This window comes from Coloeus monedula, assembly GCF_965178545.1.
Source record: "Coloeus monedula genome assembly, chromosome: 8".
NCBI lineage: Eukaryota > Metazoa > Chordata > Aves > Passeriformes > Corvidae > Coloeus > Coloeus monedula.
Window position 1 is genome coordinate 36,086,221 of NC_138788.1, and position 417,330 is coordinate 36,503,550.

Here is a 417,330-nt window from a genome sequence, read left to right on the forward strand (position 1 = left end):
AGGGATGTAGTGCTTTTATTCTCAGCTCTCTCTGTCACCACAGTGCTCTCAGTGGCAGAAAAGGAATGGAATAGAAACTTAAATAATCTGGACTGGACTATCCTCCTCACACTTTCTAACTGTTGAAGTACCAGAGGATCTCCAGCACAGACCATCATTGCATTCCGACAGTGTTGCTGGATAAAGACACTGGCCATGCTCAGCTCCAGGCCTGATCAGGCCCACCTGATCCCCTGATTAAATGACAAAGTCTAGATTTTGTAATTTTTAATTTTTTTTTGCCTAACTATATCAAAGCAATCCCATAAATACTTGGGTTTGTTGAAGTTTGTATCTTAATATATTCTTTCAGAGGTAAGCAGTCACACACGAGGTTTATTTCTCTTCCAGCTGCTTTCAGGAGTAGAACACGTTTAAAAGAAACAAGAACACAGCAAACTTGCACCACTGTCAGAAGGTTTTTCACTAAATGCATATGATAGATACTATTAAACTAAATTTCCAGGGGCTGACACCATTCCTCTTAATAAATATCTCAAAATAAACGAGTTAAAGATACTTTTGTGCCAAATTCTGCATCCAGCTTTTTCTGCCTTGATGTGCATTATCCAGCATGGCTAACAGGCCATGACACATTTCATTTCTTGCCTTATTACATCATAGATTTAGGACAAGAATGAATTTGTTCTTCTAATCACTGCTTTTAGCAAGCTGACCTTGTGAAAGGACAATTTCCTGCCTCCAAACTATTTCTTATCCTAGCTCCAGGTCATGGAAAGCAGCAAATTCATTTGTATGGGGTGTAAAAAATTAGTGGAACAACCTGGAGGGATTTAGCAGATTAATTTCTGATTAGATGATGCAGTTCATCAAGGCACTTGATACCAACCTAGTCTCAAAATCCTGCATGCACCCTAAAAAGAGAAGGGTCAAGATCCTGAAGCAGGGATCTACTAAGAAAAAAAATCCTTTTTCTTAGTGGGATATCAGAAAGATGAAAATTTAATACATTTGAAGCACTTTGCTTTGTGTTAACCAGAAAAAAAAAAAAGGGATTGACCTGTTGGACTGCACTGTCCTATCAAGAATCAACTGCTACCCTCAAACTGGGGGGTTTTAATTTACTTTGTCATAGATGTGCCCTGGAGACCCAGCAGGACCTAAGAGAAGCCTCTGCAGGTGTGATTTAGGACTGCAGCACTCCAAAATTGTGCAGATGATCTGCTTTTGTCCAGGGAGAAATTTGAGAAGCTGCTTGAAATTTAAGTACAGAGTGCAGGCAACAGGGAGAGCGAGATCCAGGATGAAGTGCAGTAAAGCATAAGAGGTTGTAGAGGAAGGAATGTCATCAGAAAAAGGGGGTTAAACAAAAAAATCCCAGCAATATGAGCAGCCTGGCATCCTAAGCAGGATGGGATGGTGTGGACAGCGCTGGGGAGAGCCTGCTGGCATGGCAGAGCCTGGCTGTATAACCTGGCACTATTCCAGACCCATTTCCAAACACCCTAAAAATGTCAATTTCTGGATTATAGCAGCTCTCATAGCAAAAGTGAGGAGAAACCCACCCCAAGAGCCCAGTCACTCTGAGAAGGCAGCTCAGGCCCCACCCTTGGCTCTGCCACAGCCCAAAAGGATGCCCAGGAACACCAATAAGGCAGAGCCCAGCTGCGCTCCTTGGCCATTTTGCCCTGGCAATGTGAGATCTGTTGGAAACAGTAGGGATAAATCCATCAGGAGAAGGAGATGTGAGGTCTGGGGAAGGCTGGTGGAGGACCAAATAAGCCTTTACATGAGTTGAGCCTTTTTAGAACAGAATTTCATGATCTGAGTGAGGGCCTCAGTGGGAATAACAGATGAATGGATATCAGTGGCATAAACAGATAAACACAGCCCTGGTCTGCTGCAGCCACCCACGTGCCATCAGAGAAATCCCACTGGGGCTGCCAGCAGGATGCAAACCCACCCAAAATGCAGCCTGCCAATCATGAGTTCAAGGATGCTTTTGTGGCCAGATAGAGACCTTGCCAAGAATCCCAAGCAGAGCAAGTGATGAGACACCCAAGAAAACACCAGTGAAGAACCTGTCAGCTCCCCAGGGAGCTGGAGGTTAAGGATGCAAACACAGCTGAAGAGTGGGAATAAAATGCCTCTGCTGGGGGATTTTGGCATGGATCTCTGGAGCCCCAAGGACAGTGACAGCTCATGCCAGGCTATCTGCAGGGGATCTGAAAGGGATAATCATCAGACAACGAGGTGATTATACACACACCAGAAATATCTCACAAATGCTGGGGCAGTTTGAGAGAAGACAAGATTTATAAATGAGCTCTAAAACAGAATGTGCTGGAGAAATCAGGTTTAGAGCAGAGGGGAAGGCAAGATTTCTTCTCCTGCAATTTATTTCCTTTAGACTCAGGGAAGCTGCAATCAGTAGCAAATTAAAATCGGAGAGAAAAGTGATTTTAATTGAAGGTAAAGAATTTTGGGTTGCAGTTTTAGGAATTTCATTTTTTCATGCCCAGAGAAGCTGTGGCTGCCCCATCCCTGGAAATGTCCAAGGCCAGGTTGGACAGGGCTTGAAGCAACGTGGGGTGGTGGAAGGAGTCCCTGCCCATGGCAGGGGGTGGAGCAAGACGGTTTTTAAGGTCCCTTCCAACCCAAACCATTCTCTCATTCTAGGAGTCATTTTCCTGCTGTTTCCCCAGCTAACACACCATATTTAAAAGAGTTTTAAAGAGTCTACACATACACACAAATTTGGACTTTACCTATCCACAGCATCACTTTGTCTGCCCTGCAGAAACAGGAAGGCCTTGACCACAAGAAACCTTGAACACGTGTAGATTTTAAGATATTTGCCTGAGTCTGTAAGATCAGATCTTATCCTACTTTATCTGCCACTCCACAAGGACAGCGGAGCTAACTGGGCCTGGTTGAGGCCAGCACCCCAGTCAGTTTTCCTCTTTGTCCATGAGGTCTTTTAAGCAGAAATTTAAGCAGAGCAATACTGAAAACTAGAAGGGCGACTGTAAAACCCCAAAAACTAGAAAGAAAACACACTGAAAGCAAACAACAAGGTTACTTTTAAGTTGTCTAGCCCACAACCTGACCATTTCTGTTTAATAATAGACCTGTCACTCAGGCAGAGCCACATTATTGCCACGTTTCAAACCCACTTCTCAAGCCATGTCATAACTCCAACTTGTCTTAATCACTAAGCACGTGTTTCTGTAAAAATTAGGATGTCCTGCAGGGCTCCAGAATGCCCAGTGAGACCTGTGCCAGCCCAGCCAGGAGCACTTGTTGTCACTGGGAGCGTGGCCGGGTGTGGAAACGCGCTGCTGGAACTTTCAGCACCTCCGCAACCAAGAAAGCAGCACAGGCTCTGGCAGGGCTAGAGCTGTGCTCTGCTTCCACAGGAAAAAGTGGAATTAAGGGAGGGGATGCTCCCTGAGCACACTGGCTGGGGCTGGAAAAGAGCAAATTACAGACATGGTAGGGAAAGAAGAAGAGCAGGAAGATACAGGAAGGCAAATCCAAGGGCCAGCAACCACCACAGCTGCCCAACCTGGACATCTAAAGCCCCATAAAGACACCTAAAAACACCACAGAGATGAGCAGCCGACACAAATTTTACACAGAGCTTAAATCATCAGTGTGAGTGTAACCTTAGAGCTTCAGCTGGGCTCTGAGGGAATTCTGAGCCACAAGAAACCGGATTTCCACCCCCTCTTCCCATTCTGCTCACTCATCTGTGTGCTAGTGCCAAGTCACCCACCGTGTGCCCTCTTATTATTGTAGGGACAAACACTTTGAAGCATCTCACCTCAAATTTTCCTGACTGCAAGTGAACTTCCAAACCATGGAGGGGCCTGGCCAGCCACAGTGGCTTCCACACTCAGAGAAGGGGCCCGTCCTCCCACCCAAACCAACCCTCCCTTGCCCCACGAAAAGGGAACAACCGCAGGGCACCTATTTCTCCTCATCTGCCAGGGAATTTCTGCAGCCTTTACCCCAAACCCACTGATTTGGTGTAAATACAAGTGCTGACAAAGAGAAATCAAGATTCCACAGAAAGGCAAAGCTGCCAACTCCTGTTAATTCATTAAGATAAATTCCAGGTGCTTGATCAAATGCAACACCTTGTCCTTTCCCCCTTTGGGATTTCAGTGTGCTCAAGAATGTCCCTGTCTTTTCTCTTAGCAAGTTCAGAGCCAAAGTCCCAGTGAAAGTTGCTGTCAATAAGTTTTGGAGATAAGCAAATATTTACAAAGTTTCAAGTTACAATGGAAAAAAAAAAAGACTAAAAAAGACCAAATACACGAGTTTGTGGTAACACACAGGGACACACACCCCCCTCAGTGCTGTTAAATGTTTTCATAGAGGAGAATCTCCTTTGTTCTCTCACATAAAATGTGCATTGTCAGATGCTTAAAGAAGGGGAGAGGACCTGGGCCCTCTGAGAATTCCGGAATAAACCCCAAACTTGCTGTAGGAAGAGACAATCGCTTCCCAGGCTGTTCCCCATCCATAACACGGACAGCACAGCGCTCCACAGCTGAATCACCGCTCCCCGCCTGGAGCTCACTTTGAATGAGCACAGCGCCGGCGAGAAAACTTTTACCCAGCCAGGGCGCTTTTACCATCACTATTTGGCTTTTCCGCGCAATTTTTCCCAGCTGGAAACAGAGCCCAAACTCTGACAAGACTCCCAGACCCTTGAATTCAGCCCCGGGGGCTGTTTGTAGGGGATGCGTGGGAGGGAAATTTACCCCACCCCCCCGGTACCCTGCAGGGCACCCCCGAATACACACAAAGGGGGGTCCCCGGGATCAGCTCCGCTCGCAGGGGATGGGACCGGCGGGATTGGGGTGCAGGGACGGGACCGGCAGGGCTGGGGGTGCAGGGATAGGGGTCCCGGGGGATGGGGGTGCAGGGAAGCAACCAGCGGGTTTGGGGGTGCCGGAGGATGGGACCCCACGGGGCTGGGGGTGCCGGGGGGCCGCACAGCGGAGTTTTCCCGGGAAATCCCAGGGAAGCCGCGCAGAGGAGCGGGAATTCCGCAGCTCCGCGTGTGCCCGGCCGGGACCTCCCGCTCCATCCCCGCAGCGGGCGGGGGGAGCAGCGCTCTAAATCCATCTCCCCGCTCCTTGTCCGGCTAAAATGGAGCGCGGGGCTCGGGATCGTGTCGGGAAAAGCCCCGAGGGGCTGCGTGTGACTTACCGCGGGCGCGGGGCGATGCCGAGAGGAGCCAGCCCGGGCCGAGCAGCAGCAGCAGCAGCGCGGGGAGCCGGGCCGGGGGCAGCGCACGGGGGGAGCGCGGCTGCGCTGCCTGGAGGCGCTTTGACATCGCAGCCCAGACTGAGGGAGACAAACTTTCATCAGCTGGGGCTGGAGAGCAGCCCCATAATATACAGTTACCGAGAGGAGCGAGCTGGGACTCAGGATGTGAGAGATTTCCTGCATGCAGTTAACTCCAAAACCCCTCCTGCTCCTGCCTCAGCTGCTGATGAGCTGGGCTCGGCTGCTCAGGGGAAAAAAAAAAAAAAAAAAAAAAAAAGAGGAGTTGGGTTTTTCTCTTTCCTCTTTCATTTTTTTCCCCATTTTAAATAGGTTTGTGTCGGTTATTTCATTTTTTGTTGTTGTTTTGGCAAGGACCGAACTTAAGCCATCGCCCGCGGAACATCTGAGCCCCGCGGCCGCCCCTCCGCAGGGTCCCAGCCCCGGGGGGCTTCGGGGTCCCCCCTCCCATCCCTGCTCCCGAAGTTTTCCCATTTTTTTTTACTCCACACACAAGCCTGGCTGCCGCCTCTGGAAAGTCATCTGTGTACGTTAGAGCTCAGGGGTTATTTATTGGTTTCATAATTATTTCAGAGTTGTTTCTGGTGGTGTTTCTTATTTTATATTGTGGGGGTTTTAAATGAAGGAGGGGAAAAAAAAAAGAAAACAAACAACAAAACACACCCACAGAGTTGCCAGATGCATTTTTTTAAATCTCCCTCATTCAAATTATTATTACTGACTGTCTGGGAGCATAACCAAATACAGATTATCTACCCCTTAATGTACCACCAAAACACATGTAATGCCCACATGTTGCTGTGGAGCAGCAGAAAAAAAAGAATCTAATCCTGAAGATCCTCACAGACTTTTATTGTGTGGGTTTTAGCTTTAATTTATTAAGATCCTTCCCAAATCTCAGAGTTTGGATATTGATACTGAATTCTGCAGCTTGGCTCCGTGTTCATTGTGCATGAAACAGTTGGCAGAAGCCTTCTGAGATGTGTCTGTAGGCCAGCAGGCATAAGAGCCATGCAATCCCATTTAGAAATGGAGTTTGGAAGCACAGATTTGGGGCTGTTCTGTAGCAGAGGCTGATGATTATTCCAAGTGATCCAGACTATGCTTTGCACCAGCTCTGGGGATAACTGAGCCAGAAATTCCAAGGGTACAACCTCTGTGGTTCCCAAACTGGAGCCTGGCACTTCTCCCTGGCAGCATCACTGAGGCATCCAGGGATAACAGTGGTAATCCCAGCACAAATAAACCTGGAAAAGGGCTGGGATCATGAAGAATGTGAAGAAAGGGCTCTCAACTGCTGCTCTTCATACTTAAAAAGCACTTTTCACCTCCTACCCCTCTGCCCAAAACCAGACCCACGGACTTGCCCCCAGCTGCTCTGAAATTTGCATTTTGTCTGCATTTACACCTCAAGTCTCACTTCACATCTTCCTCACCATGTGTATTCCCTCTCCTTGGGATTAGCCTGTGTGTAACTTTAAATAGCCACATGCTAACTTTTCCCTACTCAGCCATTATCAATTACAATTTAACAGCTACACTCAGCAACATTTCATCCCTCAGATATAAACTAATGAACTCTATCAACTCTCTCATTAAGGACATATGTGCCCCACACAGAACATTGGTTAAAAACATTAAAATTCAAACAGAAAACTCCTTTGTGGAAGGCCACCGTAAAAGCCATGTAGACATCTTTAGTGTCTTTGAAGGTATTTTTCCCATTAAAAAGAAAAAAAAGTCAGTTAAAGGCAGCTAAAGACTTCTAAATAGGGTTTTGGTAATCCCACAAGGCTTTTCTTTTCAGTGGTACTACTTTTATCTGAGAAACAATATTTGCTAGCAGAAAATGTGGAGCCAATTATATCTTGGTCATTCATTAGCATGAATGAAGTAGATATTATCAAAGTTTCTCCTCTTCCCCCAAAAACTTTACCAGAAAAGAATTGTTGCCTTTTACCACTCTAATTTTATGGCCTTGAAACTGATAAATTGATAATTTATCACCAGAGAGCCCCAACTATTTTATTAACAACATCCATGTAGGAATGCTACTGAATTACAGCTACCTCTGGAGAACAACAGCACAATTTTACCTCCGTTTCAAAATTCTCTTGGGAAAAAAAGACCCTCCAGGCACAGGGCAGGTAATGGGAAGTGCCCCTGCTTCACTGGGGTGTGCAGGGGAGAGGCCAGGCCTGGCCTTTGAATTTCTCATGTCAAAGTGCCTCTCACAATTAGTTTTACAAGGTTTGGTTTATCCGCTTCAGAAGAACAAGGCCGAGTTTCCCTGCAGGAAATGAAAATTGCATCCCGGTTGTGTGGCTGCTTCAAAGAGGGCCACAGCCCCAATTATCCAGGTTATTCCCATGGGCTATGGCTTTCCATCCATCCATCCATCCATCCATCCATCCATCCATCCATCCATCCATCCATCCATCCATCCATCCATCCCTGTTCTTTAGCACTCTCAGGGGAAGAGGAACGGAGGGAGGGGTGTGTGTGCAGGTGTCTCACTGCTTTTGGGGTTGTTTTTACCTTTTTATTTTTTGCTGCTCCTTCTTTATGCTTCCCCCCCTTCATTTTTATCCTCCCTAACCTCCTTACCTTATATAATTCGTTTTTCTTCACTTCAGCCCCAATAAACTTTTCCTTCCAAAGCATCCCCTCCACTCTGTGCTAGTTCAGGGCTATCCTGCAATAGCAACAGCGTAAGAACGGCTAAATCCTCTTTTTACTCCTCATTTTTACCTCCTTGGGCAAGGAGAGCCTGACACAGCACCCTTTTATCTCTGTTACTACAGACAGAGCCTGGCACATGCTGGGTGCTTGGTTTGCTTTTGGCTTTGAGCCTCTGCAGGAAAAGCGAGCCAGGCACTACCCACAAGCTGGAGAGAACAAATCCTGCTGCTGGAACACCGCTGTGCTTTGAGGTGTGTGCATGAATATCTCGCCCTGGGGCTCCGGGTCACCCGTGGCCGGAGGAATATCCAAGGAATGAAGCGACAAGGATCTCCCAGATCCTATCAGGAGCCCTCTTCAGGCGCACCTCCAGACTGCGCGGCCCTCGCTTCCCCCCGGGAGTGGTTCGGAAACACTTGAACACGCTTTTTTCAGCCGGAGAATGTGAGAATTGGAGATGCTGACAGGGTGCGCAGGAATGTGCCCTGCATTCATCGCTCGCTGTTGTCATTCCCGAAGCAGAACCCTTCTCCCTCCCCAGCTCTCCCACCTGCCCCCGCCTTGTCCCTGTGTCACTGCCACAGGGCACAGCGCAGTAGCTCAGCTCTTACTTTGCATTTAGGTGTGGAAATAACTCGATGTAAAGGGCACTCGCGATTTGGAAGGATGAATATTTGACCGTGTGACAACACAGGCGGCCGGCCGGGCGTGTGCTTATCAAATTAGCGATCCATGCAGGAGCTTTGGTTCACATGGCGCTGGAAAGGTCAGTCCAGAAGGGAGCAATAAGGAAGGGAGCAGTGTGGAATAACTTACCTGGGAACGAGATCAACACACACACACCAGCAAGGAGGAGGATGCACTGAGGGAAATGTGAATTTCCATTAGTTCCCCTTGGTTAAAGGAGTTTTGAGAAGGAATTAGTGACTGATGGAGACAACAGAGAAAACATAAGGAGTGGAGAGACAATGGATTAAGTGTAAATAAATCCTCCAGACTGATACTGTAATGCTTTGGTGGCATTAGCTCCAAGGCGAGGTAACAAATTAATATTAATTGTCAGATGGGTTATGGTATGCTATGGGTTGTGGAGTATGAGAAAAGGAAAAGGAGGAAAAGGAAAAAAAAAGGAGGAAAAGGAAAGCTGTCTGCTGGCCTGCTCTGACAGAGCAGGATTTGCATCCCTTGTGTTACAGCTGGAGTTAAATGAAGAGAGGATAAGCCACCTCAGAGAGCTGAACTATTTCAGGATAAGAGGTTCTGCTGGGCAGAAAGCACCTCTGTAACACTGCTCTCACATCTTCCCAGATCAGCTGTGATCCCCTCTTGGCTATCCAGGAAACCTCACTGTAATCACAACATTGAGTATTATCCAAATTTTTTTTTTTTATTCCCCTATGTGCCAAAATGCATGAGGACTTGTCTGGGCTTAGCTACAGGGATCTCCAGTTTTGGGGCCTCCAGGCTAAAGTTTTTCCTTCTTAGAGTAAACAAAACAAAACAAAAAAGCTCTTCCCTTTGAAATCTGTGTGTCCCCCCAGCCAGCTGCTGAGACTTTGTGTCTCCAGTCTTCCCTCACTTCATTAACTCTCTCCACAATCAAGATCCTGCTGAATTGTGACTGCAGTGGCAGATTACAGTCCTCTATAATTAACAGGCATAGATAGAGCACGATTCAGCCTGACCTTTAGCCACAGAGCGCTGCTCTGCTCTGCAGACCTCTGTCCCAGTACTCAGACATGGAAGAGCATCCACCAGGGCTGAGCACTGAAATCAAACCCTGGCTGTAAATCCTGTTGCTGCACATACTTGAGAGATGGATTCTATGGATTTCCCACTCTCCAAGGGCAGGCTTCCACCCTCTGTGCATGCCTTGAGGAGCTGCTGAGCTGTCCTGAGCAGCACAGTGAGTCCTCACCAGGCTGTGAAGCCCAGGAAATGCAATGTGAGATCAGCAATCTCACTGTTCTGTTATCAATAAATACATCCCTACCTTCCTCTCCTTTGGTTATGTTTTTCTCTTTGTGTCCTAAAGGTCCCATAATACTGGATTCATCTGGAATTTCTGTCCCAGAGCTGTGTTGGCCAATGCAGCTGGGAACAGCAAGAGGGGGCAGAGCAGTCGGTGCCTGGCTCCAGCCAGAACTGGTTCCTCCACTGGCCATGAGGCCCTGGTCCATTTGTTCATCCAAAATAAAGGGCTCCCAGTGCCCAGCTGGGATCCAACAGAGCTCAGTGACAATGACAGACTTCTCCTGTGGCTCTTCCATCCCTGGCAGTGCCCAAGGCCAGGTTGGATGGGGCTTGGAGCACCTGGGACAGTGGAAGGTGTCCCTGCCCATGGCAGGGGGTGGGCCTGGATGGGCTTTAAGGTCTCTTCCAACCCAAAGCATTCCATGATTCTCTGCCTTTCAGAACCAAGGATTGACTCAAGTTTCTCCCTTGCTGCACAGTGAAAAGGACACACTTAGGAAAGTGGGATTTTGTGGAACTATTTGGAGTAACATGGTCCTTTGCATTTGTAGAGAGCCTTGAACCACTATGGCAAATCAACAGGCTAGAACATGGAATTAAACACTGAAACTGAAATGTTTCTGGATTTGTTTTTTAATAAAGAGAAAAACTAAACCAACTCCTACCTTGTCTGAGTGACAAAGCACTTTAACATTAAATTCAAGCATAAACAAAACTGACGAAGCCATTCTGGATTTCTTTACACATTTAATAAATGACGTGTGGGATTTTCAGTCTGTTTCAGGGATAAACCACAATCAGAGAGAGCAAACCCCTTCCATTCAGCTGTATTTGGAGAGCACTCCCTGCCAGCATCGTTTGTACCTGGAAGAAGGACAGCAGGGCTGATGCTGAGTGCCACGGGCTCATCACATTCCTGTTCTCCTGTTTTCCCTGCCCAGTTTATCCTGCTGCTCCACGGGCAATATAATTTTGGAAAGCAGCTCCTTTCCTCTAGCAAGGCAGGGGAGCAAGCTCTGCCTTAATGGTGATTAAGCTCCATGCACTTCTTTAGAGGGAACTGCACAGAGCCCGTTGCAGGCGGCTGTCACGGGGCCAGGGGTGAAAAAGCCAAGAGGAGCTTAGGGAAGAGCAAACAAAGAAACCCAGCACTGCAAGGATACAGGACCTGAACAGCAACAACAGCAACCCCGAAATTCTTCAGCAGTTAAAACATAAAACCCCAAACCTCACACATTCTTTTCCTGCAGCACAAACCCTCGGTCAGGCAAACACCGAGCTCTCCGTGAGCACAGACATCACCAGCACCCTGCCCACCTTGGGGCACCCCTGCACCCCCAAACCCTGACCCTACAGCCTCAATATCCCAGGAATGTGGGGCTCAGGGTACAAAGCTATCAGAAGAGTATCCAAAGGAGAGCTGTGAAGGTGAGGAAGGGTTTGGAGGGGCCACATGAGGAGCACCTGAGGTCTCTGGGTTTGTTCAGCTGGAGGAGACTGAGGGGAGACCTCATGGGGGTCTGCAGCTCCTCCTGAGGGACAGCTCCAATCTGTGACAGGAACAGGACACAGGGAACGGCTGGAGCTGTCTCAGGGGAGGTTTAGGTTGGAGATCAGGGAAAGGTTCTTCCCCCAGAGGGTGCTGGGCACTGCCCAGGCTCCCCAGGGAATGGGCACAGCCCCGAGGCTGCCAGAGCTCCAGGAGCGCTGGGACAGCGCTGCCAGGGATGCCCAGGGTGGGATTGCTGGGGGGTCTGTGCAGGGCCAGGGGTTGCACTCAGTGATCCTTGTGGGTTCCTTCCAACCTGGGATTTTCTGTGATTCCCTGGTTCCCAGCTTTACCCCGCACCAGATCACCCATCAACATTTTCTTCTTCCAGCCTTCCTCCAGGAAGAGGGAAAAACCCCACGAGATGAACATTCTTCTGTTTTAGTAGCACATAAGAAATACCCTCATAAAACCCAAACAAATAAGCAAGCAACCTTTGGGATGTCTGCACAGCCCTAAACCTCCAAGGGGGAATAAACACAATTTTAAGTTTTCCCACTAATTTCAATACTGAGAAGTGATGATTTTCCAGCAAGATCCTTATATCAAACAGGACATTCCTGACAATACATCAGGAAGGTGTCCTGTGCTAAAATCCCTTTAAATCCAACAAATAACCCATTAAATATGTGAGGGGGGTTGGTTTTTTTACACCAGACTAGACATTGAGAATAAGGGCTTTGATCTGTTGCCTCAAATTTCACTGTCTCCCTGAAAACAAAAGGAAGAAAAAAAGCCACAAATTTTTACATGTCTCACAAGAGGACAGCATTCAACTCAGACTAAAAATTATGAAGTCGTATATTTTTAATATTCCTGTCTAGCCCTCTGCAAACCACAGAACAATGCAACATCCATCATCATAAAAGCTGGGACAGTAAATTAGGAAAACAGCATATTTGGGGGCATTTTTAAAGAAAAATAAATATTCCTAATGGGAAACTTGAGAGAAATCATTAAAAATTACTGTGGTATCCATCACGGAAGAATGAAATCAATTAGGTCTTAATCTCCTGTTATTTATGAAGGGAAGAATGAAACAGAGCTCCTTTATTGTTGGCATTTTCTGTTAGGTTCTGTTGCACAACTCTGAGCCCCAAACACAGCAAGTGAAACCTCTCTGCAGTACAACAAACAGGAGTAAAATGTTGGATTTGTAACATCAGCTAATGGTGTCAGACAGAGCAGGCAGCCCATAATTATCCATCTTTCACGCAGTTTAACTTGGGCCATTCCCTCATTCTGTACAAGCCAGTGAGTCCTCAAAGTTGTATTTTCACCTAATGGCAAACCCCAAAATGAGAGAAGTGCTCCCAGCAGCGTCACAAGTTGAGGATAGATTTGGCACCACTAAGTGGGGATTCGTGACTAATTCCTTTGGTACTCCTTGGAACAGCATTACTCACGGAGAACTCATGTGGGTATCATACCCAGGATCTGGGTTATGCCCCAAAAATTGGAACTCTACAACCGGTGGCTCCCTGCCCCTGACATCACTGCAGGGCTGGGGAGGACGGGGCTGGCATCAGGGATTGTGGGGGATGTGAGGTGGCACTTGGGGACGTGGTTTAGTGCTGGATTTGGTACTGCTGGGCTCAGAGGCTTGATGGTCATAGAGGGCTTTTCCAACCTAAATAATCCCAGCAACAGTGGGGTGGAGCTCCCTGCTCTGGCTGGGAGAGCTGGGGGTGTTCACCTGGAGAAGAGGAGGATCCAGGGAGAACTTAAAACTCCTTCAAGGCCTAAAGGGGCTCCAGGAGAGCTGGAGAGGGACTGGGGACAAGGCATGGAGGGACAGGGCACGGGGAATGGCTTCCACTGCCAGAGGGCAGGGATAGATGGGATATTGGGAAGGAATTGTTCCCTGTGAGGATGGTGAGGGGCTGGGATGGAATTCCCAGAGCAGCTGTGGCTGCCCCTGGATCCCTGGAAGTGTCCAAGGCCTGGACAGGGATTGGAGCAGGCTGGCACAGTGGAAGGTGTCCCTGCCCGTGGCAGGGGTGGCACTGGCCAGGATTTAAGGTCTCTCCCAACACAAAGCATGCTGTGACTCTGGGACTGTTCAAGCCCAGGCATTGCTGTCCCTGAGGGCACTGCTTGTTCCCTCCTCAGGCAGCTGCACGTGCAGCCAGCCTGGGATTTAACCAGAACATTGCTCTTTTCTCATCATTTCTCCCCCAAATCATGGCAAAATCTGTCTGCAGAGTATTTCCCTGCCTCCTTCCACAGTGCCACAATTTCAGAGGACAACCCAGTTACAAAACCAGACTCCTGTTCTCAATATGGTTCTTGTTTGCCTCCCTGGCCACAGTTATATATCACAATTAATTAAATGACTGCTGAGGGACCTTCCTTCCAGACACCATTATCAGGGCAATGAGAAAATTAGCCCATACTCAGACTGGACACTGTTCCCCTCACCACCCTTTGGCCAGGATTTTTATTAATTTCCCCACAGCATGGATACCAAGTGCTCACTTTAACAACAGAAAGTTCTGGAAAACCACAGAAACATGAAATTTAAAAGGATGTCTCCCCATTCAGGCACAGCTGCAAGAGGCCTTTAGATGGTGAAACAGCAGATGCCCCAAGCAAGAAGTTGAAGATAAAGTGGATTCCAAAAGGTTTTTTGCTATTTTATACCAATTTCTCAAGCCAGTGGCAGACCTGCAATAACCCTGGAACCACGGAGCAGCCTCTGTGTGACAGGGTTTGCATCCCATAATTATGTATTAACTGAAGTCTAGTCCTGGTAAGATACTGCACAAAATAAAAATATTTTAAACATGAAGTCTAAAAATACATCACTGTGATTTTTTTTTTTAAATATCCACCAAATTTCTGCAATTAGGAGCTCTTTTACACATTCCTATCTATGCAGCACCATCCTCAAGCAGCTCATTGCACTTCTGTTTTATATCATTTTAAATAACTGTGTGTACCATGAGAAAATTGGTGCAGTTTCTTCTCCTTTTTTTATTTTTACTTTTTAATCACTCTGCAGCTGGTAGGGAGATGATACACCTCATTATCTTATTCTGTGGGTCATCTAAAATGAGTATTAAGTAATTCTGCCTCCCACAGCTTTGGTACAGAGCCAAGGAGAACTAGGAAAAGTAAAATTCCTGACCTGAAAAAAAAAAAAAAAAGAGAGGATGCTTTATATTCTCTACATAAAAATAAGGTTTCAAATAGAACCATGGAATGGTTTGGGTTGGGAGGGACTTTAAAGCTCATCCAGTGCCATGGGCAGGGACACCTCCCACTGTCCCAGGCTGCTCCAAGCCCCAATGTCCAGCCTGGCCTTGGGCACTGCCAGGGATCCAGGGGCAGCCCCAGCTGCTCTGGGCACCCTGTGCCAGGGCCTGCCCACCCTCCCAGGGAAGGATCCTTTCCCAATGTACATGGCAAGCTTATTCCAACAGCTTTGTCACAGCTAAACTGAAATTACGAGAGACAAAACCATAACCTCCCAAAACACCTCCAGCTGGGAAACAAGTTCCCCTTCCAGTGCCCAGCACTGGCACCTCCTTCTCCATGGGCAGAGAGTGGCACAACTCAATGAGCAGCACAGGCTCCTCTCTCTGATAAGGATTTTGGGCAAGGTTTATTGTGATTTTGGTGTAAATAGACACATATTTAAACCAAAGCTTAATAAATATTTCCATACAGGCACTGAGCCCCTCTACTGACAGTAAATTTGATAGATTTTCTGTAGCTTCTTTCATTCAGATCTGGTTTTATGCTCAGGTGAATTTGCATTTCAGTTGAAATAAATGCCCTTTTATTCAAGGGAATGGTTGCAGCTGGGGTTGGGACTCCTCCAACCCCCATTTCCTGGTGCTGAGCTGTGGCCTGGACGGGGGGGGGCCCAGGGAGGGCATCCCACAGGATCCGGCCACATCCCAAACCAACAACGAACTACAGAGGCCGGAGTGACAGCGCCGGGAGAAACGTGACCCTGTGGGACAGCCCTGTGTCCTGATGGGCTCCAGCAGGGACAAGCAGCCACTCAGTGCTCCTGGGGAGATAATTACCCATCCCTCAAAGCACACAGGCACTTCTGTCCCTGCAGTCAAAGGGGCAAACACCCCTGCAGATGAGGCAAGCTGTATTTTTAGCCTTGCTGCAAGGGCTGTATCAGGGAATGGTTTCCTCTGGAGAGGGCTGCCAGGAACTTTATCCCTGCTTTTGTGTGTTGTTTTCCTTGTAAATCAGCTCTCTCCCAGAAAACATTACACTAACGTGACCAGGCCCAGATACTCAACAATAAAACCCCTCAAAAATCTCACCCAGACATTCTCCTCATCTCTCTGAGCAGCTGAGTAAACTCCAAGATGTAACTAATGACTTGCATACACATACACAGGAAAATATTTGGGTTTAAATAAATCCCCAGAACGCTGGAACCCTCAGTCCTTTACGTTACAATGACTTCCAACCCTTCATGAGATATTTCTGTCAGATGAGATTAATGATGCCAGCAAGCAACCAAACACCACGTCTTGCTCACCTCAAATCTGATCATTCCCCATGTGGGCTTCATTTCCATCAATGCAGAATCCCAACCCTATGGGGAGGTTTTGTGTTTGGGAGGGACAATGCCAAGGCAATGTGCTGACAAGTCCACCCAGGCTCTGTGCCTGAACACCCCCAAACCATCCCAAATCTCCCCCAAACCAACATTGTTATGAATCCTGATGTGTCCCTCCCAAAGGCACAGCACCAACACCCAGAGAACTTGAACTCAATCCTCAAGTTTTCCCAACAAGAAGGAAAATTCCAGCTTGACAAGTGTGGGTCACCTCTGATTTTCCTGTTACCTGCTGGCAGATGGGCTCTTTGAAGTGCCTGCAAGTCCAAAGGGAGATCCCACCACTTATTCCCTAACTCCGAACTTCCTTAAGCTGATGCCTGCTTGTCCAGGGCTATGCCTGGGAGGCTCCTGTTTTCCTGAGGTGACATTTTCCTGCACAGTCCATTTTCTGTCACAATGACTGGATTGTAGAGCTGAAATGAATGTCAGAATTGTTTGCTGGATCCATTACTAGATACCTTCTTTTCTCAGGCCCTGAAAGAGAAATTAGGTTTGCAACAGAGCTAATTTTTGGTTTTCTGAAGCACAGGTTTTGTACCATGTAAAACATTCCCAGACAGTGATTTGCACCATGCATTTTCCTCACCAGCTTATTTGTACAAAGGAAATCCCACCTCAGACTGCTGCAGATTCGTCCTGTAGGTTTTAAAAATCATGTTTAGAGAAAATAAAAACATTTGGAAATAACCCTTCTACAAACCCAGAGGATTTTTTTCTTTGACTGATGCACTTGGCTTCATGCTGTGAGCCAGGGAGGTGAGGATGCAGCAGATGGGTGTTGTACTCTGTTCCCAAGGAGGGAGAGGAAACCAGGTCAGTGGAGATGCCACTCCCTGCTCAGGCCATCCATGATGGTGCCAAGGGGTGAAATCCCACCTGAAGCCTGTGCTGTTCTTCCCAGGAAATGCTCACATCATTCATTTCCTCACAAGGATCACCTGGGTGCAATGATTTCCAAGGAATATCAAGCTCCTCTGCTGGATATTCCCAGCCAGAGAGTGGGAAGCATGTCAGATACACATATTTATTTACATACATTTACATATGGGCATGGAGTAGGGACACACTATGGCAGGTAGATTAAACCATCTCCCTTGAATTCCTGGGTATCCTGCAGGATAAATGCCTGATTTCCATGGAAAATACTCTTACTCCCACTGAGGAAGATCCTGTCTCTTCCTCTCTTCCAGAGAAGAAGTGGTAAAAGTTTTGGGGGTCCCTTCTGGTGTCAGTCCCAGCCCAGGGGACATCCCTGACCTGGGAAGGGATTATTTTGCTGTGTCCTCCATGAATACCAGACTCCAAATATTTTCTCTCCATGCCAAAATATCTTGCTGTGGCTTTGGGGTGAGACTCCAGGCAAGCCTGAGGGTGTACACTAAAGTAGGGTGAAATGTAAATAAAATTCCTCCATCTCACAGATGTGCAGGAAATAATGCACCTGAAGGTACAGACTTGATGAACCAAAGCTGCATTTTCCTGAAGTCAAAAAATCAGAGAGTGAGGACTCAAGGGGGAAAAATTATCAGTTCCTACTAAATTCAAAGGGGATTTGGGCACTGATCCTATAGGAAATAGTGGTTGTAGTGAGCTAAAAGTGAATAAAAGCTTCAAAGATAATTCTTCTTGTATCCCTTTTCTGAGTTCTACTTGGAGTCACCTATGCTCCTGCCTTGGCTTTGGTTTCCAGTACTCAATGACTTCCTTGGTTAAAAAGGTGCTTTTCAGGGAAGAACCCTGGCAGGTCCTTCCCCACTGCCTCACCTTCCACATCCTCTCCCAATGGATTGAACTGTTGATGAGTTTTTGGGGATGCCTATCTGGAATGCAATATATTTGTTCAACAGGTCTCTGTCTTCTCTGCGAGCAAAAATTAACAGCATTATTGCTACGTTAGCTGGGAAGCTGAAACACAAGAAGGCAGAATAATCCAACAGAAACAGAGCACAAAATATACCCAGGTCCTGGTGTCCAGCACAGGTCACCCAGCTGGAGGTTATCCCAGTGGCTCACAAACATCCCCCTCTTCCAAAAATCCTGACCTTACATCTCAGGCTGGATTAGAAAAACAAAGCAGAACTATCAAAGGCCAAATTCCAGCCTCATTCAAACCCCTCCTCAAACTTTGTGCAGCGAAGTTTAACACTTGCAATGATTTTTAGGGGCAGTATTATTTTCCCCTGGGATTTGTGGGTACAAAGGCACGACTTCTCAGGCAGTTTCAATAATTGTGTTATATTTAACAGCACCAAATAAAAACACAGCGGTTGGATCAATATTATCCTCATACTTTATTCCATAAATAAACTCCATCGGTTTGTGAGCTGCTTGTTTTTACTTCCAACATGTACAAATAAAGATTTAAATATTTTTTGGGGAGGAAACATGACAGCTGGTTTGAGTTCTATGAGTTTTGATGCAAACATCCCTCTTGGCACCACTCCTTCATCTGCCATTTCTATAAATACTTCACGCTCACAGAAGTGGAGTTAAACGTATGTGACAATGAAAAACGTGAAAAAAAGTGTTACAAACAAATTTTTAAATATTGTTTTTTAATGGGAGAGCTTGCTAGGTAGTTTCACTCTATGAACAGGAATGGAGTTCTTCAGAAAGCTGAAATATTGGTCCCTTTTGGAATGTTAAGTATTAATGTGAAACTGCTGCTGCTCTGATGATGTGGTAAATGCTATTTCAACTGGTTCCTAAACATAACAAATAACAGTTTTCTTCAAGGATTTCACGCACACGAAATCAATTAATAAAATACTTTGGAGAAGTAAGTTTTCCACATCTTACAAATGCGGTGCTATTGCTGTGGAGAAGTGTACTTTTTAAAAAAGATTAAGATAAATAATACCCCTGTAATTCGGTATTTGCATTAAAAATTCTTAAAATTATTTCCTCTGGGTGAACTGACCAAAAGGTGATGCTCTGGAACAGCTGTGCTCCCCTTTAAGCTGTTTTTGATTACTTGAAAGATGCCTTAAAATTTCAATTGAAACATAAATGATCTTTCTTTATACAAAGAGCCAAAGATAAGAAAAATACCTCCAGGTAATTGAGATAACAGTTAATTTTATGGCTTATCTAGCAGTCAAAGGCATTCAAGATCCAATTAGGATGATGGGCAAGAGACTCCTTTGTCACTCCGTGTTTCTGTGAAGGAGCTGGTCCAGTAATTGCTAGGAAAAAAAAAGGTGAAAAGTGCTTTAAAATACTGTTAAAATCCATGAGGTGATAGAAATCTTTAGTGATACTGGAGGTGAGGTGGTGTTGGCATCCCAGACTTCAAATTTACTGGGTCCATTTGCTCCAGAAACAACAGGAATTCTTTACCTTTTTAAACATCTCCACACGCAGCCTGTTACTCTGGATGATGATCCGCTTCTGCTTCTCTTCCTGTTTCTTTTTAACCTCAGGTAAATTGTCATAAATCCTGTCAGGAATTCAGAAAGTGGAGTTCATCTCATCCCTGGGGCTCACAAATAATTGATTTTCCCTGTAGGGAATGTTTGCCTTCCATGCAATACTTGTAATGGGCATCTCTAAGTACTTGAATTAGATTTACGGCATGAGAAGTATAAATTATTAACAATCATGGTTTGATATGCAATCTGGCTTGTTTTGAATCTTGTTGAAAATTCTGATTTTGGAATAAAAAAAGTAAAGAAAGAGATGGGTGTAGGTGATTTCAACGCAGTAGCTTCTCAGGAGCTCAGTAGAGTTGGTTTCCATTTCCAGCAACATAATTCAAACCAGAATCTGGCCTGTACTTTTTTTTTTTTTTTTTTTTTTTTTTTTATTTATGTCACACAATTAATACCCAGCAATCACTTCCAAGTCATTTTCTAAAATATAAGAAAACCATCATTATAAGACTCTAAACTGTTAACATTTTTTCTCTGTCATTAGGAACACTTTTTACCAAGAAGAACACAATCTTCCCATTTTAAAAATAACGGGAGTTGCCATTAAGAAGGTGACTCCTGGTCTGATCTTTTCCCATTAAAATCAATGATAAAATTCCCAGGATTTGGAAGAGAAAGCTGGACCTCCCTTCCCAGCATTCCTGGTTTTGCATGAGCACAAAGCCTTTAGTTTAGTTGTGGTTTTCCCTCATAATGTTTTGCAATTGCAAGTTCTTGAAGCACCCTGTTTTGGCTGGGGATTGCATTTTGGAGAAGAGGAATGGGACACATCTTAAGACAAGGATGAATTCCTCATGGTGGCTTTTGCAGCTTCCCTTGCATGAAGTGCAGTTAAAACTCAGACACCACATTCCTCATAATTTGCTGTCATTCCCATCCTCTGTGCCATAATCAGGAGGAAAAAAAAATCCTGAGTGACCTCACTGCTTCCGTTTTTGGGAGTTCAACATGAGGTAGCTGCTGAGGATTTGGTTTCCATGCCATGGGTGCCCCATGCTGTCAGAACCTGCTGGAAAAGGGCTGCTCAAAGAGCAGGGCTACCCAAATCTAAGGTGATACAGCAGAACAAACTCTAAACCAGAGGGATTTGTACCTTTTAGATCTCATGTGCATCTCCTTCTCAGGAATGACTCTTTCCTTTGGTTTGAAGAGGTTGTCTGGCAGAGAGAAAATAAAGTTAGTACTGGAGGGATCTGCTTTTACTGAAATCTCAAATGTCATCTTCCATGGAGCCGTGATTTACCATTTCTGGTTAAAGTTATGAAAGCTTAAGGCCAGATCCAAACCTCCCAATCTCTCCAAATCCTCCTCACAGGTTCCTGCAGGCAGTTGCACCCTGTCTGCCTCCTTGGTGTGTCAGGAACCTGCTCTGGTATGGTAATTTCTGATCCAATTTACACCTGTTTTGCAGGGCTGTGGATAATTCTCTGAGCTTCAGAAAGAGGCAAATGACATTACTCCTTCCTGGTCAAGTATGAAGAGGTCTGTGATAATTCCAATCAGCATTTCCCGGGATGCAAGAAAATAATTACTGATCTGAGCAGTTGGTGGCTCTCGGGAGCAGGTGATTTTAACACCTTCCTTGCAAAAATGGGTCCTGAATGGGAAGGGAGGGTGTTTGTACAAGGTGGGAAGCCAGGAAATAAATGACATCACTGTTGTATCTCTCTGTAAAATTCATGGAATCCCAGAATGGTTTGGGTGGGAGGGACCATAAAGCCCATCCCATTCCACCCCTGCCATGGGCAGGGACACCTCCCACTGTCCCAGGCTGCTCCAAGCCCCAATGTCCAGCCTGGCCTTGGGCACTGCCAGGGATCCAGGGGCAGCCCCAGCTGCTCTGGGCACCCTGTGCCAGGGCCTGCCCACCCTCCCAGGGAACAATTCCTGCCCAATATCCCATCCATCCCTGCCCTCTGGCAGAGGGAAGCCATTCCCTGTGTCCTGTCCCTCCAGCCCTTGACCCAAGTCCCTCTCCCATTGGAGCCCATCTAGGCCCTGGAAGGGGCTCTGAGGTGTCTGGACCCTTTTCCAGGCTGAACAATCCCAAGTCTCTCAGCCATCCCTCCAATCAAAAATCAAAGGGAGCTCTGCAGCAGTTTCAGTTCTGAACTGGTGCAGTTTCCAAAGCTCAAATTGAGAAAGGAGAGAGGCTCTGAAGCCTCCTCTGCCTCAGGACTGACTTTCCCCCACTCAGCAGTCGTCTACACTTAATCATCCTTGTTAAATCTTCAGTACACACAAGCCACATGCTCAATTTGCTAGGAAAACATCATTTGTCTTTTATTTATTAGTTCTAATGCTCATTTACATGTTGATTCACTTAAAAGGAATAAACACTTGGATGCTGTTGCTGTCCAAATAACCCTGAAAGTGCAGGGAGCAGACTGCCTGTGACCCAGGGACACCTTCCACTGTCCCAGGTTGCTCCAAGCCCTGTCCAACCTGGCTTTGAACACTTCCAGGGATGGGGCATGATGACACTTTTACATTCCAGACCTCTTTGTGTAGCCACCAGAACAGGAAAAACCCATCCAGAGATTTGCAGACCCAGTTCCTATCCCATACAGCCTGATAAAATAATCTGTGTTTTTCCTACAAGTCCCTAAGACAGGGTGGCCTCTGTTTTCCATTTCTGGGAAGCAGCACAGAGGCTGGGAGCTGTGCAGGTGCTGTTGCTCCAGAATTATCCTCTCCTGCTGGCACAGAAGGGCATCAGACCCATCCCTGCCGTGGTTCTGCCTGGAACAAGATACGTGGCTGTGGCAGGGCTTTGAAGGGATGGATTCAAAAGAGACTCTGGGGAGAATCCTTCAAGAAAATAATAAATCCACCTCGGTTCTAAAAATTCCCTTTGTGAAGCAGCGTGGAGCCTCGAGGTTAATTCTCATGGCTAAACATTCCTGCAGCACCTCCCAGCTTGCTATTTACGAGAAGAAAAATCACATGCAAACATCAAGCAGAACTAAGGCTAATCCTTGATGGATTGTAGGATTAGGATTCAAAAGTTAAATAAGAAGTAAATAAAAAAGGGGTAGAAATGAGAAAATAAAAGTCATGTGTGCGTTTAGATAGTTGTTAATCCTTGCACCGAGAAGAAAGTGCATTTCAAAGGGGAAGAGCAGCTGTAACAACCTGCCAAGCTCATCGTGAAGACCTGAATTAAAGCCCTTTCCTACCAAGCAAAGATCAAATGGGCCACGAGGTGGACAATTCCCCAAGCTGATAAGCTTCTAAATTGTGTTTTAGCAGTTCCTTATCAACGCTCCTTATCAGATTTCATAGCCTTGGAGGACTTTTGGAGACAACCGTTGTGACTGAGGGAAAAGAAGGGAGTTCTGAGCAGACCTTCAGCATTTCCAGGGATGCACCACAGCTAAAGAAAGGCTTAGACAGAGAGGACTGAATCACCTCATTGGTGTTTTGTTGAAACCCTGTGAAACTCCTGAGTTTCTGGCATTGACAAGTGGTCTCACATCTCCACCTCAGCAAGCTGTAAATGAATGTAAATGGGTCGTCCTTGTAATATATTGTAATTAATGCTAAACTGCACCTCCACGAGGATGAGTAACTCTCCTGCTTGGGAAGTCAGTAAATATTTAGACAGAGAACAGATAAAATGATTGTGTTGGAAGCAGCCCCTGACTTCCTATTTACCACTAAATCACTGGAGCACTTAGAAGAGTAAAACGGTGACAAAATTCATCAAAATATAGAGAATATAGACACGTTTTCTTCTAACATGAATGTGAATTCTCAAAGTTTGGTAGGAGCTAAAATGTGCCTTTGAGGGTGTGTGAAAAGCAAAGCACTGCTGGTGGTAGTTCTCTAATTTATCTGCTTTTTTAGTGAACTGAAAAAATAATTCACCAAAAACCCATTTGCCCAGAGAAATCCTACGACACAGAACATATTTTTAAACACTGGGGGTTTTTAAATCAACAGTCCCCTAAAAAATAAATTAGCATTGAATCTAAGATAGATGTGGAGGTGATGTTGAGCTCGGCATGCCCATAGGATTTTCCTGGGAATTCATCCAGGGAATGTAAAGCAGTGCCTGCACCCAGGGGTGCTGCCCAGACTTTGCACATCCTCTGTCAGTGACTTCATGCACTGAATTGCTTCAGGACATGAGGGTTTGGTGTTATTTATACAAAATGCAATAATCCATGAGTTAAAGGGTTGAGGGTAAGGCTGCCTGGGCTCCTGCTCACCCCACAGAAATCCTGAAGCTCACAAGTGCTCCTTGCCCCAAGAGCACCCACAAGAAGGTGGTTCCCAGGTTTTCCAGCTGTTCAGGTCTCTCCTGCTACTACTGGGACTTCTGCCCCTCCTCAATATTTCAGTCTTTATGGAAAACAGCACTAATACCTCTAAAAAGCAGTAGTGTTGAGAGGTTTATGAAAACATTTTCATATTGAATTAATTTTGGGGATGATGTTGGAGATTTCAGTCCTCTCTATCCAAATGATACTTATATATTCATGGATTTTATAAAAAAATTAAAAAATGAGCATCTCACCTGGCCTTCCTAAATCTTTCTAATTTCATTACAGCATATAATCTTAAGAAGTTTTTTTTTTTTCCCCAAAAATAGCAGTTTTAAGGAAGGTGGGGCAGAATTAATATGAGTTTAATAATATCTTCAGAACAGGTCATTCCTCTCCCTAATTCCTTTGCCTGACTGCAGCTTAGGCTTTATTCAGAGCTGCCAGCCAAAAAGATCAGAAGAATGGGTGGCACTATTAAAAGTTTTAATGGGGAAAAGGGACCTGGAAAAGAACCCAAATCAAGTCACAGCCGAGCACCAGTGTGAAGACCACAAGAATACACCTGAGTGGCTGCAGGATTATTGCAAATTCCCTGATTGCCACCTTCTCCTCCCTCAGTCCAAATAAAAACCTCCCTGGCACAGGGGAGAAACCCACCCCTGGAAAACCCAAGCAAACAGCAATCCTCGCCCTCCAGGCTCCTGCAGTTCCAAAAAAAAACTTTTGGGGAAGGTTTAGAAGCATGACTGAAGAGATATAAATTGTTTCCAAGATATTACTAAAGACAGAGGGTTTGGATGTAAATCCAGAGGAACTCAGCAGGTCCCACTGTGGGGTTGAAGGAAAACCTTCAACTTATATGGCCAATTCCACTGAACCACCACCCCCTCAAAGGGCAGGAAAAGGGAAGGTAGGGAAAAAATCCCCAAATGTGCCTGAGGAATTGTGTAAAACCTCCAAAAGTGTCGGTGCACACCAAGATCACAGGGCTGTTCGTTATGCAGATTTAAAGGCCTATAAACAGCTGGTAGTCCTGTCACTGCAGTAATTACATTACGGGTTTTGGAGATTTAAATGCAGTTATTTGAACATTGTTTCTATTCAGTTCGTCACAGTGGGATCTCTAATTTGTTCGACACAGTCAACAGCAGAGTTGTCTATCTTGGGCTAATTAGCACTCTCAAAATTTAGCAGTACCCATTACATAGCACAAAGGCTGCCTGAGATTTGCAGGTTCTGTGCCTTCAAAGAGCTCTTGTGATGATAAAATCTTGTGCAGGATAAACATTTTCATTTTCCTGAGATTACTTTCAGTGCTTCGTAAAACCCCACTCGTGAAGGACAATTAAAAACTGGTAAACAACTCGGGGTTTTGAGCACAGGAAGGTAAATGGGAACTGCACAGATGTTGGTATTTATATGGAAATGATGTTGAATGCCAATTATTTCTTACTCTTACAAGGAACTAAGGTTGTAACAACACTGTCAAAACATGGGGAAACCCTGCTAGTCAATAATTTCATATTATCAATAAAGATGTTTTAGGCTGCTAGAATAATCTCTCTGGGAGAGAGAAAAATCTCTGCAGGTCTTTGCTCTGGGTGTAAATTATTTCATTGGAATAAAAGCTGCAAGACCAGAGAGAAGCACAGGTACCAAGCTTATTTCAGAGAGAGATAAGTGCAGCAAACTCAACAAAACACCTCGGGCTGCAGTTTAGGCCCCATTTCCACCTGAATAAAAGCAGGCACCCACCTCTCCCCACCCTGGGCCACCCTCCTGTGTGGGCACACAGGGAACTGGGCAGGGAATGTCCTCTTGAGGTGGAAAATTAGTTGGATAACTGCAGTTACAGTCAGTGCTTGAGCTAAGTGTGCTTCATGACCTGCTGTGGCTGCCCAGCCTTGGGCTCTGATCCATCCTCAGGGTCACTCTGGCAGGGTCAGTGGAAATTAAACCCATCAACCAACCTGCTCCTGGGAAAAAGCCCTTTGGAAAATGTGTGAGGGTGTGCTGCCAATGAGCCCTGTGAACCTCAGAGCCGTGAAGAGCTTCACCTCCACAAATCCTAAGACATCAGGAAAGAGAAGAAAAAAAAAAAAAACGAGAAAGGAAGGAAATGATCAACAAACAACCACAAGATCACAGCCTGGAACCCAGAGGTGTCATCAATACAAGCCTGAATGCTTAAGCACGTTCCCAGGTCATCCTTTTACCCTCCAACTTCCAGTGCTGTTCCAGGGGGTGTTGCTGTGAAGGAGCAGCCTGATTCCTGAGAGCAGGAAAGCTGTGGGAGGGAATCTCTGCATTTGGCAGAGATTTCTTAAGAGAATGGAGAAGCTGTGGCTGCCCCTGGATCCCTGGAAGTGTCCAAGGCCAGGCTGGATGGGGCTTGGAGCAACCTGGGATAGTGGAAGGTGTCCTTACCCACAGCAGGGGGTGGAATGAAATTATCTTTAAGGTCTCTTCCCACCCAAACCATTCCATGAAGACTTTGCCTGTGCCAAGGCTTTCTGGGGATGGAGCATCCTTTCTCCACTAAGAGATTTGCTGGTAGATTCCCTATAAATGCATCCATCAGCAATAAATGGATGTCATCAGCAGAGACATCAGAAGCACAGAGACATCCAGTGCCCTGGGTGAGGAAAAAAAAAAATCCCCCACTCTGGGTCTCACAGATGATACCAATCCTGCTGCACAGCAGCATCCACCCCCACAAATCCTAAAAGATCAATTGCCAGGACTCAGAGCAAGCTCAGCACAGTCCTCCAGAACCCTCTGTACTGCAGCCTACAGGGCTGTGCTTTATCCAGGCATCTTGGATTTCCAGTGTTAACTCCAGTTCTGCTTAAATAACAGACATGGGACACTCCTGTCATTATAAAGATATTAACATCTCACAAACAGAAAACCACATGTGGCTACACAAAGGCAGGTGAGTTACAGAAACCAAAGATTCTCTTTAGACAAATTTACCTTTAATGACTAACTACCAAAAGATGGAAATAATCATTAACTTCAATAATTAATGAATATATTTCAATATTGTGATTTTATTACTCATTAAGCAAGCAGAAAGATTAAGATTTCATTATAATTTCAGGAGAAATAGGTTTCGTCTTTCATTTTTTTTCTTTTCCTAAAGTATTTGCAGAGTGGTTTGGGGGACCTTCAAAGATGATCAGAAAAAAGGGGGAGATTTTTGCCACTTCCTCTAAGACAGATGACAAACTCCTGGTCTGTGCCACTGCTGCTGGCAGAGCTCGTGAGTCCTCACACTGCACAGCCCTGAGAGATCTGATTCCAGGTAAATTAACTTGGATAATTGAAATGGTGAATTAATTCTATTGAGTCTTTAAGATAGAATTCATGCTTTGTGCTGTGTTTCCTTGTGTTTATTTAGCTCTCACTATAAAAACCCAGTAGGTCTCTGATGTAGGACAGACCCTGTCACACCACCACTGGAAGGTGGAATTCTCCAGGCATCTCCAAGAACCCTGAAATGGGGCTGCACCCACCTCTCCTGCACCCATTGTCATTCCCCACGGAGCCAAAAACCTCTTTGTGCTTCCCAGGGTTGAGGACATCAAATATTCCCACACCTGCATCCTCCAGGTGTCTTTTCTAGTTTGTTTAATCTTTTCAACTAAATTGCTTTTCAGTAGAATAATGTATCTTCAAGCAGGCACCGATTTAAAACCAAGATGTAAAGAGGAATGCCAATCAATCAAATAAATCTTTGTTCTTTAGTCAACTGAATTAATTAACATCCAGATGGCAATTAAAAAAAAAAGAAAAAAGAAAAGAAAAAGAAAAGCAATTTGTTTAACATCTTGTGCTTAGATAACATTTACAGAGGTGTGGTATGGGCTGTGAGGGAGAGATGGGGGTCCCTCACTGGGGGTTGAGGCTGTTTGTCACAACCTAATCAGCTTCAATTAGGAAATCACAGAGTTTGGATACCTTGATTTAGCAGGGCTGGGCAGACCAGAGCTCTTTCCCAGCCCTGGGATTTCTGAGGCAAGTGGCAAGGCCACACCTGAAGCTGGGGCTCCTATCCCAAATCCCACCTGCTGTCACCTCTGTCCCCAAACTGGTCATTCTGTGAGCTGGGAGAGGATGAATTCCATTTATTGCCATCACCCCCACAGCCAGCAGCAACTGCACCATCCTGAAGAACACAACTGCATGTGACAGTGACAAGAAGTCCCCAAGGAGGTCTCTCCCAGCTGCCACAGAGCACAGAAAGCTCCTCATCCTCACTAACCCATCTCTGAGCTGCTGGGATTTCCTGCCAGCAGCATCTGGACAGATGCTGGAGGGTGAGCCAGGAACAGCCGCTCCTGTGTCTCTTCCCAAATTTGATATGGCAATTCCATACAGGATTTCAAAGGCAGCCACAGACCTGCTGCTGGTCACAACTCACCACTGAGAGGGTCGGGGATGGTGAAGTGCTTCTTTCTGCTGGCAGTGGATGTGGAGAGCTTGCGAACGAGCGCTGCGGGGGTGCTGGGAGGAGCCTCCCTCTGCTGGGCCCTCCTCAGCTGCACCATGAGCTCCAGCCTCTTCAGCCTCTTCTGGGAGCGAGAGATGAACTGAGGGTTGTGGATTTCCAGGGCTTCCTAAAGGGAACAGAGACACTGCTTCATTCTCATGTAATTCAAAGGGAAAAGTGTGATGGGCATAGGGCTGAGTTCAGGAAGAGATTATTAAAGTGATGAAAATGATTTTGGGTTTGGGTTGGAAAGGACCTTCAAATCATCTCATCCCACCCCCTGCCATGGGCAGGGACACCTTCCACTGTCCCAGGCTGCTCCCAGCCCCAATGTCCAGCCTGGCCTTGGGCACTGCCAGGGATCCAGGGACAGCCCCAGCTGCTCTGGGCACCCTGTGCCAGGGCCTGCCCACCCTGCCAGGGAACAATTCCTTCCCAAAATCCCATCCATCCCTGCCTTGTGGCAGTGGGAAGCCATTCCCCCTAGTCCTATAAGGTTTATACACATCTATGTTTTGAATTACACATTTTTGCATCCAAATTCAAGTTCTTGATGTTTTGCCCACTTCCTTTTCTCACCCCATCACCGAAGCAACTCGTCACCAACAGTTCTTTCCTGTTTATTTAGATTGTCAGATCCCTCCATGGCTGATCCAGAAAGAAAACACTTCCCAGTCAAAGGCTGCTTCAACATTTAGGAATGTCTTAGGACAGAAGACAGGAGCAGAGATGGGTCTGCAATATGTGCTGGAGGAAAAGGCAGGAAAGTCCATCTGCTGCTGGAGCCTGGTACCAACCTGGGCCATGTCCACACCTACAGCTGGTGCTGGAAGTGCCAGACATTTGGGGAACTGGGAATTTGTAAATCCCCAAACTCCTAACGAGTTCCCCCACAGGAACAGCAGCTGCAGCTCCAAACGGGGAGCCTGGACAACCAGACAACCAAGCAAGTCTTGGCAGTGGATACAAACTGCCAAAACTTCACTGGAAAGGAGAAAAAAAATCGAGGGAATGTGAACTTAGGCCCTCAGTCAGTTCCCAGGAAGCAAACAGCATCCATGGGGGAAAAAAGAGAGAAAAGGAAAAAAAAAAGGAAAAAAAAGTAAAAATAGGCAGGAAAGAAGGGAAAAAGGAAAAAAAAAAAGCTTTACCCTCAGTGTCCATGGTGTTTTCTCCAGCTGGGAGCTGGATCCTGGCCAGGTGAGCAGGTTTTTTTCCCAAGTCACACCTGGAGAGCGAGCCCTGGACAGTGTCACCCTGGACAGTGACACCCTGGACAGTGGCACCATGGACAGTGTCACCCTCCTGCCTCGCTCCCACTCGTCCTGTGCCTTGAGCTCCTTTGTTCTGTCCCTCGAACCACGGAATTCATAATCACCTTGGAGAGATTTAAAAGTTCATTAGGAGTGCATGGCTAATTTTTTATTGGGTTCTCCACCTCATTAGACAGAGAGGGCAGCTCCTGAAATAAGAAAGCCAGGCTGTTATTAAAAGGCCTCATTAGGCAGAGGAGATCAGATCTAGTGGTGGGTGCTCCCTGCTGCCCTGTGACACCCAGAGCTCCTCTCACATTATTCAGCCCTCACATGGAAGCACAATCACAATTAAACCTCTTGGGCACTCAGCTCTCTTTGCTGGTGCTCCTTTCCCAAAAGTTGGCCCACAGAAATCCAGGGATATCTTGCTGTGACCTGCAGTTGGAGTTCATTCCCATTTATTGCAGAAAATACCAGATTGTTATGGGCTTTAACCACAAATCATTTCCCTTTGACCACACTGAGACTTTCATCAGCACCACCGGGTTTTTTTCCCCTTTGTTTATAATCCAGTTTGCTTTCTGTCATTCCTATATATCCATTAGCCAGTGGAAAGACTCCATGAAAAAAATAATCAACAAAAGGTTATTGTGCATTCTAGGGTATTATTATGAAAGCTGTCAATTCACATTGAGAGAAAGAGTTTATTTTCTAGACTTATAATTAAGTTTTAATGCTCACTGACTGATACTCCCTGCACAAATTAGGACCAAAAGAGGCTGTGTGCTCAAAAATCAGAGCTGACAAGATTCTCATTCAGAGGACAGAACGAATCCAAAATAACAAAGGAACTTCCATATGAACTATTTTGAAAAGTCACACTGGAGTGCTCCTTCCTTGCCAAATAATTTGATTTCTAGAACTAAATATCTGGGAATAAAGCCCGTTACTGTTTTATTTCAATTTTTGGTTACAATAAACTTAAAATATTTTCCTCTTTATGACATATTGTACATATTATATTGTACTTAAAAACATATTAAAAAGATCTGTGTAGGGTACATTTGCCTTATAAAAGCCTGAATTGTATTTCCTCCCTAACACTGTTCTCACCAACATTTTGGAATAAACCTTGAAACCTGTGAACATGAAATTAAATTCCTCCCTAAGCCAGGTTTACAGAGGTGTGGATTAAGTTGGGCTTTGCCAGATCTCAGTGGATGCTTCATTTTTGTAAAACAAAGTCACTTCCAGTTAGGGGAATGCCATGATTTAACTTCAGGCACTGAAAACAGCATTTAGGCTTCGAAATGTATGACATTCAGTAGCTTTATGCTCAATGATGACTAAGTTTTGCCTACCTTTCTACAAAAAAAATCTCTTCAGAAAAAACAGCTGTAAGAAAAAAAGGTTCTATGACCATGAGAGCATTTTTAAGGAACAAACTTCTCACAGACATATTCATACTAAACCCAAATTAATCTCAGTCATCTTCTGCAAAAATACCTGGTGCCTGAATACAGCTGCTGGTGTCACCTGCATTTTAGCTGTGAGAATAAATGTTGCAAGTAAGACATCCCAGACACTGCTGAACCCAAAGAAATTATGTTCTACACACTGAAACCTTGTTGATAATCATAGTTCAGGTTGTTGCATCAAAAAAAAAGTTGCGGGAGAGAAAGAAAGGTATCAGAACAAGGCTGTAAAAATAACCTCAGTTCTGGTGTTACTTGATTGGTCTGGGGCTGCTTGACTTTGCAATTTTAATGCTTTTTCAAGATTTTCTTGGGAATCTAAGCCTATCTTTGTAATTTAAATCTTGTTTTCTATTAACCATAGCAATGTATACAGTCAGATTAGCTGATTGATCTCTCACCAGATGACTCAACGCTCAGCACTTAAAGCTGGACAAAAATGGCCTGACTTTCCATTATTTCACTTTTTTTCTTTGAGACTGACCTCATCGTATTATTGAAACCATATTCCTGACAACCACAGTAGGATTTGTACCTTACTTTTTAGGAGCTGCTTTTGCCTGTGAACATTTTCTTCCCGGAGGATTCCTGATGACACTTTTCTGTTGCATACACTGTCGGAGACAGGCATTTTTGGTTTCAGGACACCCTGTGCTTGGATCTCTTTGGATTTGGAGGTGTCTTTGGAGGGAACTGCCCTGTTGGATGAGCCATCAGTAGCAGCAGTAATGGCTTCTCTGGAGGCTGCATCTGGAAGAGAACCAGGGGCTGTTGTGCTGTTCCTCTTCCTGCTTCCCAACAGCATTGGTGTTCCTGTGAAAAACAGAAAAACAACTCCAAGTCCTATAACATGGGAATATTTTTTTTCCCTCAGTCCTCTTGTCCACATAATTTTTATTGGCGTGGAAGGATCCTGCAGTTGTAGGTGTTGAGCAACGTCCTTCTCATCAAAACAATTTCATGGCAAAGTGTTGTACAAGTTGGACCTTTGGGTGCTGGTTCCTGCTGTGACTTTGCACAGAGCCAGAATGGGGCACTGGAAATACTGGGGATGGGAGATGCTTCTGAGGCAACCACTCCACTGGAGAGGGGTTAAAATCCTGATCCCAAAACTTGTCAGAACTCGGTTTTCATCACAGCCACTATATCATCCATAACTATGATTTTGATGAGGTTTAAACAATTTTAAATCCTAGAATCATGGAATGATTTGGGTTGGAAGGAATCTTAAAGACCATCTCATTTCACCTGCCTTCCACTGTCCCAGGCTGCTCCAAGCCCCATCCAGCCTGGCTTTGGACACTGCCAGGGATCCAGGGGCAGACAGAGCTTGTCTGGGCACCCTGTGCCAGGGCCTGCCCACCCTCCCAGGGAGCAATTCCTTCCCAATATCCCATCCATCCCTGCCCTCTGGCAGAGGGAAGCCATTCCCTGTGTCCTGGCCCTCCAGGCCCTTGTAGAGGTTCCTTCATTTTGCTTGTTTCCTTTTTTAAAAGCAGATATAACACAACTCCTTTTTCTGCTTATTCCCAGCTGCCCCTCTCTAAACACTTCTTTCCCATGTCTTGGTTGAGAACAGAGTGAAGATTAGAAATGTTTTTCTCCTTTGAGCCAATCCATGACAAAGGGTGAGATGGCACTGCAGGGATTTAAAGAATTTGTGGATGTGGCACTTGGGGACATGGGTCAGTGATGGACTTGGCAGTGCTGGGTGATGGTTGGACTCGACGATCTTGAAGGGTTTTTCCAACCTAAATGATTCTGTGTTTCTATGATTCTGTGTTTGACACTTCCTTATCTCAAAGTCACTCACTAAAATCAGATCCTGCCATGTGAGAAGTTTTCAGTTCACTGTCCCAATCCTTAATCTACCCACAAGAGATAAGAAATACTCTTTTCCACAAAATTATCATCTCTTATGCATTTTAGTGACCTGACTGGCTCATGTCTCTTTTTGACTATCCAGTATTTCTGAGGAAATCAGAGGCATTAAGATACAGCATTTACTGGTTTTCCCTTTCCCTGTAGATCAGAGTTTGGAGCACAGAATCACGGAATTGTTTAGGTTGGCAAAGCCCTCTGACATCATCGACTCCAACCATAACAGCTGAATCTCCTTTCTGTAGCTGCCCATCCAGTGAGAAGGAGTCAGCTCCCGCTAAGTGAGGGATCCCTGAAGATCAGCACAAACAACCCTCATTTTTAATTAAATTCATTGAGATGAACCCATCCACAGTAATTTCACAGCCTTACAGAAAATCTGGTCAAAGCTGGGAGGTGCACACAGAGTTCCCAGACTCTGGGGTAGCATCCAAGCTCTCCTGCTCTCTGACAGAACTTATTTTTCTCCTTGCTTTTCATACATTGCAAATATTTCCCTTATCTTTGTCACAACCAAGCTCTTTTCTCAGATGGAAATAATTTTGATGCAAATGCTCTCAAGAAAATGGACAGACTCAATTCTGTGCATCCTCTCAGAGCTCATGCATATCCAGGGACCTGTTCCTTCGTTCCCTGACTGATCTAATTCCTGCAGTCACACAAAAATGTTTGATGGCACAGAGGGGGGAAAAACACTGGGGCAGATTAATGGGGTCATGGACTCAAAGGGTGGCTGTGGGAGGAGGTAGGAACAAGCAGTGGGGTAGGAGAAGATGAAGAAAGCAGCAGGTAGCACTGAGAAACTGCAGAGCAGCAGGGGAGAAAGTCCTTTCACTCAGGCAGCCAAGAAATCAGATGGATAGAGGGGGAAAAAAGGAGGGGAGCTAAGCCACGAGGAAGAACTTGAATGGAAAACAGATCATCTCATTAAATCACCTTTTAAATTAAAATAGTTTACTGGCCAGCAGTAAACAGAGAAGAGAAGAAAGAGGAAAGGAGAAAAGAGTTTCTACTCATCCATGGCAGCAGCACAGTGGGAGATAATTTGCCTTCATATCAAGAAATGGTCTGTGCAGCAAATGTGTGTTGAGAAGCCAAACAGCTTCACTGTCAAACTGCTCAAACCGTGGCTGCATCCCCAGAAGAGACCATTTGCTGCTGCTGGGCCCCCCAAAATCAGCAGGAATCGCCAGGGGGGTCCAAATGGGCTGTAAGGGAGAAGGGTAAAACAGGAGAGACCAGAGTGAGGGAAGGAGAAGACTCCAAGTCACATCTCTCCTCCCTAGCTCAGAATATTGATCTGAGCACAAGAAAGAAGAGCTGCCTGGAGTATTCACACTCCATTTACTCCTAACTACCAGACTAGCTATCCATGGATATTGGCTTCCAAGTGTAAGTACAGGAACCTTCAAGAATGGACAATTAAGCTCCAGGAAATTTCTTACACATTGTCCAAATGGAGAAAACCTTCCCTTCTGTCTGCACCACTTCCCTGCTAAAAGAAAAGCCACCAGTGGCATCCTCCCCACAAGGTCTGGGGGATCCCTGTGAAGATGTGGATTAGGAGAGAAGGAAAAGGAGTGCATGAACAAAACTAAGAATGGGGCCTAAACTTAGCATAGGGGATGGATGCTTCTTAGCATTTTATGATAAAAGGTTGCCTTGAGAAAGAATTTAAAAAACCCCACGATTCCTGATGAAGTTCAGGAACAAAATCAACACGTCCTTCCTGCATGAAAAGTATCTTCCTTGTGGGTCTGGTTCTAATATTCTAACTAAATCTTAATCCTTATTAGATTCACAGCATGGTGGGGATTTTTTTTTTGGTGGTAGTTAATTAAGGCAATAAAAAAGGTGCGTCTTGTTCTTGTCTAACACTGAAGGCAATCAGAATAATAACAGAGTCAATTTGCTAAACTCTTTCTTCCAGCTCCCTCTTGAATTAACCTTTCTGTTCCAAAGGTGCACCCAGGTGCAGCCAATCCCCAGGAAAACACAGCAAAGCAAACCAGACAGGGGCTCCAAAAATCAACTCCCTCATCCTCAAAGCAGCTCTCAATTACTTTAACGAACGAACGCAGATGCAAATGATATTTAGGAATAAAAAAAAAAAGAACGAACAAGGCAAAGGTACTTAAAGGTAAGATCACAGCATTTCACTCTCTACACCCTGGACCAGTTTTTAATATTCTGAGCGGGGAATTAGGACTGTTACTCTCATTAAGGCTATCTGGAATTGTATATCTAAATCCCCACCAACCCAACTTGAAATATATATGCCCCACTGAGAATAGTCAGAATTGCAACTGGATGACCAGAAATAGATGTTTTTTCTATTATCCCAGCCAAGGAAAGGCTTTAAAACTAATGAACAAAGACATGTAAGTGTAATGCTTTGGGAGATATGGGAGAGCAAAGCTCAAAGAAACAGAAAGCAGAATGACTCCATTAATAAAATTCAGCCAGTATAGATTGTAGTTGTAAAAGTTCAGCTGCTTGTAAGAGAAAATTTAAGGAACAAAGTCATAATTACATCTGGAGAAGAGTCATTCTTGCCCTGTGCAAGAAAGATGACAACAGCTCCATTTTTAAATAATGACTTAGTGAAAACCATACGATATTGGAGGAGTTAAAAATATTCTGTAAAACCAAGGGTAGGTTTTCAAAAGCTCCTTTAAAAATAAAAAAGAATCCTTGATCTCAGAGTAAAATAAGTATATTGTTTTACTGTAAAGTATCTTTTTACATTTGCCCCTCTCTCCCTTCAGGGGGTTTTGCTAACGGGAAGTGACCCTGCATTACAGCAGGTTAAACTTGCCTTTCCTTGAGACACACACAATCCAGGCAAACATCCCCTGTTCCATTGTTACTGCTTTTTTTTCCCCCATTTCACTTTACAGCAGGATAATTCAGCTTTTCATCCTTACATATAACACTCTTCCCAGTGTTCCAGTGTGGATTTTTGTTGATTTGTGACACAGTGCTTCTTTGAAACTGGCCAAAGTTCATTTTAGCAGAGGCAGGGCTGCAAATCCTCCCTGGCCACCAAGTCAGCCTGAGAGGTGACTGGGGAGGGGACACTCAGGGTTGATTCCCTGTGTGTCCCTAATGAGATCAGACATCAGCACTGGAGGTAGGCTTTACATTACAGACCACCTGCTGGGGGGTTTATTTTAATTTAATAAAAGCCCAACATCCTGAGCTGCTGAGCTCTCCCAGACCTCCGTGCTGGGAGCTGATGCTGCCAATACCCCAAGCAGAGAGGAGCAGAAATTAACATTCCTTAAATGTAAGAAACTTCTGCCTCCTTCAAGGCTTAGATCCAGTTGTACAGACCCACATGTGCCTCAAGCAGCCATCCATAATCCCAACCAAGACTCCAGCCTCTGCCTGACAAAGACTGATGGCTCAATCCTTATCATGAATCAAGGCTTGGCACAGCTGAGCCACGCAATCTTAGATATGAGCAAACAGAGCACATCATCTCAACAGCCTGGTAACCCAGAGAAGTGGAAACACTGAGAGCCATGACAGCATTATTAGTTATGCCAGGGTTTGTCAAGGGATGCAAGATAGGACGGAGAACTTATTTTTCAGATGGCTGCCGAGGAAAAGGCATCACTTGTAATCAGTCAATGAGCTGCAGTTGGCCAGGGGTGCTATGAAATTCAGATGTTTTGGCTAAAATTCCTGCTGACCAGCAACGAGGCTTTTGTCCCAAACTGCCTCCTGATGCTTGTCAGATGACTCCTTTGCAAGAGGCAGCATCAGCTGTTGCTCAGCATTAACATCCATGGAAACTACCTGAACTCCTGGTAATGGAGCTCTGCCCATGCTCCCTGGTCAAAATGGGATGTTTAACAAGTCTTGAGTCACCTTTCAATAAAAACCTGGGGCTGGATCCTGAGAGGCAGGGCTGAGCCCTGTCCTCAGCTCCATTCCCAGAACTGTCAAGATCCAAAGTCAAGGTAACTTTGCTGGCTTGAAGAGAGAGGCTCAGCCAGCCCCTTCCTCCCAATGAATGTGTCAATGCACCTGTATTAATGCTTCTTCAAATGATCCTGCCTGGTAGGGATAAAGCTTAATTATCTCAGCTATAACAATAACACCTCAAACTAAAAGTCTAAATTTAAAAAAAATCTCTAATAAAAAAGCTTCTCTTTTTCCTAGCTACCTCTTTTGGGTTTTTTTTTAAACCATGTTGACAGCTGTGGCCACATTTCTTAGAAGGAAGAGGCTTTCTTTTGTCAAAAGCTAATATTTGACTGTAGAAAGTTGTAATCATTTAAAACAGAAAGTGTACCTAAGAGCTGCTAGGCTTCAAACCTATAATCAGTCCAAAGAAGGAAAAGCTTCTTAATGTCAAGAAACAGCTTGTTTACAGAAGGCTTTGGGCAAAATTAGTGCAGTGACTTCAGAGCAAACAATCTCAAACCCACCTAATCACCAGCCCCTATCAGCCTCTTGGTGCTGAAGGGCAATTTATTTTCTGGAAGCACTTTGCAAATAGTTAATTGACCTTCTCCCTTGGTGCCAAACAAGGGAACACCACTTATTCCAGGGAGAGAATGGGTACCCATGTGCTGCTCAGCACAGGATGTGCCACTACTCCAGCTGCCTTGGAGAGTTTTGGTGGAAGAAGGGTTTGCAGTGGCTGCACCAGCAAACCCCTGTATTTAACAGCCTCCAGTTGTGCCAGGGCAGGTTCAGGTTGGGCAGCAGGAAAAATTTTGTCACTGACAGAGTGGTTAATCCCAGAAATGGATCACCATCCCTGGAAGTGCTCCAAAGAGTAGTAACTGTGGCACTTGGTGATGTGGTTCAGTTGACATGGTGGTGTTGGACTTGGTGATCTTGGAGGGCTTTTTCCAACCTTAATGGTCCTGTGATTCTGCAAAAAGGGAATGTTCCTGCCTGGCACCTGCAGGACATCACCTTAGACTCAGAATCATGAGAAGGTATAACTGCAGCAGAATATTTTAGTGGGCAGCTAATAACCCACCCACACGATTTGAGGTGACTGCTGGCACCAGTGAGCTCCCAGTATCCAGCTGCTCGACTACAATGTTTGTATATTTTACTAACATTTTTCCCTTTTCCTTCCTATGAGCTGGGAGAAGATGAAAGGAAAGAATATTTCCTTTTCATTAAACCCTTCATAATTTGGAGGCTGGTCAAGTACCTGGTAATTATTTTCTCATTTGAGATAATCAGTCTTGGGTTTTAGGCTCATGCCTCGATTCTTCAGTTTTTCTTGTCGTGCCTTTTTGGCCATGCTGTGCCAGAGCCATGTCTTTAACAAACCCAACACTCCCAGGCAACTGGTCCTCAGAGTGAGAGGATGTCTGTTCATATTGTTAAGAGCCATGGAAACAGTTATTGAAAAATACTTTGAAATTTACTGCTGTACTTTTGAGACATTCCCTGTAACAGCCACAAACCCAAAACCACGGAGTTAGAAACCCATGTTTGCATTTCCAGGATGTCATGCTAGAAGCTATCAGACGCTATTGTAGTGACTCAAGGAGTAATCTGATGCAGTGTGACTTAAAAAAAAAAAAAAATGTTCAGGATGATTCAGAACATTTAAATGGTGATTTGCAGGGTAAGAAAGGCATGGACCACTTGGAATTCTCATCATGTCCGAGGCACCTAGTTCAGCTCTTTCTGATAATTTACCACAGCCAGGCTGAGCCAAGTATTCATTTCACAGACTGCACAAGAGTCGTTCATAGTTTAAACCAAGTGTGAATTAGGGGAAAATGAGGCCCTTTACTCCAGTGGCATAATGCAGTCACTGAATCCACAGAGCCCATCTCTTTTAATCATTATTTTAATGATTCTGGTATTCCAGCCTGCTGCTTGCCCAGAGTGCTAACGAGTGACTTGCACCCTCCAGTCTTTCACTTCAAATTGTCTCACATTCTTACCAGCTCTGACAGCTCAAGACAGAAATGTCACAGAATCACAGGATCATAGAACAGTGTAGGTTGGAAAAGACTTTTAACATCATTGAGTCCAAACTAACCAAGATGGAAAACAGTGGAAGAATCAAAGTCTCAGTTTTCACATGCTGAACTTTAACTTGGATCTTCACACAACAGGAACATCTTTGGGAAAATGGAATTTATAGGTTCCACTCATAAAAATGTGTTCTGTAACATCATTAACAGGGCAGACATCCTTCTGTCTTCTAGAGAAACAAGGGCCTTTCTGCCCAATGGCCTCACTGCTACATCCCATAACAGAAAATTGAGCCTTTAATCCTCAAATGGCACTTCCTGAAGGAAACTTCAACTCCAGTCAAATTATTTTATGATCATGCCCTTAAACACACAAAACCAAACAAAAACACCCACAAGAAAACCCCAAAGAAACAAAGCCCAAGAAAACTCATCCATCTCTGGCTGCTCGTTGCCTTAAGCCACAGAGGAATTGATAAAGAACAATTGGTTCCACTGGAAAATGATCTCAGCCAGGGTCACTGTGACATCAGAGCATTGTCAACGAAAACCAGCTTTGGCTCACACAGCCCTGAGCATCACCCTCCCCTCTTGCTGACATCACTGCCTACGATCTGTAGGGATGGCCTTGCCTCCGTATGACAGGGCAGGAGGTCACCACACCTGTCTTCTGATTTAATAAATAAATAGGTTAAAGGAATGGAATATCAAGGAATACCCCTCCATGCTGATACCTTACTTCTCCTACACCCTTTGTCCCACCAGATGACGGGGAAACTGGCAGCAGGCCTTTGAGACAAAGAGCAAAGCTGAAGAGCTGGTACTCCAAAAAATGCAAAAGGAGCCCTCCAGAAAAAAAGAGGCATCCCCTTCCTTCTAAAAATTAATTTAAAACTTCAAGATAAAAAGAGACAACTGCTATTTCCCCCCACAGGCTGGGGTCTGTCTCAAAGGCTGGCAGCATCTTCCAGAGTCACCCATAACAGGATTGCCAATTCCTCACTGAGTTTTCAACATCTGAAAGCATCGAATCCTCAGTTTCTGGCGATGCAGCACATGAAGGTCACACTGCAGCGTGACACGGACCCAATGACATAGAATGTCTAGACTGAGGAAAATTGACAGCCTCCTCCATTTTAAATTTATCCCAGATGAAGTGAAACATCAAAGGAGCTCCTTTTAATGGGCTTTTTGGCATGTGGTCCTTTGTTCTTAACAAGTCAGCACCAGCTGCTGCATCCATAATGCCAAGCCAGTAACGTCCCTGGCCAGATTCTTGGCTGGTGTAAATCAGTGTCACTCCTCTGCAGGCAGAGATTTTGATTGGTTGACATCAGCTGAAGATTTGGCTCCTTGTGCTTAGCAGGTGCAAGCTAAAGTAAAATCTCCTGTGCCATATTTCATATTTCTCCTGTCTTCACCACCAGTTCTGCTGCACACATTTGCAGGGTGGAGAGTTAATTAGCATCAGCTGGAGCTGCTCAAGTTCCTATACAATAAATTCCATATTGTAAGGAACTGCTTCCCTCTAATTATATCTTGTTCATGTAGATATAGATATATTTTTATATATGTATTTACATTTACACACAGATATTGTACTTTGGCTTATTGCATGATGACTTTCCTGTAAACAGAAAATGAGATGAGAGCACCACATAGGCCACATTCCTTCATCATAACATTTCAAATACAATTTAGTTAATGAAAGTAAACATTACTTATAGCCTTCAGGTTTCCTAATTAACCCATTTTGATTACCAGGCTTATACATTAAAGGTGACCCACAATACTTTCTTGATACACAAACATCTCAAATACCTGGAACTCTTCTTTAAAAATAAAAATATATTTTTGCATTGCAGCTAGCAGCTTATCAAAGTCCCACAGCACCAGCTGTTCTGATTTTACTCCAGTATGAGTAGGAATATACATACATGCATCAAAAAATTAAAATAGATCTTGAAACAAATTAAAGTCTAGTTATTTACCCCTTAAAAACGTGCTGCTGACTTCAGCACTTGTTAATAAATAAGTTGAAGAAGGAAACAGAAGTCTGTAATCATCTGGGGCCATTCAACACTCCCAAAGCCCAGATCCCATCTCAGTTTTCCCCACTCACTGCCTTAGGTTGTTTTAATTAAGCAAATTATGCTTTCAAGTCACCTGCCATGCTCTTTGGGAAAAGGTATAAGCAGCTACATTACCGAGCCTCTGATGTGTCTTGTTCACTGCTGTGAACGTTTCCTTCCCCTCCTGAGCATTTCATCCCTGGATTCTGAAAAAGGAACTCTGGGAGTGCCCCCCTGGACACCCCCCGAGCCGGGACAGCTCCCAGGGGCTCAGGCACTGCTGAGCACGCTCATCACAGCCACCCACTGTGGCTCATCCACCTTCCACTGCTGACTCCAGCACAGAACCACGGAATCATCAGGGCTGAAAAAGACCTCTGAAGCCGAGTCCAACTCTTCCCCCAGCACTGCCAAGGCCACCACTGCCCCCTGTCCCACATCCACATGGCTTTTAAATCCCTCCAGGGATGGGGACTCCACCACTGCCCTGGGCAGCTGTGCCAGGGCTGGAGAACTCTTTTGGTGAAGAAATTTGCCCCAATATCCAACCTAAACCTCCCCTGGTGCAATCTGAGGCTGTTTTCTCTCATCTTGTCCCTTGTTCCCTGGGAGCAGAGCCTGACCCTCCCAGCTGCCCCCTCCTGTCAGGGACTTGTGCAGAGCCACAAGGTCCCCCCTGAGCCTCCTTTGCTCCAGCCTGAGCCCCTTCCCAGCTCCCTCAGCCGCTCCTGGGGCTCCAGCCCCTTCCCCAGCTCCGTTCCCTTCCCTGGACACACTCCAGCCCCTCAATGTCTGTCTTGTCCAAGACTGACCCCAGGATCTGAGGTCCCTCAGCAGTGCCAGCACAGGGACGGTCACTGCCCTGGTTGTGTGGCCACACTGTGGCTGATGATTATCTCATAACCCTGATGTCCCTCATTCTGCATGATTTACACGGGAGTGTGATGCTCATGAGATGCCCTTGTGCCATCTCCCACACCCTCCTTGCACATCTGCATCTCAGCTCAGGGCAGTGGGATCCAGCACAGCTCCCGCCATCCAAACTGGATTCACTCTCCACCTCAGTTGTTCTTGCTTAAAATCTCTGCACAGCAGCTTTGGGTATGACAACAAAAGAAGAACAAAAGCGTAGAGGTGAGCAGGAAATATTTTACTTTAGAAAATAGCTGAGATGTGTGAAGGCGCTCAGGCATCAAGAAGTTGACGGTTATCTAAGCTTAAATGGATAAATTTAGATGTTGGCATTTATAATCTTCCCCAGAAAAGTGATGATATTGTTTAATCAAGACGTCAAAAAGAATTTAAAATTGTCCCATTTTCTTCTCTTTGCTTCTTTTTAATGATTCAGCCTAGAGCCCAGTAGGTAATAGATAGTGAAAGATGGATGGAGAACTAGATATTCGTGGGGAATATATTCTTCATGAAAGGTAGGTGAGAAATTAAGATTAAAAATGTTCCTGTCTTCAGCAGAAACAAGACTAATCTTTTCATTTCCAACTTACCTTGTATTTATGAGACATCAGCTGCAGACAGGAAAGGAAATTGCAGCATTGCCTGAAAAGCAGCGTTAGCAGGTTCTGACAGCTTGTTAAAAGCCGTTACCAAAGGCAGGGTGATGCACATCGATCACCCACGACAGGGACCTTGTGGAGCTTGGCCTGGGCTGGCCCTTGGCCGTGTCTCTGAGGTGGGTGGGTCATGTGGCCCCCAGTGGGACCCTTCAGACGTTCCTTCAGCTGCCCAAGGGATGGAAATGTTGGCCACTCACTAAAAATAAACACAGTTCTGTCCTGCGACTCTGTCCTCCCACGGTTCAAGTCTGACTTCATGTTTAACATGGATTTTCCAGCATTTACAATCCAATTTCTTGCCAGATAATGGAAGTAAAGGCCCAAAGCAGTGGAGCAAGTAGAAGATACAGTCCACAGTGGGGAAATATCATATTCCATCCTTGGGATGCTCTAGCATGAACCATGGCTTTGAACTCTGAGTCCCACAGATTTGTATTTCCAAGTGTAATTCCCATCCATGAGCAGAGCCCAAGATTTACATTTCATTAATAATCCTAAAGTATCCTTTTCATATGTGGCACATGGTGGAAATATATAACTCTGGAGATTACCTGGCCCAGCCTCCTGCTGAAAGAAGGGCCTTAGATTAAGTTATCCAGGTCCATGTAAAGCCAAGTCTCGAATAGTTGAATTTGGACATGAAATAGTATGAGTAATACAGTAAGTAGAATCATCATTACTTCAGTGAAGTCACACAAAAGATTAGGAAAAAGACACTCCAAAGAGGCCATGACTCAACTGGGCCTATAGGAAACAGCAAACCCAGCCCCAGCACCTGTAAAGCAGAGAAATATTTGGGTGCTCATTCCAACTCAGATCCTAATAAAGCAACCTATACATCCTGGAAACTGCATTTACAGATTTCATACAGAGAAGTGTAGCCTTGAAAGTAATTTTTCTCTTTTTTTTTTTTTTAGCATAGTGATGTTATTACCACTTGTATTTCTGCTGGCAGGAAGCTCTTGCCTACAGCTGCAAACCAATATAAGCTCCAGCTTTCTGGGTCATCAGAAATGTGATGGACAAAGAGCTCTCCACGGTTCCCTCATCTGTAAGATAACTGTGTTAAAGCACGAACACCGTGTCAAAACTTGCTCACTGTCCCTTCTTTGCTGCTTCTCCCTTCTTTTTAAACACTTCATTTCACAAACATTTCATTGCACAAACATGGAGCAGAGCAAAACTTAACAGGAACAGATTTGAATCAGTGAATGGCAGAGGAAAACATATCCAAAATAACTGGGAATCTAGAAGGGCATAAAAATTCTTCTCCAAAAGGGTTGTCCAGTCCTAGAGGGATTTAAAAGCCCTTTGGATGTGGCACTTGGGGACATGGGTCAGTGGTGGCCTTGGCAGTGCTGGGGGAATGATTGGACTGGATGATCTTAAAGGTCTTTTCCACCCTAAATAATTCTGTGACTAATAATCTCATACCAATAACTTCTCCTCACTTCACCCATTCCAGAACTAAAAAGGACTCACTTTTTCATTTCTCCCAGGTTAAAATCACCCCAATTTCCTCTCATTTTAGGGGGCAATATGGACATCCCATGCTTTTACCAGGTTTCTCATGATTTATCCCATGGAACGGTTGATGGCCGTGCACGAGATCATTACTTGGGTGATCCTGCTGGGAAGGGCCGTTGTTTTGGGGCATTATTCTGGTTGTTTATACAAATTTCACACAGGAAAGTTGTAGTAAGCTGATAAACACCTCCTTATACATTACAAAGGGGCTGAGCAAGAGAAATGTATATCTTTACATTCTACGTTATCGCCCACACAAAAGGCGGAAGCAGTTAAAAAGGTAACACTTCCCATGTTTATTTACACCTATAGTCTAGTGTACACAAATGCTGGAAGTCCTTTATCACAAACCAGCATTTCTCAGCTCCTTACCTCACCAGTTTCCTCCTTTCAGTAAAACTATGGAACCATGAGCAGCCTCCCAATTCACTTTCTAATTATTTCTAGTAAAAGTGGTTCTTCCATGCCACCCACCATGGCATCACTAAGCCCAGGGAAGGCTCAGTTTTAAACCTGGTTTATCACAGAGAAACCTTACATGGTGTTGAACAAAGCCTTGAATACATAACACTCCCTATGGAGTGATACTCCCTGATGTTTGAAATTAGGATGTGTGCAATGAAATGATTCATTTGCTGGTGCCATCCCTTTACATTTCTCCCCCCAAGCCCTTAGCACTGGTTGGCATCTTCCTTCTCCTGCTCCCCACTGTGCCTTCTCCCCTCCAACACCACACAGGCTGGATTATGCTTAGGAAAATAGAGGAATATTTTCTCTCAGCCTCTGCCCCTGCCCTCTGGAGCTGCAGGAACAATCCCATTGACTTCAGGCATGGAAAAGGGACAGCAACAGTGGCTGCAAGGAGTTTGCACCTTGCCCAGCCCTTGAGGCAGCATGAGGCTTCTCATCTTTCTGTTTCCTTCCACTTGCACAGTGGGCAGATGAAGGTACAAAGGAACCTTAGGAAGTGGCTCATGTTCATACACTGACCCTTAGATCAAAAAGGCCATAAAAGAACAGGGTAATTGCAATTAAATGTAGCCCAAGGTCACAGGATACAGAGGGGGCAAGTTTTAATCTTTGTGCTCTTGGTAAAATACAGACTCTCATTGACAATCTTCCCATCCACCTTCCCTTCTTGGGAAGTCAATAAACTCAGCTGTGGTTATCCAAGTGTGCTAGAAAATCCCAGTGCAGCAGGAGCTGCACCACTCTGGGCAGGGAGCAATCCCCACGGCCCCTCTCCCTTCCCCAGCAGCAAAAATGCAAAGAGCATTTTATGTTTGTAAAATGCTTGGAAAGGTTGGAAACAAATGTGTTCACGATTCACAAACCTTTTATCTGGTTCCATTAGATATAAAAGCCTGGGCTTATTACTGTAGCCTTCTAAATAAAAGCTGAAAAGAAGATCATTTTTAATTGCAAGGAGCACAAAACCAAGCTCAGTGCAGTCATCTCCTTCTTAATTTCACACCTTGAAATTCAGCCCTTATTCAAAGAAAAACCTAATTATTTTCAGGGGATAAGCACTTGCAGGTGGCTGGGAGAATAGAAAAAAATACTGTTATAAATGGTTAAAAAAAGAGGTTGAATGCAGAAAACACAGGGGGATTTTTCTCTCTCAGGTGATGAGCAGCACGCATCAGCAGCATGGCAAATATTCATGGCAGTGCTGGAGCTGGAAACCTCTGGGTTGTGCTCTAACTCCCTGTGCCTCTGCAGAAGCAAGGATTGCTGTTATCTGCTCTCACAAAATCACTGTGGTGGGGCTGCTCCAGCCTGGACCTCTGCTTCACCAGCCTGAGGTTTCTAGAAATGACTTACCTGCCTCAGCACTTGAATTAGGAATTTGGAGAGAAAACACAGTGTGGCGGCTGCCAGGCTGCTCATCCTCTTCCTTTGTTGCTACTGCGTTGTGAGGTCCTCTGGGAATATCCAGGAATGCTGCAAGTCCCGAGGCAAAGACACTTTGCAAAGGGTATTTACTACCCAAATGTCCTTCCTTTGTGTTCTCCTTCTTAATTACCTTATTTCCCGTGAAGTCTTCGCCCAGGTGTGATCTGACTGGAGCCCTGCTTGCTCCTGGGAGTTTCCTTGGAGCTCTCTCCTCCATGGGCTCTCCATTAGCTATGCCATCTACTCCATCTGCTGTTAATCCGGACAAACTGCACTTCAGGCTGAAGGACAACGTGGATCTATATGTTTTTTGGCATTTCACTCGAGGTTGGTCAATGCACACATTGAGTGACTTGTCTAAGTAATAGATGGTGTTTGGGCATGGCTGAGACACCTGGAGCTGGACGCAGGAGATGAATGAAGGTGGCACTTTCTCCCTCCCATCATTGCTTTGAAGACCCACACCGTCCTCCTTGATTCCAGGGTCAAAAAGCTGCTTTTGGGGCTCTTCACCTAATTTTGAGCAAGACTTGGAAGCCTTTAAGGGAGGTTGGTTTGAGTGGGCTGGGGGAGGCCAGCACCCAAGGGCAGCAGGGACTTTGTTGGATGTGGGGGACACGGTGTTGGGCTCTTGTCCAGCCCCAGGGCCACGTGCCTGGTCTTCTCCAGAGCCCACAGGAACACGCCTGGCTGTGACAGTGATGTAAGCAAAGCCTCTCTGCTGGCTTGGACACTGGTTTGGACTGGGAGAGTCCGATGGTGACATGGTGTCTTCTAAGGATGCCTGGATCTCTAATCTGCTGGGAAGCACCAAAAATGTTCTGCTAACAATGGCTGAGCCGTGGTTGGGCAAAGATGGCTTCCTGTGACAAGCTCTGGGCTGGGGGATCAGGGCCTGCATAGGCAGAGAGGGCTGGTTTCCTTTGGGTTTATGCTCATCAATCTGTGCAGTGATTACTGGTGAAATCAATGTTGTATTTTGGGAAGGCAGAGACTCCTGCAAATGAAAAGATTCCCAGTTATCACCATAGTCCGTTATCCTGTGTGCAACTGTTTCTCAGCCACCATCTATCTCAGCAGACAGTTTTGTTCAAGATCTCTTGTAAACTTTCCATTCATATTAACTTTTTTGTCATTTAAAAATGCACGCTCTTGAAATGAGCTCTGAATTGTCTGGGAGGCCTGAATGAAAACTTTATCACTCTGGTGAAGGAAAAAATATTAAAATTTAAAACCTGTATTCCATAGTATTACTGTGAGTATTTAACCCATTCCCACGGATGGGATTGGTGGGTGTTTAAAAATGGACATGGCAAAGACAGTTGCCAGTTTCAGACTATAAACTCCTCTTTCACCACAATCTGCTGGAATTTAAAATGCATTTAAGTCTATTATGGATCTCTGGCCTGTAACATCACATGCTGCAGAGGACATGGGGGCACCAGGGGCATGACAGCTCTACAACCTCACCAGTTATAGGCATGAAAAATCTTCTCCCAGAAAAGTGATACAGTTACCCACAAGGGCTCTGGGTACTATTTTAATTAATTAGCTCCCTCTTTCTTATGATTCCTTGGTGACACCTGCCAATGATGTACAAACACATAGGTCCAAGATTGATTGACAGCGGCCCAGAGCCCGACAGTGGGCCAGATTAATTTTTCCATCCATGACAGGAAATATCCGTCTTGATAGACCACACCTTACTTCCCTCGAGGTGACAAAGGAGGTGCTCTTAGGTTCCAAAGAGTAAACCTGAGTTTAAAGCCTCCTGCTATTATTATCCACCTGGCTGGGCACATAAGTCCCATGCAATAAAGCATCTGGCCTAATCTCACTGCTGCTGTAAATTGGCTGATTAGATTGCTCCTGCCCTGTGTTCCCAGATCTCTTGATCCTAACAGAAATACAAAAAATCCCAAACCCAACACTGAACTGGTGTGCAGAATCTGAGGATTAGAGCTTCCTAGGGAAAACTCATTCCATGCCTAGGTGCCACTGACTCCTGCTTGTTGGGAGGAGGAGAGACCCCAGTCCCATCTGGGTGTCTATGAAGCGATAATCAATGCCAGGATTCAGCAAGAGCTTCACAAAACCCAGTATTGCTCTTCCCCCAGGAAGAAGGTGACAGCATTGTGACCTCCCTGGTGCCATGCTCACCCTTCTCAGGGCTTGGGTGACACTGCACCAGAGCCCATGGGGAGATGATCTTTAAGGACCCTTCCAACTCAAATCATTCCATGATTCTGAGCTCCTATGAAACCATCCTTGTGTTCCTCCTCCATGCAGGAAAACACCACCAGAAACAGCTCCTTTGTAGCTCTTGGGAAGGGGCCTACTGGGAACCCAAATGGGCAGAGGCAGATCAAGAGTTTATTAACGAGGTGAAATGCCAGATAAATTTTATCAACTCTTTAAGCCAGCTGCCTGTGGTTTTGACAATTCAATAATTTCACAGCCCCAGGGAAAGCATTTTCTTCCTCCTCTGTTTCTTTCATGTTTTGTAACAACATTTGCCTCATATTTTCTTCACTCCATTTACTTCTACCTACAGGTTTAAGACCTTTGCATGCCTTCCAAAACTCTCAACTTCCCCCAGATTTCCACAAGGCACCAAAGAAGAATGTTCCTTGAGAGACTTTATTTTGGATGCATCTCTCATGCTCCAGTAGTTAATTTGACATTTATTTCTTTTGTTGAGGGCTACACAGATGGAGACATCCTGCAAGAGTCCAAAGGCATGTCAGAAATGCTCCTGATTAGCTACAAACTCGTGCACCAATATTTTAAATAATTTACTTCTCCTTTTTCTGCTTGAATATATGTATTACTTCGTCCTCTCAATCTTTAGCAAAGAAATGGATCTTTAAGGTTTGCCCAGCTCATCCTGCGCTCGTTGGGAGCTTTCAAGCTTCACTGCATCTTGTGAAAAAAACACACACACAAAGTAATTGTGGTGAGCTGAAAACCTCAGGCTTTATCTCGAGGACATGTCAGGCAGAGTGTACTGATGCTTGGGATACTGCTTGATTTAGTCTCGTAGGGGGTTTTTTACAACTTCTTTTCCCCAACAAAACATGCAATCTTTTCCCCCTCACCAAGAGCACGCCGAATCACGACACTTAGCCATCATTTTATTTGGTTTTTCTGCTGCCTAAGCTAAGCTTAGCTAAACAAAACCAAGTCCAAACATACTGCTCAGCAATCAGTGATTGTTTTTTAAACCCTCTTGCATTCTGCTGAGTGCTCTCTGAACAGAATTTATTTCTTTTACCTTGGTAGGGCTCAATCTTCCCCACGCACCACTCTCCCGCCGAAGGCCTGTGCATGTCCTCTGACCATCAGGGCCCCAGCGCTTTTGTGTCACCCCTGGGGAAAAACACAGAGGAAGGAACATTATTTTCAGTGTTCTGGAGGAGATGAGTCAGAAAATGTGCTTTTAAATGGAGTGCAGCAGGAGGGAAAGAGTCCTGGAAATGATCTGATTGCCCTGGGATCTGTTTCTCCCCCTCCACAGAAGAGGCATTTGAAACCACCTGGGATCCTGTTGCAAGGATTTGGACAGTCCCATACTGTGTCCAGGGCTGATCCAAAGTTTCACTATCTCTGATTTTGATTTCCATGGTTTCAGGCACGACTGTGGAGGGACCGGGGAAGCCAGGAAATGTGGATTTCAACAAATGCCCCTTTTGTGCTCTGTGCAGAATGGGGAGCAGAGACAGCCCAGCAACGAGCTGGATTTCACTGGCACTAAGTCACCTTCCTGTTTAAAGAGCTGCAGTGAATCCAAACCATGTCCACAAATTCTATTACATCACAACATTCCTAGTTCGGTGATAACTGTTCCACCAGCACCTCAACCTCTGCTTTTGTCAGGGGTTGTTTTGTGCGAGCACTATTCTCTCTCTGCAGTTTTTACATGGAGCTAATTTCCATTTAACACAGTCTGGGCTATTGCACTGATGCATTACGTCTGCTGTCAACTGCTTTGCCAGAAATTACGTTACTTTCTAGTTTGTATTAAGCATCCAAAATTAATTTTCAGAAATTCTCCATTTGGACTGAAATCTCTTGACGTTCCTGGCTGTTTTTTTACAGCAACATGTCACACCACTGGTAAGACCTTTTGTATTATTTTTCTTCCACCCAGGCAGGCTGCCACAGGAGAAAATTTTTTGCTAAGCAGAATTTCAGTTTGTGTGTTGCATTATATCAACACAGGAATATAAATCAGCTCCCCTTTAGGAAGTGTTTATTAAAGCATGCCCACCACAACAGAATTCATCTCTTTGGGTGAAGGGGAAGAGGAGGAAGATATCAGTTCTATCCCTCAAGAAATCTTTAGTCCCACTGCAACATTTAGAGGATGTTTGAAGAGCTTTTTGTTTTAATAAAATACACTAAAATATACTTTAACACTTCCTTAGCATAATTCCAAGATGCCAGTGCCACCATGTACATCCCTAGCTGGCATGAAGAGATTTGTTTTTGTCATTGGGCAACAGAGAGTCCAGAGCCACAGAGCAAACATTAGCCACAGTGTGGGAAAAACAGAGGATCCAGAAAGTAGCCAGAGCAGAGGGCCCACTCCATGGTTTTTGGCAAAGGAATAATGCTGGGTTGCAATCAGTGCAAAGGCAGGGAACCTGGTCTAGTGCTGGAAACCACTGGCACCAAACACAGGTGAGATGCCCTCAGAGCCAGCTCCTCACCCTGTCGTGGAGCACAGTGAGGAGGACAAAACCAAAGGACAAAATCCTTCTCTGCTGCTGGGGAAGCCTCATGGAAAGGTTATTTTCAGTGTATCAGTGCCGTGGTGAGTTACACGTGGGCACTTTCATGATTAAGAGTAGCCATGTGTGCTCTATTATTTATTTCTTAAAACAACTAAATAGGGAATAATTTACAGAGAGGGGCAAAGAAGAGATTCTTGGGTTGAGTGAGACATTAACAGAAATTTGATAAAAAATCCCTATGTAATTAAAGCAACAGCTTCCACTAATTTATCGATACTTTCCTGAAATGCGCTGCAGTAAGAACCCCACAGTTGTCTCAGATCAAGCAAGAAACTACAACGGGAGATCATCAACTTGTGAATGTCAACCAGTGCACAAGGGAATTCAGAGGCTGAGCAGGGATAAATCAGATCCAACAGGCCTCTTCCTCCATGAAATTCATTCAGATGCTTTTCCAGCACCAGAGAAAGACTGAGGACTACAGGGCCAAAGAAGAACAAGTTGTCAAAGTCCACACTGCAGGTTACACATAACAGGTAAATTATTCTTATCCAAGGAACCTCCTGTGATTAGCAGTAATCTGTAGGTAGAACCCTCCAATTTTCCACAGACCCCTGGGAATTGGTAAAGTCTAAACTTTAAAAAGTAGCTGTTTCTGGAGCAGGAGAGACAATAATTGAGGTGAGAGGAAGAAAAGGAAATATTTATTTTCTTTGCTAAATTCTCCACAATGGAGTTTTGCATTGTCTTTTGTACCCTATGCCGTGCAAGGACATTCTCATATTGCTATAGGAATCCTATAGCTGGAAAGCACTCAAACTTTTGGCCAGTCCTTGAATGTATTTGCTGAGACAGATTAAATGGCATTGGTGGCAAAAGCACTGGCATTTATCATGGTGTTATTAAATCCATTGCTGGAAGCTTCACGTTTGTTAATTCATGTTGAGAGAACAAGCAAAAAAAAAAAAAAAAAAAAAGCCCAAACCTTTGAAAAGAGCTTGAACCTGTGTTTGCAATGAAGGCACTACAGGGAGCATAAGGCTTCAGCTGAGATGTGTCACACAGCGAGTGTTCAAATTCTCATTGCTGACAAAACACATTGTGCTGGAACCCTTGTTACACAACAGAATGCAAAGTTCACTTTTCCCCTCATGCAAAAGCATGAAAGAAATGGCATTTCAAGTACTTTCCACCTCTGTGGGGAGCAGGAGAAACTTACTTCTCTCCAAGTTGAAATCCCGAGGATTGGTTTAACCTCCCCAGGCCTTCCCACCACCATCCAGCTCTCCAGCTAAAAAATGGGAGATGCCATGAGGAACAGAGGAGCAACTGCTGACACATGACCTCTGTCCTATGACATCTTCACTCTTTTTAATTTTTCCCCTCACAAATCCTGTTTGTTGAAGCAAATGCTACGCTCCTTGGCAAGGCATCTGGACATCCGGCTACAGCCCAGGGTTTTCCTAATTACGGAGTGCAGCTGGAACTATTCCCCCAGTCTCGAGTGCTTGGATCCTGCCTTGGGCCAACTGGCAGCCACCTCAGATAATGATTCAGAAAAGATGGACTCGTAAATCAGCTGCTGAAGCCCAGATCGATGGCAAAGGTGAGGGTGCTGCTGAGGAATCGCGGCCCGGGAATGTTTGGCAGCCCCAGAACAGCCCCACACGGAGCCAGCTCAGGTTTTGTGCAAAACTTGGGACTCACATAAAAGACATGGAAAATGCTGGTTTCCCAGTGTTTCAGGTCTTTGCTACACACATGCCAGGCTGGGGGACACTTTGATGATGAACCAGCTGTGAGAAAGACATGGAGGGGCTGGAGCGTGTCCAAGGAAAGGAACGGAGCTGGGAAAGGGCTGGAGCCCCAGGAGCGGCTGAGGGAGCTGGAAAGGGGCTCAGGCTGGAGCAAAGGAGGCTCAGGGGGGACCTTGTGGCTCTGCACAAGTCCCTGACAGGAGGGGGCAGCCGGGGGGGTCGGGCTCTGCTGGCAGGGAACAGGGACAGGAGGAGAGGGAACGGCCTCAGGCTGGGCCAGGGCAGGCTCAGGGGGGATATTGGGGCAAATTTCTCCACCAAAAGGGTTTTCAAGAATGGGAACAGGCTGCCTGGGGAAGTAGCAGTATCACCACCCCTGGAAGCGTTCAGAAATCTTCTGGATGTGGCACTTGGGGACGTGGGTTAGTGGTGACCTTGGCAGTGCAGGGGGAATGGGTGGACTCGATGATCTTAGAGAGCTTTTCCAACTTCAAGCATTGCATGATTGACACCCAGAGTGACACCAGGCAGAGCTGGAATGACTTTAGACCACTGGCCCTGGCCTCATCCCCAGTTTTTGTCAGGAAAGTTGCATATTTTAATCACTTATTGTTCATATGCTGACAAATCTCAAATGTGTATCAGCACTTCTGGTCTCCCCTGCTTTGCTCCAAGCCCTGCTTGCTCTGCACTGGCCACATCCCCTGTCCCCTCTGAGCCACCAGCATCACCTCACAGTGAACTCCTCTGAACTTCCAGGAACCTCCAGTGCTTCCCTGAAAACGCCATAAAACAGCACTGCAGAACACAGACTGGTATGAAAAGAGGAAAACTTCTCCACTTTACAAAAAAATTTATCTTTTTTGTTGATCTTTGCCCAACATCCATGAGACCGGTGAGGGGAGTTGGGCTCCCTCCCATGTCCGTGGCAGCCAGGATCCCTACAGCACTCAAAAATTCCCCAAGATTTCCCAAATTCCCTGCTTAGCACCTGAGAGCTAAAGGACACTGATGGCTTGGCTGCAGGGTCAGGCATCAGAGCCATCACTCTGCTAACACAGGGTCTCACTTAAACATTTTTTCTTAAGGCCTTTTCTTCCTTCTATGTATTATTCTCACTGGAGGAAGTAATTCATACTCGATTCTGTTTAAAACATTAAAACTGTTTAAATTTCCTTGTGGCTTTTTAAACTCAAATACCTGCAGAAGCCTTGAGGAAAAGAAGTGTCATCATGAAAGATTCATCACTCTCCTTTCTCAGTAAGGGCTGGGAGAGATCAGCATTTGCTCCCTCAGATCTGAGTCATCCAGAAAAACCATCCGGACATTACGGATACATCGGAGATGAAAGCCAAGCTGGAATGAACACTGGAACCAAACCCACGTCTTCTGGTCTCCTTCATGTGTCATAAAGGAAGGATATCATAGAATTGCAGAGCCTGGTGTCATCTAAAATAAGACTGAGCAGTGAAGGTAAAGTTCACATTCCTGCTATTAAAAGTAGAGACACAAATGCTGAGAATTCCACCGTTCATCAGAGTCCTTGCTGATATTACATTGACTTATGGGGAATTTACCAAAAAATGTTGTGTTTAGTCATTAGTGGAGAGAGTGATGCATCTCCAGAAAGCCTCGGCACAGGCACAGGGAATGGTTTGGGTTGGAAGGGACCTCAAGATCATCTTTTTCACCCTCTGCCACAGGCAGGGACACCTTCCATTGTCCCAGGTTGCTCCAAGTCCCATCCAATCTGGCCTTGGACACTTCCAAGGATCCAGGGGCAGCCACAGCTTCTCTTGCTGTCCTTCACGGACATTCTGCTGAGCCTCCAGAAGTGATGTTAAATTCAAGGGAGAGGGGAGGGGTTACATTAACAATCTCTGCAGGATTTCAGCAACCTTGGTGTATGGCCGGGCAGGAACTTTGACCAGGATGTTTAAGGAGCAGAGGGTGCCATCCTGAGAGCTGGGACACACCTAAAAACCACACAGGACCTGCTCATCAAGGGAGGATGACAGAAGGACGGTCCCTCAGTCCTCCTAGAGCATCTTTGCTGCACCTACAAAAGTCGCCTGCACGTCGTGACAACAGGGGTCAAACAGCGATGTGGGCTCAAAGGAGGGCAAAGCAGCTGCCAGCTCTTTACTTCAAACCTTTGTTGTCATGAAAAAAGCCAAACCAACACAAACAAGCACTTTACCACAAAAGAAAGCACTTAAACACAGTGGCACCAAATGATGGTGTTTTAAGGCTGCTTTGTGGGGAAGGCTTTCAAATGAGAACGAGCCTAACAGCCTGAAATCATTTCAGCCTGAACAGGATTCATTGTGTAAACAAAATAGAAAAATGTTTTGTTTTTTTTTTTTTTAAGATGTCAGGACGGATTTTCTTCTGTTACAAGTGAGATTTGATAAGTGAATTATCTCTCCCTGCTTGCACACCTTGGGGCTGTGCTGGCTGCCTGCAGAGATGATTACAGGATCCACCATGGAAGGGACAAATGAATCCTGGTCTGCTATCAAAGAGCCACAAGTCATAGATCTCTCATTATCCATGCCATTAGAAGCAAGGTGCTCATCAGGGGGCTAGAAAGAGCACAGGAATTATATCTTCAAACCCATGCATAAGAGAAAAAAAATGGTGGTTTCATTAGGCATTGATATTATTCTTTATCCTCCCTTAATAATATAAAGAGAAGAATCACCCCCCAGCACCCATCACACACAGAGACAAAATGAAGAAAATTCTTCCCTTTCTCCCTTTTCCCTTTGTCCTCCAAGTTTTCTTTCTTTTTCCCTTCTTGTTGTTTTAATTTCCAGTCATGTACTGTCAGGCAATCCAATGTTGTCCACACATCTCACCGTGATTCTGGGACACAGACACATTTCTATAATTCGGACACATTTTTCTAAGAGGATTCAGCAAAGCAGTGAGAGATGGTGCATGAACAACAAAAAACACCCCCAAACTCTCCTCCTGAGAGAAGGAATCCTCTCTAGGAAATCCTGGAAAATACAGATTCCTGTATGAGGTGCCCTCTGCTCACACCAAGGGACGTGACGCCTTTGGTTTCTTGCCAAAGTTCCTGTTTGGTGACCATTTTATTCCTTTGCAAAACTGCTGCTATTTCTTTAAGCAAGCCCTCGAGTGGGGTCAGGAATTCCAGGAAGGGGTTTTGCCCTGGAGGTGACATTTGGGACCGTGTGGGAACAGGAAGATCAGTGGGAATTAGCGGGAGATGAGAGGCTGAGAGGCTCTGGAAGTGTCACTGGCCTGGCATGGGAGGCAGGAGAGGGGAAAAACCAAAAGCAAAGCACTCATTGAGGCTGTTTCATGTAAGAATTTTGTAGCACTGACTTTTGGGTTAGGCCAACCTGAATAAATATAATCAATATTTCAACACGAATACCGCATGTGCCAGAGGTTTGTAGAGAAAAGAAAGTGACCAGGAGATAGAGACAAAGAAAGGAGGTGAGTCCAAGCAACATCAATGCCTAATTTTTACTAATTTTAAGGAATTCTGAAGACAATTCCTGGTTCAGAGCCTCACACAGAGATTCATTAGTACCCACTGCCACATTATTTGGTTTATTGACCGCTGAGCACCCAATATCCTCTCAAAATAAAGGTGTAATTAACAGAAACATTCCCTAAAGAGCTGATGGAAGGGTTCCTTCGCCCCTCTCACAGTCCCCTTCACAACATGGCATTAAGACACCCCCATTTTAGGGACCATATCCATTTCTGGAAGTTCAGGAATGCTTGAGCCAGCCAGAAAATTCCTAAGTGACTGTAAACATGACAAGCACAACGTATAAGCAAACAAAGGCAAAGCAGCTCTGCAGCCAAAAAATTATATTTATGAAGAGTTATTTTAGTGTTATTATGAGTATTTATGTAAAGGTCATAACATGCAGAGAATTTGATGGCACAAATGGAGTCTGTAAATAAAAATTCCACCCATGTTGCTCAGAACTGGTAGCAATTACAAAATGTACACAATTGCCCAGAGCTGCTTGTGCATAATAAGAGCTCAAGGTTTTTGTGTGGCCTCCCAAGTCAGTATTTCTTACATTTCCCTGCTTTTGAAAGAGAAGAAACTCAGAGAGGACAAATGCACCGCCTGTTATGCATTTTATGGCTCAGTATATATCCTGCTGCAGGGATTTTTTCGGGATGCTTTGGCTTAACAATGGTATTTATTGATTTTTTTTTTCTTTTAATACTCTTAATACAGCAATGACACCAGAAAATGATGTGTGCCGTGGGTACAGATGGCTTTGTGGAGGTATCAAAGGAGTTGATTCCAGCCCACACCTCTATCCCTCCTATTTGGTTTCCAAAACAAAGAAACGGGATGTTCACGAGCCCAATTTGACACTGAATGATTTGTATGACAAAACAAAACTTGCTGAAGCTCCAGCCACGCCACATTTAATACAGACTTTTCATGTTACTTTTGTACAATAGAAGCACTCATTTTTTGTGTAATACTTGGGATTAATTCTTTCTTTCTGGGAAGTCTTTCACGTTAACTGCTGTGATTACAGCCATCACAAACTGCTTGAGAATAGGGGATGCAGGAGGCTAAAACCAAGATAAAAAAAAATCAGCTTTCACAGGATAAAACCACAATAGCCAAGATTTAAATAACTATGAGGCCTCAAAAGTTCCATTTCTAAGTCGCTGGTGTGATCACAAATAGTTTTATTTTGTATAATTTAAGAATATTTTGCAGCTCCCTCTAATTTATTTCCGTTACCACAGACTTGCCTCTATTCTAAATCTAACAGCTCTTCACACAGCTGAACTTTGCAGTTATTCCATCAGATAAAACTTTTTGGTTGGTGAATTATTACCTGAATTTGCCTTCGGAAGGGAAAGCAGAAAAACAAACCTCTATTCACAACGTGCTTTTACTACACACCCACGCTTTGCTGGATCTTGAAATTGCCCTTTTTGGGTTCCATTGCAACAGGTGGAGAAATACAGAGAGAGATTAAATAATAGAGATTAAATAAGAAATGTTGTCATATGACCATAAAACCTGGTGGCTGTTGGTTTTATCACCAGATTCAGCAGAAGACAATTGGCCATCACCTTTTTTCTTTTTTTTAATCACTCAGGGTTTTAGCTCTGAAATAGTGCAGAAAAGCCTGGAATCACTGATTAAATGTTAAAGCCCTCAAACCCAGCTTTTTGGGATGAGATGGGGAGTTCTCTCCAGCTTTCTTTTGGCTGTGGATTTCACCTGGATGAGAAGGAGCAAGGCTGGGGCTGTCAGCACCCAGCCCAGGCAGCCGTGGCTGCTTTTCCAAGGAGCCATCAGCTGCTGCCTAGCAACCACCCAAACCTGGCGGCTGTTTGTGTATTCCAGCAAAACTCAGCTCAGATCCCAAATTATTGCATTCAACAATAATTGCATTCAACATCAGAGCTGCAACAGATGGATGAGAAAACGCATTTTCCTGTAATTCCTCCTTCTCCAAGGCTGTGCTTGTAAAACACACACGCACCCCCCAAGAAATTCAACACCAGGCCAATCAGAAAAATATTTCAATATGTGAATAGTTATTGTTGGTAATAGTTGTCCTTTAAGAGCCACTTCCACGAATAAAGTAATTCATATACTTTTATATTTTAATCATGACATCACTAAGAGTGGCATAGGAACAAACTTAAAGGGCTGTGTTCTCCTGGGCTTGACACAAATTTCCCTGCAAAAAAGTTGTCCCTGTGGTTTAGCAGTCCTGTTTTTTTCCTAATTTTTATCTACTGTATCTACAGTAGATAAAAGTAAGGAAAGCAAGGAAAAAACCCCAACCACCACAAATAAAGCACAACCCTTCTGCACTGTGCTCTTTACTTGGATCACATTTTTAGCCTGATTTCCAAAAGGAATTTGATTTATACCCTATCCTTCTTTACATCCAGCCTGGGGCTTTTGAGGTTGTGGCCTCTTTCAAGCAACTTGACAGCGGGGTCAATAGCTGATCTCCCAACAAGCTGACCACAAAAATCAATGGTTTTGTGGGAAGGAAAGGCTACCAGGTCATCCCTGTTTGATCCATGGACACATTTCCCAGTCAGGCAGGGCACATCCCTTGTCCTAGGAGCAAGGAGGAGGCACAGGGGGCAGATGGGAAAGGAGACATGGGGACGAGTGAGGAACAATATTTGGGTCTGGGCTCATGGGCTCTGTCAGCTCTGCTGCTCATGGAACGGCCTTTTTCTTGTTAGCCTGGATTTTGCATTTCACTTTTTTGCTTTCACTGTCTAAAAAAATATGGAAATCTCATAGGAAGATTATGGAAATTGAGGGGCTTGGAGAAAAGTGAAGTGCTGGAGGCCAATCTGATAATGCCACAGCTGCTTGACCCCAGTACTGTGATACCTTGGGCATGATCATGTACAACATCTGTCCTGTTTAAAGTCACGGAGCAAGGCCCTGCTGGAGCCATCACCTTCCTAAATGCGACAGACTCAGCATCAGACTCCCAGATTTTACTGCAGAGAATGCCTGCAATAACGCAGTGAGAAGTGATAACTGAACAGCTCAGAACAACCAAATGCTGAGACAATTCTCCATCCAAGGCAAATGAGGTGGCTGGGGACGGCTGCCACCAGCACCACTTTGTTTGTCCTGGAGTTGTTCCTTTCCACGACAATCTCTGATCCAGAGCCAACACACAAGCCATTAAATAACTCAGCCACACTCTTCCCCAGCCAAATCCTGGCCCTTCCCAATTCCAGCCTTTCCACTGGGTGCTTTGGGATGAGAATTGATCCCAAATGCCTCCTCAGGGCCACCAGTTACAGGACACAGACTTTGCTGAATGCACTTTCAGAAACCTCTTGGGCCACTATTGATATTCCCTGTACCATCGAGTGCCATCAAATCCTGCAGCTGGAAGCTGGGAAATGACCTGTGGGACAGGGCTGAGCCTTTTCAGCCTCAACAAGCAGCACTCTGAGCTCCCAGTCCTGTGCTGGTCACACCAAGGCTCAGGCAGGACGTGACCAGGTCGTGTTCTGCCCAAAGTCAAGGGCAGGAAAGTTCAGGTGGAATGTTCTTCTGGGAAAGCTGCAGCTGGGAATGGGGATATGAAACTGTACAGCCAATCCCCAGCGCTGCAGCCCTCAGGCAAACTGAGTGCACCCTTTCTCCTCCTTTCTGCACCTATATCTTCTTTTTATCCCGATTTTCTTGGACCAATAGGCTCAGGTAGATCTCTCTAGTGGATTAGTTCCAGTTACTTTGGTTAATTTGCAATTTTAGTTTGATGGGTTTTTTTGTTTGGTTGGTCTTTGGGGTTTTTTTTTCAGGACGAGACATGGTTTTGTCTGTTTTGTTTGTTGGTTTGGTTTTTTTTGTTTGTAATGGACCTTTTTTTACATTCACTCCAAAAAGTTACCTTGGTGGCTCTTATATCCCAAGGGAAAACAGAGAAAAGCCTGGTCTTTGCTAGGACAAGTTTAAATGTGTGCTGGGAGCACTCCAGCAGCTGGCCCACCCTGAGGAGGAAAACAAGCCAGTTTTATTTCAAACCCTGCACCATGGAGCTCAGTGATCCTGAATTTTCTCTCCCCAAACGCAGCCAGGAAATCTGGACAGTGGGATGCTAAACAGCTGTAGACACACAGGGGTTTAATCTAGAGAGCATTACTCAAGGGAGTTGAAGCAAAAAGGCCAATATTTACCACACGAGTATTTACTGTAAATTAAATCCAACCAGCAGCAGCCAACTGGAGAGACAAACCCTGCAGGGATACCTGCAAGGGCACTGGGTTAAACTTTTGTCCTCTTCAAAGAGATTAAACCCCAGGTTTTTAGAATTTTTCCCCTTTTAAAGAGCAAAAAAATTTAAAACATACTCAGAAGTGTGTGCACTTTTTGGTGCTCACTGGGATAAAGTTCACCTATGATGTAAAAAAAAAAAAACCAAAAACAAAAACAAAAAAAACCAACAAAACAAAAACAAAAAACACCAAAACCCAAAAATTCCAGCAAGTCAGTCATTTATTTTAAATAAAAAAGCAAAAATATTTCTCATAACCTAAACTGAAAGTATTAATTTGGAGTATGTGTCTGGTCTATGTCACATTGATTAAAAACCATCTTATTACTCAAATGTAGCACTGCCTTAGTTAGAGGAATGTTGGGATTACCACCTTGGCCAGAAATTTAATGCTGATAAATCTGTAAATTTAGATTTATATACTTCATTCAACAGTTAAGGAAAGTTCATTAACTCAAAATTAGGTGGATTTCTCGAATTTATAACGGTCTTTTTATGGCTAAATAAAGTCCTGAAATGAGCACAAAATGTTTCTGTACTTTGGGTGTACATTGGTGTTTCTGGCTGTGTATTGTGATACTACTAGGATTCTCCCGGGATTTCCTAGGTTGAGGGTGTGGGGGGTTTATTGGGTTTTGGGGGTTTTTTGGTGGTTTGGGTTTATTTTTTCTCCCCCAGAGAGCAATTCCAGCTTAGTTCCCTGTTGCCTTTTGAAAAGCAGTAGCTAAATCAAGGTGTTATTGATTTCCTTGCAAACAAACAACTAAAAGTTCCACCAGCTCCAAACCTTATTCTTCCCAACCCTCTCCTTACCTAACAAAGCTTCCAGGTCGTGGTTACTCATTGGCAGAGCTGGATTAAGATGTGGTACATGCTAACCCCAAATTACTCTAACCTCACTCTCAGATTCCTGGAAAAAACTCCTCCTCCTTTTGGGACACAACTCCAAGGCTGGGTCAAAACTAGTAGAGAAAGAAGCAGAGAAAGGAGCCTATTTGGTGTGAGGTAATGCTGTAATAAAACCCAATATTTCCCTGAAGGAGGAGTTTGCAATACCTGCACCTACAGCAGGTTACGATAACAGCCTCTGCTTTGTGGGGAGAAGTAAACAGCTTTATGTTCCTGACCTCCAGCACTCATAGCCGTGAAATCAGAGTGCAATTGGAGTTATTTGCTGCTTTTTAGACATTCATTTCTCTTCCCTGGTGCTGAAATGCAGCTTATACTAGATTAGGCTTCCAACACCTTCATGCATTATAGACTCCAAAGACATTTCCCCCCCCCTCTCAGAAGGGGAAAGCGTTGAGTCATTTCTTTTAAATATCTGATGCAGGTTATTGCTCACAAAATGAAAGAGCTGTTGTTCCAGGCTGGGCTCAGGGATGCTCCACGTCCACCCGCAGCTTCCACAACCCCCCAGGACTCAGCTCACCCTTCCCTGGCTTAACTGAGCCAGGTCTGAGCAGCTTATCCGAGATCCCAACGCGGATTAGCGGGAGCTCATCGGCTGCAGCCGTGTGCCAGCAATAATTACGGTCTCAAACGCGAGCGCCTGGTGGGAAGGGATTGGCATTCGTGGAGTCCTTCTCATGGAGGAACAACCCTCGTGCTACAGGAGAGGATAATTTGGCAGTTCCAGTCCCAGTGGCTCAGAGACATAAAAACCAGCCTCATCAATGTGTAAGATTAGAAGTAATTAGCCCCTCTATGGTAAAGTCATCGCTCGGAGCTCGGCGCCATCTGGGGACTTTGTGTAACGGTGCCTCAGGGACAAGTAAGATGGGACCTTTGACTTCTGTGATTTGGAAGGGGCTGAGACCTAATTAAATCTGCAAAGATGCTGTAACTGCATTAAAAGGGATTTTTAAATATGAGCTATATTCCCTTTCACCAAACAAACTAGGTGTATTCCACCCTGGAACAGGGAGAGAATTAATCAAGGGACAGCAAGCCAACAGCTGCTGTGCGGCTGCCAAAGAGAAGATGATACAGGATTATACAGAACTGAAGAACATTTAATAAGAAATGAGGGATATTTACAAGAATTGAAGAATATTTAACAGGTTTTTTTGAAGGATGAGGTTTTATTCAGCTGTGGTGAAAACCAAGCACTTAACCCTCATTGTAAATCCAGGAGAATGTGGGGTTTTTAAAATGTGTTTCTCCAAATGCTTAGCTTATAATAAACACTGATTGCTTTACATAAAAGCTAATTCTCTTGTAAAAAATAATATATAATTTACTTTTTCACTGATTAAAAAAAACCAACTTGCAGCTTTTCAAAGAGGGGTGCACAGAGCTATTATATTTCTGCCACCGAGTTCCACAAAGCACTTCCCATCTTCCTTTTCCTTAAAAAGGCTTGGCACTTTGTACTGGGGAAAGCAAAGATTTTAAGTTCTCTGCTCAGCAATGACTGCCTCATTTATATGATCTATCTTCTCCCAAGGATAAAAAAATTCACTGTATGATATTAACATTTTTCTACCATAACTCAGCCCTCTGCCTTTTGGCAGTGCAGAGCTGGATCCTCAAAGCCTGGAAGGTGAATGGCAAAGTATTCTAAGGGCATGAACTCAGAGTGGGACAAGAGAAACATCCTGATGGCAAAGAGAAAACAGCACTGGGATGACACAGGGACGTTTAGACACTTCATCATTCTGCCTAAAAAAGATTAATTAAAACAGCATCAAACTCATGTGGAGGCAGGTCAGTGCTGAGAGAAGTCACCATTTAGCCAAAAATCTTCAATATTATGTTTTTCCCTAAAGTCTTAGAAGCAATTTGATCTTTGCATTTCTGATGGTGGTAGGACTATAGTCATTTCTTTTATGAAAGAACCACCCTCAGCCATTCCTGAGTGAATTCTGAGTTATACTGAAGTTATCCATTGTTTGGATTGCCTATAAAACTGTGAACTAAGTAACATTTATTTGAGCCAAACTTGGTGAAAGGTTATCAACCCAAACTTATAAATACATTATCCCACACAACACATCCACCATCAGCAGGATGACTAAAAACCTGTTCTTAGCATGATCCCAAAGATGATTCACTCAGCAAACATACCCCCTTACAAACCCCAAAATAAAGAAGTCGCCCTGTCACCTCCCTGGGGATGTGGTTTTGAGTTAATCATACAGAGATTTGTTTCATGGAATCATGGAAAGGTTGGGGTTGGAAGGGACCTTAAATCTCATTCCATTCCACCTTCCACTGTCCCAGGCTGCTCCAAGCCCCATCCAACCTGGCCTTGGGGACACTGCCAGGGATCCAGGGGCAGCCACAGCTGCTCTGAGCTATGCACTGAGTAACTCCAACACTGCTGGGCTGTGGGAATCAATCCCTCATCAGAGTCATGGCTGAATGGATCTGTGCTCTCCTTGAATTCCAGTACACACATGGAATGGTTTCCCCTCTGCCCCATATGGGCAGATCCAGGTGTCATTCCTGTGGATCTCCATCCCTGAATAACGCAGCTCCAGCAGCAGCTGTGTGGAAAAGCTCTGTGGGCTCTTCCTTTACAAGAACAGAAAATTTAACCAGTGACTGTGTTTTTAGTAGAGAAGCTTGATGAGCTTGATGGCTGCTCAATCACCGTGAGAAAAATCAACAGCAATCAAAGTGCTCTGGTATTTCAAACCTTCAAGTGACCTTTCAAGAGGATTTCAGTTTGAAAATACAATATGAGGAAAAGCTATGGATTTGGGAATTCATCTTATAGCCAAAGCCTTTGCTAAATGTCTCGTGCTAGAAATGTAGAATAAACAGCAGTGGGGATCAAAGGTAGGGGAAAAAAATGAAGAAAAAGGTGTGTGGGTGCCCAGATTTCATATATTATATAATTATATAATATATAATTATTTGTCTTCAAGTGTGGGTGTTAGAAATAGCCTTCAGGTTTCAGAAGGAGAGCAATCCCACTTAGACAAACTGGGAAAGATGAGGGGGACACAGGAAACAAAAGTAAAACCCTCACAGAAAATATAGTCCCACTCTGATGGCACAGGCCCTGTGCAGGAAAACACAATGGAGAGAAGGAAAATAGAGAATTTTACTGGGAAGGCCCTGGGGACTGAGGAGGAGGCTACAAAGAAAGCCTGGCTCCATCCACCCCAGAATAGAACAGCATCCTTTATACTTCTAAAGTTGAGTTTTCATTATATTTTTTGTTGGATTTTTGTGGGTTTTTTCCCCCCCTAACTAAAAGCTGGCTATAAAAGCCTCCCTATTTTTGGACAGAATGGAGAGAGAAAATCTCAGGTTAAAAAAAAAATAATTGCAAAGAACAGTGAAGACAAGGGAAGCTGCATTTGTACCTGGAGCTTAAAAATAGGAACTGAAATAACACAAAGTGTGTCAGTTTGAATATGAACACACAGCCCAGAAGTGCTGAGTAACCCAGAGTGCTGCTTCCTTTTCAAAAAGGGATCTTGATATCACAGGCATCTCAAAATTAGGATGGGATTAAATACATCAGAGGATAAGGTGAGAAAAAGTAAACCCAGTGTAAAGCACCTAGAAATGAATGAAGACCAAGGTGACAAAGGAGCAGAGCCAGAAATCAAAGAAAATATAAATAAATAAAATACAGCACTGCTTCCACATCTCCCTAAACTCGTCCTAGGACTCTAGGAACGGATATTTTCTCAGAATGGTCCTGAAAGGAGAACATTGCTGCAAAATATTGACACCAAATAAGTTGGGAGTCATCAGCAGGTCAAAAAAGTAGTAATAGGGTAGAGATGCACTAAAATCACAAATTCAGAAGATGAACAGGAAGAGGTATGGGGAGATGTGAAGCTCCTGGGTAGACACATGCACATTAACATAGAGATTTTCTGCACAGAGTGTAATTAAACCTCGAATCTCAATGACCATAATCAGGATAATGAAGTAACTGACAATCCACAACAAAATTCTACCCTTCCCAAGGAGTAAATTGATCAAATCACTCCATCACACCATTATTTTAATGTGTATAAATTGCAAAAACCAGAACAGAAGGAGTCCATAGCTGCAGCCCTCTATTGCGTATTTTTACAGAGCAATTCTCTAAATTAACAAAACAGAACCAAGTTTAGAGGTTCCCCTTCACGCTCATTTAAGCCAAAGCATCATGCACTGGGCTGAGGAGGAAATGTCTGCTCTAAAATAAAAATTAAGTTGTTTATTGAAACACAAAGCAGCACATTCAAGGCTTTTGCTCATCCTGTGTTACAGGAGGATATTTTAGAGGGCAAGGTCATAAGTTTAATATTCCTTATTGATGCTGGGAAGCAATGACAGATTTATTGTAAAGATTTGTCAGCAGCAGCAGTGAGGTCACTGTGCCCCAATAAACAGAAAATGTTCATTTACCTGTAACCCTACTCCAGTTAAACACTTCCTTACCCAACCCTTTGGCTGGACAAAACATGTATTTACCATATAAAGCTCGAATTCTGCATCAATATTCAGCTAATTGGAGGTTTGCTGTCATTAATTTAGATAATATACATTCATTTCACATAAATAGCTTCTAGCAGCTTCTTTAATTTAACCTTTCTTTTGGCCTCCTTTATTCACTGTCACACAACCAGCAATTGAGAGCTCACAAATGACCTCCTGTGCCACAGCCCTGCCATAACAATCAATGGGAGGAATTTCATAAAACAGATTAAATTCTACAGCATTGGCTGTGATGAATTAGTAGAATTTATTCCCTGCAGCTGCTCAGAGTTCATCTTTGATTTTTAGCTGAGTTTTGGAAAGAGTAAACCAGGGACACATTGTAGTTTTGTCACCTCCATGGCTGGAATGGAACTAGAGCCACAGCATCCACAGAAGCAAAACTTTTAAAGATTTTTTTGCCTTTTATCTCCCTTATGTCTCTGCTTAAAACAATGTCTGAGGAGGGACTTCCCATGACAAAGTGTTTCTGTATAAATTTTGAGATTATTACAATTATTCTGTAATGATGATAGCTTCCTGCCTGCTGTCACACCACATCACAATGAAGCAGAGCTGAGGACAATTTTCCCACAAAGCTTCAAAGGTGGCAAATGATCCCAAGGTAAAAAACGAGCTCCAGCACAGCAAATCACCCAATGTGTTTTGTTCAACACTAAATTATTATTCACCATTTAAATTAAGGATTGCAAGGGAAATTCATCCCGAGCCTTTTCCATTTCCCTCATACTCACAATTTGGCTAATGAACCAAGAAAGCAATTAGTGAAACATCTCAATTTATAGCAGGTTGAGGTAATCTCTAGCCAGGGCACAGTTAAAATTCCTGCACTGTGAAAAGGAGATTTTCATCTCCTGGAGCAGCTCTGGGGAGTTAATGAGCCCTCCTATTACAGAGCCCCAGCGATGGCACAATCTGTCATTTGTGGCTGTCCCTGCATCCCTGGAAGCATCCAAGGCCAGGCTGGATGGGGCTTGGAGCAGCCTGGGATAGTGGAAGGTGTCCCTGCCCATGGATGAGATTTAAGGTCCCTTCCAACCCCAACCCTGGGAGTACAGCAGGGATGTCCACAAAACACGAATTTTTCTGAGGCTTTTATCCCATGCAGCTCAGTCAAACACCCACATGACATCCAGGAGCAACCCATCCAAGACTCCACAGCACTCTAAGGTGTGCATTTCCCAGCTCCCCAGGTTTAGAGGGATTTCATTTCCATGGGAGAGCACTTCCATGGATGATCCTCTGCTGATCTTCCTCTCCATCAGCCTGTGCCATCCCAATGGGAAAAGGGGAGAAGCAGAGAAGGGAAGCACTTACATGGGAAGTGGAGCCTGCCTGACTCCTGCACAGTTAATGAGCTCCAGAGCTGGATACGATTCAGGAATTGCACATAGACATGCTCGGATCACTACAAAAGTGCAAGAAATAATTCAACCTACCCAAACATTATTGAGCTTTAACCAATGGATGACTCAGGAAAGAAACCAGGGGGTGTGAACAGCTTAATGCAAGCAACTTTTCAGCACACAAAAATAAGGAATAAGGAAAACAAGGCTGCATAAGGAGCAGGATACAGGATGGAAAATAGAGTGGCAATAACATAACTTAGTGGGGTGCTGCAGTATTTTGCCTAGTAATGATTTGTGCCTGTAAAATTTTAAGGGGACCTAAGCTGATTAGGTACATTTGTTATTTTAAGACCTTATGATAAGACTTATGATAGATACTCCTATAGCAAGGATTTGGGAATGGGCAACAAACACAGGAAGGGTTTTGCTCTGTTTTTTTAAAATCCAGTGCATCGATAATGACAACTTAGCTAAAAAAAATACATGCTTAATTGAAATTCAACCAAAAGCTCCCCTGAGGCTTGGGCTCAGTTGGATGCTGGGTGGGAAAACCAGCCTCTCCCTTTTCCTTAGAATAGCAAGGAAAAAGGAGAATGAACTTGACTTTATTTACAGCAATGGTAATCTTAGGAGAAGCATGAGCCTGGGTAATTGAGTCAGGAGCAGGAGTGGAAGTCTCCTGTGACAGCCTGTAACTGTCAGAGTTCCAGTCAAATGCAGCAGACACGGATTCAAGTCATATTTGGAATGCCTGGATAGTGCCTGGATCAAACCTGGCCTCCAGACCTCTGGAGAGCTGCTCCTCACTGCAGCTTGGTCCTTCCACTCTGACACAGAGAACATTAACCAGAAAACTGCACAGCTACTTCTGCACTTGATGCTGACAACATTTCACACAGAACTGCATCAAAAATTCCATCCCCTTAGCAACTGGGAGATTCCTGCTCGAAGCAGAGATGGGAAGGACAGGGCTTTGGGAATGTTAGAGGCAGGCAAGGATTCTGTGGGTGTGAAATTGTTGGCAATTATGTCTGATCGTTGGCTGCACATGTTTTTGCTGAATGTGTTCAGATTTACTGGAGAAATTGGCCTGAAGTATTTACTGAATTCTGGGAGGCCTGATTAAAATAAACTGTTCAAGACACTTGTACTGCACAGAGACTCTGGAGGCCAGGGAGAGCTCTGGACGTGTCAGACACCAAAACAACAACAAATTAAAGAAAGGAATTGGCTCAGGAAATATTACTGCTGTTCCTGAAAACAAGCTAAAGTGCAGTTGCTACCTGAGGAGCACAAAGGGAAAGAGAAAGAACATGAGAAGCAATAAAGTGGAATTTGGATGTGGCAGAGAGGCTCGCTGCAGATAAATGATACACCAAAAATGAGCACCGGTGGTTAAGAACAAATTATTCCATGGTGTCCTGCCATGCCCATCGAGGCTGGAAAGGCAGTCCTGGGATGAGAGAAAACACCCCTTCCTTTACTCTTCCCACAGCTGCCAGACCCAGGGCAAGGCTCCATTTACCAGGCTGGAAACACAAGCAGAAGCACAGGTTTCCTTGCAGCTCACTGCTCAGGTTTCTCCCCTCTAGACCTCTCTGACCTTTCTGCTCCCAAGGCTGGACAGGCTCCTGGAAAGAGCCACCAAAACAGCTCTTTCAGTTTGCACAAGCCACAAACCCCACATCCAGCCCTCTTTCCTTGGAGGCTTCCACGAGCCTTCCCAGAGCAGCGCATTTGATCAGGGAGAGGTTCACAGGGAATGACAATTTGGGAGTGGAATTATTCCCAGTCAGGCACTGCAGGAATCACAGAATCCTCAAATGGTTTGGGTTGGAAAGGACCTCATTCCACCCCTGCCACAAGCAGGGACACCTTCCCTAATCCAATGGTCCAGAATTGTGATCCCACCCTGCTGCATCCACCGCTTCCAGTGCCACCCCCGCAGGGGGAGAGCAGCAGCAGCACAAGTGGGGCCCTTCTCACAGCCCCCCAGTGAGCCCTGAGCAGGAGAAGATCCCCTGGTTTCATGGAAGGGGGCTCTGAGACCCATTTCCAAGCCCTTTTATCTTCCCACCTGCAGGAGAACAGGACCTGCAGTGGTGTTTGTCTCCCGCATCCTCCTCCCACAGACAGCAACCAAACGAGCCCATGTTTCCCACAGGAGAGAAGAGCAAGGAAGCTGTTTCTGATCACTCAGCTGCTGGGGGAAGGTTTGTGTGCTGCCCAGGGAGGGTTTGGTTTTGGGCAGCTCAGCGGTGCTCAAATTGCCATCAACCACGCAGGGGAGCCCAGAGACCAGTGTGGACCCCGGGCCAAAATCCTGCTCTCCTGCCTCCAGAGAGGATGCAAAAAGAAGATAAAATCTTATTTAATGATCTCCTGGTGCCACTGTGAATGTGGGTACCGAGGAGATGCAGAAGTGTGGCTGTGTTAGGGGTGACTCCCCAGGCCACAGCTGAATTTCATGTTTAAGGCACAGCTTGAGCTCTTTGGATGAGGAACAGGTCATTTTCCCAAACATAAAAACACTTCTTTGAGCACAGAAGCATTTTCTGCTACCTTACCTATAAACTCCAGATTAATCTGCTGTTCTAAAGTGTTTATAGGTAATACCATGAGAGTTTCCTTTTAAAGAGTTTCCTTTTACAGCTAAATTGCTGGCTTGTATTCCAAAAATCTCAGCTGCGAGATCCAACAGATTTTGGGGGGTCTGCAGGATTGATGTGCTCAATTTCTGCCTCTCAGACTCTCCTATCTGCTTTTTTTCAGTCATCCTGCTATAAGGCATTTCTCCAGGAAGGTGATTTTCCTTTCTGTTCACCATATCTCTGGCAGAAAATGCATTTTAGTGAACTAATTAAGTAGAGTTGGATTGTACATCAAATATCAGTAATAATATCAGGCACTAATGCTCTGTCTGCTGTGAGAACAGGTTGCAATACACATTGTACCTGTAATACATCACTGGGATAATGATTTGATGCATCTGTGCTGTTAAATCCTCCCTTGGCAGAGTGACCAGCAAGCAAAAGACTCTGGAAATATTTATGGGAAAGAGGATAATGTAGCAGTGGAGGAAAGGATCCTCCTCCATGTGCTGTCCTTCCCTGGACTTCTCCTCCCAGCCACATTCCCACAGCTTGTGTGAGGTTGTATCCCCACCTTCCTCCTCCTCCTTTTCTGACCCTCCAGAGTATGAGCAACTCTCCTTTTCTGTATTCTACTTACTAATTATTATTAATTAAACTCCTGTGCTATTGAAATTTAGTGTATCCCAGAAAAACCTGAGCTAAACCAGCTTATGTTTTTAAATATCCTTTTCCCCCCCCAAAGGATTCCAGAGTCCTTCACAAGCTACAACCACAGAATTATTAAAATTAGAGCCTTCCTTGAGTTCAGTTTTAATTCCATGAGAGTTAATTTATTTGAGTAGAACACACTGATAACTTGCCCTCACTTCCCATTTCTGTGGAATAAAGAGGGAGATCTTAGCTAAGCAAAACAATATCCCCTGGGAGAGGAAATTCTTGAGATGCTCCAAATGCAGCACCTGTAGCTGGTGTTTCTTCTCAAGCGCAGAGAAGTAAAAAAGGATATTTTTTTGTGAACAAAGTTCACAGAACACTTTTGGAGAGTGCCAAACCTAATTCCTTGTTCATCAAGCTGTGATCTCCCCCAAATCCAGGATACTGACAGCTCTTAATGACCCACTCATCCTCTTATGTCCATAACTCCCCAAAAGTAGCCATGAAAAGAAACACAAAGTATTAAGTATAATAAAAAACAAAGTGCAATAATGGACTCCCATAAATTTTCAGCTCCCAGGTTCATTTGGGCACTGGGGGATGGAAGCACAAGGCTCACATCCATCTCCATTAATATTTTCAGCCAAAGGTTAAAGAACAGTAAAACAAACTAAGCTGTCAGAGAAAATACATATTAGCATTTAGATTAACAGTTATTATCTCCATTTCCCATCAGCAGCCAACAGCAAAATACGTGATGATGGCTCTAGATATTTTTTCAGAAAGGTTAAGGGGTTGCTGGATTCAAAGGGCTGGGAAAGACTGGCCTGGGAGATAAATGGCCTGGCCCTGGCATGTGCTGTGCATCCTCAGTACATCTGGACTCAGGATGGAATTAAAATTCACACTGCAGCAGCAATTAAAAGACAGAAGTAGGTCAGGAGCTGTTGTTCAAGGCAATGTGCAGACAAGGAAAGAAAGGAAAGAACCCAAAGCAAGCAGCGTTTGCCTGCAAAAAAAAAAAAAATCAGCCTTGAGCAACTCCGTAGGATAAGGTAACAGTGAGAGGATGAAACAGGGAAAGGAGAGTTTGGGTGGTTCAGTTCTGGGCTCAGCAGACAAAGGCTGTTCCCACTGGGCAGCTCTCAGGCTGCACGGTGACATCAACTCCTTTATTTTACATGAATCAAGTGTTTTATTGCACATGGAAAGGGTTGTCTGAGAGACCCTCCCACAGCGCCCTCCCTGCTGGGACAGTGCCCGTTCTGGAGGGAACCACAACCAGCTCCAGGCACAGAAAACGAGAATAAACCCACACTGCTTCAATTGCTGCTTTAAAAACGGAGGGATTTGGTGCAGTCACCTGCAGGCTGGCACAGACCCTCCCTGCAGGCTGCTCCTCTGCTTTGCAGTGCTGCACAATGCCCTTAATGCAGGTGAGGGATGCCGGGGGCAGCTCATTTTTGGTCCCTCAGCCACAAGAGCAAGAAGAGGGTTGAACAAAATTGAGCAAAGTGAAAGCCAGCCACCTAATGTCGATTAAACCCTGTTTTCAGCATAATCTGTTCTTAAAGGTGTCCTGTTAACCAAAACTACACCAAGAAAGAAAGTTCTCTCCTTCTGCAAGAATTTGCAGGGGAACTTTGCCTGTTAAAGTTTGATTTTATCAGGAAAGAGAATTTTAAAGTACTTTTACATGCTCCAAAGAGCAGCAGTTGGTTTCAGAAGAGGCAGAAGGGCTGAAGAGAGAAGCTCTCCATGTGTGGCCCTGGGCTCTGCCTTGCCCTGCTTCCCACGGGAATTTCTGAGCCAAGCCCTGCCAGGTATCTCCCCAACCTGCCCAGCTGTGTGTGCTCAGCCTCCCAAACCCATTTTCCATGTTTATAGCTGCAAGTGGCACTAGGACTCGAGAGCAATAGAAGCAGAAAACTAAATGCAATCAATTAAATCCAAAGAGATTTGAAACCCAATCCCAGAGGTGCCCCAGAGCACCCACGGGGACTGTGGCCAGAGTTACCTTCTACTGCTAAAACACTTCCTTTTTTCCATATGTTTATCCTGGGCCATCCTACAGACACAAGGGAAATTGTATCCGTATTCTCTTGACTCTGTTCTTCTTCCAAAAGACAGCCAAATATTTAGCAATAGCTAATTTTGTCCCTGGTTATTGTGTGATTCCCGCACTCTTTTGCCCCCTGCGCCTCCTAAATCCTGCACTGATGGGCTTTAATCACCAGGAAAGATTTGGATACAGGCAGAAACCACATTTTTAGTTGTTTGTGATACAACCCTATGCAGGATCCTAATTATTAATGGTAACACACCAGCAACAAGTAGGGATACAACACGGGGAGGGGAGGAAAGGGAATCCACCTTCACAGACAGCGGTCACGGTGTATTCCCCACAGGAGTTCGCCCAGCTGCTCTCAGTGGGTTGTCAGGTGTGTGACTGCCGTGTTCCAGCATCACGTTGTTAATTAACGCAGCGATTAATGCACATCGCTGATGGCAATCTGGGACCGCACCCAGAGGTGGGAGCGTGGCTGTCCTCGGCTCAGCTCCCTCCCCAGGGATGCAGGAATGGCTGATGAAACAAGAGCAGCGCTGTGCGAGAAGAACACCTTTGAAAATGCCCTGGGGGATATCGGGGCTGGGCTGGGTCACAAACAGAGCGAGGAGTGTTGGGAGCTCTGCTCCTCCAGGCCTGGCTGCTCCCAGGCTGGGATTTACAGCAATGGAGCTCACGGAGGACAAGGGAAAACCTTTGTTTTAAACACATGCATTGCAGTTTTATCTATCTGGAGTCGTATGTTAAATACAACATGCACAATCACACCAGCTCAGCTTTTCCACTTAAAATTACAGGATCATGGAATTACCAAGGCTGGAAAAGACCTAAACTCATCAAGTTTAGCCTTCAACCAAAGACCACCAACCCTAACAACAAGAGATATAAGAATGACATATCAGTGATCACAGAAAACACCTTTTCCATACACAGTTTGCACCAGAAAACCCCAAACCCAGCTGCTCCACACTGCTGCATGCACCATTTTTGATAGCAAACAGGCTGAACCATTCCAGAGCATTTTTTGGTCGAGTTTGAAAAACTCTTCAACCAATTTGCTTGAACAGCCACCTTTAAAATTCTCAAAAGGTAATAAAAACGAAAATGGGCACTTGACCTGTGTGCCAAATTCCAGAAGGAGATCCTCAAATAAAAATAGCTGCATGTGTGGTTTGGGGTTTTATAGATATAATTCAACAAAGAAGAACAGATGTAAAAAACGTACTTTAAAAACGTGTAAAGTTCAAATTAAGGTGCAAGCAACACTTGTGGGGTTCTGCAAGGATTAGGAACTGACTCCACAGGCAGGGTTCAGGGACAAAAAGGGACTTCACTGGAGAAAATCAATGCTCCTGGACTCTGCATGGAGTAAGAGAAGGGAAATGCTGCCCAGGGCCACTCCAACCTCTCCCTGGCAGCAGCTGGCACTCTGCCCACCCCCCCAGCCCCTTGGCACTGGGGTCATTTTAGGGCTTCCAACTCTCTGCTGGCCACAGGAGCGATGTAACCTCAGCATTAAACTGCTTCGGTAGCAAATAAATGCTGAAAATCTACTAAACCTCATTTTTAAATTTAAACCAGCCCAATCTTTGCCGTATAAGAAAGCTGATGAGAGAAAATCAGTTCGTTCCTGATACCTCCATGCAACAACAAAAAGCCAATAGAGACTTTATACCAACTTCACTTATAACTAAGGTTTTAATACCACCTGGAATCATCATCCAGTGCATTTCTACTTCTGATTTTTTATATTTAGTCCCCTTCAGGGCACACGGAACAGAATTTTCCCCCAGAAGAGGCATCTTACCAGAGCAGCAACTGCACAAGGTAACTCACCTCCACCCCACCACTGCTGGCAGCAGCACAACCACAGAGCAAGAAAAGCAGTTCATGACTATTTATACTTCACAACCCCATCCTGCTGAAAGCTTTTAAGTAATTAGTTTTCCTCATTAGCAGATGCACTGCCTGGGGAAGGGCACACAGGTGCTCCCAAGCCCCATCCTGGATTACAGGGCAGCACCGCACAGGCTGGGAGGGCAAAGCTCAGAAATGCTGAGCTGGGCTGGTGAAAAGGGCAGCAGAACCACCACATTTAGATAAAAATGTGTCATTCCAGCAAGATCACAGAACATAACAGCAATAAAAATCATTCCCAGGACATTACCACAATCCCCCTGTATTTAAGTCAGATGAACAACGTTTATCAACATCACTTTTAGGGAAACACAAATATACTTTAAGGGCTATCAGGTCTCAGGTGATTTTCTTTTGTGCTAAAGTTGCATCCTATCCTAAAAAAAAAAAAAAAAAAAAAAAAATTATGCATCCCACAGACCAAAAAGTGATTTGCAAACACAGGGAACAGGGTGAGCCAATAAAGCACGTGGGGTTTGTACCTTCTCCCTGCCACATCTCATACATTATCCCATTCTCGTTCATGCTTTCAGAGACAAAACAGACATCAGGTAAAGCCTAATTCAATATTATCACTAATGCATTCAAATTCATCACCAAGAGCTGGGTTGCTAAAATTGCACTGCAGAAAGAAAGCACATAAAACATTGTTATCTCCTTGGAAAAGCTGGGCCTGGTGCTCCAGCACCCACTGATGTCTATTGAAAGCACCAGGATTACTTTCCTGAGTAAGGATTACTCCCATGATTAAGGAGTGCAGGATTACATCCATTCTTTGCATATCTCCTGTTGTTTACATATCCCTATTTTCACCTCTTGGTTTTTTGTTGGTTTTTTTTTTTTTTTTTTTTAAACACGGGGCATTTAATTACTGTTAGCACCAGATATCATTGTGCTGTACTTTTATCCCTTCAAAATTTGGCTGGGTTTTGGATGCCAAATAAAAAATGCTTTTGTGATCTAAACAAAGGAAATAAAGCGGAAGCAGCAGAATCTGGACCATGCAACTAAAAACAAATAAAAAGAGGGGGAGCTTGTTATCCACAATCAAGACTTATTCAGGATTCATCTCACAAGGGCCTCTGCTCTTGGGAGCTGATTGTTTTTGTATCAATTTTTTAACTGTGCCAAGGACTGAGTTACCTGAGAGCTCCCAGGCACCGCTGACAGGATCACTGCTGGAAAATAGCAGCACTCAGACAATTGAAACAAATATTACAGGTAGGTCTGCTGTTAATGATTAATAAATAAAAACACTTCGATGTTTTTCACCTGATAAAGTCGGGGTGAGAGTTGCTTTAGTTCATCACTGCCACGTGCTTTACATATAAAATAGATCTCCTTCTTATCCTTAGGAAAACCAAGTTACTTTCCCCCTACTTTACGGTAAAATAGAACATTTAATGCAGAGTAAGGACTTCATGCAGAGTAAGAACTTAACGCAGGTCTCAGGTCATGTTCTCAACCCAATGACCAAGGTATTTAACTGAGTAAAAAAACAACACCACAAGTTAAACTTCCAACAGGGAACCAACTTTTTTTTCTATGGAAAGTAAAACTCCTTTCAGGTTCTCGCATTTGACACTGAATTACATTCATCTCAGTTCGGGAAAATCATAAATGGAACATAAATATCTTCAGTTTCAGTAGTGTGCCACGGGGGGTTGAAAATTTAAATACCACCAGGTAACTTCAGAAGGCTTGATCGTAACTTTGGTGCCAGTTCTGTAGGTACTGTTTACATATTCCCCAGCGTTAAGAAGAAAGGCGTTCCCTGCCTTTTTTAGGCTTTCTTTAAATCACTTCCAGCCCCAAGAGAAAGCAGACTATTTTCAGAAAGACCGGCACAAGAGAGAGGAAGAGAAAGGAGGTCAGAGGAGGCTGGGAAAACCCCCGAAGTATCCCAAACTCACCCAAAGGCCCCGCTGCCCTCCAGGCAGGGCAGCTCACGCTCCAGAACATGCGAGGGACGAAGGGCTGCGCGTCCCGGGAGCGCTCGGGCGGCACCTGCAGCCGGGGCCGCGGAGCCGGAGCCGCTCCCGAGGGCATTCCCGGCGGGATGCGCTGCCCGGCCAGCCCCGCTCGGGCTGGTGACAGGGACAGCCAGGAGCTGCCAGCCCTGCCTGCCAGGACATCAATTATTCACCCTCCAGCGCCCGCGGCAGCTGCTGCTGCTCCGGCGGCCGCGGCAGAGCCGCTCACTGGGTGCTTTGTGTCCGGGGAAAAACTGATTCAAAGTCCTGGGGATGGGAAAAGCGACGGATTTATTTAGGCTGACCGGGGACAATTTGTGTCCCAGTTGTGTCCCCTCACCCTTGGCTGTTTGGTTAGAAAGGCACTGTGTGAACAGTTCATTTTCTTGATTTAAATATTGAATATCCCTCTGTATATAAATTTAAATATCCCTCTTTCTGAGTGCTCTGGAGCAAAGTTAAGAGGAAATCTCCAAATATGCTGCTCGCACATATTTCTGTGATGACCTCCTGGACTTTTAAACAGCCAACACCTGTTTGCCAAAATGTTCCTGTTCTAAGCATGACAGGAGGGAAAAAAAGCAGCAAATTCATAATTTGCTAAAAAATACATTGCAGTGTTATTTCTGAAATTATGTTTTGAAGGAGTTTTTTTCACGGTGATATTTTAATTTTTATTGCAAGGTTTTAGACTGATCAGTACTAGCACCATTCTTTTTCACAATGTTTGCCATCTAGGAATCATTAATAACTGAAAATAATAACAATTTAATAATCATCCTTCTGATAACTGATCACAAGACTAATGATGGAACACAAGGAAGGATTTTTAATCATTTACCTGTGTAGTTATATAATGCCTTAGTGGGATAAACAAAGATTTATACCATTTTCTTTGATACTGCTAAGAGCAGCACTGGAATATTGCATTAATTTTGGTATCCATGTTCCAAATAGAACTGCAGAAAAACACTATTCAGGAATTATTTGAACTCAGTAAAGCAAATTAAAAAGATGTGATTCAAACTGGTTTGCTGTGCAAAAGGATACTGAGAGTTAATTTGATTATAGTGCACCAAGGGCTTGTCAAGGAGAAAATACCTTTAAGTACTTCTGAGGTAGATATTTCTTTGGAGGCAGTGATTACCTACTACAAGAATGTTCTGAGTACACCAGTGACCTCTGCATTTCTTAGATACCTCTCTAGAAAATATGCTTTTGCCAAACAAACAACAAAAAGTTACAGAACTTCAAATGCAGGGAGAGTAAGAGCAGATTCCTTTAAATCCTTTCAGAACTGCATTGTGTTCATGTCCTTCGTTGAAGTCCCCAGCACCTTCCTATCAACTGCATGGGGTGATTTGAGCAATCTTTAAATCCAAAAAAAATTGCAATGATTTCAGGATTTCACCCAGAGAGCCATGACATTGTAATGCAAATGAGGCTGATGAATGTTTCATGGCAGACTTCAAAATGTTTGCTGCTGAGCCTTTCTGGAACAGCCCAGGTGGATGCACTTTTCCTCCCACCTTTTTCTCATTATTCCAGTTAGGATAAGAAAGAAAAACAACTTGGGGCACAAGGACATGAGATAATTTGATTTTGCTTTGTAGAATTATAAATGAAGCTTATTTCTGCCTCTAATATTCTGGCTCTAGACAGGTTTAGACTGAGAAAAACACAACTTTATTCAGTGTTTGATGTAGATGGGACTGAAGGACTCTTAAGACTTTGATCACCAGCTTAAAACTGCAGCAGGGACAGAAGGGTTTGTGATTATCTGCTGGATTTTGGCACAAGGCAGAATCTGCTGTTCGCTCCAGATTGCAGGTGCACTTTGGAGGTGGTGATTACAGAGATCACTGCTGAGGTCACTCCCTCCTATGGTGGACTTGTGACAACAGCCAAAAAAAATGTGTTTGCACCTGAACTGAATGCTGGAAATGTCCTTTAGGATATGTGCAGCATGAAAGGCAAGGTTAGGCTGCAAGGGAGAAGATAGCCAGGCAGATATTGGCCAAGGCAGCCCTTGGAAGCATTTCCCAGCAGGATGCAGCGAGCCCAAATCCACTCCTCATTCTGCACATAAAATGATATCTCTGGCTGCAGCTGGGGATTATGCAGGTCCATATCAGCCCCAGCCCTGGAGCTGGCATGTCCTGCCACCCCTCCACAGGTCTCCAGGTGGATGGTGAACAGCAAAGAGTGCAAGGGGCACAGAGCAGGAAAAGGGAATTGCTGCCTGTTGGTGCTACAGGAGTTTTGCCTGGGAAAAAAAAAGATTGACAGAGTTGTAGCTCAGAGTCCCTATTCAGACAGTGTCACACATGCAAGGCAGTGACAAATTATGCTTGACTGTGCTTGAAAGCTGCAGAAATGTTGAGTAGGGAGATGGGGTTCCTATCCATTGCCATCAAAATATCATCTTTTAGTGCTGTTGACAGTTTAATAGCTACTTCTGGATGGTGGAAAGCGTTGTGAAGTGCTGCCACTGTATTATTAACCCGGGCTGGAGCTTCCCTGCAAATGCAGAGTGAAAATCCACACAAATGGAACTTCTGAAATAGTTTTAGATTAAAGGTGCACTGGTCACAACAGGAATTGTATCTCTCTGTCTGCATCTCAGGGGGATCCAACACCCTTTAACCCCTGATTACGTTATCATGTATTTTCTGAGATCACAGAATCATTAATGTTGGAAAAGACTCCAAACACATCAAGTCCAACCATTAACCCAGCACTGCCATTTCCATCACCGAGCCACGTCCCTAAGCACATCCCAAGGGCAAATTCCATGCCACTTAAAAAATCCAGATGATGGAATTCCACTCAAATCAAGCATTTTTAATTCCATTTGTCTCCTCAAGGCAGCTGAGGTGAGATGTGGATATAGGGCAGCTATGGATACAATCTGTGGTGCCCCAGTGGACACCATCAGAGCTCTGTTCCCTCAGTAAATCTCCACTGCCCATGAAATAATGCAGCTGTGCAAAGCTGCATCCATGTATGTAATTGCCTGAAATCATTCCTAGGATACACAAAGTCATGCAATACCTTGGAAATGGTTTGCAGGCCCCCGATCTGTCACAGTCCAGAGCAGATGTGTGTAATACCACATCTCAGCCTCAGCATCTCCTGTGGCTGGGCAGGGACTGGGTGATGGTGTGACCACGGGAAAGATTTGGGATTCAGGAGATTGGAGTGTGACTGGGTATTGATACCCGTAAATTAGCTATCACTGTAGTATCTGCTTCCTGTCAAGGTGCTGCAGAAAATCTCTGAGATGCATCTGGGAGGGGAGTGAATCAATTCCCTGCTCTGCCCAGGGGCTGACCCTTCCCTGCTGGCTGTTTCCCAGCTTGTCACCTCACTTATTTCCCTTTTTCCCATTGTTCCTTGGCACCATTGGCAGGGAATGCGTTCCCTGCTGGGACACCTGTCTAGAGCTGCCACCTCTCCAAGGTGGCACCTGCCAGAGATGGCTGAGCTGGCTTTGGGATGAGACTCTGAGCATTTTCCCTCTGTACTCAGCACTGGTGAGGAGCACCTTGAATCCTGTCCCCAGTTAGGAGACCCTCATTGAAAAAAGGAAATTGAGGAGCTGGGGCATGTCCAAGGAAGGGAATGGAGCTGGGAAGGGGCTGGAGAATTCCTGAGGGAGCTGGAAAGGGGCTCAGGCTGGAGCAAAGGAGGCTCAGGGGGGACCTTGTGGCTCTGCACAAGTCCCTGACAGGAGGGGGCAGCCGGGGGGGTCGGGCTCTGCTGGCAGGGAACAGGGACAGGAGGAGAGGGAACGGCCTCAGGCTGGGCCAGGGCAGGCTCAGGGTGGACATGAGGAGGAATTTCCTCCTGGAAAGGATTGGTAGCATAGAAACAGGCTGTTCAGGAAGGTGGTGGGATCGCCATCCTTGGAGGTGTCCAAGGAAGGCCTGGAGGTGGCACTCAGTGCTCTGGGCTGGGGACAAGGTGGGGATTGGGCACAGCTTGGACTCGATGGTCTTGGAGGTCTTTTCCACCCTAAATAATCCTGGAATTCTGAGACACCAAATGATGCCTCTTCTGGCATGTGGCACCAGGAGGGGCAACATTCCAGGACAACCCCAGTAACCATCCCAAGGAGCTGTGGCAGAAATGCCAAAACACGTTCTGCTGGCACATTATTCCCCATCTGGGTTTTTTTTTGAAGTCTCAGAAAAACAGAGCATTACAAAAACGTCAAGCTGTGAAAAGAAAAGTCAAAAGCCAGAAAATTCCAAGTTAATGCTGACTCCTTAATTCACATCATTAACTCGGAGGCACGGCTGAAGTCTGGGCAGCAGCCTGAGCTGAACTCTTGTGGGTGTGGAATAGGCTGAGGATTTGCACAGATTCCTGTGTGGATGCAGGAGGAGAACTGGGACTGGCTGAGTGAAGGGGCTGGATGCCACTAGAATGGGAAAAAAAAGAGGGGAAATCAAGAGACAGATTTCCTGAGAAATTAGGTGGGGGAAGGGAGGTGAGAGAAGAGATAAGCTCATCCCAGAGAAGAAAAAGATTAAGGACAATGACAAATGAGGGAGCCAAGACATGAATTAAAGGTGGGCAGGGAAAGGCAGATACTTAGACAGGAAAAATAGGGGGAAAATTGTGAGAAAGGAAAAAACAACAGGGAGTGAGGAGAGCAACTCGGACGGGGATCTGGGATGGATCTGGCACAAAGCTGGGGACTGCAGTGAAAGGGGAAGGAGGACAGTGAGCTCTCAGAGAGGGAGAAGTGCAGTTAGGACGGGGAAAGACTGAAGAAGAAAAATCAAGAGGAAAAAAAGGCTCAGGTTTGGTGGACAGAAGAGTCAGGGCATTGCAGACTCTCCTCTTTGAAGGCAGAGCAGGACTGGAGTCCCTGCTCCTCTCTCTGCCCCAGGCTTGCTGCACTCCGATCGTGCTAGCTGAGCCCTGGCCTTCATTTCTGCTTGTTATTTCAAAAAATTCAAATTACACACAAGAAATGGAGACCAAACCAATTATCAAAGCTGCAAATGAAACACCCCAAAGTGAGGAAATTCTATGAAAACTGAGGGAAGGGTTCTGCAAACCCTGTGGTACATAAATATATATATATATATTGCTCTTCTGCTGAAGATCTTAGAGCACTTTGGCTCTTTGAAAATACACACAGCTGGATACTTGCATTTAATTAAATAGTTTTTAAGATAATGACTACAGCAGCTTCAGCATAATTCACAAGTAAAAGCAATCAAACCCAAAATTCAAAACGGCTTTTATTCAAGTATCCAACATCAGTAACAGCCTCTACAGTTTTTGATGGAATGGGAGCCATAAAACTCCATTGCAGAGTTTACAGTTGCAATAAGAGCAGATTTATGGGCAATAAGAAGTGTCTGTGTGCACCTTCTTGTGCCTCTCCTTCATTAGGCTAAAGCTGAGACATCCCCAAAAACGTCTTTAATTAGTTCAAGCACTTCATTTAACAAAACAAGCAGTTTAAAACAAATAAAAACCACTATTCTCCAGCCACCACCTACAGGAAGCAGCTACTATTTGTGCAAGATTAATAAAGTCACAGGTGACTTGAGAACAGCCTAATTAAAGCATGATTTAAACCTAAGAGCAAGGATGGGGTTTTTTCAACAGCACTGGATGAAGGAAAAGAAAATATTATGTTGATATATTTATGTTGATAAATACTCCTAAATACTTTCTTCTTTCTTCCCTCATTTTTGTTTCTCACAATAAAGAGATGAATAATGTGATGTGCCAAGAGAAAGTGCCTGTAACAGCCTCTATTTCCTCTAATATTTATCTGCCAAACATTTTTCATATTTAAACATCAGCTATTTAATTGCTAATAAACCCTTTGGTATTAATTGGGTTCAAGGGGTAAAACAGAGATGTGTTCTGTGCCTGGCTGTGCTGTCCATGGGTCCCGATTAGTAGTGCTGGGATTGTATCCTCAGTATTGTCTCACCGACAGTTGATCCCAAATATTTTAATGGGAATAAAGAGAAAGAGATGAAGTTATGATCTCTTAGATAGATGCAACCATTTAACAGTGCCTTTGCTTCCCGGAACCAGGATTATTTGGATTTATCACAGAATGGTTGGGGTTGGAAGGGACCTTAAAGACCATCTCATTCCAACCCCCATTTTTTATGTCATTTGATGTAAGTTCTGCTGCAGTTACAGCAAATTCTGGGATTTTTCCTGCACATTTCTAAGGTCTTCCATAGGCAACTTTTGCTTTTTAATTGCACATTGCAAAGTGCTCATCTTGATCTTGATTAGCCTCTGTCTTGGGCTGTTAGGAATCTCTCCCTGACCCTGACAATTCCCAAACCACCTCACTGACAGCCATCCTTCTTCACGGATCATTTTTCTGCCTCATTGCTCCTGCAGAATCCCTTCCCTGCTCGCAGCCTTGCTCTTCCCTGTTCTTCCAACACAAACCATCCCAGAGATGCTGATCCCAGCCCTGCTCTGATCCTGGCCCAGCCCTGGCTGCTGCCAGGTCACCCCTCCCTGCTTGGAATTGCATTCCATGCCAGGCTTAATGGACTGAAACAATTCCCCTCTCAGAGTCTAAAAGGAGACCTGATTCTCCTCTTTCGGGGCCTCACTCAGAGGTCACCTCTGCTGTCACTGCTGCAGAGAATAAAACACCAAACACCTCAAAAATGGTGCAGGAGTGAAGTCCTGGGACAGCTCTTCTGATCCTCACAGAGACCTTGTATTTCCCTCAGGTTTTGTGAGAGTCACCCATGTTTTCCCAGCTTTTACTTCAGCTGTAAATTCTCTGGCACTGCTCCATTTCAGTCTCTGTTCAGTGCCTGCCCCAATGAGCTGGGAAGCCTGGCCAGTGCTGCAGGACAGATGGGACTGTGCCTCTCACTTTGGCAGCCACAGCAAAATAAATAGATCATTTCAGACAGGAGAAATTTGACGGTTTTTCCCTTTCATGTTTTCACGGGTTCATTCAGGGCTCACAGAGATAAAAAAAAAAATAAAAATACAGTAGTACACATGATTTACTAGCAAGCCTTTATAATATCTATAAAACAGTTCACAGGATCCCAAGATTCCCCAGTGGGAAGGGACTCGAAAGGGTTCAGATTCAACCCCTACACACTGGCTCAGGATTTTTCCCCCAGCTGGCCTTGAAATCCCAAAGATGGGGATGGCAAAGCCTCCCATGCAGCCCATCCCATAGCTCCTCTGCCCTCCATCCCGGAAAAATCCACAGATCCAGCTGGTTTGCTCAGAAATCCTCGGTTTCGCAGCGTGAGGGCTGCATTGAACTCTAAGACAAATCTACATGATTGAAAAAGAAAATAAAGAAGACCTAAAACATGCTGTTTGCCCACTAGAACTTTGAAATTGCCTAGATAATGGAATAGCATTAGATCACAACCTTAGAATTACCTGTGCTGTTCACTTCTCCCATTACAGCCAAAACCCTGACATGATTATTCTTTTTTCCAAATAGGATTATGAAAACACAGATGCTGCCACAAAGCCTCAGAGCAGGGCCAGGACTGCACCCTGCACTCTCCCCTCTGATCACAATTTCCTGCTGCTAAACTGCTTTTTTGGGTCTGTTTTAGACAGAACCTTTTCAAAGCCATCGTGGGTGCAATCGTGGCCTCAGTGGAGCAGATGTGAGGTCCCGACCCTGTATCATCTCTGCTTTTCCATGTAAATTGCTGAGGCTCCCAAGGTTTTGATTACTTCATCCTCTGCAGCAACTGGATCTTGGATAAAAGAAATTTCCAGGCACAATAACCTGCCTGACTTGAGACAAGGAGCAACAAGAAGCAATTTCATTGTGTCGTGTTTGGGGTTTCACATCTTCCCTTCGGCCATTTCCCAATCCAAGGCAGTAAATTAATTCCCAGACACAAACTTACAAAGGGCTCTCTTCACTTCTCTGTGTTTTGTTGCCTGATTTTCTAAGAAATTCATGACCTCAGTAATTAATTCAAGAGGGAGGAGGGAGCTGGGAGATGACAGAAGTTTATCTGACTGCAGAGGGAAGGGTGTTGTTTCTGAACAGGTCAGGTCTCTGAAGAGCAGGTCTCCAGAAGGTCAAAACTCAAGCAGGTTGATGAGGCTGATGGCTGTGATTATGAGCTAGAATTTGGGAAAACACAGCAGTGATAAGGATAACACGAATGCAATTCCCATCTCCAAGCTGTAGGTGACTGCATTGGAATTTTTGGCTCACGACAAAGCACGCAAAAATACTTAGTGCAGGAATTAAAGGCAGAAGGATCTGTGACTCCATCTTAAAATCCTGCTGCACTGAAAAGAAATAATTATTAAATGGCAGGCAAGGAAGGAATCCATATTTCACAGGAGCTGGCCCACAGATTGTGTCCACTTGGATCAATATGGGAAGACACTTCTGGTCTAGAAGTCTGTCAGGCCATCTCATAGGTATGCACATTGGTAACAAAGGTTTTCAATGTACATTTCCTCTGGGACAAAGTTCATGCCAGGTTGTCACAGGAAAGGGATGGACCTTTCAAGAGGGAAATATATCTTGGTGTTAAATAGAAAATATATCTAAGTGTGAGATTTTTTGTATATATAATTGCAACATATATAATTATAGCATATAGTTATATAAACATACAAAGTGTGAGAGGGAGAGATCTCAGGCATACAAGTTCTGAACATTTCAGGTTAATTAAATATCTCAATTTAATTACATACCCACAAAATAACTTCCAGCCTTGGGAAAAGGCAGCTGCAAATTTCTGTCTGTGGGATGCAAACCTGCTGTGGATGCACAGGGGGCTGGGAAGTAAAAGGGGGATCAGATCTGGGACACAGGGGAACATCTTCCATCGGATCATGAAAGTGAAAATGCACAGGAAAGTTCCTTGTCATTCTTTAAAGCCTCCTATCAATTTCTTACAGGACCAGCCGAGGCTGTAGCAGTGTTGTAAGGGTTCTTTAATGAAGTGCTTCTCCTGGCTGCTCTGTTTCAGCTGCTGCTGGTGTTGAGCAGGGCCTTCCAAGAGAAGCAATCACAGCCTGTGAGCTGGGTTTACTCAGCTGTGGCACTTCTGAGCTGATTTAAGCACTCTGTCAAAATGGAGTGAAATTAATTAATTCACTGGAGAGCTTTGCCTTCTCCAAACTTAAGGAAAAAGGAATGCAAACTAGCAGTAATCAGATCCACATTTTTTCAGGCAAAGTGTTTTAATAACGTCGAAAGATGTTCTGTTTCTGCACAAATCCAGAGAAGGACAAACTCAGTCCTCTTCCTCTGGAATAAATTTCCTCCTCAGTGGCAGCTCCTGCATTTTGGGTGTTTGGCTGCACCCCACAGACCCCATTTAATTCCCCAAACTGTTGTGGGGCTGTGAAGAGCACTGGCAGGATGGAATAAAAGACAATTGGAGCTGGATGATTTCCATGACCAACTGTCAGAGATGCTGAAGCAGACAATTGCCTTCTGCTTCTTGCTGAGGCTTTTTGGGGTTTAAGTGCTCCTTGATAGCTTGGTACACAATTAGAGGTGGATTAGAGAAAGTGGTAATAGGGTATTTTTGGCCTAATCTGCTCTTGATTGTTAATATTAATTAAAGGAGCTCTTCCTCGTTGTTATACAATAAACATGAACCACTCTTTAAAATGAGCATTTTAACTTCCTAGCTGCTTAGTGCTGCTTATTTTCAACTATTTCTTTTCAATTTTTTTTTTTTTAATTTTTTTTCCCAGCAGAAACCACAGCAGGAGCATGGCACACATCACAACCAGGTGAGAAGCATCTGATCCTCGACTCCATCACATTCAGAACAGGCTGCAACACCTAAACCCTCGACCTGTTTTTTCCTTAATACAGCTGTCAAACTCTCACACAAAGAAAGAGCAGAAAAAATACAAAGCAATCAAACACTTTCAGCTAGAAACTGGGCATAAGGGAGATACAGAGCTGTTGTTCCAGCTGAATACCTGGGATAGTGGGAGGTGTCCCTGTCCACGGCAATGGGAGGGACTGGATGAGCTTGAAGGTTCCTTCTAACCCAAACCAGTCTGGGATTCTGTGAAATTAAAGGAAGAAGCACTAAAACCCTTCTGCTCTCATTAGGGGCTCACCTGTAACAAGGTGCAATGATCAGGTACCAAATCAGAGAGATTATTCCTGTCAGTTGGAGTAACTCTGGTTTAACTCATTCGTTTAAAAACACCACATTCTCTTTTAGAAAAATAACACGAGAAGCTCTCTCTGTAATCCATGAGCAGCAGCCTCCCTGCACACACAGGGGCAGAGTTCTGAGGCTTCTTTGGGAGGGAAAGGAAGAAAAAAACGGAGAAACAGCAAGGAAAGACAGCAAGGAGGCATCACCCAGGGCCACAGAAAAGATAAAGGAAAGAAAACATTGCTGGTACTGAACACTGAGTCGGGCGGGTCAGGGGGGCGAGGGCTCTCCTACAACTCCAGCCCTGCTCTGCCCAGGGAAATGGGAGTGGGAGCATTCCCTGGAAACAAAAGGTGCTCATCGGAGGATGGCACATCTCCATCAGCACTGTCTGTTCCTAATGGGAACAACCTGCAGGACACCGAACACTGGGAACAGGAGGATCACACGGTTATCAGGCAGAGCCATGCCTTTAACCCACAGAGTGCTTTTCCTCTGATTGCTTCCCAAACACGTTTTTGATTTCTGATGCATCAGGTAGGGGAGAAGAAATGAATGCTATTACAGGTGAGAAAATAGCTGGGGTCGTCATACCCGTGAGAAAAGAAACGGAAAACAAGCAATACATGCAACCACAGGCAAAATAATAAGCAATAAGCAGGCAATAAATCCATCAGAGGATTAAATGGTAGGGCAGAGGTACCAGATTACAGTTTAGAGTAGTGGAATTTATATTTATAAAATTATATCTCTGTTATGAACTTCAACGACCTATCTATCTGCATAAATATATAGGTACATAAATCAGCTATGGAAAGCAAGGAAAAGAGTTTTGGAGAGACCTTTGCAAACAGCTTGGATTTTAGCTCTTAAACAGGTAAAATAAGAAGCACAGAACAAACCCAAGACGTTTCTGTCCTCTAACCACTTCGAGATCACCTGCCCAAATCCCATTTTTCCGAGAAAAACTGCAAACCAAGAAAGTTTAGTCGGAGAACACAAGGGAAATCTGCCACAGGCTCAGGCTGTGCTGGGTGCTGGAGCTGGCACGCAAGAGCAGCAGATTCAATCTGAGCCTCCTCAGCATCGCCTTTCAGAGGTGGGGGGGATGCCCTTACACCGCTCGTGTCACAGCTCCCATTCCCTTTATCTCGGGCTTGCATTTCAAGCTCCCTCTCCTGATAACAGCGTCTCAAGGACTCGGGCTATTAAAGTTATCTGAAAGTGATAATCGCTTTCTCCATCGGGAGTCCGTGATCCACTCCTCCTCCTCCTCCCCTGCCACTCTCCCCTTTGCCGCTGCCTCTCCATCCATCTCTGCAGTTTTACGGCAGCTCCGCCTCCAATCCCCTCTTTCTGTGCATGTTAATTTTTAAAGGCACCTCTCTTTGTCCATCAGTTCACCTCCATCTGCAGCACTCCCTCATTTCACTGTAGGCTTGCCATAAAATCATCCACTAATGCCTGTTTGCTGTCCAAACACCTGCTGTGTGTTCCCAGCCCAGCCAAGCTGCATTTTGCTTTGCATCTCTTATTCTGTCCCTCCCCTGCTTCGTGTACTGACACTTTTCCCCTAATTATTTTATTTACCCGGATACCTTTTCCACTCGGGGCTCCCATCTTCACAAATCCTTGTCAGGGATTCACCACTTCCAGCTTCACTTCAAATGTATTTAAGAGGATCTCGAATCTCTGCCTGTTTGTGGGTGTAAATAGGGTGGCAGGATGTGCTACCCAATTTGTGTAGACAGAAGCCTTTTAAATCTAAGATCACTACCATGAATCCAGTGCTGCAGTTGCAGTTAAATGCAAAATTAAATGAGGATCTGTCAGTTTTGAAGGAAAATTTTGGGGAATCAAATTATTCGGAACTACCTATGTTTATGCTTTGCTGTGTGAGGGTCTCCAGCTCTGATATTGAACACCTTTGAGCACAATTTTGCTTCTGGTTCACATCTCTCTGCTCCCACAGCACAGCATGAAACTGTTCTGAACCAGTCAAAACGCAGAATCATCCCCAATTCTCAAAGAAAATAAAACCTGATAAAAGATACATTAAAAAACCCCACCCCCCTTTCTCCTTCTAGACTGTGGTTCCACATCTATGTCCTTTATGGCCCAGGGAAATCACCCACGAATCTGTGGGTGCTGGAGCTGCATTTTCCCTGGAATGCAGGGATGCCCAGAGAAGCAGCAGCTGCCTGGGCTCCCCCTTCACCAGCAGCCTCTTCTAGGGACCTTGAGAAGTACCTTCCTCCTGAATAAGTCGGGAATGAAGCTTGCAGCAGGTCCCAAGCCTGCTGCTTCCAGGTGTGCCCCCTGTGCCAGGCACGGGAAGCTCAGCAGGAGCCAGGAGAACCTGCCCTTGCCGTGAGCCAGTGCTGCTGGAGCCCTGTCTGAAGGCCCTGGATAAATACAATGTAAACTCCAAGCTCCAAGGGATGCATTTTCAGCCTTGATTGATCTGCAGGCCACTCTAAATTAATTAGCGCAGGAGCTCTCCCTTGACCTTCCCACTGGTGTCGGGGCAGAGGTGCTGGGGTGGCAGCCACTCGCTGTCCTCCTCTGCATGGGGACAGCCAGGATCCCACCCCTCCTGCCAGCAGGGTCTGTCCTCCCACCCAGCTGTGACCCTGGGGGAAACTCTGCACCTCTCCCGTGAAAAGCCTGAATTGTGGCTCTTTTGTTAAAGCAGTTCCTCTCTGCATCAAGGTCTCCACCCGGCTCTCCCCGCCTCTTGCCTGCAACCCAACAGGAGTAAGAGCAGCTGTGGTTTCTTCTGTCTTTCTTCCACTTCTTGAGTGCCATTTTTTAAGGTCTTTCCTAGATAAAAAACCTCTCTTGGTTCTCTAGGGCCATTTCTGAGTTGCCCTGGAAAGGAGGTTGTGTGTGAGGGGCAGCGTTAGCCTGTGGGCAAGATGTTTCCTTCAGAGGGAAGAAAGCCTACAGCATGTGGATTTATCAGCTCCAACTTCCTTGGAAGAGTTCTTGGGACTAGAGGATGGAGAAAACCAAAGTTAGATGGGAGAAGTCACTCCCAACGGTCTCAAGTGCATTCTCTTAATGTGCACCAGTGCAGCAGCCCTGGAGAAATCTCCTTTCCCCCTTCACCTCTCTTCATGGCTCCCATACGAGCTCTCTCCAAAGGATATATGCCAGGAAATCCTCAGAAGCTACAGACCAACCTTCCACAGGGAATGTGAAAGCCTTAATATCCTGCACAGCTAAAAGCAGAGGTGACAAAGCCCCAAACCAAGTGGAAAAACCCCCAGTCCCACCACTGAGCAATCCTGTATTTTGACAAGCTTCTTTAATTGCGCCTCTCCTTTAAGTGCAGCAGCCAGCAGCTGTTCTGGGAATCTTTTTTTCCTTTCCTTTGGAATTATTTCTCATGGGTTAAAAAAGGTGATGGAAGGAAAGAGAATTTTTTTCAAGAGAGAATTTTTTTCAAAAGAGGAAAAGACACAGCTCTAGTTCACATGAGCTCAGCCCTCACACGCCTGGTAACATGTCTGCACTCTGGCTTGTTCCTGAATGTCAAAATAAAGACTCTGAGTCTGAGCTTAATAATTTCCCTGGAGCACCATTGTCCTGCAGTTTGCCTTTCAGTCCTGCGCTGCTGCCAAGGGAGAGGTGAGGGAAGTGAACCACTTTATTTATTGAGTTGGTTGCTGTAACAATTTAAAGCGAGCTCAGCATCGCTGGCTGCTGCTTTGGGGTGGGTTCCTGGAATGAGGAGGTTTTCCTTCAGATCTGCATAGGGGAATCTCTCTGCTTTTACAGCACAGTTTTGTCCCAGCTTCAAGCACATCTCCTGACCTGAGAAAGGATTACAGCAGCTTTGATACCCCAATTAAAATGGATCAGGAGGGGGAAGGAGCGATTGATCCTTCAGCTGATCTGCTGAAAGTGCTGACTTATGCCCATGAGCACAAACACTGAATCACAGGGATCAATAAACAGAGCTGGAGTGCTGCAGCTGCTGCGGGCAGCACGGCAGGCTTGCACTGGCAATTACAGAATCTGGGTTGGCTTTACAACTGCCTCAACAAATGCCCTCTAACCCTGCTCCTTCCTATCCAAAAAACACATTAGCTGGCCTTTGAATTACCAAAATGGCACATTCAAAGGGAAAAGTACCTCAATTGCCTGAGAAGTGCTTATAGCTCTGTGTTATAAACATTTTCATTTTAAACTTACAGGTATTAGGAAAGTTGTTCTTAAATCTACAAAGCTGGGATGCGCTGTGGAGAGAAGGTTTATAAATGAATAAATGATTCGTCTTTTTTTGCTTTCTGATGCTGCAGGCAGGCAATTAAGTGGGATTGAACTTGATAGTTTAGGGGGTTTGAAAGTTCTTAATATAAAAGATCACAACTACAAAATACTTATGAATTATAGAAGAGGCCAAGGGACAGAATGCTCCAGATTTTAATGGTGCTTCAAAAAAGCGCCTGGAGGAGACAATAATGGGGTTTTCTTAGCTGTGACCTCACTGAAAAGGATCTGAAGATTAAAAGGGCAAAGGCAAGTGGAGGAGGATGTGTCACATTTTGGGTGTGTGGCCCTGTGGACAGTGAACACATCCTCAGACTTCCTTAACCTGCATTTTTCCCACTGCAAAATCCAAGGACTGGGCAATGATGTGGGGAATTGTGGTGTTTGCTGACTGTAAGACAAAACAGACCAAGCATCTTCTTCATCCCCAGATCAGCTCTGCAGGTCAATATTTACATCCCTCTGCAAGAGTCAACACCAAATATTTGGGATGAGGATTTCATAGGTAAATACCAGTACCAAATATTTGGTTCCAACATCTCAACATCCAGATATTTGGGGAAAGCCCAATCCTACTGCCTGCAGCTCAGAATAAAGTTATTTCATGTTTTAAAAATAACCTTTAATTTTTCATGGATAATTTTGGGATGAAAGAAACAAGCAAGTTGTCGCTATACTTCCTGCTTGAAACTCCAAATTTTCAACCCATTCCAGCTTTTTCAGAAGTGAATTAGATTTTTAATCAGGTATTTACCCAATAAGCTACATCAGCTCTTCCTCTGTGGAGGAATTTTATCTGTTGGCTTTAGAATACAAGGAAAACTGAATATGAGGTCAGGATCCATCGAATCACCGAGGGGAATCTCTTCATCTGACAACCCTGCTTTGTTCTTTCCACGGGTTTTTCATTCCTTTTTTCATCCCTCACATAATTTTCATTTATTTCCCAAAAATTATTGCCACAAAGACTTCCCCCCCAAAACCTGAGGGTTTTAAGAGCTGGATATTGAACTCTATAAATTCCACTGCTTGCAGCTCATTCGGTTGACTTTTCCCATGACAAGAGGTTATGTGGTTTTAATGGAATATTAGTAGTGTGGCTACATTAAATGCCATTTAAAACCTCTTTCAAAGTGGTATTGACTGTGTTGAAATGAGACTGTGGAGATATCCCAGTGATGGGAAATAGGTGTGAATATCGTATTTTCATCACAGAATTTTCAAACTGATGCAGAAAACCCTTATATATATATATATATATTAAAAAACCCTATTAAAAATGATCATATTGTTCTGAGTGGATTTGCCTTTTTATGCAAAAGAGCTAAAAATAGACTCGTTGATATATTAACAACAAAGAAAAATATCCCAAGTAATTATCAGCTCTGCCCCCGTGTTGAAAGCCCATTTTGTCCCGTAGCTGTTTCAATCAATACACTATTTATTTTCAAATAACCATGCACTAAGGATCATTTGGACACAGAGCCCATAAATACACATTACCTCATTATCGACCCTCTCTGGCCACTGCTGCATTATTAACATTTCACTAAAAGAAGCAATCAAGCCATAAACAGGAGGAATTTCTAGAGTTATTATGCCCTGAAATATTTTTGCAGGGATGGCCAGGCCTGAGATTTTACCCCCAAGAATTACTTTTCTCTTTGATATTCCTTACAGAGAAGTAAATGTAACCACTAGCCAGTGAAACGGGAAGAAATACAATATTTGCAAAGAGGAAATGTACACAGGACTGTTAAACTCTATTTTTTATCCAGGGATTATCACTTGCACATACATGAGAACGCTGAATTTCAGTTCCAAAGCACCCTATTGTTTTAATCCTAGAAATCCAATTTCTGCAGTTGCTCAGTAGGCTGGAAAAGGAACCAATGAGCCAACCAAGGGCTGGGAGCAGAATCCCTTTGCTCGGGGTAGGACAGCAGTGTGCAGGGCCATCTTTATGCAGCTCAGGCAGGGAAATTCTCCTCCTCCGGTGCTGTGGGATGACTGATGGCTTTCCCATAAAAGACGAGCTACTGGGGGCAATAGCAAAGGCTGCCGTGGCAAATTGCCGAGAGCTGGAGGGCTGCACCTCATTTGCATGTAAATTTACATTGGTTTTAAAGCCATGAAGGAGTGCACTGGTAGTACTTGAATATTTCTTGATAGGTTTGTCAGCGCTGTGTGATCTCCAGAAATAAAAACCTGGCTGTGAGAGGCCTGGTTGCCCTCTGTGCCTTTGGGGCCATGTCCTGATCCCACTGATCTTGGCAGAGGGTGCTCAGCAGCCCCAGGACCCCCCAGCTTCAATCCCTGCTGCCTCCACCATCACCCCAGTGCTGGTTACCATCATTTCACTGTCCCATCACTAAGGGCAGGTGCCATGTCCATCACAGGCCTGGTGAGATCCAGATCCTCACCTCAGGCTAAGCCAAGCCCAAACCAGCCCCAGTGGTACCACAGGAATAAAATCATTGGGGTAGAGACACTGTATTAAACCCATGAGTTTGTAAAATACACCCCCATGCTTACGATCAGTAAGAATAGAATGAGTTTATGGTAGGTTTAGATGGGACATTGGGAAGGAATTGTTCCCTGGGAGGGTGGGCAGGCCCTGGCACAGGGTGCCCAGAGCAGCTGGGGCTGCCCCTGGATCCCTGGCAGTACCCAAGGCCAGGTTGGACAACCTGGGACAGTGGAAAATATCCCTGCCCACGGGAGGGGATGGAATGAAATGGTCTTTAAGGTCCTTTCCAACCCACACCAGTCTGTGGTACCCTGTATCTGCATTCCTTCATCCATGTGCTGGCACCGGGATGCGGCTGGGGAAGGATTAAGCCCATTTTGCATAAAACCAATTGCAACAAGTGAGGGGAGAAGGTGTGGGGGGGTGCAAAGTGGAAAATTACTGAGGGAAGGAAAAGAAGATTGAGAGGACAGAGGCCGGTCCGGGTGCCAGCTGCTCTGCAGAGGAGGAAAATGGGAGGGATGAGTTCAAATCTTTGGATTTCAGATTTGGACTGAGGCTGGGGATAATGCAGAAGCTTCCTGGCAGATTGGGCATCTGACGGCAGGAGCTGCAGTCAAGGTGATCTTCTGGGTAGCTGCTGCATTCACTTTATTTCCAAAGCTTGCATTCACGCTCCTGCTGTCAATAAAAATCCCTGCCTGAATAGATAAGCCAGAGCCCCGTATCTCATTAAGCCTGAGAATTCAATCCTCTGCTTCAAGCTCTGTGCTCCTATGCTACTTTATATCATTAAGAAATATTGCCCAAGCTGATCCCCATAATCCTTGTATTAGCCAGCACAATTAAATCTAATATGGATGGAAAAATGGGAGCTAGTGGGACTTCTCCATGGCGTGAATTCCAGGTACATCCCCGTGTATGGGACTGAAAAGTGCAGAAGCAACAAGTTAGAAATGAGACACTTATAAGCCCTGAGTCATTCTATTTAAATAGCTTAAGAAAATGCCAAGACTTTCTCAGGATGAATTGTGGAATACCTTGAAGTGAGACCATAAATCCCAATGCTGTCACTCTTTTTCTCCGAGGAGTTATTAAGTGAACCATCCAAAATAAAAAGTCAGGCTGTCGAGTTCCTGGGGTTTTGTTTCTCTGTCAGACATAAACTTGGTGACTTCTGAGTTTTAAAACAATGGCCTAAACGTGCCAACCATTAGAGCTGGTACTTAATGAGATTCGCAGATAACCCCTTAACAGAATATGTAGTGATTAAGTCAATTTAAATGATTCATCTCCACTGCAGCCTGTGAGACTTGTACATAACAGCCATTTGCATAGCAATAACAATCTCCATTTCTCCGCACAGGACAAGTTTATAAGGATATTTCCAACCTTAATGATGTCTGCTTGGAAGTTTTTTTTCACTCCTTTTTGCCAGATGCTTATCCTGGTAGGGCAAGGTCTCAGGGCAAAGCATCCCCTCGTGCAGGGCCACAAATGAGTCGGTGAGGAGGAGCATTCCCAGCCTGGCTGTGAAGAGGCTCCGGGGGGGGTGGAATTTTACTTGTGTGACATTGCTGGGATTGGTGTGTGGCCGGAGCATCCCCATCAGCTCTGCACTTTCGCACATGCCCGCACACACACAGGGAGCTGCCCTAATGAGCCCGGCTCCAACCGCTGTCAGCCCAAATTAAGCCAGAATTGGAGTTTGGTCCAAGGGAACTGCTAAACTCCCTCCAACTTCCAAAGGTGCAAGATCAGATCCTCACAGATCTGAGATAAATCAAAGGGGGAAGCTCTGCCAAGTGAATCCCTGGCAGGCTGGTGTTCTCTGGAAGATCCTGGAGCAGCCTGGCGTGAGGTGACACCGCAGAGTTGTGTAACATCCCCTCCCCGCTCCCCCAGCCCAGGCAATTCATCACTAATTGAAATTGCTTCTCCCCAGCTGACCCAGAGCCACGCGGATTAAACCAGATCTCGGAATGCTAATTACACGACATCATTTTCCCAATTATTCTTAAAATTGGATTAGGTACCGGGAGATGGGGTGTTTGAAGCAGCCACTAATGAGCAAATCATGCATAAAAAACTTGTTTGTTATGTTGGTGATTGAACAAAATAAGGTTGCAGGCGTGAAGTCCTGTCTAAATAAACAAAAGAAACCAAAGAGATTCCAAGAGAAGCACCAAACTGGAATTTAGGGAGCTTCAAAAGCCATGGCCAAGCCAGAGAATGGGGTTTTCTTCCTTTTTCTCCCATTGTTCAGTGATGGCTGAAGCTGTTTCTGGATTATTGGGTGTTTCAGGGTATTTTCCCAAGAAATTATTGTGTTATCTAAGTGACCAAGTAGTTTATAATCCATTTTCAAACGTTTCTGTGGAGCTTAAGAACATAAATCTGATTATCAAAGAGGCTCCACTATTGCATTTGTCTCTGCTTGCCCCACCTTTCTGATGTAATCAAGAGTGACACAGAAATTTAATTGCTCCAAGTAGTCTCTATATTGCAGCAGCCAGAAGTCTTTAGATTCCCTGCACAAATATTACAAAATCTCGGTTTAGTCCCTTTGTGCTGTTCTGGCTGAACAGTTTTGCTGTGACTCCAGGGCAGTTCAGGAGAATATTCCAAATGGGTTTCCAATCCCTGAATAAATCTGGGGAGCTGTCAACCCACACCTGTCTGTCTGTCTCTCCACCATCACAATGCCTGAAAACATTCATTGCTAATTTATCCCCAGTATTCTTATAATTCAATTTCACAGCCTGTTTCAGTGCTGGTTCTTTTTTCCCCTCATGGATTTAAGACAATTATTGCTTAAGAAACCAACCAAAAACCCAACAGAAACCAAGTCATGTATGCAGGGTGTAAAAAAAGTAAAGTTTCCGGGGCAATTGCCCCAAAGCTTCAGATTTAAGTCTACAAATAGGAAGTAATACTCCCTCTCAACAATACAGGATGTTTAAGTCCAAATGGGCTTAGCTTTAAATCTAAACTTTTTGAGTATCATTCCTAACAGAGAAACTCTGAGCACCTTGAAATAACCCTTTTTCCTATTCAAAGGACATAAATAAAAAAAAAAAAAGGTTTTCAAAAACTCAGGATATTTTTACTCCCTGGACTGATAAAGCCAATGAGTTGTGTGTGCACTGTTCTTTCCTCCTTCATAAGTCTCCTTACCATTTTCAAGGTCTCTATTGCCCACAATTAAAAAAAAAAAAAACACTCATATAATTACCACAATAATTATTTTCTGATATAAAAACTCCGTTATAAGTTTGAAACGTACATTACAAGTCTATTCTGATATTAAAAAGAAGATATATAGCAAGAAAAGAATGAAATTACAATGCACTTTGTAGCAACAATCAATATCTTTGAGTCAATCTCCCACTTACATTTTCAAACCCTTTTCTCTGGTAAACCTTAAGAAAAGGCTTCCACAGCAACAGAGACAAGGTCTGGCTCACATTGCAAGGAATCTTAACAAAAATGTAAATGAGAAAAGAACAGGTGTTGATTATTTATTTTTAAGTTATTTGAATGAGGCACATTAACCTCAGTGAAAAAAAAAAATAAAAATTCCAGTGTTTTTCTTCAGCCCAACGATGAATCAAAAGAAAATAACATATCCTGTTAATTGCTCCCTGTTATTCTCACAGTTTCGGTGGAGTGAAGTGGTAGAGGGAAATTCTTGTGGGGTTTTTAAACTGAGATAGAAAGTTTTGTTTCCTCCTGGTTAGACAGCAAAAGGAAAGTGAAAGAGTTTTCTGCCACCAACCTGGGTGGCCAAGATTTGACCTAGAAGATGCATTTGTGTCATCACCTCATCTTCTGGGCTCTGGGGCCCAGAGTGAGCGCCCAGGAATGAATCCAGAAGGCAGCAGCACCCCACCAGATTTCCCCCTGGGTGTATTAAGGGAAATTACTTGGCACCAAGAACAGAAAGGACAACCATGGGCAAAGTCAGAGCCCTTTGCAGGTCAGTGGTTCCATCTTTGAGCGTGTCCTGCTGCAGCCAGGGCAGCCAGCAAGGCCCCGAGGCTGGGGTTGAATTCCCAACAGGATTTCATCTCATCTTAGTGCTTTTTGGAGCTTCAGCAGCCAATCCAGGTGCTCTCAGTGAGGTTTTATCAATCTGGGCTATGGAAGTGTCCCTGCCCATGGCAGGGGGTGGGACAAGACGGGCTTTAAGGTCCCTTCCAACCCAAACAATTCCATGATTCTGTGGTGACATTCCTTTGACTCTCGTGCCTGGCAGTGCTGGTTGCCTTTGACAGGGAGCTTTGGAGAAGAGCAAAGCAGTCTCAACAATTAAACACCTCCAATAAAATGATTTAATGGTCTTTTTTCCCATTGATGATTTCAGTTTCCATAGTTTCAGGTTAAATGAAACCTGGCAGCTCTTTAGAGTTTTCAAGCTGCTGTAGGGATGGGAGGAAGGTGGTCACCAGACCATCTGTGTGAGCGATGTCAGATCCCAACCACCTACATATTTTCCCACAGGATTTAGTTTTTCTTGTTCTGGTGACTTTCACGGAGCTCATTTCTGAGGACTTCTCTGAGACAAACAAGATGAAGAAGGTGGCTAAGTGCTGGCTTCAGTGCCATCATTTTGCATCCACTTAAGGGACTGTCTCACTTCTGGTTTTTGTTTTCTCCTTCTTTTTGTCTAACATTCCTCCTTTTTGCTTCCTGTTCGCTTTTTCAATTCTCTCCTCAATAAGTGCATATAAAAACTCTATAAATACTTTTTTGTCCCCTTACATTTTACCTTCTAGGTAACACAGCATTGCTTCGCTTGCCTTTCTGGTAGAACTTCAAAAAAACCCACTGTTTGAGGCAATTCACAGTTCCTGAGACCCTTAAAAAGGAACAAAACCAGAAAACCTCTTGCTACCTGCAGTTCCTTCCCTGCACGTAACCTCTCTGCCCCTAAGCTGCTCCTTCCTGTACCTTTGGAATCAGAACTTGGCAAAGCCAGGCTGAGCAGACCTGGAGGCGTGGGAGCAGGGCCCTACAGAGGCACCAACTCCCCGGCCAGCAGCTGGGAGAGATTGTTGTTGGAACAAGAAGTTGCATAACTCTCATCTGTTGTGTGTATTTTTCCATGGTCCTTGGAGGCTCCGTGAGGGCACAGTGAGGGAGATGTCAGGCAGAGAGCAGGAGAGATTAGTTTAGAGTGAAATAAGGGCTGTCTGCAAAAACAACCTTTCCATCCCATCAGGGAAGTCACTGCCTGCCAGAGGAACTACAGAATTGTTTGGGTTGGAAAAAATCTTAAAGATCATCCACTTCCAACCTCTTGCCATGGCAGGGACACCTCCCACTGTGCCAGGCTGCTCCAAGCCCCAATGTCCAGCCTGGCCTTGGGCACTGCCAGGGATCCAGAGGCAGCCCCAGCTGCTCTGGGCACCCTGTGCCAGGGCCTGCCCACCCTCCCAGGGAACAATTCCTGCCCAATATCCCATCCAGCCCTGCCCTCTGGCACTGGGAAGCCATTCCCTGTGTCCTGTCCCTCCATCCCCTGTCCCCAGTCCCTCTCCAGTTCTCCTGGAGCCCCTTTAGGCCCTGGAAGGGGCTCTGAGCTCTCCCTGGAGCCTTCTCTTCTCCAGGTGAGCACCTCCAGTTCTCCCAGCCTGGCTCCAGAGGGGCTCCAGCCCCTGGTGCAGCTCGTGGTCTCCTCTGTCATTTGGACAATTTCTCAAATCTTCAGCAGTTTGAGGTGAAGGCTCTGTGCAAAGAACACCAGTCCTGGCTGTGGACCTTACACACTCTGTGCCTCTTATTTGAAGCTTTACCCTCATAGCAAAGTGTGACCAAGCCTTGGAGAAGCTGTCCCACAGAGATGACATTGGTGCCATCCCAACCTAAATCCCAACAGAGCTGGATTTGCCAACAATTTCTGCTGACACAGGATGGATATTACCTGCCCCGTAACTCTCCCTCGTGTCACTGTATTTCACTGATGCTAGTGAGCTGCTACAGTTATTTTTTTAAGTGGTTTGCAAGAAAAGATTGTCATCAATATTTAAAATTAATATTTTCCATGAAAATTTAATTGTGTGCTGTGGTGGTTTTATTCTAATCTAGTCAGCAATCTTCAGACAGTCCCAAAAGGCAGCAACAGCATCCCAAGCGATCAGTTTTTTTCCTTGCATTTTCTTTGCTTGGAACTACTTTATCATTTAAAAATGTTTTGTTTAGAAACCCAGATTTACCTTCTGCCTCATTATTGCCATTCCATTATGCTCTCTATGTGTAAACAGAGTGTACTTCAAAGAGCATATATCATTATTAATAGTTAATAAAAGAAATGGAAATAAAAGCTCCACAAGCTGGTCCTGTAGCTGGGAAGCAATTCCCTGCACTTGATGGGAAAGGCTCTCCTTCCTGCTAGATGTCCTTGTGAGATGAGATGACTTTTGAAAGGACATAAAAACAACCCCCTATTACTGCACTTACTGGATGTATAATCTTCAAATAATGAGCAACAGGATGAAAACAACTCAAAGACGCCTCCTGGAGCATTTTCCCCCTGTCTTGCCAAGGCCAGCAGTTTCCCTTGATTAAGGGTTAGAGGATCAGAGTCCCAATAAGCAGTTAGCTGTGGAATTGAATCCATGGCACATCTTTCTCCTCTCCCCTGAGCTAACTCTGCTACAAAATGAACCTGGGATATTGATGACTTCAAAGGAACTGCAAAAGTGAAGCAACAAGCTATGATCAGCCAACATTCCTAAATACTCTGTGACAGAAATACCTTCAGATGGGGAAGATTTTGAGTCTGTAGTATTTTACTACAAGGTGCAACAAAGCCTGCAGGGTCCTGTGCCCATCACGCCCAAAGCAGCTGCATGGGAGAGGTGAAATCCAATTTATTCCCATTTTTGCCAACAGTTTCTAGCTCAGCAGGAGATGCTGTGTGTCATTTATAATCCAGCTTCCCCAAGTCACAGGATTTGTGTGGTTTCCATGAATTCCAGCAGCTCCTTGAGGCCCTGCTGGGAACAGGTCCCCCGGTGCTGGGCAGTCCCCAAACATTTGTATAAATGACATTTCTGAGGCTGAATTTCCCAGTGCACTGCATGCACACCCTCATTGCCATTCCATGAGTACAGCCAGCAAGGAGCTGTCTGTTATCCCGTTGGGAATTGAGCAGAAGTCCTTGATCAAAGGACAAATACCTTTATATTCAGTGATTCCCAAATCATTCTCTTGAAAAGCTTTACCACCAGCAGATGGTTTTGGCGGTGGGATATTTATTTAGCTGCCCATATTGCTCTCCTCACATCAGTGACAGGCTCGTTTTCCCTCTACTTAATTAAGATTACCTTCAAAGAGACCCTTTTACAAACAAATTAGGGTTATCTGACTCAGAGTTTAAAATGGAGCAGTGTTTGATCAATGCAATCGATTGAAGAGATCTAAACTCATCTCTGGGATGCTCTGTTCCTGTCTTGGAAAGTTTTTAATGCCTCGCTGAAACGGAGGTTGAAGTGTGTGGCAGCCTCTGGCCTCTTACAACATCAACTGGGCACTTTTAAATGAGGCAAACAGCACTGGAAAACCTTCCAGTGGGGCCACTCCCTTTAAATAACGCTGTGTGGAAGTGAGGTGGGAAACCTGGAATGCTTTCAGGAGGATCAGGGATCATGGAGAAGATGGTGCTGATTACAAGGCAATTACTCATGTATTTTTAGCTTGCACAGGATGTGGTTTGGCATTAAAAGAAAATCACAGAAGGAAAAGAAAATCACAGATAAAAGGGAAATCACAGAACTCTCCATCCCTGTGTCCATCCATCCGTCCACCCATCCATCCATCCCTACCTTAACACCAAGACTGAACTGCAAACACCTTTAATTTATTTTTCTTGTCACAACAGGAAATTCAGATGGAGCACGTGAAGATCTATGGAGATTCAGATCCAATGGATAAGATACACTATTAATTTATATTTCTTGCCTGGAATGCAGTCTTGGAATCATGAATTTCGTTTGGGATGCTTTGATATAGGACTTTTCAGGCTTGTCCTCATTAAAAAACAATAGAGTTTGCAATGTATCAGTGAATTTAAAGGCATTTTAAATATCTCCTCCAGAAAAACTTCTCCAGTTGGTGTAGTCTGAACATTTTATCTATGAGTGTGAACTTCCTACCCAGGGAACCTGCATTCCTACACACATCCCTTGTATTCATTTCAAGGTGCAGACAACACTGCACTGCACAGACTTTAATAAAAAGCCCTAATTACACTGCAAACCTATGAGCAAAGTCAGCCTAAAGAAGGAGCAGAAGAAAGCAGTAAAAATAAAGTATCTGAAGAGTTACCAGACACACAGGAATTACATCTCTGTCTCACTAATTCAATACTGCCACCTAATTCCTGACAGTAACTAACAATTTCATGAGAGCTGTCCACCAGCTCACCTAGAAATTCTCTTATTCTGGAAAAAAAAAATAGTCAGCCTGCTCCTCAGAATGCTTAGAAAAATACTCTCCATGTCTGTGCATCTCTAGTCTCTTGTTTCTCTTTTTCTTTTCAGTATAAAATGCTCATTTTGCAAAGGAAAAATTAGAGTTTCTGGATAGAATTCCTGCACTTCCAGCATTTGGGAATAAAGGATTCTGGTTCAGGCTGCACAGGGATCCATTTCTATCCCGTGCCAGTAATCATTTCACTATGATATTGATACCATACATTTTTTGGACGGTGAATTTAGTTCAACTTTATCTGTGCCAAGATATCAAGCTGATAATTGATCTCCAGCTTTGTTCTGCAGCATTAATTAAGTTTTAGAAAAGCTTACAGATCAATTTATTTGAGTTAATGCAAATCTGCACCTAGAACAACACGACTCAGATATTTATCACTCTGCTCTGAGTCCCTTCTCATGCCTCAGCAATTCAGGTTTACATCTGGTTCAAGTTTCTCTAATCTAAAATAAACCAGCATGAAAAAGCATTTGATTTCTCATTTAGATTCTCGATAGCCTTTTATTGCAAAGATAACATCCCTTATCTGATTTGAAATGATGAAATTGTTGGGCCAAAAATAATGAATAAAAATGTTGGCACTCCTGAATTCTTGCAACCAACCCAAATTTTATTGGTCTTTTAAAGAATGAAAAGCAAATTGGGGTTCTTTTCCACATATGAGATAACATAACATTACTTAAGTCATGCTACAATTCTTGTTAATTTCTATGCTTTAAAAATATTGACTTCAAAGGCATTTAAAGGTTGATGTGAAAACTCCTCACTGTGAGGACCTGGCTTGACTTTGCTCTTGCAGAGCCCCTCAGGTGTGGATGGAGATAAAACCATCTCAGGCCAAATCAAATCAGCTACAGAGCACCAGGTTTGTTATCTTTTCTTAAAATGCAAAGGGTGGCTGTTTCCAGGTGGATTTATCAGAGAATGGACACCTCCCACCATCCCAGGCTGCTCCCAGCCCCAATGTCCAGCCTGGCCTTGGGCACTGCCAGGGATCCAGGGGCAGCCCCAGCTGCTCTGGGCACCCTGTGCCAGGGCCTGCCCACCCTCACAGGGAACAATTCCCTGCCAATCTCCCATCCAGCCCTGCCCTCTGGCACTGGGAAGCCATTCCGTGTCCTGTCCCTCCATCCCTTGTCCCCAGTCCCTTTCCAGCTCTCCTGGAGCCACTTTGGGCCCTGGAACAGGCTCTGAGCTCTCCCTGGAGCCTCCTCTTCTCCAGGCTGAACAATCCCAGCTCTCCAAGTCTGCCCTTATAGCAGGATGTAGTTCCTGCTCATGGATCCCTGCTTAACAGAGGCCTTTTGTTTTATTTTTGAGTTTAAACAAAGCTTCCATTTACTTCAATCCTGCCCAGGTGCTAAAGAGTTACAACTCCAAAACATCCCTTGGTTTTCCCACAACGTTTTTTTTGCAGAGTCACGGTTTTCTCAACTTTGTTTCAGAGCATTTACACATTTAAAGCTGAGCTGGCCACAATGACCTTTCAGCACAGCACGCAGAAAACTGAATCTGGTAACTCTGTTTTTACTGACTGTTGCACATTTCCCAAGTACTCAGGTCAATACTTTGCAGCATTTCTCTAACAACAAATCTGCAATATGGGGAAGAAAACATTTGCCCACCTCAAAATTGTTGCTGGAGGCAACAGAGATTTTCCTTAACCTGTATCTGGTATGATTTTCCATTAAGCACTAGAAAAAGGAGGATAAAAAAGAGTTTGTAAAACATGAGCTCTCTATTTTTCATGAGAGGATTTTATGTACATTGTGTTAGGTCAATGAGGTGCAAAGTTTTGCCTAATTAACAGAGCAGGATACTACTAATTAATCAGATGAGATAATGCCAATAGGGCCCCCCTTATCAGGAGCAGAGAAAATGGCTTTAGGAATTTTCCCAAAGTCTTAAATTCTGGAGTTTGCATAACATGAGGAGCCTCTGCAAGCCCTTGCTGGGTAACTCCCACAGCCAGGATTGCCTTCACCAGCAAAGAGTTAAAGGGCGAGAGTTTTCCTGAAGAAATTGGTGAGGTTTTGCCATGTGGATCTCACCTTTCTATTTCTCTACTTGACCTTTTCTGAATATTTCAGTGGGTTTTTTTTTCCTTGTACAGCTCACTCATCCAAAACCCCACGCAGATCCCGCTCCCTATTGATTTTGTTCATTGTACAAAATGCTGACTGAAGGAATAGGATAAAACTCTACTCCTCTTGGCTTTTCCCAACTTCCATTGGTTCAGGAAGGTCAGAAGGAAATGCTCAACTCCACCCTCCAAATGAGGGCTCGATTGGGAACTGCGGATGAATGTTCAGATTGTTACAAGCATCATGAGCTGCTGCTCAAACATCTCCACACTTGAAAGATTGGCAAGCCAGCAAATTCAGGGGTTGGCCATTGATTTTTGGGTTTTCCCATTTGTGATCATTTTAATCTGGATGTGGGACTGTATCTCCAGGGCTTCTCTTTGTTTTTCTAGGAAAATCAATTATCAGGGAATCCCAGAATGGTTTGGGTTGGAAGAGACCTTAAAAGTCCATCCAGTGTCACGGGCAGGGACACCTTCCACCATCCCAGGTGGCTCCCACCCCCATCCAGCCTGGCCTTGGGCACTGCCAGGGATCCAGGGGCAGCCCCAGCTGCTCTGGGCACCCTGTGCCAGGGCCTGCCCACCCTCCCAGGGAACAATTCTTTCCCCATATCAAATCTAAATCAACCCTCTTTCATCTTAAAGCCATTTCCCCTTGTCCTGTCACTCCAGCTCCTTGTAAATTGTCTCTCTCCATCTGTATCGTATGCTCCTTTCAGGGATTGGAAGGTCACAGTGAGGTCACCCCAAAGGTTCTCCTCTCCAGGCTGAACAATCCCAATTCTCCCAGCCTTTCCTCCCAGCAGAGCTGCTCCATCCCTCTCATCAGCTTGGTGGTTTCCTCTTGCCTGGCTCCAACACCTCCGTGTCTTTCCTGTGCTGTGGACCCAGAGCTGGGGGCAGAATTCAACAGAAAATCTTAATTCCAGGAGGTCCTGGTGCCTGCAAAGCCGCACAGCTCCTTCTTTAGCTCTCAGCTGGTGGAGTGGGTGAGAAAACAGCTATACTAGACACCACTTCAACCTCCATCAATTGAGCTGTAATTTGTATATCCTACCTGGAATTCAAGCGGGATATTTATTTTCCCAAATTAGCTTAGCCATAGTAGTGGAGCAGATTCCCATTTCTATATTTGATGGGGGTTTTTAGCATGCAGCTGGAAAACTGGGAATCAGACAGCTAAAAGAAAGAAAAGACCCACTCCAGCTTCCCCTGGCTGTAATACCTAAGGCAAAGGACCCTCTTTGACAGAATAAAATGTTTCAGCACAGTGTGGAAGGCACGATGTGCTGAGGGAGGTGGTGCAAACATCCTCTGTTCCTCCTCAGCTACTCCCAAAATGAGGGACAGACAGAGGAAGAGCCTGAGCTGCTCCCTCTGGAACAAGTTGGGCATGAAAGATCATTTTATACCAAAAGAGACAACCCTTCCCTCTTCATCCTCCTAAATGGTAATCTTCCTCCTTGGAAACGAAAACTTGGTTCCCTGCCCATGGCAGGGGTTGGATGGTTTTTAAGGTCCCTTCCAACCCCAACCATTCTGGAATTGATCCTATGGCTCTTGGTTTATAATACAAAATATTCTGTGATGCTTTTTGCATGAACAACTACAGAATGTTCTATTCTTCAGCTTTTACTGACAATCTTTTCCCCCTGGAATAAAAGATTAATTTATATTTTCCTATTATTTATAGTTCCTCTTATTTATATTTCCTATTTTACAGTGCCTGCACCGCTGTAGAAAAGGGGCAGCACAGCATTCTTTTTCTGTCTGCTTACTCAATCATTGTGGGAGAAATCAGCTATTTTAGAGATGTATCCCAAAGTAGGTCAGGACAGAACGAGAGAAGAAGTCTGTGAGTACCTTTCCAAAAATAAGTGATATCCCCTGATCTGAGGCAGGCTCTGGGTGTCTGAAGACCTCACTGGCTACAGCACTGCGTTTAGAGGACTGTTAATTAGGAGTTAAAAATTAATTACCTTCCGCTGCCTGCTCTGGGGCTGGAGGTGCTGCTGGCAGATGGGCAGAGCTGCAGCAGCACTCGGGATGGCAAAGGTGGTTGAGTTTAGACTATTTGTTCTGTGTTTCTGATTTTCCTCTTTTTGGGTCATTTTGGATCATTTAGGGGGGATCCATCTCCTTCCTTAGTCTGCTGATGAAGCCACCAAGTGGGCTGCTGAAAGATTTGAAGATACTGACTGAGGTTGGATTTTTGGTGGGGTTGGTGTTTTTTCTTTCAAACTTTGGAGTGTCATTGGGCTTTTTAAGATCTCTACCTTATCTGAGCCTTGGTTTCTCTCTGCCTCTGCCTGTAAAATGAATGAATCACATTTACCCATCTCACAGGAGCATTGTGTAAATGCATCCACAAAAAGATTGTCAGCTGTCCCAAATCATTTAACAGGAAGATATGGATACATAAAATAAACATCTGAAAGCCTTCCTGGCCAGGGCAGAGAAATACAAAGAATATTTTTCCATGCCAGCAACCAGCAAGTAATTTTGAGTGTGAGTAATTCTTCCCTTCAGAGACAAGCACCAAACACATGCATTGAGCTGTGGATTTAACCGGAAATGTGGAATTATCAAGTGTTCCACCAAGCTGTAGGCTGATCTTGCTCATTAATCCAGAATTTGGCATAAAGGGGATCAGGAAATAGTTTGTTTAATTGTTTTTTATTCTGCTTCCTTCCAAGTCCATCTTTTTCCATTAATGACAGCCTCCAAAGCATTTGGAGGCAGGCAGACACCAGGAATTAATTCCCCTGATAACGTGGATTGCTGGAACCGGCGTGGTGTTGCCAAAGCACCATTGCAGGGCTGTTCCTAACGTTGTGCTCCTAAAAGTGAGTGGCTCCACTCTGGCCTTTGCTTTGCTGTTCTTGGGGTATGGTATTTTATTGTATTTTATTGTATTTTATTGTTAATTGTTTTGCTTTATAATGAAACACTGCTCCAAGCCCCAACGGTTGCGTCTGAGCTTCCAGGTTTTTTGAGTAAATGCATCCCACACTCTCAAACTCCAGAGAATAATTAATAAGGCTTCATTTATTATAGATCTGCATGCATATAGTTTAACCTCATGATTTTGGAGCCAATGATTTTTTGGTTGACCTGATGGTGATTTCGATGGAATTACTGCTCCTGACCTGCACTTCTGCTGCAGCTTCACTGCAAATAGAGGAAAAACAAGGAACTTCCTCTCCTTTGTTGGACAGCCTTGCAGAGCCAAATACATCAGCTGAAACATTTATGTCTCTGCAAGCTTAAAATGAGAATTTTGTGTGTCCAACAATTCATAGAGGGTTTTTTCAGGAAGTGTTTTGTAATTTTTTTGTGTTAGAGCAACTCAAAGCACTTCAAGGTCCTGGAAGTCTGAGTGAGACTTGATTAAGCTGAAAAGCTCCTTCTTTGCTGGAATTGCTGTTGTCATGCGCACATGAGGATTAAGCCAATGACACCCTGGCTCTGTGGCTTTTAAGAGGTTTCTTTATTATAAAGCAGCATTATCTGACTTGTTTGGAGGTTTTGCCACGTTCTAGCTCATTTTGAGCATTTCTGTTCAATTATCAGCAAAAGCTCGACTTTTCCATATTCCAAAGACTTGTGGCAAAGCCATTCACTCTTTTGCTCCCTCCCCAGGACCTCAACTCTTTTCCAACTCCTCCTGGCTGGAATGCAACCAGGAATCAGGAGATGAGGTCTTAGCTTGGGGATGTTTTGTAGCAAAGCCCTTCCTTACCTTGTCAAGTGAAGTGATCTTTGCACTGTCAAGCAAATGACACCTCCATCCTCAGCCCTCCAGCTGCTTTATTTTGCAGGGGACTTGTGTAATTCAGCAAACTCCTGCTCTCCTCACATCCACCAGCCCTCACATGCTGGGAGAACATCCCACAAAATGCTGCTTTGCCTTTTTCCCATCCCCGAAAGGCCTTTTATTCTAGCCTTGACTTTGAGTAAGAACAAGAAGGCGGCAAGAACAAATAGCCTTGACTTTGAATAAGGAGAAGACTTTAAATAAAGCTTCAGATTTCCTTTGGATTTGCTTCTTTCAAAAGAAAAATCTACAAATCCTCACCTTTAGAGTACAGCATCCCCTTTTTCTTTTTTCATTTTGCTGCCAAATAAGGAAAAGGAACATTTTTGCCCCAAAAAACAAAGGGTGCACATAATTTCAATCCCATTTATCAGCAAATGTTCTGTAGCAAGATGTGGCTATATTGCTTTGCAGCCCTATCAGACAAGGTTTTAGCAAAAACTACCATTGCACAGGTACTTGGGAAAAGCTTCCAACATCCTCGCTGTGGGTTTGATGGGTGGGGATTGTCGGTGCCCGAGTGGAGCCCCAAATTGAGGCACTTAGGCAGCTCTTCCCTTTCTTCAAATAGACTTGCTGGGTGTCTTAAATGGAGATAAGCATCCCAAATGATTTATCTTTGAAGAGTTTGGCCACTTAATGTGAATTTTTGTCATTTAAATTTCCAGTAATTCCTGTAGTTGGTGGATCATGACTGACTTCCTCCTGAACAGTGCAATAAACTCATGTCTTTTCTGCCAACCACTTTATACCTTTATCAAAACCACTTGAAACCTTTAATTCTCTGACAGTGAGAAGAAAATTTATGACAAGGCTGAATTCTAAAGAAAGGTCATTTGTACATCCCTGAGCAAATCCCTCCCCAATCAGGGCCCTGCCAGCTTTCAAAGAGACACAGAAAGGTCTTTGAGCGCCTGTCATCTCTGGGAATAACAGCATCAATATGCACGGAGGTTAATGCCTCACAAAGGAGCAGGAATCTGCATATTACATTTATCAAAAGATGTGTAAATGAGCCATATAGGAGGCTCCTACAATGCCTCGCGTAATTTATTCCGTGTACAATAAAGAGCTGATCAGATTTCACGCATGTTTACTTTGGGAAAGATAACTGCCAGAGTGTTTGAACCAGCCACGGAATACAAATAGGGTTCAAAGTAATGTGTTTATCTACCTGACATTTTAATCTTGAAAATTTTCTTATTCCCATTGTTTTGACAAAGATGTTCCCCTTTGTGAGAATAATCTCTCCCCAACACGAGAGGACTTGCTTTGTTGGAGACACACAATATATCTGGGAGTTTATTAGATATGCAGAAGTGAAACAAAAGGCCCATAGTAACACCATTTATATTTCTGATATGGTTTATTTTCTTTCTTGAACTTTGAAGGAGAGGAAAATTAATTAAACCTGAAGTTTTAGAAATAGAGAAATCCTGGTTTCATAACTCAAAGTGCAGAGCCTCATGCTGCAATCTTGCTCCTTGAGCATCCTTGACAAGTCAAGTTGGGCCCTTGTGCATCCATTTCCTTCTAATTCTAACCAGCTCACATTTTTCCTCTCAGTGTGAGTATTAGCTAAGAGAAACACACAATTTAAACTTTTAACAGTTCAATTTCACATTGCTTAGGCATCAGTTAGTGTCCGAGGCTTCTCCCATAATGAAATATTCTGATTTCAACAGATGGACGTTTTTACCCGCGAATCATTCTGAGTTTACCCTTACCTTTACCTTAGATTTGCTGGCTGTTAGGTCTTTGCTCTGCAGGGTCTGGCAGGTGCAGAGGAAGCTTTTCCCCTCTCAGTTACTCCCCAAAGCCTTGCTGCTCACCACGGACGTCTGCAGGTCCCGTGCGAGAGGATCGGAGCCGCTGTCCGCCGAGCTCACCTTCAGCATCCCCTGAAGACTCTTCCCTGCAGCGGCTGCAGCTGAATTTCCCAAATCCTCCATGCTGGAGGGAACCCTGCTGCTGTCAGGGAGCTCAGCAGAGGAACAGACCCTTCTTTGTTCTCAGTTCAGGTGCTGAAGGCTCTTCGGAGCTGCTGTTAAACTCCCCCTTTAACCTCCCCGCCCAATTCCTTTCAATCCATGGGATCAAGTTCTCAAGCCTGCTGGATCTAAAGCTCCGGAGAGAGATTTTGGCGTGCAAAAGCCTCATCCCCAGCAGGACACTGCCCTACCAAGTCCTTGGGAGCATGGCTTGGCCCTTGTTTCCCCCGCTGTTTGTGGGCTGCTCCATCATCCCACGGTGATCGGGTGTCTCCCACCGCTCCGGTGTCAAAGGCACGACCTCATTTCACACCGAGTTACTCTGAACTCAAGGATTTAACTGCAGAACAAGTAGCTGTGTTTCTCAGTCCTCAAATTCTGGTTTTAAATAATTCTTAAGTATCTTCTAAAAAGTCTACAGGGCACTGGAGTTTTGCAGAACTCTGCCAAAGATTTTTCCCTTCATATAAGTGGATGTGCATATAGGTATTTAATATAACGAAACTGTTGGCATAAATTTACATTATCGCGGTATTTCATCATCTTCAAGAGGCTCTGTCGGTCTGCTCTGTTGTGCCCAAGCAGACAGTGACTGTTTCACCAGGTCTAGAGCAACAAGCCCAAAGGGATTGTTGTGGTAAGAAAGATGTGGGGACAAAGCAGGGACAACTTTTTAGCAGGGCCTGTTGTGATAGGAGAAGGTGCAATGGTGTTCAACTGAAGGAGAGTCAGTTTGGATGGGAGGTGAGGAAAAATCCTTCCCTGGGAGGGTGGGCAGGCCCTGGCACAGGGTGCCCAGAGCAGCTGGGGCTGCCCCTGGATCCCTGGCAGTGCCCAAGGCCAGGCTGGACATTGGGGCTGGGAGCAGCCTGGCACAGTGGGAGGTGTCCCTGCCCATGGCAGGCGTGGCACTGGATGGGCTTTAAGGTCTCTCCCAACCCAAACCATTCCAGGATTCTCTGATTGCACAGTCAAAGAAGGGTCACAGCAACAAAAGGCAGGGGAAACCTTGGTTAATATTGTGCTGAAGGGAAAAATTCAGTGCTAAATCCAGGCAGATCCACTTAAGCACATGAGACAAAAACAGACGTCATTGAAAGTGTCTGTTAAAAAGAAAACTTACACCCCAAAATCCACTCCTTCCACTGCAGCCTCGAGTGTTTGCCTGTCCCAGCCTTCATCAGCTGGAACTGGCTTTCCCCAAGGACAGCCAGCACCTCCTTTGCAGGGACCTTCTCGTTCTCCTGTTGCAACTCTTACACCAATTTCCCAGGAGCCATGGGAATTAGGGTATAAATAGCATTCCTTCATCAGTTCCCAAATGCTCCCCATTAAATGTGCCCGGTTAATGCAGTCACACAGCTTGGAAAATGCCAGTCACTCCTGTCAAACAGATTTATGCTACAACATGAATATGTCAGGAACTCTTCATTTTTTTTAAAAAACAACTTTTTAGTTTTTGGCAGAGAGGGAGTCTTCATGAGGAGGAATAGAACGACCCGAACAAGCAACCATAGAAACCACACAGGGATAATGCTGTCCCAGGAGACAAATTGCCTTCCCATAGAAATTTAGATGGCCTGTATAGGTTTGCAGCTCCCTCCTCCAAGCTGCTCCAGCGGGAGATGATCCTCGCTGCTTATTCACAAACTTGGAGCAGAGATGAGACTGAACATGCATTATATACATTAAAAAAGAAACCCCTGTTGAAGCAGGATCCCTGAAACACTTGCCTTTTATGTGGAAAAACTGCTACAACAGTGTTTTATTCCGGGAGCCCAATTGCCTCTGTATGAGTCATCCGAGGAGTTAAGTCAGCGAAAACATTTGTGATAATACAATGAACCAGCAGAACGAGTTTTGCCACAATGGATGTATTCAAAAAAGGGCCCTGTGCTTACACACAGCACACTCTGGGTTTACTCACAGCCTGCTGCAAGGTTTGGGGCAGGTGTAGGTTGTGGTTCAGGTAGATTTTGGGATATTTCAGACTGTTTTCCTGGCTAAAGTTGAAACCAGGCTGGGAAAACCAAACAAAGATGAACTTAGCAGCAAGAAGTCATATGAATGGAGAAATACATTAATGCTATTCCATAATATCAGTAAGTTGATAGAGTTAAAACTCTGGGATTTCAGTGCTGGAACCACTCCCAGGGCACAGAGGAGGAGAGAGGGTCACCTGGAGTGCAGGGCTTTGGGGTTGTAGCTTTTGTCGACCCAAGAAAATCCGTTGTTTATGTTAAAAATTTTAATTTAGAAATGTAATTTTGGCAATGGCCCTGTACTTGGGTCTGTTAAGAATGATGTGACCTGTTCCTAAGCTGAAGCTGGCATCCTGATTTATTTCAAAAAGGGAAAACACAAAGACTTTTCCTGCCCCTTGGGAGCTGATCACACTCCGACCCCGCTGCTTTTTACACACTGAATTTCCAGGGCTGCCAGCTCCATGTGACCCTTTCCCCTCTGTGCTGATGGAAAGGCTCTCCCTGGGAGCTGTGAAATGCAGGATCTTGTTCTGTCCTAATTCTGTTCTGGATATTGGGTGGTGTTTCCAGGCATTTTCTGGATGCACTGGCAGCCAGGGGATGCTCAGGCACGTGTGGGGTGTCCATCAACCACTGCTTGGTTTTTCACTCCTCAACACCTGCCCTGGACAAGAAAATATCTGGACTTCCAAGCCATTCCATAGCTCTCCTCATGAAAAGAACATACTAAGTTACCCTTTATTGTAAAATCCATGCATTTTAGCTCCAGTGCTAACCTGGTTTTGTTCTCTTGCAATGCAGTAGAACTTGCAATATTTAATATGCATTTAAGCATTTCAGCAATGAATTATTTTAAAAAAGTAAAATAGCTACAGGTGCTCTATGGCAGTTATTTATGCCACTGAATTCTTAATCTATTTTAAGGATTATTTTTAAATCTATTTTCTAGTAAGAGCAACATTCACTGCCATGAAAGATCTTCCGCTGCAAGTGATGCAGCATTTCTGTGCTTAAACCTCAGGATTACTCTGAATTCATGAACTGATAGTATAGTTTCTTTTGAAATGCTGATAATGTGTATTTTTTTTTACTTCTAGGGGCATCATGGGCATAGTCAGATATGTGGTTTTGTATAGTTTGAATGTTATGTACGGTTATTGAATTGCTGCACCAGCCCACAGAATCTTCAAGCCTTCCCAAACCTGCTGGGAAACAACAATTCCTTGGTTTTCTCCAAGAATCACAGTGTGAATCAGCACTTTCTGACACTGTGGGGCTCAAGGCTGGTGTTGAAAGCTGAGAGACAGAGAGAAGGGACAGATCATATTTTCCATGGCAAGGCCTGAACTAATTCCTCCTTGGGTTGTTGAATTCTCCAGGACTGAAAAAAGCAATGGCTCCTTGTCAGGTTGTGAACCGTTCCAGTGTACATAATTATCATAAAATCACTGTCACTTCCTATTTTTCCCACTTGTGTTTGCCTATAAAGCACCAAAATCTTATAAAACTTCTAATGCTTTTGTAATTTTGAATAGAAAACAGGGAGATTTTACCCTCTGGAGAGGATCAGCCCTAAACACTTAAAGCACCCAGTGCTGTAAAACAAAGAGATAAGAAGAGCTTTGCTCTCACTGCTCCCGTGTTAAGCTTTGAGGGAACTCAGCAATTATTGGATTTAGGAGTTTTTCTGTCCAACTTTTTGTCTAAAAACACTTTCCTTTCGCATCTCTCACAAGGATTTTCCTTGAAAGACTCTGCAAATAACTAAACTCCTTGGGGGGGAAAAAAAAAGTCCTGTTTAGGATCTGTGAATAAGTTTTCTCTTCCCGAAACAATTCTGAGCGTTTTCCAAATCCCCGTGTGATAAAATGACTCTGTGTTTTCCTTCCTGGGACAAAGGCAGCTCTGTCCCAGGGAAGGAGCCAGTTGTGCAGATGGGGTGGCAGAGGGTGACTGTTCCTTTCCCGAAAGAGGGGTTGGGATCACAGCTCCTGCTGTGCTGCCCGTGGTCCCTGGGGAAACAACGGCTGCAAAAATTCCCATCCAGCTGCTCTCGGGGGCTTCTGTTCACTCCAAATTAAAATTATGTTGTAATGGGTTTGGGTTTGGGTTTGGGAGGAGCCAAGTTAGATGTTGGAGCTGCCCAGTCACAAAAAAAACCTTGTTGAACTCCAGGAGTTTCCCGTCAAAGCATTGAATCCCTGAACCAGCCACAGCCCTTCCCATGGTGAAAGCAATGAAATTGCTTTTAACATTTATTTAGTTGCTGTTAATGAGTGAAAGTTATCTATAAACCCACCAATTTTTGGTTATTTTAATCAAATTTTTTGGTTCAAAAAGGAGGATGAACTCTTTATTACCACTCATGGATTTAGTTTTGTAAACTGCTGGTCTGAGTGTATTTGCAATGTGTACAAATGTACCAAAAATGTCAGGCAGCCTCAGGTGTATAAAGTCCTTCTTGCCAAGAATAAGACTTGACACAGTGAGACATTACAGCAAGAAAGGGGAGATGACAGAATCCCAGCATTCCCAGATCTTCACTGTTCCACCTCACAAGAAAGAAAGAGAATAGGTTTAGGTTGGATCCTGGGAAGGAATTGTTCCCTGGCAGGGTGGGCAGGCCCTGGCACAGGGTGCCCAGAGCAGCTGGGGCTGCCCCTGGATCCCTGGCAGTGCCCAAGGCCAGGCTGGACATTGGGGCTGGGAGCAGCCTGGGACAGTGGGAGGTGTCCCTGCCATGGCAAAGCTGGCATTTGTGTCCCTTTGCCATAAGATGCCATTGAGGTTGACTTTAATATTATTTAATGAAGACACTTCCAGGGACAGAAAAATATTTGAAAATTCATTAGATAGCCTTAAAAAGTATTTAATTCCATATCAAAATAGCTGTGTCAGGAAAAAAACCCATGGGCACCATCCTTCTTTGGGCCATACAAGGGTGATTGTCAGGGCCCACGGTGGCCCAGCATTCCCAGGGACATTTGAAATGGGACCTCTTTGGTCTTTCCTTTGGTGGAGAAAATCTCATTGTAAAGCAAAATCAAGCATGAAACCCATTAGAATAATGTGTGTACACAATTGTGAAACTGGAGCACACAGGTGAGTTGAGAGCATTGTCCTGAGCTCCACTGTTATTTATACAGAAATAAAATCTAACATCAACCCGTGCATCACATGAAACTCTGTTTTCTTTTGGATAACAGATCATAAAATATAGATTTAGTAACATACAGCAAGATATACCTCAGCACAGCAGGTATGGATTTAGGCATTAGGATCAATGGCCAATCAAAAGGAAGATCAGTGTTTAAAGAGCATTAAAATGACCATTATAATAAAAATAGCAGGGGAAAAAGCAGATAAAGGCTCAGCAAACCGGTGGAGCTGTGTTCCCTTTATAACTACACTTCAACATGTGCTTGAGGAGAATGAGGGTACCTTGAAGCAGAAATGTAAAATCACTTATTTGGACTGGTAAATTATAGGGTCAAAAATTAGAAGTTTTTTTTCATCTGTTGCAAATTCCCTCTTCTATTGTAGGATATTGTCCAAAGGAGACTTTTCCCGTTGCTTTGAAAGCATTTTAAAGCCAAGAGTGCAGGGTTATGGTAATGAAATCACAGAATCATGGAATGGTTTGGGTTGGGAGAGACTTTAAATCCCATCCAGTGCCACCCCTGCCATGGGCAGGGACACCTTCCACTGTCCCAGGTTGCTCCAAGCCCTGTCCAACCTGGCCTTGGGCACTACCAGGGATCTGGGGGCAGCCCCAGCTATTAAGAACCTCTGTAATTAACTTAAAATTCTTCTTCACACATCTTTGAACTTTATTTTTATCCTCAAATACTCATATATACTTCTACTTTATAATATGTACACACTTATATACATTTATATCTAAAGAAACTTTTATGTACATTTCCCTAAATATTCAATATTTAAGACCTGAATCAGAGGATAATAACAACTCATGCGGTAAAAGGATGAGGACCAAACTTACCTATTGATCTGCTGGGGATGAGTAAAGTCAGAGTATTGTACCAAAGAGAGGAGAGCATTTTTATACATCTCCATCCTTTTTGTACCAGTTTCCTTCAGCATAATGTGCTTTCTCAGAAATTGATTTTTTTGGAAGTAGCTCTGATAAAAAATAACCCATCTTTCTCTACAGGAGCATTTTATTCCCATAACTTCCTTTGAGAATACTCCTTGCATCAAAACAAGCACTTAAAATACCTAACTAGCACTGAGGCTGCCAGCAGTGACTTTGGAGTACACTCACTTTTTATTGGTGATGTACTCACTGATTTCAGCAGGGCTTTGGGGAGCTCGGAGGGGTGTTTGGCTGTGAACCCCCCCAAACAAGAGGGATAGAATGATGTAACTCTGACCATGTGCCAGCTCTCATTTCACCTCAGGACCTGTGTTCACTTTATTCCCTACTTGGCAGGCTCCAGTTCCTAAAGAAATAATAATTCCTCTCCTGGACAACCAACCACAGCGTTTAACCTTTCTTAAGTGTCCCAAATGGGTTTGTTTACAATCCAGTTGTCCCAGTCCTTCTGTCAGTAGAGATTTCATTCCTCAGCCACCCTGATAAGGGTCCCTGTGCCAGAGCTGCTGTGATGGAGCAGGACTGGGGGCTGTGATAGCAGCACTGAGTGATTCTGTGCTCAAGGGCTGCTGCTCATCTGCCAGAGTGGCAATCAATCCCCAGCAAGGCCTGCCATGGAAATCACTTCTATTTTGGAAATGTTTCCTTCATGCTCTGAGCAGAATCCTAAAAGCTCGTTAGGAAATTAAAAATTAACGCACACTTGATTCCCTGCTTTTTGGAGTGGAGCCATACCCCAGCAGGGACAGCACAAGGCATGCACAGCAGCTTTTTGGGATCCTGGCACAGGGATGGAGCTGGGGGAGGAATATCTGCCCTGGATCATCACTTTTGCTCTAAGTGACGTGAAAAAGATACGGGAAGCACCAGAGGTGCAAAGCTGAAACAACAGACCTGAACTGATTCCTTGGAATCGGGTTTGGAACGTGGGGAAACGGCTGCACAATGTGCAGTGTGGCGTTTTTAACCCGTTAGGAAGATGTGGGTTGGTTGTAAGGTCCATCTGATTCCACACCTGCTTTTCCTTGGTGTGCCAGCCACTGTTTACTTCACCTACAGCGTTTTTTTAATAACCTCTAATGATAATTGACTTGGACCTTCATTTAGTGCTGAAACCAGACAAATCTGCAATCCTCTTTTCCTCCTTTGAACATTTCCGGAGCTCTCATTGCTCTGTTGTGCCTCACCAAAGCATCCCCTACCCAAACACATCTTCTCATCCAGCTGCAAGGATGTATTTTTGAGAAAGGAGAAGAAATTGGAGTTATCTGAATCAACTAAAGAGAGAAACTCAGTCTATCAGATAAGCTCACAAAAGCCAACCATGCATTCAAAATCTTTATGGGTCTTTTAATAATTAACTGGATTCTGAAAAGCTGGTTGATGTTTTTTAGCTCAAGAACTTGTGCTTATTATAGGCACAGTTCGTTGTGTTTGTCTTTGCAGAGGAGAACATGAGAACACAACCTGGATTTTTTATTCTTCCCCCTGCAAAAAAAAAAAAAAAAATGGAATCATGGAGTCATGAAGGTTGGGAGAGACCTCCAGTGACCACTGCCCTGGGGAGCCTGTTCAGTGCCTGACCACCCTCTGAGGGAAGAACATTTTCCTCATAAGGTTTATTTATAGATTTAGATATGTATTCATATATTAAAAAAAAAAAAAAAATACTGCAGTAAAAAGATAATTGAAATTCCAGCATGTTTTTTCACTTTTTTCTTTAAATATGAATGTCCCTATTTGTTAAAAGAACCACAAACTATTAAATATCCTCAAGGAGAAAGAACTCAGACAATATGTTAAAGCTGGCTGATGAATTACACTTAAACCCCTTATTTTAGATCATGAGCTATATTTATGATCACTGTGTGCTTGATCTGTGGTCTGTGTCTGTATCCCCTGAAGAAAGGTTTCCTTTCACCATAATTAGCACTACTGTGGAAGACAAAAATTGCTAATGAGAAGTAGCTGAGGAAAAGACTTTGCTTTGTAAAAATCCATTTCACTGAGACCTTCCCAGGCTGCTCTTGGTGAGAGAGGGGCCCGTCCCTTCACTGAGCAGGGGCACAAAAAAGCACTGTGCATGGGGCTGAGTCCAAGTCTTTATTTATCTATATTTATTCTCAAATCACTCTTTCCTGATCTTCCTTTGCCTTGAAGGAATCACTTCCCAGTTCCCTAATTTCCTATTGCAGAAGCATGTAGTTCTTCTGGGTGCCCAGGAATAGAAGGTAACCTGCAAATTGCTGTTCCTATGGACAGTCCAGCAATCCAACTGCACGTCCTGAAACTCCATTTCCCCATGGAAACACAGGCATACAGCACAGGGAGACAGGTTTAAACTGCTTATGTGATTCCAGTGTAGGTCCTCAGCTTTGCTTGGGAATTCAATGGAATTCATTACAGTGGGCAACTCTGTCTGCACCTCTCCCCTTGTCTGTGCCTGCCAGAGGATCATGGAATGGTTTGGATTGGAAGAGACCTCAAAAATCATCCAGTGCCACCCCTGCCATGGGCAGGGACACCTCCCACTATCCCAGGCTGCTCCAAGCCCCAATGTCCAGCCTGGCCTTGGGCACTGCCAGGGATCCAGGGGCAGCCCCAGCTGCTCTGGGCACCCTGTGCCAGGGCCTGCCCACCCTCACAGGGAACAATTTATCCCTAATATCCCCTCTGGCAGTGGGAAGCCATTCCCTGTGTCCTGTCCCTCCAGGCCTTGTCCCCAGTCCCTCTCCAGCTCTCCTGGAGCCCCTTTAGGCCCTGCAAGGAGCTCTGAGCTCTCCCTGGAGCCTTCCCTTCTCCAGGCGAACACCCCCAGCTCTCCCAGCCTGACTCCAGAGGGGCTCCAGCCCTTGGAGCAGCTCCGTGGCCTCCTCTGGAATCTCTCCAGCAGCTCCACGTCCTTGTCATGCTGAGGACCCTGGAGCTGGATTCAGAGCTCCAGGTGGGGTCCCACAAGAGCAGAGTAGAGGCTGAGGACCACCTCTCTGATCCTGATTAAATATATATGATAGAAAGCTTAGTAGGTCAAATAATTTACAATTTTAAGCTTGTTCTTTGGATTTTGCAAAAGGGGAGAAAATTTACAATTCTAAACACCTCAGTCTACACTCCATGAAAACTTAATGGTGTAATTTTTCTCTTATATATCTTTTATAAACTCTCCTTTGAGAGGGGCTCCCAGCCAGATTTCAGCAAGACCCTGTGCTGTTCCTCTGCTCCTAAACACAGCAGTGCCAGAACCACTTGTGCTTCCCATGGACTGCTTCGGGAAAAGGGCTTGGAAATATCCTTCTGCCACAAGGAACTGTGGAGCGTGTGCTAGGGCAAAGTGAGTGACAGTGAAATGTGATTTGGAAGTGTCAGGGTTGATGGGAAATGATGGAATGAGTGTGTTTCCTCAGGAGAACTTGTCACAGCCATGGGGAAGGAAATGGTGAACTGTGCTTTGAAGAAGTCTCATCCTCTCTCTTTTAAATCAACGTGGAAAGCAAAAAAAAAAAGCCCTCCCAGGGATCATTCCCTCCCCAGGAGCTGTTTACATAAGAAAAATGCATCAGGAATGAAATTCCAGGGGAAATTTTTATTCCGGTGGGGATTTTTCTTCTAGTTTAGAAAGCAGGAAGAACTCGCTACATATATCTATATATCTATATATATCTGTATCTCATGCAGAAGTTGTACAAATACTGGTTGAAATGAAGAGGGGATGCCTCCAGAAGCCCCTAATTGAATCTCACACTTAATTGCACCCTCACTGAACCTCAGGCTCAGGGATGGCTTCCCTGCATCCATGAGGGCCTGGAAATCCCAGGGCATCCCACACTCACAGGGAGCAGCCCGAGAGCCTCTGCAAAGCACCAAAAAACCCCAGAATCTTTACTCTGCTCTGGTTTCCCATCTTTTCTCTGGAATGCTGTGCCTAATTCTTGTGCTGAATGGGAAACCCATCCCTGCTGTCCTGGTCAGATTTTGTGCTCTAGCACATAGCTTAGTGTTTTCAGATATTCCTGATGTGTAAAACATGAGGAAAAACGGAGATTACAGGGAGGCTGGAGAGGGCCTTTGGAGTGACAAGGGCTTGGAGTGACAGAACAAGGGGAATGGCTTCACACTGACAGAGCAGATTTAGGTTGGATACTGGGAAGGAATTGTTCCCTGGGAGGGTGGGCAGGCCCTGGCACAGGGTGCCCAGAGCAGCTGGGGCTGCCCCTGGATCCCTGGCAGTGCCCAAGGCCAGGCTGGACATTGGGGCTTGGAGCAGCCTGGGACAGTGGGAGGTGTCCCTGCCCATGGCAGGGGTGGATCTGGATGAGTATTAAGTTCCTTTCCAACACAGACCAGTCCAGGATTCCATGAAAAACGTTTGCATGGACACTGACAAATGTTTTTGGGGTTTTCTTCCATGTAGTGGGTTTTGTCTGAAGCTCTGGAATATCCACTCTGCGGTGGAAAAAAACGAAAAAAAGAAGTCTAATTATTTATATCAATAACATGGAGAGTGAGGAATATTCAGGTCTATCAAAACTGCAGTTTGTTCTTACAGACGGCTGTATATTTACTATCTCATACATGTGCTCATGATTCACTCTAGAATTGTCCTTTGCTGGATTTTCCCAGTGTTGTCCCACTTACAGCAGTCACCTGTCAGTTCTGCAAATACGATTTTTTTTTAGGATATTTTTTGGCTGGTAGTTTATATACTTTAGATCTACTATGTGAGTAGTGTGTAGGAGTATTTAAAGACAGTGTCTCTATATCTATATCTATATCTGTATCTATCTGTACACACACACACTATTCATTCCCTGAGTATTCCAGGAGATCCCTTTACTCCATATGCCCAGGAAGAGAGCACAATATTGCACATCAGGCAAAAATACCATTAGAAGTTTCTCTCAGAACACAGTTCTCAAAAACTTCAGATTTGTAACTCTGTTCCACTTTTCCAAGTAATAAAACAAAAAAAGGAGAGTATTTTAAGGTTCTATCACTCGACGCCAGGGGAATAGAGAGGATACAGAGCAAAAGTTATGATCTTTTTTCTTTGGTGTCCCAGATAATGTACTTTCATATTGCTGACAATTTTCACAAGACTTTTCTTCCTTGTTTCTTGGGAATGGGCAAAGGCACATCACAGACCAAGGAAGGGCTCCATCATCAGCTCCTTCCAGCTCTTTCTTTGTTGCCTGGCTCATTGTGTAACAAACTCACTGCAAAATTAGTCTGGGGCTTCAGGCTGCCTCTGTCTATTTCATCCATTAGGAGAAGCTCATAGAGCCCAATAATCTCATTTTATGAGAAACACTCCAAGTACTTTGTTGGGGTTTTTTTTTTTGCTACCTTCACAACCATTTTATTTTCCTCAGCATCAATTGAAGGAGAAAAGGCAGAGAGAAATTGCAAAGGGACATAAAAATGATTTGATATTTTCCTCTGTGCAGCCAATATTGAGAGGTCTGGTTTGGGGGACCCTTCCTGTTGGGTTTAGGAAATGTGATCCTCATCCCACCTTGTGCTGGTTTGGGCTGGGATAGAGGAAATAATGCTGAGAACACGCTGATGCTTTGGAGTCAAGGACTTGTCAGCATCCCAGGCTCTGCCAGTGAGGAGCTGCACAAGAATTTGGGAGGAGCATGGCCAGGACAGGTGACCTGAAGTGGCCAAAGGGACATTCCACACCTTGGAATGCCAGGCCCAGTTTATAAACTGGGGGAACTGGCTGGGAGCACTGATCTGTGCTGGGGGACGGGTGCTGAGCAACTGTTTGGGCATCACTGCTCTGTCTGGGTTTTAGTCCCCCCTCTCTCTCTCTTCTTTATTCTTATTAAACCATGACACTCTGCAAAATATTTCTGGTTACTTTGAGTGAAATATCCAAAAGTTATTTTAGCTTTTATCCTTTAAAATAAATTTTTTAAAGCCTCCGACGTCAGTCAAACACAGGAATAGTCCCAGTCCTTGCTCACACTTAATAAGAGCTGAAGCCTGATGGCTTGAGCACATACATTAGAGATTCTCCAGCAATTTTATCACTCATTTATCTTTCATTCAGCAGAGTTTGGGCTGCCTGTTCCCCTCCCTAGAAACAGGAAGGAAAAACAGAGCCACCTTAATCACCAAGGTAAGGGGAAATGAATTCTTTATGAATTGCCCTCGTATTTTCTAAGAAGTAAATTATTTCTTACATTTCAAGCTAAAATAAAAGTTGGCTGAGGGAGGAGAGTTGGCAGAACTTTGACATTTCCTCTGGAGTTCCTCTGCTGTATTTACTTCTGCAGTCTTTGAGCACTGTCCCATCCCCATGGAATTCCCATGTTTTAAGGGAATTCAGGGATGCTTCCAGCCTTGCCAGCTGGCAGCAACGCAGCAACCAAGCATGAACAGCCCCCATCCAGCCAAGATTTCCAATATTAGTCCCCATTCCCATGCCTTGGAGCAGTTTTAAACCTCTCCTGGAGCAGACTGGGGAGAAGGTTCCATTTCCAGCACGTTTATCCATCAGGGATGCACGGCCAGCCTTTTTTTGGTTGGATACATCCAGTGGTTCCATGTCATTGTGGACAGGTCTTGTCCTCATGCTGGGAGGGTGCAGGATCTTCTGGCCAAAGCCACTGGCCAGGTACTGAAGGAAGGAATCAGGAAGAAATCCATGATGGAAAGCCTATGGCAGATATTCCTGTATTAAACATTAGGTGCAATGAATTAATGCACTGCAATTTCTACAGTTTTTCCAGAAAAAAAACCCCAAAAAACAACCCAACTTCATCTTCCTGCCCATATGCAAAAGAGAGAGAAAATTTTGTCATTGTTAACGGAAAGCAAGAAATCATCAGAAAAGAGCTGAAGGGACAATTACAGAGACGTTCGATAGATTCAATACCACAAGAGATTAACTCCATAGAGAGGAAATAGAGATCTGATGGGTGATGTTGCTCATTGTTCCAGGGGTTCATTGCTGCTGTTGGATTTTGCCAGAAGAAATTCAATGTGGCTCCTGCAATTTATTTGTAATACCTTCCCTTAAAGACAGACTGGAGGATTAGACCTAATTTTGCAAGTAGTATGTATAGATTTGATTTCACGAGGTGTTTGGCTCTGAATTTGGGTTTAGATGGAGACAGGGAGGAATAAATGTACAATCTAGAGGGCCACAAACCTTTTGCAGTGTCACTGATCCTGGTATTTTATTGCACATGAGCTGTACCCCTGGAGGAGAGGAGGGATCTGGAAACTATCTGGAAACCCAGTTCACCCCTTTGAAAGGGCTCTAAGAGGAAAACTGACTGCAAACTTTTCAGAAATGCTGACTGCATTTCATTAAAAAAAACCCCAAACAAACCAAAAACAAAACCAGAAGAGAGATTTCCCTCCCTCAATCCCTTCAAGTGAGGAGCAATCTTCACAAGAAAAAAAATTAAAGAAAGACACATTACTTTCCACGTGATCTCCCAAAACATCTGCCATCTCCTGGGGGCTTGAAGGGAAAGAGAAAGAGAAAAGAAGCTCATGAAATATAAAATGACCCTGGAATCCATATTAATGACAGCAGCTTGTTTCCAGTGGCTCCAGTGTCCTCCTCACCCCGCGCTGCTGCTCGGCTCCCCTGCACTCAGAGGCAGCTCAGGAGGTGCCGAAGGCAGCCCAGCTCTCTCTCCTTGGCAGGAGGAAATCAGCAGTCAGGGAGAAATTCTGGATTTGCTGCAGCAGGGAAGGAAGAAATTCTTCCCTGTGAGGGAGGTCAGGCCTTAGCACAGGGTGCCCAGAGCAGCTGGGGCTGCCCCTGGATCCCTGGCAGTGCCCAAGGCCAGGTTGGACAGGGCTTGGAGCAGCCTGGGATAGCGGAAGATGTCCCTGCCTGTGGCTTTAAGATGAGCTTTAAGGACCCTTCCAACCCAAATCATTCTGTAGCTTTATGATTATGGATGGAGACGTGCAACCAACCAAGTCCAACCATGATGGTGGAGACCCTCCAGCAACGTCCTCCTCAGTTTTCAATTCTTGTGCCAGGTCCATCCCTCACCAACTTCCAGTTCCCCACCAAGGAAGCTTTAGGTGCAGATGGGCTGTCTCATTTTCCCACTTGGGAGGTGGAATTGTTTCCCAGTTGTCTGAAACCTCAGGGCAGATTGTTGTCTCTGGAGGTCCAACCAAACCCAAAGGAAATTGAAAGAATTTCTCCTCCTTTAATCTTATTTTAGTGAAATATCCACAGATGTGGAGCTGGGTGTCCTAAATAGCACATCTATCATTCTGCTTTTGCTTGGATGAAGTTTGCCCTTAGGGACTCCCAGGAAATCTGTCTTAAAATTACCAATCCCCTGAAAGCCATCTGAAATGATGCAGTTTGTGAGCTCCAAATGAGAAAGAAACTTCAGATTCCTTCTTGTTTCGCTCCAATTCAGCCAAGGATAAGAAAAGTGCTTTGAAAGTATTCAGATTAATTTTAAAGCTCCACTGAAGCTCTGTTCTTTCCCATTTGGACCAAATCTGCTCCCACTCATAAAATCACAGAATTATTAAGTTTGGAAAAGACCTCTGAGATCATTGAGTCCAACCATGAACTCAACCATGAACTCAACTTTACCATGTCCCCAAGAGCCACATCTCATGTCTGTTAAATCCCTCCAGGAATCCATAACTTTCCTGGGAAGCCCCTTCCAACTTGACAACCCTTTCAGTGAAGAAATTTTTCCTAATATCCAATCTATGGATGTCCATGCAGGACCAACAGTGTCTTTCCTTGTCTGTGCCTTGTTTTTTCTGCCTCACAACCCCAGTGTCCTCTGGGAGGAGAGGGCAGATCTGGGGGCTGATCTGGGCTGTGGGAGGGCTCCTTCCAGACCCCTTTCCGAGTTCAGTTTTGGGTAAGTATTCCTTCATATTTCATTGGAAAACTGATCTCTACCCACCTTGCCTTAAATTCCCAAGCAGTATACCCATAACACTTCACCAAGGATATAATCTGAAATGAATAGGTAAGAACACAGGAAAGCAGTGCTGTTCCCCCAAAAAAAAGAGAAAAAAATTCCCCACATTTTTCTGCCTTCCATTCCACCTTTTATTGACACCACAAAGAATAATTTATATGTTTAAGATGCAGGCCTAGGGATAATTCCTGGTCCACAGGAATCCTCTCACCTGACAGATCTTTGCCCAACAATGTCATAAAATAAGAAGAAAAGCACCAATTGTGCTGCTGAATAGCCCCAGACACCGTCACCTGTGCTGGGTGGGAACCAGGAGGAAGAAAAGGTGGGGAATTACAAGTGCCAGGCACAGGAAGAGGATTTTCAGGGAATAGCACAATGCAGCCCTGCTGAAATTTGATGGATTCATGGCTTAATTCCAACTGACCAGGACAAGGATGCTCATACCAAAGGTCAAAGGGAGGCAGGGCCGCGATACAGGAAAAATACAACAAACAGCCACAGTTTGCCTTGAAGGAAGAAAAAGACAAAATAAGTTCTAGCAGAGAAATTATCTCCTTCCATGCCCAAATGCCACAACTAAAATAGGAACAGAGATCATAATACAATTAAGAATATGTTTATTATGACATTGTGACTGAACCCAGGAAACTCCTGAAGGACCAACCCCTGAATTTCTTTCCATTTTTGAGTACTTAGTGATTGATGCATTCAGTGTTCAAAATGTATTTTTAATTTATTCAAATGTCAGAGAAACCACAGAAAATCCAGCCACTGACCTAGATTTATCCATTCCCATGCCTGGAATTTGGTTTTCACTGATAAAAGATAAAAAGCAATTTAGTGTTTCTTGAACTTGGCCATATATAACAGTAATAATAGATGATTAATTATTTTTAAAAGCATTAAGTTTAAGCACCTTTTCATTCCCCCTGCAGGTCAGGAAGGCTGTCTGTTATGTTGGTGATAGGATACAGAACAAGATATATAAAAACCTCTCTGGCAAAATCACCCTGGGGTTCCTTTCTTTCCAGCTGGAGTCGCTTTCTTTTCCTAAATTGAAAAAACAAAACAGTTGTTTCCCATTCACTGACACATGCTATTTGGGGATTTTAAAAAAAATTTATTTTTTATTTTAATTTATTGAAACAAATTCCTGTGGATCTCTGCTGAAATATCACCAAGGGTAAGCACAGATCTTTAGGTTTTTCTAAAGGATAATAAGCCAATTTACATGGAATAACAGCATTACAGAACTGGTTATACTGCTGAACTTGAGGCACAATATTGCCCATGGGAGCAGATAAAGCTGCTCCCTGAATCTCTGGGAAGATCCAGGGGCATCAGCTGGAAAAAGGACAGGCTTTGACATCCGTGGCTGGTACCCCCAACCATGGAACACAGGGACCATGTCAGGAAATAACCACCCACTTTGCAGTTCTGGGGACAATCCTTTCCAGGGCTGCTCCTGTGGCACTTCCTGGGGGAGTTCCAGCAGTTCCATGCCATCAAAAACAGGGAGGGATCAGGGAACTTTGTCCCAGCAGGCGATCCCGAGGATCCCAACCCTCCTTATCTAAAAAGGGTCTTGAATTCCTGACTGATGTGGTTGAATTCTCTCCGCACGCTGCTCACCCACCAAGCTGGATTTCCATGGATCCATGAATTGTAGCTGTCCAAGGTGATGGACGGGGCTTGAAGCCACCTGGGATGGCAGAAGGTGTCCCTGCCCACGGCAGGGGGTGGAACTGGATGGGCTTTAAGGTCCCTTCCCACCCAAACCAGTCTGTGCTTCCACAGAACTGCAGGTAAGGGTTTGTTATTTTCCTTGGAGGCAAGGGAGAGGAGTTGCAGATGGATGGAATAGGTGGAATCCCTCTTTAAAATGGAATGGGAAGCAAGTCAGGCAAGCAGGCAAAATAGGTTCTTAGAACATCTGTGCATCAAATAGATTTATCCAAACTGCTGCAGTCAATCTTTTCCAGCTGAGTGTTCAGCAGTTCAAATCTCTACAAAACCACAGTACCTTTGTTGTAGGAAACAAAGGAAATATTCTGTAGTCTAAGGGAAGGAAACTCCAAATCTTGCAGGAAAAATTCCCATCTCCAGGCAGCACAAACTCACCAATGGAACAAGGACCTGAGCTGAACTTCTTTCAATGCTTTAATGGGTTAATAGGAACTCCAGTATTTCTTACAACTCATGATGATTTTATGTGTCTGTGTTTTTATAGCCACGCTCGCATCCGTGACAAATTCTGCTAATTATTGGCCTAAATGGGACTGACTGGCTTGGGGGATGGATGTGTTCAGTGTCACCAGAATAATGAAAAGCTGATAAGAATATCTGAGCTGCTCTGCCCAGCAACTTCAGCTAAATATAGAGGAGTGGGAACGGGATGGAAGCCTGCAAGGGACCAGATCTGTGTTCAGCAGTTCCTGGAACTCCACAAACCCAGCCAGGTCTCCTGGACCTTCCCGTGGCATTGCAGCTGTGCCGACGAACGTTAATTGACGCATCTCTAATTGTACCTAATTACTGACACTGAATTATTTAGTGTAGCAAGAGGGAGCATAAGCAGAAGTAATGGGATTAAATTAAGACAGGGAAAAATTAGGTTGAATATAAGGGAAAATTCACTGGCAATGAGATTCATTAGGATGGCTCCCAAGGGAAATGTTGGGCACTGCTTTGCTGCAGACACAGAAAATTAAGTTAAACCCATATTCAGGAAAATTACCTCGATAATTTGGTACGTCTTTTCCACTTTTAAATTATTGAACTCTTCAGCAACTCAAGTGCTGCACAAGTTTTTGCAGGCAGTTCAGGTGCCAGCCCATCCTACCAGCTGATGTCTCTGAGGAGATGATTGCCCTCAAAGCGCTTCCAGGAGAGCAGACCCTGTGCTTATTCAAAGCAAGTTGTACTTAAACTTTACTGCAAAGCCAGCAATGCTTAACCCGTGGTTAAGTAGTGCTTAAACGCTCCCCAGGGCGGCAGTGAGGAGGCAGACAGTTATTTTCCCTCTCTGAGATTATAATTATCTCCTGCTCTCCCCGGTAGAAATGAGCGACGGCAGGACAGGGGGAGATAGGAGAGCCCTTTCAGAGGAGGCATCCTCAGCAGCTGCTCTTTCATCTCCTTTTATCATATGACCCACGAGAAGTTAACTGGAACAAGCTCCAGAAGGAACTGTGAGCACAGTGAGACATGTGCAGAGCCAGCTTTTATCGTGACAATGATTAATGATGTTTGAGAGGGCTGTGAGTGGCGGGGAAGCGAAGGAATCTAAACCAGGGAGTGAAGACTCATCCTGCTGCTTACACTGTGCAATGCCACCTCAAGGCAGGCAGGGAGCTGTGAACCTTTACAGGCTTATTCTCTACAAATCCTAAATATGATTCCTTTGGAATTGCCTGAAAACTTCAGTGTAGTGACAGGACTCGAAAGATGGAAAAAAACCCCAACTGTGTGGCCACTGGTGCTTGCTGGGTCTATTTATCTTCATCTGTTTAGCAGCTGATGGGGTTTATTTGAGCCTTTCTGCTATTTAAATTGTACATCAGCAGCCTCAGCAGAAATTGTGGGGGGTTTTGGGGGGAGCTCAGCCAGCCCTCACTGCCAGCAGGATCTCGGCCTCCTCCCAGCTGGTCCTGGGCTGGAGATGAGACGATGCCCACTCCAGGAATTACCAACATCCCAAAACAGCCTTCACACTCCACAGCACAGGCTGGTTCCAGAGCTCATGGAATCATAGGAACTGCACCATGGAGTTAAACTGTAATATCCTGCACAGCTGAAAATAAAGGGAAATTGCCCCTACTTGGAATAAAATAGCAAAGAAGGCACACTCAAACCCAAACAGAACAACCTCACTGGGTTTGTGTTCTGCAATGCTGGGAGAAGCTCAGAAAAAAAAAGAAATATATTTCCAGGTTTTAAGCACTCACATAGACACTGCTGCCGAATAAATACCCATTATTCCCTGTTCCTCTAAATGTAAGGTGTGTCAGCAAACAAAAGCAATCCTAAACCCTTTTGCATTATTTTGCATCTCATAATATTTACCAAAATGAAAGGAAAACATCTGAATTGTTGTCCCCACTGCATGAGTTACCATTTCCTTCTCCTGAGTCACTGACTTCTGCCTCTCTGGAAGCTGACATCCATCAAGGTGAGTCAGTTTTCCAAAGATATTCTGAATACCTCTTCACTCACAAAGCCAACCGAGATTTTTCAAGGTCCAGACTGTGCTTGCAGACTTCAGCTGCTCCAACCCTTTCCTATCTTTTCTCAGAACTGCGCCTGATCAATTAGAAAGCTAATTTAAAGAGGCTTTTTAAAGCTTTTATTGATGAACTTGAGCACCTCTCTGTAATTTATAGCAGCATACTCTCCCCATTAATCCCCACTCGCTCATTTTTCAGCCCCCACCACCAATGTTGCAAAGTTCAGTGATCCATGAGTGTTTCCAGAAGTTATTTTTCATTTTACCTTGTGCAGCACTGAGGGCCACGTTACCTCTTAAGCAGTAACATCATGTCCTGTCATTTAGTCGCAGTTACGTGGGGTTGGATGCACTTCCAGAGATCTGCTCTCCCCACTGAAGGACTCTGCCTTTCATCTCCTCTGAACATGGAGTTCTGGACTTCCATCCTCAAATTCCCAATGGGCTGCAGCAGGAAAGATGTGTGGAACATAAAAGACTTCAAAGACAGCTACTTCAAACTCTCACAAACTTGCATCTCTCCCTTCCTCACCCATTTTCCCTCACTCTTTTGGTGTAACTCTTGGTTAATGTTTTAATTTCCAGCTCAACTCTTTTTTTTTCCCACTTGTAGAGGAAACCAGGAGTTTTCTGGCTCTGTAGTAGGTTCTCCCATGGCCATGTGGGCAAAATCCAAGGCAAAAAATAGGTTAATAATCACATACAGCACCCTATGTTGCCTGACATCTCTCCAAATATCACTGGGTCCTTTAATCCACAGTCCCAGCACTGATTGGATCATGTGGGAATGATGAAATTCAACCAAACTCAGCTTCTTGCAGCTTTTATTTCTGTTTTTGTTTCCCAGCCTGGTCTGGAGGCTGACAAAAGGTGAGGAATGATATCTTATGGCATTGGTTTCCATCGCTGAGCAGGTACCCTTCGGTGACACAGACATCATTAGGAAGGTTCCCATTGGCTTCAAACTGCCAGAGGGCAGGGCTGGATGGGAGATTGGGCAGGAATTGTTCCCTGGGAGGGTGGGCAGGCCCTGGCACAGGGTGCCCAGAGCAGCTGGGGCTGCCCCTGGATCCCTGGCAGTGCCAAGGCCAGGCTGGACATTGGGGCTGGGAGCAGCCTGGGACAGTGGGAGGTGTCCCTGCCATGGCAGGGCTGGCACTGGATGGGCTTTCAGGTCCATTCCAACCCAAATCATTCCATGATTGTCTGAAGTGATGGTTGTAGTGATACTGAGAGTTTTTTTCAGGGGATATTCCCACTGGCACCAGTGAAACCAGACCCCACTGTTGTTTCTCAGCTTTCCCAAAGTCTATTTAAACAGAGCCAATAAATTGCATCTCTCCCAGAAACCTCTAAAAGCAGCCCTGAGTTCAGGTTTAAATTAACTCCATAATTAGAGCAACAACAATTAAAGAGTGCAAATCCTTATTTATTTGCCCAGCTGTTACCAGCAGCGCTCAGATATTGAGAGTTACAGATATCTTTTAACTTTATCTGGGTTTGTTTGTGCAACTTTCTGACTAAACAGTAACGAAGCTGGCAAAGTGTGACATCATCCTGTGTCATACCTGCAGTGTGTGGGAGGGAGACAAGGGAAATCTGAGAATCCAAAGCCCACAGACTCCCCTGATGATGAGGGGATTTATTCCTTCCATAACTCACATAGAATGCCACAAAAGAGCACTGTGATATTACACAGTTATTCTCAATAAATATTTCCAAGTAATTTAAAGGTCCTATTCCAAAACATAGATAATTAACACCTTGAAAGGAGGCAGCCAGGATCTGACAGAGTTAATTTCCTACAGCTGATTACTCCAATTGGCTTTACTTTTACTCTGTGCACAATCATGCTCCCCTCCTTCCCTCTTTCTCTCCTTCCTGCTGGAAACCAGGGAATGTACTGGGCTCCTAATGGAGCCTTCGGAAGAACTGATGCAATTTTTAAGCCCTTCACTACTTTAAATCCTCTAAGGGGTGCACGAGGGAGTTGTGTGGTGTGTGACACCACTGGTGACCTTCAGGGACAGCCACCACATTCCCAGTGGCCCTACAGCTTGGTGGTGTCAGAAGAAGCCCTGATTCTCCCATTCCAGACCTGCTGCACGAGGGGTCTTTTTCAGGATCAGCAGGAAATTCTGGATCGTGCTGGCACTGTGCATGATGTGAGTCCTGAGATGGGACCCAAGGAATGTCTCTCTCATGTGGATTTCAAAATGGAATCAGCTGCTGCTAGCCACCAATAATTGTGCTGGCATAAGAGATGGGCGAGAAAAGATAAAAAGAGCTCTGCACAAAGTTACAGTTTTCAAATAAAAGAATGTGCTTAAGCACCATTTTCCAGTGCACCAGTAGGTCTCTGCTTTGAAGGATCTGTTTAATTATCTCCTTTGTTTAAACCCTTGAGGGTGCCAATTCAAGTGCATTTTAGGGAAGAGCACTCCCAGAAAAATCAAAGACTTCTGGCAAAAAGTCAATTCCACTTGTATTTTTTAATATATGACTTTCAAAACTACAGTCACTGGGTTTTGGTTCCCATCAAAACATCCATCCTAAAGGGAAATGGAGTGGGGTGAAAACATCACCTCCATGAGCACTATTGGGATTTCAACTCCATAGCGAGCACGGGGAAGGGCAGGAACCCTGCCAGCAATTAAGGACTAATGAATCTACCAGAATAATGGCTATTGATTAGGGACATTTATTTCTGATAAAATGAGGAGAGTCAGCGACAGGCAGAGATGTTCAAACTAATTATAGCCTAAGCTGAAACAAAGTCAAAGCAGTCACTTGGACTCTCCAAGCCTGGGACAAAGGGGAGGAGCAGCACCCACGGACATCCACAGACACTCAGAGGAACTCCAGGGCAGGGGGAAGCTCTGCTGAACCTGAATTTTGTCATGACAAAGGTGGCTGGATCAGGCTCACAGACCATTTGTGCCTTCCCTCCTTCCCCACCAGACTGAACCCTCCACTCACCGCAAAGGGGTGGACATGGTGCTCCTGTCCTTGAGCACTTGGGGTTATTTTTAAAACAACAGCCTAGAAGTTAAAGCTGGAACGTGCAGGGCAGTTTTGCTGTGGAGATTTTGGAAAAATGAGCTGAATCCCAGAGAGTTAAAGAGGTCACAGCAATTGGAGACCCTTCTGCCCCTGGAAGAAAAGGAGAACTGACTGATGGAAGTGGAAACTTCTGATCCTAATCAGAGGGAGAAGGAGGGCACTGTGACCTGCCCTGCCCAGGTGTGCTGGGGAAAGAAGGGATCTTCAATCAGGAGCAGAGAAAAAGAAGGGAGTGATGCCATGGACGTGTTCCTTGTGAGCCTCATGCGTCCTTGGGCTCTATCCCTTCCCTCAAATTATATTCAACCATCCAAGTTCTAATACTGAAATTCCTATTCCTGAGGATAGGATGGAATATTCCTTGCAATGTTGGGTTTTTTTTGTTTGTTTTTTTTTTTATAACCAGATCTGCTGTGAGGGTGGGCAGGCCCTGGCACAGGGTGCCCAGAGCAGCTGGGGCTGCCCCTGGATCCCTGGCAGTGCCCAAGGCCAGGCTGGACATTGGGGCTGGGAGCAGCCTGGAACAGTGGGAAGTGTTCCTGCCCATGGCAGGGGCTGGAATGGGATGAGCTTTAAGGTCCCTTTCAACCAAAACCATTCCATAATTCTATAAAAATCCCAAGTGAAATATTCTGGAGATTGTTACTCATATTTTCCCCATTCTAATCAGACTTAACAAATACGTAAAATACCACTTTTTATAATGAAAAAGTATTTTCCACACTAGCAAATTGCCTTATTTTACACATAGAAAGACGAAAAGGCTGAGAGTTTGAAAGCATATTAACCTTGTAGCAAAGAAAAAGAATTATTACACTGCGCTGTGCCATATAAAGTAGAAGAATTTACTGCATGTTTAATAATAATAATAATAGTAACAATAAATGTTGAATTACATGCACTGCTGCACTATTTAAATTCCTATTTTTTATTTTTATTTATTTTAATTCTCTGGTTTTTAATTTTTCTATGGTCCCAAGTAGAGTAATGAAAACACAGAGGAGCTTTGGAAAGGGAAAGCCCTTGAAGAGCGAACCTGGAGAGGAGGGATGTCTGTACTGGGTGATTTCCATCAGTAAACAACCACCAGCTGACTTCATCTGTTCCTTGTAATTCCTCCAAATTATCCTGTATTGGAGCCTCCAGGGGACAGAGATCTCCTCTCTCCTCCATGGCACAAGGCTCTGTTACCTTATTTTCAGTGAAATCCCACCAGAGAACCAATTTGAGCAATTTCAGCACAGAAACCCCTGGGAAGGTGCCCATGACACTCCAGTTTTTCAGCTGATGATAAAAAGTTTTTTATTTTCAAACTGCAACAGCTCCACAAGGCTTTGTCAGAGGCTTTGAAATCAGAGATGTCAGTGCTTGCCATTAACCACCTCGCCAGACCTTGTAATTCCTTCCCAGCCACAGGAAAGGAATGTTCAGGAAACTCCAGTTTATTCCCAAAAGGTTCCCTTTGTATGTGGGCAGTAGCAATCTTCCACTTCAGAATTAATACTTCTGGTATCTTTGAAGTTCCAGCTAATTTTCTACGGATTCTTTCCGAGGTGTTTTTTTGGGATGTGCTTGCTCGTGGTTAGAGCTCCCATGGGATAAAGAGACATTAGGAGAAATATTAAAGGCAAAAAATAATACTTTTAAGATGAAATAAATCGAGCAACGAAAAGAATGAGCCTGTTATCCTCGGAATGAATCAAGATGCTTTTCCAAACATCTAATCCCCTGTACTTCCTTGGAAAATATATCAAGGCTAAAGCAAAGAATTGTGATTTTGACACAAAAAGGCAAAAAAACCCCCAAAATCTCCTGTTTTGCTAGTAGGCACCTTGTGGCTTTTTGAGGTTAGCAAGGACCCTGAAACAATTTAACTGCATTACAGTTCTGCATATTCATAAAGATATGCTGAGCAGATAACAGAGCAAATGATTTAATTGAAAAATCAGCCAGTGTGAATATTTTTTCCTGTGAATCATGGAAATGCGACAAGATCTGTTAATTAACATAATCTCATTTATTTGACATTATTCTTGTCACTTAATATAATCTCCCTACAAAGAGGAAAAAAATGGAAATTGTCAAAAGAAAAAAAAAAACAAAGCCAGAAGAAAAATATAAATGGGGAAAAGGAGAAAAGAGAGAACGCCTCTGGAAAATGGAAAAGGATATAAGTGACATTCAGCACTAATAGGGAAAAAGAAATGGAATGAGTAAGGAAAAAAGCAAAGGGAAGGCAGAGATAAAGAAAAGAGAAAATGGGGAGGACAAAACCCCCAGAACATTCAGAAAGTGCTTAGGACTTGTAGGAGTGAGGCAGGAGGCAGAGAGAGGCTGTTTGGGACCAGAGCTGGCCCTAATGAGGAGAAATGCTGCAAAAAGAGGAACTGGAGCCCTGCCTTCCTCTGCTCCAGCAGGAAATTCCTACAGCTCTGCTCTAGGCTTCATTTTGGGGATTAAAACGGATGGTTCTGGAAATTTGGGGTGTGGAAGAACTCAATCAATATCATTTATCATTTACCTTCAGGAATTTGTTCTATTTGCCACCATTTTTGTCCTTCTTTTCCAGGAAACAAGGGACAGGACAAGAGGAATGGTCTCAAGTTGCACCAGGGAAGGCTTAGGTTGGATATTTGGGAAAACTCCTTCACCAAAGGGTTGTCCATCAGAACTTTTGGTACTGCATAAATAACAAAAAGGAAATAATGCAATTTATGCAACGCTCAAGGCTGAAAACTCATTTAATCCTCAATTACTTCTGTTACTATGACCACAGATACTGAAATGGGAGATAAATTCTTATAAAGCCAGTTGTTAATAGACACTATTAACTAAAATTTCTATTCGTAATTGTAGATATTATTAAGTGTGGGGACTGATAAAAAAAGAAAAGCCTAATTGGAAAATGGAGATTAATTTAATTACAAGGAATGTGTTGATAGAACATGTCTTGTTTGGCTTCTCCAAATAACTGGACTTTAGGGCCAATGTTGTTTGGGATGAATGTTTTCCTCACAGGTCAGGAAAAGAAATCACCTGGAAGGAACACAGATATGGAAATCCCATTTTTAGTGCTATTGGAAGGAGAGAGGGATGGATGATGGATGGATGGAGACATTTTCAAATTGTATGGGAAAATAAGTGTAAAAATCCAAAGCTGAATTAAAAGACTAAAGAAAAAAAAAAAAAGAAATCAAATCCCTGCACAACAGCCTGGCAAACAGACTCCTCTGAAAGTACTAAACACGTCTGAACTCTCTGATTTATTTCACAAATACTTGTTAGTACAGCTGATCAGGATATATAATTTTTCATGGCTGTTTATTACGATACAATGTTCTTTTAAAATCCACATAAGCAACGTGCAACAAACAAACTGTGAGAGCTTTATGGCTGCTCCCTGCAAAGCCCCATTTATCACCAAGGCTGAAGAGAAATAGCTTGAAGAGTGGTATCAGAATGAACAGGCAGGGGGAAAAATAAGGAATTATTTCTTTATTTTGTTATTTTCCCAAGCAGAGAGGGGGAAAAAAAAAAAATCAGGAAATGCTTACAATATTTGTTCTGTCATTGATAAAATCCTCATAAAAGCAAACAGGAACCCACAGGATAAACTGCAGACCTTTTTATTTTGCAGTATTTTCACTCCATTGAAAGAGATGCTTGTAAATGTATGTTCTATTTTTACCAGATTAAAACCTAATTTCAATAAGGACTGCTTGGAAACTGCTCTCATAGTCCCAGTGTTGAGCCCTTTTACTTTCTTTATTTTATGACTATGACTCCACCATTCACATTTTATACTCTCCCTGTGAGACCACCGCACATGAAATAGGATTAAAGAGTGAATTTTGGGAAGTCTGTTTAAACACAGCCATACACTGATGCAAGAGAACATCTCAGTGCTGTATTTAATCATCCAAAGGGATGAGAGAGCGCTTTTATAGAGATGTAAAATCTTATTTTTAGCAAATTAGCAAAGCGTCCACTTTTCAGGTTCATTACTCACAACTGTGACAACGCATTGCTCAGCGCTGGTGGCTGCTTGGTCCAGAAATAAAAATGAAGACTACAGGAACATTAAAGGTCCTTATGCTCCTGATTATGGCATAGTGAGGCAGTTAAATCATTTAAATCCCAGGAATAACAACATTCACCTGCGTGAGGCAGCTCAGGCCTCTCTCTGCAGTTCCCAGCCCAGGTGGCCTCAGCTGTGGGCAGGTGGAGCTGGTTTACACTCCTGGGAATCAGCTCCCCAATCCTACAGCTCTTCTGTCAGCCTGGATTACTGGAGTGAAATAGATCCATGGGATTGATTGAAATGTCCTGGCCAAGTGCTCTCCTTTTCTGTACAGAAAATATTCTCAGCTGGAAGGCTTCTTTCTAGCAGTTTAATGCTGGTGGAAAAAAATCACCAAATACCAGGTTGGAGGGATCATCTGGTCCAAGCTTTCTCAGCAAAAGCCTGGGAAAGATTTACCCATGAGGAAAAAAATGTATGTTTTTATTCCATAAAAAAAGTTTCAACTGATTTCTAAAGTTTGATCAGTGCAGTCAAGGCCTCCAATGTCACCCCCTGCCCTACAGAAGGGGAGAATGGCAGAATGGATGTGCAGGTCGGGCAAAAAATGTAGGGAAAAAACAACATAGGATGTGCCAGGGGTTATAAACTTCTCTGTAAATAAACCAGAGCTGAGGTGGGTAACGAAACGCTCAGGTGTGAAGAACTGCCCACAGTTTGGCACAGCTGTCCAGGTTTCATTTGGCAGAAAAAGAGGGGTTTTCTCATTCTACCTATGTGAACTATTCTGTACCGTTGAAAAGTGAGCTGTATTATCCTCCCTTCACTGATTGCTGAGGGAGACTGGAGGAAAACTCAGACTAAATATTCACCACTTGAACTATTGTAGGTGGATGAGCTACATCATGGCCAAACTGTCCTGACAGAAATGGGGAGAATGGTCCTGGCCCTTCCTCTCCAATCAGAGTTGCTCCTACAAAGGCTGATAAATTCCCCTGAAGGACCAAATTCAGCCCTTGGAGCAGAATGTCGGGTCTAGAATCCCATCCCATATTGGCTGCAGCATTTCATTGCCTCTGTTATAGCTGATGGAGCACTTGGATAAACATTCCCAGCTTTCTGAGCACTAAGAAAGAGCTCCTGCCTCAATTTCATCTGTTTACATATTCCAGAGAGCTGACTTGGGGTTTTTTTACATCCCACCTTCCTCATCTAAACATGCTGCATTCGCAGAGCCAAACTCGCCACCTCTGCACCTGTGGAAAGCCAAACAGGGTAAAGGGAAAACAGGGACACAACCCCAAATTGCAGCAATTTACCCTTCATTTCGGGGCCATAGCTAAACACAGAAGGTGAATTTGGGAAATAGGCCAATTATTCCTCTCACCCCAGCCTTTTGCTTCCTCGATGTGTGATCCAAGCTCGTGTTTTACTCAGATTTGCTCCTCACAGGGAAGGCAATTGCTCAGCTCACTCAGGGACTTACATTTATTTGTCCCTTTAGCAAGGAAATTTCCTCCTCCTCGTGATTAGGGACATGGCTCAGTGGTGGCCTTGGCAGTGCTGGGTTAATGGTTGGACTCCATGACCTTAGAGGCCTTTTCCAACCTAAATGATTCCGTAATTCCCAGCATCCAGTCACCAGGGATATGCCTGGTCAGAAAACCCTGTGATCTGTGGGTTACTGCTGCCCTGCCATGGGCAAATGCAATGGTTTAATTTGTGTTTTCCCAGGTGAACCATGGGGGAACAAGCCTCAAAAGGTGACAGCCTTGCACAGGAGGTGATGTTGGGCACCGAAATCTGTCTGCAAATGTTTCTCTGTAAGGCAGAGAAATTGTTCTGACTCAGGACAGCTGCAGATGCATTCGTGATCAGAGCCACGCCGTGCATTTCTGCTGCCCACCACACCTTCAGCTAGACAGGAATAAAGGAAAGAATATTTCTCTGACTCCTCGAATCCTCGGTTCTGCCAGGTACACAGCCCCACGAGCGAGTTAAATTTTGTTTCTGCAACATTATCACCACAAACCTCCTCCCCTGGGGTGCTGTGAAACCCTAATAATGTCCTGCGTGGGCCCACGATTGCACTCCCCTGTTGATCATTACTCCTCAGCACATTCTTTAGCCAATTACTCGGGCTCATAATTGCATTTCTGCGTAATCCACTTGGATTCATTTGTCAAACACAATTCCGAGACACGCCGTGTCGAACGCTTTAGTAAATTCTAGATGCTTTCGTGCACTGCCTTGTCTTCTCCCACTAATTTAGGATTTAATTAAAAAAGGAAAAGGAGTCATCTTTGCTTGACATGATTTGTTCTTTACATACCCGTGGAAGTGATGCTATTTCTAAAATTAAATACAACTCTGAACCTTACAGAACCTCCCATGTTTTCTCTGAGGATTCACGACATCTCAGCCAACAGGATTTGCCTGGAGAGGAGGAATACTTTAGATCCTGAAAGACCCACGATGTTCTGTCTATTTTTGGGCTTTCCTGCTGCATTTCTATCACCCAGCTCATATTTGAAGCCAAAGAGCAAAATGGTTATTATTACATAGTTTTAATATAGTTCAAATTTTACTCTCTATGCCCCAAATATACACAGATCTATAAAGAGTGAGATCAGACCTTTTTATTTAATCATGAGAGAATATCTGGTTTATTAAGTTCAGTATGACAAGCCTGTGGTTTCTCTGGAAGTACCTGAAAATGGGATAATTATCAAGGTGAATTGGATCCACCTGGTTATGTTTGTATAGTATTTAATATTCTAGCACCAAGCTTTAACACCTGCCTGCCATTTCTGTCCTGAAATTCAAACATTAGCAAACAATTTGTCACTGAAGAGGTTCCTTATGCAGAGTTTCACCAACTCCTCTCAAAATAACTTGCAGTAAATACTTAAAAACCCAAAGAATGAAAAAATACATGTTATTTGTTAGAAGAGGGGAACCAATACCATGTAGCAATGGAAGGCCTAGTAAATCATTTCCTGCACACCAGCTCATATTTGCTCATAATTATAATTCACAGGAGTGCATTCCTGCAATCAAGAGACAGGGGTGCACAGCATGAAAAAACATTTAGCACCGAGCAGACTGCATGAATAATTGCCTGTCAGAGTGGCTTATTAAAGGGAAACTACAATTTTACAAGACAATTCTTGTATCTGCTTGTCTAATCTAAAGACAGAGGGCTGTAGAAACGCAGAGAGTTCAAGGAAGAAATATTTCTTGCTCTGCAGTCAGGCTAAAAGTTGGGTTTTTAAAGCATTGAAAGAACAATCAAAGTGTGACAGTTTAGAGATGCACAAGCTCAGACCTCTCTGAATTGGAAAGTGAATCCTTTGTGTTCAAGGTGGCAGCGCAGGCAGAGAGATGGAGGGGATGCAAGGGTGGCCATGGAAACCACACTCCCTCCTGTGAGCAGAGGTGATGTCATCCATGGGATGTCCTTGGAAATGTCCCAGCAGATGGTCCCAGAGGGTGAGAGCAACCCAAGAACCCTCCTGGAGCTGCTGCCTTCCCCAGGAGCCACCAGCAGGCAATACTGGGATGACTGAAGCCTTGCAAAGTGATGTTTTCCCTCTCACTGCTTTGGCAGCCTTGGGAACCTCTGATGAGCACCTTGTGTCCCCTCACCCCACTGTGTGGAAGCAGGGGCAGCTCTCAACATCCCCCAAATCTGTGGGAGGCAGCAAGCTCCAAAACCTGGAAGGAATCCTTCTGCTTTCTTCACCCAATTAACGAGTTTCACTTCCCCTTCTCTGACTGATGCAGAAGTTCTCAGACAACAGACTGCATTTACACAGAATTCAATTTAAAACAAGATAATGCTGCAGGGGAAGATTCCAAAATTAACTTAAACCCCCCCAACACCCCAAACCAAGGAAAGATGTCCTAAATGAACTCATGGCCTTTGGTGAAAATCCAGCTTCATGCAGCTCCTTTGGCTTCTTAAAACCATCCTGGCATGCTTTTGTTAATGGTTTTGAGGTGACTGAGGTGCACACCTGGCAACTGGAAGAAAATAATACTTCATTAATAAAGTGCATTGAGAAACAAAGGCAAACATGACATTATAAGCCTCAGGAACAGCACCTGCAGCACTGTGGAAAGCAGTAACATTTTGTCAGCCTTGCTTTAATGCTTGTGATTGAGAGGTCTAAAATCTGAAACCTAAAGAGCTGGTCCAGAGCTAAATCCCACCAAAATCAATGTGAGCCTTTCCATTGATTTCAGGGAGCCTGGACCAAGGCCAGGGGTGGGAGGACAAAGGCAGCAGCTTTAAAAATGCTGCACAAAAATATCTTGCCCTTTGTTCCAACAACCACTGCTGAGACTTTAATGCCATGTCAGGGTCCCTGCCTGGGTGCTGAGGCTGTCCCGGGTTTGATAACTTGGATTTGGTCATAATTTGGATTTTCCACTGTGAAATACACCCAGGCAATTTATGTTAATAACTCATAGTAAAAATCATCACATGGAAACATCCTGCAGTCACTGAAAGCAAGCTTTGCTCCTTTCCAAGTCATACACTTGATAATGTTTCACTTGCAAAAAAAACCTAATAACTTTTTTAATAACAATCTGAGGCAACTTTCAGCTGAGGGTTCTCCTGGAGAACACTGAGACTCCAAGAATAGGGGGCTTGGGATAGAAAAATTATTACCAGCACTGAACATTGTAAAACTGCCAGAGTTTCCAGAAAAGGTTGTAAACAAATTTATTAGGACCTTTTCTTCCGAGAAATACATTAAAAACAATCAAAGTAAAAAAAATTAAGTTGGCCACTGAGAAATGTGTCTAGACAAAGCTTCCATTATATGATTTAACAATCCCTGGCAAATGCTGCTTAAAGATAAAATTGGATTCCTGTCCAGAATATTAATATTTTTATTGCAGAAATATGTGTGTTTTAGAGATAAACGTACATATTCATAGAGAGATAGATGATGAACATTGAAAATGGCCTGGAACATGGTTTGTTTTATCAGTGTTTCTCTCTCTGTCAGACAAGTAAATCATTGTTTTTCAGGTGGAGGCTTCTGATGAGGAGGAAGATTTTCTCATTTTCAGACAAGGGCTTCTGTATTTCCATTCCAACCACTGTCAACACGCATTGGTGAGGAGTTCCTATGGCTGACACAAACAACTTTTGATTACAAAATCAGGAACAGCACTCACAACTTTCCATTTCCAAACAACTCCACATAAATAGTTTGTAAGCTGGAGTTTGGGCAGAGCCAGAGCGAGCTCAGGAATACAGATATCAGCTTTATTGTGTTTGACTCTTCTCAGTGCAGGATCCTGCTGGAAACAAAAATGTGACATTTTTCCAACATGACAGGAGAGAATTTGGAGATGTTTTCCTAAGCCAGACAAAAGGAAGGCACTGAGCATTAGATCAGCTCCTGCCTTTTTTCCAAGGAGGAGCGAGGCACCGTTTCATGTTTGGCAGGCAGCTGCAGAACAGCTCCGTGCTCCACGAGGAAAACTGAGCCTCGTGCAAAACACAGCAAATACCTGTCTTCACTTTTCAGGAACCCTGGATCTTACATGAGGGGAAAAACTCACCGAGTTTCATAGAAACATGGAATGGTTTGGGTTGGAAGGAACTTAAAGTTCATCCCATTCCACCCCCTGCCATGGGCACCTTCCACTGTCCCAGGCTGCTCCAAGCCCCAATGTCCAGCCTGGCCTTGGGCACTGCCAGGGATCCAGGGGCAGCCCCAGCTGCTCTGGGCACCCTGTGCCAGGGCCTCAGCACCCTCCCAAGGAAGGATTTACAGAAGATCAAAGCAAGTGGTGGAGTTTTCGGCTTGCTCTCCGTCCCCAAGTGAATAAATCACACCTCATGTTGGAGAAGCCAGTTTGAGCTACTTCAGTCTTTTGTGAGCTACAAGGTTAAACGAAATTATTTAGGATTTTCCAGAAGGAACTGGGCCTGCCATGGCAACCCAGCCAGAAGGCGTGGAGCTGCCACCCCATCATCTCCCCTGAGAGTGGCTGAACTGAAGACTCCATCCAAAGGCAGAGGAGAGCAAAGGCTTTGTCCTAAGGCACAGCTGATAAAGTCTTTTAAAAGGCTCTTTAGGAAACCAATCCTGCTTGGTAGCAAAGTCTGCCAGAGTTTGCAGTGAGAAATACATTTCGAAACCCAGTTTTGGAGAGCAGCCAGGGAGAGATAATGGTACCACTTGCCCCCAGCCCCTGACTGTCAGTGCTGCACAATTCCCAGGGCAGGGTTTGCTGAGTGCTTTGGATCAATCCGCTGTCAAAAGCGATGTCAGCTTCCTGCACTACATGCAGCCTCCTGGGCATCCTCCCATCCCGTCCTAACTTGGTCTTCCAAGGGCTCAGAAGGATAAAATTTGGATAGAGAATTGATAGGATGCTTTTGTTTTTCCTTCAAAAATTAACATTTTATATGTATAGGCCACTTCTGTGAATCCCACCCGGTTCTTTGCTCCCACAAACTAATTTTCCTCGTTGCTTCAAACACTCCATATTCCAATAACCAGTTTTTCAAACCTTCTAACAGGTGCTAGTACATCATGTTCCCTCCCTGTCATTTCTCATTGCCATCTCATATCGTTCATCAAGGGATGAGAGGGAACATTGTCTGCAGGCCGAGGAAATCATCCAATCTAACCCTGCCTCAGCTAACGTGTCACTTTTGGCCTCAGGAAAATCACATCATCAGGAGGTGACAGAAGTGGCCTGGTATTCCGAGTTTCTCAATTTCTGAATGCCTGTCACATTTTAAAAAGCTGGCCTTAGCTCAGCTGCCTCCCTCCTGCAAATGGAGATGCAGAAACCTCCCTGGATCAGAAGAGAGAGTTAATATTTGTTCAGTGCTTTCATAATGTTAAGTGCAACATGAGTGCTGAGCCTTATTACCAGAAATAATGGATGTTTGCTGCTCCAGCTTGCACTCTTCAGTGTAATCATTATTTGGCTTCTAATAAGTAACAGCTTTACCAGGATATAGTCCCAGAAAACATCTTTGGAAAATGCTCCTTATTTTTACTGTGAGCTTAAACACGTGTCAGATTTAAAATCACGGATCTGTTGGAGTTGATACAGTTAAACTTTATTGACTTTCTGGAAATGATTCATCCCTGACTTGTTACATCCAGCTTTTTGTTTTGCCAGTTATATATGAATTTGTCAAAGAGTTTCGTGAATTGAGCTCATAATCTCATTTTGAGTGTAGATATCAAATATATGAAAAATGTACCAGTAAACACAACCAGAAAAAAACCCCAACCACACAAACCCTTGTACTCTTGGTTATTTACAGGTGTTGCAAAGAGGAACAGGTTGCCACAAGAGTGAACTCTAAGTGAACTTGTATTTTAGATTAATTTGTACAACCCTTTCCCTTAACTGCTTTGGGCTTGACTGCAAAATTTGCAAGGATATTCCTGAGTCTGTTGCTGTTAATTAATAAGAATTAAAACCTAATTTGTGCGAGGAACTGATGAAAAATTAACTTCCGTGTGCTTTGGAGTTTACAATGTAGCACTCACGTGAGTATCTTCCTCCTGTTAGTCGGTATTTCAGTTTGGAATAAAAAAGTTTGTTTAGATTTTGTGAAATTTCAGGCTGCAGAGAGTTGGAGAAACCTGCAATTGCCAAGAGGATGTCAGCTGCTTCAGTCCTGCAGGAATGAACATCCTGGGAAGGGTAAGGGGACAAAAAAACCCAGCAGGGAACGAGCTCATGAGCCAATGTCCAAGACATACAGTGCCCATCCCATAAAATGTCCTTAAGGTGATGTCTGAGATGGTTTTGACAAAAGACCTGCTTTTTATGTAAATGGTGTTCATTCAGAGCACACAGTGATAGCACTGACCCACCATAAAATCTCTCTGCACTTTCTCCCTGAAGAATGTAAAACCTTACACCCTGGCACGATCAGAAATCAGAGTTCCCCCTTTTGTAGACGTGAAGCCGCTTCCATTTACTGAGGCACTGTAAACCACTTTTTATTACAGAGCACAGGATGAAATACCAGGGTATAAACTAAGCTGTATCCATAATAATCCCATCCTTCCAAAACCACATCACTTTGGGAACCCCTGTGTACTTGTAAAGAGCACCGGGGAGATGTTCACACATTTGCACCTAAACATCCAACCCCCCTGAAGACCCCTTGTTCATTAGATCACTTTCAGCAGCACAGTCTGAAGGAACATAATTTAGGAAACAATCCCTTTCCTTCTGTACAGCCAAGCCCCATTTCTTAGGCTAAAACATAAACAGTTTAATAAAATAATATTACTTAATAAATTAGTATCTTTAGCTCCTTTCTGGACTTCTCACTGAAGAAATAATTAATCACCCTTTAAATCCCTAATAGTGCCATAATCTCTGAATATAAAAATTCAAATGCAAGAAGGCAGTAACTGCTGATGGAGTCAGCAGGAAGGAGAGATGCTCTCTTTAACCCAAAGACCCTAAATCAGTGTAATGACTGCAATGCATGTCCCAGGAGCTAAATAAATTCAAATGTTGCCTTTGAACACTTCTGCTGGTAAATGAAGCCCTGCGTGCAGCATGTTGGGCATCCCAAATGCCATCCTTGTGGAAGAAAAGCTGAAGAAACACCCATAGATAATCAAAACACTTCTATGAAGGTGAGAGGAGGAGTAAAGATTACTGAGCGCCCTTGAAAAACACAGGGCAAAGCCTGGAAGAGCACAGAACTTCCCTCCAGCTTTGTCCAGGTTTGTAAATGCCACTCCTTGGCTGACCGAATGTCAAAGGAAATGTAGTTTTGGCTTCTTAATTCTTCCTGAAAATTGTCCACTTTCACCTGCAAGAGACCCCCAAATTAATCAGACACATATCAGGTGTCTGCAAAGCCAAGGCTGAAGTCATTTCTGTACAAACTCATACATTTACTTTTATTCCCATTCTGATTCAGAGTAATACATTGCAAAGCACAGCAGTTATTACAAGAGTCTTTCCACCAGGTGTAAGAATCTCTTACTTTGTGTACAGCTAAACATGGAACATGCAGCCAGTCATAGACACAAGAGGTCATTCAACCCTAATGGAAATTACAGCAAAAATAAATGATCAGCAGATGGAATGGAAGCCATAACATTCCCAACAGAATATCTTTAATGCAACTAGAAAAGCCAAAAAGTTATTACATTATTTTTTTATAAGTCCACCCATCTCCTCCTGGGAGCAATATTTCCAAGAAGAATTTGCACTGTGGGTGTAAAAGAACTACTTATGTGTTTTTTGCCTGAAAATGTTGAATTTACCTACAAGGCTTGTCAATGAAAAGAAATTACTACCAAAAAACGGTGATATTTAACTGAGATGGAACAAACATTCCCCTGGTGCAGTCGTCTGCAGTAACTAGGAAACAAATCTTGATCACACCTGGACATTTATGGAACATCTCTTACTTATTGCAAATCTGTCTCAAGCAGGGCAGCAGCTCTGGTTCCATTCAGCCTTTTGAAAAGATGCTGTGACAAGAATTTCAAACATTGTTCATGGCCAAATAATGCATTTGGGCTTCTTGGAAGTGAGGAATGCAAAGGAATGTTCCTTTGCTCCAAGAGAAGTGTCTCCAACTCAGTGTGATGCATTTAAAAAATCAGATGAGAACCCCAAGAGCTGACATAAGGATGTGATAAAACTTTTGGGTTTTATGGAAAGAAGCATTTTTCAGTTTCCCCTTAATAAATGAAAAACATACTTGCACAGTGTGAAGAAATACATTATGCCTAAGCATGTAGAATATGTCAGCTTGAACATTTTACAGTTTAATGAAAAATGGTTTTTTTCAGGAGAACAGTTTATATTATGTTTGCTGGAGAAAAAATAAAAATTTTACTTTCTCCATATCACAGTCCAAAAATTACCATTTTTTCCTAGCTGTAAAACCCCAGCATTGGGATATTTATACTTGGTGAATTAGAAGTACTTTCTACCAGCTATCAAAATTTAAATGGCATTAGCTCTACTTGTAACACGTTTTCATTAAAATGAGAATGTGGAAAGCAGTAAAATGAATATAGACCCTCATCAGTAGCAGTGAGGCTTTATGGTGGTCATGGGATCAGCTGTGTAATATTTGTTACAGATCATGATCAGACAGCAGGACCAACCTCTTCTTTTCCACTGCCATCAACATCAATTTTGCTATTGAACGGATTTAATATGTAGAAGTTATAAGCAATTCTTTAACTTTCATTTTATTGAACCTGGCGCTTCCTGCCTTAGGCTTGTACTTGATCTTTGGTGTCTATATAATTCCCATTTAGTGCAGATACACAGGCAAGCTGGGACTAAGGAGTGCCAATCTATGGGAGAATTTAATTTAACTCTTGGTTAACACCTGAAGAAAGCTTGGCAGCGGCACATTTCTCATGAAGGGAAACACGAGTGCTGCCTTGGCCTCCCTCAAAACAGAAACAAACACCACATTTCAGCTTTGAACCTTGAGGCCCAGAAAGACAGACTGCAGCAATAGCTCATTTATTAACTAATGACAGCCATCTGCAGGTTTAAATTAACATCAGTGTCCTGCTTTGTGTCCCCTGCTCGAACCCTGGACCGGCAAAGCCACCACGGTTCCACGGAAGTGATTCCTGGTTATCAGTGATGTAAATGAAAAGTTAATCAGCTTCCAGATTTACAGATTGTTCCAGTAATAGCCTTAAAAACCCCATAACCACCTGAGGCTTGAGCAGCTCTGGCAGTTTTGCTGCACCTATTTAGGAGCACCACAAAAATAACGTACCAGTTGTATAAAAGAGTGAAACATTCATAGCTGGAAATTAATATTATTGCTTTCCATTTCCCCCGGTGTGGGAAACCAAAGGTGATTGCAGGCACAGAGCAAGCAGGTCCAACATTTCAATTCACTTTGATTTACCTTATGAAAATAAAGGTGTGAAATCGAAGAGCTTCCTTGTAAGCTGTCTTGGGGAAGGCTCTAATCATTGATCCATTAAGGATAAAGAGGACAAGCCATGCCTTTGAAAACCTTTTGATGTCCTCACTCCCAGGCAGAATGCAAAAGGTGCACGAGTTGGCTCCATCACAGTGTGCCTGGGATTCTGCAGGACAGGCACAACAGAATCTAGACTAGTTTGAACGTGTGATGGCCTGGGAAACTAATTCCAAGGGTGGGAAAAGGGAAGATACATGGGAAGAGGAGCAGACTCCTTCAGGTGGCTGGGTACTTGAGCTCAAAACCTGACAGTAAAAATGTTGTTGCAGAAAACGGTCCTTTGCCATCCACACAACACAAGAAAATAAGGAGAAAAAAGATTCAGCCCTGGACCTGTTTTAATCCTTAAATTTGTGCTATGGGGCTTCCCCTTTAGCAGAGGACTAATCCTACCAAATGACAACCAGTCAGGTATTTCACTTCTCTTTATTTCTCTTAAGTGTTATCCCTCTGCTGTTTCTTGACTTGTATACACTATATTTTCTATTTCCTAAACACATTTTAAAAACTTTTGGTTTGATCCTGGATGTCTCCAAAGACGACAGGGATTGGGAACAGGAAGTTCATTTCCCTTGCTCATTCCTTTGTAATCACTTATTCCATGCTTTAATTAGCCAGGAGATGCTAGATTTGGATGAGATTTTTTTGGACTTAGGTCTAGAAATCAGAAGGTTTGTGATCTTTATACTCCAAGCCCCAATGGCCTTGGACACTGCCAGGAATCCAGGGGCAGCCCCAGCTGCTCTGGGCACCCTGTGCCAGGGCCTCCCCACCCTCCCAGGGAACAATTTATCCCTAATATTCCCTCTGGCAGTGTGAATCCATTCCCTGTGTCCTGTCCCTCCATGCCTTGTCCCCACTCCCTCTCCAGCTCTCCTGGAGCCCCTTTAGGCCCTGCAAGGGGCTCTGAGCTCTCCCTGGAGACTTCTCCTCTCCAGGGGAGCACCCCCAGCTCTCCCAGCCTGGCTCTCCTTGGGGCATCTCCGTGGCCTCCTCTGGATTCTTTCCGTAGCTCCACATCCTTCTGACGCTGGATCCCAGGGCTGGAGGCAGCTCTGCAGGTGGGGTCTCACCTGAGTGGGGCAGAGGGACAGAATTCCCCTCTCCCGTACCGCCCATGGTGTAGCATCAGTCCAACACTCGATTTTTTTTCCCACATGGTCAGGGCATGTCCAGCTCTCACCCACCAGACCCCCAAGCCCTTCTGCCAGGGCTGCTCCATCAGTTCATCCCCAGCCTGGATCGGTACCGGGGGTTTTCCCGATCCAACGGCAGCACCCGCACTTGGCCCTGTTTAACCTCACAATGTTCTTACAGCCCCACTTCTCGTCCTTGTCCAGCTCCTGCATGGCAACCTCCAAATGCAGATCCTACTCCCAACTATTAAACGCTCGCAACAACTTCGTTTTAAAGCCGCATCTCCGGGTCGGACGCAGCCAGCAGCGCCGGCCTTGCGCAAGCAGAAACTTTCCGGGAGAGCACAAGCGGGCGCACCTGGAACGCAATCGGGGCTAGGCGGGGAGGCACCTGGTACATAACCGGGGATGGGCAGCGACCACCTCCCCATCTCGGCCCCTTTGTAGGGCAGCCCTTCCCGCTGGCAGCAGCCGCGGGGCCAGCCCGGGACGCCGGCCGGGATCGGAGGGCGGAGGGCGAGGGGCGGCGGGCCGGGCCGGGCTGGCTCCGCCCGCACCACATGACTCCGCCGTCGGGAGAAACTTTTCCCGTCCCGCGGTCGGAAAATGGCGGCGTAGGGAGCGGGGCTCTGGCATCCCGGCGGCTCCCGGCGCCATGACCCGCTGGGTGCCCACCAAAAGGGAGGAGAAGTACGGCGTAGGTGAGGACGCGCCCGCCCCGCTCCCGCCTGTTGCGCCCAGGGGCGACCCCGGCCGCGGCCTCCCCGTCCCTGCCCGGCTCCCCGCTCCACTCCGCGGCCGGGATGGAGCACCGTGTCCCCCGGTCCCCCCGAGTCCCCTCCGGTTCCTGCCCTCCCCCGCCCGGCTCCTCCTGGCTCCCAGGAACTTGAGGAGTTGTCCGGGCACGCCGTGCCCCGCTGGGAGAAGTTGCCTTTCTGCTCCGCTGTGTTCCGTCGCTCCCCGAGCGCTGCGCGGAGCGAAGGAGCTCGGAGTTGTTTTCGTGTCGGGCTCTTTCTCCCCGCGCTGGAGGCGGCGGAGCGGGATGCGCTTCCAAGGCTGGCTCCTTTGGGAGCCCACCGTGTGCCCTGTGTGCTGTCCCTCCGTGGGAGGCGTAAGAAACGCGGCTCTGGGCTCTGCACGGAGTGTGATGCTCATACAGATGAGGGGTTTCCGCGCACCCTGGGATCCATTTCCTACTCCGCTCCTTCCGTCCGTCTCGAACAGAGGGGGATTGTTCCCAGCTGGTGGCTAAAACATCCCCGCTGTAACTAAACAGGACCAAACCCCGGTGAGGTTTGGGCAGGGCTGTGCCGAGAGGGCCCATCTTGAGTTTAAAGATGTTGCGTTTTGAGTAAAGGCTTTTATTTTGGGGTTGCGGCACAGGAAACTTTGTTGGCATGAATGAGCGTTTGTCTGGGGGAAGGAAATAATAAATCTGACTGTTCACATTGGAAACACGAAGTTCAATGTCCACCACAGTTCTTGGGCTGGATTGATTGTGAAGAACAACTTTTCATAGAAACCCACAGCTAAGCCTCATAAACAAAGAGAGCAGGAAGAAGGGAGTTTTGGGGTCTGAGTAAAACTTAAGTGAATTGTAGGAATTAATTTTAAATTCTGTGTGCATGTCCTTAGAAAACCACAGCTTGGCTTTTTAAAATTACTAGTAAATGCCGGTTACACTGTGTGAGACCCGTGGGTAATTCCACTGCTGGGGATGCAGGACAAACACAGGGAAGCAGAAGTGCAGCTGATGGCAGTCGCTCGTTAAGTTTCCAAATTATCTGCCTGGTGGTGTGGGATGGGTATTTTGGAATGACTGAACTGTCACGTAGTATAAGCTGATGTTCCAACCCAGTGACACTCGAAAGCAAGTTCCTCTTTCGCAGGAACTCCGTGTCTGCTGCTCTGGTGGGGGTGACTGCCCAGGCCCGGCTTTCCAGGAATGTTTTGAAATTGATTTGAAAAGGACAGGAGAAACAAGTGTGAAATAGACTGATTGTTTTATAACATGCTCTAGGTGTACTTGGCTCTCCAGTGTGGGGGATTGCATGTGTAGTAAGAGAACTGGATTTAAACGTAATTTAAGGATAAAACCCCCATTTCCCAGTTTGAAGAAGCACAAGGTGATGTGCTCCGTTCGTGCTTAGTTGGTATTTTGTGTCCACTGCTCTGCAGAAAAGCTTGTCGTGGTTTTAGGATAGGTTTGTGTTTCTCTGATAGTTTGTTTTCTTTTACCTGCAAGGAAGCTGAGATCCTCACCAAACTTGGGGATTTCTCTGCTGAGTCACAGAGGTGTGAGAGTTGAAAGTGGCTGTGGTGTTGCACGGAGATTAGATGAGATTTAGAACTAATTGAACATTGGATTCACTGGCCTATGCCATTGTTAGGTGCTGCTTTGGGAGGGATAGCTTCTTTTTGATGTCCTCGTTAAGAAAATGGATATTCAGTTGGATTATATGTGCTTTATGGACCTCTATGCTGTTAAGAAGGGGCACTGTGAGTTTTCTGATGTTTTATTTTTTGCTGCTTGGTGAAAGCTGGAGGTTGTGGAGAATTGATGCAACAGTGGTGTAGTCCCAAACAGATTCGGAGAGGGTACTGTTAACCTGAGGATTTGGACATGAGAATATTTTCCTTCCTGTTTGCCATGACCAGTCCTGGAGGCTGATGTTGACTCAGTATTGTCTGACAGTGAGGAAAATATCTAATAGGAGTGCTAATGGGACTTAGTGAAACATAATGTGGCAGACTTTGTGTATCTCATCAGTCCATGCAAACATCTCCAGAAGGATGGTGCCAGACTCATTCCAGTGGTGCCCAGTGACAGGATGAGGAGCAATGGCCATGAACTAAACCATGAGAAGTTCCACCTCAACACGAGGAAGAGCTTGCCATGAAGGGTGGCAGAGCCCTGGAACAACTGCCCAGGGAGGATTTGGAGTCTCCCCCTCTGGAGACATCCCAACCCACCTGGATGCATTCCTGTGTCAGCTGCTCCAGGTGAGATGGAGTGAGTGATCTCCAGAGGTGCCTTCCAACCCCAGATACTCTGGGATTCTGTGTGCAGGCTATCCCAAAGCAGAAATATCAGGAAGGTGTGTGTTGTGGTTATGTTTGTTATGTCCTAGCCGTGGGAGCTCAGAAGTGTATATAAATGTCTATATATAAAGGTGTGTATACTTGAAATATGCACATGTACTTATGTAATACATTTATATCCCTTTTTCCCCTCCTCTGGTCTATCCCTGTGCACAACAGAGTTTTCTTAACATCTCAAGACCTGAAGATTTGCTGGCTGTGATGCAGCTGGAACAAATTATGCCAACAAGCCAGTACTGGAAGCTGGTAGGGTACAGGTGTGTTAAGGAGTGCTCCCTCCTGTGGCACAGTGGGATTTGGGGGTGCTCTGGATGCCCTGCACTCGAGTGAAGTGAATTTGCTGCCCCAAGCCTCTGTGCAGAGGCATTATCTCAGCAGGCAGTTGGGAGCGTGACTCAGCTCTGCTTCCTGAGAGAGTTCAGGGGAGGCTGCAGGAGGAATGGGTGTGGATCTAATGGGATAATACGGATATTAGGTTACCGTATGGGGAGCCATGCGGAACAGGGAAATGATCGCCTTCAGTGGAGAGGCTTTTCCCTGCTCCCAGTGCTGCAGATCCTTGTCCTCCATCTCAGTTCTGCCTTTCATCCCTTGCCCTGAGCTGGTGGGGAGGAGTGTGGTTGTGTGGAGTGGACCACGTGGGTGTGTGGCTTCCTCCATGGGGACACCAGAGGCTTCCAGAGAGTCCTGAGAGCTGTTTGTGTCCCCTCAGTGTCACAGAGTGGCCGTGGAGTGTGGCTGCTCGGTCTCATATTCGCCGCTTTTAGTGTGATGTGAAATTTGTAATTTTGGTGGTTTTCCTTCTGCCGGGGGAGAAGGGATGTAAAGAGTTGCTTTGGGAAGTCTGGGAGCCTGACCAGCACCTCTGAGGTGGTGCAAAGTGGCTGTGGCAGCTTCCAAATCCTCCTGAATTCGGCTGTTCTTTTTCCTTTGGGCTGAGAGCTGCAGTGGGAGGTAGAACTGGTACTACTGTGGTGACTGCAAATACCATATTTAAAATGCCTCTATGTCCAAAGCTCTGTGTTCCTATGGAGTAATTAGACCACTACTGTGGTAGTTTAGTCCTTTTTTTTTTTTATTTGAGTAAATGGTAAAATAGAAAATTAGTGCTGCATGCCCTTGGATGGTCAGATGTAAAAGGAGAACTCCCAGTTACAGGGCTGGAGTCCCTGTCCCTGGAGGTGTCCAAGGAATGCCTGGATGTGGCACTTGGTGCTCTGGGCTGGGTGACAAGGTGGGGATTGGACTTGGACTTGATAGTCTTGGAGGTGTTTTCCCAATTCAATGAGTTCCAGGATTTTTGTTTGTTCCTGGTGAGTTTCTGTTGCACATCCCAACATGGCAGATCGTAACAGGCCTGATTTAGATTGGGATGTTGGCCACACTTCATGGTTAGGGTGTTTTAGTGCCTGAGGTCAGGATAGCTTTGCTAAAGGTGTTTATAGAAGTACCTCCAAACCAGGTACATAGAAATTTATCTATTTGGTTATTAGGGGAGGGTTTTAACCAGTTGGTGGACTAAGTGATGATACAGTGATGATGATTTAAAAGTTTTGCAGTTGAATTCTGCTCTTGCAATGCCCTTTGAATGGGGATAAAATTTGGGAAGAGGAATGCTGGTCAAAGCCCAGGAAATCCTACAGCCAAGCACTGTTGCTTCACTTCTGCTTCTTCAGGGAGGACTGTGATGCTTTTGGACAGATTTAAGGCTTTTGTGGAACCCTGGAGTTACAGTCCAGGCTGTGGTGAGCTGTGGTGGCACATGGAGACTCTTGTTTAAGGTGATGATCTTGTGTGTACTTGTGCCTTAGAGCAGGGAAGGAAACATTTTAAGGAAATTGGAGAAGATGCATCTTAGGAATGCATCTTAGTGATTTTAGTGCTGCTGTGCTGTGAGGTTTGGAGCTGCCTGGCAGGACAGGACAGGTGACTGCTGTTAGGGACAGCAGGGCCGTGCTGTGACACATCCCAAACCCATGGAGTAAAAATGGAAAGGTAAAATGTCCATGGAAGATTGGCTGCTGCATTGATCAGTGTGTTGGAGAGAGCACATGCAGATTCAGTTTCCTAGAGATAACATTCCCCAGGAACACTGAGATGAGGGTTTTAATTGTTACATCCCTCTGCTGTGAGGAAAGGCTGAGAGAATTGGGATTGTTCAGCTGGGAGAAGAGAACGTTTTGGGGTGACCTCATTGTGATCTTCCAGTACCTGAAGGAGCTGCAGGAAAGATGGAAAGAGACTCTTTATGGGGGATGGAGTGACAGGACAAGGGGAGATGGTTTTTAATGGCAGAGAATAGGTCTGGATGGGATATTGGGAAGGAATTTTTGGCTGTGAGGGTGGGCAGGCCCTGGCACAGGGTGCCCAGAGAAGCTGTGGTTGCCCCTGGATCCCTGGCAGTGTCCAAGGCCAGGCTGGATGGGGCTGGGAGCAGCCCAGGTTAGTGGAAGGTGTCCCTGCCCATGACAAGGGGTGGAGTGGGATGGGCTTTCAGGTCCCTTCTGACCCAAACCATTCCATCATTCTATTTTACAAAACCCTTTAATTCCCTGCTTGCTGAGGGGATGCATTTCCGTGCTGCCCCATCCCTGGCATCCCCTGAAGCAGAGGGAAGGGGCTGGAAGGTGTAACAGGCTTCTTCCTGCAGGAATGACCTGAGTTGGACTGCAGGCATGTGCTCGGTTCCTCCCAGTTTACTCAGCAGCCACTATTGTTCTCTGTCAATAAACACTTGTTGCAAACAACAGATTGGAGAGGGATAAAGATACCAGATAAGTGGAAGTGAGCGTGGACTCCTGTTTGTTTTCATCCAGGCCAGCGACAACATTACAAGCTGGGATTGTTCTGAGAAATGATTCCTGATGGGATTTTCCAGGAGTTATTATTTGGTTTTTTCCTCATGGAGCACAACGGACTTCATTAGGTAGCCAGCAGCCTAGGGCCATAATACAGAGCTTTTATTGAACTTTGCAAAGGAAGTTTTCAGTCAGTTTAGGGGATTTTCAGCTGTTAATTTTACTCTTGTTCCTAGAAAATAAAAGGGGAGGTAGAAAGCAAGTGAGGTTTTGCACTTCACGTGGTACACAGGTATGGCAATGACAGTTGTCACTGGGGGTTGATTTAAGGCATTTCGTTTGGTATTTCCATCCCTGGAAGTGCCCAAGGCTAGATCGGATGGGGTTGGAGCACCCTGGGATAGTGGAAGGTGTCCCTGCCTATCACAGGGGGTGGGACTGGATGGGCTTTAAGTCCCTTTAACCCAAACCATTCTGGGATTCTCTGATTTCAAGTAGCACCGTGGTGGGTTTTGTAATTATCCCTTCATCGGTTATATTGTAAGTGCTTGACTTAGGTGCACTCAAACAGAGCTAATTTGGGCTGTTTGCCACACTTGGCAGAGATTTCTTTGTGTTATAAAGGCATTTTCCTTTCTCCAAAGGCAAAGCTTTCAGGGAAGGGGAAAATAAACTGGAGGCAACATAAAGGCAAACCTTCTCCAGGAAGCCCCTCTGTCAGCTTGCAGCTACTGGAACAAGGGTTGGGGTAATTTTTCCTTTAAATATTGGTGTTTCTGGAGTTTGTCCAGTGCTGGCTGTCGAGCACATGGAGGATCCTTTGCTTTGTCTGATTCTTCAGTGGTCCTGCAGGACTGAAATCCAATACCTCTTGTTAAATACCTGTGGATGTGTCCAACTGTAGATAAATAGCTGGGGCTGACTCCTGTTAATGAATGGAAGCTCCAACAAGGAACTGCCTCTAATCCAGCTTTAAAGAATTTACTCCATCAAAGATGTTGGTTTTGCCTCTCCCCTTTGTGTTGTTTCAAGTCCAAAACTTCCTCAAAACCCTCAGTGGAGCTGCTCCTCCTTACGGCCCTTCTTTGGCAGGGAGGTGGACCACTGACAAGTCAGATTTTTTTTTTTTTAAATTAAACTTAAAAGCATTTTAAATTCTGTTTTCTAGCCTGTGGTGCCCCCAAAGCTGTTCTGACAATAGTCATTTTCTGAGTAAGGCTTTAATGAATTCCTTAATGAGTTACTGGAATACTTTCCTCTTTTAGCTTGCAGGGGGAGGGGGGGTGTGGAATTGAAATCATGCCCTAAACAAAAGAAATGTTCAATAAGAGATAATTCATGTAATTCTGAAACTTTATCTCCCTTTCCAGACTGTAGTTGTGAAAACATTTATATATTTATAGTGTTATCTGGCCATGTTTATGTAATTTGTGCATTAAATCTGATTTCTGATGTGAAGATTTGTAACACAAGAAGCAGCAGTTGCTGCATTTCAGTTTCATCAGCAAAAATGTGAAATATCTCTGGAAATATTTTTCTGCTCCATATAGCTTTGTAACTAAACTGAAATAATTGCATTGAGAACTATTATGTGTAATCATGTACCATATACGTGACAAAACAAACAGATGGATGAAGAACTGAAGCAACTATTGGCTGCCATACATGAATTTTGGGGTTTATTGCATGACATTTTTTAGCACTGCTGCCTGATTTTGAATGCTGCTTTTATTATTTCAGCACAACCCTTTTTAGAACACGTTTGCAGACGGTTTTGGTGGCTGATTTTGCCTGAGGGTGTTGGAGTAGCAAAATGTCTTTGTGTTCGCCAGTAGAAAATACCAACAAGTGAGTGGTGCAGGATTTGCTGTGTAATTGCTGAACAGGAATGGCACCAAAATTGTACATAATCAATGTTTGTGCTTGTAGGCACTTGGGTTTTTGAGGCACTCTGTTTGTCCATCCCTGCTCTTGCAGTAACTGTGCCACTTTCACGGATATGCTGCACAAATGATTGAATATTGAGGTGGAAAACCCGCTGGAGCAGCTGCCAGGCTGAGCAGGTGTGGTGGTTTTGGGAAAACCCTGTTATCCCTGAGGAGTCCCATGTGGGGAGGGCTGATAATAGAATAGATTTTTTTGCCTTAGATGTCGCCAAAACCAATATTCATGGCCATATAAATGCTAGCTCAAATCATAATCTGAGCTAAAGAAAAGCTGTTGACCATGACAGGTCAAGACTTTGCAATAACTTATAGACCTTTAAAACCAGAGTATTTTGATTAGGCTTTTACACTTGTGGGAGAGTAAGGAACACCAAAAGTGTGCTGAACTCCCCCATCCATTGGAAAATCAGCCAGTCTTGTGGTGTATGCAGGGCAATTGTCTGTTCTTATCTCTTGAGGTACTCCTCATGAAGCCAACACTTGCCAAAAAAGCTGCCAGGCGTGACTGGATGTATTGAGACTCTAAAAATTGATGAAGCAATGTATCTGCAATCAAAAGGTGTTAAGTCTGCAATATCAAATATTGCTTTTAGCAGTTGTTTAAAATATGGTGAGCCTATCAGTGAGGGCATCAGGAATTGTGCTCCTTGAGGAGGAACCTCATGGAGCTCCTGGCAGCTTCTGGTAGAGCTTCCTGGAGCATTTGGAAAATTTGGCAGTGCAGGTGGGCACTTGGGACTGGAGAGAGCACAGAGCCTCTGAAATACCTGAGAGCCTCCTCAGGCATGCAGATGCCTTCTGGAAGTGCAGCCTTAGGTGCTTGTGTTTATTCTGCCTTCCTTCTCCTGCTTATCCAAACAAAGCACGGAAGTGCTGGCGTCACTGAGCTTGGAGCTGGACGGAATAAAATAACATCTGTGCAGGGACTGGGGCCCAAATAGCCCGGGAGGAGGGAACCCACAGGGAGGGGATGAGGCCACGCTGCACCCAAACCTAAGACCTTCAGCTGTGCTGTGTTAGGAGGGTTTTCCCAATTTCTCTACATGGAATAAACAGGAGAAAACAGAATTGAGGGAGAGCATGGCAAACCCTGGTGCTGCTGGTGCCTCTGGGAGGGGGCAGAGGTGCAGGATCATGGAAAGCTCCACTCTCACCTGTCTCCAGCAGCTTCCCTGCCTCGCAGCTGGTGCTTCAGCCTTTAACATCCTCCTGATGGTGCCAGCTGGTCTGCAGGAAAAAATGTTGGCAGCAGGGAATGGTTCAGGGCACGGAGTTGGGTGCTTTTATTGAGGAGCTGCCTCATGCAGAGTGTGCAATGTGTGTGTGTGTGTATCAGAAATGAAGTGGAAGCAACTGGTAATGTAAAAAGTACTCCTGTAGACCCTGACACAGGAAATCTCTCAGTGCTGAGCCAGATGGAAGCTGCTGATGAGAATTTGAGTTTGAGTCTTGAGGCAGATGGTGAATGGTTTAAAAGGACGCTTGCTTTCAGAAAAATCTGCTGTGCATATGACTCCAGTGAGCAAACCCTGCCCCTGCCATGGCTGGGGATTATCAGGGCAGTGGCTTGGAATGCCCTGTCAGTGCTGTCCTCTGAAGGAGGGCTTGCACTGCAGTTCAGTGACTGTGCAGAGATATGGTGAAATGTGTCACTTGGGCCAGGAAAAGTTATAGATAAGGGCCTGTGGGAGTGTTTCTGTTGATAAATATGAGGTTAATCTTTCAAAATGAGAGTGTATGAGTGACAACTAACATCAAAACGGAAGAAAGAAATCTTTAATTATTGTTTTGTAAGTAATGGAAAGAGCTAAAAGAGGATGTGTCCGTCAGCTCTCGTTTGACTTTCCTCCTGCTTTGGGGTGCTGTGGGAAAATTCCTGTTCTTTTGCATCAATCCATGGCTCATTCGTAGCTTTAATATAGAAAATAATGCTTAGACTGAAGCCTTTAATATGCTTTACATAACCCAAAGTAGTGGTCATGTTGCCTGGGGTCAGACCTCTTTTTTTTTTTTTTTTTTTTCCTTTTATATCTCTTACCTTGTCCTTATACACAGATTCCCAACATCAGCTGTTGCCTTGTCATCCCTGCTGGAATTCCTTCCTTCCTGCTCACCCTTTTTCCCATTGTTGTGCCTTCTCAGTCTTGCCTGTTACATTTTTCTTGCCATGACTGGTAGGTGTTGGTGTCTCCATCAATCCATCACCTTCCTGGTGCTTCTTAGACCAAGAATCTAAGGTGGACTTGAGAGCCTCTTTTATTTCCTCCTGTCTGAGCCTGGTGTGTCTTGTGGGGTTGGTTTTTTGTTTTTTGGTGTGTTTTTTGCCTTCTGTAGATTGATGTTGAAGTTTCCAGTGTGAAGGGTAAATGATGTGACTCAAACTGGTTGCAAAAAAAAAAAAAAAGTGGTTTGTGGCATTTTTGTTTTTTTAAATTTTGGAGTTATTTTGGCTTCTGTTTCCAGTTAGAGTTAGTCTGTACTCCAATTAGAGTAGTGTGTGTGTTTGGTGTGGCAGGATCCAGCTCTGTCCTTCCCTGCCACCCTGTCAGCAACACCTCTGTAGCTGCTGACAGTCTGTGTCCCACCTCTCTGTCACCTCCACTGGGCTGTTCTGCACTTTTTTGGTGCTGCTCACTGACAGTTGGGCATAAAGGAACCAAACTTTCTGTCCTGGACTTCCCAGGCGGTGGCAGGAGCGTGCACAGGAGCAGCTCAGAATTCCTGGAGCACTGGGACTGCCTGACAAACACCTGGCATTGACTCCTTTCTGAAATTAATTTAGTGACATGTGGCAAAGCAGTGGATAAGGATCCTTTTTCCAGAGATTTCAATCATTGAGCTTTTTTGGTGAGAAAACAATTGTCCTTGCTCCCAGTGAAGTGGCTGGAGATGAGAACAGATATTTTTTGTGGTGCAGAGGTATTTCTTGGACAGTTGCTTCCATAGTGTGTGAGTCAAACGGGACAAAAGACCAACCCCAAACTTTCTGGCTCTGTATCAAATACTCTTTCGGTATTTATTACACTACACTTTGTTTATTTGTATTTATTGGTCATGTTCTTGAGCATTTGACTGTACCTAAGACTCTAAAAGGATTAAAAAAAGGACATGAGATGTTTATCTGGCTCATAGGGACGTCTGCAGTTAGATGGGATTGCTTTAATGCTGACCATTGCTGTCCTGAAGAGCTCCAGGAGGTGCTCATGGCTGAGGGAGTTTTTTTATAAGGCCTTGATCTGTCTCTAAAGTGCTGATTATGGGAATTGGACTTTGGGTTCTGTCTGGTCTGTCTCCTGCTAGGTCCCAGTTTTGGGATGTTGGTGGAGGTGGTGCTTATGCAAGATGATGGCAAAGGCTTGGTTAAACCAGGGCTGCAGCCACAAACTGGGAGTGGGGTCCCATCAGGTGGTGCAGTCCCCATCCCTGGAAGTGTCCAAAACACGTGGGGATGTGGTGCTTGGGAACGTGGTTGGGTGGTGACCATGGTGCTGGGTTGGTGGTTGGATTTGATGATCTTGGAATCATGAAGGTTGGAAAAGACCTTTAAGATTAGCACAGAGTTTTTTGGGAAGAATCTCCCAAACTTTCTTTGAGAATCTGTTGAGTCTTCAGGGAGTGACTAAAGTATCTTGCTTTGAGCTCTGGGGGGTGGGGATTCTTATTCCCAAAAAATAAAGACTGGATATAGGCAGATCAGTGCATTTTAGTAAAGACTCGAGGGAATGACTCCGTTATGGTGCTGCTGATACTGTGGGAAGTTTTGTGTGGGTTCAACTCTGGTTTGATTTTCTAGTTGAACGTGTTCTTGAAATGGTTTATTAACAGATTTTTATCAATCACTTGTGCTGCAGAGGAGGCCTCTGTTTATTTACTGGGCTGTGATGAGTGATTGAACTGGTTCAGACTTTTGTCTTAAACACAGAAAGTACAATTTGGGCTTCCTGCAGCAGCTGCAGTTTCCACAGTTAGAGCACACGAAAGTGAACGTGTTCTTGGCCAAAACCCAGAAGTTTTAATAATTGTAGGGCTTGAATATTTAAAATACTGGGATAACTGCAAGCCTTTACAGTCTGGGTGTGATACCATCTATAACACAGCGTGCTGATCTGGGAGCTGTTCTTAAATCAAACTTGGAAGACCAGGAGTTAATGTATTATATTTGTAAAACTCTGTCTTGATGCTTCCATAACAGTTGTTACATAAAAAGTGTGGAAAATATAAAATCGTTTTGTGGAGGAGAACCGAAATAATTGCATGCCAGCTTAGGTGCTGACGAGATGGGCTCAGAAATGCCCGGGTAAACTTAGTAGAAAGTAAAACATTGGTGAGTATTAATGAAGTCTTGAGTTCTACAGTTGTTTCCCTTCTTGCCACACCTGCACAAGGCAGGGGTTTTGTGTTGTTACCTTTGCATGCAGCAGCAGCCTCCTGCTTTTGGGCCACTCATGGAGCAAGAAATGTTTCTGAAGTTGAAACTGTTTTTCTCCAGAAGGCTGAAGGCTGCTTAGCAAGAGGAGTGAGTTAGATTCCTCCAGGAAAATGGCACAAATGCTCTCCCTGCCTTTTCCAACACTGCTGAGCAGTGTCTCAGAGGATGCTTGCACCAACCTCACCCAGTGCAAATGTGTGATGATTTATAGATCAAAAATGAGCTGGTTTGCTGGCCATGAATGGAGTGTGCAGTGTGCTGGCTGTCAACAGTTTGGCTTTTTAACAGTTTGAGGTAGAGAATCCTGCAAGTGGAGAGGAGTTGAACAGTTGAGAAATACCCACTAATTTTAGATTAATGCAGTACTTTTTCAGCGAGGGAAGCAAATGTTTTAAGGTGAAAGCTGCGCTGTCCAGTCTGGCACAGACTTGTGCTGCCTGTTGGAGCTTTCCAAATAGAGACATTGGAGCAGATTTTGGGAATCATGGCAGGGAAATGTGCTCCCAAATATGTCCCCTTAAGCTGCTGTTTCCAGCGGAGCAGTGCTAGGAACAGCAGGGATCTGCTCCTTAGCCAGGAGCTGGCTCTGCTCTCCTGCTCTGCCCTCCCTGGCTGCCAGCGGGCATGTGCTGGGTGCTAATGCCTCACCCCTTTTCAGGGAGTTCTCAGATTGATGCTGGAAAAATAACCTGCCAAAAAGGAGGAAAGAATAATCAAAATACTCTTTTTTTTTTTTTTTTTTTTTTTTTTAATAGCAGAGGTTGGTGAGTTACTGCTGGGTTAGTGGCACCTTAGCCACCCTCCTGGCATTAATATGTGACCATCAGGGTGGTTTTAAAATACATTTTCTTTGGATGATTATGCTTGGGAAGGAAGGAGTTATGGCTTTGAGCTATTCTCAATTAACAAGGGCAATTTTGAGGCTCAGGGCAGTGAGGGAAGTAGGATAAGGGTTGTTGCTGATGTGTTTCAGTAGGCTGAGGGGTGCCTTAGCAGTGGCTAAGGAACCAAGTTCTCACCTGGGAGTTCCTGTGTACATCTAGGATTGATTACTGGGCTACATCAACTTCAAAATATTAATTTATTACACTATATATATAAAAAAATCATTGACTAATTTAAATAATAATAATGAAAAAGAGTTGTACTTGATGATCCTTGTGGGTCCCTTCCAACTCAGAATATTCTGCAGTTAGACTAGAGGAGGCTTTAGAATTATTAAATAAACTTGTGCTAAAGTGAATTGTGGTGAATATACCTGTAGGTTCTTATTGTGCCAGAATTGTGGAGCTCAGTGTCTGGAAGCAGAGATCTAGGGTGTCCCTCTACCCTGGTTTTCCTGACTTCCCAGAAGTCTGTAAATGTATGGAGTAAAATGTGATGCTGGGTCTTTAATCAGTAGTGGGTCGCATCAGTTACTTTTCATTATTTCTTCCAAAATGAACGTAAAAATCGGTGTGGGCTCAAAGGATTGCCCTGAGGTGGGAAAAACAGAATTACAGGGATGTCAACTCCTCTCTGAGAGCTGCCCCAGTGCTGGTGGAAGGGGCTGGTGCTGAGAGGGAGCTGGACAGTGACCCTTTGTTAGGGCCAGTGGCTGAGCCAAGTCCGCTGGAAGCAGCCTGGAGCATGTGATTGCCCCTGGTTTGGAGAAAAACAGTTTTTCCCTGTTTTTGCAAAATGCTGCTCTCATCTTTTAGTGCATTCAGTGCTGTTTGGCTTGCACCCATGGTGACGTTTTCCCCCTGATTCTGGTGTGAGGTACAAATTCAGGAAAAGCGTCGCTGATTTCCCATTTCTGGGATAGTCTGGTTGTTTTGGGAGAGAGGGGGGAATTGTTGGTGGGTCAAACTGGGGCTCTCAGCAGGACATTCCTCTCTCTGGGTGTCCTTTTGGGGAAAGGAGAACATGTTCCTCAGGGATTGTTTGACTTGGGGTCTGTTCTCTTGCTGTTGGAGACAGCCTGAAAGACTGAGAGACAAATAAGGGGATGGCAAAGAAAAATAAATTGAGTAAATTTTGATGTGTAAAAAGCCCCAAACTCCTTCATCTTTTTTCTCCCATTCCAGAGGCTTCCCTGAGAAAGCAACAGAGGAATTTTTTGTTTTCCTTTGTAGAAATCCTGAGGAGGAAGAACAGTAGGAAATGAAAGCATCTTCCCATCACCTCATTTCCTCCTTGCTTTAGGCTCTTTGCTCTGCATCATGAGCTCGGTGTTGCAGTGAATTGTCATTTTTATCCTGTTTCCGCAGCAGTGCAAGAGGAGTTTGTGTTGAACCTGAGTTTTTATAGTCATGAAATGCCCATTAAAATCTGGCTGTGCCATTAAGCTCACTGCTGTAGTACTGCTTAGTAAAAGACCCTCTTTGCACAGTTCTGCTCAGTGCAATAGGAGCTCCCTGCCATGGCAAGGGAGAGGCTTGAGGAAGCAGGGGGCTGATGCCTTGAGGATGTTCACAGGGAGCTCTGTGATCTCCTGGAGCACCAAATTGGCCCTGTGGGGGCTTTGACATCATTTGTGTGGGTTTAGCCTGGAGTGCTGGGTTGGGAAGGACTTCAGAGTTTCTAAGTCTCTTTCACAAGCTGGATTTCAGATTGAGCTTGTGGTGTTTGGGATGTTGCACCTGTGTGTGTGTTGGCTGGACTAAATTAAAACATGAGAAGTTTCACCTCAACATGAGGAACTTCTTTCCATGAGGGTGGCAGAGCACTGGAACAGCTTCCAGGGAGGGTGTGGAGTCTCCCTCTCTGGAGACATCCCAAACCCACCTGGATGTGTCCCTGTGTGCCCTGCTCCAGGTGTCCCTGCCTTGGCAAGGGGGGATGGACTGGATGATCTCCAGAGGTCCTTTCTGACCCCAAGTGTTTCGGGATTCTGTGGCTGGAGTTGGGACTTCTGAGGCTGTCCTTGCTGTTGATGGAGTCGGTACCGTCCCTGTGGTGCTGGGCAGGCTGGACCCTGGGCAGTGCCAGCTGAGGATGGGGGGGGTGGCAGTGCTGCCACGAGGGAAGGGGCAGTGATGGGCAGGGATGGAGGAACATCAGCCAGGATTGGGTGTGGAGCTGCAGCACTGCCAGTTCTGGTCACTTCTCTCCTGGGGAGCCTCGGCTGGAGGATCTGGCCTGACTCATGACCAGCCCATGCACAGCTGATGCTCTGCCAGCACTGACCATAAGCTGCACGAGTTCTTCTCCCCTCCAGCCTTTAACTCTTGTCCTTCTCCTACCCAGCTGACCCCTGGGTGCGTTTTCTACATGGCAGTGCTGGAGGTTTTGCAAATTTTCTAAAAACCATGTGTGGAATCAGTTTTGAATTATGCTCAGTTCCGAGTGCTCACGTCCTTTCTGGAGGCACATGTGGGTGAACACAGCTAATGCTCAAATGCTGTCCTTGCCTTCCTGGAGGATGGTGCCTGGAGCCCCACCAGAGCAAGAGCCAAGTTACAGCTCCTTAGTGGCCCCCAGTGAAATGCAGGAGGTCTGAGGGAACATCAAAACTCACTTTGTGATTCTGAGTTGCCACAAGACAGATGCCAAAACATCTGCCTCTGGATAATGTTTTGTGTTAGTCTAAATCAGCATCTTGCTTTTTCTGCAAGAGCCAGCATTAAGAGCTCGGGGTGATGTGATTATTCCTTGCATCCAGGGTGTTTCACTTAATGGACTTCTTAATATTAAAAATCAATTTGGATGTTCTTGATTGTGCTTCTTGTTAGCTGTGCATTATGGCACATTAATAATGCTGTTTGAGTCAATAATGATGTATATATATATTTTTTTAGCAGTACTTTCAGCTTTATACCCTCAGTACTTTGTGGTGAAGTACTCTGCATACAGATCAGCCAGAAGTGGTGGGGAGGGCTGTTAAAACAGTGAGTAAGCATCTTACTTCATTAGCTCCCTAAAAATAAAGTGTCTGCCTTGAAAAGGGGGAGGAAGGAAAGCAAGAAGCTGAACTTAATTTCTTGGAAATCTTGGCTTGGTCCAGAACTCTTCATTTCACAGAATCATTTGAGTTGGAAAAGACTTCCCAGACTGTTGAGTCCAAGCTGTGCCCAATGCCCACCTTGTCCCCAGCCCAGAGCACTGAGTGCCACCTCCAGGAATTCCTTGGACACCTCCAGGGATGGGGACTCCAGACCTCCCTGGGCAGCCCCTTCCAATGTCAAATCACCCTTTCCATGGAGAAATTCCTGCTGCTGCCCACCCTGAGCCTCCCCTGGCCCAGCCTGAGGCCGTTCCCTCTCCTCCTGTCCCTGTTCCCTGCCAGCAGAGCCCGACCCCCCCGGCTGCCCCCTCCTGTCAGGGACTTGTGCAGAGCCACAAGGTCCCCCCTGAGCCTCCTTTGCTCCAGGTTTTATTTCTCTGTGTTTTTGAATTAGTGCAGGAAGGACAAGTGAGCATCTTGCTCTGTCCTACTCAAGCTCTGCCTGCAGGACTCAGCAGCAGGGTGGTCACACCTCTGGAAGGCACCAGGCCTCAAGTTTGGGGTTGTTCTGGATTTATGAAGTTTCCTCAGTTTATTAATTCCTGTTGGGCAGTGGGTGATGAGACACCAAATGCAATGCAGAACATATTGCTGCCCTTGCCATCTGTTGTGAAACCTGAGGTGTCTGCTGCCTTTAGAAAAGCTTGGTGGCCCCTCACTTTGTGTGCTCACTTGGGAAGAGGAGAGGCAGGCTGGCATTGCAGGGATTTCAGGCTGAGGGCTTCCAGAGTCTGGTTTAGGATTCTCTCACCCTCAGCAGATGCCCTGTGTAGTCATGGAGAAGAGGAGGTTCCAGATGAACCCATGTGTGTTTCAGGGATTTGCTGCTCACGTAGAGGAGGAGTGAAAGGAGCTGTCTCAGCTTTGTAGGGGAAAGTGATGATAAATCCTTTCTATCTACTTGAACTCATGGGATTTAGGCTAATCCTGTGATAAAAGTCACATTCATGGATTTAATCAATAAGATTAGAGCATCACTGGACAGGAGGAACCACAAGCTGGATTTTCTCCTTTAGCTGGGTTGTAACTGTTCAGGTCTAAGAATTTCTCCAGGTTTCTTCTCTCTTCAGGAAAGGAATTTTTTGGGAATGTTTGGATAACAGAATAGCTAAAATATTGAGAAAACTCTGAATCCAGCTTGGTAAGACGAGGGGTGACAAAACCCAAGGTGAAGGCGAGAAGATCTACCCTTGGTTAAGGCACACATGAACTAATTGTCTTTAACAATTCTCAGGTGCAACTCCTGACTCCAGCACTGCTTTTTTCCTTTCACTTCTCCATTAGCCTCAGGTGTAGGAATCAGAAACTCCTCTGGGCGAGTAGCAGAGGACTAAGGAATCTGCCTGAATATTGAAATCAGCCACTTAGATTTTAGGGAAAATCAGAGGAAAACCTTCAGGTGTCTTTTAATACCAGAGACTTTACGGAAGACTTTGCTTTTTTTCACCTCTGTGGTTTCAGTCTGCTTTTATTGAAAAAGCACAGTTATGATTTGGGGATTTGGTTTTTTAAAAGACAGTGTAAAATAAAGCTGATCATTTGTTAAATGTATTTTGGTTTCTTTCAGGAGTTTAGAATGATTAATACAACCTTTCACGCAAAGTAATACCAGGCAATATTACTCTGCAACATCTTTATGGCATCTTAAGATATCTCACCTTTCATACAGTCAGAAAAAAGCTTTTTCAATATCAGTTGATGTTACCTTTGTTTGCTTTTTCTTTTTTTTTCCACCTCTGTCAAATCTAATTCTTCTAGTGTTGGCCTCCTCATTTTTCCAGCGTGTGCAGATTAACGAGTGCAGCTCACAGAGGTGTTTGTTTTGTGTTCTTTAACAGCAAATGGAGCTTTGGTGCAATTACTGTAATGCCCTGTTCATTGTTCCTTTTGTTATCAACTCTTAGAGTTGAAAAATGGCTCTTTCTGTGCCCACACTTAATCCTTTGCTTTTGGCACTTCGGGATTCTTGTGTGGATGTTGGATTTTTTTAAATTAAGCAAAACATCAGTTAAAAAACACCTTAAAAATTGGAAGTTACACCTCAGGTTTTTAAATATTTTAAATGATAGCTCAGGATACAGTTGATGAGACAAAATGCAAACATACCAGTTTCATGCTTTACTGCTTCAAATTTTGTCTTTTCCTTTAATTAAAGCCTTGTCATTTGCTCCAATCAAACATTTTCTGTCACAGCAGCTTTTGATGTCGCTGTACATAAAAAAGATTCCTGTGAGGAGGAGTTCTTCTACCTTACAGGGCAGTTGGTGGTGTCATTCTTTGTAATCACAGGGGTGGGATGCACTTTATAGTTATTTTGCTTGTTTGCTTCACGATGTATCAATGCTGTTGGAAGCCAGAAACGTGATTTATTTTGTCTCATAGACATATTTTTCACACATATATATATTTTTGAAGATAAATCACCCCTCCCTGGCTCCTCAGTCAGTTGAGGTCAGTGGGAGCTGTCGTGGGCAATAATTACCATTTGATGGTTGTTTGTCATCTTCTGCCACAAGAATTGGTCATTACACTGCAGCTCCTGGTGCTTGACCTTCCTTGTTGTGACAGACACCAGTTTAGCACTCCTGGGCACAAATTTTGGTGCCTTTTATTCATAGCTGCCTTTGATCCTGAGTGTTTTTCCACTTAAATGTTGGAGAAATGCTCAGCTGAAGTGTGAATTGAGTACAGGGCTGGTTTTTAATCTGTTAGAATGCAAATTTTTCCTGGCTGGGATGTCTGGTGTGAGTCACTGAAGTTGCTTGTTGGGGTCCTGGAAGTGGGAGACTGTCCTTGGATTCATTTTTGGATGTGTGAATATCCAGGGGCCTCTTGGTTGAGCTGTGAGCATTGAAGGGATCTGAGTAAACACCCAAAGGATGGATTTTTTTGTGTTGCACTCCAGCCACACGAGTTTGGAGGAGTTATGACTGTGTAACTTTGTTTTCCCTGCTATGCACAAAAGCTGAAATGAGAATATTTCTGGGGAGTGTTTCCAAGCAGAAGTGTGGTCACCACTGTGACCATCCCTCTGCTCAGAGCAGTTTAAAATGCTCATTTTTGCTGATGTGTTTCTCAGAACCCCCTTCTCCTGAATAGCATTTATGGCTTTCAGATATCCTGTGCCATATACCTGGGAGGGAAGGTTTATCTCTCTTCAATAATGACAAAATTAAGGAAAACATTAAAGTAGGAATTAGCTTGGCTTGTTTTGATGTCAATAAAAACATTGTTACTTTCTAAAACCTTCATTTAAATACTGGTGATATTTATTGGTCTCTGCAGTGCACCTGGCCTTTATTCTTTTTACCCTGTAGTGTCCTTTTATTCCATTAATAATGTTTTACCTTATCCTGTGTTTTCCAAACTTGCTTTTCCATGGTTTTTTTCCATTTCTGCTCTCAGATTTATTTATTTACCTCTGAAGTCTGTCAAGCCAGAGGAGTTCCGCAGAAGGGACCCAGCCTGTTACGGATTTATTTACTGGTGATGATTGTGTCAGCTGGAATCCCAGGAGTTCTGGGGTGAACAAGCAGTAATTCCTAGAGGCTGGAGCTGGAGGCAGCACTGGGCTCTGTGCCCCATGCTCGTGCTGGGATTAGACCTTCCCTCGTGCCCACTGGGATGTTCCCAGCGTGTGAACTCAGGGCTAAACCGATTATCAGCTTTGGGGTCCAAGCAGTATTTTTTCTCCAGTTACCAATTCTTAGAGATGTAATTTGTGGTGTTGATCTCCTGTGTAATGCAGGCTCTTGCCTGCTGCTTAGGACTGCTGGGGTAGGAGAGAGCTGGGCACGTAAGGGAGGTGTTCCCTGCATCCCATCTCTCATTGCTTCATTGATAGCTGTGCCGTAGGGTTTGAGTTGGAGGGGTTTTTTGGAAGTGCTTTGTTACCTGTACTGAGTGTGGAACGTGTTGTGGGTGCTCTATGAACTCTTGGTCTGAAAATTTCCTGGGAGAGGCACACATAACTTATCCAGGTCTTTCTGTTCCAATAAAATATCCCTGAGTCCTGCCCTGGAAAGTGAGGCAGAAAGAAAAGCAGTGGTAATCTGAGGGGTGGGAGGAAGTTAGGAGGTAATTACTATGTTCTAAAACCACTTTTGCTTCCTGAAGAGTTGCAACAAGTAGTGAGAAATTCTGATTTTCAGGTATTATTGATCCCCATTGGAAGGAGGAGCTGCACAGTTGTAAACTGAGGAAGAAACTTCTGTGGGATCACCTTGCCTGAATTCCTTAGCTTTAGTCTTGTGAATATTGGAGTTGTTGCCTTTGGTCATGAGGACCTTCCTTGGTATTGGAAGATTTTTTTCTCCTACAGAGAGTTTGCTCTATATAAAACATAAAAATTTGGCTTTAGGAGTTGTAACTGTTTAGTTTTTCACATCATGGGTATTTTTTTCCCAACCAAGTCTAGTTTGTAGCATCATTTGTCAGATGAATTTGTGAGCGTTGCCAATCTCAGTGCTCAAGAGTGTCCAGGTTTTCTTTCGGGAAGGGTAGGGAGGAGTAGTCTTTGAGTTACTGTTGTTTTTGGCTGTAATTTAATATACAGTGGGTTGATGCAGTTGCCTCTGGCACTCAGAAATTCTGAAATCATATTTTTCAACATCCTATGCATGCAGTAAATGGATGAAGTGACTGAGAAATCATCCCTTAATATTAGCATGGCAATTTGAGTTTTCTAAAGGCACTTTGGAAGTTCTCTGTGTGTTGAGCTGACGGAGGAAGACAGAGCAGTTCATTGTAGAACTGCCTAAAATTGACACAAAGTGCTGGAAGGCTGGCAAATCCAACAAAAAATGAGTGTATTGCCATGAAGGTGATGATTATAAACAGAGTGGGGGACAACTTTAGAGGGTGAACTTGGGTTTTTTTTTTTTTGTTACAAGGGGAAATATTACGGATTTCAGAACTTGGCTGAATTTTTATGGAATTCTAAAACAATTTTTTTGCAGAAAGATTCAGAATGGCATCAATGAGTAATAAAAGCAATTATGTGGAGAAACACCTGGAATTGTTGTCTTGCCTGTACTAACAGCAGTGTTTCCTCTGTCCAGCTCTCTACAACTACGATGCCAGGGGACCAGATGAACTTTCCTTACAGATCGGGGACACCGTGCACATCCTGGAAACATATGAGGGTAAGAGGGCAAAAACTGAACTGAAAAAGAGGATTTTTTGGGGGGAGTTGTGTGCCTTTTCTGTTTGTGACCTTCTCGTGCTGCCAAGTGATGAATTGGAAGCTGAAACAAATGAAGGCATGTGAGGTTGATGAGCTGGTGGGTAAGTATGGGGTTTTCTGGGGAATAAGAATGTTCCCACAGCTGGATTTGTATGGATCTATTGTGGCATCTCCCCCACCTTAGAGAAATGAGAGATGCTTTTTGGGTACCCTTGGGTAATGCAAAAGAACCTGCTGCTAAAAGAAGTTTAATCTGAATTTGAAGGTCACCTGGCTCCTAAATTGTGTGTCTCTTCTGAGATGGGTGCCTGTGTTAGTGCCATGCACTGATTTCAGGCTTTCCCAGATGCCTCTTCTGAGATGAAACTCTGGAAACATCACCTGTACCAAAATCCTTCCTCCCTGATCCATCTACAAGGGAATCTGAATGGCTGAGTTTGATAATCAACAGGATATGGAAATTGTCTCAACGTTTTCAGCTCTTAATCCAAGCAAAATAAAACTCTTTCATTACATCCTGGAGTTGAAATTTTATGGCATGCTGCAGTTTGGAAGGGTGTGGGGAACATAGGACTAAACTCTGTGTGTTTAAAATAGTGTAACACTTTTTTGTCTTGTGGAAACATGGTTTATATATAAATATATTGATTTAATACATTGATTTAATTTACTTCTCTAGTCATTGATCTTTCAGTAGGTCTGTGTAATAAATTTATTTTAGTTACTGGCTTAACTGGATTTTTTTTATTATTTACTGAAACAATGCTATTTCAGCAAGATCTGATCATCACTGTGAAATGGTATTTTTGAATTTTCTCATTATTCCTGGGCTGGCCTTTTGTTGGAGCTCAGTTTGCTGCTGCAATGCCAAGTTTGAGCAAAGCAATCTTTCCACTCTCTGACGTTGCATGCTTTAATAAAACCCTAATAATGCAATGAGTTTAGATGCAAATGGAACGATTCAAATATTGCACAGCTTTGTACTTTTTTATATAAATAGATTTATTTAATGAATGTGGGAGAAGCTCTGAGCAGGGAATGTGAAACCCTCTCAAATGCTGACTGCTGCCAGCTAAGTGGGGCAGTGGGGATGAGTCACCTTTCCCATGGACTGGAATAATGGGAAGACCTTCACCCTCTCAGGGCTTGGAGCACATGGGATGAGTTCATGTGAAAAGAAATGCAAATTCCCGTTCTCCCAAGCACTGATTGCTCATTCCCTACCTGCTGAGATGGGGATTTAGATGCTGTAACTCTTATCTCTCTTTGTTTACAGAGCTGCTGTGATTAGGGGATTACTGGAGTTGTTTGATCTCTGGTTCCCGGGATAGAATTTGTGTGGATTGTGCCCCCGGAAGGTTTTGTGCCATAAATTTCCAGGTGTGTGCCTGGGACTCACCTGCCTGTGCCAGGCTGAGGTGGGAATGGGCCCATCCAAAGGAAAACCCTCTAATTAAATAATCCTGGGACAGAGGAGTTGTTGGAAGAGTCAGTAAAGCCTTTTTGCTGAGGTTCTGGGGTTTTGCCTCTCCAAGGTCTACCCCTTTTCCCCTGTGGGAAAAACAGTTGGTTTTTTTCATGGATGGAGTAGACATTCTGCTCCTCCCATCCTGCTGTAAATCTGATACTATTTTAAATTAGTTTTCTGTGATAATTCCTAGGTTGAGAGCAGTTTTGAAGACTGATCTGTGTCTTTGAAGTGGTAGAAATTAGTTGGTTTTTGTTTTTTGGTTTTTTTTTTTTCCTCTGAATCTGCATTGCCAAGAAAAGCTCACGGGAAATCCTTGCTCAGTTGGGGTCTCTGCAGAGGAGAGAGGTGAGGAGTTGGGAGGGCTCAGTCTCACATCCCTGGTCTGGAAGATCTGTTTTTAGGGCAGGTGTAGGATATCTGTTGCCACCATGTCCTGGAATTGATTGCTGAAATGAACCTTGACCCTGTATTTAAAATAATATTTCCTTTTTTTGCCTGTGAGTTGAACTTATTTTGGAGTTTGTTTTTATTACTAAAAATTTCGATATGTTGCATTCTAATTATGGAAATTTTTTTTTTTCTCTGAAAAGCAGAAAAATTGCGTAGAATGAATTCAATGTGCAGATCCCGTGAGGTTTCAGTCTTGGTAAAAACATCCCCTATTTTTATAGGAGTGAGGAGACTGGAAATGAATGTGCACGTTTCATGATAAATATTAAATTTGTGTTCATCCAGTAAAGATGAAGCCACTTCTAAGACTAAAATAAAACTAGTATTCTTCTTTTAGGAGGTATTTTAGTTTATTTTTCAGTTAGAAAACTTTCTCTGTCCTTCTAATCTGAGCCTTAGAGGAAAAGCCAAGCAGGAAAGCTGTAGGAATTCCTAAATATCCTTCTCTGCAGGAGAGGAGGATTGCATTTTGTAGCAGATACCCTAAAACCCAAGGATTTACCACCTTCTGGATTAGTATTTTCCAGATCTTTATTGTCTTAATTCCGTTTCTTGACATTATTTGATGGAATGGGCAAATGGAACCATGTGATCAATAACTGTGGCTCATTAAGGGGAATAGCTGGGAAATGTAACAGAAAATCAACCTCAAAAGCAAGGTTATGTGCTGGAGCTTCAGTTAATTTTCTAGTGCTGCTGTGAGAAGGGAATTTGGCTTCCCAGATCGGGATTTTCACCGAAGTTATTCTTGGTATTACGGGAAAGTTCAGTTGTTGGTGCTGGTTTTTTTTGTTTGTTTGTTTTTCAATGTAACTGTGTCAAAAATGGATGCATTGTTTGAGGGTAACCACAGCAAATTCTTGAGTGCCTTCTGCAGCTTCAACAGAGGCAAAAATATTTCCTTGGTCTCCTCTTAGTTGAGCATTTCCTTGGATGCACGTTTCCAGCTGTTCCATAGTGTTTGTTAAGGACAAGGTCTGCTCTTGAACAGGGTCTGCTCCAGGGATGAGGGCTCCACAACCTGTGCCAGAGTCAGCTCCTTCCCAGGGAAGGAGTTCCTGGAATCCCCCAATGCTTTGGGCTGGAAAGGGCCTTAAAGCCCACCCAGTGCCACGCCTGCCATGGGCAGGGACACCTCCCACTGTGCCAGGCTGCTCCAAGCCCCAATGTCCAGCCTGGCCTTGGGCACTGCCAGGGATCCAGGGGCAGCCCCAGCTGCTCTGGGCACCCTGTGCCAGGGCCTGCCCACCCTCCCAGGGAACAATTCCTGCCCAATCTCCCATCCAGCCCTGCCCTCTGGCACTGGGAAGCCATTCCCTGTGTCCTGTCCCTCCATGCCTTGTCCCCAGTCCCTCTGCAGCTCTCCTGGAGCCCCTTTAGGCCCTGCAAGGGGCTCTGAGCTCTCCCTGGAGCCTTCTCTTCTCCAGCTGAGCACCCCCAGCTCTCCCATGTTTTTGGGGAGTTAATTAGAGCTGACTTCACATGTTTAAGTGACACTGCCCCCATCTGAGCACGTTCATGGCCAGACCCAGTGCCTCCAGTTGAACCAGTGAGAGCTGCATTTGCAAACTGGACTCCCTGCAGAGCTCCAGGCTGGATACCCAGCACCAGCTCCCTGCAAGGAGGAGCCTGGTTGGACCAGCCTGGCCACATCAGGACCTCTGCAAGGAGCAGGAGTGCTGCCAGCTCTCCAAGGCAGATTTTGGCTGCTCTCTTCTCCCTGATCCTGGGAGCTCTGGCTGCAAAACTTCAGGAAGCAGAGGTTCCTCTGTGGGGAGCTCTCTTTGCTGCAGGGCTTTTGTTCCACAGGTGCTGTGGGATGTCCTGAGGCAGCACAGGAGGTGGGCTGGGAGAAGAGAGAATGATTGTTTGTTCTTCAGTTTGTACAATGCATCTGATCAAAGTTCTGGGGTTCCACAGTTTAAACTCCAGGACTTCAAAATGTTGGTTTATTCATCTAAAACGGTGGGAGTTTAGTTTTTTTATTAGGATTGGAATCCATGCATGGATTTCAGCCAGTGGAGTTTAACACAGGCAGAAATGTTTTGCCTCCTTTGCACCTGAGCAAAACTGGGAGTGCTCATTTCAGCAGCAGCTGCATGTTCCTCGGGAAGCAGTGGCAATGTGGGATGTGAGGCCATGGCAGCCTCTGTGTGGTGGGTACAGACACCAGGTTTAAGGAGGTGGCACTAAGCAGCCCCAAGTGCTGCAGTGAGAAGGTGATGAATCACTTTGGCTCGTGCTGCAGGAGAGCAGACTGAAAAATCCCATGTGCTTGAGCCTGTGATTTGGGTTTCTGGTCCCGGAGTGTGCAGAATGAATTTATCAGCGTGTGTTGATTTCATGGAGCTTCCTCCCTGTTCTCAGGACTGGGACTGCAGTTTTTATTCCACATCTGCTTTGTGCTCTCCCCATCCTCCCCCAGACAGGGATGCTTTGCTGTACAAACCCCTCTTTGCAGGGCTGGAGGGGTGGATGCTGCATCCAGGCTCAGTTCTCCAAATGCTTTTGTATTTTGATGTGTGACTCCTAAATTCCAGAGTATTCCTGTTTTCTGGTGAGGTGGCTAACAGCTGAAAACTTGGGTTTGTGGAATTGAAATGGGTTTTGAAATGGAGCTAGTCAAACAATCAATTTTTGTCAAGGTAATGCTCTTAAGTTGGTTTTGTGTTGGTGAGTTAGTAATTAAAATGAAATGCACAGCAGTTACACACATCATATCAGCCACCATCTCTGTCATGTGCTTCTCTCCATCATCTCTCTGATTTTATAGCTTCCAGGGTGACTTGTTTTATCCAGGAATTTTAAGCCTGTGGAAAGCTGAAATTCAGGTGGGATGTGCAGGGCTGAAGCACGATCAGAAACACCTTACAGTGCTGTTGAGCTGGGAAGGAGCAGCTGGGAGGTGCCATAAATGAACTTTTTAATGTTTTGTCCCTTTTTTCTCTCCTAGGTTGGTACAGGGGCTATACACTACGGAAGAAATCCAAGAAGGTGAGAGGTGCTCGTTTTTTCTCTTGGAATAAGGTGGATTTTTGGCACTGGGTGTGTGGGTTTGTGGAGGTCTCTGGTGCTGATGGAGCTGGAGCCCAGGTGTGCATTGGTCACTGCTGCCCTGTGTCCTCAGCCTCTGGCCAATAGGAATTTTTCAAGTTAATAAAAACTTATTTTAGCGAGGCCTAAAGGATGAGTGGCATATCCAGCTCTGGGGTCCAGAGGAAGGACATGGAGCTGCTGGAGAGAGGCCAGAGGAGGCACCAGGATGATCTTGAGGGATGGAGCAGCTCTGCTGGGAGGAAAGGCTGAGAATTTGGATTGTTCAATCTGGAGAAGCGAAGCTTTGGGATGACCTCATTGTGGCTTCCCAGTGCCTGAAGGAACCACAGGAAACATAGAGAGAGAGTTTGGAGAAGGGATGGAGTAACAGGACAAGGGGAATGGCTTTAAGCTGAAAGTGGGGAGATGTAGATGGGAAATTCAGAAGAAATTCTTGGCTGTGAGGGTGGGCAGGCCCTGGCACAGGGTGCCCAGAGCAGCTGGGGCTGCCCCTGGATCCCTGGCAGTGCCCAAGGCCAGGCTGGACATTGGGGCTGGGAGCAGCCTGGGACAGTGGGAGGTGTCCCTGCCCATGGCAGGGGTGGCACTGGATGGGCTTTAAGGTCCCTTTTAAAGTCCCTTTTAAGGTCCCTTCCAAGCCAGGCTGTTCTGTGTTTCTGTGATCCCCTTTTTGCAGTGTAAAGGTAATAAATCAGTCACTGGATGTGTCTTTATGTGCATCATCTCCTTTTGGGCAGTAACTGCTGCCCCAAGCCTGTGCCTCAGTAAAAAGTTCAGACATTGATGTTCTCCTTGGTCTATTCAGAGGCTGACGCTGCTTCAGTGTCTGTTAAATAATGAATTCCTGGTGAAATGCAGCTTGGAGAGGGATATGGAACCCCAGCATGGGATTTTTCAGTCCTTCCCTTTGGAGAGGAGGAGGCTTCTCCTGCAGTGTAATTCCAGTGTGCACCAGGGGCTGCATTTACAGCAGCTTTGCTGAAATAAAAGGAGAGGAAACCACACAAACACTGGTTGTAGCATCGTGTTTTATTTTTTGAGCCTTTTACTTCGCAGTAGTAATTAAACAAAATTAAAACTTCAGGGTTTGCTTCTTTTTTCACCAAAACTCTACAAATGCCATGTTTGTCTCCAGAGGTGTGTTTTTAGTTGAGTCTGCATGTCTGAAAGTACAGAGTTGTATGGTTCATCCCACCCATTTCCTTACCAGGCCTGGGTTTTTATTCTATTTTTGTATTTCCATTTTTTTTCTGTGAATAAGTTACATTTCTTCCAAACCATATTTCATGGACGTGCTTTTTACAGTCTGAGAAGCAATTAGACATGTTTCTTAAATTAATTCCACGTGTTGCTGCATTTGTCTGACTGCCACTAAATTTAGTGATTTTTAAATATTTTTTTAAACTGGGGTGAAAAGACAACTCCCATGCACTATTTCCCCCAATGGCTTTCCAAAACTTTCTATTACTGCATTCCCAGAAGATCAGAAAACTGAACTCCTACCTTGAAGGGTGAGATGGAGGAAGTTGTTTTATCAGCTTGGATTAGTTTATTTTAAAAATACTGTTTTATTTCTGGGATGTTGATTAATTTAGACTATTTTTTCAGAGGAGCTGTAAGGTTGCAATTGCACCTTCTTGAAAAGGACAGGCAATGCAAAAATTCAATATCTATTAGAAAAGTCTCAATCACAACTCTTCTGGTGCTCAAGGGTGTGAATGGCTCTGCACACCCAGCAGTGTCTTGGCATATTTTAGGTAATAAACACAATATGTTGTGTTCAACTGATTATTTAACACATTTTTCCCTCTCCCTCCCTCTCCAAGGGCATATTCCCTGCCTCATACATCCACCTTAAGGAAGCAATCGTTGAAGGCAAAGGGTAAGTTGAATTTGAAAAGAACAAAACTCCTTTTTCCTGTTTTATCCACATCATTTCAGTGCATTATCAGGTCACACTGTTTCCAGGTAGTTTTTTGCCTTAGTGAGAAATTATTCTGTGTTTTTTCCTGTTCCCTTCCGTGGTGTGTGCAACACTGAGTGGTTTGAGCTGTGTTTGTTGTTCAGCAGTTGTTCAGATCCTTATGTATCAAATCAGCTTTGCTGGACATGCAGGTAAAAGTCTCTAACATGAAAATAAAAGTTGAGTTAAAAACCAGGAAAAAACCCACAACCGTAGCCCAGGGGACAAAGGAGGTGGAGTGAAATTAATAAATCATTACCTAGGTATGAAATGGAGTGAAACAGGATTAAAATATTTTATTCCTTTGTGCCTGATTTATTTTTATACTCTGTTAAATATGTAAATGATCAAACTACTAATCATGAGGTTGCTGCATAATGACATCTTTCTTGCTGATTGCAAAACTGCCTTTAAGTACCCTCCTTCTGCAATATTAAAAGATCTAGCTGGTGTTTCTTACCTTCGTGGCACCTCATTTTAAAACAAATCATACAGGAACTTCGTGGTAATGAACTGAATCTTAATTTTTCATTGCAAGACGATTATTTTGAAAAAAAGAAATACGGGGGAGTATTGTGGTGTTGAAGGTTGGGCACATCTGGTTTTATTCTTGGTTGTTTGTTGTAAAAGAAATATCTCGGTAATGTTACAGTGAGGTGTTTTGATATCCTTGTGAATTTAGAAATGAGGAGAGGCTGGGAAGAGTTCTCAAGGGTGTGGAGTGATAAGATGAGAGGGGGAAGGTTTAGATGGGATATTGGGCAGGAATTGTTCCCTGGGAGGGTGGGCAGGCCCTGGCACAGGGTGCCCAGAGCAGCTGGGGCTGCCCCTGGATCCCTGGCAGTGCCCAAGGCCAGGCTGGACATTGGGGCTTGGAGCAGCCTGGGACAGTGGGAGGTGTCCCTGCCATGGCAGGGGGTGGATCAAGATCATCTTTAAGATCCCTTCCAACCCAAACCATTCCATGATTCCATAATCTCAGCCCATCAAAATACCCTTTATGTGCTATGGCTGTACTGGTGTCCAGTGCTTCAATATCTGATCATATCTAATTTTTGCTTATAAATTTATAGTAAGTGATGCTAATTCCAACTCAGTTGTATTCAGTTCCCTTTGGAAATGAACAGTTCTTCCCTAGGAATGATTCTAGGTTAGGTGATTTTGATTAGATGCCAGCACAAAAGTTTTCACAGAAGAGGCCACCAAGCCTTGGCCCAGGCTGCTCTGTGCTGTGGTGGAGTCACCATTCCTGGAACTGCTCACAAAATGTGTGGATGTGGCACGTGGGACATGGCTTAGTGGTGACCGTGGTGGTGCTGATTGCACTCAATGACCTTAAAGCTCCTTTCAACCCTTAATTCTGTGATTCTTCATTCTGCTGCTTAATTCAGCCTCATTTTTTCCTTCTTCCTCTTCAGCCAACATGAGACAGTGATCCCCAACGAGCTGCCCCTGATCCAGGAGGTCACCACCACGCTGAGGGAATGGTCTGTCATCTGGAGGCAGCTCTATGTGGTATGTGCAGCTCAGGAAAATGCTGACACTGGGAGAGCTTGGTGGGAAAAGTGGTGCTGGGAAAGGTGCAGGGAGATGCAGGAAGGAGCTGCTATTTATGAAGGAATCATTAATGAATTTCCCCTTGTGGTGTTGTTTCTAAAGGCTACTTGCAGTGCTGAAAATCTGTGTAGCATCATCTCTGTTAAAGCACAAATCTCAGCAATGATTCTCCTGCCTGTTTTTTCAAATCCCTTTCTTTCCTTGTGCAGAATCAGGTTTTTTTTTTGAGTGTTACCTTGATCTAGCAATAATCTGTTAAGCAATTATGACCCCTTTTTCATGTGGGTTCTATTATAGAAAACATGATTTTTCAGGTGTATACAGATTGGGAGTAATTTAACATGTAATTTTAGTAAAGAAATTTTAAAAATAGTTTTCAGGCTATTTCTTTAGACTGTTGGTCTGTGTTATGAAATAATTGAGTATTTATTGTTGAATTTGTGGGTGTAAACTGAAAGCTTTGTAAATTTATCAGTGTAGGCCTTTAACTTCTCAGTATTCCTTTACTTGAAGTTGATTGCTCCCAAATTATTGACACCTTAACTTGCATCCCTGTTTATTTCGATATGCTAAGGTTCCAAACACGTAAAAATATATTCTTAGAAATTTGTACAGATAATTATTGATAGTCTCTCAGAAGGGAACATAGGAAAACAGAGATGAAAGTGCACATAAGTGAGATCAAGAGTTCAAACCTACATTTAAAAGCCTAGTTCAGCTGTAAAGCAAGGCCTGCTGTGGGATTTAAGGTACCTGGCTCACACTTCTGATGCTCTCATTGTGCAAGGTCACTGTAACAAGATAATGGGAACATGAAATTCCTTTATTTAAAGCAGGGTTTAATGCAGTCTCTGTTTCCCATAAATATGTTTGAAATCTTGTATCATAAAAGTGCAAGCTGTGTAATGAAGACACCGAGTGGTAATGAAGATGTTTGTGCTGACTAATGTGGCTTTTAATCACACCCATGAAAATAAAGATTAGGAGTAAGAGTGTAATGGAAATGATGTAGTGTGGCAATAGAGAAGGTGAAGGATAATATCTTCTATGAAAAGAAACAGATTATGTATTGAAGTGGGAGCTTTAAGGTGTTGGAATAGCAGGGAGTTGTGTGCTGAGGAGCAGGGAAGAAGTAGACAGGCAGAAATAAAAGCAGGAGGAGCAGAATCTCGGGAGGGTGCTGAGAAGAGCTTTGCCCTTGGTTCTACTGCTGTAGAATCCCAAAATGGTTTGGGATGGAAGGGATTTTAAAGCCCATTCAGTGCCAGCCTGGCCTTGGACACTTCCAGGGTGGGAAGTGGGGCTTGGAGCATCCTGGGATAGTGGAAGGTGTCTCTGCCCATGGCAGGGGGTGGCCCTGGGTTGGCTTTAAGGTCCTTTCCAAACCATCCCACTCTATGATTCCATGATAAACAATACTTCAGTGCTTTGCTGATATTTTGGAATCCAAGAGCAGGCAATCACAGGAGGTTTGGTTCACTGGAGGCAGCTGGTTTCAGACTGGGCAGTCTGCAGCTTTGAGGGATATTCCATGCTGTCCATGCCTTGCATATCAAAACCCATTAAAGGACCACATTTATGGCTTGAATCAGTTTGTAATTTGTGTTTGAATCTTGAATGGATGTTCAGATTTTGTTTGCAGAGAGCAGGGGATGTTTCCCATCTCTGTGGTTTGATTGCCTGCAGCCTCGAAAATCAGGAACCTCTTCCCCATTTGGATTTGTCTGTATTTAGCTTCCAGCCATATGTGCCTGTTGTGTCTTTCTCTGCTACATTAAAGAGCTTTTAATAATGGGTATTTTCTCTCTGTGAAGATTCTCCCACTATAATCAAGCCAGCTTTTGGCTAATCTGAACAGACTGAAGTCTTTAAGTTTCACAGTTAGATATCCTTTTCCCAGAGTCTTGGAGTCATTATGTTCTTTTCCTACATCGTCTGCATTTTTTTCCTTGGCTTTTCTTTTTCAGTGGAGAATTTTATTGTAATTATTTAATTATTCCTAGCTTAGCTGAATGTTGCCAAGGAAAGTTTGTGTGTGCTGCTGGCAGTATTTAATATCCACAGTTCCAGGCTTTATAAGCAATTCAGGTATTTAACTTCCTATCAAGTTTAGGTCTTTTCCTGGTGTTTCACTGTCCTTTAAAAGTTACCTGTGGGCTTGTATGGCATTGATGTGCACAGTGAGGGATTTTGAAGTGTCATTGTGGAGGTTTAACCAGGGAAGGGAAGGATTCTCCCATCTGTTGCAGATGGGCTATTGCAGAACTTGAGCCTCATGCTGTCCAAATGCACCATTTTCAGTCCTGCTCTGCTCAGTGCAGAGGGTCACTGAATAAAGCTACCCTGGGAATCAATAAAAGGACTTTTTCCCCTTGAATGCCTGAAAGCAGCATGACCCAGGTTTTAGGGTAACATGAAAACAAACATTTATCCCTATTTAGCTCCTTAAAGCTGAGTGCAGGACTCTGGATATTCGGTGTTCTGTGCTGTAGGAAGTGAGGCTCCTGCTTCAGAGCTCTTGTAGACTTACCCTTTGAATTCATATTTATAATGGCAGTTTATCCTGTGTATTCACAAGCCTTCAAACCTGATTTCTCCCCATTTTCCCCCCCAAAACAGCAGGACAACAGGGAGATGTTCCGCAGCGTCCGGCACATGATTTACGACCTGATTGAGTGGAGATCCCAAATCCTCTCCGGGACCCTGCCCCAAGATGAGCTCAAGGAGCTGAAAAAGAAAGTGACTGCCAAAATTGATTATGGCAACAGGTTTGTGAACAGCATCTTCCAAGTTTTTCTGCCTGCAACCAGATCACCCTGTGTAAGACACATCAGCTGTCAAGGACTTCTTGCAGGATTCCTTTTTTTCCTGTAGTTGTAGAGATGAAATATTTGTGTACTCACACTTCTGTTACAACAGGATAAAGATGGAAGTTGATGCAGCATCTTTAAAGTAAAACATGTAAAGTGGAATCCATCTCTCTCTCCTGATGCTTTCATCAATTTGATGCTGGTATGAGCTATAATTTTTTAAGGCCAATTCAAAAGTGCAAAAAACCCCAGAATTTTCAACTCCACTTGCTTCTGCAGCACAAACCATTGTCACCCTCTGAGCACCACCAGCTGCCTGTGCCCTCGAGTCACTCAGCTGTAATGTGATGTTGAAGGATTTGGCTCAGAAGCATCATGTAGCTCTTGGTTCCTCTCCCTTCACAGGATCCAGCTGGTAGCAGAAGATTAACAGGGAGATTTCATAAAAGAACGGAGCCATTTAGCACGAGAGAGTGGAAGCTGGGAAGGAAATCCTGACCCAAAAGAGACAGCAGTGCAGGTTGCACGTGTTGGGATATTTTAGTGATTCAGATGTGTTCTTGATGCCTTTTCTTGGCCTTAAAATCATGAGTCAGACATGGTTAGAAGGGGAAAGGGGATTTTGCCTTGGTATTTATTTTAAGGATCCTTAGGTGCACACATTTAGCACATCTATCAAAGATTTCCCAATGAGAGGCTCGAGTGAGCCCCCCTCCCCAAGGAACCTTCCCCTGGATGGTTCTATCTTGGTTTACAGAATGTGTTCTGGAGAGGACCTTGGGCTCTGGGGCACACTGATCCCTGGCTACGAAGCTTCTGAAATGTTGAGTCTCTCAGCTTGACAAACAAGGCCAAGAATGCAGGCACAAAGCACTGGGAATACAGAAGCTGTAAAAAGGTGTATAACAGGTATAAAAGAAAAGGCAAAAAATCTTCATGGCATCATTCTCACCCCAGGCAGCCAGCTGGGTTTCAGCACAATTTCTGTAAATAAAAGTTTTAGGTTATAACTTGTCTATACAGTTACGCCTTCCCATTTTGATCAAAAAGGAGAAATCAAATCTTAAGTCTTCATCATTTGAAGAGTGTTTTGAATACTGAGAGACAAATGTTGTAGTGCTACTTTCCAGTGTTACCCATCTTGTGGAATTCTGTTGTCCTGCACACCTGGGGAGTGAAAAAGTTTTCACCAACCCAGTCTTTAAATTCTTTGAGATGCAGATATCCCATCATATTTCAGCTATTTGTGTTTAGTTCCTTAAGAGCTGCCAGATTTGCAGTATTTCTGCTCGGGTACTTTATCAGCAAAAGCTGATTTAAAAAAAAAAAAAAAAGCTGATTAAAAAAAATTTAAAAAGAAAAAAATATTAAACATAATTTTTAATAAAAAAATAATAACTGCATTCAGTCAGTAATTATCACTTGTTATCTGAGATATGGACGGTGGCAACTCTGCAGACAATTAACCAGATGTTGTTGGGATTATTTGTTTGGCTACTGGATTTTACCATCTGCCCAAGGAGTTGGTAAAAGTTGCTCTGAATAACCTCCAGCTGCTGAGCCTTCAAACACAGTGGAACATCTTGTGCTGTGCTTTGTATTCCTCATGTTCTGATGGCCTAATTAAGTGATCAGAGCGTTCTCTGGGGAGTGCAGGAGGGAGGTGAATGTGAACTTCTGAGTAAATCCTCACCACTGAAAGATAACATATGTTTCTAATAAAATCCTGCATTCACTTGTGCTTAAAAGAAGCATGAATGGGGATTTTAGGATCCAGACAGAATGAATTCATGATCTGCTTTAGAAATACTAGGTGATCTTTAAGGTCTCAACCCAAATAATTCTAAATGTTTTCTGTCCTAATCACATCCTCACTTTTCCTGACTTGTGAAACACTGGTTTGTAAATAAGATTTCTTCCTTCTATAAATATAGGCAGAAGTTTTGCAGCATATTGTCAGAATAACCGAGGAAGCAAAAATGGCCTTAGGAATCTGTATTTTAATATCTTTCTGAAATTGGGTCAGGTAAATTTTGTTGTGAAAATGCTTTTTTTTTTTAGTTCAGTTGCAGATATCTGTAACTGGGACGCTTAAGAAATAAATTCAGATTTTTTTTCCCAAGCATCATTTGCAAGTTAAAGGCTAAAACAAAGGAATCAAAGGAGGGTTTGCTTTGACTTCTTTGGCAGTCTGTGCAAAGTGTGTGTGGTAGTCTGGGTTATGAGTCTTCCCCTGAATTTCTGAGCTTTTCCCCTGGCCCAGGCAGTTTCCTCATGGAAGCACTGCAGGACTGACAGTTCCGGTGCTCTGTGGGTGTTTCTCCTGCTGTGGCTGCTGGCCAGGGAGCAGTAGTAGGGAGGAGGAAAACATCTTTGGCTGCCTTTCTGTTTGGTTTTGATGATGAAACCATTTTCTCACCAGGAAATTCGTCTGGGAGCATGATGTTCTGGGGATGCTGGAGAATTTTGTGGTGGCTGGGTCCAGAGCAGAGCTTAGGAGGTGGTGCTTAAAAATCTGCAGCTTGAGTGATGTTTGTCTCCCTTGCAGTGCAGTTAATTGGAGGGGTTTGGGTGTTGACCCCACTCAAGGGTTTAACACCTCCAGGTCTGGAAGGGGTGAGGAGGAATCCTCCAAGTCCAGGGGATTTCCTTTCAGATAAATCATGCACCCCAGTGTGACTTATCAGACACAGCAAATTTGATTTAAGCTCATTGAGCAAACGTATTTCAACCCCAAAGTTACAGCAGCTCCACTGGGAGAGCTGACCACAGGGTTTGAAGGAAACAGGGGATGCATTTATTGGGATGGAGGTGACAAGGTCAGTCTTAGGGAAGTGACCTGGTTTTTTAACCCTTGGCTCTGCTGCCAGCACTGTGGGAAATGTGGAAAAATGTGAAAAGTTTTTCCTGAGAGTGGGTTTGATTATGGCAGAAACCTTCCTCTCTGCAGAAGATAATTGTGGATGTCAACACCCTGCTGACAGAAATCTGCCTTCTGCTCTAAATAACAGGAAACAACTTCTGCCTTACCTTGTGGGCTTTGGGTAAAACATGAGTTTGCAGTTGGAGGAGAAGGTGGAGTGGGAGACATGAGCTGTGTGTGGTGGGACTTGATTGTTCAGACTGTTGGATAAATCAGAGGAGGAGCCCAAGTCCCTGGCAAATTTATTTGTTCAAGAAATTGCTTCCCCAGCTGTTGTGCTGTTTCATTTCCATCAGTTCTCCCTGTGCTGTGGGAATAAGTGCCTTGGATCTCCAGGGTTGCTGACATGTTAAATTGCATTATCATGTCTCAAATAATTTCTTTTCCATGGTGTGTCAGGTGTGCAGGTTGAACACTTGACAGGTGTTTTTTAGGCATTCCTTTGAGCGCCGCTAATCCACAACCATTTCTTCTGTCTTGTTTAGGATTCTGGATTTGGATCTGGTGGTTAGAGATGAAGATGGCAACATTTTGGACCCAGAGCAGACCAGCACCATCAGCCTTTTCAGAGCACATGAAATAGCGTCCAAGCAAGTGGAAGAGAGGCTACAGGAGGAAAAAGTGAGAGATACTGTGGCTTTTCCCTGTGAAACACAAGGCTGTAAACTAATTGGAGGGCTGTTATTTTTAGCATTGGTAATGAGGGATTTGATGTGTTTATGAAGAATTATCAGGCTTAAACATTTTGTAGGAACTTTTATGTCTTAGGCTGGATTTTTTTCATCCTTTAAAGGGTTTAGCAGAATTGATGGTTCAGACCTATATGACAAAATGAGGTGCATTTGTAGGTTAATATCAGAGATGTGCATGTGAGAGGTTTGTAAGTTGGGTTGTCATCAGAGTTTGTTTCAGAATCACAAAGAAAAAAATCCTATTCTTGTGTGGTTTCTTTATGCCAATCCTAAAAACTTGCTTTTGAAATAAAAGGGGCAAATTTAAAGCCCTTCTCAGTCTTGAATTGTCAGCAACTTGCAGTTCAAAATCCTTATTTTTAAAAGGAAGAACTTTTCTGTTTCTTTTTCTGTTGTGTGTTCCTGGTTTTTTTCAGATATATTTGAGGCTCAATTTTTTTCTCCATTTGTCTCTCTCTACTTAGCAAGTGAAGATTTCTTTTCTCTCGTTTTTCTCTTCTTTTTTTTTAACTTTCTCCTGATGGTGTGGCATCTCAAAGACAGATCCAGGAAATGCTGTCTGTCGTAAAACTTAACAGAAAAAAGATCACAAGAGCAGACATTCAATGGAAACCTCCTCCTCTTCTTTCTGGAAGCTTTTAGTAAAGTTTTACAGCAGTTGGATGTCTGTTGGGCTAAGTTAAACTTTATTTTGTTCTTGAATTGCAGTCTCAGAAGCAGAATATTGATATCAACAGACAAGCCAAGTTTGCTGCCACTCCTTCGTTTGCTTTATTTGTAAATTTAAAAAACGTAGTGTGTAAAATAGGAGAAGATGCTGAAGTCCTGATGTCTCTGTATGACCCACTGGAATTAAAATTCATCAGGTTAGTGCCATTTTTATCTGTGCTTACTCAGGGATAGCAGTGAGGTAGTTTTGGGGCTTAGCAAAGTCAGATTTGTGTGAAAGGCAGAGGCAGGTGCCTTCAGCTGGGGCACGTTTCAGGGTCGTGCTGTGCTTGTGGTTCCCCCAGAGCAGATGGGAAATCAGAGGTGAACACGCCTGCAAGGGCTCTGCCCTCGCTGAGCTGCAAAAATTCCCACACTTGGGTGCTGAGGAGGTGCTTTCTTTATAAAAACTGTCTGCACTAAGGGAAATGGCAGCTCTCTGCTCAGTATTTGTGTGTTTAGGATGAGGAGATTGGGTTCAAGAGTCTTCTGTAAAGTCTGAAGTTGACTTTATCTGCTTATGTTAAAGAGCATTCAGTGATAGGATATGGGGGAATGGCTTTAAGAGGAAAGAGGGTAGATTTAGATGGGATATTGGGAAGAAATCCTTTCCTGGGTTTCCCAGAGCAGCTGGGGCTGCCCCTGGATCCCTGGCAGTGCCCAAGGCCAGGCTGGACACTGGGGCTGGGAGCAGCCTGGGACAGTGGGAGGTGTCCCTGCCCATGGCAGGGCTGATGGGGTGGTCTTTAAGGTACCCTTGTAACCTAAACCACTCTGTGATTCTGTTGCTCTGTGATTTAAACAAAAAGTCCTCCAAACACTGTTTCTTTTCAGTGAGAACTACCTGGTGAGGTGGTCGAGCTGTGGCCTCCCCAAGGACATTGACAGACTGCACAACCTGCGGGCCGTGTTCACCGTGAGTGCCCCGCCCCGAGCGCTGCCCTCCAGCGCCTGGGACTCACACGGGAGGGGGAATGAGCTGGGTGTGAACAGTGTGGGGACACCTCTGCAGGGGGGAGACAGAGCTGGAGAGGGGCTCTGGACCAAGGGCTGGAGGGACAGGACACAGGGAATGGCTTCCCAGTGCCAGAGGGCAGGGCTGGATGGGAGATTGGGCAGGAATTGTTCCCTGTGAGGGTGGGCAGGCCCTGGCACAGGGTGCCCAGAGCAGCTGGGGCTGCCCCTGGATGCCTGGAAGTGTCCAAGGCCAGGTTGGAGCAACCTGGGATGGTGGAAGGTGTCCCTCCTCGTTGCTAGGGCTGGAACAAGATGATTTTTAAGGTCCCTTCCAACCCCAAGCATTCCATGATTCTGTGCTGGCAAAGGTTCCCATGAGACATTTCTCTCAAGCGGCTGCTAAATATTCTCAACACCTGGCTAAAACCAAAGTAAATTTTTGAATTTTTGGCTTACTAGAAATGGTTTGACCTCCTAAGCAATTGATTTACACAGAACTCCAGTGAGATACTTAAATATTGTTACAAAAACTGCTCTACTCTGAGAGCACTTTGTGTTAGAGGTGTGCACAGTGAAGGCAAATTCTGAGCAGCAAACCCTCAGCCTACTGAAATGGAATTTGAAGTGCAACTATTAGAAAGCAACGTGATGTTCCTGCTGTTCGTAGGACCTGGGCAGCAAAGACCTGAAGAGAGAGAAGATCAGTTTTGTGTGTCAGATTGTGCGCGTGGGCAGGATGGAGCTGCGGGACAACAACACCAGGAAGCTCACGTCGGGGCTGCGCAGACCCTTCGGGGTGGCAGGTACCTCTGGGATGGATCTCTCCGTATCCTATTAAATCTTTTCCATAGAAATTGGGTGGTGGAGCTGCTGTGGGGTTGTATAAACTCAAAGAGTTGTTCCAAATCTCATCAGACTGGTTGCTGTGTCCTAGACATTACCTTCCAGGGCTTGTGGTAGCTGAGATGCCAAAGCTTCTTTGCTGCACCATGTTATTCCATAGACAATTCTGAAATTCCACAGCTGAGAATTCCCACCCTCTTCTGAGTCACTGTTGCTTCAGTTCCCCAGGGTGTTCCCTCTTCCCACATTGATCAGTTCATTCAGTGCCCTTGGTTTCTCTTTGCAGTGATGGATGTTACTGACATCATTAACGGGAAGGTTGATGATGAGGACAAGCAGCACTTCATCCCATTCCAGCCGTAAGTAGGGAGCAGTTTCATGAGCAAGCAGAAGTGAAAAAACCCAAGATTTAAACTTTGATTTAAAAAAAAAAAAAAAAAAGCAGCTAATATTTTAAGTTAATTTATTTCCATGGGGTATTTTATCCTGAGTAATAGTTGCTAATACTTCTTCTTGATAATTTCTTGTTATTTATAATTGCTAGCCCCAGAAACTTTGGGGATTTTTTTTGAGTTTAAAGTATGCATTCCCAGTTTTGCAGCCTTGTTTTCTTTTTGTTTAAAGATGTCAGGGTGAGAATGTGTAAGGGGTGAAATGCTCAAAGTAAGTTCATTGCTGGTTTAGCTCTGCCTGAGATCCATAAAGATCATGCTCCATCCATAGATCCTCAGGTTTTAATTCCATGAAGTGAGCAAAGGTAGAAGGGATAAGGCAAATAAATTCAAATAAAGTATGGATGCATAGTTTTGTGGGAAATGCTGGCCTGCCATCTGTTCCAAAAGGCAAAACATAGTTATGGGAGCTAAATTCCTTGATTAAAACACTGAGGGATAGTCAGAGGGGTTTTAATAATATTTTTTTAAAAGCTTGAAATAATGAAATCTTAAATTAATTTTATTTTGAGAAATAGGCATAATTCAGGAAGCCCTCATGGTTTGAAGGTGGAAGGCTGGTGAGGGGACTGCAAGGTGTGCAGGTACTGCAGGGATAGGGAATGTTAATGAGAAAATCAAAGTACAATTCCATTTTTCAAGGAAAATGGGTTTTGGGGAAGAGAAGGATATGTTTGTGTGGTAAACAATAGCAAAGTTGTTTTTTAGCAAGTGTGGAAGTACGGAATGGAAATGAACCTTTCAGAGGGGGTGCTAATGGAACATCCAGTTTTCTGCTCCATTAGCACTGATTCATTTTTTCTGTTACATATACACAGAGCTGTAAAAAGATGCACAGTGTGATTTTTCTTTTCCCCCTGTAATAAATGAAAACACTCCCCTGCAAAAGACTATCCCAAAGAATATGAACAAGGTGCAAGCAAACACAGGGTTGAACGCTGGTGTTGTTATTTCCAAGGTAGACTTGGGCTGTGTATACGAGGCACATTTTTCTCCTCATCCCATGCTTTGTTTCTGTTGTACCACATGCAATTCTGTTTTCATATCTTTGTTTGTTTGTACTCATTCACTGGCCACCAACAAAATGGCTGTCAACAGCACTTGGCAAGATTTACTCCAGTGACACCTAATGCTGCTGTTTATTTATCATCCCCATCTTCTCATTTATTCACTGAGTTTGGGTTGTCTGCTCTTCTCCTCCTTTTCCCTGTGAGATTGATGGGAGCTTTTCCTTCGGGCGCTCCACCTGTGGAATGACAGAGGTGACCCTGGAGGTGTTGCAGGGCCAGTCTGCTATAAATATAAGTATATATATATTTCAATATTGATATAAAAGAGCTGCCTGTGTGGGTTTTCACTGCTTAATTGGGGACTCTCAGGTGGGAGACCTCCCCCTGCTCCCTGAGGACTGTGCCCCTCCCTGAGGGAGCAGAGCCCTCACAGGTTTGCTGGACTCTCTCTGGTAGATCAGCGTTCTTCTGATTAATGATCTCCCTCTGTCTTTCTTGTTACCTTTCCTGTCCTTTGTCCTGCGTTGACTAATAAATACTCTTTGTCACAACTATGATACAATCTTTTGTGTTCCCTTGTCACTGTGACTTCTGGTTTTCTGTGCCCCTTTGTCTCCTGGTGTTGGTCGTCATGTGCATCCTCCAGGCTAGCGTTGGATGACGCCATTCGACACAAGCAGCTGAACATATCATCCCGTTTTTCACCCAGGGTGGCAGGGGAGAATGATTTCCTGCAGACTGTTATAAACAAAGTGATTGCTGCTAAAGAAGTCAACCACAAGGGTCAGGGTAGGTACTGCTCTTTCTATGCATCCCTGCGCCTTGATTTGCAACGAGTGATGGTGGTTTTAATTTTGGAGTCAAAAACCAGTTGGAGCGGTTTGTTCCTCTCTTCCTCCTGCCCCATAATTTTTCCCCTGCCCAGTGTGGACTCTGCATGTTGTAGTGTTGTTCATCTCTTGGATGTCTTTATATTTCTGCTGGAGAGGGTCCAGCAGAGGCCACAAAGATATTGAGGGGTCTGGACATCTCTCTGATGATGAGAGACTGAGGGAGCTGGGCCTGGTCAGTGTGCAGAGGAGGAGACTTGAGAGGGAATCTCATTATTCCATATAAACACATCCCAAGGGTGTCAGAGGATGGGGCCAGACTCTTCTCAGTGGTGCTCAGTGACAGGATGAGGAGCAATGGCCATAAACTAAAACACGACAAGTTTCACCTCACCGTGAGGAAGAATTTCTTTCCATGAGGGTGGCAGAGCTCTGGAACAGCTGTCAGGGAGGGCGTGGAGTGTCCCTCTCTGAAGACATTCCCAACCCATCTGGACACATTCCTGTGTCACCTGCTCCCCTTGGCAGGACTGGATGATCTCCAGAGGTCCCTTCCAACCCCACCCATCCTGTGACTCTTGTGATTCTCTGCTGAAGGTGATGGCTCGAGGACTCAGCTCTTGTGCCTTTGAGCTGTGGATTTTTGCCTCTCCATGCTGCAGGAAGGGATATTCCCTCCCTTCTCTTCCTTCCCTGTATTTTTCCACTCTGCAGCTGCACATGCAGCGTTTTGCTCCTTCCCCAGAAGACCTGAGCTTGCAGGAGGGTGAGGAGGGAGCCAGAGCCAGGCAACCACTCTGAAACCTTCCCCCCTGCCTTCTCTAGGGCAGTGCTCTGGGTTGATTTATTGTTGTGTGTGATCTCATGATTGTGATGTGTCTGTGTCCAGTTATTCCTCTACTGGCTTCAATATTTTTGTGGAATTCTGGATTAATATGGAGTTACGCTGGTTAATGCAGAGTTTCCACCAGACACTCTTTGAATGTCTGTATCACTTCATATCTGACCAAACTCCAGGAAAATCACACACTTTTCCCTGATTTTTCTCACTAATAGCAAACAAAATTTTAAATAAACCTTATTTTTAGATTCTCCTTTAGGTAATGAGGAAAAGTTTTATCCGATTTCCTCCCCTCGCTTTCACCTGTGGCCAGTGTGTATCAAAAATGAGGAAACATTTCGGTTTCCTTGATCCATTTCAGATCCTTTCCCTAAAAGAGGGTGCCCAGGCAAACAGGAGGAGGACTGGGAGTTGTTCCTTAGCCAGTCAGGGCAGGTAGAGTTGCAGCTGTCAGAACCATCCCTGGCAACAAGTCAGCACAGAAACTCTTACAGAGATACTATGGGAAAGACAAGCTGCCAAGTGTATGCCAAATGAATGTACAGTTAATTCTCTCACAGGGTAACCCACAATTTATTTCATGGATGAATATTTTTGGGGTGTTTTTCGTAGCTTTTAATTTTAGGATTTTCTTCTGCAAATTGCTGCTGTGATTATTTCGTGCTTAAACTTGATTGCCAGCCACTTCACCAAGTGGAGGACTTCTTTGGGTTGGGTTTCTTTTTTATTTTTATGGGTTTTTTTTTTCCCCACTTTGGCATCTTTCTTTTTGCTGTAACAAATGTGCCTGATGTGAGTTGGCAAGCAGCAGCTTTTTAGTGTCTTCTGCTGCTGCTGAGCAGAAAAATATCAGCTGTGTGAAGCTGATGCTGTAGATTTCTGTGTGCTCAGAGCAGTAGAAACAACTTATGGGGGTGTTGATAAATCAGTTTGGGGTATGGATCTGCTGCTATTGCTTGCTTGGAATACTGAAGTTGTTCCATGCAAATCATCCTTACTTCTTCTCTTGTTTCCCCGTAGAAGATAAACATTTCATTAAGAAGAACATAGAACATAATCAGAAATAATTCTGTTTGCTGTGCTCATATTTTTGTGGGAAGTGATGAGATCTTTTGAGTGTTCTAAAATATTTTGTAATTTTTTTTAGCAAAGGGAGATCAGTTATCTTAATGTACCTGAATTATTTTAATATTCTTACATTTTTCAGTTTGTTAAAAGAAATCTGTAGTGTCTAAGAATAAATCCCAGCAGTTCCATAATTGTGGTTTTTTTTACGCAACAGGTCTGTGGGTGACTTTGAAACTTCTTCCAGGAGATATCCATCAGATTAGGAAAGAGTTTCCACACTTAGTGGACAGGTCAACAGCAGTGGCTCGGAAAATGGGCTTTCCTGAGATCATCATGCCTGGTAAGGCACTGTGGGGATTGATGCTGCTTTGTTAGATTTTAACCTGCTTTAAATGTCTGGATCTATGGAAGGTTTTGGAGGAAAAAAATATTTAAAGATGAATTTAAGGTATGGTATGCATGGAAAAAAAAGCATCATCAAAAGATGCTGTCTCATTTAAAATAAATGTAAAATACTTCGGTAATACCTGCATCAATAAATGAAGCTCCCACCCCCTTCAAGAAGACAGGAGATCCCAGTGAGAGTGGAAATTCTCCTCTTTTCTCCCAGTTAAAAAGGATGTATACAAAGTACACACTTTGTATTATCCCCATAGCAAGGGCATATGTAAAACTTCTGTCCTGTGCTGAATCCAAAGTAGATTTTTCAGAGGCACAGGCTTGATTTAGAGATAGCAGCTCTCTTAGGGTTGGTACCAGATGTGGATAATGCCTTTGAAAGAGAGCCCCATCATCTTTTTTTAAATACATGTATTCTGTGCATGTTCAGCTCAGGTGTTTACAGAAAAGAAACCAAACCAAAACCCATAAAAACCAACCCAGAACTGTGGTGCTTCTCCAAATAAAAACTGCCCTGAGCAAGAGCAGAACCTGCACTGTCCTTTGCAGGTTGATGGGCTCTGGAGGATCCATGAGGTGTTTCCAAAGCCCGTCCCAGTTCCAGGTGTCCCTGTGGCTGCTGACAGATGTCTGTCTGATGTTTTACAGTCTCTCCAGTATGGTGTGAGTGCCTCAGCACCTTGTTTGGGTCCTGTGTTGGCTCATAAACAGTCTGCCTCATGAAATTATTGGAAATCCCACCAGCTTGTCTTCAAAATTCCAATGGAATTGGGGTGGAGCTGAGGAGCATTTTAAAACACAAATCTGAATACAGCCCTCCCCTGCAACCCCCAAGCCAGCAAAAACATCAAACCTCTTCCTGATGTAACAAATTGGAGACCTCTTGTAGGCTGCTAAAATATTTTAAATTGCAAAACACCTTTGTACAGGACAAATGGCTGTGTTGAAACTTCTCCTTTCAAATGAATAATGAAAGAAGTTGTGTAAAAACAAAATAAATGTAAATGTGGTGTTTTCAATGTTTTGCTGTTGTTTCTGTGTGTCACTGGTTTCACAAATCCGTGGGTTGACTGTGAGAATTGTGGGTTATTCTGTGCTTTGCTTTCCCTTGTAGGAGATGTTCGTAATGACATTTATGTCACCTTGGTTCAGGGAGATTTTGACAAAGGCAGTAAAACCACAGCAAAGAACGTGGAAGTCACAGTGTCTGTTTATGATGAAGATGGCAAAAGATTAGAGGTACTAAAGTGTTTCATGTCTGGGGGCTTTTTGATTTTGATACTTATCTGTTTAAGCCTTTCCAACATCTGTATTTGGCAGCTAAAGGTCCCAGGTTTTATTTTCAGCCAGACTTTTGGCATCATTAAGTACATTTTGCCTTATCAATGAATGCACTTTGATACCAGTTTCATGAGGAGCATTCTCCTCACTGAATTATTTTTTGTTGATTTGGCTGAAAAAGTGGGGTTTAAGTGGCATAAACACTTCCCCTGTGGCTTGTTTTTGCAGAGTGTGATTTTTCCTGGTGCTGGTGATGAAGCCATCTCGGAGTACAAGTCAGTGATCTATTACCAAGTGAAGCAGCCTCGCTGGTTTGAGACTGTAAAGGTATTGAAACTGTTAAAATAACTTCTCTGGGTGTTAATGTGCCGTTAATACAGCTTTCAGTGGGAAACAAAACTGGGGAAATGCAGTGCCTGTGTTCAGCAGGGCAAGGAATGGCTCAGCTAAGGAAGGCTCTGACTTTTATTGCACATTGAATTTTATTTCAGCCATTGGCCAGGATGACTGTTGTGGGGAAACTCCAGCATCTCTTTAGGAATGGTTTGCTCTGTTTCCATGAAGCTGACCTAGAGGAGCAGGATATGAAGGCTGTAACACATTTGCCAGAGTGCTGGACTCATCACTGTTTGGGGAGCTGGTTGTGCTTTAAGCTTGCTCATTTTGCTGGGGCAATAATCTTTCCACTTCCCTGCCAAGTTTGGATATTGCAGAGGAGCTGATGGCGGCTTTCTGGGATACTTCCAGTCTGTCTGAGCAGTGGGAGCAGGGGCTGTGTGCTCACAAGGGCCTTGGAGCTACTCCCCACCCCAGAATTTTCACTCCAAAGCTGCCCTTGTTGTGTCCGTAGGCAGAAAGGGGCTGCTGGGGATGGCAGAGGATGGATGTGCTGCTGGGATTGTCACTCCCTCATCATGTGGAAGAGCTGAAAGATGTCTGGATGGGGTTGGGAGAGGCTGAAGGTGCTGCACTGACCATTTCCTTCCCCTGTCCCCTCGTGTGCAGGTGGCCATCCCCATCGAGGACGTGAACCGCAGCCACCTGAGGTTCACCTTCCGCCACAGATCTTCCCAGGACTGTGAGTACCTCAGCCTGTCCTTGGGAATTCCTGGCAGTGCCTGGTGCCAGTGTCTCCTGAAGCAGGGATGGCATTCCCAGTCCTGAACTGATTCATGTCATCGCTTTTAGTGCAGGATTAAATTTGTGACATTTTATTTTATGTTACATCTCAGCTCCTTTTTCCCTTTACCTCTTCCTCACTCTTACCTATCCTCATCGAGTTTTTCCTTCCCTGCCCAGTTTTTTTCTCCGAAGGGAGTAAGTGGGATTTTTTACTAGGTTACTAATGGAATAAAGCTTTCCATTAGTAATTCAGAGGGTTGTGGTATTCTGTACCTTAGGGGTAGGGAGTAGTAAAGATCAACAAATGGGAATGTGAAAGTTTACAGTTCACTTAGCATCAGGAATTGAAGACTTTGAGATTGAGAAACCTAGTAAAACAATTTAGATAAACACAAAAAACAAACAAAAACCCCTGAAAAAGCCAAACAACCCAGCCAAACAAAAACACAAAACAAAAAAAAAACCCACCCAAAAATGGTATGGCAACAAAAAACATCCTCAAGACAAGAATGATAATTCTTAAGGAAAACAATATGCCAAAAGTCAGTGCCATTATTATCAGAATCATGATTGTGTGCTACAAATCAATAGAGTCAGAAATGTTCTTATGATGGCTCAAATATTTAGGTTGGCCACAGCCTAAATATTTAAGAGGTCATTCCTAAATATTTAGAGGAGCCCCTTCCAGGGCTTTCTCCCAGGCTCCTTGGGCTGTCTGAGGTAATGCCACTTTCCTTCTGGCTTTACTTCTCAACTTTGTGATCTCTCCTTCCTCTGTTGCTTTGTTTTTTTAAACTTTTGCCAATAGATTTGGGCAAGAACAAAGCAAATGCATTTTCTAGTTCCTGTTGGCTGCAGAATGGGTCAGCTTTCAAAAAAACTCAGGCGCTTCATCTGCGATTACAGATCCAGTTTCTGTTTTGCTTCTAATGTTCCCCCTTCAAATGTGTGTCCTCAGGGCTCTGTGCTCTGATGAAATCCTCAGTGCTGCTGTTCAGATCTTTATTCCAGCTCCCAAACACTGCCATTCTTCTAAAAACCTGAGCTTTCCAAATGCATCACATTTCTGGTTTGTTTTTAAAAAGTTGCCTTAATAAAGCTTTCCAAAAGAACAGACAGAATAGAGAAAAATGGAGCATCTGGTTACTGTTGATAGTTGTTTTTTTTTTTTTTCTTTTTTTGGTTCTATCTTGCTTTTAGTAGACTTCCCCAATTTCTTGTACACTTAATTTACAGGAGAATCTTTGCTGTGGTCACTCACTGGCAGGTTGTCCATGTCTGTGGGATATAGGTGTCCTGACTGTAGAAGTATCAAATAATTATGTGGTGATTTGTCTTTTTTTTGTAACAGCCAAAGATAAATCTGAGAAAATATTTGCTCTGGCATTTGTGAAGCTCATGAGATACGATGGGACAACTCTGAGAGATGGAGAGCACGACCTTATAGTTTACAAGGTAGAATTTTGACTTCCCAGTGGGGAAGCTCCAATGATTGACTTCTGGGGAATTCTTTTCCAGAATTAACACAGGAAAATGTGTTTTGAACTCCTCTGTTAAATCAAACTAAGCAGCAAGTCATGGGTAGTTGGTTTATATGGGTGATTGAATATGGGTGATTGAATATGGGTGATTGAATATGGGTGATTGAATATGGGTGATTGAATATGGGTGATTGAATATGGGTGATTGAGTGTTAAACCTTTAATATGTTTTAATTTCAAAGGCATTTGTTGTTGAGTTTTTTTGTGGATTGGGAAAAGTGAATTTGTTGGCTCCAAACCTAAGAAAATTCAGTATCAATGTTAAAATTTTCTTATTACTGAGATTTTGACTGGGTATTTTCTCCTGCTGTGTTTCAAACATCACTGCAGGCAGAAGCCAAGAAGCTGGAGGATGCCTCGACCTATCTCAGTCTGCCATCCACGAAAATAGAGCTGGAGGAAAAGGGACATTCAGCAACAGGGAAGAGCATGCAAAACCTTGGCAGCTGCACCATCAGCAAAGACTCTTTCCAGATTTCCACTCTGGTCTGTTCAACAAAACTGACCCAGAATGGTGAGTTCCCAGAACTGCTCCTCACAGCAGGATTGGGATCTGTGTGCTGGCTTTGCTGCCTTCTCCATCCCCATTCCATGGGAATGGGTGGTGGCTGTTTGCCACAAGGTCCTGGATTGAATTGGGTGGATGAGTGTGTGAACTATCCAACCTTTTCTCTCTGTTTTGCTCCAGAGCAGTCAGTGTCTGAGGAAACTTGGGATTCTGAGGTTAAGTGGAACCAGGGATATTGTTTCCCATATAGCTGAGACTCTTGCCCTGAAGTGCACTGAAAACAGGGCTCTGTGGCAATTTACTTTTCCCTGAAAAGTAGCACTGAGGAAGGGGATGAGTTTGCTTTCCAGAGTAGCTAATATCAGGGCTCTGCTCCCAAACAAGCTGGTTTGTTATTCCAGGGTGCAATATCCATATCTTGGGGCTGAGGAAAGCTTTGATGTGTTCTCCTGGTGTGCAGAAGGGATGTGAGGGGAGGATGTGTTGCCTGGAGGTCACTCTCATGTTCCCACACCTTCCCAGGAGTGGCCTTGGCCTCATTTGTTCCTTCTAAACCCTGCCTTCTGTACATTTTCCTCGTTTGTCAGCTGGCTGAGTGCATCCCAAGGCTGTGCAAAGCTGGTGGCAGCCACCACAGCCAATATTTCACATTTCCAGCCTGTGCCCTCTGTGTAATTTCTGTGCTCCGTTGCCATGGAGCGATCCCTTGTTCTCCTGGCTGCACCAGCAGCGGAGTGGGGAGTGTGGGAGGGTCATTCCATAGGGAGTGAGTCATTCCAGGGAGCTGCTGTGACTCAGGAGGGTCTGTGGGGAGCTGGATGAGGAGGGGAGGTGGGTGGGAATCACGATGAGATTCCCCCATTCCTGAGTGCCCCCTGTCCAGGGGGATGTCCCTGCTTGGGCACGGCTCCACGGCCAGCCCGGAGTTGATTGCGGTGTTTTCCAGTGGCATCTCCCAGCACATCCCGGGTGTTTCACATGCAGAGCACATCAGATCCACTGCAGTCTGGCAGGCTTGGAGCCTGGGAGGGTGCTCAGCAAAAGAATTGGGATGTGCTTGTAGGATTTCCCAGCAAAGATGGGATCGCAGCTCAACAGCAGCACAGTGGGGCCGGGGCTCGGAGAGCAAGATCCAGCATCTGGAATTAAACTGCTTTTTGTTGGAACATGTGTGCTGTTTTTCCCTTCAGCCTTCCCTAGTGCTTGTTAGTAGTTAAAAGTATTTCCCAGTGATCAATATATTGATGTGGCTTTCACAGAACTGCTATTAAAATTAAACCTGAGCATTGTTTGGTGCTTAATTTACATAGTGTTTGCTTTGAGGGCCTGATCTTTATTTAATGCTGCTGGTAATTGTGTTGTCTGTGAAACTTTTCCTCGGAGTTGCCAAAGTCTTTTCTCTCTCTTCAAAGTACTGTGACACTATTAAGCGAGATCACCATGAGTCGTTGAGCAGAAAAGAAACGAAACAAAAAAACATCATTAAATTCCTCCCTCAAGTATCAGTTTGCATCTGAAAATTGGCAGTGCTTTTCAGATGGCGATTTCTGAAGCTGATTTTAAGTTTTGTAAAATGGTTGGTTAATAATCTTCCTTTAACTTCCTTAAAAACAAGTAAATAAAAATCCATTATTGTCCTCACTTACCAAAACGTTGAGCCAAAGCAGATTTTTCTTTTGATTACCAGTCATAGTTCTTTCTTTACCCTCCATAACTATCTTAGAACTGGCTTTAAGACTTATTTTCAATTATTCTGAAAGCATGAGAATAAGTCATCTGGCTTTTTCTGCGTGGTGGTTGATGGTGCAGAGACCTTCTTGCGCCCGAGCTCTTTGAGCACTCCCTTGACTTCAGTCCTCTATGAACTGTTGAGTTATTAATGTTGCTTTTCGATCAGTAATCAATGTCCTTAGCATGGAAAAGTCTTCAAAATAACAAACTTGGCCACTGGTGAGACTTTATTTGAGAGAGGGTGGTGGTAAGAAGTATCTACTTTAACACTTCACCAGTTTTTAGTGATTTGAGCAGGATTTATTAGGGCAGGACCGTTCCCTGGCCTTTTGCTGGATTTTGCAGTTAATTTTGAAGAAGACTAGTGACATAAAACAAAGAGGAGGAGCAAAACCCCCCTCAGTGCCTGTGGAAATAAATCCTCTTGGTCCTTCTTCCAAGACTTCCAGGACGTCCTGTTATTATCAGGGTGATGGGACCAGAAGTGAAATTGCATTAATGGGCTTGCATTAATGCTGGAAAAGTGTTCCATTTCCAGTAGGCAGAGAGCTGGCTGGTGCTGTCCCTGTGGGTTTGTGTTGGAAGCATCCAGGGCACCTCTAAGGCTTATTTCAAGAATTTCTCTGTTTTCTTTCCTGCCTGAAGGACTCAAATCTCGGGATAATAGTGGCTGTTCCTTCAGTGGAGTCAGGACTTTGAGGAACCAGAGAGACCAGGATTTTGGAGAACAGTTGGGAAGAATTTGACTTAGCACAGTTGATAATTAAAAAAAACCCGACACACATACACACATGACAAATTGAAGTGCTGTAGTGGCATAAAAAGTGAAGATGTAAGCACTGAATTAAAATAAAAGTCATACAGCCTGGAAAATCAAATGTTAAAGTCAAGAAAGTAGAGAATTTCAAAGAACAGATTTTTAGGGGAAATATTATCTAACTTAATTTGGGGGCTGGGCTTTGAGAAAGGTTTGGGTGTGTCTATGGGGGAGCTTTTGCACAGGTACAGGTCAGGGGAAGCAGACAGGCAGGAACTTGGGCTGTTTGCTTCCACTTGTTAAATACCCTGTGAAAGAAAATGTTCATAAGCAGTCAGTAGAATAATAAATCACATTAATAAAGTGAAGTTGCTGCTGGGGACTCTGCAGTCTGGGTGTTTGTTTAAACCCTTTGCAGTTGGAAATCACAGAATCCCACACTGGTTTGGGTTGGAAGGGACCTTAATGATCATCCAGTGCCACCCCTGCCATGGCCAGGGACACCTTCCACTGTCCCAGGCTGCTCCAGCCTGGCCTTGGACACTGCCAGGGTTGGGGCAGCCACAGCTTCTCTGGGCAACCTCATTCTATCTTTCTCCTGATGTTTTCTAATCTCGAATTTCACTTGACCTAGGCTGACTCCAGCATTCCTGTTTCTTGTAGGCTAAACCAGTATTTTACATCCTTTTGCTGCATTATTTTACACGCAGCCCTGGAAAGGAGTGGGATTAACTGCCTGACTGGTACTTTGCTGGGGTTAATTAATGCTTGCAGTGCCAGTGAGTGCCCATTTTTCTGTACCCTGTAAGTTATTTTTCCCTTTCAGCTGGCCTGCACTGACATTTTGTGCTCACAAATGTATATTCATTTAGCATTTGCTCTGCCAGCACGCTGCGAGTCCACGTGGGTTTGTTTTCTTGGGGCAATCCGTGATGCTGTTCAGAGCTTGTCTGTGGGCTGGCTTTTGTTCAGATCATTTCTTCTGTCAAGCTGATGCCTTGTTAGAAATCAGACTGCAGCAAAATTCAGGGGTGGAAAGCTGCTATGAATATATCCATGAAGCACTTTGGATAACTCATGGAGGCTGCTTTGCTTCCAGAAGCATTTTTTTGTTAATGCTGAGTTTCTTAAGACTTTGGGTTCAGGCTATAGACTTCTTATAGGATATATTAAAAGGAATGGAGGACTTGGATTCAAGTCTTTCAAAGCTTTAATGTAGTAAACCACTCTGTATTTCTCCTCACAAGAAGATGATGAGAAGGCTTGATTTGAGTGCTGCTCAGAGGGAAATCTTTCTGAGGAGTACTGCAGTCCTCTCCACTAGAAGTCATTTCATTTATTACTTAGAATGAAACATTTTTGGGAAAAGTATAGCAGCTGCTTTGGGTCTTTGCAGATAATTTGCAGAATAAACTCTGCAGATTCATGGCTTGGTAAGCATAGTGTTGGTTGCTTTGAAAGTCTGAATAGCAGAGAGGTGAGGGGATATTTGTTGGGAGAAACTGCCTGTTTTGAGTTATTTTGGGCAGAATTCACATAATGTGAATTATATTGGGAGGTGGGTAATGTGCAGGAGTGGGCCAGGGGCTAAACTGAGGGTAGTGAGTCTTTAAATTAGTCATAAAATCGTTTAGGTTGGAGAAGACCTTTAAGATCATCGAGTTCAGTTTTTTGTTGAAGGCTTCTTCTGAGCAGGAGTTGCTGCGAGTTTGTTTTGCGCTGAAAAGTGACTTTTCATGGGGAAGGATTTTTCCCTGAGGCTACTTTGGCTAAGGCAGGAGGAGTGTGGGGTTTGGGGTCTGCGTGCAATTCAGCATCTCAGCAAATGCTGGGGTGGGTTTGACTCCCTGGGGTTGATATTTCCCAGCGAGCTGCTGCTCTGCAGGGGAACTGAGAGTTCCTCCTGGGAACTTCTCTCTAAAGGAAGCTTTGCAATGACTAATGGAGAGAGCTGGCCTTCTGTATTCCCTTCTTTATCAAGGAATGCTGGAGTGACACCATCTTCATGGTGCCGGATTTGGGGACGAGACCATTCTCATGATCCGCTCTGTACCCTCAGGGTCCATCCCTTGAGAGCAGTCTGGGCACTACTCATCACCCAGCTTCCCCCCACTCTCATTTTGTTTGCAGCTGTTTGCCTTGCATTATGCTTTGTTTTCTTTTCAGTTTATGCAGTGAGAGCAAAGGAGCTGGAAACATTAATGCTGGGAGAGTCACTGCCCTGTAGATATGACTGTGTTGGTGGCTGACTAATTTCATTCTGGCATCTTTTTCTAAATACACAACTGTTGTGTACAGCAAATTAAAAACCAAGGGAGCAGGCTTCCTTGGCCTAGATTTTTCTTGCTGATATTTCAAAAGCTGGCTGCTTTTCTGAGAGCCTTTCAGAGTTCTGTCAGGGTAGAAGGATTGTCTGAGGTTTCTGCAGCGTCAGAAGGTACCAGAAATGCGTTGTTGTCCAGGGAAAAAAAGGCTGAACTAAGGAAATAAAACTCTTTGTCCTGCACATGGTTATGGAGGGTGAGGGGAGGGAAATACCCTGTCTGATAAAATTGTTTCTTATAATTCCTAGTTGACCTCTTGGGACTGCTGAAGTGGAGATCCAACACAAGCCTGTTGCACCAGAACTTGAAGCAGCTGATGAAGGTTGATGGTGGTGAAGTGGTCAAGGTAATGAGTTAATGTCTTTAAAAATCCCAGATTTGGAGGCATCTTTGCGTTTTGGTTCCCCACACCTCCCCCCTCAAGCTCACTGCACTCACTTGCACATTAAATTGCAAGCAGGAGTCTCCAACTTCAGGGTGCTGATGCTCCTCTCCCTGCCCTCTAGAACATTTCAGATGTTGAGAACTGATAAAACACACATAAAATGCACATTTCTGAAAATTTAGGGGTTTTTTTTAGCACTTTGGTCAATTTTTATATACAGATCCATGAAGAAAAGGTGTTTTTCTCTGCAGGATTAGAACATCTCTGAATTCTTACATGATGATATTAAATACATTTTTAATCTGTGGATGTGGAATGCAATCCTCGTGTGTGCTGCTGTTGTTTTCTTTAAAAAAAAAAAAACAAAACAACACTTTTTCTGGAAATACTTAGCTGAGCCAAGTTATTTTCATTTGCCAAGGCCACTGAGTGATTATTTAGCTGTGCAAAAGAGGAGGCTGGGACTTCATTGAAGGTGTTGTAACAAATCAAATCTAAAAGAGTGAAAGAGTGTCAAAAGATGTACTGGGGACAGGTGACCCTGAAGGCCCTGGGGAGTTGTTTCCTTACTTCAGGGCATTTTTAGGTGGTTAATAGGAGCATAATGAATGGCTCAGCTTGAAGTAACCAAAACCACCTGGGAATGCTGATACTGCCATCCTCGGAGGGTGGGGAAAGTGGGATCTCACAGGTTTGTGTTTCAGGAAGGTTCTACCTGCTGTGGTTTTGTCCTGGATCGTTTGACAGCAGAATCTTGACAGTGGTACGGGCTCGTGCCAAGCATTGTCATGGCTCTGTCACTTGGAATTCTCCCTCCTCTCCAAATGTGGCATCGCAGAGTGCGTGGCACATTCCTGCTTGGTGGGCATCAGGGATTTCCTCAGGATGCACCACAAATGAGGTTTGAGTAAAAGCACTGGAGTGAGTTCTCCAGCTGCACACACTCAGACTCAATGAGATTCCCTTCCTTCCTGCTCACAGGGATCTGAGCACACCTGGATCATGCACAGGGCAGAAGAGGGAATGTTTAATATTGCTTCCACCACCATTTTTATCCTTTTTTTAGAGGGCCATTCCATTCTCCATCTGTTCACGTTCTCGATCTGTTGCAGCAGTGTTCCATCTTTGTGGAGCCTGCTCTCTTGGAGTATCTGATTTGTAACTGTTCTTTCTGTTCTTCCAGCTTTCTTTGTCCTTCATGTTTATAAACACAATACCTGGTGCAGTCTGGATATCTTTAAAAAAAAGTACTGATGTGATAAAATGCATTCATATTTTCTGTTAAGCCATTGCCATTCCTCAAAACTCCCAGTAAAAGGCCTGGGCCTGCCAGTGTTCATTTATTGCTGAGTAGAAATCAGCCCAGAGCCCCATTCTGTGCCTGTTCCCAGAGTGTGTGGAAGCTGTAAATGTTATCTCCCTTCCCCAGAGGCTCTGGCTCCATTTGTGCAGAGTCTATGGAATATGAGAAGGTAAAAGAATAGTCCAGGAATTATAATTATTCATGCTACCTGAGAAATGTCCTGCCCCTTTACACAGCAGCATCTCTGCCGTGCTCTTCCAGCTGCTCCACCGAGTCCTTGTGAACGGATTTAGAACTTGAACTCTGCCTGTGAAAGTCAGGCTAAGGTGCCTGAATGTGAAATCAAGGCTTGGTCAGCCTCCCAGCCATCCTTTGGCTTCCAAAGGACTCAGCGTGTGGGACCCAAGAGTGCAACTTCTCTTCAGACCAAGAGAGAAACTTCTCCTGTCAAGGCTCAGAACCCTGCTTTACGCTTCCCTTCCTGCCAGCTGGCAGCAGCCACGGAATCATTTAGAATTACAGAATCATTTAGGTTGGAAAAGACCTCTAAGATCGCAGAGTTCAACCTTTAGAACATCGAGTCCAGCCTTTAATGTGCTTTATTTGCACATCTTCTTTAATGGAATGAGTAAGGCTGGGAGAAGGTGATGTTTTTCTTTTGCCCCTGTAGTGAAATTACAAGCTGGCTCTTCCCCAGGACTGGGCTGAGATCAGCTGCAAGAATTTTGGCTTTTCTGTTTTTTCATCCTCAGCAGCACAAGCTGTGACTCAGTGCTCACTTGGTTTAAGAAGTTTGACATTCAGCTGTGAATGGGGGTTAATTCCTGACATTTGACTGTAGGTTTAGGAGATCAGGTGAATCATGCTTGATCCAGGAGACTCATTGCACAGCTGAACATTTTTAAAGGAGGAAGGTGGGAGTGAGGCTGGTTTTCCCTCTTTTTGTAGCTGGGATCTTGGGATCAATTCCTTTCTGCTATTTGAGATATTCTTCCCCAACCTTGTCTCATCTACAGTGCAAAAACTATTTTTGTTTCATTTTACTTCCCTGTGAGGGTGGGCAGGCCCTGGCACAGGGTCCCCAGAGCAGCTGGGGCTGCCCCTGGATCCCTGGCAGTGCCCAAGGCCAGGCTGGACATTGGGGCTGGGAGCAGCCTGGCACAGTGGGAGGTGTCCCTGCCATGGCAGGGGTGGCACTGGATGGACTTTAAGATCCCTTCCAAACCATTTTGTGATGATTTGAGACAGATGTGCTGGAACCATCTGCATTTAACCCCTTCTTTCTCAACCCAAACTGAGCTGTGATCCATCCTGGCTGTGCCCTGGAGGAGCCCCTGTCTGTCTGTGCCAGCTGGAGGAAGGAGCTGCTCAGACACACAATCCCATTCCAGCAAAACCGATGAGTATCTCTGGGCAGTGCATGGATTCCTGGCTGTCTCTGGGAAGAACTACAGGAATTAGGAAGCTTTTGTCCCTGTGCTTGACTGGAAGCCCCTGGCACTAATCTGCTTTTCCTCTCGTCTTGCACAGATGGGGGTGCCCAGCCAGGGGGGAGTGAAGACCTTCCCGTGTAGGTTTGGGGCTGGGGCAGCAGTGGGGTGCTCTGTTCCCATGCCTGCATGTGTGATCCCGTTGGAGTTGTGGATCTGGGCGCGGCAGCCCTGAGCAGGGATGTTCTGAGTGCCTCCCACGGCTCAGCTCCCGGTTTCCTTGGCATGAGACTCAGTTGCTTGTGTGGTTTGTGCTCTGAAACACCCAAGTTTTCAGCAATGCATGGGCCTGGTGACTGTGGGGTGAAGCTGCAGTTTGGAAATTCTTGTTGTTGGAGCGCTGTTGTAGATTAAAGTCCTTGTTCAGGTGTGCCAAGTGTGATTTCTGACTTCCTTTTTTTCTGCTGCAGTGATAACGTGTGTAGAGATAATGAACTTCACTAAAAATAATTTGCTGAAAAGAAAAACATTGGATTTTTCATTTTTTGGCTAACTTTTAAAATGCCTTTAGCAAGTACATCTATAGAGACCTGTGTGGAGTCTGAATTTAATATTCCTTTGGAAATATGATGAGCTGTGTGGTTTCTTTGTAGTTTCTGCAAGATACACTGGATGCCCTTTTTAACATCATGATGGAGAACTCGGAGAGTGAGACCTTTGACACCTTGGTGTTTGATGCTTTGGTGAGTCTGCAGTGGGGAAGGTCTGAAATGTAGATAATGATGGGGTATAAATGATAGTGAAGTTTGTAATAGAAAAAAATCTGAGCTGATAGTTATTATTTAATTTAAAAGTTGTATTTAAAGGTTCAGATCCAGAGGGAGTTGGATTATTTCATGTCATCCTCCCAGAAAATAACGAAGCAGTGAAATCCAGCTATTTTAATGGATTAGCAGCAGAATTTAGGACAGAAGCAGAAATTTTAATGTCAGTAACGTGTCTTCTCTGAAAAGAAAGGGGAATGGGCAAAAAATTAAAGATTTTTTTTGAGAGTAACTCACTAATTATGCTGTTTTTTTTCAGGTATTTATCATTGGACTGATTGCTGACAGAAAATTTCAACATTTCAACCCTGTCTTGGAGACTTACATCAAGAAGCATTTCAGTGCTACCTTGGCCTACACGTAAGTGGGAAAATTGATTTTTCCTAATGTGACTTGGAGAATTTTTCCAGGTAATGTTATTTAATTACTTGTTTATGGCACTTAATTAGGATGTGCCCATGAGCTTGGGAGGGTCTTGAAGAAGACTGGGGATAATCTTTGTTTCTTTCTTGCAATAAATTAGTAACGCTTTCAGTCACGTGCAAAGAGAAGTCTTGATTGTGTTGTAATAAGAGGGATGATTTGACAATTTCAGGAGTTGTTTTGTAAGGAAAACAAAAGGACTTCTCACTCTTTCTGGGAAAGATATCATGTCCATTTAGGGTGTTTCAACTACAGGTTGTTCAGTGCATTAAATTGACGTTGTACCCTGGATTATCCACATTACTGTCATTGTGGGGAAGAAGCAGTGAAGGGCAAAAAAAACAAAAGTCCATTTTTTTTTTGTTGTCTTAAATGTTTTTTGACAGTTGGAATCTTTGCTGCTGCTTTAGACTGTCAGTGTTGGAGGAAAAATATCTAATGGAACCTTTGCAGTGCTGGGGGGAAGCAAACCCAAAGCAGGAAACCTGGGGTGCATTTGCTGGTGCAGAGTCTCTGTTAAAGGACCTGAAAGTGTGCAAAAATATTGATTTAAAATCGTGAAGAATCATAAAATCGTAGAATCATGGAATATCCTGAGTTGGGAGGGACCCACAGGATCATCCATTCCAGCCCCTGGCCCTGCCCAGACCCCCCAACAACCCCACCCTGGGCATCCCTGGCAGCGCTGTCCCAACGCTCCTGGAGCTCTGGCAGCCTCGGGGCCGTGCCCATTCCCTGGGGAGCCTGGGCAGTGCCCAGCACCCTCTGGGGGAAGAACATTTTCCTGATCCTTCTTTGTTTCCCAAAGATTTGAGCCTTCAGTCTCAGCGTTGATATTTTGATCACTGAGTTGCCACTGCTGTTGCAACTCCGTGTGATGTGAGCAGAAGATGGAGCATCCTCCAGCACCTGGATTTATCAGGAAAAGCTGAGGGTGGAGCATCCTCCAGCACCTGGATTTATCAGGAAAAGCTGAGGGTGGTCCTTTCTCTGGCTGGCATGGAGAGAATCCTTCCCTTCCTCAAGTGCAGGGAGACAGAAGCAGGGAAGAGCTCAGTTCTGGCTTGACATGACAGATCCCTGCCCTCTCCCTGCCTTCTGTTCATAGAACATCCAGCTTGGAAAAGAGCTCCAACATCATCAGGCCCAACCTTCAGCTGTTGCTCTGAAGTAAAGAGAGGTGGCCTTGGCAATATTGAAGTGGTTACTTGAAATTCTCAGGCAGTTTGCTCCTATTCCAACAAATCCCCAGGCAGCAGGATCTCTGTGAGCTCCGTGTTGTTTTCTGTCAGTGGAGAATAATGTGGTGCTTGTTTACTTGGAGTGGGGATGTTGGATCATGCACTGGAGCTGGGATGATTTAAAATGGAATTGCTCGTGGTTGCATTAAAACCCTGATTTATATTCATTGGAAGGGAGGGAGCTGAAATGGGATTATTTTGAAAATTGCTTCACTTTCGAGTTTGATAGGCTTTAAAATGGGGAATAAGAGAATTTCCAGCTGGTATTACATACATGGAGAGATAAATTTTACAAATTCCAGCCCGAAATCCACAGGAAAGCTTTATAAAGGGAAGCCTTGTTGAATGAAGAAATTCATACTTTGTGTTAATTCTAACAACACGCTTGTATTTCATTTAATTATTTTTATTCTTCTGATTATTTTTAGTAGGTGCATCTTTCTCAGAGCCTAAATCTGAGTATCCCTATACATCCAGCAGAAAATCAGCCTTATTGAGATTTGCTGTATGATAAATAAAGTTATGGTCTGTGATTTTTCTCTTTTTTGCTCAAAAATAAGTTACAGCTACTAACCAAAACAAGAACATGAGTTTGAGTTGAATAATTAATTTTGTAACTCTGTGGGTGCATAATTTTTCTTTGAGCCTTTCAAAATGGAAGTTCTGTGAGAATGTAACTTGGATGTGGGTTTTTTTTTTTTGTGTTTAAACAGCAAACTGACCAAGGTTTTAAAAACATACGTGGACAATGCTGAGAAGTGTGGGATCACTGATCAACTCTTCAAAGCCATGAAAGCCTTGGAATACATCTTCAAGTTCATTGTCCGCTCCAGGATATTGTTCAACCAGTGAGTACAGGCAGTGCTTAAACCTCCTGTTCCCAATAATGCTCAAAAACTGCCAAAATTTCATAGTGCTTCAGTTAAAATTGCTCAATATTGCATTGTTTTAGAAATGCTTGAAGCTGTGAGAGGTTACTTCAGGATGAGGTTTTTCCCTCTTCAGCAGAGATGAGTATTTTCAGTAGCAGTGAATTGGTAAAATCATGATAGTTTAGGTCTCTGAACAATTAAAGCTTGGCACTATTTGGGGAAACTTCTGTTGCTATATTGTGTTTTGTGCAAAAGTTATAAACCAAGCTGATGAGATCTTCAGCTTTGCTTAGATTGAGTCCTTTTACTGCTTGTTAGCAGTGGTAACAACCTTATTACAAGGGATTTATGTAGAGCTCTTAAGTTACCATCTCCAGCACCCTTTTCTCTAATTTAGGGCTTGGAATTTATTTCTGTAGGAGCCCTGCTGCGAGATTTGTAAAATACTGAATGTCACTGAGCCTGTAGCAGGCCCTACAAATCACTTGAAAACAGAAAAAAAGATTTCCTCTGGCTGCAGATTGGATTTACAGACAGTCTGACCCTCCAGGACTGGCTGGGGGGTTTCCTTGTGGGAAGCCCTAATTCACAGCCCTTCAGTGTTGGGAAGACACAGCTCTCCATGCCAAGGGATTAATCAGCAAAATTACTGAATGCTGAACGAGCCTGTGATTGGTTCTGCTGCAGGACTGAAACCCTGCCTGGGGGGTGTGATTTGGGGTGATTAAAATGCAGGAGGGTGGCAGGGCTCTGAGTGATTGCTGCTGTTCTGCTGAGGAATCACGAGCAGTGAGCTGAAGCTTTTATTCCAAATTATGGCATATTTTTAACTTCAGGACTAGGGTGGTGGGCTGGGTGGATGGAGCATGTTAGCAGTTTGGTTCTGGAAGTTCATCCACTTAAAGCCTGGTGGCACAGCTATTTGTTCACTACAGCAAAGGTTGATAAAGGCAAAATATTACAAGTGACCTTTAGAAATATCTTTATTTGATTTCCTCAGTACTGATCCCACTGGTTGTGGTGTATTTACTGCAGTCTTGAAATCCTGCAGGCAGTGCTGGAAGAACCAACCTGGTGTAAACCTGGTTTTCTCACAGCTGCAGAGTTTTTGTGCTTTATCAGGTATATTAAATAAATAGATGTTATTAACTGACAGTAGGAGCACATTTGTGACTAACTTGTTTATTTTTTATTGCAACTTCCTTTTTGAAAGGCAGAGCTTTTTGTCTGAAGCACTTTGATTTATTGGGCTGTCAAGTTCAGTTACTCTTTTTGTTGGTGTAAGTTTCACCTCTCTGATCTGCTCAGGGGACACTGAAATCCATTATGAAAATGGGGAGTTGACAAGTTTTTTGTCCTGCATAATCCCCAGATTTAGCCTAAAAGGGAAATAGAATTTTGCACAGCAAAATAACACGATTTAGTGGTTCGGGGTTTTTTCCTGTAGCATTCATTTCCTCTGTGTCCAAGTTAAATAGGCTTTTTTCATATTTGGGGCTTCCAAAAGTTTATGAGCACAGCATTAAAAACGTGTGATACCCATTAACTTCAGTGTAAAGCAGCAGGAACATCCTGAACTCCGTGTTTATCCCAAGAAAAGCCCCTTTCCAACTGCAATATGTGATCCATCATGATATAGCTTTAGATTGGATACTGGGAAGGAATTGTTCCCTGGGAGGGTGGGCAGGCCCTGGCACAGGGTGCCCAGAGCAGCTGGGGCTGCCCCTGGATCCCTGGCAGTGCCCAAGGCCAGGCTGGACATTGGGGCTGGGAGCAGCCTGGGACAGTGGGAGGTGTCCCTGCCCATGGCAGGGGTGGCACTGGGTGGGATTTGAAATTCCTTCCAGCACAAACCATTCTGGGATTCTGTGATCTTGGAACATGAAGAAACCATATGATGATTATATATGGAAAATTCCTGCGTGAGATTCTCTTTCTGAGCTGCAGACTTTGTTCGAGACCTTCCTACTGGGTTTAACTCCAGGAGAAAATGGAGGAAAGTAAAAGGGCATTGAACTCTTGCTGGGAGCTGCTCTAATGGGTCTTGGTGCAAGGTGTTTGGGGGGATCAGAGCCAGTGGAACCAGGGAGGGCGTTGGGAGCCCAGTTGTTGTTGTTGGGTGAGACTCTTGGAGGCAAACAGAGCTGACTGAGCAAATGTGGGGTTTTACTGGGGGAAGGAGTCATGGAATGGCTTGGGTGGGAAAGGACCTTAAACTCATCCCACTCTACCCCCTGCCATGGGCAGGGACACCTTCCACTATCCCATGCTGCTCCAAGCCCCAATGTCCAACCTGGCCTGGAAGCCCCATGGGATGTTTATAACTCCCCTGGTTAGATTTAATCTGGATTCCAGATCCCTTTTGATTTTGGTCAGGTTAAGTCTGAATAACCCTGGGGTAGTGAGTCCCACGTGCTGCCCAAGGAGGGGGAAGTTTTCAAGGATGATGTGGAACCAGTGGTCGTCTCTCCTCATTTTCCTGAGGATTGTGTCATCCTACACCTGAAGCAGGGCTGGTTCTGCATTTTAAAACCTTCGGAGAATTCCAGGGACACTCACTGAACCAGTGGCCCAAGTTCTTCACGTTTGCTGTATTTTTGTTGCCATTGGTGTTGCCCTGTGCAGTTCTAATCCCCTGAAAGCATCTGAGAGAGAGAGAAAGGGGGTCCTAGTGGGCAGCTCAGCCCTGAGGCATCTGCCTGAAGGCGCAGGGACCTTGTTCCTGAAGCTGAGCTGGGGCTGAGTCATTCCTGTGTGTCAGCTGTGCTGACTCCATGGGAAACTGAGCCTGGAATTAGTGCTGAAGCACAGTTTAACCTCAGTGCTTCTTTCCCACAGAAAGCAAAAAGTATATTTTTAGCAAAAAAAGGGTCGATGGGCTTTTTCTTTTGTTCTTTCTTTCCTTCTTTCTGTCTTTCTTTCCCAGAGTTTAAGGTCACTCACCTTAGGCCACCGGTAGATTTTAATGATTGCTGGCAAGTTGTCTGGCTGCTTTCTGGCTTCATCAGCACAGAGCTGCCTGGCAAGGGTCCTGCCAGACATCTGCAGGGTGGAGAGGCTGTCCCAGGGCTGTGTGGGCACAGGGAATTGGGTCACTGCTTAGGGATTCACCAGGAGACTGAAACAGCAGTGCTGGATGTGGCATTTCACAGAGAAACCTTTACAATAAAAATCTCTGTTCCTGCTGGTCCAGCCTGGCCAGTCTGTCTTGTCTTGAGGTTTTTTTGTGACAGAAAACTCTTGGTTTGGTGAAGAAACTTGTAGAAATTCTTGCAAAAGTGTTAAAACAACGAGCAGGCATCTGTCATTTGATTGTTAAAAAAATCACCAGATTTAAAAATCCTGTATTTCCATTGATGTTTGTGCTGATGAAACCTAATTCTTTTTCAGACTGTATGAAAACAAAGGAGAAGCAGACTTCAGGGAGTCTCTGCTGCAGCTCTTTAAGTCCATCAATGAGATGATGAGCAGCAACTCTGATCAGACTGTCATAGTGAAGGTTTGTGCTTTCCAGATCTGCACTTTGGCATCCTAAACTGCACTAAGGCAGTCAGTGAAGTATTTGCTTGTGTTTGTGCTTAAAAGCTGGTTTTAAGCTGATTTTTCCCCAAACAAGGTTCATACTCGGTGTTTCTGCTGAAGGGTTTGTGACTGTATAAAGAACTTTCTTTGAACAAGTAAGTTTGTGGAATCCTAGAATAATTTAATTTGGAAAAGACATCTAAGATCGTCAAGTCCAACCCTTAATTACTTCAAAACCCTGACTTTTATTTTAAAAAGAGAACTTAATTTGGGTTGACACTTGGCTTCTTTAACTTCCATAACCTGAATATTAAGGTATTTTTAAGGCATTATATTTAAGATGCTGATGACAATGCAGAGCCTCCTATTTAATGCACTTATTTATATCTGAGGCTGTTCAGGAACTTCAGTATAGGATCTTAAGGCAAAGTAGATACTTTAAAAGGAAAATCAGTGCTGAGTGAGACTGCAAACTCCACCTTTCATCCCTTATCCCTTTTCTTGTGTCCCTTTTAAAAACAGCATCTGCTTTTGGTGACATTGGCTCATGGAATTGGGAATGGGGTCTGTGCCCTCAAATGGTGCTAATATCAAAGAGCAAAAGCACTGAATTGTAGGACTGATGGATTTTAGTATCCAGAGGAGACTGGATACAAAAGTCAGTGGATCTTTTTCATCATGGAAAACTACGGAGACTGCCCTAAGTGTGTGTCTGATAAGCTGCACCTTGAACTTCCTCTTGTGGTTGCCACTGGATGAAACCCCTGACCCAGCCCTGCTGAATCAGTTGGGAGATGATCAAGGGGCTGAGAATTGGGGTAGAATTTGGGGGCAGTTGGATTCCTCCTGCTCTGGTGATTGCAGAGATAGACAGTGGGAAATCCCTGTGCCAGTGGAAGAGGCTCCTGGAGAAGTCCAGCTGGAAAAGCCCTGAGTGAAAGCCCCTAGTCCTTTGTAGCTGAGCTCTGGGGCTCCTGATGCCATGCTGAGCACACAGCAAAAACAGATAGTGGGGATAAAGCAGCTGAGGTGGAATATTTTAGGCAGAGAAGCTGAGACTATAATCTGGTAACAAAATAGGGATATTACATGTTTTGAGAAAGCTGTGTTTTCATTTCATTGCCAAAGCATCTCTCCTGAATGGAAATGGGGAGTTGGAGTCCGTGGCTCAGGGTGTGCTCTCTGGGGTTTTACAGAAGGGTGTTTGCACATTACAGGAGTGGAATGTGAGATTTCTTTCCCTGAGACTCCTTTTGCAGGGCCTGCTTCAGGAAGGCAGATGAACATGAGCTTTTGTCCTTTCACAATTTGTAGCTTGGGGGAAAAAAACCCCGACAAACAAACCCTAAAAAGTGGATTTGGCTGTGTTCACCTGAGATGCAGGAAGGAAAACTTCCTGGTAAGAGCTGGAGAGATCCCACTGCAGGGGTGGCTGTGCTGGTTCAGGTTCAGAACTCTGCAGGCTTGGGGAGAGCACAGCTCCTGTCTGTGTTTGAAAGGCAGCAGATGAAGCACTGAGGGATGAGCCACAGTGATGTTGAGTGTGCTTGAGGAGGCCTTTCAGGAGCCTTGACAACCTTCCATTCATTATTTATTGCTTTCATCTCCTCTGGACTCTAATTACTCAGCTCTTAGAACACGTAATTGTTACTATTGGCTTTTTGCAGCCTGTGAAATTGCTTTTATGATGTTCAGGTATCTGAAGCTCTGCAGTGTGAGCACTTGGCAGAAGTGTGCGCTCTGTTACGGAGAACTATTGAATGGGTGCATAATTATGGGGTTTTTTTGGGGAGGGTGAGTGTGGATTCTGTGGATCCTGCCTGGCAGAGCTGCAGGAGTGCTGGGAGGTGGTAGTGACACCATGGGGGTGACATCAGAGGCCTCATTCAGCATCTCCAGCAGTGACTGAGTGGATGCCTCAGTCTGTGCTGGTGGAGAGGAGCATTGGATGGACCTCCCGGAGCTGGGGGGCTGAAACAGGAGCTGAAGGGTGGGCAGATGTGGGACACTGCTGTCAGGAAGAGTGAATTAATCCCTGCATGGTGCTCCACTTGGAACTGGCACTTGGGGCAGGACACCTTAGAGTCACCAGTAGCAGCTCCCCAGAGCCATCAGCTCCATGAGCATGGCAGGGGAAGCAGCAGGGTGTTGGGGGTGAGCAGGGGTGGCAGGGCTGTCACAGAGCCCTGGAGCAGCCACTTCTTGCATGCTGGGTGTGGGGCTGGTTCCAAACCTCAGGAAGGGGTTAAAGGGGTGCAGAGGATTGGGAATGCTGCACCTGCCCAGCAGGTGAAACGGGGATTTCCTGTGCTCTGGGATTTTACAGGGGGCACTTGCTGACATCGTTAGGAGGGGAGTTTAAAGGAAGCAAAGGAATTTTTTATCTTTTCTGAAGTTTCTTGCTACAGGGGGTTGTGGAGGCAGCCAGGGCGGCAGAGGGATGTGATGCCTTTTCCTGGTCTTAAAAACCAAGAGTTATACACGGTTAGAAGAGAAAAAGGGATTTTACCTTGGTATTTATTTTAAGGATCCTTAGGTGCACACATCCAGGTCGAATGCACCTAAATGCACACCACAATGCCCACCCCAAAAGATCTGGTGTAACATTAGAGGTGTTACTAATTAGCAGATCTATCGAAGATTCCCCAATGAGAGGCTCGAGTGAGCCCCCCTCCCCAAGGAACCTTCCCCTGGATGGTTCTACCTTGGTTTACAGAATGTGTTCTGGAGAGGACCTTGGGCTCTGGGGCACACTGATCCCTGGCTACGAAGCTTCTGAAATGTTGAGTCTCTCAGCTTGACAAACAAGGCCAAGAATGCAGGCAAAAAGCACTGGGAATACAGAAGTTGTAAAAAGGATGTAACAGGGGTGTAAAAGAAAAGGCAAAAAATCTTCATGGCATCAGATGGAGCTCAGGCCCAGGGATGTGCTGAAAGGATGGCTGGGTGCAGCCTCTGAGGGAGGCTGGGAGAGCCAGGAGGGGAAGGGAGCACAAAAACTGCAGCTGGCATCTCCTGTGGGCAGTGCTGGGGACCAGGATCTGGGCTGGGCACACCAGGAGTGGGGTACCTCAGAATGGGGTGATTCTGAAGGCATGGAGCTGCCCCGAGGCACCCCTCCCATGGAGCCAGGCTGGGAGAGCTGGGGGTGCTCACCTGGAGAGGAGAAGGCTCCAGGGAGAGCTCAGAGCCCCTTGCAGGGCCTAAAGGGGCTCCAGGAGAGCTGGAGAGGGACTGGGGACAAGGCATGGAGGGACAGGACACAGGGAATGGCTTTAAGCTGAAGTGGGGAGATTTAGATGGGATATTGGGAAGGAATTGTTCCCTGGGAGCATGGTGAGGAGCTGGGATGGAATTCCCAGAGAAGCTGTGGCTGCCCCTGGCAGTGCCCAAGGCCAGGTTGGACCTTGGGGCTTGGAGCAGCCTGGGACAGTGGGAGGTGTCCCTGCCATGGCAAGGGTGGAATGAGATGATCTTTGAGTCCCTTCCAACCCAAGCCAGTCTGGAACTCCTGTGTTGTTGGATGCTTTGCTGAAGTTCTGTAGAAAGCCAGTGGTTTTAATAAGATAAGTCCCCAGGTCCTGTGCTGTGCAGGAAGATCAGCAGATCTTGCTGTGGCAGTTTTAGGCGTTTTTGCACTGACTTTTATGTCTTTTGAGGAAGCGAAATGATTCTAGACAAAATAACTCTGTTTGGAGAGAGAGAAGTTGCAAAGACCTGCACAGAAAATTAAGGTGCTTCACATTAAATGAGGCAGATGCTTCTTTCCTACATCCCAAGGTTTCCATTTCTCCTTGCAGAAACCAGAATCTTTCTTGAGTGAGAATCTTTATCACCATGGAGCAGAACTGCCACTTGAAATTTTCTGAGATGTTCCCAACTTTTTGGGCTGGATGTACTGGATTTTTCCCCCTATCTGTTGGGAGAGTGGCCTTCAAGCTGACATGGAATGAATGACTGCAGTCTTGTGTTCTTAGCAAGAATTCCTCTTTATCTATTCAAATATTTATGTCCTTGTGGAAGCTGATGAGCTGTTGTTGACTGTAGGTCTTCAGTTATTTTGTATTTTGCATTTAAATTGCTTCTTTTTTTTTTTTTTTTTAATTTGAATTTTTCAATGCTTTGGGTTCATGTGGGGGGGAAAAAAAGTTTCCTCAAAAGAAAACTCTTCTGACTTGTACAAGAATTTAAGGTTGTAGAGCACAAAAAGAGGCTTGGAATTTGTACCTCTTTTAGGATTATGGATAGTCACAAATTCTTGGGTAGGGGAGAATTTATCGGGTTTATAATGTTACTGAAAGGTTATTTTTAATTTGTCTGGTATTGCTGCAGCTATGGATCTTTGCAATAAATAGGTAAAATTCCATATGATCTTGGAATATGGTTTGAGCAGAGCTTTACTAGGACTTAAACCTCTTATAGCACTTTACTGGCACTTAAATCTCTTGTTTCTTTTGCCTTTTCTCTACCCAGATGTATTGGAGTTAACAAGAATGACTGAAAGCCAGGCTGCTAAAAGGCAGCAGTGATCAGTCCTGTAGGTTTGAATTTGGGAAGGTGAACTGGTAAAAATTACAGTGTTCAAAACAGCACAGAAGCTGGGGTATTTTTAGTTAGCTAAATAAAATGGTTAGGGTTTTTTTGGTGTCACTGTTATCTGCAGTGGAGACAGACATTTCAGGGCTGTCTTTTCCACTTGTTTGTTTAAGGTGTGGGGTTGTCCAGGCTGGAGAGGGAAATCCAAGCAGTGATTTGAGCTGGCAGATGTTGTGGTTGTTCTCTCACTGACAAAAATTCTCCTTGCACCATGAGTGGCAATGGGCTGCAGCAATGGCTTGGGAAGGGGGGATTCCAGTTTGTTTTCCAAGCATCAGTCTGACTTCAAGAGTTAAACCTGATCCAGTAAGGTGAGCAGCATTTGGGGTGTGCATGCATTTTTAATGGTTACAAGTGTGCTGAGCCTTCCTGGGTTTATTCCTGTTTTCTGCTAATTGGTGCATGATAATTATTTCCTTAACCTTCTCCTGCTGAAGCATGAGCTCAGCTGGAGCCTGAGAGTGATGTTTCCAGTTTGGAGAAAAATGGAGCTATTCCTCAGTCAGGTATTCCTGCATCCCTTGGGAAGCAGAGAAGCCCCTCCTGCAGTGGAGGAGAGAACTGGACTCTTGTCAGCAGGGCCCCTCTGATACTTGCTGTTCTGATTTTTGTTCAGGATGACTGGGAAGAGACAATCTGGGAGCTTTACATGATCTGAATTAAGGGGGTGTGAGCACTTTGTGTGTATAAAATCATCCTGGGTGTGGCCACAGAGAGCTGGGGTGGAAGATGAGACCATTTCTTAGTGTGAATTTTCCTGTGCCTTTGGGTTCTTAATAATCCTGGTCACTTCTAATGCATTTCTCAGTGTCCACTCTGTGCTTTAATATTCAGCATTTATTGCTAAAGCCACAGAAAAGTATTTAAGTGAAGGCAGGGAAATACATGACAAGGTGCCTGAGAAGAAAACAAGACTGTGTTAATCTGCAGGGCTTTTCCAGCAAGTGGAATACTTAAAAACCATCACTTAAAACCAGCTGAGTAACAAAATGCAACTGTGGAGTGAGGTTTTTGTGTCTCTTAGAATCCATGTGGGAAATACCTGCAGAAGATACTCATTTGTGATTGTGCTTTGGGCTGTTTAACACTGAATTTAGTGCCAGTGCAAATAGAATTTTGCACCAGTACGAAGGTGCTGCTTTGCAACTGGGATAAGAAGTTTTTTAGTTTGTGGAGAGAATAACTGCTCTAGGCTGGGGCAAACCTGAAATAGAGTTTAGGAGTTCCTGGATGTTTTTTATCTGGCTGTTGACTGGGCTTAATTAGGTTTGGATGAGTTTAATGGAATAGCACCCGAGATAATGCTTGGGTACAAGGGAGGTGCTTTGTGTTGAATGACACAAAAGATGAAAATTAACATTAAAATAATGTTCAAATGCAGTGGGGTTAAACAAATTTATTGCTTTGTCAAACAAAGGGGTTCAGAAGAATATCCTGTATTTGGCTCCCGAGTTTTTGTGCTTAATTTGGAGACCAGGTGTGCTGATGGAAACAAATGGCTTTGGAAAATGACAGTTTTAAATTAAGGGTTTTTTGCTTTTAATGGACTACAAAGAGCTGAACTTAAACCCCAGAAAAAAGCTGCGGTGTTCTGCTCAGAATACATTTTGTTTAATACTTTGCAAATGTCATTTGGTCAATCTAATGGCAGCCTTAAGTTAGTTTTTCTTTTAAACAGCTACTGCAAAGAAGCTTTTGTGACTTCTTTTTGCTATTCCATTTATAAACCCAAGAATGGGATAATTTTCCATTGTTGCAAGATTCCTTTGCTGTCCTGCTTTCTTTTCACTCACCAGTGACTACTGTAATTATCACAGAGGTAATTTCATTTTTGTATTAATTAAGAGAAGCAAACAAAAGCAAATGAGTAAAACCCATTTTTCTGTTATCCCACATGATAGCAGAAATACTTTAAGGTACTTAGCAAGGTTGCCCTGTCTTATTTTAATGTGCTTTTATTTGCCTGTGACACAAAGAAAAGGCTTTTACTTGTCCTCTCATTCCTTCTGTGAAGAAATTAAAAACTCCAGAAATTTCCTTGCAAAGCAGCTGCTCCTGGCAGTTTTAGCAGTTGGGACTCTTTCTGTCCCAATAAATAAATGAAGCTTACTCTTAGTTAAATATTCAAGTGTCAATGTGAAGTTTTTTTGCGGTTTGAGGCTTTCCCACCCAGAAAAAAGAACTGCAGAAAAAATTCCTTTCAGAATCAAGATAAATAATGCACATAAACTTTTAGTCATAGAAATTTCTTGAACTTTTAGATCTGGGCAGTGTGCTAATTTCCTCTTGGCAGATCCCATTCTTTACCCATTTCTGTCTCATTAAACCTGTCTGGAAATGAACTATCAGTGAGAAAAGAGCAGATTGGGCAGTGCAGGGGACTCTTCATTGATGTTCAGAGGGGCCAGTGTTGGGAATAACAATTCCATGGCACCTGATCTTATTTATTGTGGCTTTTTTTACCACATTGAAAGGGGTTTTTTTCCCTCAGATGATCTTTTGATACCAACACCGAGTTTGTTCCTTCCACATGGATGTGATTTGGCTGCTAGCTGTGGAGAAGTTTAGGAGAACACGATTAGCTGTTAAGTTAGTTGATGTTCAGAGGGGCCACTGTTGAGAATAACAATTCCATTGCTCCTGATCTTACTTATTCTGCCTTTTTTTACCACGTGTGAAGGGTTTTTTTCTCTCAAATGATCTTCTGATACCAACACTGAGTTTATTCCTTCAACAGGAACGTGATTTGGCTGCTAGCTGTGGAGAAGTTTAGGAGAACACAATTAGCTGTGAAGTCGTTAGAAGCCCATCAATGAATTTATCTTAAAGGTTGCAAAGGGTCCTGCTCCAGACAGAGAGCTGGTTGGGATGATTTAGGGAATAAGTTCCAATTAGTCTGTGGAAGGATAAATCCTGGGAATTGCCATCCCCTGCACTGGCTGTGCAGAGAGCTGTGGCCATCAATTACTGCTTAATTTATTCCATTTAAAGCAAAGCTTTGACTTTTCTGGCCCTGATTCTTTTCACTTAGTGACTTGTATTTCTTGGCCCAGTTAATTGCCTTTTCCACAGTTGGGGAAGGGTATCCTTGAGGCACTCAGTGGTTCCATGGCTTGTCTTGGCAGCTCCTGTGTGGAGGGAGTGGCAGCTCGTGGTTCTTCCCATGCTTTCTGTGGAATAATTCCTTTTACACACAGATACGGTGTTCACGAAGGGAAAATTAATGTGGATTTGTGTGGTTGGGATGTGGAGGATGAGCCACAACATTGGGAGTGCTCTGAGTTGGCTGCAGGCTGCCATGGCCTTGCTGATGTCATGCTGAGCCATGTGAATCACAGCCTGGGCAAAAAAATGAAATCCCAATAACACCCCACAGCCAGCAGAGCAGTGAGTGTACAGGGCCATTCAGCTCAGGGAGAATATATCCATTATTCCTGCCACACACGCCCTCATTGCTGCTTTCACTCCTTTTCATCCTTCCCCTTTGCTGCTTTATTTGTGTGCTTTGTAGTGCTGGAAATGACTGATTTTGTAACTTGATAAGGGTGGGAATAATTTGTCACTCGTTCTGTACAAAGAGAGAAGTCCCTTTGGGCAGTAAAATTTTTATTGCAGCCCAGCTTGAAACTGTGTAATTATTGGGTGTGTGTGTGAGACTGATCTTCCCAGCTTTGGGTGTGCTTCTCGTGTGATCACACGGAAATTACTGCAAAAAACGGTGGGATTGAACATTAAGGTTCCTCACTACTGTGGTTTTTTAATTCTGGCTGGAATTTTCAAGTGTTTAAGGCATCCCTGTATAACCATGGAATTATGATTTTTGGCTTAGTTTGCAGTGTGCTTCTTGTGGAAATGAGGAATTGGAGCCTTTGTCCAGCGCTGATCAGAAATGAAGAGTAAATTAATTTAATTTCTTTAAATGGAAGAAAAAAAAAACAACCAACCAAAACAACCCAAACCAGATGCTTTTTGTTTTTCCCTGATGTTGTATGAAAAGACAAGAGCTGTTTTTTTTGTCTGCTGAATTTCATATTCCTCATTTATGCATTGCAGTATCCTGGGAATTACCAGCATTGCAATGGAGCTACTGCTCACAGAAAATCTACTTCAGCTGCAGCTTTAACACAGTAAGATCTACAGTGAGAGCTGCTCTTTTACATGATTTAATACCAATAAAAATTTATTTTAGTAGCCCTTTGGTTTAGACAGATACAGATTTAATCATGGAGCTGCAGAGCTTCATTCTCTGATCGTCTTGTGACATAATCGAGCCAGCTGAGGTGGGAAATTGGGAAATATACTTCCACAATCTTCTTTAAATCTCCAGAATTAAACTTTAATTGGTTTGTCCATAAAGTAGACCCTCAGTTGCTGCTAATTGTTGCAGCTACAAGCTGTAAATGGCTGTTGTAAATAGTTTCACCCCACAGTAGTTCATGGAAGCCCTTCAAGTGTTAATTTTTACGCTCCTGCCGGGGCACGGTGCGAAATTTTAATTCAAGATATAAAATGCAAGCTCTCTTTTAAGATGTTACTAAACATTTATGGCTCCATGCATGTGAATGATCAGCAAATAAAGCCCTGTTGCTGACTGTGGTTCCTAACTGGTCATTAGAGCCTGCTTGGAATGGCTCCATTTGCATAATCCCAGAGTCCCCAGCTCAGGAGACCTTTAAGCAGATCTGGGAGTGTTTGATGATCACCTTGACAGCTTCAGTGGATTGTGAATGTGTCATAGGTTAGCCACGTTGGGCGCCACTAAATTTGTTCTGGTTTGGCCAAATTTAGAAATATATCCTCTGAGAGAAGGCACAACCACCCCTCCCCCCCCAGGTTCGGGGGAAAAAATAAATTTTCCTCGAAGGAAAGGGAAGAAGATAAAACTATTTATTTAACAAACACACGGGAAAGGAAAATAATGCTAAATAATAAAATGTTTCGCTGTGGAGAAAAAACCTGGGAAAAGTGTCAGAGTCCTCCCTTTGGTCTCCTCGGAGCTGGGGCTTGGCCCAGGGCCAGGCCCTCTGTGCCTGGTGGAAAGTCCTCCTGATGTGCTCTGATATTGAAACAGTCCAGTAGAAAAGATAGAAAATCCAAAATTCCAGGGAAGGAAAAATTCAACTCTCAGTCTCTCTCTGGAGAAAAAGCAGCTGAGCCACTGGCCAAAAAAACTGACCTGGGCACAGCAAGCCGGGTGCCTCCTCCCTGCCCTGCCACAGCGGGGAAGACCGATCGCTATCTGTGTGTGACCTTGAACAAGCTGCAAACTGCTTTGAAAAAGTTTTGCTCAGTTTCTCCTTCCCCCTCTCAGGCTCAGTTTAGAGGCATAGAAAGGCACAGGAATTAATTTCTGGGCATAGGCAGCAGTATGGGATACACATCATAAAGTCACCCCAAGACATTATGAAAACTGGGTGCTCTGAGATCTGCATCTAGCTCATGGACAGGTCGAGGGGTCCCTTTGGAGAGGAGCCTTGGTGGCTGCTCGAAGTTCTCCTTGGGTGTCATCAAACCAGTGAGTTGTTGCTTTGAAGAGCTGTGGGGTTGGGTTTGAAATGACAGGGGTTGTGGCAGGAAAGGGGAGCTCTTGGAAGAGAAAGGAGTGGGTTTGTGATTACTCCTCAAGACTGTTCTCCTGGGGCTCTCCCACCTGTAGGAACCACTGGGGATGGAAATTGTCCGGTCTGGGGGAGTGTAAACTGCAGTCACTGCTCACATCACAGACTGACCGAGGGGTTTGGGTTGGAAAGACCTTAAAATTCATCCAGTCCCACCCTTGCCATGGGCAGGGACAGCTTCCACTGTCCCAGGCTGCTCCAAGCCCTGGTCCAGCCTGGCCTTGGGCACTGCCAGGGATCCAGGGGCAGCCCCAGCTGCTCTGGGGATTCTATCCCAGCTCCTCCCCACCCTCCCAGGGAGCAATTCCTTCCCAATATCCCATCCAACCCTGCCTCTCTTCAAGCAAAATTACATCTGTAATCAAACCATTGGATGTAATCAATAAAACACAAAGTTAAGGGAGGCAAGTCTGGCTGTTCTGGTTTATGTTCCAATTACTTGGAGTTTTTTCCTCCTCTGGTGCTCAGCACACGCGACTTGTTCCTAAGAAAAAGATAAAATGAGTAAAAATTCCTACAAACAGTTAAAATATTAAACATCTGTTTATATCTTCCAAGCTCTTTCATGTGCTGTGTAGTGGCAGCTGCAAGTTCAAGGGGAATTGGGAAGAGCCACGGTTTCACGAGTGCCTACCAAGGATTTACTGCAGGGAAAAAATGATAATTAGGCCTTTTTGTTGAATTTTTAAGTAGTGGCGTGAAAATTAAACCCAAACAACTACAGCATGGCTGAGGAGGAGGATGGGAAAGTGCTCGACAGAAGATGGGGATGAAGGGATTAGAGGAACCAAAAGGTTTCTATAAAGGTTGGAAGGAGCTTATAAATCTCTAATTTTGGTGTAAGTTTTCCCCAGTTTATGAACATTTGATGCCTCTGTCTTCTTTTAAATCAGTTTAAAAGTTTAATTTTTGCTGAATTTCAGCTCAGGTGTCACAGAAAATGGTGAAACCAAAGCCTGATTCTCTTCTTGCAGTCTTTGCATCACCTTTAAATGCATTAATTTTGCTCTTATTTGGTTTTTTTTTGTTTTTATTTTAGGGAGCAGCACTTAAATATTTGCCAGCAATTGTCAATGATGTGAAATTAGTGTTTGATCCGAAGGAACTCAGGTGAGTAGAGTTAATTAAGTGTGGAGTGTTAATTTTATATAAATCTTTACATAAAAATCTATAAAAAGATAAAGAGAAAAAAGAGAAGAATGTATAAAATATATAAAATATAAAAATTAAAAGACATAAAAAGATGAAAAATATAAAGTATATAAAATATTTATATATAAATTCTATATATTAATAGATATGCTATATGTAAATATATAAAAATATATACTGATGATACAATGAAATATGGATCACCTGGGAAATTTCATCCCTTTGCTCTTATTACATTTTTTTGGTCCCTTGCAGATATTTTAAGGGTTACACAAAGGGCCTGGTTTTTTTTTTTTTTTTGAAATAACATGTGTACAAACTTCGCAGTATAAATGATGCAGCAAGAATTGTCATAAATCAGGCAACTGCCATCAAAACTCTTCAGCTGGACCATGATGCTTCACTCTTTCAAGTATAAATTTGATGTAAATAATGAAATAATAAATAATTCAGTGAACCCTGTTGCTGGATCAATGTCTCAGTAGCTCATAAACACTGCAGTGTTGTTAGTAAATAAAAAGGATAGTAATAAGAAGATGTTTAAGGGAAAAAAAAGCAATAGAGGAACCAAATAAAAACTGGTATTTCAGGAGAATTTTTAACTTGGAGAAAAATATAATTTAATTTTTCATGGTGCTGTTACAAATTGAAAAGAAAAAAATTTAAATCGAGTTTTTCTGCACAAACCCTTCTAAGTTTTGTCTAGTTTTATTTCTATGGTCTTGATATGTCAGAAGGTGGAAAAGAGAGGTAAAGTAGAGATAAAATAAATAAATATAATCTTAGTCTAACATTCCAGTGGTCTGAGGAACCTGCATTTACCTTCTGCTTGCCTGGACTGTGAAGTGTTTTACATCTGCACTTCTCTGGACTTATGTTTGTAGAGTTTCTGGACTAAATGATAATTTTGGTATGTGACAGCAAAATTACTGAGGAAAGAGCAATGAAAATGCAGGACTTGGCCTGTTTTACCCCCAATATTACATTATTTCTCTGGTATTACCACTACAAATTGCAATTAAATACTGGGAGTACTGAAATTGAGATTGCCTTATAATTAGCAGTGAAGTCTCAATAGGAAAAGCAAAGAACTCAAGATTTTAGGCAAAATTATTGAAAAGTCTTTTCAGTATTATCCTCATCCTAAAATGTGTCTGTTTCTGGGTTTTTTAATTATTAATTTTTTTGTTGGTAGCTTACAGTGTTAATTATCACTTTATTTTTGGCATCCGTAATCATAAATGTGCTGATAGAAATGAAGCACAGACAAGGAAGATTTGAAACTTAAACCTTAAGTGAAACACAGAAGAAGAGATAAAAGGGAGGGGACAAAAGAAATGACATCAAAAACTGAACAAATTTGTTCAAAACTATTCACGATTCCCTGATTTTCCTTTTTTATGTCTCAAACATGGAGTCTGCTCATCCAAAAGCATGAAGTTGCGTGTGTGGTTCTTTATTCCTGGATGTTTTTCCATGGTTGGGGGGGGATTTAATGGATTCTTCCTTTCCCTGTGTGTGCAGCAAGCTCTTCACCGAGTTCATCCTGAACGTGCCCGTGAGCAGACTGACCATCCAGAAGCTCTACTGCCTCATCGAGATCGTGCACAGCGACCTCTTCACCCAGCACGGTGAGCAGGCAGCATTCCAGCCCTTTATTCCCTGTCCCAGCCCTTTATTCCCTGTCCCAGCCCTTTATTCCCTGTCCCAGCCCTCTGCCTTGGCCTTCCTGCCATCCCAGGGGAGCCTGGGACACGTTAAGGGCTCTCCGTTGGAAGGACAAGATTTAAAATCCAAATCCCAGACTGGTTTGGATGGGAAGGGACCTTAAAGCCCATCCAGTGCCCCCCCAGCTTGGGGGACACCTTCCACTGTCCCAGGCTGCTCCAGTCCCTGACACAGATTGGTCCCATAAATCAAACCTCTCCTGATGGGAGGGAGTTTTTAAAGTCTTTGTCAGGAGTTGCTTCGAGAGGCAAACGGAGACTTTCAGCTTTCACTGCTGCTAGATAGTTGTTTATTAAGTCTTATCAGAGAAACAGAGTCACTAGCATGACCCAGACACAGCACAGAGCAGAGAATGCAGGAGAAAGCCCCATTATCAAGATTTAAACGGCCTTTTAAAGATAATTTAACCAATGGTTACTAAAATATACATTATTTTCACTTTCCTACCAATTATTCAGTAACATGGCCAGGAACTGAGAAGTTTTTTGTCCAGTCATCCCAAATTACTTTTACTGCAGAATGTGGAGTAGTAGAAGAAGAAGGAGGTTTGGAGAACAACAACAATCCTCCATTTTTATGTTTTTTGCTCTTATCTATTAACTACAAAGAGAAACCCAAAAACTCTAAATTTTCCCCCTGTGACAATCTTACGTAGTTGTCTATCACCTAATTCACACCACTGTATTTTCTAGTTCTTGTCTGATCGTTGGTAATTTTTTCCAAGGTTGGAGGCTAAAACAGTGTTGTTCAGGGGGGTACAAACCCTTCAAAACAGGCAGAGAAATATTCTCAGCACTCTGGGTTCCTACAAATCCCCATCCAACCTTGCCTTGGACACAAGGAAATCCTAACTGACACTGCAGGTCACAAGTTTTTGCCTTCACTTCTTTACCATTTGTAATTTGGTATTTTAAAGGGGCACGAGGCAGCCACGTTATTGGCCTCTGTTGTAGCTTTGTGTCGGGGTTTATCAAAAATCATTAATTCATCTTTTGTGCTCAGTGAACTCGTGGGGGAGGAATGGAGGTTTTTGATGTCCTTCCTGCCTTGAAGCTGTTCCCTGGCTGAAGGAAAGCAGCACAGGAGCCTTTCCGAGTGTGCTGTTCATCCATGCCTTATTATTTTCTCCTTTTCCATTAGTGGGCCACTGAAAGATAAGTTCAAGCACTCATCCTGCCGATTTCCTGCTTTGAGGTGAAACACTTGATTCCTTTTCAGGCTGGCTGCAGGTTAAACTGACCCAAACAAAGTGTGTGTATGCTGTCAGGGAAGGTAATGAGGGAGCAAATAGGCCCTGGTTGAGTGAGAAAGGAGACTTGAAAGGATTCTTCTCTCTGATCACAAAAGCCAGGAGCGCTGAGTGCTGAGAAAACAAATTTTTCTGGTTCCAATTTAAAAAAATCTCGGTGGGTTGGCATTGTGGTGGTTTTATACCACTCTTAGAATCTCTGAAAAGCCACGTTTACCAGCTGTGTCACCATGGTCTTTCTGCCTTAGAAATTTGGTAGAAACAGCAAGTCCAGACTTCACCCTCGACTTTTGAGATGATTTGAAATTACTCAGCCCTTAAGTGTTGCATTTTCAAGAAGAAAAAGGAGGAATGCAGGTGGAGTTGCTGGTGTTTGTTGGGACCTGGGTGAAATGGTGTCCCCAAGAATATTTTCATGTTTCCTGGCTAGAGCTGTGCATCAGTGTTACTCATTTGCTTCATTCATTCTCAGCTCACTGTGTAATAATTTTCCCTTCTCCTGGCTGCTCTCAGGTTGCCAGGACTTTGGGGCAGAAGTCAGTAATATCAGGCATCATCCTTTACTCTCTTGGGGAGGAAGAAATGGAGATAAGTCAGATAAAACAAGGAATTATGAGTGTAAAACACTCCTGAGAAAGGCTACAAGGGCACAGGGTGCATTTACCATATTGATCTTTGCCTTCCCTTATTGAAGCAGTTTCATTTTCAGAGGAGGAGGTAGGAATTGTGTGTGGCTGCTTTGTTTTTGAAACCTCACGCTCAAACTCAGCCCTTCAGGGTGCAGGGAATGGTGTGGGCCAACATTATTGAGCTCCCGAGCAATTTAAACGGATCTGTTTTAGTGGGAGGGTGATTAATCAGGACTCAGGCTGGGTTTGCTGACAGAACAGAGCTGCTTAATGGCTCTTGGATCTTATCAGGAGGCTCCTAACCAGGGTTTTCCTGTCACTGCCTGTTAGGAATGTCTTAAATCCAGCAGGCTTTGGTGGGGCTGGGATGGGGATTCCAGGCACGTGTGCTGACCCAAACCACTGTGGGATTCCCATGGATGTCTGGGGGGGGTTTGATGTGCCAATAAATAAAGTGTGGCCTTAAAAGCTTCTCTTGCCACTGGTATCACAGAACCCCAGACTGGTTTGGGTTGGGAGGGACTTTAAATCCCACCCACTCCCACCCCTGCCATGGCAGGGACACCTCCCACTGTCCCAGGCTGCTCCCAGCCCCAGTGTCCAGCCTGGCCTTGGGCACTGCCAGGGATCCAGGGGCAGCCCCAGCTGCTCTGGGCACCCTGTGCCAGGGCCTGCCCACCCTGCCAGGGAACAATTCCTTCCCAATCTCCCATCTAAATCTCCCCACTTTCAGTTTAAAGCCATTCCCTGTGTCCTGTCCCTCCATCCCTTGTCCCCAGTCCCTCTCCAGCTCTCCTGGAGCCCCTTTAGGCCCTGCAAGGGGCTCTGAGCTCTCCCTGGAGCTTCTCTTCTCCAGGTGAGCACCCCCAGCTCTCCCAGCTGTTCCTCATAGGAAAGGGGCTCCCATCCCTCTGATCTTCTCACCATAATTTTTCATCATGATCATTCTCTGAAGTTTGTGTCTGAAGCCCCAGTAGTGCTGGGAAACCTTTCATAAACGCTCCAATTCACTCAAAAACAAATCAAGCCCCTATCCACAGCCTTTTTAAAATTTAGATTTTTCTCCCCCTTGCTCTGTGGGTAGAAGTTCATTACTAAAAGGTCGTTCCCTGCCCTTCCTGCTTCTCACTGATTCAGGAATTTGAAACTGATAGGGAATACTTCCATATAAACTGTCAACTAATCCTGGATCCTGTTGCACAAATGAGATTTTCTTTTCTAAAAGCAATATAAACTACAGGATTGTGGACTTGGGGAAGGCTGGCAAATGCACAGAAAATTTCATCAGCCTGTTTCTGGTGGAGAAAAAGGCTCTAATTCTGTGCTTTGAGAGGTCGAGGAAGATGTGTTTGTATCTCCAGAGGAATTAAAATTCAAAATACATGAATTTGTGAAGCTTGAAGGATGAGGGGGTGTGTGTGTGAAGCAGTTTGTTAAAGCATTTTGCTTTAGTGGTGTTGTTGAGTGATGGATGATTCCACATGAAATCTGGAGAGTGAGACCTTGGATCAGAATGGACTCTGGGGTTTGTGTATCTTTAAAAAAAAAAAAAAGTAAAATATAGTTTTAAAATTTATTTTATTCATTTTTATAAACACAACACAAATATGAATATGTAGTAATTAGATAAATGTTTCCATTTAGAAGTAAATACATATCTAAATAAATAACAATTATCCCTACCACAATATAATAACATAATATATATAATGTTATATATAATCTTCACTCCACCAATTAAAAATTAAGCAAAAAGGCATAAATACAGTTTTTTCCTGAGTTGTGGAGCAGTTTAATAATAATTTAGTGCATATTTTCGGTACTCGTGGCAGGGAGTTAAAGGAAGTGTCCTGTCCTTGCAGATGTCAAGGTTTTGGTTTATGTAAACAGTGATTTGTCTGATTTGTTTTGTCCTGTGGAGTTGTTTGGATTCACTGTTGCTTTGTTTTCCAAATGACTTCCAGCTGATTGCTAACTGAGCTGTGGAGCTGCTGTTGTCTGAAAGAGAAAATCCAGGGATTTTTCCGTGAGGAATTTGAGTCTATTGAATATTAGTAGACAACATCCAGCATTTATAGAGTTCTTATTGTTCAATTATGACTCAACTCACAAGCTGTGTAGTGGAAACAAAGTTGCTGAGCAAAGGTTAAACTTTTTTGGCCATGTGAACGAAATGAACCATAAAATAAATGGATTTGTCAGTGTCCCAACGAACAGAATGTTTTTATTGACACAAATTTATGGTGTGAATTCACCTTCAGCAGAGTTCCTGTGCCCGTTCATTGAAGGCTTTCTTTGGGTGCTGCTGATTGATAATTCCTGCTGAGCATCCTTTGACACAGATGAGTATTTGATTGTCTGTGGCATTAAATCACCACGGGCTGGACTTTGCTCTAGAACACATATGGAATTATCATTGTGATCATTGTGTATCAGATCCTGAGCTGGCTTGTGGGCAGGAGCCAGCGTTCTGGACCATCAAGGTTCCCCATTGATCAGGGCTGGGAGGTGTTTGTGGCAGGCAGGGTGAGGAGGGTTCACCTTTCCTCCTCAGCACTTCCTGCTAATCAACACCCAGTTGGTCAGCTCAGTGTTTTCCAAAATAGTTCATAGCAAAGATGCACTGAAGATCTCATCTCCTTGTGGAGGATGTCACCACAGCACTGGATTGGCTGAAATATCACAGAGTCATGGAATGGTTTGGGTTGGAAGGGATCTTAAAGCTCATCCCATCCCACCCCTGCCATGGGCAGGGACACCTTCCACTGTCCCAGGCTGCTCCCAGCCCCAATGTCCAGCCTGGCCTTGGGCACTGCCAGGGATCCAGGGGCAGCCCCAGCTGCTCTGGGCACCCTGTGCCAGGGCCTGCCCACCCTCCCAGGGAACAATTCCCAATATCCCATCTAAATCTCCCCACTCCCAGCTTAAAGCCGTTCCCTGTGTCCTTCACTCAATAGGCTCTCCTGTCAGGGAGTTGTGCAGAGCCAGAACGTCCCCCTGAGCCCCCTTTTCTCCAGGCTGAGTCCCCCCAGCTCCCTCAGCTGCTCCTCATTGCCCTTGGGATGATTTTTTGGAGTGCCCAGCCCATTTTGTTCCCCCCCCCCATGTTTATCACCAGCCCCAGGTGCTCCCAGGTGGGTGCTGAGGAGCTGTCAGCTCCACCCCAGGGGACCAGAGTGTTCTGTGCTGGTTGTGTAATTCCAAACTAAGCATTGTGACAAATCAATTAGTTTTCCCTTTCTCAGAAATGCAGCTTGACTGCCTCCCCCATTGATCAGAGCAGCTCCAGACAGTGGAACTCTGAGGTGACTCAGATACTAAATTGATCTTTGCCTCCTCCCTACCAGTGGGGTTTAGCAGGGCTGTGAGGCATTCTCAAACCTTTAATCAGGGGCCTTTTAAGTTATTAAAGACTGATTCACCTCTTGGGCTTTGCCAAGACAAGTTCTGTGCCTTTCCTGGAGAGCTCAGCAGCTGGGCCTTGGGGTTCTTCCCCTCCCCTGCATTTGGGGACAGTTCACATTACAGGACCCCTGTGCCCTGTGGGGTTTTGCTTAATCTGCTCTTTCCTTTCCATGTTAGCCCAAAATTCAGGGAGCAACAGATCCTGGAGTTGCACAAATGCAGAGACACAAGGCTGTGATCACAGAGCATTTCTGGGGCAAATCTGCTGAACCAGGCTGGTCGTTGGGCTGGCATTTATATGGATAATTAGTAATTCATTCTGACCTGGTGCTTCCCTCCATGTAGGAACAGTCTGAGTACTTGAGCAAGGAAGGAGAGACTTTTTTTTTTAATAGGGGCAAATGGTCAAAGGTTGGAGCAGTTCAGAGGCAGAAGTTTTTAAGGTGAGGTGAGGTTTTGGTTGAAAAGCTGGAAGTTAATTTCTTTTTTCCTGATATTTTTGTGTCTTATGTAAGCACTGAAGCACATCAGCCCAAAGGCCCTGAAAGCTGTGTTTGTAACCTCGTGTTTTGTGTGCAGACTGCAGGGAAATCTTGCTGCCAACAATGACAGACCAGCTCAAGTATCACTTGGAGAGACAAGAAGATCTGGAGGCTTGCTGCCAGTTGCTGAGTAACATCCTGGAAGTGCTCTACAAGAAAGACGTGGTGAGTGCTGGGTGGCTCTGTGATGAGTAACACTTCACAGAAATTGTTTCAGTAAAGTGAATTAAGCAGGTAACTCCTGAAGCCTTAGAATTGTTTTTTTTTTTTTTAATATAACCTCCTAACCAGTCTCTTCTACCTCTTTTAGTTTTCCAGTGATGAGGATGTGTGACATCTCACACATCACATCCAGCACAGCATTTCTTTTGTCTGAGGCACGCCCAATGCGGCTTTTCTGGTTAGACAGTGAATAAATAAATACCCTTAGGAGTTAAACCTTCCTCATTATTCTGCCTCGCCTCTTCCAGGTGGAAAATGTTTTGTTTTGGTGGGGTTTTTTTTTCTCCCATGGGCATTTTGGGAAATGTGCATTTGAGTTGAATTGTTGCTGACACAGTTCCCAGATGTGCAGCATGTGTAATATCCCCTTTTTCTTTTTTTTTTTGCATAATAGTCTCTTTTTTTGTTTTCTCTTGACCTCAACAAATGTACAAATATTGGTGCTTTGCCAGAGAGCTGCAGTGATTTGATGCTCTCCTAAAATTTGGGCTGCTGCTGCTGCCTGAACCTTCAGTCCTGTGTAGAATCATACACTAATTCAGTTGGAAAGGACCTTGGGGGTCAGCTACTTGCATCTGATCTGGCATCTTATTTAATTGTGTTTTTTTGGATTTTGCTCTGATTTTGTTTCTTTTTGGAAGTAGCTCTGCATGGCTGCTTCAGAGAGGGGGTTGTTTTACAGGAGGAATTTGGTTCTGGCAGCTTGGCTGCTTCCTGTCACTCTTTGTTGGCTGCTTTTCTGCCTGTGGAAGGAGCTCACCTGCAGCTCCACCCTCTCCCAGGCTGATCCTGGCAGCAGGACCAGTTCCTGGATGAGTTTGTGCTGGTGGTGGATTGTCCTTCGAATATGCAAATCCATTTTTCATCTATGAAGTAAAAGATAGGAGCAAAGCTCATCTGTTTCTTTCTCCTTGTTGTGTTTTTGGCTTTATTTTTTGCCTGTCATTCTGTGTGAGGTTTCTGGACTTGCCCTTAAAAGCTGCTTGGAATAAATATTTCACTTTAACTCTTTCAAAAGTAGTGGTAGATGGCTTCTAATACTGACTTGAAACAGCTGACTGGAATTGGCAGTTCCTTAATGAAAGTTTGCTTTTCCTTTGAATTGAGCTGTTGCAGAACAGCACCCCCAATCCGGTAATGCCTGTGAGGGTTTGATGTTGGAAAAATGACTTGGGGGAAGAAAATGAATGGATAACTAAATGTCATAGGCTGTATTTCCAGGGACTTGGCTTTTCACTGACGTTGTAACAGCACATTTTAATTTATCAGTAACGTGTATTATCGAAATACGCTTTGTTAAAGTGGGAGGCTCATTCGCTGCTTTTGATCAACAGCAAGTGATGTTTCATTTAATTTTCACCAGACAGGTGGGTTGAAAGGCAACACAAATAGTTCAGTTGTGTTGGTGTCTGTTGTTTCTAGTTACCACTAATTTATTCCTTGTCCTCAGGGCCCCACACAGAGACATGTCCAGATCATCATGGAGAACCTGCTGAGGACGGTGAACAGAACAGTGATTTCCATGGGACGGGACTCAGAGCTCATTGTAAGTGTCTCCTGGTGTAAACTCAAACACCTCTGCCACATCTTCCTGAACCTGGCTGTAATAGGATTGCAATCCCAGGTGACCCAAAGCAATCAAAACCTCCTCTTACTCTCTGTGTGCTCAGGAAGCTGGAAAGCACTGCCTGGTAATTTTACTGTGGTTGACACAAGGGGAGAGGAAAAAAAAGTGCTTGAAAAATATCTGTGAGCAGGTGATCAGCCAGGATTGATATCTGTGTGCACCAAAATGATGTAGGATTGGTAATTAGCCAGCTGAGAAGTGTGGAAATGAGAGACTTGGCTGTTTGTTACTGCATTACAAGCACTTACTTGTCTTTTTGACTTAGATAATCAAGGTAAGTGTTGAAGTGATTGAAGAACAGAGCCCAGAATTATTATATTTAAGGAAGGACTGATGCAAGCAACCCTGCTGACTTAACACTGTGATTTTGAAGCCTGACACTTGAATTTTTGAACTGTTAATTAATATTGGTCTAAGGAATGAAAACCATAGTGAGGCCTGTTGATATCTGAGATGGGGACAGATCTAAGTGTGGTTTTGGGAGTCTCTCTGTGTGTTTGCCTTTCCCTTGTATTCTTTCTTAGCTGTCTGCATCTGGCAGCTGATCTCTCCAGGAAACTGGTCAAAGTGGGTCAGGTTTGTGCTGTGTCTGAGCACTTTTCCCTCAGTTCTGCATCAGTTTGGGTCAGTTTGGCTCAGTGCACGGATCCCTTTCTTACAAAGAGATTAATTGTTAGAGAGATGAGTCTATCAGCAACTTGTTTTTTTGATCTCTTTCCTTCCCAGTTTAGATTCCCCCTGTAATTGCACACAGTGGTATTTGACTTTTTAAAGGGCTCTGTGTCCTCAGCATGTCTTCCTTACCTCTTGCTGCCCATTTCCTTGGCATTTGGGGGTGCTTGTGTTGGCAAATGTGCTGCAATTTCATTTTGTCTTTGGTGCATCATCCACTGGCTTCCACTTGTATCTTCCACTTGTATCACTTTGGGTTTTGTTGTAAGGAAGGGATAATGGATCTCCAAATCCATTGCTGGAGCAAGAAATCACAGAATCCCAGACTGGTTTTGGTTGGAAGGACCTTAAAGCTCATCCTATTCCACCCCTGCTGTGAGAGGGACACCTTCCACTGTCCCAGAGTGCTCCAAGCCCTGTCCAGCGTGGCCTTGGACACTGCCAGGGATGGGAATCCACAACCTCTCTGGGGAGATGGTTCCATGCAGATCATTCCTACAGAATATTCCAGTGCTGGGATGCAGTAGCAGTACAAGGAAGTCGAAAGACTTGTGTGTTATTTTAACTTCCTCAGTTTCAGGCTGAATGGGAGTTAATTATTGTTTTGATGAGCATGATTCAGGTGATATTTAAAAATGTTAATTATGCCTTTTGCAGTTAGCAGAGTAGATTTAAAAACTTGTGTGTGTGTTTGAACTCAGCACCATGGTATTAAAGATGTCCGTCGTGCTCATGAGCACAGCCTGGAACCCCTCCATGCACAGCCTCTATAATCAGCTAATGAACACTGAGATTTCAGGGTGTGTTTAATGAGTACTTACTCCCACCTTACAATGCAGCCTTTGCTGAAAAGATTCCCCTGTTAAATAACCAGCAACCACTCATTTTTGTGGTGTCAGCAAAGTAGGAGGAGTAAAATGGATAATAATAGTAATTACTAGGAAGCACAAGCTGATCTCTCTTGAATCAGATTTGGGTTGAAATGATACACTGACGGGTTTTTTTTTAGTTTTACCTGTAGTAGAAAATTAACCATACCAGGATGACTGGAAGGAAGGAATTGGAAATATCTCACAGAAGCACAGTTCAAGTAATGATAACTTCTTTAAAAGAAGTACAATACAGGACATAACCATCTTTTTTTTATTCTACAAATATATCTGTATTGGTGTGCTAAAGCTGGCATGTTGGAAAAATACTTAGTGACACCATCTCCATCCAAAACCTGATGTTGCTTAATGCAGTTTATGAGCAGTGGAGGGATGTCAAGGATTTAAGTGCTCAAGTGAAAAGTTTTAATTACAGGATGTGCCTTTTCTACAGCCTTACACTGGAAAGATCCTCCAGTAGTCCCCTTTGGCTTTGCACATTGGGTTTTCATTTTGTCCTCCGTAGATGTGAGTTCCTTGATAAAATCAAAAGCAAGTTTTGTCCTATACCTTCAAAAGAGAATTACCTTGAATTAAGAGACCAGTTGCAAGGAGAAGAACTAGATATTGTTAAATAAAATGGAGTAAAAGTGATTAGTTTAAAATCTGATTTGACCATAATTTTGGTAGCAAGTTTTTAATCCTCATTGGTTTGGACTGTTTTTCACTCTGGAAGTCTCACTGGTGATTTTTACTTGATCCATTTGCTGAGTAGAAGATTCTTTTATTATTATTTATTTTATGTAATGATTCTATCAGTAGTAGAGGCAAGTACAGGATGCAGCCTGAGGGTGCTGAGCTGTGTCCTGCTGCTCCAAACTGCCTGGTTTAGGTTAATTTTGCTCCTGCCTCGAGCTGCTCCTGCTCCTGGCACAGTGAGAAGTCACCTGGAAAAAAAACCACAACATCTTCCTTACTGAAGAACACGTTGCCTGAAGAAAAAGTAAATTGAGCAAACTTCTTTGAGTCTTTGCAAGGGTGGTTTTAAAGCATCTCTTTCCTTGCCTGGTGGCTTTTGAACAATGTTGGGTTCCATGTGAGGCAGCATCTTGGCCTCCTCCAGTAAATCAGGGCAGAGCAGCCTCGGTGGCAGCTCCAGAAGGATCCATGGCTGCTCCTTTGCCTTGTGTCAGCAGTTTGGGATGGGCTTTGTTTCCAAAGCCAAGGGAACCAAGCTCTTTAATTTCTGGAAGGAAATCTCCTGGCGTAGCGGGAGATTCCTTGCCCATGGCGAGGGGTGGAATGAGATGGTCTTCAAGGTCTCTTCCAACCCAAACCATTCCATGATCCTGTGATTTTAACTTCCAGGAGTATGTCCTTAAGGAAAGTGGCTCTGGAAAACATCTAGAGGTATATGGGGAATGAAGCCAGTGCTGTGACCAGGGAAAAAGGGCTCTTTGGGTTATTGGGGTGTGTGAGCAGGAAGCAGTGGACAGGACTTCATGGTGTTGCTGATGAATGGAATGTGCCCCATGTTGCTGCTTTCCCTGCTGTGCTTTGGGACAAGGATGAGGTGAAACCAGAACAGAAATGGTGCAGGAGCCATCAGAAGGAGAAGAAGGGGTTTGTGGAATCTGTCTGAGGGTCCTGGAAGCCGACTGAGAAGGGGAATCTCTGTGGAGTGCAGGTGGCACCTGACACAAGGAGAGTGACAAGGGTCAAGGGGAGCAGAGAGTGTGCCACTGATGGGGGAGCTCTGGATAATCAGTCAGTCAAAGACAGTGGTGGATTGTCTATCTCTTGGCACTTCTAGGCTGGAGGCCTCTCCAGCAGGCTGTAAAATACAAGTACAAATAAGAGTTATTGATGGTCACGGGAGATTTCTGGGGCTGCAGTTATTCAGGAGTTGAATCTGGGTGTAAATGATCTTCCTGTGCCTTAAAATCTGTCCAGGTCAGGCTTCATGGATTCCAAAATGTTGGGGAGAAAACCTCGTTTTCTTCACCAGACTTCTTCCATGTAAAAATACTTTGCTTAACTGAGTCACGTGTTTTCTTCTCTTTTGAAATTACATATTGCAAGCTAATTTCACAGAAACTGAAGTGGTATTTGGATGGTGGCCATGATTTTATTCCATCACTAATACTGCATCCCTGTTGCATTCCCTACCAACATTTATGGGAACGAGCTGCATTCACCTAAACAAATGGACACATTTGTAGCACTCCAGTTATTTCAATGAACCACAGATGGATTTTATGGAATATTAAAAACCTTCATGCAGTCCCTTTCATTCTCCCAGACAAAATGGTGTCGGTGCAGTTGGATTTTTAGGGCAGTCTGGTTCAATTCCAGTTCAATTCCAGCAGCAATGTATAACATGTGGCAATACACAGGTCCTGAAGAACTGGTGTCATCTGACAGCTGACTTGGTTGGGAAGTTCATGAAAAATGGCCCTATTTGATTGGAAAAAGGGATTTAACCTTTAAAACATTGAGTGGAATTAAAGGCATGGATGGTGGTTTTGCATTTTAGGCAAGAAAAAGCAAACACTTTGTACCCATGGTAGGATTTTCCAGTTTTAATCATGTTTTTTTCAGTTTATCTGCTTTTTTTAAAGTATTTTTACAGTGATTTTTTTTGTTTTTCATCTTTAAGAAACCAAATGCTACTCACAGGAATAGTATTTTCCTCATAGTTCTAAACCAAAGAATGCAACTGTTGCTGGGTGGAAATTATAAGGACTCAGCAAAGAGCGAGGGATATAAAATCACTGCAGTATTTATTGGCTAAAAAGTATTTTGATAGCAGGAGATGGGAGAAGTGCAGATAGAAAATCAGTGTATGAAGTGCAGGGGACTGCCAGTGAATCCAGCAAAGCCACACTGAAAATAAAAACCGCATTTTCCTTGTTAGGACCTCCCAAGATCTTCTACACTAAAAGCTCTAAAGAATTAGGTTTGTTTTTTTCTCTTGGTGTCTATCTAACCTGAGCCTGAGTGATTCTAAAGGCAATACAATTATGATACATTTTACACACTTGCAAAAACATTTTATTACAAAGTACATCGGAGGGTACGAGAGAACACGAGATGTTGGTTGGAAGCAAGACTCTATGTTAATGTCAGCTTTCCCCAGGTTTAAAAAAATGTAAAAAATTAAAAATTTGCAACTTCTTAAGAAAATAGCCTGGACATGTACAGAACACGCTGTGAGAACTTTCCCTTTGAGCTCTTTGTTTCTCCAGTGTGAGTTTCCTCCCTCTTTTCCCGTGATGAGTCAGTAACCACAAACAGGTCGGGTTTGTGGCAGGGTCCCTGCACACACAAACAGCTTCATGGGCAAAGCTACAGAGGTGGCACTGAGGATTTGGGAACTGATTGCTGTGGAGAGATGCTTGGTTTCATTTCTTTAAAAAAACCCCAAACACTAGGCCTGTTAGCATGGAGGGGTACATTAGTTATTAACATTATTTTAATAATGAATGCTGCTGTATTTTCCTCGTTCTGCCTCTATTTGAGATTCCTTTCTGCTTTAAAAAAAAAGTATTGTTTGGAAATATTTGGGTTTCTAAACCATGTCACATGGGCTGTCCTGTAAACAGTTCTATATTTTAGTTAAAAGCAATATAAAATACATGTAACACAGGGTTTTTTCCACATGAAACAATGGCACTTCCTTCCTGGTGTACCGGATCACCTTCCTAATCCCTCAACTTCCACCAAAGGATTTCAGGGTTTGCTTCTGTGCAAGTGCTCGTAGCCCTCTTGAAGGTTTACTGCAAAAACTGAGCTGACCGTAGGCATCTTCTGCATTTCCCATTTTAACTTGCTTTTCTTGCTCTTTTGGAGGAAAAAAAGTTCTTTTCCTCCAGTTTCATCATAGGAATAAATTGGATGCTGAGCTAAGAGGAGAAACAGTGTAAAGGAAAACACCTCCCAAATTTTTAGTATGTGCAAATTAATGGTCATGGTTCTTGCACCTAAAGGCTGAAGAATTTGTACCTTCCTGCTGCTGCACGGGATGCTATTTCAAACCCAATTTGTCACACGCCACTCAAATTATCTGAAATCCTTAGGAAAAAACCCCAAACCAAAACAAAAGCCAAGATTCCCACTCCCTGGCCACTTCTAGCATGAGGAATTTTTCCACCAATGGTCATTTTAGATGCAAGTTTAATGACAGTAGCAAATACTTAAATGAAAAAGTTGCAGTTCATAAGTCAGAGCAAAATTGTAAGTGCCACTTAAAAAAAACCCAAAAAAACAAAAAAAAAACCCAAAAAAACCCAAATTAGGAAAAATCTGATTCCCATCTCTCCCCTAAGTGTTTCAATTACTGAGTACAATTAATAGATCGAGATGTAAATTATAGTAAGTTGGGAAACCCATCTGAGCAGCCTAATAAATAAATAAATAGCATTTCAAATTCCAGCTCCTTCTAAACAGTGCTGCAGCCCCGAAATCTCCTGCAGTAGTGGAGAGGTTTTCCAAAGACTGTTACAAAAAATACTAACCCATGGCAAACGCCAGCAATCCAGATTGGGATCGGTCTGGTTTGGGGTCGGGTTTTGTTCCTGTGTGGCTGAGACCTTTTGGGTACCAAAGGTGACACTGAGAGGTTGTCCCATGGCCTGGACCCTGTGAGCTGGAGGTGCTTAAAGGCTGGGCTTGATTTTTGGGAGGTTTCTGGCCGCTCCCCAGCTGGGGCTGAGCAGCAGAGTGGTTCTTCAGGTGGTGAGGACACAGCTGAACCAGAAATGATGGCGAAATGTGAGCGCTTGGTTGGAGTCTACATCGCATGAAGGCAGAGAATACACCACAGTCACGTCTCGGAGATCAGCGCGGCCTCGGGCCACGGGAAAAATTGTGCTTTGTCCAGGAATTCTGTGCTGAAAACTGCACTCCCCGATCAACATGGAGCTGTAAAACCGAACACTGCTGCAAACATAAGGCTTGCTTGTTACTCTTCCCCCTCGCTGTTGTCCAAAGACAACACCCCGGACCCCCAGAAGGCTTTAACCATTCCTGTGGGAGCGGGATGACGGCCTACGGTTGAACAGGTCGGAGCGCGACGCTTTCAGATCTGAGGGGGGCGGGAACAGTTTTATTTCCCGTCTTTGTCCAGATTTCCATTCAGGTTTTACATCCCACATTGGCAAACTGGAAGTAGAAGTGGGCAGGGGGTTCCCCAAGCCCTTGCTCCTGGGCATGAGTCCGTAGGTACAAAGGCCTTTTTGGTACACACGGTGAGAACTGGACGCTGCCGTTGGCCGGGAACACTCCTCGTTCCACCAAGATCCCGTCAGAGATGATGGATAGAACTCCAAGTATTTGTCAAAGAAGGCCTTGAACTGCACACGTAATGGACTTGGGTTAAAGGAACCAGAGTTTCCATCTTCCATGCTTTTTTGATTCAGTTTTGGATTTTTGCTTGGGAGTAGAGGAGTAGCTCTCCTGAGAATAAGGCAAAGGTGCAACCTGAGTTTCCTCAATAGGATGAAGTTTTCTCAAAACTGGCTGGAGTTTATCTTCTTGCTGTTTAAAATCCAATTCCACGCTAGAAAGGGGAAGAAAAAACCGCTTGTTAATTATGATGATAAAAAAATTTAATTAACCCAACAGCTGAGTGCTTAATTTATGGAAGTCAAATAAAAAAATACTTCCTGCGCCAAAATGGAAAGGAGAAGTTCAAAAAGGGACATATTACGGAAGAGAAATAGGAATGGGATTGTTCAGCTTTTCCCTGCTGCTTAGGAGGGTCTTGGGGATTATGGTGAGGTGCTGTGAAGTGACTGAGAACTAGAAATACAACTTGGTTTTTTGGCAGAGAAATGATTTTTGAGGGCTTCCAGGCTCAATTCTCCCTTCTGGAAGGTCAGGGTGGCAGCCAGGCACCTGCATCCTTGTTCTTTGGGAAAAGCTGAGGGGTTGGCCAAAAATGATAAGGGTCTCAGCAGCTTCTTTACCTGAGCTGTTCCTTGCCAGTTTTACCATGGAACAGATTAATTTCACCAACTTCCTGTCCTATGTACAGGCTCATACACATGTGAGGAATAAATAGATAACTTAAAAAAGCAATTCTCTTCTATAGTGCAGCCTTGCATTCAGAAAACAAGACTGAAGCTGTGAAATCCCTGTCCTGAATCCTAAACACTGTGTTGGCTACAGAACCCTTCCAGCAATTAAAAACCATCATCAAGATGAAATTACAACCTTTACCCGAGCATTGTGCTGCAGAGCATTTCGAGGCCACCTTATAAACCAAAGGAACCACAGCATAAAATGGAGCAAAAATCCTGTCTGATGGTGGAAAGTGAATTTTGGCCCCTCAGAAACACTCTGGAACTTGGTGCTTTTGGTTGGGTTTGTGCAGCAGCCTCTGGCCACGTTCTGCACTTGAGGCTGGTCCTGTCTTGTGTAGAAGATTTGGGGTTGGAAGGGACCTTTGAAGGTCATCTGGTCCAGCCCCATCGCAGTGGGGCCTCTGGGTATCAGAGGATGAATTTAAAAGGGTGAAATTTTGGGAATTTAGACACTTGGGTTAATGTATCTCTTCCCTGTCCCCCTTCACTGCTGAGTTGTCTTGGGCTTTGCACTGGCTGCTTTCACCATTACCTAAATAGGAAATTATCATTCCTGGGCTTGAGTTCACTTTTAATTAGTATTAAATCTGTTTTCTGCGTTATTTCTGCCATTGCTTGTTTGGAGTGAACCACTAGAGAAGTGAGATCTGATTCCCCAGGTCTCATCCAAAAAGAGATTATTTTAAACTTCAGTTTAATCCCGGAGTGCAGGGATATAGCACAGAACACCTGCAGCCATTTCAGAGGAAATTCTCCAAGCTGAATCATTAAGGTTGGAAAAGACCTCCAAGATTTCCAAGGGGAGATTTTGGTGGGCTTCAATGTGACAGCTGTTGTAAATTGAGCACAGAATGTCATCTACAACCATCTGCTGATTTCAGTGGGGTTTATTTTCCTCTTAGGAATCAGAGATGCTGAGAGAAGGATAAGGATAATTTTGTGCTTTGGTTTTTTTTTTTTTTTTTTAAGAGCTGATGATTCTGACTACAGGGACTCTGGTGAACCCCCAGAAAGGCGTGCTGGAGAGGTGTGAGGTCTTTTTACATCTGTCTGTGCCTGATTTGGTGTTTGGTTTAGTGCTAAATCCATTCTTAGCAAAAGTTCCAGCATTTCAGTGATCCGGAAAAACTTTTCAATAGCAGAGAAGAGAAATACATTAGGTAAGAGTTCAAATATAGAGAGTATTTTACCCATTGCTGTGTTTTTAATGAATAAAAAGCCATTCCAAATCAAAGAAGATAATTTAAAAAACTTCAGCTCAGTGCTAGAAGCGTGGAATGGTGAATTTTCAGGAGGCAGCTGTATTGGTGCAGAAGCACATTCCAAGCCTACTGATTAATATCCCTCCCTGTTAGTGGAAAAACAATGAATGTTGTCTTCACTGATAACACGTTCTGTGTGCAATTTAGCTGGCAAAAAATAGTTGGTTAGAGAAGTTCAGCAATAATTTAGTTCAGCATTAACTAATGAGATGTGGATATCAGCTCATTGGGAATGTCCCAGCATGGGAATTCTCTGAGTGAGACGATCTTGGAATGAGGGAGGTGCTTCTCTAGGAGCTCACCAAATCTCATTTGAAGAGCAGCATTTAGCATGTGTTATATCTGGGGTTTTTTCTCAGTATAAAGTTTTTTTGGGGGGAAAAAAAGACCTTTCAGCTCTGGCATTGCCAGAGTTCATTTTTACTTCTTTCAGACGTTATTCTTGCAGGGAGGCTCTTAAGAGCTGCTGGAAATTGCTGTAAAAAGAAGAAAATGTTATAAAAAACCCCTTGCTGAACAGAGTCATTTTTTTACATAATCAATTTCTATTAAAGATAGACTTCAAGAGAAAAAAAAATATCTTAGTTCTGGTCCGTCTGACAAGCCTCATGTTCCTGCTTTTTGCTGCTGCAGCACAGATCAGCTTTCAGCTCTTTACATCCAAGGGAAATATTTTGCTTCTGAAGGGTATAAAGAGGCTGAAGAAAAAACATTTGTGTTACTTCAGCATTGAGAACTGTAGGTTTTGCAGAATAATTGATTGGTGTCTATCAGCATCAATTTATCCAGCTTTGGAGGTGTTTTAATGGCATTGCTCCATCAGCAGATTATTTGATTGCAAACTTAGGCTTTAATTTATACCTGTTTGTGCTGCAGAAATAAGACAAAAACCTTCTGGTTTGGAGTTTTTAAAGAATATTTTTAAATTTTCACATATCTTTCTAGAGCTGACTTAAGTTTTACTTAATTTACTTAATTTAATTTTATATCAGTCATATGAAATACTATTAATCATCATCAGTCAGAGATTCCCAGAAAGGTTTGGATTGAAGACACCTTCAGGATCATCCAATTCCAACCTCTTGCCATGGGCAGGGACACCTTCCACTATCCCAGGTTGCTCCAAGCCCTGTCCAACCTGGCCTTGGCCACTTCCAGGGATTAAATTCAGCAAATATTCCATATTTGCAGGACCTCTTGATGTTTTTGTTACTGAGCTGCATTCCTGAGCTTGATTCTGTCACCTGTCACAGCTCTGCCAATCCTGTTTTGCTCAGTGCTATTTCTGTCCCCTCAGCATCTCTAGGTGTCCTCTCTCCAAATGACCTTTTCCTGAAATATCCTCGCTGCCACGTGCCTCTTTTCACTTTTCAAACTTGGGTTTTGTCCCCTAAGCCTGCCCATAATAACTCCATTAACTTAATTATCCAGGACTCTCCTGTTCTCCTGGCATTACATACGGAGATGGGAATTATTTGCTTCAGAAGCATTTTTTCTTAGATAATAGAGTACTATTTTTCAACAGCCTGACAGTTCTGAACAAGCCCTACAGAAACAAGAGACAAATCTAAATATTACTTAATAGCACAAACCTTGGCCTGACACACCTGGTCAGGACATCCTAAAGCTTCACTTCGCTACAGTGTTGTTAATTTTGGAACACTGAATCAGAGTTTTTCCATGTTTAATGCCTATCCCAAATTCTTCCTCCAGATAGAAGGGCTGGTTTTATCAACAACTACAAGCAGTAAAATTTTATCTATCTATCTATCTATTTTATCTATGTGATAAATATTTCTGTGTTTTCTTCCCAAAATAATCGTTACAGACTTACAAGGTTTGCAACTAAAACTTCCCATTTTAGGGCAGTTGCCTGTGTATCAGCGCTTGCACTGATGTCCTGCCCAGGAAAATTTGGCCAAATAAAATCAAAGAATAGCCCTTGGACAATTTTATTCTGACACCAACCTCATAGGGAAGGATTTTTTCCCAATATCCCATCTAGCCCTGCCTTCTGGCAGTGGGAAGCCATTCCCTGCGTCCTGTCACTCCACACCTTGTCCCAAATCCCTCTCCAGCTTTCCTGGAGCCCCTTTAGGGGACCTGAGGAATTGCTGTGATGAATTTTCTGGGTTTGGCTTTCTGTTTTTGACAATATATGTTAATGAGTTTATTTTTTGCGTGCAGGCAGCAGTGAACCTTTTCTAATTTAGTTGCTGTGTGAGGGATTGAAAGCAGAATTTGAGGAGTGAGAACCATTGGGATTAAACATATGGACTGTGGGAGGGTATGGAGCAACAAGCTCCGAGATATGGATGGGTCTTCTTACTTTCTAGCACAGTCACACGTTGTTGTCATGAATCATTTTAAGGTTTTAGATGCTCATGATCTGTTGGCTACTGGAGAATTGCTGAATCAGAGAAATCCGGGTTCAGGATGGAGTTCCTGGGGGATTTATCAGAGAATCATGGAATGATTAGGGTTGGAAAGGACCTTAAAGTTCATCCAGTGCCACCCCTGCCATGGGCAGGGACACCTCCCACTGTCCCAGGCTGCTCCCAGCCCCAGTGTCCAGCCTGGCCTTGGGCACTGCCAGGGATCCAGGGGCAGCCCCAGCTGCTCTGGGCACCCTGTGCCAGGGCCTGCCCACCCTCCCAGGGAACAATTCCCAATTCCCAATCTCCCATCCAGCCCTGCCCTCTGGCACTGGGAAGCCATTCCCTGGCTCCTGTCCCTCCAGCCCCCTGTAGTCTCTCTGCATCTGTGTTGTAGCTCCTTGAGGCACTGAAGGTACAATGAGGTCACCCCAAAGCTTCAGTTTTCCAGGCTGAACAATCCCAGCTCTCCCAACCTTTCCCCAGAGCAGAGCTGCTCCATCCCTCTGATCATCCTGGTGCCTGCTCTGGACTCATTCCAGCAGCTCCTTGTCCTTCCTTCCCTTGTCTCTTGACACCTCCAGGCTGGAACCTGCACAGGCTTTGGGCAGTTTTCCCTCCTTCTGCCTCCAGGGAAATCCCTTCTCCTTCCCCTCCAGCTGAGCTACTCAGGTGGCACCTGAATTTCCCTTTTCATCCCCAAATCCTGCAGGCACTCACAGAGCAGCTGAACCCTGGGCATTAAGCAGGGAGGTGAAGCAGGAATTAGAGAATTCCTTCATGTCTCCTTGTGGGTCACATTAATTGGATGACATGGCATTAGTGCCTGCCACATCCTGGAAAAACGAGATCCAGATAAGCACTAATCACTTGAAAATGAGCTTAATGCACTTCCCAGCAATCTCTGCTGAATTCCCTGTTTCAGCCCGAAAATCACCACAGCCTGGGATCCAAAGCACTGCCAGCATTAAGGAGCCTTTGAGATCCATTTGTTTCCAATAAGCATCTTACAGGCCAGAGATAAGATGAGAAAATGTAAATTAATTAATGTGGGTAGGAAATAAAAAGGTGATGAAAATTACTATTCTCAGCATTTAATCACCTGATTTTCTCAGACTGTTGCTATCCTAGGGATTGATGCCTTATGTTCACTTTTTATTGCCACAATTTATTAATTTGAATAGTTAATATTTAAATACTGAACCTTTAAAAGTGAATTGCCTCCATGTGGGCTCTGTGCTGCCTGGTTAAGTTTGATCCCCATATTTTAACCTGTTTCACCTGCAGGTATTGTACTGAATTACATTTTATAGATTCTAATAATACATTTTCTGCTGGATACTGAGAGTCCACCTCAAATTAAAATAAAATAAAACACAGCAGCATAAATCAAAATTTTGAAGGAGTCAAAAGTAGCCAAATTAATGGCTGAGACAGCTTTGAGGGATTCCCTCCCCCCAGAACTACAATAGTGGAGTGTTGATTAGTTTTCTTTGCTAGGCAGAAATTGGGATTTCAGCTCCTAAAAGTTTCCTTCCCGAAGTTAACATTTCCTTGTAAAAGCTGCTGAAAATTCCTGACCTTTCTGCCTAAAGGGAAGTCCAGCAGGAATTTTACAAGATGCTCCTTCCCAGAAATAATTCCTGCTAGAGGCCTGAGAATAATGTACCAATATATTCAGGAGAAGCCCCATTTTCTCCTGCTCCAGGAGGATGAACATTCACATGGGATGGAAAATTAAACAGGAGCAGAAAAGGAAAGTTCCAGGAGAAGATAATTATAGAATAAAAAAGGCTGGGAAGCTTTGAGTCCACATGGGTTTGGGGTTTTTCACAGTTGCCACAGTTTCTGCATTTCAATGCGATTCCTTCTTCACAGCAAGATTTTATTTCAGAATTTGACTTTATCCTGGTAATACCCCCTGGTAAAACTTATTCTGTGTCTTTAAAAGTGTCCATGGTGCATCAACATCAGACAGAAATCCGTGTTGTGTTTGTAGCAGACGATTTTGGAAGTGTTCTGTGACCTCATGACTGTTGAAACTGATGGAGAAAATGGTAAAGTGGTCAGGGTTTTTTTACAATTTAATCACATTTTTGGCTACTGTTTTAAATTCTGCCTGGAAGTGTTATCAAGAGTATTTTTTAGTGACAGTTTTAAGGCTGTGGCTGCTCTGGTGCAGTGGGAAAAGGTGTCAGTGGAAAAGGTCTGGAGTTCCAAGCTGAAAAACTTGGAGAAATAAGCAGAATTTTGGGGAAAATGGAATACCCAAATGGGGATGTCTTTCTTTTCCTCCTGATTTTTAAAGCAGCTTCAGGTATTGCTATTTTGTCTTTGTGATACTCTTTAATATTTGATCAGTTTCCTATTTATTTAAAAAAATGAGAAAGTAACCTGATTTTCCTTTCTTTTTAGTACTAAGAAATATATCTTCTTAATATAAAGAGAAAATAATATGAAATAGATTTGTAACCTTAACAAAAACATTTAAATTTAATATGCAAAATAACTGTGTTCCCAGAAGGCTATTCTTGGAATTTTTACTGACAGTATTGGTATTTTGGATGCTAAAAACCCTTTAAAGCACAGCAGGGTGTATTCTTTTTTTTTTTTTTTTTTTGTCTTTTCCACTGTCTCTGGCTTTTGTGCTGAATTATATCAATACTCTGGAAATTCATCTTGAGGGGGAAGAATTTATTTCCATGGATTTCTACCTCCTCACCTGTGCTCTACGTGCTGCCACTGTAGGATGCACTTGGGGGACTTAATCATTCCTCTAAGATGCTGCTTGAAAATAAAGATTTGAAGCAGCTCTAAATATTCTTTTTTTAATGTTACAATACTCAAAATTGAATCATATTTCAAAAACCCACCCAGTCAGTTATGGCAAACTGAAGGATTTCTCTTTAAATATCGATTTGTCCCATAAGGGCATTGGTTATATGTATTTTAAGTGTCTTCTATGTATTAACTGGAGAAAGAGCTCAAGACTAAGAAGAACCTCCTGCTCTGACAGGTCCAGTGCCCTCCAAGACCTCAGGGGTTGATGGCACCTGGAACAGTTTTAATTTCTGTTCCTAAAAGCTCTTTTGTCCTAAAGAGAACTCGGGTCACTCCCTGCAGCATCTTCTGTGCAAATCCTTGGCAAAAGAACATCTGGAGTTGATCCCAGCCTGACACTGGAACTGCTGCCCTTTTTCCAGAGGTGTCAGGGCCCTGTGGAGGAGCAGAAGTTCCTACAGGCCATCCCAGTGCTGGTTTTATCAGTGAATTCCTGGTTTATCCCTTCTGGCTTTATCCTGTCTCACTAACCCCCTTTTCTTGTGCTTCCCTCGCTTTGCTGTGTCTCTGGTTTCAGATTTCTTGCCTGCAGCACCAATTCGCCTAAACTGGCACAAAGCTGAGCTGGTTTTTGCTCAAACATCCCCTGCAAACATGGCTTGAGGCAAATATCCAAAGGCATTTCAGGTGGGAATGGGGAGCTGGACCTGCTCACTCCATCCTCTCTCAGTTGGGAAACTCTGCCAGCCTGCTGCTCTGGAGTCATTTCATCTGCACTGAGTGCAAGAATGGAAGCTGGAAGTTTCCTTCACTTAAAATCCACTGAGCAGAAATGAAGATTTGCAAAAATTTCTAATTGGATTTTTTCCTAGCTAATGAAACAAGGATAATTCCCTGATGGAAACGTGCTGTGTTGTACCTCCAGGCTGCCCCGAGCCAGGAACTGCACAGGAAAAGGGAGGCACAGGAGGCTTTGGGTATTTCTGTGCTTCTGAACCTGGCTTTAAAGGAGGAATAAAGACATTAATTGGTCCCTGCCCCTGCACAGAACCCTGTTGTGGTTGGTTGTAAGGTGGAGCTGGAGGTTTCCACCCTTTTTTCCTTTATTTCTTGCAGTGAAGAGAAAATTCATAATTAAACAGCTCCAGCTCTTCTGCCTAAAGCAGATTGAGCAGAGAATTAAGGAGAGAGGAGGGAAATCCTGTCTTTGTACCTTCATTTGAGCATCTGTCCTCACTGGAATTGTCATCTTTGTGCATTTTCATTGGTGCTGCACTGCCTGATCTGCAGAAATCCTGAGACACGTTTGTTTTCATCTCACCTGCAATGCCTGCAAACAGTCAGTTGGGTTTTTTGAGGCTCCAAAGGAGGAGGACAATTAAGCTGTCAGTGTGAAACACGTCATCAGCCTCATGATAGCTTCATGTCATGCCCAGTGCCTGTTATTCCTTCACTGGATGTGCCAAAAAAAAAAAAAAAAAAGCCTGGATAGGAGTGTCCATTTATAAAAATCAGAAAATGGTTTGGAGTAGGAGGGATTTTAAAGCTCATCTCATTCCAGCCCCTGGCAGGGACACCTTCCACTGTCCCAGGCTGCTCCAACCTGGCCTTGGACACTTCCAGGGATCCAGGGGCAGCCCCAGCTGCTCTGGGCACCCTGTGCCAGGGCCTGCCCACCCTCCCAGGGAACAATTCCTTCCCAATATCTCATCTAACCCTGATTTTACTCTAAAACTGTAGATGGGATCTGTATCTGCTTCTCTTTGCTGTACAGACCCTCTCTCCAAATGACTTCTCAAGTCTGGTTATTACTGCCATAAAAATAAATCTAAAGTAGGTGTAGAAGTGGATAAAAGTAAATTTGAAGTTGACTTGTTGGTCAGAAAGTCCTAAATACCTCCAGCAATTTCAAACTAAAGCTCCCACCTCGTAAGACCTCCCATCCCACAGCTCTGCTGCCCACGATCGTCTCTTTCTGATTTAGACTTACACAGGTGCTGAATTTTATTCATTCAGTGAAGTTCAATTTCTGTTGTGTTGACTGGAGCATCAGGGCCAGTTGCTGAGCTTGCATTAGTGACTGAATCATTGCTTTCCCTCAGGATAAAATGGCAATGTTGGGGTTTTTAACCTACCTGTAGATGATACACGCACTGTTCCTGCACGTGTCACAGTTGGCCGTGTCCTGACCGGTGCGATAGGAAAGCCTGCAAGGACAAAAACATGAGAGAACTAAAAAAGTTATTTATTTTAACAAGTTTTTGCCTTCCGTGGCTCTTCTTTCATAATAATCAGAACTTCAGGATTTTTTTTTTTTTTTTGCCTTGACTATTGAATACAAAAATCCAGCCGCTAGGGAAACAGCATCAAAACCGGCATATTCAGCTTAAATTAAGACATTGCTTTTTGGGGTGGATTAATGTTTTCTCCACTTTCACACTAAACAAACTCTGACTGTCAAGCAATAAATCCTCCATTATATCAGGAGGAATATACAGAATATATTATTGCAAAGTGGGATCTGTTTAGGAATGTTGTGACTCTCAGTGAGGTCTGAAGATTTGTTGTAGGGATGTTTGTGTGTTAAAAGGAAGAAAATGCCTTTGAAATGACATTTCCTGTGTTCCCTTAGCCTGCAGCTGTGCTTTGTCACACTCTGGTTTGAAGTCTCTTGCAGCAGTGACTTCTCATTTACCTCTGATTGTCTCTGCCTTGGTCACTTTTAATTAGAAAAGGGTTTTTAAGGTACGCAGGTACTTTTTTATACATAAAATCTTCATTAAAATAAATATATTGCATTAAAATAGAACAGTTGCCTGTGAACATGAATGCTCTGGCATGCAAATGAGTTTAAAATGCAAATTGTTAAGTCAATATTTGTGCATTTTACAAAGAAAAATCTAAGTACCAATCACAAATTTCGACTCTTTTAAAGTTATTTTCCGTTTGCTACATACAAACAAGTGCTGGCAAAGCTTCTTCACAGTTGTTTTTAGAAGAAGTGGGGAAATAATTCATCTAGGGAACTTTGGAGATGTGGAAAACAGATCCAGTCAAGATTCCTTCAAGGAATGTTGCTGGAGGCAGGTTCTGCTCTCAAGCCCAGGCAGTTCAGCCGACTGACCTCCAATTATTTGGGGTTGCTTTGCTTAACCAGGGGCATCTCTGCCCCTTCCCTGCCCTGGCACCTGCTCCTCTGCTGCCCTGACAGTGAACAAAAAGGAAAAATCCAGCATTTGAAAAAAAAAAAAAATTGGCTTAATCTTTACCTGACAAAATATCCAGCCTATGCAGTATCATGTGTCAGTGAGAAATTCTGCACCAGCTGTGCCATGTGCCTGTCCCCAAGCTGAAAAATCAGCATTTCTGAGATGCTTCAGGCTGTTTCTGTAGCTCAGAAAACGATCAGCTGGCCCTGTGTCACTTCTCTTTATGATCTGAAGGTTTATCAGTGGCTGGGGTGGTGTCACAGCCAAAGGCTCTGGGGCTGTGGGTGCAGCTCCTGGCGCTGTGGTGGCACCAACAGAAGTTCACAGGAGGGTGAGTTCACTTCTTTTAAGACTTTTTTTTCCCTTCTAAAAGCAAAATGCAGCGTGGAGTTCATGCTGTTCTAGGTGCTGGTTGTTATTTGGCCTCAAAATTGCTTTTTAATCAGAGGGATATGCTCAGATTACCAACACGGCTAAAAATGACCACAACACCAAAGCCACGTCACAGAACCATGGAATGGTTTGGGTTGGAAGGGATTTTAAAGCTCATCCCATTCCACCCCTGCCATGGCAGGGACACCTTCCACTGTGCCAGGCTGCTCCCAGCCCCAATGTCCAGCCTGGCCTTGGGCACTGCCAGGGATCCAGGGGCAGCCCCAGCTGCTCTGGGCACCCTGTGCCAGGGCCTGCCCACCCTCCCAGGGAACAATTCCTGCCCAATATTTAATCTAAACCCACTCTCCTTCAGATGTGCAGAAGAATTTCTCCAAAGCAAAATGTCCACTTTGTGTGCTGCTCCTTCTGGGAAAATCCCCACTCCTGGTTTATATTTGCTCTTACCCTCTCAAAGAGGAGAAGAATTCCTGAATTTCACTTCCCCTCTTCAAGTCTTTCACAACTCGACATTCAAATTGTCACTACTATGAACCTGAGACTTGTAAAATGGTTTTTTTTTTCCAAGCTATTGATCAGCTACCAAAAGCTCTGACTAAAGATCCAACGTTTAAAGTCTGCAGCTGAGTTGGGGAAGGCCTTTCTTTACTGAGGACATAAAGAGCAGTCAGCAGTTGCCTTCAGAGGGATGTGGCTCTGCTGTGAGAGAGCCTCTTTATAGGTAAAGCCATAAACTCTCTGTGCTGATGCCAGCCTGGTTTAGTTTTTTTGTTTAAAGTTGGTTTGGTTTTTTGTTCAAAGTTGTTTTCCAGTTGGGACATTTTCATTCACCTTTGGAGCCCTGCAAACAGCTGGAACTGGATAATCTTTAAGGTCCCTCCCAACCAAGCCATTCTATGATTTGATGGTCTTTAAATGTACAGGAATTCCAGATTTCCATATACTTAAAAACATATTTGCTGGTATAAGGCAGACTCGTTAAGCTGATGAGAATGGTCCTTGGATGTAAGTATTTAAAAATGAGATGGGTTTTGGGTGATGAGTTTGAAATCCTGATTTCTCAACTGCCATATTCAGCTCTGCTTGGTTTTAGCATCTTTGCAATTCTCAGTCTCCACTGGTTATAGTGATATATTCATTTTCGAGTCGGATTCAATTCTCAATTAAATTTTCTTAAAGTAGTTTTTCCTTACTGAGTATTTTGAGCTTTTCAGAGATGATTTTTACATATTTTCTATTATTTCCTTTTTTGAATGATCTTGTTAGAATTCCCTGAAAGCCCCAAGAACACTCCATGGTTTCCCAGTGTTTGGTTTCCATCTGGCAGTTTGAGAGCTCTTTAGCCAAGACTGAATTACATGAGTGTTAGAACAGTATAAATTCAATTATTTCTATAAAAATTAAACTCCTCATGAAAGAATTTTGTTGTTGATACCTCTGGGCTTTGGATTTTTACTTTCTTGTTTTCACATAATTATCTACACAAACACTTGCATGGAATTCATCTCCTTCACGCCAGCAAGGATTTCACTACTGGCACAGCATTTCCATGCAGTTTTTAGGCAATGAGGTTGATTTTCAGTGCAGACTTCCTGAAAAACAGAGTTTGCCTCTGTTTTAACTCCTAGGAACGATTTGAGAGCAGAGTCTGGATACCAGGAGGAGAGCAGAGTTCTGGGTATTGATGCTTTCTTTGTGCCATGCAGTGTTTTGAGTAAGCTGCTTTTTTTCTTCCTCCTAAAAATAAATTGGGAGGTATTCCAGCCTAGGAGAGAGACCAAAAATTTTGTCCTTCATTAGTAAACCAGTTGTTATTTTTGGTAAAAAGAAATTCTTTCAAATGTCAAGTCTTTCACAAAGCCAAGTTTCCTACAGAAAATCTGTCGCCTTTTTAGAGAAATGAAAGTTGGGTTGGGCCTGCTTTAGATCCCAGGGGGTTATTCCTGGAGTTTCAGACTTCTTTGGACTGGATGTGTTCTGATGTCCACGAAGGAGGAGCCACTGCTCCACAGCTTCATCCTTTGCACCTTAGATCCTGTATTTTCTATTTCCACGTGGATGTGCAGAGCACGGGCAGGTCATGGAATCACAGAATTCCAGACTGGTTTGGGTTGGAGGGGACCTTAAATCCCATCCAGTTCCATGGGCAGGGACACCTCCCACTATCCCGAGGTGCTCCAAGCCCCATCCCACCTGGCCTTGCAGGTCCTGGAGCAAGGATGGATGTAGGTGAGTGCCATTGCTCTGTTTGCATCTCCCCTTGGAAAGCAGATCTCATCTCCAGTTCTTCACACGTTTTCCATGTGATTTTCAGGAGACTTTCATCTTCTGGAAGGTCTTTTTTTTTTTTTTTTAGCATTCCAGGCAGAACCTGAGCTTAACCTCAATTAACACTCCCAAGTATTAAAATATTATAATGAAGAACAGCCATTTTGCTGACGTGGACTGGCAGGAACTAAGAATTGGAGCAGCCTAAAGGGATTACACCCTCTAAATCCCTGTGAAACTCAGAATTTGTGCACCTGCTGGAGGCTTTTTTTCAAAAATACCAACTTTAACACCAAAATCTTTGCATTTGAATATTTCCTTGCTTGTATAAATTAGAGAGACCCCGTTGAGCTGGGACAGGGAAGCTTAGATCTGTGTATGCTGATTTTTTTTTTAATATGGGCATCTATTAAAAACAAAGAAAAAACTTTTCAAAAGTGATTTAGAAGGATAGATCTGTTGGATCTGGATGTCTTCCCTTTCTCTGCTGGGATGCAGGGAATACTTGATATAAATTGAGTCCCCTAATGGCAGAATTTTCCAGAAGTGGCTGTGCTGGGTACAGATCAGGAGGATCCTGATGCTCCTCACACTTTTGATGTATTATCAGCACCAAGGAGGATGAACAGACTTCAAGAATATTTTTTTGGTTGATGTTTGTTATTTAAATATAGTGAAACAAATTATCTTAAGCAGGCAGTGGGCCTTTGAAGTGTGCTTGAAGTGACAGTTCTGGCCCTGCTGAGAGGAAGTGCAGGCCTTGCTTCTCCTGAAGTCTTTGTATTAATTGGGTTTTTTTAAATTATTATTTCCTAGAGCTGCTGGGACAATTCATAGCACAGTTGGTTAAACACATGGATCCCAGCATCCCAGAGTGGTTTGGGCTGGAAAGGACCTTTAAAGCCACCCAATTCCACCCCCTGCCACGGGAACACCTTTCACAGACCAGGTTGCTCCAAGCCCCATCCAACCTGGCCTAATGTTTCCCATCTTTACAGAAAAATCCTTTAAAAACCAACAGTTTGATGGAGAACTTCTCAAAGTCTTTGTTTTCCACTCTAAAGTATTACAGAACTGATAATTCTGATAACTGGGCTTCAAGAGAAAATTGGCATTATTATTATTATGATGAACATAGTTTGCCCTTTTGGCACAATAAAATGACTCCACTTCGTCACGAGAGCTTTAGTTGTCTTTATGACTTGAGTAAGTCATTTTTCAACCATGTAAAATGCAGAAAAATCTCTTGTATATCTTTTGCAGGTTAAAATAAATCTGGCTTACCCCTGGAGGTTTATTCTGCCCTAGGAAAGATTTACCACTTTAGTTCAATGTAAACCTCATACAAATGCTTTTGTAAAAGCAGAATCAGGTTTTTAGTGGATGAAAACCTCTGGTTCCTTTAAGGACTTCAGATTCTGGTCCCAGACCAGATCTGGGCAGGTCTGAACCACCTTGGGCCAGCCTTTGGCTCCTTTAAAGGTGTTCTGAAAAATCACTTTCAGAGTAGAAAAATTGTTTTAACCTTTCTCCTGCTGTGTTTTCCTGAAGTTGATAATTACCAATTAGCAGTTTGCATTTAGAGATGATACAGCCTGATAAAAATCAGGATGGATGTTGTGCTTTGAGGAATTACCTTGAGGCTTTTCTGGATGCAAACATGGATTTGTTCCATGTGTTTCAGTGTCTGGTGTGCTTTGGGGTTTTCTTGGTTTTTCCTCCTAACTCTTTTTCTATTTTCCATGGTTTTGTTGTCTGTTTTCCCAGTTTCCCTTTGGTTTTCTTTTCCCCGTGGGAGCACTTGGAGATCACACAGGTCTAAGTGATCCCAGCTTTGTGCTCCTGGGTGATTTTCCAACTAAGGATTAAGTAAACCTTAATGAAAACAGTTTTCCTCTCTCCAAAGCTCATCCCATTCCACCCCCGTCCTGGACAGGGACACCTTCCACTATCCAAACCCCATCCAACCTGGCCTTGGACACTCCCACACTGAACACTCTTGGCTCTCTTTTTACTTCAAGGCTGATATTACTGATTTGGCTTCTGAAAAAATCCTTTGCAAAGTACAGAAGCTCAGTGGTGAGATTTTCAGGCTCTTTCCAAGACATTGGTTTGTTGTCTTTTGCTGCCTCCTGACAGTTGGAAGCAGATGACTAATTTGCTTTTTGAGGTATTTGCACTGTGGGCGTACGACACGACTCCCACGACAGCAATTCAAGTGCTTTCACCCTGTAAATACATTTTGGATTACACTCAGGTTAGTCAGGGAGTGGTTTTTTAAAAAAAATAAATACATATTTTAATAGGACTGTTATTTGAAAAAAAACCCCAGCGAGAACACAGAGAATTAAAATGTATTTCAAGTGAAATAATGAAATCTTACAGGAATTAGGTGTGTACAAGGTCTAACATCTCTCCTGAATATTTGTGCCTCTGTTGTCTCATCAGAAGAATCAGGAGCATAATTAAAATGTCAGCTCATGGTGTTAATAACGATTCAGGGAATTTGCTCTGGTGGAACAGCAGCTGCATTGCTGGTGTGTAATTCTTAGGCCAGGCACTTCCAGCAGTTTGTCTGGGAGCACATTCCAGAGGCTAGGATGAGCTCTGTCCCTTCCTCCTTCATCCCAAATCTCTCTGCTGTGGTTTCTGCCTGATGGAGGATTCAGGACTGGATTTGGGGTCATTGCCTGGATGCCCTGAGCCTCCTGAGCCCGCAGCTTGTCATCAGATCTGCTTCACCCACCCATCCTTTCCTGCAGCTTCAAGTGTTCCTCTTCCCAGTGCCCTTACACACCCAAATCCATGGGATTTTAAAATGCATTTTGCGTGTGTGTAACTTTTGGGGCCAGCTGGGGTGATGTGTTAAAGGGTGGAAATCCTTGTGCCCTCACAGCTCCTGCTGCTCCCACCCTGAGCTGAGGAGTTCCTACTACTAAAACACAACACCTGGCATTCTGCTTGGCTTGGACTTCTCAACTGAGGCTGCTCACAGGAATTGTTTCTATAGAGGAGGGAAGATGGGGGAAATGAGAACCTGTGGTATTCCTTCATCATTTTGCTGTGATTGATGTTTCAGTGCCAGCTCAGATACCCTTCGTGCATTCTCTAAGCCTACACTGGCTTCAGATAATAACTGCACCAGCCAGACTTGTTTAACATTCCACGTGTTGTGCAGTAGCATAAAATTGAAAGAGGGAGGAGGATTGCTGGCCACTGATCCTGGTGTTTGTGTGGAGCCAGTGCTTGGTGTTCCAGGAAGGACTGGATGTGGCACTCAGTGCTCTGGGCTGGTGCCAAGGTGGGGATCGGGTACAGCTTGGACTTGATGGTCCTGGAGGTCTTCTCCCACCTGAATGATTCTGGGATTCTGTACTTGCAAGAAGGATGGAGGAAAAAAGCCACCAAAGAACCAGCAGGAAGGACTGGGGAAGTGCTGAGCTCTTCCTGTTGCAGCCTGAGCAGGTCCCAGTACTTTGTGTTTTCTCATTTCCTTGGATAATGGGAGTTTGAGGAGAATCCACAGACCAGGAGTTGGGCAGTTGTTTGAGTTTTGTGCACAGTTCCAGGTCCCATCCCTGGAATTCTTTCTGGGCTTGTGTGGATGACAATAAAGTAAACAAATCTCTCCTTTATCAAAGGAATGACCTAACCCATGCCAGGTTCAAACCATTCCAGAGTGTAAACTCACTTCTTAATTCCAAAATAGCTCTTCTGGCCTCTGCAATCAAACCTCTCATCCTGAGGCATTACTGGACCACACACAGCTTCTATGGCTTTAAACTGAAAAAAGGTGGATGGAGATGGGACATTGGGAAGAAATATTCCCTGTGAGGCCCTGGCACAGGCTCAGAGCAGCTGTGGCTGCCTCTGGATCCCTGGAAGTGTCCAAGGCAAGGTTGGGAGCAGCCTGGGATAGTGGAAGGTGTCCCTGCCCATGGCTGGGGGTGGAATGGGATGGTCTTGAAGGTCCTTTCCAACCCAATCCATTTAGTGATTCTCTGATACTGGAATCGAGGGCAAAAAATCCCAGTATTCCCCCATACAGTTCTGTCTGTCCTCTTCTGGTTGGTTCATGCAGTGAGTAACGGGGTAGAAAACATCCCCTGTCATCATCCTATTTAGGAAAAGAGGTCCAAACATAGTTGGGACTGTTTTTTGGAGAGATTTCCAGCCTCCCTTGGAATGGCAGTTTTCCTTCCTGGTTGACCTGGAGCACTGATCCTTCCATTGCTGCTCCGCGGCATGCAAAAATCATCACAAAAAGCTCAGAATTGTCCCAGTTTCACTTAAATATTTTACTAACTGCTGCTTAACATGGAAAAAATGGTTCTGTGGCAGGGAATTACTCATCCATCTTCAGAATTCCTGTGTATTGGCAAAGCTCCAAGCGAAACCTGTAAGAGCTGTGGAACAGTGTGGGCACCTCAGTTTTGTTCAGGTGTGAGAGAAGCTCCACAAAGACCCAGCAGTGCTGCAGAGGTGGGATCAGGGAGGATGGAAACATCCATGCCTGGAACTCCTCACTTAAATTTTCCTCAGGCCACAGATCCCAGGATGGTGTGGGTTGGGAAGGACCTTTAAGACCATCTCATTCCAAGCCCCAGGTACCTGAATCCAGCTCAGCTCTCCATCCTCTCCCAACTTTTCACCTTCAGTTCCCTGGATGTGCTACACAGGAGCTTTTTAAAGACTGAACTGCCCATCCCACATCTGGAACCTGGGGTAGCTGGAGCCTTGGCAGTTTAAAAATAAAACACCCCCATCTTCAGACAAGTCTTTTTCCTCTTTTTTTGCCATTTCTCCTCAGTCAGGATAAGAGATAATTGTACCTTTGTGCAAGCACTGGGGCTCAGAAGGAGGTGTCAATTAGAAATCTGTTGTTTCATCTCCTGGTGAAGGAACAGCAGTGAGAAATTTAACACTGTAAAGCTTATTTTGGTCCCATTTTTACAGGCTCTGCTTCTGCATTCTGATACTGCCAACAGCCAAACTGCAGTTATTAAAGGATTATCCTAATTGTGAAAACTTGGTAATTCCTTACCTTCAGTCATCCTGTTTTTTAAAAAAAAGACTGATTTAGCAGGAAAACTCTCCTTGCAGGTGTATGATTTGGGCAGCTTGGTGACATTGGGAAGCTTCTGATCCGTGGGATTCCCAAGGATATATTTAGCAAGAACATTGCTTGCTTGCACTGTTTTTTAATCTTTCATTTATAGACTTCATCAGTGTTTCCAGATTTGAATAGTGGGAATTTGCTTTAATTGGCCTCTGTTTCCCTGCAGCCAACCTGCTGGAAAAGTCCTGAACCTTAATTTCACTCTGAAGCTGCTGATCCTGGCTGGAACAGGGAGGTGTGGTGGGGAATGACATTTCATCTTGGTTTTAAAAGTCCAGTGAATAGCAACCAGATAGAAATCAAATTATTTTTCTCAGTATTTCAAATACATTTCCATTAAATTGTGCCTGTACAGTATATGCAGATAAAAAGCTGGACTATATTAGCAAAATCAGCTGTATTTTCTGAGACTCAGAATGTTCCTAGTGGCATTTTTTTTGGAGAAAACAGAGTACTAATACCAACTAACTTTGCTAAAAAGATTGTTCCTTTTTTTTTTATGTTTAGCCCACATTCTGGCTGTTGCTAAGGGTTCACTTTTTCCTTTTTTTCCCTCATTTCCTTGCTGAAAACCTCCCACCACTCTATTCCTCACAAAGGCTTGATAGAAAGTGGCTCTGACAGCAGGGTAATTTAAGAGCTCTCTATCTTCAATGTTATAGTACCCAGGTACTCTGAATTATTACACATTAATGTTCCAGGATGTCTGTGAACTGTGAGACTTTGCCCTTTTTATCCACTCTGACAGTGTGATCTGAAACTTGGATTCTCAGCCCCAGCATAAATGTGTCCAACTCTAATGAAAAATGCTATCAAAAATATAAATCTCATCATATTCTGAAGGCCTGTGAAATACTGTGCTCTGAGCTACTCCTGGTACCTGCCCTTGGAGATCCAACTCCAGACTGGTTTTAGGGAGCTACTTCAGAAAAAAATGGAATGTGAGGTTAAAAAATGGAATTTGAGGTTAAACCTTGGGTGATGCTAGATTTTTTTGCCTTGAATAATGCTGGATATTTCAGTGGTCAGCCTTATATCATCAGCTTTCATTGGTTGGTTGGTTTGTTTTTACATAAGAGAATTTTAAATAAGAGGGGTCAAGGAGATCCCATGGACTGGCAGGGGGTACTGGAATAACCTCCATGGAGTTTTGGAATATAATGGAACAGTTCCAGTGGTGAGGGAGGTCAGTGTGTGCCTGCTCTGCTCCTGTTGTGCTTGGGGGAGCAGGGAAGGGCTGGTTTAGAGCTTGGAAAACCAAATTTCTTACGGTGAGGGCAGATAAATGGACTTCTGGTGTCTTAGTACTGCTCCTGCTGTGGGTTGAGTGAGCACCACTCAACCATCACTGGCCCAAGGATCACAAGATCCACAAAGCTCTGGTTTGTGGAAAAATTCCTCCTTTTCCTCGACTAAGGAAGATGCATCCAAAGAGATTTCCTGGCTCTGCCTCAGGAAGGTGAATTGTTACAATTTCTGAGGTGTTTGGGTGTATCTGTGTTTGGGAACGATCTGTAAATGATGCACACCCCAAAATACAGCAGCTCCTGTGAGAGAGAAGAGGGAAGAATTTAGGAGGTGGTCTCAGGGGATAATGAAATGAGTTGTGACCATTCCAGAGGGCATTCCAGGCAGGCAGGATGGATGTAAAGGTCACAGCAGGAAATGAAGGCACTCATCACAGTCCTCTTCCCAAGGACTGCTCTTAGAGTCTCCCAAAACCTGGAGTCACTCAGAATGTGACACAATTTGTGCATCCCAGATGGAATTTGCTGTATTCTTTCTGGTTTTCCTGTATTTATTTGTAGTGCAGCTGTCTTTTGTAGTTTAGCTTATCTATTGCTTCCCTCCGTTTCCAGGTTTTCTCTTAGAAATGATCCTGTTCAGCCTTTCCTTTGCCAGGGTTCCCATTGAAAAAAATGCAAAACAAAACTAGTGAGGGGGGTAGTCCCAAACCAAGCCCTGTCCTATCATTCCTGCAGCTGGCACATCGCTCCCAAAGGCTGTGCTTTCACAGGCTCTGCTCTTGGAAACTCTTCTAAGCTTCCTTTTCTCCAGGTGTGAAATAAGGAACTCCCAAGTTCGGAAGGTATTGGCTGGTGTGGGGGTGGATTGAGTTGGACAGCAGAGGTTGTTCCTGCCTTGATTTGCTCTGTCTCCTTGGTCTGCTCTGGATAGCTGGGCTGGCTCCCAAAAGGGAGCAGAGCAAACAATCTGGGCAATAATTGCTCTGGCTCCCTGACTTTCACTTGCCATCAGTGCTGAGCAGGAGGATCAGTTTGGATGACCTTGAGGATGAGTGCTGGCAGTGCTGCTCGGGCAGGACTCAGGTGAGGATGCTCCCTGCTCTCCTCTTCCCTTGGGTGCAAACCTCCATCCAGACACACATTATGGGCTTACTTTCTGCTCAGAAATGAGAATATGAGGCACAAAAATCCCTTAGTCATTGGAAAGCCTGAAGTGACATTTAAATTCCATCCATGACAACGTGTTCTCTCAAAGCCTCTTCGAAGGAGTTTGTTGAGAAGCTCTTTAAATTCCTGAACCACTGCTGACTAATAGATGAATATAAATTAGCTCTGAAACAGGTTCATTTAACTCTTGTCTAATGTGTAGCATTTGGCCTGGCAGAGTCAAAATACTCTGACTTGTTTTTGTGTGGCAAATTGAGCACTTTGTTTATTAAAATTGCTGATTTGTTGTATAATGAGGAGGGCCCAGATTACTGTTCCTTTCCACAGGAAGGATTTAAAGGGCAGGTCACTGCTGTTCTCCAGCAGCAAAGTATTTCTGATTATGTGCTCATCTCCTGTTATGTATTTCACAGATCTTTGTTAGCCAGGTTTCAGAATGATTAACTCCCATTTTACTCGCAGTCCTGTCAGCCTTAGCGATGCTCCACACATTTGGCTTCCTAAATTCTCTATCTGAACACAAATATGTCTGTAAAGTGAGATCACTGATAATTTATCAGAATAAAACTGGAGCATAAAACCGGGTTTGTGTTGTAAAGCTGCACCCTGCATCATGTAATATTCAACATCTTTTTAACTCTGAGCTGGGACTCTTAATTGAAGCTGCAGCTCTGCACTTCCTTCATGCATGACTTAAGGCATCCAGCAATGTTTGCTGGGATGTAATGTGCTTTTTTTGTACAAGCTTCCAGACAGAAGGGCAGTACAGCCATTTTGCCAAAGATTTAGTAAATAATGATGCACATAATACAGAAATTTTAATAATGTCCTTTGATACTGGGATGGGGATCACAGGGTCTGTGTTTCCCTTCCTGCTCCAGTGGCTTTCCCCTTCCCTTGAAGCAGAGTTGAGTGCTGGCTGTTGCTGCTAATTGCAGATGATGTAGCACTGACATTTTCAAAAGCACACATAGATGATAGTCACCCAAAGGATGAGACTGCTGCCTTCAGAGATGCTGCTACAATTCTGCTGGCATCGACTCATTTAGTGATGAATTGCAGTAATAGCAGTTCAGGACCTACAGCATATTAGTGAAAATGAATCCGCTGAGCACCAGTCCCATGGCACCACAACAGCACTTAAAGAACACTGATTTCCTTAAAGGCAGAAAAATCTGATTAAGAAATTTAGCTGGGGCTTTGTTTTTTGCTTTTGGTGGGTTTTTTTCCCCCTTCATATTCTTTCTTTTTTTTCTTTACCAGCAGTGTGTTAGTTGTATCTGTTTCTTGTAGCATGCTATTCTAAGGAATTTAATGTACCTCAGAAAAGCAGCAGAGTTCCATAAATACAGACCATCTCTTACTGTTCTAGCAGATGGAAGATGCTACAATAAACAGTAGAATTGCTTTAACTTCTTGATATAAACTGACCTAAACCTGGTTATAGCAGGAAAAAAGCTCAACATGCTGACACTGAGGAGATATGTAATAGTTTACACAGGGTCTGTGGCAAAGATGTTGTAGGATGAATGCAGCACTTGGCAAGAATTATTCTAATAAGAGGATGGGGCAGCCTATTATTGCAAGAGTTGTGTAATTTGAGGGAGCTGGGGATAAAGACAGGCTTCATGTTAATGATGTGTTGGTGTTTGCAGGAGAACAGAGTGTTCTCCCAGCTCAGGAGAGGGATCACTGGGGAAGGTCCTGAGCACAAAGCTGTGCAGTCTCTTTCCAAATCATCCAGCAGCCACAAAATGAGAGGGATCTGGAGTGCAGGGATTGGAAAATACACAAGTGTGCATCTCCCTTCTTTTCCCTCCTTCCCCATCTCGACACCTTCCTGCCCAGCAGGGAGGGAGCAAGTCTGGGACATGTCTGGAGCATGTGCAGGAGCAGCTGGAAGGGGCTCCAAGTAGAAAGTAGTGCTAATAAATAGGCTCTTTTTGGCCAAATGGAATGTTGTAAACTCCAGTACATGAGTCCGAGTGTCTGAGAGGCTGTAGAGATGTTCTAAACTGGGATTTATGGATAATTTCACCATTTTAGGGCTAATACAGCTTTGTGAGGCTGACAGCTGCAGGGGAATTATTTGAAGACAATCCTGGATAGTTTGGCCAAGATTTGTTTTGCACTGAGGGCAGGGATACACTCCTAATGTAGGCTGCATTAACAGCTCTGCTCTGTCAGGGCAATAAAAAAACCTGTATTTGCTGCACCTGTGCCTGTACTATCTTTGGGAAAGGAGAAAATAGGGATGGCTAATTGTATGGAGGAAGCAGAGGTATTTATAGCAGGTGCCTCTGGGGGCTGGTGTGGGTGTTCGTGCACTCAGGGTTGTCGACGAGCGGCTGATGAGTTATGATGATGATGAAATAGTTGTCTCTATTTTGTGGTTTGAAAAGCAGCTTGGCACCTCTTTGCAAAGCTCCTGCAGTTTCTCTAAGTTAAGAAAGTCAGGGGAGTTCTTTTTCTGAATAGTAATTAAAAAAAAAAATAGAATTATAGAGTGGTTTAGGTTGGAAAATAGCTTTAAGATCATTGAAGCCCGTGTGGCTTTCAGGTAGGTCAAGAAACGTCCCAGTCTGAATATCCAGGACTTGATAAGGTCCTTGATCTAGATAATCGACAATTTGTATGGATAGAAATAATAATACAACCAGCTGTAAAATAAACTAAAACCACAAAGGCTGTGTTGACAGCAGGATCCAACTAAGATGGCTTTTTAATGCCAAACGTTTTGAGTTTTAAGGATTCACATGATTTCTACATTCCTAAAGAAAGTTAAATTAAAGGTGTACCTTTCTGACTCAAATGAAAGCAGGTTTTGCTTCAAGTAGCAGAAGCTGCTGGTTTCTTCCTTTTAAAATCCCGATTTCTTCTGGCAAATTGGGATTTAATTACAGAAATATTTCAAAACACACAAACAGCAGACATACATTGTGAGGTGTGTTCACTGAATAAAGATGAGGGAACTAAGGTGAGTCAGTCTGCAAAATGTTTGTTAAGGTGATATAAGAGATGGATTGAACTGTCCAGGTAGAGACTAAAGGTTGTACTGAGTTACATAGTTAAATAGTTTCTTATATTTTTAATGGCTTATGGATTGATTTAAATAATGAAAGTTAGGGATAAGCAGAATTTTGTTTATTTCTGCTTGGGTTTGTTGTGTTTAGAGCTGTGTGAAAGCTCTGAAGAAGACACTGATATTCAAAGTTCTCATTTCATTTCCTTCTGAAAGAAATACCACGAAAAATGCAGGTGCAAGGAAACCAGACGAGATTCATATGCCATTAATGGAATTATATTAGGAGTTGTAATAATATCCCTTAATCTTAAAAAGGTAAGTCACTTACAGAATTAAGGTTTTGCTGCTGCTTTTCATGCCGTGTGAGGAATTATGGCTAATGCAAGTTGCTGATGTGAAAACATCGTCGCTAATCCTGTTTGGAGAGCGGCTCGTTCTGTGCTCCTTAGAAAAGGCACAAGAAGATGTATTATGGGCCCTTCGTTAAATAATTACTTAATTACACCCTGGGACTAGCAGACAGCAATCTGAATGCTGCTGGCAGGTTTCTCCTAGAGCAGCAAAACTCCGTGTGAGAAGCGCCACGTGCGCGGCGGCGGGGGCGCGTTGGCATCTGCAAACTCACGGGCAGCACTGATGGAAAAGACATTTCAGTCAGCTCATACTCATTAAAAAAGCTTCTACTCACCCTTCCCTGTGAGCTTCTCCCTTCTCTAGCTCCTGTATAACACCCAACAACACTTTGATGGTCTCCTGACTAGAGCTGATCAGGTTCTCCATCATCTGAAGCTGCGCTTTCAAGTCCACAACTTCGGTGTGAGGCACGATTTGTTGGCATTCCTGGCTCACGGCGACGGCCGTCCGGCAGGGCTGGCTCTCCTCTATGGGCGCCACGTTGACCTGCAGGCTCTGGTCACTACATTCGGGGGCCGGGCACTGCGCCCGTGCCGCGCACACTCGGGCATCTCTGGCCGGGGGCTGCACCCCGTTCAGCTGCACCGTCCTCTTGTCGTCCTCCTCGGGGCACGGCCCCCAGTCGCCCAGGCTGGGCAGGTCGGGCTGCGAGGCCGGCAGGTAAACGGTGGCCACTTCAGTCTTGAAGACCCTCCCGTGGAGGGGCTGGGTGGCCTCGTCGCTCCCCAGCCGTGCCGCCGCCGCTCTGCCCCGGCCGGGCGGCCGCGCCAGCTCCTCCTCGCCGGGCTCGGCCAAGCTGGGCAGAGGAGGAGGCGGCTCTTTGGGAGAACTGTGCAAATCGCTGCTTGGCCAGGCCTCGGCCCCGTTGTCGTGCGCGGGGCGCTCGGAGATGTGGGAGATGAACTCGGCCGTCTGCAGGCTGCCGGCCTTCCTGCCCCACGCCGCGGCCTCCCCCGAGCCCCGGCCCTCCCTGTCCTTCACCTCGATCAGGAACCCGTTGTTCTCGCTCGGTAGTGTGTCCACAGTCGAGGCGCTTTTCAGAATATTCCCTTTTTTCCGGTCCAGAGGGAAGGTCTGGTAGCACTTCTTGAGATCAGGGGATGTCTGGACTCCTGTGCTCTTGGTGACATTGGGGATGGACCTGCGGGCGGGCACCGTCATGTACTTGCGATAGGCTGTCTTGTAGGAAATGGCCTTGGCCTCCCTCTTGTCAGGGTCCTGCGTGGAGGAGGTGGAGAGCTGCTTGTCCCTCTGCTCGTTCTGGGCCTCGCAGATATCCTTAAACCTCACCTGGAGGGCTTTGTTCCGTTTCTTGATCTGCCGGTTGGGATCCAGCGCGTATTTCATCTCCAGCGCCAGGGAAGCCGCAGGCTCGACGTCGCTGTCCGAGGCGGTGAGTAAGCATTTGCTGGGCTCCTTACTCACCATGATGCCTGCAGCCAAGAAGAGTGCAAAAAGCCTCAAGTTACAACAGAAATGTCACTTTTTCCCCTTAGGTCTTTGCAGTATTTGGGCCACATTCCTCTGATCCCGCTGAAATGGCTGTGAGTCGTGACCGGTGCGCTCGATTCTCTCGAGTCGCAGCCCTTGGTGATTTTCTAGAGATTTGTACCTTAACTGCGCTTTTTATCTTGATCTGTTGTGAACACCTGCTCCTCAGAGAGGAGCTTTCCTGGCGCTGGAAGTTTTTCCACACCTATTTTACCAGGACAGGACCATGGCTGTCATGCCAGGGCTTCCCAGGAGGCAGTTTCCTTCGGGAATATGTGCTCCCAGGAAGCCAGTCCTCTGAATTTACTTGATAGTTAGTACAAACTACAGAGCAATTGAAAACCAAGTGTCTTTGTCCAAATGAAGAACAGTTTAGAGCTCTGCCCACCCTTAATTCTCCTTTAATGTAAATGTTTAGTAGCAAGAAGTGTCAAACTGGCATTATTTTTAGAGTGTGCTTGCTTACCAAACACATTTCTGCTGTGTAATGTATTCAGCATTCTTTGCAAGAAATTAATTGGTCGTTAGAGGTGTCATTATTTGGATTTTTATAAAACATTACCTCATGGCTAAAACTAAATACAGATTAATTATTAGCAACTGGTTGGTAGTGCTGGATGTGTAAAATTTATGAACTAGTGAAGTTTTGGAGGAAGTCAGCGGTGCATCAATTAAGCTTTTGCTTCAAATGCAAAACAACTCATCCTTTCCTAGAAGCAGTAATGTGCTTTTATGGTACAGCTGCTTATCCCAAAAGATCCTAAAGCACTAAAAAAACCTCCAAACCTGTGATGATTCACAGAAATTACTTAATCTGCCATTGGAATATAACCCCTCCTCAAGGAGAAGATGCCAAGTGCTTAATGCAGCACATACCCAGAAAAACCCCCCAAACCCCAGTGGTTGTACAGATCATAGGGGATCTGTAGTAGCTGCATAATTAAGATTTCATTTTTACACCTCATTTGAAGTTGTAATTTTTACTTTCCTGTTGCACAGATTTCTCCCTGAGACTTGCTGAATTACCAAATTCCCACTTAATCCAAATATTCTGCATGTATCTCCTATTTAAACCCTCAGAGGGACTCAGGAGTACAATGTAAAACAAGTAAAGGGACTTCAGGTGTATCTGAAATATGTTTTTAATTAAAATTCCTTTGTCTATTTCATAAAATATGTGAAGCTCTTGAAGAGTTAAGTGCCATAATAGCATATGTTTTAGAAAGCCAACTCGGGCACAAGGGAGTGAATCCTTGACTAGGCTATATTTAAAGTAAGAAAGCTTAAGAGGAAAATCATTTTCAGTGAAAAACTGGATGTTTATGAGGTTTAAAAGTATTAGTAGCATTTCCCTAAAGATACACACAGATGTGCATGGCAGAGAGTCCAAGGCTGGACTTCTGGGTCAAAAATCTCATGAAAATGTGTCAGTCCTTAATGATTTTTTTCATGTTTTAACTCCCTGGCGCTGGTAATTGGTGAACAAGGAACTGAAATATTGCAGAATCGCCCTGGTTTGCCTTTTTCTGTCTGACTTGGGATGCTCAGGGAGTGGTGAGGGAGCTGCAGTCATTGGAGAGGGGGAAGAAGTTTTTCTGTGACTCTGTAGCACAAAGTCTGTAGAAGAAGCAAAAAGAGGGAAAAATTCAGGACAGAAACATTCAAATAATGGAATCTGAGATTGCCAGATCCTGGTTTTCAACCAGATACTTCATATATACAAACCTAGGATCTGATACCAAGGTGACTGAGTCCCTGTTTTGGGGGAAAAGGGGGAATAAAATGGAAATTCTGAGGGGGGAGTGCGAAGATAAAATTAGAGTAGGGGTTAAGATCAGTAATCCCCGTGCCTTTAACACATGAGGTACAGATAGGGACAGACTTTGAGGGGAATAAATCAACTACATTTGAATGTCAGGAATTTTTGTTCTGGTTGAAACCCTAAATAAGGAGTCGGTTGTGGGGGAACATCAGTGTCCTGTCCTGGCTGGTTTGGGCTGTATTTTAATTATAATTGTGTTTGTGAGTGAAATTATGCCTTTATTTGAGGGACACTCTGCAAACAGTAAGGAGGGAGTACAGACATCCATCTTTTTGTCTATCTAGGGCTGATATTTGGGAATGTTTTAGTGAATAAACTGGTGTGTAAGATACAAACCCAGTCCTTCAGCTTGCAACTGGACCACATTAAAATCTGTTGTAAAAATTGCTGTCAAACCCCAAAACTCTGCACTTCAGAACTACAGGAAGCAAATTTTCCACAACAGTGTGGTAAAGGAATGAGTTGACCAAAAAACCCTCAATACAAGAACACAACAGCCATTACAGCCATTAGTTTCAAACCTGCCAGTGGGAGTTCCTGTGCTAACAAGAAATTGTGGCAAAAACGAAATGTTGCATTCACAAAGATGTGAAATACTCTGTGATTGTGGCTGAAAAAACCACATTTTTATCCAAAAAGGCTACAAAAATTGGCTGTTGGCTCTGAAAGTCACCCTTTAGAACCATGTCTTAGGATTCCTTGGAGTTGTCAAAGTGAGTTTTTGGGCACTTGGTTATTTGACAGCAGGATCCATTAACACGCAATTTATTTTCAAGTACTGGCTTGATATTTCATTGGTGTCTGTGACCTGTGTCAATTTTCAGATTATTTCACCTCTCATATTAATCCCATCATTTTGGGGGGCTGCAGGATGGCTGGCTTTGTTTGGGATGACTTCACATGGAATTAATAGAGTCCATAACCCAGCTGAAACCAGGAGTCTGGAGATACCCTCTGGAGTAGATAAATGGGGAACTTTATTCTGCAGTTAATTTTAAGCACATCTTTAATAGCCAATAAATTGATTCTTCACCAGATTGCTGTCTCCCTTTCCCAACTGCACAGGCCTGATTGATTTAGCTGATCCAGAGTTTTCTATTCCCACTAGGAGCTGGGAGTAATAACTTTAGAGATATCTGTGATTAAGAATGACAACAACCAAAAGAACTCGATTTTTTTTTTTTTTTGAAGCCTTGCTCGGATCCCGGTGTCTCCGAAGGGAACTCTCTGTGCTCAGCTGATAAAAGAACAGTTGAGCAAGGAGTCGATTGTGAGTTAAACACTTCACAGGGAAGACTGTATAGAATATTGCTTGGTTTGTTTCACTTTTGGACAAAGTGTTGCCTCCAATTCTGGCTTATTTAGGGACTGCCACGGCGTCTTGTCTGAAGGATTTTTGAGTACATAAGGAAACTACTGAGCTGGAGTTTCTCAGTTTATGGCTCGTGCTGTCAGGGGGGTAATAAAGCCTTTGAATCTGAATTTTAGTTCCAGATGCCAATTACATACAGATAATGGAGTTCAACTTTTTATCTGTACTTACTCCAAACAAAGAGATGATTTGCTAAACTAAATATTCAAGTAATCACAAGCTTCGTTTTTCAGTTTTTAGCCTTGATTTCTTTATAAACTAGTGACTGATTGCCCTTAAGCAGCATCCCTCTATGTTTGAATATGGAAATAAACTATTCAATAATAATAATAACTAAAAAGTGATGCACAGAGAGGCTTTAAGTTGGTATAAAATCATCAGGGTACTTACGGAAACCACCAGTTAGGGGGTACAAATCTTTGCAGGACCTTCCCTCTGCATCTCAAACTCTGCAGAGTCACTGCTCTGTGAGGAGAATTACAGTGTGGGATTTCCAGACTGATTGGTTAATGAGGGGAGAGGAGATTTGGAGCTCACCTTGTAATTTTCATTTTCTCTCAGTCAGTTTTATGACACAGAGGCAGATTCAGGATGTGTTAATACACAGAGTGGGCTTAAACTTTGCAGGTTCCCAATGCAGATGAAAGGCACAGATTTCAGTCCCTGGGTTTTCAGAGCAGATGAAGGCTTTGGAGATGCAGCTGGAAACATCTGTGCACATATTAAGAGCACACAGGATTTTGTGGATGGATGGATTGGCTTAAAATAATGCAGGGAATTGCAAATAATTAGCTTTTTGCATGGAAATTGGGAAGTGATGTGCAGCATCGTTAGGCTTCTGAATATTTCCAGGCTGGACATTCTCCTGATAAATCCCCACTGCCTCAGATGTAATTTTTATATGCCTAAATACCACCTTAAACCACGTACTTTTCAAAAACTGTGTGATGTTTATAAGTCATAAGTGCATCCATGGAATATTCATCCAATTGTACTGTTAAAAATAAAGAGCAGAAAGAAACTCCGATTTACTTCATAGAAACAAATCCAGGATAGAAACCTAATGTTAATTCTAAATATCCCATACATTTTGACTCCATTAAATGAGGAGTATTTTTATTCTTTTCAAAGGAATCTAATTGTTAATTAGCTGACAGTGTTATGTTAGAAACTTAAAAATTATAGAGTATCATCCCAAAAGTAATGTCCAGTAAAGAAGGCTCTCATGATAAAAAAGTTGGAAAATACGGATTATCTTAGACAGTTATTAATTATAAAAGTTGTTCGCAGAAACTTTGCCTGTGTTAGGAATTTTGGAAGAGCTTTAATACAAAAGGACTGAGGGGAAATTCTGACTTCCAGATAAATCTGAGGGTTGCAGGTATTCCCAGTTTTTATGGGGTAGAAAGTACTGATGAGGATTACTAGGAAAACTGATGGGGTAGCCCAGCCTGTCTTCATTTCATCACAGAACTGTTCATGCAGAATAACAGAGTTAGCAGTGCTGCTAAATGTCAAACCAGTATTTTTTTTAACTCTGTTTTGAAACCCTGAGGCACTGAACTTGAATTTTCTCTCTCTTGAACTTCCTTGTTTATTGCTCAATACCGAAGTCATCCTTACTGCTGCATTTCCAAGTGCCTTGGAAGTCTTCCTTCGGAATAAACAGCATCCTGTGGCATTGGATTTGTCTTTTCCCCCCTCCCATCCATTGGCAGGCTCGGTAAGAATGATGTAGAAAATCATAGCTAATGGCTGAGATACCCAGTAAATGCTTTTAAATGCTCTTGTGAGCTTCAGCTTTAGAACTAAGTGGCAACAAATAAAATGTACGATTTAATAAGCCTGGAGACTTTTAGATAAAACAGGAATCTACTGGAGGATAAACTCCTTAAAATTTTCCTTACAAACCAAGCCAGTTTCCCCGAATGCAGCTGGTAGAGGCAATTTCCTTTAATTCTGACATCTCTACTATGCTTTCTGAACACAAATTTTAATAATACTTCGGTTTTGTTGCTTCCTATATTGTTCCGTGCATAAAATTAAAAGGAATCCATTCAACGTGATAAAATTCTGGAAAATAAGGGTTATTTTCCCCATAACAGAATTTTGCAAGGAATAGTACCATTAACAGGAGATTTGCACTTGCTTTAAAAGCAGTGTAGACTTACAGGGGGAGTTAATAACTATTAACTTCGCAGTGGAACAAATGCAGTGTCACAAGATACGCCCTGTGAATTCATGGTGTTCTGATCTCAAACATTTGCTGGGATTTAGTGTACTGGAAAAAAATAATGTCACTGTTAAGAGAGCAATGCTGATTTTTCTCCCTGAGCTCTGCATCTCTGGCTCGAGGAAGAGAGCAGTGAAGGTTTCTTAAGTATTATTTTGTCATGTAAATCTGGGCAAGGCTTTGTCCCTGCTCCAGGGGGAGGAGCAGGAGCAGGATGCTGCTGAGGATGGGTTGCCAGGAGAATCCCTAATAGTTCTGCTCACACTACTGACTTCCAGGAGTCCAAAAGCCACAGGACTTGCACTGGAAGGCTTTTTCATTTTTATGGGACTTTCTGGTAAATAATTTAAAGGGCAGGCTGGTAAAAACAAGGGCTTAAAGGCAGTTCTTTATTGGCATTACTGTTGAATACTAAATTTAATTGTTCTTAGTTGACATCGATAGGTTTTGTGGGTGTTTAAGGAGAAAAAAACCAGGCAAACGACAGGGGGAAAAAGCAGTTCTGCTCTTCAGCTTTGACCAGCAGGGTTGTAAAACTGTCAGAGCTCTGCAGAGAGGGATCTGAGTGCTGGAATGGTTTGGGTTGGAAAGGACCTTAAAGATTATCTCATCCCGCCCCTGCCATGGGCAGGGACACCTTCCCCTCTCCCAGGTTGCTCCAAGCCCCGCCCAGCCTGGCCTTGGGCACTGCCAGGGATGGCCAGACTGTGAGCACCTACTGGAACTGCAGCTGGTTTTGTTCCTTCATCAGAGATTTTCAAGCATTGGGTGAAGAGGAAAAAGGAGATAAGCACGTCCCAGCTCCAGGCTTCGATCCTGCATCCTTAATTTTGCTATGCATATCAGAGCATTCCCCTGGGAATGCAGGTGATCCCATCGTGCTGGAGCTCCCTACAAATGGGAGACGACAGTGACTTTCCTGGGGTCAGTGGTTGTAAGGCATCAGAGCTTTGTCAGCTCTTCCTGCTTGGAGCAGGGTTCCAGGCAGACAGGCTTGGGAGGGTGTGAAGTGTTGTTAAACAACTCAGCTGGGTAATTTAGGTCTAAAACTTGACATCATTAGCGGGATGTTAATTGGGGAATAGGATCTGTCTGGGAGATGCGTTTTCGCACTCCGCTGCTGGCAGCAGTCACCACCAAATAAGAGCTGTGTCATTTTTCACCTTCCTGAGGAGCACGTTCCTGAAGTTTCTGGTTTCAAGCAGGTTCTGGTTCTGCTGGAATTCTGAATTTTCCATGTACAGGTGGATCTGAGCATGCTGATGTGGGGGAAATTGCACAGATCAGTCTGACTCCTGCTACAGCATTGTACAAAAATTCCCATTAGTTACCCAAAAAGAGTTTTCGTAGAGCAAAAAGCTTCAGTTGCTGAGGGGAATTATAGTCCCTAAACCTGCAAGGCTTCCTCAAAGCTGGTTCTAAGATGCTTTTGAAATACTGGGAAGGAAGAGCCGAAGTCTTGTGTGAGGGGAAGTTGTCTTAAACTCTGAAAATCCCAGGTTCTCATCAAACATGAGGGCTCTGGGAGAGGGCTGATGGAAATTGCTCATTCCAGGTAACCGAGTTTTGGTGCCATGTGGGAAGAACTATGTGGGGAATGAAGAGGGAAGCAAATACAGTGTGGAGTTGCTGAATATGTTGCTCCCAGGTTTTGTGGACCTGGGATAATGTGGACTAAGACCTTAAAATAAACCTGGTGTCCCTGCCCATAGCAAGGGCTGGAATGAGATGATCCTTAATGCCCTTCCAACCCAAACCGTTCTGTGATTCTGGATTTTAGGATGGGTTGGGATGTGGATGATTAGGAAGTTTAGTGAAGTAGTAATTAAAGACCCTCTCAAGGATATTTTTTGGCTGGGAAAGGCACCACAACTGGCCACCAGACAGATAATTTGCATCACCTTTCTTGTGGCTTTGTGTGCTTTTAGTACAAATTGTGAATGCAGGAATGTACCACGTTCTTCTCACCAGCTTGTTCAACTACAGCCACCTAAAACACACGGATTCCTCTGGAATTCAGCAACTCTGGCTCAGTCTCCAGAAGGGATCAGTGCTATCGCTGCTCCCAGGCAGTTCAAGCATAATTTCTGCTGAATTACTCTCTCCAGCAGTGGGATGTTTTATCTGTCTCTTTGTCAGCTCCGTAGAGATATCACAGTGTTTTATTTGCTGATGGCCTTGATACACAAAAATGTATTCAACTGATCCACAAGTTAAATTTCTGTACTCGTGGATATCTCCTCATTAATTTCTCTTCAGAGAGAATAATGAATATAATAACAAAATGGGCATGAACAACCAGTTACTAATGGTTGGGCTTGTTGTAGATTTTGTGCTTATTCAGAGATAAATACACCAAAAATAGTGATTTTACTGAATTCCCTCTTCTTCCTTCTCCCAGGAAGCAACTGACCAGACCAAAACTACTTGTGATGTTACTAACTTTTAAAATACAGTCCTGAATTCCCACTCCTGCTTAGATGGGTTTGTATTGGGCATCAGAGAGGCCCTGTTGCAGTTTTTAAAAGTCATTTACGCCATGGTTGGGCTTTATAAGCTTTGACCTCACCAAATTGTTCCAAGCATGTGATCACAACCTTGACGTGAGAATTGGGAAAAAAAATGGAAGAGGAGAGAAGGGTAGCTGTAAAACAAGCAGGGAAGGTGGGCAAAAGCACAAAACAAGTAAATCATTTTTTTGTGAGCTTGTGACAATTCCTCCTCGCTCAGACCAGATGGAAAGAGCTTCCTCTGCTTTTGTTTTTAAACTGGTTTAATTTGGTAACTACGTGGGCTTTATTTATAGGCTACAGCAATCATGGGCAGGCAAAAATAACAGCAGCAACCTGCTTCTCTTCCCATGGATGTCACAAAATGAGTTAAGGCTGGGGTTTGGGAGATGTTTAGCAACGATTTTTGATATGGGCCGAGTCGGAGACCAGGTATCAGCAACTCTGGGGAGTGTGACATGGCAGAGCTCCAGCACTTCCCTGCCAGGACAGAAATCTCTTGTAATGATTTAGAAGTTCAGATCTGCACCTAGACGAAGCAGGACTTGAAGGCCTTCAGTCTTTTTAATCCATCTCTTTTTGATTCAGACTTTGAAAACGGCCCTTACTCCTCTACATTCCTCTGTATCAAACCCAAACCCAGTGGATTTAGGTGGAAAAACTGGTTTAAAATCAGGCTTGGTGTCTGGTGCTACTAAAGGGGGAGAAAAACAGACAAGGAGGACGCTAAAAGTTGCTGTTTGATCTCTGAATTGTTATTTTTACACCCAGTTCTCTTTGCCTGTGAGACTTGTGCTGGGATGTCTTAATGGGAAGCAGTTTTCAGGCACTGATCACCCTGACACAGAGCTGTGCAAAAGCATGAACAGGGTGAACTGCTCTCAGGAGTATTAAGGAATCATTTTTCTGCCTGAATGTAGTAAAATTGGAGTAAATAGCCTTCAAATGGGGATGTGCCACTACAATAAGAGAATGCTCTGAGCACATTCTGTGTGGTCAATAACAATTTAAAATCAAGTGTTCATACCCAGGGAGTCGTACCTGTGTGTGTGTTCAGAGGTTATTCAGGATTTTCTAAGCAAGCACCAGTTTTCAGAAGGCTGAATGTGGAACTCCCGCTGAAATTACCACTCTGAGATGATTTTTTTCCTTAAAATATGCTCGTGATTTCATTTTCATAAAGCCTATTTAATTTGCAAACTGATTAGGAAAAATACAAGGGAGTACTGGGCTATAAAACAGATTTGTTGCTTACATGTTTTTTAATATCTTAGACAAATTTTCAGCAGTTCTTTAAACCGTGCCTGTCATAAAGCAGAATATAAGAGCTTTTTATTAATAGCTAGTTCAGATAATCACGTGAATATTTTATGGTCTCAGATATTCTAGATTTACTGTCATTTCCTCAAGTGGGCATGAATTATGGGACTATACATCCCTAGTTCTCCCTGTCCTGTGCTTGGATAAGGAATGGCCTTGAGACATCACAGCTCAAGAGCTCTGTGGAGGTAGCCTTATATTTTAGCAGGGATTTCTGGCAAGCTCACAGCTTTCCCTGGCTTTCTCTCCCCCATCAGTCACAGCAAAGGACCAGCATGGCTAAGTTTTCTTTTAAATTCTTTTAAAGTTGGTATTTCCATGCCTTCTGTATGATCCCTGGCTGAGTTTGGATCCCAGGCAGTGTCCATGCTGGTGGTGACCAGTGGTGTCTGGTCACTGGTGGTGCTGGTCTGGAAGGTGACGCACACTCCGTGACTCGGCACTCGGGCAGCTCCTGGGCTTCTTCACCACATTTTCCTTCCCCTGTGTTCCTCTCCACTGAACTTAGCCACTCTTTCTTCTGAGTTAATTATATACAGATTAGAATACAGAATATGAAATGTGTGCCCCTCATGCAGAAATGCTGCTGTCAGTGCAGTGGTTAACTGGGGAAAAAAGGCAGCGATGATCCCATGAGCTCCTTGTTTGTGAGCTCAGTTAGTACCAGGGTGCATTGAATGCTAAGTGCTGGCCCTCTTAATAAGGAACTGAACACTTTCTCTCGTGGTGCTCCTGCCCAGCTGGTTTTTTATGTGTCAGTCGCAGGGAAAGGCACTGATTCCATCCTGGATTACAATTATCTCGAGCATCTCATTAAAAACATTCTTAATAGTGACAGAGTCCTAAAGAACAAACAGTTTTCATCAAGGGCATCGTGACATCCTTAGAAAAAAAAAAACCCTTAAAAAAGCTGATTTTATATCAGCTTTCCCCATCCTGTAAAGGGAGGATGCTTTCAGTGCAACAGCACCTTAAACTCTGGGGCAGGAATTTTATTTTAGAACTGTTGGAATTAGAATTAAAGCAATTCAGTCTGAGTCTCTGGATTAGCACTCTACATTATGGATTTCTCCTGGAATCAGGGACCCTGTGCCACCACTGTATAGCAGAACATCACCCTCCAGGTGATAAATTAGTAACACCTGAGCCCTGAGATATTTTCATCTGAATATGAATTTTTAATGCTAGGAGAAAATCCAGCTTTTAATTTAGAACTGTTATTTGTACTCAGAGGGACCAGATCATTGTAGACCAGACAGCTAGGCACGAGCAGGCTGGTGGAACACCAAGAGGCATCACACCAGGAGTGAGGAGCTACGTTCCTCTCCCTATTTCCTATTTTTACTATTGGTCTGCTGGCTTGGAATTTGACATTAAATTAATCCCATTACATGGCTAGGACATAATTGCATATCATGTGATGATTTTTATTTATTTATTTCTTTATTTTTAGCTAGGAGTTTTTCTATCTAGCAGCCAGATTTTAACCTTGATACATGCAGCATTCCTGGCAGCCCTGTAAATCTGAGCACGATCCAACACTTAGGCGGAGGGAATAAATTCCCAGTTTGTATCAGACGTGACCTGTTACTGGTTTGCCTTTCCTTAGCTCTTGCCAGCATTCAGCTGGGGAAGAAGAAATGGTTCTTGGAAGCTGGGAAAACCAGGTCTTCCTAAACTTCCCGCTCTTAGAGCCTAATGAGTTAAATTTTCCTCCGTGCAGGATTTTAAGCTGCTTAGACACACAAGGTCAAAGCAAACCGCTCCGTTCCCCATTCCAGCTCGTGGCTGAGAGAGGGGCACAGCTCCCTTGGGACGGACCCTCGGGAGACGGTGACATAAGCAGGGAATATATTCCCTGCTTCCAGCAGTGCAAGATGTCCCTGTTTTACTGAGGCTGGCGGCCCCCCCGCCTCTCCCAGGCAGATCCCATGGAACTGCAGTCCTGCATCCCCTCGCTGCCGTAACTCTCCGTAAACATGGCATTAAGTACAGGCGCTGAGGTCACGGCAGAGGATTTTTACTAGAGAGGCAGGCAAGATGGAAATGCAGAGCGGGAAGCTCGGGATGCCTTGCAGCATGCAAGGACTGTGACTTTGGGGATGGATCCCCTGCTACCTTTAATCCCGTTTTCCTACGGCGTTTCCACGGCATCCCCGATTTCGGTGTGGTCGGTGATGGTGATGGGGGACTCGGCTGTGTTAAATCGGGAGAACCCTGCGTGTCGATAAGCACAGTTCACTGAATAGCAGCAGCTTCAGTCCCCGAGGAGGATTTTTGGGTTGGTCGGGCTTTTAATGAAGTGCTGTACTGCAAGTTCAGGGATGAACACATCCCGTGTTCCTCCATCGCCGCTGTACGGACACTTCATTAGGACGGCTGAAGTTAATAAGCAGCGGTAGTTCCTCGCCATCAGCCATGTGAAAAGCCAAAGCACTTCGTGCATCCTCCAAGAATCCTCCAGCTACACCTCTCCCCTCCCAGGCACCGCTGGAAGGGGAGCAGGCAAAGAAACACTGGTATTTTTCTAGAAGAAAGTCGCGTATCGGGATATTCTCTCCTTATCTGTCACGAAAGTTACTGGATGCAGGAGCTGTTCCCAGGCAGGCAGATACGCTATTGCATAACGCTGGCGCTCAGCGCCAGCCTTTCTCCTCATCCCTACGAAGTTTTCCGCTGGCAGAACCAGAGGACGGGGAATTTCGGGGGTTCGGGGCGAGCGAGCCGCGGCGGGGGCGATCGGTGCCTTACCTTGTGCTTCCTCACGCAGAAGCGGCGGTCTGGGCGAGCATCTCCCTCCAGCCGCCGGGGCGAGCTGGGCGTCAGCGCCTGGGCGCCGGGGCGCATCTGCCGCGGAGCCGCCGAGCCGCCGGAGGAGCCGCAGCCGCCGCCGCCGCGCTCCCCCGCTGCCCTCATGGGCTGCGGCGGGGGCTCGCTGTCGGGGGGTCCCCTCGGCCGGGTCCCCGCCGAGGGGAACTTGTTGAGCGGGACCGGCGGGCGTCCCCCAGCCGGGCGGGAGCGGGGAGGAGGAGCCGGGGGCCGGGCTGGCGGCGGGGGCGGGCGGGGGAGGTGGGATGGAGCGATGCTCGGCGGCCGCGCGCAATGAGGGGAGAAGCGCGGAGCCGCCGCTCGCAGGCTCGCTGAGAGCCCTTGGTTATTGCTCTGGTTCCTCTGCGCGGGGATTCATTAATAACAGAGCCCTGCACGCCAGCCCCGCGCACCCCGGGTTTCCAGTCGCGCTACGGGAGCAATGGAGCAGCCGCAGAGTGGGTGATGCTGATCCATTGGGAATGTCAGCGAAGCGCTGGGTTAAAGCAACGCGGCTGCCTTTTATTGGGAGGGGGAGCGTTTAAGGTGCTAAAGGAGTAGCTGCTCCCATTTGCTTTTAAACCTTGTGTAAAATGGACGCAAGTTCAGAGCAAACCAGTTTGGCTGAGGGGATTGATAAACGTGATAATCTGCGTAAAACTTGAATCCCATCTTTCCTCCTTTTCTCTCATGTTATAGAGGGTTTAGCAGTGATGTTTTTCATTAAAAAAAATAAAAGTTGGAAGTTAAATAGGTCGTGTGTATTCAACCTGAGTGACAGACAGAAAATGCCATGGGAGGCACGAGAATTTGTCCAAGTTGGGAAGCAGTGGGTCTGTCTTCCATGCTGAGAATCCCAGGAGTTTTGCTGTTCAATAAATTCTTTTGAGTAGGAAACTCCCCTAGCCCAGGTGCCAGCAGGTGTGGGCCACGGAGTTCCTCTGTCACAGCGCTGCCTTCAGCCTTGATGTTGATGAGGGTTATTGATTTTGGGAGTTACTGAAGCAACCCCTGATTTGAAGTGGCAGATGAGAGCGTCTGGACCAGCCCAAAATGTTCCACCACGACCCCCCACGCCACAGCGGGCAGGGACAGCCAAGCTGGGCACTGGATGAGTCCAGGCATCCACGGACACGATGCAGCAGAAGCACTGGCTCGAGTCCTGGGTGTTTTTTGGAGTTAATTAGCTGGAGCAGCCCATTGCAGCACGGAATTGACGGTGCTGCCGCAGCGGCTGGGGCACCGCGCTGCTGCCAGCCGGGCACGGGGCTGTGCTGGGTCAGGAGATCCGTGTGGATCCAGCTGTCACACGGACCTCGGCGTGGAGATGGACTCATGGAGAGCCTGCCCGGTTCAGTCGCGGCTTGGCTGTGCAGGACTGGATGAGAGCAGCGCTCAGCAAACCAGACAGTCAGCAGAGGGCAGCTCCGCTGCTCTCCCTGTCTGCTACCTGTGCAGGTACTCCCATTGCCCTCTTCCCTCTGTTCCTTATCTCTGCTGCTGATCCCTAAACGAGGGTGCCAGGGGTGTGCCCTCCACATCACCTGCTGCTCTGCCCTGGGGCAGGGACTGTGGCACAGCCAGTGTCACAGCTTTGATCACACTTAGCATCTCTCATGGTGTTTTATCAGAGATTTTTTTTTTTTTTCCCAAAGACACCGTTGGGAAGAACTTAAACATCGACCTGCTTATTGATGCAACAGCAACCACCACACTGTTGTTTTTTTCTTTCTGTGTTGTTTTCCAGCAGTGCTGACTCGCTGTATTCCAGGTCCTCTGTGGATTTCTCTCTACGAAAATAAATGTGTTTTTGGCTGCAGCCTGGATACAGACGTGGGTAAAATTACATGGTAGGGTGACCACATCTGAAATAACACAGGCTGCTTCCTCAGAGCAAACAGATCAGTGGTAGGAGATGCTGTTGCTTTTTCACGGGCTGAAGAAGTGAGTTTATCCAGCCCATGATTACTGGAAGAAAATACTATTGCTCGATGTCCTGAGTGACTTGAAAGGAGAATGTCTCTGACAGAAGCAGCAGTTAAACATCATTCTTGTCTTCTCCATAAGGGTATTTAGAAGCTGTTGTCTCAGAGCTGATTAGTCTTGCACAGCGTTATGCATATGCCCCACTTATAAACTATACAGCATCTTCTGGAGGTTTTTATGGAATTAGAAAGTACTTTATGATGTGGACCGGATTCACGTGTAACTGCTGACACCATTGGTGTACACAGGGATCTTTTAAATCAGGGCTTCTGTAAAATAAAGTATCTCCTGATTATCATGCTTCATATTACTGTAAAAGCACCTAGAAGTAAATACACTGGGAAATTGGAAATGCTTCATCATCCCATTTGCCAGTTTTTTAGCCTCTAAAAATGCTGAGCATAACTGTTGAAGAGATGAAGAGAGTGGGGAGAGAGGTTGGGCCTCAACCTGGGATGATGCAAAGAGAAAAGAGACAATTAATTTTAATTGGTTTAGGTTATAAATTTATTTCTCTCTAATGGAGTGTCCTACCTCCGCAGATTGGCTTTTTCTCCCTGTGTCTGTCAGGGAGGAGTGAGCACTGCTTGGGGCGGCAGTGCTCCGTTCATGTGACATGTCCAGGTGAAAGTCTTGCCATGGACTTCTGGGGAGAGTGAGAAAAGCAGGGATTGGAGAGCAGTGGGATGGATTTTTAGTAACATTCTCTGTGGAGAAGTACAGCAAGGGGCCCTTGTCCCTCACTGCTAATTGCATAATAAATTTGGGGAGGCACCAGTGTGTGTTTAGAAATGCTCATCACACACAGCCAGGTGTTACAGACTTCAGGTTTTACTTTTTTTTTTTTAATTTTTTAAATTTATTTTCATCTTCTGGCAGAGTGTGAGGGGACAGGACACATCTGGATGGCTGTGGGAAGGCCAGCCTGGCATGTCCTCCCCACACTCAGGTTTTGGCTCAAGGACTGTTCCCAGTGAATGCTGTGCCTGGGGGGATGTGTGTTCTGAGCAGCTGTTTTGTAGGATTATGCTCCTCTAGAACTTGCAGGTCCTGCAGTGGAACACTAAAATGTAATTTTTTGGAACAGTCTGTGGTGTCCTTGTGGAGGAGACAAGCTTGGATGCAGCTCAGGGAAAAGCACGTGGCAGCCAGAGCTTGAGTCACCTGCCAGGTGTTTCAGGGACCACCAGTGGGGGGAAGGAAGGTGAAGAAGCAGCACCAGGGGGATTTTCAGATCTACGTTAAGCAAATTGTAACAGAGGCATGATTTAAGTCCCAGCACTACATCCCTGAGCTGGATTCCCAGAGATATTCCTAATTCTTTAGGATCAGCCTAATTCATGGCAGAACTTCCCACCTGTGTTGGATGTGAAAGAAGGGTGAAGTTCACTTGATTGGAAACAGAGCTGTGGACAAAGTTGTGCCTTTCCTCTCTGTAGTCACTTGGGACCAATGCTGTCGTTCTGTCTTTGCTAAAACCAAGTATTTCCACTTTGCTGAACCTTCATTCCCATTAATTAGGTGGTTATTTCCATGCCTTTGGATGATAACTGCCTGGCTTTCTGGGCTAAATTGGTTATTTATTTATTTATTTGTTTGTTTATTTATTTATTTATTTACTCCCACCTGCCATTGGACTTGAAATGGAGGGATGTTTGTTTAATATCTCCTCTGCTCCACTGAGGTGAAGGTAGACTTGGCTGGAATTTCAAACAGGTCTTCATGCAGTCAAATCCTTGGAGGTACTCCTTGCTTTGGGACAGGGGTATTTTCTGCTTGGCTGTGATGCCAGAGAAATAAAGTCTCTTGGAGTCATGTTTGGCTGAAATTTGGGAGATGTCGTGTAGTGTCTTGCTCCATAAGAAGTCTTTTCCATGAGCTTGGACAATTCGTTTGAGCCTAGGCTGATGTGTGTTCTTTATCTATAAAGTGCTAATTCCACATCTCTTTACTTGGAGGAACATTTGGAAGATAAAGTGGATTTAAGAATATGTGTATAATACCCATAATACCTGTGTGCAGCTGAAATATTAAACAGCTGATTGAGGGAACTGCTCTTTGTGGGTTTTCTGCTCGGAGAAGAGAAATGCTGAGTAACCTCATTAGCTCTGATAGTTATTTCTGTGCTTCATTGGGAGAAGAATGAGCAAGATTTGGTTCTCTCTCAACTTCCCTTTGTACAGATCATTGGATGAAAAATGTAACAGCAGGTCTCTCCAGCTAAAGCTGAGATTTTGGGTTCTGGTTGAATGCTCTCTCATCAGGAGCCCAAATTGCTGGAGATGTTTATCAAGAAAATCTGATTTTTCTTGGGACAGGAGTGGGAGTTTTTTCATATTTTCACGGTGTTTATAGTTCAGAAAAGTTGCTTTTCAGCACACAGATGTTTTGGGAAAGAAACTAAACTGGTGGTTGGAAATCCTTGTTTGTTCTTCCAAGGATGGGGATTCTGAGCTGCTCTCTCGTGGTGTGGCATCACTTCCCTGATAAAGATGTTCTCAGTAGGTGCCAAATCCTGCCCTGGTTCCATTTTCATGCAGCTTGTACAGTTGGGAAATAAATGAGGGGCTGGGAGAGCGTGATGTATGAGCCCCTAAATGGCTGCATTTTGTTCATATTTGAAAGGCAGTTCAGGCTGTCGTCATTACTGATGACTTGTGCTTTTATAGCCCTTCTTTTTGCATTTCAGAAATCCTTTGTGCCCATCTGAATAATAAATCACCCTGTTTGATTTGCTCACTGAGAGCAAATGGGAAATTACATCCTTGTTAAGATGTCTTGAGGAACTGGAAGTGTGGGGGAATTATTTTTAAAGGAACATTCTGCCAACTTTGTTAATATTTGGGTTTGTCTCATTTATTTTATGACCTTCCCAAATTCCAGAGTTCTCTCTCCAATGGCTTTATGGTGAAGGGAAACAATCCTGCCCTGCTTAAAAGTAAAAAATAACAAATCTGGTCATACTTTTGCTTGCGTTCAGACAAATGATTTAAGCACCTAATGAAATCTGGGATGAGCATGAAGTCCATCTTCAAACTCAAGTTATGAGCAGAAAAAAAGGCAAATCCAACAAATAATGGGGATACTTGCATCTGATTCCTGTTTGCTCTTTGGTGGAATAATATTTTATTTATACAACATTGATTTCATTAGATGGAGGATTTAATGCAACTTTTCTGTCAAACTGGAGAACACTCAATGTTATAAAGTAAACTCCCAAAGCCTCAGTGAGGTTTTCTCATCTGAAATATTGAACTATTTAAAATTTGAACGGAGCATCAAAATACAGCCTTTTATGTGCTTTTACACGTTGACTTCAAGTTGGAAGCCCAGAGAGCAGCCTGCTCCTAATGCATAATGCTTAACAGAAAAAACCCAAGCTGAAATTAAATGTATTAAACAAGTGAAAAATGAAAATCATAAAAAAATTATGGAAGAGAGAAATAATGAACAGTGCAAACAGAAGTTAATCAAACTCACCATTTCTGTTGGTGCTCTGAGCCTAAACCAAAATTAAGTATTTTGGCCATAATGTTCAGAAGTGAACTCTTCAGTGTAGTTTCTAAAATCCCTAAGCAGGTGCCAAAATAAAATTGCTCTTAATAACTTTGATACACGACAGAGAAATATGATGGCAGTGAATAAAAAAGGGACATAAAGAGGCACTTTGCAACATCATGGGCACCTAAAATGTTGCCATATGCTCACAGTTTAGAGCTTCTACTCCCTTATTTATTTTTTTCTAAATGAAATGACCTAGAAACTTGCCTTGTGCAAATAAGAATATGCTAAATTCGTGATCGACTGTGCAAAGACCTAATTCTTTTATGTATTAAAATGTCTGTGGCTGAGTTTTACCTTGAGAGAGGAACAGAAGTTATTTTGAAAAGTCTGGAAATCCTAAAAGCACAGGATATTTCAAAAAGTTGTGTTATGAAAAGTATGGGAATCCTGATAATAACATTAAATGAGTTTACAATTGACAGCAGAGTCCAAGTGAAGTCCTTCTCAACCCTTGGTCTGTGGCTCTTCAAAACACAGTGCAGTAAAAAATGTCTCTATCCTTTATAGCTTGGGGACACTGTATTAAAAAACATTAAAAGCAGCACCACATTTTGATTTTCTTCAATTTTTAAACAAGTTCAGGACTTTAAATATTAATACTTAGCAGTGGTTGAGGAGCATAATTAGCAGCTGCTTTATATCCAAGGGGTGTCCATCAGCATTATGGAAAAGCCCAGTAACTGGAAGGGCTGTTAGAGAGGGAAAGGATGAAATCTCCAAAACCCAGAAATAAAGTTATAATTTGATAATGCTGTGGCACTTCCTCAATTTGCTTCTGGGAATTCGAAGTGGTGCCCTAATATTTGAGTGTCTCCACATCCTTCCCTTCTCAGCATCCTTCTGCCCAGGCCTGGATGGGGAAATCTGTTGGATGGGAGGTGGAATGGCTGCTCCTTGTCTCCAAACTTTAGTTCTCCTGACTTTGTGCATTCATTCCCCTGTGGACGTGCCTTTGCTGCCTGTCTGCATGGCTTTTGTAGGCACAACTTCCATCACTCCCTGTGTGGGGAAAAACAAATGCCAAAATTAAAAGTCCCATCTCATATTTGTTTGTAGTTCATCTCCCGTTGCCTTCAGCAGCTGCCTCCTGGTTCTAACACAATGAAATTTGTGAGCAGCAGCTGTGCACTCCTTTCATCCCCACCGCTGTAGATTTGGAAACCTGAGGAAAATGTAAATCCATCCACCCTGTGCCTTCTTGGGAGAATCTGGGACTTTGTGGCCCTTTCTCAGGAGGGAACATCCCTTGTCACGGAGTCACAGAGTGGTTTAGGTTGGAAGGGATATTAAAGCTCATCCCCTTCCACCCCTGCCCATGGCAGGGACACCTCCCACTGTCCCAGGCTGCTCCCAGCCCCAATGTCCAGCCTGGCCTTGGGCACTGCCAGGGATCCAGGGGCAGCCCCAGCTGCTCTGGGCACCCTGTGCCAGGGCCTGCCCACCCTCCCAGGCAACAATTCCCAATATCCCATCCATCCCTGCCCTCTGGCAGTGGGAAAATAAAAGCCTCTCTCCATTTTTCTTCCAAGCTCTCTTAAAATATTGAAGGCCACAAGAAATTCTCCCTGGAGCCTTCTCTTCTCCAGGCTGTCCCTTTGGTGGCCCTTCCCGTAGCTCCTTCCATCTGTGATGTCCTGCTCAAGCTGTGGAGACTCCATTTAGTTATGGAATTCAGTTTTACTTCCCTGTGAACTGATGGAACCCAAACCTTTCATTGAAGCCTGGTAGAAAACATCACCAGTGCTTTATTTGTGAGCTCAGCTTGTCCCCAGGACAATGAGCTGGGGTGATGAGCTAACAAGGTTTGTTTGTTTGGAAGTGTAATTTTATTATTTCACATCGATTACCAAGCGACAGATAAGCTCTGCAGCAATTGATTGTCTGAATGAGGGGCTTGATATCCTGTGGGAGAGCTCCTGGGGACTGGAGGTGGTGGTAAATGGGCAGGTGGTGGCACCATGAAAGCTGACACATCGTGTCACACACGTTTCTGTTGGCTGGGACAAGGGACACCAGGTCTGAAGTGGGGGGGGAATGGGCAAACCCCTTGCTGTTGTCACTGTAGAATCTCTGAGTGGTTTGGCTTGGAAGGACCTTAAAGAGCAACAAGTTCCACCCCTGCCATGGGCAGGGACACCTTCCATGATCCCAGGTTGCTCCAAACCTCATCCAGCCTGGCCTTGATATTCCATAGGAGCTCATTTAACAGACAATTCATGATGTGGGGTTTTAAATAAAATTTTAATTTAACAGCCTTAAACTTTAAAATACTTTTTTTTTGTTGTTGTTTGGCCTGCTTTTTATTACTTTTTTTTTTTTTTTTTTTAATTTCAGGTGTTATCATAAATTACAAGGATAAGATTCCTGGCTAGAAAAAAATCCCCAGTAACTGGAAAAATCAGAATGCTTGTATATGTTAATTTTTCCATTTATTAAGGAAAGAAAGAGTTTTAATAATTCACCGGGATGCAATGAGTATTTGCCTTTTATATATTCATATTTATCACTTGCCTTGAATTGTAAACATATTAATTCCTGCCTACCAGTTAATGACTTTGGGTGATGTTTGTACTCTCTTTATGCAGAAATTGTCCATATACCTCACAGTTGCTTATAGGGACAGCGTAATCAGTGCTGCTTCCTTGGCTCTGAAAAACACTCTGTCTTGCTCTAAGTAGCTTTTCTGAGGTATTTTTAAAGCATTTTTTTAATAATCCTTAAATCTACTTCCTCAGTAGATGATGAGTCTTTTTCAGCCACACCAAGAGAAGTTACGAATCTCATTTTTACCAAATGTCAAGAGTGGAATGGGTGTTGTAGGCTCTGCCATAACTTGGGGTTGGTTGATTTTCTGCTGTGGTTTCAGATGTTATGCCCCAAAAAGACTTAGTTGTGATGGTTTTAACTGCATGGAAATCATGCCAGTAAAAGTACTTCCCAAACAATGATACTGTTGCATTAAAATAGGAATAAAACATTTCACTCGTTTTCAGACCTAAAGATGGGCCCTGGGATTAATTGGGATGTTTTGGTATTTTTCTTCTCCCATTTTTTGTGTTTTTAGTTTATCTAAGTGTTACTGTAGCATATAGAAATACAGAAATATTTGAATTCTGTGATATTTTAATCATAGAATCACACAATGGTTTGGGCTGGGAGGGGCCTTAAAGAAAATTTAGTTCCACTCCCTGCCATTCCATTGAGGTTTTGCAGTAGCCTGTGCACTGATTTTAGGGTTTTTTTTATTCTTTCCTAATACTTATTTTATCTTTTGAATCTGTCTCAAAGCTGCTTTGCCTGTGCTGGTTTGATTTTACTTCACCTTGGGACAGATTCCTGGGTTTCCACGACGGGGGTGAGCCTGAACAACAGAACCTGTTAAAGAGATTCTGCTTAGTCCTGTTGTTAGTGATGGGAGGAAAAAATCTGGAGAAAGGGATGTGTATCATGGGACATCCATGCATTTTCTTGGAATGGTGTAGGAAGGGTGAGCTGAGCTCTTGGAGCAAACCAGCCCCTTCCCAGGACGATTCCCAGTCCTGCCCCTGCAGCCTGAGGAGCTGATTTTCACTTTGGAACGCTTTAAACGACTGATTTTAATCTTGGTTTGGATTTAATTACTTTTTCCAAGGAGAGATTAGTTCTCATTTAAGTGTGGATGTGTAATTAAAAAACACTTAAGTTGCTTTTGTTGCCCACACGCCGGGGCCATACGTCCGGGGAAGCAATTCCAGAGCTGAATATCCATCTCTAATCCTGTTGTTAGTGCGGGAGTGTTGCTGTTAGAACGTGAGAAACGACTCCTTATTGGGGAGGGATTTACTTCTTTCCCTTCTGATTTCTGCCAAAACAAAGTTGGGGAGGAAGATGAAATTCAGTTCTAAATGGCACTTTATTTCGGTGGTGGAAAACCAGCACTCCAAAATGTTTTGTTGTTGCTGGAACACACGGAGTGTGCGGGATATCGTGAGGAAAATTGTCAAAACGTGTTTTGCACCTTTGGTATAGTGAGAAAATAGAAAAGTTATTCTCCTAAAGTGTTTTAGGTGGGTTTTGGTTGACTTGCAAGTACAGAGAAACCTGAATTCGCTTCATCTGGAAGCATCAGAGCTTCCTGAGCAAAGATTCCATTCTTTCCTTCCAGGATATCCCTGAAGTGTCCAAGGCCAGGTGGGACGGGGTTTGGAGCAATCTGGGGTAGAGGAAGGTGTCCCTGCCCATGGCAGGGGTTGGAATGGGATGAGCTTTGAGGTCCCTCCCAACCCACACCAGTCTGGGATTCTGTCATCTTGGCTTTTCCATGGAGTGGAGAAGGGAATGAGATGTGTTTAACATGTTCAGCTTGTTTCTTAACTTCCAAATATATGTTATTGACCTAAATCAAGATAAAAGCAAAAATCGTGTGTGGGAGAGGAAATTCCCATGTCCACACTGGTTTATTTACCTCAGGAAGTTGGTCCTTTACCTCGGTGATGGTCTCCTTTTGTCCTGCTGGGGTTGGATTTCTGCTGAGTTCAGGGAGGAACAGGATAAAGAGCCTTTTATCAGCAGCATCCTGTTGGAGTTTATTCTGCTGAATGTTTTGGTCATCGTCCCAAATCGTAATAAAAGAGGGGTTTAATTAATTCACTTCTCCACAATTGAAAAGTTTGCTTAGATTGCAGCTTGGAGATTGATTTAATATTCTTTTCATGAGGCACCTTTGAAGCTCTTCTGGAGACTGCACATTGTTCAGCACTGGGCTGTCTGAGAGAATCCCCCAAAGTCTTCTGAGTTGCTGTGAGTTCAATAAGAAACAAAATTCAAATTTAATAATGTTTCAGAAGAATTGGGTCATTCTTGGAGACTCAGCCCACATATTCTCACGTTCAGGTTCTGCAGATGAGGCCTTCCCTGCTCCCTTTAATTAAATGCAGAGTATTAAGCAGGACTGTGTTCCTTGAGAGTGGGTAAAATGCAGATATGGCTGCTTCTCCAAACACCTGCAGACAGCTCTGGGAAAATACAGAAACCTTATGGATCTCTGTTGGAAAAGGGAAATGTTGTGGAAGTTTTCCTCTGCTCCTGGCAAACCTTGCGCACGTTTTCTAAAATGGAACAACCTGGAGAAGTTACAGTTAAAGTGAAATTGTGCAAGAGACAACGTGTGCATGTGGGACAAAGATGAAACTCCTCTCCTCTACTCTGGAGCCAGGCTGGGAGAATTGGGATTGTTCAGCCTGGAGAAGAGAAGGCTCCAAGGAGACCTCAGAGCCAATTCTGGACCTTAAAGGGGCTCCAGGAGAGCTGGGGAGGGACTTGGGACAAGAGATGGAGGGACAGGACACAGGGAATGGCTTCCCAGTGCCAGAGGGCAGGGCTGGATGGAAGATTGGGCAGGAATTGTTCCCTGGGAGGGTGGGCAGGCCCTGGCACAGGGTGCCCAGAGCAGCTGGGGCTGCCCCTGGATCCCTGGCAGTGCCCAAGGCCAGGCTGGACATTGGGGCTGGGAGCAGCCTGGGACAGTGGGAGGTGTCCCTGCCCGTGGCAGGGGATGGAAGGGGATGGTGTGATTTGGGAGCCAAATTCCAAGGGAACAGGGAGGGTAAGGACAATCCTGTAGGCAGAGAAGAGCAATTCCACTCCTGTGAAATCCCCCGTTTGCTACTTCTGGGTATTAATCTTTTCAGCTCCTCTTATCTGTCGATATTGGAACAGAAATTCTCACTTGAAATGTGACCTGTCTGGAAATTGTATTTCTCTTATTTACCATATTGATACCTGCATTTGTGTAAATACCATTAATTTTACTGCCATAACATAAAATATCACAGAAAACTGAGCTTAAGTCAGAGAAGTCAGAACAAAGGACCAGCCTGTTACCAGTCTTCTTGCATTTCATCACTTCTCCTGCTCTTTGGGGAGGAGGGAATGAGAACATTGCCTGTGATGGGGATTTCATTTTGATATCACACAAATGGGGAGAGAGCCCTGCCTTTATTTTTCCTACTGATGAGAGCCTGGCAGTAATTCCTGTCTGCAAGGACTGGGTCACCTTCTGCAGCTCTGAAAGCTGGGAACAGCACCACATCAGAGCCTGCTTCCCATAAACCTTCCAGTATCCACTCTGTGCTGTCCCAAAACCTCGGGAAGCGAACAGCCCCCGGGGTATGGTGTGATGGTTGATGTGCTGAGTGAACCAAAGGTAGGAATTAATTACAAAATGCAAAAGCTTCCCCCAGAGAGACCTCCTCCTGCAAGGAGCTTTTTAATCCAGGGATATCTAAACTGCGTGGTTTCATCAATTCAATTTGGATTGCACATCTTTCTTATCTCTCAGGCTCACTGAGCCCCTCAATAAAGCAGTTGCTAAATAATTTACGTTAAAACAGGCGAAGGAAAAGCACCAAAAGTGAGATAATTTGTCTTCAAAATAGCTGTTGCTTTTAGGAGTGTATTCATCTGGCAGCATCACCTGTCTGGTGCAAAGATTATCATTTAAAAGATAATTTATCTTCCCTCTTATTCCCATGATTTGTCACAGTGATACCTCAGTGCTGCAGAGACAATATCCCAAATTCCTGTGGGCTATCCCAGTTACTGGGATTGCAGTGCATTGCAAACTGGGAGTGCCACTTGTCTCCAATTATCTTTTCTTTGTGTTTGCAAACCTTCAACTCTTTTCCTGCTCTGCATCAGTTTATTTACATGGCTTCCAATATTGTTTGTGTTTGATAAATAGAATAGGGTTTCTCATTGCAATAGCTTTGTTTTTATTTTTCCTCCTCTGTGACTTCTTGAAGGGAATATCTGCAAGGGTAGGGAGTGACAGGAAAACAGGGAATGGCTTGAAAGTGAAGGAGGGGAGATTTAGATTGGATATTAGGCAGATACTCTTCCCTGTGAGGGTGGTGAGGCCCTGGCACCAGCATGGTTATATTCCCATATTCAGTGCTGCATTTTGGCAAAATTATTTTAAAACCACTTTTTTACGGCTTTTCCTTTTTATTTTTTACTGTTTGAGTACTGGCCATTCCCATAAATACAGTTGTTTTCTGTACTTTAGGACTGTATTTATAATTTTATTATCAGCATTAATAGATGTGTAAACCAAGATACCTGAAACAGATTTATTGAGGGCAGCTCTGTAGATTTTCAGTGAAATAATGTTTAGTGTAGCAGAGGGAGGAAAAAAAACCCATGAGGAAAGGCAATTGCATTTAGAAAACCAGGAATAAATGTACTGACCTTGAGAACTCCTAAGCACTCTGGGTTCCATTGAAGGGCACTGTTCAATACTGACACTGTGTGCAGCTTTGAAAAGAGAAGCATTTTTTTTTGGTTAAAGTGGACTTTTTTTTTGAAAAAGAGCCTTAGAAACATGATAAATGGTGTTGCTAAAACATCTCATTAATTTTTTTGCCTGCTTTTTACAGAAGTTGGTGCAAAGCACTTTTGAATCAGGGAACTCTTTGTGTCTATTCCCACTGTGTTACCATCAATTTTCTAACAAATACACCTTCTGCAAAGTGAATTTCAGTTGAGCTGCTGTGGTCTTGGAATCACAGAATCATGGAATGGCTTGGAAAAAACTTAAAGTCCACCCAGTGCTATCCCTGCCATGGGCAGGGACACCTCCCACTGTCCCAGGCTGCTCCCAGCCCCAATGTCCAGCCTGGCCTTGGGCACTGCCAGGGATCCAGGGGCAGCCCCAGCTGCTCTGGGCACCCTGTGCCAGGGCCTGCCCACCCTCCCAGGGAACAATTCCTGCCCAATATCCCATCCATCCCTGCCCTCTGGCACTGGGAAGCCATTCCCTGTGTCCTGGCTCTCCAGCTCCTTGTAAATACTCTCTCTCCATCTTTCTTGTTGGCTCCTTCAGGTCCTGGAAGGCCACAAATAAGGGCTAGGTTGTGGCTGTGATCTGTGTGAGGACCCTTTTGCTCTACTTCCTAAAGGGGTTTCCCTGCATTCATTCCTGCAGGGATTCAGTGCTGGAAATGTTTTCCTTTCAAAACGAGTTTTCTGTTGACTGAGACTGAACTGTCAGAGATCAAATCAGGATCTGTAAAATACTTCTTGAGGTAAAACAAGGTTTGAAGACTAAATAAACTGATACTCACCTCTAAATTCCCATATCAGCGCTCTGCATTTTACATTTTACATGGACTTTTCCTGCCTTGACCTAAAAGAGATTTTGCTGCTTAGGGAGGCTCTGAACTCCTTAAGTCACATCAGGTAAAGGAGGTTGCACATCTTTCCCAGAAGCTCTGCAAGCAAAGTTTGTCACTGCAAAATACCCTGCTGCATCTTGATGGGCAAAAAGATGCTTCAAAGTAATGTTTGTGGCAGCAGGAAAACACCCAGGTATTTATCACTGCCATTCTTGCAGATGTGATGTTCTGTTTCTGCAAGGAAAAGGGGCTCCCATGTTTTATTCTCATGTTCAAGGGGCAGGATTTGGCCTAAGGAAATGAAAAATTCTGTGTATTCAGTAAAAAAATGTGATAAATGGGAACATTTTGCACTTGTTTTTATCCTGCTGCTGTAGCCACGAAATAATTTTGTCTCCGAAGCTGCTGCTGAATTTACTGTCGGATTTTGTGTTACGAGAAAAGAAATGTTTTAATACTGGGAGAAACACATGTATGAATTTCTATACATAGAGAGAAATGTATGTGCCCTAGGGGTGCTCTGCTTTTGGTTCTCTTTCCTGCCCTTCCTGGTGTGATGCTGCTGGGAAAAAACTTCAGGAATCAGCGTCAAACTCCCTTTGGGATACCCTGGAAGCTGAAACTTCTATCCAGGTCTTTATCTATTTTATAAAATATTCTTTAAAAGAAGTAATGATGGAAGATCCTCTTATCCATGCTGGGTTGTGTAATACCTTTATACTGTAAAATATATTACTTTATACATAAAATATATTACTGAAGTGAGCAAACTTGTCTGCAGACAAATCGGATTTTACATTTTCACTTGGCAAAAAGATGAAATTTGGGACGTTTTAGAGATGGATTTTTATCTTGTGTGTCCATAAGTGGAGACAATTTAATGAGTGGCTTCTAGAATTGATAACAACTGATTTTTTGTTCTTTATTTGTTGCTAATATAGAGAGAATACAAGTTGTAAGGAGAGAGAAAATGTCATTTTTTTTATCTTTAAAAAGTACCTGGGAATTGTGAGGGACTTAAATCCTTTTCAACAAAGTCAATTCTATGGAAATGTTCTGAAAGTCAAAATGTAGTGAATTAATTCAAGTGATTTTGTTTCAGGTTTTATATTTGTCCATTTATTTATTTAGCTATGTAGTCCTTTAAAGCCATGTAAGGAAAATGTAATGGAAAAAAAATAAATGAAACTTTTCATCTATTCCTGACCGTGGTAACAGGGACATTTTAATGAGACCTCACTTAACTGAGTGGAGGCTTGATTTCTCTCAGATTTTCTCACTATACATAAAGAGCTTAATATTTCAATTTAAATATTTCACTGGGAGAAAATGGACAAGCTGGTTTAAAATAGGATCTTCTATCCCTGAGGGAGAAAAGTGTTGGCATGTGTGGTCTCTCCTGCAGGGAATTCTCATTCTGAAATTTCTCAGTGTTAATGTTACTTGTGGGGATTATTTCAAACTAAAATTTCCTTCTTGTATCTGTTGAAGAGCCATTTGAACATTGAGTATTTTATTTTAAAGGCGATTTAGGAAAATAGGTACTTTTGGAGCATTCCTGTGCCTCTTCAACTTTTCCTTCAGGACTGCATTTTATAGAAATCGGAAGTAATTTTACAGTTTGGAATTGCATATTCATTTTTTAATATAAAATGTGTTTCTTAATAATCAGGCATCCTTTCCAAAGAAAAAAAGAGATGCTTTGCTGTTGGATTTAGGTTTGTTTTCTTTTAATGTAGCTGAATTTTCACTCATGCTGCTTGGGAGCTGGATCTGGCTTCCCTTTGGACAGGCTTGCAGCTATCCTGGTCCCATGGTTTTGCTTTGGGAATACTTCAATCATAGAATAGAATCATGGAATCATCAAGGCTGGAAAACCCCTCTAAGATCATGGAATCCAACCATTCCCCGAGGCCACACTGCCCCATGTCCCCAGGTGCCACATCCACACAGCTTTGAAATCCCTCCAGGGATGGGCACTCCACTCCTGCCCTGGGCTGGACAAACATTTTCCATGCAGGAATTTCCCCAATATCCACCCTGAGCCTGCCCTGGCCCAGCCTGAGGCCGTTCCCTCTCCTCCTGTCCCTGTTCCCTGCAAGCAGAGCCCGACCCCCCCGGCTGCCCCCTCCTGTCAGGGACTTGTGCAGAGCCACAAGGTCCCCCCTGAGCCTCCTTTGCTCCAGCCTGAGCCCCTTTCCAGCTCCCTCAGCCGCTCCTGGTGCTCCAGACCCTTCCACAGCTCCGTTCCCTGCCCTGGACACGCTCCAGCCCCTCAGGGTCCTTCTTGTCCTGAGGGTCCCAAACCTGTCCCCAGAATCTGAAGTTCCTCAGGAGTGCCAGCACAGGGCACAGTCCCTGCCCTGGGTTTGTGACCACACAATTCCTGGTCCAATCCAGGTGCCAGTGGCCTCTGGCACACCTGGGCACACCTGGGCACACCTGGGCTCATTCCAAGCCCTCAGCACCCCCAGGGCTGTTCCTGCCGGGCACTTCCCAACCCCTCTGGCCCCGGACCCAGGGTGACCATCAGTGAAAGTGGCTTGGAAGGAAACAAGCCAGGAGAGCCAGGAATTGTAGCAAACTGCTGGAAAAGGGCTTCTCTAGTGGATATTCTTTAATCATCTTCCTCTCTGTGTGACCACCTCATTTCTGAGCTTTGCAATAAGGAAAGACTTCAAGGGTAAGCCCTGACAGTATTTCAGCAAATAAACAGCTGATAAATGCCCAGGACAATGGAAACCCCTTGCAGGACTGGCTGGATAAACACAGCTTTGCAGTTATTCCTATGGTTCAAATTGAAATTGATTTTTTTAGAGAATTAGGTACCTTTTTTGTATGTATTGCTTCCAGTGCTGGGCTGTAGATGATGACAATGAGCTCCAAATCCAACTAAAGACTAAAAATCAACTTAAGATTAAAAGCTAATCATGTTGTTCGCTATTGCTGACTAGTTAGTAGAGCTTATTAAAAGTACATCCAGTACAAATATTGCCTCTAAATAATTACAAACTTTTATTAGCATTGTAATTAAGAGAGGGCTGGCTGCAAGTGACACCTCACAAAGAAAATTATGCCTGGTAGTTGTACTTTCTTCCTAATATTAACTAGATTTTCCTTCTCAGCAGGGCCTTGAGCAGTGGTTTGCAGGTGGGGATCTGCAGATAAGTGTTGGAGCAGGGATGGCTGTGTGTGATGCAATGCCAGCTTCAAGGACCAGTTTTGTATCAAAGGAAGGGGGTTTATTACCAAGATAAACACTAAGATGAGCATGAATCATTATTTAATGCAGGGAAGCAGGACGAGCTGCTCATAACTGGTCAAAGACCCTCGCCCTCTGGGGGCTCAGCCTGAGCTGAGGTGACAAAATTAAACAAATTTCTGTAATTTTAACTAAAACTTACAGCACTACAGAATCCCTTCCTGTTGGTGTTCTGTTTCTATTTGCTTATTGTTTATTTTCCTGTATTTATTTTTAGCTCCAGCAGCCGTTCCAGGTCTTTAGCCAGCTCTCCTACTGGCATTTCCCCATTTGCACATGGACTCAAGAGTGTTTCACCAGCAGACATTCAATGTTGTTGTTCCTTTCTGATTCTCACTGTGCTAATTAAGAAGGTATTTTTGTATAATTATTAGTCCCTTCAGTGACACATCATTTCTGCTGGCTGGGGACTGTCAGAGCAGCTCCCCCTGTGCAGCCATGAGCTGCTCCCAGGGATTGTCAGGATGCAGAAGGGGCAGAGATCACCAGGAGATGCAGAGGAGATGGGAATCAAATTTATCCCCACCTCTGGCTGCTCCAAGAAATGAATATTAAAATGTGTTTGGAAGTTTACCAGTTAATCCACACCCATGGGAATGTTCACCTGGAGAGGAGAAGGCTCCAGGGAGAGCTCAGAGCCCCTTGCAGGGTCTAAAGGGGCTCCAGGAGAGCTGGAGAGGGACTGGGGACAGGGGATGGAGGGACAGGACACAGGGAATGGCTTTAAGCTGAAAGTGGGGAGATTTAGATGGGATATTGGGAATTGGGAATTGTTCCCTGGGAGGGTGGGCAGGCCCTGGCACAGGGTGCCCAGAGCAGCTGGGGCTGCCCCTGGATCCCTGGCAGTGCCCAAGGCCAGGCTGAACATTGGGGCTTGGAGCAGCCTGGGACAGTGGGAGGTGTCCCTGCCATGGCAGGGCTGGCACTGGATGGGCTTTGTTGTTTGTTCCAACCTAAACACTTCCGGGATTCCATGAATTTTTTTGCATCAGTTTGCCTTGAGAAGTTTCTCAGGGATGAAATTCATCTTTTAGCTCTTGCAGCCCTGTGTATTAACTTAAATTACTCCCCAAAAAGGCAGATTAACACAAAAACATGACCAAAGCTCTCAGCCAGTTTTAGAACTGTGTTTGTTGGAAGCAGAGCTGCTGGTCACCTGGAAAGGGCTGGATTTGCCAGCATGGGGTTGATGTGAAGCAAAGTAAAACTGGATTGATGTCTTTGCCAGGCAATGGACTTTGAGGATATTTAAGTGTCTCTGAAAAGATACCATGGGCAAAACAAGGCTTGTCCAGCTCTCCTGAGCATTCCTGAGCCATCCACAGAGCTGGGATGGACTGAGCTCCATCTGCAGCCTAATCTGAGGCAGCCAATTTAAAAATGTATAATTCTGCCTGGTGCTGGCACATCACTGTGACTGATGACATCTTTAGGGAAATAGGAGGCAGTGGGGGCTCTGGAATGTTTTCTTGTAGGCATGAGCCCAGTGTTTGTTGTGGCAGGAGCTCGTTAGGCACTGTTTTGACAATTAAAGTTTGGATTTTTGAGATGGTCCCGTCTTACTTCCTTTTCATAGTAGCAAACATTGTCTTTGTAGCGCCCCAGCTTCTGTCCTTGTCAGGGGTTGTTAGGAAGTTCTTTTGATGTCCCAGAAGAGCAGCTTGGGCAGCCTTTTCCTTCCATATTCATGGAGTTTGCAGATGCCACAGAGCTCCCATCAGGTTCCTCGGCATCCTCGGGAAAATCCAATATTCCCACGTGCACAAAATCAGCCCTGCAGGAGTTTGGATCTCAGCTCCATTGCAGGAGAAAAGCAAATTCCAGGAGTGCTTATCAGGTGGAAATTGGGGATTAGCCTGTAAATAAGAGGGCTCAGAGCACATGCAGGTGACCCGGCGTCAGTTTGGGTTTAATCTCAATTACTTGGGCTGCTGTGGAATTAAAGATTTTAAATTGAAATTAATGCTGATCTGAAAGGTAACAATAAAGGCTCTGTGCCTTTATGCAGAGAAAATTCCTGAGTGTTCTCCTGGGCTGTGGCATGGACTAACCTTGAAAACAGCACAGAAAGGGGAATTTGCAATTTCATCAAACCATAGAAAGAATCACTTCTTTTCTAAGTCGTTCTGCTGGGGTTTTTTTCCAATTTTTAATGTTTTTCCTCCTGCTTTAAAGACCAGAAAAGATGTGGATGTCATTAATAGACTTTTAACACATAGTCAGAGAGGGAGGATGGACAAGGAGCTCCCATTTATGGGATTTTACTACCTCTAGGAGCATGGGAATGGGTTGGAATTGTTGCTACAACACTTTAACACACCAGAAGGAAAAACTAAACTTTCTTTATGTCACTTTTTACTCTTCATGTGGTTGGAGAGAGATCTGGGGGGTTCTGCTTTTCTGGTTTAATGGAATTTACTGGGTTTTGGTGGTGTTTTTTTAAGCATCACTGTATCTGAAAATACCACACACTGAAATTAAAACTTGGGGTTTGGCTGGGATGCTCCATATGATGATTTTGAAGGGATTTCTTCCTTGAGCAGAATGTTGACTTTCCAAATGCAAATGCTGATATTGTGTGATATTTTTAGGAGTGCTGTTTATTACCTTGCAAAGCCTTGAATGTCTGAGCAATCTTTAGATGGAGAACATGCTGCAAAAGCTTCAGTGATAAACCCATGAAATCGGAAATGGAAACTTTCTGAGATGGTTTTCTTTTGTTGCTTTCTTGACAGAGTTTTGCATATCCATTAATGAATTTTAATGACAGGATTAGCTCCCCTGCAATCCGTGGTGCTCTCTAGCAATACTGTGTTTTGATAGGCAGTATTATGCTGCATTATCCTAAAGAATGGATTCTTTTCCTTTGCTTTTTGCCAGGGGAGCTTCGTGGCCTGCATGACAGCCATCCTGAGGCAAATGGAGGATTATCACTATGCCCATTTAATCAAGACTTTTGGGAAGATGAGGTCGGATGTTGTGGTGAGTTTAATTTGGTTAATCTCTTCGTAAGGTAGCTCAGCTTGTGTTTGGGGTTTTTTTTTCCTGTTAGTGGTCATTCAGTGCACTTGTGAGATGTGAACAAAATGTTCTTGGCATTCCAGATTTAATATAAAATAATTATTTAAGCACTGTGACACACACAGGAGTACAGCTGGAGCTGTTCAGTGTTTTAAAACAAGAGCCAGTGGATTGAAGGCAATTAAAGAAAGCAGTAAAATAGAGTAGTGATGAGATATTACTAAAATGTGGTAGGGAAAGAAGAAAAATAATATGAAAAAAGCTTTCTTAGGAAAGGAACTTTCAGTGTTAAATCTTCCAGATGTCCTGATTTCCTTTCTTGAAGTAGCTTTTACTTAGAGATCTGCTCACTTTCCCTTTTATGCAGAACACTTTAACCTTAAAGATGCCCTTCGTTGTTAAATAAGCAATAATAATTGAAATTTGTCTTCCCAGAGTCGTTGGGTAGCCTGGCTAAGGCAACAACCCGGGTTCATTACAGCATAATAGAAGGGAGTTTATGGCTGAGGAGATAACTTTGTAATAACCTGAAACTACCACTGCCATATGGCCAGGCAGGGCTGGGAGGGGACACCCAACTCCCTGGCTGAGCTCCAGCAATCAGTGATGACCCAGAGCCTGCTCAGCTCTGCCACATCCCCTCTGCCAGCCTGGGAATGCTCCAGGCAGCTTCCACCTGCATTTTAATCCTTCTGCAGCTTCTCTTCTCCCTTCCAGACCCCCCAGAACAGCTCCAGGCTCATTCTTTTGTGTAACTTTCATGTTTGGACTTTCCAGTTTGTCTTGAATTTGTATTCTTCTTCTTTCTGCCTGTGTTAGGCAAGGTCAGAGCTCTTTACCTGGTTCCAGTTTTCGGGTGCTGAAGCCCCTTTTTGCACCTGCTCTGGCATCTCTAAAGCTCAGAGCTGCTGTTTTAAGAGGGAGAAGGCAAAGTCCAGCTGCAAATTGCTGCAGATGGGATCACTGCATTGAAAGGGCTGCTTCCCACTGAGCCTCCTTTGGGATCCTGGAGCATTTCCGTGGATGGGCACTGAGAGCAGAACATTCCCAAACCAAATGCAGATAATGGGCTGAAGAGAATGCTTATAGCAGAGAGAAGAGATGTACTAAGGTTTATAAAGCCAAATCTTTCTCTAATTTTCAAGCAGTTCAAACCATTTGGCTCTGGAAAAGGAATTCCAATGGAGAAAGGGAAAAGCAGCTTGCTCTGAAAAGGTGTTGGGGTTTATCCCATCACTTCCACAGCCCTCCCTGCACTGAGATGGGGAAGGGAATCAGGGAAAGGTCAAACCTGTGGGTTGAGATGAGAATGGTTTCATAATGGAAATAAAGTTTAAAAAAAATGAAAAAAATTATTATCATTTTCATTATAGAATAATAGAAGAGGTTATGACAAAATACCTAATTTCTAAAATGAAAATAATAGAAAATATTTTCCTCTATATAGTGATGAAGACACAACAAAATCATAATGATGATGATGATTATAACAATAATAATAATGATGATAATAATGGCAATTAAAAGATAAAGATAAAGGGAGGAATAAAGCCCCAGACAGAGCAGTGATGCCCAAACAGTTGCTCAGCACCCGTCCCCCAGCACAGATCAGTGCTCCCAGCCAGTTCCCCCAGTTTATAAACTGGGCCTGGCATTCCAAGGTGTGGAATGTCCCTTTGGCCACTTCAGGTCACCTGTCCTGGCCATGCTCCTCCCAAATTCTTGTGCAGCTCCTCACTGGCGGAGTGAAAAGTCCTTGACTCAGGGTAAGCTCTGCTCAGCAAAACCCAGAATATCAGCGTGCTCTCAACATTCATTTCATCCCATATCCAAACCACAGCTACCAGGAAGAAAATTAACTCTATCCAGCCAAAATCAGGACAATATGGGATGAAAAAATGCAGAGAGAAAAGTACTGCTCAGGAAAGCTGGGCTTTTTCTAATGAAACTCTTTTCAAGTCTCACTTTTGTGGTCTAAGTTGTGAGAAAGGTGCTTGTGTAGGTCAGAGGTCCTTTGGTGAGAGCAAGGGCGTGGTCCTGGAGCTGAAATTTGGCAAGGGCTGTGTTTGTAATTGCTGCTCTTCAGGGTGTGATTGATGTGCTTGCAGTTCTCTGGGATCCATGAGGAATCACTTCTTTCTTTGGTCTGGACTCTGGATATTCATCTTTATCTGCATGTTCTGGGCTTGTCTAGCTGCAGTTGCTCTGGACTCTTAAAATCACATTTTCCATCAGAACAGGAACTGTTTCACTGCTTGTTTTCCACTCTTCTGCTCACCTGTCAATCGTTTGGGTTTGATATTTGAATCCAGACTTGGCAGTTGCTGTAATACTTTTTATATCTTTAATGAAAATGTGTCTTTTAAATGTTTTAATGTTGTTCTATAAATGATAATGTGTGTTAATGGAAACTGAAGTACATAATAAGCTGATAAAACATTAAATGGAGAATATGTTTGTGGTAGAAAATGCTTCCTTAAACTGATTTTAAATAGTATTAATTAAGGTGTGGAGGTTTAATGGCAGAGCATTGTTAATCCTGTAAGTGAAGGAAACTACAGGGAGTAAATCAAATTTTCTTCCTTTTTTTTTTCCATGTTTTTTTCACTCTTTTAATCCAACAATTTTTTGAGCCACTGCCATTTGACTCACCCAGTAGAACTGAAATCCAGGAGTCTTTGCATTTAAAGCCAGACCTGGAGGTGAAAACTGCACCTCCTATTGCAGAGGATTCCATTTAATCACAAAGCAGTGATTTAGAACTGAGACTAAATTCAGCCAGGCAGAAATGAAAAGCTTTTTCTTAAAAAAAAAAGGCAAGAGAAGGGGAAAACTTAAGCTGTGGTTGCTTCTTCACCACTGGAGACCCTTAAATCTTCCTTCAGCCTCTGCTCTTGCTCAAGCAGGAGTTGGAAGCTCTGTGCTGGAAGTGCTGGAGGAAGCTTTATGGTCTGTGTTATGTAGGTGGCAGGTTGAGATTATTATAGTGGTCATATTTGGCCTCAAAAGTGTGCGAGAAGATGAGGTGGAGTGCAATAAAAGCAGTCTTCTACCTCTCTGCAGAACAGAGAGCTCAGATTTATTAAGGCATGTCTGTTCAAAGAGGGATTTCTTGCGTTAAGATCCCTTCCAGCCCAAACTCTGCTGTGATTCTGTAAAATCAAAATCTGTGATTCTGCTGTCACCCTGAGGTGAAACATTATCTGAGATCACTGAGGTTATTTCTGGGACTAACTGATTCCTCTCCCCTTTTTCCTTGGTAGAAAATACTTTTATTTGAGACATGTGTGGTTTAGTTGACAAAAAATGCCTGTTAATGTTCTGCCATGTGGAGAATCTCAGGCTGAGCTCAGGCTGTTTGCTTTCCATCAGTGGATGGGAATGTTTTAGGGATCTTACCTGCTGTAAATTCTATTTCCTATTAAACAGGATTTGTAGTTGGAGAAAGAGCAGGAGTTGTAACCCTTCCTCCTTTAGTATAGGTTTTATTTTCAGAAAAATTGGTGCTGCTTCCAGTTATACTGAAAATACCCAGGTTTTTTTTGTCCTGGTGGCTTCCCTCTCTTCCCAGCCCCTCAAAAACCCTGAGTTTTCCTCATAAAAGGAGGTTAATTCATCCAAACCATTTGCTTTTCTATGAGAAGCATAAAACGGAAAAGAGAGCAATATTATGAATACATAAACCCCAGGTGAGCATCAGGAGCTTTTTATTTGATCAATAATTAGCTGAGTTGTTACAGAGCATTATTTAAAGTACGTGGGTGAGTGTGGGGTTATTAAAATGGAACTGTCAGGGGATGGAAATGTAGAGCTGAATCAGCAAAGTGGGTCAGAACCCCCCAGGGTCAGGAAGGAACCAAATCATCAACAGTGGAATTCTTTCACCAAAACACAGGAAAAATGAGCAGGGAAATGTGCAGTTTGAACTCTGCAATGAAGGCAGATCTTCCTGAGCTAAAGGAGCGGCTCTGGGATGAGTTGGGCTTTGCACAGTGGTGACATCTGGAGCAGGAGCAGTTCCAGACTTGCTCTCCACCCTGTTAATGCCCAAAGCATCAGGATCTGGTTCACTGGGCACGGTGCTGTTTGGTCAGAGGTTGGATTTGGTGATCCTGGGGGTCTTTTCCCACTTTAATGATTCTGGGATTCTGTGATCTTTACTGATGTTGTGTTGTCAAACAATAGAGGGGTTATTTCACCAGGAGTATTCTGCACATGGTGGAGCCCAGCACCCTGGAAGTTCACAGAATCCCAGAATAGCTGGGGTTGGGTTGGAAGGGACCTCTGGAAATCGCCCAGTCCAGCCCACTGCCAGGGCAGGGTCCAGGTAGGTTTGGAATGACTCCAGAGAGGGGGAAATTCCACATTGCTTTGTGAAATAGAAACATGGAGAGAGAATATTTACAAGGGCTGGAGGGACAGGACCCAGGGAATGGCTTCCCAGTGCCAGAGGGCAGGGCTGGATGGGAGATTGGGCAGGAATTGTTCCCTGGGAGGGTGGGCAGGCCCTGGCACAGGGTGCCCAGAGCAGCTGGGGCTGCCCCTGGATCCCTGGCAGTGCCCAAGGCCAGGCTGGACATTGGGGCTGGGAGCAGCCTGGGACAGTGGGAGGTGTCCCTGCCCATGGCAGGGGTGGAATGGGATGGGCTTTAAAGTCCTTCCCACCCCAAACCATTCTGGGATTCTATGATTCTTATCTCAGTGCCATATCCTCAGGACCTCTGCAGCTCCCTGCATCCACTGACTGGGAATTTCTGAGCCAGGAAAACATTTTAACAGAGCAGTGGATTAAAAGATAAATCTGCCAAAGATCCTGGCTCTCATACCTGAAGAAAGACTGATGAGAGCAGGAGCTTCAGATTCATTTCTCACTGAAAAGGTTACACAGAAAGCAGTCTTAGTTAAAAGTCCAGTCGATGGAACATATTGGGGATTTCTTTTTTGTAGGCATTTGACATTTTAAAGATAGACCAGATAAATACCATTACTGAGAAACTGTATCAAAGGGAAGATATTCTAACCTTGGAATAAAAGTTCATTTTTATCTCTGTGTGAAGTGGATCAAGGACTTTCTGCATGAAGTTCTCTTTTCCCCTTTATCTTTCTTGCAGCATTTGATATTACTGAAATTGTTAGATAGCAGTTACAGATTCCCAGATTGTAGGAGATGATTTACATTGTAAAGTACACGAAGTTTCTGGTCCAAAGAATTGTTTGCTTATAGCTGTGTGGAAATAAATTGGTTTGTGCTGTTAAATTAACTTGTTCTTGGGCAGGTTTTCACTTGCAGGAACAATTCCTGCTGCTCCCTTTGGGAGGGTCTCTCCCTGTTTTGGGATGTCCAAGCCGTTGTTGTCCTCTGCCCCAGGTGCAGGTGATGAATCCCACTTTGAACTGGAACATGTTTTTATTTTAATACATAAATAATCTCAATTTCAGGACAGTACTCATGAAGGGAGGGAATACTCATCACCTGACTCCAGGGAGTATTTTTAGAGCAATCATAAGAGTTAAATAAATATTTAGCTTTGTTTTTTTCCTCCTTCCATGTATCAGTGTGCTTTTATCAACTTCCCAAGAGTGTGTCACAACAGGTGTGTCACAATACATGAAAAAACTGGGAGATTTTGTCCATAGCATGGAAAATAATGATTGTTTTTCCAGCAGAAACTCCTTTTGGATAACTGGTGAACCAGTGCTTGGCCTTGAGTAATCCCATGGGTTGCTTAAGTGTGGGATTACTGTTATAATTTCTGCAATGGAATTATTGTAGGATTTATGGGCATCATGGATAAATGTGCTTTGGTAGGATTTGGGTGTGTTTTTTATGAAAAATGCCTTTTTTAGGAAGCAGAGCACAAAGCCCCCTTTGGCATCCAGTCCATCCATACCTGCCACCATCCCGTGGAGTTTTTCGGTCTGCAGGAGCGGCCTTCTCCAAACACTGTCTCTTCTTTTAGGACTTCCTCATGGAAACATTCATCATGTTCAAGAACCTCATCGGGAAGAACGTCTATCCCTTCGACTGGGTGATCATGAACATGATGCAGAACAAGTGAGTACAGAGGGAAAAGCTCCGGAGCTTTCCCGAGCCGGCGCCTTCGGCTTTGCTCTGGAACAACGGGGTTGCTTGGAAACAGCAACCACGAGGCTGCAGCCAGCCTGCCCTGGCTTTGCCTCCCTCTCTCATGCACAGAATTATTTCAAAATTGGCTCTGGAGGAGTGTTTTAGTGGCCTGGCTTTGGGCTTTTGGAGTCCACCAAACGTTAAAGGGTGGCATCAGTCTGAGAACCCGGATTTTGCAGCCAGCTGCAGGTGCAGTAAAATTCTATGCATATCTTATAATAAGTCAGTTTATTCTTTGGAGGATGAATTGCATGTTTTGCATATGACCTCGAATTAGGGGTTATTGTATGGAGTCGTATGTCCAGGAATTATTTCAGTGGTGTTACAAGAAAGAATTAAAAAGGCTTTTAAATCCGAATTCCATCACCCCAGTAGTGTAGAGAGAGGCTGAAAATGTTTCTAATGCTCATTTTTTTTCCTTAATAATTGCAGTTCTGTCATTATTTAGCATTCCTTTGTGCAGTGTTTTATGCTGGTGACATTTTATTAAGTGTGTCAAATGCTTTTATGTGTACTGAGATGAAAGTATAAGGGAAAAACATTATATTTACCAGTTGCCTGGAGAAATCTCTTCTGCATTTACTGGAAGCTACCACGGCTATAAAGTTGTCAGCGTTTCCTTATATAAAATCCTGAACCACAGCTCCTGCACTCCTTATAAAAATGCACCATAACTTTAATCTGGGCTTCTGAAGTCTCCTTAACTCCCTAATAAAATCCATTCTGAATAAATAGGAGTCAGGAGATTGAGCCATCTTTGGGTTCTTCCTGCTGGTTTGGAATGCTTAGGAAGCACCTTGGGAAGGTGTTTAAAATGAGGAGCTCTTTGAGAGCTGACGAGGAACATCTGAAGCCCCTTGGATTGATTTCTTTTTTAATTAATTTTGAAAGTGGTTTTGCCTCAGTAATTCCAAGTGTCTTGGGAGTTATGTTGGAGGCATCAGGAAACCCTCCCAGCGTGTGTTACCTGTGAACAGGAGAACTCTGGGGTTCCTGGGTTTTGGGAAGGATTGAAATAGGATTGGGAAGGTTTTGTGTTTGGACATTCTTAATGCCTTAACTGGCATTAATAAGTGGACACAGGGCAATTACAGTGTGGTCAATACTGCAGTGAGTGTTGCTTGTATCAGCCCAGCACAGGAGGGACACTGAGCTCATGGACAGGATCCAGAGGAGGGCACGGAGCTGCTCCGAGGGCTGGAGCCCCTCTGGAGCCAGGCTGGGAGAGCTGGGGGTGCTCAGCTGGAGAAGGGAAGGCTCCAGGGAGAGCTCAGAGCCCCTTGCAGGGCCTAAAGGGGCTCCAGGAGAGCTGGAGAGGGACTGGGGACAAGGCATGGAGGGACAGGACCCAGGGAATGGCTTCCCAGTGCCAGAGGGCAGGGCTGGATGGGAGATTGGGCAGGAATTGTTCCCTGGGAGGGTGGGCAGGAGCTGGGATAGAATTCCCAGAGCAGCTGGGGCTGCCCCTGGATCTCTGGCAGTGCCCAAGGCCAGGCTGGACATTGGGACTGGGAGCAGCCTGGCACAGTGGAAGATGTCCCTGCCCATGGTGGGGGTGGCACTGGGTGGGATTTAAGGGCTCTTCTCACCCAAACCAGTCTGGAATTGTGTTACCTTCATTGTCCATTGACCTCTCCATGTTCACTTGGGCAGGGATTTCACCTTGGTTTTTCTTTGGCACTGTGAAATTCTGGCCATGCAAATGAAAGAGCAGAGGTACAAAACCAGCCTTTCCCTGCCCATGGTTTTTTTCCTTAAAGCACAAAGGGATCCTTACCCCAGGCAGGTCCTCACGGAAAATTTGGAGCAATAGAAAGCACGATGGTTCACAGTTAGGACAGAGGCTTGGAATTTTTATCCTGAAAAATAATCTTGTCTTTGTCCCAAGCTGGACACGAGGAGGCAGAAATGGGATGTGTTGATGATTTTTGATTCTTCCTGACTCACCTCAGTGCCTGAATATCTGAGTAGTATTTAAAGTTAAAAACATTTTCCAGTTTTTTTGGTGTTGATGAGTATCTTCAGATGTCCTGAGGGGGGTTGTTCATCCCTCATTCCCTCATTCCCATTGCACCAGCTCCTTTGGAAATGCTTCTCCATTGATTTCCGTGCTTTTCATTTTTCCTGTTGGAGTTAACGTGGTTTCCAAAACCAGTGAGCTGCAGTGTAAAACACCTTGTTTTGTCCATCTGCTCCATTTATTTCCACCCTTACAAAGTTTTATTGAAGAAAAACAGATGAAATTTAAGAACAAATTTTGCCTTTTAAGGCTGTGACATCCCCTCCATAGGAATAACTCCGAACGTGCAATTTGGTGTCATTTTTGAAAGCACCTCCTTGGGCAGTTTCTGTGCTATGAACCAAATCAAGGGAGTTAAATTTTAACTGTATCCACAATTTCATTTATTTCCTGCATGGATTATATCTGGTAGTGTGAAACAATGGGAGAAAGAATTAAAATAGCTGGAAAACAGAGCTCTAATTCCCCTTTTAGACCAGTGCTTTAGTTTTCTCTTAAAACTCCTCTCCACTCAGTGGTTTGCTTCCAGATGAAAATACTGTGGATTAAGCAGTGGATTCAAATGTTCTGGATGAGATCAAGTTGTAGCCATGGGGGAAGAGGGAAATGGAGAAATGCATGTGAACGACTGGATTACAGGGAATATTTGCAAATACAAGTTTAGTTCGAATTTAGTATTATATTTTTTTGACCTTCACTAGTGGGATAAATACATAGGAAGATATATATTATTTCTTACATATATTATAGATATAAAAAATCTGCACACTCAGTAATAGTGACAGAAATGACTCAGTGCTTTGCCTGCCTGTTTTTGGTCCAGTGCATGAAAACATCAGGGTCCTCTCTCTTTTCTGCCTGCCAGTATTGCTGTGCCAGGCTCAGGATCACATCCCATGCCTTTGTTCCAACACCATGGGGAGTCACGCTGTGTTCCCACCTTTCATGCTGAAATGAACACCAAAAAATCTTCATATCTAACAAGATAATTCTTCCTTTTTTGTAGAATGCTTTATTTACTCACTTGTCTAGTTCAGTAAAATTCTCATTTTAGGAAAGCAATTTGTTGGTTCAGACTCCAAGGTTTTGGGGTCACGGATTTGATGGAATTGCCACCAACGTGTTGAAGGTGACATTGGTTTACAGGTGGCTGACCAGCATTTTGGAGTTAAAAGAATTCATTTTGGGGGTAAAAGCAGAGAATATTTGAATTGATGCAGTGGCTTTTCCTTTCACTTCCAAATTTTGGTCCAGATCAGCTCCTGGTTTACTGTAAACAACAATATCCAAGGAAAGGAGATGGAAAAAACCACTGAGGGATGATAGAGATGGATAAGAGACCATTAAATGTACTTTTGAAACAGCTCTTTGGAAGGAGGAGTTGGAAATGTCTCACAGTTCCTTTTAGGATACTTGTCCACCTTTAAGTTGCAGCTGCTGTAGGGTTTGTCTGTGCCCACATTTTCAGGGAGAGTTCTTCCTATTACAGCCATAATATCTGTATTTAATAATTTTAAGCAATCAGGGAGTTTCCTGTGTTTCATGATAGGGCTGGGAAGTGCTTTGGAGGCAGATTCTTCATTCCAGGCACCTCCTGCAGGAAAACACACGCGAGGAGTTGGAACTGTAGAGGTAGTTACAAAAAAAGGCAGGGATTTTGTCTTGTTTACATTTCCCCCATCGAAACCATGTTTCGAAATGATTCTGAAATGTTTTAGAAATTGTTTTTAACTTTTGTCAGAGGCTGACAAGCTAAACTTAGGTTCCTCCTAAACACATAACTCAGAACATGAAAGCAATTCCTCCCTACGGTTCCGTAAATGCAAATAATTTAGTCTTTGGTCTTACTTTTGGCATTTGAGACAATCAAGTTCCTTTGGTAAGACCTTATGATATATTAATTTGTAGCTGCTACTTTCATCTGCAGCTGTGCCACTGGAAGCTGAGTTGCCTATGAAAAAGGAATTTGATGTTTGCTGTTCTATTTTTTGTTTCTAATGTCCATATTTACATAAAATACCTGTTTGTTTTGCCTTTTGAAGTTGGAGGAAAAGGGATGAGATGCTCTCGGTGAAAATGAGGTTTCTCGTCTCTATTTTTTTTTCCCAGAGGAAATAGAGCTGGTCTGGGGAAGGAATCTGGTGGGTGTTACCTATTGTGTCAGGGAGGGTTAGGTTGGGTTTCAGGAGAAGGTTCTTCCCAGAGGATGGCTGGGCACTGGAAAAGCTCCACAACGAATGGTCAAGGCCCCAAACTCTGCTCAGCACAACAGAAATGTTCCTGTATTATGCCCCCTGTTCCCAGCACAAATCCAAACCACCACCCCACATCTTCCATGAACAAAATGCCCTCAACCCCACCCAAACCCAGCCCACCAGCCCAGGATCTCAATGAATTTTCTGTGTGAAAGCCAAAAAAAGCCTCGCAAAGAGGAGGACAAAGGACGGGGGAGACACACCGGATAAACACATCCTGGAATGTTTATTTTTGGAGCTTCCAGGGAAATGTAGGCAGTTCTGCTGCATGGTTGTCATAGCAGTACCTGTCAGATCCACGCTGTGCTCTCAGAATTACCTCCAGTGATGTTTGTGACCGTCCACCAGGAGTGGGCAAACCCTGGCGTGCGTCAGGAACCGGAGCAACTTTTGCGTAACTCGGAACCTTCAAAAGCAGCCCAGGGTTCAGCTGCCTCTGAGTTTATCCTTCCTGACAAGTCACCCAAAGCCAAACTGAAACTGGGGTTTAGCTTATGGAAATTTGTCTTAATTGCAATATTCTGCTGGGTTTGAGGCAGGCTTATGGAAACAAAAGCAGGATGGTTTTAATAAATGTCTGAAAATAGGCTCTTTGCACTTACATAATTGACCAGTCAAGTCGCATCCATCAGATGAATGCAAGTGCAAAAGCTCTTATTTAAAATCCATCCCGAGCTCCTGCTGGATGAGGTGCAGTTTTTATAACAGGCAAAAAGAGGCCAGAAGGATGGCAAAGATTCTGGATTGGAAACGATGGGAAAAGCAGAGACACCCCACAGTTTCACAGCCTATCAGGTGTTATTAAATCTATGGGATTGGGGTGGAGGGAGCAGAAAAAGCTTTAAAATCGTGATTTCATTTCCTAAACCCCTTCATGGGTTCAAGGCTGTGTTAATTCCATGCTCAAAGACATTATTCATGGCCTTAAATTGCTCCAGGGGAGGTTTAGATTGGAGATTAGGGAAAGTTTTTTCATGGAAAGGGTTTTCATGCACTGGATCAGGATGCCCAGGGCGGTGGTGGAGTCCCCATCCCTGGAAGTGTTCCAAAAACATGTGGAACAAGGTGGGCTGAGGGTTGGACTCAATGACCTGAAGGGCTTTTTCCAACCTTAACCGCTCAATTTTATGCTTAGTGGCTGTTACTTGAAAATCTGAATTTATAACTGGGGCCCTGATCACTAAAATATTCCCTGAAGATATGTTTTAGTGGAATATGTTAACTGGTTTACATTCCCAAATTGGAATTGGGATGAAGGAGGTGTTTGCAATGCAATTATGTTTTAGGAGGCCAAGGGATGCATTGTTTCAAGAAGAGTCTGAACAGTACAAAAAGCTTGGATTAGAAGGAATTGCTGCTACTTTTCCTGACTATTAATGCATTTCCTATAGGACTCTGTGCTTATTTAAAAAGTTTAAGAGTCCAGACATGCAGCTTGAACAATCAAATAATTTAATTCAGGGCTGGAATGCAGTAAGACTTCAAATGGGAGCAATTTTGTTTTTCTTTAGTGCTGAATATTTCTCTGTATAGAAAAGCCTCGCACTATTTCCCATGTATGGACTGAGGATAACAATTTTCAAAGCTCATAACTTCCTTAGGAGCCAGTTCTCAGAATTAACTCGTGTACCCCAAAGTTTGCTCTTCATCTGGGAGTAAAAGACACGAATGAACATTGGTAAATCACCTAAAATTTCTGTGCATGCAGGAACTTTTTTTGCTGTCCATAAAAAACCCCGTTGCATAATGCACTGACCTTTTCAGGAAAGACCTTGCAGGATTTTTGGTTTAGCGTTGTACCTGTCAAATTAACTGCACCTGGGAGGAAAATGAATCTACTTGACTATGTTTGAAATAACAGGATATTTTCTTATTCAAAGAGCTGAGATTCCTTGAAGGAATATTCTCCAGCAGGTGCTCTTTTCCCTTGATGGTTTCCACCCCATAGCAGGTGGTTTTCTCCCAGCCTTTGGAGTTAGAAATGTCCCTGGAATTGGTGGAATATTGATCGTGGTGTGGTTGTGAGAACTGATGAACACTTGGGGCAGCCCGCTGGATTTAATGATCTGGTTTGCTCCTTAATTTCTGTAATCTCTGATCACTTAGGATGGAGAAGTCATGGAAGGAGGGCAGGGTTAGATGGGATTTTGGGAAGGAATTGTTCCCTGGGAGGGTGGTGAGGGGCTGGGATGGAATTCCCAGAGAAGCTGTGGTTGCTCCATCCCTGGCAGTGCCCAAGGCCAGGCTGGACAGGGCTTGGAGCACCCTGGGGTGGTGGAAGGCTCCCTGTCCATGGCAGGGGTGGGAATGGGATGGGCTTTAAGGTCTTTCCAACCCAAACCAGTCTGGGATTCTGAGAAGCATCCAGTGAAGCTGCCAATGTTGGGATGTGGGTGTGAGATGTCCCAGCCCTCCCAAATCCATCAGCTCCTTCTCTGAGCACTCTTTCCATCTATTTGGGTCATGATTAATGTCCCCTGGGGTCTAAAGGTGGAGTAATGATTTCCAGTTTGTTGATCATAATTGTATCATCTTAATTACAGTTTTCATGTGTTTGGAGCCGTGTTGGGTTTTTGGGAAGATTTCCTGCAGTGGGGTGAGCTTGGGCTGGTGACCATGTCCAGCATCTTCTGTGATGCTGCTTTTTCTGGGTTTTATTGTTGTGCTTCCCTTGACAAAGATATTTTCCTGTCCCTGAATGTGGATGGGATTTGGTGTCCTCCCAGCAATGGAGATCTCAGAGCCATGGCAGCTCTATAAAACCAGGAAAAGGCTGTTGCAGGTTCTTTTCATCCTAAAGCACAACTTGCTTTTAATTTTGCTTCCAAAATTTCCCTGTGGAGCATTAGCTCCACCTTCATTGCTCACTACCAACCCCATGACACTTCAACCTTTCATTTGCCAACAAGAAAATTCCAGTGACTTGGAAGCAAAGAATTGTGTGCTAGGGAACAGCTCTTTCTGCACTAGGAAGAAACACAGAGGGATGAAATGATCCCAACTGCTGGTGTTCTTGAGTTCAAGGGGGAAAAGGGTTTTTTAGAGATTTTTTTTTTTATCTTCTGTTAAAAGGCCTTGCTATTTTTGGCACATTGCAGAGTTTTAGGTAGTGAAGCAGTGCTGAGGTTTAGACCTGGAGAATTCCTGGCTGTGGACTGGTTGTCCTCCTTGGAGTGGGAGCAAATTGAATCCCTTCAAAACCTTTCGAATGCTCCGGGTGTCTTATAAAGCTTGGGAACTTCAAGGAATCTGTGGGATTATCATAGGATTGTTAAGGGTGGGGAAGAGCTCTGAGATCACTGGGATCACTGATCAACCCAGCAGCACCATCTCATCCTCAATGGCCACATCCACACATTTTTTGAACACTTCCAGGGCTTGGGACTCCACCACTGCCCTGGGCAACTGTGCCAGGGCTGGACAACCCTTTCCATGAAGAGATTTTTTCCTAATATCCAACCTAAACCTCCCCTGAGGCCGTTTCCTCTCATCCTGTCACTGTTACTTAGAACAGTCCTCAGCCCAGGGGCCATCCCATGGTACTGCTGGGGGTTTTCCCTGGAGGATGTTTCATGGGGAATCACCTGCAGGAGTAGCTGCTCCTCCCAAACACCACTTTGCCCTGCTGGTTGTCTGCCCTGGTGTATTTTACCTGCTCTAAAGTCACGAGCGTTTTACAGGCACCTCCCAGTGTGTCATTTCCCAGAGTGGCTCAGAAATGGGATACTTGAAGGAAAATTAGGGCACAGAAGCTGCACACAGCTGAGTGAAAGAGGCAGCTTGGCTCAACTGCTGCACTAAGGAACAGCAAGAGAATGTTGAAAATGGCTTTTCATTCCTCTCTTTCTGGAGCCATCACCCACAGGATGCTGTGGATGTCTGGTTTCCTTTGTTTTTTTAACAAGATCCTTGGAAATCCAACTCATTTTTTGGCTACTTGCCCTCTTTTTTTCCCAACTTGCATCTTTAGAGTGTTGAGAACTGCTGGGTTTTAACACATTGTTCTGAAAGAAAGCTCTGAGAGGTTATTAGCCTGTGTGTCATGGTAATTCTGTGCTAAGAGCTAATTGAGACCTGAAGAAGCCTTGCCAAATTAATTTCAAATGGAACACAATGATTCCAGTATTATTTTCCCTTCTGGAATCTAAACCTGGGTTGATATTAAGGTACTTTGGGATGACTGTACTCATAAGCATTTTACCAGCCAATATATTTATCAGTTTGGATTTCATGATATTTTTTTATCAAATTAAGCAAGAAGAATTCAATATATTGTGCACTATATGATGGATATTGATGTTACATGTTTTTGGTTTTTGTTTTGTGCTCTCATTACTTCAGGGGTAGCAGGAACCCTTGGCAGATTATATTTCCTCGAACAGATCCTTTAGCGTAAGCCTTCCTTTAATTTAAAGTTTTCTTACAATTTCCTAATTAGAACTGACAAACCCCTTAACTGTCAATTTAAATTTTACATTTTATTTAGTGATCCTCATGTTCTTTTCTCCATTGCTGCCTGAACCCACTCCAAAGGCCCTGGTGTGCAGATACTCAAGGTTTAGCTCTCTCTAAGATGAGCTCACGGACATTTGAATCCACATTATTGTACCAGTGTGGGTGTTTGGGATGAAGCTGTATCTGAGTATTTGCTTTCTCATTTCATGGAGCTTTGGGGACTTTTCCAGCTTTATTCTGCTTTTCCTGGCTCCTCACAGTCAGTTTGGTGCCTGCAGCACCGCATTTCGTGGGACCACCCGGAGGAGTTTTGCTCCTTAGGTTCACACGGGAAAAATGATCCCTTGGAAATGTGACCAAAACCAAGACTGAGAAAATGATGATGGTGCCCTTTGGTGGTGGGAATCCAAAGACCATGGAGCATCCTGGTGGCACCTGGGGATACGGGTCAGTGGTGGCTTGGGAATGCTGGCTTGGACTCGATGATCTTAGGGGGCTTTTCCAACTTCAGTGATCCCATGATTCTGTGGTAGGAGGGAAAAATGTTCTACCTTAGCACCCAAACCCACCCAGATGTGGTATTCCAGTTATTAATTGGAATTCTGGTGCCCTGACTGCTCAATTTGTGCGCATTTAACCCCCTCCCATAAAGGCTGTTGACGTCACAGCCCCAAATACGAAACTCTTGGGTTTTTTTAGCACAGGATGTAAGGCATGAGCACGATGTGGGAACACTCGGTGCCTATAAAAGCAGTGGCGTGAAGGAGGTAATTAAATAAAGCTGAAGGTGTTAAATCCCAAAGCAGGGCTCCATTTTCACCAAGTCAAAGCTAACACCACGTGATATTTATTTTTAACAGGGAAGGTGTAGCAACTTTCACTTACAATCGTTATTTTTCCACATCAGCATCATTTCAGTCACTACCACTGCACATTTTAAAATACCCAGGGAGTGAAATACGGGCTGCTTTTTCACACTTGGGGTCTATTCATCTTTTCCAGTATTGTAAAAAAACCCAATATTTCAGTGTTGAGAAGTAACAAAAAACGGTTGGTTGGATATTATAAATGCATTTTCAGGCTTAAATGCTTTTTTTTTTGGCTGTTAGTCTGGAATTCAGATTTCTGTAGTGAGCTTTGCACTGAAATTCTGTGTGTTTGACCATCAATGAGTGACTTCAGGATTTTCAGCACTTAGAGCAGCTTGACAGAACAGAGATATTGTACATATTATAAAACAGTACTTTGCTCTTAATGTATTATTTTGTTAATGATTCACAAGAATAGTGACCAGCACAGTTATTAATTTAATACAATTTGGGTAAAATGTGCCTAAAGCCCTGTTTGCTTTTACCTTGCCAACACATTCCTTGTCTGAATTTTCATCTTTTCCAACGACTGACAATGGTGCAGCATTTTGGCTTCTCAGAGCAGCAGCCTCGATGCTTAAAAAGCCAGCGAGGCCTTTTCTGGGGTTATTAAATTTCAGGATCAGAAATATTTCATGAACATACTGTAGAAAACAAGCTTTTCCAGTTGGAGTGTGGGAAAACACAGCCACTGTAGGAAGAACTGGAGGGTTTTTTTTAAAAAGAAGGAAATTATTCCTGCTCTGATGTAACAGATGAGTGATTGTAGGGCAGGAAGAGTTTAAAGCGTATTTTGAGAGAAAAGAGGTGCCAGATCATTGGCTATCACCAGTTTGAAGGTTTATATCACTGAATATGAGCACTGAAAAGGCATCTTCTGTCTCTCTCAGTGCATTGCAGGCAGAGCTTGAGCTCAGCCTTTCTTGATGAATGTTTCTCCTTCTTCCTTTTCCATCAGAAGTGTTACAGGAAAGCAGGCCTTTGCAGGTAGTAAACCAGGTATTTCCAGATCTGGGGATGAACAGGCTGAACTGAGAAGGTAAATTCATGGTTTTTTAACATTAACCAAAATGAGAGCATCTTTAGTATCCAGGTGATGGACATAGATTATCACTGGTGTTAGAAAATATCTGTCCAGGGGCACACTCTGTGCAAATCCTGTTCCTTGAGTGGCTGAACTTTAAACTACCACCATGTTTTTTCATTTGGGATGTTCAAAGCAATAACATGAAAGATATTAAAAGCAAACCTTTTCCCTCCTTAAATTCCTTGTATATAAACATTCACCAAATGCCTGGTGAGCTGCAAAGGGAATTTACTGTCAGTGTGTTCAGGGATCTGTTTGGATTTGCTCTGCCTGCAACAGGAGCTTTGCTCTCCCAGCTTTTTCAGATTGTTTTGTCCTGGATGTGTGGGGAAGGCTTCCCCCTGTCCATTCCATCTTCCCCTGAGCCCTGGCCATGTTCCCAGCCTGCATCCAGAGCCCTCTGCATCCAGGCACTCTGGAAATGCCTTTGCTGTTCCTGCTCTGACCTTTCCCACCCCATCTGACTGTTCAGCTTCCCTAAGCCCTCACCTGGAGATTCGGGAGAGCATCCACCTGCCCTTTGGGGGAGTTGTTTGCTGCTTGCCAGCAACTCCAGGAAAAGAAAAACAATAATAATGTGTGACTGGTGCAGAAGGTGTGAAAACTGTCATTTCTCAGGTCCCTGTGATCATCAGTGACATGAAAACTGTGTCTGCAAGTGGCTTCAGAGAGAGGGAGCTGAAACAGAGCATCTGATCCCTGATCCCCTCTCTGCTCCAATTCTCTTTGGAGCTCCCGGGTGACAGAGCCCCCTCTCCGTAACCCTCACACCTCCTGTGGTGCAGCAGCATCCCCTGGCTCAATTTGTTAAGCTTTGGGCAGTTTAATTGCTTTGGGCAGCTCTCTGCTGGCTCAGGTGTCACCTGGCTGCCTGCAGGTGGTGCAGAGCCAGCACTAAAGCTCTGCCTGGTAGGAAACTTGGGATGCAGGTGCAGCAGCACTTAGGTGGGAATGCACAGGGCAGGAGGAGATGCCTTGTGGAACAGGAACACTGAAATTCATCACAGCATGGGGTGAGTCAGCTTATCCTCAAAAACTCTGGGAATTGAGTCCACCAGATGGGCTCCTGCACAGCCCTGAGTGCCCAGCAGAGCCCTCCTTCACAGGGATGGATGGAGGGATGAATGGATGGATGGATGGAGGGAGGGATGGATGGATGAAGAGATGGATGGATGGATGGAGGGAGGGATGGATGGATGATGGATGGATGGAGGGATGGATGGATGGATGATGGATGGATGGAGGGATGGATGGATGGATGGATGGAGGGAGGGATGGATGGAGGGAGGGATGAGGGATGGATGGAGGGATGAGGGATGGATGGAGGGAGGGATGGATGGATGATGGATGGAGGGAGGGATGGATGGATGAAGAGATGGATGGATGGAGGGATGGATGGATGGATGATGGATGGATGGAGGGATGGATGGATGGATGGATGAACAAACTGCAGAGGAAGCAGGGAAGGCTTCAGCAGTTTTATCCACCTCTCCTGTTTTTCATTTAATTTCTTTTTTTCTCATCTTCCATGTGAAAATATATTTTTGTTCCTGTCACAGTCAAACTGTGAGAGCTTTGTGGAGGAAGAGGTGATTTTGAGTTATATAAAAAAATTACCTTTATGACATTACTTATTTCTTAATGCTGGAATTTTCCTTCTGAGGGCTTGGGCACTCCCTGGGTTTGTTCCTTTCTGTGTTTGACTGTTAAAATGGATTTACTTTGTATGATTTGACTGTAGCTGGCCCAGTCATGTCTGCACTATGGGAGGTGTAACACAAGTACTCAAAAAAAGGATGCAGGAGAAGATAATTGATGATTTTCTGACAGTTCTCTGATAAAGATATCCAAACAGAAACAGTTCTGGGATGAATTTCAGTTGCATGTTCCCATCAGGGAGTTTTTAAAGGAGGTGTGATACTACGATGGCTTTGTGAGGATTCACTCTCCCTCCCACACTTGTTGTCTCATGTTCTTCCTTCTGGACTGTTTTACATCTTCTCATGCAGAAACCACATTTCATTTTTAAAAATCAAAAGTGAAATTGCCAACTGTCAAAACCAAACATGTTTTCTGTAAGTTCTTCTTGAACACAGACTAACTTTTTATTTGTCAGACTATTTTTGACAACGTGCTCCTTCCACAGTCCCTTCAGCCGTGTTTCCTCGAGGAAAAGTTTTCTTAAGGAAAAGTATTTCCATCTCTGACATCTGAATCACAGTTATTAGCTGATATTTGGTATCATGTTGGTCTGTACTTTCCTGTTTTGGTACAGCCTCAAGCACTTTTTAGACTTAGAGATGTGCATTCAACACTTGCCAGTGTTGGTATCCCTGATTTCTTAGCCACAGTTTTTCTATCTACATAAACCTGTAATTTTCGGTGGTTTTGACAGATTTTAAGGATTTTATTGGGGGTTCTTTAAGAATCATTCTTCATCTTTTCCAGTTTGTCCAAAGCTCCAAAGCTCATTTTTCCCTCCCTGTGTTCTGACACTGCTAAGGGAGGGAGCGGGGCCTTGGTGCTCCTCGAGGGACACGCTCTCGGCTCTTCTGGAATGTCTCTTGGATAATGTCATGGAGTTACAGGATCCCATGCTGTAAGGGCATCTCAGGGATCACCTGGTGTGCTCTTCCTTGGGAAAAGCCCAGGGAAGTGTGAAGGAAGGGAAGTTGGTTCTACTTGGAGACCACGTTCTCAGCTCTACTGTGATTTTTCTCTTGATGAGAGGATTCTCTTTCTGTGTGGAATCATAGAACCACAGGATGATTTGGGTGGAAGGGACTTTAAAGCCCATCCAGTGCCACCCCTGCCACGAGGGACACCTCCCACTGTCCCAGGCTGCTCCCAGCCCCAATGTCCAGCCTGGCCTTGGGCACTGCCAGGGATCCAGGGGCAGCCCCAGCTGCTCTGGGCACCCTGTGCCAGGGCCTGCCCACCCTCCCAGGGAACAATTCCTTCCCAGTATCCCATCTAACCCTGTCCTCTGGCAGTTTGTACCCGTTCCTCCTTGTCCTGTCACTCCAGTTCTGGTGAATTGTCCCTCCCCAGTTTCCCTGGAGCCCCTTCTGGAAGGTGCTGTGAGGTCTCCCCACCACCTTTTCTTCTCCAGGCTGAACAATCCCATCTCTCCCATCCTGTCTCCATAGGGGAGGTGCTCCAGACCCCTTACCAACTTCATGGCCTCCTCTGGACTTGCTCCAACAGTTCCATGTCCTCCTTATGCTGGGCACCAACCTGTCCAGAGTACTCCAGATAGGAATCCATTTCATCATATTTCCTGTTTTAATTTGCTATTTTCTGGTTCAGTCTAATGAAAAGAATGCACCATTGCAGTAGTAAACTCTTACCTCTTGATTGCAGAGGGTGAAAATCCCCCTCTCTGCTTTGCTGCTGCCAACTCAGTTTTAATGAACAGGAATCCCAAACAAGGATTGGATGGAAAACCCGAGAGAGTTGTGAGATGGTCATCAACCACTCAAGGGTGAGGCAGGGGTTGAAATTCTCTGTATTTATCTTTAAAAGGCCCTTGCACTCTTTGCTGTGTGCTCTGGGTGATCTATGGCCTCAGCCAGGGCTTGTCAAACAGCCCTGGAAGGAGGCAGTTGGCTTAATTAAAGCAGATCGACGTTTTTACAGCTTCCTATATTTTAGTTTCTGCCAAGACAACTGACAACAAGAAATGAGGAATTTATGAAAGAATCATGAAAAATTTATGCTGGCATATGAGATTTATTCATCCAGCTTAGAAAGTGTGCTTTAAACTCTGACATCAGAGCTGCTAACAGGAGAGTTGGAAATAGACTAAACTGTTGATTGTGTTGTATGAATATGCAGATCCCACACTGGATTTCCATCCTGTGCTGTGCTTCGTATTTCACAGAGCCATGGAATGCTTTGGGTTGGGAAGGACCTTAAATCCCATCTCATCCCACCCCTGCCCGGGGCAGGGACACCTCCCACTGCCCCAGGCTGCTCCAGCCCCAATGTCCAGCCTGGCCTTGGGCACTGCCAGGGATCCAGGGGCAGCCCCAGCTGCTCTGGGCACCCTGTGCCAGGGCCTGCCCACCCTCCCAGGGAACAATTCCTTCCCAATATCCCATCTAAATCTACTCTCCTTCGGCTTAAAGCCATTTTCCCTTGTCCTATCAATGCAGTAGTTGCTGGATTTCTAACTTAGAACTGAGTTTGTTTCACCATTAGTCAGGATTTCAAACTCATTATTTGCATTAGTCAAAACTCCTGGAATAAAACCCCTTAGAAGAAAACTGGAGTATTGCCAGTGACACACATCAAATCCATCAATATTTAATCTTTTAAAAAACCCCAAAACCTCAACCCAACGTTCATGTGCATTTCTGGGAAAAAAAAAAAAAAGGTTTAGATATTTATTTTTTAAGCTTTGCTGAGCACTTTCTGGATATTATCTTCACAAAGCAGAGCTTGGTGTGTGGATGTCCGAGTCCACAGGGAAAATAGCAGCATTTTCCTCAGTCTCATTTCAGCTCAACTGTTGCATTAATTTCCTTTATAACTTCTGACATCTGTGGCACTAATTGTTAATTTGTTTGGTCTGGAAGTTGGTGAGAAATAACAACTCCACAGAAGCCAGAGTGCAAAACCACTGTTGCCTTCAGCATTTTTTGCCATGGCTCCCCTGACGTGACCGACTCCTCCATTTTGTGCTTAACCTGGATTTGACTGAAATTTGTAAACATTCCCTGTACATGGAGTTTTGTATCAGAGCTTGCTGTTCTCTCTGCTGTAAAATATCTAATCCCTTTCATTTACATGTTTCTGTTAAAGCTGCTCCCTTGTTCTGACATGGAAATCCTCCCTGTACAAGTGTGATGGATGAAACGCAGCACTTGCCTTGATTTAACGTGGGGACTCGGAGAGGTTTGTTAGAGCTGATAAATAGAAAGGGGTTGTTTGAAGACACCCTGGAGTGGGTTTTGGGCAGAGATGTGGGTGTGGGATGAGCAGAACAGCTCCAAGACTCATTGATCATGGAAATAATTCTCCAGATCTGAAAAAAACTCAGTTCAGTCTGTCAGAGACGTCTCACAGAAAGCACGTGGAGTGAGATAACGATGCACCGCAATTAACCTCAGATGGGCAGCTACGGATGAGACAAGCTTTACTGGCACGTGAGCTTTTTCCAAGTTTTTCAGCTCATTCAGTTGAAAATCTGGAAGGGCTGGATTGTATTTTGTGGATAGATATGTTAAATAGCAAATAAATGCTGTTAAAGTTGGTGGGTGCCAAGGACAGGTTCTTGTGCAATAGAAGAGATTTGTTGGATTAAGGAATAGGACAGGATGGGGGGGAATGGCCTTAAGCTGTAGGAGGGCAGTGTTGGGTGGGGTATTGGGAAGGAATTGTTCCCTGGGAGGGTGGGCAGGCCCTGGCACAGGGTGCCCAGAGCAGCTGGGGTTGCCCCTGGATCCCTGGCAGCATCCAAAGCCAGGTTGGACTTTGGGGCTTGGAGCAATTGAAGTAGGATTCTGTGATTCTCTGATTCTTAGGAAAAGCTGAAGGTTCTCTTTTCTCCATCAGAGCTGTGGGAGATGTTAATGGGGCTGTAAACGTGGCAGTTGAGCATGGTCAGGAAGGGTGAATCCATAGAATCCTAGAACTAGAAACTTCCAGGTTAGGTTGGAAAAGCCCTCCAAAACCATCAAGTCCAGTTTCCCCAGCACTGCCAAGGCCACCACTGCTCCATGTCCCCAAGTGCCACATCCACACGGCTCTTAAGTCCCTCCAGGAATGGGGACTCCATCTTTTCCCTGGGCAGCTGTGCCAGGGCTGGACAATCCTTTCAGGGAGGGAATTTTCCCAGTATCCAACCTAACTCTGCTGGTGCAGAGGCCATTTCCTCTCATCCTATCTTGTCCTATCCATGTTCTCAAAGAGTTACCATCAACTCATTTCCAGCTGTGTTAAGAAATTAAATTGCAGTGATACTGAACCAGTCTGCTTTAGGGTTTTAGGGGTTTTTGCCTTCTCCCCAGTGCTCTTGAATAATAAATGAATTCTCTCCATGCAGTGAATAAGCCTATTTGGGATGTAAGTACTGCAATGCATCTTACAGAGCCAGGGCTGGATTTGGGAATGCTGCAGGTTCTGTCAGGAGCTTTAGGCTGCGGAGGAACAATCCTGAAAAAGCCTTTCTTAAAATAAAAAAAAAAAAAAGGAGGTTTACGTGGTTTGGTTTCTTTATGCTTCGAGAGAAAATCACCGTGGAAGGGTTTCATCTCGTGTTACTGCCTGGTTTTGTATCACTAAGTTTGGGGCTTCAGTTAGGAAATTCAGGGTGGAGGATGCACTTAGGATGCACCAACAGCAGACAAAAAGGTTTTCTAGTGCTGGTCACTGTTTGTCCACTGGAACACTGTGATAGCCATTTAAAAGTCTTATTGATTTGATCACTGTGTGGATCTTACTTTCCCTGCACTAATTCTTCAAATGTCACTGGGAATAATTTGACTTCTGTTGGACTTTTTGTTTGTTTGTTTGGCATTTTTTGGGGTGGTTTTTTTCTGGTTTATTTTTTCTTTGTTGTTTTTCCCCCTCTAGATATTGATTAATTGCTTGTGATTTGATTTATGTATATATTTATTTACTCTCAGAGGGCTGTTTTTTGGCTGTTGAGTGCATGAGCAAACTGAATCACAGAATCCCAGGGTGGTTTGGGTTGGAAGGACCTTAAATCCCATCTCATTCTCCCCGTGCCATGGGCAGGGGCACCTTCCACTATCCCAGGTTGTTCAACACCCCATTCAAGCTGTGATCCAACAATAATCCTAATCTTTCATTAATTTTATAACATACAAAATCAGAAGTAAATATCAAGAATTAAATCTTGATCACCCCTTTCTTCCCCTTTGTGCTTAATTTTTCTTAGATTAATCTCTATGTGTTGGTTACACAGACTTAAATTTCACACCTAAATTTATGAGGTGTTGTTACCCCATCATGTAAATCTTTTGATCTGCAAACAATAGGATAATTCAGATGTCATGTTTATGAAAATGACTTTTTTTCCTGGCTGGGGTATTTTGCCATTCACTTAGCAGCACTGGCTCTGGGTTTCCAGGTGAATGTTGTGTCCTTGTGCTCTCCTTGACTGCACTGAGCAGTTGCTTTGTCCACTGTCAGCTCACAAAACATTAAACATTCCCTTCTATCCCCGAATCATAAATTCCCTGGCTCCAGGAGTGCTGTCAGGATGGGGGAGATGCCGAGGCCGCTGAGCTGCCCCGGAGCCGAGCACAGGGAGACAGGAGGGACACAAAGTGCAGCTCATTCCCATCGATCCAGGGCAGAAACACCTGGAGCCTGCACTTTGGTTATTTATATCGAGTCAAGGCAGCTCAGAGATTAAAAGGAAAGAGGAAATTAAAGCCCAGGTTTTGAAAAGAGCAAATGGAATTTGTGCACAATGTCTGACTCCACGGATCGTTGGAGGGGGAAAAATGTGGTTTTTCCTTGCTCTGTGATAGACATCCCAGCAAAGGATGGGATTGGGATGGGATGGGATGGGATGGGATGGGATGGGATGGGATGGGATGGGATGGGATGGGATGAGATGGGATGGGATGGGAGAGCTCTGCTGCCTGCCTTGCCATGGACTCAAAAGAATCCTGGAATGATTGGGGTTGGAAAAGACCTCAAAGCTCATCCCATTCCACCCCCTGCCATGGCAGGGACACTTTCCACTGTCCCAGGCTGCTCCAAGCCCCATCCAGCCTGGCCTTGGGCACTGCCAGGGATCCAGGGGCAGCCACAGCTTCTCTGGGAATTCCATCCCAGCTCTTCACCACCCTCCCAGGGAACAATTCCTTCCCACCTTCCCCTTCCTTGGATTCTGTTTCTATGGCACTGACCCTCGTGTGCACCTGATGGATCAGAGTAAAACTCTGTCACATCCAGCAGGATAAAAACACCATGCCTGATTTAATTGGTTGACCTGTATTAATTCCAGCTTTATTTTTTAAAGCTGTAAACATTTCTGCACAAGTTGTTTTTATCCTATTTTAAATTTATTTCGCAAATACAGAAGTAGGAGGGTACAAGGGAATAATTTCATGCTTTTTCTCTTTCATCAATAACTCAGTGTAAATACTTCTCTTTTGTTGTAGTGAGATTTTGGTGAGTAATATCGATGGAAAAGAAATCTAAAAAGTAGCACAAAGTTCTGCCGAAAAAGTTTAAAAAGGAAAAAGAAGCAACAAGTTGTAAAACCTGCTCATCCCTGCAAGGATTTATGTCTGTAGCCAGTGTTCAGGAACTTTGCTTGAAGACTGGCAAGGAATCCGATAGAAATGCAGGAAAACTACTCAGGGAAGCAGATTCTGCCATGCAAATTCACCGTGTTAAGAAGGACTTGATTTGTGAAGGTTTTAAATTTGAACCCATTTTTTTTAGTTCCTCGGTCTATTTTGGAGGCTGAATTATAGCAAAGGTAAGAAAAGGACAGATTTAATGTCAGAATTCAGGTGTTTTAAGGCACAAACCTGGAGAATTTATACTCCAGGTGTCAGGAGGGATGCCAGCAGTAAAGTCATGGCGACGTCAAGAAAGCAGCCAACATTTGAAATGTGATGCAGCTCGTTTTGGGATGTGCTGCAGGCTCTGACAGACACAGGCTTCCAATAAATGGGCATAAATTGTCCAGACAGACGTTGCCTTTGGGCCCAGGGGCTGCTGCAAGGGGATGTGCCGTGGCAGATATTGGGAAAAGGGTTTGTAGCTCGATTTGAGGGCTCACCCAGCAGATCAGAGGGGTTTTCTTACCAGGAATGGGGTCACTGCCCATCCTGGAGCACAGGAGAGCAGTGATGTGAACAGGAGATTCTGGTACCTGCAAGCGATGTGAAAATAAACACCAGCATGATATTTCCTGATATTATTGAGGCTTAGGGAAGAATTTACTGGTCTTTAAAACTCCCTGACAGGAGGGGGCAGCCAGGGTTGGGGTTGGGCTCTGTTCCCAGGGAACAGCAACAGGACAAGAGGAAATGGCCTCGAGCTGTGCCTGGGGAGGGTCAGGTGGGAGATTTGGGAAAATGTAGTTACAGAAGGAGTTGTCAAACCCTGGAATAAGGTGTCGAGGGCAGGGGTGAGTCCCCATCCCTGGAGGGATTTCAAAGCCCTGTGGATGTGGCACCTGGGGACGGGGCAGTGGTGACCATGGTGGTGGAGCTGGTTGATGGTTGGGCTTGGTGATCTCAGAGGCTTTCTCCAACCGTATCAATGGTGATTCCATGATTCTGGGATTAGTCAGGCTGCAGTTTTGACTCTTTTAATTTACATCTCAATTTTCCTTCAGTCTTTGAACTGATTGTGAGGCTGTGGCAGAGAGCTGCGAGTGAGTTTGGTGTGAGCTCCAGCCTGATGTTCATCTAAATTTCATGCCAATATAAGGTTCAAGAAAATCAGTGATTTCTTTATCAGGAATTCAGCATGTGGTTTTCCATTTTCTATAAATTTTAATCTATAACATGCTAATGACCTTTTTTCAAGAGCATTTTATTATGGCACCTCGTTTATCATGCTAAAAGATTTTTTTTAATTTTTATGTGGTGTTAAAAGTCACACATAAATTTGATCTTCCATTCACAGTCCACTTACTTAACTGGGTATTTGATTTAAAGGTACTTCTGGCTTGAACACAATTTAAAGGTACTTTTGGCTTGAATTCAGTTTGAGGTAATTACAACACAAATATCAATGGCAGATGGGCGCAATATGATCTTATGGGCAAGAATATATAAATATATATAATTTTATTCCTGCATTTTATACTGAAAAATCCCATGCTGGATTTGTTACTTAAGCAATTGGGCATTGTGGGAAAATTAAACTTCGCCAACTTGTTCAGCTCTTCTTTGCTAAAGGGCCATTGTCAAAGATGCTTTGTTTGCCATAAAGAAAGATTTGTAGTGACAGTTTTATGTAACAACAATAATATTAATTTGAATTATTTTTGGAAGAATCTTGGAGCAGCTGGGGAACATCATCTGCATTATGTTGACCTTACAGATGTTCGAGTTGATTCATGGAGGAATTAAGTAATTTGCCTGTGCCCATGCAGTGAACAACCAGCAGTGAACAATAGAAGTCAGCTCATAGATTATTTTCACATGAAATGTTCAGCTCCGTTTTGATAACTTGTGCATTTTCCCTGGAAATATTAACCCATAGCTCTGCTGAGACAGCACAGTTCACATCTTGGGTGCAAAAGCTGAAGAATTATTCAAAATTTTATGCAAAATTAATGTAATACTGAGTTTTTTAGGGTCAGCAAGGTGTGGGCAGATATTCACCCCAAAGAACCCATAGGGTTATGTACTTTTGGGGAGTTTAACCTTGATGGTCATGGAATTGTCAAAGAATGCTTTGGGCTGGAAGGGATCTCATCCCATGCCACCCCTGCCTTGGGCAGGGACACCTCCCACTGTGCCAGGCTGCTCCCAGCCCCAATGTCCAGCCTGGCCTTGGGCACTGCCAGGGATCCAGGGGCAGCCCCAGCTGCTCTGGGCACCCTGTGCCAGGGCCTGCCCACCCTCCCAGGGAACAACTCCTGCCCAATATCCCATCCATCCCTGCCCTCTGGCACTGGGAAGCCATTCTTCCAGTTTTAGACAATAGATTTCAAAAAAATCTGAAACTCTGGGACAAGCTCTGCAAAGGCTTCTCACGGCTTTTCCTGGGGAAGAAGTGCTTTTGGAAGAAATAGACCCCTTGTCTTGACCCCCCTCTCCAGTGGATCCCATACCCTGGCACAGCTGGAGAGCTGCCCTTCCCCTGCCCCCTCCATGAAGGTGATATTCAAGGAGGGCACTGTCTTATGTTGGGTTTTTAAATCTAAACTCTAAACGTGTAAAATGATCACAGTGTGCCTCTCTGCAAGAACCCACATCCAACCTGGAAAACCCCAGCCACAGAGACTTGAAGAGGTGAAGAAGCTCGAGTCTATAACAGTTATTTCAAATTAATTTTCTGCCATCCAGCTCCAGCAGTTCATTTTTCCTACTGAATGGGATCTAATAAGACCTAATAGGTGATAAATCAGTTTCCCGGTTTCGGGCATTAAGGAACTGCAGTGCTGTGTTCTGCTAGAGCAGGAAGGTCTCCAGCTCTCTGTTCCACAACAAGTGGGGCATTAAATAGTCTTAAATCATCAGCCTGTCCCTTCCTCAGCTGCTCCAGGACCACTCCTGAGGCTGGGAAATTTCACAATGAGGGATCATTCTTTCTGGCAAACTCTGTAGCTGCGAGCAAAGCAATTTAAAAAACACTTGAGGAGAGTGGTTCCTACATCCTGCTCCTGTTACAAATCACTTGGCCTCGGTGTTTACAGAATCTGCAGTTTAACTAATACAGATGGGTTATCAAATTATCCTGATGTGAACAGATAGAGAGGTTGTTTCCTATCAACAGATCCATTAGGAACTAACAACAAAATGGGATTATTTACTCAGCATCTATTCATTCCCGCTAATTTGGCACAGTGTTATTAGCACTGAAGCTTTGCATGCAAAACATTCCAATTCTTGGGGTAATGTGATAATGCAGGACACGTTCCTGATCCATCATTTTATAGGATGGATCCTATAAACCTGTGTTTTAACAACACAGTCCTTACCCAGCTCTTGTATGGCAAAGCACATCCATCCCAACTAAGGACAACACCAGTTCTGCAGAAGGTTTAAATGAGCCTGGCTTTGCTATCCTTGGGTCTCTAACCCGCACTCCAAAGGCCTTATTGCTCCAAGGGCTCTTCTTTTTCCAAGTTTAAAGCTGAACAAGGCTTTAGGAAGGTTCAGAGCTGCTGGAGCTCACAGCAAAGGGGTTCACCAGATCCACTGGCCAAAATCAGCGGGGTTACCTTGCTTGGTTTAAGTCGCACAAACCCATCCCAGCTCTTTTTCCCTGGGGGAAAAATCTGGTGGGGATGTGTTTGCACAAGGTGCTTTTTAGCAGCAATGTTTGGGAAGTGATAACCTCCAGCAGAAAGATGGGGATCAGGGAGGACCAGTGAACAGCCTGGAGAGGAGAAGGCTCCAAGGAGACCTTAGAGCCAATTCTGGACCCTAAAGGGGCTCCAGGAGAGCTGGAGAGGGGCTTGGAACAAGGCATGGAGGGACAGGACATGGGGAATGGCTTCCCAGTGCCAGAGGGCAGGGCTGGATGGGAGATTGGGCAGGAATTGTTCCCTGTGAGGGTGGGCAGGCCCTGGCACAGGGTGCCCAGAGCAGCTGGGGCTGCCCCTGGATCCCTGGCAGTGTCCAAGGCCAGGCTGGACATTGGGGCTTGGGACAGTGGGAGGTGTCCTTGCCTGTGGTGGGGGGTGGAATGAGAAATCTTTAAAGTCCCTTCCAAACCAGATCGTTCTGGGATTCCACAGTTTTATGGTCAGCAGAGTCCTTGCACGTGGGATTTGTCAGCCCAGACCCACCAGGTTTTGGATGATATTCCCCTGGGATGAGGAGTTCCCCATGTGTTTGTCTTGCCCTCCTGCTGCTGAGTCAGATAACCCTCTCCTGGCAGTGATGTGTCCACTGACTGCCCTGCACATAAAAGGAGAAAATACTGGATTCAGCTGGAGAGGAGGAAGGGAAGCACAGCTTTGCTTCTCACCCTGATCGATCCCACTCTTGTGGCTGCTGAGACTTCTTAAAGGAGAAGATGAAGTTTCAGTTGTTGTCAGAGGCAGCAGTGAAATTACCTTTGCAGTTCCAGTTGAATGAACGAAGTTTTATTTATTCTCTAAAACCAAACAGGAGATAAAACACTCACACCCTGTATTTTGTTTGTACATCATCATAGCAGCATTTTCCTGCTCAAGGATTAACACCAATTGTGCTTGGATTTGTTATTTACAGGTTTCACCTGGGGGCACATTGCCTTTATTGAGTAGGAAAATCAAAAATTGGCCTTGCATGAGATAAAGGCAGAGCTTTTAACATGGGAGGTCGCTGGCTGCTCAGTGGCATCTTCTGATGTACAAAATGGGGTCAGCACAAAACGTTTCTGTCTCAAAGACATTCAACACCCTGCGAGTTCCAGCTCTGCCAGACCTCTGCCCTCTCCTGCTGGGGCATCCCACACCCACTGTAAGAGGGACTCTGAGGGGCTGGAGCGTGGCCAGGGAAGGGAGCAGAGCTGGGAAGGGGCTGGAGAATTCCTGAGGGAGCTGGAAAGGGGCTCAGGCTGGAGCAAAGGAGGCTCAGGGGGGACCTTGTGGCTCTGCACAAGTCCCTGACAGGAGGGAGCAGCCGGGGGGGTCGGGCTCTGCTCGAAGGGAACAGGGACAGGAGGAGAGGGAACGGCCTCAGGCTGGGCCAGGGCAGGCTCAGGGTGGATATTGGGGAAAATTTCCTCATGGAAAATGTTTGTCCAGCCCTGGCACAGCTGTCCAGGGCGATGTTGGAGTCCCCATCCCTGGAAGTGCTCAATAAACGTGTGGATGTGGCCCTTGGGGACATGGGGCAGCGGTGGCCTTGGCAGGGCTGGGATCCATGATCTTGAGGGCTTTCCCAGCCTTCCTTCATTCCATGATTTTTTACTAATTTTTGCTGCATTTCCCTGGCTCTGTGCAGGGCTGGAGCAGGAGGAGTAAGTCAGAGATTTTTTACAGAATCATGGAATTGTTTAGGTTGGAAAAGCCCTCCAAGACCATCGAGTCCAATTCCCCCAGCACTGCCAAGGCCACCACTGCCTCATGTCCCCAGGTGCCACCTCCATTGGCCAAGTGCTGTTCCCACTGCTGTTGTCATTAATTTAGGCAAAGCAAGGTTCTCAAATGTTGTTGTGATTGCCAAACCTGTCCCTGTAAATGTGTTTTAAAGAAACCAAGTGACCCCCCCCCCCCGGTCCAAAGCAACTTCCCAAAAAAATCTGTGTTTGCCATGAGCTGAAATTCCCTAGCAGGAGTCAGTTTAAACAGCTGTGACCACCCCGTAATTAAGATTTGTCACAGACTAATATTTACTTTTTTGATTCATTTAAAACCCATTTGTTTTACTGTGTACAAATTAAGAACAAAGTGTCGTGTTGGTCCCTGAATGCATAATTGCAATTAAGGTGGTGTCTTGCAGAAATAATACATGGAGGGTTAATTTGGACCACGAGCTGGTTTTAATTCTGTCTTTGTGTTTCTTTACAAGTGAATTATCCCAGGGTGACACAGAGAAAATCACAGTTATTTGTAGCTGGGCTGGAACGTTGGGTTTTTAATGGGAGTATTTTTAATGAGGGCTTGTGGCCTGAATGGTTGATGGAAAGCAGATTAGTTCTGTTTGCTCATTCCATGAGAGGTGAGAGGCTCTGAGCAGTGCTTGTGGCCCCATCTGGGAACTTCCCTAAAGAAAATCAGGGAATTTCTGATGAAAATGTCAACACTTGAAGAGTTCAATCACAGGAGGGCTCTGCACAAGTCTCTGTTTCTCCCTTTTTAGTGATATTTGGCTCTTAAAGATTTGATGATGCCTTGGGAATAAAAATATTGTATATTAAAATAGGAAATATTTTGTTGTGAATGTCACCTAAATGAACTTACTCCCTATTATAGGAACAGCACTGGAGTGGTGTCATCATCTAATTCTCCGTGTCTTGGACTAAATCACAATTTTTGAGGCCCATTTGCACCATTAAATGCTGTGTGTGGGGGCAGAAGAAGCATCTAACTTAAATATTAATAAAGTGAGAATTTCCCAATTTTAATACAGCAAAACTAATATTAAGGTAGTTATAGATTTAATAAAAAGAAAGGATAATAAAAAACCTTTCACTGTTTTCCCCAGTAAAAGTTAAATGACTCAACCCAAACAGCAAGGGGGAGAGGCTGTTAATTCCAAAAAAGTGAAAGAAAAGGAAAAAGTTCTTAAAATATGGAGAAAAAATATCTCAGATGGCACTTCTGGGGAAAAAAGTATAAAAATGAAATATTATGCTATAATTTGTGAAACACTCATTGCATGTTTTCTTTTAAAATACTGTTTTCAACTGAAAAGCAGGAGGAAAAAGCTAATTCCCAAATTTATCAATCCCTAATTCCTCAGCAGTGATTCTCAAACCTCTTTGGCCTCTGGGTGTGATGAAAAATAAAAGCTTTTTGAAGGCTTTTGTGTGGCTCATGTAACACTAGAACTTTGGATTGTAACACTATAAATTCTCTCCCAGGTTTTGTGCTGCCACTTTCAGTGTCCTTTGGGATCAGTTTTCAGGGATCGATGTTTGGGTATTGCTGATGTTAAAGATGGAATTACTTAAAATCTGGACGACCTGTGTGTGCCATTCTGCTTTTAGTTCCTCTGGAAAAACTCCAGGAGTTGGTGCTTTTTACCTTACATAAACCTTTGATCCCACTGATCAGTGCTGGCCTAGATCACTTCTGGCTGGTGCCAAGCTTTCCATAATATCTGCTGCAGATGGAGCTGAAAATTCTGGCAAATCTGCTCTGCACAAGCATCAATATCCATTGGAAAAGCAGATTTTTCCTTGCCCTTCATGAGTCACTGGATGCCAGCATCCCTCTGCATCCCGGTGTTAGTCCCTGCACCCTGCTCAGCTCATTCCCAGCTTTGTAAGTCCCTGCTTTCCTGATACACTGAGTTTTCAGTGACCAGGCAGTGCTGCCTGTCTCACGTGGATGTTGTTGCTCAAACCTCACTCAAGCCAAGGATGAAGGAATTGTGTGTGGGTTTAGGGAGAATCCGTGACATCCTGGAATGGTGAGCTTGGAGCAGCCTGGGCTATGGAAGGTGTCCCTGCCCATGGAATGGGATGCTCTTCATGGTCCCTTCTGACCCAAACCATTCTGGGACTCTGTAGTATAATCCTGTAAAATGAGGGTGGCTTTAGGTGTTACTCCGTACACAAGCACTGGGTGAAAAAAATCATTGTGAATGTTTGGTTTGGTTGTGTTTTCTGGGTGAGAAAATCTCCTGTCGGAACTTATCTGAATTTTTCCCCACTTAAGTTCTTTTTGCTTCTATGAGTCCATCAAATAATTGCAGTCTACTCCCAGAGAAGCTGCTGGCTTTCAGTGCCACTGGCATTATAAATGGTCCATCTAGAGAGAGCCAAACTGTGTAATTCAGTGCCAGGGGAGAACATAAAAGGAGTAGAAATGGTGCAGAAATATTATTTGGGCCTTGTGCCCAACTCCACTTTGCCCCAGTGAGGGAGAACCAGGCCAGGGGCATTGATTTGTGTGAAGGGACTGCCTGGTTGTCCTGTCCTTGTGAGGCTCAGGAATCCATTCCCATGCTGGAATTAACTTCCCTGGCACTGCATCACCTTGTGTGCACTGTGGGGTTGATGGTGCTCCAGTGTGCTGGTGTCCAGCAATGCTGCTGGAGTCAGGAACTTCCCACGCAAGGGTAATTCCCAAATTCCAAGCAAATAAACCTTCCACAGTTTTGGAAATTCACTTATTGCTGAGCCCACATTAAAGCAAACTTTTTCATGGCTCTGCCTTGGGAAGGTGAGGTTTCACCCAAGGGCAGCTGTACCTGGAGGTTATTGCACTGTCTCAAACTCACCTGTCAGAAATCAAATTTTAGTCTTGTGCTGCAGCACTGTATGGATTTCAAAAGCCAGAGAATTTCCTGTAGTTTTAAAAGTCATTTATCCATTCAACATAACTTAGTAGCTTAAAGAGCTTTCTTGGGATTAGCAGAGGGAGTGAAATTAAAGTATTGCATAAAAGAAATTGCAGAGAACCTGATTTCATAGAATCCCAGAATGATTTGGGTTGGGAGGGACTTTAAAGCCCATCTCATCCCATCCTCTGCCACGGGCAGGGACGCCTCCCACTATCCCAGGCTGCTCCAAGCCCTGTCCAACCTGGCCTTGGACACTGCCAGGGATCCAGGGGCAGCCCCAGCTGCTCTGGGCACCCTGTGCCAGGGCCTGCCCACCCTCCCAGGGAAGGATTTACACCCACAATTCTATTTCATGACTCGTTTAATATACACCACTTTTTATCCAGGCCTTTGTCCCAATGACACACTTGGCTGTGTTTTTGTGACCCCGACTGTGTTTGCCTCTTAGGCTTTGATTTCACCAGGCACAAACTAATCCCCAGCTGTAAAATTCCAGGAAGGATTGGCATGTCCAAGCCAGCACCGAATCCTCCCTGGCCTTGAGCCCACCCAGAGGCTGCAGTGCAGCCCCCCCACACCTTGGTGTGATCCCTGCCTAAAGGCTGCAAATGCATCTGCTTGTGGGGTTGGGAATGTCCCTCTGCTGCCCTGCAGTCCCCCTAGAACAGGAAAACCCCACGTTATCAATGGTATTATCTGCCCTGCAAGGCTGATTTTTGTGCTGGATCATCTGGGACTATTTCAGTGTGTAGGATGATTTAACCCTTCCCACACGAGCCAGAAGTCCTGCTCAGAACCACGGAGGAGCTGAGCTCCCATCGTGCTGGGGGATTCCTGTTACCTGGTAGGATTCCTATTACTGCCAGGTATTGAAGCATCCTGGTGAAGCATTTATTCCACTCCTGTCTCACTGCTGCAAGGATCAGGCAGGATGCAGAGGGAGAACTGGGAAGAAGAGCAAAGCAGGGATCTTGTGCGTAGGTTAATAGCAGAGTGTGGCGGGCAGGAGCGGCACAGGAGGCGAGCGCTGCTCCCGTCTCGCTTGGCTCCCTCCTTCACACACCCCACTGCCTCCCTAAAACATTTTGTGTCACTTTAATATCTGAGAGCCACCCTTTGGATCAAACACAGGCTTACCTAAAGCTCCAGCAAGACTTTTTTTTACATTGCCAGCATTAGCGTTCCCTTCACAAAGCTGTCAGCCGCATAAGCAGCCGTGGCACAGCCGAGCAGAGCAGCTGCTGTCGTTTATCCCGCTCATCTCTTACAAGAAATCACATTTTAACCTCTTGCCAGGGAGTCTCTTCTTGCATGTGTCTGCTGGGAGATGGATCCCAGTTTTGTGAAGGCTCAGCTCTCCTGGGCAGTGTCTCTGTGCTTGTGATTGCTCGTGTTAGAAAATAAAAGTCGTGGTAAGGCGTAGGGATAATTCAGCTCCCATGGAAAGTTTCTGCCATCAGAATGAACTTCACATTTTGGGGGAAACTCCAGCAAATGGAATTTCTGAACAGACCTGATTGGTGACCCCAGCAGTGAAGAGGTGATAACCCAGCCTTTGGACACCATCTGCAGATTGCTTTCTTTTTCCTCATTACTATTCTCTGGTGGAATTTGATAAATTAAATACCCGCTGGAAAAAATGGGAGATTCTTCTCCAAGCAACATCATGATGTTTGTTTAGCCAGGTGCAGTTGTCTTCCCAGTTGATGGCAAGATGGATGAGAATGCCAAATAATTTGAAATGCAGCAGATCAATTCTATTGATTTATCCATAAGTAGCTAAAGTGGCCTTAATCACCTCCAGTATCCATGGAAATGGGGAAGGAGCAGAGGACAGTGCTGTCAGCACTGAGCAAGGGAGGTTCCCCTGCTGCAAACCGTGAGGCACTGTCAAGTATCTGAAAACATTTTGCCAAGTTCAGCCAGAACTTCCACGCTTTGCAGGAAAATTTCCCTGTGATGTCCTTTCCCAACCTTTCCATGAATGACTTCTCTTGGAATTATTTCTCTTTCTGGACTGAATGTTTGTGTGAAAAGCAGTGCAACAGTGAAAAAACATCTTCTGCTTTCTTGATTTTTACCACTGCAAAAGGTGGTTGAATTCCCGTGTAAAATAAAGTCAAAGCAAGAACTGAGGTGACGAGTTGGGTGGAGAGGCCCTGGCACAGAGCAGCTGGGGCTGCCTCTGGATCCCTGGCAGTGCCCAAGGCCAGGCTGGATGGGGCTTGGAGCAACCTGGGACAGTGGGAGGTGTCCCTGGCAGGGGAATTGGAACAAGGTGTTCTTTGAGGTCCCTTCCCACCCAAAGCAGTCCAGGATTCTGATGTTTCCAGAGGGGAAGGTGATGATTGGTGTTCCCAGCAAAGGCTTTCTGCGTTTTATGCAGCATTGCACTACAATGAAATGCTTGTTTAATAACTCACCTGATGGCAGAGATCCCTTCCAGCAGCACTACAACAAATTACATTTGTTTGAAATTACCAGCTCTGCTGTGAGTTTTTGCCAACTGCCACAATAGAAAGTCTTCTGGAATTCAGCAAATCTGCTTTCTTTGGAATATTAACTTCTGAGTAGAGGAATAGTAACGCTGTCCACTTGCAAGAGATGCTGCTTTGCCAGCATTGTAGCCTTAGCTAAAAACTTCTAAATGAAATTATCTGCTAGCATTTCCATTAGAAAACACAATTTCCAAGCTTTTATTACTCTGCCATAAAATTCTCCAGTGCTAAAATGGAGTACAGACAGTTCTATCCATGGAGTTACATCTTAGATAAAATACCAGGAGGCAAATTTGCTTTGGGAAAGAGGATAGAAGGCTAAAGCTTCTTCTGTCCTGCACTCCAAGTCATCCAAAAACCACAGGTGAGACCTCAGACACGTAGTCAAGAAAGGAGGAGGAGAGTGAGAGCAGTCAGATCCAATCCTTGGAGAGACTCAAAGCCCACCTGGACACAGCCCTGAGCAGCTGCTCCAGAGGCACCTTGGAAAAACAATCCACTGTACCTCTTGCAGGGCCCTGGGTATTGGTAGTCAGCCCACAAGTTTGTCCTTCAGTTTTGTAACTCAGTTATTTTTCATTCATCTGTCCCCTTTGTTTTAGAGGACGCAGGGCCCGGAATACAAATGAGGGGAGAGCTCTCAGTGATTAGAGATAATGTGCTAAAGCCGGGGCTGAAGTATTTGTTAGAAAATAGGTTAATGAAGTGACGTGGAGCACCTGTGCTGGTGTGGAGCAGGCATTATGAGGAGATTATGCTAATGTGGGTATTTAGTAGCAAGTCTTCTTTGGGATTACTCTCTGCTGTTATCATCCTCAGTCCAGGAATTGTAATTCAAAAGATGGCGAATGATCAAGGACTTAGTTTTGGTTTTTTTCTTATTTTTAAGTTTTGACTGCTCTTATCCTGCTGAATTAGAGGATGTTACAAGGACTCTTTTAAATACTTAAAAAATGTTTTTTAAGAGAAAGAAATAGGCTGGGCAGGGATGTGTAAATATAAAGATGCGTTAAATGAAATTAATTTTGGAAACCATCGTTGGTGGTGGGCAGCTGGCCGGCCTGGAGATGCAAAGGCAGCTGAAGAGGAAAAGAAAAGACAGAAAGTTTGGGAAAGCAGAAAAATAGGAGAGATGCAAAGATACCTTCAGGCTGAGTCATTAAATAACTTTGAGTTTCTTTTATGGTGAGACACTGGTGAGGCACCTCAAATTCTGGAGGCGGTTTTGGATCCTTCTCAACAAGACAGACATGGAGGGGCTGGAGCGTGTCCAGGGAAGGGAATGGAGCTGGGAAGGGGCTGGAGAACTCCTGAGGGAGCTGGGAAAGGGCTGAGCCTGGAGCAAAGGAGGCTCAGGGGGGACCTTGTGGCTCTGCACAAGTCCCTGACAGGAGGGGGCAGCCGGGGGGGTCGGGCTCTGCTGCCAGGGAACAGGGACAGGAGGAGAGGGAATGACCTCAGGCTGGGCCAGGGCAGGCTCAGGTTGAATACCAGGGAAAATTTCTTTTTTTAATTCCTAATTAAGAAAAAAGCTGTTTAAAACCTTGCTTTGCAAGAAGGAGGTGTTGCAGAGGCAGTGGAGGTGTTTGAGGTGAGGGCGTTCAGAGGAGCCTCTGCTGTGCTGTTCGTGCCTCCCTGAGCGTTTGCTCAGGTTTGGGATCTGCACTGGGATTTCCAGGTCTGGGGCTGTTGTTTCCCACACGGCCTGACACGATAAGAGGAGTCTGCTCATCTGAGCACATGGAATTTGTCTCCCAGAGCAGCAGGAGCTCAGGCATGGAGAGCATGGCGATGGCAGGATGTGATGAGCTGGAATAAAGCACTCATTATCCTTCCGTCTAAATTAACTGAAATGACATCATAACAGTGCCTTTTAGAACCTCACTCCAAATTCCCTCTCTTTTATCAAATTATCAGCTAAACCAAAATTATTTTAAGATGTATCTGTGTATTCTTGTTGAGATAATGATTCTGCCATTAAGGAAGTCATTTGTTCATTCTTTTTTCTTCTTCTTTTTTTTTTTTTTTTTTCGGATGTTTGCTTAAGGAAAAATAGTGGGGAGGACATTCCTATTTTGCATTGTTTCTTGTTTTCCTGTCAGAAATATTTTGCATGAACACTCACAGTGTAAATCCAAATCCCTGGGTAGTGGAGCTAACTAAATAACGTGCCAAATGGCATAGGCTGTAAAAATACTTTCACTTTTTTAATATTTCTCTGTAGATGATTTCTCCAGAGCAGTGTTTCTGCAGAGGCAGTTGGATGTGTGTTACCTGCTGGGAGAGGTGTGCTGCAGCATCCTGCACCCAGCTTTCCTCAGCTCCTGGAGCTTCCCACCATGTGAGAAGCTGAGTGAGAGAAAAGGGGGCGCAGAATCTTTTTAAACATGAGCAAATCAGGGCACTTGACTAATTAGGAGGGAGAATGGTGCAATAAAAAGCGACTGAACCTGAGAAAGAGCTAAAAAAAAATGAGTTGTTTGGCGCAATGACTCCTGCTCCATTTATAAATCGAATCCCTCTGTCCCTCCTTCATTTACAATTGCCACTGGAAGTCAGGATTTGATGTATGTTCCCAGCCTCCTGGAGGCAGTGAGGTTGTTTGGAGAGAAAAAAGGACCTTTTGGAAAACTCCGGAATCGAACCATTCATTTTTGATTTGTTTGGAGAAGCAATCTCTGCATCCACAAACCACTTAAGCACCTATGGGCCTAGTGGAAGTGAGTGATAATCGGTAACAGGAAACATTCCCAGAAATCAGGAGTTGCAATTGAAGGTAGTTCCTGAACCAGCAGCACATTCCTGGATGGATTAACTCTGGAGTGAGAGCCACGAATGGGGAGAAATTACGGAAGCAATTAACCCTGCCTAAGGCAGGGCAAGGTGGATGTACCCAAGCAGGACACTGAGACTGGCTAACCTGGCTTTTGGTTTGGTTTTTTGAGAATTTCTGCTTTTTATAACCTTTATTTCCTAATGCTGACCTCTGCCGTGCTTTCTTCCATCTCCTTTTCCCTGGCTTCTCTCACCTGAGCTCTCAGCTGTACCTTCTGTGTCACCCTGAAAAGCTGGTGGGCAGCTCACTGTTCCTGCTGGGTCACGGAGAGCTGATACAGGTGTCTGGTCAGGAAATGCATAAACAGGGATGAAATACCAAAAATCCTGGTGGCACAGAAAAGGCTTTGGGGAGACCTTAAGGTCTGTCTCAGGGGCTTCAAGAGGGCTGGAGAGAGATTTGGGACAGGGGCCTGGAGTGACTGGAAAAAAGGGGGAAGAATGGCTTCCCAGTGCCAGAGGGCAGGGCTGGATGGGATATTGGGAAGGAATTGTTCCCTGGGAGGGTGGACAGGCCCTGGCACAGGGTGCCCAGAGCAGCTGGGGCTGCCCCTGGATCCCTGGCAGTGCCCAAGGCCAGGCTGGACATTGGGGCTGGGAGCAGCCTGGCACAGTGGGAGGTGTCCCTGCCATGGCAGGGGTGGCACTGGATGGGCTTTAAGGTCCCATCCAAGCAAAATGATTCTGATTCTGGTCTGTGGAAGGTCTCTAAACACAGAATAAGAGGACAGTCCCTGCCTCAGAGGATCAAACTACAACAGAAGAGACAACAGAAATCTGTGGATGCCCTTGGAGCCATTCCCACCCCCCATCCCCAGCGCTCACACACAAACCTCCTCTGTCCAGGGTGTTGATTTCATTCTTTGGTAGATTTTTATGCCTTTCTCTCTTCCACATATCCTGAAGTGACTTCCTTCTGTAATCATATTCCTTCTATTCCAATCACATCATAGGAAATGTTAATTTCCTTCTTTTAATTGGGTTGATAAAGTCTTTTGTCTCACAAATCTTTCCCAATACATTCGGATTAGGTTTTGTTGTCTTAAACGGCAGCAGAGCCCATTGTGCTGGGTTCCAGGCTCTGAACTTCTCCCTTTTTCAAAGTTTAACTTCAGTGGCTCTTCCTGACATGGATAATAAATTCTTTTGTTCATTGAAAGTGAATATCAAGAAGAGCACTTCTTTTTATGCACACACAACTGGGAGCCAATCTTCGTTATTAATTACAGCGAGATAAGGGCTGGCACTGCAAGGGATGCTCTCCATCCGAGGGTTTTGATTATTTGTCTCTTGGCCCAGTGATGTCCAAGTCCACCTTTTATCCTTGAGACTGTTCCAGCAGCCAATTCCTTTCTTCTTCAGTACAGAGCTGCTGCTTTTGGGTTAATTCCACTTACTCTGAAGAGTCACTTTTCGCTGCATTTTCCATTTTCTCTAACTTTTGACAGTGAAGTTACTGAAAATTGTCAGGACCTGCTTTGGAGGAGGAGGAGGATTTAACTAACACCTGGAATGATAAAATATTTCTGCTTCCTCTTTCAATTTTTATTTGGGCATAAACCTGAACCGTTTTTATATTCATGAGTTGCAGCAACTTCCCAGGTGATAACAAAGCATTGCCCAGGTTACAGCCAAGAATTCATCCAGCACAGTTTTTTACTATTGAAATTCTCTCTTCAGAGTAGTGATCTTACAACTTGCTACTTCTTATTGCCAATATTTTAGTATCTATCTTTTTAAAATTAACTTCATCGGATAAAAATCTTCTTAATTTTGCTGTTGCTCTTGGCACTGGACGTGCTAAAATATCTTGAAAAGTGCTGTGAGGTTTGCCATGACATTTGATTTGCAAATGAAGATAGACTGTAATAATAATAGCAGTAATAGTAGTAGCAGTAGTAGGGGGAGTAGTAGTAGAAGAAGTAAAAATAATAAAAATAATAGTAATAATAATAGAAATGAGGATGATGATGTTCTGCTGACTGTCACTGGGATTTTTCCACTGACCTATGTTAGGAAGTGTTTTGTCCAGTCACAGAAGGATTGATCAAATGAAATCAAAAATAAATTGGGATTTGAATAATTCAAAAATTAACATTAAATCTCTCCATCCCTCCTTTGGATGTTCCTTTATGGAAATTGGAGGAATCCCTGGCTTCCTAAACCCCCCCTGATGCCCAGGGGTTGTTTAATTCCAGCTCCAGTTGAACACATGTTCTGTGCTCTGCTCCTTTTCCAGTGGCAAATGCAGCAGAATTTGTATTATTTGTTCTTTGTTGGTATTCAATGGAATTAATATAAGGGAAGAATGAGAGTTACAATTTAAAGAAAAATAATGGTATATAAAGTAATGAGATTGTGCCAAAGCTTAATTAGATGGAGTAGATTGAATACATTACAGTGATGTCTTGAGGCAGCATAATTAAGTTGTAGGCACAGTCCTGCCTGAGTTGGAAGCATTTTTATCTCCATGAGGGAAGCAGCCTTGGATGGCCCCTGTACCATGTTAAATTCTGGGGAAGATTTACAGAGCCCATTGTGTTATCAGCCTTCAGAAGCACAAAGCGAAGCAGGGAGAAGGCAGAGGGTAAAACTGCAGGTTGTCTGATCACACAGATAACTTGGGTCTCAATCTTAGTGTGTGCTGCAGCTCAGTAATTGAATCCCAGATCTCAAATACACATATTTTGGAGCAGGGCAGTGTGTTAATTTGTGTGCTGGATTCAGCTCATTTGTAAAATCTCCTAATGAACTGCTTTCCCAAAACACTGCCAAAGATGCTGAATGTGGGCTGAAGTGCTGAAATTCCTCCTTGGCTGTGCTGGGTGCAAGAGCAGAGATGCCTCTGTCGTCTCAGTTATAAAGAAGAATATTATAAAACACACCTGCATATATGTATGTGCTTGATTTTTATGTATAGTTGCTTATATTTTATGTATACTTTCATGTTTTAATTTTTTTCTGTGTTTTCCTTTCTAAATTTAATTTTAGTTTTCCCATTTGGATCCTTTCTGTCTCCTCCATAATTCTGCCAGGGGGATGATCTGACCTGATACTACAGATACGTCCCAATGGCATCGAATATTTTTCCTTTATTAATTTATTTCAATCTATAAATAAATAAATGACCTCTCTTAGCATCCTGATGCCTTTATCCATTTTTATAAATGCATCAATACATACAGAAATAATCTCTGGCATCATGTTGTCCATAAATAAATAAATAAATATAAATAATGTCTCTTGCCATCATGTTGCCCACGTGTTTTCTGGAGATTTAATTTCTCTTGGATACCAAACCTTCAGCTAAATATTATTTTTTTTTCCAGGAGAGATCGTTAAGTATCTTAAAAGTATCTTAAATATAGTACAAATCCTTTCTAGCTGGTTTGTTTTAAATCTGGCTCTTTTTTTCTTTTTTTTTTTTTTTTTTTTGGCCAGCCTGGAGGAAAATCAGCTTTTTTATTTGCAGTAGCGAACTTTCTTTTTCAAGATTAGTTTTAGGGTGGGGAAAAAACAAACCCAGTACATGTCAGGAGGAGTTTTCATCATTTTTGAGACTCTGAGGAGACACAAATCTCTCCCCCAGCCTGCTCCAAAGAGAAGCTCATTTGTCTGGGCATTAGCTGGCAGCTGCACAGCATAAATTTCAAGTTTGCAGGGGGAATCTCGTGTTTGTTTTGAAAATGGAGATCAGGCTACCAAGGAATAATACATTTATTTTTCAGCACCATGAATATGTAGTGCCCTACTTCTCCTGTGCCATTTGGTTTTCTCTTTCAAGCTTGTCAGGCCAACTCCTTTTGCAATTTAAGAAGCATTTTAGAAACTCCATAAACTACAGTGGGTACTGAATTAGCATCTTGGAAGTAGAGCAGTGAACAATGTTTTAAAGATTGTCCTTCAGCAGCATTTCTATTGTGCCAGAAGTGGAAATCTTCTTGCCTCATATGTTTAAAAACGTGTTTTTCTTGACCCTAAAGTTAAAATACAACCAGTTGCAGGTCTGGGTTAGATACAAGACTGTAACTTTAAAATAAATATATATATAGTGCTAATAAGCTGAATTTTTAATGATCTCTTGATTATGAAAAGATACTTTAAAGAGAAGTGATTTTATCCCAAACATTCCCTCTGTTTCTACATATGCTAATTTACTTGATTAATTTGGAGAACATCTGCATAGAATTCTGTACAGTTACCAGTGGTGAGATCACCCTGCTTTTCAAGTTACAGCCTCAAATTTCACTTTCCAGACAGACTCAGATTTTGTGTCTAATTGGGATGCCAAATATACAAAGGTACCCCAGAAGAGTGTGTAATTAGGTAATTTTCTCTTGATCTTTCAGAGTCTTCCTGCGAGCAATTAATCAGTATGCAGATATGCTAAACAAAAAATTCCTTGATCAAGCCAACTTTGAGTTACAGGTAAGAAAAAACTCCCTGTTTTAATGGAATAAATGATATTAATGTAATAAATTTCTGCCCTGAACATGTAGTTTTGGTGGGTTTATTTGTCAGTGTGAACCCCAGTTATCCCAGTGAAGCCATTCCAGGCTCAGCAGGTGTTGTGATCCATTCCTGGCTTGTGTGTCTTGTCATGGAATCACAGAACCACAGCGGGGTTTGGGTTGGAATTCTGCTTCAATCATCAGAACACAAAGAATTGGGATTTGTAGCTGGGAAACATTTGTTGGAAACATAAAGGCAACGAGGAGATGTATTAAGAATTTATCAAGAAACACCATCTCTGTGGTGTCTGCTCTTTTCTCCTTTAAATATTTATGTGCATAATTCAGAGACTTCTAAGTTGTTTTGTAGGTGTGTAGAGAAACATTGCAGAGAATTAATGGAATCTCTTCTTGTCATTTTGGGGGCTTTCAGCTCTGGAACAACTACTTCCACCTGGCTGTTGCTTTTCTCACACAAGAATCTTTACAACTGGAGAATTTTTCGAGCGCTAAAAGAGCAAAAATCCTTAACAAGTAAGTCCTGCTCGTCATCTCAATCATGGCCAAGAACTCGAGGTCTATTGCCATAATTTCAGGTTAATTTCTTAGCTCAGTCTATTCAAATTGAGATGCAATCAGGGGATAATGAAAGGTTGGGTTGAAAAACATGAATCAAGTGTTGTGTGTGTTTCTGCCCTGGGATCAGGAGCTGAATTTCCCCATTCGTTACTGATGGAGACAGTGTTTGCTGCTGCAGGATGTTCAGAAAGTCAAGGTTCTTGGAAGTGTTAACATGTTATAGAACTGCATTTCAAAATCACTTGAGCTTTGTGCTTCTTTTAATCTCATTTTACGTCTGCTCTTTTTTGCTTAATCCCTGGTGCCCTTTTAGAGGGAGTTTTGGTCGCTCCAGCCACTTGCACTGTGCTGTCCCTGAAGGATGGCTTGGGATAAGTGCAGCCCTGTGTGCATTCCTGGTTCTAAGGGGTTACATTCCCTGCCTCCAACCACCCCGCTGCTGGTCAGACTCCCACAGCAAAGAAAAGCTGTCAAAAGAGGGAAAAAAGCCTGGAAATAAGAGCAGAACATGAAGATTTTGTTTAAGTAGAGTGATTAAGGGTGGAAAAGATCATGGAGTCCAACCAAGGCCACCACTGCCCCATGTTGCCAAGTGCCACATCCTTACAGCTTTTAAATCCCTCCAGGGATGGGAACTCCACCTGAACAACCAATTCCAGTGCCTGACCACCCTCTGAGTGAGGAAATTTTCCCTACTCTCCAATTCAATCTCCCCTGGCACAGCTTGAGGCCATTTTCCCCTTGTCCCGTTGATATTTCTCCTGCTTTTTATTGGTGTTCCATAGTAGTGACCTTATTATTACTTAGCTAAACACCAAGCTCTGAAAAGAGCCAGCTTTGTGATTTTAGAGTGTGTGGATTCTTTTTCTGTGGCATGATATTTGGGAAGAGCAGCTACAAAAGCAGGGTGTTCCCACAGCCAGTGAGATGGCAAAAATGGGGAATTTCCAAACTGTGATTCCTTGAACAAGCACAGCTCAAGCTCCTGGTGTGTACAATAAATAAAATATGTCTGTATAGAGAGAGCAAATGTATTTTGTGTCCCTTCACCTTCCCAATTCAGGCCTTTCTGCCTATTATTATGATAAGAGAAATCCCAGGGAGAATGGGGACAGTTCATCACTGCTGCAGTGAGTTGATTTTAAGGGCTTTTTCCTTGTGTGGCTTTTAGGGTTTGACCAGAAAATTCAGGAAGGGCTCCACATCCCATCCCTTTTTTTGGGAGCCAAATTTTGCCCTGCAGACTCCACCACTCCCTCCTGAGTTTTGAGGTATTTCCTTTGGAAGCTGTGCTCTACCTGAGCCTTGAAAGAGAATTTTAAAGCACTGTAGGATCTGCTCTGCCTGTGACTCGTGGGGCTTCCTTGATAAAACAGGAATATTTACCAGTTCAGAGGAAAAGTGGTGTCAAGCAGAGCTCAGGGTTTGGGGCTTGTGCTATAAACACCAGAAATAACATTATAGATAAAGGTTTTTTAAGGAAATTGAGCTGATATTGCAGAGCCAGATATATTTTATTTAAGGAAATCGAGATGGTGTTGCAGGTAAATTTTATTTAATTAAATTTAGAATCCCTTTGCTCTCTCTGCCCAGTGTTAGTGAGCACCTTTGTGAGCATTTCAGTTGGAATCAAACTCCTGACCTGAACAAAGAGCCAACAGCTGAGCTGTAATTGGGCTGGAAATTGCTGTGAAATACATTTGTGGGCTGATAATTCCTATTTGTCAGAATGGGAACCATGGGCACAAATTTTCTTGGAGTGATTTTTATATTAAACAGAGCAGTTTATCTCGCTGAAGGAATTCCAGGAATCAACAGGCATTTCTCACTGCTAATAGAAGTAAATAGATTAAGTCATTTGAAGTGGTTGCTTAATAAAGTTTGCTAAATTGTAAATCTTTGTTTATAATGAATTTCCAAATTATTTTCAGTTTAATCATGTTTTGGAGACAGGAATCAAGACAATAAATTCTTCAAGGTGCAATAAATGCATGGTCTGGAGGCACTTTCATTGCTGTATGAAGGCACTCCTGTGTCAAAAGGGATATAATTAATCAGTTAATTCCATATCACACTCACCCATCTTTTTAAATGTATATTTCAATTAAAACATCAAATATTTAATAATTAAAATTTAATTATTGTAATTTGTAGGTTTTGCTAAACATTGCATTTAAGCATTAGATAATAACAGATTCTTAATGATGCAGAAGATTCTCTTTAATCCATATTAATGACAGGGTGTCTCACTATTATCCCCCAGAAATCCCACAAGTTGCCAGATATTACAGTTTTGCTCATCGTGTTATTTAAGTAATGATCTTTAACTTGCAAATATTCCATGTAGCAAATGCATCCTTGGAGCTCGTTATGGTTCTCATCCCATCGTTAATGAAGGCATTAGGATGATTTCCACTCATTAAAGCTTCCTGGTGTTCACGTGGAAAGGGAGGGGAATGCAAAACTGACCCTGATGGGAGATGGGAGGTGTTGGTGCCACCAGCTTTGAGGCAGGGTTGGTGGTGAACAAGCTCTCACCCCTGCCTGGGACCATGGATTGTTGGAATTGTTGAGGCTGGAAACCCTTTTTCTCCAAATTTTGATGTTTACAGATGTATTGCTGAGCTGGTGAGGGTGAGCCAAGTAATCTTAGTAGGGTGGGACTGATTTGAGAACCTGTTCTGGAATTTCTTCTCTTTTTGAGTGCTGCGAATCTGATTTTGAAATGAGATTTGGCTGCTCATAGGTCTTAGATTTGTTTTGTTTTAATGCTGGTTTTGTTTTCCTTTTTAAGGTACGGGGACATGAGAAGGCAGATTGGGTTTGAGATCAGGGACATGTGGTACAACCTGGGTAAGTATCCTGAGCACGGCTTGCCTTCAGTGTTGCCATAAAACGAGTTAGAGGGATATTCCTGGAAAAATTCGGTGCCAGCTTGGATGGGACTTGGAGCAGCCTGGTCTATGGAAGGTGTCCCTACCCATGGAATGAGATGGTCTTTGATGTTCCTTCCAACCCAAAGCATGCCATGACTCTCTAAAATGGACTTGCTCTCTCTTGAAACAAAAGTAGGCCTGCAGAAAGCTTTTAAAAACCAGGTGATTGAAGAAACCAAGCCACCTCTGCATACTTAATTCACCATCTGGGAAGTCACATCACTCTTGTTAATATTTATATGTCTTGTGGTTTTTGTGGGTTTCAGCCTCTTGCTAAACACAAAGCTGTTGTTATGGTGATACCTCTTCAGTGGGGGGCTTTTTCCCCTTAACAATATCTATATACACACACATTTCTGTTCACTCACTTGTGGATGCAGTACCTGGGACTGACTGTAGCAAAATGGATGTGTCCACGGTTCTCAGTACCTCAGCCTGGAAATTCTGCTTAAACTCTGCTTTTCAGTCTTGTCTGGCTGCATCAGTGACTCAGTAGAGACTGGGAAGTTGGAGCTCCCTGGAGCTCGCAGGTAAATGAGGCTTCTCTGCCTATCTCCAGCCTGGGCTGCTCTCTGGGTATAATTGGGCTGTACAGGGATTGAATTTCACCAGAAACTGAGTATTTACTGTGACCTGAGTGTACTTGTCTGCCAGATTTCATTTTCCTGAGCTTAGCAGCACAGACACTTCAGCTCTTCTGAGTTTTATCAAAACTTCCTTAAATGATCAGAAATAAATGCGTTTGCCACTTCGCTTCTATCTCTGGCTGAGCTGTTGTTGCTGAGAGTTGAAAAAACCCCGGCATCTCGAAGAGAAGGGAGTGCCAAGGGTTCATAAGTATTTGATGGCACAGAATTTGCATCCTATCTGCTGGAATGATGAGAAAAGGCTTTGGAGAGCAGCTGAGTTCACTTTTTATTAGAAGCATCTTTGGTGAATTAAGTGTCTGGAGAGCAGATTAGAGCTTAGTGCACGACTGAGATGTGACTTGACAGGCAGGTAATAAAATCAGTGTCGTGCCTGCTGCTGCATCACCCAGCGTGGGATGCTGGCAGCCTCTGGGTGAGTAATTAGCCAAATCCTTCCCTCTTCCAGGCCCACTGTCATGGAGTCATGGAATTGTTAAGGTTGGAAAAGGTTGAGCCCAAGCCAGCACTGCCAAGGCCACCACTGCCCCATGTCCCCAAGTGCCACATCTGCATGGATTTTAAATCCCTCCAGGGATGGGGACTCCACCACTGCCCTGGGCAGCCCCTTCCAGTGGCTGAAAATCCTTTTGCTGAATAAATTTTCCCAGTATCCACCCTGAGCCTCCCCTGGCCCAGCCTGAGGCCGTTCCCTCTCCTCCTGTCCCTGTTCCCTGGGAGCAGAGCCCGACCCCCCCGGCTGCCCCCTCCTGTCAGGGGCTTGTGCAGAGCCACAAGGTCCCCCCTGAGCCTCCTTTGCTCCAGGCTCAGCCCTTTCCCAGCTCCCTCAGCTACCTTTTCTCCTCATTAATGTTTCTGGCCTCTTTGGATTCTTATGGATTCTTAAACTTTTCCCAGAATTTACTGGACTGAAAGTAGAAAGTTTGATGTAGACTTTTCCATCCAGCTGTTCTTAACTGAGGTTGTTTTATCCAGGCTGGCCTTTGTGGAGTGCATTGTGCCTTTCACTTCTGCTGCTGCCACTGCCTGCTCTTTACAGGTTATTGAGTTGCTCTGGGGTTCAGTTTCTCACCATTAACAAGGATAATAATTTCCCCTGGAGTTTTGGGAATCGATTGGCACAAGGGGTAGTGTTTTCTTCAATATTTCTTTCTGTGCTGTCATGAAAGCCTTTTATTTTTAATGGATTTTTTATAAATGGAGATTATCCAGGTAGATGCCTCTGTGACCTCCTCAAGCTCTAATGTCTGTGATTCTCTAAGATCCATTAATGGGATCATTAATGCCAAAGTCTCTCATGTGGAGGGAGTCAGGAAATTGCTGCTCTTCCCAAGAAAAGTTGGGAGAGAAAGGTAAATGTGAGGCAGGACCCCAGTGCAAGGCAGCCTTTGTGCTTCTCCTGAGCAGCACCTTGCTTTTCCTCATCTTCTTTGTCACACAGAGAGTCCATGTTTAACTCGTGGATCATGTTCAACTCATGGATCCCATTTAACTTCTGGCTCCTCACCAGCATCCATGTCACAGCATCAGTTAAGAAGGAATTCCAGCTTCCCACTGCACAGGAATCGATTGGGGGGTGCCTGACACTTTTATCTTGGAAGTTGCACTGCATTGATCAAATTATTCATGTGTATGTTCAGAAACCAAGTCAGAAAGTAAAGGGTGGAATTGTGGAATATGTTTGAGCATGGGATTTTTATGTCTATGCCATTGTGCATGAGATGTGGTGAAACCAAACCACCCTGACTTTCGATTTATGGAATAAAGGGTATAGAAAAGCCTCAAAAATGAATATTTTGTCTCATCAGGTTTTGTTTCTAAATAGCGTGATTAGCACACGATGCCTGCTGAGTTAAAACTCCCCAGCTGGGAACAAGGCAGTCCTCCAGCTATGATGCACATTTAAAAGTATAATTCTTTTTCTGAAATGAAATAGTAAAATAAGAATTCTGAAAGTTTTTACTTGTCTGCTTGTTTCTGATACAGAGGGGGCCTCAACAGTCACCCCTTCCTATTTTTATGAGTAGGAAAAAAAAATAAAAGAACATTTATAGTGCAGAACAGCACTTCAGAGGCTTTTTTCCTTCCATACCACAACCTGAACTTTAAAATGTGTTATTTTGAGTCACTGTTTTGTTGAAACTGGGACTATTTAAACCTTGCTGAGACATTAAGCATCAAAAAAGCATCAAACAGGCTGTGGTCTGTCTGGGAAAAGCAGGAATTCAAAAACCACGCCTTATAAAGCGTTTTGTGATGCAATTTAGCAAACAGAACCCAAGAGTGTGACACGAGGTCGTGTGCACAGGGGTGCAGTGGTTAATGGCTCCCACAGTTCCGTGCTAGAGGAATTGCAGTGACATTTCAAATGACATCCTGCTGGGAAAGGTGGCCAGGGAACGGCAGCTCGGAGAGCAGCGCCTTTATTGGTGACGTCTGAACCAGCTGGGGGGAGATGGAGAAGAGAAATTCCTCAAGGTGAAGGGGAATGGTTGCTGGTGTCCTCCAGCGAGCTGCCACCGTCCCTCCCAGGGCTTGACGTCACCAAAGGTGTCCTGACAGGGCCGTTGATGTCGTTGGAGGGGAAGGCCAGGGTTAAAAATAGCCCTGAACTTCGGGCGTTACATAAATAGAAGTCATCACACATCACCCTCTCTGGATTAGTCAGGCGTGTTCCCAGCCAGCCCAGGGGACAGGGAAGGCTGCTGGCAAATTACTCAGAGGTTTTTGTGGCCCAAATTGAAGTGGGAAGAGGCTGGGAAAGGAGGATCACACGTTACCTGGCAAGGAGAGCACCTTGGCTTTGGTTTGTGATGAGGTCCCTTCCTGCTGTGTGAGCACATCCCAGGGCCAGGCACAAGACAATGCAAGGGGAAGTTTTTGCATGTTCAAAGGTGGCTTTTTTTTGGCATGTGGTGGTTCTTAAAGCAGCTGCACAAGTTGGTTTTCAGAAGAGACTCCTCAATTTCCTTCCAGACTTGTCACATTTGGAGTCTCTGCGTGGGAGTTCCCACACTCCTGCGGAGAGGAGAAAGGTGAATTCCTTGCTGGGTTGTTTATCAGACAGGGGGATGGATGCCCTGGGGGGCCAGGGGAGCGTTGTTTCCCTTCCTGCTTTGCTCCCATGCTTGCTTTAGTGGCACAACATCTCCCAGGCTCACATTGTCCCAGCAAACCCCTGCGTGTGCGCCGTCAGCCCCGATGCGCGTGGGATGGACGTCACCCAGGGCTCCCACTTCATGGGCTTCCCCCAGAGAGCAGCCAACAGATCATCATCAAATCAAAGATTCTGTGGATTTTTCACATCTCAAGTTCAAAAGATGATCCTCTTCTGAGGGAATTCCTGTGCTTGAGGCAGTGGAAAAACCCACCATTACCCAGTGAGAACTTGCGGCGTTCAATCAGCGCGTGACGAACAACTTTTGTCACCGTTATTTGTTTTCTGCAATATTGACTCTGGCACTCTTCAGGCATAACACAAGAAATCTGTCACCTGCGAGGCCCAGTGTAATAATCCTTGTAGGAGAGACTGAGGGAAGCTTTAGGCCTCTCACTTGATATTCCTGAGCAGCACCCAGCCCTGCAGCAGCACCCAAAGTCACCGTTTTCGTTGAGTATTAATTTGCCCTGATCCGATTGCTAATGCTAATAGGATTCAGGAGTTTGCCAAATCAAGGAACTTAAATTATATCCGCTAAAAAAAGGAGCATGTTTTGGTGGTAAAGGATTTTTCTTGATTACATTTGTTGAGATTTATGTTAGTTCTGGTCAAAAGTGAAACTACCAATTAAAGACTTCACTGGTTACTGTCACAGTGGTGTAGTGCAGTGGAATAAAAATGAGTTGAAATCTGTTTCTGTCCTGTACCACTGCTAACTACAGTGGGGAACAAGAGTTTGGGGAATGGAGGAAACTGAGGGCTCCCTAAATTAGCTGGACTCCAAAGAATCTGGTCTGAAGCACAGTACTGGGTATAGAAACAGTGTTTGAACCTGGCTGTAAACATCCCTAACAGGGCATTTGTGAGGAATATCTCCGGTTCTGTCCTGAGGTCCCAGTGGGTCCTGGCCTGTTGCTGATTGGAGAAATGGATTTGTGTTTCATAAACTTCTACCTGGAGCTCTCAGGGCTGTGCTGCTCCAGCACCGTTGTACAATGAGGTGATAAAACACCAGCACAGGGTGCCCAGAGCAGCTGTGGCTGCCCCTGGATCCCTGGCAGTGCCCAAGGCCAGGTTGGACAGGGCTTGGAGCAGCCTGGGACAGTGGGAGGTGTCCCTGCCCATGGCAGGGGATGGGATGGGATACTCTTAAAGTCTATTTCATCCCAAAGCATCCTGGTGATTTTTCCATGGACTTGCTCACCAGATAATTTGCAGCACATACACTCTGCACCCATTTAGCCAGTAATATAAACAGTAAGCTGCTCTTTTTTCCTAGTCCAATATTTATTAAGTGCCACGCTCCTGCTAAGCTTTAATTTCTCTTCCCTGTGCGGAGCAGAGCCCGGAGAGGGGGGAGGAGCAGCTTCTTGTTGGGAAGCTAAAGTGAAATGGAGTTTTGCAGGCAGCTCAGCTCAGAGGAAAGGAGACATGTTGTGGGCTGGCTGAGCTGTGCTTTCATGTCTCGAGGCTCTGTTAGGCTGCACTCATGGTGACACTTTGATAGACTGACACCGAGAACATTTTGTTCACACAGGAGTCTAAATAAGTTAATACAAGCGATGTGCCTTTTAGCCTCCCTCTCTGCCAGCCACACATTGTGCTTTAAAATAAAACCTGGAAATTGGAGTGTGAAAATCCGTAGTGGGAAATGTGGCGAGTCCCAGCTTGACGACTGATTCAACAACTCCTCTTGATTTGGGTTTATACACTACCTCCCCTCCTGTGGAATTAATAATAATAATCATTGTAGTGATGATGAGGGTGTTCATCATCATCAAATAAATAAGACAAATAAATAAAAGTGTTTCAGTAGAGCCAGATATTAAAACTTGCTTTGTTATGCTCCACGAGGATTTATTAATACAGCTTTTGCATCTTCTACCAAAGCCAGGGGCTGTTTGTTAACTCTGAAATGTGTCTGTTCTCCTAAAGGTCAGCATAAAATCAAGTTCATCCCAGAAATGGTGGGGCCTATCCTGGAAATGACGCTGATCCCGGAGACGGAGCTGCGGAAAGCCACGATCCCCATCTTCTTCGATATGATGCAGTGTGAATTCCACTCCACCAGAAGCTTCCAGAGGGTAAGAAGAGAGCTGCAGACATTTAAAGTTTAAAGTGAGGAAGATTTAGCTGTTCTTTGACAAAACATAAGGAGTTTTGTTATTTCTCATTTTTCTAAGGAATAATATAATTATGGATTTGCTTATTTCCTATAACTCCTGAGGGGCTGTGGAGTTCTCATCTGTTGGTTTGAAATGCTTATGGAAGGAGAGATTTGCATGTAGTAAATGAAACCTTTGGTTATGGCACAGGAACAAAGACAGATGTCTTAAATTGTCACTGTGACTCATACAAGGAGCTTGCTCCTGAGATAAATTGGACATAAAGGAAGCCTGATAAAAGGCAAAAGTATAACCTGTAAGGATTTATCATCTCTACTATCATGTAATTTTGATTTTCCCTACCTTTTTATGGATTTTGAAGAGGGGAAAAAGCAATCCAGCACTGTCAGTACTTCTTCTTGCTGTACAGGTACTGCAGAATCTCCAGTAGTAATGGAGCATTTTTATTCTATTTTATTGCAATGTGCTGAGGGGAGCCCTTGAATACACACACACACACCATCTTTTCCTGATAGCTTCAACTTTTGAAAGACAAGTGGAGTGAAAGATAGTTTCCTGACATCATTCATTTGACATTGCTTCCCTTGAAACTTTGCTTATGGATTCAATTTAAGACTAGTTAGGCCAGGTAGGGTTTGGGCTAAGCCAGTGGAGCTCCTTCCCACTGTGAGATTTCCGTCAGTTCAGGATATGACCTTGTGAATTTTGCAATAAAGTTTGACATGTGTTGTTTGCTTTTTTCCCTTTATATTGGCAGTTTTCTTTCTTGGATGAAAAACCTCATCCTTTTCCATACTTTTCTTGTGAACTGCTATTGAGAACCAACTCTTAATAAATCTGTAGGCAGAGTAAATGAAAATCTGCGTGGGGAGACTTAAGCAAGGGAAATGGCATCAGCTTTATTGCTTTGATTTGTTTTGTGCTGGATGGTGTGTGGAGAGGTTGTGAACTGTATTTTGGCTTCATCCAATTACTGCATAATCATTTGTTCTTATGTTTGACTCCAGTGCTACTGTAAAGATTGAAATGCTCGCTGGGATGCCATTTAAACAGTTTCCTGTCAGATGCTCTCTTTTGTTGCTTGTCATTTTTTATTTGTACAATTATATAGATCGTGAAAAATCCGAGGGTAACTTTATAGCTAAATTTATGGCCCTCAATTTTCCTGACAGAAGGAAACCAGCTTTGTGTGGAATAGTTGGGTGATTTTAATAAATGAATGTCTTAAATATTTCACTTAGGGATTTTTTTTGCTGTTTGAGAGGAAAAATGCCTCATCCTCAAGTCAAAAATGTCTGGGGCTGTATTTAACATCGTATTTCCTGTGGCAGTGTAGCTTCATTATGGATGTGGACAAGTGCAGAGGTAACAATCCTCTTTTCCATGGGTTTGGAGTGAACAGCCACATGTGACAAGGAATAATCGATCTGTCCATTGATCGTGCAGCTCTGAGTTTGCTGAGTATCTCAGGTCAGCCTTTGGGGAATGAAGATCACAGGCTTGGGAAAAGCAGAGGGTTGAAGGAAAATCTAGGCTGGGACCCCTGGAAGTAACCTGGGCCTTAGGTTGGGTTATCTGGGACCACGTGAAGCTCGGTTTGGAATATCTCCAGTGAGAGTTGTTTGAGCTCTTCTCTGGGTGAGCTATTCCAGTGTAAATCCTGGCCTTTGGAATGTGTCCCTGCCTGTGGTAGGGGGTTTGGAATGAAATAAGGTCCCTTCTGACCCCAGCCATTCCAGGATTCTATGATTAAAACTTTCTGATTTTTATATCCTGATGGAATTTCCTTGGATCAGCTCGTGCCTGTTTCTGCTTCCATCTCCTCTCTGAGCACCTTTTAGGCATTGGAATGTTTGAGCTGGATTTTCTCTGGGCTGAACAAACCCAAATCCTTCAACCATTCCTGGGGCCAGGTTCTGCAGCACTCTGCCCGTGTTGGTGGCCCTCCTTTAGACCATCTCCAGCTTGTCAAGGTCTCCCTAAGCCGGTGAATCAGAGCCAGACACGGAATTCCAGCTGTGGTTCAACAAGTGCAGTAGTCTTGTTGCTCCTCTGGCCGTGCTCTTGCTGGTGCAATCTAGGACACATTTAGGCTCCATTGAAGGGGGACATTTTTTTTCATGTTCAGCATGCTAAATTGGCTTTTCCCAGTCACCTTCTTGCCCTTTGTGTACCTGGAAAAAGCTTCTGTGAGGTCCTGCTCTGTGGTTTCCTCAGGAACTGAAGTGGGGCTGCCTGGTCTGTAGATTCCTTGCTCTTTTTTTTGTCTTTTTTGTGTTGAAGTGATAGAAATAGATATAATTTGGGGGGGTTTTTTTTAATATTATCAGTACCTAGGCAAGCTTTGATGCTTAATGGGTCGATGTAATGTGCTGCTTTATATCCTTTATATGCAAGTACCAATTATCCTTGTCCAGCACTGCTTCCAGAGAGAACTTCCAAATGGAATGGTTGGCTGCTGTTAAACTAATCTGCCAGAAATCCAATTATCTAACCTTATTAGTCACATCAACGAGGGTTTAGATTGGCTCCACTTCTCCAGCAGATGTATCAACCTCATGATTTGTGGGGGAGGAACTGCAGTTTTTTGCAGGCCTCCGATGCTGTGATGGTTTGTGTGATAAACAGGCAGCTTTCCCTGAGGTTTGGGTTTGCCTGGTAAAACCAGGGACAGACAGAAGGGTGGTTTTTTTATTTCTCCCAGTGTATTTAGAGACAAAACAAGATCAATTCCCCTTGTTTTTACAGAACTGTATTAAGGCTGACTGAATTAAAAGCTGGAGTTGCCCGTTTTTGCCTTGTCCCTCTGAAGGTGCTTTGAAGCCTTTATAAGACTTCAAGGTAGCCTGCACCTCAAAGCAGGAATCCCATCCTAAAAACAGTGTGGGACTGAAGCTTCCCTGTAGAAGGAAACGCCTCCTTCTCCACTCAGCTTCTCCCTTGGCCTGTTTCAGTAGCGGAGCCTCCGGATCAAAGGGAATTTTTCACAGCCAGGGAAGCGATGAAAGAGAATTGGTTTGATTGTTCAGGGCCTGGTCAGGTGAGTGGGATGGATCCCGTGGTGACAGCAGGAGGGAAAGCTCAAGGTGAAACAACCCTGCAGCTGGAATGTGGAATTTGGAGCATGGAAAGCTCCTGGTGCTGGTGCCTGTTCCTCCCAGCGGTGGCTCCATTCCTCGTTTCCTACCAGCACTCCTTTTTCTTTGCATAAATTTTAACTCACTTGCTCTGGACCTGTGTCACTGCTGATACCACGTTCTGCTTGTTTGGAGTTGAACCCATTTACAGCTGTAAATCTCAGTATCACTGAGACAGCCACAGCAGCATTTTGATTTTCACATGCTGGTTATTGATGAATTTCAGATGGATTTAATTCCCTTCAGTGAGAAGTTTCCCCTCGTTTTTCTGAATCTCTCTTGACTTTTAGAACCTGTAATTCCTTATTAAGTCTTTTTGCTGCTTTTGAGCCCTGGGTTAAGCTCCCTTTCCCCGTGCTGTGGATTTGCAGGCAGGACACAAGTAAATGACTCCCAGTTCCTGTGATCGCACTGAACGTGCAAATTCAAATAACTAATCCCCCACAAAGGATTGGTTTCAATCAGTAACATTTTTTAATTTCCTCCAGTTGAAATGTAAATCTGTACGTTTTTCTTGGTTTCTGGCCTTTTGGAGAATATCAGTATTCCTCCTTCAGTGCATCTGGAGAGCAAGGGAGACAAGTAATGCAATGGTCTCCAAAATGATCCCATCATTTTGAATGGCTCCAGATCTGTTTCACAGCTGGAATGCTGTGGAAAAATAGGAAAGGAAATGGATGAAACTGTTGGGAGTAACCACCAACTTTCATAAAAACCTTTGAGCAACATTTTGCAGTACTCGTGTGCCATTTCTGCATCAGGACTAATTTCTGGTGGTGGGATCTGTCACATGAATTGCACATGGCAAATTATTATTAGCCCACATCAAAATGAATTTATAGCAGCTTGGAGGGCTGGAAGTCCTCCTCGTCTGCATCAAGATTAACTTGTCAGCCAGTGCTCCAAATACAGCCTTCGTTGAGGAAGACCCAGGCACAAAAATGATTCGTTGAGTTGACATGCGATGGCTCACCCTGATTTATTTGCTCCAGGTGAGAGATTGTCACAGACAGAGGAAGCACTGGATGACAGTGCAAGGAAAAGTGGATAATAATGTCCTGTAACCTTCCTGGTATCACCCCTCAAGCTTTCAGTGTCAGCAGGAGGATGTGAATCTGGCTCATTGATGGTGCAGATACTCCCCCAAGCCTCCAGAAAGAGCCTCAGCGAGTGCCACTGGCTCTAATGGAAGCACTGGAGATTTGGAACTTCTTCATTTGAGACTAAATCCCATCACAATAATTGCAGGCCTATTTATGCATTAAATTAAATGTAATGCATTTAAAAAAAAATAATGCATTAGGGGAAGAAAAAGAGAAAAGGAAAACTCGAGTTTATCAACAGATGCCAGGTGCAGTGTCCCAGAGCCATTGGCTTGTGCAGCTCCAGGGTCACATTCCCACTCCCATCATGGGAAATGATAAACCTCCAAAGCTCCATAAACCTCAGCTGGCGTTGATAAAATCTTCCTCCGTGGAAAGACCACAGAAAGAATTTTAACTGATGTTAAATAACATTTATTCATCTGGCTGCCATGATCTGCATCACAGCGACTCCGTGAGAAATACAGGGGATGACTGAAGAGCAAAGATACTGTTAACAATCCTGAAAACCCCAAAATGCCACAAGTCTGGCTCTGTGCAGCCCAAGAGGCCATTAGGGAAATGGCCCAACAAAGCGTGGATTTACAGAGATTTAAGTGAAACTGAGAGTGGGAAGATCCTTGAGATCCTGCATGACAAATGCAATTGCTCTTCTCTGTCTGAGTGATCTCTTCCTTAAAATTACATCACCTAAAGGGCTGGAGCTGGCAGTGAGTCAAGAAGTCAAGTGTCATTTCTCACATTGGGTTAGAAAGTCAGTTTCTTTCTGGGCTCCTTAGGGAACAGGATTTTTGTGACTTCCCTGTTTCACCATTGTGTTGTTTCTGTGTTCTACGCAACGCTCTCGTACTGTGGGACACGTGTTTGGTTCTGGGACGGGGTGGGTTGCATTATCCTGCCTTTTCTCATTTTCCTGTCATTATTTTAATAATGGATTCATTGTGTTCACTGTGAGCAGGGACAGGACCTGAGGGAACAGCTGGAGCTGTGTCAGAGGAGGTTTAGGTTGGATATCAGGGAAAGGTTCTTCCCCCAGAGGGTGCTGGGCACTGCCCAGGCTCCCCAGGGAATGGGCACGGCCCCGAGGCTGCCAGAGCTCCAGGAGCGTTGGGACAGCGCTGCCAGGGATGCCCAGGGTGGGGTTGTTGGGGGGTCTGGGCAGGGCCAGGGGCTGGAATGGATGATCCTGTGGGTCCCTTCCAACCCGGAATATTTTATGATCCAGACAATTCATTCTTTCTCCGTGGGTACATTATGTGCTGTTAATATCACCTGCAGATACAAAGTACATCCCTTGACATTTACAGAATGTTGGTACTCTTTGTTCTTGTGCAGGGGCCCTTTGCTTCTCCTCAGCGTCCTTAGGGCTGGCTTAAGCAGGTGACAGTGGAAAAACCTGGTGACAACTGTTCTGTCACCGAACTCCCACTCTGAGCACTGGGCTCCCATTCCCCTGCCACAGGCTCCCAGCTCACCCAGCCTCTCCTGCTGAGGTCTCTGTCTTTAATCCTCTGGATGTCTGTGCTTATTTAATGAAGAATTAGGAATTAGGAGACTTAACTGATTCATTACAGAGCAGCAGGCGATTAACAGTTCACATTCATTCCTAGCAGCAACAACTAAAGCCCTCTGTAATCATTAAAAATCCAGGGAATTACCGAGTTTGCATTTTAAATTTATATTCTGATGCCTACTTAAGTTTGCGTTATTTTATTATTGCCCAAATAAAATTATTCTGGAGTTGTTTGAAACGTCTCCCTTCCCTTCTGCAGGGTTTATTAGCAGCTTTCTCAGTTGTGTTCCACTGGGAGTCAATGTCTGTGTGCTAAAAAGGGGTGTCAGGGATGCTGGGGGGTGCATCCAGCAGGATTATCCAGCCTCAGGTGTTGCCTTTCTCAGAGAGCTTCCAGCATTTTTGTGTTTAGTTCTGCTGCTGGGGACATTCTGTGTCTCCTTTCTCCCTGCCCTCATTCCTGTCATTAATCTCCTTCTTTAGTTTTCCATAATGCAAATATTTACACTTCATTTAACAACACAGCCAATGATTCCTGTAACCAAAGAAGTCCTTGTAGGGCCAGAGATCATCGTGGAGAATCTAAAACCAGAGACTGCAAGCTCTAAAAGTGAATCAAGCTTTAAAGCAGGGGCTAAACGTCTCACCGAGGTACCCAACCAATCTGTGAGGCATTGAGGCTACAGTAATAAAGTGAAATATTTGCCAGCTGATTATTTACGCTTGCTTTGTTTAATTATAGTTCGAAAACGAGATCATCACCAAACTGGATCACGAAGTGGAAGGAGGCCGTGGAGATGAGCAGTACAAAGTGTTATTTGACAAAATGTAAGTGTTGATCAGCAGCAAAATTTATGTCACGGGGAAGTCAGGAGAGAGAGCAATTAGACTACAATGAACTTTGTAGCCCAGGAATAATTAAAATCTGTTAACGATGCGCAATATTTAAAACTGCACCTGAGTCAAGGTTTTTCTCCGTGTGTGATTAACAAGGCGAACTTAATTGGTTTTTCAGTCTCTTGGAGCACTGCAGGAAGCACAAATACCTGGCTAAGAGTGGGGAGACGTTTGTGAAGCTGGTGGTGCGTCTGATGGAGAGGCTCTTGGACTACAGGACCATCATGCACGACGAGAACAAGGAGAACCGCATGAGCTGCACCGTCAACGTGCTGGTGAGCAGGAAAATCACTGCAAAGTCACCCCAAAATCACCCTGAAATCACCACAAAATCACTGCAAAATCGCCACAAAATCACTACAACATCGTCACAAAATCACTGCAAAGTCACCACGAAATCACCCCGAAATCACCACAAAATTGTCACAAAATCACTACAAAATCGTCACAAAATCACTGCAAAGTCACCACAAAATCACCCCGAAATCACCACGAAATCGCCACAAAATCACTGCAAAATCGTCACAAAATCGCCACAAATTCGCCATAAAATCACTACAAAACCATCACAAAATAGAAAATCACCAAGAATCACTACAAAATTGCCACCAAATTGCCAAAAGTCAGCATGAAATCACCACAAAAATCACTACAAAATCACCAAAAATTACCACAAAATCACTCAAAAAATAATTCAAAAAATCACCACAAAATCACCATAAAATCACCCCCAAAACCACCACCAAACCACCACAAAATCACTACAAAATCACCCAGAAAATCACCACAAAATCACTAGAAAATCACCAAGAATCACTACAAAATTGCCACGATATTGCCAAAAATCAGCACGAAATCACCACAAAATCACTGGGAAATCACCAAAAATCACCACAACACTACCACAAAATCACTACAAAATCACTCAAAAAATAATTCAAAAAATCACCACAAAATCACCATAAAATCACCCAAAAAACCACCACTAAACCACCACTAAATCACCCAGAAAATCACCCAAAGCCCCACTGCTCTCTGAATCCTGCACCTTTAACAAAGGGTTTGACTCGACCAGAGTGTCTGTTGGGATTCTTGGGGAAATTTGGAATGCTTTCCCCATTTTTTTCCTATTTTTGTGAATGCAAATCTCTGAAAAAGTGGGTTATTCCTTCTTTAATTGTTTCTACAAGAAGATTTAAGGAGAAATGTTACAGGGCCTGTTCATTGACATTTACAATTGATGTATAAACAACTCTGTGCAGAAAAACACTTGACATACGGAATGTTGGAGTTCTCTGCCATTTACTCCCAAAATTTCCATGGATTTGCAATCCCATCTGTATTCTGCTCTCTGCTCAGCCCCCATATTCAAATTTTGTGAAGGAATTGAAGTTACTATTTCATTTACAGCAGGAAAAGCTCGGCTTGTTTTCCTCATTGATTCCTCTTAGATCCAGAAATTCTGGAGTGTCCACTCCATGCACAAATCTTGGTCTGTTTGGGCCGCAGATGGAAGCAATAATTGTCCCCACTGTACCCACATCATGGTTTTGGTGGAGATTCAGAGAATGAGATTTTACAAGCCTAAAATCAGCACCCATGAAGAATAACTTTCAGAGACCCCCAAAATAACGTGAACTAAATTTGAGTTTTCCATCAGCACTGTTTGCCACTGAGGATTCCAAGCTTTCCTCCCCAGATCGTCATCGAAGCTTTAATTTTGTTTAAATACATGGGGCACAGCCAGTGTTTATCATTTATGTGATCTGGCTGATGGATTTTGTTCAGGAAAGAGCTGAGTAAATAGTTTGCATGTTGGTTTTTTTTTTTTTGCATATAATGTAGGTTGTAGCTTTTTTGATTTTGCATCTAATGCAGTCCTCAGCTCGTGCAGCGCAGCCTTTACGCCGCCCCATCACATCAGCCGTAAACAAAACAGTGCCCACTGGAGCAGGAGAGGAGATGGAGGCACCCAATTTGAAATTGGGCGCTTATTTTTAGTTTGTTTTTCATCTCTGTGCGCATCAGAAAGCATCAGAATGTTGGGGAAGTGGGCAGAGAGGAGGGACTTGCAGGGTTGTCACTGGCTGGTGGTGCAGCAAGCGCAGAAAGGTCACGGCGTCCTCGCGAGCAGAGCCCTGGTGGAAAGTCCTGCCAGTTCTCCAGGCAGGATGGGGAGCAGCAAATCAGTCACCAAGCTCTCTGTGTCAAACTGGGAAAATTCCCTTAGGAAGTTTGAAGTTGTTCCTCCTTCCCTTCATCTGGATACTCAGAGTCTCCTCCCAGGAATTCTTGCCGTCCCCATGGGGGATCCTGAGAACACTTGGGGGTTGGGTTTGTTTTCTCCAAGTGTCTCCCAAGAGCAGCTCCTGATGCTGGTTTTTGGCAGCTGAGTTTGTCAGGCATTTGCAGATGATGAATTTTGTGGGTGATTTGCTGCTGTCAGGTTCAATCACCGTGAGGCACCAGGCACAGGCCTGCTGGAGCCACTGGCGTTCCCAGGAAATGCTGGGAAGCAGTGCAGGGCAGAATTTTCTGTTACTTTCAGTAGTCATGATTTCAAAGTTTAGCTTGATTTTACACTCCCATTTTCCCTCCAGAGCCTACTCAGCCTTTTCATCATTCTCCAGGTTCCTGAAGTGAAGTTCATGCCTTTGCAAAAATCTAACCCACGGCTGAAACTCGGCACAATTCCCACGTGGGGTCTCAAAGAGTTCCTAATTGGGACTTTAATGATGCTGAGGGTTTCCTAGGATTAGGTTTGTCTGTATTGACGGTGCTTTAACTTGGAGGGTTTGATCTGCACTTAAGCCAGTGCTGACAGGAAAGGGGCTCAGGCTGGAGCAAAGGAGGCTCAGGGGGGACCTTGTGGCTCTGCACAAGTCCCTGACAGGAGGGGGCAGCCGGGGGGGTCGGGCTCTGCTGGCAGGGAACAGGGACAGGAGGAGAGGGAACGGCCTCAGGCTGGGCCAGGGCAGGCTCAGGGTGGATATTGGGGAAAATTTCCTCATGGAAAGAGTTGTAAAGCGTTGGCACAGCTGCCCAGAGCAGAGGTGGAGTCCCCATTCCTGAGGGGATTTTAAAGCCCTCTGGATGTGGCCCTTGTGGACATGGGGCAGTGGTGGCCTTGGCAGTTTGTTTTCTGAATTGAACCCAAAACCAGTAAGCAGTTACATGAACTTAAATATCCCTGGAGTAACCCATCATTCTGCTGTGAAATGGGGATTCTGTCTTGCATTCCAGTTCTCTTTGAAGGGATCACTTTTGTATTGGATTTATCCCTCTTTTAGTACTGGGTGTGTGCTCTTCTGGTGCCTCCTCAAACTGCTTTAATTTAGCATTGAAATATATTTAATTCAGTGAAGAAGGACTTTCTTTTTTTTTTTTTTCTTAGATATATTTTATATTTTGGAGGCAAACTTGAAATTAGATTCAGCAGTGCCTTGAATCTTTCACCCAGTTTATCATATTTTGCATTCACAATATTTGCACTGTTAACTAGTTTATCTCAAGGCGGGAGGCACTCGGAGGAGAGGGATGCTAATGTGTGACATATGCAACCAGATAAATAACACTGATCTAACTTTTGATTTCCAAGGGAACTGTTAGAATCCAAGAGCAGATGATGTATTGCTCAACTAAGGTTCAGAATTTTCAATCCATAGAACAACTGTTGCTTAAAAATTACGGGTTTTTTGTATATTAGAAAACTTCCAGCTGAAAATGGTTAATGATGTGTGACTTGCAAATGCCAGCAGCAAATTTCTAGCAGTGCTATTCTGGCAAACTCTTAACCTTTGCAATGAGACAGAAGGCCTAAAACACTGCAACATGAAACATCCCAGCATTCGAATTTGTGAGTTAAATAACTTGTGTTCCATCACTGGAGGCAAATTTCATTTTGCAGTTTGGAGGCTGACGTTATGCAATTATGAATTTTTAATTTGGAGCCTGTTCTGTGTACATTCCAAAGTGTGAAATCAAAGACTTTGTAACCAAATTATGTTGTTTTTCAGAATTTCTACAAGGAGATCGAGAGGGAAGAGATGTACATAAGGTTTGTAAACATGACTGGTGACAAACTGCCTGACACAGGCACTGTAATTGGGGGAAATTAAGTTTGTATTAAGCAGTCACTTGGGGGCTGGAGGAGAAGAGTACTGAAAAATCACACCTTGGCTGAACCTGAAGTAATTCAAAATCTTATCTGCACTGAGAACAGAGTGCTGGAAGTGAAAGTCAGGAGATTATCTCTGTCCCCTTTCTCCAAGTCCTTGGGTTCCATTACAATGAACACTGAAATACTCAGGAGCCAGAACTCTTCTGTTCATGAGGAAAACAAAAAAGTCAAAAGCTGAGCAAAGAAATGATGCTGCCTCCTGGTGAGGTACAAAATACGCAACTTGGAATAAAAACAACTATTAAATAATACCTGATACTTATTTTAAACTTAAAGCTTTCAAAATCTCTTTTCAGACAAAGTAAATGTGGAAATATGGTGCTTTCTGTGAAAATGGGGTTCACAGCCCCCCATTTGTGCTTTGGCTGACAATTGCTTACACTGTTGTGCTAAAACGATGGAGTTTGTGCTTGTAATGCTATTTTAGGTATCTAAATGTTACTCAATTCATTCTCAGGTGCTTGTTATCTTTTTGGAAGAATTTTCACTTGTGAACTCTCTTCCTGTTGTTTAAATGGTTTTAATTGGTCTGTTAGAAGCTTGCAAAAAGAAAATCGTGGACAAACACATGGAGTTATTTATTATTATTTAGGTCTCCCTGCTCAGCATCTCTGTAAAGACAAATTGTCTCTCACGGTCAAATTCTCTCCAATTTCTGTCAACGAACTTATAATTAACATCAAACGTGAAAGCATTTTCACTGGCTTTTTCAAAATAGAATTTTTAATAGTTTTGTGGGGATTTTTTTAAATGGTCAGTAAAAAAATCATCAAAGAAAACCCAGAAGAGAATCCCCTTCCAGAGGTGTGATGATAGTGGAGTTAAAGAAGGAAACTTACTTCTGTCCCCATAACTGAACTGTAAGAGTGCTCTGTCTTGCACAAAAGCAGCATTGGGTATTTTACTCATCACAAGTCATCCATCTGGTGTTCAGTCAAAGGTTGCACCCGATGATCTCAGAGGTCTTTTCCAACCTTAACAATCCCATGATTTTCTGAGCGTTCTTTGAGAACGACACAGTGGAAATGCAAATGGTCCTAAAGGTTGGCTGCACACAGAAATGTGAACTTTAACCAATCCCACAAATACTTACTTGTTTGAAGATACACTTGAACCCTTGTAATCTTCAAAAGAAATGGCTGAGTAGCATCCTAACCCCACTCTTTTTAAGAGCCACTGTTTCTGTCGCTGGCAGGTATCTGTACAAGCTGTGTGACCTGCACAAGGAGTGTGATAACTACACAGAGGCTGCCTACACCTTACTCCTGCACGCAAAGCTCCTCAAGGTAAACCCCAAAACACATCCTGAGTTGGGGAAATCCCAGCAGCAGCCAGCCAGGGGGGTGTTTGTCACTCAGAGCAGCTGCACTTCGGGCTAACAGCTCTGTGCTGGGTTCTTTTTGCACATGGAATTCATACGCGAAGGAAAGCAGCACTTCAGTGGGTGGCAGAGGTGGATCTTGACCTGAAATGAAGGGAATGTGGTCAAGTCAGCACTGCAAAATCCAAATTGCAAATATCCACATTGTGCAATATGTGAAAGCCTCAAACCAGATGTTTTAGTAAATCAGCTCTCCACAGATCTTTGTGCCAAGGAGTGCTGGAGCCCATTCTTGAGTGCTCTTGGGTGTCTGGAGTAGATTCAGTTTGGATTTCAGAAAACTGTAGAGAGATTCAGATGGCCTTCTCTCCAAGTTCATGCTTTTAAAAGGTGCATGTCATTTTAATGCAGTGTTACCCAGCTTAGAGCACATTTAAAGAGGCACAACAATATTGCTGCTCTTCAAGGAATGTTTGGGATAGCCTGCAATATGCACAAATAACGTGTTATCTGCAGAAAGTGCCTGAAGTAAAGCATTTGAGTGGTTAACACTATCCACTGCCAGCCAGAAATGGAGTGAAGCTGTATTTCAGAAGCATTAATTCCCTGAAAACGTTCTGGAGAGAAGATGTTGTCTCTGACCTGCAGCTTTTTTACGTGCTTGTGTCACAAATGTGGGAGCAGGTACCCACTTTGCTCTCCTGGCTAGCATTTAGGAAGATGCTGCTCTTGCCAGCAGACACTTGTGTCATGAAATTGCATTTAATACATCTGAGTCATCACTGAATTCCTGTTTTTATGGTTTATGTTTTACATTTAAAAAGCAGTTAATGGGAAAAGCAAAAATCTCAGTGTGATCAGAATTAGAAGTTCTGGAAGAGTTGGCTTTAGTCCTGCTTGTCTTCCTCACATTTCACAACCTGCAGTGAAATCTTTCTCCCTCAAGGAGTGCTGGATCTCTTTCCACTCCCCTCAAGGACAGGACCCCCCAGGGCAGAGAGTCAGGGACAGAATAATTGAGAATTTCATTTTCCCCTTCATCTCCTGCTCATGCCAAGGGTGTTGCAGCCTCCTGATCCAGGGAAAGTTTCCCTTCCTGTGGCAAGGGATGGGACAAGATGGGTTTTAGGGTTCCTTCTCACCCAGACCAGCCTGGGATTCTGTTACTGCAACCTGCTGGGCTCATGGTGCCCCTCTTCATCAAGGAGAGGATCTCATCCGAAGCAGCCAACTGTTCTTAGCAATCCTGGCTTTAATTTAAGCAATCCCCAACAAAGTGTGAGGGTAAAATATCTGTTTTGAAAAGTTGAAAAGGGGAAGGTGTTAAATGAGATCTTCTGATGGATGCACTGAGAGTTATTTGTACCTCAGAGCTGAGGAAGCTGCATCCAAGCCATAATAAGACTAAATGTGATGCAGAGTGTACATGTGCAATTTAAATGAAGACACTCTGAAATATATTTACTGTATTTTAAAATAATCAGAGGGTTATTACACAAGGAAACATCTCAAAGATTCATCTGCAGTGCAAAAGCAAACTGTGAGTTGTGCCCACTTGACATGGATAAACCTTTTAGATGGGATGAAGGATTCATGCCCTTCCATGGGGGCTGAGTTTTCTGAATAAATGATGGAACAAGCCATTCCATAAAATGATATTCAGACTTTCACCTGGCATGGCTTGGACTTGTTAGATATTTTACTTTCTGTAACCTCAAATTAGAGTTGAGCCAGTTGTGGCTTTTCTTAGAGAATGTGTTCAGCGAGCAGGTGAGAGTCTCACTTAATGTACTTCTTTGCATTCCATGGAAGAACTTCATGGGAAGAAATACCCATTTTTCTTTCCTTCTAATGCAAATCAATAGACACAGCAAATGCCAGGGTAGGGTTTGTCACAGGTTTTCTTTCCTGAGTGGACATTTGTTTATAAGTATAATTTCATTATGGGCTGGAATTAGTTTACTGTAAAGGTGTATCAGTCTCTATCTCAGTGCCTGCTCCTGCAGCCCTTGGTGGAGGGAGGAGTTCAGTGTTGCCTGAGGAGCAGCAATAATTTGGGTGTGTAACTGAGCAATTGAGTTTTTCTGTCAAGCCTCAGGACAGGATTTTCAATGACACTCATCACTGGCAGATACTTCATCCCCCTGATTTTAATGGGATCACATTGAGGGCAAGACTGAGAGCGCGTGAGAATTTCACCTTTAAATTTGCAAGAAGGCTCTGTCTGTGGGGAGAGAGAGGCCAAATTACTGCAAGCTGGTGAAGCACACTCAAGAAGGGAGACTTTTGTTGTGTTTTCAACCCTTTCTGTCAAAATGGAGGTGTTCAAAACTAACAGAAGATAGTGGCTCTTAGCATGCTGAAAAAAATGCCATCACACTGCAGGCTCCAGCAGGTTTGTGCTGCTCAGAAACAGAGCTCAGGACAGAGCTGTCAGAGGTGTCTGCATGACCCAGACACAAACATTCTGGCCAAATTAAGAAGTGATTGGGTGCAATTTAATAATAGATAGGAGGTAAAATAACAGTAATTCTGGAAATGAATCTGGGAGTTGCCCAGAGAAGCTGGGGCTGCCCCTGGATCCCTGGAAGTGTCCAAAGCCAGGCTGGATGGGGTTTGGAGCAGCCTGGGCTAGTGGAAGGTGTCCCTGCCCGTGGCAGGGGATGGAATGGGATGACCTTGAAGGTCTTTTCCAACCCAAACCATTCCATGATTCTGTTGACAGCTTTCCCTTGATCCGTCAGTCGCTTGCTGGAGGAGCCAGAGCTGCTAATTGCAGACAGGCTGGATAAAGTTAATTGTGCTTTCCCTGCCTCCAGAGATTCTCAGCGAGTTGGAGCCATCTCATTTCCCTGCCTGCAGCCCTTTCCTTTGTGCTGATGTGTCTGGGCTCCAAGGCTTCTCTCACATCAAGTGAAGTGTTCCTTGTGTCCCCAGTGGGTTGTACCCATCAGCAGGCCAAGGTCACTCATCAAACTCACCAAGGAGGGGCAGCCACCTCCAGAAGCTCCCTTCCAGCTGATAGATGTAATTAGCCTCCAATTACAGCATCCAAATAAATGATCCTTGTGCCCAAGGAAGCAAAGGGCACAACTGTGAGAAAACCCTTCATTGGTGCATTAACTGCAGTACCACTTCTTTAAATAAAACCCCTCTCTTTTATTTAGCTTCAGAACTCAAAACTTTGGATTTGCTTTCACTTTTCCCCTTTTTTTGTGTGATTTAGTGGTCAGAAGAAGCATGTGCAGCACATCTTACCCAGCGGGATGGATACCAAGCTGCTACTCAAGGACAGCTGAAAGATCAGCTCTATCAAGAAATTATCCATTACTTTGACAAGGGCAAGGTAAAAAGGGAAGAAAAAAAGTGCAAATGTATTTCATTGCTTTTCTCTCGAACTTATAAATTTAATAGTAAACATAGTTTGCATCCAGTGACCTTCAGGAAGCACTTACAGGTAATGATACCACCAAAAAAACAGTCAAAAGAAATCACTGGTACATTTATAACTGCTGTGTTAAGGGTAAATATATGGGTATGTGGTGCCATGGAGTAAATAATAAAGTGATGCCTGTAATTTGGAGGACTCTTTCTGGCAGTTACAAGAGCTAATGGAATCCTTCAGCTCCCCTTGTTTTGCCTTGTGTACACAAAAATAATCCCTCAGGGCCTGGATGTCTGTGGTTCATATCATAAATATCCTGGGATGAGGATATTTCATTGCAATTGCATCGTTTAATGCAGCAGGAATTTGCATTTGGCAGTGCTTGGTGTTGGAGAGGAAGGGGGTTAACGTGGGAGACAGGGATGGATCAGTGTTTGGATATTCCAAGCACGAAATTCAAGTACAGAAGCAGGAATCTCTTTGTCAGAACATTTCAGAGAAGTAAACTTGGGGTTTAACAGTGAACTCTGTAGGGTGAGCAGGAATGGTGTTTCCTGGTAGGACTAGAATATTACCCAGCCAGCCCATCCTTTCCAGGTGAGTTTTTAGCAGAATCAGATTAAAATACTAGAATCACTTTGATAGGAAGAATCATTTCTATCATTTTGTTAGAAACTTTGCCTGAAAAGTTAAACTTTATCACTTACCTTAATGCAATGTTTAAAAGTTGTTAGTGAGTGATGCTAAAAGTTGCCATTCTGGACCGGGATGAAAGTTGTGAAAATATAATTCTGGAGTGATGAACAAGTGGCTGTTTGGGGCTGGGGCTGGTGGAGGTGGCTTGGGGACAGAACTGGTTCCTGCTGCCCTAACAGCTTGTCCTGAGTCAATGAGGAGAATCTCATTTGTATGAGGGTCACAAATGATTTAAAAGCTTATTTTAATCTTACATTCCTGTCTGGAAGGAAAACCAGAAGTTGCCTGGTTTTATTTTGTTGCTTTATGGGCTTCCTGTTAGTCCTTTAGGGTATCCAGGCACTGGGAATTGTTTTGCTGAGCACCAGTTCTCTGCAGAATTCAAATCCCAGGAGTCCTGTGTGATTTTTGTGTGTGTGTGTGAGGAGATGATTAATTTCCAAAGTTCTCTTTTCTGCTTACAGACATTCCTTCTCTCATTTTCTGGTCACTCAAGCTGGTGATAATTTTTCATATTGCTCCGTGAAAAGGGAAATAAAAAAATCAATATACACTGGGAATATTCATTTTAGGTGAATTTGCAAATGTCAGGAAGCTCCAAGTGGAGGTTTCCAGTGTAGATTGAAGGTAATCCTCTCATTTGGGATGTTCTGACATTAAGTTAAATCAACTTCTTGCATGTCCTTGTGCAGTTTGCAAACGTAGCCCAGCAGCTGCTTTAACTCCCTGGTCAGTAACACCTGAAACAGCCTTTGCTGTGCATTTTTGGGACACTGAACCCCTGCACAAACCAATTCCTCTTTTTTGGGCCATGACCACCCAGCTGGGTCCCTGCCTGGCAGTTCACTCCAGCTTGATCCCACTTGTTTGATTTCCCTTCCCATAAAGTCAACAAGAGGTGCCAAAAGAAGATCCCCACGCCCTGGACAGCTGCAGAGCCACTTCCAGGCTTTTACAGAAGCTCAGGAGTTCCGTCTGAAAGTTGTGAGCCTGTGCCTCTCCCACCCCAACCTGCCTGATGGGAAACTGGATTTGGGAAGGGAGGGACATGTGGGGGTCAGAAACATTATGTAGAAGAAATGGAAGAGAGGGATTTCCTAAAACTAGGTTTAAAACATTGGCTTTTTGCTTTTTAAAGGCTGGTGTAGTTCAGCCTCTCAAAAATCATGATCCCTTTCTCTTGGCAGAGTAATTTCCCAGGGGAAGGCACGGTGCACTTGTCTATTAAAACCAACCATGAGGCTTATCCCTTAACTATTGGCAGTCATGGGGAGGTGAATTTAGATTTCATCCTCCATACACAGGCTGGAATGGAGTGAACATCTCACTTCTGGCCCAGAAGTGCCTGAGAGATTTGTAAGTGAGTAAAAGGGAGAGTGGACTTGCCCTGCAGGCAGGAATGTGGCACCTCATGTGGGCTGAGAACAAAGTGCTGGCCCTCACCATGAGTATCCCTGGTACTTGTAGGTCAAGATCCATTTAAGATCCCTCATTTTGATTTCTGTTTTTAATCTGCTGTTCTCAGGAAGTTTGCTTTTTTTTACCTGTATTTGACTTTTGGTCCTTAAACCAACCTTTTCTAAAGCTGAGGTACAACTTTCACCTTTAGTGAAGGAGCATTTTTGAGAAACACCTCTTGCATTTTGCAGTTGTTCTACTTTATGGATTTGATTCCTGGTTAGTTGTGCTCTTCATTCCTTTTCTAAACTCCTTCTTTCCAAGAGGAAAGTTGTTTCCCTGGTATGGGCATCCTTTTCTCTCCTAGATTATTCTTCCTCACTGCTCTGCACTTTCCAGTCTCCCCTCCATCTCTCTTGGCTTTTGCCCTTCAAATCCTTATCCTCAGGCTTATCCCAGCAGTCTGACCCATCCTTTGAACTGCTCTCAAGTGTTTGCTCTCTCTGTGTTTTCCTGAAGCTTTGTGATTTCCAACAAAGCCCTTAATCCAGGGACTTCACTGGAAGCTGTTGGGTTGGAATATCCCAAGGCGAGAAGGGAAAGCAGTGACGGGAGTAAAGGGATGAGGGAAGAGGTGACGTTTTTCCTGTGGGAAGCAGTTGAGGGAAGTCAATGTTGATGAACTCCTGAAGCCAAGGAATGCTCCTTGGCAAAGGTAAGGTGCTGTTTTAAACCAGGTTTGTGTGTTCTCTGGAGCCACGAGGGAAGCAGCAGCTTCCTGCCCTGTTCCTATTCCTGCCCAGGGAGATGTGGGAACACCAACAGGCTCAGGTTTGCTGGGGATGCTGCTGCCCATAAATCAGGACAGTTTTCCCTCTGCTCTCCATAAATTGAAAGTGTTGGTCCCAAGGAGAAAAAAGGAAATAAATGCACACTGCTCATTTATTTCTGCTCCTCCTTTTTCCCCTCCTCCTCCAGAAAAAAAGCTTTTACTGCTTTACAGCAGCCACAGAACACAAAATACCTGAAATTACACAGCAAATGCCATGCTTTGGCTTAAAAGGCCTTTTTTCTGGCTCATGGGATGACATCAAATGGCTTTTTTTCTTCCATCTTAACAAGAGAGTGGTGAAATTCACCTGTCTGCCAATAATCTGTGTGAGGCTCGTGGCCAGCTCAGCCCTGGAGTGTGTCCTGAGAGCTGGGAAGGACAGAGAGTCTTGGGAGAGGGAGGATACACAGTCTGTTCCAAAGGAATATATTTATTTGTTTAAAGGCTTTCCAGCCTGGCTCTATCTTGGATGCAGGGCTACCAATAGAGAAGTGCTGAGTTTTAGCATTTTATTTCAAATACTAAGCCTTCATGTTGGTTAATTACCACTACCTGAAATTTAGCCAGCTTAGAAAGTCCCTCACACGTCAGAATATGGCACCATAATATTCTTACCCCAGACTATTTCACTGCTCCTGACCATTAACTCTGCAGGAGCTCAGAAATACCCTGAGATCCTCCTTTGCTGCTATTAACCTCAAAAACTAAATTGGATGCTGTAGCTCTTTCTGGCCAACAAGCAATCCAGCTTGAAAAATAAATTAAATGGCTGAGTGTTCCCTAAAAAAGATCTCCTGCATCTCCAAAATCTTGCCTGTAACAATTTGCATCTCATGTCTACACAACTAAATTTAGGCTCTGCACGTTTTTCCTACACCTAGAGTATAAAAGAAGCATTTTCCTTCCAGTATCAGCAGCCTCTCTCCCTGGTACCCTCTCCAGATAAATTGTTTCTCCCATTAATGAGTTGTACCTCGTACAAATCCTGTGTAGTAGCTCCCTGTACGACTCATTTCTCCAGAAGACTTGCCATGTCCTGGGCAAAGCTGGGAAAGCTTCCAAGGCAGGAAATCTGCGAGGCAGCAGATTGGGAGTTAGTGACCTTCAAGAATATAGATTTCATTTATCAGGATCCTGGGCCACAGCCGTGCTGTCCTCACCTGAATAAATTGGCTCTGGAGCAAACAGCTGAATTTTTCAGAGGGTTGTGCAGGGATGTGAGGCACACAGCCCCTGTTTCTCTAAGGATGGCAGAAAAATCTCCAGCTTTGGGTTGGTTTTCTGTGATGTTGGAGGTGTCACGGTGCAGCTGCACAAGGGAAAAGCCAGGTTCAGGAAACAACCTCAAGTTGCTCCAGAGGAGGTTTTGGTTGGATATTAGGAAGTGTTTCCTCATGGAAAGGGTTGGCAGGCAGAGGATCAGGCTGCCCAGGGCAGTGGTGCAGTCCCCTTCTCTGGAATTGTTCAAAAAATGTGTGGATGTGGCACTTGAGGTCAGGATTTAGTGTTTAACAAGGTGATGGTTGATGATCTTAGAAGTCTTTTCCAACTTTAGTGATTCTCTGGACTCCTGGACCTCTGGAGTTCAGGGCACTCTCCACTGGAGAAATTGAGTTCCATAATGCAGCTTCTCATTGTTCCTCTGAAGAACTGAACAGGACAGTTGGGATTTCCAAACAGAGATGTTGGAGCAGAGTGAGATTTTTAAGAGGCAGTAGAAGAAGAAAGTGGGTGCTCTTCCCTGAGACAGAGCTCTTGGCTGGAGAGGGACCAAGTTAGAGACTGGCAAAAATGGAAAGAATCTTTTCCCCTTTATCCCTTTTTTATCATGCATTTGCAGTACAGTAGAAAAAGTGCCTGAAAGTGTTCCATTAAAAATAATGTGACAAAATGTCAGCAGGGTAGCCTGTAAACTGACTTTTAAAGAAACTTTAAAGGAATTCCAGTAATTTAAGCCAGAAACAAATGTTGTTCTTAATATCTGAAGCTGCTCTGCTGATAGAATTTGGATTGTTCAACCTGGAGAAGGATCCAGAGAGATCTTAGAGCCCCTTCCAGGGCCTAAAGGGGCTCCAAGAGAGCTGGAGAGGGACTGGGGACAAGGGCTGGAGGGACAGGACACAGGGAATGGCTTCCCAGTGCCAGAGGGCAGGGATGGATGGGATACTGGGCAGGAATTTTTCCCTGGGAGGGTGGGCAGGCCCTGGCACAGGGTGCCCAGAGCAGCTGGGGCTGCCCCTGGATCCCTGGCAGTGCCCAAGGCCAGGCTGGACATTGGGGCTGGGAGCAGCCTGGCACAGTGGGAGGTGTCCCTGCCATGGCAGGGGTGGCACTGGGTGGGCTTTGAGGTCCCTTCCATCCAAACCATTCTGGGATTCCCTGATTCCATGGTCTGGTTTTCTCCTTTTCATCTCCACTTCCTTGCTTAAGAAGCACACAAGGATTATGTGATGACTGGGTGTGTGTTGTACATGAACTAAATCCGGATCACATTTAATTTGAGGATTCATTTTTCAGGCTCTGGAACAGTTACAGAATCCATTATTAATATTAATATTCAGTAACATATAAAGGCTTTGTTCAGGATAGAGGAGGTGCAGTGGAAGCAGCCTCTGCTCCGGTGTGTTTATGGTGTCAACAGACAAGGGTGGGAAGGTGAAAAAAAAAATCAAAGGATATTTAATTCTGCTGAAGTTGTTCTTTAATCAGTGGCAGTGCTGTGCTACCTACAGGCAGTGATGTGTAGGCAGAGTGTGTCTGCTTTTAGAATCACTGAATGGTTTGGCTTGGAAAGGACCTTTAAAGGTCACCTGGTCCCACCCTCTGTCACAAGCAAGGGCATCTATCATCGACCAGGTTCCTCCAAGCCTGGCCTTGGACACTGCCAGGGATCCAGGGGCAGCCCCAGCAGCTCTGGGCACCCTGTGCCAGGGCCTGCCCACCCTGCCAGGGAACAATTCCTGCCCAATATCCCATCTAAATCTCCCCACCTGGTGCTTTGCATTCCCAGACATGGTTTGGGAACACGTCTGTGCTTATCCAGGAGTCAGTGGGAAGAACCAACAGAGCTTGTTTACAGTGCTGATGCAAATCAGAAATGATTTAGACTTCCATTTGTTTCCAGTCTCATTTTGAAGAGGGACTGGTTAAATCTGGAACATACAAACAGGGAACAGGACAATGATGGTCACACCATTGTCTTTGAAATGAAAATATGCAGAAGTTATGGATGACCGAAGTTCAGAAGAGAATGGCACTCAGAATGAAGGAAGGTTAAATGATTCTGAAAGCTTTCACTTGCTGACTTAACAAGCAACTGAGTATTAGTTCAGTTCCTATAAACTGATGCTATATTGCCCTTCTGAGTCAAAATTAACTCAACTTACTGTGTGAAAATGTCCTCCTTTTTCTGCAACTGTGCCTTTACTCTTAAATTCATGTTAATTTTGTTTAGAAATAAAAACATGCTCTGTATCATCATGCTAGATTAGATCCATAATATGGATAAAAACATTCAGATCCTTCCATTTGCAAAAATTGCATGGCAGAGCATTCAGGCTGCCTTGTAATTTCCTGCAGACGTGATCCCTCATTACTGTGATTATAATTAGTCCTTCTGATGCGTTTTTCACCTTCAAGGCACTTTACAAACATGAGGCAACTCATGCTCATTCCAGTCCTCTTCCCTAGATAAATAACGTTCTGAACCTTGTTGGAGAAATAAGGAAAATCAAGAGGAGGGGTCGAACACCACGTGGAGCTGCAAGGAAAGGTTAATGAAGAGCCAGGTTCTGCTCCTTGTGAGCATTCCCGGCTTTTTTAGCTTAAATTAGGTCACCCCTTTGTCCAAACATCATCCCAGCTGGTTTTTACAGGACTCAGAAGCTCCTTTCCCCTCGCTCAGCCCCACAGTGCAGTTTTTAGCCCTTATTTTGTCTTCACTTCGAGGGCAGAAATCTCTCTCCTTTCTCCCTGCGATCTGCTGTAACTGTTCTTCCCTGTGCAGTTCCTCATCTCCTGCACCATCAGCAGCTCCCTGCCTGTCCAGGCTGCTGCTCTCCAGCCATTCCTGCTCAGTTTGCCAATCTTCCAGTCCATCCCTCCACTTGAAAGTTGGCTCCTGGTTTCCAAAGAGAAGCAGGGATGAAAAGTGAACCAGTGCGACCTATCTTGCTTTTGTGGTGTTGGCATGTTCCACTTGCTGAGGGTTCATCCTTAATGTTTTATTTTTTAAACCAGCATCTAGAACCAGGAATTTTTCTAATAGCCTTTTTTTTCCCAATTTCCTGATATACTGAGAAATGCAATTTCAACTTGCAGACCAAAAGACAAATGGAATTCACCCGACATTGATTTTGGGGCTTTGAGTGTGGAATGTTATTTGTGTGGTTTGGGGAGCTTCTGGTTTTTGGGGTGTAAAATATCTCTTTATTTGCACAGTACTTTAAAGCAGATGGGATTGGGGGATTTTTGTGGGATGGATACAGGGATCAGTTGTTGTGAAGGTTTCCTCAGGTCATCATTCCTCTTCTCTCCCCAGCATACACCTCCCACCATCATTGGAAGTTGTGGTGCTTCATCCCAAACTCCCTGTTCCCAAAGGTGGATGTTTTTGGGGACAAATGGGGAATTTGGTGTTCAGCCCTCCCCCTCAGCCCTCCTTCATCCACCTGCTCTTGGCTGCTACATCCCTTCAGGGTTCCACCAGGGCAAGGAACGTGTGGCCTGATGCTGAGAGGAGAATGAGGTGGTGTGGCCAGAGGATTTAAATTTAAGATGAAGGCTAATACAATCTTCATTTCTAACTCATGCTGAATCTCATTTTTATAATAAAGTGAGGTCAGCAATGCCAACCAGATTTCAGCAGCAGAGGCAGATCATCAAGTTTGATCTTAGATAGCCTGGTGTGCTAATTTCAGCATATTTTTGAGTTTGAGTGGTTCTTTCTCTTTGGAGTAGAAAAAACAAATGAAAAATGCACATTTAAAACCATTCTTGCTGCTCCTCATTAAGATTGTTGCCTTCTGAAGAGCTGAAGGATATTGTTAAATTTCTTTGGGTCACTTGAGACGGCTGCTGAATTTCATGGTTGAGGAACGAGAGGAAGAAGAACCAATGGAAATATAATGAGTATTTGTTCAAAGCAATATCTGCAAATTGCCTGTCCTGTCTAATACAGATTATAGATATTAGAGGGAGAGAGAGGTGATTATGAAATATAATCAATCACCAGCCTTGCTCCAAAGCCTTAGGTCCTGGGTTTCTTTGTGGACAGGCTGTGTTTGCACATTACTGGATGGGCTGGCAGGAATCATTTTACTTCTGAAGCTGTTTGATCATCTGACTTGATTTGCATCCAGTAAATTTGCATCCTGTGCCAGGGAAGGTGATGGAGCAGATCACCTTGAGTGCCATCAAGCCAAGAAGGCCGGTGGCCCCTGGGTTGCGTTAAAAATGGTGTGGTAGCAGGACCAGGGCAGGGATTGTCCCTCTGTACTGGCACTGCTGAGGCACCTCCAGCCCTTTTTAGGTTTTGGGCCCCTCAATGATAAAAAAGACCCTGAGGGGCTGGAGCGTGTCCAGGGCAGGGAACGGAGCTGGGAAGGGGCTGGAGCCCCAGGAGCGGCTGAGGGAGCTGGAAAGGGGCTCAGGCTGGAGCAAAGGAGGCTCAGGGGGGACCTTGTGGCTCTGCACAAGTCCTTGACAGGAGGGGGCAGCCGGGGGGGTCGGGCTCTGCTGGCAGGGAACAGGGACAGGAGGAGAGGGAACGGCCTCAGGCTGGGCCAGGGCAGGCTCAGGGTGGACATTTGAGGACAATTCCTTCATGGAAAGGTTTGTCCAGCCCTGGCACAGCTGCAGTGATGGAGTCCCCATCCCTGGAGGGATTTAAAATCCCGTGTGGATGTGGCACTTGGGGACATGGGGCAGTTTGGCCTTGGCAGTGCTGGGAGTTGTTGAACTCGATGAACTTGGAGGGCTTTTCCAGCCTAAACAATTCCGTGATTCCATTAATAGAGACATTCATAACCCCAGCACAGCTCTTTGGCACATCAGATGCTCAGTGTTTTCAGGCATGTGACACAATGCATTTGGCTGCTTCATTCAGATTTATTTGATTCTAATGTTGATGTTTAACCAAGGTATGTAATTCAGCTTCTTTGTTGTTGTTTTGTGATTTTTTTTCCCAACAGATGTGGGAAGAGGCCATTGCCTTGGGTAAAGAACTTGCAGAACAGTATGAAAATGAAATGTTTGATTATGAACAACTCAGTGAACTGCTGGTAGGTTTTTTTAATGACATAGACACTGCAATAATTTGTTTCAGAGTTGAATTTGTAAGCTTTTAAAATTATATCAAAAATACTACAGCAGTGACAGTAAAATGCAGAAACACATACCCATCTTGGCTTTGCTGGACCAATGTCAGTTTACTGGCTAGTACTGGAGTGCCTGAAAAACACTGATTTTTTTTTTAGCTGAAAGAAAAACATTCATTTTGGGGTATAAAAGGAAATTTTGAATGTAAATATGAATGGGAACATGAAAAAAAAAATCTCCATTCTCTCTCAAGTGTCCTTCCATATTCACATTTCTTTTTTTAGGTATGAATAATCCCCAAGCATTCGTGTCTACAGTCAGTTATTTTTGCCCTGACGTTACCCATTCATTATCCCTGCACCGTTTTTTTCCTCCTGTTCTCTTCCAAAGACATAAATGACAGCTGTCACTGTCCCTCCTCAGGTCCCAGCCATTCCCACAGGAGTTGGGATGTGATTCCAGTTTGGTTCTGAAAATTCTCACCTTTCAGGTTTTTGCTACATTTTACCTTTGCACTAAGAGTACATTTTCCTGAATTTCTTTGAATTGTTTATCTGGTTTCTTTATCCCAGTGTGTCTGAGCTGGGCATTCCCATGGTGTTGAACTCAGCTCCACACAGCCCCAGCTTACTCCTCCTGGTGGGGTGGGCACAGAATATTCTTCATTTCAGTAGAAAAGGAAAAGGGTAGGATTGTTCCTCAGCGAGAAATGATTGCCTTGTGTCAGATAGGATTATTCACCAGCAGGTGGCTGCTCTCCGAGTCCCTCAGTTTTAATTTTTCATCTCCTTTTTGCTTGCATGTGGGAACATGAACAGGTTTGTCACAGAGGCAGCCACTCTTTTATTATCCTGTTGGATCCTTTTGGGGGGAGAAGTTGGAATTTGTAGCCAATGATCACAGAATGACTGAATGATTTGTGTTGGAAGGGACCTTAAAGCTCATCCAGTTCCACTCCCTGCCATGGGCAGGGACACCTTCCATAGACCAGGTTGCTCCAAGCCCTGTCCAACCTGGCCTTGGATGCTTCTCCAAGATGGACTTTCTCCCTCTTCAAATAAGGGAGACCCACAACTTCCAATCCTCACATCAGACAATTGAGTTTATCTGCTCTTTATTCATCAGCCAGGAGATGAGATGTCACAGAATTAGTCCTGGGGTGCGTTTCCCTCACAAGACAGAGATCAAAATTCACATTCCTGTATGAGTCAGGTCTCACATAAGCTATCAGCTTTTCTTACTGCTGCTGCTGAACAGCTCTTTTTCTCCCCAAAATAAAATTTACAAGTTTTTTGTTCTTTCCGTTCTCCCTCTTGTCTCTTTTCTTCAAGCAATTTTAAATATTAGCCTCTAAGACAATTCACAAATGACAAAATAGTTTTGCTCCAGATGAGCTGAGAAATATTCGGCAGATCTGGGTCTTTGTAGTCTTGGTGCCATTTACTGTTATCTGTCACGTGGGAGCAGCACTAAACCTCATCCCAGATCAAAAGTCATTCTCTTTGCAGAAATAATAGACTAAAAATAAGTTAATGAACAGATCTTCTGAAGCTGCTCATTTGCTATTATTTCATCATTAGAGATAAAGAGCTCGGCATCGAAAGCAGATGGCGTCTGACATGCGTATGTTTTTTCCAAAATTTACATTTTCCTGCAGTTCTCAAATGCCTGCTTTCCATATGCAAATTCATGGTTGGAAATATGGAAGAGAAGCAGTAGAAAAATGTAATGAGATGTAACAGCCCAAAACTGGCAAGTCAGCACCACTGGGATGAGCTGTGTGTGGCTTCATCCTTCCGGTGTTTCAGCATCCCAAGTGTCACAACTGGAATGTCAAGATTGCCTTGCAGATTCCAGACCTTCATTGCAAGTGAAATATTGGATATGGAGCAGTGAGGTTCACCATGATGAGGTCCATCAAAATGGAGATATTGGATATGGAACAGTGAGTTTCACCATGATGAGGTCCATCAAAATTGAGATATTCCTTAGGGAACAGTCAGATTCACCATGATGAGTAGAAAAATGGCTGCAGAGTCTGGTATTTCAAATATTGCCGTGAACCTGATAGAAAGATGAAGAAAAAGGGGAACAAAACATCTTTAAATTAGAGATGCACACCTTAAATATGAGGAATCTCCTAAAAGCTCAGGTCATAGAAATGCCTCCTGTTTATTTTGCAGAGAAAACAGGCCCAGTTCTATGAAAACATTGTGAAAGTGATACGACCGAAGCCAGACTATTTTGCTGTTGGATACTATGGCCAGGGATTCCCAACATTCATAAGGGTAAGTGGCCACCTATTTCCACAGAGGTTTCTTGCTTTGGAAATTTCCCTTGGCTTGGAGAAACCTGCATGACACTGACAGGTGTTTTTTAGGTGTATAAAACAAACACTGATTTTTCCTTTCGGGTTTCTAAGATGGAATAGTTGAATTTTAGTAGAAAAACTTTCTCTTCAAATATATCCACTGCTTTATATTTCTTCAGGGTATCACTAGAAATGAAGATAAATGACCCAATCCATCACTCAGGGTCATAACCATCTGAAATGGTGACATTTTTGCCTGACAGGTTAATATATATTTATATATATAATATATATATGAGCATGGTAGCTGTGCCTTTTATATGTGTCCATGGTTTCAGGTGAGTGTCCTTCCCAGCACAGTCACTAAAATGAAGCTCACTATCAAAAGTGTGTGTGATACCTTTAATAGCAATTTTTACCATTGATTTGCTTGTGTCATGTGCCAAGTTAAGACATGTGTCACTTGATTGGTGCCAGGATTGTAGCTTTAGTGACATTTGAGGGGTTTTTCCCTCTAATATTAGGATTTTTATGGGTTGAATAGGGAGGCTATAACATGTCTGAATTGCATCTGTGTTATGATTATCTGGCACTTAGGTGGTGACACAGAAGTAACCCATCATTATTTAGTTAACTTCCCTGGGCATCCTGTGCCAGTGACTCCCCCCCCTCACAGGAATGAATTCTTTCCCAAGATTCCATCTAACCCTGCCCTCTGAAAACCAGGCTGTTGAATGTCCTGCTGATGGAGAAAATCCTCACTTTTCCTTCTATTCCAACATTCCCTGCGAATTACAAGTGGATATACATAAATTACAGTCATACAGAGGCCTCTTAAACATCTATTATTACCTTTTTTTTTTTTCCCCAATAGAGCGTTTTCTTTCCCCTACTGAGCATTTCAAAAGGCACCATTGCAGAGTTAAACCCAACTGGGCAAATCTGAACTACTCCAGGTTCCTACCCCCAGTCAAAACACCCTTTTTTAACAACTGCTGTGTAATTTTTTCACCAAGAATTCATTTGGAGATGAGTAATGAGGTTAAGCATATTCAGATGCAAATGTTATCCAAACTTGCTTTAATATGTTTGATCAGTTAAAAATATGCAAGTTGTCTTTTACATTTTCCTTCAGAATTTAATGAACTCAGCATATAAATGGACTGGATAAAATCTATCTTCATTTTCTTTATTGGCAAGGAAGAAACCAATGCTTACAAATACAATGTACTTAATTTTAAAGTGATAAAAAGTTTAAAGCTTATAATGGCAGAAATCTAATACATTAATGTGAAGTCTTTTTATAAGAGTCAGTATTTTTGGATATTCCTCCTCAAATCGGCATTGGTTTATGTTTCTGTTTTTCTCTGCTATTCTTGTTTACTCACCTAAGTGCCTTTGAATTAGTGTTTATGTATAAAAAGCCTAATTCAGTTTATTTATTGACATCCATTCCATCATTAGCTGTGGAAGGGGGAGGAGACATCTTGGATTTGGTAATAATTTCTCTTAATACATTTTCAATGGCCACCAATGTTACAGATCCTTGAAATAACGTATTGAAGTGATTTTAGTGTGGCTTATAAAAATACCTGAAGGTGATCATGGGCTAATTGATCCAACCCTGAATTGGAGGTGAGAAAACCAATTTGTGCTTCATTGAATCAGCATTAAAAATTGGTAAATTAACGATTAAACCAGTGTGAGGAATGTGAAATTGTTCTCTTACCAGCATTGCTGTCAGCGCAAATGGGGGCACTGGTTTTAGCACTGGGGGTGCTGGTGCCAGCTGTGGGTGCCTCTGTTTGCAGAACAAGGTGTTCATTTACCGGGGCAAGGAGTACGAGCGCCGCGAGGACTTCGAGGCGCGGCTGCTGACGCAGTTCCCCAATGCTGAGAAGATGAAGACAACGTCACCCCCGGGCGATGACATCAAAACCTCCTCTGGCCAGTGTATCCTTGGGCTGTACAACCAGTACAACCAGTACAACCAGTGCATCCAGCAGCTCAGGTCAAGGATTTATGGCCAGCGTGTTATACTTCCACCCTGACGGGCGTAACGCACCAATTGTGTTGTTTTGTCCTTTTTTTGGTGTGTTCCTGTTGAGCTGTTGGCTCTGTGTGACTGAAATGCCCTTTTCACTTCTTAACCCCTGAAATTCAGATATTCAGTGCTTCACTGTAAAACCCAAACTGGATTTACCCTCGAAGTTTCACAGGCCGGTGTCAGAGCAAATCGTGAGGTGAGTTTGGGTTGGGTTTGGGTTGGGTTTGGTCGTTTTCTCCGTCCCCTTTATAACACATTTTTGTTGTATTAAGAATCCGTGCACAGCCAAGGGCTGTGGGCATGGTGAGGGTGTTTAATGGTGATTTTTAATATTGGCACAGATTCCATCCAACCCACTGGAAAAGAGTGATCCCATATTTGTTGATAAACTTTCTCTAATATTAGAATTGAGTATCAAATCCCAAACAGACAGTGCTTGATTTTCATTGTGCTTTTGGGGCTTGGAACTGCATGATCTTTCAGGTCACTTCCAACCCAATCTGTTGTGTAATTCCATGATTCTTTGCCCTTTTTTCAGTTTCTACAGGGTGAACGAAGTCCAGCGCTTCGAGTATTCGCGCCCCGTTCGCAAAGGAGAGAAAAACCCAGACAACGAATTTGCAGTAAGAAATTATAAAGAAAATAAACCACTTTGGGTTTGCTTGTTTATCCCCCTCTATTTTGGGAATCTGAGCCATTCATTATCTTTTGCTTGTTGAAAAATAAATTCTAGGTTTAAAGGGATTATTTTTCATAGAAAGTTAATTAAGCCAATTTATCATGTTCTGGTTTATACCAATAGGAGAAAAAAAAGGGAAAAGCTGTATTTATTTGGTAAAAACAGCTCTTCTGAGAAAGGATTTTAAATTGTTACACCTGAAACTTGTCTTGCCATGAAGATTCCAGTCAGGCATCTGAAAATCTTTTGTCACTAGTACCTTTTGCTTTTTTTTTTTTTTTTTTTTTCTTTTTTACTAAACCATTTGTTTCATCTAACAGTCAATAAAATTCCTTCCCTGGGAGGGTGGGCAGGCCCTGGCACAGGGTGCCCAGAGCAGCTGGGGCTGCCCCTGGATCCCTGGCAGTGCCCAAGGCCAGGCTGGACATTGGGGCTGGGAGCAGCCTGGGACAGTGGGAGGTGTCCCTGCCATGGCAGGGAGTGAGACTGGATGGGCTTTAAGGTCCTTCCAACCCAAACCATTCTGAGATTCCATGAACAATTGCATCCAGTAAAACCAGTGGATCTTTCTGTGGCATTCTCCTTCAGAAAGGGAGCAGTTGTTCCCTGCTAAGTCACGTACCAGATTTAAATCAGTGCTGCTCCATCTTCCGTTTGGAATTCGCCCCTGGCTCTGTGACATCTGCCATACCTTGGTCCCTTGCCCTGGTGCTGATGTTTTAGGGCTTTGCTCGGGATCAAAGCTGTCCCTGTGATAATGTGACACTTGTGTTCCCTTGGCAGAACATGTGGATTGAGAGAACCATCTACGTGACAGCCTATAAATTACCAGGGATCCTGAGGTGGTTCGAAGTCAAATCAGTTTTCATGGTAAGATCGATTTGGCTTTATTGAGATTACTTTAAAAATGGGGATTTTATACAGCCAGGGAGCATTTCTGTGTCTCAGAGACTGTGCTGAGTTCTGTGAGCAAGGAATCCATGGGATTGTACCTGGCACATCCTGAGGGAACTTGCTTGATGGTGCTGATTGTTGACTGAGGGTGACTCAGGCAGTGCTTTTCCATTCCCAAGGGAAGGGAGTGCAGCCAGCCCTCCAAGGCCTTCAGCCCTTTTATAAAGTATTTGTGTCCCTCAGCAGGTGCCTGAAAGGAAGAGGGACCTGAGATGGTGTAGGGAAACCCTGCTCTATCCCAGAGAATGTAGCCTGAATTTTAGAAAAGAAGATCTGGGTATTTTGATTGTCATTAATTCAAAATACCCCAATAATCAAATGCATTGTATGGCTGCATTTCTTACCACTTGTGATTAAAGGTTGTTTTTGTTTCTTCTCCATATTTAGCTAAATATACCCTCAGCAACCTCACAGAGTAACTCCAAATTACTCATTTCTCTGTTCAACCATTTAGACTGTTTAGATAAGACATATCCATTAAATGCCTTTAAGATTAAATTATTCTTATGCAGCTGTAATTTTTAAGTAGCAATAAAAACATTGTTACTGCGTTTTTTAAATCTCTCTTGTGAGGCTTATTTTTAAAGGAAAAGAACAATTTGCATATGATTAATTAAAACCTTTTTCATTGCTCCATTGAGGTTATGTTGGACAGTTGTATTTGGAGGAATGGAAGTAATGCAGAAAATTACTATGGTATCTATAGTAACAGAATATGAATGTGATGTGTGACAGTAATAGGCAGCTGAATAAAACACATTGAATTTTTAATGAATTTTGTAGTTTCAATACAATCCTGATGGAGAAGATTGTGTTATCTTCATGATGGCAAGAAGTGCTGCTTGTAAAGGCTGGCAGCTCTGATGCCAGTCCTGATGAGCAGAGGGCAGAGCCTGACAGGCACTTTGTGTGTACACCTCTAATGCTCTGCCTGGCATCAAAATGGGCATAAATCCTGGGAGAGTGCCTCCTGTCAGCCTTTTGGGAGCAGGGATTGTATGAGCTGCACAGCTGAGAAATGATACCGGAATGGAACTTAATAACGTGTGGGAAGAGTGCTGCAGATAACTTCTGACCTCCTCTGGCACAGCTCCTACAAAATGGGTATTGACTTTCCTCAAGATCCCTGTCAGCTAAAATGCTGCAAGGAGGATCACAGGGTTTACATCCCTGTAATGCTAAATTGTGATTATGGATACAGATATTATTGATCCCTTACTAAGCACCAGGATACTCAAGCAGCTCTGCATGTTTCATGTTTTATTGATGGCACTGGAATATCGTTAAAGGGAGAGGTGAGATCCCATCAAATCAGTGCTGAGAGAACTGAGTAATTTCATAAATGCAGTGGATTATGTTACATAATCCATAGGAACATGGAGAATTGCTTTAGATCTGTTGGCTTTTCAAATTCCTTCTGAGTACTTTCACCTAAACCTTTGCAATCTCTTCTTTATCTGCAAGGAGTTTGGGGCCAGCATTTGTTATTCTATATCTGATTTGCTTCAGCTGGACACAAGTAGATGTAGGGGAAAAATTTGCTGAGACCAGCCAGGGAATTAGAACCTGGATTTTGAATCACACTTGGGTTTAAAAGCACAAATGCTCATCTCTGTTTTGTTTTTATCTCAGAATTTTGTACTGGTGTAGACATATCAGGAGAACGTAATTCCTGTTTTCCCTGATAGAGTGAGGAGTGCCCAGAGTCAGGAAGGCACTGGGAACAAGGCTCAGAATTTACACGTGTCATAAATAGCTTTCACTAGGTTCCAAAGCCCAGTTTGTAGTAGTGAGATGGCAACTGCAATTCTCCATCTGCTTTTAAAAAATAAGAGGGAGTGTTACAAGAGTAGTAAAAGAAAGGAGAATGAGAAAGAAAGCCATGATTGCTGCTACAGAAAAGTCAAAAAGCTGTCAGCTCAATGAGTGCTAATTTCTGTAGATGCTCAAGAGCTTTAAAAGCAATGGTTCATCAACACATTATTGCATAGTTATAAGCCCATTAATACAAATGACAGAATGCTAAATTTAGCCTCTGATGTTCCCAGCAGTTCTTGCCCAATCGGAGGCTGAATGTGGCTTCACTCCCCAGTCCAAATTCCCCCCGTGGCACGCTGGGCTCTGTCCGAGCCTGGCCTGCTCCCTATTCCCAGCAGAAACACCAGGCTCCTTCCCTGCCTTCCAGAATAATTCAGCAGGCAGGCTGCTAAAAATGCTAATTAAAACATCCTTGATGTAATCAGCTGGCAGGTGTAAGAGTAACAACTAAAGAGATTTGATTAGAAGTGGTTCTCAGAAACAGGGTAAGCAACTGATAGCCAGGTAGAAGTGCTGCTTTGTTTATGTAGCATTTATGGAAATGAGCCTGTAATCAAATATACACTTGCATTTTCCTCACAGGCCTCAGTTAACCTTCCTTTTCTCTCCCTACCACATCATTTTTTTCATACAAGCAGCCTGTGTCTTCTAGTGAGGACTCGCTACACTCTGGGTCACTGTGAGTTACTGATTTTTAGCCCATTCACTAATATTTCAAGTATTTTAAGGCTGGTTTCTCAACATGAACTTTTTGAAGGACACAGCTGGGCATAAAAGGTAGCTGGAGGTCAGTCAATTAAAATAAAGCCTGTTTTAGACAGTAGAAGAGCTAATTCACTCTGTGAAGATGTCTGAGGTCTCTCTTCATTGAAGTCCAGGCAGAAAGGAAATTTCTCCCTTCAGTTCTGGATGCTCAGATGAAGAAAATGTGACCTCTTGGGAGAAAGCACAGCAGATAGTTTAGATGTCACCTCATCAACGTATTAAACTCGATGTCCTTGGAAGCACACCAAAATAAACACTGCAAAAATGTCTTTTTGATTTTTCAGTGGCTTAGGATTACATTTTCCATCCGAAAATCCACGTTAAAGTTATCATTTCTTTCTTACTGTTACGTTAAGCTGGATCTTCTTTGTGCTGCTAAAACCCACCGACCCTTAATCTCTGACGTTCTCCATAATCCTCCAAAAACCTCACGTGATTCCTGCCAGAGCCTTTCTGGGTGTTGTGCTGGGATGTAATCTCTCCTGCAGCAGCAAAATGCAGTTAACTTCCTCCACTGATACCCATCATCATATCAGTGACTGCAGCACAGAGATACCAAATATCTAAATGCCTGAAATCACCCTTTCTGGTAATTATTGGTCAAAAATCTCCCAAGAACCTCGGTTCTGAAAGGCCTGAAATGTTTCTGCCCATAGGGTTTTGCTGAGCAGGTTAAAAACTCTGCTCCTTGCTTGGAAGCTCCTTTTGTTTGGGTTTCAGGTGGAGATCAGCCCGCTGGAAAATGCCATCGAAACCATGCAGCTGACCAATGATAAGATCAATAACATGGTGCAGCAGCACCTCAGTGATCCCAACCTCCCCATCAACCCCCTGTCGATGCTGCTCAACGGCATCGTGGACCCCGCTGTCATGGGAGGCTTCGCCAACTACGAGAAGGTAACGCCGGAATTCCCTCAGGATTCCCTCTCCTGCTGGGCCTCAGCTGATCCCAGCACAGAGAGGCCAGAGGAGGGATGGAGCAGCTCTGCTGGGAAGAGAGGCTGGAAGAGTTGGGAATGTTCAGCGTGGAGAGGAGAAGCTCCGGGTTGACCTCATTGTGGCCTTGCAGAGTCTGAAGGAGCTACAGGAAGGATGGAGAGAGACTTTGGATAAGGGCTGGAGGGACAGGACACAGGGAATGGCTTCCCAGTGCCAGAGGGCAGGGCTGGATGGGAGATTGGGCAGGAATTGTTCCCTGGGAGGGTGGGCAGGCCCTGGCACAGGGTGCCCAGAGCAGCTGGGGCTGCCCCTGCATCCCTGGCAGTGCCCAAGGCCAGGCTGGACATTGGGGCTGGGAGCAGCCTGGCACAGTGGGAGGTGTCCCTGCCATGGCAGGGGTGGCACTGGATGAAATTTAAGGTCCTTTCCAACCCAAACCATCCTGGGATTCTGTGGTTCCATAATTTTCACTTCATATTTGTAGCTGTTCCTTCGCAGAATATCTGAGTTCATCAGTTTATCTCTGTTTTATCTCGTTCTTCTGGTAGGAGATATTTCGCTTTCTGAAATAATTTGCTCATTTCTCTCTTTCTCAATTAGGCATTTTTTACTGAAAAATACATGCACGAGCATCCCGAGGATCATGACAAGATTGAAAAGCTGAAGGATCTGATTGCTTGGCAGGTAAAAATCTTGAAGTCAGGTTTGGCAGAGCCAGCAGCTGTGGAAAGGCAGCTTGGTGTCACTTTGGAGAAAATTCAGACATTATCCTCACCTGGGATACATTTCTTTGCCATTTCAATCTGTCTTGGAGCTTGAGTTAAAGTTCATGTTTTCAAATCTGACATAATTTCTCATTTTGATAAACGCACAGAGAACAAATATGATCAACACCTTTTATTTTTTCTTTTTTTTTTTTTTTTACAAACTTCATAAGTGAAAATCTCCCATCTGTACCAAATGAGAAAATATTTTTCAGAGCAAACAAGAGACAATTCCAGTTTTGTTCCGTACTCACAGACTGGACATTTTCCTATGGTCTAAGGATAATTTTGTGATAACTAAAAAAATACCAGTTTGATTGGAAATGTGTTTTTTTTTTTCCCCCACAGCAGAAGAAAGTGAATCATTGTCTTTTCATATTCAATTCTGTCTTTATAATAAAGGGAATAATTTACATTTCTGTTCATTTCAGTCTTAGAGGTGGTAGAACCAAAGCTACAGGATTCAAAAATAAAATACCCTCTGAAGGCCATAAAACCATCAGTGAATAAAACCTCTTTTGGTCTGGGGAAAAAAAAAAGCCTTTATTTATTTATTTTCTTGTGAGCTTTTAGAGAAGATTAGATTTTATAAGCTTTAAGTTTTATAGAGGAAAATAATTTGGTCCCAGAAGACTGACTTGGTGTCAGCTCTGTGTCTTTGCCTCTGAGAGTGATACTTCAGATGAATTCCAAACACACTTCCCCTCAGCAAAGGCTCACTTTGGTGACACTTGCGTATTAAAATAATATTACAATTTGAAAATATATGTGGCAGCTGATCACACTGTATTTTAATTATTCAGGGCTTTTAAACACATGATTTCCCATCAGCTTAGTAGTTCCAAAACAACAGGAACGAAGCAAATAGAGAAAAGGGATCCAAAATTATTTCTAAATCTGAAAATTATGGTCATTAAAAGCTGCTTCAGTGCTTTTAAATTACCTTGGATGTTTCATACACATTTAGACTATCCTAAAATTTAAAATTCCTCTCAAATTCTTTCAGTTTCCAGCCAGGTGGGAGTCAGCTCCCAAATATTGGGAGAAGGATGCGTATGGAAGCCTTGGCAGGGGCTGAATTCCCCCCGGGCCAACAGTGATGGAAAGCAAAAAGGAGTTTTCATTTTCCAGTAATGTGGGCCTCAGAGTTTTGTAATCACGTGGAGTTTTCTCCCTGCTGCATAAATCAATCTGGGTGTATGAAACAGGAGCCTGACAATTGTATTACCAGCTGACCAGCTAAATTTAATTTTTTTCTCTCCCCTTTCTTTCTCCACTGTGCTGTGGAATTCAGGATATGATCCTTCTGTGATTCCTGTGGACTTTAGGTGTACATTTTGTTTCTGCCCCTTATTAATTCACATAAATTCCATTAGCAAAGCAATGTCCATTTTTGTCCTTCTTGGTGCTTTTCCAGCTTAGGCAAAAAACCGTTCCCATGCAACTGCACCATTTCGAGCTGATCTTTCATTTGAACATGAAGATAATGAAATGATTGATTGAAATTAAGGCAGAGAAATGAATGATTGATGACATTAGTCACTCTGCATTTAGCTAAAGTATTTACAGCACACCGAAACAGAAAAACACCACGGCACATAAAAACCTTGTACTCCTTCCACAGAGATGGAAGAACTGCTGCATACCAAATGCAGGTTTTATGATCATGCTTTATGATACCTTTGTTCTGAAATATTGTTTTCAAAGATTAGTTTAATAATTCAAATCAGTGTCGTTTTTTTCATTCTTTTCAGCCAAGAAGATCGAGATTTAAAAAAAAAAAGAGGGGGGTGAAACAAATCAGGGAATAATTTGAAGTTGCAGTGGAACTTTATAAAATTTTAAAATCAGCCAAGAACAGAGTTATGAAATTAGAAAGTGCCTTTTCTCCAAGGCCAGATTAGTTGGGAGTATCCTGAATGTGGCAAAATTCTGCCTCTTAACAACAATTCATGGAGATGTAAAATTCCATGTCACTCGTCTGGACATTCCCCTGTGTCTGGAACGGAGACAGAGGAGGAATTTTGGAGTTGGTAGAAGATGCAACAGAAATGGTAACACAGTTAGAAGGTTCTTCTGCACTTGATAAATGTTTAAAGATTAAGTGGTCTTGGACAGGGAGGCCAAATATCCTGACTCAGCAGCCTCCCATTGTTCTGGGGCAAGGCCATGGGGCGTTTATTAATTTCAATTTCAACTTCTTTAAAACATTAACAAACCTGTCCTTCTTCTCCTCCTCCTCCTCCTCCTCCTCCTCCTCCTCCTCCTCCTCCTCCTCTTCCGCCTCCTCCTCCTGCTCCTCCTCCTCCTCCTTCACCTCCTTCTCCTCCTCCTGCTTATGCTTCTGCTTCTCCTGCTTCTCCTTCTCCTTCTCCTTCTCCTTCTCCTTCTCCTTCTCCTTCTCCTTCTCCTTCTCCTTCTCCTTCTCCTTCTCCTTCTTCTTCTTCTCCTCCTTCTCCTCCTCCTCCTCCTTCTTCACCTCCTCCTGCTTCTCCTTCTCCGTCTCCTCCTCTTTCTCCTCTTTCTCCTCTTTCTCCTCTTTCTCCTCTTTCTCCTCTTTCTCCTCTTTCTCCTCTTTCTCCTTCTCCTCCTCCTCCTCCTCCTCCTTCTTGTCCCCTCTCCTTTCCCCTTCCCCTTCTCCTTCCCCTCCCCTCTCCTTTCCCCCTCCCCTTCTCCTTTCTCCTTCTCCTTGCCCCCACTTTTTTTTTCCTACAAATAATGTAATTTGCTTCTTGTTGCTTGATTTTCCAACCTGGAGGTGGCTGATCCCTAGGACAGGCTCCTCAGTGTGTTTTCTGCCCATAAAATGGTCTCAAGACCTGAAGCTTCAGACCCCTCATGTGCTTCACCTTGGTAATTCCAACTTTTTTTAAAAGAATCCATTTCAAATATCAGCAGTTCTTTGAAATAAAGGAGCCAAGTGACCACTTATCCCTCCGAAACAGGAGGGTCACAGTGTGGCCTGATAATTACGAAAATTTACAAATTCATTTACTTACTCAGAGCAGGAAAATCTTTCTGGTTTCACGTTTAATTTTTGTCGAGGGCAAATCCATGTGGTTATAAATAGAAGCCATTACATTAAAAAAAAAAGTCGTTATTCTTCTCTTTGTTTGTAGTCTTTTAGGAGAAGCAGCTCTGTCCATTTAAATAGTGCCAAATCACAGGGCATCATCTTGATAAGATTTCTTGAGTTTGTTCATCTGTAATTCATCTGTGTATTTATTATTCTCCTTACTAATAAAGCTGCTCCTTCTGATTGCTGCTCAGTCTTATTAGAAAAATCTGTTTTTAATCAGTATTATGATTTAATTATGAATTATTAAGAAGAAGCCTCTTAGCTTGATTGCTGCAGAGAATATCTGAGTTAGAATCAGAGCAGTGTGTGGGCTGAAACGGACCTGGAAGAGGAAATATTTTTCCTGAGCTGGAGGTAGAAAACTCTAATGGTGTGTCTGGGTAGCTGTGGGAATGAAAATGTCTCTCTTAAAACGTTTCCAAAGGTCAGCTACACCTCCACACTAGGAACTAATTATATAATCCTGTGCTGGCATGGATATTTGGTGACAGAAGCCTTGAAGATAAATGATTATTTTCAGTTACAAAAGAGAATTAATTTAATTTTTTTCCTCTTCTGTTTTCTTCCCAGGGAAAATAAAATAATTTTTCTAAGGAGAACTATATAGCTTATAAAACTGTATGTTTTATTAATAAATATTGCTCTGCAATATATATCTGTCCAAGTTTGTAACTCATTTGCAGCTTTAGAAAGAGCATTTATTAAAGAAAACATAAACTATTTTCTTCTTCAGGGTTTCATTCTCATGGAACTGGGAGAGGATTTGGCATTAATAACCCGGTGTGAGACTCATCATTCATCAGTTTGCTGTTTTAAAGTACAGCATCTGTGGGGGCTTGAGAATGGAATATCACAGGGGGGGTTTGTGCTGTGGGATGAATCCAATATGGGATTTCTGGGCAGAATTAGGGCTGTATTAAATTTAAAGGACTTTGCTTAACAGAAAAATAGGGAAATCGTGAAGAGCTGGTTTTTAGATCCTGTTGTACCTCTGTGCAATGAATGATGATGATCACTGTGATCACAGTAATAATTCTTGTTGTCATTTTGAATCTTTTTATTATTGTTGCTATTTATTATTATTACTAGTGTTATGATTACTGTTACTATTGCTCTTATTGCCAATATTATTGTTACTGTGTGAGCTCTTGCACTGCTGTGGGAGTGTTGCCACGTCCCTGCGCTCAGGAAGGGCTGGGCATGGTGGAACAGCCAAACTCTGCTTTCCAGATCCCATTCCTGGCTGAAGGCATCCGGATCCATGGGGAGAAGGTGACAGAGGCCCTGAGGCCATTCCATGAGAGGATGGAGGCGTGTTTCAGGCAGCTGAAAGACAAGGTGGAAAAGCAGTACGGAGTCCGTGCCATCGTAAGTTCCCTCCCAATTTCTCCTTTCCACAATAGCTGGAATTTCCTTAAATTACAGCAACTCACTATTCCTGTGTGATAATTCCATTGATTAAAAAAAACGATGTGGATGCAGCATTCCTGGTTGTTCCCAGTGATCATCAAAGTGTGGAACAGTGAGCAGGTGGGAGATGTTGAGGAAGGCTCGGTGCTTTCACTTCCGAACACGGGAGCAATTTCTAAACTACCTGAGTGTGTTCCTTGAAAGTCAAGCTAATCCTTCAGTTCTGAAGGATTTGGGTTACAAAAATGAATTTAAAAATGGGCACTTAGCAGGATTCTTCCGAAGCTGAACGTCACCTTTCCCTAGGTGGAATTCCTTTAGGGAGGAGAGGGCTGTGCTGCTCTATGGCACCATGTGGTTGTACCTACACTAAATGTAGGCAGGCAGGAAATCCACAGCTCCTACTCCATAAGTTTAGAAGGAATGAAATTCGTGCTTTTCTCATTCCAACAACCTATTTGCAGTTGCTGCTTCATCCTTAAGGGAAAGCCAAGAATTTCTGGTGTTCCAGTGGAGTTTTGTTCTGCTTTTGAGTGTTCAGTGTGAGGGAAACCAGAACAAAGCAAACAGCTTTGTAATTCAGGATAGAATTGATAATTCAGTCAAAAATTGGGTGGGATGCTATTATGTGATCACTTCTGCCTGGAGCAAAGGAGGCTCAGGGGGGACCTTGTGGCTCTGCACAAGTCCCTGACAGGAGGGGGCAGCCGGGGGGGTCGGGCTCTGCTGGCAGGGAACAGGGACAGGAGGAGAGGGAACGGCCTCAGGCTGGGCCAGGGCAGGCTCAGGGTGGGCAGCAGCAGGAATTTCCCCATGGAAAGGGAGCTCAGGCCTTGGCAGGGGCTGCCCAGGGAGGTTTGGAGTGCCCATCCCTGGAGGTGTCCAGGGAAGGCCTGGATGTGGCACTCAGAGCTCTGGGCTGGGGACAAGGTGGGCATTGGGTACAGCTTGGACTCAAATCTCAGAAGACTTTTCCACCCTAAATCGTTCTCAGATTCTGTCTATAGCAATGACTTTTTTTTTAATGAGGACACTGAGATCTTACAGGGAACATGCCAGCCTTTATGGTATGCTTTAACTGATGTTCTGTTTGTGGTCCTTCAAATCCCATCTTGCAAATTTATATATTCAGGAAAAAGTTCAAATAATAATTTATTCCCAGGGAGAACAGGAATAATTAACATTAATGATACCTGCGTGTCAGTCACTTCAGTAATATCCATTTACATCATCAAGGAGGTGACTGGAAAGTGGTGTTATCTCTCTAATTTCACTCTCCCCACCAGTAAAAATGTTCAGGATTGATGGAGTTTTATCGCTTCTGTCTTCCTTGTACAAGGCCAATTTACCAGTAGCTGACAGGGTGGAAAATATACCTGTAATTAAACAGCATGAGATTCTTATTTGTTGACTGCAAGAGTTCAATTATTTTCTGCATATATCAGTTATTAATGACTAACGAAGCTTGGAGAATTATTCAGAACTCTGAAATTGTCTGAAACAAAACCAAAACTTCCATATATTTTCTTCTTAACCTAGTGTCACTCTGTAAATTGGCTCTCCTGGTATTTTTGACATCAAGTTTCTCTTCGTGGGTTTTTACTTTGGGTCTTTTGGGTTTTTATTAAATCCATTTCATTGAAATACATTGACAGGGCAGTCACAACGATGGCAGAGATGGATTCAGAAATTAAATGTAAAAAGATTGCTTTTTAAAGGCAAGATGTACAAAAGCATGGAAATACCATTGGAACAAAGGAATTCTTGGAATGTGCTTAAGATTATACATGTGCCTGTGAGGACCTAAATATTTCTGTCTAATGCTTCAGATGGATTTCTTTTGGAACCTGGTTTTTTGTTGTTAAACACAATGTATTGGCTGCGATTAATTAAATAACACCAAACTGTACCTGGAAGAAAATCCATGGGCCCTTTCCACGTTGCCTTTGGCATGTGGATATGAGCTTTTTGGGGATTTAAGCAGTAAAGGTGTGGCATTTCTTGGCTGCAGCTCTCCAGCCTGGATGAGCGGCGGGGCAGCCGGCCCCGCTCCATGGTCCGCTCCTTCACGATGCCGTCGTCGTCCCGGCCGCTGTCCGTGGCCTCCGTGTCCTCGCTCTCCTCGGACAGCACTCCCTCCCGGCCCGGCTCCGACGGGTGAGTGAGGAATCTTCAGCCAGGGCTTGTCTCTAAAGCATCCACGAGGTCTCAGGGTGGTCAGCATTCCCAGATCTCAGAGCTGAAAACGGCTGGGAGAGCTGGGGGTGCTCACCTGGGGTGGAGAAGGCTCCAGGGAGAGCTCAGAGTCCCGTCCAGGGCCTAAAGGGGCTCCAGGAGAGCTGGAGAGGGACTGGGGACAAGGCATGGAGGGACAGGACACAGGGAATGGCTTTAGCTGAGAGTGGGGAGATTTAGATGGGAGATTGGGAAGGAATTGTTGCCTGGGAGGGTGGGCAGGCCCTGGCACAGGGTGCCCAGGAAGTGTCCAAAGCCAGGTTGGATGGGGCTGGGAGCAGCCTGGGATAGTGGAAGGTCTCCCTGCCTTTGGGACTGGGTGAGTTTTAAGGTCCTTTCCATCCCAAACCCTTCCATGATTTTTTTAAGTGACAGCCTAATATTGGCTAAGAAACCCCAACCTACAGAGACATTTCTCTCAAGGTCTCTCCTGTTTTCTAACCTAGATAAATATAAAGCTCTCTTTTGCACTCTTCAACAACGTTAAACAAAACCTTCTAAGCATTCAAACAACACCAAACAACCCCAAGGAGGAGTTAAATTCCCCCTTTTAGAGTCTCACAGGTGTGTCAGTGCAGGGGGATCCTCTGCAGGCCGTGTGTGCAGCCAGCTCTGTCCCAGGAGCCAGGTGGAGCTGGGCACAGGGCAGGATTAGCTGACTGCTCAATCACTGCTGCTCACTTGGGCTGCCAGAGGAAAAGCTGCTTATGGCAAGATTGTACTTCAAGACTTATCAAGATATTTCACATAAGAACTGGGAATTCTGTTGATAAGCCCTGTCTCACAGTCACATCCCTCAAAGAACAAAATAATCTGTTTGCTGTCTGGGCTTTCCATGCAGCCTCAGAAGTCCCTTCTCCCTCTTCCACCCCTCAGGCACCCCTGTAATCCAGAAATGCAATATTTGAGCAAGGCAGCTGTTTTTTAAAGCCTTCTGAAGGGCTGCTGACTTAACAGGGATGTGCTAGAAAGTCCTGTGCACCTTCAGAGGGGAGTTATTACCTGCCTAGAGACTAAAGGCATCAAGTGAAATCATATACAGCACCTGAGGACCAACAGGACGCTTCCTTGATTACAAAGAGTTAATGCAGTCATTGAGAGGAGCTGTGAACAGAGCACAGCTCAGCTCTCATTCCACTGCCCTCTGGAATGTTTTCCCACGTTGGTTCAATGTGGGACAGCAGAGATGATCCTGAGCTTTGACTAATTCATCACAAAGTTGTCTTGCTGGAACTTGGGCAGAACAACCATCCCAGGTTAGTGGGCAACTTCATTTTGTCTCAGAAGAAAAATATTGATTCTTTCCCTGCCTCTTTCTGGTTTTCCCTTAAAAATCTTTACATTTATTTTACTTTCTCATTGGGTATTATCTTCTTCAGTTTCACCTCTCAGCTTTGTTGTGGTAGGTGTCACCTAGCAGGTTTTGAGGATCTGAGTCTCGTCAGAGTGTGTTTTTACAAAGATCCCACAAAGATCATGGTGCACCTCAGCTCCTGCTCTGAGCCTGGGGCAATACAGGAAAACAGAATGAACAACTCTTGTCACTGAGAAGACCTGAAAAAGCCCCTCATTTGTTTGATCAATGGAGCAGGAGAAGAAAAATCATCAGATGTAAATAATATCATGAAAGGCCTCAAAAATTCAAGTGGCTGTAAAATCATGTGGGTGGTTTGGCACTGCTCACCTGGCAGAAGTTCCCTCCTGTTCCTACTGTAGTTGATGGGGTTCATGGTCAGTTCTCCTCTCTCTTTCCATGTCCTCCCTCTTCATATGTTAATTTTGAGAATATAAATGAAGCTAGGAAACAATTAAAAATGAAGCTAAAAGAGTGCCTTATCCATATCACCCAATTTCTATTTCTTGCCATTTCCAGCTCCTGCTCTGGAGCTTTCAGGCAGCGAAGACTCAAAGCAGACTTTGACACAGTACATGTTTTACAACTCCCAACTCTATGTATAAATAAAACTGACTTTAGAAAAGGGCCTTGGGTTTATTCCCTGCTTAAAATGGGACTTAGAAGTACAAATGTGAGCACTTGCACCGAGTGGTTGGAAGCAGCAGAATCCCAGGGTCTGGTGGGGTTTGTCAGCTGTTGGCAATCCTAAAGTGCTTCCAGCTGGAGCACAGTGTGCTGACCCATTTTAGCACAGATCCATTGCATCCAAATAATTAATAGTCCTAATAATACTAATGCCTGGAAGGGAGGCAATTAATCATTGTCTGAAGGATGGAAATTCCTCTTGTAAATTTGCAGTCGGCCTCGGAGGTGCTGGCACTGCCAGCCCAAAAATACCCAACTCAGGTGCCTAAAGAGTCCTGGTGTTGGGAGAGCTGTCCTGTGCTCTGGGCTCTGTCTCTGAAGTTCTTTGTGGCCCTGGGAAAATCATCACCCTCCCTTTTCTTTGTCTGTAAATAAATAATAATAAACCTTGGGGGTTTGCTCCCAACCTGTGGGATTTGGGCTTTGGGAAATGGCTCAGGGGCTGCTGTTGCAGGTGCATCTTCCCATCAAATGAGCTGATGTGGAGTGGAAACAACAACAAAAAGTAATAATGATTTGGGATATCACTGCTGGATATTGCTGCTAATGGAGGGAATTAGGATAATGTCACTGCAAGTTGTCTGAAATCTAAATACTCTGGTATTTCACAGCAAAGATTGTGGCCTGTACCTGCATGCAGCCCATGGCATGGTAAATGCTTTTCCAGGGTTAAAAAGTGTCCTTCTTTGGGAATTTTTGGTTTGGTCTTAAAATCTGCCCGTGTGGTTTTGTCTAGGTGTGATCTTAGTGTTTTTTTCATTTGTAATTTAAAATTATTCATTAAATACTTTTTCTGTCTAAGAATGCTCCACCCCTGGAAGTGATGCCCCATCCCTGGAAGTGTCCAGGGCCAGGTTGGACAGGGCTTGGAGCAAACTGGGATAGTGGAAGGTGTCCCTGCTCATGGCAAGGGGCGGAACTGAAGTTTCCAGGTGCCACAGCATGGAGAGCGGCAGTGCTGAATGAGAAACTCATTTTTTATGTGAAATTCAGGAGTTTGTGCAGCCATAAACCAATAAATTTACTGCAGAGCAGGGAGATCTGCAGCTCTGCTTCTCCAGCAGTTGTGCAGTAATTTTTATTATAAGACAATTATGATTGTTGTGACCTTCTGCCCCCTCCTTCTCCCTCTAATGAGTTCTCCTGGATTAGCAAAGCCTCATTAACTCAAGCGAGACTTTGGGAAATATGTAAATAAAAATTAGTTGTTTTGAAAATTTTTATTGATCTGAGCAACAACATTTTCCTTTAGGTTCGTGCTGGAGCCCCTCCTGCCAAAAAAGATGCATTCTAGGTCGCAAGATAAATTGGACAAGGATGACCTAGATAAAGATAAAAAGGAGAAGAAGAAGGAGAAGAGGAACAGCAAGCATCAAGAGATATTTGATAAAGAATTTAAATCTACTGATATTTCTCTGCAGCAGGCTGAAGCAGTGATCCTTTCAGAAACGGTAACTTTATTAGCAAGGAAAGCTTTATCTAATTCTGAGCCGTCTTCTCTCTCTTTTGAAATCAAAATGTTGATTTTTACCATTTAGTTGCTTTGTAGACCAAAAATAACTCAGAGGGGATACACCACAGCGTTAATATCCATGCTGATGACTGAAAACCACAGATTTGATTTACAGCGGGAAAAGATCATCTGAGAATCTTCACCCAAAGCTCTCTGTAACTATTGGATAAAGGAACAGATGGTGAAGCACAGCTGAAGTAAATGCTGCCATCCCAGCAGCCTTTGGAATAGCTGGTTCCCAGTAGATGGGGATGGCTTTGCTCCTGTTTCAGCTGGCAGTGTCTGGGGGGATGTTCCAAGGTCATTCTGCTGGCGGTTGCTGTCCTTGAAGGGCTGTTTGGAGCAGAAAATCCTGAGCGGTTCCTGTGTGTAAGGAAATTAAACCAGGGCATATCTCCCTTAAACCCTCTCTTCTCGGCTTAGATTTAATTCACTGGAACTCTCCTCGAGGCTTAAGGTAACCTGAGAAGTTGGAGCTGGGAAATTGAAAGCAGGGATGTCTAAAGCTGGAGCACAAGGGTGTGAACTGACTGTGACCTCCAAATCTCTGCCTGAACACCTGTTTGAAGGCCAGGAGTTTAAAACTTGCCTCCCAGAAGTCAGTGTAATGTTCTTTTGAAGATGTGCACAAGGACATGTAGAGCCAACTTTGCACTGATAACTGGATCCTTTAAGTCTTTCTGTTTGGTATTTCTAGGAAGATATTATTGAAATGGTCAGCCACGCTTCCTCTGTTTTCTGGATTTTCCCCTCCCTTTCCACCCAGAGATGAGTTAATCTCTCACACGTTTCTTGGGACATCCTGAAAAATCAGAGTTCTTGTGTTTGATATGCCCAGTCAAAAACTCCAATAAAATCCCATGTGGGGTCTCAGGCTTTTCACCTTTGAAACCAATGAGTTTTTCCGTTGACTTCAGTAAATTTTGGATGAGCCCTGGTTTGTTTAAATGGAGATTCCTCCTGCCAGAGCCAGCCAGGTGAGCATCATTTTGCACAGGTTTCCATGTCTCATGGTTTTCCTGCAATGCATTTGGCTTTGCACCTTGCAGCAGTTGTATTTTGACAGATGGAGGGCTGGAATCACCATGGCAGGACTTCACTGGCATCTCCCACGTCCCAAATGGACCAGCAGAGCTTTGTGGGATGTCAGAGAAGAGGCAAATTGTATTTCAGGGCAGCTGAGTCAGTTGGAGCAGTTGGGAGGCATCCAAGGATGCTGGAGACCCAGCTGATGTCACTGCGAGGTCACTGTCAGCTCCCAGAGGTCTTGGACATTGGAAAAGCTTGTTTATGACTGGAAAAATGCAAATTCTAGCTGGAAAGGAGGGCAAGATAAGCCGTCAGGGCATATTCCCATTTGTCATCTGAGGAGCAAAATTCAGCAAAGCCCAACATGGTTTGAGTCAAGTTTTTCCAATCTTCGCAGTCAGGAGCTTTCAGTGGCTGACTGGTGTGAATAATATTCCCCTGGTTATGGAGAGGGAGGGAAATTAAATGTCAGAACTGGTTACTTACAGTTACTTTGAGCTTCTTCAAGTCCACAGATCAATAATATGAAAAGGAGTTTGCTGTTGAGAGAAAAGCTCTCCCTTTTCAGCCTCTGCAAAAGCCTTGACGAGCTCCGGAACGACCGAGTCGATTTGGAACGTTTGGTGTGAGTGGGGTTCATTTTTAGGTGAAGCAGAAGAAACACTTCTGAGATCAGTTTACACGAGTGGTTGCCCAATTCCCACTGCTGTCACCTGGAATTTTGAACAGATAATATCAAGGATAAGTTTAAAGATAAAATTGGTCTTCTAATTTTTGCGTGCTGGAGGCATCCCCTGTTAATGATAGGAAGGGAAATTTGGTAGGAATTCAGCTTTTCGATTGTCCAGCGTTTGTGTGCAAGTCCCCTTTTGAAGCTGAAATTACTCCCAAAGCACTTTTACCACTTAGGTTGTATGAAGAAAAAGACATCTTGCTTTCTCCTGCATTAAGAACTTGGAAGAAGAAAGTTTGCTGGTTTAAAAATGGAGAAGGAAAATAATGATTGGTTTTTTTCTAAAAAAAAGAAGCTGGGAGTACAGGTTTGACTAGAAATGGAAATTAAACTTTACAAAGTTTCTAAAGTGACATTTTAGTAATTAATACTCTTAGTTACTAAATTTTTTATTATAGTTACTGGATTCGTTCTGCTGAGAATTTTACAGCTCATTGTGCTGTCACTCATTCAATTAAAACATTTCAGTTATTTGGTGAATTTTCTCAGTTCTGGCTTCTGAAATATTTGGGGATTTTACGGCAGAAGACAAATTTCCAGAGAACATGAAGTGGGAGAAATGTCTGTGGCCATCCCCATCTCTGCAGAGCTTCTGCTGCTCTTTCCAACCATGATGTTGTCCAAAGAAATGGGTGTTTCCAGTCTTCTTCTTTCCAATCCAATGAATCACCATGGAAGAACATGGGGAAGTTCTAAAACTGCGGAATTATTTCATGGATCTTTTAGATTTACTTTGAAAAGGAGCATTCAGAGGCTGTTTAAATATTCTTTCCCAAATTTCAGCGCTCGCCATGAATTTATTGACTGATCAAACTCGGAGCCTTAATTACATAAAACAACAAAGATAAATTCAGCACTTCACTATGTGAAGATGATCAGGAATATCTTCATCATTTTCTAGGGATTTATAATCTTCTTTTAAGTATCACATCAACTTCTTCAACGTAAATTGTCCTTGTTGGTGCTTTGATCCCGGGAGCTGAGAGCAAACCCCACTCTGAGGCCAGGTAGTTAACAGAGCACTCGAAGGCTCGTGTTGGAAATCAGAGGGACAGGCTGTGTTTTATTGATTTGGTGGTGTCTGACATCACTCACGATTGATCTGCCCTTCGTTAGACCAGGAGAAATTAGCAATGGCTTCATTATGGATTGGTGCCTCCCAAGAGCTCCTGTTCCTCAGCAGATCTGTGATTTATGTGGAGCTTTCAGAGGAGCCCGAGATTGTCAATCACAGGAGAAGTTCACATTTATTTAAGTAATTACAGAGTGGGTTAACTTGGGAACCTTCCTCCAGTTGGTTTTTCTCTTGATTCTGGCATGTTTCCCTCTCCAATTAACGTGTTTTCCTTAGTTGCTTTTTTATAATTATCTGCCCCTGAAAAAGTGATTGCTTTGCTTATCCATTCTACTAAAAATACACCTTAAAGGATCTGGAAAGCAGAAACCTTTGGAGTCTCTAGGATTTGAATTTTAGCATCAGACAAACTTCTGAGAGGTCACCCTGAGGCCTTGATGAACTTTCCGAAAAGAGGTCCATACTTTGTGGTCGTTTATTTGTTGTGGAAGGGTCTCACAGGTGCAGCCTTTGATGCAAAGCCTTTTAGGGTTTGTTTTCTGAAAACAACAGGAAGCACTTCTACATCATTTCAGATTTCTCATTCCCAATGTACTTCATAAAAAACCAAACATTGGGAAATGACAAAATCCTTTGAAAAAGCCTGGATTGCTGCTGGCTCTTTCTGTTTTGTCCCAGTGCAGCACCTTGGAGTAATTCCCCTCTTAAACTTCAGGCTGCTGCTCCATTTTCTTGGATCTGTTGGAAATGAAAATTCCTTTTTTTTTCACTGTGATTCCTGTTACCCTGTGGGTGGTGAGTGGGGAACATCAGTAGAGCTCAGAATTAAACTCAGTAAAAAGAATTACCTTAACTAAAGTATTGAATTGCCCGTCAGATTAAAAGTATCTTTTGAGGGTTCCTGATGGAAAATTTGAATGGATTATGAAGCAGCCAGAGCAGAGAAAAAGGGATATTTCAGTGAATTAAATACAAGCACAGCCAGGAACCACCAAGAAAGTGTTTCTGGACAGATGATGTCTTCATCAGAGGAGAGTTGCACCTGCAAATGGTTAAAGAGATCAATTCTAACAGGAAAGTAGAGCTGTGTGAGAAAAAAGAAAGATTTTGAGCACAGTATAATCTGGGGTAAGGCTCTAAATTTCTTCAGCTCTTATTAAACAAATGTTTGGGGAATTAGCTCCGAAAACCAGGCCAGGCTGTGAGGAGTTGTGGTTCCTTGGGAGAAGGGAAGAACGTGGAGCTGGGAATCAGCAATATTGGCTGTTAGCACTGCCCTCATCCTGCTCAGGAGCAAAACGTGGCAATTCCAGCTCTGACACTCATTTCTCTCACTCCTTCCCTGTCTCCCTGTCCCCCCAGATCAGCCCCCTGAGGCCCCAGAGACCCAAGAGCCAGGTGCTGAACGTGATGTCCAGCGAGAGGCGCTTCTCCGCGTCGCCGGCACCGCCCAGCTCCCAGCTGACCCCACCTCCCATCACCCCACGGACCAAACTCGCCTTCAGCATCCAGCCCAGTAAGTCTTTGCTGTGAAATAAATTCCCTTTTGGTGTGGGGTTGTGTTTCCTGAGCATTTCTTTACACCCTGGTTTGAGTTTTGCCATCACCAGGGTATTTCTTGCACCAGGTGCTGCTTAAACTCTTACCTGTGCCAACAGAAATTAATTCACGGTTTTACAAAAGCAAGCAAAGTTGTTGCACTGAAACAGTTTATTTTCATTATCGTCATTCTTTTCATAAGTAATCATTAACAATTAATTAGGTGAAGAGTAACAGTCAAAAATTCATGTTGTACTTGATCCTATATTGAGTGTTTCGGAGCATAAAGGCTCAAAAAGCAATATTTTTTTGTAACTGTACATTAAAAAAAGCTTGTCTTTGATATGTTGTGAGTATAAGCCAGAAGGGAAAATAAAGGTCAGGGTTTTTGGAGTAGTTTTTGTTTGACATTGACACCTGTCACTCAGTTTTCCTGTAAAATATCATCTGTTTGCTGCAGTCTGCAACAAACCCTATTGCAAAACTGGGTGTAATCCAACACCTATTTCTTTCCCAGTGCTCTTCTCCAAAACCTGTTATTCAGAGTTTGCAGCTGCCAGCGTGTGACAGAAAAGCAGAGAAAGGTCTTTTTGATCCATGTACCCAAATCCTGGTGCAGTGGTCAAGAGGTCAGTGTTAGTAGGGAGGAGAAGAGATGATCAGTCTTAAGAAAAACATCTTGTTCCATCAAGGTCGCTGCTTTATTTACTGGTTTTGGTACTTTAAAACTTTTTTCTCTTAAATAGTCAGACACCCAAAGCAAATATTTTGATTACAATGAACTCGTAAGTCTCACCTTTCTTTACAACTTCATAGCCAAAATCTACCAGTGTGCTAAAAACTGGGAACACAGAGAAGTAGAGGATATGTCCTCCTGCAAAAGATGTTATAAATTGGATTTTTTTGTTCATATGTACACTTAATTAACACTCCATTTGATTCCTCTTTTAAAAAAAAGTATCTGAAGTCACCAGGTATTTCTGAGAATTCATGTGCTGAAGACTGGTGGGTGTTATGTGAAATAGGATCAGCTTATTGCACTGGCCCAGAATCATTTGAGGAATTACAGTGCTGTAATTTTTTAGGAATTCCAAGGATAAAGAAGTTCCTTCAGAGCACAAGCTGGCTCCAAGCAGTTAATGGGTTGCTAAGCAATCCTGGCTGCTTGTTAGCTGGCACTTCAGGAGAAGGGAGTGTAAAATGTGATCATTAGGGTAAGATGAAAAAAGAGTCCCTTCACTGATCTCGTGCCAGCTCCGAGATCTCCCCAGTGGAACATGTCCAGCAAGGAGTAAATAATCTGAGCACACTCATGTGATGAACCACCTTGAATATGAATATCACTGAATGATGAGAGCACACCAGAAATTTGGGGAATTGTTTGTATAGGGACCATGTCAGGGGGGTGTAGCTCAGCTGTACGGGGCAGGAGGAAGTTAACAGATCTACAGCAAATGGATTTTCTTGGGACAGCACTGGAGCTTTTGTTCAATACCTGTTTCTGCTGCAGGGTGGGTGTTCCCTGGATTTCATTGAACTCTGGGAGAGATCAGAGACTTGGACAAATCATTGTTTCTCACGACAGAATCTTGTTGTTGCACTAAACAGTTGCCAGATCAATGCAAACACGTTGCCCATGTATTTGATGAGCTCTTCCTGTGGGTGGAAATGCTCGGCCCACATTTGTAGGGATTTATTGCTGCCTTCATCAGGACGAGGCTGGGAAGGTGCCACAACAGGGGCTGCAGGAAATTCCAGCTGGAACAGGAGCTGGGGAAGGTAGGGAAAGGGCGAGAAGCAGAGCAGGACACGGTTGCATGGACAGTTGGGTTCCATCCAGGTTCTTCAAGCAGAGTTGCCTCCACACCTTGTTTCCTTTCCAGCTCTGGGGAAAACATTCCTCAAATGTTTCCTGAAAACCTGCCTTTCCATGGATCTTCCAAAGACTTGTTAAAAGAAACAAAGGATCAGGGTTATTCCTTAAAAAACGGTCTCACCATCCTCTTGGGAGCACCTTGGCTTAGATGAAGTTAGAAGTTTTATCATGGAAGAAGTTATATCTTGTTCGTTGAAAAAGTGTCATATAGAATGCAAAGCTGAAGTGTTCAAGGTGGTTAAATTCACTTCATTTTTGGGAAATTGTGTGTTATTATACTCACTTACAGTTTCCCAAGGAATGTCAGAGGCCTAAAAACATGGCTTGTTTCTAGTAAATAGGGAGAGGTTTCTCTTTCCAAAGCAGGATTCGAGGTTTTGCTAAAGCTCTAACTAAACACACTGAAGAAGATGCCATTTCCCAGATATTTCCATGTGTTATCCTAAACTGCTTGGAAAAAACAACCAAACAAATCCAGATATAAATACATTTAGCTAAGATACAAATGTGTAGCTGTGTAGTTGTGGGTGAGATGTGCAGGACCTGTGCCAAGGAGTTGTTCTGTGACATTAAAGGTCTCAAATTGCTGAGCTCTTCAGGTGTGCAGAATGGATGGGGAATTCATCCAGAATGGATAGGGAGGCTCCTTCCCAGCATCAATATTCAGTTACAAATGCACAGCATGGTTTCCAGCTGCACTTTAATTCCCTGAGCTCAGCAGAAGGAGATTCTCATGGAGATCCATAAAGGAAACTCTCAGGAATCTCTGGGGAATGGAGAAATCCTCTCTGTAGAAAAGGAAGGCTCAAAAACAGGAGCAATGGAAAAAGCAATGAGAAATTCAGGTCCTGGTGGACAAACAACATTTTTCAGCCTAATGGAGAAGAAGCCGCTGAAAATGTGAAGTCCCAGGATGGAAAATAACCTTTTTTCAGTGTAGTCCAGAGTTCAGGTGGAAGGATGAGGAGTAAAATTACACTTTTCAGTGACAAATCAATGGAGCCACCTTAGAGTTAAATCGTGTTGTGAGAGGCCATTTTAGAGAACAAAAAAATCATACTTTTAATAAAATATTGATATGAACTTGCAATAAAAACATCTGCATAAACAAGTCCTCTGCTTGTTTCACAAATCACCCCAGTAAAATAAAATAGTAGTCACCTTTTTTTTTTTCTTTTCCTAAATAAAATTCCCTCATTTAAAAGAAAAAAAAAATTGGTTTCTTATCTCGTAGAGATCACAGTGGGTTTTATTAAAAAGGCTGAATTGAAATGAGTGCATTAAAATGACTGAATTACCCTGAAATACACTGTAGGGGGATTTCTCCCCAAAAGCTATGTATCACTCAGGCCTCAATAAACTTTACTGTCCCTCAGGCTATTTGCCTCTCCAGCACATACCTGGGAGGATTTATCTGCTAAGAAAAGGGAATTTTCTAGCCAGCAAACAGGAGTAATAAATGTTTGGTACTTTCTCGTGCATGATTTTATTTACCCAACAACTAATGGCTGCTCATTTGTTATAGTTACCTGGAGCCTGAAAGTTTTGGAGAGAGATGTACTCAGTTCCAGGCTTTCCTTTGTGCATTTTATTAACAGGGAGCTTTTCTTTTACTGGGTGAAAGTCAATAAAACTTAGCTAGATTATATTTTCTTCCTGCACTTAGCAAAACTTTTATTGTGTTTTAATGTACAAGGTGAGCTTAAAGCTGGGAAAAGAGTATTTTCTAAGCCATTAATATTTTGGTGGGAAATACGAAGCAAAAATTATTTTTTATTAAAAATGGGGGGTTGTTCAAGAGCATTTTAAAATGAGCCCAGTGTGAGTCCAAGGCCAGGTTGGAAGGATAGTGGAAGGTGTCCCTGCCTGTGGACTGCATGATCCATGAGGCCCCTTCCAACTCAAACCATTCTGGAATTGCAGGATTCAGCTGCTGACAGAGTTAACCCAGCGTTGTTTTTGCAGATCTGGAGCTGAATGGGATGTCTGGCTCCGACATCCCCGACGTCCCCCCTCCTCTGCCCCTCAAAGGAAGCACAGCTGATTACGGGAACCTCATGGAAAGCCAGGACTTGATCAGCCCCACCACGTCCCCCCCTGCCCACCAACGGGTGAGTCCCCAGAGAATGATCCTTGTGCTGTTTGCTTTGTACCCTCAGCCATCCCAGCTGAGGTGGAATCCTGCTCCTGCATCCATCAGCTCATCCAGAGGGCTCCGCAGCGTCAGGAGTGGGAGGGAACAGCAGCCTGAAGGAAAGCTGGATTCTTTCTGGTAAAGCCAAAGCCAAATGTTGTGAGGTTTGTTGGGCAGGGAGCTCTAACCAACAGGATGTTCTCTGAGCAGAAATTGGGTTTAAAGCCCTTCAGTCCTGTGTCAGGAAAGGAGATAAAACATGAACATGCCATCCTCCCTTCCCGGTGCTCCACTCTGCCTGCATTCAGTCACCACTCGTTTCCCTGAGGCAAACACACGTGTCCCCTTTGAGGCAAGGAGCTCAGAACCTCTTCATCACCAGCAGGCTTTGCAGCTTGCTGAGGAAAAGTCACTTTTTCAGCTTTGTTTCCTGTAGCTGGAAGCTTTTAAAAATAGCATGGGCCTTTTCTTTAAAGCAGCACTTCTGAGAAATGCCTTTTATTTTCTTTATGGGCAAAGCAAATACATTTAAAGGGGTGGGAGGGGTTCATCCTGGCTGGTGCCCACCAAAGATGCTCCATCACTCCCTTCCTCAGCTGGGCAGGGAGAGAGAATGTAATGAAAGTCTCATGGGTCGAGATAAGGACAGGGAGAGATCACTCCCCCCTTACCCTCAAAACAAGCTTGGCTTTGGGAAATTAATTGAATTTATTACCAACCAAATAAGAGCAGGGCAGTGATGCCCCACAAGGTCACGAGTTTTCTTTGGCTTTGAAATGTCGAACTTTGAGGTGTTTTGTGGAAAACTTCCAGTGGAACTGGTCCCTTTTTGTTTCCAGGATCCCTCTAAAATTCAGCATTCCAGTGAAATTCTGTTGAGTAATTTGCTTTCCAGCAAATTTCATGGCCACAGAAAGCATTTCTGATCTCAGCAGAGGAGGAGTCAGGCAGGAGTTTGGTTTGACTCTGGGAATAATTGTGTTTAACACAGACTGTCCCAGTGCACAAGTCCAGCTTTTTCCATGGTTGAAATTGTGCCTTTGTTGCAGGAATTGAGTTTTTAATTTTTTACCATTTCAGGCTGAATGGTAAAAAAGCCAGGTATGGAAGTAGCTTCAGGAGTTTGAATGGAGATCTTCAAATCATCATGTTTTACTCTTTATTTGCATATACTGAAAAATTCTCTATTCCCATGCTCTCTTCCATAGTTATTCCCCATGGCTGGCTCATTTTAGTCAATATTTTCACTTTTCTTCTCATTTCCATCAAACTCTGCTGCACTTCTAACCTTACAGCCCATTTCCTCAGCTTCTGTCTCAGGGGCCAGCTCTCATTTGTCCTGAATACAGACCTCTAAGTGGAAAATTACAGAATGTACAGCAGGGCTGCCAGGAGGTTTGTCTAAGGAATCCATCTTCAGGAAGAAAGCTGAGAAATTCACATTAAGATTCACGTTTCTTCAACTCCTTCCTGCATAAGCTCCAGCGAAGTTAATTCATTTTGTGTGATATACTGTAAGGTTTAGGCTGTGGTAGTAGCTCAGGATTGCTAAGGTGAGTTCAGTTTTTAGCTAAAAAGTATTAAACAGTGATCAGAAATAAAATCCTGGTAGCCAGGGTTTTTTTTTTCCTGCCTTGTGAGGCTTTTTGAAGGGGTTTCCACTGTGGGGATAGATGTTTTTAGTTACTGTATGACTGCCAGATGCCATGGGGGTGTGGTTTTTGGAGCCCAGACCTGGAGATAGCTCAGGTCCCAGCCTGATTTGCTCTGTGACCTTGTGCAGCTCCTGTCCTGCCATGAGCAGCATTTCCACATCATTAAATGGGAGTTCATAAAAATAGTACCAATATGCTCCTGTGGTTTTTTGCAGTTTTATTCAGCTCTTAATATTTTTGCTCTTTACAATCCTGATTGCGCAGGCTCCTGTCATTTTTTTTATTATATTTTGTCACTGTAGGAGCAGACCCCTTTTTTTAATATGCGCTGTAGAACGGCATCAGGATTGAATACCTAAGAAATGAAGTCAGATACAGGCTACATCTTCTTTTCTAACTGTCCAAAATTTTCTTCAGTGTCTGTATTTTTATAAGCTTTCCAAGATGATGGAGTGTAATTTCAAAGCCTGGCAGAAGGATCTAAAGCAGATCAGTCCCAGAGCCACATGTCCTGTGCAGGGCCAGGAGTGGGAGTCGCTGATCTTCGTGGGTCCCTTCCCCTTCAACAGATCCTGTGATTCTGTATTAGGCTTAGAATTGATTTTGGAGAAGGTTTCTAATCTTACAACAATCACTCTGTGCCTTTATTTCATCAGGCTGGTAGGAAGGAAGCTTTTAAAGAACATCAAGAAAATGAGTAGTGCTGGACATGAAAGATCAGATGGGTAAATTCTCATTGCTGCCGTGATTAAATCCCACTCCATAGTTTTAATGACTTATGTTTCATGGGTCAGATAGCTCCATAATTCATAACTGGATAATTCCCTGCCTGGTAAACTGATCATCTTTTAAATTACACTGCCTTTGTATCAGTGGAGAAAAATCAGTAAAACCTATTAGAGATAAGATTATCTGAGTGGCTTTTAAACTGGAAATATCTCCTCTTGTGAGGAATGATTGTGTTTTTCACTCTGGTTGTCTTGCAGTGGGTTATGAAAGCCAGGAAAAGTGCTGTAGTGAACTCAAAAGCAGGCAGCCAGAAAGGGATCTGATGCTCCAAGTCAAACTGCAGGCAATAATGTCATTTATGAGACAGCAATCTCAGGTATTTGGAGTCCATGTTACCTTGGTTTACCTGAAGTCTTTAATCCAGGTGATCACCTGGATCATTTCACGATTGTCCCTTACTCCTTGTTAACTCTGAGACCCCTGTAGATACTGTCTTGCTCCCTGTGATTTGTTCTGCTAAAAATGTCCTTAATAATATATGGGAACATAAAAAAAAAAAAAGAAATCTACGACTCCTGCAAGGATTATTATTACATCAAGGGATTCCTTTAGGCACTTATCATTCTTTATGGGTTCATCCTCACCCTTGCATACAAATCAACCTCCTGCTTAGTATGCAGAGCAGGGAGGGAGCTCAAAGAAAATAGACAAAGGAGCACTTGGGTTGATAATATTGGCTATAACACTTGCTAAGCATGGGATAATGGCTGGGATGGGAACATCTCCATCAATCCAGCACAGGTGGAACGGCGATGGCTGAAGCCTGCGAGGAGCAGAGCAGTCTTGGGTTGACTCTCTGTTGTATGGGGATTATTCTGGCTGCTTGTTGGGATATAATGGGAAGGCAGACCCCAGGGGGATTTTTCATGTGTTGCAATGCAAGTGCTGCAGTGCTGGAAATTCTCTCTTGTATCAGCTGCAGTGAGCAAAAAATGACCTGGAAGGCTTCAGCAAATGCATTGTTCTCACGTGGACAGGGACAGAGAGGCTGGAAATGCAGCTGGAACTATGGAGGAGCAGGGAATTAGGGAGCACAACTTCAGGGGTTGCAATAGCAGCCTACAGCTCCTCTCTGATCTCTGCTGCCTGTGAGAGGAACAGGACACAGGGAACAGCTGGAGCTGTGCCTGGGAGGTTTAGGTTGGATATCAGGGAAAGGCTCTTCCCCCAGAGGCTGCTGGGCACTGCCCAGGCTCCCCAGGGAATGGGCATGGCCCCGAGGCTGCCAGAGCTCACGGAGAAAAAAAAAAAAAATTAAAATATGGGGCTTATTTGCCATGTGATCATTATTTTAGCCTGCTGGAGATGGGAATCACTGCAAGCCCTTCTTCCAGTGCCAGTCCCTCGCTCTTTGGTGGGTGAAGCTGTTGCTGAGCAAAGAGTTTCTGAAAAATTCACATTTACTTTTTAGTAAGTCTCCAAATCATTGGACTGCCACTGCTTTTTACAGGATTTCGAGTGAAATCTGTGTTCTCCTGCTGTCTGCCCAGACAGTGATGTGTCCCTTGATTTAGTTTAGGGAGTGGCCGTGTCCCGCTCTCCACATGAGATCAGGCCGTCGTTTGGGCCATGCTGTGTTGGTTTATCTCTCTTGCAGGACCTGGGCCTTCAGTGAGAAATACAGGGTCAGTCTGGAGTCTAAAGCTAATTCTGAATGTTTTGCTCATGACTCCTGAGCTCTGTTTGTGCCTGGACTGGAGTGGGGAAGCGGCGCTGGGGAAATCGAGTTACCCAGTGTGGGCAGAAATACTGACAATGTCCACGTGGAGAAATGGGTTTCACAGAGGGAAAGTGGCCTTAGCTGTGCTCCAGCACAGCTGTCACACTCCAGGAGCCAGGTCCTCCCTACATGAGGGGTGCAGGCCCCTGTCAGGTCCAGCTCTGCCCTCACCCACTGCCATTATCCCCCACAGGAGCATCCCCCCAGCCAGGGGCCTGCCAGAAGTCATGGGGAAAGTCAGAGAATCATGGAGTGGTTTGGGTTGGAAAGCATCTTAAAGCCCATCCAGTGCCACCCCTGCCATGGCAGGGACACCTCCCACTGTCCCAGGCTGCTCCCAGCCCCAATGTCCAACCTGGCCTTGGGCACTGCCAGGGATCCAGGGGCAGCCCCAGCTGCTCTGGGCACCCTGTGCCAGGGCCTGCCCACCCTCCCAGGGAACAATTCCTTTCCAATATCCCATCTAAATCGCCCCTTCTTCAGTTTAAAGCCATTCCCTGTGTCCTGTCCCTCCATGCCTTGTCCCCAGTCCCTCTCCAGCTCTCCTGGAGCCCCTTTAGGCCCTGGAACGGGCTCTGAGCTCTCCCTGGAGCCTTCTCTTCTCCAGGCTGAACAATCCCAGCTCTCCCAGCTTGTCCCAGAGCAGAGGTGCTCCTTTGATCTGATCTGGGATACTGACCTGGAGCAATTCCATGTTGCCCATTTTGAGGCATTTCTCCCATTGCCCCAGGAGGGGCTGAGGGCTGGGAATACACCGAGTGCACCTCTGCAGAAGAACCCTTCAAATTCCTCTCCCTGATCCCAGTGCACTCCAGCAAGGGCAGGTAACAGCTGTGCCACAGAGTCCAATGAGACTCTAATGGATGATGTATGAACCAGGGGCTGAACAGTCATTTTACATCAGGTACCTGCTGGATTTTCCACAGAACTTTGCTCCCTGGGTCAAACAGCCAATTAGCTTAAACTGTCTCTAATTTAGCTCACATTAGTGGAGTCGGGCTGTTCTCCCTGCAGTGTTATTCTGCCAGAGCCTCACACTCGAATGCTACATTTCATTGCAGATATTAAATAAGCAAGTTGTTGTCAGGCATCTCAGCTCTATGCTGAAGGAACAACTCAGTGTCTGAAAGCATTTTCACAGTCCTGGGTAGCTGATGGTTTATTTACATCCCATTTCTCCTGCTCCTGGCCTAATTAGATCCCTTAATCCTCCCAACCAAAGTGCTTCTCACTGGATCTCCAGAGCTCGTGGTATCGATGACCACTGAATTTCAAAGACAGAGAGTTCCTTGCACAGGAAGAAACCTCGTGCAGTGTCACAAGGACCGTTTTGATGAATCAAATTCTGTTTGATTTTGTGGTAGTTGTTTCTTTTAACAGTATTCTCTGAATGGAAAACAACTCATCTCTCATTTTGCTGCTTCGGAGTAGCAAAAAAAGAAAAAGCATTTTCTCATCTTCTGTAATTGATTTTTACTCCATCCTGAACACGCCTGGTGTAGTGCAGCTGATATCTCTCTGTAAAAAGGACGCAGACAAATGTTTTTAAACTTGATTCTTTTCTGTATCAGGGAAAGAGAAAAAAAACAACCAGCAAACAAATGGGAGCAATTTCATGTCTGAAGCAGAAGGAACAGATTGTTTCTGTGTTGCAGATGTGCCTTTTACATAAGGTTTCTGCTTCCCCTGAGGTACCCGTGAGTCAAGGATTCTGCCCAAAATAGGTTGGGATGTGAAGCAGCAGCCTCTGTCAGTTTGTCAGGAAGGAAAGGGAAGAGTCAGGTTCACAATTAACCACTGAGATACAAACATGAACTTGGCAAAGAGAGTCTTAATTAAATACAAAATCAAGGCAAACTCTATTTTTATTGCAAAGTTTCTAAGGGGAAGTGCTGCAAAAATGAACTTTATAAGCCTGATAGTGATTTTTGCGAGTGTGGTGTTAAAGAGAGGGAGGAAGTGTGCTGGAATTTCTTCTGTCCTGGGATAAAAGGAAGGACGGATCAGCCCTGGGAGCGATGCTTTGGAGTTGCAGCAGCTCCATAATGGAATGTTTTGTCTTGCTAAATTCCCAACAATGTCGCCCCAACCAGCATTACACATCCTACTTAATATATTCATTGGGAGCTTATTATATAAATGAACATGTGCTAAATTTATCCGACTTTCTAATGGAAATTGTAAATTCAATTATAATAATTATCTACCTATCTCTGCTATTTCTTTCTGCCTAATTTGCTTGCAGAATCTGAGCTCGGGTAGGTTTTGAGCTTGTTATTTATAGCATATATATTTAGCTTCTTCTCATTGTATTTGCATTGTCTCTGCTCTTCAGAACCAGGTTTTCAGGGCTGATTTGATTGTTCTCTGATCAATATGAAGGGGCTCATTTGGTTGAGAAATGCCTTTGATCTAATTGAATTGAGAATTATTGCCAATAGAGTGTTATTTAAATTCAAAATGGATTTGCACAAATGATGCTATCAGCAGAGTTGGCGGGTTTTTTTTCCTGGTGATGAATATGAAGTTAAAGAGGGCAAAGCAGAGAGGAAAGTTTTGTATTTTGTGGTGTGTTTTTGAGGGGCACGTGGTTTACGGAGTTGGGAAGGGAATGTCAGCTCCATGAGATGTTGGATGTTCTTCAGACCACCAGCATTTCCCAAAGTTTTCCCAGAGCCCCTGCCTGGATACAGGACTGGAATTAAACAGGTTCCACAAGATTTTGAAATCTTGACACTTACTCAGGTGCCCCAGCAGGGATTCAGGAGTTAACATGCCAAGTTAAGAAGGGGATTTGCTCAGGTAGAGGAAATGGTTCTGGCTGTAACACTTCAGAGGCAGATCAGCAGTGGCATTTTAATTAAAAACCAAACAAAATTTTCAGTTTTGCATGTAGTAAAAAATTAAATTCTTATTTTATTTGCTTTCGTAATAACCTGTTGACTTTCCTGACCCAGAGATCATCATGTCCCACTGGAAGCTGAGAATAAGTAGTGCCCGTTTGGAGCCTGCTGTGGGAAATCATGGAATCATTTAGGTTGGGAAAGGCCACTAAAGTCATCGAGTCCAATGTTCCCCCAGCACTGCCAAGGCCACCCCTGCCCCCTGTCCCCAGTGCCAGGTGTGGAAGCCTCTTTTCCAGGCAGGCAGGGAAATGCAGCCTCCCAGACCTGGCACCCTGGCTCCGGTGCCTGGCTTTTGGTTCAGAGCTTCTCCTTCAGCAGCAGATTAAACCCAATGGATTTCCATAGTGCCAGAGAACATTTAGCAGCCAAGGAGGAAGGTGGAAGTAGGCAGAAAGAGCAGTGGTGCTGCTGGAGAGGCTGGGAAACAGAGTTGGATGGAGCAGAATGCAGAAACAAGCTCAGGGCATGGCTCACCTGGTGGTAGTTTGGGATCCCTCTTCCTCTGCCACAGGAGAGAGTCAGGAGGAATGAGGAAAGATGAAAAGAAATTCCAGCAAAAATCCAGCCCCCCTGGCTCAGACAGTTTGCATTCTTACCTTTCTCCTTAGTCTGTGATCAGTAAAAGTGTCTGGTGAAAGCTTTGGGTTTGTAAATCCATGCTGGCTTCAAACCTGCTTGGGAGAGGGTGTTTAGTTACCTTAAAGGTTGTTTTTCTTCTACTCCTACTCATCTCCAAAAACTCCCAGTCATGAGATTGCAGGAGCATCAGCAATTATGCTCTGAGCAGAGGAGAGACTGAGATGTCCTGGCATCACCCTGAACCACTCTTCCTTTGGGACAGAGTCCTTGGATAGCTTTTCAAAGGACCAGTTCTGTTTCTGTGCACTTCCATGGGGTTTCTCAGTTGTTTCGATACCTGGGTCTTCCTGATCCTGACAAACCATCAGTAATTTTGTCCAGCACTGAGGCACTGCAGGTGCTTGGGCTGTTCTTGCAGAGGTGCCCAAGGAATTTGGTGCTTGTCAGGCTGTGACTGTGTGGAGCCAGGAGCTGGTGCTGGGCTGGGTGAGGCAGGACGGGAACAAACAAATGGCTCTGGAAAAGCATCATCAGGCTTGGAGGAAAACAAAAGGCCCTGAGTGGGGAATGGGGGAGAAACTTAGGGAAAAACAAAGCCAAAGCAGCGCTGATGAGCTGTGACCCCGGAGCACAGCCAGGGAAACCTGTGCTGCCTGCACAGCCGGAGTGCTGGGAAACCTGCCTGCAAACTGCGGTGCTCTCCAGCTCTTCCTGCAACAGATTTTATCATCTTCTCTTTGAATATTATGGAAAAAAGGTCTTAATTTCCATAATGGCTTTGTTAATTTGTCCAATTAGCTGGTGATTCTAACTGGGGATGCTCTTCTGTTGAGACATACGTAAAGTGATTTAAAATATGAATATTTGAACATTCTGCATTTCTGTTTGGAATATTTTAATTATAACTTGTGTGTAATAGTAAATTGCAAGTTACTTATCTCCCTAACTAGTTTTGAATTGTTTCTTTTTTGGTTTGGTTTTTTTTTTATGTTTCTGTTCTAACTGTGCAAGATCCAAAACATAATGGAAAAGCAATGAAGCCATTGCCTCAGCTTGGTTTTTAAGCTCTGAGTGCCTAGAGGCTGAGAGCAATCGATACAGACCAAGAAATCAATATCCTATCATGATATAAAGTGGGGAATTATAAACTTCTCCAGTTCTTTCAAAAGATTTTTCCTGAAATATTGAGCTAATTAATCCTGAACCTTTGAGAGATTTTTTTTTCATGATCAAAAGTAAAAGTTATATTTAAAAGTAATGGCTGAGAGCCTGTGGTGTTCACAGCAAATTCTGCAGGGAGAGGTTTTTGTGAGCCAGAGGGCTCCAGACTTGCCTGCTGCCTCTTGCACTTATAGATGACCAGAAAATGTTCCAGAATTCCATTCATTCCTAACATGATCAATCCAAATTGGTTTCTTCCAGCACCTGCCTCCTCCACTCCCCAGCAAGACTCCGCCGCCGCCGCCTCCCAAGACGACGCGGAAGCAAACGTCTGTTGACTCTGGGATTGTCCAGTGAAGAAGGGGTTTTGTTCCAAAGATAAAGCTGTAACAATTCATTTCCCTAAGTATTTTATGGTCTATAATGTTTACCTCATTCAGGCGTGCAGTATCTAACATTTAGTGCAATGACTCTAACTCGTAAGAAATCCATCTCTAGCCACGTGTCGGACCCAACACTACATCCCCCTCGTTTTGGGGTTATTCCCTCCCATAACTTGAATCTGGATTTCTACTTGAGACTGGGAACTCCATCAACTGACAGAACCCTCTTCCTAAACCTTCTCCCTGCTTCAGGAGAACGCCAGGCACAGAGCTAAACGTGGAGATTAAAATGAGAGCTGGAAATTTTGTACCTAAAGATTTTGGGTACCTCTGGAGTTTCAAATGAGCAGAGTTTTTGTATCTAATCTCAGTGTATATAGGAATCAATGACAATATTCACATGGAATTCAGGACCGGAGGAGGTTTCCCAGTGAGGTGAAGCTGCTGTAGGATTTCCCTGAATAACAGGGATTTTATAGCCCAGGGTTAAAAATCAGACACCACTGATTTGTGAAATTGGTCAGTGTTACAAATAACCTGATTGCAATGAGCAAAGTGGGGATTTGGGGCTGTCTTGGCCACAGTGACCACAGAGCCATCGAGTTTAAAATCTCTGGTGAGAGGAGGGAAAATGCCAGCAAAACCTCCGCTCTGACCATGAGGCTGCTCAGGGAATTTGTAAGGTCCCCTGGGAAAATGTTTTTGCAGGTGCTGGGGTCCATCAGTGCTGGTCCCTTTTTAAACATCACCTCCTAAGGCCACTGGAGCAGCAATTCCCAAATGGTGGCAGTCAAGCAGGTGAGGCAGAGCTGGCTTGGCTGGACAAGGATCTCCTCTTGGATATCCAGTGGAAAAGGAAGGTGTGTGCCAGTGGAAGCAAGGTCAGGGGACATGGGAACAACACAGAGATGCTGCTCCCCACTGTAGGGAGAAAATTCATGTGGTCAGGGCTCAGCTGGGGTTGGAGATGCCAGAACTGTGGGGGAGGGACAAAAAAAGAGAGTTTTTTCAAATATATAAATGGCAAAAGGCAGGGTAAAAATAACATCAGCCCATTCCAGGGTGGGATGGGCACCTCACAAACAGGGACAGGGACAAGGCAGAGGGGTTTGACACATCCTTTGGCTCTGTCTTCAACATGGGTCACAGACCAAGAGGGTCCCAGTGCCCTGAGCTGCAGGACCATGACTGTGACAGTGGTCAACTCCCAGTCAGCCTGAAACTGCAGGATCTGCAGCCCCAGCTGAATCCCTGCAAGTCTGTGGGCCCTGGTGGGATTTATCCAAGAATCCTTAAAGAGCTGCTGATGTCATCACAAAACCCCTCTTGATGATTTTCGAGCAGTCTTGGGAATCCAGAGAGGTCCCAGCTGACTGGAGGTGGAGAACGTCATCCTGGTTTTCAAAGAGGGCAAGAAGGAGGGCCCTGGAAACTACAGGCCCAGTAAAATCACGGAAAAGATTATTCTGGGAGGTGCTGGAAAACACCTGGAGGACAACGCAGTCATTGGTCAGAGCCAGCACAGCTCCATGAGGGGAAGGTCCTGCTTGTGGAACCTGATCTCCTTCTACAGCAGGGTGACCCAGCTGGCTGATCCAGGAAAGCCAGGAGATGGAATCTTCTTGGACTTCAGCAAAGCTTTTGATACTGCCTCCCACAGGATCCTTCTGGACAAAATGTCCATCCTGCAGCAGGAGAAACACATCATGGGGCAGGGGAGCAACTGGCCCAGGGGTCAGGCACAAAGGGTGGTAGTGACTGGGGTGACATCAGGCTGGCACTGGCCACAATATAAGTAAGACATTAAACTATTAGAGGGTATCCCAAGGAGGCCATGAGAATGGGGAAGGGCCTTGAGGGGAAGCCGTGTGAGGAGCAGCTGAGGGCACTTGGAATGTTCAGCTGGAGAAGAGAGACTGAGGGGAGACCTCATTGGGTCATCAGCATCCTCCTGAGAGGAGAGCAGGGGCAGGAACCGAACTCTGCGTTGTCATAATCAGGGACAGGAGCCAGGGAATGGCTGGAGCTGGGCCAGGGAGGTTTAGGTTGGATATCAGGGAAAGGTTCTTCCCCCAGAGGGTGCTGGGCACTGCCCAGGCTCCCCAGGGAATGGGCACGGCCCCGAGGCTGCCAGAGCTCCAGGAGCGTTGGGACAGCGCTGCCAGGGATGCCCAGGGTGGGGTTGTTGGGGGGGTCTGGGCAGGGCCAGGGGATGGAATGGATGATCCTGGTGGGTTGCTCCCAACTCAGGATAATCTGTGATTAGTGGGCTTTGTAAAATCAGTCATTGGTGATCAGCCATCACCATTTCCATTCAGTTGGATCTCCTGGGTCTCCACGAGGGGGAAAACAAGGAAGCCTTGGAGCTGCCAACGGCACAAGGGTATGGGAGAGGGAAGAGCAGGCAGGGAGGAGACTCGCGGTCACTCTGAACCTAAATGTTGAGTACAGAAATGGGAAGAGCTTTTTCCTTTCTTTGTTGTGTAATATTTCATGTTGGATTAGGATGAACTGAACGGAATCACTTTGTCCTTGTGCCATCATTCTGTACAGTGTTTGTATATATGATGGTTTTTAGAATGTTTTAATTTTTATGGTGCCTGCTTTTCATGTAATAATGAATTAATGTGCCTGCAAAGAATGCTTTACGTATTCTTAATTTCCTAATTGCTGAAAGTGTAAAGAAAAAAACAAAAAGCATTTTTTTTCCAGATATTAAGCTCTGAGAAATATGAGACTGATGGGATGGGGTTTTGGGAGGGAGGAAGGAAACTAACTTTATACTCTTGTGGTTTTTTATTGTCATCACACTTTTGGGTTTTTTTTATTATCTACAATCTTTTTACTCTTACAGTAGATTGTTTTTAAATATACCACTGACTCAAAAAAAATAAACTGTTATTTTAAAACGTTGTCTAAGAAAATGGAATACATTCCCTGGGTATTTTTGAGCCTTACTGCAGAATTTTGGGAACTACTGCATTCTGCAGAGGGCTGCATATACACTTCCTTTTTTTCAGGACAGTTTGGTGGAGAACTCATGGAAAAACTGAAATCTTTCACTGTGCTGTTGTGGTTGTCCCTGCAGGTGGGAGCTAAAACACTCATCAGCACTAAGAACACCCATCCCTGTGTGCTGTCCATGCCCATGGTGATGGCTTGGGTATCTCTAAGTGAAAGCTTCAGAAAACAGATGAGTTTTATGTCGTATTTTCCACCTCAGGTACCGCTACAGGATGCAAGTTCCAAGCAGAAGTGACTTTACACAGCAGTAAAGCAACACTGCTGTTACAAAGGCAGAAAAATTGCCCTTCTCATAAAAAGTGGCTCTGGTGGTCAATTATATATTCTCATATTTCTGCCTTAAACTATGGTGTCACTTTGGATCAAACAAACACACTTTTCCTTGTCATAAAATCAGCTCCAGGAGTGCCTCAGAATGTACTGTTGGATCTCATCCTGCAAGTCTCTCTTTGTTTTGTTAATATAATCTCTGCTCAGGAGGAGCAGGCAGAGAAGGCTTCTTAGCTGCAGTCAATCAGATATCTGTAGTCAATTAATAATATATTACAACTTTAATTCCATAAGTCTTTTATTTAATTGAGAATTGCTTTAGAGGCTGCTCTTGCTGCTGCCAGGGAGCTTGTGCTGGGATGCTGGTGAGTTCTCCTCTTTTCTGTTCCATTTGCTTCCTAAAGGATGGGAAGAGCTTTCCCATCGACCTTTCAGTGGATGCCTGTAAATTGTATTTCTGATAATGTGTTTGTTTTCACACGTCCTTAGCAAATTCCTGTGCTCATGCAAGTGTTATAATTCGGCCCTGCGAGACTCCTCAAACAAGAGCTGCACTTCCACATCGCTCTCACAGTACAGACTCCAAATCCCGTCTGTGTGTGTGTTTTACAAATACACAGGCTGAGCCTGGGAATTGAAAATCAGGCTCTCAGTCCCGAATTGTCACCACTTTCACAGTCTAACAGCTCCTGGGCTGTGGCTCACATAGAACCCAGGCAGAATGAATCAGTGCCCTCCTCCAAGTGTGGTAAAAACACACTTCAGCAAATCCAGCAGGTGATTCCTTACAGGCAGTGAACAATCCCAGGAAAGCTGGTTTTTCCCATGGTTTGCCCTCTTCCTTTGCACTCCATTTGGGAGTCAGAGCATCCCAGTGCCATGGGAATTCCTTGCCACGTTGTTCGTGACACAGCAGAAGAGCTCATTATGCAACAATAGAGAACAAGGAGCTGATTTGACTTTAACCAGCGGTGGGACCTCCTGGCTCTTCCATCTGCCCCATTTCTGTGGGAATTCATCCCTAAATGGCTCCAAGGAGTCTTTTGTTTTCCCCACCCCATGGCCTGAGCTGTGTGTGGAGAAGGTGAGATTGGGATCACCTGGTGTATTTATCCTCCTGGTGCCTCCATGCCCAAAGGCCCCACTCAGACTTCATTCAAATCAGTATTTCTGCTTGCACAGGTGACCCAGCTGTCTCTTCCATAGCAGACCTTGGCCAGGGAATGGGCCAACGATCCAGAGGGGCCAGGTTTTCACCATTTGGGACAAGTCAGGGATTAACCTCCGCCAGGTGCTGTCCCTCTGCTCAGACTTGAGAGCAGCTCCACAGGGCTTTGTGACACAAAGTTCCCTGAAAGAAGTGATTCAGATGTGTCAAGTTACTGGACAGTGGGAAAAACTGGAATTTTAATTGTCACTTCTTGAAGAGCAGCTTGAATTCACTTAGTGAAAGTTACCTCACAGTGCCAGGATAGAAAGGAGAAGCCCTTGATTCCATTTCCCTGAGTCTCAGCATGGGAGTGAGGGGGGATTTTACAGGTGCACAGATGAGTCCCACACAAAACCACCCAAGATTTGTTGCACAGGGTTTGTTTGCTTTTTAATCACATTTATTTTCACTGGGAAGCTCAACAGAAAGGTCACTCCTTAAGCTGGTTCCTGTAATTGACATTTATGATTACTGAGATGTCTCCCATGGTACCACAAATTCTGACGGTAAAAATGTTTTTAAATTCAGTTTTGTGTTAACATAGGCATTTTTCTTTACCTTGGCTGTAGTTCTGTGTGACTTTACAGAGGAAAAGGGTAAAAAGTTTGCAGTGGAAATGTATTTATTTATGATACATGAACAGAGGTTCGTGCGAGTGCAGGTACAGCTGTGTATTCATGCACACACATCAAACGCACATTTTTAATGTGATCTCTCTCTCACTGACTGCTTGAGGTCTCCACCTTCTTGCTTCATGTTAAACATCTTCCTTGTCAATTCTTGTGGCTGTTTTGGGGACCATCCCGTGCCAGAAGTTTGATGTGGTGTGAGGCCAGGCTGTGGCTGCATCCCCTGCACAAACCAGGGAAGGCTTTTCCACTCTGCATCCACACCTTGCCCTGGGATAAATCAATAAATTGGAGCATGTCTAGAGATTCCCCCATGGAAAACAGACCGAGCACTCGAGTGATGGTGAGCCCTGGAATTCAGGGTTTTCCCCTGTCCTCAGTTTTTAGCAGTAATGGGAAGCGTGAGGTCCAGCTGTGCTGACATTTCCATTTCCTCTCGTTCTCCTTTTGTACTTTCCATGCCTCTAAACTGAATTTCAGGCTTGCCATTGCCCTCTTCTTGGTGCTGCAGAAACGTGGGGATCAGTACAAACACTTGGTTAGTGTATGGGGTCTCTCCAGCTGTTCTCCACTGAGGCTATTTATAGGATTCTTAATTTCCCTTGGTTTTTTTTCATATGTATTCTGCAGACATGAATATTTACTGTACATTGTGTTTCTCTATTGAATGATGCTTCTATTTTT

At 44.0% G+C, this 417,330-nt stretch overlaps 3 protein-coding genes across 6 annotated transcripts; 1 reads left to right on the top strand and 2 right to left on the bottom strand.

Annotated features, from left to right (window-relative positions):
* Positions 1-19,249: 19,249 nt before the first annotated feature.
* LOC309575682 ((E2-independent) E3 ubiquitin-conjugating enzyme FATS) lies at positions 19,250-148,208 on the bottom strand (the record flags this gene model as incomplete). The annotated part of the gene is made up of 9 exons (XM_082286370.1): positions 19,250-19,288; positions 19,443-19,542; positions 20,628-20,691; positions 28,232-28,427; positions 29,452-29,678; positions 31,572-31,844; positions 45,870-46,938; positions 49,216-49,310; positions 148,109-148,208. 9 exons carry the CDS (start codon positions 148,206-148,208, stop codon positions 19,250-19,252), a joined length of 2,163 nt encoding a protein of 720 aa, XP_082142496.1.
* Positions 148,209-148,576: 368 nt separating this feature from the next.
* On the top strand, positions 148,577-414,241 carry DOCK1 (dedicator of cytokinesis 1). 4 transcript variants are annotated; one of them, XM_082286424.1, is made up of 52 exons: positions 148,577-148,696; positions 169,319-169,402; positions 174,318-174,358; positions 176,248-176,303; positions 177,803-177,899; positions 180,561-180,709; positions 184,160-184,295; positions 185,075-185,232; positions 185,909-185,990; positions 186,699-186,834; positions 187,161-187,233; positions 188,983-189,125; positions 191,290-191,415; positions 192,589-192,713; positions 192,984-193,082; positions 193,761-193,833; positions 195,229-195,332; positions 195,749-195,932; positions 200,987-201,084; positions 204,510-204,599; positions 204,940-205,040; positions 207,058-207,192; positions 210,607-210,715; positions 221,992-222,062; positions 223,629-223,735; positions 229,695-229,822; positions 231,330-231,425; positions 295,795-295,896; positions 301,896-301,990; positions 339,050-339,128; positions 339,585-339,685; positions 342,525-342,583; positions 348,409-348,557; positions 355,095-355,180; positions 355,368-355,524; positions 359,266-359,306; positions 360,625-360,715; positions 363,977-364,096; positions 373,253-373,342; positions 375,563-375,667; positions 377,502-377,643; positions 377,855-377,933; positions 378,276-378,360; positions 379,200-379,286; positions 382,674-382,850; positions 383,493-383,576; positions 387,966-388,103; positions 390,157-390,302; positions 393,674-393,872; positions 398,134-398,287; positions 402,152-402,297; positions 411,392-414,241. In XM_082286424.1, the coding sequence occupies exons 1-52, from the start codon at positions 148,651-148,653 to the stop codon at positions 411,485-411,487; spliced, it is 5,655 nt and encodes a 1,884-aa protein (XP_082142550.1). In that variant the 5' UTR covers positions 148,577-148,650; the 3' UTR covers positions 411,488-414,241. The 4 variants fall into 4 exon arrangements, with proteins under 4 accessions (XP_082142550.1, XP_082142551.1, XP_082142552.1 ...); XM_082286425.1 differs by having other exon boundaries at positions 377,529-377,643; XM_082286426.1 differs by having other exon boundaries at positions 189,046-189,125.
* Positions 238,424-276,107, bottom strand: INSYN2A (inhibitory synaptic factor 2A; the record flags this gene model as incomplete). Its single annotated transcript, XM_082286428.1, has 4 exons — positions 275,893-276,107; positions 262,668-263,826; positions 247,687-247,758; positions 238,424-238,607 (listed from the first exon to the last, which is right to left on the bottom strand). The coding sequence occupies exons 2-4, from the start codon at positions 263,819-263,821 to the stop codon at positions 238,424-238,426; spliced, it is 1,410 nt and encodes a 469-aa protein (XP_082142554.1). The 5' UTR covers positions 263,822-263,826; positions 275,893-276,107.
* Positions 414,242-417,330: the final 3,089 nt, after the last annotated feature.

Coding starts and splice junctions, on each gene's coding strand:
- DOCK1 (XM_082286424.1), top strand. CDS start 148,651: ATGACCCGCTGGGTGCCCACCAAAAGGGAGGAGAAGTACGGCGTAG. Junction 195,333..195,748: donor ACGACCTTATAGTTTACAAG/GTAGAATTTTGA, acceptor ACATCACTGCAG/GCAGAAGCCAAGAAGCTGGA. Junction 207,193..210,606: donor TCCAGGATATTGTTCAACCA/GTGAGTACAGGC, acceptor ATTCTTTTTCAG/ACTGTATGAAAACAAAGGAG.